This window comes from Stigmatopora nigra, chromosome 8 (assembly GCF_051989575.1).
Source record: "Stigmatopora nigra isolate UIUO_SnigA chromosome 8, RoL_Snig_1.1, whole genome shotgun sequence".
Taxonomy (NCBI): domain Eukaryota; kingdom Metazoa; phylum Chordata; class Actinopteri; order Syngnathiformes; family Syngnathidae; genus Stigmatopora; species Stigmatopora nigra.
This window is the reverse complement of record NC_135515.1, coordinates 8,472,763-9,032,500: the sequence shown is the minus strand read 5'-3', so window position 1 is coordinate 9,032,500 and position 559,738 is coordinate 8,472,763. Positions and strand designations below refer to the sequence as shown.

Sequence of the window (559,738 nt, the reverse complement as noted above, 5' to 3'; positions counted from 1 at the left end):
ATACATATATATATACATATATACATATATACACAAATCTATATATACAAATATACACATACATATATACACACATACATACATATATGGGTATACGACCTCAGCTGGCTTCAACTCTAGTGTGTAGCAATGGATTACATCATGCATAGCATCTGTGAACCTGACAGAATCAAGGGGTGAGGGAAGCAGGTGAATTCTTTATTTCATGACGATAACTATGCAGAGAATCACACATTCTATTCTAAAACAATCTGGCATCTCAGTGCCTCCCACATGAGCAACGAGACCAAATGAGGGGGAAAGCAAAAGGCAAAACACAAACAATTTAGGTACCATCTGCTTGTCTGGCACAGGCAAACAAAAAAACTAATATTTCCCTGACGTTCAAACAGTTTTATGAGCTACACAGTAATCCATACTACATTAAAATGTAATGATTACTATCTTTTCTTCATTCCAGTAGACTTTTGATTAGTACTTCACGGTTTGGGATTCGTTTGGCATCATTTTTCTCCACATTGAAAAATAACAGCTGCTGAAAATTTAGTAGCCATGAGACAAAGTGTGCAAATGAGAAGATGAATACTAATTCAGTCATCTTCAAACAGCTCTGCTCTTTCTTTAGTCCTGCCTGCTTAATTTTTCACTAAAATGTACTGTAGCTTTTGGATTTTTTTTTGCAACGCAATCCATTCCAGTTGTCACAACTTATACACTTGGAGGCACTATGTAAAATCAAGATATTTAGTAGGTAAGAAACAAACAAAAAAAACTTTAAACCAGCAAAAGATGTACTTCCAATAAATGAATACATATCTATCTATGCCAGTAACTTATCAGTATTACAATTCAGTTTTAATGCAAAATAGCAGTGAGTAAAATTAATCAAGGTATGAGAATACAGTAATAGCGTTTGTAAATGAACTAGCAAAAAGTCAAAGTGCTTTAAAGGTTTTATTTTAATTAACTCTTGCTTGCATGCAATGGGGCTAGAGTTTGTGCTAATGATGTCTTGCCTTTTTTAGCCTGCTACAAGTCAACACATTAGCCACGGAAGGTAATGAATGAAGAGGCATTGAGTGTACTTAATACTACTTACTCTAGAAGGCTTGGGAGCTTCAATAGGATTTTGGTTCCTTAAAGACGAACTGCAGTTTAAGATTGAATTGCTGTACGTCCATGTAATTGGGTGTGACACAATGCACGTTTCATATAAAGTATATACATACAGTAATTGAAAAGCTGCAATATATCATTTGTAAAGAGGAAAGCATCCCTCAGTAAAATGTAAAAGGTTACAATTTCACACAGATGAGCAGATAAGACAATTCTTTGGAATTCCTGCATCACCGGAGGCAAGTAAGGTTTTAACGTTGTGGCCAGAAATCAATTATCAAAACCTAAATCCTATCACCATGCTTCTTAAATCAGAGACAAATTCCACTCAATCTACTTAAGTCTAAGGGAATTAGATTAAATTGTTATTAAAAGTGACCTTGATCGTGTTGAATGCTGCCACTTAGGTGATAGGTCTGCATGTAAAAATGTCTGCACTATAACTGTTAATTTAGGGTTTGTTTTTGTACCAACGTGTAGCAATTCCTGCAAATCGAGAATTTAGATTGGCGCAGAAAAGGATTTAAGAATGGGATTGCATTTTGTCATTCATTTGAATCCTAAAAATAAAGATGACATCAATATCGGATGTCTTTATCCCATTTCTTTAATTTCATCAAAGGAATGAAATTCATAAATATTGAAATAAAGTTAAACTCGGGGCAGCACCATACAACAGTAAAGTCACATGGTGTGCCGATCTCTACAGTGCATGCAGGGAAAGAAAAATGTTTAATCATGAATGTTCCTGATGTATTTATAGCCAACTTCCTCATTTTGATAGTAGGCTAATAGATACATACAGCAAGTGTTACCTTCATTCTAAAGCCAACATAAGGCTTATTTTTTTTCGTCCAATATGACTCTTCACTTTGGATTGCTGACCCATGCACCAACCAATACAAGGAAACACCTGATTGCACTTGTAGGACACCAGAATGGTGTGATGGTGTCCTATTCATGGGTTGGAATGAAAACCTGCACCCACTGCAACCCTTTGTGGAATACTTTGCCCATCCCTGTCTTAAATTAAATGCATGTTATTTTCAGAGGTTGTGGAGTGGAGCTACAGTCTCATAAAGAAGGTTCTGTGACATTTGATATCTATTTTTTAAGTGAGGGTGAAGTTAATCTTAGTCTATTTTCTTGCCATGCCAGCTATTTGGCTCTTGAAAACGAGGAGTTACTGGAAAAAATATTTAGATTGGTCTGAAATGTATTCATGAAACTGAAAATAAATTCCAATTTCTCTTTACTGAGTAACAGGTCTTGGCTGGGGTACCCTGAAAGTCAAACCCTCCAATAAATCAGAACTATTTAATATTTATTTAAACGCTGCAACAGTGTCAGAGCAAATGTGAACAAATCTACTGCACAATTAGGATTTCCATGACTGAGCTAATTGTGCTTCATTGGAAATCACTCTTACATGGAAGTGCCATATCAGTTGGCACCAACGAACGTTATTTTTTTTTATCATTACAACGCCAACAGAATGATGATTACCTGGTCTAATTAGGAAATTCACAGATGACCATGTTCCAGACAGACCCATTGCATTTTTAATCAATTAATTAATTGACAGTGTGTGTAAAAATGCTTGCCTTATCATTAAAAAAGTCTGGCTTACTGTGCGGTATATACAATTGCTTACATTATGACGCATTTGTGTCTTTCGGAACAACCCCCATTTTTCTGTCAGGCTCTGTGATGTTAAGTGATCTCTCTAAAAGCTCTCTTCTCCACATACTTTAGCTTGTACTTCCTGGTGAACCTAAGGTGGAGGGAGACAAAGAATTGAGAGGGTTCACATTTTAAAGAATCTATAAATTCCCATGACCCATGGATGAAGTGTTATATAAAAGTGAGTGGATTCTTACTTGGCTCTCTCTCTGGGTTCAATCAGGTTCCTCTTCTGCAAACTCTTGAAGCGGTCCTTGACGACGCTTCCCTCTGGCTGTATTAGCAGGGAATTGCAGCATGTCCCAAAAACAAATGCAGGACAGTTTTTTGTTGAATTTTTGGTTCCCCATATGCATGATAATTCACATTTGAGTCATGAATGCATTTACAGAATTAACTACATCATTGAAATGAACCCTTTTGGGAGCAGCAGACCACTTTTCACAATCTTTGAGCAAGTGACAGTTTTTGCTATATTCTTTTGACATGTCAGATTATGTCTAGTGCTGTCACTGGGAGAAATAAGTCTCCAGTTAAGGTAATAAAATAATATTCACAGTTTGTGGCAGGAATACATTAAATGATTAAACTATGATGAGGCGTAACGCACTAAAATAACAATAAATAATAATTAATAAAATCCCAAGAATTTATCAAATTGGTACCAAGAATCAAAGATGAGCTTTGAATAGGGGCCAGTACCTTGAGTTCTCGTAGGGAACTTGTAAGTTCAGTACTGAGCTTGATTTCAAGATCATCAGCTTGAAACCTGAAAAAGAGGGGGAAAGAGAAAAAAAAGTCTATTAAAACAGAACATTGGCAAAATGCAAACTGACAAAGAGATTTGTGAGCATTTTAAAAACATGAATTAATAATTAGAGAAGATCTGACCAGTTAAACAGTAAACTGCCAATGCCCAATCTATTGAATAATGCACAAGTATATCCAGTGAATAAATCAAATTTAGTGATGTGTTGTCACTGAAGTGATGGGCTCATTAACCAAAGAAGGTAGGTTTTAATGGTGGTTTAAGTGCATCTAGGGATTTATGGGACACAACATAATGCAGCTGGTTTCTGCAGTGAGTTTCTTGGCAGGATTGGAAAGCTTTTAAGATCGACAACAGCTTTGAGAAGCACATTAATTGCGTACTTGAGTTTTCCAAGGCGTCTGGGTTGGGATTTCAGGGCCTCCCTATTGGCCTTGCGTTGTTTCTGTCTAGCCGCCGCTCTCTGTTCAATATTTTTGATGCCGGCTTTGATAGAGCGAAGCTGGAACAGTTGTTGTCGTTTTTCGATCCGATTTTTCTCCGAGAGCCGCAGTTGCTCCTAATGGCGGGAAAGACAAAATGTAAATCCAAACACATTTGTGCATTGAACAAGCAGGGTGCAGAATTCAGATGTTTTCAAAAATAAAATATTGATAGAAACAGTAAGGTAATTTGCACATTAAGCTTCTTCACTTTGTTGTGGAATGCAAGGACTTTGTAGGCACCTTAATTTTTTCTGCCTTCTCTTTTTTCCTTTGTCTCTCAGTCTTCTTCTCCGACAGTACGATGGCTCCTCCTGCCACGTAACCCTCTTCCTCCTCGACAGCGGGCACTTTATCTTCATCTTGATTCAGATTCTGCTTCTCATTTTGAATCGGCTTCTCATTCTGCTTTTCACTCTGCTCCTGCTTCTCATTCTGCTCCTGCTTCTCATTCTGCTCCTGCTTCTCATTCTGCTCCTGCTTCTCAGTCTGCTCCTGCTTCTCAGTCTGCTCCTGCTTCTCATTCTGCTCCTGCTTCTCATTCTGCTCCTGCTTCTCATTCTGCTCCTGCTTCTCATTCTGCTCCTGCTTCTCATTCTGCTCCTGCTCCTCCTCCTCTTCCTCTACTAGGCCTTCCACTTGCTCCTGGAAGATGGTCTCCTAAAGACAAAAACGCCAGTGGAATTGCAGTTTAGTCCAAATTAAGAGCAAAGAGTGGCAGCAGCCCCGGAAAGGATCGGTACCTCTGTTGCTCTTTGGTTCTTGTCGAAAGCGAGCTGTCTCTTAATTTTATCTTCCACCTTCTTCTTCTTAACCTCCACGTTGTGGGCTTCTTGAAGCAAAGCCTGGATGCAAATTGTGAGCACAAGTGAGAACAACAGTTTTTTTCCCCGCTCAGGAATAACACATTAAACTGCCTATATATCATTTATGTTAGTAACTTGCGACTATTTCCACTCTATAAGGCAATCCGAACAAGATGGGGGCGGGTACCATAGTTGCAGAGAAATGAGAAAAAGGAAATTGTTCAGTAAGTGAAAAAAAAAAAAGAGTAGCAGGCTTTTTTCCCCCTATTTTTATACCAGATTTACCCAGGGAGCAGCGCATTTACAAATTCTCAGATCCCAGGAAACCACACAATAGTTTCATGAGCTCCAAGCGTTTGGGAGCCTGAAGGTCTCCGTTCTTTTTGTTGTTCTCCTTGGCGAGGACACTAAATAAGATTGCTTCTCTTCCATTATTAAATCGACAACACAAAATGAAAACTGCCTCATCTATTGTCGGGGCATATAATATGCATCGTTTCACATAGACCTACTTATGTATATATTTTTCCACTGGGCTCAGGATTACATCATTTAATGGCAGACATATTGGTGGCTTTAAGTTCTGAGTTAGCCAGTACAGGGCACACTCGGGCTTCAGGTATGCCTAATGAGAGGTTTGGCGAAGGAGCCGGGCAATCATCAATACATTTGAACTTGTTTAAAAGTGTGGTATTGAGATCATTCCTCAAAAAGGCACTGTCAAAATTTGATCAATTGCAACTGCATGGAAGAAGTTACTATCAGGGAACCCCATCTAAGCTTCCCAAAATGTTTTCTGTCTTTTGTGTGACGACAGAGTAAATGAGAAATTTACCTGATGGGAGGAGAAGTCTGGATTATAGGAGCCGCCAGGACCAATCACCTCCACAGCAGGCAGTGTGGATGGTTTATCATTCATCTTCAGCGGGCGCTACCACAACATTAAGCAGCAGCTTACTTAATGTGTTAACAGCATTTGGTACCAAACTAATGTTCTTGGGTTGCGTTTTGTTTTACCTGGACACGTTTTTTTCCAGTCTGTTGCAGGTACCATGGATCATCTGAACTTGTGGCTGTTTTCAATGAAAAAGAAAACATTAGTTTCTATGTAATGATGCAGGAATAATATCACTAATACAAATAACCTGCTACTTTATACCTAGCAGATTTAATTGCTTGTAAAAATTTAGAGTAATGTGTTTTGTGCCATGTGTGATGATTGCACCACCTATTAAAAAAGTGTACCATTCCACTAGTTTTGATGAGGGCAATTTGTCATAAGTAACAAGAATAATCCTGATTCTATTTAATACTGATGTCTTTTACATTATGTTTCTTGAAAGTTTGTAGTCCCTGCCTCTGCATTATGATGAAGGTTTTTAAAATGAGCAGTGTGCATTCTAATAGACACCTCCAAATACCATCATCAAACAGAGCAGAAAATAAATCACACCCCTCCTCTATCTTCACATTTTGGCCTGTTTGATAGTTGCAGGTGGCAGAGAAAAGAGAACTTTCAAGATTATTTTAGATGTGGTGATAATAAAATTGTGCACAATTTGTATTTGAGCTTCTCAATCCATCAAGCAAAACCATATTGTCATGTTGCATATGTACAATAGATTCAAGACTTCATACCCATTGTTACAGATTCTTGGAAAAATATTGTGAATGCCTTGTAACATTCAACCATTTCGCAGTAAATTACATACAAGTTACTATTGGGTCCAAAATGCTTTGTATACATGTATTCAAATAAAGATGAGATATAGTAAATGAATGGATTTCTTGATGGACAAAAGAAAAAACACTTACGCTCTTCACCCCAGAGGTCATAATAGTCTCTTTTGGGGTAATTGTTAGCCTCCGTCACTGCCTTTTTTACTCTTGTTTTTGACGGCTGTCTGTTGAGCAGGTTTCTTTGGCTCCGTGGCAAAATGCCTTTGGAAGCCAGATGCTCGATCCTTTTGGCAGCATTACGAAGTTTCCTTGCATTGGGCTGTTGATAGGCCAGCACGCTGAAGAATCATAGACAGAGATCATCGGTTCAGAAGAATAACCCACACGTGGAGTAAAATGGGGAAATGGCATTGATTGTTCAATAAATAGATAAAACAATTGTCACTTAAGATATCGATGCCAATCACACCATTTGCATGGAATGATAAATATCATTCGGTCCTTTAAAGACAATCAAATTGGTGACCTTTCTAGTATAAAAGTACGAGCATTACACAACAAATCCTCAGATCCCAAGATACCGTTTACACAACAGTTTCCTGAGCTCCTGTGAGTTATCTTCACATTTCCTACTGGAAATACTGGGAGCGCAAGGATGAGATCATCACTGGACACAGTTCTAAACTTTATATATAAATATATATATAGAGATTTTTTTAAAAGATACTCAACAACATACAGTCATACCTGAACTTATAAATGGCTCTAGGTACAACAATTTTCAGAGTGACCCGAGATACAAAAAAGATCCTAGTTATGAAATCCCCCCCCCCCCCACTAGTAAATGCATTTCCTTACCCATTCTATCTCATTCAAAGACAAAAAAAGCATTCAATTCCATTCAATTGGTTCACAACCACTATTCATGATTTAAGATTCTCTCTTACATGCATGACCACCTTGATCCCTTGATTAATGATTGCAATTCCCCTTATTAAGGGATTAAAAACCGTACAAATGCAACGCAGCATATATTTTCACACACAGATAGGGCGCGTGTAAAAGTCTGAAATGTATGTAGTATACCAGTGGACGGCTTTCGGCCCTGGTAGAATTGGCCTTTGTCGCTACCTGGCGGACAAACACGAGTATTACGTCTCCCAAAATAACGGCCGCGGAGGGAACTAATTCAGCGGCGCAAGACGCATTTTCACGGGGATTTTTGGCCATTCATTTTAAGACATTAATAAATAATTTTCTTATATCTTGAATTTTTGTGCTTCTCACATCTTTCATACAAAATTGGGACAATGACCAATATTAAAGGTTTTAGATGAGTTATGTGAGAGCCGTGGAACGAATAAGATTCTCATCTCATCGCCTTTATCCTGATTAGGGTCGCGGGGGGTGCTGGAGCCAATCCCAGCTGTCCCCGGGAGAGACATGGGGGACACCCTGAATCTGTGGCTAGCTGATCGCCGTGCACAAGGAGATGGACAACCACGCACACTCCACACAGATGCACATGACCTGGATTTGAACCCAGGGCCCCAGAGCTGTGAGGCCGATACACTAACTGCTTGCTCCACCGGGAAGCCTGAATTTGAGAATTACATATAAAGTATACACACCTACTTGCAAAATATTCAATTTACGATAAGAAAGTTTGGGAACCAATTAATTCTGTAAGTAGAGGTACGACTGCATTTCAAACCAGGTCAGCTGAAACCAAAAGTATTTATACTATTGAGGATGAACACTACCACATTCGACAAAAAAAACATTTTACATTAAACATCATGTATACTCACTCTTTAATTGGTGGTACAAGGGAGTCATTCTGGAGGATGAGGTCTATCCTGAGAGGACGTTGCGACTTTCCTTTCCCCTTCTTGTCGCCCTTCACGTGCTTTGATGCTTAAATGATAAAGCAATGCAAATTTTGAGTCAGTCTCTGACAATTTCTCTTGGCAAAGTGCCCATTTGAGTAAAATGCCTAAATGTGAAGTGGCACTTTTTAACTAAGCACTAGTAAAAAGGACCACAATTTCATTCCACTTGTTTACCTTTTAAATCATCTTTCTGGACACCTTTCTGTTCCTTCCCAGCATCAAGAAAGAATAAAGCGTCATCTGGTCTCTCAGCCAATAAGCCACTGCAACAAACGAACAAATGGCACATCTAGACATGCAGATTTTGTGGAATCATGTCATCACTCGTCCAACTATTTATTAAACACCAAATATACAACATACTTTAAGATTTGGAGAAGGAAACAATATTTGCCTGTCGTGTTTCGTCTAGAATTTGGGGCCAACTTACCCTGTGGTTCTCTCCTGATGTCTGATGTCTTCTAAAAAATCTTCCACGTCATTGATGTCGCTGTGTTTTTTCCAGCTCTTTTTCTTATTCTTGTTCACACGCTTTCTTCGAGTACCAACCCCGCCGTTGTCCGAGAAACTTAAAAAGCCTGGCTGTGAGGCAGCCACGCGTTTCACGCTCTTCAACGGCGCCATGTTAAACGTAAGAGAAAACCAGACTATTTTCTTCTTTGTTTAGTAATTTTTTGTGGACAAGCACAGCGCTGCCACTTACTGGCGGAAAGTCATAACTACAACAAATACTATTTTACTTAGAGCTGCAATACAGCTCTATTATTTCAATGCGTGTAGGATTTCAAAGATTTGAACATTAATTTGAACTTTCAGTGACTATTTTTCACGTATATAGAAGTCCGGGTGATATTAAATAAGGAATCGGGGGTTTAATTTGAATTATAATAAAGTTTCTATTTAAAACAACAACATACATCTATAACAAAATACAAAAAAATGAAATTAATACGTTTTGCAACACTTAGCCAACAACTCCACAAATGGGGCTTGGCTGGATTTCATGTTAAATTGGGCTGGAAAACAATTTAAAAATGTATTTAAGTTACTCAAAGTGTTTATTTTTTTTAAATAAGAATGTCCCTTTGGGTATTTGTGCGATATTTTGGTGTTTTTTGGCGATCATGTTGCGACATGTATGTTTGTCTCAAATGCATGATGGGAAATGTGCCTCAAAATGCACTGCTACGTTCTTTTCCTTTTCCCTCCCTTCATTTTGTACGAGCGAGAACAACGCGTTAGTTGACTCAAGAAATTATATCCCAATCGAAAGCTTCATTTTACGTTCCAATTAAAAAGGTAAGTCTTTTCATTTTCCACAAAACTCGAGTGTATCATAAACTATTTTGGGATGTCGAATGGGCGAATATTTCGTTGATTTTCGCTGTATAAGCCATTAAAGGCAAAGCCGTCGAGCCTTTATCTGCCTGCTGAACTCAGCAACCCGAACAAGCATTCGTAATCTGCTCGATGTTTTTTTTTCCTCTCGGAAGTGCGTCTCGAGTGAAGGGTCATCTGACAAAATAATGTCCCCCAGGTGAAGCTTGAAGTGTCTACTATTGCCTCCGAAAACAATATTCCACTTTCATGCGGGGGTATTAACACAATTTGGTTGTTTTTCACCACCATCGCAGTCGCCAGAGTGAATTTTCCTTTCCGTTTACGTTCTTCATAGTCGCAGCCAGCCATTATGTGCGGGGTTGTTAGTTTGTTTACAATTGGCAGCCGACAGGGGCGGTGCAGCATGGTTTTCGTCTCCAAAAGCTTATTTTCGATTGGAAAATCTACGCTAGTGCCACATGGGGGTGCGCGGGGAAACGAAACGAACATACCCTCACCAGTGCGCAATGGGAGGGCTTTTCGCAGACGTCTTCTCATTGGTAGAAATCTCCACAACAACCCTCCAGGTCTCCTGTGATTGGGCGTTTCTGTTGTCATTTATGACGCAACATAAGCAGCGTCTGAACCGTCTCGGAGATGAAAACATTTTGTGAAGCGCTCACATAAACAAGTCGAATTAAAGTGTTTGTTTTTACACTTTGTTTTATATCATTTCACATAATGACATGATTTATATTCTTGTACCCATTACTGGCATTGTCTTGGTATGCAAAACGATTCCATCTTTGAAATGATGAATTAACTTGACAAAACTTGTACTTTCAGCTTTGATTGACACTCACAATGGCCCGTACAAAGCAGACTGCCCGTAAGTCCACTGGAGGCAAAGCTCCACGTAAGCAGCTCGCCACAAAGGCTGCCCGTAAAAGCGCCCCTTCCACCGGAGGTGTGAAGAAGCCCCACCGTTACAGGTGACGACTTTTCATTTGGAGATCTATAATAGCACATTGAAAGGTCAAATTTTAGAAGTCAGTCAAATATGACACACAAGTTAGGTTCACACTTGTTTTGTGATTGAAACAAAGTCCAACCAATGCATCTTGTCTTGCAAAGGCCCGGAACCGTGGCTCTGCGTGAGATCCGTCGTTACCAGAAATCCACCGAGCTCCTGATCCGTAAACTGCCGTTCCAGCGCTTGGTGAGAGAAATTGCCCAGGACTTCAAGACAGATCTGCGTTTCCAGAGTGCAGCCATTGGCGCACTGCAGGTCAGTCCTATTAAGATATAGCAGTTCCTCCATTTGGTGACGCCATGTCACTCAAATTCTTGCATTTCTCCACAGGAAGCCAGCGAGGCCTACCTGGTGGGTCTTTTTGAGGACACCAACTTGTGTGCCATCCATGCCAAGCGTGTCACCATCATGCCAAAAGACATCCAGCTGGCACGTCGTATCCGTGGGGAGCGCGCATAATTTTACTTTCTGATAAAATTCTCCTTTCCTATCCCTTCACAATTCTTTCCCTTATTCCTTCACAGATAGTAGTTTGGTTTGAGGTTCTCTATATATATCATGATTGTAACAACCGTAAATGTGTGATTTTGTCTTGGTTGGTGCTATAAGTAGATGAGTTTCTTCTTTTGGTATGTATTCATTCGAGTATATCACTCCACTTTAGCTATTGCTATGAACTAGGGTCTTTTTGCTAGCCATTGAGTAGTGTGTAATCTGGAATGAGCATAGTAAATAATGTTAAGACTTCATATTCATACAGATATATTAATTGATATAGTGGGTCTTCTGTTTTTTCATTTGGTCATTTAAAAATTTAGTTGAAACATTTGTCTTTGTGGTTGGTAAGTGTATCTGATGCAAATGCTTTATTCTGGTTGTCAATTTCAGATGTCATTGTACTAATTGACTGCATGGTTTGACATTTATAAGATGCATACATGTAGCAGAACTTATTTGATTTTCTTGGTTTTCACCACATTGTCCATGCAATGTTATGATTTTTTGTTTCTCTCTCAGGTCGATAGCAATTTTTTTCTACTGTTTTTGATTTCTGTTTTTGGTCATTTTAAAGGCTAAAACATTTGTACTCCAAAATTCACATACAAACATGAATAAAAAATAATTGTGATTAAACTGTGACTTTTCATATTAAACATTGTGCCACCACAATAACAAAATATGTGGCTGTACTGGAATTTGCTATTTGAAAGTTATTTAAGTCAGTAGAAAACAATCATGGTCACTGTGTATACTATTTGTAAGTATTTACTGGTTTGTCATTTTTCCAATAATATCATTTATAATAGTGGTTTTAGGAGGGCTATTATGACGGTAAAATTAAAAGTATATTAATTGGAACCATATTCATAACCAGAATTAACTTTCTTTCCAACCGGAAATCACGCAAACGCGGACAAGTAAAAATAGGTTAAAAGGCTCACTAAAAGTTGTCCACAACAAGCGCTCTCTTATTTAAAACGTGAGATCAAAATGTTCGAATGAATTGCATGACCCCGAACAAATCCAAATTAAACGGCAGCAAACCAAATATATGATTTAAACATTGTAGCAGATTGGCACACTTGATTGATGCGGCGGCCATTTTGCCCCGTCGGACGTTACCTCTCATTGAGGATACGAAGAAGAAAATAGACTGCTAAAGCTTTCTCCACACTTCTGTTGACTTTTTCTCGAGGTAAGCCATTCCTCACATGTTATTGTTTTCATCTGTTAACTTTAGATGCACTGCCCCAATTTACTCAATCCCCGTGTTTAATTTTCTAGCCGAAAAAAGCTCGTTTTGTCGCGTTTCAATACAACACGCTGCGGTCGAGACGACAATGAAGTCGCAGTCTTTCTACAGCAGTTCAAACGAAGCGAAATTCTGTTTCGAATTGTGCGCCTGTTCAGATCGACTCTGTGCTTGCTAGTAAGGCCCTTCAAATGTGCTGGACATATTTCTGAAATCCTTGGGATGTCCTTTATGTTTTAATTTCATTTACTGGCTAGCGGAAACAGCGATAACTTGTTAAATCCAAGTTGTTTACATGCTAGTTCGGCTGCCTTGGTTTTCATCCCGTTTGCGCATCAACCCGCCGCCATCATCAGAGCGCTGGAGGTGGGTCCATAAACATTAACAGAAGCCCGCCCATCCACCATGAAGATTAGCGTTGATTGGCTCACACTCTATGTTGACATTTTCTCATTGGCCGGACGGCCACTCGAGATGTTATTTGCCTTTTGATTGACGCATCAGTGTCTATGACGTAAGCTTTTGGAAGTTCTTCTTGATAAACAATAAACTATGCTCAAAACAAGACTGCTTGTGCAAAAACACTGCCTTTTGAAATATAATAAATAACAAATTATGTTCGAACTGTATCTAATATATATATGGTATGTGTGATTTTAACAGTGAACTGTGCAGCATCATATCCAGACTTGTGTTGAATTTATCGCCTCTTGAATGCTTTATTTTAGTTTTTTTAATAGGGTCAATCATAATATTGACAACAATGTTGCTAATAAGATACATAAAACAATAGTGGAGACAACAACAATATTAATAATAGCACAGAATGTTGCTAGTTTGCTCAACATGGAATAGGATAAAGCAGAGTGACATCTAGTCCTGGTGCCATCTATAAGTTTAATGGAAAAAAAAATCATAGTCTGTGGGTTATGTCTTAATATTATTTCATCCTCTTTAGGCGATCTTAAATAGCAATGGCCCGTACGAAGCAGACTGCCCGTAAGTCCACTGGAGGCAAAGCTCCACGCAAGCAACTTGCCACAAAGGCTGCCCGAAAGAGCGCCCCTTCCACCGGAGGTGTGAAGAAGCCCCATCGTTACAGGTGCGTTTCTTTTTTTGTCAAAACTTCCTCTGCCTGATTATCCATTAAAATATATTTCCTTTAAGTTTACCGTATTTTGCTGTTTAATTACCCCCCTCTTTAATATATTAAAAGGCAGGGGTATATTAAATGGCGCACAAATAGGAAGGTACGATCCACTATACACTCTTTATGCCGTGATGGTGTGCATCAACGTTTTGCAGACTACCTGTATTAGGTTTAAGTAGGTCATGTAACAGGATTAACCTTAATCTGTTTCATTAGTAAACAAAATAAAGGCTGCACTTTAAGTGCAAGAGATTTTGGTACCTTAGCCAAGTTTACTAATTTAACAGCATAATCTAATTGATTTTGTGCAGTCAATCATTCAATATGGAAAGCACAAGCAGCACGGAAGCTTTCAAAGACGACGCTGCATCCACTTTCAGCACAGCGAGTAGGAAAAAGCGGACGGAACTGACTGTTGGACAAAAGCTCGCCATTCTACACGAGCTGCGAACCACTTTCAGCGACAACAAGCGAAAGTGTGCTCAGCACCACGGCATTCAGCCATCGCAGATCCGAAATTGGATAAAGCAAGATCAAAAGCTGATTGAGTCGTCCACTCATCACAAACGAAGGCGCCTAACCGGAGCTGGGCAGAAGCCGAAATACGCGGAAATCGAAGAGAAGCTGTTCGAAAGAGTGACAGAAGAGAGGAAGGCCAAGAAAGTTGTTCACTACAAGCGCCTCAAGCAGCTTGCCTCTGATATAGCGACCGAGCATAACATAGAGGAATTCCAGATGACGAACAAAATTGCCTACTGTTTCATAAGGCGGCACAACCTCACTGAACTGAACTCCGGTTTGAAAACTTTGCTGAAGCAGCAAAAGAAAACCGAAGATCCCTTGCTAAATTTAGAACTGAAGGAGGAATCTGAAGAGAAGTCTATTGCTGACAGCAATTTGTCCTGATTTGTCATTGTCCGACTAGTAACTACTACTTACTGCTGAATAAATTATAAATATCAATGAACTAAAGTATCTATAATTATGCCCCATGAACACCATACAAATCTTGCTTAAAAAGCTGAGCTGCTGTTTAATATACCCACGCCGGGTGTATTAAATGGCGCACAAACGGGAGGCTCAAAAAAGCAAAAATCATTTAATTCAGTAGTATATGTTGAATCCTGAAACCAATAACACTTATGATGAACTGGACATTTAAAATTCTGTATTTAAAATAAAATAAAAATCCTTGAAGTCAAAACCAGTTGCGATCTGTGCATTTTCTAGTAGCGCCTTCATATTGGTAAACATATGTTATGGTATAACCCTTCAGATATTCATTCATTCATCTTGCTGACATACGATATAGCAAATTCCTAGACTTTGATTATGAGAAGCAATTGAAACAGTCGTTACATAGATCTGGGGTCTCCAAACCGGTAGTTAAAGGCTGTTTTGGGTCCTGATCTTTCTTCCTCTCTGATCCAGCAGTGACAGTTTAACCAATGGGGTTTCTGCTAAAACAAGCAATCAATTGATTATATTTGCAAGACACTGGATTGGTCAAAAGGTGTCGTCTAGTTTGGCTGCATCCACTTGAGCCATTTGTGGAATAGTTTGGACACCCCTGATATTGATGGATACGTATCTCAGTCTTTTTTCTTTTCTTTTACTACTTCTTTTAGCCACAAGAGGGCGGAAAAAGACAATAGACAAAGATCACACAAACAGTGTACATAACTGTCATCTGATTACATATTTAGTATAGTTTGATTTGTATCACATCATGTCATTTGTTGAATTTCCTTTCTATCCTGTTTCTGAAATGTTTTTCAGGCCTGGCACTGTGGCTCTGCGTGAGATCCGTCGTTACCAGAAGTCCACTGAGCTTCTGATTCGCAAGTTGCCTTTCCAGCGCTTGGTGAGAGAAATTGCCCAGGACTTTAAGACGGATCTGCGTTTCCAGAGTGCAGCCATCGGCGCTTTGCAGGTCTGTGGAAGTCAGTAGAGAGAAAGAAAAACAAATTATTATGAATTTCTTATTAGCAACAATGTCTTTAGTTCCTTCATTCCAGTGACATCATTTCGCTAAAATAACCCTCTATTCTCCTTTCATTGTAGGAAGCCAGTGAAGCCTACCTAGTGGGTCTTTTTGAGGACACCAACCTGTGTGCCATCCATGCCAAGAGGGTCACCATCATGCCCAAAGACATCCAGTTGGCACGCCGCATACGTGGAGAGCGTGCTTAAATGCTTTTACTTTGTCCTTCTACTTTACACCCTCGTATTTGTCCATCCCTTCACTTACCTTCCCTTTACTCCCGTGTTAGTAGTCTGCATTTGGTAAACTGTTTATACGAATAATCAAGTGTGTAGTTAAGTATTTCCTAGTGCTCTCAGCAAAAGAACTTCAATGGAAACCCTTTTTATTTCTGCATGCATCAACTCTACGTTTTGGTGGTGAGTTCACCTCATGAACACTCACTGATACTAATGATGAAGAAAACCATCAATCAAACCATTGCAGCACAATGACAGACAGAGGATGGGGTGTTAATCTACTGTGGGAATGGGCTGCTTTTTGTGGCTTCTTTCCAACAGGGTGCTATGTGATCCTCTTCTGTTCTTGATCACACACCAGCTTCCCTACAATGTGTCCAAAAACCTTGTTCTCTTCCTGCTTTTGTGTCAGCCTAACCTGAACCCCACAAAGATATGACAACATTTTGATCAGGCAATGTCTCAGAAGACAAAGCCTCAAATTGTTGTCAATCTTTTTTAATTGTCATTTTTACCTTTAGGAATACTATGGCTCTATATTTTGATTGGAAATCCAGGCATGCAGCTGAGAGGAACAATCCTATATTAGTACAGAACAAATTTAAACAGATGTAAATCGAATTGACCTCAACATTTTTATTTTACTTGAAATGCTTTAGCCAAAGCTTGAGAGAGTTCATACATACATTTGGTATTTCTGGCTCTTTCTTTAACCTAATTCTTATAGGTGAGGTTTATATAGTTCCAAATTTGAAAGTTCTCAGTGGGGGAGTTTTTTCTTCTAACAAATCATAAGATGTGGTCTGGAAATGATCTTTTTCCTCCTTGTCAGCTACCACCATTTTTTGTCTCGCACCATTTGATCGTGTCAACTGTTTCCCATTTGTTTTTCGTTGTACAATTTCTCTCATAAAACATTAGTGGTAATGTTTTAATAATGCAATGTTTGAAATATCCAGATTTGTCATATAAACTGGTAATAAATGGATGTTACACCCATCAGTACTTCATTTTCTTATTGATCATGTAAATAAGGACCCATATTACTGCTTTTTATAAAGCATGACTAGGCCCCATCTGTCAAGGTCAGGTCACCAGGCAGTCACTATCAAACAACACTTACGGGCTTATGACCATTAACATAGATATTGTCACACACATCATTTACCCAAAAGTATACATGGGGAGGGGGGGTCTAAATTGATGAGGGGTAAATAAGATATTTTGATATTTTTTCAGTTTTTACCATCTGATATTATCCACATCTTGTCCTTACAAACACATAAATGATTAAAAAAAACTTCATGTTTTTTATTAGGGGGAAAGTGATCTTTTAATGCACATTACGTATATCCCTTTTCTAGGTTGCATACATTACCTCATCATTATTTCCTCATATTACTTCCTTGATTAAAAGGGATGAAGCCATGTCCTCAGCCATATTCATTACAATGAAATATACACACAAACATGCACTCTGTGTCTATGAAGCCTTGGCTATATTCATTAGAATGAAATACTCATACAAACAAACATTTAATTAAAGACCAGACATTAATCCTTTTGTTTTGCATTGACATCAGCACACACACACACACACACACACACACACACACACACACACACACACACACACACACACACACACACACACACAAACATAGATAAACATAAATTTAGGTATATAACATTTTACTTGAAATAGAAATAAATGCACATTTCTGGGAGAACTGAGTTCATTATCAATAACAACTCCCAATATGATTCCAATAGTCCAGATGAAACAAATCAATTCAAGAATTAAGAAATTAATTGCTCAGGACTCAATTTGAGGGGACAATATATTTTACACTGATTTATGATTATTATTGTTGACTCATTTCAGTTACATTTGGATGGATAATTTGATGTATACTAGACCTAACTACTTCAAAACAAAAATTTAAAAAATAACGGCATGCTCGATGAAATTCTGAAGTTTGACTTGTAATTCTGACAAATTGATTTCTTTTGGATATTGTATTATAAATTTAAATAATACAGAAAATTTATTTATCTGCCAAATATCAATGTACAATGTTAACTGCCACTAAAAACCCCTCCTCAGTCATCTTATCTGTCTCATCATGTAATTGATTAAATGTAGTCATGCATATAAATAAAAGACACACACAATTACTTTTAATGGGGAATTCTTTGTCCATGTGTGTGTACATGTGAGTCGAGTTGGTGAGCGTGTGCCACAGTGCTCACCTTCCCCAAGGTCTGGATGGTGGCTCTCCATCTGTGGCACCCAGGGGATTACAGCCAATCTGTCTGTCTGCTACTCAAAGTGCTGACCGTCCGAGCAGGACCAGATTAACACAGTGCTCAGATTGGTAGACGGGGGTTGAGTATGGCTGCTGCGGCAGAAGAGAGGTGTGTGGGTGTGTGTGTGTGGGTGGGTGGGGGGTGTCTTCTGCTGGAAGAGAGGGAGCAATGTTGAGGAAGAGACAAATACTATGTGTATATACACTGAGTTCATCAGTGACCAGGGAGGGAACAGGTTGGGAGGCTGGGAACAGATTAGTAAACAACTGGTACACAAGGAAGGAGGGGGCTATGGAGTTAGGAGGGGTACAAGGGGGCTGCAAACCACAAGTATATTATTGTGCCTCATTTTATTGCACTTAAGTCATGTGAGGGTATATAACAATGATAGAACTAAAGATCTCAATTTTATTAAAACAATGGTATTCAAAGTGTGTTAGGAGCATCATCAGTGATGTACAGGGTCCACCTAGTGGTATGAAAAAGTGTGACCAAATTGAATGTGCAAATCATCTGCATTCCACAACAGTGCGTTTATTAATACAATTCAGTTGAATTAAATTAAATTTGAATGATTTAAAATGGTTTATTTTCAAATAATCTGATTCCAAGTACAATGCCGTTTAACTCTATACTTAAAGTTACCTTTGGTTTACATATATTAAATTATGAATATATGCCCAGCATCACCTGAAAATGTGACATGTTGATTTGACATCCAATGTTGCATCTATTCTTAGAAAAATAGCTTGCTATTATCACTATAACCTGTGACAACCTTGATTTTATCTGCAGGTACTTCGATTTCCTCCAAAATGTCAGAAACATAGATAGGCTCCAGCACCCCCATGACCTTGGTTACAGAATTGCAGAAGTAAAATGACAGGAGGTGAGGGTATTTGTGTGTATGGTTATTAGAGAAGTAGGAGGAAGCCACGGGGGGTTGAGTGGGTTCAGACTACATGAAGGCTCGCTGAGATTATTGTAGTGTAGTAAAGCACAAAGAGAGCATTTGTGGGGGTTCTTGGGGACATGGGGCTCAGGAGCTTGGAAGGCAGCGGGGATTAACTGTATTTCATTGTAGGACAAACGGGTGTTCAATTGGTAACATGCCAGCATTTCCACACGCATTCATTAACATGACACGATTCTAGACAAAGGATCTTTACTTTAGAACAGGATGTTTTTTTTACAGAATTTAATAGGTATTAAAATAACTTGGACATTTTTTTAACTTAGTGTTTATTGCCATTTGTAGAAACTGAGGGGAAAGTATTCTTTTTATGACAGATCAGTCCATGTAATGTCAATATATGCAATAAAATGGATATAGTAGTTGGTTTTATACACTGTAAATTAAATCAAATCAAGTATCAGTATGTATGTTTGAAAGTACTTTTTTGTACCTCTTGACCAGGCGGAGTGAGAATGCTGCCTTGCCCAAATGCTGCCCAACAGAAACAAGGCAGTGAACTAGCACACATATCTCCTACTATTTGTTGCCCTTTGACCCCTATTGCAAAGGTCAAGCCTCTGCCGCCCGACCGCAGTACAGATTAACAAACAATTCCTCCAAGCTGTTCCCATGTACAGTATGGAGAACATACATAAATACCCATGCATACATGTGCATCTATAAGAAAAGTACAACTACACCCTTAAACAAATATGTGAAGAAAAAAACAACATCCCCAAATTTAATGAAGTTATAACATGTAAAATGAAATGATAACCAGCATAAACAATTCATTCATTTTGGAGTCTGTCTCAGCGGACTTTGGGTGAAAGAAGGACTACAACCGAGACATACAATGTTAAGTTTCTATATATATTTTATTTACATCACCTTTCAATGTTAGCATTTTCTGAGTAAATTGACGTCCACTTTGTCATAAAATCAAATTTAAGAGGAAAAGTAAATAAAATGCATTCATTTTATGAACCGCTTTATCCTCACTTGGGTCGCGGGGGGTTTGGAGCCTATCCCAGCTGACTTCGGGCAGTGGGTGGGAGACAGGTGGCCAGCTGATGAATAAAATTAAAAATATATAGAATCTAAATAAGAGAAACAAATGTCTAAAGATACTTTTATGAGGGCACATAACTTTATCTTGTCCCACCCATCCTAATGACCAAATGATTACCTTAATTATTAAAGTAATTATATTGAATTTTAAATGTTACCCCTCTGAGAGTATAACTATAAATCAATTATTATTATGGATCATTTAATATCATGTACCTTCTGTGATAGTTCATCTCATAAATCTTAACGTCTTTGTTGTCAGGTGTCCTATTATTGGGACAAAAAACAAATCCAAATTCAATTTAAAAAAAAAAAAAAACAAGATTATACAACCTGTTTAAAAAAATCCAACTGCGTTATCTTAACAACAAATGCATATATGGCTGAAATGTGGTAAATATTTATGAGCAGGGGATCTTTCACTTCAAAACACACTACGTACTTGTTGTGTTGTTGACAGTTGGAAGCACGCAGGTTTTAATAGCAACCAAGTCACAGGGATGTAACAAACATGTTGACTTGTTTTCACATTGTGTCCATGCAAGAGGACTTGTACACACACACAGTTGTGTGCATGTGTGTGTGTTTCTGCGGGAGCCAGAGTGCGAGATGGTGTGTAATATTTGCTTACTTAATGGAGGTCCCATAACCCCCTCAACCATCCCATCAGTTTGAGATTGGTCTGTGGGTCCAGCTTTGAGGATTAAAACATGGCACCCCACTATTTTTGCCCTGTTCCCCTTTTCCTTTTCCCCATTTCTCCCAATCTTTTTTCCCGTCTCACATGATACGTTACATCACGGGATTGAGGTCAGAACTGGATTAGGGCGAGCGACACAAGTGAGAGAGGAAAAGGCTGGAATTACTGAAAGTGAGGGAGGAAATAAGTGGATGTGGGCACGCGTGGGGTTTGTGTGTATTGGGAGGTATAGCAAATTCAGATGGCTCGTAGATGAAGAGAGCAGAGAGTTGAGAGATGAGACAAAGAGAGAAGGATGCACTGGAAGGCAAAACAGGCATGGGGGGGGGGGGGCTGGTTGGATGATAATAGAGGTTTACTCTTAAAAGGCTTGAACTGATGCAAAAGTCATTTTTGATGACGTACCTGAGCTCTATAATGTCCATTTGGACCAAATAGAGCTCCATTATTTGTAAACAAATAGCTTGGGTAGAACTATCATGAAGTATCCAAACTTTTAGCCATTTTTTTGTACACTCAGTGTCATGAATGAGCAATGCGTTATTATATTACAGTCTTTTTAAGTTAGTGTCATAAACATTTAACATGGGTATGATAAGAAATTGAGGCTTTTAAGTCTCGCAGAGTTTCAGTTCGATCTATACGGTTTGTTCTGAGATTTATGACTGACTCATCTTCATGAACAAAAAAATTAAACATAGCACTTTTATTAATGATGCAATTTTTTAATCTGATGAACTCAAATATCTAAAATATTATCCACTTACACAAAATAACTACTCTCAAATATTATTAGTCAACATGATTATTGCACAGGTATGCCAACAACTACTCATAGCAACCCTGCAATTTCCATTTAATGACTATTTTTGTTTTTTTCTTATAAGCATGCATGTCCCCCAATAGAGTAAAAAACATAATATTGTGACTTTAATGGATACCTCACAGGAAAACTTACAGTACGACCATCTGCGTACAGACTGAAAGAATTGCACTTGTGTGAAGGAAGCCATTATTGGGCCTATTAATGGATTGGATTATTTTTTTTTTCACCCTGAAATTGTATGCACATATTTTGCTTGGAAAGTATACCCACTTGTGGATCTCACACATGCAGCTGCGTGGATTCAGTTATATTGGATGGGTTTTGTCACATTGGATTTACAATGCACCTGATTAATAGCACAAAGTGCCTGAGTCTATGTAGTTGAATTCATGGAAGGCGGGTAGGCCTTCTGAAACACCTGCGCTAGAAATAAAAATCTATGTAAATGTCTATGAACATATTATTTGTCCTCATTATGGTCACGGATGATCTGGACCCAATGCCATTGGGGGTAGTGTGCGGGTACCAACTGGTTTACTTGCAAAGTCTCTTGAGAGAGTGTCAATGGGGTCAGTATGATAAAATGAAGAAGATTTGAACCCTTTGGGTATTAAGAGATATGCCCAGTGAAAGTTGGTCATCGTAATGAAGTGATGAGTGACAGTTTGACGACAATAAGGAACCGCCCGAGGAAGGCGGGAAGGAAGGGGCAGACAGTAATCCTGTCTAATTCACTTAGGGTTGCGCTGAGGGAGCAGGACACTAAGAGGATTTGGGACATTCTCTAAATTAGATCAGCAAGAAGAACAAACTGCAAGGAGAGGTGGAGCAGAGGACTTGAGGGGGCCCACTGTAGGAGGTGGCATAACCATACTACTAAAATAAGCATCCATGAAGGAGGAGGCAACAAGTGCGGATAAAGAAGAAGGGCGTAGAAGGCAAAATAGCTCTCGGTGGTTCAACTTTGGTTTTCTGGCTCAAGAGACTTGACGAAATCGAAAAAGGTCATGGAGACGTCATATCATGTAAAATGTTAACTCGCATTACTTTTGTGAGTGGACATCGATGTACGGAGGTCAATGACTTCCATAATCCAACTGGTTTGGGCCAACATATTAATCTGAACGCTAAACTCGGACTTTTACTATTAGTGATATTAACTAGGTGTTAAATTGTAATCTGCAGCAAAGCCCTCAGCAGACATGTATGCTGAGGGTGACAGTCCCGGCCCAGTTGATCCATTGGTAGTGTAATACTGATCCTGTTACCACTGCTAGCTGCAGATCATTCAAACCTACTTACGCTACTGTAGGTGCGATTCAAAAGTATTACGGCACGATTACAAATCTTCTTTCATGACTTATGCTTTTGATTATGGCTGGCAAAAGACATTAAAGTCACACAGTCGACAGGAATTAAAGCACCAATCAAAAGTTTGCCTTCACTTGGTGATATTATTCCAAGTGCGTATGGTCATTTGTGTCTCTGTGCGCATGACTGGCGACCAGTCCAGGGCGTGAATACTTGTGTTTGAACCAAAGTGCATACATTATGCATGTACTGTGAGCTCCATAGTCTCGTGCTTGGCGTGTGGATGTTTGGTGGCATCGGGATTAGGAATCGATTAAGATAAAATTGGACTGCAGTCCAATAGGAGGGAGAAAATGGTGGGGAGGGCTGGAGAGGGGGAGTGGGAGGTGGGGATAATAGATGCTGGTCCAGCGCTTTCAGCCTGCGGCGTGATTACAGTGTGCCTTCAGAGCAGACTGGCCGCCAGCTTGTTTCCAGAGGATTAGCGCTCAGAAAGAAATGAATCATATTTCTAAGTCCAGAGTGTATTTACGTATGTCCGTCTCTCTGTACTTCCTTGTCCATATGCTGCTACTGGGGGATTACAGGACCCTCTGTATATATCCATTCAACCACTCCGATCTATAAATCCATCTATCAATACATCCATCTCTTTTTTAACTTTGTCGCTTGATATTGTTGACAGCACATTCTAACAGAAGTTATCATAAAAGTTTTCATAGTGATTTGCGATCACACAAATATTCATAATACTTCAATTGACATTATATTGTTCGTACTGTGTTACGTATATGAAGTGATCACCCGGAGAAATCCCACACAAGCAAAAACATGCAAACTCCACACAAAAAGGTTAGAATCTGGGATTGAACTCTCAATCTCAGAATTGTCATACATCTTATTTTGACAAAATATATCCTCACATTTCAGATATTAAAAATCCTTATTAAAAGGTTCAGATTTGTTCCATTTAAATAAGCATGACTAGTGAATAGACAGCATAACAATGCACACATTTATCCTTAACAATTCGATTATAAATCAATGAAACTCCACAACACAACTCATAATGTTGCTAAAAATTTTGTAGGGGGGCCACCTGTCTCAATAATGTGGTCCAAGTAATTTAATATACCTTGCTTAACAGTATTTTGGAAGTAGTCAGGAAACAGAACAAATTTTGCCCAACATTTAGTTGCCATTTTTCTTATAGTGAAACTTAAACTTTGACTTTGAAAGATCAACTTCTTGGGGGTGAGCTATTGCTGCTTCGGTCAGATAAAATTCACATATTAAAGACTTATTTATCCTCACACTCGGTGCATGCTGGAAGAAGAGTAAGCCAGACAAAATATTTAAACAAGGTTATTTAATGTCTCAGAAACATTCAAGCTATCTAGCATGGTAGTGGCGCAAACTGGTCAAACACAAGACAAATGTAATATACAAAATTAAAAGAATCATTCATATCAGAAAAATAAAGCAGAGATGATATCATTATGTAAAAGATAAAAGTCCAGAAAATCAGATCAAGAAGCATTAATAGAAATGTATCTCTATTACCGATACTTTTATCAGACCCTGAGTTGGAAAGAGAAGATACCAGAAATAAGAATATACCTAAACGGGAGAAGAAGAAGAAAACAAAGAAAATTAAAAGTTGGCAATTTTCTAAGATTTAAGAATGAGAAATGTTGTATGGATGCGTGAAACTGCATTTCCAAGGTTAAATATATACAAAAAAAAGTATTTTAGCAAAAGCCAAACCATCTAAAATGAAATGAAATCAATGATGTTGATGACAGCATTTACACTGATAATACCAACATCAAAACAAATGACAGCATTTTTTTTTTACTTTGACAAACCCACAAATGTTTGAAGAATACTAAAAGAAAAAAAAACATACATAAAATACATATGTTGGTAGCCACCCCATCCTTTTTTTTGGGAGACCCCAAACTCTCTGTGTTAAGCAAAGGCCAGCGCATGGAGCAGGTCCTTTCCCTTTCCCTAGATCAGTCCTTTTTTTGCCCATCAGATCTTTCACCAAAAAAAATCAATACCTGCTTCCACTATAGCAGACGTGCTTCAATTCTGCAAACTTTCTCTGAAAAGGAGAGGGCGGGTAGGGGTATTCTTTTGAATGTCAACTGCCACAATGTGGCTATTGTTGCCCAGCATTTGATCCTATTAAACTAACAATGCATGAGCCATTCTCCTAATGATTACAAGCATGCTCAAAGGCAACAAGTTTCTTTTTTTTTTTACTGCAGTCACTCCAGGGACTCCATCAAGTCTCTTGACTTGGATCAGGCTGAAGAGGGTCCGTATCAAACAAGGCTTTTGGGGAATCATCCGCTTGGAGAGGGGATTGATTTGAAACTCTTCAAGGTTTCCCCTTTGGGAGATTTGCTCTATCTTGCTTGTTGAGTTGAAAAGCAGACTTATTTGAAGGTGTTAAAGTCTTCAGAATCAGACACATTTTAACTCATTGTATGCAATTGATACGTGCAATTCATTTGGACTGGGAGGCCTGACAGTGAGAAAACTCAAAATTGCCATAAATTGCAACCAATCACTAGAGAAATTATGACAGATCCATTTTGATTGCTTTCTTTGACCACTTGGTAAAAAATCAACAAGGGTATGGTATTTTTTGGACTATAAATCACACTTTTTTTGCTACTCAGGTACCACTGAAATATTATTATTTTATTTTATTTCATACTGTGTTGATGTATGTGTACTGAATATGATATCTTGAGTGAATTTTGTAGTGAGTTGAGTGAGATTGACAATATGGTAAACAACTTTTACTAGGTTGTTTAAATTATGGTTATCTTAACAGCTGTTAACATGTATTTAACATTTACAGGCAGTTATTTGGGATGGTCTTTTTTCTTACATTTTGTGATGACCCTATTGTATTACATTTTTTAATATAAATACACAACAGTAAAAGTAATATGAGTTTGTTTTTTTCCCATTTCTTTATGCATCTTATACTCAGGTGCGACTTATAGTCCAAAAAAATACATTAACATTTTTTCTGACTCTGATTCCACTCTTGTTCCCATATCCCCTCCCTTCCTGACCCCTTGCTTTATGATATTTACAAGACCTGGAACTTCCAGGAGCTCTGATCCTTGTAGTCCAGACAGTCAGTGGCGTTGAAATTGAGCTTCCAGGCAGCTTGGTCTTTGTAGTCCAGACAGTCGACCGCACCGAAACCCAACGAAGCGGCCGTGTAGCCTTGGGAGGAGAGAGAAGCGGGGGACTGGCTGAGGGGGCCGCCCATGGATGAGGCGGTGATGGGGCTCAACGCGCCTCCTGTGCCCGACAGTTGCGGGTGCATGGGTGACAAGTAGGAACTGCAGTCCAGGCCGGTGAAGTAAGAGGAGGAACCTGGGTAACCCTGGCTGTAGGCCGGGGCTTGGGTGTAGGTCATGGGGTAGGCGGTGGTACGCTGCATGCAGGGGGTGGTGGAGGCGGACAGGGGATCGGGCAGGGGGGAGATGGAGGCCGGGCTCCAAATGGACACTGTGGCGCTGGCCGAGCTGGAAATGGGGGTGATGGCGGTGCCCGGGGGAGGCGGAGGCGGGCTGTAGGGACCGTTGCTAGGGTTGACGCTGGCCTCGTTGACGTTGTCGCGAACCGGGGAGGCCTTCTTTTTAGGGGGCCGAGGTTTGGACTGGCCCGTGCTCTGCTGCTGCTGCTGTCGGCACTTGGCTCGACGATTCTTGAACCATACCTGGGTGAGGGTAAGGTCACGTCATATTATAGATATAATAGAAACATCGAAATACACCTGAGAAATCAACCATTCAAAACGTAGTGTTGTCTACCTATGTTCCTTTTAATACTTCCTTCCAAAATGTTGAATAGTTTTCTTTCCTTTTCATTTTGCTCCATTTTAAATGTGTCAAATGGTGTTCTCCCATTGATTTGTCATAGAGTGAAATAAATCCAACATATTTGTAAAGGTAATCTAAAATTTAACAAATATGGAACATTAGCCAGCAAGTCTATAATGTTTTTTTAAGTACTACAAGAAATGAATACAATGTACAGTATTTATGTCATACAATAAATGTAGGTCGTCATTTCTAATTCCTTAAACATGTTTGCTTTCCTTAAACTTTCTTTGTGTCTGAATACAAGTGTCAATGATATATCCACCAATATTTTCCTCCCCTGGAGTAAAATTATTAGTATTGTAGTATATATAGTATTCTGTTTAACTCTGAATGAGGTATTTTCGAATAAAATTGAATAAAATAAATCTAATACGCATATAGAATATATGTTCACATATCATTTGGTTTAGTCACCTGTACTCTAGACTCGGGCAAGTTGATCTTCAGAGCCACCTCCTCTCTCATGAAGATATCTGGGTAACGTGTTTTGGCAAACAAAGCCTCTAAGATATCCAGCTGCGCTCGTGTAAAGGTGGTGCGCTCACGACGCTGCTTACGTGGGGTATCTGTTTGCGTGGAAAGAAAAGGAACAAAAAAAAAAGGTTTAATAATGATGACAATACCAACAACAAGAACAATAATAGCAGCAATAACATTAACAATAAAAATACTAATAACAATAGTTCTTTGTACTTTTTTATCATACAATATTATTCCCAATTGTTTCAAAATTTGTATTTTTGTTTCAAAAAGAAAATTGTTGAGCAAAACTAACCCAGAAATGAATATAAAAACGCAATGCTTTCCAATCTCTGCATTTAAGGCCTAAAAGACCTTCTGGCATCTTCTCATCACAGATGTTGCAAAGCATAGTTGACACTATTCTAAATCACAAAGAACACCCTTCATTAAAAATAGGTTACATGTTAAATGCAACAGATTGCAGTTTGTTTTACTATTAAGTCCATGTGAGAACAAACTGCCTTTCCATTCACACACTTTATGCATTGTTTTTTTTTATAATCCTCCACATTTATAGGTCAAGCCAACACATGTTCCTTTGGATACATAATGATATGGAGAGAAAAAAATCACAGATGTTGCCCTCACTTTCACATACATCACCTCTAGTCTCAATTTATTCATTTGATCATTATTTTAGGGTTACATCAAGAAAATTACATTTAAAGGACATCCATTGAAAGTGATGAAATATGGATTTACTTACTTGGGTAACCAACGGCGGTGGTGTGCAGCAGATCCATGCCTGGTCCTGATAGAGTTAACCCGTTCACGGTGTAATGGGGTTGCTTAATGTAGGACATCATGCCTTCTGTGGGCTTTAAAATACTCCCTCACTCCCTCACTTTTTACTCTTCTCCCACAACAGCGGCCTATAGCACCGCTCCTCTCTCCCTCCCCCTCTCTCTCTCCCCTCTCTCTCTCTCTCCCCTCTCTCTCTCTCTCTCTACCTCTATCTCTCTTTCTCTCTCTCTATATTTTTCCCCTTAATTCTGCGTTTCACAAACTCTTTTCCCCTGCTATCCTTTTTTTTCCAATTCTCTCGGTTCTGGCAAAACACCTGTTACAACTGACCTGCAAAAAAAAACGGACACCCTCACCTGATGCGCAGCTCGTTAAAATGTGACAAGTGTCCGAGGTCAAATGTCAAAATGAAAAAAAAGGTAAAACAGCCCGATGCAATGCTAGAAAAAAGCAAGATCGAAATATAATAATGCTATTGAAATAAAATAGGGCACCCTACGATTTAGGTTTTGCTTTTCAAGTCCGAGTGCGTCTCCAGCTAGAAGGTGGTGGTGGTCCAGAAAAGTGCGCGTTTGTGGAAGGATGAAGGCTGGAGGAAATGTCCGGTTGCTCTCTCACTGCGGCCACGAGAAGGACTGAACAAGTGAGGCGAGAGAAGAAGTGCTGGCTAATTAGAACTTACACAAGTAGACACCCACATTCCCTCTCTCTCTCTCTCTCTCTCTCTCTCTCTCTCTCTCTCTCTCTCTCTCTCTCTCTCTCTCTCTCTCTCTCTCTCTCTCTCTCTCTCTCTCTCTTTCTTTCTCTCTCTCTCTCTTTCTCTCTCTCTCTCTCTCCCTCACTCACCCTGTCTCTCTCTCTCGACCTCTCTATCCTCAATGATTTTTATACTAGTTTATATTACATTTTATGGAATATAATTATACTCTTTTGGCCAAAAGTTTCCTTATTGTAGAGAGAACACTTGGCTCTCGATCCGCATGTGGTTCCCAGTCATATGCGTCTCTTAGCTTCATATCATATTTTGTATATACTGTGGCTCTTTACCTCGTTTTATGTTTATCTATTTTTTAATTCTCTCTTAAAACACTCAAATTCATCACCATTAAAATAGATTAGATTTAAAATGTAATTTGGCAGATTGGATTTTTTTATGACAGTTTACAATTCTGCTTCTTTGTGTCTGTGTTCGCACCTGCTTTAAAGGAATGTTTAGAAATAGTGTATAATGCAATTTTATATGGAAAAGTTATATTCAATAGAACATTGCTGTGTATCTTATTTAGTCATTTATATTTTTAAATGGGATATAATTTAGAATATTAATATTAATGTTGGATTGTTCATTCATGGACTTACATTAAATTGGATATTGTCATGATATGGTGGATTGGCTTAACAAAATAATGCACCAAAAGAGGGAGATGGGAATGATTTTATAATAAATAATAATATTTTTAGCCTTGGTCTTGGGAAATAACAGGGTGACTTTTGCTGAATGTGGAGGAGAGGTGCATGCAGGTCGGATTAAAGGCAGCACAAAAGAGTGCTTGTGCAGCAATCAAATCCTCTTTTTTGCCTAACAAACACCTCGTGTTTGATAATAATAATAAGAATAATGTAGTTGTCATAAAAATATTTGGCATTTAATATCACTAATGTCCAAAAAACATGATCATGCCAATCAAAAAACTTTTGCTTCATCTTCCACACTACCACTCATTAAAAAATATAGAAACCATTTAATTCCTAAGCAAATATTGAAATTATTCCTCCAAAAACATATTTCATCAAAACGAAACCTTTTTTGAGCAAAATGTAAGTTTCTTCTATTTTTCCATATTGTCTGATTAATTTATGCACTCTCAGGATTCGAACCTTGCACCATTTATGCCGAGACAATTTCCCATGCATCGTCCAAATCCGATTCTCTTTGCTTGTTAATTGAATCGGCTTTCTTATAGTTTAAAATCCAGACACTCACACACACACGCGCACGCGCACACACACACACACACACACAGACACAAAAAGACAAGCGCCCAAGCCCATGTAGCTGCGGCCCAAAGTGTGTAAGGGGTTTATCTAGCAGTAAAGCCAAAGCAGAGATATAAAGACACACACAGAACTGCGGGCACAATTTCACCGGCGTCTTTCAATGTTTCCAAATCTTAAATGAAATATCTCTCCACCAGCCTTAACGAGGTGAGTTTGTTTCTTGTCGGCCTGTGATCGCGTGACCGCGCGTGTGGGTGTGTGCGCGCTCGTGCACGTTCCATTCCCGAAACAAGCACATGCCGATTTGCTTTTATTTATTTATTTCGTTGTTGTTGTTGTTGTTTAACTCAACAACAGCTATACGAGTGCTTGGAAAATAGCAAGCACAAATAGAGCAAAAAGAAAAACATTTAGGCCTTCAAAGAGGCCTATTGTTTGCGCGTAACAGGCGTGCACGCGCATTGTCACGTAACAGCTATATGGGCGAAAACATTGCATGCACTAAAATATAGGACTCCGTTGTACTTTTGATTTCTGTCAATGTATTTGAAAAACATGAACAATATAGTCAATATTTCTCTTTAAACTTTTAGTCGTTGTATACATGTACATTAGATCTATTATTATTATTTATTGATGTATATTTATTTTTGGACCCAATTATAATGTCAGTTTTTCCAGAGGCTTATTCCAGAGTTTTACATTTATGGAATTAATAAATTTCAGGGAGAATATTGATAGAGTGTATAATTATAGCTCTCCCTCCTCTTTTCGCTTATTTAATTGCCGTATTTTCTGCACTATAAGTAACACATTTTCATACTTTGGCTGAGCCTGCGACTAATACTAAAGTAGGATTGAAGTGTTTTTGACCACTTTTTTTAAACTATGGTTATATGCTAAACGGTTATGTTAACAAATGCCTATTTATCCAGTTGTTCCCCATTTGATTGGATTGAATAAAATGATTTTTTTTTGTCATTTTACAAGTATAACGAGATTTAAAGTTTTACCACAAAGTTCCAACAATAAACAAACAGACAAGTGAAAAAAATCAATGAAGAAGTAGGGAAGTGCACAAATAACAAACAGAAACAATTGTTGTGTATGTTTGGTAAATAAAAAACATACCCTCATACAATTTTAAATGATAATAGATGTATATATATATAGTAGTACAACTTCATATGAAATTAAAGGGTTCCAGACATTTTTTTCGTGAATTACTGAATCAGTACTTCATACTTTTTGGCAGTTTATAGTCCAAAAAATACTGCATAGATCTAAAGTCTAAACTAGTACATGATGACATTTCATTATCATGTAGTGTTTTTTTGTTTGAGTAGTAATTTCCTCCATCCGATGTCTGACTTTGGGAGTAGTTTGGACGCACTAGGACCCAGTGCTCAAACAAATTAAGGACAACCACCGCATAAGAGGCTTAGTGCGTCTAATCTATACTCACACACACACTCACACACACACACACACACACACACACACACACACACACACACACACACACACACACACACACACACACACACACACACACACACGCACAGACACTCACGAAGCATTTCATAAATATCCCATTTTCCAGCAAGCACGCAGCCACGTCCCCTAGGATAGCATGCAAGCATTGTATTTTCATTTAGTTTTCATTTTCTCCAAACTCTTTTCCTCCCCTGGTTGACCTTATCGTCCCTCGCACTTTGTTAGAGAACATTTAGCCATATGTTGCACTATTTCTCTCATGCAATTTCATTAGCAGGCGGGTAACATTAGGTTGTCCTTCAGAGAACTAACTTACTCATTCCCTTTTAAATGAAGACAGCTTATTTCGACATATTCAAATTTCTTGATCTATGATACATTTCAGCAATTTGCCCATACTATTAACCTTTAGCAATTGAACAGAAATTAATGATTACCTTTGCATAAAAGAAGATGACCAACCTAAAGGCCCAAATTGCATTCCCACACTCTTTCCCCCAAACTCCCCCAGCTGTTTCCTCTGACACACGTTGTTCGATTTACACACCGTACGTGGCATATTTATATGTTTGTGTGTCCACTGTGTGATTATAGGCTATGTGTGAGACTGTCACACACCCGCACATAAACACTCACTCACTCACACACACACATGCACAGAGTTCAGCCGATTTATCATAATATGCTTTATCTGAAAAGTAAGTATCTTACCTCGGGATAAAGGGAGGAAAGAGGGGTTTGTGGCCAGATTGACAGAGGAAGGGTGGATGGAGAGAATGGACTACTGGCTGTAGTACATACATGCAGGCGTACAGAGCGGAAAGTGAGCTTTTTTTTGTTGGAAGGATCGATCACTTCGGATAAGGTACAGTAGCTGGTGTGTTGCAGTGTTTTGCTGAGGGGAGGGCCAATGGAGGATAGACTTGTTAGTGTGGGAGAGAAGCAAGGCACATAGTGCATATTGACATTTTTTGTCACTATACTATCAGGGATGAAATGTTTAGTGACCAACTAGATGTGGGGAGAAGTAGGTTGCAAGAATGAAAGAGCTTGATCAGAAAAGATGGCTGAAATAAGAGAGAGGGATGAGGAAGGGGGCTAATGGGAGGGGCATCAGGAGAGTTTTCAAGGCTATAGTTATGCTGATTTTGCCCTTTTCCGCAAAGGGACGTTGGTGGGGACGATAGTTGGAATGATTGAAGGATGTAGTAATGAAATGAGTTGATATTAATTTTTTCTCATAGTAATGTGAAAATGTCTGACAGAGGCCCGGCTGTATGTGCCGATGCCTTTTCATTGCAAAGCGTGGAACAACAGAGTACTCCATTATTACATACTATGTTAAATAGTTCGTTTAATGTGTATCTGTGTAAAAAAAAATCTAAGACTTGAATTTGAAATCTCTGTTCCGACCTTATTGCATGATTGGAATTTGTTCAAAGTTGTACTACCAATCTTTGTGGACTAAAAAAAAACTACAAATACAAGATGATTTTGGGGATCTTGCTTATGTGTTTTCTTCTTTTACTCGTCACACCTGTCCGTCTGAGATGCTTTTCATATTGGCATTAGTGTGAACGTGGCATTTTGATCAATTTCACAGACTGCAACCCCCTGCTGTGTGCATGTGCGTGCGTGCCCTGCTGCCTGCTGGGGGTAGACAGATCTCTAATCCACAGTAGACAGCAGCAGGTGGGGGCAATGTGTGTGTGTATGAGCATCATTTAGCCCCCTACTGACAAGTCTGTGGGTTCAGCCAACAACACATGTTCATATCTTCATACTCATACACTATATAAGGTGAAAAATTACTTATTATATTATTATATAAACTACTTATTTATGTGACTATTAATATATGTTGACTACTTACTTATGTTGACTATTTATGATGTGTACACTTTACGGTGAGGTTTTAAATCTCATTGTACTTTTAACAATAAAGACATTCAATTCAATTTATAATTCAATTCAATTCAATCTTGTGGCATCCAATTCAAAACTTTGAAAAAAAAGTACAAAATATCTCTCATTTCTTCCAATAACGTTCCGCTGTGGTAAATCAATGAGTATCAATGAGAAAATACATGCACAAGGGAGTCTAATGGAAAAAAATATGATTAAAAAAAGGTGCTAGACGTAGTATTGGTGCCACAATGGTGTGTCATCAAAATGCTCTTATTGGTGCATTTAGGACTCAGCTCTCTCACCAGTGGTTTCCACATTTTACCTAACAAGTTAGCGGAGATCCATATGCACCCATCAAAAGAGCCATTTATGGCTCGCGAGCCATGGGTTTCCTACCCCTGGTTTATATTATATTTTTCATCCAAGTATAAGTGGCATTAGGTGCACAATGAAAACAATGCAGGTGACACTGGAGTGTACAAATTCTAATTAATTAGTGACTAAGAACAATTATATTCTACAGAAATACCAAATAAAATGGACAATAATGGGCTAGATTGCTCACAGCATCAAATATTAACATTTATTCAGATAACTTTAGACAAAAACACGTAACTACATCCATCCATCCCACTGTTTTTAGCATGGAAAAAGAAAAAAATCAAAGTTGTAGTGTTCTTTATAGTCAGTCAAATGCGGTATGTTAATTTAATTTAACTTTGCATAGCTGAAACGCATGATATTATTAATTCCTTTCCAATTCTTTCAATCTAAATTCTTGTCAAGGTCATGGGGTGCTGTAGTCCAGACTTAATGTAAGGCAGTACAATGGATGCAGGAAGTTAAAGTGGGTGTAGTAGCATGGTACCACCTCCCACCACCACCACACACACACCAGCTATACACACATCCACCTGCACCCCCATCATCCCATATGGCATCGGACAGCAGTAGTAATCATGGAAGTGGAGCAACAGGCCTTGAGCTTCACTAATCCCCCGCCTCACTCCGACACGTGCCACACTGATGCATATACCCAAACAGCCCACACGTACGCACGCGCACCCTCGACACAAACGCATGACGGGAGAGAGCGTACCACACACATGCAAACACAATAGTATGAACAATGTTCATCTTGTTATTTGCATGACTTTGCACATGCATAAAAAGGCCTGCTGAACTTGGCACTGGTGCCTGAAGGATTAGTACGCATTGTTAAAATCATTTCCCCACACTCGCTCTCTTGCAACCATTTTTTTTTCATTTCGGACAGTACATCAGTCAGTGTATGTGTTATCATTTGGGGTAGCAAGATTTTAAATGGGTTCTGCTCTTGTTGTGTTCGTATAAAATAGCTTGCACTCACACACATGCATAAAGACTCCACCACACTGATTGCCACACGTAGGCCATATGCACAAAACCCTTTAACTGTGACGCAAAAGGAGACAAGGCAACAATGGTTCTCTTATTGTTAATTGGCCGTTTAATCCCAAGGAATGCGTCTGATTAGTGCCTGCCGGTGGGTCGGGGTCTTGCTCAACACTCACAATCACTTGACAATGGACGGGCTGTAAGGGAGCTTTCATACATGCAGTATGGTAAACCAGAAATGCACCAATTTGCAAAAATACTCAAATACAACAAAGTAATAGTTGAACATCAATATGTGTTTGGACAAGGTGGTCTCATGAACATCATTTACCAAGACATACAAAGTTGAGCTGATTACTTATTTGCAAATACATGGAAAAGTATTACGAACCCTTGAAAATTTAAAGTCTTTCACTAATGGTACATTCTCAGGAAAGAGTACCCTTTAAGTGTTGTCTTTGAATGAATGATTTGACCAAAGTTTGTTGTTCTTTACCCACATGATATGTCAAAACATTCAAGGACTCACAAACAATTTATATTTCAAAGCAAAAGAGTCAAATATGAAACTTGTAGTTTGGTTTCAAATATATCTTTGTAATACCAGTTCTGAAACCTGGAAGGAAGAATGCATAGATTAAATCTTTTGATCATTTTTTTTTCATAATAAAGGTTTTTTTTTCCTGGAGGCAATTCATTCAGATACTCTATTTTACTTTGTCAATAGGCTATTAGTACATAATTTAAAGAGTTCTCTTTTTTATTCTTATTCATGGAATATTTACAGCACTTGCCCAAATTAAACATCATAGACATATTGTGTACCTTAGTAGAGCAATTTATAAAAGGCAAGAAAAAAAATGGCATTTATGTCAAAGTCAGACTTAAATGGGAATTGTGTAGGCTACCTTTGTTTGGACCAGAAGAAAATAAGAAAACTACTAGGTTTAAATGTAGGGCCATCTAATGTTGTGGTTAAATGGATTGATCCCAATTCGACTTGAATAGATCCAGACATTGTCTACAGATTTGGCTAATCTTGTCCAACTGTATCAAGTTAATTTTTAGACGGCCCAAATTCTCACTCGCTTTCTTCTTCTTGATAATGACGAGTTTGTATAGATGGGTTTATTTCTAAAATTCATTTGGTGTTATTTCCATGCAGTTAAAAGATAAACATTTGAAAAAACTAAATGTAGTCCAAACTAAGAACAAAAAGGCCCCGATCTTTACCAAAAAAGAAGCAACAGCTAAATTATTATATTACAAATAGGAAGAAAATCTAGCAATGGAACAACAAACATTTCATGATACACTTTCTCCTAGCAATTTTAAGAGCATTATTTTTTTCTTTCTGTCACTATAGACCGTTAAAAATGTATTTACATTATTTGTATTAAATACTGAAACCAAGTAAATGAATTGAACATCATTTGGTGGCTTCTGCACTACAGCCAAGTTCTGCATTAGCAACAGTAAGAGAAAAAAATGATGTCTCTAGTCTAGTCTATACTATGGCTTCTTATGAAATAAATTCAAGAACAATTGTAACCAATGGGGGACGGCAAAAGAAAGAAGTCACATCATAGAAATAGCTGAGGTCACAGGTGACCAAGAGCTACGTGTGTGCTTTTATACATGCGCGTTCTGTTCTGTAGGAGGTCCTGGCAGGCTGCATCACTGCTGACACACTGCGGCAGGCAAATCCAGCTTAGTGTGTCTAAAACAGGCCTTCAAAATCTGCCACAGGGCCCCTAATGCTAGGGCCGCTGTCACCCTCAATCACTCACACACACACACACACACACACACACACACACACACACACACACACACACACACACACACACACACACACACACACACACACACACACACACACACACACACACACACACACCCACACACCTAATCCCCACGCCGTGACCCAACACACATACACAAAGGCACAACCCGAACGCTTTGGACCTACTCAGCTCGCAAGGCAGTACCAGTACCAGGCGACACCAGTCAGCTTTTTTATACTGGGGGAAGGAAGGAAGGGGTGGAGGGATGTGAGGAAATGAAATTCTGCAGAATAAGGTGGAGGGCATTTGTCGTGGTGAGCTGCAAAGGGAGATTATGAGATATTAAATCAAGTTTAAAAATATTTTATTGATATTGACACAAAACTCTTTGTATTTCTGAACAATTGGACTCAAATGAATTCTTTTTCTTCAACAGGTCATCCTGATCATGAGGCCGAAGAAAAGAATGAGGATCCCACGACAAAACACCATAAGACAATAATATAATAAAAATGTTGCAGATCAGATCATTTGATCAGAATCCGGGCTCGATCACGTCATTTTTAGAGAATGTAATTTTAAAATGTATGTGAGTATTTTGAGGTAATAACTCATTGGCTGCCAATGACAGAGATATTTGCCCAATCCACTTAGACTGGGAGCCCTTGCAGCATCATTTGATTGATCCTTCCTGCCCTCTGCTATCCATGATCACTCAAACTCAGCCTTTAAAATTGAAATATATTTGATTTTGACTTTCAATGGCAGTCAAATAGTTAAAGGCTACAAACAACAAAATAAGCCTGAGTTATATTGCAAAAAAATGAAACAATACAAATCTATACCATATAGAATTAGCAAGAAATAGCAAGAACAACTATTAATTGAGTGGTAACTTGACAGGCCTTTAGCCCACAACAAAGTAGAAACCCAAAATTAATGGATAATTTAGAAAACCGTTTTTTCTGTGTGTTTTGTGGTTACCAATCCAAAAGAGGTCAGAAAACCTGGATTTTTAGACCAGTAAAAATATGTATGTATGTATAACAATTTGCTATTTTAAATCAATAAAGTCCAAATAGAGAAACAGTTTGGTGTCGTTTGACAATGTATTTAATGGCTGGGTCAGGTTATGTTGGTTTATGTACATATATAGACTCCACGTTGGTGGTCCACATTAATTGAGAAGGACAGTGATCCGTAACCCTAAATCCTGATGGAAACTGAAGAGAGGACGCACACAGGCATACATAATAGGTCATGCAGAGTTGACATACTCCCACACACATAATGCCACAGCCATCATAGCTACACCGAATAGATAGACAAAGTAAAAAAGTTGGATTATACAGATTTTTTTTTGTTGCCCTGATAAAGCAAAGGTGCTCATTAAAAAAATTTCATGACTCAAATCACAAAGAAAACATGTTTTCAAAATTTGACTACTGATTTCATCTCAATTGGAAATGTAATTTATTTGTGTCATAATTTATTAAAATTATGTCAGTTTGTATTTAATGTGTACAGATTTGTTATGTGGAATTATTTTATATGGAAAAACTGCCCAACTATTTTACGCATTGGTCAATAATTTTGATATTAAATATATTTAAAACGTCAAAACGTCTCAATCTACTCAATCTACTCATTTTGAGGTATATTGACTGTCAATCTGCTCTGCTGAACAATAGGTTGGAATTTAGCAATACTTTTAATCTCATTTTCTGTCTACTAGCGCCATCTGTGGATCAATAAAAGAAGGTTGTGGGTAAAAAGAAGTCCAGTCCTCGAGAGCCCATATCCAGTCACTTTTCCATACCTGCTTCCTCCAGCACACCTGAATCAAATGATCAACCAACCAGCAAGCTGTCCAAAAGCTTCATACTGATCCTGATTATTTAATTGAGGTGTGTTGGTGGAGGGAGACATAGAGACATAAACTAGAAACAATTACTACTTAGATAGATTAACAACAGTTTAGTAATGAATTTCCTCCTCATTTTTTTACTATCATGAAATCAGCATCTAAAGGGACTATTCTTCAAGTATGAATCAAAAACTATTACATTTATGTGCTAACTAGGCCAATTCAAATGAATCAAATCAAATCAAAAGCCTTCATTGTCATCATACACATCTGCCTTAACAAAATTGGTAAATTAAGTCAACAGTACTTCCTGGTTTACTCTAAAAAATATGCATATTTGCCCATACATATGAGCATTTTTGATTAATCAAATAACCAATAAAAATAAGATCTGTAGGAAACTGCACAAACTTAATTTATGCCACATTTGAGATTTATTTTAATATGCATTTTGAGTGGATGAGTGGTTGCCAGAGCAGATTGGGTGAGGGGAGGACGAATAAAAAGCAAGTGCATTCCACCCTTCTTGTCAATCTGTGCTCTTGAGGGTCCCGAGAGAAACAAGCAAAATGTCCCGCCGCAAAGTGGGCTTCTGCCTCAGTGATAAGAAACGGAAAAGGATGAATCTGGATGTTTTTGCCGAGCTCTGTGCGTAAGTTAGAAAACTCTCATTATTAGAATTCCACTATCATATTCAACTGTAACTTCAAATGGATGCAATTTCAGTCTTTAAAGTTAATCCAATCAAAGCAAGGCCTTAAAAATGTAGCTCAAATGACTGTTTATTTTTGCAATATTAGATAATTAATCTATGTGATTTATGAATAACAATCAAGCAACTCCAGAATATAATAATTTTGTTCATACAGGGAGCATGGAGTGGAGGTGGTGGAGGTAAATGTTTTTGCATTGTGCACATCAATTGTCAGGGTCTTTGTTACATCTTGCATTGGGTATTTGTGTATTGTCTGCACATTTTTACTTGTGTGTCACAATAAACTATGTTTAGATGGATAGATGTCTCTGTTTGTTTGCCCATGTATAAAAAACACGCTTAAGACTGAAGTTTGACAACAATTTACTCCATTGCACACCCGCATAGAAGCTGCAGGTGTCACATACAGATGCCTGCAACTTGGATAATCCATGTCACAGCCACCTGCAAGCCACCTTCCATTGTTAGCTTTCTGCACATTTTGCTGATATTTTTTTTATGTGTTGTCAAGAGACATTAGGAACACCGATTTTAAAAATAAAACAAACAAAAAAATATCTAAAGACAACACAATGTTTGCCTTTTTTTCCTGCAGATTGATATTACTCAACCACTAGAACCACAAGGACCCTTTGACGTCATCGTTCATAAACTGTCTGATGTCATTGTAGAGGCGGAGTATGACAGTCATTCCAAGCAGCTACTGGTCAATTTCCAGGTGGAGTTAGAACCAATCACAACACACCGTATTGTTGCAGTAATGTGAAACAAATATGAAATTACTAAGCTTCATTAGTTGTTCTTCATATCCGTACTTTTAATAGCGACAGCAGGGATTGCGAACACGTTAAAAAATGTAAACTGTGAGAGTCAAAGAGCCACAGGATAAAAAACACGATCTGCCATATTAGTTTAGAAATATAATGTTTTATTTGTTTTTAATGGGCCTTGATGAATGAGTGTGTTATAAGAGAAAAATGAAAAGAGGCAAAGAGCCACACTATTTACAAAATATGATAAGGAGCAAATAACCACATTCATTCAAGCCATAAGAGGCTCGAGAGCCGCGTGTTCGCAACCCCTGAGCTAGAGTATCATCTCGTCAACTTTAGATATAGTCATCAAATCAATTTTTTTGTGCAACTTTCGAGTACTGAATTGATCAAAAAGCTTGGAAACAATTTGGAATTTTATACTAATGGATGTACGTAACAGCGGTATTTTTGTGTCTTACATTTCAGAGCTATGTGTCAGCTCACCCAAGGATAGTTCTTCTGGATCCCATCCCTGCCATGAGCCAAATTCTAGACCGCTTTACCTCTTACCAAATCATGAGCAAGCTACACAATTCTCTCCGAGGTCTCACGTTTAACCCTAATAACACTGCAGTATTCATTGTCGATATAAAGCGTGGCGTTCCTTTCATTTATTCTGTTTGACAGACTGGCACATTTGCAGTCCGCCATACGTTGAAGTCCACAGTGGCAGTGATATGCCATCCATTCTTCAGAAAGTGACCAGTCAGAACCTTAGCTTTCCCCTCAGTATGTATACTGACATGTCCTCAGAGTCTTTTGAAATACTGGCTTGCTATGTTATCCACTATTTGACATTAGATTAGTGATGTTACTTCACTTTTTTTCTTCTTCTGATGGACAGTTTGTAAAACAAGAGTGGCACATGGTTCTCTCTCCCATGAAGTAAGTGCAGGCATCGTTATAGCAGTCCTTATTATTCCAAGACTTTTCTTTATAATTACGCTTTGTCGTATGTAGATGTCGCTCATCTTCAGTGCGGCAAGTCTGGCGGAGATCAATCCTCCGTGTGTCCTCCAGAGTTTTGTCAACCACGGAGCCGTACTTCACAAAGTGTTTGTAATTGGGGATAGACACTTTTGTGTTGAAAGGCCCTCCCTCAAGAACTTCCCTTCTGGGCCATGTGGTTAGTCATTCTTTAACTCCCGACTCAGTCTCTCTCCTTTTCACCCTTTAAAATCCTTTCCAAACTTAACTGGGATCTGCAATCTCAAACTTTTGTCTTCTATCTTTTATTTGTTTTTGTCTACAGAGAGAAAGACCATCTTCTTCAACAGCCAGCAAGTATCCAAACCAGAGTCGAGTTGTGCTCTCACGGCCGTGAGTAAATGAGAATGGTTCCATACACGAATGGATAAAATTACCATTAACCAAATGATTAGGAGTACCTGTCTTATATCTTCTTATAAAACCCATCTCTCCTCCCCAAGCTGGATGAGCAAATGCCTTGCCTTCCCCCACCCAGCACAGAGGCTGTGGCGGCCCTGGTCAAAGAACTACGTCTCCAGCTCGGCATGGCTCTATTCGGTGTGGATGTCATCATCAACATACACACATACACTCTTAGTGTCATTGACATCAACATCTTTCCAGGTAAAGTGAATTATCACCTTTAAAACACAAGGTATAGTGAGATGGAGGTGTTCTTTTCTCAGGTTATGAAGGTGTGCCACAGTTTTTTACATCCCTGCTCAGCCATATCGAGTCAGTGTTGGATAAACAAACAGCTGAGCACAAAGGAGAGACTTCCGGCATGGCCAGTGGGCTTTAAGACATCTCAGCATGGGAAAACAAAAATATTTAGTACCTCGGATTAATTTAAAATCTGAAACGGTTGAGGTTATTTTAAGTGACTCTAACCAGTATAGGCTTTTCATAAACTTTTATTGATTCATGTTTAGCAGAGAAGACAGAGCAGGCACAAATTACAGCACTCTATTGGCCAGTAATATTTATTTTATTGCCCCCATTTTTTTAATCTGTTTAATGCGTTTCATTTTACCCAAAACTAGGCCATATCCTTCTACATTGCTGGTTGATACATAATGATCTTGAATACAAAAACAACTCGAAAGTACAATTCTTTGTGTTTAGAAGTCACCGAACATTACACTGGAATAAATGAATCATATTAATATTTGTGTTCAGTATTATTTGTGTTGAGACATTGTGACTAAGCTGTATAGAAAATACATCAAATAAATATGTCAATGTGCACTCTATTTACGTATTAAAATACCTGCTATATTGGCTTACTCATTCATTATTGCATGTGCCGCAGTGTTTTGCAGTTAACAGTCTCTTGGTAACCCTGTAAAATGTGTATACCTTGTGCAATTTGACGCAGTGTCCTTACGGGGGCGGTTTTATATTTTATTTGGTATGACCTTGGCGCAAAGATAATTAAACGAGCACAAAGTCAAGACGGCAACCACTGAGCGATTATTGCGATTAATATCAGCGTTAGTGTTACGAAAAGACAAGCAAATGGCTTAAAGTGTCTTCCTCGTCTCAAACTCCTTGGCTTATGAGTGCAAAGCACAAAGTACTACAGTAATACCTTGACAAACAAGTATTCCAACATACGTGAAATTTGAGATATTTTTTTTGCCTTGAGATACGAGACAAACTTGAGATACGAGCATACCAAATAGTTCTGGGTGGTCTCCCACTACCACTCCGCAGATTCCCCTGCCTCTACTGAGTAATGTCACATTTTAGTATTGAAGATCATAACCACTAAGTAGGTATTTGTCACTTTGTGTGTATGTGTTCAATTAGAACAAATAAAAAGCTGTTTTCCATTGTAATATCCTGTTTTTGGGTGTTTTTTTTTTGGATGGTGAGAATGAAATTAATTGTATTTAGTTATTTTCTATAGAAAAAACTTGCAAATACAGGTAAATTGACATACAAGCTCGGTCCCGGAAGGCATTAAGCTCATATCTCAAGGTATTACTTCCCATAGAAGCACAATGTGCAACCCTACACCTGACCTAAACCCTAAATCAGCATACTACACCTCCATTTTTACCGACACAAAGTCTGATTTTAACAGTACACCAGCCTAGGGAAATGATCCTTATTTCTTCAAAGAAAATATGACTTCCCCTTAGGTCGTAAAAATACTATAATCTATACATAACAGTCATCACACTTTACATAGATTATTGCACAATTTTCATACACATAAATTGCGCTGTGTACCTTTTTTCCCCCGGCTCTACACTTGAAGAGCAAGAGTGAAGTTTCAAGGTAGAAATGGCATTTAAATAGAAGAGCGTAATGTTTGCATCTACAGTAATTTACAAAAAGACTACATATTTAGATGTTATGATGTCAGGCCCAACGTAGAATTAGCATCGGACATTCATTTTGCAACCAAAGGGACATCGAGGCTGTAAATGCGAATCAAGGGAGCTGATTGTGTGAAGGAAATGCAACAATGGGCATCTGTGGGCGCGTATGTGTGTGTGTTCACCCTCTCCGCAGCTCTCTCAGCTGTTCGGCGGCTTGCCGGAATTGTGCTTCAACCTCCAGCAACTCCTGTGGATGTTAAAGAGAGGAAACGTGACGTTATTTATGCAGTGGGTTTTGCATTGCAGTATTTGCTTTGAATTGAACATTTTAGATGACATTTTAGACAAGGCCAAATATTTTGATGACATCAATAGCCATTTTAATCTGCTATGTTAATATTTGGGCCAGAAATAATGGCAAGCACTGAGCAAATGAATGCCAGTCATTCCATTAAAATGTAATGCTTTTCACAGTGGATAAAGAGCATTAGATTAGATTAAATAACATTCCATATTCGGGAAATTTCACTGTCAGAATAGCACGAGGGTGAGAATACAGACACAGGAAAATACATTTTAGACATAAATAAATAGGTCATAAACACACGAATAAATAAATAAATATGGTGTTTGCATTGGAATGGCTGATTTCTCATGTCATTTCTTTGACGTACCTCTGCATCTTCTTCATCAAAGCCACCTAGATCATCATCATCATCTTCTCTGAGGTAATCATCATCATCTTCCTCCTCCTCATCCTGGCCATTTCGATTTTTCTCTCCCTGTTCTTTCTCCCGCTCCTTCTCAAACTGCCGTGTAGCCTCATCGCTGGCTTTCTCCATCACTCTCTTTTGCGGTGGATTCTTCACATCTTCCATAACCTCTTTGCTCCTGGATTTCTCTTCACCTCCACCATTGTTACCTTCCTCATGCTGCTCCTCCTCAGGACGATCCTGGTCCCAATCGGCATCTCTTTTCTGCGCTTTGGCCTGCTCTTGCACTCGCTCCATCTTCTTAAGCAGCTCGTCCAGCTCTTCTTGCTTCTCTTTCCTCTCCCTTTCCTCATCCGGCTTGTTCTTACTCTTCAACTCCAACAGCTCCTTCTCCACTTTCTCCTTTTCCACACTCAACTCATCCTCATCTGTTTTCTGATCGACATCGCTCTGCCGCTGAGCTTCCTCCTTGTCTCTGGCCATCTTTTGCTTGGTGTCGTCGTGCTCCTGTGCGCTTTCGGGGGTTTTCTGGCTACGTCTTTCCTTCAACTCATAGCGCTTTTTCTTCAACTCTCTCAGCAGCTCTTTGAGCTCGTCAATCTTCTCCTCCTTTTCCTTCTTGTTGATTTCTTCAGCCAGAAGCTCCTCTAGCTCCTTAGCTCTCTCCTCTTCGTCGTGGATCCCGGTGTCATCAATCCTCGGTTCATCCATCTCTCTCTTCTTGGGGTCATATTGTACGGTTGTTAGGCCTACGTCGTCACTCTCTTCATCTTCGGTATCCAAATCGCCTTCTTCGTCGGCTAGATTGTAATCATATCGCTCTCTCTCTGAAACGGTTAACAACATCACAACTCTTTTCAAATATCGCACATTTTACAGTATGCATCGTCTTGGAGTGACAGCAAGAAAATCAAACAGCTGATCAGCCAGGCTAAGAAAATAGTGTTAGATTCAAGGTAAAATGTGTGGTAATAATATTAAAGGTGTTTAAAGCAAGTGGGAGGATTAACATTTTGAAGTTGTTGTATCATATTAATGATGGGTTCGAAACATTTACTGGATATCATATTAAGGAATGAAAAATACTTGATTGCGTACCATCATCAGCCAGCCTCTGTAGTTCCCTGAGCAGACCTTGGTGTCTTTGTACTTCATCAAGTTCCGCTGTGGAAAATTGGACACTTGACAAAACGTAGGAAGACAGTGGCATCGCACCAAAATAAGTTGGTGACAGGGCAGTAATACCTCATTATTTGTGGATAATAGGTTACAAGACCTTCTATAGTAGGTGAAAAAACGTAACATAGTGACTGTTTTTAGCGTCTCTGTTATATTATTTGGCATTTTAAATACCTCTCAGTACTATTATTTAATTACCAAAGCTAGACACATCCCTCTACTGGCCACTTCTACACTTGATGTAATGACAAATGATGCTGAAAAGCACGAAAAATAATTCAGTTCAAGAGTATGATAAAATGATACTACATTAGAACTAATTATATAACAAACAAATTGGAAACACAGCAATCCTAGTGGTCATAGAAAAGTGGCTACCTAATAAAAAAAATATTACCTGCTAGCTGAGGACCGCATGCATTCTGCGACCCATCTCCATTCAGCGTTTCTTGAATAATACATTCAACCTTTAGACAGAACACAAATGAGAAATTCAATGATCATTTGAAATATACATTACTTTTCAAAAGAGAGAGATATAAAGCCTTTGTTCCTGACCTTTGCATTATTGAGAGGGGAGATCACTGGTCGACATCCCACTGAAGCAGTAACAAGTAGAACAAGAATAATCATATTTTGGAATTTTTGCCACATGGACAAATTAAGAAAGAAAGAAGAAAAAGAGCGTTTTATGCTGCGTCAGACGCGTTATCAGGTAAACACTGTTCCCTTGGTGAAGTGACAGAGCAAAGAAGCTTACATCTCTCCCACTCTCCCATTGGTATAAGCCTGCAGGTAGTTTCCATCCAGTGCTAAATCTGTCGCAAATCCCTAACTACCATTAAATCATGAAAGGTAACCAACCTTAGCCTTGCAGTATTACCTTGCACACTGAATGTGGGCTGGAATAAATATGCACTTATTATTTGTTTAGATTTTACAATAAAAATAATCATTTGATGTCCTACCAAAAAGGAAATCGGTATGTTTCCAAGTACAAGGTCAAATGAGAGACTGTTTATTTTGTGTTTTTATTCTTTATTTTTTTTAGAATTGTTTCAAATAATTGAAAAATGTGTATTGTTCGTGTATTCATTCATTTCATGCATTCATTTTTCGAAATGCTGTTCCTCACATGGGTCGCAGGGGGTGCTGGAGCCTATCCCAGCTGACCTCAGGCACCCTGATTTGGTGGCCAGAGTTTTATCACCAGGAATCAAATAAACCCCCAAATTATTCCAAAATTTTCACACCAATGTGACTTTTTATATTGTTATATTACTTATTTATGTTTTTTTTTTTACTGGGAAAACATACTTTGTGGAATAGCATCACCAATTTCGTTATATGCAGCAGTGTATGATGACAATAGAGGCTTTTGATTGATTTGATTTTGATTGACCTTATTAATGTTACCAAAAGTTGATTTATGACTGGGGGTGGGCGATAAAGGTGGGTTTGCCCTAGGTGCCACCCAAGAAAGGACCACCCATGTACGCATCTTTTTCACTGGATGTCGAAATTAATAATTAAAATAAATCATCCGACGCTGTGCACACATGGAGGAATTTACAATCTTTCTTTTTAGTCAGTATTTGAATTCGTTGATAATTTTTGCAGAGCACATTCAAGCCAGACATACAGATCCGTCGTCGGTTAGATAAGCATGAATAAACACAAATTTTGGGCAAAACCTGCAAAATACAAACAACACTGACCTCCCACGGCTACCAACAGACAAACTGCGACTGTCAGAACTCCCATAGGATCCCCCAAAAGATGTCCTTCCCCTAGATATTGTTCAAACCTCGATCTTGACGTGGATGCCAGTCATTTTCACATGCAGACGCACGCGCCGGGGGGTGTGTTCACGCGCGCGCTTGTTAGGTCAAATGACGTAACCCAGCGCAAAAGCTAAATCCTTGTCACCTGCACTCGCTTAACAAAGGTAGCGTGTTTTTGCTTATCCAATTAAATACTGTATCAATTCTTAATATATGCAATCGCCCAGACTGGCATCAAAGTATCACTGCGGCATAAATATTGCTTTTTTTCGCATTGAGGTTAAGTACAATACAGTGGCAGAATACCTGATGAGGTAAGCGGCAGTGCCCCCTTGAGGCACAATGCGATACTGACGTTGGATGGTGCAGCTTCACAATATTAACGCAGATACTCTTAACGCGTTTATGGATCGTACTTATTCGTGTGTATTTCAGCACTGTTGACAAAATAAAACACACAAACGTATAGTTCAGAAAAAGACACCTTTCATTTCAAATGCCACAGTAAATACAAGTCATAGTCAATCTCCCAAAATTATATTTTCAAGTAACATGAATATAAAATGATACATCCAGAAGACATATTTTGCATGATCCAACTTTAGTTAATAAGTCGCCATTGACTGACTCAGGGTTAAAAAACTAAACAAAAAGCAACAACCCATTTACTACCGGTTGCTTGGGAACCTGTAGCTAATCGATAGTTTAATCAATTAAACTCAATCTAATCTCCCATAACCCTACTGAAGCACTTCTAATGGCATGATATATACTCCTATACCCCTTTGCACAATTATATTTAAAATACAACATTTTGTTGTCACATGATTTATATTTTGAACTGCTTCTCATGATTGTAGATGGCACCTGCGTGCTTTTTGTATGATGAATGTTCACCAAAATTGTGACACGATAAAGGAGGTCAGAAAATCATGATGAATGGGAATCAGCTCTCATTATACTCCACTGATATTCTTTCTTTACATCATTATAAATAAGCCCCACATGATAGTGTGTCACTGAGATGCTGCAACTAGTTATAATTTGTGTACCTGCACTATTACTTCTTTCTATACTATATTCTATTTCTAAAAGTGATGTCACGTAATTGTGGGTGTAGGTCTGGGTTGGCGGCTGGGCTGATTGGGTCCAATGTATTTCAAAGGGGTGCACTTTGACTTCTGTATCATATCAAGACCCAAATATGGTTGCAAAGCTTTTGGGACACGCACTGATCCATCCTGTGGGTACAGAAACAGGGAAAAAAATTATGTGATGACATATCTATACTGCATTGACCATAAGATGACTGTAATTTCTACAATTTTCGAGCACCTAAAATACTAACTTTATTGAACAACCTTGTGCCTATCCATCCTTTGTAAATCTATCAAAACACCCACTGCTGCTGTACAACTGTTCTTCTCTAATTGGATCAAGCACCGGGCTAGTACAGCTACATCATAGCAAACAGTGGATATCCATCACCTTTAAAATTAGCATCAGATGGAGACTTATGTAATGTGTGTAAAAGCCTAAAAAAATCAAGTTGTATCTTACTTTAGTTTGGTGCGTCTCCAGGATAGCAATGATTGTTCTGGGGATGGCGCAAGCTGTAGCATTCACCTAAAAACAGAATTATAGACCCACTAAGTTTGCTGTACGGTAAAACTGGAAGAAAAAAATCACTACTAGAATAGCCATTGCTGTCTTACTGTGTGGGCATAGCGCAGGCTGCCATCCTCTCTCTCATACAGAATACTGAGACGTCGACTCTGGTAGTCGGTACAGTTTGAACCACTAGAAATCTGAAAGGCAGTTTGAAAACATCAGACACATTAGAATGTGCTTGCAGTACTAGTACACCGGGCATGGAATGCTGCCTAATTCTAGGTTACTTCTACCAGAAACAGGCAATAATTTATAGATAATAAAGAAGGCAGGAATAATGTAATGATACCTACTTCTCCGTAACTGTTCCTTCCAGGCATCCAGGCTTCTATATCGTACTTTCTATAGGCTGGAGGACCCAACTCCTGTGTTGGCATGTCTAATACTCTATAAAATGAAAGACTGCCAATTAGTAAATAAAATCAGTGTTCAGAAAAGGAAGCATGATAACAATATGCTACTTTCCTGACCTGTAATGTAGCTCCAGTCCAGAGAATATCTCTTTTTGCAGTGAGACAAACTCCTCTAGAAGCTGTGCACTCTCCTCTCCCGTCTCGTTTGCCGTCACACCAAACATCTCTACCTAGACATGTGAATGATGGGTTTCAGGTACTTGACACACAATACTATGCCATACTTTGTGTACACCTTTCTCAGTAGGTCTAAGTATAGGACTAGAACTATACCAACCTTATTGAAGTGATGAACTCTATAGAGACCCCAGGGCTCCCTTCCTGTATCTGTCTCTGCTCTATAACATGTACTGCTACACACTGTCCTGAAGCAGAAGGCAAAAAGCACATCAGAAATACACAACACTTCACTGCGAGGGAAATGGGAACATCATACCTGACAGGTAAATCTTTAAAATTAACCGCATGATCCATGAAATATCCTGGGTAAAGATATTAAACAATAAGTAAAAAGGAAGTATAGGCTTCGAAAGAGAACGTTATTAAAATGTTCTTAAGCCATATGTTGCAAGTAAGTAACCTTCTTAGTAATGTCTCGATACTGACTTTTTAAAAATGTAATTCCGATCTGATTTGTTTTTTGATACTGATCCAAGTGCATAACTTTAGACCAGTAAAAGTAATACAAAAGAGTAAATGACAAATTACAATGTTGGTATTAAACCGATTACCGTTAGAAGCACTGAGGAACCACATCAATGTTGTTTTGTTAATTATTGGAGAAAAAAATGAAAGAGGAAGGGAAGACCTGCCACTCCGACTTCACCAGTCCCAGCCAGATTTAAGTCTGGAAAACGTGCCGGATCAAGGGAGTAGACCTGAGAGCGATGGGCGTTGGGCTGCATGCCACATCCCTCCTGTAGATGACAACCATTAAAATGCCTTAGCTAGCAGACAAAATAGACAATAAAAACGCTACAAATTTGGGTTATATTCATTAGTTGTAGAGAGATCATGCAAGCGTTTGTCATGTATCCCAAATGACATACATAGGGGAAAAAAGGAAAATATATAACTTACAAACACTGCACCCTTCAGCATGTCAGGTACAACCATGGGAATGAAACCCTGTTGGACCAAAAAAATAGTTTACAAAAGCATTTGATTAATATCTACTCTTTCCGCAGCTTACACGCCGTTGCAGGGTGTCGATCGCAAAATTTTGGAGAGCAGTCTGAAGCTTGGCCCCCGCACCCCTCAGATAGTAAGATCTGTGACCTGAGATATGAGCAAGATGCCTGAAGAGAGAAAAGATGCATACTTAGGTTAATTTGTATGTTTGGTCAAGCATTTAAAATGCATATTCATATTCCAATGTGTCATGTTATTGTTGTACAATCGGAAACAAGAAATTGAAGACCGGAACAAGAGTCACCATCACCTCTGCCTGATGAGACCACCCAACTGCTCCCCCAGTTTGATGTGGCCTTCCGGTTTAAAGTCAAATTCTAAAAAGAAAAAAAAAAAGTTTTACACACACAGTATAGGCAAATAGCTCTGGGAAATATTACCAGTATGTATTGTGATATGATGTGACATAATAGGCCTATGGCAGTATACAATATGGGATTTTTAATATGTGCAAATATCTTTTTGAGAAATACTGGTGATAATATGGTAATAAAAATCTGTAGCTACCCAACCTTCATGTAAATATTGCTTGTAATTCTCAAAGGCCAAACTCACCAGGTTTTTGGCCAACAAGATCCACTACCCTGGCTTGGCTCTCATCTCCAATCGGCTGAGAACGAAAAGTCAATAATATATGCTTTATATGATGAATGAAACACAATTTGTGTACATTTGACTGGTGTGGATTCTCACAACATCTGGATGTGTGGCATTTGGGAGTTTGAGAGCCCGGTTATAATGTTCTTCATCCAGCTGCGACTCCCGAGGGTAGAGGTTATTCAGTCTTTTACGGACATCTCGACCTTTCTGCAGCGCCTGGTTGTACTCTGGAAGCTGTATGGTAAACACAAGTATGCTTTTTGGGCCCAAAAGTCAAATGATATTACCCCATTACAATTGAATTAATGATTGTGAACATTTTACTTACATTAGGGAGAGCTTTCTTTCTGTGATTTGCCTATGAAGAAAGGTTGGTTCTTTATTCTGCTTTTGATCAGTGGGTGACATATTGCAATTGATTGATTTATATATTTAGCTCAGAAAAAGAGGACAAACATGAAAGGAAGAAAGAAAAAAATAAACTGACCACTAAAGTCCGGACTGTTCCACTGATATGCTGTTTCTGCTGTTCCAGTTCGGAGATTTCCCTTCGCACAGCCTGGAGTTGCTGCCACACACTCACCTGAAAGAAACACAATATCAAAGATTGAAGACGTACAAAATAGTTCACAAGGCTCCGAGATCCGCAGATCAAAATATGACATCTCTGACTCTACTTACAATTTCCTTGACATCTTCCCCTCGCAGCTCGCCCTTTCTGCTCTCCACATTCGCGACGACTTTGTCGGTCTCCTCACACACAAATCTCATGTCCAGTTGCGGCTTGTCACTATATCCTTCGAGAACGTGCTCATACAAGCTGCTTCTATGAGAAAAGCGACAGGGGACTAAAAAAGACACCATCCGAGTCAAGTGATGCCGCACCATTGGCACTGAAACAAACTTAGTAGGGTTTTTAGTTGTCGCATTGGCGACCATGTACGTCGCCATGTTGGATATTTGACTGCTGCAACGTTCATGGTTATTGGAATTTCCACAACAAAAATGATCGCAACTGATAACTATGCTTTACCATGTGGTGCAAATGTATTAACAAACTATGCAAAATATCACACGTAATAAAGGTCGTGACATGGTAATTCGTTGTAAGAATATGAAAGGAAGATCCACTCTTACGAAAAGCCTGATGCGCATACATTGCAACTACGCTGAAGTTGCACGAAAAGGCAGCACGACTCCGGAAGCAGAAGAAACATAAATATTCACATTTCCTTAGTCATTTATTTGCAGAAACACAAAGTTCTACGGGCGTGTACGCTTGTTCGTTGCAAATGTTTTTGCATTTGCATAGCTGGGGACTATTAATGTGCACATCCAAACAGTAGTGGATGAAAAGCAGCTACTGTCACGAGCCAAAGGTCGACCAATCAGGTGAGCGGAAACTAAGCGCAAGGTGATCCCTTTTGACATGACAAGTGCAACCGGGTGGACCCGAACTCAGTTTACATTTCTTGGGTTGTATACCCCAATGACCTCTTTAAACCTAATAATCATTGAGCAGCATATGACGGGGCCCGGCGTATCACGGCAGAGTTGAACCCGATCTTCGGTGCAGCAAAGTGCTGACTGCCTGTGAAAATATTACGGGTGTTCGGGTGAGGACGAGCCTTCTACGACCTACCTCACAAATTTCTTTTCAAAAGAGATAAAACCTCCTTTCACAGTGGAAACGAGAAGAAGAGCTAAGGTAGGATGAGATCAAAACAGTTTGCCATATAGTCTTTCATGAAATCACCATATCTAATTTGTCAACAACAAATCCATCCCCCATCCTTATTATTACTCTCCCTAGGTGATCCTTAAGTTTGACTTCATAATTATCCGATAATGCATTCTGTATGTGTTTGCATTGAAACTTTAGATGAATGCTTTGCGCGGGGGCACAGTCACATGGCGCCCCCAGCCATGGCAGGATGGGGATGGAAGAGAAGGGGAGCCGTTGTCGGACAGCGACTCAGAGGAGGAGGACTTTCCCGATGAGAGCACCACTCCGCTGGGAGACTACGTCACTGTCGGTGAGATGGGCATATAACCAACCGACATGTCACTTTTAAGTTCTTTCCTCGCTTTATACCTATTCGGTGTGGTTCTAATGATGATTCTCTTCACCCATCCTCAGGGCTGAAGCAGCTCCTGGATGCTCAGCAGCTATGTGATGTCACCCTGCTTGTTGAGGGAAAGAAGTTCCTATGTCACAGGTACACCTGCCACATTCCACAACTTGTAGCCAACTCATTGGATTGTCAAATGTTCCTCGGTTTTGTTTAGGGTGCTCCTAGCAGCGGTGAGCCCATACTTCAGGGCTATGTTTACCACTCCTCTAGTGGAGTCTCGCCTCACTGAGATCCGACTAGAGGAAGTGACACCATCTGTCATGGAGACGGTCATCCAGTTTGTGTATACCGGAGAAGCGGGGCTTTCTCTAGAGGTCGCTGAGGATGTGTTTGTGGCAGCCAATCGGCTTCAAGTCATGCCTCTACAGGACTTATGCTCCAGGTGAAGTGACATATTTAGTACTAATCGTGACTTAATCTAGTATATACCCAAAACTGTTGAGACCACTCTATTCTTGAAAAGAAATCACAATATGTTAATGAAGAGCCACTGATAGTAAGGTCGTTTTCATTTCTGAATGTATTCTCTGCAGGTTTCTATTCGAGCACCTGTCAGTGGACAACTGTCTGGGAATGTACTCCCTAGCGCGATCTCACCATGACCAGCTATTGCTTCGTGCTTCCCTCCGGCTCGTGGCCCATCATTTCCCACGCGTGTCCCGCCATAAAGACTTCCTCCTGCTTGACCGAGGCACCTTAGGAAGCCTCTTGAGTTCAGACCGCTTAGGCGTAGACTCTGAAGCCGAGGTATACGATGCTGCCAGGCGCTGGGCGGAACACCATCCGTTGGATCGCTATGCCCATATGCCAGCACTACTTCATCACCTCCGTCCGGGCCTGCTGTCACAGGAGGAGAGTAGACGACTGAGCCAGGAGTTGGGCCCTGCAGCAGCTGGCGAAGGCCTTGGTGGGCCCCTACGGCCTAGGGAGGGAATGTTTGAGAAAAAAATAGTGTGCGTGGACCTGACACAAATAGAAGATGACCAGCAAGACGCACAAAGCTACACTGCAGACTGCTTTGACCCCCGGACAGGAAAGTGGGAAAAACTAGCGCCATTGGTCTCACTGGTGAGTCCCGCCTGTACAGCTGTGGGCGAAAGGCTTTTTGTGGCAGGGGGGATTTTGAGGACGGGCACAGTTTCTTCAGCTGTACACGAATACGACGCCGTGTTGGACCGATGGACAGAACGCCCTTCCATGGCCATACCTCGGTGTATGCTGGGCCTGTTGGGCTGTGGCCAATTGCTTTATGCTTTAGGGGGGAGCAATCGCTCTGCATTACTGGATTCCTGTGAGACCCTGGAACTGGCTACACTTCGATGGACACCGGGTCCGCGGCTGCCCTTGCCCCTGCGTGCCTTTGCCTGCGCAGCTTTGCGTGGACGACTCTATCTATTAGGCGGAACCACAATTGATCAGAACCGGGCTGCGGTCCACTCGGGGGTACTTATTTACCACACACAGACCAACTGCTGGAGCCGAGTGCCTCTGGATACAGGTGCCACTTGTCTTGCTGGAGGTGTAGCAGTGCGAGGAGGAGTCTGTGCCATCGGCGGGTATGTCAGGGATAATTCCAAGTTTTTAGATGGGAACTACACTAATCTTGAGACATTAGACGCCACGGGGAGGGTACTTTTTTTCAGGGAAGGTAGGGCATTTGGCGTTGAGCGAGAAGTGACGGGAGGAGGGGGAGCGATTGCCGCAGAGCAGCGTACAGGGGCGGGTGGGGGCAGCGACACAGCAGTGAGCCCTGTGGTTTTCCCCGGCCTACCGCGCCGGATTGCTGCTGGGGGAGTGGCCAGGTGGAAACGGAGAATTTATGTTTTGGGAGGAGAAAACGGATCCCGCCTCTATGACAGTGTGTACTGTTGGAAGCCTGGCTGGCGTAGTTGGGTGCAGAGACGTGAGAAACTCCCTGGGGACACAGGTGGGGTCAGTCAGTTTGGGTGCACCACTCTAAAGTTCCCTAAAAAGCACATCCAGTTCAGACTGAGACGAGCCAAAGAGAACTGTGTTCTGCACGAGTAGCTCGACAAGATCCGTTCGCACTTTAGCCACGGCATTTCAGCACCTACAGATGAATTCCAGGCTTCAACTGCTAACAGTTCACTGATGTCTGATTGCAAACACACCATAGATTACTGGTGTTCAATGCGGTCCTTACAGGTGCTATGAAGTAGTAAAACAAGTGACTTTAAAATGATTGCAGACCATATTTTGAAGAAAAAGCCACAACAAAAATGACTGGACTTAAATCCTAATTAGTTTTCCTTTCTCAGCTGTCTTGGTCCTGCCTACAAAAAAAAAATCTACAAACTGAAGTTGTCACAGCCAAAATGAAATGCGGGTTTCTGCATGAGTGCTCTGCGACCGATCACTAGAGATAAATCAATTCTGGTTGTGATTTCACAACCAGCATTCCCTGATGCATTTTCGGGGGATTAAGATAATGGTAAAAACATCACATTTGAGGAGCAAACTTTTTCACTACATGTTAAATTACACTGGCGCCGTCTTTTCCATTTTCACACATTGCCTCCTTTAAGAGCCACTTTGGGTGCAGGTTTTGATTGCAACCCATCCAGCATTGCCGGGTTAACCAGTGAAGTTTCTGCTGAAATAAGTAGTATCTGACTGCACTCAATTAATTACTCATGCAAAATCCCCGATTGGGGAATAGGTTTTCTCTTGATTGATTGGAATGAAACCCACCCATGCTACCCAATGCGGAATTGTTTGGACAGCCCTCCCACGGTGTACAAACAGATGACGTTGCAAAACTATGTTTAATGCACTTGAATGTACTTTCATCTTCTCACACTGAAATCTAGTGATGCAGCAAAGAACGTTGCACATTCAAATCAGTTTGTGCAAATGACTTTAGTTGTGCTTTGTACCTCTAGGCCATTTTGGAATAAAACAACAGCTGGTTTTACACATGTAGCTATAATTGTTATTCATTCACTATTTATTGTACTTATGATACAAATACTATAAGTGCTTCAATGTCAATTAGTATCTATGATAATAGCTATGGATGGACTCTACTGAAAAAAACAATCAAATATATTTATGTACTAAAGGCAGGGTCTAGTTCACAGCACTTTCAAAATTGATAAATGTATCTAGTTTATAAATATCCTCATAAAGAAGTATCCTTGTTTGGGGAGGAAGAGAAATTATTCAAGTATTTTTTTTAAATGTAATAGAAATAATTCTAAATGAAAGGGTTAAAAAATAAAAATATGAGATTTACACTATTTGTGAAATGTATGTGATAGTTGAAATGCATGAATTAAATACCACAGAAACCAGGTAAATTATGGATTTCCAGTTTTAATCATCACTTTTTATATTATAAGCCAAAAGTCCCCATTAAAGTTGCACATATCTGGAAACTACAAGTCTCTCCTGTGACTACCAAAACATTGTCCCACCATCGTGCAGAGATCACTATAGACCCCTTACCCATTGACGTCATCAAATTCTGCGCGCGCAGCATTGGCTAAAAAAAAGGTCTGGAGGTAACATGAGTGGACGGGAAAATCTGGTGGGTCACGGGAAGTTTGTATAGCTTTTGACACAGTTTCCAAGATATCAACATGTTGTGGAGTATGAATAGAAGTGGGAAGGAGTTTTAAAAATTCTCAATCTGAGACAACACAGTTCTTTTCAGAAACACCTAAGGAGTTCAAAGCTGCATGTTACAAGGGTTCTTAAAATGCTTTACATCTGATAAGATTCGTTTTTCACAGTAATTTTCAATCTCTCACACATAGTAGTGACAAACTTGCACACTCACACACTGTGTACTGTCATGTTTTCTAAGCCAAAGCTGCACGCACATTGTAATCACATCTTTTTTTTGTTTACCAAGGGTGAAGGGGTCTATATTGTCCAGTCAGTCAGCAAGCTAGGATGGGTATCAACAAGCAGCAGAGAAAGAGCGGAGGACTATTTGTGTCCTAAAAGTCTTTCAAGCCTCTAAAAACAAGGCTTTGGTGAAAACCTTCATAACTCTTGACCATTTGTGAGGTATCTGATGCCTCAAGTCTCCTGCAGGAGAATAAGAGAGGGGGAAATTGGGGTTAAGGCTGGAGCTGGTGTGTAGCGTCTCTGTGGTCTTGTTAGTAGGTTTAACAAAAGAATTGGCGCCATTGGCCAACACAACCCTTTGCCAAATTAGAAGACAGAGGAGGAAAAAAAGATGGACAAGTTTCAACATTGATCAATTAAAACAATAAAGCATTCTTTCTTGTTTGTGAAAAGGGGGACTGATAAGGAGCATGGTCCAATAATACAATAGAACAGCAAACATTCTTACACACCTCCAAAATCCAACCACCATAAAAAAGGCAAGCAAGTCAGTCATATCATAAAATGTAATGTATTCCTTTTTTTAATATATATTTATATATCCCACTTATCTTGATCTATACATTGTATCTCCCAGAAGTAGTACTTTGTTTATCCTGTTCATGGCTTTGTCAGCTAAAGTATGCTTGATACATTAAAAAAAACAACAAAAAACAAAAGACATGTCCCACGTATGGGAGACTGTTAACCAATGGTATGGCTATTTGATAAATACCATCGGTGACACAGCCAATGGTTTCAGCAGCATTATCAGGGTGGACATACAATAAATACAGCACATTCAGAGAAATAGAAATGCATGGCGCAGGACAAAACTCATATGTTGGACTATCAAGTTTGTCTTTTACAATCACATTTCTGTATCAACACTGAACATTCCACACTGAATGGTTTGGCATGTTAGAGTCAGTACAGTTCATTTAATGAGTCGGCTGCACTCTGCCGAATGACCGCGTGAGACGACAACCAGGCCCTCGGGCATGATACATTTCTATTTGTCACTTAATGCTAATCTCAATCAAACACACTGCAGAGTTGTCACAGGAACTGTCAGATAACCTCCAATGTAGAGGTCTGAACAGTAATCCTGACACGCAAGAGGCATGAGAAGGGGGCAAATGAACAGCAGCGAGATGAGACCCCAACACTTGAAAAAGTGCCACACAGGAATAGAGAGGTTGGAGAGAAAGTCTGTCGGACCGGACAAAAACAAATTAAAAAAAAAAGGCATGAAGTGACACACCTCTTTTCCTTCTTTACTCCTCCCCTCAATGCAGAGAGCCACCACTAAACATAAGGTGGAATAAAGAGTGTCCTGGAGTGATAATTGGTCTTTGTACTCCTTTTCCATCCTCATCTTTCGAGTAGAATTGATGCAGGTTAGGTCGAAGAAATAAGGTGATATATTTCCTCTTCTACCTTGCCTCATCTCGTCGGACCTCCCTCTTGGACCGGATTGGCTGAGAGCCATCGGCAGGGTGCTGGACCCAGTTATTATCATGAAGCCCGACACGGCATCCGGGTGTGTCCTTGTCCGTACGTCTGCAGCACATCCAGTAGGAACGTCCATAAGGCAGGTCGTGGTGGTAAGGTTTAGGGTGCCATCGGCACAGCGAGACATCCCCGCGTTTGTATTGTCGTTTACACTGCTTACAGGGGTCCTCTCGATAAAGAGGGTCTTGATTCCAGCGAGAGTCCACAGCTCGCACGCCGTAGGTTTCGATGAGCACCTTGAAGTAGTGACAGGTGCATTTGAGGGCTGCCAAGGAGTGTGTAGGTAGGTAACTAAAGATATTGACCATAATGTGGTCGGGGAGAAGCAGCATGTACTGGCGAGGTTCAAGCAAACGCTGAATCTGAAAGCGGATTTCCAGAAAGTCATGGGAGACGTGCCGGTAGAGGCGGCATAACGATGGGTCTGAACAGTCTTCCCCAACGCTGTTTAGCGGGGAGTCCGGTCGAGGCGCATGCTCTCCTGAACACATGACCCCTGCTGCTGGGCTGCTGCTCTTGGCACAGTCCAAAGAGCATAATCCTGATCCTCTACCTGAACCTGACCCATTTGATTCATCTTCTGACACTCGAGGAGCTGGGAAGAAGAAGAGCTGTCCTGGAGGTGGATCCTCTGATGAGAGGTCAGCAGAGGTGGGTACACCTCCAACATTTCCTCCTCCACCAGGCATAGCAAAACATACTGTCTCCTCTTGAACATTCTCTGTACTGTCCTTGCCATAAAACACACATTGGTCCACAGCACCTGTAACCACAACCTCCACATGAAAGCCAGTCATTCGCTCCCTCACAGACGTTTTCTCCCCGGAAGAAGATTCCTGTGTTGTTTCTGGGCTGCCACAGGTCTGCCTTTCAGAATGATGGAGGTCCCCATCTGGTTTGGTGGCTGCAAACAGAAGGCTATTCGGGTCTCTCGAAGAGGGACTGACGAGCTGGTAGAGGTCACAGGTAATTTTCTCTTTAGATCGGGCTGCCCCTTGACTACTCCCACCTCCACAACTCATAAACATACAACGTGAACGACTTGCTGGCTCTAGCTGAGAACGTGGATCCATGTTTGACACTCTGAAAGCTATCCTCACCTCACTGTGGCTGTGAGTCGGGGGTGGAGATGGTGCGACACGACTGGACTCTGCTTCTCCTCTGAGCTCTCGGTCTCGATTAGCAAAGTCTATAGCTGAACCGGCCCCCATATGAAGGCGATTCTCCAGATTCTGAGACTCAAAGTGTGCGATGGCTTGTGCAACCCGACATGTCTCTTGCTGCTCCTCTAGCTCTTGGTCTGTTTGAATGGGAGATGACAATTCCTTGATTTCTTTGGATGCTTGGCCTTTTGTACTGTCAGACATGAAGGCCATATGGGTGGGGTTCGATTCTGATTTCTGGAGTAGTGTGCGCTGGTGAGTTTGAAGGCCCTGCTCCTGACTGGTAATAGAGGATTGGTGTTGGTTTTCATGAACAGCTACCATATCTTGGAGCGCCATGGCTGTCCTCCGCTCAACCAAGGCAACCATCTGAGCCACTGACAGCAGGTCAGTTTCATTCCTCCCATCCATTGTTGGTTGATCGAGCGTAGGAGGTGAATTGGGTGCTTCTGATGAGCCACGGGTTAAGTGAGGGCCTGTAGTATGCGTGCGGTTTGGAGGGTCCGAAGATGAGCATCTTCTTCGCCTTTTTGCTTTACTGCAGTCAGTCGCCCAGTTACCTTTAACCTGTGATTGGAAGAAAAGAAAAAAGTCTGTCATTCTTTCCCATGTACCAAACTCACAATAAAACACAAACATTTGTTTTCGCAGCTTACCTTCATGGCGCTAGGTCTAGGTTGGCCTGTCCCACTAAACCCGTGTGCCACAAAGAAGGCGATCTTTTCCTTTGTGTTCCCTGGTTTAATGACATACCAGGTATCCAACAGCACTCGCCCGTCATCCATTTGGGTACCAGAAGAGGGGTGTGGTAAAGGGGATGATGTGGGCATAACAGGCTGGCTTTGTGTCATGGTGTTCGAGTTAATTTCAGGTTCAGGGGGTTTGTTCTCACAACCCACATCCTCTACTTTTACAGTATCTTCCTGCACGGCAACAAGAATTCCTCCATCTTCAACTCCGTTACCGGCCCTCCTGCTAACAGGAGTGGGTTCACCTTTGCAGAGGGTGGAAGAACCTGTCCCTGCTACGGCTAAAACATTACCGCCTGAGCCAGGACTCCGGGCTTTGTTCTGAGAGTAGGTGCCAAACGGGCGTGGGCACCACAGACTTATATGGGAGAAGGTGTCTCGGTCCATCATGATGCAGAGCTCTGGAACATACTGGCAGCTATGCTGGTTTGCAGGCAGCCAAAGGCAATGCGTTCATGGTCCAATCCACATCACAGTGCTGACCTGTAGGGGGACAGTCTGCTGCAGAGATCTTCTTTAATCGGGTACACAATCTGCAGTAGAAGGACAGAGACAGGTAGAAAGAATGAGGTTGAGAGAAAAATAAAATAATATTGATTAAAACCATGTGGCCCATTATTTTAACTAGGGATGGTCATTTTAGTTAAGCATGAAAGACAATATACATACTATCAATACAATAAATATTACAACTATCAAGACAGAAAATTCAATTTAATTCAATGAGTAAATACATAAATAGTTGGTCCTGCAAACCAAATTAAGAGGGATTCCATTTCAGGATTGGTGTCCGCATCCAGTAAATGAGACAATCAAGAGGAGCAGATATACATCCCAAATATTTGTAGTTCAAAGAGGACTTGATTAATGGAAGGTAACACAGGGATCATGTAAGCATATGCTGGGCCTATTTTTAGAAAAGATTTGAAGGGGTGGGGCAGTAGTGAAACTGCTCCAGCCTCCTTGTTCTACTATCTTGATTTTTGCATGTAATTTACCAATAATGAATGCACTGAAAGCGCACTAGCTTATCCACTTGATATTTATTGAAAGCAACAGTCAAACACAAGAATTGAATGACAAGTTGACACCCAATGTGCCTGAAGAGATGCTAACACTGAAGTGCGTGTGCACGGAAGATAAGTGTGCAACTGATGTCATTCAGCGATATAGCGAAGCTGCAAATGTTGAAGTCGCAATATGGTGAAGGATGACAGTATGTGTAATCATGTGTTGCTGTAGAATGAAAAAACATAAAAAAAATTCAGAACACCAGTCAATCTTTGCACAAAAGCTAACACCAACTTCTACTAGAAATCTAATGAAGTACGGGAATATCATATCTCAAACCTGTCATGAAAATCAGCCAAATCAGCCAACTAACCATCAAAACAATGGCTTCACCAGAATATACATTGGTAAATACGATGCTCTCATTTGCTGTTTAACAACAACCAAGAATTGTCAGACTATGAGAACATTAAACAATTTAATTAATTTTAAAAAGTCAAAATCATCATAAAATGAAGATAAGATGCATGACATTCACTATGGCCATTAATGTTCACCACTCCATGAACTAGCAAACCGTAGAAGCCCCAGTAACCAAGCTACATTAACCACATGCTTCATTGGAAACACTTACTGAAAAAGGTTTGGGTTTAAGCTTTCTGCATCAAACTAATCCTCCAAATCCTGGCCAAGCATAGAAACAGTCAGCTACACTTCAGGACTGGAACCTTTGGACATACAGTAAGGCTGCACATGTGTTCTGTGGCAAAACATACAAAAAAAGTTCAGTCACAACAAATAGAATGTTACCGAATTACACTTGGGATAGCAATGGAACAGATGTAGAAATTTGTTCACAAGCATATCCTAAGAACCAACTGTGTTTGACCAAATATGGGCAATTAATGCAAACTTAAGAATACATAAGAACTTACTAACATAATAGCAGTTCTTTCACCAGGAAAAAAATATTATTATTGTAGAAGAAGCACTCAAGCACTTCCATAATATTTCATATTGTATTTTGCCAAGACAGTACATCAACATAGTACACCAAGATCTGCATGTGTACTTAAAACAAGGGGGTTGCAACTGAAGTATAGTCAATAGTCCCACAGTTTTGAGGTATCGGTTGTGCCATATAGCAGAGTGCATCATTCAGACCAGTCATCATCCTAGAAAAGTATATGAAAAACCAACAACTGGAAAGGTGTACATGGAAGTGTCTCTGTGTCTTGGACAGGTTGTACAATTGGGTGTCAACATTACGAGTTAGACTTTGACTTGTGAATCATAAGGACCACTGTGTCATATCACACTTGATAAGTTAAAGGAGAGACAAACAGGAGAGACATTCACTGTTATCCTGTTCAAATCCAATCAGCTCACCAGACAATATGTTCTACTAAGTGACCATTACAATTACATTTTATGAAAATCTCATCTTAAAATGACCAGATTCTCAACAACAGCCTTAAACCATCATGTTTGTCCAGGTGTTAATTCTCTGACTGCCATTGAAGGTTGGTTGAACCAGTTTCTCAAAAATACATGCAGTAACTCTGACATACAACTACCCACAACAATAAAAATGCAGATACATTGGCAGCATTAGATTCCATTTTATTTGGACTTGGAATCACTGATCGCTGCTAACCCTCTTAGTCCAACTTCGTTGGGCGTCTATGAGAGTCAATGGTGCTGAAACCTGATCATTTAATGCCAACCGATCTCAATTACAATGGGTTTTGATGTCTATCGCTTTCAATGGGAGTCAACGAGTTATTGTCATATGAGCTACTGTGCTCCGTAGACCGTATTATAGTGTCAGTAAATACATTGTTCGAAGATAAAAATTGAAATTATGTTGTTCGATGGGTGTTTTGTACGAGTACGCTATATTCCTGAAAAAATACAGCATTTGAACACTTTAGCAAATCAAGATGAAGTATTACTCAATCTGAATTCAGTTTTAATTTTGGAGTGGTGTTTGGTACCGCGCAGGACAAACCATGGTCTCACTACCACATATATAATCTTTAATCGCATTTAGTCACGAAGTAATCGTGCTTGGTTGGATGCGTATTTTATTGAATAAGCATGGTAAACAGACGACTACTAAACAGCTAACAAGATCGCTAACTTAACATCATGACATACCTGAAAATGAGCTAGCACACTCCGAAGGTGAAAATAAATAGAGTAGAACGATCGGATTTCGCTTGCCCTCTTACCTCAGCAACGATGGCTTTCACAAGCAACCATATCGTCTCTTAGATTGTCGAAAGGACGACTATACTCTTAGTATTTCTGGTGACCAAACCAGTTTGTGCAGGGGAATTGCAGGTGACACGACTTAACTATCCGCGTCCACGTAGCTAAGCTAGCTCTTTCGGGCTAGCGTCGAAAGCAGCTATAGTACTTTCTTAATCAACCTTGTTGCGGCGGTTAACGATCGAGGCTTGTCACTTCCCTAAACTCAGCCGAGATGACTCTATACCTTGTTAGGACTCAAGGCGGACCCTCGCCTTCCTATCTATTTAGAAGTGACACAAGCTTTTACGGTATGTGCGCGGGGATACCAAAATAATCAGTGTCAAAACGACAGAGACGAGGAAGGCCATCTTGTTGACAAGCAGCTGCATAAGGCGGATAGCCAATAGCGAACTAGAGTCGGTGGTGTGCCCATATATGGTGCTTGCACCCCCCCCCCCATCCCCACACACGCACCTTCACATATACACGCGCGCACACACCGATACGATCCGCAGAATTCTGCTAAATATTGTCCAGTCACAAAACGAAAATGTTACATATACACACTTTATCGCGTGCTAGGTGTTGTTGTTGTTGTAGTGTGCAGTGTTGTAGTATTTAGTATGACTTTCTGCATTGTTACATAACGCTCATCCTAGCTATTAGATTTCATTGTTTTGCATTTTTATGATATGGCAAGGTTAGGATTGCCTTATTGAAATTGCTATTTCATGTTACGTTAATAATTCATCATAAAGATTCGTAGTCTTTCGGGATTGTTTGACTGCAATTTTGGCCTACCGTTGCACTAGATTCCACAAGGTAATAAAATACTAAGGTGTCATGAATAGTTTCTGGTGCCCGTGTAAAATATTTTTGGTTATTTTTTTACCTATCGTTTATTAAATTGCACCTAGTTTACACATTCTGCATCCACAGCATAACACATCTGTATTCAGTGTACTAATCTACCTATGCATTTTTTCTTTTCTGACACCATGAGGACTAGTTGGGAGAAATAGGCTGGCATAACGTATTGCATATAATTAAACTTGCAATCCAAAATACAACAAAACTTTGGCCTTGAATCACAATTTCATCAATTTGCTCAGGGCACGTGTAATTTGCCTGACGTCCTCTAAAACTGCATCGCCATTGGCTATTGTTTTATTCAGTCCCTCCTCATATTGTATGCGATTGGACAAACAGCTTTTTGTACCCACCCTCTACCAACAATTCTTCTCTTTCATTGGTCAAATCTCTAAACCACTTCGTTTACGTCTTTTTATTATGATTCTTGGGAGATGTGATTGGATTGATAGGACATTTGTCAAAACCCAATTTCCGGGATCTAGGAACGTTGCAAAACATACATTTCCTTCCATACAGGCGAACGACCTTAAGGCTCAATCAACTCACGTAATATAATCGTAGCCTTACTGTAAAAGTAAGTGTTTTTAAATTATTTATATGGCATTTGATAACATGTTTTCTGTGCTCCTACTGGGGCATTTAACAGCATGCATACCATAGATGTTGTTTATTGCAGTATTGTTAGAGATTAATTGCGAAGTGAATAAATGTCTTCATTTGTATGTGTTGCACATAATGTTCAACACATGTTTAAATTTGTACTACATTGGACGTGATGACACGTGACATTATTAGGATGTAAACACTGCCTGAATCACCAGTTTAACCATCATGTTATAATGACCAAAATAATCACTATTAAACGCTTTATTTTACATTATACCAGGAGTGTCCAAACTATGAACGGCATTCCAGTTTTATTGGCGAGAAGCAAATGATGTAAATATGATTGTTTATGGCCCGCACACGATTCTTAATTCAGCCTACATTCGGTTGCACTTCTCAGTTTTACCACTAGATGGCGATAGACTGTCAAGCAGCAGTGATTCTCCAAAAACTCGTGGTTCAAAGTCTGAGACATGTTGAAATCAATGCAGAAACTATGTAATGTTTAGTTTTACATAAGGAAATTTAGAAAAATAAATTTCACTGTACATTTTTAAACAAAGCTATAACTAATGAGTTCTTTTTTTCTGAAAGAAAATTGTGTAAAAATAGTATGAGTTTCTTGTTTTCCCTTTTTTGCCATTCTAATTGCATAACTTTTGCACCTTTGTCCACAGTGACGTTGTCAGAGGTCTTGCAGGTATTACGTGGGGTAAATAAAGTTGGATGTTCCCTGATTACCACCCAGGGGGAACAGCTCAAATTCATGGTTTGCAACTCTTCACTGGGAGGAGGTGTTAAAGTTGTTCAAAAAATGGTGGAAGGCCTGGCTGGAAACTTCATGGGTGGCAGCAACACAGTAAGTATTGTCATAATGTAATATATAAAAGTGCCAATGTTAAATAGTGGGACTTTGTAGTCACTAATATATTTCTCACCTACAGAAGGTCAATGCACAGATTAGAGTTTGCAAAAAAAACAGTGTGTATTCCTTATCTTTTTTTGTATCTGAATTATTCATTTCCAACCATGTCCTCAGCAACAATCAGTCAAAGAGGATGTCTTTCCCGACATGGAGGGCTGGGAAAATGTGGATGCTGATGAAGCTGCAAAATGGGCTGTGGGTTCAGAATTTCCTCCTGATGCTAATGACAAAATAGAGACTCACAACAGTGCTCCAGGTATTTTTTCTTCTAGATCTTTATCGTTCGCGATATACTCTATCATCATCAATCGTCATTCCATTATGGAAATACACAAGACAGTGGCTACTGTAACATATTCTCGTCTTAGTACTTTTTGTATACCCAAGGTACCCAAACTTTTGACCTTTCATTGTTTTTCATTTAATTTTGCAGCAAATAGAGGTAATGCAAGATACAATATACTAGTGACAACTTGGCATAAACCCAGACTGCTCAATACTACATAGAGTCTTATCAGCAGAAAGTAACATCCCCATGTTTACTTATTCTTTAGCTTTACGTACTCATTGATTAAAATGACGAAATAATTTCCAATTTCACTATCCCGTTTTTGGTTTGGATGACTTTGACCAAGAAAAGGTCTTGCCTTCATGTAATGTATGATTTGTTTATACCTAGGGGTGCATCGAGACCCACGGACAGATTCAGCAAATCCAGGTTGGCCGGGCCAAAACACACGCTTCCTCCACACCCCTCTTTCCTTGCACAGATTCTACCACCAGACCAGATGTGTCCATGATACGGTAGTGACAAGACTCTCACCTGAAGATATCAAGAAGGCCAGGGAGGCCAAGCAGGGCTCGGTTAAACCTCCTCGACTGAGGGTGTGTTGAGTGACTCACTACAATGCCAGTTTAAAGGTGTATTGTCAAGTTTTGCCTTTTTTAAAATGGGTCAATATCGAAAAACTGGGTCATCAAATATTTTGGTTCATCATTTTGTTCTGAAGGTTTCCTATTTTAATCTGCATTTACATTACTTGAAAAGTAAAAAAATATATATATATTTCACTTGCCACAGTTATTTTCCATAGTAATTCTATACTAGATAATATTGGTGTTTTGCATAGAGAAAGTACAATAACCATTTAGTATAGTAATTGTTGTTTTGTCTTATGTTAGCTTAGTGAACGTGCCAAAGAGCGGAAGGTGCCTGCAACGAGAATAAGCAGACTGGTCAATTTTGGAGGTAAGAGAAATACATTGTGTGTTTGTACTTAAGAAATTTGGACAGCCACACATAATGAAACATTTGGAACACAGGACTCGCTGTTGGTCTGGGGATTGGTGCCATTGCAGAAGTAGCAAAGCAGTCACTGGGAGGCAAACAAAAAGGTAGTAATTCATTTCCTTCTCTGCCAACGTTAGCCTTGAGGCTGAATAAACGGAAAATGCCATCGAACCAGTTTAATTCTTACTGAAACTAAAAATTAGAAACGTTTTTACAGACTATTTAAATGATAGAATGTCGCAGAAGAGTATACAAACTCATCAAGACTTACACAGATCTATAACTATGTATGAAAGTTGAGTTTTGACTGATTATAGTCCAATCTATCGAATTCAATAAAGTTCCCTTGAGGTGATGATAGTAGGCCTTTAAATACATTCTTGTAGAGTGGGTTAATTTTGTTGTCCTCATTTTCACTAACACTTGTCACTTTCTTTTTGGAGATATGAATGCCTTTTTAGATTCCCCATTCCTGTCCGAAGCAAATGCAGAGAGAATAGTCAACACACTCTGTAAAGTACGTGGAGCCGCACTTAAGATAGGACAGATGCTAAGCATACAAGGTACGTACAGTTCCACTTTTGTGTAATCACTGGATTAGAGTACATTCTTGGTTTTAAATCTATTCCCTTCCGCAGATAATTCCTTCATCAACCCGCAGCTTCAAAAGATCTTCGAGAGGGTCCGACAAAGTGCTGACTTCATGCCATCCTGGCAAATGAATGTAAGCAAAATGGAAATATCTTTTGGGCTTTATCAGTTTGTTGCCACTTGTTCCAGAGATGTTCAATCTGATTTAAATCTGGGATTTTGCTGTCTTTCTCAAGGGCACTCAGAGTTGTTCTTAAGCAGAAACGTCTCGTTATTTAATTCCGAAACAAGACAATAACCCTTAAGATTGCAATATCACAATATTGTAACACCCTTACTTTTCACAACATTAATAGTAAAACCTCTACATTTTTATCTCAAATCACTGAGCTCATGCACTGGGTTTTAGATTTTATCACATGATCTGCGACTTTGCAGCCAGATCTTTACTATATTTATCCAAGTGCTGAGTATACTTTGGTGTTGTTAATGTGATGTTTTTAGTCAAATAATTCATTCTCCCCACACTTTTAGAAAGTTTTAGAGAACGAGCTGGGTCCAGATTGGAGAGAGAAGCTGTCATCCTTTGACGATAAGCCCTTTGCCGCTGCTTCCATTGGTCAGGTTCATCATGGTGTTTTAAAAGATGGCAGAGAAATTGCTATGAAGATCCAGGTACAATAAAATGTGACAACTATAGGCCACTGAATTTGTCTTAATCTTCATTCGTTGTTCTTTATAGTACCCCGGAGTGGCAGAGAGTATCCATAGTGACATAAACAACCTTATGTCAGTTCTTAAACTTAGTGTCGTACTACCTGAAGGTAGGTAACACCTGTTTCTACAGTTTTAATGTAGATATCCATTTACTCCATTGTAATTTCATTTTATTTTTTGCACCAGAGTACTGGTTCTCAGCCTTTTTTTTTAATTGTGCAGTATATTTTAGCTCCGATTTAATTATTGCATTATAATCTTTCGAAATTATCATATCAGTACGCCTCTCATCCAGAGTCAATTCAGGTACTTTGATTGAGAATATATATATATTTTTTATACCTCGTGAATTTTGTTAACTAACCCTGCATTTTGTTTTCTTTACCTCAACATCTATTATTAGACATGGTTTATTGACAATCATGGTGAGTTTTTTGATTTCCAAGCCTTTGTTTTTCATGAATTTATTCTTTTTCAGGCCTTTTTGCAGACAGCAGCTTGGAGGTTCTTCAGAGAGAACTGGCATGGGAGTGTGACTATGAGAGGGAAGCTGAGTCTGCCAAGAAATTCAAGTAATTTGTGTCTTTAATTTATTTGCATATTTGAAGTGAATAAAGAAATGGCAGGAGTGTGCATTTAGAATCTTGAAGATAGAAAATCACAATAAGTGAAAGCCTTACTTTTCTAGGTAAAGTCCTTGCGTTAATTCATCTTGAAAGCTAAGAACATACTTTTTGAGAGTCCCACTATCATTTTTTTTTACACACTAATTCAATGATAGAATCCTGCCAAAAAGTATTCAGGAATAAACTGTCAAGAATCACACAGATCCTCATAACTATTAAAACTGAATGTTGAAACCATTGTCTCCAGATCATTACTGGAAGACAACACATATTTCCAGGTTCCCGGGGTGATCGATGAACTGTCTACACGAAGAGTGCTGGCAATGGAGCTGGTGCAGGGGGTTCCGTTAGACTCCTGTGTGGACTTGGACCAAGAGACCAGAAACCAGGTTTGAATTTATCCAACCCTTTTTGAATAAAAAAGTAGATAGGTATATGTGGAGAAAATTGGCTGTGGAAGAAATAAGCCCAAACACAAGTGTCAGACCTTACAATAACCTCACTCTTCTAGTCTTAATCATCAAACACTCATTCTCCCTTGTGAACTTTTCAGATCTGCTTCAACATTCTCCAATTGTGTCTCAGGGAGCTTTTTGAGTTCAGGTTCATGCAGACAGACCCCAACTGGGCCAACTTCTTTTACAATTCAGAAACAGAAAAGGTAAAAAATCGATTAGTACATTTACTAATCTAAGTTTACCAAATGCCATCCTTGTAGTAATAATAAAACAAAAATACCTGCAGGTAATTCTGTTAGATTTTGGAGCATGCCGAAGTTACCCCGAATCATTTACAAATGATTACATTGAGGTAAGATTGATGCAAATGATAATGGGTATAGTTGCGATTCATTTAGTATAGGCTTTAAATTGGGTGTGTCTTTTTATGAAAATTCTCTGCAGGTGGTGCACGCAGCTTCTGTAGGTGATCGAGACACTGTACTCTCCAAATCTAGAGACCTGAAGTTTCTGACAGGTTTCGAGACCAAGGTACGATCAAATAGTTCCTACATCCCTCATCATTTAATTTTCACAAAGTTTTGCCAACACGTTTTCCACTACATTCTCTTCCTCTGCGTGGTTTTCACATTTCAGTCCCCCAACTCAATTCTTTGTCTGTTGAACACATTTTAGCTAAAGATTCTTGATATAGATTCTAATATGTCCATATCTTGTTATCGAGGAAAAGGAGAGAGATTGATGACGTGTGTGTTCTCTGTGTGCGACCTCTATTAATCAAGTTTATTTTTTAATTTCTCCTGTTTTTTTGCTAGGCCTTCACAGACGCTCATGTAGAAGCAGTGATGATTCTTGGTGAGGCTTTTTCATCCTATGAGCCTTTTGACTTTGGCACCCAAAGCACTACCCAACGCATCCAGAGCCTGGTCCCTGTCATGCTGCGTCACCGCCTCACTCCTCCACCAGAAGAGACTTACTCTCTCCACCGCAAGATGGCCGGCTCCTTCCTCATCTGTTCCAAACTGAACGCACGCATATCGTGCAAGGAGATGTTTCTGGATGTGTACAACGCTTACAACATGAGGAGGCAGGCTCAGGAGGCAGCACAGGCCAATGTGTAGACATCCCTCACTGGATTTGAATTACATTCTCTCTGAATATGCTATCGTACATTTATAAATAATGTTTATAAGTTATCCTCTTACTTGAGTTTGGCTGCTATTGGTGTGATATTCATTTTACTCCAAGGTTCCACTGTGCTCTCAGGCTTTATGTACTATCATGTTCCAAGCATTTAAATAAATAACGAATTTACAATCAACATGATGTATTTGTTTGGCAGCCTGGTGGAACCTGTGGTTGACATATTTTTAAGGAATGGTGAAATAAATATTTTAATGTTAACACTTTATTGTTGGGAAAAATTGGGGGCATAAAAAACATGCTAACTTCACACAGGGTGGATCAACCTGGATTTGAACCAAGGACCTCCACCGTAAGGCCGACGCGCTAACCACTTATTCACTGGGCCGCCCACATCTTATTGTACATAATAAAGCGAAAGGATAATCGATGAGTGGGCGTTGACGCTCTGCTCTTCCGTGTTTGACTCAGACTCACAGAAGTAGTTGACGGCCGCCCACATCTTATTGTACATAATAAAGCGAAAGGATAATCGATGAGTGGGCGTTGACGCTCTGCTCTTCCGTGTTTGACTCAGACTCACAGAAGTAGTTGACAGGTAAGATGTTATTTTGTGCACTGAATATCACTTTTATGTCGTTAGTCAGTAGTTATTTACGGTACCATATATTCTAAGTCCGCGTTTATACGATGTTTTCCAATGCGTTGTAATTGTTAATAATTAATAATACAATCATTCACTTCATACTGTTAAAAGAAATGGCAATATAAAGTTAGCTTTGTCTTGTCAATACTCGCCTATACTGTTCGTATGGCAAGTTTTTATTCTATGCCATTTTCCCAAGATTATTTTACATTTTGGCTGTGTTTTAAACGTGTAACAAAACTACGTCACAGCTCACATGTTGTGTGGAAATCAGCGTTCAGCCCACTGTATTTGGCCATAAATCGTCATATTAAATGGGTATAATATTTTGCAATATTGTGTATAGTATTTGGTAACATGATATTTATGTGACATAATTGTTTATGGTATTTTCGCTTCACTTTTGTGCAGAATAAGTAATATTGCTGACGTTGACTATCAACTGTATCATGGTGGCCAGGTGTGGTCTGATTACTCTCAACAAGGATGCAGGTAAATAAATAAAATATGGGTCCTATTTTGTAAGTATCTTTGTGTTAGAGTTGGTAGTAAACTGATAAAAGAGGAATATTTAAAGGTTAGACCAGGGGCCGGGAACATTTTTGACAGAGAGCCATAAAAAAAAAAAACATATTTTCAAATGTTCTTCCTTGTATGCTTATTTAATTAAGGAAGTAGATAAAAAATGCCTGATTCCATGGGTTTTGAGGTTTTTTTATGCTGATCCCCTTGTGTGTTAGTTCCTCTAAAGGGCATTGAAGTGGAGGTGGAGGTGAAAGACCACGTGGGTGTTGTGGTCTCCACTTTGCACTACGAGAACAAGGAGGACAAAGCCATCGAGGCTGTTTTTGTCTTCCCTCTGCCCGGTGATGCTGCCGTCTGCCAGTTCAGTGCCAAAATTGGACAAACTGAGATTGTCGCTGAAGTGAAAGATAAACAGGAGGCGAGTCCGACCCCAAAGTTGAGGGAGCTAGAAAAAGACAATGCGAACATGACGTATTGTGCTCTCTAGGCCCGAGAGGAGTATGATGATGCGCTGAGCTCAGGTCATCAGGCCTTCTTCCTGGAGGAGAGTGATCAGAGCCCAGATATCTTCTCTCTGAGTGTCGGTAGTCTTCCTCCGGGAGAGAGCTGCTCCATCAGGCTGGAGTACGTCACTGAGCTGGCTGTGGAGGCCGACGGTAGTCTTAGGTTTTGTCTTCCTGTGGTTCTCAACCCTCGCTACCAACCGCAGGGTAAGCACAATCAGCACTTGTTCATTACACACTTTTATATGAGCTTGGAAGTGATTTTTTCTCTTAAGCATAACATACATTCTTAGTAGATTTATGGTGTATAAAAAGTTTGGCATTGTGTGGAATTTTCAAATCAGCACATTGCAACTGAATTGCAGAGAAATTGGCAAAATCACAGGAATTCAGTGTTGGCCTGTGTTTGAAAGTGTGACTCATTAAATACAAAGTCCTGCAAAAAGAAGTCAAATGGCGAAAAATTGGACATGTTCATTAAAAAACGACGAGCCCTGTGAGGATAAGCAGTACGGAAAATGAATGAATGAAAAAGCTTTTATCAGATTTGATACTTGATTCATGTATTTTATTAAAACATGAAAATCCAAATTGGTATTTTGTAATGCTTCTAGTCATATATAATATTGCTACTTCAACTTGCTTTTGTAAGATTTTACATATTTTTTCATACCATAAATGCTCAATGTTTCCAGGAAGTGAAGATCAGGGTGTCCAGGTGACGTCTGTTCCCGCCTCTCTAGTCCCATACAGTCTGTCCTTCTCTGCCAGGATGTCCTCCCCTCGTGAGGTCTCCAAAGTGGACTCCAAGTGTACCTTGGAGCCTCTGCAGTACCTCAACACAGAGAAAACCAAGGCTGTTGTATGTTGAACCTCTGGTGTTTATCAGTTGATCTCATTTGAAGCATACTAAGTATTGTTGTTATATTTATTTCCTGGGATTTCAGGTTAAACTGGCAGCAGGACACAAGTTTGACAGGGATATTGAGTTTTTCATTTACTACAAGGATGCCCACCAGCCTGCTGCTGTGGTGGAGGCAGGAAAAGCATGTGCCACACCTGGTGAATTACAAAACATTCCATAAATGTGTTTAGATATACTCTAAAATTCTCCTTTCATTCCTATGTTGTGATTCAGGCACGCTAATTGGGGATCCGGCACTGATGCTAAGTGTGTACCCTGAGTTTCCACAGGGAGTCATGTCTTCAGATACCACAAGTGGGGAATTTGTGTTCTTACTGGACCGGTCTGGAAGTATGCAAGGTGCCCGGATCAATAGTGCAAGGGTAATCAGAACATTAGCAAAAACAACTACAGTCTCAACAATGACTGTTTTCTAAAGTCTTTATGTCTTGTCTGCAGGATACTCTCTTGCTGCTTCTGAAGAGTTTGCCAATGGGCTGCTATTTTAACATTTACAGTTTCGGTTCATCCTTCAACGCCATTTTTCCGTAAGAATCTAGCCTTTAATAAGGTATACAGGTTGGTCTTGTGGCACGTGTGAATGTACTTTTGTGTATTTTGATGGCAGGAAAAGTATGGAGTACAATGAGACCACGATGGAAAAAGCTCTGAAGAACGTAGTAGAAATGCAGGCAGACATGGGAGGAACAGAGATACTTAAGCCCCTCGGGGATATTTACAGGCAGACCTGCATTCCCGGTCAACCCCGACAAGTAATGTACACATATTTATATGACTCAAAGATGGTCCTGACCTGATTTTACGATTATTTGTTCCATCAGATTGTTAACATTCATTTACTTTTATTTTTTAGAATTTCTCTTTGACGTGTCAATAATTAATACAGCTTACAAATGTAACCTAAACTACATTAGAGAAGATTTTTTTTTTACACTTAATTACTGGTAAGCTGGTTGATAATAACAGCATGTTTCTGACGTGATAGGCCGTTGAGAGGAAACTAGAAAAACACATTTATAGCATTCACATCACATCACAACATATTACATGTAACAATCAGCATTCCTGAAGCATGTGATGTACTTAATTTACATGTTTTTACTTGATAGATACTGAGATTTTATTGTTATGCATAATGTACATACATAATATTAATTTATGTATTCAGTAACACTACTGTATTGCCACATGCCCATTCAAAACACAAAGACACATTCAAAGTATGCAAAACAGGCTAAACAGGTGGCTATGTCAACAGTTGATTTCCAATTCCTTTTACATGCACTTTATTTGAAATGTTTTATTTATTTACCATGACACTTCTCTGAGTGATTCATCATAAGGCTGAGGTCACATTTTAGTCATATGTACACTGTCCACCCAGCTCTTTGTCTTCACTGACGGCGAAGTGGGGAACACCAGAGATGTTATTAGCTTGGTGAAGACGAATTCCAGTTCCCACAGGTCAAACACCTCACACACAATAAATAGCGAACAAGTATATAGCGTTCTCTTCTTTCAGTATGTTTTTTAAAGAAAGCTACTGCCTTGCAGGTGCTTCTCTTTTGGGATTGGGGAAGGAGCCAGCACTGCTCTCATCACTGGTTTGGCAAAGGAGGGCGGTGGTTATGCTCAATTCATCACAGACGCCGACAGAATGCAACCAAAGGTTTGCAAGATATTGATATCAAATGATTATGATTGACGCCTGCGGTCTAAAATAAGATCACAATGACATGGACTTTGATTTTCTCACACCAGGTGATGCAATCGCTGCAGTTTGCTTTGCAGCCAGCAGTGAAGGACATCTCAGTTAACTGGGATTTGCCAAAAGGTGTGTCTGTCACACCTATGTCCCCACCCCTAAATGCTATTTTCCGGGGTCAACGATCGCTAGTTTATGCTCAGCTCACAGGAAAGGTAGGAAGTGAACTATCAACCACATTCACAAAAACACTGAGTCACAGCTGTTGATTATAATGTGAAAGGGTGGGACTTGATATTTTTCAGGGATATAGTATTATTCTAAAGCACATTCAAGTCACAATACAATATTGAGTTGTTTCCTGAAAGCTATATATTCTATATATATAAATATATATATGCATATATATATTTAAAAAAATAATTGTTTTTCCCAAACTTTTTTTGAGCTGCGGCACACTTTTTGCATTGAAAAAAATCACAAGAGACACTACCATCTGAAAATCTTATCATTTAAAACTAAGTCGCCTATATTTACAATAGTCATCTCATCAAAGTTCTTTCTTAACTAGGAGGCGAGTAGATAAAACTCTAAGGTATATGGTTTTATTATCAACTAATTCAACAACAGCTCTGACTGTATCAAGAAAAAAAATCACTGGATTTTTCATGTTTATATGTATGATTTCAACAATTAAAATGCGATATGGCTTCTGCCCCTTAAATATTTTCTCAGAGTTCAGAGAGAACAGATGGTTGTGTAACTGTGGCGTACACCCTAGCAGGACATATTGTCCAGAACAAGCTCAGCTTCCCTCTACAACCCACTGAGGACACTGGGTAATGCAGTCTTTATTCATGAATTGGACACCTTCCTAGATGAGAGATTTGGGATTTGAATCTAAACTAGGGTCTGACTCTTTTATGGATGGTGTTTGCATTGGCTTTGTATTTCTCCAGATTAACAGTCCACAGGCTGGGTGCTCGAACTCTGATTCGTAGCCTGGAGTCAGACAAGGATGTAGGATTGAAGAAAAAGATAGTGGAAGTCAGCATCCAGTCAGGAGTGAGCAGCTCTTTCACTGCTTTTATTGCTGTCAACAAATGCAGCAGTCAAGTCATTCAAGGACCTCTGCTGCAAAGACGTATTCCAGGAGCAGGTGTGTGTGAAAATGTTCATTCATTTTCCAGTCTGCTTATCCCCACAAGGGTGTTTGTTCACATGGTGTTGTTTACACGTGTTCTTTTTTTTTTCAACCAAAGGCTCCCGTTTAATCATGCACCACCCCTCCAATTTCAGTGGTAAAGTAACGTATAAAGCCGGTATCAGTTTGTGTATTTGAAAAGAACTGAATTACCTCTTTTCAGAAAAATATTATGTCATTATTATTATTATTTTTTTTTTAACCAAAGCTCCGATGCAGATGAGGGGTTGCGCAGCCAGAGGTAAGTTACACAATAAAGCTGCCTTAGTCTGACTCTAGCACTTTTGTAGTAACACTATTTTGTTTGGCCATGGATTCCTGCTCTGCACTAGTCTGGCAATATTCTTTCATTTGCAGTAAAAGGCCTGCATTCTTGTCACATTAATGATAAACAAAGTCATTGGAAAATCGGTTAAAAATTCTACAAAATATAGCAATATCAAAGATCATTCTCCATTGAATGTCATGTGGGCCTCGACGACACTCGTCTGCCGACAATCTAATAGAGTAATTAATGGCTGACTGCGGTAGCAAACTGTATGAATGTAAAGTAAAAAACTGCATTACCTCATTTTCAGACAAATATTACATCTTTAAAATGTTCTTTATTTTCTTTTTTTTAAACCAAAGCTCCGATGCAGGCTTTCATGTGCGCAAGCAAAGGTAAGTAACACAATAAAGCTGCCTTAGTCTAGCACTTTTGTAATAACAGTGGTTAGTAGTTAATTTATTTAAGGTTGCTCATCTAACCTGAGTAAACAATTGATGCCTTTAGTCTAATATTAATGCCGCACACTCCTAAATTACTGCTTAAATAATCCTAAATTATCACACTGATAACGGTGAGTTTTTGTTGTTGTTTTTTTTAAACTCTTCTTTCCCAATTTTGGCGTGTTTTTTTGCAAACACATGATGTAAGTGGTATTAGTTCTCTTGATCAAAAATTGTATTTCAAAATGAATTTAAAAAGATGTTATTTATATTTTCATTCATTCATTTTATGAACTGCTTATAGTTATGAGGTTCATGGGGGTGCCAGAACCTATCCCAGCTAACCATGGGCAAGAGGCAGGGGGACACCATGAACTGATTGCCATCAATTGCAGATATATATTTTATAAAAACCTTATTGATTTATAAAGTATACGCATATATAACTTTAAGTCGAATCCAATTTGGAATCTATTTACCATTTAAACAGGTTTCAGAATTTGAGAACCCTGCTTAAATATCATTCAGGTTCTTTGGGGAGACTGGGGGCTTCATGATTCCTCACTAGCCCCTTTGATTTTAATGCTTTGTTTTTATTCTCGATTTTATTATCGAAGCCAAAAAGGGAAAGCAAAAGAATCTTCACGTGATTTCTAACCTGAAAACTGGCCTCTTCTCAACGAAGATAGGTACGGGTGCGTTTTACATGCATTAAGACACAACTTGCTACAGTCAGTTCTTTAAATAGCACTATTTATTTGACCAAATATGTCTTACACACTCAGCTGAAAGAAAACAACTGACACGGCCCTGAATAAAAATTATATCCTGCAGGATACACCCCAAAAAACATGATACTCCAGGATCTTTTACTCTCCCAATCAAATGTTTTGAGTTTCACGATCTAATCTTAAGCTCTCCAACGCTCTCTCTCTCTCTCTCTCTCTCTCACGCACAGGGGCGGCGCGTTCAGAAAACTTGACCTGGGATGCATGCGAGGCGCTTTGTCCTGAGGGGTTCTCAAAAAGGGAAGCACCCCCACCATCAGACACTTTCCTGCAGTTGGTCTCTCTCCAAAAAGCATCAGGCTATTGGGAACTTAACCCATCTCTGGCTGCGACACTCCAGAAGACCACCAAGGAGTTGGAACAGCTCAAGCCAGCAAATGTGAGACCTCATTACAAATGTGGCACACCAATTGTTTTTCATCATGTGTTGACTATGTGGGAACAGGTGAATGGAAATGTGTGGGCCACCATTCTGGCACTGGTCTGGCTCCACGGATTCAAGACAGATGCGCAAATTGAATGGAAGCTCCTTGCTCATAAGGCAGTGTCATGGCTGGTGGCTCAGAATGGTTAGTGAAGATTTTTGTTGTTGTTGCTTGTTTGTCTTTGTTGTCAATTGATAATGTTGTGTTTGTGTGTTCTACAGCTCCAAGTATGACAGAGTGTATCATGGCTGGAAACACTCTTTTGGGCTGCAATGTGCAAAAAGATGTCTTGGGCCTCTAAGTTTTCCAATACTATGGAGCACCTAGTGCTGATTTACACCCTTTGCTTTGCTTCCGTTCCTCTATTTTTGTAATCATTTTCATGTAATCAAATCAGATACGGTATAATACTTAAAAAATAGCCAGGAAATCACTATGGGGCAGGGTTCATGACATGAAAATCAGGAAAATATTAGGCTGCGCTGATGAGACACTGGTATTAGATTGGATAACTTTATTCATCCAGTATTTGGGAAATTCCATTAAAACAATTTAAACTTGTTTAGCACCAAGAACATGAAAAAGGGAAGAGACCCGGGAAAACTACCTGATACTTCAGGGGAAGGAAATGTATCCAATATAAAGTTTTTGTTGGGTCACATATGCAAATATAGGGTGGCAAAAATACATAATGTTGTATAACGCAGATTTTTAACAAATTAGGAAATGTCAACTATTTTTATTTCTCAATGTACTACTTTGACTACCGTTGTTACAAATAAATAACACCATCTTTTGGATTGGACGTGACCAAAATGGTACACCCCCTTATTTTTAAATGCATAAACAACTTACTGATGAGCCTACATTTAATGATGTACATGAATGAAAACCAAAGCAGTGCAGAATTCAGTGATAAACTTTATTTTTCCTTCTATATATTATGTGGACATTGTAAAATCAGAATGAAATGTGGCAGGCAAGCCCAAAACTTCAAAAAATGCTTTTCAATATCTTGTGGGGCATCCCTGAGTTGGCCACTCAATTGTTTCAATTCCTTCATCCACCAGGTACTGCCTGCAGAAGACAACTTGGAGTTAGTATACATCAGGAAAAGGACAAGTATTTCATTTAATGTTTTCATTTCCAAAGTCCTGGATGAAGCCAAGGAAAGCTTCAACCATCATATCAAGAAATGAAGGTATGCTCTTGCATAGTGTCTGGCTGTATCCACCACAGAGTTGGAACAGAATTCATCCATGCCAAGTTAAATCAAGTTCATCCTCATTAGTAATAATTACATTATTAATAAGTGCCTCACCTTTTAGGTCCACAAACTGAAGGGCTCACACTGTCGTTGTAAAAGCTATTTTCCCAGAAGAGAAATCGAGAAAAAAAACAGGTTACAATTAGTATTTACTCCCTGAAAAAGAAAATACTGCAAATGACATGCCTTCAAATTTTATCATTTCTTTAATATGTACCTGCACACCTCAGATAGCGAAATGAGCGACACCATGGCTCATTCATTGTACAGTCAATGTGAGACATTTATTTCGCATGGTGTCTGACTGAATTTACCACCGCAAGGGTAAATCAGAATTCGGCCATGCGGTACAACACGTGGTTCGCGACAAAATTTAAAATTTATACAAAAAAAGTGCTGAATTTTCCTTGATCGGACCTAACACATACGAACTCTCCTGGCACCGGGTGCCATGGTATACATACTACCTCTTTGGTATTCAATGGAACTTAATTGTGTTGTATAGATAGCAGCAAGAAACACATGCTAACAAGCTAAAGATAAATTAACCGTAATATAAAACTGAAAAACATTTTTTGCAGTAATTCGGTTGCCCTCCTGTATTCTATAGCGAAATACATACCTCAATATGCATCCGCATTTGTTCACTATTTCGTCTATATTTACAGTTACATTTGCAGCTTTTAGTCAGATGCGCCCGACCGGTCTGCTGCAGTGGGGTAGAATAGAGGAAACAGGATAATTCCAATTGGTCAGCCGACCCGACGTCCTATCAGGAGAGATGGGGCGGTTCTTCACCGGCTTCCCTTTGATTGGTCCAACTCGCAGCTTGGCTCTTCTTCTGCATATTTTGCCATCCGGTGCTTCCGCAAACGGTGCTCCTCTGCCGGCCCATAAGCTACATCCAGTGCCTTTTCATCGCGGCCGTTTAACCGTAAGTACTGCAGAACAACTTGTACTTTTGGAAAGATTTCCCATTTAGTTCGCATTAATTGAATATTTTAGCCTCTGACGACAACAGGGTGAAAGGAACATTGATTGAGGTCAACATATGAGTGGTCGTTTTAATTAAATGTCATTTTCCCCCAATATAAGAATCATGCTTTTCTGTTATGCACTGCATGTTCTATTCCATTATTGTATTTATTTATTATTTTTTTCAATTTAACTTTGCGACACTATTATGTTGAGTGAGGGGTGACGCAACCCTGGTAGATGATGTCCACTATGGCCCCTTCGTGTAGTATTTTGTTTAGGCGGTCATTATGCAACGGGTTGCTGGCTATTGTTGTTGTACATTTAATTTTAAATCTGTCCTATTAAATCCATTATATTCTCATTTTACTGCATGTGACATCACCTTTAGTATATTTCAATAAGACTGGGAAAAGTTAAGGTATTGGTACATTACAAACTGAAATGGGATTAGTTAAATATATATACTTTTTTTTCATTTCATTATTTACATTAGTAACAATAAACTTTTTCCTAACTTGCCACTATGGGGAAGGAAACCCTCCGCACACAAAAATGGTTTCACTGTTTGACTCTGATGAGGCCCTAGATGGGGAATGTCTGGCTTCCTATTTTATGCGCCCACTTCTATGTATTCTGTCTCAGCCTGAATTGGTAGCCAGCCAATTGCAGGGCACCAGGAGACAAACAACCATTCACACTCACACTCCTACCTAGGGGCAAATTAGATTGTATCAACCAGCCTACCATGCCTGTTTTTGGAATGTGGGAGGAAACCAGAGTACCTGGAGAAAACCCACGTAGGCCCGGGGAACAGAACAGAAATCCCCATGGAACGTTTTTATGTCATTATTTTTTTGGTGTTGTTGTTTCATCCTCAAATACTGTTCTTTATTTCTCATAGCGTAGCCATGACCACAATGTCACAGACCAAGGAACTTTTTCGGCGAGCAGATGCTGTATGTTTTGATGTGGACAGCACTGTTATTAAAGAAGAAGGCATTGATGAACTAGCTAAGTTCTGTGGTGTGGGGGATGCTGTTACTGAAATGTAAGTACCCTGATGAAAAAACACTGTATTTTAGCCTGATGTTATCACTCACTCTATTTTAACTTGCACATTATAGGACACGTAAAGCCATGGGTGGCTCAGTGACTTTCAAATCAGCTTTGATTGAGCGTCTCGCGATCATCAAATGTTCCAGAGAACAAGTCAACAAATTGATCACAGACCACCCACCACAGCTCACCCCTGGTATTAGGTAAGAGTTACTACTAATGCGTGTTTTCAAAATGGAAGGTATGACTGCAGGGTTTAGGTTGAAACATTGCAGTCCCTTTTTGTTTACATCCAGGGACCTTGTGGACCGCTTACACCAGCGCAACATCAAGGTGTTCCTCATCTCAGGGGGCTTCCGCTGCATTGTCGAACATGTGGCCACTCAACTAAACATTCCTTTGGAAAATGTCTATGCCAATCGGCTCAAGTTCTATTTCAATGGTAAGAGTTTCAAATCTGTTCAATGGATTGGCATTTTTTTTTAATTCACAATAACTGAGCATAAGATCATTTGTCAAATTGCTCTATGCAAGGATGTACCTGATTTTGAGTTTAAATCTCAGAATCAGTAGATAAAATCTGGCACACCATGGAGTACTAAAGAATATAAAATATTTGCGAAAAGACAGGTGATTAAGAATTAATAAAGCAAATGAATGACTGGTCTCCCAACACATTGTTTTGGACCCGTAAGGTACTCTTTATTTACTAAGTTCATTGATAGATAAATTATTGCATTGGTCTTCTTCAATTACTACTTGTACCAATTTAGCTTGATATAATTAATATTTCTTTAGGTGAGTATGCAGGATTTGATGAGAACCAAGCCACAGCAGAAAGCGGGGGCAAAGGAAAAGTCATCAGCATGCTGAAGGAAAAATACGGCTTCAAGACAGTTGTGATGATTGGAGATGGAGCAACAGATCTAGAGGCCTGTCCTCCAGCTGTAAGTACTTATGTTAACAGTTCACATAGCGGTCGTTTGGATGGGATGGGACTCCACTAATCTGCAACACAATTGTTGCGGATTGGCCTCGAATTGACAACAATGGTGAAATTTGTGATGCCTATTGTTGATTCGGTCATAGCGTCTCCATGGAAATTACCCTAATTTTAAAGATTGAATGTATTCCTAATTGTTGCAATGAAAAAAAAGAAAATCAATGGTGACTGACCTATTTGTTCTCATTTTTCTCTCTCCAGAGTGCCTTCATTGGATTTGGTGGCAATGTAATGAGGCCTCAAGTTAAAGAGATGAGTACATGGTATGTAACCAGTTTTGGTGAGTTGTTGAAAGAAATGGAAATAATTTGAAGAGCCGAGAATGAATACAGTCACTTTTTTTTCTTTAAATTTATCAGTGTTATTTGCACCAAATGGTGTGTATCTGATGGTTTTATCCATTGGAAATGCTCCAGTTATGTCAACAGATTTTGAATCAGTGATCTTTTACTTGAGTCTGACCAATTTTACTTTCATGTGATTTTTTTACATTCTTGAAGATGTAAAATATCATTGCCTGTGTGAAGGTTCAAAATGTAAATTTTATTTTAGGCACTTTTTTTTCCTAAGACTTACAACTCAACATGATGGCAAGTGCAATGTTTAAAAAAAGATTTTTAATTATGTAAGACAGCGGCGAAATGTGTTTTTGGGATTAAAATTAAACAGGCTATAAACATTGTTGCTCGAATTTCTTTAATTCTGTCGTTAAAGCCTGAGAATGACAAATCTTATTTTGATCAAATCTGACAAACTTTATAGGTGTGACTACTCATACTGTTGTTTATCATTATTCCCCTGAAAATACATTACATTTTTTTCCAAAAGAAAGGCATGCTTTGTTCACAATACATCAAAAAAGGTGACAAAAAGTCTAGGGAACTTCATAATGGGATTGTATATTTAAAAAGAAAAAACACATAGAATCTCAGGGGAAAAACAGCAATACAAGGAAGTATTTCAGTCAAAAAAATCTTTCCTGATATGTAAAAAATAGTTATAATGTTAAATTTGCAAAGGTTTGATATTAAACAGCTAACATTTAAACAGTTAACAATGGTAACACTGAATAAATAAAAGCCCCCTTGTTGTACAATATCATGAGCTCCAACAGTGATATGATCAAGAGTATTAACATTTACATACCATCCATCTGCTTCTAATTATTTGAAGCCATTTTTGATAGTTTTTAATGAGCTGACATGAGTCAAGAGAAAATGTTGGAATTAATGACCGACCAACCAGTAACATTTTATCATGGCATCAAGTGTCAAAACAATTTTTGACCTACCAAATATCCAAATATTTGGATGTAATATTCGTTTTGACACTTTGTAGTCTATAGTTAAAATTTGGCAAGATGTATCCATGTATACTGTATAAGATAACCAGCAATATAAATATTACTAAACATCATTTCAATTCCCATTTTATCTTATTGGGATTTATGTTATATTGGTATGCTGTAGTCATCACATGATTGAATAACTTTTGCACTCCAAATATTTCAACACCTATTGTTAATTAAATATGTCAGCAATACGCAGAAAGGTAAAAAAATAAATAGTGCAGCGCGTTTTAAACTTGCCGACTACTAGGTATTGTACATTGAGCACACTTACTGTACAATGGGGGTTGAATTATTTTGAGTGCAATTGTAACTACCACAACACACACTTTTTGGGACAGCAAAACAAACAGGAAAGCAGTAAATGTGTATATCTCTTCTGTTTTGAAATGTTTACCCCATGCAGTCCCATGCTTAGCCACTTGTAACCATCACAATATGTAAATAATTGGATATCTGGTTGTCTTTCACCAAAGTAAACAGTCCAAAAAATGATGAAAGAAACAGGCCACGTAGTTTCGTAGTACTAAAATTGTTGGGAGTGCTGTTTTTTTTCTCTCTCCATAATGTTACCAATTGATGTTCAGCCACGTGAGAGGCTTCTGTCTTTTTCATTTTAGTGGTGACGCCTTGGTGGGGATCATAATCCGGGAATCCATGTGTTGAATAAGAGGAACTGTAGAAAGCATGCAAACACACATTTGAGAAATACTGCACTTCTACTTCAACTCAGTCTTCACATTTATTTTTAAATTGGCAAGTCCTTTTTTTAGAAGAAGTTTTAGCAGGAGAGCCTTATGTTAAATCCCTTTTAAAAATATTTTCTTTCAAGCAAACGACAATGGGAAAGTTCAAATCTGTTCCCCTTTGAAAATTGTTTTCTTTGTACCAAACAAGCTTTTTGTTGAAGTAAAAAAAAACAAACAAATGAAAGCATGAATGAACTCAGGTTTCTTCGCATAGTAATTGCCCACCTGTATAATAGACCACCTCATCCCAGCCTTCCTGGTGCCACGCACCATTCCTTATATCCTCTCTGGATTGAAGATCTTTGTATGCTGCAAGGAAAAAAAATCTCTTACACTTCAAGCCTCAATTCACTTACTAGTTTTACCACCTTACAATGTCCAACAGGTGCCACTTTAAAATGTAAATTTATTCAATTTGGACATTGTAAGACAAAATTCTTCTTTTTTTAAAAATTAAATTAAAAATGTTCCTTACCCCAGAGATGGTGAACCATATAAAGGTTGCCAATCTGTGAGAAAAACCCTCCAACAGCTTCACTGTTTTGCTGGCGGATTCCAATGGCTCTAGCCCTGCCAAAGACAACAAAATCCTTATTTGTAAAGTCATTTGGGGGAAACAAAAACATACAATCTGCTCAGTAAAAAGAGGAAGACTAATCTTTCATTTGAATTTTTAATCCGAATAAGGATTAACTTTATGTTATCACAGTTATGGATTAGATATACAAAACTACCTGACGGTGTGCTCTTACCAATAATTTCCCCACTCGATCATTGTTCCAGGCTGGAGGAGAAACAGACCCAAAGAGATTAGTCATAGTCAAGATTGTCTGCCCTTCTGAAACCTGCTATTTAGTATTAGTAATGGGGAGATGTTACTCTAAAACAGTGATACAGTATACAATAGAACTGAGCATTAGCTAAGAGCATTATAATGATCCCCTCTAAATTGTGATCATAAATGTAACTAAAATATAACTTACTTGGATCTGTCTATTATATGTTAAGAACAGTACTAGAACTACAAGACAAAAATGATGGTCCTGCTTGAGTACTCACCCTCAGTTGGTAAGACCTGAGTTCGTAGATATTGGGTCCGTCTCTGGGTACTGGCTCGTTCCAGAAACTAAACTCCAGTAGAAGCTGGTTCCTGCGGGACAACAGCATCTTACCACGCTCCTTCCTGTACTCTGTAAACTCCTGCAGTTGGGACAAATGTAGTTCAGTACTTGTCTCCACTTGGACATGACAGAGGAGGGATGTGAAACGGAATGGGTAAAAAGGTGATGCTGACCTTGTTCTGACGGAGCTTGTTCATCACCTCTGTTAAGGCTGGGTAGCCACCTCTGTAACGCCACAGGTGAACTGGGAAAAAAAATGCACATTTCAAAACCCAGAGGCCATTCATCTACAAATATGATTGCACTTTAGTTTAAATATGTAAATATTCAGGCATTAAGATGTGATAGAGACAGTTTTACCATGATTTGAATGATTATAACAATAACATGCTTTTTCTTTTGAATATATTTTTATAATCATTTGTTTCATATTTACTGTGATTATTTTCTCTATAGAAATGAATGAATTGAATTAAGTGTTCAAAACAAAAAAACTTTTCCAAACTTGAGTCTTGAAAAAGAGGGGGTCGTCTTATAGTCGGGCCAATACGGTAATTTGTTGCTCTAAGCAAAATTTAGAAATAATGATAAAAAAAATCCTACCAGCCTGGTCTTGTTCTCCATACCAAGTATTCCAGGTGCCAACCAGCTCACAGGGGTAGAACTTATCAGCATGGATTGAGGGCAAGACATCCTCGCTGTGAAAAACAAAAAGAAGTACCATCGCACTGTTTGCTAAAAAATAACATTCGCCACTATTGTTCCCAAATCCCAATAATGTATTTCTATTTCATGTTTATTCATGTCTAAGTTTGGGGAACCTAAATGGAAGCCAGTTATAAGTACTTGTTGTGAATGTAGACATCCAAAGTATGCATAGATGACTCGCAGCCAACTTTAAACACCTTACAGAAATAGACTTGACTGGTTTATTTTTATCAGCTGCACAACACTGGGCTCAAAGGTCTTGCTGTTCCATTTGTAACTAATACTGAGGCTATGACAAAAATATTATGATTAAACCATAGAAGTTAAGATTTACCAGAGTTTGTTGTACGCGTCAAGGCATTCTGGCTTTACATTATGGACTGAAAAGAAATAAACATCGAGTTCAACATTTAAGACAACTTCAGGATGTTTGTTATGGGAAATAGGTGAGGTACTTACACTGAATTTTGTAGAGGTTACTCTCCTCATTTTTAGTCAGAAGAGTTGAGTGTGCATCTTTCCTGGGATCAACTTTCCTGACAAAAAGGGATTTGAACCAGCTGTCTTGTCTGGTCACGGTAGAAGTGGAAAAGCCTCTGGAAAATAATGCATAAATAAGGGAAATGATGCCTGAAAGAATAGGGTTGATGTATCCATTGGTATATTTGACATTTCTCAAGTACTAAATTGACCTTGAGCATTTGACAAATCTAACGACACATTGTTTGAAAAAGTGCGTTTCTATCAAATCAGTAAGTGGACACTGTTATTGTTCAAATCGGTGAAATCGGATTTTAATTTACGAGTTTTTTGATGCTGTTTAGTTCAGACGGATCTCCACTCTACATTGCTTAGCAATCGGCAACTAGCTTGTCCTGCCACTACATCGCGTTGACCTCCGCGCTAACAAATAACCAAATAAACACCAATATACAAAACAGAGACAATATACGCATAATGCATCTTGCTGACTGGCTGACCTGGTCCAAACGAGAAGCTGCCCGGTTGACTGGGCCCCGTTTTTTGCCCGAGCCAAGCCGGCGCTTACTCTCTGAAGGACTCCTGTCGCCATCTTCCTAACGGGCTAGAGGAGCTGTTCACAATGTTTATCGCTAGGTGGCGATGGAATCGGTCGGGCCAGTAAGCCAGGATTTGACGTTCCATCACGTTTCTATTTTGGGTCGTATATAAAATTGTTATTATTATTTATTGTACAGTCAAATTTCAAACCCTGATTTCTATATGTAAAACGTCCATGCTGCAGTATATTTGGGGGTGTCATCTATTGATTATCTTCATGACAAGCTAGAGTGTGTTGACCAATAAGATGAAATTGTTATTGTCGTACTCGCATGCTCATTGGTCAAAAAGTAGGAGGGGCAGGCACGTTTCCTGCATTCTCTTAAAACATCTCCTTCACGCGTTCGTTTTCTTACAAATCGGTCAATAAGTTCGATTGTTATGGGACAAAGTCAATCTTTTGTAAATCGAGTCAATCTTTTGTGAATTGATTTTGGGATGGTTTTGTCTTTCATGGGACGGTTGGCAACCATATGTATATTCTCCCCGTTTGTAAAGCAGCACCTGCAGAAAATTACGGCAAGACGCTGTCGCGTTAAACAACGTGTCAATACATACAGAAACTTTAAAACATCGTGCAATCACCACGAAAACCCTTTAAATCGTCTTCTATTTTCACACGGAAAATGTCTCTCAAATCAATGCAACCAAGGTATGCCAATCATTAATACATTATAATTTATCATTATTATTTTCAATTATCATTTTTACTATTATGATGATGATGATGATTATCATTATTATTAATATTATTACTATTTGTTACTGCACCTGGTATGTATGTTCAAACCTGAAACATTTTATTCTTATATTTGAATAGAGCTGATTTGCACACACAACACATACAAGTGTCATTTATTTAATTATAAATGATCTCTTAGCAAAATGTTCAATCATGTTTTCTTCCCCAGGGATCAAATACTGAAAAATCTGTTCTCATTCAGTGCCAAGTTGACATTAAAAGTCGTCAGTCAGAAAGATCACTGCAACAGGTAATTACAACTTTTTTTCCCAATTTTATAAACTTTCCTTTTTTTCCCCTCATGTATAACCTCTCACATCCTAGCAATACATTTTAATTAATTGAATTGATAACTTATGCACATGTGTAAATGTACCCTGTCCTTAAACCCAAATTAGTTTCAACTCACTTGCAACTGATACAAACCCAATTGAGCATCAGCTCATTTGCAACTGACGCTAACACAATTGAGCACAAGAAATGTATAAAATGGCTTACGCCAAAAATCAGCTTGGATAGCTCACACTTGATACAATATGAAATGTTTTCTTTTTTCCAACTCACAACCTCCATACATCCACCATGTTTAGTGAAAGTCAGCCAGGTTTCCTTACGTCAACCATCATACCACCTGCAATGACCACATTCCCATTCATTTGATTTATTGTAGCTAACCAGAACTCGTCAGGCAGTGTTTAATTGTTCAGATCTCATTTTTCACTGTAATGTGTTCAAGAAACCCGCTGACCTCATTCACCTCATGCAACGGTACATCTCATTAGTCATGAAAGAGTATTGGTGTAAGCTATAAGAAATAATAGAAATAATCATGATAGTGATCTGTATCGTTGATTTATGAAGCATGATGGTAAATGTTCTAACACGAGGTACTGCTAAGGTTATCCATTGAAAATGTACTCTTTTGGTTGATAATTGTTGATAAATAGATATTCATTCATTTATTTGATGTACCGCTTATCCTCACAAGGGTCATGGGGGTGCTGGAGCATATCCCAGCTGACTTCAGGTATCAGACGAGGGGAGACCCCGAATTGGACAGCTTGAATAGGCTCCAGCAATCCGTGATCCTGACAAGGAAAAGCATTCCTCAAGATGAATGAATGAAGGAAAAAATAATCTTAAAAATCCTCTATGGTAACAGGACAAATGGGGGCGCCATATCTTAAGGTATTAAATATACTAAGCAATTACAAGGTGACTCAAATAATAATGTGTCGTTCAAGACTCAGCTTTCCAACTCATGTCAATTTTAAACCTAATGCACATCACTTAATCTAGAATTGTAATTTATGTTATTAATTTTTTAAATGGTCCCAGCGAGACCATATTATTTTAATTTGGCAGCTTGTGGTTTTCCAGTGGCAGAATTTACTCTGTGGCTGTAAAAGTTCATAGTACTATGTCGTCAAAAGTCACTTGTAATAATTGAAAAAATAATAATTCCTAATGACTTTTTAAACGTGAAATTGCAAATACGAGCTTTTTAACAGGCTGGAACAGTTTTTATGTACCAAATGGGAGTTTGGTGTACTACTACCGTTGTGATTATATTTATATTGTGTTATGAATATCCATGCTATCTATTACTAATCGGTATGGCTAATCTTATCAAGACCACCATTTGGGGAGGGAATACTGAAGCATAAGAAGCGGGAAGATAGGTCACATTGATGTTTGGTAGGGCCTCCAATAGGTCGGGTCAAGTTAAATATTTCATTTTGTGCTTAATCGTATTTTATGATGTTGATTGTTGAAATGTCGGTACCCAATAAAGGTATTTCTTCATTAATGAAGATTTTTGTAATTCGGGGCATTCAAAATGTATAGTTTTTTTTCCTGCAAGAACTTACATTATGGTACATCTCTATTACAATTGAGGTAGATTTGGAGTAATTAACAATGTTTCTCTTTCTTCTTTTTAGTTTTTATTTTGGCAAATTGAAATCTGGTGTTATGGGTTGTTTTTTTTGTTCTGGAGGAGACCAGGAGCACAGGTTCCAAAAAGACGTAGTGGTGGGCTCGTAACCATTGTGGAATTTGGAACAGTTGAGATTGATTTATTATTTGATACTGTGACAAAGAAACTAACAGGCTCCATATTTTCACAGCCTAGTTGACTTTACGATAAACACCTCTTGGAATTCAGAAACGATGCATATCTTTAGTCTTCATTTCAAATACATGAATCACAGAAAAGTACTTGCTTTAGGAAACCTCTTTGAAAACCAAATGCAATTTACCGAACTGTCTGGGAATTTAAAGTATGATCCTACATTGTTTTAATATATTGTTTTATTCCACCACCTTGCTGTCTGCCAGCCACAAATGTTTTCTTTACCATTTTCTTTCAGGAGAATAAATGGCATCTAAAAGGATGCTATCACCCTTATTTCCAGAGTTACTTTGCCATTAATTGCACCTCACAAAACACCACACATAGTTTAACACTCACAACATAGCTATTACATTGAATGGCCTGATCAGTATACACTTGGGTGTGGACACTTTCTTAAGGGGTTTCACTCGTGTTAGTAATGGGAAAAAGTGAGGTCAGTAGAGACAAAGAGCTTCTAATGTACACTACATTTATTGTGTACCATTGCTGGTTATAGTTATTACATATAATGCAGGACAAACCTTTTTTTTAATTGCGTCATAGTCTGGAATTTGTTCATTTGTTGTGATAGTTTTATGGGACATTAAACATGTTAGTGTGTATTTTGGCAATTCAACATTTTCGCGGTTAACGATGGCCATGCTTCCGTTAACAGTCAAAGTTAAGAGATCTTTTGACACGTTCATGTGTGACACACCTATGATTCTTTCAATGAAGACTTCATACATAATTCAATCTGTGTGTAAAATGTCCTATGACATGTACAATGGGATCAACATAAAACCCTGCATTATACATCTACTGGATAGGTTAGAGATGGAAATTGTTATTTAATTAGTATTTAGTGAAAATTTAATATTCAGGAATAAACACTTTTGCAATGAGCCTACCGTTGCCTGATGGTATTGGAATTTGATGGAAATTAATGCATTTCTAAAAATTTTTATTGCAGACTCCTTAACATTGGCATACAGAAACGGCATTGATTTTTTTGCGATCATTTGAATTCCAATAATTCCATATTTCATTAATTTAATACTAGCTAAAATTGTGTGCACCTTGTTGAAGTTTGTCATAGTTGTGATTAGGTTGCCATCATTTTTGCAAGCCTGAAAATGAGGACATTTTAATTACATTTTGTGTTCTTTGCCTGTGGCTGTGCAAGATCTCAAAATAAACACGTATCCACTGACAGACCCTCTTGCCAATGGCTAATCATATAAAAAAAATTACGTTAAAGTCTGAAATATGAAAATTCTATTCAGTCAGCCACATAGTAATGAAAATCCCCCTACTTGCAGGGGGAAAATGACCTATGAAAAAGGGCAATCAGGGCATTATCAGTAGAAAGACACTGATATCAAAGTTTCTTAGAAATAATGTAATCCAAACAATGTGAGGTCACTTGGAATGTACTGTAATCTGGACTGGACATTTTCCATTGGACAATGAACTCATATTTAGCTGATTCATTCTATGTTTTTCTTCAAATGTTACTCCTTGTTTGTGCTGGTATTTTGCTTAAAAGTGACTCTTACATCACTTCAAATATTCTCATATTTCATTGTTGGACACAATAATTTTCTGTAAAGCAAGGCCAAAATGAGAGCAGCTGTGAAAACAGAAGACATGAATCCTCTACTAATACTCCATAAACTGTAAATGCCATTTATCTGTTTTGAACCCATGTGGATAAATCCTTCACCCAACCCTCTCAAACTCAAATGATACATCTCATGCCAAATGATTAGAGCCATACAGACATCCTTTGTTTTTCTTCTCATGGCAAATTCAGACTGACCCATAAGACCAGACTTGCCGGTTGGAAAATAAATGGCACTGACAATAGTTAATCCTTGTTAGAAATATTTCAAAATATATTCATTGGTTTTGGCAAATCAGAATAGTAGGTTGTAAAATCTCTTGTCACCATGCTTGGCGAAATCAGTGAACCCTAAACGTCACCCTCAGCCTTCTGTTATTATCTTTGGCTTTGCTGCCAATGTGGGATTCAGTCGCTTTCCAAGAAACACGGTTGAACTTATGAGAAACATTGTGTATGTATTTTGACTGCTGAGAGTCCCAACTCCCTTTTGTCTGGGCACCACAGTGAGGAAATGCAGCACTGCTGCACACAGTGGCATTAAAACATTTGTTTTAAGTGATAGAGCAGATTAATATCCTGGAAACATTTATGTTTATACTTGGAAAAAGTAGTAGAGATAAGAAAATGTTAATTACATTACAAGAGCATGCCCTGAGATTGTTTTTTTTAATTATTATTATTATTTTTTACCCCTAACAGGAATGTGTCAATTGACAGACCGTGTGACTTTGTCCAACCAATTTAATACAATATGTTTCACATCTTTTAAAAGCTGTAGTTCTTAGCATTTTGTAGTACTAATTGGATATTAACTTAGTTCATTGGCAGTGTGTTTCCATATTATATCAGTTCTCACTTAAAGACTGGATCGAGAATTCAGGTATTTTTTTATATACAGTATTTCAGTCACTTATATTATGCTTTATATGGATATCTGTATCATATATCATGAAAAAAGCAAAGTGTTGATGGAAAGGTCATGTAATGACCTCATGGTGATGTCATTACCTTAAAAAATGCTTTCATACAATTCAAATAGGCAATTTTAGGCAACATGTTCTTTTATAATATGATGAATGAAGGTGAGTAATAATGTTGTTCGATGGAGGGCTGTGTTCTCCAAGTGCCTTTCTCGTTTAGGCCTTTCATCACATTGTTTGACATTCTGCACAATCTCAAATGTATAAATGCATAGCCAAAGAGTAATTCATTTGAAGTCATCTAATAAACAGTAATTACTTGATAAGACCTCACTGTCAAAAATTTAGAAGACATTATTTCTGTCATCTGCGTGTATGAAGCAGTACTGCAAGTTGGTAGGCCGTTCCAAAACATGGAGTAACACATCTGAATTCCATTAGCTAAAAGCATTGGCTCCGTGAATGAAATTAAGATGTATAGGGAGTTTGCTCTTTTGAGTCTACCAACTCCAGAACGTTGACTGATGTACGTCTGATCTCGTGACATGAAACACCATGTTTTTTTTGTTGTGGCAGGTAAAAAAAAAGGATTGCTCCAATAGACGCTATGAGTAGACTTACAGACTTTTGCAAGACTGTCTGTCTGTGCATTATGTTTTCACCCAATCAATCCTTATGTGCTATTTTTTTACAATATTGAAATCGTGGCAAATACATGAGGTTCTCATGGCAAGCTGTTTTTGACTAGCGCATGTTGAGCTCAATTGTGAATGAATAATCGTGATTGATTAGGGATGTCATTTGTGGAATCTGACAGAGTGGAAGGATGGAACTGACGATAGATGGAAACATAATGTATTTTTTTTATTGAAATGTGCTGCCCCTTATCAGAAATCTTGGTCTCAACTACAGGTCATAGCTTGTCCAAAAGGCCAAAAGTTGGCCTTGAATGAATCCAGATTAAACCTTTCCGGAAAGAATGCTGAAGTATGTCATAAGGAGAACACATTTTTAAGCATATCCATATTGGGTCAAAATACTGGTAGACGTGTATAATTGTCATTGTGAATGACAGATATTGAGCTATAATAATCAACTACCCAAGTTATGGCTATCATCATTTTGCCCAGGCTTGTTTGTTTAGATCTTTGTAAGCATATGATTTGTGATGAATGTGAGCGTGACTGGTTGTTCTTCTCCTTGTGCCCTGTGATTGGCTGGCCACCAAATCAGGGTGTCCCCCGCCTGTGGCCCAAAATCAGCTGGGATACTTCAGCACCCCCGCGACCCTAGTAAGGATAAAGCGGTTAAGTAAATGAAAAAAAAATGAGATGAGATATAATTTGGTTGAACAACATAAAAAATCCCTGATATCAAGCATGCATTGCAAGAGGGATATTGTCACTATTCGCCAGTCTGTGTTAACCAGATAAAAACAGATGGTTTTACTTGAAGAGGAACTCCCGTCAAATTTATTTTTCTATGGCTTGTGCTTGTTCGATAAACTTCTCATGGTGTGTCATGTTTATTGTGCTGATACTATCTTTGTACTAAAAGGGTGTTCGGGAATCATGGGGTATCATGGGGAAAAATGATCTAACAAGCGCATCATTGCCATATGTGAATGATTTCCTTCTCAAGTGACAAACATAAAAAAAAACCTCAAACCTTATTTTCAGTGCCTGTACTAAACACATATTTTGTCAAGTAATAGAAGTAATGTACTCGATGTAGTATGTCTTTTTTTACGTTGACCATAAAATGTACAGTATACGTCACACTTATCGCTTTGGGTTCAATTCCAAATTGTACTGTCTTATGGATGATGCCTGTTTTGAGGGGAAAAAATCATTCATTCATTCATTTTCCGAACTGCTTATCCTCACAAGGGTTGCTGGGGGTGCTTGAGCCTATCCCAGCTCACTCTGGCCACCAGGTGGGTGACACCCTGAATTGGTGGCCAGCCAATGGCCAATATTGTCAAAGAACGTTCAACTAGACGTCCTGTTTTCACTTTCATAAGTGAAAACAGGACAACTAATAAGCATGCAGGATTTAGTTGCATACTTCTATTACAATTTATTTTGAACAGAAATGATTGCCGAATGCATTCGATTTTATCAAAACACAATATTCTTCAGGGATGCAATTTCTGGATGTGTACTGACCGTGAAGTGGGCATTTCTTCCAGCCAGCCTGTAATTGTAAGATTGAAAAGGCCAAACATTTAGCCAGACTGCTGTTCTGTGGTCCACAAAAACCTTGAAATAAAAAAACGTGAGTCTTCATTATGATTTTGCACAGATGGTAATTGTTTCATTATGCGTTTTCATACTCATTTTCTACATCACTGTTTGCCTTATAAACATTTATCATGATCAAGTCTGATGACGCATTAATGTCAATGTTTATTTTCTATTAAATTGCCTGGAACCACACTGACTTTTTATCCAGTGCAGTTTTTGAACGTAATATTTTGTAAAACCTACATATGGTATATTAATTCATTCCACATTTAGAGTTGCATTTAAGACAAGAAAAAAATATTGAATGAATATCATCTACGACAGAATTAATTGTAATAACAGTAATGAAAAATTACACATTTCATTATGGAATGATCAGAATAGATCATGTTAGTAAAAAAACAATCTAACATCCTGTGCTTGTTTCTTCTCATTCAATGAAATGTAGTCCTATAAATGTATGATGTCAATACCAAACATTGAATTTATAATCCAAAACAAACCATAATTCTTTCAAGTGTATATTTATTGGGCTTATTCAGTGGTATCCTGCCTCACATTAAGAAAAAATAACAGCACTTTATATGTTTCGTGCCACTTGCTACGCCAATACTGGAATTGCTGTGTGATGATTTAAGAGTCGAGGCATGAGCGGACATCCAGAGGTTTCCAAGTGATGATGTAAAGACAGGAAACAGGGGCCTTAAATTAGGCCACAAGCTTTCCACTGTTTTTTTTGCACCTTGTTCAGTGAGGTGACAGACCTCTGACAGTTTTCACTTGTGCTAGCCAGGGACCCGCTTAGTCCAGCATTAGATTGCCAAAAGTAAACAAAGCACACGTTTTCTTTCATGGTGACTGGCAAAACATTTTAGCACCTCTGAAATTCAGCTGTAAATGCAAGACAGAATCGCTATTTGTAACTTCAGTATCAGTGCCCAGTCTTTGTCTTTCATGTTAATGGGCTAAATACATGTTTTTCCTCCCTGTCTATGTAATTCAATTCCAATTTTATTGACCAGACTCATTATAACTAGAATATAATCATATGTATGCTTGTATATCACTGCTAGTTAAGAATTTAAAACACTGGATATTTGTCCAAAATATTATATTTAGAATTTTCTTTTAAATTAAATAGTAGACGGCTGGTTCTGAGGTTGGGGGTCAAAGTCCAAGCTCTGGCTTTCCTATGTAAAGTTTGCATCAATGTGTAACTTTTCTTCAGGTACTCACTCTGAAGTCTTGCGACATTCCAAAAACATCTTTTATCACTCTATAATTCTAGGAATTACGTATGGATTAACCCAACCATCACACATATTTAAATAGATCACGTCTTGCCAAGGGTGCGGTCGGTATCATATTTTCAGCGAGGTTGGTGGTCATTGAGATGATGACAACCATGTACTACAGTTTTGACACATTTGGTGCATTTTACATTTGACTAATGAACAAATTGTTTGACCAGTGCTCTTTTTCTTCTTTGTAGAGATTTTGTATTCTGGTTGGTGTGGAATGATGGAGGCTGGATTGTCCATTTTTTTCCCAATCTACCTTAAAAATTCACAGAATGGAAAATGCTCATAACAGATGGCCTTCCAGCGAATACAGGTATCGATAGACCTCACTTCAATGGCATTTTATTCATTTCCTAAAAGTTTGGTATATCATATATTTCACTCCCCCAACTCGCGGCGGTTTTGAAATAATGCAGACAGCTTTAAATGTCCATCTTTTTGTATTTCACAAGGACAAATTAGGAAAAATAATTTGGTTTTGGATTGCCTTTCTCTCGGTTAACATTTGTTTAGTTAACGACAGCTTGAAAGAACATGACTCAATGTGATCCAGATGGATCTACAACCAGTTTTCAGTGGATTTATTTCTGTTCAAAAACCAAAAAAGTCCCTTTACTCCTATAAAGATGAAAGTTGTTTTCTGAACAGACCTACTGAAAATAAGAAAACATCTTGTCAGTATTTTTTGTTTGTTTTCTAAACAAATTGCCATCCAAAATGAGCTAATAACCCCATTTTTCAGCAAATAAGGCCTTTTCAATGGGCTAAACCATCACAAACTGTCGTTTAAATATGTTCTTTGATGAAACGTTCCTATGAGTACCCCAATGATAAAATATGTTTGGAACACTAAAAGAAACTATTTGAATAGTGGACATCTGATTATACTCAGTGTCCAGTGTCTACATGCTGAGCAGACCTAAAAGAGCTAAAGAACAAGTGCTGTGCTGGGAAAACTGGGATGTTTTCATTTCTCCAGTCACAACAATCTCACATACATTAACGTGGTAGAGAACAAGGATGCCAAACACTTCCCGAACAATTTCAGGGGATCGTTCACATGCATACATATTGTGGTTCTATCTCATTAAACATCCACATCTCCGTGCCAAAAACTACAACCAGGAATGAACATGCCTAACCAAGTTATCTTAATGTGAGAAAACAATGAAGCCAATAAACGTTCCGGAAAAAGGTCTTTGCAGCTGAAAAGTCTGTGTCTTTCAGAACTTTGAAAGTCACACAGAAATTTCGATGTGACGACACATAATAAATATGATAGCTTTGTGTGAGAAACATTCTGCAAAACTCTAGAGACGTCCGGATTAATACATTTCACGAGAGCTCAGTTCAACTATCATTAAGGGATAACTCTATTTTGTTGTACTTTTGCAACACTTATTAAAAAAAACAGCTAGACCGTTTTAGATCTTAGCTTTGAAGAAACAGAAAATCATTTCCCAGTTATTTTTAACATTAAAATGCCTAATTTCCACAGTTAGGGATGCGGAAGGCAAGAACCTTTCTGTTACAATTATTTTCAAGAACAGTAGAACTTTTTAAGGCTGACTGTGTTCATACAGGCTTCATTGCAATCATGAAATTTCTTTAGGCTTAATTTCTCACACTAAAAGCCGAGGCATTGATTGAGTGGTAAATCCCCCTATCTCCCCTAATAATTCCTTTCAGGGGCGGCATAAGGAAGTTTTAACAATGTCAAGGAAGTGTTTTTTGTGTATAAGGGAAAGGAGTGTAAGAATACAAAAGCATGCGAGAAAAAAAATGGAGGGTTAACTATTGAAGTTGTATTCTTCAATATAACTTTTCAGACAAATTAGCTACGCAAATTGTGATCGAACAGGAAATGTCACTGTTATCCACTTATGTATGATAAGGTCAATGTTTGAGGACAAACTTTTCCCATGTCTTAAGTTACCCCCACAATGGCTTGTCACCATCTCACTTAATGCTTGCGCTTAAGTGTATCTTTCACTGGCCGTCTAGTGGTATGATGAAAAGCCATATCATCAGTGTCTACGCTGCCTAAGAATTCCATCTCCCTTTCAGACGTGCTTTGTCGTATATCAAACATTCCAAAATCTGATAACTTAACCAGGAGCCTGAGAACTTTGATAAGGCCACATTCAAACATTCATTCATCCATTCATCTTCTGTACCGTGCTTCCTCGTGAAAGTTGCTGGGCTCGCTGGAGCTACAGACTACACCCCAAGACTCATATTCACTCATAATTACACCACCATTAGCGGGAATCGAACCCGCACCTTCCTGCACCCGAGTCAAGCAAGTGAACCTCCCAGGGGCACACTTTCAAACATAATTCAACAATTGTTTAAAGCATTTAAAATCTAGGGACACTTTCTATTACCTTTTTCAAATCAGAAGTTTTTTTTTTGTTAAAATTATGAGAAAGGGTTATGTTGAAAATTGATTTACAATGTATGTAATATAACTTTGATGAAAGGAAAACGACATCTAGAGAACAATTGTTGTTTATTGGGCTTATAAGGTAAGTCGTGATTTTTTTACCCCCAGCCAAAGCTTTATTAAATTGAAACATAGCAAAAAAGGGAACGAAAACATGCTTCTTTGATACATGAGGAATGTTCTTTAGCTCATTATAAAAACAAATTGGTCCATTTAATGTATTTTTATGACCACATATATTAACTTTATACATGATGTAGATTAGGTGAAAGCCTATCATGTCATTGTTAATCACTGTGACTAGCCAAAAGAACAAAATCATGCAACTTAAAGGACATATTTAATGATGTTTCATATTTATGTCATTTTTCAATCGGAATGTTTCATTTTCAAAAGAACGAACCCAATTATTTGGGACTGTCATTTTAAACGACAAATCATTAATGGTAACCATTATGACTTGCACATGTTTTTTTAATTTTTTTTTATTTGGACTCAATCACATTCATTAAACTAGTTGGACATACATAAACTTGGATGTTCTGCTCAATTGCTTTCTTCCAGATTGCTCTTAAAAATGTTGATGCCAAAAAATTCGTCACTCTGCAATGCAAGTCTGGGTCCTTGAAAAAGATTGTCAGTTTTCCCCTGGTGCCTGAAGTTCAGTACCCCATCTGGAGTACAGTCTGGGTGAGTACATCAATCTTTGAAAATGGCCCAATTTCCTAGTGTGCGACTTTCCATGTCAGAAAAAAATAATCTCAATGTACTGCTGCATGACGTTGCTCACCTGGCAGTATGTTGTTTTTCTTAAAAAAGCCAAAGATAATTATCATTATTTGGGGTCATTGCAAACGGAATGAAAACATTTCATTTGTAGAATAACACTTTTGGAAAGAGGCACAACATCATACCAAAGCAGACTTGCACATTTAATGATTTAAGGGCCAAAAGTGTCCCAACGGGCATCTTTTATAGTATTGTGTAACCTGAAAATTTCATATTTAGGGGCATTCGTAAGTACAAGTACCACTGTACTCTTATCATGAATGTATTTTCTCCATAAGAAATAACTGAATTCCAGTTAATCCGTGCAACACTTCATATGACCCTCAATGTTACCCTCAAAGATCCTGTAAGGTCATTTTAATGATTTTGTTTGAGATACATGAAATCTGGTTGGCCAAAAAAATCCCTCATACATACTTTATACAGTTTGTAACACTCTTTTCTTATTAATTATTGCTTTGTTTCAATTCTCAGCATTCTATTCTGTTTCTCACCTCTGTCTTTGGTTGCCATTTTCCTGAGGGAAATATTGCTCACTTGTAAGCACAAATGATTGAGCACTTTGATACAAAATTCGGTTACCAGAGACATGTTGCCGTCTGCCTCCTAGCGGGATGCCGAGGCCCTCGCCATTATCCAATGGCGTAGCAACTCCAATAATTTAGAGTTGCACACAAAGCCAGATTTTCTAGGAGACAGATTAGGTTAGGTTAGAACTTTATTTCATCCCGTATTCGGGAAATTTCTTGGAGGAGAGCACTAACCCATTCAGTGGAACTTTCAGCGCCCTACAATCCACACAATACACCACAGTTCTAGTTTATGACGTCATTACAGGTCACAGTGTACAACAGTGCACTCTTTTATAGAAATGCAAGAGAAATCAGGGTTTTCTAATTCAAACAGTATTCTTGGAAATAAAATTCAAATGTGGCACATATTGGAAACATGCCTATGTTGAACAAGAGCTGTCCAGCAGAGTGGAGCCAGCGTCACTGTGTGGCCATCTGCATGATAACTATCTCATCAACTATCCAGTACAACATCCCACAGGAAAATGTGTACACCCAACTAATGAACAAGGGCTTTTTGTTTTGTTACACAGCAATTTTCCTCTAATGCTACAAGTGGTGCACACGACAAAGAGGTAAACAAGACATAAACAGCACTTTCTGTGAATGTGTGCTTGTCATTTGAACATGGTTGTAGATAAAAGAGTATTTACCACTGGCTGCCATTGAAAAAAAAAAGTTGAGTAATGGAGGCCTTAAGATACTACCAATACAGATAATGTGTTTTTGTTCAGAGAGCAGATGCAGGATTCATCCCATGTGACCTCATGCTTGTGTCAGAGAGAGAGAGAGAGTTTTATTGGATAAAGAATGTTGTTTCAGGCTTCGAATACAAGTATGATAATGCATGGTCAATGTAAATACCAATATTCCATTGCCCAAACACGACAGCCATAAAACAGTATGAATTTACAGAGCTATGCTATAAAATCTAGTTTGACCTCCCCCTATTTTTCAGTGTTCCGTTTAATCAGACCTTTTTTTGACAAAAAACAACATTCAGTCTTGTCCAAAGGAAGGGGACCAGACTGCATGTAAATAGGTAGCAAATGGAATAGTACAAACACTTTTCTCGTCCAGAATACACTTGTGCCTCAATTTGTCACAAATCAAACATGGAAAGAATAGTCACATGCAGACTGCAACGTTGAGTCAATGCACTCCCTGTGTTTTGGTTTCTTATTCTTGATTTACCGCAATCAGGTGAGTCTGTTATTTTATGCAATGTTTGTGTTCCCAATATTATGAATAGCTGTGATTGGCTGAGAATGTGGTAACCTGCTACAGTGGGACTTTAAGTAAAATGAGTTGAATTGTTTGATTAAATGTCATAAATCCTTGGAAGGTATATAACACCTCTGAAAGATTAACTAGGTCTCCAAACACATTTTATATATTCAACCTGCCACCTTATTTTCTTTTTAACTTAATTATGTCATGTTCAGTATATTTTAGTACACCGTCATTCTTGCATGTCTCACTTATAGAAAAAAAATATAACTGAAATGTATGAGTGAGTGTGGAAAAAAATCTAAACAAAATAGAAACCTAGTTAAAGCTTATACTACATGTGTATTTATAATAAATACTACATACTATACAATACTACTGTTAACAATATGAATTTCATATTTCCTCTGAAAATAGTGTTGACAATCTTTTCCATTCTGTCCGGACTTGTTGTTGAATTAATAATTTCTACACGTTTGGTGCAAAGACCCTGAATTATTCTTACCAATTGACTTACAACACTTAAGAGAGGATATCTTTTATGTTGATTTAGACCCTATAATTGTGGAAATTCTTTAATATTTAGCATTTTGTTTTTTCAACCAATCATAAGTTCATAATGCAGTTTAGTGAATTAAAACCTTCAAACTCTAGTGCCGACCAAACAGCGAGTCCGAAGACTTGCTGGAGAGTTGATCTCGGCTCACTTCCTAACAGAGCATGGTGCAGTTCGATTTATGTGTGAAAACGACGGCACCGTGGTTTCGGATGAAAGCTGGAATAACACACCTAGAGAATTAGAATTATCAGACAGTGATTGAAGTAACCTCGAATGGATGAGTTTGTTCTGGAATTGACTACATAAGTTCTCATTTCTTAATCAAATAAAATGAGCTTTGTATTTCGTCTGAACAACGAAGTTTTGGCCTAACATTCCATAAATCAGCATGAGGAAGTATGAAGACTAACAGTGGATGCCACTACTATGACGAATTCTGTGTGTTTTGGAAAGTACTGTACAACACGCAGGTCTGTCAAATTTGTTTCAGTTGGAGTAATGACTTTGTCTGCAGCATGCGCCAGTAAAAAGTACATCTCCTCTGTCTCTCCTATTTCAAATTCCAAATCGATAGCAAAAATATGGACAATAATATTGTTGCCAGCACTGACGTAGTTCCAGACTAACGGTTGGAATTCAAGACAGAGTGAATCTGTTATTGTGGAGTTTGGAATCGATTGTGAGTCCTGCTGTGATACAATAGAGTTATAGCAAGTGCAAATGGGATATTAGTCTTGGAAGGCTCTATTGGTTTATAATTTTAGACACATTAGTTTAAATCTTTATCTTGCACGACTTCAATGTTAATGACCAACCCTCTTCTTGACTGCTCAGTGCAATAATTATGCTACATTAAATATATTTATTATATGTGCAAGTCATTTTACTCAGATTGGCTGGCAACAAGTTCTTGGTGTACTCTGCCTCCTGCCTGTTGTTATCTGGGATAGGCTCTATCACCCCCACACTCCTTGTGAGGATAACCAGTTTAGGCGATGAATGAAATGAATGAAAGAAGTTTCATTTGGAGATCAAGACCCAATTCCAACATGAAAAACAAGCTGCTATGGCCATACCCAAGAAATAGACTCATGCAGACTAGGTAATCTTGTTGCTGCAATAGTTGCTGTAGAGGAGATAGATAACTTTTCAAAACTGACAGAGATCTCTTGAATAAGTCATGGAAAATTTAATGAAACATGAACAGGAAACATCTTTGCATAGAATTTATTTTTAGGCAATATTGTGCTATTGTTCTGGAATTCATATGCACGTAAGTCCTTAGCTATGCTCCAAATTGAATGATTAAATTTCACCTTATGAACTGCAGTCACCATGACATCTGATGAGGTCATTTTTTTCTGTTTAAAATGTTTGCCCACATTTCCTAATAAGATTAGAAGAGCTATTCACACTTGGAGGTTGTTTGTGGCAACCAATCCCAAAGAGAATTTGATGACCAACCCTCACTGGAATTTCTTGCTAGCATCAAGTCTAAGAACTTTACGATACCTGACAATTATTAGGTTTATGGCAACAGAATATCTTATTCTGTTCTCAAAGTAAATTAAATCTTTTATTTTATTTTGTGAACAGAATAGGTTCTTTGGCAGCAGGGTTGATTTAGTATGTTGGTTGACATTCTGCTTTATTTTGGTGTACATGTAAAGATTTGCCTTATGTTTTTGTCCCTTGGTCTTTCTTTTGACAAGCTTTTAGTACCACTTGTTTTTGTTGTGCTTTGAATCTGGCCTGTGGACACTGGCCAGGAAAACAAACTGTTGCTCAAAACTTCTCACTTTCTCTCATCTGTTTGAGTCCAGTATTGTGTGCCCCTTGACAGTTCAACTACATTACTCCAGAGAAAACATACAATATTTCTGAACCATCATTTGAGAGACAACACTGGGAGCATCTGGACAATCATTTCTAAAGGCAAAGCAAGTGCTGGAAAAGAGAGGAGTGTTGACTGAACATATGTGAATGAATGGGAGTCAAGGGGAATACAGAACACGTGTATCCTCTTTGACTATGTAAGGCGGAACACAAAGCAAGGGTTTGGACTTCAAATACAGTACTTATCAGGTCAGAGCAAGATTGAATTGAAAAAAAAGGTCTATGAACATATTCAAGCCATTTCTAGCTGGAAGAAATTGCCAGGTGTGTTATGTGGTAGGTGATGTCTCCTAGGATAAAAAAGAAAAGTTCATAAAACCGTGGTAAAGATGGCTTTAGTGTTACAGATAGATTTCAGCCCTCGGAATCAAAGCTGGAGGAAGAAAATGGAAGGTTTTATTTTTATTTTTTTAATCTCTGGAGTGATTTGATTGGATCGGCTTAAAGATGATTTGGGGATGAAGATTTAAGAAGCCAATTTAGATGGTTTGGGCATGGAAAAAGTGAGTACACCCACGGTTAAAAGATTTGAGACACTTTCTCCTCCTGCTAAACAATCAAGTGTCTCGAGACCTTTGACCGAATAGTTACACTGGCAGAAGGATGAGAAGAATGGATCTGTCGGGCGAAACAATTTGAGAAATGGCTAAGACAAAGTTAAAATACGCATTGAGGGAAGATATGAGGACAGTTTGATGTAAAAGGAGGATGTTGAAAATGATGCGCTGTTCCAACCGCTAAAGTGAAACGATGAAAGGAAATACGGGATTTGAGAGATAACCTCCTCTGCTGCCCAAATAATTCAATCATTGTTTTAATTGATTCTGGTGGTTTCTAATCCACGCGGCGGTCATCATGTTCTGGCACCACTTTGCACACTGTGCTTTAGGAATGATTTACAAGAACAATGTGCTTATGCTCTGCGCTGCTGTCAGACATTCTCATTCAATGGATCAAAGCACCGCTGCTTCAACTTCTGATTCTGGTTAACAGACTGACAGTTGCCATTACTTTCGCAAACTCTCTCAGAATTACGACACCAGACAGGCAGGTGTGTTTCATTCAATTGGTATTCTTATCTGTGCTCTATGCCAATTGTGTTCTCACTACCTCCAAGACGGCTTTCCTTCCACATGTGCACTGCCAGTCACTAGGTCCCTCTGATTGCTTGCTTCCTCATGCTGAAGGTGATTTCATAAGGTCTCATATTTATGGTAATTACATTTTCCTAGTACCAGTGGTAAGATGACGAATCAAAGCAGCTGTAGATGTACGTAAAGATGTTTCAGAGGTAATTGTCAAGCTATGTGGGTCGCTGTTCCTCAGACTTGTAGCTGACGCTCTCAGATAAGTATGCTTTGTATCCATGCAAGTGTTTGGCAAATAGTTCAATTCCTTCATGATGGGGGACTTGCTCTCTTCCACTAAATGTTGCTCTCCCTCTCCCCCCACCCTCTGTCCTTGCTGGCAACAGTACTAGTACTGCTGGCAAGAGTGACCAGAATAAAAACAGCAACAACAGACAAGGAGGAGGGAAAAAAGCAAAGTGATCCATTGAGGTTTTGCCGACTTTTAATCGCACATTGTTCTCCTTTTTTTTCTCCCGGTTGCTCCACTATTTGTGTTAATTAGGTAGCAGAGAATAAAACCAGCTCATCTGGTGAAGGGTGTTGCATTTGGGAGCGAGATGGCTAACGGAAAGGTTCAGCTGCTCCTTCATGGACTCTTCTTCGTAGCAGTGATTCAACCGTCTCTGCAAGGAGGTAAGCATGTGTCCCAGATCACCTAAAGTCTCAGTCAAAAGAAACAGGTGCAAGCTTGTCATTTTTGTTATCTTTTCCACCTGAAGAAAGTTTTAAAGTCATTCTTTTTAGGATTTAAGAAAAGTTTTACAATGACCTGTCCAATGTCTACTTTTATGTTTTTTTTCCAATTCAATTTAAACACTTACAATGCAATTATGTCATGTTAACCAACTAATAACATTCTTTTTATATCCGATTATAACATCAACCAATTGATCAAATTTGTACAATTAAGATTTTTTTTGGATACAAGACTGTTGATGTTTCATTGCTTTATCCCCCTTTTAAAACAAAATGTAATGTATTCGTGTTTCCATAAAAGGCTAAGTTCATTTAAAGTCGTCTCAGATAACAAATGTGCTGAATCTTTTCCAAGCACTTTGACAACAATCCAAAACTCTCTCAATAATCTAAGACATTATCTCTGCATGCTCGAGAAAATGTGTCTGCTTCAAGAATACTCAATAAAGTAGTGCAGGATCCATCCACAGTCTAGTCTATTGCCAATTTCACATTAAACAGAAGCAACAGCAGCTCCACGTGCATCTATATATGCAACACTTTTTTTCAACAGTCGCCAGTATTCTTGTCTAATTATACCTTTTTTTTATAACCTAAACATCTTTGTAGGTATTCACCTCAGACATACACAAATACAGACAGTGTATATACTTTAAACCATGTGTGTAGCTGTAACAAGTGGGTGAGACAATGTCTCATTGGTGGACTCCCAGCCAGATGGACACAGGGAGAGTTATCCTGTCCATATTGACAGCTTGAATCTGCCAGATTTTGAAAGAATCAATTGAATGCAAAACCACCTAAAAGATGACCCAAACCTTTTTACATGGTTCATTTTAAGAGCCATTTGACTTTACAGCTTATCTTTTATAGACAGAGAAAGACATTGTGCTCACATGCCTTTCCTCCCACTCTTACTCAGTCTGAGTTTACTTTTCATCCCTTTTTACACTACATTGATTTAAGTGGACTTTCTCTCCATGCCTGAGCACCACTGAAAGAAAAAAAATCTAATCAGATTTAAACTAGGTCCAAAATAATACATACCAAGTTACATTGTATCTCTGATATCCATTTTAGCATACATGTTGTCATATCACAGCATCTGTTTTCATCTGGATGCTTTTTCATTCATCTCAGTGGAGGTAGGAAACTCAGGCCAAGAAAGGAACTATTACATTTGGAGAACATCAATCATCAAACATTTATATACTCACAATTGTGGTGGTCCCTCCCTGTCCCAACAGAATTATAAGGATTATGTGGAAACATGGCTTCCTTTATGGGGGTTTTACACTCTGTGAATTCTCATCCTCATCCTTTTGGCACATCATATGTAGGAAGATAGCAGAATTTGATGGCAAAAGCCAGGTATTTGTTCAGATAAAGTATCTATTTCTACAAGCTGGCTGCCTTGTATCCAGCCCTGGTTTGTCATCAAACTATGTAGCAGGTCAGAGAGCGGTGATTATCAGTATTGGCTGAACTTATTCAGAGTCCTTATTAAATCCACCCATAACATCATATGGTCCTCAAACTAGCTCCATCTGTGTGTGCACTAAAACTGGTGGGGGAAACAAAAACCACAAGCCTTGTCCTAGGGTCAAGTATCTAGGAATAAAATGAACATTTTTAGCACTCCATTGCACTCGATTGGAGTGCGCAGCACGCTTTTTGAATTATGATCTAGCTAAATACATGTGTGAATATTTCATGTCGACAAGTAAAACAGATTTAGCTTGTGCAGGAAAAAAAACTAGACAAGAATAAACTGGGTCTTTCTCGAATTGGAGGACATTTTGCTTTCAAAACCCTGAAAATAACCATTCACTTGACTGTTTTCCGACTAGACATAAATTCCTAATATGGCTAAATTCCTGTAATTGCACTAACTGAGGTGAAAATGCATACTAATATTAAAAATCAACAAACTTAAATCAAGAACTTTAGTCAAGAACTTACTTGCATATACATAGGTAAAGTGGGGTTGTCCTTTTCTTATCTGGACATGCATATGCATAAAAGGGTTGCATGCAATTAAAGTTCACTAGGTGATAATATAAAAAAAGTATGATCAATAAAAGCAAGGCAATATGCAATTTTATCCACAGCTTTCAATTTTATATTAAAGCTAATGTCCTCTGGCTGGAGACTCCACAGTAGTAGCCAGCAGCCGTTAACATTTTGGCAAATATATTTTCTCACCACCATGACTACTGCGAAAGGTGTCTCAGGGTTAAGACTGCTGGTTTGGATTAAAGTCTGTTCTTAATAGCTTTATAAATGAAGCTCTGGGATGTAAAATGTATCCATTAGCTTTGAAAATAGAGTTATATTTATTTTTAAGTACATGATGAAAATTGTTCAAAAAGCCTGCTTTTCATTAAATATAAACTGAGTTATAATAATACTTACTGTGGATGGCAGGCAAGTAACCAAATACAAATATCTATTACTATTTCTCCCTACATTCTTAAAAAGTTATCTATATTTTCTACCCCTTACTCTGTTTCAATGATTGCTTATTACTGTTGACTACTTTGTATTTGTACTTTTTGACAAAGAACTGCATTTTAACTCAGGTTTAAAAAGGTCCCCTTTCAGGTAAATTTAGAAATATTTTAATCAACACACATAATCACCTGAATGCCCTCATGATGCTTATTTTTCCAGTGCACACTGACTCTCTGTCAGAAATGGAGAGCCTGATTGGAGTGTCTCGATAAGATGAGTGTGTACTTTTTTTAATGTTCCTCACACTGTGACACTTCCTAATCCAACAGGCAGTGTAAGGAGTTACAGATATAATAGGACAGGACAGCAATCACATGGTTGATAATGTGAGGGTGCCAGGAACCCCATGGTTTGGTTTGCCGCAATCCGGTTTTGGATTAGTGTGAATGCTGCCCTAAATAGGTCATTTAGTTGTTAAAACATTTCATCTGGTTCTTTAAATTGGCTACGGAGAGCAAGTATTAGGGGGTGATTTTTGTACTGATGTGTCTGTGCCACTTAATGATTACAAGCAGATTTGAACAGAACAATAAGGAGAATACTGTTATTAACTTTTGTGAGGCTGACTGGCAAAGCAAAGTGTGTATGTGTGTTTTCTCAATGAAAACTGTTCCATTTGCTTTTCAGCTATTCAATGCGTGGGTTGTTATTGAGCAACCACACATGCTGTTCTTAAAAAAAAACATTACTCGTTTTGCTTGCTTGCTTTGAACAAAATGGCACTCTTAAAGGTCACAAAGAGCAATTGTAAAAACTTCCATTAACATGGGAGGCAACTATGGGAGAAAAAACGTCATTGCCATGACTTACTTCCAAAAACAAAAACAAGTTCTGTTGAACGTCTTCCTAACCCTTTGCTAGTCTGTAATCATTCAGTATGTGGATTCATATGAAGGTATTCTACATGTAGTACTTGCAAAATCAGGTGTTTTCCTTCTAGTTATTTCTGCTAATAGAGCCAATTTCCCATCCATGAGAAAGTTATTTCAATTGCTTTTATTTTCCCTTTTTCAGATTTTGTTACATTTAATTTATTTTTATTTAAAAGAATTTATCAAACAACCCCTGGACAAGCAGGTTCTTATCAAGATTTCTAGGTTAAATAATCCAGAATCACAAGAGGCCTTTAGAGTAAACAGGTTTAAATCATTCCCACATGGCCTTTACAACTCATCAATAACCTTGAGATAACAATCATCACAAGAAATTTTGGCTCAACTGGCCAGGCTGTTTCTGTAGACACACCAAAAATTTGGTGGTTAAAAATATGCTTTCAATTGGAAACGCTTTGGAAACCCACGCATGCCTGGGGAGAACATGCAAACTCCACACAGGTGGACCGACCTGGATTTGTGGGGTCCTATTTTCTTAATCCAACATTGAATAATTAATGGGCAATCTAGGTGTGGAGGAGGGCTGCAATGTGTATACTGAAACCAATCCAGCAGATTGGCTTATAACGTGGCAAACGGTGGACTTGATGCCCTCAGTTAAAATTGCACAGTAGCTCTAAAGGAAAACTGAAGCATAGAGTTTCCCTTTTGCCTTGCTCGCAAAGTCCAGACAGGAAATCCTTCTGATTGTGCGATGACGGAACAACCTCTCCACCCTGCTTGGGTGTTACCTGCACCTGACACGTACATCTGTTATGGTGGCTGCAGCACTGACACTAAATACACACACAACATTGTTCACTCAAATTATTTCTCTAACATTGCTTGAATTATATAAATAACTCTCAATTGCACAGGCATGCCCAATTTTACTTTATATGGTTTTAAAATAAGGTGCCTTTGTCAAATTGGTTTTATAAATAGCACTTATAAATACACATTTTAAAGACGTACTGTACTGTTTTTTTTTTAAATTCGGAATATAAGCGAGTGACTCAAAACTTTTGATTTTTTTTCTGAATATGCATTGCGTCATCTCATGTAACAGAATTATGCTTGCCTCATTATTATTATATGCAGTGCCTGTTGTAGTTCCCACCACAAACGTCTCACTGCTTTTATGTTAGGCACTTCAATGGCTAACCTTTTTCAGTGTTGACATTTTTGCGCTAACCTCAACTGTTACAATAAAAAATAATGTTGATGTTATTATGGCAGAAATAAATATTTCTCAATTTTTTGATGAAAGCTTTCTATAGTGCTGCAGAGTATATTTACATTTTTGGATTTCCCCCTTGGCACTTTCTTGGTGGCTTATGTCATACATTTTCATTTCGCTGGTTCAAACAGTAATGCCTTGTAATGTTCTTCCATTACCCCTTCCACAAAGTGCAGCGTTCTCAGTACACATTAATAAACACACACACACACGCACAGGCACGCGCACACACTCCTTTGACATTTGTTTTTAATTAATTGCCCTTCTTGTGCATGTACTGACCATTAAACAAAATCACTGTGGTCCTCTCTGCACAATTCTCCCCTTTGTGTTGTGTTTGTGCTTATACAAACCAGCTTTCTTCCTCACAACATGGAACTTTGTAACATGAGTCTGAGCTCACCCGTCCCCTTGGATTTTGTCCTTAGTTGTCCCATAACAACGGCAGTCATTTTTTTTCATTCTCACATTCTTTTATCCGTGTTGTTGTTTCCTGACCCTCTGAGGAATCAGATGGGAAGGGAGGCCAGGGGTGCTGCAGGTGGGGGCTGAGGGTCTCTTCAATATGACCCTTCCAAATGCAATACCTCATCAAAATGAAAACTCACATTTTCTCCTGAACTTTCCTTCATTTTGATACAAACCGTTTCATCTTGATCCTCACAGGAGCTGTTCATTTTCAATGTAAGCCCATCACAGTCATGACCTGAGATAAACTTAAATTAAATGCCTTGCTCAGGAATGATAAATGTGTTTATAATAAATGGGGTTATTGAATGGTCATACTGTAACTAGTTTTCCAATGAAATCATGAATTTTTTCGTTATGTAACTTTAGGGGGAACGTGAAAGTGATCCAGATTGACCTTTTTCTCTCAAACTGTGTATTACAGGCGTCTACGTACCACCTGGTGCAGGGACAGGCGCTGGACCAGGAACTGGATTCTTTCCAGGTAACAAAGGCTCCCAAGTCTGTTGGAAGAGTTTAGAATAATAAACTACAACAGCCTCTTTGCAGCTAAACCTTGCTCTGCAGATCAGACATTTTACCACACTGACGCATAGATATGAAAAAAAATGGGAAAAACTCTTATTAAAACATGTGAGTAAATGAGAACCTCAACTAATTCCAATTTGTAATATAGTAAAATGAGTAAACCACTTGGCAATTTTGAAAATTAAACTATAACAGTTGAAAATTAAACTATAGCAGGACACTTTCAGGACTGATAAGTTCATTGGCCACACACTAAAATATTTTTGTACTTAATGTTCTTTTTATCTCTTCCTACTCATTACCAAAGCTATATATATGTTTAATTCCTAAAAGGCTCCTCTCACGCAGAAGTGATTAGCAAACATAACTAGTTTGTTCAGTGGATTCACAGACTAAAGTGAAAGAAGATGCATGGAGCACAGTGTTTGTGTTCTTCCAACCTCACTATGGTGTCAATGGTCTGTCCAATCAGCATTGTACACTCTGTAAATGTGGTAATGTTGATGATGAGACTTTATATGCTTACCCGTTCACAATTTAAGGCAAAATAATTACCAAATCCAAGATTAAAAGAAAATTATCATGAACAAAGAAGTCATAACTCAAATATCTGTAATTTCCTTTTAATAGGGTCTTCAGGAGGAGTGCCCGCTGGCTATAAACCAGCTAAATCAGCTGGTGAGTAATATATGACATTAAATGTATGGATTATTTATAGAAGATCCAATGTTTTTTTTTATGTATTGCATTAATAATACTTAACTATGAAAATAAATTCTGCAGCAGCATATATATTTATAGGTGATTTTCCTATAGTATGTGATAAGCAGACTATGTAAGAAGTACATAGATTTGAATTAAGTTAAACTTATCAGTGATTTCCTTCATGGTAAAATGAAGCTGCTGAGGTATAGAAAATAAACGATATGTTGATGAATAACTTTCAATAGCTCTGTGCAGAATTGACCTCAACAAATGCCATTGCCTCAGATCGATTCCTTTGGGTTGTTGATTTCACACACTATTGGTATTATATCCAGTCTCCTATAAAGGTCTATGCACTATGCCTATTTTTAAACCCATGACTTAAATAAATCCACACCCACATAAAAAAAAAACGATATGCGGTTCAGTTACTGACCAAAACTCAACTTCAATTACATCAGTACTGCAGAAACAACTTGGGATTCAGGGTCATGTAACTACAAGCTGAGAACAATTATATTGAAAGGATATTGTGATAGAGCTGAAAAATGGCTCAACCTCTGCTGTCAAGCCTGATTATTCCAAATACATGCATCGTTTTTTTAACAATACAATATAAGAATTATGACAGCATTACTGATCTCTGGCTTATAAGTCTATGTTTGATCTTGGCATTAGGAGGCTATGGAGGTGGGGGGCAAGGTGGTGGCCCAGGAGGCCTTGTGCCAGGAGGCCTTGTGCCAGGAGGTGGATATGGTACTGGAGGCCTAGGAGCAGGTATGAAAAATACAAAGAAAAGTCAAGTATTCTTAATCATTGTTAATCTCCAATTATCTGCCAGTTGTCATGACAAGGCATTAATTTCCATTAGCATTCTTTTTCAACCACTCCAAAAAAGCCCCATTATACATCTACACGTGTACTAAATTACATTTGTTTTCCCGTTGCTGACTATAGGACAAGGAGGCAAAGGCCCTAAACCAGGTAAGATTAAAATCATTAAATTATAGTAGAGTTAGTGTTTCTCACTATACATATTTGTGCGTAATTACTTTGTAGTCATAGTGTACTTTCCATGATCGCACTGGGAATTCCTGACTATTTAGAGTCCCCTTAATGGGAAGATTATTAACGTTTACTGTATTCCTTACAATATTGTATGTTCTCACACTCATTGCCAAGCCACTGGGGAGACATAAACACCATTTGAAGGAGCTGCCCTTATCACCGTGTGTTATAGGTTTACATTATCTTGGGCGGTATAGACATTCTGATTAGGTGTGGTTTTGAAGGCATTGGAATGCGCTTACACCTCTGTCGCATTAGTGAGTGATGATTGGCTGAGTATACGCGAACGAACGAACATCCACGCCTGTTGAACAATGGTTCCAGAGTACTGATGGTGTTTTTGTACCGTCATACCCTCACAATATCTGGAAACCTCCAAGTTGAGATTTGCTTCAGCCCCTTTCTCCAGTGTTGCACAGTAAATATTTTCAGTTGCTGTTTTTTTGGTCTACGTTTCGCTTTAGCAACTTTTGGCCATCGTTTGATTTCCTCAAGCACTTACTGATATAATCTGAGCATAACTCTATGTGTTCAGAAAGATAAGGAAGCAAGTAAATGTCGTACCGGCCTGATAACACAATGTTCCCCTTGGTGTGTTACACCCCTTAACTGAGATTGGCAGGGAAGTCACTTTGTGTAAATGACCACATTTCCAGTGTAATATAGAGTGGATGTTGATTTTGGCAGGGATTTTTTAAAAGCAATTGACCGAGACTTTTCATAAAATCTAGGTTGTGCTACCATGTGCATAACAATTAAAATGCACATTTAATATTCTCTTTAAAAAAGCACTTTTTAGAACACTGCAGTTCTGTTACATGTGTATATTCTTTTTTTCTCTCTAATATTCATGGTGAGATCATGATCAGAAATGATGTCATGGGTTTGGCCACAGATCACAACAATTAATACATTTTCAATTAGATTGCCCTGATGTCATCTTCTAAAGTGCTCCCAGCCTTTATAGGTATCTGGCAGTGGAATATAAACATATTTGTTGTTTCTTTTATACCGATCAACTTTTAATTTGTTTTCGCTTGCAATTGAAAGAGTCATTCACAATTATGATCAAACTAGGTTGGATTGTTAGAAATGTAAACTGAGTTATCCTCTGTTTGATTAAACAGCTACAGTTGCCAGAATTAGAGGAGTGCTAGGTATACCCTTCTCATATGATATCATTGAATAGGCTCCTGCAAATTGAATTGTTTTCTATTTCAGATACTGGATTATTTTAACCAGCTCTGTCATAAAAATTCAGAATGCCAAACAACAAACATTGGTGCTCAATGTGATGCATGGTGTTGTTCTTGATCCTAGAATTGTGAAATACGGCTCAACTCCATATTTTGACAGGGACAAATACATACAGGGACAAGCAATACATAGCATATGACTATCCATGGCAGTAGAAATAAAGCATTTTTTGTGTGTGTGAAAACCGGATGGATAAGTATAATGTCAAAAAACATTAGGTCAAAAAAATATATGAGCTGTTACATCTGGAAGCTGTTTAATTTCAGACTTCCCTGCTGAGTTTATACTGTAGTCGGCTGAGATCATAGAGTTACCACCACTGTCGGGTATACCTGAAATAACCTTTTTGAAAGTAAACTATGATGCAATCTGGCTGCAGCTTTATTGTCTGCATACTTTTCTTTGATGTATTTGTTGGTTCAGTCCCAGCAATTTATTTCAAATTAGAATAGGAGGTTATAATAATGTCGGATTTGGACAATCAGTATAAATTAGGATAATAGATACCAACAGTTGGTTATTGTACTTTGTGAATAGGAGAAGATGTAGTGTCCTTCACCTTCAAGTGGGCAGCATCGTGTGTATATTAAAATCAAAAGATGTGACGTCACTTTGGACAGCCAGACCCCAGACTTCCCTCTGTTCCCAAGTTTTTCTTGTCCTTTTCAATTATACCACTATTCTCATATCGTTATTATTGGGAAATTTGGATTGCGTGTTGTGAGAGCCTTTGTGTGATCTATAGTGCAGAGCACCTGTTTCAAATACCAGACCAACTGCTGCATGTCAGGGTAATTTCTTGAAGAAATATGATGTATTTTTGTCTTCTGAGTCACATGCTGAGGACAAGAAATAAAGTCAACTGAATGAAAGTAAGGATAATTAGAAATGACAAGTATAGGATGATATACGCTCAACAGCCACCTTATTAGACATACGCGTCCTTGAGAAGGCAAAATTCTAATTAGCCAATCACATGACAGAAACTCATTGCTTGAAGCCTTTTTTCAAGATGGTCTGCCCTTCAAACTGAGCATCAGAATGGGCAAGGTGATACATTTCTTTGAACATGGCATGTTTATTGGTCCCAGGCGGACAATTTTCACACACAACCATGTCTAGGGTTTACAGGAATAATCTGAAAAAGATGAAACATTCAGTGAATAGCCATTCTCTGGGGCAAATAGCCTTGTTGAAGCTATAGATCAGAGGAGAATGTCCAGACCTGATGAATAACATTTCTAGTCTCCAGCACTCCCCAGGATCCAAGTGAGAATAAAGGGGTTCAGAAAATTAGAGGAGACCTGTGCTACAGGGTGAACCTCTATGTATTCTTTTGAACTATTCCACACACTGCAGTAGGTGCTGTTTTCTGTTCCAACTGACCCAGCACAAGCAGATTAATCATTGCGGTTTATTTAGAAACCAGCAGTACCTGAGGGAAATCAACTGATTACACTTTTTAGACACCAGATTGGTGAAAATTCTTAATTGTTGGAAAAGAAAACTTGCATGCCTTACAGCCCTTGAACTCCGGTTTCGACACCCTTTCGTAGACCATACAACAATAGTCCATTCCTTCCCTTGCACGTAGACACCAGCAAAGTGACCTAAAATGCGATATGTCATTATTCTTAATGTTTCAATTTGTTTAAGAGCTTTTTTGTCCTCCAACATTACTGCAAATCATTTAGACAATTCGAAAGATATTTCACTAAGTATTTTTTTCCTCATGATCGATGCAGTGACATGCAACAGATGGCTTGCACTGTGTTCACAACCTTCCCAATGACGGAAGAACTTGGAAGATGCTTTGGGGTCTTTGCATCCAGCATCAATGCTTCACTGGTCATTTTCGCACCCGGCCTATGCAAAATTGCTTTCCTTTCTCAACCCTGACTTGTCAGAAAGGTATTCAGTGCAATGGCAGTCAGATGCACATGTGGACCATCTGTGAGAGGAAACACATTTGGCCCAACCAAGCCTTCAGGCTTCACATTTTGACATCAGTTCTAACCAAATTCATAGTTTGTACAATTAATCTTTTTTTGCCCTGGCTGTTCAGATATGTGGCGATTCTCCTCACGTGTTTCGTAATCTAATGATTGCAATGTGTTTCTGCCTTGTCTGCATGCCTTTGTTAAACATACTGCAAGTATGCTGGCTAGGCACAAATGGTTGATGAGAACGGTATTGTAGAAAGATTCAGTGGATCGTAGGTGGCAGAGGAGCTTGGACATTTCTTCAAAGTGAATAAAGTTTAGCAGATTGTCTCCATTCGGACAAAAATTAAAAAGGGCCAGACCCTACGGCTTAAAATGTTGTCTGCCGTTGTCGGCTTTGTATGACTTCCCGCGTAAACAGTGACATCATTGACTTAGTGGATAAAGGGGTTATTTGAAGTTTACAAATTAGAATGGTTTCAAATATAAACAGGAACAACAACTGTCACCACGGTGCTAAGTGGACAAAAATAAGGCAGCACAAAGGTTGACTGAGAACCTTTGGAAGCTTTCAATGATAGTGTTATAACTCCATGGAAAAATTTCATGAAAAACAATCGAAGGCAATTTGCCCAACACGGCAGGCTCAGACCATTGTCAAGAGACATTGCGATAAATGCAGTTTAGCGTGAACGTATAATTAATCCAAGATGTGTCCAACCTGGCGTGTTCCGTTTGGGTGCACATACCTGACAGCACAGGGAACCAGCAAGTGACAAGGACAATTAGAGGTCACAGCAGAAAGGAAGAGAGGGAAAGCATGGGAAGTGTCAGTGTGTCTCACGCAATGTGAATTACTACAGCACCTCACATTACTCTGCTTTTATCCAGCTCGGCCTGCATCACCTCACAAATATTCTGTCTATCCACCAGCTTGGAAGTTTTGCAGTGGAATAATTTGATACTGATAAAAATCGTGTGTGATGACTACGGAGGAGAGAACGAATGCTTAGGTTTAAAAGTAAAACTCTATTTGGGACCTTAGCCGAAGGATCTAGCCCATCTGTCAATTAAAGAAAAAGATTAAAGATTCTTCAGGGAATTTGCCAAGTCTTTGAAAAAGTTGTGTGGACCACCCTTCCACATTACATCACAGAAAATGCAGCCCTCTGCATTGCCAAAGCACGTTTGTGTACCTTCTTTTGTTGATGATGTCATGGCAAACGCACGAAAGATGCAGTATACGTCTTATCATTTTTGCAACAGTTTGTAAACGAGATAACAGAATGAAAGGTATGAGTTCAAATAGCCTCCTACTCCTTTTATGAACATTAAAAATGGAATTACAAAGAACAAACATTAATGAGATTCATGTGGAGTTTATCTCTGATCTGTTACTCATACGGTTATTGAATGAATGGCCAAAATAGAGAGCACAAAGTGGGGGATCGGAAGAGATAGGAAGCAGTGGATTAATCTATTCGTCACACACTGGTGTTTGGCTTCCCTCTGTCCAACCCATGAACACCTTGTGTCTGCTCTCTATGAACTCAGAAAGCATTTTGGGACCGTGCAGAAAATCAAGGCGAAAGGAAGGGAGTTAGAAGTGAAGACAGTGTTTTGATTAATGGGTTTTGTATCACTCGATTATCATACCAGATCATCTGACCTCGCCCCAATGGAGAATGAGCGAGGTGTTTGAGGGCTGAGATTGAAACCAGATATATTTCCTCTAATGTTTGCACATATTCATCATTATCGACATTTTACAGGAAATAGGATGATTTAATTTCAACGCTATTGGAGAGAATTTATTAGGATGGCTCATTGATAACAAACAAATCTGACGTATATCATCTCTAAATTAAGAGGGGCCGGTTTGTGTGAGTTTATGTCCTGTCGTAGTACGTCCAACCCAAACATGATTGTTTAGGCTGACAATGTGGTGTAAATATGGCCAAACACAGAGCAACAAAATCCAACACCTTTGTTCCCTAAATATAAAACATATGATAGTCTGTCATGCCATCAAATATTTATTCATATATCTCAACATTTTCCTCTGTGTATTCTAAAATCAACTGCTTACAAAGTAATACACAGTATGTGTCATCCTCCTTGTTGCTCAGAGTCACAAGAGAGTGTTTGCATGCTATCTGGTAATACCTCAATATTCACAATTTCTCTTGGGATATTTATTGTTTCATTTGAACCAACTGTATTTTCTCACTGTCAAGTAAAGTCAAAGCAGCGTCTGAGACTGTTTTATGCTAAAAGCCTAGACTCATACTTAATCACATCATCTTGGGCTCAATTCTGTTTCTGCATCTCATCTTGTGTTCTCAAACTAGAGTCAAATTTGATGATGCAAGACTATGAATGCCATCAGTGGCGAAATGCCAGGGGGACAGATTATTTTATTTATCTTACTCACCTTTGGGATTAAAAAAAAATAGTACCCAACCCATTTCATTCCCCATTAAAGGGATAACTGTTGATAATGGGAAGACAATCAATATTTGTTTGAATGTTTTTTTAACTATTCTTATTTTTGCAAAGATATTGGTTTTATTATTTAAAGTGAATGCATGGAAAGCAAAGCTAAATATATTATACATAGAATCTTGATACTACTCACCATTTCAGTGTCTCCCCTGCCTGGTGCTCAGAGTTGGCTTGTGAGGGAGGATAAGTGGTAAATGAATGACTATTGATAACAATATGTATGTGCTTTTATAGAAATACTGTTTGTCCACCTTCAACTATTTTTATGTAGTTTGTATGGTATGTGTATATTCAAGCTCAGATTTACAGTTTTTCTTTTTTAGGTTATGGCAATCTAGGAGCCTGGGGCCTCGGAGGTGGAGGTGGAGGTGGTGCAGGTGGTGGTTATGGAGCTGGAGGCATCGGTGCCGGTGGGTACATCTCTAGGAATGTGTCTGTATATTATTCTCTTCAATTATTTCCTTATTTTCCAGACTATAAGTCACACTTTTTTCATTCATAGTTTGGCTGTGTGTGCGACTAATACTCAAGTGAAACATGTTTTTTTTCCCTCCCTGATCAGCTGTCTTTTTGAAATATTTTTTTAGGCTGTAGTTATCCCCCCAAAAAATCTGTCAACAGATGCCTATTTATTAGCCTTTTGATTTATAATTGTTACTTCAACATATATTTATTCTTGGATTCTGATGAAATAAGAGTTGCACTCCAAAATGCAATTTATACCCCTGTAAGACCTTTTTTTTTACCTTCTGTATTCTTTGGCTGGTGCAAAGTCAGCTCAGATGCAATTTATAGTCCGAAAAATACTGTATAACAATGTAAAACAGTTTTTTTTGGGTTAAATTTCAGACAGTTTATTCAAATGATATTCTCTTCATAGGTGGCTATGGAGGGTATGGGGGTGTCCCGGGTGGATTCTTCCCAGGAGCTGGACAGAAGGCTGGTAAAAGAGGTACAGTCCATTCATGAAACAAGAAAAGCCTCAAATGTAACAAAGAATTATGTAGAAATTTAAGTCTCGGTATAAAATGATACATTAAAATCCAATCACGTACCTTCATGTTTGATATCATAATAAAGCGTAAGCTGTTTTTGCTGTCTTACCTCGAATATGAGTTCGCTAACTCTATCTTATTTTGGATCTCAAATATTGCTGTTGGCTTTGTATAAGATTTAGAGATTGCTGTTCATGGGAACATTGTTTTTTGTGAGTGTAGAACTAAATGGAGCGATTCATGTATAGTTTGTTTAATGTTAATGGTCATTTCTCCATTACAGGTGCTGGGGGCCAGATGCCACCATTTGGAGGTAAGATGTATGCTGGTACACTGCAAACACTGTGAAACAATGCATGTAACGGTCTCCGTACTTGTCCACTAGTAAGACGAAGCCCAAATAAATGTATCACATTAATAGTGAATTGGCATGACGAAGAATGTTTTGGACAGAAACATACTCCCGCTAAGCCCACTGTGACCTCACTGCCTGTGATGTTTATGTCCGTGTGATTTATTTTAAATTAGGCAGCTTGATGAGGTATGGACTCCTAGGTCCGCTCATGACGAAGAGCTTTGGCAAACAGCTTATTCCTAAATATTGGTTGGCAGAATGAATGGTTCCCTCAAATTGGCTCTGGGCTAATTTCGCTTTTATTATTAACAGAAAAGCGGGGGACGGCTCATTCCCCTGAAAGACCAAAGATAAAGTAGCATTGATTTGCCAAAACTTTGCTCCAAAAATCTCCAGAGGTCACATACTTATAGGTACTGCGCAACGTCTGTCCAGGCAAAGTATGTAGAATGTAAGAATTTAAATATGAAAACAATAGATGATGAAATAAGTGGGTGCAATTTTTTTGGAGTGGACAAACTCCCTTTCTTTTGAGACAGCTCATTTCTTACACGAGAGGTTAGCCAATGAAATAAGGCATTTGTTTAAGAACAGTTAATGACTCTTTGTTGCTGCCTCCCGTAACTATCCTAAAAATCAGCGATGACACTTTTATTTCTAAGGATACTTGACTTGATATCGGTCAGAGAAGAGATACGTATTTGTCTCTTATGACTTGATTATATTTTATTTTACTGCAGGAGCTGGAACTGGAACTCTTCCTGCTGGAGGCAAGATAAAACGATAGAATTTAACGTTTACTTGTGCTTCTTTGAGTACTCTTACTCACTTTGCAGTAACATTGTGTCCTTATTTTTAGGCCCTGTAATCCCACAGACTGGCTTGCCAGGAGGGGTTGGTGCTGGATCAGGAAAGAAAGCTTCCAAAGTACCAGGTATAGTATAATCTAATCATAATCTATTCTTCATGGTCATTTGCAGATCGGATATTTTTTGGTGTAGTTTATCTATGCGGATGAAATCATAGAAAATTGGTCTTCTTTTGCAATGGAAATGTGTTGTAAGAGCAGGTATTTGTTTACACTGTTGGATTGAAAATGTTTTTTTCCCTTGTGTTGTTAGGATTCCAATATGGATTTTCTTTAGAAAAAAAACAATGGAATTAGAATGAATCTGCCACTTTGTCGTACATTAACCCATTTTGGTGATTTAGCCCATTACTCTTTTGATGGACACTAATCTATTTTCTGTTCTTGAGATGTAATTTTCTTGGTGGTTTCAAATTGCCTTGAGACTAGACACAATGCATGCAGACTTCAATAATTCTTCTGGTCAACCTAATGCATATACTGCAAAAACACAGGAAGACTGCAGTGTTTCTATCACATTAATATTGATAATTGTTGTCTCCGGAAGGTGTGGGTGTACCAGGACTTTATCAAGGCGGTTTGGTACCAATGAATGGTATGTCACTTTTATCAAACTAGTATTGAGACACATATTGTACTTCTCCAAAAATATATGGCAATTGAGCTGTTTGTTTTAACATTTTTTTTTCATATTGGTGCCTCTAGGTTTTGGAAATCGTGGAGTTCTTCCAGGAGTTGCCACAGGCAATGGACTCAGTCAAAAGTCACGTAAGAATTTTGTTGTTGTTTAAGCTCCTGTGAAATAGTACAAAAAAGTGTGAAGTTTCTACTCTCGTGAAACTTTCGTGACACTTTAAAACAAGGGTAGAGAAGCTAAAATATAATTTATAAAATAAAGTACTGGTGAATGCACCAATAAAAGCATCACATGGGCACTGTGCCGCCGATACTAATTCTAGCAACTACAAAAACCTAGACAGCACTTATGTAGTATCATACGGGTACTTAAACTTCTTTGCGATGTTATATGCGGCATTAATTTGCAGCCTTTACATCAAAAGATTTGTTCACATTTTTTTCTTAGTCATGGTCACACAGAAATTTGGCCATTTGGCTGCTTTACAGAATCCAGAAAGTATTACTTTGATTTAACACAGTTGTTTGCAAGTAGCTATCCTCTGAGTGTATCATGTGATTTTTCTTCTGCAGTTGGTGCCGGAGGACAGGGTGGTGCTGGACCAGGTCAGTTAACATTATAGTTTAAATTCATTTACGATATGAAAGTGTCTTTTAAATACATTTTGAAATGTATTCATCAATCAGGCTATGGTGGAGTGATGCAACCTGGAGTGTTCCATGGATATCCTCTGAAAACACCCAAAACTCAAGGTTTTTTAGGATTCATTCCTGTTTGACAGTTGTTACTCGGTACAACTTTATTTGTCGGCCTTACACCATTCTATCCTATTGAGGGAGTAAGGGTTTAAGAATATACTAATACTAATAGTCACTAACTAATAATGGGATTTAAAAAAATGTTGGTTAATTGTTATTCAACCTCCATTATTCTCATGTTGTTTGCATCCCTCATCAAGGATTTCTTATTTGTTCTCAGGTGGCTATGGAGCAAAACCTGGAGGTGGAAAACTTCCATTCGGTACAAACGCTTGATTCTTTCATTGCTCCAAAGATTTTTTCATAATGATGAAATCAGCCACATGTTGTTGAAATGTCCTGTTTCAATGTTTCAGGTTATGGGGGGTTTGGTAATCAAGGAGCTGGACTTCCAGGGGGCAAAGGTGGCCCTGGGCCAATGCCTGGATTTCCTGTTGGAACTGGTGTGTATGCCAAAGTCTTGTTTTCTATCACAGGCACAAAAGCAAAAGTCATGTCATGATATTTTCCTTGTTTTTTGGAAGGAGTGGGCACTGGTGGAATTTCCCCCGGACAGGGGAAATCTGACAAATATGGTAAACTTAATCATTAAGACAACAATAACATATTGTGATGCACCTATATAGTATTTAATGCCTTTTATTTACAATTGACATTTTGTAGGTTTGGGGGGTGCTGGTGGTCTTGGTGCTGTTGCTGGTGGTGCTGGTGGTTTTGGACCTGGCGCTGGTGGTTATGGACCTGGTGCAGGTGGTTATGGTCCTGGTGCAGGTGGTTTTGGTCCTGGTGCACATGGTTTTGGCAGTGTTGCCGGCACAGGCGGACAATATCCAGGGCTGACACCAGGAGGTAGTGTTTTTTTAAGATTTTTAATTTAAATACTTGCTTGTTTACAGTTGCCATGAATTAATGCATGTATTTCATCCCTCATTTCACAGCAGGGTATGGACCTGGTTCGAAAGCTGCCAAGTATGGTAAGTTGAATTCTAGCTGCTTTCTTTTTACATTGGTATGCAAACAAAAAATATCCTTGAAGATCGATGGCATATGGTGAATTCTATAAATATTGAAAGGTGGTGTTCCTGGCGGTGTTCCTGGCGGTGTTCCTGGCGGTGTTCCTGGTGGTGTTCCTGGTGTTGTTCCTGGTGGTGTTCTAAGTGGTGGATATTTACCATCTGCCAAATCACCTAATTATGGTAAGGGAATTTTTTATTATTTTGGTAACGCTGGTTGCTTATATCCAGACAGACACTTGCATTATTTTGCATTCCTGATCATTAAAATATCTTTCCATGGGCTCTTTTACAGGTGGCGTACCGGGTGGTATTCCTGGAGGCGGAGTTCCTGGTGGTCTTCCTGGAGGCGGAGTTCCTGGTGGTCTTCCTGGAGGTCTTCCTGGTGGCGTTCCAGGAGGTGGATATTTACCATCCGCCAAAGCAGCTAAATACGGTAGGGGAATTTAGCATGTGGAATGGTTTCTTATATTTAAGATAGACAGTGGTCCATTCTTTATTTGTGCTGATTAAAAAAAAAATCCTGGTTCTCTTTGACAGGTGGTCGAGGTGGGGGTGTACTAGGGGGTGTACCAGGGGGTGTACCAGGGGGTGTACCAGGGGGTGTACCAGGGGGCGTACCAGGTGGTGTCCCAGGTGGCGTACCAGGTGGTGGCCCAGGTGGTGCATATGTACCCTCCGCTAAAGCTGCTAAATACGGTATGGACATTGTAAATGGTTTTAGTGGCGAGATTGGCTGATATCTAGGGGCAAAGCTATGGTATCATGCAAACATTTACTGAACAATCATGATTGCTGTCTCTCCTCTGCAGGTGGTGTGCAAAGCGGCGGTCAAGGCGGTGTTCAAGGCGGCGGTCAAGGGGGCGTTCCAGGCGGTCTATCAAGATTTGGTGGATATCAACCGGGAAACAAAGCAGCTAAATATGGTATGCATATTGTTCTGTTCATTATATTTTTACCTAGTCCTGACTATGGTAATATTCCGATGAGACATATGGATTATACATCCAAAACAGATTCATACAATATAAGTAAATATTTCGTCTACGCAGTTAATATGGTATTGCTAATGTTTTTTTTTTTTTTGCATTGTTACATTTTATACAAGTAAAATCTTACTCTCCTTGACCTGTCCATAGATGTATTCTGTGAACATTTTACATTTACACCAATGATACAAGTTTTTTTTTGTTCTCTATGAAAGGTGTACCAGGTGGTGTACCACAGGGAGTACCCGGGGGTTCACCAGGGGCCGTGCCAGGTGGTGTACCAGGTGGTGTGCCTGGTGGTGTCCCAGGATTTGGTGGGCAACAGTCAGCAGCAAAGGCTGCTAAATATGGTATGGGAACAAATCTTCTGGTCAAAATTCCCAAGCTTGATGGTTGGTTTGACTGAAATTTACACCAATATTTTCTGGTACAATTCATAGGCGGTGTGCCAGGTGGAGTACCAGGAGGTCTACCCGGCGGGGTACCAGGATTTGGTGGATATCAACAAGGAGCTCAAGCAGCTAGATATGGTATAAAGAATCTAATTGACGATAAAGGTTTTTGTTGAATTTCCTATGTTTTTGGTATCCAAATTAGAGTTAGCCACACATAAATCCATTTAAGATAACATTATCTTTCTTGTTTTTTTTTATTTACAGGTAACGTACCGGGGGGTGTACCAGGTGCTGTTCCTGGCGGTGTACCTGGTGGCCTTCCTGGTGGTGGATATTTTCCGTCCAGTAAAGCAGCCAAGTATGGTAGGGGAAATTCTAACGCTTTTAGTAGTGATGGTGGAATGGTTGCTGAGATGGACAGTGTTATATTGTTGATTTATTCTCATTGAAAAATCCATCTTGGTTCTCTTTGACAGGTGGTGTCCCAGGGGGTGTACCAGGTGGTGTTCCTGGTGGTGTGCCTGGTGGTGTCCCAGGTGGTGGATATCTACCCTCCGCTCAAGCTCCTAATTATGGTAGGGGATATGCAAATGGTTTTGGTGGCAATGTTAGCTAATACAGTATGGTGCATGACACAAAAACTAAATTAAAATTAAACAAACAAAAAATGGTGTGGCAGGGGGTGTTCCAGGAGGTGTACCAGGGGCTTTGCCCGGTGGTGTATCAAGATTTGGTGGATATCAACCTGGTGCCAAAGCAGCCAAATATGGTATGGATAATACTTATTTCATTACGTTTTTTATCCAGTTAGTACTGTGATAGTGTTCAGATAAACCTATATCCAGAAAAACCTTGCCTTGTTAGAATTAATGGAATCAAAATCTTGCTTTCCTTGAGATGTGATGTAAAAGATCCCAGGTGGCATACCACAAAGTGGTGTATATTATTCAACAGTAACCAAAGCAGCTAAAGATGTTATAAATTCCAACCTATTTTTCACAGTTCTTAGTATGGGTGGTGTACGTTGTATGTGCTGCACCCTAGTACTAAATGTATTGTGTGAGAAATTTACATTCATACCCATAATCCCCTTGTTTTTGTTCTCTTTGAAAGGTGTACCACAGGGTGTACCACAGGGTGTACCACAGGGTGTACCACAGGGTGTTCCACAGGGTGTACCTCAGGGTGTACCACAGGGTGTACCTGGGGGTGTCCCAGGATTTGGGGGGTATCAACCAGCAGCGAAGGCTGCTAAATATGGTATGGGGACTATACTTTACTTGTCACAAATTTCAATCTTGATGCTGGTTGGGACTTTGGTTTGGGTCTAATTTACCCCAACATTCTTTGGTATTTTTCATAGGCAGTGTCCCAGGTGGTGTACCAGGTGGTCTTGGTCTACCAGCTGGAGGTGTGCCGGGTGGTGTACCAGGATTTGGTGGATATCAACAAGGAGCTAAAGCAGCTAAATATGGTATGGAGAATGTTCTTGACAATAAAAGCCAGGTAGCGTATATACAGCTTTGTATAATTCGCTTCCTCTTACTCGGGTTCCTTTCCAGGTGGTGTACCTGGTGGTGTACCTGGTGGTGTACCTGGTGGTGTACCTGGTGGTGTACCTGGTGGTGTGCCTGGTGGTGTTCCAGGTGGTATACCAGGTAAGGGATATTCAATATCAGCCAAATCAGCAAAATATGGTATAGTAGGGTTCTACCAATAATAATTCAATGACGCTTGTGTTAGTATGGATTGATTGACACTATCCAGGGATACATTTATATTTATTATACCATAGATTTACCGGTAGTATTTGTTTGTAATGAAGTTTTGTGTATTATAAAAGTATTTCTAAATCCTCTACAGGAGCTGTGCCAGGTGGAGTACCAGGAGGTGCACCATTTTCAGGACCAGGGAGAGTTCCGACATTTCCAGGGACTGGTGCATATTCACCAGCATCCAAAGCAGCAAAATATGGTAGGGAAAGTGCTCACTCAGATGTGTTTTAGACGAAGCTAGAAGTCCAGTTATTGATTCATTCTCTAAATTTTGAACTACAGGACCCAGACCAGGGCCAGGAGGCGCAGGTGCAGGATTTGGAGGAGTACCGGGATTAGTCCCAGGAGGAGTTGGAGGTGGACAATATTCTGCTGCGGCAAAAGCTGCTAAATATGGTACAATAAATGTTCAATCCTGGAATACACTAATGTTTATGACCTAGTTAACCAGGTTCATTTGTATCCTGCGTTACAGGAGGAGCAGGATTGGGTACCGGAGGACTAGGAGGAGCAGGACCAGGTGTCGGCAGAGTACCTGGTTTGGTACCAGGGAGTGTTGGTGGTGGCCAATACTCTGCTGCTGCAAAAGCTGCTAAATATGGTAAGTATCATTTTTCGCATAGAACTGTAGCTAATATTCAAATTTTAAGTTTAAACAACACACTTTTTTTCTTTACTTCAGGAGGGGCAGGGTTGGGAGCTGGAGGCCTGGGCGGAGCATTAGGAGGAGTGCCTGGTTTGGTACCAGGAGGAGTTGGCGGTGGACAATATCCTTCTGCCGCTGCAAAGGCTGCTAAATATGGTACAATAAATAATATACACTGTTTTTTATTATCAATATTCTAGTTAACCAGCATGCTTTATTATTGCTACTTCGGGTTACAGGAGGAGCAGGGTTAGGCACAGGAAGACTGGGAGGCGCAGGACCAGGGGCAGGCGGAGTACCTGGTTTGGTCCCAGGGGGAGTTGGTGGTGGACAATACTCTGCTGCTGCAAAAGCTGCCAAATATGGTAAGTTGATCCTTTGTATAGATCTAATATAGTTACAATCATTTTTCGCATTGAACTGTAGCTGTTAATCCGATAGCAGGTGGTAATAACTTTTTGTGGCACAATATTTAATTTTATTGGTATTTGCTTGGTGTTGTTTTGAACTGGATATGATTTTGCTGCAGGTGGAGCAGGAGCAGGGTTCGGAGCAGGAAATCTGGGCGGAGCCGGAACAGGAGTCGGAGGAGTACCTGGTTTGGTACCAGGAGGCGTTGGCGGTGGACAGTACTCTCCTGCTGCGAAGGCTGCCAAATATGGTACACTTATTAAATGAATTAACAGTTCATGTATTATAAATGGTTAAGTCGTTGGTCTAAATCTAAACAGACAGCTTGAATCAGTAGTCATCTTTGTGGTTTACAGGAGGACCGGGAGCAGGGATAGCCACAGGAGGACAGGGAGGTCCTGGTTTTGGAGGTGGTCAATATCCTGGTGCTGCTGCAAAAGCTGCTAAATATGGTACAGGAAATAAAAGTGATAGGATAGTAGTGTATTCCTTTATGGTTTGTTTTCATATTAACTTTGTTTGGAGGAGTGGCAGGATTAGGAACGGGAGGCCTAGGCGGAGCAGGAACGGGAGTCGGAGTTGGGCCTAATTTGGGACTGGGAGGAGGACAATATCCTGGAGCTGCTGCAAAAGCTGCCAAATATGGTACAGGAAATAAAAGTGATGGTACTGTATTCCTTTATTGTTTGTTTTCATATTTGTTTTGTTTGGAGGAGTGGCAGGACTAGGAACGGGAGGCCAAGGCGGAGCAGGAATGGGTGTCGGAGTTGGGCCTAATTTGGGACCGGGAGGAGGACAATATCCTGGAGCTGCTGCAAAAGCTGCCAAATATGGTATGGTATTAAGACACAATACATGATACAATTTTTTCAAATATGTCTGGAATTGTTCATCTTGTTAATTGATCTAATTTAGTAGTTTGAAAAATAGGATTGAATCCATTTTAACTGTTAACAGGCGGAGCAGGCGCTGGAGTAGGAACAAGCGGTCTGGGAGGAACAGCTGGTCAAGTACCTGGTTATCTGCCAGGGGCAGTTGGAGGTGGTCAATACTCTGCTGCTGCAAAAGCTGCTAAATATGGTGCAGTAAATACAATGAAAATGATGGATTAGTATGTTTTTTTTAAACAACAACCTGGATTCATTTTAAATTTGGTTTACAGGAGGAGCAGGTACAGATTTAGGAACGGGGGGACTCGGGGGAGCAGGAGGACTTGGTGGTACAGGAGTAGGAGTGCCTGGTGGTGGACAATACCCTGCAGTGGCAGTTCCTGCTGCTGGAGCAAAAGCTGCTAAATACGGTCTGAAAACGAAATACTTACGTACTATATGTTGACATGCAAATGAGACAAAACAATATAATGACTTTGTAATATATTTAGTTTGTTGTGTTTGCCACGTTTTAATTTTGTAGCGTCAATCAGGTTTTGGTCCTTTTATTGCACAAGTTGCAGGGATTTTAAGTACTATGACATTGAAACCCTATACTATACAATGTTTTAGAATAATGCTGCTGCCATTGACAATATTTTAATTAGTTTCTCTTAAATGTGCATTACACGACCACTCAGTAGTCGTAGTAATTAATATTCTGTTTTAAGGCAGAAAAAATGTAATACTACATTCTTAATATCAATCATTTCTGGTGCAGGAATTGGAGCAACACCAAATCCCGCAGTTCCTGATGGTTCTGCTGGCGCTGTGCCGGGTGGCAGCGACGTTCCCATTGCTGGAAAACCTCGTAAGACTTAACATTCATTTTATTTCCCCTTCTCACTAGCCTTTTTGTAAATGTTATCAGTAACCCACATGTTGTTTCTACAGCAAAGCATGTCAGTCCTTCTGGAACTCCAGGTCCAGGTATTGTTAAATTACATTTCCTTCTTGTATAACTCCATTGACACCTTGACTTCCAAATTCTTGACATGTAGTTAAACCATCTTATTTAAAGGCGCACTTCCAACATAACAATACAGTCAGTGTAGAATTTATATTATGTAAAAACAGCTCATTTCTTTCCATTCTCAGATCATTTTTGTTTCTTTGTTTAAAGCTCACAAAGGAATTATAGATTTTTATGGAGGGGCTACATAGGATTAATTCAATTTCCCTCTGATTAAAAAGTTGAATATTGATACCAGTTAAGTAAAATTACTTACAAGCTTTATGGCATGTTTGAAAATGAATTTAAAGGGGCATTATCACAGATTTTAATCGGCATACAATTTAAACATAATCTTGTACTTTATTCATAAATATTCAAAACCAAGTACCAGTCATTAGTCATCAATCATTACTAAATATATAAATTGATTTAACACGGCCCCGGGTATTGCTTCTTCTTCCAACTACTGCATTTCACTACTGTGGCTACTAGCCCCCCACTTGTGGCAGCTTTAATTTTCTAACTCTTCTGGTTATACCACCTGTGCTCCCTTTCTCTCAGCAGGGCCCACAGCTATTGCTTCAAATGGCAAGGCCACAGAGCTCCCTCAGACTAGTAAGACCAACTGTTGCTTGCTCTCTTTCTTTAAACCAAGTCAGGTTGATAGAGTGAAGGGTAGTAAGATGGTGGCGTTCATGCAAAGTGGCAGTTGACTAGTCATGGTTTTAGCTATAATAATAACTATAATAATTCCTTATAGATTATAGACACTGTGATGTTAACATGACATGCAATATGTCTAACTTTACAGTAGCCACTTTGGGCTAAGATTAAAATAACTTCAAGCATTTGAGTCATTAGGCTTTATTGAATATCAAATACATTTTAGTTTGAAAAACTCTTCCTCAATATGAAAAGACCCGCAACTATAATTTACATTAGCTATAATTAAACTTAGGTTTAACAATCTTTGCCCTCATAACTGGAAAGCTAACTTTAAAAAGTCTTAGAGTCTAAGACTTTTTAAAGCATAATAATAGTCTAAGACTTAGACTATTATTAGGCTAAAAAAAACAATTTGGGGGTTACATCATAAATTATCAGTAATTATTACTGAATCACCACATTTTAAACTACATGCAAAGCTCTTTGTTCCACTAGGCCTAAATTGATCTTACTGTATGTCATATGTATTTAATATTTGAATTTAACTATGTTATTGTCTTGTGTTTTAGCTGGTACAAAAGGTCAAATCCCGGCTGGTAAGTGTGAGCCATTTCATTTCCTTTACAGACAGTTTAGATCATGAGCTTGCCATCTGACTCCTGCAGTATCATATATAGAATTTTTCATATGCAATATATCATTAGAAATGACCTCAATACACAGTGTTACATCCATGTGAAAAATGAAACAGTGAAAACGCATTACATTCAATAAAATTACATCATGATACAGTGCCGCAAATGCCTGGTGATGAGATGCAGTAGGCACTTTTGCCCGCATGGTGGAAGCATATACAAACAAAGCAACTATGCCTCATGCCATTGACAAGTTGATCTACAACTAATTTTGTTTTTTTGAAGGTGTTGGTGAAGGCCTAGCAGGCAAAGGACCAAAACCAATTCCACAAGGTAAAAAAACAGATCAATACATACATTAATAGGCTACATTACCTGTCTTCAACATAAGACAGAGTCCAGGACATACATGAATGAATTGTCACTAATAAGATCAGAATTATTTTCAACTTTAAATACCTTGTACATGTCTTTGTTATTATTAACAATGGTGGTGCAATACATCAATCTTTGGGAAATCCACCTTACAGTACTGACGTCAAGGGTCCGGCCTCCCCTGTGTGGTGTTTGCACGGTTCCCCCATGCTGGGAATATTTTGTATTGACAATAAGTGAATGACTTCTAAACTGTGATTTTAAGGTTACTAAAAATTTACTGGTCTTCTGCTCCTAAGGTGCTGAAACAGGAGTCGGTCCAAGCGGAGTTGGTTATCCTTATGGAGGCAAGTTATATTTTTTATACTTCATCTTTATGTTTTTATATGGTTCATTTAATATGGAATATGTGAATTTAATATGGAATATGCCAAATGTCTTGTCTTCTATAGTTCCTCATGGTGCTGGAACTGGCATTGGACCTGGAACAGGACCTGTGCTTCCTGGTGCAAAGCCATTGAAACCTCCCTGTATGTATATACTGTATATGAAATACATTTACAAACTCTAAAAACCCAATAGTTATTTATTATTTCATTCTTTCCCTCTGATACAGATGTGGGGGGAGTAGGAGGTGGAGCAGGAATCCCACTGGGAGCAGGACAATATCAAGGTTAGATTTCACATAATTTTAAGTACAATAACATAAATTATGCATTACTTTATCATCAAATATACATCTTTGTGTACATAAGAAACCAAAGGTCAATTTCCCATCTGTAGCAAAATAAATATGTTAACTTACTTGTGTTTGCATGAATCATAAACAGTTCATCATAAAGTACTGTGGGAGCTTGGTTAACTTACCAAAAAATAATGCTCCTTTTGGTGTCATTACAATTCAGTGGGATAAAATATATACTCATTTGGGTATGGGCAGGGGGATATAAAAAAGAAGCTATAGCCCACGTACAGTCAAACTTGAAACAAACAACGTTCTGCCCAGTGACCAAAGTGACAGTTGGTCAGGAAGAAGCCATCACTTTGGCATTTCCTGTACAGGGAACCGATAAGTCTTTTTAATGGCTGTAAAGCCAATAAATTGTTGTTGTTGTAAACAAACCTTTCTCAAATTTGAAGCAAGTTTCTATTTCCAAAGGTGGATACCCTTATCCCTCAGGAGTTGGACTGGGTGGTGCTGGAGGAGGAGCTAAAGGACCAAAACCAGGTAGTTCTTCTAATACCATCTAATATCCTAAATTTTGATCAAATACTTAATGAACTGCCGCTGATAATAAGATGCAATTACAACTTAAAGAAAATCAAAAATCTTCCCCGAAATACGATGCTCAGAGTGGTTCGCCTTTTAGAGAGAAAGCGTGGCATAATTTCCCATTGGACTGCAATTATACTCTTGCACTGTACTCGCTGCACACCATCAAAGTGTGTCATTTTAAAGATAACATCAAGCCCAAGAGACTCCTGACGTAATTTGGCAAAAGTAAACCAAAGGAAATTGGACTCGGGTTAATGAGTTTTTTCATTTGAGATCAAAAGATGACAAACAAATGAGAACAATGTTATATTCTGAATATTCTGCAATAATCTGACCAAAATGGTTTCATTCCTTGAACTAATTAACAAACATTAACAGGTTATGGAAATCTTGGAGGTGGTGGAGGATATCAACCACAGCCAGGTAAGGACCACTTTATTTTGTCCCATGCTCCTCCTTCTGCCTTATCAATCTTTAACCAACCACCTGCTAGTCTATAAACTATTTGAATTTGATTAGGTTGTAGAAAGAGAAATGTGTTGTTCCATTTTTCACGATACGTATACGTACATTTTGCATATCAAGAAAATGCGTATGCTATTGCTTTTTGCAAACTCTTTAGGACACATATGTACACATTATAACATAGTCATGGTAGAAAGCTAAAAATACTCTTTAATATTCACCAGGTCTTTACTTATTCCTTTTTTTACAGGGATCCATTAATTAGAATATTTTTATTCTGAATAGCTCAAATCTAATCATCTATTTCTTCCTAACTCTTCACAGGTGGATATGTCCCGGCCCCTCTGACTCCTCAACAAGGTACCTTATTTTATTCTCCAATTCATCTCTTGACAAACATCAGATTATTTGAATGAAAGAGAAGGTCAATTCTGTGCGTGTGCATGGTCATCAGTGCAGATGGCTTGACACACGCAGTGTGAATGCATGATAATCTGCATTTTCCTGAACATTGGGGATTATTCCTGGTGGGATTATTTCAAGGAGAGCGTGTCTGCTTCCTTAGTTCGGTTATAGGGGGATGTTTTACATTGTTGGACTTGCGAGCATCTGCAACCAACCATATTCTCCTCCTCTGATTTTGAATCTTTTTCATGATAGCACCAATTTATACTTTGTCAATTATTTTCAGTCAATCTTGCAATTATCTATTTCATCCTCACAATTGTCACGGGGGTGCTGAAGCCTATGCCGGCCACTGTGGGCAATTGTCTACCTCGGTTTCAATTTATCAAGTTGGGGTGACCAAATTGATAAACAAAATATCACTTCACATTGTTTCTTTTCAAATCTGCCAGCGTGCATTTTATAGCAATGTGGCAGACATCTTGACCTGCACAACCATGTAGTATGCGATGCTGTAATTGCCCTGATCTGGCGAAACATAAAAGGAAACAATTGACTCTTGAATCAAATATACACTGCAATCATTGTTTATTGATTTTTTTCCCCCCGTATGTTTGTTTCATGCAGCCAAAGCAGCCAAGTACATTGGGAATCCATTGCAAGGCTTTCTGGGTGGCGCAGGTGGAGGAGGTGCCTACCAAGGTAATTTATCTGCATTAAAACTGGTTTTGAATTTATAATATGTGGCAACCGTAGAATTGATTGGATATTACTTTATTCTCATTTGCAATAATTATAATAATGACTGAAATATATTGTCAAGATTCTGTTAATCTGCTTGTTCATTCATTTTCTAAGGCGCTCATCCCTTTCAATGCTAATATGTGGCTCATTCCATTTTCATTGTTTTTTACAGGTGGTGCCGCAGCAGCATGCCAGGGCAAATACTGTGGCAGGAGGAAGTAGATCCTCCTGAGTTGTGATATGGCCTGAAAAAAATCCATGGTGCTACTGCATGAACTAGAATGTACATTTTAGAACACAACTATTCAACGTTGTTTTTTCCTTACTTGATTCCAACGTCTGCTTCCATGCAAACCCACCGACCAAGAGTTTAGTATTTTTCTCATGTGACATTTATTACCCACAGTGCCTTTATTCATTGCTGTGTGAATTGGTTTCAATGAATATTGAAATATAAATATATGTACCAGCCCATACTGTTCATTTCTACATTCACAAATGTTTTCTTTATGTTCTGTAAACATATGGTTACACAGGGAAAGACTGCTTAAGTTGGTTGCCTGCCAATGTGACCGACCTCGAACTAGACGCTGAAGTACATGATTTCCAATCTTAAAACAAGAGAAACTGAAATTCTGCAGCCCACCACCTCTCTGACCCGTGAGGAGGCTGCTCAATGCGGTCAAAACACTGCATCGTCTTGGGCCCTCCTTCCTCTCGCTGCTATTTTTAGCTGCGTTGGGTAAAAAGTAGTGGGAAACAGGATTTCTGCCAGACCATCTGTTCTCAACTTTTTTGCTGATTCTATTTGCCTAAGCGCCTCCAATTTCGACAAATGCTTTTTTAAAAAGATGGGTCTGTTGTCTCTTTTAGTACTTTATTCCTCCCATATATTTCTGAACAGTTTGCATTTTTGCGCGTTTGCTTTCTGATGCTTTTTACCTCGGGCATCGGATGTTATCTACATTTATGTCGTTGGATCCTTCAATTTTCTAAATGTGTGAACATGCACTAGAACCTAGCCTTCAATTTATTCAAATAGATTCATGAATTGTAGTACAGATAACACTTTTATTTAATGGGTGCATCCAAACTTCATTGTTCATTTACTTGAGCTATTTTTGCAGGAAAACAATGAGGGAAATGTTGGCTGATCAAAGGTTCATGGGTGCTGTTGTCAGCTGACCCCCTTTTTTCTGTAATTGTGTACTGTATTTTGTACTAATGAGAAGGTTGCTGGCATTGGTTCTTCCACTCTGAGCTGTGTGAGAACTGTCGTTGAGCCTCAATAGGTCAGACAAATGCCGTGGGATACACTTCATCTTTATTTAAAACTATTTCTATAAGGAGGAACATTGTGGTTTTGCACTTTTTTGTATGTATTTCCACAGACATGCACAGTCTCACATGACTTGATATAGCCTGCCTTTGTATTTGCTCTAATGAATAACAAAATAAAATGTGTCTAAAAATCGTCTCAACTGTTTAAATATTATATAAATGGAGATTTTAAGCGTATATTTAACCAAGGCTAATATATATAATTAAGCGCACAAGATAACTAGAAAGTTTCAATGTCGGCATGTTTTCAGCTGTCACACCTACTTCCTGCCCACTAGCTCCTGACCAATGAAGGGAGGCTTTTACCACCCCCAGCCAATTAGCGTTGACTTGTGGCTGGCAGAGCCCTGTCATTGGACAGCTGCTTTAATGAAGGATGCCCCGCAGAAGCGCATGGTTGAAGCGCGCTGCAGAAGCGCATGGTTGAAGCGCGCGACAGAAAGCCGAGACATCCGCCTGCACGATTCCGGCGACTGAGGGTGATTGCTTATCGGTTTTTAAGTCGATCAGTGGCTCCCTATCGGAGATTGAATACGGTTGATGCTGTTCTGCTGCACCTGGAAGGACGAACGCATGGGAGAGGAGGAAGGTAAAATAGAAATAAATTAAAAATGAGGGCAGTTGGGGAATGGGTCACCCGAGTACTGCGCCCGGGTGGCACGTACTCTCACATTGTTTGTGGGCAAGATAAAATGACAGCTCGCGACCATCTCCTATGTATAGTTTTCTTTTCTGAATATATGTGTGTTTAACTACAAAAAGTACCAGGCTGGTCGTCCAGATGGTTGTCTAAATGAGGCCATGTTGCCTCCTTCGTCATGCTTGCGTGCAAGTCTTCATCTCCAAGTCATGCACACTCTTCATTCCATTTGTTTATTGCTGAGGGTAAGCAATAATAAACAATATTGCAATGCATGCGTTTTTTCCATACTAATCCCGATGTATACCGCATTATTAGCCTTGCACGCACAATCAGATAGGTGATGATAATATGCATCTATCTGTCCATCCTATCTTGATGCTTTCAAATATATATAGTTTGCATACAGTATTTATTATATACTGTATTTCAGAATTCTGATAATTACATATATCACATTGATATTGCATGAAATTTGCCAACTTTGGCACGTCACATCAGAGTGAAGAAGTTTATGCATATTTTTGATTGTCGATGTTTTTTGGTTTTTGTTTTAGCCACTAAGAGGTCAAACTGTGATTCGAGATATTGTCATTCTGCATTACTCAAAAGCACTAGACCATGAAGCCATGTATGACTTTTGTGTCAGACTGCAGGATTGTCTTTTCTTGTTGAAGCAGGGCAACCCCAGACCACCACAGTGCCACAATCATGACAGTTTAATCCGCTACTCACAAGCAGACTATACAGTCCTTGTTAACAGCCTACTTCCCTACAGTACCTAATATTTGTACTTTCTCATTAAGGGTATTCATTCAACCCCTGAAAGTATTGTAGTATTGTAATAGTCCGTTTTATTCGCAGAGAGCACGTTGTCTAGAAAAATAATAAGTCATTGTCCTTGAATGAGGGGACTTATGTAGGATGTCATTGGTCTGCAAAAAAAAAAAAAAACATATCTGAGTCATGATGCTTGGCTGTATTGTGTAATTGTCTGCCTTTAATCTTGCTCTGTTTCTTTTAGTGGCCATTACAGACACCGTAGTTTGCAATAATGAGAAAGTTAAGTGCTGAATAATAAAGAGACAAGGTTATAAATTTGAATTAAAGAAGAGTAGAGAGACATTAGTGGCCATCAAAGAAAGACCAAATGCCTTTCTTGTCAATCAGATCAATAAAAGTACTGTATTATCTTATTTGATGAACCCAGCTAACATGAATGTTTTTGGGGATGTGGGAGTACCAGGCCAAAAGTCCCGCAAACCCAGGAAGAAAACACGAGAATGTCGGAGCACAGCATTGAACCATCGATCTCTACACTGTGAGCCGGGCTTGCTAACCACTTAACCACTGCTGTGATCTTTATTGCCGCCTGCTGGCTTTGTAATAGCATATAAAGCTTAGAAGTACCATCCTATCCATAACAAAGCAAAATATTGACTGATAATGATACAGTACTCTAACATATCTTACTCAGCCCTTCAAAGCATTTATGTCTTGGATGTAAAAGGGTGTGTGATGCGCTTTTAGATGGATTAACTTTAAAATGTGCTTATAATGTCTTTTTTCTCTTACTGCAGCCTTGCTTTAATGCAAAGCTGAATGTTTTCATAACACAACTGCGTGTGAAAACTTAACCAATGATGGAATAATAACACTTATGATTAACATTTTTAGAAGGATTTTGTTCACAGTATCATAATGTTCACAATGTGTTTATCTTTGTTGTTTGCTTTAATGTACCTCACTCTCGTTTTAGCTGGAGGAAATTTGCCCGTGTGTGTGGGATGTAAAGAAAGGATCTACGATGAACAGTATCTTCAGGCCCTCAATAATGACTGGCACACTGTCTGCTTCAGGTAAAGTGCATGTACAAAGCTTTATTGTCCATTCTTTGAGCTCAACTTTATATAACAAGTGTGCTAACTCAATATATCGGGTCTTTAGAGTGGTATGTGAAAGGACCACTACTTGAGTACAGTTCAGTTATATTTAACTTATAGATACAGTGGTACCTCTACTTACAAAATAAATTGGCTCCAGAACTTGTTTTGTAACTTGGATTTTATGTAAGGAGAGCAGCATTAAATAGTAAATGGAGCACATCTTAAGTAAATCAAAGTAGTAATACAAATATGGCACAGTATTGCTGTTCAAATTTTATTTTTCAAACGACTTTCCCTTCTCATTTCGTATCTATAGTAGGTCATCTGAGACTTGCAGAAAATTACCTTTCACTTTGTGGAAAACTCTTGCACACGTGTCATTAGTGATTTCCATCTGCACGGTGGTCTGAATACGTAACCTAAGGAGGGTATTGGACACGTTGCAGTGTGTGTAGGCCTCACTGGTGTCCATCTGTGTGTGGGTATGTGTGGCATCAGAATTGATACTCGTTAAAAGCGGTCTACACTTCATTGTGTTTGTTTTAAAGCAGGCTCATGTACCCTATTAATCCTGAAATGTTGTCGACTCTTTTATACTCATTTGACGTCTCATGTGTCGGGTTGGAGAATCTGAAAGTGGGGTCTGATAAATATCAACAAACTGAATAAATGAATAAGGGGAAAGCTATTGTTGCACTCAATGGGCAACAATATACAGCAATTAATCCAGGGTTACTAGACTTGGTGATTATTTTAAAAGACATTTTATTGTTTACGTTTGCAGGTGCATGAATTACCAAAGTGTTTTTAAAAAATGAATACAAATTTGTTGGGTATTTTAAAACACATCGTCATGGTAACAAATGCATTCTCGGAAATTGAGACAGAACTGCCCCCACAAATTGTGAATATGTCCTTTTAAAACAGTAATGAATGCCAAGCCTTGGGTTATTGATTAACCCCTAGATTAGACACAAGAATGTGTCTGGAACTTCATTAACCCATTTTTTTGAATAGAAGAGCTCAAATAAAGTATTAAAATGTGTGTGCCGAAAAGGCGTTATTGCCCATGACTAGTTTAAATAACTGATCATAACTATACTGTTTTAAAGTCAGGGGTAAAGAGGAATCCTTTGAGGAAGCTTTGTTTTTGCTAAAAATGTGTCAATGTGTAGTTTGTCCACTAGAGTGCACACTTACTCCGTATTTGAAACTGAAGAGGCAAGTTTTGGATGATAAAACATGACATGCCAAAAAATGGTGCATTCTGTCCGTATACCTCCATGAGATAGTTTGCCTGTCTTTCCAAAACGTATGACCCTATTCCACAAAAAACTCAAGTATTGATGGAGTTTATGGTTTGATTAATTTAAACCAGAATCTACACACAGTGTCAGCATGGAACCACATTATCAGGCATAGTAGTGTTAACATATTTCAAAAGGAGGACCTATAAAAATTAAATTATTGTAACATATTGAGCCTAGAACAAATTGTTTTCAGTATAAGAAATGTTTTGGTGGCAATGCAGTACTGCAATTGTTGTATTCTTCTTCCATTTGCTGATAGTGTGTGCTCCATGTTGTAGTGATAGTGCGGCCTCGTCAGTCCGCAGTAAAACTAAGTCAGCCTGACACTCTCGCCTTGACAGTCATCCCACAGGATTGCAAACACTTGTGCTGTACACTTTCGTCCTTTTGCTGTAGCTACCAGGTCAGTAGAGTGTGTCTTCTGATCAAATGATGTGATCTCTTCCCCAGAATTTAACACAGGAATATGTTTAGTCCTAGACACATTTCGGACAACATCCAAATATGTCCAAATGATGTTGCTGTGGTAACTGTACGGGTTGCCTTGACAGTAGAGAGCCGAAGGCGGCAGTGACTCAGCTGCTTCTGCTTGCTCACCAACTCTGCTTGGCAACACAAATTTGCAGTACATGAACAGAAATGGAATATAGGAAATGTCAACAAACAATTGGCTTTTTTAATGTAACTTACATATGAATTTTTTTGTTGGCTTTGAAAAATAAATAAAATAAATGTAGTTTATTAACGTGGCCCGGTGGTGCGGGTGGTTAGTGTGTTGGCCTCACAGCTCTGGGGTCCTGGGTTCAAATCCAAGTCATGGCAATTCATGTGGAGTTTGCATGTTCTCTCTGGGCCTGTGTTGGTTTCATCTGGGTACCCTAGTGAGGGTAAAGTGGCTCAGAAATTGAGTAATTTATTGATAATAGTTTGTTGGAGTTTGCCCAATGCTTAGTCTTCAGTAGACTATTTTTACCCTGGTGCATCCTGGTGAGACACTGTTTTCGGTCTATATCATCAAACTTTTTTGCTCCAAGATCGACTTTTCTAGGAGCCAACTTTGCACGACCCTTCTTTCCAGGCCACTAACAAAGCTGAGCTGTTATGTATGCGGATGCTGTATGTATACCTGATGCCAGCAGGACCCAACATAGTGTAGGCAGGTAGTAATCGTGCTTGGACTCACGGTGGCTCTCTTTGCCAGCTCAAGTAAACTTTACTACAAATTCAATCCTTGGATCAAATCTTACTGTTATGCGATCTATGAATAGTACCTTAGCGATCGACTGGTAGCTTGCGATGTATGTATTGAGAACCTCTGGTCTATAACATTGGTGCAGTTATCATTGTTTCAAATGATGCATAACCTGATCTAAAAGGTTCAAGGCCTAAAAGAGATTTTTTTTAAGGTGACAAATCAAAAAAAATGTTATTATTTTTCTACTCATAATTGAGCATGTAGTGTTCCTGACACAATAACCTATAAAAATAAGAAATTATACTTAAAATGCACATACAATTGCCCTGAATGGCCATTTCCAAGTCACAATTGCGCTACATTAAAATGTATGGGAGTGGTAAAACTACAAAATATATTTTATGGAATCACAATGATTTTCAATATACATAAACGTCATTTCAGTATAATTGTATTTGGCAGCACACACCTAACCATATGTGACTGTTGAGGTAAGCTGTGGTTTATTTCCAAAAGAGAAAACCCGCTTATGTCACATAACTAGTAAAAATAGACCATTTTGTCTTTGATATGTTACAAAGACAATGGTGAACTGTTTTACATTTTTTTTATATCCATGACCTAACCCTGACCACAAAAGGTCTTTAGAATAATAAAAAGAACACTGCAATTCAACACCTCATGGTTAAGTGCATTTTCCCTAAAGTCAAAAGTAAGACCTTGACTTTATTGAATTTGATCTTGAGGCTAATATGAAACACAGAAGGTCCTGACTGAGTACGGTTTTGGGTGTTAATTTTCGACCATTGTAGTTTTATGGAGATTTTTGGATCATTATTTTTTTTTCCTAATAGTAAAAGGAGTAAATGAGATTGCCTTAAATGTGTATTTCAATGGCTGAGTCTGTGATGTAACGTATTCACATGTGCTCCCAGTGGACAGATCAACACAGGAAGTCGTTGAGGCCAAAAGGCAGCTAGACTGTGGGAGGAAACGAAGGAAAGGGAGTAGTGAGTGTCATTGATGATAGGGACTACGAGGTTGTGGGGCTTGGAACACTTTGCCAGTTCAGCATCAGCACTACAGATATGAGCGTGGCTTTCAAGTGTCAGAATGACACCTCCAGTCTCGTGGGGGAAATGTCAACAAAGAATGAACACACCATGAGGCAGCTTCAGCACAGCAAGTAAGTTCAATGACCCGAAGGATAGTACATTAGGGTGACCTTTTTAAGACTTTGGGAAAGATGTGTTCTGACTGAACATTTGGTTCATCGTGGGACATCAGTTAAGTTTTAGATGAACTTTTTTCAACATAGATTTGATGGGGTTTTAATGTTTGAGTTATTTTGAAAGAAAAATAAAAGGATTTGTCCGTAAACCATTAGATAATATGACAAAAGTCCTACAAGGGTGATTTTTTTCAGGGTAAAGGGTGCAAGCACAAATGTAGATCTTTTGCTGTACTCCAAAAACTAATCAGTGGGGTGATGAAGTATTTGACTTTGTTGTTTTGCTTCTCTTTGTGTATTTATCTGCAAATCATTTTACCACTATGAGGGGCATGGTGAAAGAAGGGCCCAGTTTAATCTTTAAAATGATGGATTTTCATGTAGAAAACTTGAGTGGCTTTCTTTGTGAGGGATGTCGTTTTCTAAAATATGTATGTAAGATTTCATGTACATGGAAATCAGTTGAGAACATCTTATCATTTATAGTGATGACCTGGGAAGAGTTTAATTACATGTGCTTATGTTATGATAACACATTTTTTCAAATATTGTGCTATTACAGTACAAATTCACTAGACTATAGAACATGAGAGAAAGCCAGACAGTACAATGGAAGTCATTGTTTCTCTGGCAAGGTAAGTGACTTAAGTAAAATAGAAAAATCATTTATTAACTAATTGCTGTGCATCTTTTGCTTGTTTCCATTAGTGCTTTGCTATTAACTTGGCTTGATCCCAGGCTTTTTAGATTAACATTAACAACATAGAAAAGTATATTATTGATTTTCATTTTACAGTATTTCTGTAAGTTTGTTAAAACTGTATGTAGTCTTTTATTTATCATTCTGTTTTTTTAGTCTTTTTGCCCAAGTGGTCCCTCATTGTACTCTTACTCTACAGTTAATATACGTAATAATGTTGAGGATTCCTCTTGCTATTCATAATTTGTATTCATGCTTTTATCTGACACACTCTTCTCTAAATGTTGATGAGGGGACACTCTTCTGTCTATTCTGAATCCCACTCAACAAAAATAGCCTTCCCAGCGCTTTCTTTTGTTGGGGGAAACAAGTGTAAAGCTCGCATCACTCTCACAAAGCAAACTGCTGCCGTGCACAGCTTTTACTCGCAGCTTGCCCAGACTCCTGTTTACCGGCTCAGTCGGACCACTTATTTGACATTGACATCCCAGAGCATCTGTTCATCCCCCAATAACAACAGCAGTTCTCTTAAGTATGCACATCTTATTTTCTTCTGGTCTCAATTCTTCAAATGAAGTAGATGATATTGCCAAGGTCACAACAGTCCTAACCTTATTGGCTCTGGGATTTCCTGCTTTAAATCTGCCCAATAGAAAGTAGGTGGGGGGGTCAGTATGCTGAGGTAATGCCTTTTCTAAAAACAGAGGGGTGACATCATTGATGTGGCATTTCTGGTTGCCATGGCGAGAGGAGAAAAGATGGGGTACAAAAAGGGGTACAACGTTTTGGGATGGTTCTTTGGGACTGTGTGAGAGCTGAGTGACATTAAAACCTGAATTCATTTGGTAAAATGGCATCCCAGCGGGAGTATTATTGTCTGCGTTTAGGAATCCTGCTGGTATTTTCCTTCATGCAAATGTGAACGACGTTTTGGCACGGATGCTGTAATCCCCTCAATTTGCATGATCCTATGAGGGAGGAGCAAAATGTCTCCCCCAGGCAAAATGTGTGTGAGTGTGTATTTAGTTAGGATTCCATCTTTAGGAAGCAACTGTCACACAACATTTTTCTTTATCTGCAGCAGTTTTATCATTGTCAGTCAAATGATATGTAATGGCATAGGTCAAGTCATGCTGTGTTGTTTTCTCTTTTATCCTTGACATATTGGCATATTGGTCAGATGCGAGCAGCATTCTTGCATGCCTTGCAGAATGAGAAGTGATGGATGTCCCCATGAGCTTTACACAACATGATGGAAGCTTTAATAATTAATAAGCCGCTTCATTTTGTGTGTTTGTGTGTGTGTGTGTGTGTGTGTGTGTGTGTGTGTGTGTGTGTGTGTGTGTGTGTGTACCAAGGTTGATTTAGAGCAGCACAATCCAACCTTTGGTTGCAGATATCAGTATTTAAAAATAGAAAATCTAAAAATCATGGATCAATACCAAGTTTTTGAAAAAAATATATTTATGCTACGAGAGTGGAGGTAGCAATACACAATAGGGAGGTTAGGAAAGACTAGGGAATGACAGGCTAGGATGAGAGGCAAGCTGTGCTATTAATTTCCAGTAAGGAACCCATGTTAAGCCTAATCTTTTGCGAATTAGTGTGTTTTAATGTAATATTCACTGTGTCATTGAAGACATCTCAGGGCTCAATATGCATTGCGCTATTATAGTAAATATAACTGTTGCACTGTTGACTAAATAAAAAATGATAGGGTGGATGGATATAGATGTCTATGCTCATGAATGTTTAAATAAATGCATATTTTTTCCCATCTAACCATCATTCATATATATGACCAGGGACAGATAAATCATGTTCAGGTTTGTCCTTTGTCTGATGCTCCACATTATTACTAATAGGTTGTGCAGATGTTCCAAATTATATTACATCCTGAAAATGTCTAATAACATTACCTCATGGGGTCTAATAAATATGAATGATGGAATGGGCTGATAAACAGAAACATATGAAGGTCGTGTTTAACATCTTTTTAATCGTTATGATATAGTGGTTAGATGAGCCTAATATCAGTTATGGTTAGATTTGTCATTAAGATGTTCTATGTAACTGATTACAATTTATTTTGGTGATGGAGTAGTTGGTTGTTTTTGCAAAATAATCAGAAACATGATCTGCTACTGGATTTGTTGGGTTTCTTTTGTTTATGTGTTTTTATTACTTACTTCTCCACAGCCAAATTCCACTGTTGTCCAGTAAAAGCCTCAGTGGTCCACTAGATTGTATTTATGGTCTCAGACAGACAGAAAAGGGTACGAGACTTTGGCTTAAGCTATCGGAGTTTGACTTGGAAAAAGGGAATTTATTACTGGTCGGACACTTAAAGTTAATTCTATTGAGACATTCTTGCACAGGGAAGCTAGATTTTTAGATTTACAGACGGGACAGATTCTCTGCAATTGGCTGTTTGCAGGCTTCTGGAATGCTCCACTTGGGTGTTTCAAATCTGTTTTGAATCCCTTTCTATATTTCCATGATCATATATTGCAAGCTAGGATCCTTAGTTGTCATTCACGAGACTTGTGGCTCGCGTTCGACAAATCATCCAAGTCTTTAGGTTTTTTTTTACATTCTTGTGCAGGAGTGAGTGGTTTTTTGGGTGGTGGAGGGGGGTGATGCTGTGCGGGAATGGGGGTGTGCAAGCACACTAGTGCACATGCATGAAATCAAGTGTGCAAAGACAAGCTGAGTATTTCATGCTGTTAATCCTCTTACAGTTCATGCAACTGCAAATTCGGTCACGCAAAATCATTGTCAAATGGGCTCTTTTGGGTGCAAACATAAACTACTGGTAAAATGACTCCATTTATAGGCTATCATCAATATTCTACCACTCCCAGCTACATAAGTTTGCATCAAAATGACTGCAACTATATGTGCATACTGCAATGCTGTCAATTTATTTAAGCAAGGATTTGTAGGACGTGTGTTAGTATGTCAAGTGAAGTTTTAACTGGTACAGGGCGAGTACAGCAAAGTAATTCCCGTCTGGATGCTGCTGCCATCTCCTGAAAGCTTTGACCCACTTCCAAGTCTCCTCCCTCCCAAAAATGCTGCATACTGTAGCAGCCGTATGTGGTGTGAAGGACTAAATTCCGATGCTCAAGAGATGGGGTGTGTCTGCGATGAAGTGCCGGATGAATAAATTGTGTATCCGGGCACTGCAAGGTGAGTGCAATTCAGCAGGATTTTCAACAGAGACCACCTTGGCCAAAGTCAAAAGCAAGAAAATGCTGCACTTGCTAAATGTTTGAACACCTGCACTGGTTTACAGCTGTACAGATACAGGAAAGCAAGCTGGGGATTGCCAGTAAAAGGGGGAATGTGGCCGTGGTTTTTTGGAAATGGGAGTTTGGTGGGTCAAACAGCCGTTTGATGGGAAGGAAGTGAAGGAGACAGTCACTTAGTCACAGCTGCTAGACAGATTCAGACAGATTAGCAACAAAAACACAGTCTTTACATTTACGCACTAATGTATCATACAAAGTGGGGATTAGCACACTTAAGTTTTGGATGTAATGAATATTCTGATGCTGATCTGGGAGATGAAAGAGAGGAAATTTAGAACTGGAAATGAATGCTTAATTTTACTGAAATGTGAAATTAGACCCCTGTATTATTATTATGCATTCTAATGAACTTGTTATGCATATATATAGGGTGAGAATAAAAAAAACCCTTTATCAATACAATAAAAGCAAGTGATGGAGGAAACATATTTTTTTCAAAGTAAATGAATAATGGAATTTTGTTTTTAAAGTTCTGAGACAGCGTCTTCCTTTACAAATATTCTCAAAATATGCTGTTGAGATTCCTTGTTGAGTGCTGCAATATATCAGCTGGGAAACGATACATTTTATCCAGAATTGGTTACTGAAATGGGGAGTGGTTATTCGCATTTGCTCAAGGTTGCTGTCTTGCAGTGTAGTGGTCACTTGCACTTGTCTGCCAATACACACTTCAAAAAATGGTTTCTTTAATATCATACGAAGTCCATTCATTTGCTTTAGGCTCGTACTCATCTGAACTTGGAGTGTGTAAAAAAAATGTAACCAATGCAATACGAGTATGTTCAATCATCAGCAATTTTGATGTTAACCTATAATGTGAAATATCAATAGTAGCCAGGCCCATTCATAAAACAGCTAAATTGACATACAACAAAGCCAAAGACATTCTGCTCTGTCCCAACCACGTTTATTGTAGCAGATTTGCCAGGAAACTCATGTGCCTTTGCTGCTGTATTTAAGCTGCTTCTGTTCCAGTCGACCTCAGCTCAGCGGGTGCGACTGACTTAACATCTGGAATATAGTTGGGGTGCAAATTATTAACACAATGGCTCCGATTGACTTTCAGTACCAATAAAATCAACTGACGAGTTGCCATTTTTATTATTATTGAAAAATGCACTGGCACTGTGAGCAACAATTTTTTTGTGATCCTATTAGAATGCGTTCCATGTAGGAAACAACACATTACTAGTCCTATTCTCGCTCAACCAGACTGCGATAAGGGACGTATTGCTCTCTTGGAATTACCTAAAGTCAAAGGCGGATGTTTCAACAGTCCAAAAAACATGTTTTCACTTATCCAGAATTGATTGATTACTCAGTAAGGCCACTGCCAATGTGTTCACATAGCAGCTCGGTGATGTAAAACACCAATACCAGTGACCTAACTCTCCTGTTGAGGTCAGTCCCACAAAAGAATGAAACATTTGTTGACAATCAGCAAACCCGGAAGGATCTATTTAAATTACACTAACTGAACAACTCCAAACTATGTGGTCAAATTGACGGTATTTTCTTGATGTAACATTCTTTAATGTTGACAGTGAATGGACGATACTGCACTCCGGTCGTTATGATGTTGCAAATGACAGCATTGCTTTTGTCTTTGAAAAACAGATACTGCAGTCAAAGAAAAGCACAAAGGCCCAGTCATAGCTGTGCGTGATTTTTTTTATTTTTGTGATCTCATTTGCCCGTCAACCTCATTAGTAGTGTTTATGATAGTCTTTACATAGATTGTTCATTGGTGTTGTTTATCATAGTCTTTACAAATATCGGTCATTGTTATATGGGACTTAAGTAGGGTGCCTGTACAATATATAAGGTCTTCTTAAAATGTAAATCATAGTTGTGTTAGAAATAACTACGTATTTCATGTAAAATGTGAAGATCACGGCCATCGAAAGGATAGATTCATGTGGCTTTCACTCTGACAGTGTTGGACTCAGATGTTGAAAAATGACACAGAAAGGCAAGTTTAAACATATTAACTGGACAGCTATGAACATGTCATTGTTTAATTTAAATTCTTATCAGTAAAACAACTGAATATGTTCTTTGTTCAAAACAATGGGAGTGGAAATCTTAATTTGGATTATCTTTACGCAGAAGATTCATTTGTTGTTTTCGATACTTTTCTTTTAGATGCTGTGAGTGCAGCAACTCGCTGTCCCACTGTTATGAAAAAGATGGACGGCTCTTCTGCGAAAATGACTACTGGGCCAAGTTTGGGGAGCTCTGCCACGGCTGCAATGACCTTATCACCACTGGCCTCATTATGGTAAGAGGATTAACTCACTTAACGCTCATCTTTCCTTGACTCTGGGGTCTTGGTTTGTACGTATGGTTTGTTTGAAGCTGTACAATTTAGCTGGCTAAAGAGAAAACAAGTTTTCTTATCATCTCTGGACAATGAATACTATTTTAGTTTACTGGACTGAAAAATACAGGTGTCACCCTTGGTTTAGATTGGATAACTTTATTCATCTCCTATTCGGGACATTTTATTATCACAGTAGCAAGAGGGTGAAAATGCAGATACAGGAAAGGCATTTTAGACAGAAATAGATATGTAATATAGGCATATATAAATACATAAATAAATATTTCAGATAAAGTATGAAGTAAATACACACATGTATATATATATATATATATATATATATATATATATATATATATATATATATATATATATATATATATATATATATATATATATATATATATATATATATATATATATATATATATATATATATATATATATATATATATATATATGTATATATATACATATATACAGATTTGTTTATTTACATAGTATATATGAATTACATTTGTGTGTACGCATGGTCGTAAGTGTTTTCTTAGTAAATTGATGGTTGGAATACAGCTGGTTAGATTCATTGGACATGAAATATAGTACTTTCCTTGACACATTTCCTGAGTGTGTCCTCTGCTGTGCAATCTCAATAATGTAACATTGCAGAGTCTTAAGTCGATAAGGGGCCATCACTCGTCCTCTTGTGTCCTTCTCTGGGATATTGCTCTTCTTAAAATGCATTGACTGAGTAGAGTATCTAGGACGTGCATCCAAGAATATATGAGCCTTCACATGGAGTTTACTGAGGACTGAGTTCCTTTTATTTTCAGATTTTTGTTCCACTCAACTTCCAATAAGACCAATAAGAGTTATAAGACCTTACAAAGCATGCAATGTCAATACAAAATTGCATTTCTTATCTAATAATGAAAGTAACCTCATTCATATGATAATAACAAATTGAGCCACTCCACCAGTCATGACTTTGATCAGCAGAATTACAATGGATCGTCTTGTCCCATCTTTAGACAACTCCCATAATTTACAGCCGTAGACTGAGTAATAAAACCAAGTATATAATTGAGAGTGGCTCTTATTAGACTTTTTAATCAGGCTTTGGTTGTCTGGCAAATAAATCTGGCAGGGCCTGACTAACTTTGTCTGCGGACATATGGTTTTGATATATACTTATCATTCATTTGAGATAAAGGCATTTTCATTAAGAGTAATCTAATCTAATTGGCAACAAACAGCAATACAATGAGAAAATTTGCCCTCACCTAAGGCTAGAAAAAGCACTAACTCACTTGTCAGATACTACTTGTGTTTTTTTTACCTTTCCTGAGGGTGTATGTGTTGAACTGAAACTGTCACTTCACTAATTGAGTTACTGTATATCCTGTCCCACCCTCACTCTGCTCTTTGTCTTTGTTTTATTTGAGTCGACAAATTTGCAAAGCTGCAAATTGTAAAACAAAAAAAATGCTGTGCCCTGGTCTTTCTAACGCGTTAAATCATGAGGATGAATTATGTCCACCCCTTTGTGTGTTTTTAGTATAGTTGAGTAATGACTTCCATCCTGGCCACTTTCATTTCATTATTTGGTGCTGTTTCTTTTAAACCACGTTGCTTTCATTTGGAGATTTCTTTTCTTTAGAAATGCCCAAAGAGTGCAGTGTGAAATCTAAAGTCACAAGATTTTTTTAGTAAACGAAAATCCGAAACACATGAAGTGCACAACACATTGCATACTTTCTTTACACTTCTTGTTTGGCTCTAAAATAGGCTTGTGTTTCTGCACATGGTACTATGTGCATGTGCGTGTTTGTTTGTCAGCAATCATTCAAGGATGAGGGGGAAAAATGCTAAATTATGTAAATGACATGAGATAAGGGACTGGTGAAATTTGAATGACTTTCTATGACTGTCTCCTAACAACAAATACACACACATTTGAATGAGTATTTTTGAGAGTGTTGTAGCCTTTTTAAGAATAGAACAATTCATTTTGTACTTTTAATTTCACTTTGCAAATTGTAGTTAACATACCACCAAACACATCATGCATGCCTATATCATAGAAACACCACTCTTACACTTAACCAGTGGAAAGTCCCAAATGTGAAATGAAACTATTAACCTTATGTGGGTGTGAGTGAGGTGGGTATGTGTTTCATGGAATGTTTTTCTAGTGCTTACCAACATGAGGAAGTACAATATCTGTTCTTCCTTGTTGAGAAATACTTCTGTCACTGAAGTTTGGTTATGTTATGAATATATGTAAACAGAGAAAGCCCTTAGTGGTCTCATTCTTAATAGAGTTACTGATCAATATTAAGCTAGCAATATTTATTAAATACTGTGCTGTTGGAATCAATTAAATTTTTAATTTAATTTTTTTTGTTACTACATAATTCTTGTCCTTGTGAAAGAAATGGTACCAAATTGAAAAATACCAAACACCGATATGGAATATGGGATTGAAGACTTGAAATAATGCGTAAATTATGCAGGTTGAAAGTTTTTTGCAAAATTGTGGTGAAAAATTACTTAATTATACATTTTTTTAATGGATCTTTCCTACATTTGTATATTTGTTTGTATATTTCTGGTGCAGCAAGAATTCTCCCCACAGCATTAACAGTAATTTATCTATAAATTGTCAGCATCCACGTGGCTCTGCAGTCACTGATTGAGCGCCTATTAATACCTCACCACTCGGATAGCCTTGAGCTTACGTTTATAACAAGAGGGTGGGGACAGCGTTCTCAGACGACAAGGGCAAGTGGTGAGACGCTGATCTGGCGTAGGAGTGACACAGCAGCATGATAGAGGAGATTGGACCAGAGAGGAAGGACAGTGATAATAGGATTAACTGATCGCACACGTTGTCTATCACATGCCTGATGACAGCATTAGAAAAGTCCATCAACATTGACTTTTTGTTGGCTTCTTTCTTCATTTCTTTTGTTAATTCCTTCTGGTCTGCTTTTTTTTTGTGGGAATAGGATTGTTCCTTTTCTTGTGCTAATTCGTAATGGTTCTTTAGGCTTAATATTTTTAAATTCAGTAAGGGAGTGCCTCAGATAGGAAATGTCATCATTTTTTTGATTAACAGTCATTGTCAATGATGTTTTTGTTTTTTTAAAACCTAACTTCAGCACATTTCCTCAGGTGTGCTGCCATTTTCGATGTCTTGCTATTCTAGCAAATGTGTTGCTCTAAACAAAGAAAAAAAATGTCAGCCTTTCCCCTTTGGATTCTGCACAGAATTGGGTCAAGAGGAAGAACACAAAATGTGGAAGTTCTGTGTAGTATGTGACTGCAAAAAGTTGCAAACTGAATACAAAAATGTGCACTTTTACAGAGAATATTGCGTGAAAAGCCAAGTTTAGCCATTGAAATGAATAACATCTTATTTAAGGCTGAGTTTGAGATCATCATTGTGCTACATATTCCAGACGGTTGTATACCAACATTGTTTAACATTATTATATGGTCACTTCTAATATCTGTAACTGGAATATGCAATTTCTGGAGTCATTGCGGGGGAGCTTTGCTCTAATGGTGTTTTCAGGGTTTTTCTGTGTCACTTCCGGATCATTTTAGGGAAATTGTGAGGTTTATCAAAATAGCCAAAGCCAACTTTTGGTTGTTTGATTGGTCTAAAAAGTCATACACTTTTTTTTTATATATCTAGGGCATAGTGAAAGTGTATTTGTGTCTCCTTGAGTCAATGGAAGTCAATAAGAAGAGATTCAATCTCAAGAGGACCCAATAGTATTGGTTAATATTTTTAAACCCTGCATTTTTAAGAAAGGTTGTCTTTTTGGTATTTAAATTTCAACAATAGTATTGTAAGACAGAGGATTTTTCTGTCAGATTCAGCAAACTCATCTCAGAATTTGGGTTTGAATTTGTTTTACATTTCAACACATGACTCATTCTGTTGTGGTCAAAATTTGCCGAAGTAGGAGAGATTTGAAAGTAAGAATAGACATTTGCTGATGACACTAGTGCGTATGTGTGGGGGTGATACCCAGCCGGCGCGTGTGCAAGGGGAGGCGGGGCCAAACAGGAAGCGATGAGGTCATGGCTAAAGTAGGCGAGGGATGGGGGGGAGGCTGATGGGGGAGGGCAGACAGGAGGAATGAGCTCAGCTGCAGAGGCGTGGGGTTGCTCGCTCGCTCGTTCGCTCGTTCGCCTCCCCGCCCTCCCAGTGCAGCTTCAGTTTTCTGATCGCTCTGACCGCCGTCTGCTCGTGTGGAAGTCTTGTGCACTGTGGCCGACTCTTCTCATTAGAATGCACTAGAAAGGCACTGGGACGCCAGCTTTGGGTGGCTGACATGGTGGGAGACTTGTTTCTCTGGAGCTTCTGCTGTCTCAGGCTGTGGAAAAGAGAAAAGAAGGTGAGCGGTGCTGATGCTGACGATGTGTAGGAGTTACGCGGTGGCGGCGGCGGGAGGGAGGCGGCAAGTGCTTGATGGGATTTGCCGGCTTCTGCGTTGCACTTTCCTCCATCTTTTCCGCCTTCTCAATTTGTGTGCGTAGCGGTCGAATGTGTGTCGTATAAATGTGGGCCACTTTAATGCTGTGTACAAAGCTCTCCTCTTGGAGAGGCGCTTAAGGCTTTTTTCATGTAAAACTGATGAGCTATGGCGCTATTTTTAGAACGAATGAATCTCCTGATTGTACGAGTATTCTTGAGTTGGCATGTTTAACCGGCATCTCCACCATGCGAGAGGGTAAAGTGTGATGTGTGCTGTGAATTGGAATAGGCTAAATATATTTCCTGAGTCTTCAAGACCCGGCCGGCATGAATGCATTTTGCTGCTATACAGCTTGGGTAGAAGATGATTTCATTCTGAGCATCTGTGGAGGCTACTGCCTTCTCTCTGGCCTTCACCCTAATTGTATTGACCCGAATAATGTAGCTCGAAAGTGACAACATTGCTTTTTATTCAAAGGTCGGGTATTGGTTATATTCAGGGTTTTTATGCAGGGAATGGTTTTGTCAAATGACTAAGCTCTTATCTTTTCCAAGGAAGAATACTTGGGTGTTGTTTTGGCCTTGCTGTCGATATTATGACTTTTTTGTAGCTGCTGGCCCACAAATGGATTGTTTCTGTTTAGTTTAGGACTTTTGTTTGGCTATAGATGTCAAGTCCAATTATACAGTGAATTGAAGTGAAACCAGATCTGCTTTCACCTAATAAACACATTAAGAAACATTGAGGTTGTTGTCTCCCATATTTAACAAGACTGTCTGCAGCTAATGGACGGCAACTCCAGATAAGGTCATCTTGTTCGGATATTCATGTCTGATGCCCTTTACAACATATTATTGAATTGAAACATAATTAATAATTAAGTTAGTTAATGATCTCCCGGTGCCTGCATGGCTGTTCTCCGGGTACTCCGGTTTCCTCCCACATCCCAAATGATGTATGACAGGCTGGTTGAAAACTTGAATTGTTCCTAGGTATGAGTGTGAATGGTTGTCTCATTTTCAGGATAAGCGGTACGGAGAATGAATGAATTGATTAAAGATGTGGTGTCTTTTCAGTGCCGGGAAATGTTGCCGTTGTAACAAACAAGACACTCAATCACATCACAACATCCTGTGACTTAAAGTCGTACAAGACGATTATTTGCAAAATAAAAACCTTTCCCTGGAACCCACCAAATAGTTCTGCAATCCCCCCGGGGACACATTTGGTCACAGTTTATTGTTGTGTAGATGAGACACATGAGGCCTTGCTTGCCTCATGGTTTTCAGACCAAAGTGCGTACTCAGACAATCCAAACCATGATGATGAATGATGAGATCATTGCCTTGTTGATAAAATACAGCAGCATCCTGACCACAGACATTAACTATATCTCATTTAGTAAAAATTGAATGTTTTTTTAAATACATGTGATGTTTGCTGAGTCTGTTCTCTGACTTGCAACAGTCACATGGTGGACACATCACATGGGTACTAAAAGGCTTTTATTTGGAAGTTTATAACAGCTTCATTCTACTCATATCTTCCTCATTTCTAATTGCCACTTTGGGCGGATGTGTTTTCTAAAGCATAACAACAACAGCTGTCATCTATCATATGTGCTTTTTAGTGTATGTGTGTTCAAGCAAATGGCAGCGGTGGTGTCATATTCTACCCAACCACATGGCCTTTTTCATCCCCATCCAGCTGTCCTCTTTTCTTCCTGTTTGCAATTTGCCTGCACAAACACACACAATACAGACACTATATTCATGTTACATTCATGAATATGATAAAGCCTAAATTCTTGCCTTTTCATCACACCATTTGGATTTTTTTCCCCACAATGGACGGTAAAAACAAAAGAGGAACTTCAAAACAGGTTCCTGCAAATGTAGGGCATTTGTTAAACTAATTGACTACCATGGATACCACTTGATAAATGTTCGTTCAGTTTTTTCCCTCCTACATAGTATTTCTGTCTTTTTTTTAATTTTTTGGAACATTTTATCTACCAATTAACATATTTTTTTAAAGGGAGAAATGTCCATTTGAGATCTGGCATTCTGCTGTTGGATGTGAACAGCATTTTTTCTATTTAGGCCACACTTTAACGGCAAATGTTAATATTTGGCCTAAATGTGGCAGGTTTTTATGGTGTTATGTTTCTGGTTGGTTTTTAATTACCAATGAGAGCCACTTGGGGGTTTAACATAAGTGTCATATGTAAATGAAGTGCAAAACCTCAGTTTTAAATACCTTTATTTTCTCTCTCGATTTGTGCTGTCAGTTCCCAAAGACAAAATAATACAATTTCAATGAAGTAAACTCATTCTCATGGAACAGTCTATTAAATTTGCTAGATTATCTTCTTTGCAAGTAAAAAAATACAACACGAACAAACATACTTTTGAATTGATCCATTAATTATTTATCAATGTATCATGCTCATTGTCCAGTATTATCCTGACTACCGTTTTTTAGTTAGTTATTATTTCCCCATATTTAATGTTTCCAACTCTTTGTTCATAGTCGGTTCCTCTAGTCTTAGACCTGGGCTTTCATAATATTCATAATAACATAAATTTCCAGTAGGCCGACAGCTATTGTTAATCTTATTTCCCGTAGTTATTTTATAGTTATTTTTCGTTCTATTTTAGTCTAGATTTGACCTCCAGACTACTATCGACTAACCGAGTATATTGCTCTCTTGCCATTTGTGTGTTTCTGTTGTCAGTGCTGCTCCCCCAGGAGGGTGGGGCAGGAAGCATGTGGCTTTGGACATTGATTAAATTGATTCTACTTGCAATGATGCTGCCCATATTTCTTCCTCTTTGTCTCTGGTTTCTCCATTATGTGATTTCTCAAGGAGAGGTGTTATTAAAAAAAACCTTTCAGCATGATTGAAGGCATAGATGTGCAAGAAAGCAGCATCTCTATCATATTTTCTACATCTAACGCTAACACAATGATTTTTACCCATGAAAATGAATCACTTAGTCCATTGTCAATTCCCCAAATCCTTATTTATTTTATTTATTTTTGAAACAGACCTCATGAATGTGTTTTAGACTTAAATTACAGTGTTTCTTTGACACTCAGATGAAAGGAAAAGGGAAAGTGAAAGCCAAACTGATGTATTGTCTATATATTGAATACAGTTTCGCTTAGCCAGAAAAAAATTCAGTGGGACTTTTTCAAAAGTGTCAATATGAATTTATGATTTTGACCTCCACTTATAAATCAGTGATACAAGCCAAGCCGGAATCTGTCATTTTAAAACCCGGATTGAAATGCCATCAAATGTGGGTCTTTTGACATTTTCTGAATTATGTTCTTAGTGAATTTAATTTGTATGAACAAATGAAATCTACAGAGCAAGCACACTGCTTAATGTCCCAACTGCTGGTTCTGTTTTTGGCCCTAACTCAATTCTCTCCCTTTTTTGCACAACAACCTGAAAACACAGTAAGAGATCTGGCACCAACATACATATAATCAACTAGATCTTTCCCTATTTTTCACAATAGCCTTCCTTGTTGTGTTATTATGTGCAAAATGAGTTTTATCTTACCTTTTTATCTCTTTGTCTCTGTTTTGGTCATCTCAGGTTGCAGGGGAGCAGAAATATCACCCCGAGTGCTTCACCTGTCTTAACTGCAGGACATTCATCGGTGATGGAGACACATACGCTCTGGTGGAAAGATCTAAACTCTATTGGTGAGCATTGACTTATATATTCACGTGTTTGTTCGGACGGCAGCTTGTTGGCTTCTTGGTTTGCATGTCTGACGCAAACCTGTCAGGTTCCGGGTTCAAATTTTTGCTCTGGAGGTCATTTTAAATGTACTCAAATTAAGATATTATACCTTTAATGTACCTCAAATCAAAGCCATGGACAAGAACGTTATTATCTACTGTTTATCGACATTCACAACACTGATTATACAAATGCAATCAAGTAAGATACTACAACATTTTAAATAAATACTCATGATGTGTCCCAGAATTTGGATACACTTGCATTGTCTTTAAATAGAATAAAAATAATGTTTTTTACTGCTGAGTGTATTAATGTTGCACTTTGTGGTTAGCGGTCGACCTGGTAAAGTACGCCAGAATGTATTTTTACTGACCGCTATTACAAACTAAAAAAAAATAAAGAAATGTTTTTGAAAGTTTTTTGAAGAGTTCCCAAATCCCCAAATTACAAGCAGCAGACGAAAGGGAAATTAAATAAGATTTTTTTTTCCAGAAGCTGTAAAATGTAATCACATTTAAATCATGAAGAGTTGCCAATCAGCCTTTGAAAACAGTTTAGAAAATCTGAAAGAAACACTTCAAAATGATGCCAAATGCTTTTAAATATCGGTCCTCCGCTGGGATGTTTGGAAACACAAAACCACTCTGCTGCATGAGTCATCTCGACACAGTTTAGATGTGGTTGTAATCGGGTTTTTGCTGTTTGACCCAATCTTTAATTTGCCTCGCAGGCTTTTGGAATGTATGTCAAATAGGACTTGTTGTAAGGTCGTCCGTCGGCTTGCTTTGTGGTTGTGTGAGCGTGGCTTTTGGAAATCATAGGTTACAAAAACTTTCCCACTCTTTTCAAATAAGAAACTACACAGTACTGGTACATAAACACTATTTTCACTGTTTTATATTATCAGAGTAGCCAACTTAACAGGTTCAAGGAACAAATATAAACTCTTGTAAATCTTAGAACATTTTTTTTCAAATTGCTGCAAGACAGTAAACCACATTTTATTATTTTATAAACAATTTTACATTGAAAAATTAAAACGTTTGGTGATTTAGGTGTCAATGCTGTTGTTGTTGTTGTTGTTGTTTTTTCAACATTGAGTCACTCTTGATGGAAAATTCTGTATCCCTCAACATTTATTTTCTCATTCCTTCCAGCGGTCACTGTTACTATGAGACCATCGTCACCCCCGTGTCCCTGCCGGACTCGCCATGCTCGCGGATCCCTCACACGGTCACGCTAGTCTCCATCCCCGCCTCTGCTGAAGGTACCAATGGCCGTCGGGGGAGAGGCTTCTCTGTGGCTATCGACCAGCCGCTCAGCCCCAACGAAGTTTGCAGTCCTGAACTCGGACCCACGGTCCGGGTGTCTCAGTGAGTCTCAAGTCCGCCGTCTTTACTAAAAGAAAATGATGATAGAATGAAGACAAGAAAAGGAAAGATTGTATATATAACAAGTGTTGTCTTTCTTTTCCTGCAGGGTGGATTCTGACTGCATCAGCCCAGATGTGAAGAATTCCATCCATGTCGGGGACAGGATCCTCGAAATCAATGGCACACCCATTCACAATGTTCCTCTGGATGAGGTATGCACGACAGCACCTACAAATAAAAGTCAATTCACAAACGATAAAGGAAGTGCATGACTGTTTTCGCCTAACATGACCATAATTTTAGTTGAAACTTCTTTTTATTTCTCTTAGATCGACCTGCTCATACAAGAGACGAGTCGGCGACTCCAGCTCACAATCGAACACGACCCTCATAGTCGGGTAGTCAGCCCTTTCGACTTTGGAGGGCAGCTGGACGGCGGCCCCCTGTCCCCACCGCTCCCCGGGGGGCTCAGTTCCACCCTTCCCATTCTGCCTATCACCCAACCACCTAATCCTGATATCAGTAACCTGAAACCACGACTTGTCACGTAAGATCTATTTAACTTCCATAGTTAGCTAGATATTGGCAATTTTGGTGTGACATTATCTTCGCAGCCTTACATGAACCTTACAGCTAAGTTTACATGACTTCATTTAAAGGTGTAAGGCTCATATTTAAGTTTGGGGTAACAATGGGGCAGGTCATCTTCTTATCAAAGAGTCCCAAGAGTCAAACCCTGCAACCCATTTCTGCTCGAATGGTCCAAATTGGCTGCCTCATTACTGTCATTCAGTCCCCCCTGTGTATCTCTGTCTAATGTGGAGAAAGAATAATGCAATATTTATTGCCCCACAATGGCAAACTTTCAAATATTGGAATCAACTGCCTACTAAAATCACAATGAGCAATGAACCCTTTTCAAGTCAGAACTTTTAATACAGCCTTTGTGTTAGCTTTTTATTGTACCCTTATTAAAATAAGAAATTTAGAATTAAAAGGCTCTGTAATGAATATTACCAGGCGGAGCTACAGCATCGATAAGTCAGCAAGCTCCAGCAAAGCCGTGTCCCCCATCTCGCCGAAGAACGACATCAATCGCTCCGAGTCACTTCGAGTCGTCTCGAACCGGACGCATCGGATCTTTCGTCCTTCTGATCTCATCCACGGAGAAGTGCTAGGAAAAGGCAGCTACGGTCAAGCCATCAAGGTACATATGAAGAAAATACTTGAAAATATAGCACATTTTACTGAGTTTGACAGAAGATATCTTTTGTAATCCTAAAAATGATGGGATTAATGAAAGTAATTGCAGTTGTTTTGGATTCCAGGTGACCCACAGGGAGACTGGAGAGGTCATGGTGATGAAAGAGTTGATTAGCTTTGACGATGAGACGCAAAGAACATTCCTGAAAGAGGTGAGTGAAAGTGAACATCCTCCCTTTTCCTCCAGAAATGTTTGTCTTCACCTCTGGTTGTCTAATGGAGCAATGGTGTCGTCATTTAACAAAAGGGCGGAGCAATTCACTGAGTTTTTATTGAGGCAATGGCCATAAATGTAATTGGTGAGGTTGTCCAGCTGCCGTGATGACGGGAGGTGTTGTTCTAAGAGGTCCATGTGTTATTATGATGGCGTTGCAGCCAAGAACAGAGGATGTAACCACCCACAATGATCTCCGGATGTGGGTGACAGAAGGAAATGGCATGCTCTAATATAGTTTGGTCAGCTTTCTTCATTTGATGAAACATAGACTAGTGTCACCTAGTGGCAATAAAAAACTTAAGCCATTGACTTTGTTAAGTATGAAGAAGTACAAGCTCATTCTCATTGCAATAATATTGGAGTTATGTTTAAATCTAAACAAGGTTAACGTCGTTGAATAAATAAAGATACCATATTCTGATAAAAGAGGGCATTCCGCAGCTTTAATAACACTAAGCTGAGATGAGTAGGCAGTTGTGTTGAGTTCAGTAACACAAGAATTTGTTTTATTCAAGGGTAAGCATTGTTGGAAGGGACTCTTGTAGGACTGTTGACATCACAGATGGTTGTCTATTAGTTTGGCAAGCCCACCAGAATTGTCAAAAGAGCACTTGGTTTATGTAACAAGACATCTGAAGTTGCCATTGTTTAATCCAGAGATCTAAAAATCTTTGTGTGGTTTCAAATCAGGTCAAGGTCATGCGCTGCTTGGATCACCCCAATGTCCTCAAATTCATTGGCGTCCTCTACAAAGACAAGCGACTCAACTTCATTGCAGAGTACATAAAGGGAGGAACTTTGAGGGAAATCATCAAAAAAATGGTGAGAGCATTTTGGAGAGCTGATTTGAAGTGCTTATATTTCTACATCTGCGACACCTAACAGTGAATTTCCTTTCCCAGGATAGCAGCTATCCTTGGAACCAGCGTGTCAGTTTTGCCAAGGACATAGCTGCTGGAGTGGTGAGTTATAGTACAACCATGTCAATATTGCTCGAATACCATCCAACACTGTTTTCTTATCTGTCTCGTAGTCGTATCTGCATTCCAGGAACCTCATCCACCGAGATCTCAACTCTCACAACTGTCTTGTCCGGGAGGTAGGACCTCTTTTCCATGTTTTCTTTACACTTTCAACATAATAGGAGTTAGCCATTTGAAAAAAAAAACAAGACTGAGCTTTCTCTCTTGTTTTCTTCAACCTACGTTTGCAATGGTTGTGAAGATTTTTACTAAAGGATGTTTTTGTGTGTGTTTTTGAAGAACAACACAGTGGTAGTGGCAGATTTTGGCTTGGCAAGGCTCATGGTCGATGACAAGCTCGAAGAGAATCATTCGCAAGGGAACCTGCCAGGTTTGAAGAAACCTGATCGCAGGAAGAGGTACACCGTGGTGGGGAACCCATACTGGATGGCTCCTGAAATGATCCACGGTATGTATGCAAGAATAGCCATTAGGCATAGTGTAAAAATCCTCTTTAATGAGAAATTTGGCATAAAAACTTGTGATATAAAGACTGTTCACTCAATTTATTCTATCTTGCCTTCTCAGGAAAGAGTTATGACGAGAGAGTTGACATCTTCTCTTTTGGAATTATGCTGTGTGAGGTGAGTCATTCTCCACCTCTGGGCGGCAGTCACATTTTGATAAGGAAAAAGTGTCACCTATCGTTGGCTGGGATTGGCTCTAGCACCCCCACCAACTCTTGTGGAATATAAGCAGTGTGGAAAATGAATAAATGAATACTGCCTGAAGATAACGTCATAAAGAAATGGAAATGTCACTTTTTAATTGTTCTGGCAAACCTTCAGACCAAAATGTTTCTTGCTTAACTCCACTCATTTTGTAATACACATTTTTAAAGAAACATGTCATGCCACCGCTTTTCCAGTTAATGCAATCAACCTGCACTTGTATGATAAATGTGGACCCAATATTCTGAGCAAGCTGTAGCCAATTTTATTTATTATACATTAGGTCATGATTTAGCAATTTCCAAAGACCTGTAAACTATCCTTTGGCGGTTTTGTCCCTGGCCACACTCTATTAAACTAATCCAGGCATGGTTGACTTGCTCAAAGATTGCAGAATCGGATATTTCTAACAGGGCACTTCATGTGGTTATTGCTAGGCAGGCAAAATGCAGTTACAGTCTCTTGGAAAAAACAAATCATCTTTGGGATCAACTGTAAAAGAGCAAGATTTGTTTTTTATCTGCTCACTCGTGTTTTTGTGCACCCTTCCAGATCATTGGCCGGGTAAATGCCGATCCAGACTACCTCCCCAGGGCGGTGGACTACGGACTGAATGTGTCGGGCTTCCTGGAGCACTACTGTCCGCCTGATTGTCCGGTGGCATTCTTCCCTATTGCTGCCGTGTGCTGCGACCTCGACGCTGATAAACGGTCAGATATTTAAAGGGACAGTCAACTTAAAAACGAGAGCATCATACACCAAAACAGAATCTTGAATTTAGTGCATACTGATTGGGCAACTTCTCTATTTTGGAGACAATTTAAGACTTTGAAGTGTCTCCTATGTGAGTAAATATGTGCCGCATTGTATTTGTATTTGTACATTTTTTAACAAATATTTTTTAATCGCTTAATAAGGGGTCCAATTGGTCGAGATTGACAGGTTGTTCACTCTATTTGATTGAGTTTTCCTTTCAAATCTGTAGCCCGGCTTTCTCCAAACTGGAAGAATGGTTAAAGAACTTAAAGATGCACTTGGACATGGGTCTCCCTCTCATTTCGGAAGTGGAGCAGCTTCACAAGGCCTTCTGGGAGAAAAATATCATCACAAGGCCTGAGAACGGCCTACACATCCACCCCGAACAACCGGAGTGAGGCCGGACGATGAAAGGAGAGCTTTGGAAAGGACAGGTGACGGTTTGCTTCCCGTGGTTGAAAGAGTCTTGTATTGTAACTCTTCTCCACGCTTCACGCAGATGTAATACATGCAGCTTGGCTCAGGCCTAACAAGTAGACTCAGGGGAAGAACATGAAAAGCCGAAAAACTGGCAAGGGGAACGCACCTGGTCAAAGACCAGTGGAAAGTCTTTGACTGTGAGAGCTGATTCTGCTGCACATCATGCTTAGGTAGAGCATGACGTATGCAATCAGCATCCATCAAGTCATAACTCAGCTCTTGTATAATGTAGATTTACATTTACAGTCACTAAGAGTGAGTATATGTTCATGTGGCTAAAGCTGCAAAAAAAAAAAAAGGTTATAAAACTAATCTTTAAGTTTAGGACCCTATTTTGTGTACATTTAGAGCATCCTGCTTTGTCACAAAACATACTAAAGCCAGCTGCATTTCAAAATATCGCTACCATAGCTGATTAGAGAGCATGCATGTACATTTTGGTTTCATTTTTATTCATAATGTCGCTAAAAAAACTTGGAATGCTGATTGCGTAGCACTGAGGCAACTATGAGGTACACACACATACATAAACCTGGTTATGGCTAAAATATGTTAGTCTTTTGCATCCCTTAAATATTTCCATGTGCTATTGTGTACATACACGGCGACTTTGTAAATGTGTTAAATATTGTAAATGTAAAGACATATTTTCTCTACGTATTTACATCATTGCCATATTTTTATTGGCAGACCTAACAGAAAATTCGGAAGATTGATAAGTATTCGCTGCAGTTCATAGTGGTCAGCGTTTGAGAGACAATGTTTCCTCCTTTGCCCTCCATTTGATCTGTCATATGGCGGTTGATTTTGCCATTAATACACGCTTCATATTTGGAATTGCAAGCATTAGTGATGTACTAAAGACAGTATACCTTTACTGTTCATATTAATGATACCAAATACTGGCTCATAGTACATGTCAACACTCTGCTAATATGGACTTTCTGTCTGTAAATATCAATTTAGACTGTCTTTACGCATCTCTATTTCACAATGGCAAACGGCTTTGGAAAGTTGGAAATGTACATTTCCATAAATTCTTCACTCTCTCCATTCAAAAAATCAGCTGTAAACTTGAAATTGGTTTTATTTTAACCTATTTTTCCCCTCACAAGCTGCACGGTACACATAGATGATCTGCCTTCCAAGCCTGAATATTGTGATGTTAAAAAAAAAACATTTTAATAGAAATTTAAAAAAACAAAAAAACAGCATCTGTTTATATACTCAAACCACTAAAATCTTTTGTATAGATTTTCATTTGCACTATATTAACCAAATAGCTAGTTAAAGCCATGTTGTTGTTTTATTTCCTTCTTTGGGCTACTTATACTAAGGAAATAATATTGGTTCAGGTTGATTTAACCATGCAAGACACTGGTTGAGCCTTTTTAAAAATGCAACACAGAAAAAGACATCCTCACAACCTCAAACTGGACATCCTTTTCAATTTAATTCATCTGTAGTGACAATTTTTGAGTGTACAATTTTTTAATAACGAGCATGTCCAGTTTGAAAAATCCAGAGGATCCTTTTCCTGTTTGCTTCTCTGAGGGTTTGATTGCCCAACTCTGCTTGCTGCCTTGCTTAGTGGTCCTTTGTCAACAATGTTGTGTGGAATTTCAGATGTCTCGCCTGCAAAACCAATAATAGTCTTTTGGCACTGACCAGACCATAACTTTTCAGCTTCTCTTCTCTGGCTCAGGGCTGTCGTTTCTGGGTGTCGCTTCACCATGTTGTCAATCCACAACACAGTAGTAACAAACATTAAAAAAAAGCATGTGATCACAATATAGCCGGCTATTCCAAACTGCTTGTTCTGTAGTATTCATTCTGCCGTTTTGCGATACCAGTTTAAACGTGACTCTTAATTCCAGTTTGAGCCATATGAGCATGTTGATGATGTCTAAGTGAGGACGATGCGATGATCTATTAGAATGTTGCCGCAGCACTTCTTTGCAAAAGATCAATACCTCTGATCAATGCTGTGCCTTTGTTGTAAGCTAGCCTTGCCAACGACTTGAAAAAATGACCTGATTTCCTGATTATTATTATTATTATTATTATTTTATGTATCAAATGTGCAAGCTTGAGTTCAGTGGACTGAATATTGTTGCTGATACAGTTTGGGTAAGATTTCCTTCTTGTCTTCTCATATTTATATTTTCCTGAGCTTCACTCTTTTGATATTTTATTAATATAGTCTTTTGTTGTCTTATTTAATTTTTACACAAGCTGTGAAAACAATTCTGCACTTTAAATCCTAAACGTGAATATTCAGAGTCTTGAGACGACGAGTGTTCCGTTTTTCTTTTTACTTTTTGTCACGGCTGAAAAATAAAACTGTTGCTCCTGGAAAAAAAAATGTCCGATTTCATTCATAATTGTTGCTTAGTTTGTCTTCAATGGTTACATATTAAAGACACAAAATGTGATGGTGTAGTTGTTTAAAGAGAAGTGGGGCAAGTGGTTCCACTGCAGTTACCCCAAAAACCATATAAAATGTTGTCGTACTTCACTTTTACCACAAGGTGTCGCTACCTGAACCCTTTTGAACTGTAGCACTTCACTAAAGGTTTATAGTACTGGGTCTGTTAAATATTACTATATTTTATTACACAAAAACATTCTCAGACACAAAAAGCAGCATAAAAAACCAAAACATATTTTTGAAATATAATGTATTTGATTTTAATGGACCCTGATTAATTTCAGTGTGTTTTAAGAGACAATAAAAATAAGAGACATGGAACGAGGCAAAGAGCCACAATATATACAAAATATGGTAAGAAGCAAAGAGCCACATTCATCTTGGCTGGGAGCCGTATGAGGCTCGAGAGCCAAATCAGGTGATCAACTCCGGCTCACTAATTATTGGATGCAGGTGTGTAAATTGTTAGAGAAGGCCCGGAGCTAGACATCCCAAAAACTTAATGAATTTGAACCCATTCAACCAAATGATCGGCAAAAGTCGTGAGTTTTTAATCATTTTTTCCTAAGATTATGGACGGCGATGCTCTTTCGATGGAAAATGAACCCAAACCAAAAGGTTTAGCGGTTCCTGCACGTGACTCTTCACGCATTTTGTGCACGTGGGATTGTTGTCATTTCGACGCAGCTGCGGCAATCGTGACGTCACACGCCCGGCAGAAGGCGAGCTTCGGAGCAACTTCGCACGCACAAGCCAAGGACGGGTTTGTCTGGTCGGACGCCACGGCTGTCAAACCCGATACTGTTCAGATCCAGAAATAATCAAACAAACGGGGGCGGACGGACGTTCGACATCGGGCGAGGAGAAGGTGGTAGTGAAAGTTAGCGAGATGGAGTACTCGTCCAGCCGCAACCGCCTCCGATCGTCGATGTTCAACCACGGTGAGTGAGCCGATCGTCGGCCTTCATGTTCTCTTTAAACGGCGTTATTTCGGGATCGACACGCTGAGTCAAAGGCGCTGTTGACTGTCAACATGGTTCATGTTGGTTATGCCCTCTAACCCGAATTGGAGTTATGCAAAAGTATTGCTAACCTTCACACCGATTCTTGAGCTAAGCATACTGTCCAAGTGTAATACCACGCTGCAATAGGATGGATGTGTGAAGACTTGTCCTTGTTTACGCTGCACTAATCGCCAACACAAGCGGGCATGTGTTCAAATCTTCCACAACATGCACATTCTCTCAATATAAGAAGAGATCTGCACTTGATTTGAGCCCTCTCAGTAAGAATGTCGCATACTTTGGGGAATTTGTGGGGATTCGACACTTAAATTTAGAGTTGCTTGCCTTTAACCCTTGATGCAGCTAGACAAGTGACTATTTTTGGTCATTTTATAAATTTACCCTCATAAAAACCTGGTATGTAAACTACATCTTGTCCACGTCATTGTGATGACACCAGGATGCCAGATTTCAATTATAATTCAAGTATTTATTATTACAAATTTAGATTTTAAGAAAAAATGCTAAGAGAAATAGACATTGGTGATGGCATCCAATGAAATATAAAATTTGATGAATAAATGATAGTTAATTTAAGACTAAATATTTTAAAAGAAAATGTATTTTTAATTGCTTAGTCAAAAGTTAAATTGGCTATTTAAAACGGGAGAAGGTGTTCCTTTTATTATAAGATACTTTTTGACAATGTCTGAATAATTCCAACTAGGAGGACTGTCTGTGAATGCTCTTTCACTGGACTCAAAATGGTTTGGATGGTTAGACCCGTCAATGGCAACCAATGAAGTAAATCAATGCCCTATAGAGAGTAAAATGCATTACTTTGAGTTCGCCAACTATTCTCCAGGCCACCAAAAGTGATTACAATAGAGCCGTATGTCATATGTCTGAGTATTGTTCTACCCTTTGTGTGTTGCTTGGGCATTTTTAAAATAGCTATCTGAAGTTTTTGTTACCACCCCCAACATCCAAGCTGTTTTTTATTCCACTCAAAACCAAATGATATAGTTTGGATACATTTTGGTGTTTACTTGTACTGCCTCTGCCATTTGTACACTAACCTCTAACTGGGAAGGGCAAACAGCTTGAAGCAACCTTGCTTTGCCTATTTGGAGAACTGTGTAAGCAACTAGTAAATGGCTACAGAATAAGGAAGACTTTTAAAGTTGTCTTACAATGTGTTTTAAAATAAGTGGGGAGGATTGAAATAATTTTCCTTGAGGCTTTCTTATGTGGCTTCTCCATATTGCAGATGTCTGCATAGGGAAGGTAGGCCTGAAATGTATTAAAATGGGTTAGCTGTATTGGATGATCCACCATATAGATCATCCACTGTGGATGATCCACCACAGTTCATCTGACCCCCTAGTATCTCCCCCCGCAGCACATCTGTCACATACACTAATATTCCAAGCTTCATTTGGCCTTTGATTGTTGCTTGCATTCACTGCGACATCATTGAGATAAACAATGGCAAAATAGGCACTTTTACATGTCGCCATAAATCTCAAATGGCAAGTATACTCTGTCATTTTTTTCACTTAGGCTAGTCTACACAAACCTTAGAAATACATTTATTCACTACATGAATGGAAATGCCAAGATCTTGTGTGCATGTTAATTGGCTGTCTATTTTTGGAGCAATAGACTTGATAGACATTTGACTTTTATAGAGGAGAATTTGTGTTTTAAACAAGTGTCAATGTTAATGCTTTGCGGCGATGTTTGGAAAATGCTAAAGTCCAAATTCAAGTGGTGTAGGAGTTGGATGGATCGAGGATAATGTTGGAGATGAACAGAGCTCATTGAGTGGGCAGTGGTTTCTGTAGATTATAAGATTAGTCATGGAGACATGCATAATCAACTTTCAAAAAATGCTTTAACAAAAATAATAAAGGCTACAAGTCTAAATATTGTATAGCACTGAGTATATTGTTAAGATGATATATCATGAACTCATTTCCATGAGAAACATGTGATTTTGTACATTTAGTTTTATCCATATGCAGGCAACATTTTTATGAGGACTAAATACACTCGCGTCTATTTCCACAGTTGAGACATGGATCCTTCTGCCTGCCTGCTGCGAAACACTTAGGATGAAGAGAATGCTAGTGAAATCAAACATTTAAACCCATTAACCCTTATAACGTAAATAAAGCAACACGTTTGTTTTAAGATCTTATTTTATTATGGATAGTATCTGGAAAAGGCACTCATTAGGAGAAAGCAGGGAGAGAACGGGTGCCAGATAGACCGGCCGCAAATCGGAGGTGGTACTGCTCTTGCATGCCGTCTGTGGCTGCCTGACAGCGTCGCTGATGGAAGAACTGGGCATGTAGGTCAAGGGAGGGACCGCTGGAGAATTGAACAAGCCAAGCAAATTGCCACTGTGGAACAGCTCTGGAATGTCATGTGGACCACATGTGTTGTGTGGTGCTAATCAGATTGCTTCTTGTTGGCAATGTTTACACTAGAAGTGTTTAAGTGTTCTATTCATTCCCATCTTCACTTTATACATGGATTGGTTAAAACAGATTGTTATAGAAACGTATTGTGCACGTTTGTGGAGCTAGTAAATCATGCCCGCCAGCGAATGGAAAGTGGCATTTGTGTGATATTTCCGTTTAGCCTGCTTTATTTTTTCCAACGACCAGTAGAAAAACTGTGTTGAACTTTTGCACAGTATGTGCTTAATGTTCTTCCTTTATGTAAAAAAAAAGGATGAATTGCATGAAAATGCTAGATTTGTCTCACCTCTCTAAATTAAACTTGTAAATGTTCACAAAGTTCCCTAGAGTTCTGAATAAGATCAGTCTGTAGATCTGAGACTATACATCTTCATGGTTTAACCAACTTTATTTGCATGAAATATTGTTAGAAAAAAAATCGTCCGAGTAAAGAATAGCGCGAGTTGTAATTTTTGATAAGTGTAAGGTGCAAAATACTCAAATGTCAATGATGAAGACTGAATTATCTGTCAGTCTCTGACACAGTAATAAAAATGCAAAAAAGATAATTGGATTAAACTAAATGATTTCTGTAGGATTTCAATTTAGATGCCATTTTTATCAACTATGCACCTGTGAGACATATGAGAGGGCTGTTGTGATTCAGGACGAGATCTAAAAGAAAGCGTTTAACACAATTAATTGTTGTTCTTTGATACCAATGTCATACATTTTCTTATGTTCATCTTGTTGCTATTTTTTCCCTTCTTTTCCATGTTCCTGGATGCTTTGGATGTGGCTCCACAAACCCCCTTGATGTTTTCTTCCCCCCCAACGCCTGACCAGACGAGGAGGTAAGAAGCCTCATTTGTATTTCAATTTTGAGTCAAAAAACGTGGGATAATGTTGAAGCAAATTGAGTTTAAAAATGAATGACCCCCGATAAGCGTGTATACAATGTCTTTTAAAGGTTCTGCAATTAAATTGCGTATGTGCTACGAGGCGTTCCATTGACTCCAGCAAGTTGTGTTGTTAAAGCCCAGATTTTCTTGTTTCTCATTAGACAAGGTAACATTCTGTTTATGGGTGTGTCTGTGTAATTTGTTTGCCGCTGACTTGTTGCGTGTTTCCACACCAATACTGAGGTAGAATTTGACTTTAGTGCTTGTCATTCTGATGATGGCAGCAGCAGATTACTGTCCAGCCATGCATTGGCAGCTGTGTTTGGGTCCTGAATGGGCAGTAGGGGGGATGTGCGTTTGTTTTTGTTAGCTGGAAGAGTTTCACAGGTGGGTGAAGAGGATTGGATCTATAGGGCTTGACAAACGTACTTTTTCCACAACTACATAACAAACATTTGTGACTAAATTCCAAAGCCTGACTTCTATGGTGTTTTTTTTTACCTTTTATTTTTTTGTTTGGAATGATAATCAATCTTTTCATAGAGTCACTATCAAAAGCTCAAATGTATAATTATCTTAATAATTCTGTCAACTGTTTAAGTAGGCCTAACTAGACCCGGAAAAAGTAAATAATCATTAGTACCAAAGTTCATCTATAGTCACTACTATTTCTATTTATTCAAAGAAAAATGGAAATGTGAAGTTGTAAGTGCAACTCTGGGCCGATTCTAGTGACAGTTAAAAACGTTTTGCTCCTGATGTTCAAATAGCGTGGAATTCTACCCTACCACAATGTACGGTCAAACATGGCATCATTATCCTCTGTAAGTAATTGCTCAATCCATCCTGACATAGCTGATGTGCCATTTACAGTGCCAACACCCAGTGGCTGAAAACCAGGATTCTGGGTGTGGTGGTGGTGGTGATGGTTGTGAATTCCTTAAAAGCCTCAATGCAAACACTTTAATGTACAAACTTGGTGTGATTGAAAATATGTTCGATGGGTTGGGTGTTAGGATGTCAAACTCATCCAGACGCGCCTTTATGTACCTTGTTTTGTGCACTGTGGCAATGCTAGAAATATTCATTGAAAATAACCACAAATATGTACACGCCAGACTATATTTGAACTTTATTAGCCAATTAATTCACTTTGAAATGCTGTCTTTGTTTTTCTTTTTTAAATACCCAAGCAGCAGCCATTTTTAAAACTGGAATAGCAGAATGTACACACATGCAACACCACGCCCTAATAACGTCATTTACATTGTATTGTTGAACTAATGCCCACAGCCTAAGCTGATTATGAGGAGAACAGCAATTATGGTTAAACCTGCTGCAGTTTCTCAGCCAACTTGTGTTAATAATGTTTAAATGCCGGTCCTTAACACATTCGTTGAAAAGTACTGACTCAACTGCGTTGCCGTTGTTGGTATAGCCGTGTAGTTTTTGGGCCTCCGGGATTGCCTGTGACAAGCAGCCCTGTGGCCTTTTACAGTTTGATGAAAGACCAAACAATCGGGTTAGGGAGCGGGCACTCTACACTTGAATGAGCATGTGGCCACAGTAACAAAGACATGGTGACAGATGAATGTTTACAGCTACGGCATCCGCTTGTCATTTTTAGTATTGAAAGAGTTGAGCTTTTCTGTGGAATAAGTTGAAATATCCATGCTTTATTTATCAAGTCTATCCATTACCCGCTGGACCTGTTCATCATAACCCAATGCTAATTGTCCTCATCAGTTCAGATGGCATGTTTGAGCTTGAGCTATTTCAGCATCAGCACGTAGGAGACATTTTTGGTCAGAGGGTAACGTTGGAAATTCCTCCAAAGTTTCATAGAGCAGATCTAGCTCTCGCCAAGCCACCCCTCTCACTATAAATAAGCCCAGCCTAGTTCCCAAGCCCCCCCAACTGGTTCCTGCTGCTCTCTTAGCAAAAGTACTGATGCTCCTCTTGCATCAGGGAAGCAAACGGCCTTGTCTTTTTAGGACAATTCTTAGTAAAGGAAACCAATATACCACATGTTTTTGGTTTAAACAACGAATGCTCATCTATCTACGCAGGCAATTTGAAACAACCTATGTTTTTTTACATTTTCCAAGATAGTGGTGGAAATGATTTCACACATTGAAATTTACACCTAGTGTTTTTTTCTTCACACTCGTCGGCAATGTTGAACTATAGATAGATGAAGAATTCCAATTCTGACCCCTATCTGATACTTATTTATCAGTTTTGTTGTGCAGGGGTAAATTTTAGCGCAATAAAATCATAAAACCCCAAAAACTTCCAAATGTTATTTTAACATACTAATACTAACAAAATAAGATGAAAACTGCGTATGTTATAATAATGCAGTATTGACAGTATTTTTTATTTATTTCTTGGAGGAATGCCAAGCTACTGAAAATGTTTTCCATTATGGAGGGTGAATTTTTTTACCACACCTGTACTCATAAAATATCAAAGTATTTTTTTTTACATCAGCTGCAGCTCTTTTTGTTCCCTTAAGAAAATATCTCCAGATGCTTCTATGATGCCTGCAGGACAGTCAAAGGAAATTCCAGGCAAGCCAAATGCAAGAGCAGGAAGAGATGGTGGAGATGTAGTGGAAGTTGTTTATGTCCCCTGCCCACAAATCATCTCTTGCACGTCTCTTCCAGTTGATAAGACAGGGCTCTAATTGACCTCATGTCTTCATCCAAAATCTGAAAGGAAAAAAGAAAAGGATGTCATCGTATTGCCGCAATTAGTGAAGCATTGCCGTTGTAGTCCTCAACACCCTCAGCATCACCAGCTCGGAAAATGGGCAAAACTAGCATGACGGTCAGTGTCAGATTTATGTCATTATACAAAATTAAGCAGTGTCTATAGGTATAATACATGAGAAGTTTGGAATTCTGGAAGCCGAGCAGGTTTAAAATGCAGGTAGGGAATTGTTTGAAATGGGTTTGACCATGTGAATGTGTAAGTGTGTGTGTGTGTGTGTTTAAGAAATTCCAAGCCACAACATATGGGTCTCATTCAAGGATCAAAGTAGACGTGGCGCCTGCTTCACTTGAACCGTCTTTGAGCCCTACCTTTTCTCCTTTTTTGATGAACTTGTTTTTCTTCTCCTGGTTTTGACCGATGTCTTCTGATGCACCGCCAAAGTCTACGTGAAACTCACTATTCCACTTAAAAGGATCACTCCCTTGGGCTTCGGGGTTTCTTTCTTTTAATGTACACATGAGCATGATGGTTTCATACCTGTGGCCTGCTTTGACCTCGTCTTTTTTTTTCGGAGAGTGAAAACCACACCAGGATTTTCTCTCTTTCTCTTGTCTCCACCCTTAGAGCCCTAAATATAGACATGAGTAATGGTTTTTTTTAAAAATAGGTTTACCAGAAAAATGTGCTTACCTAACAAATATGTTGGTTTGCAACAATTGAGATGCTCTTTTGTAATTGAAGTTATTTAACACTCTTTTTGGCAATGTATTTTCAACTCTATTGTTTCTTTGACTTGGTGGCAATGTCTGTCAATTGAAATTCAGATTTTTATTATAACAAAACAATCACGTTTTAGCAGCTTGACTTTTTTGGGGGGTCAATTTCAAATGAAATACTTAAAAAAAAAAAAAAGTCTGTTTTCAGTCCAATGTAGCAAGGATACCACTTAAGCAAAATTGCTGTATTTAAAGATCTGTCTTACAGAAAAGCAGATACTCATTAGGTGTTACTCTCTGTGTGGCAATTTTAATGACAAGTGTTTGCTTCATTTTTGCGTATGTGTATTTGGTTGGTATGCTTTGGAAACCACCAAATAAGTGCATAGAGCATGACTACCCATTACTGAGTGCTATATGGAGCCACCTCTTATATTTAAGTGCCATAAGCAGCTAATGACTTCCTTATTTTTACTGTTTAAAAACCTCTCCCAGTCTGCTTCGAGTCTCAATCAGAAGTAGAGAGAGTTGGAAAAAACATCCGGTAGTTTTAACACTTGAACTGGTTGCCATAGGAAACATTTTATGGTTTAATCTATGGTGACAGTTCTTATTCAGATTAGTTGTTGGGTTGTTTGTGCAAGGTTTTATGACTAGAATGACAGCAAAATATTGCATTAAATGTGCTGAAATGTTGAATTAACATTATGTTAATTTATTGTACTAGAGCCATCATTCATTTTTGTGGTTTTGGGGTATTGATAACAACTTTTACAGTCAGCGCTTATCACAATTTTCCCAGGTTTTTTGTTTCACTGCCTGTAGAGACAAAGGCCTTGTGTCATTCCTCTGAATGAGAGGTCTCAGTGTTGCAGAATCCTTCTCTCGCTTTATCGTCATTCTTGTTTTGCTGCCCAGTCTCGCTGGGATTTGTGCCATCGGGGGCGCCCCCCTCGCTGCAACATCACAATGACAGAATAGCATGAAAACGAGAGTTGTATCATTTTGAAAGCATATTATTGCATTCTCAGGACATCTAGAAATATACTGCCGTGCACTTAAATGTGTTGATTGTGCTACATTGTTTCTTTGTTGAGCTATGGTAGTGATCTAGTAGGTATGGAAGTGTCCTCGGAGTCATATACGTCTCAAGAACTTTCTCCATCTTGAGACAAAGTTGGACAGATGAACAAGGTCCTGAATTGGAAGTCTTCCGCTTACTAGCGTGTAGGCTATTATTAGATTTAGCCTGAGAATTCAGACTAAGGTCAGCAATCAGATTCCTGCTCCCAAATGGTGGAACTTAAGAACGAGATGGAAAGTCGCTCAGTGAAATGATGCCTTTTTCACAGATACATTCGCCAAGGAAAGCCTTTCTCCCTTGTCTTACCAAGTGCTCCTGTACTAATTTTAACGCCCAATTATACAATTTATTTACACCCAATGTCACCAATGATGGACCTAAAATGCAAATTTTATTTTTAAACAATTTTCTCATTCACTAGTTATGATTGTCTGGTGGATTTTCTACTTGATTGTCTAATTGAGATCTCCGTTCAAATGGCTGTGAAATTGCATCTCAAAGATTTACAAACACAACTGTTATTTCTTTCCAGCCAACAGGTTGTGGATCAGCTAGCGGGGTTTCTATTATTAAGTTGACTTTTTTTACACCAGTAACAAGGAAGCCACACATCTGGAGTTGAAGTCTGAGCTTAACACACAAATGATCGCACCTAAAGCTATGCAATCTGTTCTCGCTCACTTGTGACCTGCATGAACCCAATATAGCCTCTGTCAGATTAGTGTACCAGCTTTTCCACTATGGATAATTTATGCAGCATTGGAGTCAAATTGACAGTTGTGTCATGTTTTAAAGTCTGCTTTTGTCACTGAATTGGGAGGCATATACATATATACATAAGCATTGTAGTTCATTCAGCTATCCATGTTTGCTTTTGACTGGATGCTGCAAGCTTTTTTGTGCTGTTTTTAGTTGATGGTGATTGTACAGTAATTGAAAAATCTATTGAATATTCTGTAAATGCTAAAGTGCATGGTTTAGTTTGTGTTCATGTTTGTTTGAGTTCTGTATGCATTTGGTTAATTTTGATTGTTATGGCCACATTTAACTTTTTTTAACCAGAGCGTTACATTTAATATTGGAATGTGGGGTTTAAACGTATGTTCGTCATAGGCGTGCCATTCATTTTTCTCCTTTAGGGGATATTCTCGGAGAGGACAGTGTGTGTCTGTGTGTGTATGTAATGGCAAAGAGGAATGACATTCTCTCATCCAATTGTTAGTCTCGTTCCTCTTTAATTTGCACTTGACAGTACCAGCCACAGTGCAGTTGTTGCTGCCAAAGTATCAGCAATAAAGCTGTAAAGTATAGCGTACAGTTTACCAAGAGGTCGTTCAATGTCATAGCTAAGCCAAAATATCTCTGTAGAATGTTTGGCATCATGTCTCTCGGCTCAACTTCGGCTGCCGCTTTCTGCCTCACCTGGTTTTAGCAACCAAATAATAGAATGAATTATTAGTCTTCCACAACAGTCAACATGGCAAGGCACCTTTTTGACACCATTTTGGTTGTGATCATCTTTGGGTGACTGAAAAAAGGCAATGCATTGCCTAGAAAGGGTAGCTCCTAAAATCCAGATGCTATTTTTAAATAAAGTAAATGATAGTCTACGTATGGATTTCAGACGTCCAGATGTTTGCGGAGAACTGATTGTTTAACCACATTTAGTGCAGACTTTCTGGAGGTAGAGTAGCCCCCCAGTTTGCATGAACATGTGAAATAAAGATGTTCACAGTGCAGTCCTTGTGCACGCTTTTACTTCTAGACACGTGGACATATTTTGATCCCTCCTGTGAGGAGGAAATGAAAGAAATTCTACTTATTATGCGAACATTTTTGGAACGTTCAGACAAAACTGTCTGAGCTGTTGTAACTGTTGTCTAATCGTGAGTGATATGTTTGCAAAGACTGACAAATTACCACAATAGAGCCACACATTAGTTTAACCTTTCCAGTGGAAAGAGTAGGATGTGGCCAGTCACAGGTGACTGAATGAAAGTGGGAAAACACTTCAGTTCTTAATGGGGCATTGCTGAACTATTTACATTTTACAATCACAATGTAAGGCCTTCAGAGCATTAAGCTACAAAGTTGGTAGTTTTAGATGGAACTTTTTAGAAAGGTAAGTGGCCATTATCGACCTCACTAATCTTCCATTTTCTTTTATCACAAAGGTCTTGAACTGCTGGCTTTCCATTCCCAGTCTTTGTTTTCAATTTGGTGGAGCAAATCTGAAGGAAACTTTTCTCGATTTTATGTGTAATGAACTGTAATCCTCCACCGTAGGCTGCTTAAGCAGACTGCCATATCTTAATCTGCGTATGAAAAAGTCATTCTCGTGAGAATAATTAAGCTGCCTAATGTTTGTTTCCTCTCAACTTGGCACCTTTTTACAAGGCAAGAACCTCATTCCAGACACTGATGTAATTTCTCATATAGAATCTACCCAAGACACAATGCAAACACTGTTGGAGCAGATCTGAGACGCAGATTTTCTCTTTTCCCCCCACTTTTACTTTAGTCACATTGTGATAAGATACCGCACAAGGTGGTTTTGTGTTGTTTTAACACCAGCCTTGAATCCACTGCCATTTGGAAAGACTGAAGTGAGGTCATTCACCCGAGAACTGACTTCCTTTCTCCAGAACAAGTGAAATTTGCCACCCAGCACATGCGGTCATTTTGTTTTGTCTTCCGTCAACTTTTGTTTTTACATTTTGCACTACTTGCCTGAATATTATCCTTATTGGGTATATATTTCCAAAGTGTGGTGCTTGTATTTAGACTGGACCACTAGAAGTGGGTGCTTGACTACATTTCCTTGACGATAAACTAATCAAATAGTCATTGTCTTTGAAATCATACATAGCAGCGGCCTCTGTGTTTGTGTAATGTCGCTCCCTGTAAAATACATGTTCTTATTTGGACCGCGTGTTGTAGCCAAGTAGTTTTGCGTCAGTTAAACCATATGTTTGTTTTTCTTGTGAAGGAAAGTTAGTGTTTTTTCTGAATTCAAGTTGTATTTTAGTGATTTTCGTGTCAAGTACCAATTTGGTCAGAGTTCACTTGAAATATGCACAAAGATTGAAGTGACATTCTGTGCATACTTCTGCTAATGATGCAGCGCAGTGGAAAGCAGTCAGAATAGCACAACAAAGATTACAGTTCCCTACTTATGAGTTCAGATGGTTGCCTTGCTGTTTTCTGGATAGTTTTTGCCAAATGAGCCTTAGACAGATTGTGTGTTGGCAGGTGATCACGATATGCCTTCTGCAAATCGGGTGCCTGTGGGCACAAAGGCTGTAACGACCCACAAACACATGAACTCAAAGAACATGGCATGCACTTGAAGCCCAAAAGGAATTTCATTGCTCATTTGTTTTCTTTTTTCTTTTAATCTCAATCGGGCCTTTCTTTTAGCTCTTCAGCGGAAGGCCCCTCGGCATCACAACATGAGCCATTGTTGCACCATAGCGCCGTTTTGACAATAGACGAAAATGCTTTAGCACCTTTCTGGCTGGAATGTCTCCATATCAGATAAAGGGTCTTGATAGAATAGAGCAGGAAGTGTAGGAAGTGTTAGTACGGGAGCTTCAAGACTCCCAGCTTGTAGCTATTGTAAAACAATATTTGTGTTCCTGCAAGGTGCTGGAAGTTGACTCCAGTGCAACGCCGCATCAAGTAATGTGCTTACTCTACTTTGGAGCTCAGCAAATCCAATCAATTGTGATTCAATAAAAGGTTGTCTACATACTCAAGTAAAAATGAGTGTTTAGACATTATAGAATTTTAAACAGCTGAGGGACGCATTTGGTGAGAAAAATTGTCAGTATAATACTATTTAGAAAAAAAAAATATATATACATAATTCTATACCAAATCAAATGTATTTCAAAAGAAACATTTGAAGAAATAGTTGGAATAAACTGAAGAGACTTGAGACATTAGTTTAAATAAGTGTGATCCCTGTGTAGTTTGATGTAGGACTTTTATTCTTTTTTTTCTGTCATGTTAACTTTTTAGCTGGATGCGATTGGATGATTCATTGGACGTCTGTTGCCATCAATAAGTGTGTTCTTTTTCCCCACTTTACTAACTCCCATTGCCCAACTCTGATCTGCACTGACTGTAAATTAATTAACCTAATGATCATTTTTGAATAGATGTCCACCCTGAAAAGGTTAAGTATAATACTATTGCATTGAACTCAATCTCCAAAAGTACAGTTTTTCCTCCTCCCTGAAATTTAAGTGCAGTCTTACCAGCTAAACGGTGGCTTATAAAAATGAAAATAACCAATGCCTTTTCCCCAAAAACATCTTGGCCTACAACACCAACATATTTTAATGTTGGCCCTGATGGTGGCATGAGGAGAGCCAAGTACGACGTACACTCCTACTTGCTTGTAAAATGTTGGAGAACCACGGGTTTAGAGAACATTTATGAGCAGCAGGTGGCACTATACTCCCTTTCCGGTGCTCGTCCTTTTAGGAAAAGTAACGACGCTACAATCTGTGCTTTCGATCAATAGGAATCCCACAAACTAGAGAATGAGGGAGGTGCTGTTTGGACCATTTGGTGCTTTATTCTAGAGTTTTTTTCTTTCTTTCTGTGGTTCAGTGGAACTCCCTGGCTCTCTTTGGTACTGGGCCACATCGTCTTACAATGTAAGCACGTTGCAATATGATCCTCGGTGCCGCAGACATATAATGTCACTGTCTTTTCCGTCTCGGCCTCAAGTGCTGGTGTGTTGGTGCCTGGGAGTGTCTCAGGGCACCGTCAGCCCTTTTTGGTCGTCGACAATTAGTGGCCAAAGAGAAATTAATTCACTTCATTTCCCTTTCGTGTCACTTTTTTGCATCTGCCTGAAATGTCAATGTAATTTGCCCAGTGTGCTTTACTGTAGCAACTGTTTTGCTGACTATTCCGTCGCTGTTGCGCCGTATGTTAGCAATTAGAGTATAGTGCATTTGGCACTCTTGAAAAGAGCTATGAAGATTGAGATCCAGTTGCTTTTGGATCTTCCTCCCATGGGTCAAAAATGAATTCTCAGCCTTAATTCTGTTGCTGTGATTGTCCCCTTTTGCTGTTAAACTAACAAAGATACACTATCGGAGTACGCCTTAACTCTTCTGCTCAAAGTGTTATCTCTCCATTCCATCTAGTCACTTTTCTCATTCTATTCTTACCACAAGAGTACATTCTCTTTTCTTCGACCTGAATTCATAGGATCAGTATAAACAATGTCTGTTTAAGACATTGAACTTGGCCATAACATCCAACTACGGAGACTGAGCTCTTCTGTGATTAATAAGAAAGTGTTGTGTCTAACTAAAAAAAAAAAAAATGCACACACAAAGTCCTACTGTGGGCCTGGCAGTGCCATCTGGGTGGTCTGTGCCAGATGTGTTCACCATTAAAAGAATGCTACTGCATTTTTTTTCAAACCGTAAAGAGTTGTGAAGTGTTTGTGTCTATCATAGCAATAAAATTTGACACTTGATTATTAACATGTTAGAAATTGAATATTTATGTTGCAGTAAGGACTTTAAACTGTGATTGTTTTGGGGCACTTTTAGCTTTGCATTGAGAAAATTTAATAACATCTCACATTGCCATGTTTGCCCTAAATGGCCTCCTTTTTATGGTTGCCAGGTGTGTCACCTTTCTGCAGATGAATTTTGGGAAACAGCAGTTGGCCTTTTAGATATTTTTTTATATAATTAATTTGTCAGTGTGTCTGTGAGACAATGTGGAGGAATTAAAATCTTCAACTTCTCACTGAGGCTTGCTAGTGCTTTTCAAACAAAGCTGCCATTCACAGTATGTGCACATGACTGACTGCACCACCTGCAGATGGCCTCTTAACAATAATATAATTCACTGGTATTCAGCTTGTCTACTCACAATGAAGTTACAGAAAGCGCTTAACTATAATTTCTGTTCCTATTGGTCCAGGGAAGAGGACGTTTGTCCTTGACTCATTGGCAGTTTTGAATGGGAGCGTTGACAGTGACCACTCACTGCCAGTCCTACTTAGTACAAATGGTTCGGATGTCTTTCTCCGCCATTGCCAGCTGAACTCTGTCCATCAAATCGCCACTGTATGACTTCCGAAACAATAATCATTTAATAGTTGCATCGTAATCTTTGTTGTAAGATTGTACATGGCTCGGTCAACTGCGTTTCCTCCAAGACTAAAAGCTGCTTTCATCAAGGGCATTTTTATCAAAACATGTTATATAATATACTAATGACTTTTGGCAGTTTTTGCTAGCGTTTCCCATGTCACGGAGAGAGCATTTGATCTGGACTCCCCCCTGGGAGCTGTTACAAATCATCGTCTCTCAGCACCACTGCAGCAAAAGCCCACTACCACCATCCAACAGTAACAAGGCTGCATAGTCAGCACTGCAACTTGTTTATTTTTGTGTTGGGCTTCTTGTCCCTCCATTGTTTCTCAGGGCTCATGTGGGAGTCCCATCGTCGCATTCCTATAGAGTATGTTTCACATCTCTTCTCTCTGTTGGGACGTTAGGCTATTATAGTGTTCCCCAATTGCTCAATCACAAAGTCCAATTCCCTGAACCAAATGAGCAGTTCTCACATTTGGTGCAACTAGTCTGCATTTCAAGAATCCATTCAAACAATATCTAATAAATCTTAACACATTTTGCATTGCTAAAAAAAAAAAAAGAATGCTTGCAAAAAGTTTCAAAAAGGGCCTATTGTAAATTAATACCAATACTGCCAATAGTACTCCACACAAGATCCATTGCAATCAACAATACAATATTTGAAATGTACTTGTATAGGCCTACATACAGTAAAAAAAACTGTTGTATGGAGGCCTACTTAAAATAGTAAATAAAATAAGTGCACTATCTGAATGTTGTTTTCAAAGAAAAGTTGAGTTGCACTTCTCATCTGTAGTGTTAACATTGAAGTGAAATATTGCACATTTTTATAAATTCCATATTCTGTGGATTTACTTATTGTTCATATGATATACGCAATTTTATGCATTGAATTAAAACAGATTGTAAAAAGCTTCTAAAAATGGGCAAAATTCAACATTTTCACTTTGAGTTCTCTCTTATATACTAGTCTTAAACCCTCTGAATTTAGTTCCACGATTCACTTAACAACGTAAAATAGCTATGTAGGTAATTCATCAATCTCATTAGTGAGTTCATTTAGCATCCTCTTAATGTTTAATGTACCCTTGATGAATAATAAATCCTTTCTTGTTTCCGCTGCATTATCATTTGCAGTGTTTTTTTTTAAACACATGAATATCTATATAGCTTTATTTCCTGGACTTCTAAGCACTGTTTTGACTAGTACAGCTAAATTTAATGACATAGGGAGATCTAGCATGTGCTGTGTGGCCAGTGATGTGGTTCATCAATCTTTCTGATCAGTATCCTGAGGGAACCCAATGGTTCGATGGTAAAGTAGGACGTAGCGTTTGGCCTTCGTATAAATACGGGGAGCTCGTGCCTCCCTTTTCTGTTTCCTGCTGGAGAGCCCTTGAGGACAAGTTTTTGAAGAGGTTCCGAGGGTGAGCATAATTGCTTAATGATGCTTTGTGGTGCTATGACTTTCATTGTTCTTTATTTTTTTGCCTTAAGTTAAGATAAGCTAACATTGAGTTCAAATGGATGGGAGATATATCGCCGTCCAGGACCACTAATGCGTTGAAAACCCAGTACAATGGGAACCTTAATGGAGTGTTTGGGTTTCCAAATGAATTTAATTCAAGTTGTAATCCTGCTTTGTTTGGAGCTTGAAAGGGTTTGACAGTGACCATCGCCATAATTCTATTTAGGTCACACAAGCAAGCCTGTTGGACATTGATCTGTGAGCTTTGGTTGTAGCACAGCAAAGCGGGTCACTCAAAGAGTCCAACTGTGCCCCACAGTTGTGGATGTCTGCGTGAGGATATGTAATAACATGACAAATGACTTCAGAAATAGAGGTTACAACATTTAGGAATAATATCACATTTTCACTTTGAGATTGTTTTGTTTGTAAAATTTTACTCCAAATTTTAATGCATACAACAACCTTTCTTCAACCTGCCATTTTGTAACATTTTTGTTTATTTAATGACTACATTATTTTTTCCACCTTCCCTTTTTGGCCTTATCTGTTTTACCTTGTGGTCTTGACCCCTCTTTGTCTGTATCGAATTATTCCATAAATACTCCCTTTTGGTCCAAGATTGCAGCGTTCACTGTCGCAATGGAGGACGGTGACTGTGAAATTCCATTTTCATCAGACGAGCGGGACTCCTGTCCCGTTTCCCCAAATCCAGATAGGGACTGTGATCCCCAGGAAGTACCGCTCACGGGTTCTCCTCAAACCACGCAGGTGGATATTATTGTATCCCTTTGCACTTGGCCTGTATTTTAATAGTGATAATATCTAAATGTTCAGGCAAGGAATGAATTGAGAGTCACGGCATGTTTCTGAGATGAAATGGTCTGATGGCTCTCTCACGACCACTCCATTATTCATCTGTGTTGTGTGAATGCCAGCGAGCCGTCAGACTTTTTGTAACTCGAGCCCAGCCTGAGCATTAAACCCAACTTAGAGTTTGTCAGCCCGCTGCAATGACTTCCAACATGCAATAGAGAAAATCTTTTTATGAACCAATGCACCTTTCCAAATGTAACACTTGGACAATCTATCACCTCCTTCACCCTGTGTGTGACTACCCGCTCCATGCATGTTTGAACCCGACACATCTAGCATTCGAGCCATTCCGATGACTCCGAGGTGGAGAACATAATGCAAGACCATCATTTAGAACATGAGCACCCAAGTCCGCAGCACCAACATGACGAGCCGGAGGTTCACGATGCGGTCGGAGAAGCCGAGGGGCACGACCACTCTCCCGCTCCGTCATCTTTGCTCCCCCCAGTGGCGGTTTCAGCCTGCTCGGACTCGACTCCTGAGCCCGCTTTGCCTTTGCGTGTGGAGTTTGACTTGCCTTCCCCAGTCAGTCCCAGGCCCAAAAGTCCATGGGCACGCTTTGACCCTTACAGCAATAATGAGGTAACATACAGGGGTCGGAGTTCAGGAAAGATGCACTTTTTTGTGGGTTAGTCAATGTATACGTGCCATTGAAATGGTTTATGTTGTGATGGAGCAGGAAATGACTGTTGTTTGGTGTCGTAGTAGTGATGAAGTTTCAATTTTTTATAACCCCATTCTGATCCCCTGCATTTCCAATGATTGAATCAGTGACATCTTTAGTTGCATAGGGCTGCTTTATTGGTGTGACTATGTTAAAAAAGATTTTACTTGCATAATTCACTGTACCATTATCGGTGTGCAACACCACCTAAAATATTTTTTTCCAATGATTTTCAGGATCAAGACAAGGAATATGTGGGCTTTGCAACACTCCCAAACCAGGTGCACCGCAAATCGGTGAAGAAAGGATTCGACTTCACTCTCATGGTGGCAGGTAGAATCCAATCTGACCTCGTCAGCAGCAACATTTCACCCTAAACTCCTCAAATCCAAATGCCTGACCTTGCTTGTCCTTTCCTTTCTTATTACAGGGGAGTCTGGCCTTGGAAAATCCACATTGGTAAACAGTCTCTTCCTCACAGATCTTTACAAAGACAGGAAGCTGCTCAATGCTGAAGGTAAACAACACAGCAATTACTGTGCCGACAAAAATGATCTATATGTTTTCCAATTTGTTGTCACTAACAAACAAATTATTACCTTGGCTTTATCACTGCACTCTAATGAAGCTTTTATACACATTTGGCTATGTTAACCTTATTTTGGGGAAATTTGTTTTCAATGACATTATATATATTTATATGTATATATGCATATAAATAAAGGCCACATTAACCACAATAGAATGTCAATGCCATTGTTACACAATCACAGAATATTTATGATACATGTACAATGTGTAAATTAAATTACGATGACCAGGGTAGGGGTTAAGTAACTATAAATGACAAAACCAGAGAGAGTCTCCCAAAAATAATTTGACTTTATTTGTTGAACCTTTTTAGAACGAATTATGCAAACGGTAGAAATCACCAAGCACACCGTCGATATAGAAGAAAAGGGGGTGAAACTCAAACTGACCATTGTGGACACTCCGGGCTTTGGCGACGCAGTCAACAACACCGAATGGTAACCACACACACACACACACACCAGTATTGTATTTTGTTTTTGGATGTCACAAAACCCGTTTTCCGTCTGTAGCTGGAAGCCGGTGGCCGACTACATCGACCAGCAGTTCGAGCAATATTTTCGGGATGAAAGCGGCCTCAACCGGAAGAACATCCAGGACAATCGCGTGCACTGCTGCCTCTACTTCATCTCCCCTTTTGGCCATGGGTACGATTCAGAAACGCCGTCATTTTGGTGGATAAATAATTCATGCAATAGGTCTAATCAAGCGTAGTAGTAGTAGTCATTGGTGTCACTAAGCCTGTTTTAGGCGGTCTTCAAGTCCCCCAAATATTTTCTTTAGCCCCCATAATTAGTTAATTTGCATTCATTCAAGAACCACTGCACCATTGGGTGGCCTGTTTTTAATCATTTATTTTAATTATTATTGTTTTTTTTATTTTTTTTCTTCAAAACATTATTTCTTCAATGTGTAGTAAGTCTTTTTATCCACAGAAAAAGAGCATGTAACGAAAGTTTAATTTTCTTCCAAAAAGTAGACCATCCACTCCTCAGATACCACTGCCACCCCCCCCCCCCCCAAGGTAGTAATATAACTTATAATAGTTTTTAGAGCATCACAAATCACTACCAAGTCTCTGCGGTTTCGAGTGCAAAGAATTCATCTTTATATTTGTTTGCTTTAATTGGAAAGGTCTTAATAAATGAATACAGTATACATGAAAAGCTTCATAACACCGCTTTGTTTTTTGACAGCCTCCGACCGCTGGATGTTGAATTCATGAGGGCTCTTCACGAGAAGGTCAACATTGTTCCAGTCTTGGCCAAAGCTGACACACTCACCCCAAGTGAAGTCAGGAAGAAGAAAATTAAGGTTAGATTACTTCCTGTTTCGTGACAGATACCCCATACAGTTAACTCAATTTAATTTTTTGTAGATTCGAGAAGAGATCGAACAATACGGCATCAAAATTTACCAGTTCCCCGATTGCGACTCGGACGAAGACGACGACTTCAAGCAGCAGGATCACGAGCTAAAGGTGAGGGTGGTCATGTGACCGTTTTCTCCGCCAATCCCAACAAACAAACGACAAACTCTTTGCTCACTTCAAAAGTCAAAACTTGGTACTTATCCCTACAATTAGGAAAGCATTCCGTTCGCAGTCATCGGCAGCAACACGGTGGTGGAGGCCAAAGGGAAGCGGGTGCGAGGTCGACTCTACCCTTGGGGGATCGTCGAAGGTAGGCCAGACCCTCATTCTTCAGCGTGACCCTGCCGACCCTTCACGCCATTCCCTTTGCAGTGGAGAACACGGCGCACTGCGACTTTATCAAGCTGAGGAACATGCTGGTGCGAACTCACATGCAGGACCTGAAAGACGTGACCCGGGAGACCCACTACGAGAACTACCGAGCCCACTGCATCCAGAATATGACGCGCATGGTCGTCAAGGAACGCAACCGCAAGTATGACGCATGCCCGCACGCGGTCTTATCGTTATGGCGCCCAATTCTAACGAGATGGTGTGTTTACGCAGTAAGTTAACCCGGGAGAGCGGCACCGACTTCCCCATCCCCGCCGTGGGCGACGTGGCCGACAACCAGACGGAACGGCTGATCCGAGAAAAAGACGAGGAGGTACGCTCGTACGAAAGGGACTTGGAAATGACGCCTGGCGCCGAAGCCCGCTCCAATCTGGAGGACGAAGCCCTTTAGGCGGCGTCAGTAGTGCACTCGCTAGTCGACAGTTTCGAAAAAGGGCGTCTTGTCAGTGGCCGGATTGATTCTTTTTTTCACCAGCTTCTCGTGACTAATTGATGTTGTCATTCTTTCTTTTTCATTTTTCTTCTCACATGCTCAGTGTTTCTTTTCATGTCATTGAAACGCTCCAATTGTCCGTCAACATTTTCTGTCACTTGTTCCTAGAGGTCATTTTCTATTTGGCTTTGGTCACATTGGTTATGATTTTCCTGTACTTTTTTATTTTATTTCCTCTTTTGGCTCTCGTTTTCTCTTTCTTCTGAAATCTCATTTGTCACTCCACTGTTGTTTCTCAGCACTTTTTGTCCTTGTTCATATTCTCACTTAACCTTTCGCGAGCGCATGGCATTCAATGTCAAATTGTTGTTTTCCTCAGCTGTCACAGGTAATGAATGAATGCTTTGGCGTGGCTACCTGTCACTTCAAGGGACATTGCATACTCCAATTGTAATCAGCCCAAGTGGGAATTTTAGAAATGAAGGGCGAGTTCATTGCATTTAAAATTAGAGTTGGAGCGCTAGGAGTAGTTTTTAAGTCCACAAGGTAAGAATGTCCTGCCATTTCAGTATTTATTGTCCATTTTAGTTACACTTGTGATCAAAAGTGTACATAAACTTGTAAAGAACAAAATGTCATTCAGACAACTCTTTTTTTCTGTCTAATGGAGTCATTGCAATAGATACTTGATTGCAACCAAAAACATTGAAGTTGTTTTCTTCTACTTAAGGTATTAATGGAAGCACATCGGTCTCACAGTTCTGGGGTGCTGGGTTCAAATCCAGATCAGTTCACCTGTTCTTCCCAGGCCTTTGTGGGTTTCCTCCCACATCCCAAAAACATGCATGGTAAGCTGATGGGTCACTCTAAATTGCCCCTAGGTACGAGTGTGAGCGTGAATGGTTGTCTGTCTCCTCGTGCCCTGTGATGGGCTGGCCACTGCCTCCGGCCCAAAGTCAGTTGGGATAGGCTCCAGCACTCCCCACGACCATTGTAAGAAAAAAGCAGTTCAGAAAATAAGATGAATTGAATGAATGTATTAATAAAAAACAGCACCATACCTGCTGTCCAAAATATACATAGAGTAAAGTTGAAAGTCTGGTTTTAGGTCATTGGCATACATAGACTTGCTTCTCCAGTATTAATCTTTGAGAAGGCAATTTCAAACTTGCTGCTTAAGTCATTCTATTACTATTTTTTAAATGTCTGATGATTTTAGGATCTACAGAGAGGAAATTTAACTGGAAACTCAAAAGTTGAGAGAGATGACATTATGTTCTTTTTCAAGGTTATGTCAACTTTTGAACACTAATGTAATGTATTTTTTTCTGAAACCCGCTTAAACCTACAAAGTCAAGTATGCATGCACTGGCCAGGCGACAAAGGTAGTTCATTGAAAAGTAACCAGTAAAATTGATTGATATCCTAACATCCATTAGCTCCAAATTTAAATGTCGCAAATGGGCACAGGACATTTCTTGCCATACAGCATAAGCTTTAGGACAACTGACCCCCTTTTGTCTCAAATAAAAACTATTGATTCCAGCAAATAAAATCCCCTTTACTTTGTGCGTGTTTGTTGATCACCTGACCTGCATTTATTGATCCGGACGGCGCTTTGTGATTGTCTCCCGACAGTTGCGGCGCATGCAAGAGATGCTGCAGAGGATTCAGCACCAAATGCACACAAGGAAGGACTCCTACTGACACGCCGTGCAAGCAGCCCACAAGGCTCATCCACACCCAGTGACCTCATCAGTGTCCATCATGCACTCGGCAAAATGAGGTTAGAACGCTATTTTGTAAATACTATTGACAAGAAACCAGGCGCTGGTTACAAAACCGAAAACAATCCAATTTTCTTGAATCCATCGAACTTCTTTGCCGGTTTTAATTTTTAATTTTTTTTATACTGTTGGCCAGTCACAGTATCAAAATGAGTCATTTTCTATACGGTATCCAAATTTACCGCGGCAAGGTTGGTTAACCCGTTTAGGATTGTTTAATTTCAAAATGAGTGATGCCGTATTAGCAAAATTAAGATGTACGTTGCAGTAATTAGAAAAATGTACACATTTATTTCAGCAGTTGCATTCAATGAGGGTTTGTTTAGATGGATAATTCCTTAATGTTTGGCTTTTTATGAGTTCGATTTCTTAAAATAGCTAATTTTGAAAAAAAAAAGTTAATATTTAAATATACTTAGTTGTTTTTTTTCAAGGAAACTACTGAAATAAATGGTTTGCTTTTATTCTAATTAATATGCTTCCGTATGTAGGAATGTTACATATCAGAAAGCTAAATTTACTGCTTATTTTTTTTAATATATTCCACTGGATTAATAATTTACATTTCTGATGCCAGTTAGAGGTTAATGACACCATATTATTTTATTTTTAACATTCCATTTGATTAAAAAAAACAAGAACTTTATGTTGCTTGTCAGAGGTTAATGACACCCATTGACAAAAATGTGTACTTTAAGAAAGTCTTCTTTGGGCATGGGACCAAATGTATTATACGGTATGCTTCATTACTATGTTAGGAATAAATTTCGGAATTCTTGAAGTCAATGCTCTTACTGGACTTTTCATGATGAACACGTTTTAATGCTAATACGAATAATGTGATTACAAACCTCAGTTGTAAGCCTTAACAACCTTATTTTTCAATTGTCATGTTTGTGTATAGTCATATTTTTTAGTTCATGTTAATTTGATGCTTATTATAAATGCAAAATTAATGGCTGGGAAAATATGCAAAGTAAAAATAATTTCTTGCAAAAGTCACTTAACCTATTTTTTTATGTATTTGAGTCATGTGTATACAAATAATCCATTGCATGCTTAGAAATATTTTTTTCTAAATCAAGTGCCAGACTTTTTCAAACATTTTTATTAATTAATATTTCATATAGGTGTATTCCATAAAATTTTCCTAGCGTGAAATTTAATTCAGCCCAGCTTTTACAGGCTATTTACAAGTACATACAACTTTCACCATAGGGAAAACATGCCTATATTCCTGTCTTTCAGTATCACCATCACTTTTAGATGTGACGTGATAAATTTAAGTACACGATGACCATTTTGCAGTGGCTGAACGGAGTATTGCTCTGCTGTTAAGCACGTGGTCCCAATTTGAAAAAAAAAAATACACGAACAAATGTTAACATACATAATAATGTACACATTTTCTTAAAAAAAATAAAAATAAACAGGGGGGGCTATCCATTAAGACCGCTTGGAATCTTGAGGTAAGTTACAACTTTTTCAAATTAGTCCAAATGTAGCTCGAATGGATATTTCTTTGTCGGTCCAATTATTTGTTTGCACTGCAAATATCTTACTTCATTTTGCAAGTTGACTGCAAGTGTAATCATCAGGTGGCTAAAACAGTTTCTGCTTCTATCTATTATTTATTGCGCTGATTGTATACTAGTGCAGAGCTGCCAACTCCATTTCAGGATGACTCTTGTTACCCAATTCTTACAATTGACATTGTTATTGAATGAAGATGGCGAAAGCTGTAGCGGTGGTGTGCATTTTGAGGTATTTAAATTGGAAATGTGGTACTTTTCTGAAACTATTGCTTAAAAAAAACTAAAGTGACAATGTTTGTTGGATATCCTGAGTGTAAGGAGGTTGTCCAGAGTAGTTGGCAGCTCTGCTAGTGTCGCATAACAAGTGTGATGTGACAAATTATCCAATTACACTTCATTTGTATGCATCCTTGTTTTAACTATGTATGCCACATACATATACCATATCAGGCAGAATGTGAGATGTTTTTTTTGGTTTCTTTTTAGTAAAACGTCTGTCTTTTTTAGGGGGAAACACCAGTTTTGCGTAAACACCTGACAAGTTGGGCTGCTGACTATAGCTTTAAAGCAATAAGATGCCTAAACTCAATGGACAGCAGGGGGCGCTATGGCCACGTAAGTCCTTCCAGACTGCAGCTCCACACGCCAGAGTGAAAACCCACTCCGCAATTTCCATGCAGCAGAGGAGCACGAGTGCCGGTAGAGGCGGGGCGGGGCTGGGCGGGTCTCCTGTTGACTCCCATTCTCAATCTCTGCTTATGGCGCGGGTGGAGTTTGGTCGAGTCGCACCATTGGTTCTCCCGCTGCGAGCCCAACCCGTGCCAATGCCAACCAGTGGACGCGAGGGCTTCCATGTTGCCGTGGGATCTGGGAAGCCAAGCCGCCTCAAGCTAGCTTTAGGGTGCTGATGGGAAAGGAGGGCATGGTCACCATGGTGACAGGGTTGAGGACAGTCTGGCCCACCAGTTGTGGGTGGTGGGTCACCACGGTCTGTTTGCCCATGAGGGCGGCGGCGGTGGCGGTGGGAGCTTGGCCGGGGGCGCCATTGACGTGGCCGAGTGTGTGCGTGATGTGGCTGATCAAGGTGGGCTGGTTGACTGCTACGGGTTGGGGGTAGAGAGCGGGGAGCCGGGGACCCATGTGGGCCACTGGGTGCACTGTGATGTGGCCCACCGGTTTGGGCATCCCCGTCTGAATGACGTGGTTGACCGCTTGGATGACGGACGGGTGAGAGACGGGCGCGTGGGCGATGACAGTGGGGTGCAGGGCAGGCTGGCCGGCACTGATCACGGCGGTGGGAGGCTTGGTTGGCGCCTGCAGCGTCGAAAGGCGCTGGGCCACGAAGGACGGCGCAGGGGCGCTCAGAGTTAGAGTGCGGCAGACCATGGGGGTAGGCTGGGCGACGTCGACTTTAAGGGTTGGGGTCGGGGCCGGTGGTGGTGGGACGGCGGGTGATGGGTTGGGAGGCCTCGCCACAACAGCGTCATCATCCTGCTCGTCTTCATCCATTGCTTCTTCCCCTTCTGTCATGGCGAGAAAAATAATCTTGAGTACGTTTGGCAAGGATTTGGGTGGCTTAAACATTGGCCTGCTTGCTCACCTGAAGCGGTGGAAGTGGAGGCCTGGTCCTCCTCGGGCTGTGTTGTCTGCCGCAGCACGCGGTCGATCTCCACCACGTCCATCCACTGGCTCAGTTCGTTCTTCAGCTCCTCCAGGTGCTGCTGTGTAGCGATCTTCTCGCGGGCCAGGCGCTCCATGTCGTGCTCGTACTCCTTCTCCTTGCGCTTCAGTGTCTGCCAAACACAAACCCTTTACTTAAGTTTCACAGTATTTCACACTTGTATAGATATTAAGGCTGTTCCGATGGGATTCCATTTGGTACTGGATGTTTTGTCGATGCTGATGCTGAACAGTCAATTGTATCCCCTTTTAATGCTCAAACTATAGGAATAATTAAAATGTCTGTCTTGTGGGTAGTTTGACTTCCCACATTTAAGGTTTGGACTTATTGCTTGCCATTGCTAGCGCTAAGATGCCCAATCCATTTTGACTGGGACAGGCCGGCAGTCAAAATGGATTGGGCGTCTAGCGCCAGCAATGGCAACTAATATGTCCAAACCTTAAATGTAGGAATCTAACTAACTATCCACAAGACGTTTTAGTTATGCTTTTAAGACATTTTAAGCATTAAAAGGGGATAAAATTGTACTTAAAGGGATAGAAAACACTTTGCTAGTATACAACCTGTAACCGGAGGAGAAAAAAAGATTAGGATATTTCCCAGAAGTAGGCAAAGTCTCATTTTCAATCAATTGCTAGTTGTCAGGTGGTCAAGCACTGACTATACATTGGCAGCCCTCCTGGAAAAAAATGGATATACTCATTTAGTTGATTGGATTTGTAAAAATACTTGCTGTAAAATTGCTATTTCACAATTAGGATCTTTTCGTAAGCAAACTTCCTGCTTCTATTGTGCTTGCGGGAGTGGGCTTTTCGGAGTGTGTACGATGACAATGCATCTAAAAAAATAATAATGATATGACGGGAAACCTTTCTAAATGGAATTTGTCAACACAGGTCATTGTATTGAAGCCTAGTTTTGGGTTTGGGAGCAAATGCAAATAGTCAGGGGGAGGGGGAGGTGGGGGAGTTTGTTAATTGGGCGGGGCATTCAGGGAATGACTCTGTGACCCAGTTTTCCCTTGAGCTGCAGGTCAGCTGACACGCAACCTACCACACTTCCTAAATCAAAGTTCCAAAGCAGCATTTAAGAGGGTAAAAAGCAACATTTCTATTTACATTATGAACACGAACGTAAGCACATGCGAGTGGCTGAAAAATTCAACTGCATGGGTGTCCACGTGCACGCATTGAGAACACAGCGTCACGTCGAGTTTCAGCAAGCCCGAGCATAAAAGCATTTCCTGATCGGCTGGACTTCCTGCTCGCATTCACTTGGCAAGGCGGCGTACACGCGTGCCATTTGCTCGCCGTATGTTTAAAGGGAGCGCGTTTTGTTAAGCATACGTTTGAGGCCATGTAGAAAAAAGGTGGGCACCTGCTCTTTATTTTTATCCTGGATTAGAGTCGCCTTTTGCTCTGCTCTGCAACGGCCAAACCTCAAACCAACAATCATGATTGTGCCGTAAGAAAGAATGCAGCCATTTGTCTCTACAAACCATACGTATTCTGAGTCATCAATAGAAAACTATTTTAACCTCTACTGCAGCTACAGGTGAGACACAAAAACATCTTAATAATCTCATACAATTGATATATTATATTGACATATTTTACTCACCAAAATGCATCCTCCTTCTCATGTCATTTCTCCTTAGATAGAAGCAACCGTGTGTACTCAAAGGTTTCCAAAAAGGACAACATATGGTGTGGAGGTTTGTTCACCTGTGTAGTCAAGATTTTCCAATAATGACAGGGTAAAGTGTATGTGAGGGTGGTGGCCCAGTGGCTAAGTCATCAGTCTGCCAACTCTTTGGTCCTTGGTTCAATTCCCAGTGCATGCAAACATTTTCCCACAATTGTTCAGGTAAAAGAACAAGTATGAATGTCTAAGTGTCTAACTGAATAAGTTTTCAGTGGTGGATGAAGCATTTTGTCCAAAAAATGACTAAGTGTTTCACCCATTTCCTTGGATAAAACGTTTCAACAACCATGTATATGTGTGAGGGTGGTGGCCCAGTGGCTAAGTCATCAGTCTGCAAACTCTTTGGTCCTTGGTTCAATTCCCAGTGCATGCAATGATTTTTCCACAAATATTCAGTTAAAAGAAAAAGTTAAAATGCCTAAGTGTTTAAGTGTATAAGTATTCAGTGGTGGATGAAACATTTAGTCAAAAAATTACTAGGTGTTTAACCCCATTTCCTTGGATAAAACTATAAGTACTACTTCTTTCTCCCATGTGTTGGTAGCCCAGTGGCTAAGTCATCTGTCTACCACCGGTGTGGTCCTGGGTTCAATTCCCAGTGCCTGCAAAGATTTTCCAAATATTCAGTTAAAAGAATAAGTTAAAATGCCTAAGTGTTTAAGTGTATAAGTATTGAGTGGTGGATGAAGCATTTTATCCAAAAAATGACGAAGTGTTTCACCCCATTTCCTTGGATAAAATGTTTCAACACCTATGTATAAGTGGGGCACGAGTTGGTGTAGTGGGTTGCACACTCGCCTTTGCACCGAGAGAACGTGAGTTCGCTTCCCGGTGTCGGCGGTTCACTGACCAAGCAAGCGGTCGAGGGTCGGCCGAAGGCCGACCCGAGAACGCCTTTCGCACAGACAGGTCCTTCAACTGTCTTCCGAACTGCCGAAGGCAGTTCGGAATATAACCTTTTGCTGAAAAGTATGACTAAGTGTTTAATATAAATTAAAAAGTTTTTTCTTTTTTTTTTTCCTCCTTCTTATTCCATTGACCAATTCTTCTTTCCAAGTATTTTCAGCCAAACGACGGCAGCGGGAATCGAACCCAGGTCTCCCAGACGGGAGTCCAGTGATCTAACCTCTGCGCCAACCAAGTGACTACACTTTTCTGTGTAATCATTTGAGTGTCTTGAGAGGAAGTCCACAGAAACAACTAAGTGAAAAAGTGTCTCGACCGGGAATCGTACCCAGGTCTCCCAGACGGGAGTCCGGTGAACTAACCTCTGCGCCACCAAGCAGGTACACTTTCCTTTGACATCAATTGAGTTTCTTGACAAGAAGTACACAGAAACAATTAAGTGAAAAAGTGTCCCAACAGGGAATCGTACCCAGGTCTCCCAGACGGGAGTCCGGTGAACTAACCTCTGCGCCACCAAGCAGGTACACTTTCCTTCCTTTGTCATCAATTGAGTTTCTTGACAAGAAGCACACAGAAACAACTAAGTGAAAAAGTGTCCCAACCGGGAGTTGAACCCCAGTCTCCCACACGGGAGTCAGGTGAGCAAACCTCTGCACCACCAAGAAACTTTCCTTTGTAATCATTTGAGGGTCTTGACTACACATACATAGAAACAACTAAGGGGAAATGTATCCCGACTGGGAATCGAACTCTAGTCTCCCACGTGGAAGTCAAATGAACAAACCTCTATGCCATGATACAAGGGTAAAGAAATGGAGGTACATACTAGTTACTTGAAAAAACCAGCTATTTGAACATGGTATTTTTTTCCAACCTACAAAACAATTATTTAGGCAAATGCAATGTGAACAGCGGAACGTTTCTGTAGATAAATACAATATTGCAAAATTCTTGTAACAAAATAACATGAATGATAGAAAGCTAATTCTTTTAAACCGTGTAGCGGTTACGAGAACAAACATGAATTGGGAATCCTCAAAAGCAACAGATTAATTAGTTTATGAACAATACTTTGTAGTAAAATTTGTAGTGAAATATGGGTTAGCTTTTGGTGTAGAAAAAGGAGGAAGGGGGCTATTTTCATTTATATTAGTCGTAATTCAAAATTCCTTTAAAAGGTTTTCAGTCAATAACACTTTGAAATCCTGCATGGTGTTTGTTTGTTTGTTCATCCCACCTGGCGAGGGCTTTCCCGGTATTCTCCTTCTCACATTCTAAGAACACGCATGTTGTATTCCGTGAAGCCGACACCCTCCATTAGGAGTAATTGGCTGTTTGACTCAACGTCTGATTGGCTGAAAACCAACCCACGCTGTGACGTGCTCCGTCTCAACAGAGAGCCGCAATGCGAGGACAAGCATCACAATGGCCGACACTGAGGCCATGATCTCGTGATGTGTGAGAAGCCTTCCTTTGCAACCAGCGCACAATGACGGCATCCCTCGTCTTTGCCGGTTGTCACGGAAACAGATCTAAGGTTTCCTCAGCAACCCAGATCATTGGCAGTTTCGGACACGACGACAGGTTTGACGTCGGCCCCTTCTTAACAAGCCCTCGAGGTGCATACGTAGGGTCCGAAAAAAAATGCGTCCCTGGGGCTGATCTAAAATGACAAAAGGACTTTGTACCCGCCTCGCCACCAACGTGCTTGCTCCGAGGAAGACGGAAGCAACGGATGACGTGCTCCACAGACACACAGACCCACTGAACTGCACGCGCACGTGGCGGCGGCAGAAAACAAATGCGACCGTCTCCGTAGAAACGCACGCAACCCGAGAAGCAGATGCTTCCCACATGGCGTCCCGCTAATCGGGTCACCGTGTCGCTAGGACATCAAGTTCCAAGTACCTTTTGTTTTGGTACACATTACTGACATACCACCCCCCCCCCCCCCCCCCCCCCCCGGCGTACGTTTCCTGAGAGATAAGGTCCGACCTCCGCATTGTTTGCGTACAAATCTAGATCAGTGCAGGAAGAGGCCACATGGAGTGAGTGGAAGGTAAACACTGGTCAAGCTGGCTGTCACAGCGACGAGTGGAGGGAGCCAGGGAGGGAAGGAAGGGGGGGTGGAGGGACGCCATGCACATGGATCCACACAGTCGGGGGAGGGGTAAACAGTCTACTCCCTGACTCACTTGTGCAGCAGTTGAGGACAAGCTGTACTTACTGCACGCTCTTAAAGGGCCAGCAGTGCAGAAGGCCACGTTGCCAACATGCCACTAAAGCCGGTTGGCTCCGCCCAGGCTCCAGGTCGGTCTTGTGACTGCGCCCTGAGCGGAGAGAGCCTCATCTCGCCGGGCCTTCCAGCTGAAACGGGAGAGCTTCACGTGGTGCCTGACAGCTCACAAGTAAAGCTTTGTGTAGCGAGAAGGTAGTGGGTTGGTAGGGGCTTTTACATTCCCCTCTTGTGGAAGCCAACCCCCTAATAAAAACGTCTTATTTTGTGAATAGGATGATAAATCAGGGAGTAAGTTGTTCATATTTGGTCAAAATTAACCGTGTGTGGAGAAGTGACCAATTTGGCTGTTTAAAAGAAACAAAAAAAAGCAGAAATATAAAACTTCACAGCAGCACACTCATTGCTTTACACTAGGAAGACCAGCTGTGAATATTTCATTGCCGTTTTTCCAGTCAAAATGGATGGGACGTCAATTGCCCGTCGACAGCAGCCAATGAGCGTAAAGGTCAACTATCAAAGTTCAAACTCATTGACAATAACAACAGGATTTTGCCTAAAACCACAACACAGAATGCAAGTATGTATGCTTTTTTTTTTTCAAACTAAAATCCAAAGAGTGATTTTGTCAGAGGGGGGTGGGGTAGCCAGCCCCACGCTTCCTGCGACTGGCAGCTCGGCCCACGAGTACTCCGAGTCGTGTCTAATGCGGCACTGGGCGGGGAAGCAGAGGGGGGAGGGGGGGCCGCCCGGGGGTGACGTCACACGGCTCCAGCTAGCCATGTGCTCACTGCTCATGTGGCCTTAAAAGCTCAAAGAGAAGGAGCGGGTGGGGCGGAGCATGTGGAAGGACTAGTACTGCATTAGGGATTATTTTTCAGCCTCTTCAGGCCTGCCTGAACATTTTTTTTACTCACATAGACAGGCATTGTTTTATGACAGACATTTATAAAAAATATAAAGCAGGAACTCCAAACGCTCCAAGTATGTTGAACAGGGAAGTAGAAAGACTCATGACGAGTAGCTATACTACAGGAAAACTACTTTTTTTTTTTAGTATAAATGCAAGTCCCTTTATAGGCATTAGGCAATTTTAGATGATGTCAATACTTGATAGGAAAGCAGCTGTATTCATTAGTGAAGCACATTATGCTCAACTTAAAGCCTCTTAGTCAAACCTCACCCAAGCTTTCTTTTTGGAACGTGTCCCAAACAGACGATGCATTCATGCATGCATTCACACTACATTGGCTTGGTCGATATATTACTGTTGACAAACAGAGTTGGGTTACACTCTACTACAGCAAGAGGTGGGCTTGGGTGACGAGATCTACAATAACACTGCCCACTACTACCTCGCAATTGACAACGTGCTCAAAACACATAAAACTAAACAAAATATTAAGAAATTACCATAATAAAAAAAGGGCCAATGTACACTTTGCATAAGGTTTTGAGAAACTATCATTAATAAATTTCGGTATAGTCTTCTTCATGATACTACCATTTTTTTTAATGGCTGGCTATATTTTTACTCTTACTTGAACTTTTTAAGTGGAACACTGACGAGGCCAAATTGTTTTTTGTTTCTTGTTCTTTTTAAAGCAAAACAACTGACCTATTTTACTTAACTAAGATCTTTTGGTTCGGTTGTCAACATTTGGGCCGGATTTGGTTTGAAGAAATCCAATGATATGCATTTTTACTCCACAATCTTAAGACAAATCAAAATGTTGCCATTGGTAGCCAATTATAATACAGAGTAGGAACTCTGAAAACAAAGAAACCTTCTGATACAGCTGGTTTCAAATCTCTAACAAGGATACTAACCAACGATAACTGCGGGCGATAAAAAGTGTTTTGGAGTCTATTTGGAGACAGTTATGCAAGTTGTCATCCATTGTAGTGGCCGGCGCCAACAAGCCGACATTAAAACTGAAAAAAAAAAAAAGTCGGACACTTGCACAAACATTCAAAGAATGTCGACTGCACATTTCAGGGCAAAGCAGGTGACTTCATTACGAATCATGTGTAAGAAACTCAGATAAATAGGTCACTTTTATCGTTAATGGAAACGTGTTTGGTAACCTAGTTTCCTCGTCTTGGGTATTCTAGTTTGACAACATGCCTTTTTTGTGCCTAAAAGATCCATCAGTGATGCAACAAAAACAGTAAGAAGAGGTCAGTCTCTTACCTGAATGTATCTCAGAGCACTTCTCAACACACTCAGATTGGATGTCTTCTTTTCATCGATGTTGGGGATGTTCTTTTTCAGGGTTTCAAAGCACTCCTTCAAATGAGCCCGTCTGAAGTACACAAGACAAACCCACTTTAACGACATTCTAATACACTTTATTTACAAGTCCACATTATGCATGACGAGTACTCACCTGTTTTTCTCAAGCTTGTTATGCACCTCTCTGGTACCGGCCCTGAAGGAGCACAAAACAAAAATGGTTCATATTGTGACATTCCAATGGAAAACTGCATATCAAAATGTTTTCATGACATAAGATACAGTAAGTGGATACAAAGATTTGTAATTCACAATATGGCCAAGGCTAAATTCTTCAATGTTGGAGAGGTTGAACAACAATTGACAGGATACAAATGTAGACTTGGTGATAGCAGAGCTCAACCAACAGGCTAAAAGGATTAACGCTGGATCTGCGTTTAGCTTTTTTTGGTCTTCTTTGTGACACATATTCCAAAAGAAGCAGCAGGCTCAACGGGGGTGTGAAGACAAGAGCACGAGATAGGAAGAAAACAAACTGGATCACATTATCATCTAAAATAATCCTCACTTACATAATAGGTTGAAGTTTGTTCCTGTTTGACTGCAGTGAAATCGTTCTTAATGTTCAGAAATGAAAAGCTGGGCATGTTGACCAACATGTTGTGTTCCTTGAATGTAAAACCAAAACACTTAAAGATTAAATGCCCTAACAAAACCTACCTTGAAGTTATTTTTGTCTTTTGGCCCTGTCATGCTTAGGATACTTAGAATGCTCAAGCTACTAATGTATTGACCTGCCTTATTTTTAACTCTTTGTTATGTCATGCTATACATCCTTCAAGATGATTTTTCAAATTTACAATCCTTAATACATGAGGGCTTGGACTAAAGCTGATTTGCACTAAAAAAACGGAGAAAGGGGTCAAAAAGGGGCCATATATTACCCCAAATTAAAAAAAAAACGTGTTTACTTGAGTCGGGCTTAAAAAAGTATATAAATGTAGTTTTAAGTCAATTTAGATTTTTTTTTCCCCATACAAAAAAACAATAATTGCCATTATGGTTGAATGACTCAAAAATGTAACTACACAGCAACTGCACTTTCATTCATAATATTAATTTCAAACTCATTAATTTGGATTAAATTCGACAACACAAAGGCATCAACACCAAAAACAGTTGAATGCCATTTGTAGTTATTCAATGGTCTTACCCGCCAGGTCGTTTCTTTTGGTCAATTAAGCGCCCGTCATCAGGAGGACTCCCCCGACTGATGGGTCCGTTCACGGAGGGAGCGGGCTGGAGGGACTGGGGGGGCGCCGTGGGCTGATGGGGCGTAGGTGAGACGATGGAACCGGGATAGCGATGGAGGAGCTGTTGGTGCGTCGGCTGCTGCAAGTTAGTGCCGTTGCTTTGAGAAAGGAGCTGCGTTGGGAGATGCTGCCGCTGGTTCGGAGTGGGCAGTTTGGCGCTGGGCTCATCTGGTTTGGGTTGGGGGGATCGCGGTGGCGCCACCACGCTTTGTTCCTGAGGAGAAGGAGGCTCCCTTTTAGGGGAGGCCAGAGTAGGAGCCACAGGGTGGGAGAGCAAGGCCACGGGGAGAGATGGTGAGCCCACAGGGTTGGCTTTCACAACCGGGATGGGGATAACTGCGATGGCCATGGAGGGTGGTAACAGGGTGGGTGCCACCGGCGCCGGGGGTCGCTCGGTGCTAAGCTCCTCCACTTTAAAAACATTGTTGATATGGCTACTGCAGTTGTACTTGTTCACATCGCTGAGTTTTTGCTCCGTCAGCACATCCAGACGAAGCTTCTCTTTCAGTTCATCCTCTGCAAAAAACATTGAAAACGTTCCGTTACGCATCTCACAAGGCAACATTTCATCTGACGGCCCGAAACCTGTGATGCTTGTTTTCATTTGGCTCTTTGGGTGAGAGGAACAACCACTGCACTTGCACAACAACATCACAAATGAAATAAAAACCCCAGTTAATTTAATTAAAAAAAACAATCATTTCACTGTTCAATTATTTCATGGACACGTTGCAGCACTTTAAGTATTCAGAGAGTATATTATATTTTAATTTGGTCACATTTGGTCCTCCATAGATTGAGTGATGTCATCCAAAGTGGTAATTAAGTCCCATTCAGGGGTCCACTTCCAGTCACGTTCAATATGGTTAAAGTAACAATGTACTTTAGATTAAATTATCAAAAATAATAATAAGTGATTTTTTTTTCTTTAATGGATAGGCAGTAACCTTATGACAAATGTTTCTTAATGCAACAAATTAGGAGTAAAAGTCAACCACATGAAGGCCTTCCAAAACATGGGCCATTGTATAAGTGAATGGCAAAAGTGGCCTAGTTGCCTACGTGCAGTGAGTGACCTGCTTGCTGCACAGCAGCTCAGCAGCAGAGGCTGGAGGAGGAAGACTTCCAACAAAATTAAGACGCGTGGGAGGAGCCACGTGTCACAAGCAAAGTGCTTACTCCACCATGACTGTTAAACTTGACCTCATTGGATGGCAATAACAGGACTAGACGTCCAATCCATTTTTACGGGGAGACTCAAAACTGGTGTAGATCTAGTTCAACTCCATTTTTACCTAAATACAGTATTTTAACCCAACAGATTTTTACTCAACTGTGTACCATGTAGGAGTATTTTACACTAACTGGAAATGCCTATTGGAGGACCCCAAACTAAACAAAGTTGCAGTCATCAGCTTTGATGTTACAAAAGCGTGGATTACTGCTTTCAAGTGCTGGCGTGTTTAAAGGGGTTTTACTTTTATAATCGGCCTGTCCAGCAAGAAATGCTATCACTGGCACTCAAAGATGAACATTCACAGTGAAAACACTCCAGATTTAATAATACAAACTAAAATAACAAAATATTTAACTAAGAGTTCAAGTCGAATTACGATAGCATGGAAACATGGTAAACACACCTGAAGGATCACGCGTGCCCATGACTGGCTAAGTTAATCAGCCCTGATACAAAAACATAAATATAGGAATCCAAGGATTGGCCTGTTTACATCACCAAAATATACCTACCAAATTCCATTGTCATCTGTCATTGTTTATCGAATTTCATGATCTTTGGTTTGCTGTATCAGTGCTGTGTGGTTTTCATTACATTTACTTTGAAATCTATATTCCACATACCTTGCTCATCACAACAGATTGAAACATTATCCCTCAGGCTTTAAAAAAGTACATTTTGAATTAAATTTTACAGGTGAAAATGACATGTACTTCTCTCTGAGGGTATATCGAGTCAATACGAGCGGTAGTGAGTCATCTCATGCATATAAACAATCTTTGGGAGGGGTTGCCTGTCGCGCACGTGGTGAAAGGGGCGTGGCTGTCGTGTACACGTCAGCGGCAGACGGCGCTCGTGGGAGGCATTTTTTTTTTCTTTTCACTAAAATGCAAACAAGCAAAGGCTGCGCGCAGACTCGTTTAAAAGCCCGCGTTGGCCAAATCTAGTGCGCTTGACAGGACAACGTCATTTGAGCCACGCGACGTCGGAGTCTTAAAACTGTGACACCGCCCATCTCACGATCACCCCAATAACCACGCTAGAAAAACAGCATGTCCACATGTTAACATACGTATACTAAAATGCATCACATAGCACTTATCAAAAAGGAAAAAAAGTGCCGTTAAGTGTTATGCAAGTACGATAATTGCTTGCCCAGGGCGAATCGCAAACGAACTTTATTAGGAGGAGTTCACGCGGGGTGGAGCGGACTTCAACCCCTTCTGAAAACAATTTTGAAAAAAAAAAAAGAATCGAAAAAAGACAACATCTTACCACGTGCTCGCTGCTGTAGCTGGGCCTGCGATTCCAAAAACTTGGCGGCTTCCAGAAGCGTTTCGATGCTCATTTCTGACCGCTTGAAAAGATCCGCCACTCCAAAATAAAATAAAAAAACAACCAAAAAGCGGGGAGAGGACAAATCAAGCAAACGATGGGGATTTTTCTTCTAAGGGATTAAAAATAAAAGCAAGCGAAAGCGAGAGGAAACCCCGCGGTTAATAAAGGCAGGATCGGGGGGAACCGGACACCCCCTTGAGTTGAAACTAGCACTTGTGGGTAGAAGTTCCGAACAAGATGGCGCTCAAAGTAGTAGGAACAAATAAGGTTTGTGAATCACGCAGCGCCGCGTAGACGCCCACACAGATGACGCCACGGGGCGCTTTCAAAAGGATGGAGTGGCTTCGGACGGGATTTATGACGACCCTATTCGACACGATCGTGACAAAAACACAAACTACTGATTCATCTTAGCTACATGCCAAATGTGTAATCTACCAAGCACTTTACGAAACACCAGCAAGTATACCTTGCGGAGTTGAACGAAACACGTTTAAATAAGTCTGATAGGAGTAAAATTACGACAAACCTTAAAGGATGCACATGTTTCGTCCACATACTAAAGGAGGTGTTGCCACGTGCTAGGAAAAGCTACTCTGGGTATATAAATACAGGTGCAGCTCATATATTTGAACTTAAAGCACGTTGTAGTGACAATCTTATGAACGATATGGTTGGAATTGGTCCTATTTTCACCAAATATCGCTAGATCCCCGTCGTAAATTGTCAAAGACATCTATCACAATCAGATCTGCTTGCATAATTAATCCTCTGTGGCGTAGCAAAAGCGATGGTGACGTCATTTTTGGGCGTCAAAATGTGTTCTGGCGTGATGTATACTTGACGGAACCAGGGAAAAAGAACAACTTTTTGGTTTCGTTTGTCGTCTGCAAAGAAATGAAGTTAAAGCGAAGTGTAACGAATGAATCGACTGAAATGGGAATTTGACACGTCATATAGCCACGTTACCTTAGGTTTACGACGGGGAAAGGGTTTTCAATTGGAAATCTACAAGACAAAAAGCAAAGTCATGGTACATTGTGAAATACGCTCCCTCTTGTGGACAACAAGCGTCATCGCAACTGTCTTATTTACGTGCCACAAACATTTTCATGAACCTACCACGTATCTTTTTAGATTGGAAGTTGAATCTTTAACCTAATTATTGCTGAGATTTGTAATTCTCATATCATATAATTCAACATAAATTAAATTGTCAAGTCGTGAAAGATGTCACACTGCTGCAAAAATTTTACAAAATCATTTATTCCTAGTGCCTGGCAATATAAAATGAAAAATGCACAATGTAGAGTAGTACAAGTTTAAAAAGGTTCGTCTAATATTGTCATGATTAATACTGAAGTTAACACATTCAGATACAGTTGTTTCAATTTTTCCAAAAGACATCTTGCAGTTGCACATGATTATTTTGCCTTTCTCTTAAGATTTGGCAACTGCCTTTAAAAGAGTGTTCCTCAGAAAAGTACACAGCTGGTTCATTAGGTCTTTATTTTGACCTTCGACCCAGTGCATCTCGACCATGACATCACTCTCCTCATGCAGGACATTCACAAGACACTTAAACAAAAAGTGTTCCACTGACCCTGGGCTCCTCGGTTCTTTCGAGATGGTCTCTCTTGTGGCGGCGTCCTCGCCATCCTTCACGGGGATCATTTCCACATCGTCGCTGTCCACCTTTTTGGAGAGCTCCCCTCCGGGAACCTGTTCGCTTTCAGCCAATGGGACACTCTTGTCAGCTGGCTCTACAATCGGCTGCCGATCAGACGATTCCCGAGTGGAATCCTCCGTTTTTTTTGGGGTGTCGGCCCCCTGATGTGCTCTCGGCAGCTCTCGTAGCTGGCGCATTTGTTCTCGCCGCTTCTGCCGCCCGTGAACCCACGTGTTTTCCACCGCTGTCAGGAGGAGACTCTTCTCTTGCTCCCGGCACGGAACACGTTTGTGCAATACCTGCATGCAAAGGAAAAAAAAGAACATAACTTCAGATACAGTTCAATGTGTATTTAACCAGTAAGCCTAGAAATTTAAGGGAAAGCAAACCCTTGGGCAAAAATGAAAACTCACCCTCAGTTCCGTGAGCGCCTTTTCCAAAAGACTTGTTATGGCGTCAAGAGGACTGTGGGCAGTACAGCCCAGAGCACGAGCCTTTGCCTGCAGTTCTTTTAGAGCCACGTGGGGAAGTGAGAAGGAAAGAGGCTTTCGGGCTCTGTCCAACTTGCGCTTCTTACTGGGGGGTGACTGACACAAACCAGAGAAGAAAACAACAGAGTATTAAAGTTTGATTTTTTTTAAATTGTATTTTAACTGAAGCTAACACAGTGTGAGCACCATTAAATCTCCCATGCACTTTCTAAATAAATAAATCAATATTCTTTTCCAGATTGTGAAATGACAATTTGGCTTGTAGTGATATTTAAAATCAACTAATCGACTTGTAGAATTACAGATTGTCAAAGACCATGTAAAAAAATAAAAATATTAAAAAGCAGAAACCACTATTGCACAGTCAAAATTTTTCATACGGATGGCAATTTTATGCTGGGTAAAAATGTATTATTTTCTGCTAAGTAGCTACAAAAGTGACAAGTGGTATTTGTTCCCATCTCCTTTATCTAAAAACATTTTTTGTCACTGTTTGCTGGATTTTTTGGCATCAGATAGATTCTGCCTTGAAAAAATATATAGTAGTGGTATTCTATATGACTCAATATTTGTTGAGCCTATAAAACAGAACAAAAAAACAACATTTTCCATTGATAAAATATTTATAGCATATTTTCCCCAACTCTACTCTGAACTGTTAGAGGCAGCTTTCACAATCACCATAAAAATGTCGTTGAACGGCATCAGCATTTTATCAATACCGAACCAGTGATCTAGTATATTAAAAAGCTAAAATATATGAAGACTACATGTCTAGTTAGAACGTTAGTGGGCTTTCTGCATGCACACAAGAGGGAGCTCTAAGCACATACTACTATGTATTGTACCAGCAGTGACTTGTAAAGGGGATTGCCCTTTAAAGTCAACCTGTAATGGCGCTAGAGGTCATTACCCAAGCGTATCTCGGGACAACAAGAGCTGTGGTGCAACGCTTGCCTGCGCACACACATGCCAGTGACTGGGTGTTCAGTGTCACTCACAACAGCTTTCGAGGCTGCCGGGGCGGGAGTGGAAGGAGGCGAGGGGCTACAGTGACGGGGCAGACAGCATGGCCGACTGACCTACAAAGAGGAGCGGCGAAGGAGTGGGCTGTGATCTTCACGGGCTGCTGGTGTTTCGAGGGTCCAGTTTGCTCTCCTCCATGTAGTTTTTTTTTTTTTAGTATGACATTGAGCAATGCCAATCAATGCACGCGTATGTGGCTAATCCAAGTTGATTGTGCAGAAATTCCTAATGTTGATGCCGATTCATGGGAACTGAGGCGGGCACCTGGTGCAAGTATTTGGCTAGAACAGTATGAATAAATGATAACCTCTCATTTTCCAAACCGCTCTATTGTCACTAGGGTGGCGGGGGGTGCTGGAGCCCATCCCAGCTGACTCAGGGCCAGAGGCAGGGGACAGCCAATCGCAGGGCACCGGGAGACAAACCACCATTTACACCCACACTCATAACTAGGGGCAATTTAAAGTGCCCAATCAGCTTACCATGCATGTTTTTGGAATGTGGGAAGAAATTAGAGTACCCGAAGAAAACCCACGCAGCCCTGAAAATGATCAGGCCTGCTCAACATAAAGGTATTTTTTCTTAGAAGAACTAGTGATTTTTAAATTTACCTGGTGATACAAGGGTGAAGTAGGTCACAGTCGTACATGTGCCACATATGTTTAAGCTCAGATATAACATTAATGAGTGTGCTTCATGCACGAGTAGCTGATTTCCATAGGAAGACATGCATTTGGGGCAGAATGAGTCAACCAAGCATAGATATCTGTATATGTAGAACCATCTGTGAAGTCAATATCACAGCAACAGCATAGATGTGAGAGGAGGGTCACCGAAAGAAATGTAGGCCAATTATTCTGCTCAACTGATTGTGTACTAGAATGGCTAAAATAGTCTAGTCCAACAACTCCGCTCACGCATCTGCTGAGCAGTCACTTTCGGTTTTATCTTTGGAGTACATCAACATTTTTCCTAATGACGGACACTGACTAACACAGTTTATTGTTGTGTTTTCTCCAACACTCTGACTGTCCAGACAAAAGCCAGTGAGCGCGCACATGTCTTGCCCTGGCAACTGTTGCCAGGCTACTGCTAAACTAAAACCACATAAAGATCTCCCTAGAGGAGGAAAACGAGCGTGTGATGGAAGAATGAAAGATGCAGTTGGGAGGGGCGAGTGGCTTGATGTCTGTGTAGGTGCATTATTGAGTAGATGGATTTTGGCTGTTGGAAACGCCAAAAGAGCAGGCAGAGACAAGCCCGAGCAACAAAATGGCCCACCCGAGGCCCACAAAGGCTTACCGGAACTGTGACGTCATTATAGAAGCTCCAGGCCAGCGCCCAGCGCATGGTGCGGCCCTGGCAGAACTCTGTGTGCGTCACTTTGGGCACCTGGAAACGACAGCAACAAGAAAAAAAAAACATCAAACAAAACAACCCATTTTGAATGGATGTGAATTATTTTTTCTATTAAAAAAAATCCCATTCATTTTTCAAAGCACTACTTGTATTTGTTAGGGTTCAGACTAAGCCTAAATCTAAGCCATGTGATCTGGAGAGGGATCTCAAATAAGTGGAATATTATTATTGACACATTATTGTTCCTATAAAATTTGAGAACAAGACAAATTAAACAGATTCCCATTTTAAAAAAAAGTATGTGTGCATAACAGTTTACTGAGAGAACCAAAAGAACACATTATTTGACTAAACTGGCCCTCTGGTTTGATGTGATCGGTCAGCAAACCCTGCGGTCACTGAACGCTGGACCTCTTCATTGCGGGTGTGAAAAGAGAAGTGTGGCGGCGTCATGTGACACAGGGACACAAAGTGGGGAAAGCCTTGTGCAAATAGCACACTTAACAGCCTGACAGAACTGCCTAGGGTGACATTTCCACCCGGTGATACTACTCAGTTCCACTCAATGTGGCACAGTTTGGAATGGTAAACACCCCAGCTCTGTGTGAAGCTTACTTATTCGGCTTGTGCGTGAGTCCTACTTCAGTTTCCTCAGATTCCAAAGCAATGCAAAAACTATAAGACTGTCTGTAGCAAACTAACTATACAGTCACTCTAAAAGAAAAATAATGAACGATTAAACCATTGACTATATTAACAGTTTCTTCATTCCCCCTCACATTTACATGACAGCCTCCCTTTGGGTTTCCTTCCAAAACCGAACTCTTGTTGATGAGCAGCCGTAGCAGACTCAATTCACGGGAGAGTGCAGATGCAGCAAACCAAGGGACGGGATCTTGCTCATTCAAGTACATGAGAGAAGTGACTGGCACGAGTGTGTTGGCCTGATCCAGTCAGGAGTCATGAGCTGAGCTATTAGTTCTGACTAATGACACTCATGGCTGTTAGGCAGCACAGCACCCGGCTAGGCAGTCATGCACTTACAACAGAAATCAGCAAATTCATGGCCTGACTGGCATGCTTGAAACAGCAAATCAATTTTGGTGTTGGCTTTCCTGTCAGACACTTTTATAGTCAAAAGTAAACATAGACATAAAAACTGACTATACTTCCCTTTTTTATGTGTATGTTGTTTGAGCTAGATTACTGATGAACAGAGTTGGCCACACCAAAGTAGGGGTTTGTTTGCAGCATTTTGTAATTACAAAGTACATTAAATATCATACAGTTGTGACAGTCTTTTTGGCTGATTTCAGACACTCACCCCTTGCTTCCTCAGCTCTTCCTTCAATGGTACCAAGCTACATTTCTTCCCCAGCATGCAACTATACCACCTGGGGAAAGAAGCATCCACATTAACCTATTAAGTACAACACTAATTGACTAGCAAAAAGAGAAGTTGGAATAGATGAGGAAAAAAGACCAATGGAATTCTATTTCGAAGAACATTTTTAAAGAAACCCGCCACAATACACAATACGGGCTTTGTGAAGTGTTGGTAGTGCTAGAAAAAGCTCACTGATTTATCATAAGGCCACAACTTGTGACTCCTAGGGGCAGGTTCAAACAATAACGTTATCCTCATATGACTCATTTTGAACTAATCTTAAACACTCCTCCAGTAAAGTATAAAGTACTTTCACCTTTTTCACTTACTAGGATGCACACTTTTACAAAAGTGGGTGCAGAAAATACCATTTTTTTTATCTTCTTTCGGTTTACGGTTGAAAATACACATTGCATTAAATAGAAAATGACAACATATTTTTCTAAATCGAACATACCTCGTTAATATGATGTTAATTATTGTGTCATTTAGAATTTCTTAATTTCCTTTGCTCATTAAAAATGATATGCAGGTGGAGTGTGTGTTAAATGTAATCTAATTTGACACATTGTGGTATGAGATTAAATTTAAATAACATTGTGGCAACACCTATTTGTTTTATTTGAAAAGCTTTAGGGATATTTTTTATTTATGAGGCTCGTACACCAGAAAAATAACTGGCTCATCGTTAGATTGTGGTTGTTACATCGGCATCACGCAATGCAATTAAATATTAAATATCATATGTAATAGTAAGGGATCCATGCAAACAGAAGCAGTGTGGCTTTTCAGTCAACTTGAAGTCTTTAGCTACTCAATAATCCTGACCAAATTATTTTTCAAGCAAAGACATTTTTACTAGAAATATTCATATCAGGAACATAATAAGTACATCTGATTATGCTCTCTCAAGTGTGCTTTTGCACACATATTTGGAGCGAAGGGGATTAACCCCATAATGGAGAGGGAGTCAAAGGAGGGCGGGTGCTGACGAGTCTCAAGGGACCAATTGGTGAAGCTAGCAGTTGCCAAGGACACCTGCTTACTCTTTTGTCCCGGCATGCTTTTTGGTTTTGGGAGTGACAGCCGGTGGCTGTTGGGTGGTCCCAAACGCCAATCCTCAGAAAGGACTGATTTATACGCTCTCTTTCGTCTGTAAACGTGCATCAAATGTGACAAGAGAGCGGGGAGGTGTTAACATTGGGCTTTCTGGGAGACGCACACAGGTGTGGCATGTCTAATTTGTTTGAATTGTCACATACAGCAAGCCCCGCTCCCTCCACTCCCCCCGTCACAACACTGTGACTAGGAAGGAGGGATTGCTAAAGTGTCAGCCACCCAAACACAGATGTTCCCAGTGAGCTCCCAGATACAGAGTGTAAGGTGATTGTGTGCCAAAATCAAAGTAAAGTGACAGCACCATCAATATGTGCACACCCCGTTTTCCAATTGGCCCACTTCCCCTCACCCAAAGTGCATTAAAACCTTTTTAGAACCTTTCCACAAAGTCAGTCCCTCAGCCACACGGAACACTTTTACCACTGCTAATCATGGTTTCATACTTTTGACACATTTACTGCCCTCCCCCCAAAGGTGAGGCTTTCTTTGTTCCTCACCGCAAGCGTTTCTTGAGCTGAAGGCTGTCATGAATGATCCTCTTAACAAACTCCAGTTCGCCGCCCTCTGCCATGATTTCCGTCACCCCGCCCGTGTTGACGGAGCTAGGAGGAGGGCGCCGTGCGTTCCTTGAATTGACCCCCTGCGGCGTACAGCAAGGCAGACAGTGATTAAGATGAAATCCTATTAAATGTCTGTTACTATCTGTGCAAACAAATCCCGCTTCAGAAAGCCACCTTAGCAAACATTTTGATTCTGTTAACTAGGTAAAAAAAACAAGAGCACATCCACCTTGGCTTCAAGCTGGTTGGCAAAAAAAGGAGGGTTGCACATGCAAAAGTCGTAAACGATCTCGGTTTCTTCTTTCAGGGCATCCATCAGCAGAGTCTTTTGTGGAACTTTTACAACTGCAGGAGACAAAACGGCAACAAATGTTTACCCGTGAAAGCTTCAAATTTTCCCTCAGATTAACTATCATTGCTAAATTGGGAGTAAATGTGTATGTGAATGTGTGATTGCGTGTGTGCACACACGGACCATTTACACTGATAGACAATTTATGCTAATCTTAAATTAACATAACATGCATGTGTGGTCTGTGGAAGGAAACCAATTTATAGGCAAATTGATTCTGCATTTGTATGTTTAAAAAAAATCACCATTAGAAAAATTGGATTACATACATAAACACATTGATTTGTTATGGCTCCATTTCATTTTTGACCTCCTTTTTTCCCCTTTGTGGCCCAATTTAAACATTATTAGTGGCAACATTTTTGTGAATGCACACTCACTCACCTTTAACCAAGTCAGACAAATTGTTCTGCTCCACATTCCTGGTGGCATAGTCAAAGCATATATCGTCCACCTCAGTTGCGAGGAAGAACCAGCCGTTCATTGAGGCGCCCAGCAAGGGGTAGATACAAGATGCACCAGTGCCTTCAAACAGACAACAAAAATTAACAAACCATATGAGGACATGCTTCCATGTTTTATTATTTAAATATAACAGTGGCTCATAATGTAATTTGACCATACCAATATCAATGCCTCTACGTGGTTGCTTCTGGCCATCAATGAGATCTTCCACCCAGTGGATGTAGTTGAGGCGCAAAGGAACAGTTGGGATGAGTCGCTCTAGGGGGATCTCGATGCTCAAACCAAAGTCCTCCTTTAAAAGTGTGCAGGTCAGGGCTCGAACGGCCTCTGGCTCCTTGAAATTCAGTCTAGAAGGAACACAATAGAACTAGGTAAGGCCACAATTTGCATTAAGGTTAAGAATAGCATGATAATGTGTTAACCACAGACTCAAAATACTTTCAAAAAATAGATCCATATTTAAGAAACAATTAAATAAGAACATAGCAAGCATAGTGTGGGGTTCTAATTTCTTTTGTGTTGAGCTGCATGGCAAAAAAACTAATTAACCCTTCAACACCATGGAGCAGCCCATCCTACAGCCACACAACACAGATAAGCAGCTCATTCATTTCCAATCCAGTTAAAGACAATGAAATCCACATGTGCCCACAATTATCTCCCCCACACACTTTTTATGGGGGATTCCCAGCTCCAAATGCTTCACGCTGCATGGTTAACCGTTGCAGCTGTCATCCGAGCAAAAAAAAAAGCGGTTCGCAGACAGACAAGAGTGGGCGAAATGCGAATAATTAAAGCTTCGTTGAATTGTTTTTGCAGCTTGACAGATGTAATTAGACAGCGCTGGCAGCACCTTGCATTTTAACAAGATTTTGACAGAATACAAGGGGAAAAACACTTATGAGTGGGAGGGGAATACCACCTACATATTGTTATTGTATTGTTATGCTCCCATTGTACGGCAATTTGCCAAAACACTGTCCGGTGCCTATTAGCCCTGATACCTGTCATTTAAAAAAAAAAGTATTTTTGGGAGAAAGAAGAACCTTGTCATCATCTTCTTGAATTGATAAGGAACTCATATTTCATTTCTTGAGGAAATGTTGACTTGAGAGGTTCTGCAAATATTACATTTATATGGAAATTAAAAGAATGTCCTGAATTTTGGGGGACACAGCTCTTTAGATATTCTTTATCACGAGTAAGGCATCACTTTTTTCTCTCAAAACATGAATCAACTGTTTCAAAGGAGAACTTAAAGTAGCATTAATTGAAAAAAACACACACCCAAAGCCCTCGCCTCCATAATAAATGCATTAATTTCAAAATTCTAATCTGTATGCATAAAATGGTCAAATTGGAACTATTGTCGGGACCACTTTGGTCTGAGATTAATATATTTGACACAATACTATTATTAGATTCTCCCCAATCATACACCCCATTATCTCTTAACCTGTCCTTTAAAAAATTACCATACAAAAGCAAGCCTAATGACTTGAAATGTGTTTACGAAGGCAAAAAAGGGATGTCAGGAATTTTTGCTGCATCGTCAGAATATACGAGTGTCATCACTAGCCAATCATCTGTGAAAGTATTATTTTTGGTTTGCAATGGAAATTTCCGGGCTGCTGGTTAGAGGGATGAGAGTATCCAGTGAGACGTATTTCTAGTAATGTTTGTCCTCTGTTATTTCCCATCCATGTTACTAGTATGTACGTAAGCACGTAAATCCACGGTCAACGTAACATACGTTCGTGTCCCATCTGGCGTCGGCCATTGCGCCAACATGATCGGATTTTCGTGCTCTCCCATCATTTGTACGGTTACCAGAGATGTGGCGCTGGTATCGTTGCTCATCATCCGTAGTGCACAATAATCGCGCGCACAAGTACACACCTCGGGGATAAAAATAGAGGTCTGGCCTGAGAAGCCCTACTGTCAGAATATTGATCTTTTTTTAATTAGGCCTCTGAGGAAGAAGGGAGGATGGAAGAACATCTGAGAGTGCCTAGTGCAACTGCGTTCTTTCTTCTTATTCTCTCACTCTGTTATTCACTTTAGTGATTTGAAACTCATTTAGCTCTGTCATTTTTTTTTCATCAAAGACATGGTCTTTTCCAGATACCTAAAATGCATGTTATTGCATTTTCTTTAACGAAGATCTCCAGTATCATGGTTCAAATGAATATATTCCTTCACTGGTTATCAATATTGTTTTTTAATTTCCATAATTTATCTCACGGGAAAGTGGAGCCATATGTGGCTCCCGAGCCTTAGGTTCCCTACCCCTGCCCTAAGCTATTTAACATTAGGTCCAGTAATATGAATATTTATATACTATATTATATATATATATATATATATATATACTATATTATTAGCATGATCAGCGATCATTGATTGATTGACATTCAATACTTGGTACTTACACAGCTTTTCCACTGAGGTTAGTCTGCACATGTGCTTGGAATTCAGGGTACTTTGATGCCAGGTAAGCAAAGTCTGGTGGTTTGTCTTTGTAGCGGTTTCTGGGATGCATGGACTTGTTTAGAGACATGAAAACAATTCTGTGGAATTGATGAACACAAAAAGGTGAGAAGCAGTATGTTGATGTTAGCATCCATTATTTTGTGTACATTTTTTTTCATCTTTGTATGCAGCCTGAGCAAATCACAGCCCGGTGTATGTATATAAATATATCTCAGACAGGATCGCGCACTATTCATCAAAAACTAAGCAAGTCTATAGCTCATACAATGAAATCACCAATACGTCCACATACCTTAAATTGTGTAGACGTCAAGTTGCACTAAATCAGATGGCGACGTTGTGTACACGTTCTACAGTTCCAGTCGCGTGCTTCCTGGTTGTGCGACGTCACTAACCTGCGCCGCAACTGACGCTCGAGAATATGGGACAAATGTAAACAATCATCGGGACAAATTCACTTTAACTTTTTCCAATTTCATATTTTGTCTAATCATTTTCACTTCTGCTGAGCATGTGTGGGGTTTCTCCAGGTACTCTGCTTTCAACGGATGTGGCAAATAAATAATTGAGGGTGACGCCCACCTACTGACCAAAGTTGCTCCAGCACCCCCATGATCCTTGTGAGGATAAGCCGAAGAGAAAATGAATTCATTTTCTGTACCATGTTTAAAAATTCCCTTAAACATTCCAAATGTTTACACTTTAGGTAATAACATCAACAGGTTTTGGGTATATATCCTCCATTAAACTTGAGTTTTTGTGCATAGAAGCTATTTCCATATTTATAAAAAAAAATAATGAACACATTTGCACCAATATGCAGATTTATTTTTATTATATTGCAAACAATAATGACATCCAGGTATATTGTTAACAGTTTGTAGAGTGAAGAGTGAGACCATAGTGGTGAAAACATGAACTTTTCATTCAAGAGCTTGTTGTGCAGTCTGAAGCCCTCAATGAGGTTCACACGCATGTTAGAGAGGACTGGTGGACTTGAGGCAGAAATGACACAAAGATAACAAAAAAAAAAAAAAAAAACTCAGTCAGTTCACTCATAAACCAGAGCAGAGAGCAAAATGATTGCCTGGCAAAGGAAAAATACACTTCCATACAACACAAGCAGCTCTGATCCACAAATGTCTCCGAGCCACCAAATGTCATCCCAACCTTTTATTTTACATCTCTCATTTAAAATCAAATGAGCTATATGTATAATAAGGCCTGACATGTCGCAGTGTGGCCCTGAGGGAGTGAGCATATTCCCCTAAAATTGGTCATGGCTTGGCGAAACCAGATTCAATTCAATTCTGATTTAATAAGTTTTGGTATTAGCTTGAAGATGTTCTCATTGTAATGCCAAATTCAATATTTTTTTTTGCACTCAAGTCAGTGTTCCCAGAGAAAGCGTGAAAAGGCATCTAAGGGACAGCTAAGTTTTTTCCTTTGGATTTGTTGTCCGACTTTAATTGAATATGTAAAAACGCCTTTCCCCAAACAAAAAAAAGGTGGGGTGATGGAAAGCCATACCCACAAATCACTCCATTCTACGAGAGGAATTGAGTGGTCTAAACATAATTGTCCTTTTCTCCACACTCATCTGACTTCTGTTTCTCAAACCAGTGTTCTTTAAAACGTGTTTAGACAACTCAGCCTCTGGTGTAGGTTATTACCATGCAGCAGCGCTATACAGTATATTAACAGGTCACACTTTACACCGTGAGCAAGAGCTTCAGCAGCAGAGCACCACATCCAGTACACACAAGAAAGGAAAACTGCAGCAAAGAAGCTAATGAATTTATTAACTTTATTTATTTTTATGTCAATTAACCATGAACTAACTGCATCGGGGGAATAGAAGTATGCAATTACCAACATTTGTCCTCGAGCATTGTTATGATAAGACCAACGGTTCAGTGGGAAGAATACTGCTCAGAAACACAAAGTGGTTCCTGCAACTAGTCAGTATTGTGCCTCCAATTACAGAAAATATTAAGCAGATCACATCCACTGCTAGCATTATCTGACCAGTCCAAAACCTCCGCCACTTTTATTCAACTCATCCTTTACCGCAACATTACAAAACTGCCAAACGGCTGAACTAGCTAAATTTACAATTCATATTTTCACAGAAAACCGATTTCACTTAAATTTGGAGTTGAACCTGTTTTTCCCCTCAGAAATGATCTTTGCAGATCCCAAGTATCAAACTGGGGGCACGTTGACTCGTCATGCTTTTTCCTTTCCTCTTTTTGAAAAGGTTCATATTTGTAGTCAATAGAGGTTTCTATGCGACAACTAGTTATCTTTAGTCCATACATCCTTCCTATACAGTATTACACAAATATCCCAGTGAGGCTAGTGAGTAGGGAGTTGAAAAGGACATGGGGAAGGAAGGTTAGAGGAAACCATCTCCAAAAGGAGACACAGCCAGCGCAGCCTCCACCAGATTGAAGCGAATAGCTCAACGCCGCTATCCTCAAATTGCAAGAGGACGTTTCGCCTAAAGCCTGAAATTTGTTCATGTGCCACTATGACAAGAGTACAAAGCTGCGGTTCATCCCCCATGAGGTCCAAGGACAACAGTTTGAAACATTGGTATATACAACTTTAAAATATGAGCACGTAGAAGATGAAGAGAAATGGTATGCACACTTGAGAAGTGATGGTATAAAGCTACAGATTTTGAAAACAAAGGCCAACAGACAGTCTTATCGTATATGCTTTTTCGGCCCAATCGCTCCAAAGTTTGTTTTTTTTTCCATTTTTTTTTTTTTTTACCAAGCTAGGCACCTTCAGACTAAGACAGTAAAGGAGAGAGAGAGAGAGAAAGAATGAAAGAAAGGAGAAAAAGTTCTAAGTAAAAAGAATTGACAAAATTAATCTTCCACATAAAGACACCGACATTTATTTCTTTTTTTTTTTTTAGTGCCCTACATCAAAAACATCTGCCTTCGGTTGGTCAGTAAGGCTGCGTGACAGACGGCCAGCCCTGTGTTAAACCTATGGTACTTCTAGACGTTATGCAAATTTACAGTATACAAGTTTTGATTACCATGCAAGAATACTTTTTTTGTGTAACATTTAATAGCTTGATCTACATCCAGGAATAATTTACATAGAGGGGCTTAGGTTATTAGACCAGAGAGCGCGATGGGTTAAGTAACCATGGTGGCAGGTGCAGCCGAAGGAGATGAAGATGTGCGGGTGAAGTTTAGCTTAGGTGAAAGAGGGGGAGGTGGAATGACGAGGTGAGGGGAGGGCAAGATCCAGAAGACCATCTGGGTAGTCGGGTGCTGGTCCAATCTTAGGTCCTACTCAGCGGCACTCCCACACTTTTACTGTCTGATCTACACTCCCCGTGACCACATAAGGAGCAGCCTTGTGAAAATCTGAAAGATCAGGGAGGAAAAAAGGAAACAGGAATTAATATCCTTGGGCTCTTTGCTAAAAACTTCTTTCACCATGTCCACAAAGGCATCAAATGAAAACAAATATTTTACTTGCCATCTATGAACAATCAAACACAAATGGTCACTTTGTGACTAAACATAATAGTTTTTGCGCACTTGGGTGTTCTCAAAAAAAACGGGGTATAAGTGTACATGTATGTCAGTGTATGCATGTAAATTTCTATATGTATGTATATGTAGGTAAATATATATTTCAGCAACATGCATATTTATTTATGTCTAAAATGTATTTTCCTGTGTCTGTATTCTCACCCTCTTGCTACTGTGACAGTGACATTTCACAAATACGGGATGAATAGAGTTATCTAATTGTAGAGACAGCAATTAAAGCACTAATAGCAAGGCATAAGAGGATGGCAGATGTACTTACCCAAAGAGGTAACAAAGTGTTCATGGGCACTCAGGGTTTTCATGCAGCGCTTGTTCTTGTAGTCCCAGATCCTTAAAGTCTTGTCATCTGCACATGTCACAATAAACTTGCCTCCCGGGTGGAAAAGGAGACCACGCACCCAGTTGTCATGGCCGACCTATAACACCCAAAACAAATAATTCACTAAAGAATTATGAAACATGAAGAAAGAAAATTAAAAATACTTGATAGACCCTACCAGTGTCATAAGGCACATGCCTATGCTAACATCCCACATTTTGATAGTTTTGTCTCTTGAGCCAGAGAGCAGGAAAGGGCCTGGTTTACCACTCTTCTTACTCTAATTGGACAAAGCATGGAACAAATCAATGTGGAAAAAATATAACAATCACGTAGAAGGTAGCACCGTTTTCTTTTCTATACAAAACTCTTAAGCTTAAAAGATCCAAGCAGGTTCTTACCTCAGAGCCTGTGGCATCAAGTATGGTGGGGTGGGCACTCTCTGGTGCCCAGGAAATGCACTCCACCACGTGCTCATGCTCCCTCAGTTCAGCTTTGCACTCTTTGTTGGCCACAACCCACACTCGCACCGTCTGATCATTGGAGCAGCTGGCAACTAAAGTGCCATCCTGGTTGGGTCGTACCATGCGCACCCACTCCCTGTGACCAGTGAAGGTCTTCACACAGTAACTGTGGGGGAAAAAAACAAAGTTCAATATTTGTGACCAAAGACAATGACTTGATTTTTTTAAAGATATTTATAAAGAAATCAAAGACCGTACCCAGTTGCCACTTCCCACATTTTCATTGTTTTGTCTCTTGAGGCAGAAATTATATGATCTCCATTGGGCATAATGGCTACAGATGATACGTTGTGGTCATGTCCTAAAAAGTGTTCAGAGATTCGAAAAAGAGGGGAATAATTAGTCAGTCACTTATGACTTAAGTTTGCTCTACTAAAATTAATAGTGTTGTTTGAACACAATGAGGCAAGTAGATTGAGTGTGTTGAGTTTTAAATTCTTTCAGAGGTTGTGATTACCATTGACAATGCAGAACAGATGAGAGCAAAAGCCAGGAGTAACTGGTGATTAAAGTTGTATTATAATATTAAGTTCAAAAGGAAAAAAAGGCTAATTCACCAAAATAATGTTTCTCTACTTCAACAGCTGGCTCTGGGTTTTCTATCAACTTGATAAAAAAGCATGGGGGCTTGAAGATGAATTGGAAATGAATAAAAGCGTGGTCATGGGTATTGAGTAGGGATTATAGAGACTCATTTTAAAAGTTGTGAGCAATCACAGCGTAGGAGCAGCTTTGAGGGCCCTGGATGTTCATTTCAAATGATTTGTTACTAAACATGTAAAATACAGTGCTGTTCAAAATGATTCAATGTCAAACTCGTTACAGTACTATACTGCAGTGGGTGCAGTATAGTACTGTAATGAGTCTGACATTTTAAAAAAAAGTAGAAAATGTCTAGTATAGTATCACAAGGCATGCATACATGTCTATCATGTGTCGCTAAATAACTTAAACTTTGACCGAGGCAGTTGGTTCTTCGCACGCATGCGTCAGGTATGCCAAAAATGTGTCTCTGAGAGCAATGCCTCTTACCTAGTTCCCATTCTCAAAAAAAAATACCACTGGTATCGAGGTGGGTGCAACACATGCCAAAAATTGTTTAAGGCTTTTGACTTTGGTTTCACGGGACCTTAAGTAGCTCACATACAGTGCCGTGAAGAAGTATTAGCCTCCTTCTTGATTTGTGTTTCTTTACTTATAAATACAGAATTCAAGAAAGGGGGTAGATTGTTTTTGACAGCACTGTATGTTCCCTAACCTTCAAAAAGAGGAAAAACAGTGCTCCTTACTGACAATGAAAATAGTTGCATTAAATTCACATCCCCTGATATTCTTCAAAGAGGCAAAAAAAAAAAAACATTTAAAACCTACCATGCATAGTCCTGATACACTCAAAACCTTGGAAATCCCACAGTTTGATAGACATGTCTGCAGAGCAAGATGCAAGCAATTTTCCAGTCTGGTCAAAAGAGATGTCCTGCACAGAATCTGTGTGGCCCTTAAGTGTCCGTTCAAAGTCTCCAGTCTCGTAGTCCCAAACCTGAAAGATACATTAAAAAAAATATCTTTATATATTAGTTTTTGAATGTATTTATTTTACAAGAAATAACATGAAGGAACCGAAAACTAAGTTCATAGTTTAGCAAGTATAATGAAATTATTTTGTTTTAGTGATGAACTGCTGTCTGCTTTGCAAGGCAACAATGTCAACTTCAAGTGAGCAAAGAAAAATTTAAATAATTGAACCATTCATGAATACTCAAATGATACTTGATACATGATCCTGAGTTCCCAAAATACAATATTTAAAAAATTACGATTTTGATACAAAATAAAAAAATGCACTTCTGAAACAATACAACTATTTTTTTTAAATCCTTGAACCAATCACATTAAAAGTTATAATGAACAAAGTTAAAGCAAAAATCTTTAAAAAAAAAAAAAGTAATAGCTAATGTTGGCGCGAACTCAGCATAGATAATATCAAGTTAATATCGAAACAAGTGGTACACTTTGCTTTGGGATAAGGGATTTCTTCCAGACGATAATGGGAGACCACCCCCATCCCACCCCAAACACCACCAGGCCTTTCTTACCCCCCCCCCCTCTCTTCCCTTCCGAGTGGATATATGCCAGATGGGTGCAAAATACACAGGGGGGTTGTGCTAAAGGTGATCAACAGAGTTAATGTGTTTGGAGAAACACTTTATCAGCAGATTACGCATTTCATTTACATCCTGAGCAAATAAGCCTTTTGCAGGAACTTTTAACTCCAAGCTACTGTCTGAGGAAGATTGGAGTTGTTTTGCTTTGCAGAAAGAGCACAAATAATTTCATTTAAAAAAACTAATGTACATAAAAATATTCAATTTAGCTATCAGCCCTAAGCTATTTTGTATTGCCAAAACAATCGGAAGCAAGCAATGTCTACTTAGTTAAAAATTCAACAGGGCTTTCCAGAGCTAGAAAAGTAGGACACCAAATAAGTGCAGGCCTAGGGAGGGCAAGGGACATTGAAGCGCAAGCGCAGGAGGGTGGAGTAGAATTTAAGATTCTGGCTGAGCGCCTTGCTTCTCTGATGGCGGATAGACATGGTGGCACAGATGCTGCTCGAATAGAAATCTGGCACAATGCCAAGTGAAAGGGACCAAACAGTGGTATTGGAAAGGACTAATGCCAAAAACAAGGATCACAACTCCCGCTGTGTGGCTATAGGGAAGAAGAAGGCATCCATGTGACTCATAAATGAGATAATATACAGTAGAGGCAGTTTTATGATAGAGACGATAGTGTTTGTGCATTTTCAGGATGTATAACCAGACTAAAAAGAATTAGTCATGTTGGATGAAAAATATTTTAATCGATGAGATGGGCTAGGGAAAGAAGGAATGCTCAAAGAAAATAGTGGCAGCAATGTATAGAATTAATAATTCAATAAACTAGTGTAAATTATTTTTCATCTTTTTTGCAACCGCTTATTTCCTCTAAACCAGAGGTGCTCAAACTTTCTTTACTAAAGATCTACTTTTCAATGCGCACATTGCATCAATGGAAACTAACAGATAGGATCAAATTTTACTGTCACATGATTTACCAAAAAAACGTGACAATAGACTTATTGAGCACGCTTGCTCGTCTAAACGGTTGTGTATGCAGGAATGTGTGACTTTTAGTGAGACAAATTGATATATTGTAATTATTGCTGCGTATCAGATGACTCCATTGAAATTGTATTAAGAAAAAAGATGGGGGGCTGCTTTAAAAGTTGTCTGGCAAAAATTATACGATAAAATATTGGATGTTTGATTTTCTGGATAATTTATCGAGCTTGAGCGTTTTCTTCTAACTTGCAGGTTAACCCATTTGAAATACGTAAACTAACAAAATGCATAGGAAATGGTTGGCACATTTCAGGTGCACTGACCTTTATTGTCGCGTCCTCTGAAGCAGATACCATCACACTGAAGACTGGGTGGAAGATGACTCTGGTGACAGGACTGCGGTGACCACTGAGCGCATACCTTTCTGGCGGACGTGGGACCCACTCTTTAGGGTCTCGCTTTTGACTAACGGGTCCACCCAAGGTGATTTCCTCTTTTGCTTCATTCAGTTTAGATTCAAGTTCCATAACCTGGCCAAACCAAACATATTGACGGATAGGTTCAACAAGGACAGGTTTCAATGTCAAAGATGCCGACTCTTATCTATATATTCGTTTTGAAACCCAATCCAAAAATATGTTATAGGTAACAGTAAAAGTAGCTCTACTGGTGATGTCATGAGCCATTGATTTGTCTATTCACTTATGCTATTTGTGCACTTTGTGGCAAAGCTTTAAATCTCATTATATTTGTATAAGCACAATAAAAGCATTAAATTCAATTCATAAGCCTTCTTTGAAAAAGCAAAAGACAAAACTAACAAACCTTTTTTTGTAATCTGATGACGGACGTCCATTTTTTTTCCAAAAGGCCAGCATATTTTTTGTCTAATTCTTCATTCTGTGAGAAAATAGCAAAAAGTAGAACAATTAACAGAAACAAAAACTGAGGCCAGAAAATGTCTGGTTGAGGTATAAAATAATGGCCCCAAAGAGAATAAGGCGAAGTGAAATGTGACGGTAAGGTGAAACGGGATAAGGCTATCAGATGTTAGGGGGCGGGAAGAACTGTTGTAACGCTTTGCCCACCAAAAATGTAACTTAAACGAGCGCATCTTTTGTTTTCCCCAACAACATATGTGCAACATATGTCCAAAAGCAAAAATACTTCTTAAAGATTCATGATATGATGTTCCAAAAGCTCTAAACCACAAGAATTGTTTGAATATGGGATTCGGACTGTCCCCGTGTACTGTAAAATGACAAACATTAAACAATATATTACAGATAAACACAAATCATTCTCCGATCAAGATTTATTTTGCAATCTTGATTTATGACTGCATTCTTCTGCCTACTCCACAACACCAATTTCAATAAAAGTAGCCCAATGGGCTGTTAAAATGAATTGGAATAGGATAATTGTTAGAAATAAATGGCTGGATAGTGTGTCTGTTATTTATCTGTCTGGGAGTGTGCGGGGAATCAGCCCTTTGTACTTACCATGTCTAATTCTGCCTCCTTTTTGAAAGTAGAATACGCTCCTTCATATCCATTGGAGCGCAGATAATCGGCTATGGCTCGATTTCTGAAATATATAAACGGGAACCATCATTGACTGCCTGGTTACCACTGCCAGGATGTTAGTTAATTTACCACACCCCAAAATTAGAATATCAATTAAAAGCTATTAAATGTTGGCAATGAAATAATAAAGAGGAAACATTTTTTACTCTCTAAAATGTGTTTATATAAAATAACTAGTATCACAAAAACGTGTTAGAAACTAAACAGAAAAACTGCCCTCAGCATCCCACATTTGCTCTTTGATATTTATACACAGCAAACACTACTACAAAAGCAAAATACAAGAAAAGCTGTAAGGGATAAAATGGTTGAGGGAAACAATATTAAGAAGGGGGGAGTTGCAATCTGTCAGACCAGTCTGTGCTTCCTACACACATTCTACCCACTTAAATGCCCATAACAAGAGGAGACCCTCATTAGAGTTGAAGGTTAGCAGGAGGTTGGCTACACTCTTGACAGGCTGCCTCGAGCAGCACTAGGGGCATACACCTTTAAGAAACAGCATAGTGAAGATAACACTACATAACAGAAGGTTCATTGACGTGATGGCAGTATCCAGATGGTTGCTGTCCATTCCCAATTCTATTAAATGTGTTGAGTAACATAAAAATAATGATTGGGAAAGTCTCATCTGTTCATAAACGTTTCACACATTTTTTACAGAAATCTGGGTGAAAAAACTGCTGTGAAATGCTCATTGTTTCAGCACAATGTAAATGCTAATTTACAACCAAATTCCCAAGCCAATAAGTTGAAATGAAAAACAATAAGTGCACTAGCTTGAAAAACATTGAATATATGACTGGACAGCCAAGAGCTGCAATAGACATTGTAAACTGTTCACAGCCAATACGCAAAAAAATGCAGGTAATTTACCAGCATATATAAGGAAATCTAAGTGTCTGGTTTTTCTTTGGTAACTCTCTACCACTGAGAAAGATGGATGACGTCATGAGAGCAGTGAGTCAGCCATGCTTCCAGTCTGCGATGACTTCATTTCCTTCTAAATGTGTACTCCAGGATCAATAGAGGAGGTTACGACTCTCATACACCCAATTGGAAGTATGTTTTTTTCTACCAATATTAACACAAAGAAAGTAAAAATGAAAACAACATTGTTTAGCTACTATAGTGATCCCAAATACCACAAATTGCTGACACCAACTGGAATGCTTACTCACTAACAATGTGGCAAATTATGACTGGACCTTCATAGAATATAAAGGAATATAAAGATTATTTTGTTGTTTGGTATCTCAGGAAAGACTTTGTACCAAAGCCCAGAACTTGTAAATCCCTAACTATTCCTAATCGCAATTTGGAAGGGATTTCAATAGTACGCCTGGTTTTGAGTCGAGAATTTACCTGGCTGTTTTCTCCCAAAAGGTCCCAGAAATATTATCTAATAGCTGCCAAGCTTTAGATGGAAAAAGGGTATCTCACCTGTTTTTCTAAATAGGCTGAAACAAAGTACCATTACACAATCATATGAAAAGAATTTTTTTTGAACGGGAGATGTTTTTATGTTGCCTGTCCAAGTCCCCAAAAAACAATAGAAGCTCATGCAGAAATGCCAAATTCACTTATACAAGAGACAAAAAGGAAGTTTTTGAAATTTGAGTGAAAAAGTGACAATGACTAATCGAGACATTACCGGTCAACTGTGCCTGCTGAGATAGAAGGCAGTAAAAAAGCAGGGCTCAGTGTGAACCCTGGCCGAAAGGCTGTGTTCGACTAACTGAAATTTTCACAGCATTAACAGAAAAGCAGGACTGGGAATCTACATAAAAAATTAAAAAAAATTGACATTACCAATTTTGGTTCACAATGGCTAATGAAAGTGTAAATTATGGTTGCGAAAAACACAAATAGTAAAGCTCGGATTCAGCCCGGGAGCCAGGGCAAAGAGCATCATAAAAACAATACATATCCCGGCTTTCACCTCTTCAACCTGCTGCACTCTGGCAGAATTTATGGGACCATAAGAGCCAAGACAAACAGACTGAAGAACAGTCTTTTGTCAAGAGCCGTTACCATATCTAACTCAAGTTCTGCCATTTTCAGGTCATTTTTTTCGTACATTACTTCACAACTTACCATTCAGATCCAGAGAATGACGTACACAGACCACATTACAATTTGCATCTGGTACTCTTTGTTCAGCTAGAAGTTTGAGAAAGATAACAGAAGCCCATCAGAACATGGGTGCCCGGCAGGTTTTTGAGGGAAGTAACATGTTTGTGTTCTTAAGCTATTTTTACCACATGCCAGGGGCAGTGAGTCCCCTGACCCTGTAAAAACGCACAAGTGTGCTTTTCATTGGTTATGCTTAGAAAAACAGAGTTGTTGTTAGGAGAAACGCACAGCTGACTGTGGATGCCAAAGTAGCACCTGATCGTTAGCAAAGTAAAATTTGAATATAGGAAGTTATTTAACTTGAACCTAATGAACCCAAAAATCGAAAAGATTTTGTCCTGCGATTGGCTGACAACCAACTCAGGGTGTACACATCTCCTGACTGTTTCCAGGAATAGGCTCTAGCAGGGGCTGTGAGGATGAGGGGCAAAAATGAATGAATGAAGGGAGGATATTAAAAATCAAATGGGATTCTAAGGATTGCAATATATCACTATATCAGTATTTCTGATACATTCATTCATCATCATCATCAAGAGCATCATCACATTCAACATTTTTAGAATTGACCTGCAGACATACATATGATAACATACGATAGGAACACGAGTTGATAGAAGACAGTGACACCAATTTCCTCCAGGCTCAGGAAATAAAAAGAGTGGATTGGCTGAGGGAAGGTGATGGTCTTGAACGCGCCCTCTGAATAGAACAGAGCTAGTAAAAGCTTAGCATTCCAAGAGAGCAACCATACCAACAGGCCTCACCCTCACTATTTATCTAAAAAAAAATAGAAACCCTGTCCGGAATGTTTAGCACCTTGTCATCTAATGCACAAGTGGCCACATTCCACAATGACATCGAGAGACAGTAGCATAAAATGGTGATGAATCATAACCAAACTATGTAGACAAAACCACAAGTCCCCTCGAAAAACTCAGGAAAAAAAAAAATATTCATGACAAAAAAAATCTAATGTATTCAATCAGAATCTACACCATGCTTTTATAAGTGCTGCCTCATAAGCACATAATTCAATCATAATTTTCCTGTGATGAACCAAACCCTAACCAAGGATTACCCACCAAAACAAAAGCATCTCAAATTAGCATTAATGGAAATATGGCTTTGAATAAAACATTTAATATGATTTGAGTCACGAATGAAAGGTGTTGGCCACTTACAGTTCGTCTCGTTGCCGTTGTGAAAGCACCATGGTGACAGGACGGTGTGGGCGGGGCAAGGAGGGAACACTTGGTTGTAGTGGTGCAGCTGCCGCGCTCTCCTCAGTCAGGAGATGAGCTGTGCGGATCCGAGCAACGCGCGCGACAGTGATCCTTGTACTCCTATGGTGTCAGTTAGTGTAGTCCCGACAAAGCCGTAGATAGAGTGGGGACCACAGGAATTGGGCCCCCTCGGGACGAGAAAGGTGGACAGCCTGCAGACCAGTCAACAGCCCAGTCTACACTGCATCTGAAATGGAGAAGTGGAGATCTGCATTAGGTATGCATGGCAGATAGCCGTGTAGGGAGAGCTGGAAATATTTATAGGTCAAACAAGTGGTGCATCAATTCACACAAAGGGTTTAAAATGCAGATAAAATACATAAAACCTGCTTAATCGACTAATGGTTCAATGCAATGCCTGCTTTAGAGCAATTGCTCCTAACCAGAGTAGCAAGCCATTGGGTGTGGACAGTTGTGCTCCAAATGACTGCAAAAAAACCGGGACAAACCCTTAGTGACGTCACCCATAGCGTTGGCCAGTATCCATTTTCTCACCACATCCTACTTTTTCAAGTGCTGCAATGACAACGGCCATGTTGATAATTACATTAATAACATTTTATTTAATATATAGCACCCAACTGCACACGATACTTAATTCCTCGTTTTAAACTGAAAGGCTTATAGTGGAAATTTATTCAAATGACAGGCTAAAATCTAAACAAATATTGGCCATTAAGCATTTAGCCCAAGAGGTCAAATGTAACAGGAGTCTACAACTTAAACTTTAGTAATTACATCATAGCATAATAGGAACCAAAAAAGACAAGAAAAGTCAGAATGTTTGCTAGACACACCCCTGAGGAGAGCTGCCAATTACTACGAACCTCTCGTGGTTGTCTTCGCCAGCCTTTACAATATTTACGAGGCTAGTGTAAATGGATTAATCAAACAGGAGTAACTTGCATTGCACTCTTGTGATTCTTTTTGGAAAATGGGTAGCACTGAAAGAATTAAGATGCTCACCTACATTAGATATAAAAATGTACGTTGTAGAAAGACAAACTTCTCGCGGATTGCCAACAGTAAAGACTGAGTGGGGTGCTAAGGCAGAAGAGGCCAATATAAATAACGGCTGCTCACTTGGCAAATTCCAAAACGCCACTGCCATTATCACACCTCCTCGGGATCTGCCTAACTGAGTGATGAATGGGGAAATCAGAAGGAGCTGACAGCACATCTTTTACTGGTGAAATGGTGAAAATATTGTTAATTGAAGGGTATTCATGCAAAGTACATTAAATTCAATGGTGTTATAAACATGAGATTTACACACCCCCTTGGAAAAATACCAAACTAGCCAACTTAAGGCCAACTATGAGCCACGATAAGCTTCTTAGTCTACTGGGACCACAATGACTAAATCTTCTGACCAGTAAACAGGCGTATAAAGAAGGCTAATTTCCTTCATTTAGAGAGCTTGACATAATCACTCCGTCTCTCAGCTACTAGTAATTTTCACCATAATGTGGGAACTTTAAAGGTCTGACAAATGATTTTGACATGGATTCTCTCAGTATCACAAATTTGAAATAAAAGCTACCGGAACAGCAAAGGCGATGGACGTTATTTCATTGCCTGGCAGGCTGTTCTGATAATGTGATAAAGTCACAAATATAGACCGTGTTCCCTTATCAACTGGCATTACTGACACTTGAACATTGGACAGAGAACCAATGACGTAGCTGCCAGTTGACTATTGAGCCGTGATGTCAGCACCTGACGCCATTCCAAATGGCCGCTTACCTCCCCGTAGAGTGTTGATTACAGCAAGCCTGAGCTTTCTGGAGTTTTTCCAACAATCTGATGAGATTCAGGGTCACAAGTAAATCACAAACTTGATTGTGCCAAGATAAAATGGCCCAAAATAAACCACCAAACGACATGACTTAGAAAATAAAGATGACAGTTTAAAAACGAACAGATTTTTTTTTAGCAGAAAAACACTAAGTAACATTGTACTGACTGTTGCTGAAGGAGGATCTTTTGTATTTTTTTTTTTACATCTCATGTTGCATCATGGTAGCATGTGGCCAGAACCAACGTATTGGGAAACGATTCACTCTTGCTGTCTAGTTGATGATATGGCACTTTAGGAGCTTGACACAAAGTAGACGTACACGTCTAATCCATTTTAACTGGGAGGAATGGCAGATTCACTGCCAGCACTCCCATTCAAAGTGGGCTGAATATCCATCTATGTCCAATCTATTGTTAAGACCATTAAGATTATACATAAAATATTGCCCGTAGAGTTGATAAATGGATTTATGATGCCGTTAATTTCCATGAGTAATGCAAAAGTGTTTCAACCTTTCCTATTAAACATATTTTTAACGGATGTAAACTGTACATCAGTCAAATTGGCTGAACTCAAACCCCCTAACCCTCAACTCAGAGGGTGGGTGGGACATCAATAAATTAGCTTGTTCTTCCCACGATTGATTTTGTTGTCTTTGTGAAGCAGCAGGAGCCATCCTAGAAATGGCGCAGAGAACTGTGGGGTGTCATTTAATTTCCTCATTGAAGCCAACAGCTTAGTGTCTCAATGAGAAGCCTTTTAGATAAATGAGAAAACATCCTCCGTCAGTTAAAGAAAGGCAGCCGAACATCAAGTCACAAAAGAACAGAGCCACACCCGATGTAGGACATCATATCTGCTGATTTGCATCACCAAACTTACAACTTCATGCTGGACAAACACAACCGAGTTAACCTTGCAGACATCTTTGGATGACCTGGGAAAGAACTACGGTAAACTCTGTCACCTTTTCAAAGCAAGCATGTCAAACATCTGGAATCCGGACGGCCTTCATTTCCTAGCAGTGACACCAAGTCAGACACCTTCTGAGAAAGTAAAAATGGCATCAACTGAGATGGCCTTAAAAACACAGTATGAAGTCACACATTTTTCAAAGGCACTCAAAAGGTCCAAACAACTTAATTTACCTCCCAAATTTCTCCTAGCTGCACATGCTAACTAGCTGATACAAGCTATAGCCTCACTTATGTCATTTTACAAACGCTGCATACATAAGCAGAACTGATAACGGAAGGTTGATTAGATATGCAAGAATGCCTTAGTAATGAATGACACCTTTATGATGACTTTTTGCCATTTATTGGACTTGACAAACAGTCAAACACGCAAAATGAAAACGAGAACACACACACACACTGAAATAGTGATCGTGTCGCATCTCATTTCATTTTCTGAACTGCTTTTGAATGTATTGTTGAAATATGTAGCCAAGAAATGGTAGTTTGGTTCTTTTAGGATTGGCTGGGATTGTGGGCATCTCAATTCAATTTGGTGTGGGTGCATTGATTCAATATAAAAATAAATTGAGTTTCAAGCTTGGGGCTCATCGATAAAACGGACACTGAAAATAAATTTAAAAAACAGGCAGGTGCATTAAAAAAGCAACATCAAAACCTCACCTTCAAAGTTTATAGGGCCAAACACTTGCATGAAAAGACATGGTGTAATGCAACGACTGCTCTGAAATGAGTGTTAAAACACAGCATAGTAAAAACAAGGTTGGTTGGGAAAAAAAAATCAAAAAAATAAATAACTACGGCCACCCAATTTTTGGAGCATGAGTAGGAAATCTGGGAAAGCGAGATGGATCAGAAGATGCAATTCCAAGAAAAGCCCATCATCAACTTGTATGTGCTCCACCCCGATTTCCTCCCACGCATGACGGGGGAGCTCCGCCTGAGCCCGACGCCCACCGGTGATACAGCAAAGAACAGCATCGTTCACCAACATCCAAAAAGAATCACATATTTCTCATAAGTGTAATCAGCATTAACATATTCGCTGCCATTGCCAGCAATAGACGTCCAATAGACTGACTGGGAAAGACTGGCAGCGACCCTGTCAAAACAGATTGGACTTCTAGCACCATCAATGGCATGGAAATATGAACATTCACGTCCAGTCTCCCTATCTTCAATGAATTTGACGTCTATCGTCGTAAATGGCAGGCCAATGCGTAAAGGGCGAACATCACTGGACGCCCTTCCTTGTCTGTGCTAACATACGACTTAGCACAGAAGCTAATCAGGAGCCCGACCAAGCTTAAAAAGATTCCCCAAAACACCGAATTAGGCCAAGTGTCATATTTATATTTTCCGGGGATAACGTTGATGTCAAACCGCACCGAATCGATTTCAAATGGCTCTCGTCATGACTGCCTGTCGCCGCCAAATGCAACAGTAACCTTCCAGCCCAACCCAGTGACATGTTGTCATGTCGTTAGCGCACACGCACGCGCGCGCCGTTTATTAAACCACACATCAACCAAAAATACACTAAATATGAACTGCGCTAGCTAATTAGCTTGACGTGAACCTTCCCCTCATTAGCTTATTACCGATTCGGTCAGAAAGTTAGCTTGAACGCTAACGAGACACACTGACGCAGACGGGAGCGCCGCCATGTACTCCGGCACAATTAGCTTAATTTTAACTTAAACACTAGTGTTGAATACTCCAATTATTGCCCGTGTTGCATGTTTGTACACTGGGATAAAGTGCGTCTCTGACATGCTACCTGCTGCTCCAGACCAAGCGGCCTAGCCGCCATTTTGAGGCATAAAAGGAGGTGCACAAATTACAGCCACATCGTCATTTTCCCCACCTAACGCCAGCTTCCTTCGACATTCGTCCGGCTTTGTAAACTAGCACGACTCACCCTATTATCTCTGTCCGCGAATGTCTACAGCAATCCCAGCTTGCAACACAACCCGAAAGGGCGTGAATATGCGCTCCGAATTGAGATCTTGTTAGCTGGAAGGTAAACTGCGCCCCTCTTGTGTCTCCGGCGCCGCTCGCTTGTTTTTTCGTAGGCTACCGCATTCGCCTCGTGTCGGGGGCGCGCACGGAGCTCGACGCGTTCACGCAGAAGACGGGAGTGCGCACGCCCTTGACAGGAACAAAAAATCGGGAGATAACCTCTGGCATGGTGTTATATACCTTTGAGTTGCCACTTTTAACCTGTTTATTGACGGCTGAATTGTGATAGTTGAAGTGCAAATTTTACAATGACTCCCGACTTCAATATTGTTCCTGTTTTTCCATTAATGTTTTGTACTGCACTCGCGTCTGTTGTTGAACTTTATGGCAGTCGATGTGCATTTTACACAATGACATTGTGTTGCAAAACAGTTCAATTCAATACAAATATGCATAAACCTCAATAAGGAGGCAATTAAAACATTTTGGTCAGTTATTTTGGTCTCCCAACTGAGACTAATCTAAACACTTAGAAGCGTGTTCTTTTTTGTTTTAACCTAAGCAATGTGTTTTATTATTTTGGTACCACTAGTTGGTCATTTCCAAAAAATAAAACTTAAAAAAACTGTAATCAGGTCTAATATATAAATTATAGTAAAGTATATATGTTGCCCCTGTCAAGTTTCTCGTTATGGAAAGTGAGAACGTGCCCCCTTGTGGACATTCTTAGCTAGTGAACAAGACCAATGGCACATGCCAGAAGAATTAAATCTGAACACAAGTAAAGCAGACAAAACCATAGACGATGCACCAATCACCTTTATGAAGAAAATATTCACCTGTCCCAACACTTCACCCATAAGCAGGAAAATGATTGCAATTATTTTGACTGTTAACTGCTCACCTTGTATCATGTATTTCACTCCATTGACTTCCATTTCTAAATGTATTTTCCAGGATCAGTCTCATATTGCTTTAATCACAAACATTGATACATAGCCGATTAAGTTACACATTGCCTCAGAAGTTACATTGCATGTATACAAGCGCAAACTGGCAGTCTTTTATTGGGGGTGTACAACTCAATCAGGTACACCCTACCTTATTATTATTTTTTAACTCATCATAATTTCTGCAGAGAATGTGCAGTCATATTCCTGCAGTGCTTTCTTGACTGAACACAAGAAAACATATTGAAAGTACACAGAAAATCAGGACCGGTTACAACCATAGCTGAGCATTTTCCAAAATGAAGAAGTTAATTTGTCACCAGGCATCCAAAATGTTAACTATGCATAGAAAAATAAAACATTTGGAAAGCCAATGTTCTGATCACACTTCTTACAAGCAGTCCTGTTGGATTACACAAAGACTTACAAACTCACACACACACACAAAAACATACATGCAGTCTTAATGTGTAAAAATAGAAGATTAAAGAGTTCATAAATGGCAGAAACTTCCAAGTGGACGGTTTATGTATATTTTTCATGAAGCAGAAATGTTTAAAACTGATATAGATTTAAGCATTTTTTTCCCATTCTATACATTTTCTACAAAACAGTAATAGTTTAAATTAACAGCTCTAAAATTCCATTACAACTCTCCTGTGTATGTATCACTTATAGAAAACAAAACAAAACAAAATCCAGGAAAGCAGTCCAACATTTCATTCTGTTTGCTTGCATAACTTAGCAGGCAGCGTACGAGACTCGGAACCATCAAATGCTTGAAAATGAGCAGTACATTCTTAAAAATCAAAGGCCAGGGCCAGTCAAATTTATTCAAATCTGAATTTAGACAATATAATTTAGACGGTCATATGCAGGGTACATGCCCTTGGCTCTTCAAGGCTCCTTGAGAATGCAACATGATTGCGGTTGACAGCACTGCCATTTGCAAAATATTTGGGCCTTTTAATACAACAGATAAAGTTCTGTTAAAGAATATCATCATCCGTCTCTAGTCCATAAACCGGGATTTCTTGCTGTAATACACCAGATTTCTTAACACATCATGGCAAGACTTACTCATGCTGCATGAATAAAATGGCTATACTCCCACTTCCTACCTTGTAGGAATTACCTCAATATTTCCTTGTCCTTCACTCGATACAATGTGCTCTCTGGACCCTGGACACAATGTATGTCCACTTTTGTTATTATTATTATTATTATTATTTTCAAAACTTTGCTCCGTTTTTGGGCTGGCAGGCATATTGACAAGAATGTTATGACAACTCCCCCTTCACAACGCAAAAAAAAGTGTGTTGAGTGCTTTTTAATCAACAGGAATTTTGTCCTCAAGTTGCAGCGGACTTTCTTCTTTGGGAAGCTCACTCTTCTCCAAAAGCGCATTCTTCTCTGGTTCCTGTAGTTGCTGTCGCCGTTGTACTTCTGCTTTCAAGTTCTCCAGATCTTTGTGGCTGAAAGGAAATGATAATTTATGTAGAAAACACTTTGCACTACAGAAAATGTAAAACAGTACCAGAAAACAAGGGTGTTGAATATTTACCCATAATGACAAAGAACTAATAAGTTTGTTTTTTTCGTAAAGATTCAGTATAATTGTACTATCTAGCACTGTTTTGTTGTACTGCTGTGCATTATTTTTGTGTGCATGTACCTTAGAGGGATAAAAATAATGCCATTGATGATGTTGAGCTGTTCCAGGATGTTGGCCATACTAGGAGCAGTGAACTGAACAACAAGAGATAAATGAAAGCACAGTTTAATTTTTATTCTCAAGACAAAAACAGAAATTCTGGGCAGTAACCTTGAGGGGCATGATGCTTGCGCTGGAGCCATTTTTGTAGATATCATTCATTGTTCTCTGCAGAGCAACAGCCTGTTGAGTGAGGCACTTGAGGTACTCTGAGCTTTCCTTGGTTTTCTCATGAGTCTCACCCATCTGAGGCAAATAATGTATTTATTAGAACGCCATCCAGGAAAGACATGCTGTGGTAAAAGCAACCAAATGGTCTCTACCTGGTTCTTGTAAATAGTGTAGCCTTCCTTTTCATGCTGTAACGCCGAGCGGAACTCTGCTTTACTTTCGTAAACTCTTGCGACAAGATGATGGCTGGGGAATAAATAAAAAAAATCCAAAAACCATTTAGACAAGGTCATCAAGATACAGCATTTGGAAGCATCTCAGTGATGTATATTCATTCCCCACCTGAGGGCTACTTTGAGAGACCGGGCCCCATGGTACTTGGAGTTGATAGTCAAAGCACTCTCCATAAATCTCAAAGATAAATCGTACTCCATAACACTGTGCAGTACCAACCCAATGTTGCTCTGAAAAACAAAAAAACAACAGTCACAGTTACATTAACGGCTTACAATCTTCTAGTATTTATAAAAAAAACAAGCTGACGTTTCAGTGCATTTTTACTGACAAGAGTTAAAACTCCATGCCCTAGGGCTGACTGACTGGCAAGCAGTCTAAAGTGTAATGTGCCTTTCATTCGATGTCATCTGTGATATGCTCTGGCAACCCACCTCACACTCACGAGGATGTGCAGTTTGGAAGATGATGAAGAGTTATAACTCACATCTAGTAGCGCCATCTCTGGATGATCCTCACCGAACACCAGCAGCAAGAGGTATCGAGCCCGGTAAAGCAGCTTCAATGCCGTTGATAGCTGTCCGTTGGCAAAGCAGTACAGCGCCAAATGCATCTGGAGAAGAAATAACGCAATAAAAAAAAATACTTTCACACAACAACTCTCAACAGCAGGCACTTACATATTCTTGAATTGTGTTGGGGTGCTCGATGCCGAGAACTCTTTCGCTCATCAGAACAGCCTTTTGCTGGTTGCTGAGTGCCTGTGGGCAAATAGGAGATGTTCACAAGACAAGTCAAATCAAAAGGACGACTGTGGATAGGGTTATTGTTTTCCAGATGTAGTTGCTGTCCCCTCTGGCAATTGAAATTGAAAGCTAATGAGAGCAGCAGAGTGGTTTCTCATTACTATGCCTTCGAAAATATGTTAGGCTAAAAACATCCATATGTAGCTATCTAGCATTATCTTGATTGTTGCCTCCACAGAGAAAGACATGCATCCTTGAAAGCGTGTGGAATGTGAATTGGGGTGTGCTGGTTGCGATTTATCCAATTGCCAGTGTTTACCTCAGCATGGTCCCCCAAGATGTAATTAAGGCGAGCCAAAAGGCGCAAGCAGGCACAGATCTCCACATGCATGGCTCCGTACACATTGTTGAAGAGGTTGAGGGCCTCATTGATCAGTTCACACCCCTCCTTTAAAAATCCTATGAATCAAATGAATTAAAAAAAATAAAAATTAATATATATCAAAATGATATGTTGACAAACAACCCACCCCTACCCCTAAGGTTCTAATGTGATGGAGCTTTAAACTACTATCATTATGAAGACTATTGTTTGTCCATCAGAACCATCATGTATGACTATGTTATTATTTCACACGATAAAATGGTAACCTGTACAATTGTGCCATGAAAAGCATTCAAAAAAAAAAAACATTCTGCTTCAAATAGCATATGCAAATTCTTTACACAATTGAATTATGAGTGGAAAAAGAACCTTTACAAGGCTAAAAATTTAAAACCAAAGTTTGACTTGCTAGACACTTAAGTATTGTTACTACATAATTCAAACCCATCTTAAATGAATCCAACCTAGGGAGATGAAGCTAGTGAAGACACAATTAGTGGACAGGAAAGGCTTACCTTGCTGCACCTTGGCCTGGCCACTCTGGAAGAAGTGGAAGGCATCTGAGGCTTTGGGGTTTACATGCTTTACTACTGGGAAAATATTTAGAATGTCCTCCTCTGTAAAGGTAGGCTTGTGGCGGCTGTCAAAGTTATACTCCCTTAGTAGAATCTGGAGACAATAGATCAAAACGTTAAAAGTAATTTGTGACAAGATGACAATAATTTTGAGCAAAGAGGAAAAACCTACTTGTACGCCTGTTTTGACTGATATTTCTCTGAGCAAAGTGATTTTCTGAAGCCTGTATTTCTCCACTACGTGGTCCACATTTTCACTGCATGTGGTAAGGAGATGGTTAATAATAATGAAACAGCTGGAAAGAAAGCACATGTTTCGTTACCATTGGAAGGTGAAGTGATAGTAGCTCTGTGCCTCAGTGGCAATGTTCTTCCACAACTCATTGGGCGTCAGGCTGGCCCACGCCGTGTTGTCCCCATTTCCGGGAACCTTGTTGCGCCGCTTGCGACTTTTGCGGCGCGAAATCAACTCATCAGCTGGCAGGTGAGTGACAGCATCTGGGAAGGAGCTCAGGAAGCAGTTGAGGAAATGGCTTACAGCAGCAGAGAGAGCAGAAAGCTCCACACCCTTCACAACGAAAAATAAATGTCAAATAAACAGTCAAAACACAAGCATGCCCTTTTTGGGTAAAAAAAAAAAGGGGATTACTAACCTGGAGGTATGATTTGAAGATATGTTTTGCACATCTGGTGATCAACTCAGTGATTCCTATTCTCTAAAGAAATAGAAAAAGAAGTTGCAGTCAAGTTAAGATGAACACAAAACAAAAAACATTTGAACACAAATTCATGCATTTAGACTGCCAAGAATCGTGCCGAGCATTATTTTAAATCCCAGTCGGACATTAAATCTGCCTAAATCCGTGAAATGCTGGATGCCTATTGGTATGTCAGTGCAAAACAGTTCCAAATCATGAAAAAAAGAGACCTACATAAAAGTGTTCCAACTGGGCTTTAGCAGGGGTCTTGTCCAGAAACTCCAGGACGGTGCCCAAGTAGCGTACATTGATGCCTCGCTGGTGCAACGCCTCAGTCAGTGTGGCCCCATCCACAGGCACAGCGCTTTGGTCCAAACAGTCTTTAACCTAGTGAGGACATCCACAACTCGACATTCAGAAACAGAACCTGCAATCTCACCCACTACAGTGCAGTTTACTGACCAGCGACGGTATCTGGCAGGAAACGAGGAAGGCAGCAGAATCTTTGAGTAACTGTTTTTGTTTTTGGATTTCATCAGCACTGTTTTCAGGGAAACGGACACCTAGTGTGGATTAAGAAAAAGGTCCAATCTTGAGTTCCTTTGACTTTAGTCCCATGTTGGAATAGTTATGTCATAGCTCACAAAAAAGTGGAAGAATATAAAATGAAAACATTGTCCGTTACCTGGAGAAAAAATGTCAGGATTGAAGCGGATGTCGAAAGACGTGTTGCTGATGGAGCCCACTGCTTTGCAGGCATTGAGAACAACCTCGCGGCTTTTGGGTTCTGTTTCAAAACAACATCAGATTCATGAGAAACTGGGTAAGGAAGAAATATTTGGGGACAGGTAAGAATGTCAAGGTGAGATCAATTTGTCAATCATTTTGTAAAGTCCACACAACATGCAAAAAGAAAAATGTATAGTCCATGAGTGTAAACCCAAAATCATCCCTAAAACGCATTTACATGCACATCAAACGGGAGCAAATCAAGCAAAACTCCAATTTGATGGATAATAAATAGTATAGTATTTTGAGTTAAGATTTTCTCTTTCAGTTATTTCATTCGTCAGGGTGTAACATTGAAGGAGGCCAACACTCTTTGCCCATGCAGACTGAGAACTGAGCAGGCACAGCTAGTCCGGTGGATTAAAGCCGCTTGGCAACATTCTATCCTTTCAAATGCTGCTAACATATAAAGCGCTTCTCTCCTGGCAGCTGTCCACCAAAGTAGCTGTCCAAGCACAGTCCCCGTCTTAGATGTTTTTGGACGTACCAATACCGGATCCATCTTCGGCAACTAAGGTCTCCGCCAGCTCTTTGGCCTGAGCTAATCCTGGAATACTTTCCTCAAGGTCCTTACCCTCCAGTGGGCTCTTGCACTCCCCATTTTGTGTGGCTGTAGCACTCAAGGGCCCATTGGTGACTGCCTTTGAAAGCGATTCATTCTCGTCAGTTGCGCTGTGGTTGCTGTCCTTTTGGACCTGGCCATCTTTCGAGTCTTTCGTGGTCGAAACCGACTCAGTGGCTGGGGTTGCGTCAGAACTGGTCTCTGTTTCCGAAGTTTGAGTGATGGCTGGAAGTTTTTCATTTTTGTTTGCTTCTTTGTTGGCTTTCTGTTGCATGAGTTGTAGGGCAGCCATCTTCATGAAGAGAAGATATCTAAGTGGGGATGAAATTCACAATCAAGGACATGTTTAACTTGACCACACAAGAGTGGGGAAACACACAAACCTGTGTTCTACAAAGGCCTCAATGAGCTCCTGTCGGAGGCAGGCGAGGCGATGGCGATGCTGGCGGGGGAAACCCTGACGCTGACAATCCGGCGCCAACTCCTCTCCCTCCACAGGAAGGAAGTTGAGGTCAGGAGGAAAAGTGCGAAGAAGGTCCAGAATATAGTGACGGCCATCATTTCCAATGATGCCCTTACATTCGACTGACGAGCAAAGCTCCACAGATTCGTTCTTCTCATTGAGCACGTTGTACCTTTGTACCTAAGATGAAGAACCAGAGTACTGTCTTACATCCATTTTGAAAATGTTTGAATCTAAAATGACATAGTGCACTTCTGCATTCAATAGCTCTACAGATACATTTATAATGGCGCTACTAACTTTGAGGGGCCTGCTGGTCTTCGCCAAAAGCTCCAGGTATTTGCTGTGAGACACAACTGTCTTTCCAAAGTCGATGGAGCCATAGATGACGCTCTGCTCCTGCTCGCGTTCCAGTATGCCTGGGATTATTGACTGGGCAGTGACACGGTAGCCTCTGTAGTCCACCACAACTGTGCCAAGCGTGTAAAGTCCTTCCACATCCACTGCCCCGTACGCTCTCACACCATTCAAGTCATTCGTAGGTGCAGCGTGGGCAGCGGCGTCCCCACCCAGGTCACGATAATGATCCCGGACGTCAAAGCCCGGGCTGAAGAAAATGTTGTTCCAGATGAACATCTGCATGTGTGTTTCATCACCAGGGTTGATGGCCATGACATTTCCATCTATGACTGCCATAGCACCACGTGTGGCTGCTGCTGCAAAGTCACTGTGGACCTGCAAAGAATGACAGCATTTAGGTTGGATAAACTGACCTTGGAAAAGTGAGAATTTCCAGTATAGATAGGTTTAGGTATGTCATTGGTTTTCAAACATTCAAAAAGCCTGTCTGATGTTTCTGCTTTGTTATTTCTCCAAGTAGTCCAGTTTCATTCCACATTGTAAAAACATTCACGTTAGGTCAGGTTACAATATACAAAGTTGTCCATGGGTGTGAATATACTTGAACATGTGCCTTTAAATCACAGGTGTCAAACCAAGTGGGTCTAAGTTTTCCTTCCAACTAATGAACCGCAAGCACACCTTTCCATCAAAACTATTGGTCAAACTATCTGCTCTGTGTTGGTTTTGATAGATTTAAGAATAACGTCTGAGATTCTGGTTGTTCTTGACTTTCATGAAGAAGTGATTAGTGTCAAAAGGAAGCTTTCAGACAAGTGACATTTAAAAGATAAATGACCATTTGGTTCAAATATTGTAACAATTCAGATCATAAATACTGAGAAATATTACCTTGAAAATAGCTCGCTCCCTCAGGAGGCGGTCCGGCAAGTTCTTCCGAGGAAGCTCTCTCGTTGTCTGAAGTTCTTCATTCCAGTCTCTAGTCTGAAGATGTGCAAACACACTTTGTTTAACAAATACTGTCATTGCAAAGCAAAATTGGCCTTTTAGTACCAACATTTCTGTGGTTTATTTTGACAGTTATGTAGTATGACAAGAGTGAACATGCACAAAAGTACATTCTACAGAACCAGACATGACTGTACTTAATTTGTTAGACCCTAGGGCCGCAGTAAAACATGCACTGCAATATACTACTTAAAATTAGCTGGTTGACTATGACTTGGTTGAGTGAGAAATTAAGTTTGGTCGTGACAAAACAAGGCTTTTATTCCAATTAAATCGCCAACAGTTCTATAACATTCTACCACGCTGTATGTGGCAGACACGTTGTTGTGACAAACTGGTAGCCCTACCTGTCCTGGTATGTGCTCTTCATAACCCAAGCGGGAGGTGTAGGCATCCTCAGCTCGAACACAATCCATGGCGTGGTCAACCTGAGGTGACGTCCAGCTGTACACCTGGAAAGGTGTGGCTATTCGCTCAAATGGATGTCTCTGGACCCTGCAGCCCCATCGGTAAGGGATCATTACAAGTATGCAGGGGGTTGTCTCATGCCAATCCAAACCATACTTCAATAAACACGTGCCACACTACCACATGAGGTGTATGGCAATCCAGATGTTTTCACCTTTTCTTTTGCAGGGCAGTGAAGTTCTTTTTAAAGGCAGGACTGATCTGGCTAAGTAGTTCCACCAGAGAATGGCTCAAGAAACTAGGGTTGGCTGGTTTAGGATTGAAGGTGTAGGTAGTCGACCTGAACAACACAGGCAGACAAATGGACATAGTAAACTAATTTCAAGTGATTTTGAAAAGAAAGACTAAAAAGGACAGTATTGCAAGTACATAATCTGGCCTACATTTGACTTCCTAACGTAATCCATTTTGAACTAATTAATATGGATTTTACGAATCAAAACTCTGAGCATGACACAGCAAAATAGATTAGGGTGAATGCTTTGAATCAAAACTAACAAACACAGTCCTCTTTAGTGAACCTTTAGAAATACACAAAACATTCGGCCAACACTAATAATTACTCAAGGGTACCAGCTTGTGTACTTAAAATTAAAATCTTTAAGGGAAAAAAATGCAGTAATTCAAGGACTTTGGGGTATTCTTAGCCATATGCACCCAGTTTTTTTTTGTTGTGGCTCACATATGTAAAATAAATTCATGTCATTCACTTTGCCAAATGAGAAGCATGTTTTGTCTGTGATTGTCAAGCATTTCTATGTTAGGCTTCCAAGTTAATGGAATCAGTAAGGTGGTGACTGTGCCTATTAACAACTACAGTATATAATTTCCATTGGTGTAAGGCTAGTGGTAAAAGTCATGGAGTTAAATAGCTCTAATTTAACAGTTTACAACAGTATATATATTGGTGAAGTTGACTAACTGGTTGAGGTAGAAGCCACGTGTTGAGGCAGTGACACTGACGTGGCGCTCTTCGACTGTCACGATGTACAGGTACATGAGATCGCCGTGCATCTTCCTATTACCGGGAGGAGGGTTCCAACCACTCATTGTCAGGACTTTCAGGCACTGCATAGGCTGTTTGAAAAGGCACGAGTGTCAAAATCCAGTTCACTCTGTGTTCAACTGCTACAATTATTACCACAGTCAAAGTGGGTCCTAAGCAATTTCAGCTTGGTGCTATAGTTTATTTAGGTAGACTAACTTAACTGCAAATAGCACAAACGTTTTTACCTTCCAGTCTTTGTTCTGTGGCTGAAGGGGTACCAGTGGGCGCTCTTTACTGCCAGGAAGAATGTGTTCTGGGGGGGTACAGTCAATTTGCTCCAAGTCACTACCCTTTTTCTTCCTCCTCCCACTGTCTGCAGTCAGAGAACAAACCTCAAGTGCACTGCATGATTTTCCACAACACCTAACCATGCTGCAGTGCCATTACAGGGCCCTGCAGCAACCTCAAGGTACCTCCAAGGTCTCCATCGGTAAAAATGCTGAGGAAGGAGAGAGAGTTGCAGTCCACCCCATTATAGGCGTCTGACGGATCCAGGCTCTTTAATAGGTCCCTGATATGACGCACGTGGATCCGGGCTTCACGCACAGTGTATGGCTCTAAACAACCACAAACCAGCACATTAAAGACCAGGTGGTGAATGACTTTCTTCAGAGTAAGTGCATCAGTGTAAGATAAAACCTATAGTGAACATTAACAATTGGGGTTCTATGGTTTTGGAGAGGAAAACTCCAGCATTCTTACATTAACGATACAAACTTCATATTTTGTCATGTTTCATTATTGGACAATGTTGTTTTTTCACTTAATTTTCTTGACCTTAATAATTTCCATTATATCTTAGCTCATTCATCTATGAATTATGTATGAATATCCAGAAATAAGTGAGTTTATCTAAAATGTGTAAAATTTGGTAGGTTGAAGTGTCTGTGCTCTATTGTAAAACTTTTTTTAGTTAATAACATTTTGCATTGTCATATCTCATGTTACTACTTTGGTATTCAGAAAACTGTTACAAGATCAAACTAAAGTAGGACACACTGACCTTCCACCACTTTAAGCAGGGAACCCTCCTGCAAGCCTTCAATTGCCTTCAGCTCAGAAAAGTTTGCCAAAACATTCCCGTCCAGCTGCAGCGAGAAACAGGTGCGGTGGCAGGTGTCCTCTCGGTCGATCAACACCTGGTGGATTTCTTGTACCATCTCCTGAGGTGACACCTATTGAAAAGGAGAAACTAGATTAACAAAATGTACAATACCTAGGACCTGTTTTTCATAGATCATTTTGCACCTGGAGGTCAAAGGGCTCTGTAGCGGGCGCCTGGATCTTTACAGTGAAGCCCGTGTCCTGGATGACGATCACCTCCTGCTCGTTGGACTCGTCACTTCCATTTCCTTCACTGTGCCCGTCCCTCTTTGACTCCAAATCAATGGCGTGCTCGTGTGCCCCGCTGCCATTCACCATGACTGCGTCTGCACAAAAAAAAAAAAAAAAAGTTCACTCCTCCAATTTCCACATAAGACAAACAAAATTCTGTCCGGCTGCAATAAAACCTCCAGACTATTCAAGCACATGACCGAGCTGATATGCTGCCAGGGAGTCGCGTCAACAACAAAAGCACACACAGAGTTGGAGGGTGGTGCTTGAAAAGGATCTCACGAAATAGACACCAATGGTTCGGGGAAGCCATTGAGTTAGACCAATGAAACCTTTTTTTTTTTTTTTTTTTTAAATGTGGCTGAAATTACTATCACCTGTTGCCATCCATAAAAGAAAATAAGTCTGAATAGGATTAGCCCTGAACTCCGTTGCTTAGGTATGATGAAGTGTAGGAAAAGGTGGAATAAGAGTACTCTACAGTGGGATTCATGCATTAGGGATTCAGCTGCTGTCAAACAGTGTGTGCGTGCCCTTGCTCACATTCAAGGGCAACAAAGCGTCAGGGTTGCTAAAATAGGGGGTGGAGCTTCATAAACGAGACCATGACCAGCAATGACAACAACTGAAAGCGGGGCAGGGGGCTGCTGTTACAGAATACCAAATAACTTTGGAGCTGGCGTGGACTGTAGCAAAGCACGATTAGATCCTGCCAATTCTGTTTTTATATTTTTGCCTTCTTTTTAAAAATTTAAATGCTTAAATTAAATACTAAAATTCTGACTTTAATGCGACACCCGTGGTAGTGGTGGTAGTAGTAGGGGATTATATAGTACATCCACTATAAAGGAGTGTAGTGGTAGTAGTAATAGTAGGAGTAATAGTAGTAGTAATAGTAGTATTAGTAGTAGTAATAATAGTAGTAGTAATAGTAATAGTAGTAGTAATAGTAGTAGTGGTTAAAAGTTGTGTTATGCATCAACACGATGGAGCTGTGCTAATGGGAATTTCATGCAATGATTAACCAATATTGATTCCTATAAAACGAGCACTGTGGAACTTATGGTGCAGAAAATACGGTTTATAAAAAAAATATGTTTTGTAAGCGATGACATAAAGTAAAGGATTAAAGAGCGGCAAATCATCCTTAGTGTACAATAGCTATCTTAAGCATTTTTTTTAGAAAAGACGAGGAAGGCTGAAAGCATAGTGGCAAAGTTCAAAGTTCAGCAACGTTACAGGTATGTAATGACTATTGAGACTTTGTTCTCCCTAAAGTGTATCATTAGATAGAACCATTGTTGTACATTGATTGCGCAATACATTTCATATCAATATGAGGCTGTGGTGTCAAAGTAATTTTTATTGTGTGCCACATTGTATTTCATTATAATAGAAGGGTAGGAACAAAAAGCGTTGCAATCTCAAATTCTCAAAATTGTGAGGTGATACCAATTTTTAAATTTTAACAAAAAGAAACCAAATTCTTAAGTATTTGCAAGCAATTTGAGACTTTAGAAGTCGGCTCGGCGGCTGTCTGTTGATTGTTTCAGCAGACAATAACGGTCAACTCCAAAACAAACAGAATTTGCATGCATTTTAAGTTCACTTAATTCTGTATGGAAAAAGATAACATTGGTTAGTCTCATTTTGAAAGTGAAAGCAAGATTGATCCAAAATGAATATACTTAAACTTTCTCTGCCTGAGGCACAGGAAAATATAAAGATATTTCTTTGTCAATAAATAACTGTACTCGGGGTTAAAAAAAAGTTAAGACCATCATGCCTGACAGCACAGAAATGAAATCTGCCTGGTGTCCAAGGCAAAGTATAAATTGAACATTAATCTGAAAGAGAAGCAACTAAGTAGAAAAACCCCTGCTACAGATAACCAATCAAACTCAGCTAAATGACAAATGTAGCCAGTTCAAGGATCTATGCATAACAACCCTCGCAGCTACCACAAACGCTACCAAAAGAAAAATAATTCAAGGGCTTGTTTTCTGCACCCAATGACGTAGTTTTCTGACATGTCTTGTAATTAAATAATGTCATCTTATAGGGTGTAATTGTGCCCGAGTGCAGACTGTACCTGATTATGTTATCAGACAGAAGGTGTAATTATCTCATGGGATCAGATGACCTTGTAATAGTGGAATAGTGCGGGGATGTCTGTGATTCCCAGGATTAACCCAGTCACCTTTCACCCCCTCTTAGAAGCATTAAATGACTAAAGAGTCAATCGCGGGTAGTGGCACGTTGTTTGGGGAGCCCAGTTTTGGATATTATGCGTTTTACAAACGTCATGCGCAGGATGTGAAATGACTAAGCATCAATCAATATAAATGAAGGGAAATTATAGAGATTGCCAAAGTACATTGCTCAAAGTAACATTTTAGAGTATGACTAGTTGCCAAATTTGGGCAAAAGAAAAGAGGGAATCTTGTAGGAGATTTCAGCACAAAGCTTTATATATGCTCATGCTATTATGACACATTGAATATACAAACAAGAGAATAAACCAGCAGTTGAACCGTCATTGCATGCATGACTTGGCTACATTTGCATTCCTGGTCAACACAGCGGCTTTTGCTTCATGCAGCAGCATCTAGATTTCATGATGTCTTGATGTAAATTGGAATTCTTGCTTAATTTTGAAAGAGTAAAACAAACTTCATCTGACATTCATACTTTGACTCATTGACATTGCACACTGAAAGTGGTTCTTCATTGTGGAGGCATTTGTCTTGGCGGAATAAACTAATAATTATTTGTTGTGGTCAAGGTTAAGTTAGATATGCAGCTTGTAGAACACTCAAAGTTATGTTGTACTTTACAAAATAATCATATCCGTAATGCTATCGGGACAGGATCATTTCCAGATGCGAGATCAATAATTATTTATTTATATTATAGCGTAAATCATTTTTGCATGGTGGTGTTCAACATGACTAACAATAAACGTGGCTTTACTCAATTAAGGCTGAAAAACAATGGGGCTCTATGCGATCTTCATGCATTGGCCACAAATGATGCTTTGAAATTGATGTTTATTGCAGAAAAATATGGTTGCACCGCTGGCATGATAAGCACCACAAATACTTTAATTCTAGATGTTTTTAATTAAAGCTTCAATGCAAACTACGTCATTGCATTTATTGATAAAATCTGCAATAAGTTGGCTAGTTAAAATTGAAATCATGATCACATTGACTGAGGCGCGACATACACTTAATGGTGTTTTCTTGTCAAATGTGCGCGTCATACTGCCACATGACAACCGCGGAGGCTGAGTGACTTGCTTCCCAAGTTGTGTAACTTCTTCCCCGGCTTTCCTGCAACACTCGCCTGGGTGACAATCTCACGACGAGTATAATCTGGCTTCAAGGGAGAATTTTCCGATGGCGCAAGTTTAGATCGCCGGGTACTCACCAGCTTGCATGTCTCAATAGAAGCGTAACCTTCTCCCTCCCCGTGAATGCACCTTCATGACTTTTTCTATGTAACCACCGGCTTCCGCTTCCCGGTCGAGGAGGAACACTCGACTTCATCCTTACCGGTGGGGGAGGGCACACAACACCGGGAGCGCATTCGGACAGAATAACGCACGGTTTTCTCTCATAGGAGTGTTTCGTGTTTCGTTTTTATTAATAAACATAAAAAAATAATACCCACGTCTGCACTAAAACATATAATCAGCGTGTCACATATTTAAAGTAAAGGCTTCGACTGTGCACCCCCTGTGTTAATGCAGATTGTACTACCCCCACTGAAGGTGACCTTCAGTATCACGTACGTCATTCCGAGTTTGCGCATAACGAGTTTAACTTGAGGATAGTTTGTGTTTTGAGTTTGCGACTAAAATCGACATTTTGTTGTTAGCGTGTGCGCTGAGAGGCTATGTAACAACCCCTGGAATAGCTTAGCATATGACGACTGGGGTAGTATTAGCATGTCACTCAGCTAAATTGTTTGGGTTAGCTTCTAGGGCATCCAGTGTCAGACACCGGTCGATGTAATGACATGTATAAACACTACAGTCTGCTTTTGCATGCAGAAGAAACTGTTCAATAGTACAATGCTGATCTTTGGGTACTTCTACTATGCATTATTTTCTATTTAACTTGATGTCAAGAAGCTAGAGGTGAAGACAGTTGGGGTTGAAAAGGGATCTTGGCCGAATATGAATGCAACTATGCCACTATTTAGAAGGTGAATCAAGATGTCACTGCTCACCACATCCGCACGAGTCCTTCAAATGAGTCCTGCTGCTCTCGTGGACGTCCTGTGCTCCATCCCCGGCTTCCTCTGCAACATCAGCCGGACTGCAGCTGGGGGCTGGAGCCAGGGTGTCGTCCGTCTTGCTCACCATGGTCGAAAATACAGTGACAGTGTTGAAGAGGAGCTATTCACGAGTCTGCTTGCTGTGCTTTTTTGGCCCGTGTACCCGTCTACATGCGAAGGAGAAAGAGCTTACAAAACAAGTGTGCTAAAGGAAGGACGACTCTGTGTGGATCACACGTGCTTTTCTCCTCTCCTCCTCTTGACCTCTTTGCCTTTGCCTCAATAAGCCCAGCCCACTGACTTAGGCAACTACGGGAAGCCACATGGAACAGACTTAAAGATGCAGTTTTTTTTGCAGATACATTTTCCTTAGATGTCTGATAACATAGAAAATAACGTTTATACTTCTAGGATGTCACATTTAATTTCTCCACAGCTTACCTACATGCTATGTATTTATACCATGCATAAAGTTATTATTACATCCTTTATATGAATACAATACTGTTAAATAAACATTGCAGTCATGCATTTCTATCATATCTCATTGTATGTGAATTGTATGTGTATGTGTATTTTGGACCCTATTTAGAAAGAGTGCATTTTTAAAAACATTTGTTGGCATCATTCCCTTTTTAGTTAATAAATAATGTTTTTCACACACTACTAGTGTGCTGCGGCAAAGGCAATTTAAAAAGCTTGCATAGCAAAGAATGAGTCTATACTGATTAAACCCAATCAACAGATGAACTGTGACCTATATTGGCCTGTATACAATCAGCTTTTAACAATCTCATTGTGGAGTTAAACAATGGAGAGTATCAATTCCCCTCAGGTGCATGTATCAAGTAAATAGACCCGGCCAACATATAAAGCAGGGGGTGCCCAACTCTGGTCCTCAAGGGCCCTTATCCAGTCTATTTTCCATGTCTTCTACTAAAACACTTCAATCAAATAATCAGGATTGTTATCAAGCTTTTGGTGTGTTTTACAAAGCATTCCAAACAAGCAGACACGGACAGGTCTCGGTTTTTATTCCAATTTGTATGTTTTCAGGACAACACAGAGTTGATGTGGTTGTCAGCTCACCCACTCTAAGACATAGACCATATTAGGAGAAAATATTCCTTTGTGGTTGATGTTAGCAAGCTCATATCAACTATCACATCACTAAAGATGCTTTTTGGTACTGGGTGAAACTGTTCTAATAACACTAAACTGGACAAAGAAAATGGAAGATATTTTCTCAGGTTGAGGGGTCTGGTGATATATTGCAGTAACATGAGGATTATTAACAAAAAAAGTCCAAATAAATCATGAAAATAACTCATTAAAAAAGGGCAATCAGTTTGAGGTAAGTGCTCTTTGGCTCCTTCCTGTAAATCATATTGAAGCACAGATAATGCAAAACACGTTTGTTAAAGCTAAATATGCATATGCATGAATCCTGAATGTGACCACTGTACAGTACTGCTACCATAAGGTCTAAATTGTGTTTCAATTTTGGATACTGAGAGTTTAACAGTCTTAATTCAGTATCCCCACTGTAAAGAAAAAAAATGTACCAGTTAGAGGTAAGAAATACAGTAATCCCTCATATATCACAGATAATCTAGACCAAATATGGCCACGATAATCCAAATCGTGAAGAAGGATCACTCCTATGATTACTACCATACTAGCATCCTCTATTGGAGTAGTGCACACAATAATGCTATCATAATTGCTTTTCCATGTTGGGCAAAGGTTTCAGCTGGCATTATATTCTGAAAATTAGACTTTATGTAGCATAATGACATGCCCATACATTTATTGCTGCCTTTTGTCCAGCATTAATGAGTCTCATAACCCATGGTAAGTCTTCTACTACTCATCAAATCAACAGAATATAACAAACTTCAAACAATAGCATACAAAAACTTGACGCAATACGGACAGCAGTAATGAAATATAAACATATTTAGTCTGTAAAACAGTTATCCCAACCTAGAGATTAGATTATATAAATATAGGAATACATTTCTCTGATAAAGACAAAACACAATAATTATACATCATTTTTCATCAGGAAATATCAGTTAGAGCAGAAAATTAGTTTTAAAGGACTCAAGTCACATAGATGAAAGAAAAATGCCCAAATTGTAAAAACCTCAATATATATTTTTTTCATAGTTGAAAAAAAGTTTGCTCTTTTATAAGGCAGCCATTACAAGGACGCTCAATGTTTAGCAGAAAAGAAATATTGACAGAATATTTCAGTTCACTTAGTTCTTGCTTTTCTCTTCTTTGTACTGGAGGCTCTTTTTACTCTTGTATAACTGACTACATTCTCAGCATACCCTTTTTTTACAATCTCCTCGCACATGTTTGTACAGCAACAATATCAAAGAGTTAGCAGTGTACACTTTGAAAATGTGAACCATCAACTTGGGGAGAAAAAAAAACAGCCCTCACTTAACCACCAGTCCTCTTTTTCCATTTTTCCTGAGTTGTAAACAAAGGAAATACCTAAAACTAGATTATTGTTGCCACTTGTGATTTAGGTTGGAGCCCAATTGCAAATTATTCATCAAGCACATATTTTTAAAAGAACTCTTAGTGCAGTTGGATTCACGAACCAAACCCTTAAGAAAAATGTTGGGTTGTTTCATTTAAAATTGGATAAAACAAGTTAGAAACTTAAAAAAAAAAAGATGCATCTACTCAAGTAGTTGATTTTCAAATCTATTAAAATGTATGGTATTACATAATCTCACCAGTTAAAACGTACAAATTCAAATGTCCTTATATACCATATTTTCTGTTGTCCAGTGGCAGGCTCATACAATTGCACACACCTCAGATATAGTTTCAGCTGTCACTCTTGTCTTTAAAGTCACACAAGCAGTGTCAGGCTGATTTATGGTTTAACTTTAAAGGTCACAGTTGCTCCTGGCGACATCAAATAAAAGGTTGTTGTCCTCCCAAAAATGTCCAGAACCTGAACTGGACTCAATAAAAGGATTGCTTTTACTATTAAGGCCTCACAAGTGACACCCGTGTAAACACATCCTTCCATTTGAATCAAGGACTGACTGACTTAAAGTGACTTGTACTGAGTATTGTACCGAGTTCATAACATTAGAGAGGAAAAGGGGAGGGGCTAATTGAGTGCTCAAGGGCCACATTTGATTTAAAAATGGACATATGGCTCAGGTCAATTGGAGATGAGGTTAAGATTCGAGTATGAAAATGTAAATAATTATCTAGATATATCATTTTACATTTCTTAATGTGTGCATATTAAAATGTAATAATAAGATCAATATTTTATAAATACAAATATATCAGTAACATGTTGCATATTTTATGTACATTAAATGAATAAACCTGTTATTCCATTAAATCCTTTTTTAAAGGAACAAAGACAACCAAAAATGCAGCTAAATTATTGCATTGAAAATATAAATGATTGGGCGCACCATGTTTGGACCCTGAGCCATACCAAATCAATATGAGGGGTGGGGGGCAAAACAAACAAAAAAGATCACCCCTTTGCTAGTCTGCTGGTGCTCGAGCAGCAGGGGGCGCTGCAGTTGCAGACACCAATCTGGTTGCATCTTCTTGAGGAACCGCTAGCAATTGCTCAGCAAATTCTTCATCCTCTTGCTCTACGCCAAGTGGAAGCTGTCTACGCTTGGAACGCACTCGGAACCTCCACGGGTGAAGAAAGAGGGCGGGGTCGGGCATGGCGGCAGGCTCGGCCGGGCCCGTCACTTTCTCCATGGGCACGCATTCGCGGGCACGCTCCATTCTGGAGGAGGCTCTCATACGTTTGGGTTTGACCACGGGAGTGGAACCAGAGGCCCCCGTGTGCAACTGTTGGGGCGAGATGTGCTCACCGCCGTACTGGGGGTTTTGATTGGGGCCTTCGGTCAGGAGCGTGTGCCTCTGCTGCAGACGCTGGAGGTGCAACTTCTGCTTGGCGGCATGCAGCTGGAAGGAGAGGTACGCCGCCACCTCAGTTTGTTTCTGCAGCTCTGCGTTTAGGACGGTGGAGGAGTGGCTGCGTCGTTTGAGCTCCTCAAGGAAGTGGCGCTCTTTTTCTTTCAGATTGGCTCGAAGTGCTCCCACCAACGCACCCTTGTGGCTGAGCTCCTTGCGAATCTCCCCAATGGTGTACTCCTGTTCCGATAGATGCTCTTCTATATCCCTGCAGCGGACCTCCAGCAGCTCCTCTTCCTCTAGTATTTCTGAAATAGGAAAGGGATTTAGAATACTAAGCAACTTGGATGAAAACTGTCATTTGTGTGGGGTCAGTGCCACTTTGAAATGATTTCAGAACCACCCATAATGGTTAAAAATCCAAAGTAAAGTGAAACTGCAATTACAAGTTTTAAATGTCAACAAACTTGTAACATAGCTTGTGATTTTCTTTTTAAAGCTGTATTTTAGTGCCAAAGTCAGATTTTGGTGTCAGCACGAGTAGGATTCTTATTTAACAAAGTATACAGTAAAAATACATAAAAATTAGCATTACCAAAACAGTGAATTTTGTGTTTAAAATTGTACCACGCAGTGGTATAGTGTTGTATTGTAAAATGTATTTCCTAAAGAGGTCAAATTACAACTTGAAAGACTAACAAATGCATTTGGTCTTATTTAATTTATTTATTAAAGCGGTTGGCTACATAATTCCAGAAGTGGACATGATTGTATATAACGGACCATGCAAACTATTTAGTATGTTGTAGATATTTGTGGCCCGAGTACAAAATTGTGTATGCCACTGAATTTGGTTTGTCTAAAAATAAAACAAAGTTGGGGGTATACTAATGTGTGCTTCATTCAATTCCTGCTGCAATTTATTGTCTCACGAGACACAGTGCCTGAGCCACCTCCAATGAATTTAAAGCTACAAGAGCATATTATTGTTATATATTCCTTGAGGTGAATATATAACAAGCTTGGGCGTAGACATACTGCTATAGTATGAAGACAATGGCATTACAGGGATACATACATTTGATAAATCAATTCCAGACAACTTAACTCCCTCTTATTGGGGTGCATTTTTCATCTCAATGAGAAATTGTTAGATGAAAAAGAGTGACTTCATTCTTCCCACACAGCAGATGCACATGATTGCTTTATTACTGCAGCTGACACACGCATGCACACAAGTGGGGAACCAAGTGCCCCTTAAAAGTGGAGTGAGGAAAATTTGTGGCACATGAAAAAGCAAAAACCCAACACATGCACTCATATACAGCATTGGTCCGAATATAAGACGACATATTCGTCTTTAGTAGTTTGGCAAAAACCGGCATAGTAAACTACAGATATTTGTAGTATTTGCCATCGCTGTTAATATATATAAGATGTATTGCCAAAAAAATACTTATTTAGTTACATTGAGTTACATAAACACTTTTGGGATGAACTACAAAAAAGGAGAAACATTTATGGTCTCTCATCTTACTCCGGTTCATTTGAAAGACTAAACTACGATTCCCAAACAAGGTCCAACAGCAAATGTTTCCCATAACTATGGAAGACAGTATCCCTACAAAGGGGAACAGAATCCATATATTCCCTTTCAGTCAGACCAAAACTTGTGTGTCTATTTACATTAATGTACTTTAATGAGTAACTCCATCTTGCCCTTGATATTCCCGGATACTGTCTCCCTTTTTTGTAAGTATTCCAGGAAAAATTCTCAGACATTGATTCTTAGGATAGCTGTCGCCTACCATCACCACACCCAGGTTGAGCTCATAATACTCGTGACTTCATATCACACCCCACGTTTACCCCTCTACCCCCCGTCTGCCGCCTTTTCGTATCCCTTTTATCACTCTCCTCCCTACCTCCCCTTTCTTTGTATCTTGCAAGCTCTTATTGCCTCCTTGGGCTTCTTCTCGCTGTCTGTTGTAAGCAGACACCCCCCACGGGACGACGAGGAGAGACGATAGCAAAAAAGAAAAAAGGATGGATCCATTTGCCAGGGAGGGAGGAGAACATTCCCTTGATGGATAGGCACACACTGCCTAAGGGGGAAAAAAAGAGATGCTTCTAATGGCTGAGTAATGCAGCAGCACAGCACTGTTTGCCTTTTGACTCCACTTTTCCACGCATCATGACCAAATGTATGGTACAACTCTAAAGAGAGGTTACAATTAATGCATTTGGGAGCAGAGATTGCATATGCGGGTGTCGGATATCTACTGTAGTTTTCTTATAGCCACTGCTCTAGTAAAGCCATAAACCGTTGCTTTTTTTCCATCTCAGATTATTGGGTCAGCTCACATCAAAGCACAAAGAAGGGACCAGTTTTGTGTAAGGATTGTCAGAAAAGTATCAGTGTGAGAGAGAGAGAGAGAAAGAGAGATTTCCCATGGGGGGTGGGGTGGTGGAAGGGACTGATGCAGTGTGTTGCTGATGCTGCATTGGGGTTTTTGCCTGGATGGGGACTAACCATTTGGGCTCAAAAGAGGGGGTCTGGGTCAAAAGATGAAGACGGCAGACTAAATGATTGACATATATGAAGTGAAAGGGATTAGAATCTCGTCCAACATACCTATTTGGCGTCGACACGTAGGTGTCACTTTCAGGTCATCTGTCAGTTCTGAAAAGAGAAAAAAGGTTAAGATTATTAAAAAAATAAAAACTAATCATGGTTGAGTATCAATTATGAGCTGTAATCTCTAAAAAGGGAGCACTGACATTTTAAGTGGGTTTAATATTTTCAATTAAAAGATAAGTGATAACTTGATTTAGCCCATGCTCATTTATGAAGCTAAAGCTTGGAAGAATCTCTATTCTAGAATTTACATTACTTGTCAAAATGCTTTTTGTTGCGCGCTGAAATACAGTTGCAGATTTTTGAGGATTGCTCTCTGAAATCAATATGTACTTAAAGAAAAACGCTGTCCGTGCACAATTAAAATGCACAATGTCCATGGACAGAAGGAGAATTGCACAATACAATGGACTTGAAAGCAAAGTCCGACCAGCGATTGGAACAAAATATGGAGGAATCTTCCATACTCTATACTCACAATTTTGTCGTAACAGTTAAGAAAATTAGTCAATGTGTTCAATATAAACAATCTCTACACTGCCTGATTTGTAAATTGGTTCGTCAAAGTATCAAGCTAAGTAGGACAAAACTGTAACTGGACTAAACCATGATTGGAGGAGACAGTTTTGGACAGTTTATCCACGTTTCATCCTATAAACATCTGGGAGCCTTTGGTCGGATTATATCCGATGCTCAACTAATACCATGACTAATGCTCTGTGCTTTTGAAAATGATGGATGGATTAAAGTAACACATAATGCTATGAGTATGACTTGACAGTGAGACTTTAATAGGTGTATGATAGGTCTCCCGCACCTTTAATTATCCAAAATATTTAAAATAACTGCTGCACCCTAATTTAGCTCCAAAAAAAACCCCAGAAATGCATGGTTTTATATTCCAACTTTTACCAGACAAAATGCAATTTACACAAATTTCCATTCAATACACCTTCATAATTGAATATCCCAATGATTCACCAATATTAATCCATAGATAAAGCGCATTGGATTATAAGGTGCACCTTTGAGAAAAGTCTTTTAGTTGCGCCTTATATAGTGCTGAAGATACAGTATGTGTATCGCCAATGAACTTCAAAGTTATGCCCGCACAAATATTTTTGTCCTAAAAGTTTATCTTGGATGCACAAAATGAGTTTTCAACAAAATAACTATGCCAGTGTAGTTACTCTTCAGTTTATTGGTGTAATGCACCATTGGGTGCTGTAATAATGTGACACTACCGTCCCTTCGTCCTCCAAAAAAACACAACCCTGTGCAGGTTTGGTCACACTTTACAGGGACAAATTGAACTGCCTATTAGCTTAAAGTGACTGGGAATCTAAACATGAGGAGAAAAATTCAATATCAAGGACATTTCAGGGACATAAACGTAAATGTCACTGCTAGAAGAGCAAAACAGCATTAATACACATCACTACAGCAGACAACAAATCAACCTCATCGTGTCCTTCATGAAGCAGTGCATTAGCAAGCTGGCAGAAAGTGATCTTAGACTCATTTTGCTTATGTTTGCATTATCAATCCAAAAACCAAGAAAGATTTCAAATTAAAAAAAAATATTTTCTTTCCTGCTTGGGGAAAAAAAAACTCTTCAAAAGTCTGTCGGGTAGTATAAAACAATAAGCATGGAATTGATTGAGAACAAATAAATCTTGAACACAAACATATGAGGTATGGATATGGTATAGAGAATACACAAAAAAAACTAAAATAAAAATAATTTTAAAATTTTACTTTGACGATGCCAGGAATTTGCACGTATTATCTAGCACAAATCTAATATTAAGCTTTGTAGTAAAATTGTGTTTATTATTTCTACATTGTGCAGTATTTGAATAATATGAATGATCACCTCCAGCCCTACAAGTTCAGATGGATTGGATGAGTATCACTGTTAATGAAAATTATTGTGATGGGATACAAGTGCATATGGGAGACCCCACTGACAAAGAAAGCACAATTATAGACTGACACAACAAACTGTTGGGGGAGAGTGTTTTCTAAACAACTGATAGCACTGGCTCGGAGCCATCTATCTCTCTTGTGCTCACAAAGGCCTGCCTCTACCAGCCATCATTTATATAGATTACTAAAAACCACAGGATGCATGGATTAACCATTATGGATATACTTTGCATTAATCCGATAGCTCTACTATACATTATAATGCATATGTAATTTAACATATGACTGCATAAAAATGAAAAACAAGCTTGATATGGGTAATATTTTCTTATGTTTTAAGGTTTGTAGCCCAGTATAGACCTGTTTGGGTGTTAGCTGTCTTTAAACAAATGCAATATAAGTTCCATTAACTGGTGAGATAGTGATGTCATCTCCAGGAATCACAGCATGACATCATCATGTTGTCATGGTCTTGCACCAATTCACATCAAATGGACAGTTAGGATTAGCATTGGGGCAGTAAATATTTTACATGATAATGACAATTATGTTAAAGATTCTTTAAGGAGAGGGATTCTCTAAAGGCAATGAGGTCATATAATGGGATATTGTGCTAAGATATGATTTTCTATTGTAGAAAGAGGTCAGTGTATGTGTGAACCTGCTGAATCATAATACACATACATTTTTAATGAGACACTTACCCGAGCAGCGTCTCTGCAGGGAAACAATCTCCAGATGGAGACCGTGGAGCAAAGTGAGTTGCTCCTGCCTGAGGAAGACAGTACTCCTCTCCACACTCTCCAACTGCTGAGCCATGTTGTTGCGTTCAATGTCCATGGTTGGGTTTGCGCTCAGGAGACAGAGGATGAGTAACAAAATTCCGGGAGGTGAGGGAACTGTCCAAGGAATAAATGGGAATAATTTAGAGGGGGTGGGGGGGGGGGGGGGGTTGTGGGTTTGTCATTATATCTCCACTGGTAGAATAGAAGTTTCCAAATTTAAAAACAGGAGGTTAAAACTCTTTGAGGATTTAGTAATAAAACTCCTCACTCAATGAGTAATTCAACGTGAAGCAAAATCTGAGCATCAGATATGTTGCTATTCAGTAGTCATGAAATGCAATATATCACGAAATGAAGAGTACACTAGTACCTCTACTTACGAATATCTCTCCATGTGAAATATTCAGGTTAATATAAAGCCTGAATGATCATAATTTTCACGAAAGGCAAAATTTTAAATAAAATAAAAAATCAAGGATTCATTTGTATTTATATGTTGACATTGTTGTGGTATTGTCATGACACAACTTCTGGAACAATTAATTTTCATAAATTGAGGTACACAGAATATGCATTTACACCCAAGTCCCATTAACTTCCCTGAAAACCCATAATTACCATGGAAAGTTTCCAATTTGGAATATTTCCAAAACTCCACATCTTAAACTCCCAAGTTCACCACCAAGCCATGGATTTGCCTTGAAGGATGGATGCCACAACAAAAAATGACCTGTGATGCCATTATTTTTTCATGTATATAGTTTACCTACCTTTATTCCTAGTTTAAGAAAATAGACCCCCTAGGCTGGCTGTCAGTGTAGAGGTTGCAAGGTGCATCCTTCATGCGACCATGGAGAGCGCAAAACAGCTATAAAGTGTGGATACTGCTGAAATTCTGCGGAACATTTGGACCAAAAAGCCACCCTTTTCGGTTCTGACGAATGCAGCTAAGCCCACCGTCAAGGCTTGCATCTCCAGGCAAATGCGTGCCGCGTCCTTCTTGCTCACTCATAAAGAAGTAACGCAGGCGTCGATAGCCACAAGCCAGCCTGATGATTCCTGGAGTGGGGAGCGCGAGAAGAGACCCAAAAACGTCCTCAGGTCTCGCGAGAACAAACATCGTACCACACAGGCGAACAGCCAGCCGATTGGTGGGATTCAAACATGCCAAAATGTCAGATTGGAAGGACCAAAGTGGAAATTAACTGGGCTGGTAAAACGATTTTCTCTTAGAATGGTAATTTAAATACTACTATAGACATTTTTTAAATTTAATTCTATATGAAAATAATAGTACAGCAGACCATAACCAACTTTGGATCCGTCTACCAAAAAAGCAAACAAAGATGCACATTGTACTGCAGTACCGTCTAGTGGACATGACTAGAATTACAACAACACGACCAAAATAATAATAATAATAAAGCTTAACCCCATAAATGCCTGACATCCCTTATATTTGAACTTCACATTTTGGGTCACATTTGATAGAATAATCAAATTATATTTACATACAACATTATTTAAAAACAAAAATACATAAATAAGGAAAATGATCATAAAAATAATGTATAAAAACATAAGTTAAATTAATTTCTATTAAGGGTTAATTGATATTTTTTTATAAATCACATACAGACAATATCAACTTTACAGAATGTTTCTCTTTATTAAAACACAAAACTATGTTTTTATTAACAGAAATTAGAGGGTGAAATAACATTCTGCTCCAGTAAAACCAAAGCGATATTTACACAGCTCATGGATGTTTCTCAGTCAACCCACCTTGTGCTTTGCAATTCATGACGTTATCTCTATATATGTAATATTTTAATGACTTCACATCTGAAATCCATTTTTTTCCTAGGAATTAAAACACTATTAAAAAATAACTGCAATCACATCATGATGCATGTTTGGAAAGATATCAGACACAATGTAATCATGTTAAAATGTTAATTATAGTCTCACAGTGTCGGTATTACATTTTGGCCAAAACTGCGTGCTGGCTAAATCAAGGTACCGTATCTGAATTTGGCTGCCAATCCTTAATGCAACTCTACGATAAGAGTCCAATCACACTCACACACATAGATGACTCATGTTGAGAGAGGAGCAGTATGCCGCCTACATTTGCTGGTCAAGTATGTAAGAAATAACAGTATATTGATCTTTATAAGGCTGCTGTGATGAAAATTGAACATTTCTCTTTCCCCAGCAATACTGTGTTATGCTTAACACGGATAGTGTTTGATGGAAAACTCAGCTGAGAGCAGAATCTGTATTTAGTCTAGCTTTGTGTTTGGATTTGACACCTAAAATGAATCGCCCTGTAAAAAAGGTCGTAAAAATATTGGCTACGGAGACTACAACAACAGAATTACAATTACTAGCTTCAAATATTTGAACTTGCACTTGGTTTAATCTATCACTGAACACTTCAAGGAACCAAATTGAAATATCCACAATTTCACTCGCTGAACAAAAAATACACATGACAAATGGACTGCAACGCTATAAAACCTGTTTGTGCACGTTTCTGAACGTAGTACAGTGAACACCCCCATATTCACAAATTGAAGTTTTATTTTTAAGAAAATCTGATGTTTGCTAAGGTCAAAGAGTGACTTTAGTTCTAGCAAGTGGAATCTGAGTAATGTTTTTAGGTTTATATTTCCAGAATACATTTGAGATGTTTCATTATTGGCCAATGAATACACGCTATGAAGTAAAAAAAAAAAAGGAATTTAAACCACATTTCTGCCTGTCTCACAATAGAGTGCAGGCAATCATTTACTTATCAAGTATTTTTCGTTTTTTCCATTTGCAGTTTACAGATGTACTAAGCATTTACAAACAAAATTATTTTCCTTCTCAATCGTGAATTGTGGGTGTTCACCGTCTTCACAAGATCTCAAGTGCATTTATTACACAAAGCTTACAAACTGGCATTGAACTCATTCAAGAATTACAAAAGTCAAGACACATCGCTGCTCATTTCCTCAAAGATCACATCCCAAATTAGATGACTACTTTCAAATTTTATTCATAAATACTTGGATGTCTGGTTCACTTAAGTACCAATGTGACATCTTAATTGTGCTCTTGGTCAGCATGTCACAAATGCTGAACTTAACATTTAATTTGAAACCGATCTGCCTTCCGAGTCTAAATAATTCCAGTATGCCATTTTTATTACAGGCACAGTAATTCTATTTCCTTTGGATATTATAAAGAATCTCATATACATATTATTAAGAAGCCCTGGAACATTTTTAAATTTAGAAAGGAAAAGAAAAACACAGTATCATTCAGTAAGTGAGGTAATTTGCTGAGTGTGCTGCCTTTTACATCATTACAAAGAAAAAAAAAATCACACCAGCCTATTAAATGCTAACTAACTACAATAATAATAGACAGAAGCCATCAAAAACCATGAAATCCGATTATTTCATAGGTTTCATGAGTTCCCAAAAGCGGTGGCAGTTGGCTGCTGGATTTAAACATTTGGATTACCAAACAGGAAATCTGACGAAGCTCTGGCTTGACGTTTTCCCTTGAATCTTTTCGCTTCCATTAGACGGGCCTTATTTTGGTAGAGCGCAGTTTACGGGTTGTACCACATTCGACAATCATTTAAAATGCTCGTTCTGGGAAGGCAGAGAAGTGTTAAAAACTTGAGGTAGCAGATGGCTTAAAGGTAAGGAGATCAAAAAATACATTAGCTTTGTATAGGAGATTAATTGATTAATTCATTCGGAGGTGACGGCACCCCCAGCCACACGTCGCATGATGATTTACATTCCCGTCCGGCTTCAAACGGAGGTGATTGTGGGCTTCATTCACTATTAGCTCCATTTTGAAACACCCTGTGGGTCTGAAATGTAGCTGCAAATAAGAAAGAAACAAAAAGGAAAACAAATCTAACCCACGTGATGGCAAAAAGATTTTTCCCTATGGTTCCTTCTCCTTCTTGGCCTCCCGAGTGCTGTTCTTCAAGAAGTCGCTCCTGAGGAGGCGATAAAACAGGATAATGTTCATGACCGTCATAATGGCCAGACCCACGCTGCCCAACGTGTAGGCCTGGAGGGGCACGTTGTCCCTGTTCAGCACGAGCCAACGGGTCATCCAGGCCAGGGTGTTGATGCGGAACACCACATAGGTGCCCAGGTTGATCATGCTGTTGACCCGGTAGACGGTGCCGGTGGCCTGGTTGGCCAACCGAAGGATCTGCCTGAGGTGGAGGAATACCGAGTTGATCTCAACCAATAGGGCCACCACGGCGAAACCCACGTAGCGGTACGTCAACACGGACAGGCCGAAACAAGTGATCACCTGAGAAAGGGTAAACACAAGGAAATGTGTTAGTGTGTTAGTGTTAGTGAGAATACAGCCCCTGATACTATATTTAGATAAGCTTGCATAAAATGAGGAATGCCCATCTGTCCATTTATGCCACATCTTATTTGGGAAATAAGCGATGTACATCTGAATATTCTTCACATTTGGGAGCAGCGGAGGTATAGTATTTGTCCTTTTTTCTGTCAGGGAGCATTTTGTACAAAAACTAGAACACATTAATGTATGGAGGAATACTGAAGACAAAAGTATTTTCGTGTGATAGGATTTAGAGGAAAGGTCAGCACACCTTTGCTAAGTATATAAGCAGTGCTTACATTACAAAATATGTTGAATAACAACAGACACTGACTCTCCACAGGAGGGCAGCATGGAAAAAGCAAGCAACTCTCATGACTGACATTCATTCATAGAGTGCAATCATAACATCCGATGTTTGAACACGCCCATTTGGAATCAAGCACTCCAAGGTCATTTTGAGTCAGAATGATGCAAGGAAGCAAACAGCGTGGTGACAAGCTGGTGTCGGGGGACCATGTTGACATGACACCATTAGAACAACCACTATTACCCCAGAAAGCCACCTGCAAAGATTAACAGTGCACACCTTATTTCTATTTATAAACCCCCTTTTCTGGAATGGACTATTGAACTCTATGCTTCTATAGATACTTTTGTGAATGGACGGTTAATTTTAGTATTTAGGAGCATCTTTACTTGCATTACTCCCCTACTTTAATGGTACTACCCGTACTTTGTACCACTTGCATGCATGGAACAACAAAGAAGACGATTGTAAAATCAAAACTCTCTTGAGATATGTTTCTTTCCTCTTTAGATCGAGAACATTTTACACTGATTGTGCAAAGTGATTAGTGTAGTCTTTGAACGTTGTTAGGTAGGGGAAAAAAATCAAATAAAATCAGACACCACGATACTGGTGGCCCAGATATAATATAAAAAGGTTAAGACAACATCATGACTAAGATGTAATAATAGTAATTAGAAGTCAAGGAGGAGTTATGTCGTGTTATTAATTCTAAACGATTCCAAAATTACTTGTATTTTTATTGCATAACCACACAGTAGACAACCGTTCTCATCTAGTCCAAACAAGTCCATTTTGTCCAAAAACAGCAGCCCAGCAACATCACAGCCAAAGGCTTAAAAGCAATGTGAATAGGACAAAACTACTGTTGAGCACAAAACAAAAAGGCACTCTGATGAGGTGGTCATTTTCTAACAAAAACGTTTGGGGCCACCAAATGCATGTCTGGCTTTGTTTTCACCTCCTCTAACAGGAAAGTATTCCAGAGGTTGCACTAGTAACTTGGTAGCTGTTTACTGTAATGTGCCTCTCGTTATCTGGTAACAATGTTACCACTTGCATAAGTAATCAAATAAAATGTGTTAGGCAAATGGGTGTGGCTCAACCAAAAAGGCCACCATAATAAGGTTTATGGGGAGAAGCATGATAGCTCTTAAAATAGTCTTGTGACTAATGATGTTAACTGCAGCTAGTCAAGAAAACCAAGTTTTTACCAAATTGTTTACCTATTCTTTTTGATTATTTAGTTTTATACGCATGACAATTTTTAGGTATCAATTGCCTAAAGTTTTTGTTGGCAATGATTTCAACCTGGACCAAAATATTCCAATTTTCCCCATAATGAACTTAAAATAGTTTCAGTGAGTTGCTGAAAATTAATTGTGAAAACAATACTTTAAATAAAAGTGTAAAGTATGATTCTTTGCTATACAGAAGCGAAAATAATTACAACTACCTGTTGTATGGCAGTGTGTTTACCCGAGTGCAAATACAATAATAAACATCAGTACATGCTTTTGCCTGGAAAAAGAAAAGAAAAATTTGTTTCAAAACACAAACAAGTGTGAAAGGGAATAACCCAAAGAAATGTTTATAGCTTGGTGCTTGTTGCCTTATCGTTATGATGTTTATGCATGTGGTAATCAGCCAATCACAACTGCCCCTTACTAATCTTGGCAGTTAAAAGGTGATAGGAGTGTCACTATCAGACTCGTGACAAAGGTAAACTGGTAGGAAATATCACAACGTAACGTTAAGGCTCAAAGGATACACACGTATGATTAAAAAAAAAAAACTCAACTAAGCGAGATTGAAAGAAACCTGAAAGCCATTTTTGGACATAGGCCAATTTCATAGCAGTCCAAAAAAAGAAGAAGGGGAATCCCAGTTATTCCCAAACAGTTCCAGGAGACATTTGAACACTTGGATTTCTTAAACATTAGTCCGGAATCCCATGTGGCGGGTGTTATATCACACCACTCCAAAAACAAATTAGTGTCAGGGTGAGAGGAGAGTAAATCTGGGCTGTAGACAGACAAAAATTTTAGGCCACCTGAGAATTCTGACTCTACAACCGAATAAAAATCAACTATTACTTGGTAGCTACAATATTTTTCACATGGGAGAAGACTGCAAATTGCTACAATTGTTAACAGACACGAGAAAAGTCATTCACATTTGAATTGTCCTCGCTAAAACATTCAGTACATATAATTCAAACCCCAAAAAATTAAGGCGTAACCACCAACAATAATCATCAAACGTCCAACGCATTAAGATGATAATTTAAAAAAAATCTGGAGCTGTCTTTAGAACCAATAAGCGGATGTCCAGTTGCCTCACATGTAACTGTCAGAAGCATAAGCTTAAAGAGCAATAAAAGTTTTACAACCTCTAAAAGCTGTACTTAGTTTATATCAGAGAGGTCAAGAGAGGGAACAAAGACGAAGCTCACAAAGAGAAGGCAACCATACAGCCACTCCTTGGAAGCAGTAGTAATGATTAAACCAGAGGTCAAGGTTTCAAAAGACATACGCATCCTTTTGGAGGACACGGGATGACTGATATCATGCGACTCGAGTTAACGCTGGTCGCCTGACGGCAGATCACGCTCAAGTCACGGGCATTTTTGGAGAGAAAAAAAATAGAAAACCGCCGGACTTCACAAGATCTCACTGGCCTTCAAATCAGATCATCAGAAAAGGTTTAGAACATTTTAAAAACGAGGGACAATTACAATAGCATTGACTATGGTATTGACTATGTCCAATTTCACATTTTTCCATCAATCAAATGATGATTTGAGTCATGGCACAAGGTGCAGCTCCCTCACCTTGTCAGCCTGCATAGCTTTAACAGAATAGACATCAACAATAAATAAATACCATCTCCTCCCCTATTGTAATGTTTACAGCTTGACTTTCCTTGTCTGCAGCCTCTTTGGTATGCATAGCACATACGTGTTGGGCTGTGTGACCCATTTCGGGCCTCATAAGACAAACAAGACGCTACACTCAGTTCTATGGATGGAACTGCAAATTTCCATACCTGGGTCCATCTTGTTGATACCTTGCATTCCTCTTGGTTTGAGAAGAACTTCAAAAGAAGTATATGTTCATATTTTTTTTCAATACAACAATTACCTCCAGATTTCTCCTCATTAAAGTTGTATACAGTAATCCCTCGAATACCGCGGTCAATGTAGACCAGACATGGCCGCGATAATCGAAAAATCGTGAAGTAGGGCCATCCCTATTACAATTACCTTTTTTATCCATACCTCCTTGTTGATCAAAACCATTTTTGATACTATGTCCTCAAGGAATACATTCCCCATGTGATTAATTGTACAGTATTTAAATAATCATCTTATATTGAATGGCTCTCTCCTTGTTCTTAACAAGAATGTGTTTATTTCTCAGCTGTCTCATCCCTTTACTCCATAATCATATCACCCCCACAAGAGCAGAGACATCTGTTGCCTATCGTCTCCCTTACAGAGCAAACACACCCAACTAAAAACTCCAACTCCCTGAGTAACCTTTCAATAACGCCTGTACTTCATCCAAATATCTTTGAGTTATAACACTACTCCAGGGGTGGCCAACCCGCGGCTCCCGAGCCGCATGCGGCTCTTTGCCCGGTTTCATGCGGCTCTTACGTCCATATCAAAATTTGTATTTGTGTTTTATTTTTATTTGCGTGTGCGCTTCGCTTGAGTTCAATATAGTATTTTCGTCCAATGCGCATGTGCTTGGGATGAAAATACCTCAAAGTTTCCCAGTAGGAGCAAGGTCATTTGAGTAAACGTTTTTAACAGAGTGGGAGAGCTCCCGTGAACCAGAAGCGACAATGAACGGCGTCGCGCACACAAAAAGTATCCCAAAGATCGAGCGTCGGCTGAAAAAGCCACACCCCCTGCGAGGCAGACCAAGGCGAGAGTGCTCAGCCGGAAGCAGCCAATAGGAGAGCGAGGTGTACACCCACGTGGTGGGCGCGCTAGTCAAAAGCCATTCATAATAAATGACAGCTCACAAGGAGCGAATGTTGCGCAAAAATAGGCTCTGATTTTATGACAGAAGTCCCACTAAGTAACATGCATAGTAAAAGAAAAATGCTATTGTAAATTATTATATTTTTGTTTGTGGACTTGGTTGAACTGAGAGTTTGTCTGTGTGAGACAGTGCACACAATGTTCATTGTTGATAATGACTGGCCTGTGCTGTTAGTACTGTAGGAGTCTATTTATGTCATTACTATGCTGGTGTGTGACATTTACAATAAATCTGGCTGAGCAAAGGTATGTGTGTGATGTGGCTCTTTGCGGTAACACAGTAAAAAATGTGGCTCTTTGCGGTAACACAGTAAAAAATGTGGCTCTTGGTCTCTGACTGGTTGGCCACCCCTGCACTACTCCATATTTCACTAATGGTATTCAGCCTGCGGCCCCCACATTTTATGCACTGCCTTAAATCATCTCATACCATCCGCCTTTGCTGCCGTCTTCATACACCCTCGTATGGCTACCCACTTGATAAGCAACTAAGAACTATTAACTTAAAACATCTAAATCTACTAATGTTTATTAAATACTATTGCATGACTTCATCTGAAGGAAAAAGACTTAAAATGCAAAACAAGTTGAGGGTAGGTTTTATACAAGGAAAACCGGGAGAAAATGCCAATAACAGCAGGTGCGGTGAAGGTGAAGGTGCGGGGGTATTAGAATAGAAGTTACTAAGTATCGTGCCTTTTTTGATCTTGAGACAATTTGGGGCCAGCTGGCTCAACCAAAACACCCATTCATGGCTTTTAGAGGAAGGGAAGGATAGCAATGGGATAAGCAAACGTCTTTGCCTAACTCAACACACATTTCAATACAGTGAATCTCTAAATCATACTATGACTCAAGGTTGGGATTAAAAAGTTCTTAGAAATTATTTGCTTGCTTGACATCTTGGAATAGCTATTTGGTCGCAAATGAGTGACATCATATGCTGGAATTTCAGGTTCTGAGTTTTACAAGCATAGAACCAAAGCGCACTGGAATAATACGAGGGCATTGATTGCCTATGGCATTATATCATAGAAGGCATGCAAGTACTGCATCATTTCATTTTAGCCCTGGTATATGTATGGTATTCGCAGAATAGGTCTTACGGGACAGGAAAATAAGATTTGAATGGAAAATTAAAAAACATCAACTATCGACACCCTGTCAAAATGGATTGGATCCATTCATTTGGCAGCCTGTCAGTTAGTTTCTTTGACTTTTTACACATTTTGTCACATAACTCACCTACTTTTTCTCTTGTTGCAGATTTGTAAAAATTCTAGCTCACTCAATCACCTATTGAAGGTTTTTGAAGAAGATTATTTTCAGACAAATGTATACTTGCAGTTTTCTAATGCTTTGAGATAAAGGGTTTTAAAAAGTGGTCATTTCCGTTGTCAAAGGATGTGACAGTAATTGATATTCTTGAGACATTTTCACACGTCATATTTTTTTTAGATTACCACAATTTTCCAGCAACTGAGCTGATCTAACCAGTTTTTCCAGGCCGTGTTGGAAAGAAGCTGCAAGGTCGACTCTCTCAAGCCATATTTGTTATATTTCGCAATAATTGTTAGTTTGTTCTTCTGACACTTGTTCCTTGTAAAGAGACAAGAACGACAGGTATTTTGTCTTACGCCTAACTACGCATGAAGTTATTACACTGGAGTTATGGTGAGATAAAAGCTTTGCCAGTCATCTGTGCCAAAGTATCCACCCAAATTGAGCAAACAATAAACCCTAAATTGATCATTCATGCAAACCAACTTGAAGTCGACTTAAAGATTTATTGTGTTTGAAACTTACTACAGTATGATGTATGGCGAGCTCCCAGCACTGACTGAATCTCTGGCATTTCACCATGTCAAACAGGTCATAGATGAAGTAACCTGTTGAGCAGAAGAAGAAGAAAAAAATGGAGCTCACATAAATGTTGAGATTTTTGGGGGGACAGTTCGTTCATTGATAACAACAAAATACATTCACTGTCACAACAGATGCCATAGGCGTCAAGGCAGCCCGGAGGGGTGGGGGATCTTGCTTCCATGACAACCAAAATGCATCTCAGAGTGCAGAGCTATTCATATCCACGACACCCACCCTCCTTCTTGCCGCCACCAGCCGTATCCATGGCGACCGCTTTTCAGATTGCTGTAAAAAATAATGGAGTAGTAAAGACGAAGGCAGCGGGGTGGGCGAGGGTAGGCCAGAATTACTCCCTTATGTTGGAAATCCAACACCAAGGGTCACTTAATGCTCACCCTCCCCCTTTAACTACCATGGAGGTCTTAGGTCACACCTGTACATCACGACAAAACAGGAAATTGTACATCTGGTACCCTCTTTAAGGACTATTAAGACATTCTTCAATTTTTCTTTCAAGATTCTGCCTTGTTCATGTAAAGCATTGCAATAAGAAAAAATAAGAAAAATGAATTTAGGGAAATTCTTCATTCATTTTCCATTCAGCTTATCTTCACATTATTAAATTATGAATTCCTTTTTTGACGCCCTGAACACATGGCTTAGCTGCACTATGGTAGTGCTGAATGCCTTTTAATCCTGAAGCAATTTGAATGCAGGACAGGCAAGTTTGGTAACATCGCTATGTGGTTTCTAATACTGTAGTGTTTGTTTAAAAGTATTCAGCTGAACTTAAGGGAACAGAGACAACAAACATGGGCAAAAGTGAACCAGAGCAAAGTATATGCTACCTATTTACAATTAGCTTTTTAATAAAATCATTATGGCTTCATTTATCGGGACACACCCAAAAAGGAGGGGATTTTTGTAGAAAAAACACAAATGTGGAAAATACGCATACTCGGAAACTGAGATTCCAATACTCAAAGCTCACAGACAAAGTAGAACTTTTTACCATAAGTACACCGTGTATATAAAAAAAAATGGTGTTTGTCAGGAAAATATTATCATGATTTGACCATCAGGCAGCACCAACACTGGGAAATTAGAAGTGTCTGAAAATGTTGCTGATGCAAGAATAATGGTTCTATTCATCATCAGTACAGTAGTCAGATAGTTTCCACTGACTTCAATATTCAAAGTATGACTGGACCATTTGGCTGGAAAAAAGGCTTACGAGCTTGCTATTTTCCTCTCCCAGTCCCACTGGACTCTTAACTATATACCATAACTTTTTTCACATTATTATCATACTGAATTCGTAGTGAAGTTGCTTTTTTGGTTTTTTTTATTCTCCAGGCCAATTACAATAAATTGAAAATTTTGTTTGGGACTGACAAGTAAGTGTAAACATGATCGGATAGTTATTACTATTTGTGTTGCCTGTGGCAGCATCTTGTTTAATCCAATTATGTACAGTGCAGAGACCATTGCAAAACAACAAAAGCACACATTAAACGGTACTGCTTAGTGGATTAGTTGCAGAGATTGTGGTGGAGTCCCCAAATAAGTTCTTCTTTCAACAAGCTGTGAACCACAGATGAAAAACCATAAGAAGAGGACTGTGCAAATGGTGTGCCAGTAAATACGATAAAAAAAATACGAAAACTTGAGAACCACACAACAGTCACTGAGGGAAGTCTGAATTTTCCAATGGAACAAAAGACGAAACCAGCGACTTCTTGCACTGTGATTGCTCTTGTGCCGAGACAAAAGTGAACGGGGTGACGTGTAGTGTGGCAGGCCATTCATAATGGCCTCTATTGAGACTCCCGTAGCATCAACTTGCTTTGTTCTTTCAGGGTTTTCAGGGCTGGGCTTCCTCAAAGAATGTTAAGCATCCTGAGAATTCTTGGGGGAGCCCAAGTCTTTTGGCACATGGCCAATGGAGCTCCGGTTCGGAAGGCCAGGGGCAACCCTTACACAACTTGAGGATTAGTGGGGGAAACAGGAGCACTTGCTATTTAAAGACGGTAGACAAGCAAGTGGACTCAGGTTTGGCCCACTGAACAAAAAATACATAAACAATGAGATTTATTTTAAACATGTAATATTTTAACAGTTAACCAGCTCATCAAAACTTGGTATGAGACACATATGGTCAAATTTTGCTTTACAAAAGTGAGCTGAACATTTTTCATTAGGGTAAATTGTGTCAAAGTCAAGTTCAAAAGTCTTTGTCGGAAATAAATGGAAGAAAAAAACACACCCAACAGGGAATTGTGAAATATTTGAAATGACTCGAGTGGGGGACAGTTTGACCTCAAAGTTCAGTTCTAAAATTCTTGGTTAAAATCTTGGCCCCACGTGCATTTCCACACGTGTGGGTGTTTTCTATCTGTCTGCTCCTGCTTGCTATTACACTTCCAAAACATACGTGCCACCCGCCTCTCACAGAGCAATTAAAAATATGAATCATGAACTAGGTTCTAATGTTGGAGATATAACAGGCCATAAAATAACTCCATGAAGTTTTATGAAAAAAAAGTTATAAAGTTTTAAATTTAAAGCCACTGCCGATTTTTCCACATTAAAAATGTACTCATTTGTCAATCTGCTGACGTCACTTACGTCTGTTGAACAGATCTGCTCACATCTTGACGACCAGATTTTTTTCAATTGGTTGGATAAAAAAAACCACACAACTTCAGCTAGTGATTGGTCATTTCCAATAGCCTTTAGAGCACGGATAGGGAAACTATGGCTCGGGAGAGGCGGAGGACAACACCCTGAATAAGTGGCCGGCCAATCGCAGGGCACAAGGAGACAGACAACCATGCACACTCATACCCATACTGTGTGCCAATTTAGAGTCTCCAATCAGCCTACCATGCATGTTTTTGGAATGTGGGAGGAAACCAGAGGACGGAGATGAAACCCACGCAGACCCGGGAAGAACATGCAAACTCCACACAGGTGGACTGACCTGGACTTGAACCCAGGACGCCAGAGCTGTGAGGCCGAGGCACTAACGACACTCCCTACCGGGTCGCCCTCAATACTTTTTTTTCATGCAATATACAGTATGAAGGAATTTTGCATCATAATATGAAAACTATAAACCTTGAATTAAGGGCACACAAGTGTGTAGATTGCCATCCCTTAATTAGGCCACAAAACCCAGTCATTTTGAAACTGCAAAGATTTTTTTTTTAAACTCACCAATTGAAAACGATACCAGCGCATGGGAAACCACAGAATGTGTTTCTATCAAATCTTCAGCCATCTCTGGTTGCAGAAAAAAGCTGCAAAATAGCAAAAGTTTAGTCACGTGATCCCCTCCTTAACCTCAATTTCAATTGGCAATTACAACAACAACAAAAATCGGGTTACCAAAGCAGCGCCCAGATCGCAGTGACGAGGCTGTGCAAGAAGGACGTGGAGATGTTTCTCCATCGGGACGTGTTCTTGGTGGCAGCTTCGGGCACAGGTAGTCTTCCAACCACGGCGTTGAAACATCGGAAGAATCCGAAAGCTCCTCCGGTGGTGAGGAAGACCGAGCTCAGCTCCATGGCACCCCAAAAACGCGTAAAGAGCGCGAAGGCTTGACGACTGGGGCTTTGGTCGCCGTAGTTAATGAACTGTTCCTAGGAAAAGCTCTCCCAAATCACATACCCGTGAAGTTACGCTCGTGCCAGTACCCGAGAGGCCAAAAGGGCGTATGCTTGGATCGGCTGCTCTTCCTTCCAAAAGCGGTGTGGAGATGACGCGAGGTGGGGTACGCCACTGAGAAGAGAGCGCGTGGAGTGGCCAAAGCTCCGTGTTATCAGGGGGGCAACACCGATGGAGATGAATGAAGACGCAAAGCGTAACGATGACTTGTTGAGGGCTGGAAGACGACCTCTGTTGAACAATCTAGTCCGATGCTTGTGTAACTTTTTGACAACGAGCAAAACCAAACAGACTGCTTTTCCCCGCCCTACTACAAATGGGGCGCGGCCACGAGAAAGCATGTCTTGTGCCGCGTTCAAGTTCCCCAGGATATCCAATATAGTTAGTAGAGCGGCTGATACGGCCCTGATTGCAAATTGTTGTACTATACACCTGAAAAGACATACAAAGAGACAAAAGTGTGACTTTGGTTATTTATTCTTCATAATTTATTTACTGCACTTACTAATCAATATTTACTTGGTTTTCACTGATTATAATAACCTTTCAATCCATTCTTATTTCTAAGGTGTGGAGTTTTCAAGTTCTCACAATGCTTTTCTCCGGGTACTCCGGTTTCCTCCAACATTTCAAAACCATGGTTGAACAATCTAAATTGCCCCTAGTGGACAAGCCTAAAGTGTAGTACGTGTATATCATGAAATACGGGGATTGTGTGAAATACGGACAAAGCCTGAACGTCTCAAAATTACAAAAGAAGCAAAACTTGACGTCACAATGTAGGGTTCCTCGGGAGCTCTGGGAAATGTCGTTTTTAAGATGTCAACACAGAGTCCGACTTCCGGGTTACGCATGATGCTGTTTGTTAGTTGTACAAGCGGTAAGCAGAACTAATGGGTCGACTGTCACATGCTTTGGAGCGCATCACGCACGTCAATGCTGTACAGATCATGTGCTGTTAACACGGACCGACTTCATCCAGTTGTACCAAGCAATAATTCAATAAAGAATAAATAAGGTGAGCGTCTATCCTCTTGAGCGATGTACTATAGTTGCATGACAGTTCTGTCACTAAGAGCGCCGAAGCATATGTTAACTAACCCAATTTGCTGTAATACATTTTTAATTTGCACTTGATTCATTTTAAAGTTTTGCATCTCGCCGCATCTTGGATGTAAAGGCAAGGTAATTTTGACAATGTTTTTTTGTTTCAGTAATGTGAGTGTACTAAGGGTTCCTTTTTGGGAGGTGGGGTGTTTTGGTTATTTGATTGGTGTTTTATCTGCTGCATTTCAGTCATTTTTCTTTCAAGGAATACATTGATAATTTTTTATGTCATTCATTTTCATCCTGGGTTCAAATCCAGGTCGCGTCCATCTGTGTGGAGTTTGCATGTTCTCCCTGGGGCTTTGTGGGTTTGCTACGGGTACTCCAGTTTCCTCCAAGATTAAAAAAAACATGCATGGTGGGCTAATTGGACACTCTGAATTGCCCCTAGGTATGGGTGTGTGTGTGGATGGTTGTCCATCTCCTTGTGCCCTGCCTCTGGCTGGTCAGCTGTGATAGGCTCCAGCACCCCCGCGATCCTAAGGAGGATAAAGCGGTTCAGAAAATGAGATAAGATGAATGTCATCACTCGTTTCTTTTACAGCACACAAATGCAGCGTTTTTTTGTTGCAGGAGAGCTTGTGGTAATCAAACCATTCAACCCAACAATGGGACATTCATAAGTTCATGTTTCAACAGAATGAATCACCAAGATCAAGGCAAAGCTTCGGAGGAGGTGACTGGACTGGTTTGTCAGGAGGATGACCTCGATGATGGCCAGTATGTCACGTATGGTCCGAAAAGTTCCAGGACTGTTGTCACAAAACTCAAATGATAGGTTTTACCATTCAATGTGGGCCAGAAGATCAACCAGCACACACCTATAGATTATCAGTGTGCAAATAGATGCAGGCATTGTCGGACCACTTCAAAAGGGAAAACTAGCAGTTTTGTGACAGAAGTTCTGCAACGTTTCCAACACAGCTCATACATTCATTGAAGGATAACATTATGATTGTACTCTTTGATTGAAATGAAGGATGAAAGTCGTCTCTGTGGCTGACCAGAAGGTATTGCTTGTCCGAAGTGGGGGTCAGTACAGTGCAATTGGAAATGAGTGTTCTCATTATAATGCCCCCCTAGTTAAAGGTATGTTTTATTTCATTGGAATCATTTAATGATAAACCGAACAGAAATTAAAACTTTTCAGCTCCGAATTCTTTTACTTTTACGATTTTTTTAATGCATACTTTTTGACTTGGTAGGAGCATTGGTTGGCAACAGAGTGAGGTGTCCTTTCCATGGTGCTTGTTTCAATATTAAAACAGGAGATATTGAAGAATATCCTGGGCTTGACTCTCTTCCTTGCTACAAGGTAAAATCAAAGTCAATTTAAAATATGCCTGAATGGATTTTCACTGTTATTTCAGGTTGCATACAACAAAATGTTGGGAGTTTCTCCCTTTCATAATAGTGTATTTGATATTTTGACCCAGGTGAATGTTCAAGATGGAAAGGTGTACGTTTCCATCAAGAAAAAGGCAAGTGAAAACAGGCTAGTTAAATAGAAATAATGCATGTTAACCTAATAGTAAACGATTACTTCCTTCCTCTCCTCAGGCTCTTAAGCAAGGCAGGCGTGTGAAGGAGATGTGCAGTGTTTCACCAAACGTCACACATACTATCCTGCTCATAGGAGGCGGTAAGAATGGGTTCACATTCTATCCATCAATGGGTGGGCTTTATATTTGAGGTTTTGTGCCTTTAGGCCCTGCTGCCCTGGTGTGTGCTGAGACGTTGCGTCAGAACTGCTACCAGGGCCGAATTGTCATGGTAACCAAAGATTCTCAGCCTCCTTTTGACAAGCCCAAACTGAGTAAGGTAAGAATTAGAATATTTTTCCTCTTTTTTTCCTAATTTTTTTTTTTTTATTTTCAAAAATAATCCTACTAAAAAAAAACACTGACAACATCATAGTAGTTGTACAGTATATGTATAGTTTTTCTATTCTTCTGGATGCTTGCTTATGCTGGTCCAAAATCCTGAATTTCCCCTATGGTGGGGTCAATAAAAAATATCTTATCTTTTCCATCTGTACTGCCAACACATAAGAAACTAAAAAAATCCAGAGGAAGAAGCCAAACAAACAGTAGAAATTCATACTGCATACTTTTGTTTTCTGGAGCTGAAATTCTATGAGATATGCTGACATCAGTTATAAATTGGTTTAGGTTTGTGTGCATTACCAATAAAGGCACCCAAAATCCAAAGAGGTATGACCCTTTTTTTCAGGCCATGAATGTGGATATAAGCAACATTGTCCTCCGTTCTGGTGATTTTTTTCAACAATATGGGATAGAAGTACGAACAGAGCAAGAGGTGAAAAGAGCACGCGTCTTCTTTGAAACAACATCCTATGAAGGTTGACCATTTTTTTTTGTTTACATTTAGGCAGTGGCTGTAAACACACGAGAAAAAACTGTGACAATGAAGGATAGCAGTTTGCTCCATTACGACCAGCTTCTTATCGCAACCGGCTGCAGGCAAGGCTTATCTATAGTGTCACCTACAACAGTCGTTTTCTTTTTCAGACTATGCGAACATGTAAAAAAATGTCAATATACACAGAGCAAGATCACTCACGTGTCCCGGTAGTGATCTGAAAGGAGTGAAGTCACTAGAGAGGTATGAAGACGCCAGTGAAATTCATGCATCATGCCTTGGCCGCAAGGCTGTTGTCATTGGAGCATCTTTCATAGGTTGTCAACTTTTTTCATTTTTGGTTGGAATTAGTTTTCTTCTTGCTGTTGTTGTTACAAAAGTGTGATAAGTTTGTGTGTTTTAAATGCAAGGTATGGAGGTGGCATCGTATTTAGCTAACAAAGCCTCCAGTGTTGCCATTGTAGGAACCACCAAATATCCATTTGAACGGTCTTTGGGAGCTCAAATTGGCCATATGACCATGCAAGTAAGAAACTCAAATGTGAATGTTATTGTTTGTTCTTGCTATCACATGACAATGCCTCATCTTTTCAAGATGTTGGAAGAACAGAATGTGAAGTTCTACATGAATGACGGTGTCACTGAAATCAGAGGAGAGAATGGCTCGGTAATTTTTTTCCATTCATTTAATTACACATTTTTAACTAATTTGGACCACTGATTGAAAAAGCACTACTGGAGGGAAAAAATCCTTTTTTTGCAGGTGAAAAGTGTGGCACTGAAGAGTGGCACCATTCTGGATGCTGATATAGTCATTTTAGGAATAGGTAAATGATCACACTAAATTACAATTCAGAATATTTTTTTCTTGAATTTGTGCAGGTTTTTTTTATTTATTATTGACAATTATACTAAACATGAACTCTTAAAAGGTATACAGAGTATAATCCAACACCACATTAACAGAAATGTATAAAAAAATGTAATGTGGGATTTGTTGTCATTTGTTATGTGTGTTTGTATGTATGTTTTTTTTTCTTCCTTCAGGTGTAATCCCCAATTCTGATTTTCTATCTGAAAGTGAAGTTGATTTAGATCCCAGAAAAGCAGTAGTTGTTGACAAGGTGATGTAACTACTCAATGGTTGTCGCTCTAGAATTCATGACTATGTTGCATATTGTACCAAGTATACATGACATATATCTTCAGTTCATGAGGACCAACGTAGCAGATGTTTTTAGTGCGGGAGACATCACCTCCTTCCCTTTGACTATTCGAGACAATCAACGAGTCAATGTGGGTCACTGGCAAATGTCACAAGCTCAGGGTAAGATTTGCTTCATTCTGTTGTACATCGTGAAGCAGATGATGCAATTTTCCCCTTTACATCTTCAGGAAGAGTTGCTGCCCTCAATATGCTAAATATCCCTACAAAAATTGAGTCTGTACCTTTCTTCTGGACTGTATTGCTTGGGAAAAGTATCCGATATGCAGGTATTTTCTTTAACTAAGCTTGATTAAAATTGCAATTGTAATTGCAGGTTTTTTTTACCCTAGGTTACGGGGAAGGCTACACAGAAATTGTATTCAAAGGCAAATTGGAGGAGAGAAAATTTCTGGCGTTTTATATCAAGTGAGTAAAGGCGGAACATTTCCCGATTTTTGATCTGATCCGCTTCCTGTGCCACATCATTGAGAATGCTTAAATGATTTCAGTAGTTCATTTGACTTATTTCCCTTCTTTTTGTTCATAGAGATGATACTGTGGTGGCGGTAGCCAGCCTCATGTTTGATCCTGCTGTGGCTCACCTGGCAGAGCTAATGGCAGCAGGGCAGCGCATTACAAAAGCGCAGACTCAGTGAGTGTTGTTATTCGCTTGTACAAAAGAATCTAAGATGGGGTGATACACAGGGTTTTTCCATGTTGATAACATTAAAAGGTCTTGGATTGTTACATGTGGGTCATATGACTATTTTCCTATCCAGAGTTGAAGACCTGAGTTGGCTCAAGATGTAAGACGTCCGAATTGAATCTCTCTGCTGGAGGACAGTCGTTTTCTCTCAATATTACGAGACCAAGAAAACAGAATGGAAGGACCATTTAAATGCTCTGTGTCATCTCAATAATATTTATTCTTTAGCTTGAATTATTTACATACATTAATATGCAGCATATACTCTACTAAATGTTTTCAGAAGATGCATCAAGTTACAGTGTGCTGTACAGAGATCAGGCACAAGAAGAATTGGCTTAATGTTGTTTGTCGTAGGTTGGAATATACATGAGAAAAAATGGCTGGAAAACACTCAACAGTACTGTAGTGGCTTATTTAAAATCTGTCTACTGAAAGGCTTGGTGTGTATTAATTGTTTACAATGGATCAACTAGATCTTTTATGTCAGTTTTGGTACACTGTTCATGATTGTGTCATCATTTTTGTTTGTTTGCATATTGTTGTCATTAAATTCTGATAAAATATTTCACTGAACATGTGTATTTTTTAAAACCAAGTCAAATACTGCATTTTTTTGCAATGCCATCAGCTTGTTGCTCATGTTTTAATACAACAGTTATGTCTACACCATAATCCCACACCAAATCAAAATATTGGCATAATTATTGTGGTGATTGAGGAAAAACTAGATGCTTGTGCAATTATATAGATTCTATATAATTGCACAAGCATCTAGTTTGTCCTTGTCCCATCTTATTTGGCTGATATGTTCTATATTATAGAACATATCAGCCAAATAAGATGGGACAAGGACAAGCATGCTGCAGAAAATACTCCAACACTGTAGGTGGCAATAGATTCCCGGATACTTACTTTAGGATTTCCTTTTTTCAGTCGTATCTGTCGCTGAGAATACCAATCGGCGTTACTTCGTGTAAGCAACGTTCCTTGTCGTGTGCGATGAGGTTTTCGGAAGACATACTGCATTGAAAAAAAGGCATGTTTTGATGAACAAGATCGTGTGGAGAAAACGAATTATTTGAGCAAACACATCGTCGTGGGACAGAAGGAACAGGGTGAGCGATGCTTCATGGATTCTGTAACTTGTGAATTTCCTAGCGATGGCTGCCGTCCTATTTACTTAGCTTTTAGCTTGCGTGCCGCCATCACCACGTTTGGCCTAACTAGCGCCATTGTTGCATCTAGTGAAAGACTCATCAAAAATCAGATCGTTTATTTCCTGTCAAAGTGGACTTGCATAAAGTGTCAGATCTCTACAAATTAGATCTAGATATACTCGGGATTATATATTTTTTCATGTTTACGTGTGCATGTCCTATACAATGCATTAGCTAAGCGGCCATAGATTTACCCAAGCGTCGATGTTACCTAATCTTGAATACACGATTGAGGAAAGTGCTTTTTTTTAAAATCGGGTTAATAATGTATTTATTAATACTTGACATGGAGTTAAATTTAGAGTTTTGTTGCTGTGCATTGATCTTAGGCTGAAGGTTTTCGGCCTTAGTTTTTAATTTAAAGTTATTTTTTTAATTTGTGTGTCGTTGCTTTCTACACTAGTTTTTAATTTAAAGTTATTTTTTTAATTTGTGTGTCGTTGCTTTCTACACATAAATTAGAATACAATCATGCTAAATATTACCTTTGCCACGGCTCATCAACTCTTATACTCCACCTGAAACAACTGATCCAATAATAAAAAGTAAAAATAAGTCATGTATAGAAAATACATATTGCAAGCTGCATTTATACAAAAATGTCCTCATCATTTTGCCTTGTATGCATTTATTTTTTTAACATCAACACTTCATCTTTCCTTTCATTGTCATTGTAAAAGTTTAATGAGATTTAAAGCTACACCACGAAATCCACAGATAAATAATCAATAAATTATATTATTAAATAAATAATCAATAAGTAATATGTAGTAAACAACATTAACAACTTGGGCAGTGCACAGATGACCACAATAAACAAACAATAATTACTAAATAATAATTAATAAGTAGTCAACAACATAACTAGATGGTGGGATCGAAAGGTAGTCGACATCCATGGGTAGTCCACATGAAGTGCTTATGGAATAGAGCATTGCGATTGCTATACAGGTTTCATAGTCATAGTTGTTGACCCTATTGTCCCTATATACTATACAAACAGAATCCAGTGGGCCTACTGACATTTCATATCTTGTCTTATTTGTAGTTGTAAGGCACCATGGCAGTTGCCTTCCCCTTCCGCGGTGTTCCTGCAGGGGTTCCACCTCCGGGTGTGCCGCTTCCACCACAAGTTCCAGACTACATGACTGAGGAGAAACTCCAAGAGAAAGGTTTGCTGACTACCCTCAGATTTATTTAAACATGCTCAAGATGGGACATTTTGTAACTGTGTTCATTGTCTTTCCACAACACAGCGAGGAAATGGCAACAGTTGCAAGCAAAGCGCTACTCGGAGAAGAGAAAGTTTGGTTTTGTGGACGCTCAGAAGGAAGATATGCCTCCTGAACATGTTCGTAAAATTATCAGGGACCACGGCGACATGACCAATAGGAAGTTTCGACATGACAAGAGAGTCTACTTGGGGTAAACAATGAAACCTACAACTTAATTGTTACATATTTCACAACATATCCATGCTTTTAATTGACAACAAATCATCAACTGTCAATGCCTAAACTTTTTTTTTTGTTATTTTATAAAACAGTGCCCTCAAGTACATGCCTCACGCTGTGCTGAAACTGCTGGAGAACATGCCCATGCCGTGGGAACAAATCAGAGATGTACCAGTCCTCTATCACATCACTGGAGCCATTTCATTTGTAAATGAAATCCCATGGGTTATCGAGCCGGTCTACATCGCCCAGTGGGGGTAAGTCAGAGTAATCCACTTGATTAGCATTTAAGTTGACACTATGTTTAAAATGATGGTTGTATTTTCTCTCAGCACCATGTGGATTATGATGCGGCGAGAGAAGCGTGACAGAAGACACTTCAAGAGAATGCGCTTTCCGCCATTTGATGATGAAGAGCCGCCGTTGGATTACGCCGACAACATCTTAGATGTTGAACCACTGGAGGCCATTCAAATGGAGCTGGACTCAGAGGAGGATAGTCCTGTCGTGGAGTGGCTGTACGAGCACCAGCCCCTCAAAGAGACTACAAAGTAAAAGCCTCTCCAAATGTGCCTTTTTTTCCTCTCCTGCTAGAAAGCCTACTGACCTTGTTTTTTTACCCCTCAGATTTGTGAATGGCACCACTTACCGTCGATGGCAATTTTCACTCCCTATGATGTCCACATTGTACCGCTTGGCCAACCAGCTGCTCACAGACTTGGTGGATTACAACTATTTCTACCTATTTGACCTTAAGGCCTTCTTCACTTCCAAGGCTTTAAACATGGCCATACCCGGAGGGCCGAAATTTGAGCCTCTCGTTCGAGACATTAACCTACAGTAAGAACTGTCAAATGATTGTTACTTTGCTTAAATACTTGGACATGTCTGAACGTTTGCGCTTTTCTGTTAAATAGGGATGAAGATTGGAATGAGTTCAATGACATCAACAAAATCATCATCAGACAGCCAATCAGGACAGAGTACAAAATCGCCTTCCCCTACCTGTACAACAACTTGCCACACCATGTTCACCTCACCTGGTAGGTTGTTCACTGGCATTCAATTGGAGTTTCTGTACATTTTATTGTTCTCCATATTAGAAGTGTTGCATCTTTTTCACTGGTGGTAAATAGTCTTTATTGATTGCCTTGTGCAGGTATCACACACCAAATGTGGTGTTCATCAAGACGGAGGATCCAGACCTTCCAGCATTTTACTTTGACCCGCTGATCAACCCCATTTCACACAGACACTCAGTCAAGGTAGTTGTGCACCCAAGCTAAACCTGATTAATGTGCTTAACTTTGATTCATTAGTGTAAAACATATAAAGAAGGTTCATAAAATCCTCTTACCAAGACGCACTTGCATTGACCTGCTTGCCTGTGCGTAAGAACAAGAGGAAAATCAAATTGAGTGCTGGCTCTTTTTTAATCACTGGCTGCAGTTGCAGTTGGCTTGTCATCATTCAAACAAACATTGCTCACAATATCCAATGTTTAGTCCTGTGACAATTCAAACGTTAGCCTTATCAGTGTTCTAAAATGTGGCCCTTTTTAGAGTCAAGAACCCTTGCCCGATGACGATGAGGAATTTGAGCTTCCGGAGTTTGTCGAGCCCTTCCTCAAAGAGACGCCTCTCTACACTGACAACACGGCCAACGGCATTGCCTTGCTGTGGGCACCGAGACCTTTCAACTTGCGTTCTGGTCGTACCAGGAGAGCCATTGATATACCTCTCATAAAAAACTGGTAAAGAAATTGCCTAGTGGCAGAATGATGAGAAGTGTCATGAATGTATTCATAGAATTGTTTGTTTTGCAGGTACCGTGAGCACTGCCCTGCTGGTCAGCCAGTAAAAGTCCGTGTGTCATACCAGAAACTGCTGAAATACTATGTGCTCAATGCTCTTAAACATAGACCACCCAAGGCCCAGAAAAAGAGGTGCTTAATTTGATTATGTATTTTATTCATCAGGTTGGATTGGATTTCTAAACTCATTGATAGCAGTATATTTTCAATTAATTCGGACATCCATTGTCGTTGTTGTGTTCATGGTCAATTTCCTTCTTTTACCAAATACAAAACGCTTTAGTAATCTGTGACCAGGTTTCACAGGGAATGACATGAGCTGTCTTTCTTGCAGGTATCTCTTCCGTTCCTTCAAGGCCACCAAGTTCTTTCAGTCTACCAAGCTTGACTGGGTGGAGGTTGGTCTTCAGGTCTGTCGGCAAGGCTACAACATGCTCAATCTTCTCATCCACCGAAAGAATCTCAACTACTTGCATTTGGATTACAACTTCAATTTGAAGCCTGTCAAGACTCTGACCACCAAGGTGCGAAGTAGCTTAGCATTTCCTTGTTCGAGAGACATTTCAGTCTATTTCATGTTTTTTTTTCTGTCCTCCAGGAACGTAAAAAGTCTAGATTTGGCAATGCCTTCCATCTCTGTCGTGAAGTTTTGCGACTCAGCAAGCTGGTGGTGGACAGCCACGTGCAGTACAGACTGGGAAATGTGGATGCTTTTCAGGTGAATGTGAAAACACACCTGAGTTTCATAAGCACTTTCATAGTACTAAACACAATGTGTTTGTCCTTTAGTTGTCTGATGGGCTCCAGTACATCTTTGCTCATGTGGGTCAGCTGACTGGCATGTACCGCTACAAGTACAAGCTGATGAGACAAATTCGAATGTGCAAGGATCTGAAACATCTCATTTACTACCGCTTCAATACAGTAAGTAGAATTTTCCATCAAACTGCAAGAACAATACTACAATCACTGTTGTACATTTAGAATGGCCAAAATGAAGCTTTGGTTGCATTTGATTGATTTTTTTTGTTTGTTAATGCAGGGTCCAGTTGGCAAGGGACCAGGTTGTGGCTTCTGGGCACCTGGATGGAGGGTGTGGCTTTTCTTCATGAGGGGCATCACACCACTGTTGGAGAGGTGGCTTGGAAATCTGCTTGCCAGGCAATTTGAAGGTCAGTTGCAATCTCAGGATAATAATGATTTCCTCATGTTTAGGGCTCCCACAAATGATGAATTGGACTTGGATAGTCGACTAGTTGCCAGTTATTGTGATTTGATTTTGATGTATTTCCCTTCAAGGTCGTCACTCCAAGGGTGTTGCCAAAACCGTGACCAAACAGCGTGTGGAGTCTCACTTTGATCTGGAGTTGCGAGCCGCAGTCATGCACGACATCTTGGACATGATGCCCGAGGGCATCAAACAAAACAAAGCCAGGACTATCCTCCAGCATCTCAGCGAGTCTTGGAGGTGCTGGAAAGCTAACATCCCGTGGAAGGTTAGTACTGCACCCCTAACAATTTTTATTTAAAAAGCGTTTGGTTTTTGGAACAGCAACTTGGAGTAGTATTTCATAAGTCACACCAGGTTTATTGGACAAATGGAAAGTGTAAAAAGTCAGCCAAAAATTCTAAGTGTGCAAAAATGTGGACACCCAACAGAAAAAAAATCCATATTCAGTACTGCCTTCTTTATACAAAATGTCAGCTTCTAGAAAAGTTGCCCACAATTTTGTATCTCATTAAATTTGTTTTAATGTCTGTTTTGAATCTGCAGGTCCCTGGCTTACCAACACCCATTGAGAACATGATCCTGCGCTACGTGAAAGCCAAAGCCGACTGGTGGACCAACACGGCCCACTACAACCGTGAGCGAATCCGCCGCGGTGCCACAGTGGACAAGACGGTCTGCAAAAAGAACTTGGGAAGACTGACTCGTTTGTACCTGAAGGCTGAGCAGGAGAGACAGCATAACTACTTGAAGGTATTGATTGCACAGAGGGAAAAGGAAAAAAAACATTTCTCATTTGTAAAAACCTCTTACCAAGACGCTTTTGCATTGGTTTGCTTGCAATTGCGTAAGAACTGGAGGAATATCAAATTAAATGGTGGTTTATTGTTTACTGACTGCAGCTGCAGTTGAGTTGCCACCTTTAAGACACTAGTTCTAATTTCTGGTTAGGGTTAGTTGAAAATAGTCCAATTTGAAGCTTTTTCTGATGTTTTTTTTTTAAATTCAGTGGTCTTGATTTAACTTCCAGGATGGTCCTTACATCACAGCTGAGGAAGCTGTGGCCATTTACACCACAACTGTTCATTGGCTGGAAAGTCGGCGTTTCTCGCCCATCCCCTTTCCTCCACTGTCATACAAACATGACACCAAATTGTTAATCTTGGCACTGGAGAGGCTCAAAGAGGCTTACAGGTAAGCATCCATCAAACATAATGACTACTTCAAAATGTCTTGTTAAATTAATGTTTTTGTGTGTGTGTATTTTAGTGTGAAATCTCGCTTGAACCAGTCGCAGAGGGAAGAGCTTGGACTCATCGAGCAAGCTTATGATAATCCTCACGAGGCCCTGTCCAGGATCAAGCGACACTTGCTCACACAGCGAGCCTTCAAAGAGGTCAGTAGGGGAAGCCAAACATGATTACAAAAAAAACAGGCTTCAAATTAAGTGTGGCTTCATTTTACCCACCATGTCATTCATATTCAGCCCTCATTCGTTCTTTTATAGGTGGGAATTGAGTTCATGGACCTTTACAGTCACCTGGTGCCAGTGTATGATGTTGAGCCTTTGGAGAAGATCACAGATGCCTATCTTGATCAATATCTGTGGTACGAAGCAGACAAAAGACGACTCTTCCCACCCTGGATCAAACCAGCTGACACAGAGCCACCTCCACTGCTGGTCTACAAGTGGTGCCAAGGTCAATCTATTTGCCATTGTAGCATCATTTTAATCGTTTTACAAATAGTCTTTTGGGAATGTAAGCTCCAGTTTTTAGTCTGACTGAATTTTGCTTCATCTTTGCAGGCATCAACAACTTGCAGGATGTTTGGGAGACTGCAGAAGGAGAGTGCAACGTGATGCTTGAGTCACGCTACGAGAAGATGTATGAGAAGATCGATTTGACGTTGCTTAACAGACTGCTGCGTCTTATCGTCGACCACAACATAGCTGATTACATGACGGCCAAAAACAATGTGGTCATCAACTACAAGGTAGCCTTTTACTTAAAATTGTTGGAGCTTCATAATCTGTCACACAAAAATCAAATTTTGATTGTAGATATGTATTTTTCAAATTTCTTTTATAGGACATGAACCACACAAACTCTTACGGAATCATTCGTGGACTCCAGTTTGCCTCATTCATTGTACAGTATTACGGTCTGGTAATGGATCTGCTTGTGCTGGGGCTGCACCGTGCCAGTGAGATGGCAGGTCCTCCTCAAATGCCCAACGACTTTCTTAGTTTCCAAGATACGGCGACAGAGAGTGCTCACCCAATCCGGTTGTACTGTCGCTACATTGACCGCATCCACATCTTCTTCAGGTTAGATTGACTCAGCCCATCCTTTGAGGAACTAAGGTTCAATCCCAAATAACTGTCGACTTATAATAAGACTTTTAATAGTATTTTGAGTGTGACCTGTTGATTGAAATACCAACTAAATATTTTTCATGACTTTATCAGGTTTTCTGCTGATGAAGCAAGGGACCTCATCCAGAGGTACCTAACAGAGCACCCTGATCCCAACAATGAGAACATTGTAGGGTACAACAACAAAAAGTGCTGGCCACGCGATGCCCGCATGAGATTGATGAAGCATGATGTCAATCTGTAAGTCCTCAGTTCATCTTTTTAATAATGCCCACAGAATTTTCTGGCCCATGACAAAAGCCCATACATAACTTGATTCCTTGTATATTCATCTCAGTGGGCGTGCGGTCTTCTGGGACATCAAGAACCGCCTGCCGAGGTCAGTGACAACAGTCCAGTGGGAGAACAGCTTTGTGTCCGTCTACAGCAAAGACAACCCCAACCTGCTCTTTAACATGTGTGGTTTTGAGTGCCGCATTTTGCCCAAATGCCGAACAAGCTACGAAGAGTTCACTCATAAGGATGGTGTCTGGAATTTGCAGAATGAGGTAATGTCTACCTCCTTTATACCAGTTTTGCCTTCTCGCCTACATATACATATAATGGCACTTCACACCCACTACCGTATTTAATTGTTAGTTCTTATTTTTTTGTATAAAAAGGTTACCAAAGAGAGGACAGCTCAGTGTTTCCTGCGTGTGGACGATGAGTCAATGCAGCGCTTCCACAACAGAGTGCGCCAGATTCTGATGGCCTCAGGCTCGACCACTTTCACAAAGGTAAACAGACGCCAAATAAAAATGTTGAGCATTTACAACTAGAATCTGAATGTGAATAACCTTCTGCCCCTTTTTTAATACTCAGATTGTAAACAAATGGAACACGGCTCTTATTGGCCTGATGACTTACTTCCGTGAAGCGGTCGTCAACACCCAGGAGTTGCTGGATTTGCTGGTCAAGTGTGAGAACAAAATTCAGACCCGAATCAAAATTGGGCTGAACTCCAAAATGCCTAGTCGTTTCCCACCCGTCGTTTTCTACACTCCTAAAGAATTGGGTGGCCTGGGAATGTTGTCCATGGGCCATGTTCTTATACCACAGTCTGATCTACGGTCAGTCCGGACACGTATCTTTGACTTAACTCTAAAATGCCTTTCTGTCCGTTGAGCTAAAACTCTTTTCTTACCCCTAGTTGGTCCAAGCAGACAGATGTGGGAATCACCCACTTCAGGTCTGGAATGAGTCATGAAGAGGACCAACTTATTCCAAATTTGTACCGTTACATTCAGCCTTGGGAAAGTGAGTTCATCGACTCCCAAAGGGTATGGGCTGAGTACGCCCTCAAGAGACAAGAAGCCATTGCACAGAACAGGTATGCTACTAGATATTACAAGTTTTTTAGGGACTCAAAACAAGGCCGCTTCTAACAAGAAAATGCAAACTTTTATATTAATCAATTCAAAAGGCATTTCAATATACAGAGCAATATAGTTTTGGGGAATGCACCTGTATTTAATAGGCATCACATGAGATGCATTCTCATCGTCTTTGACCATTTTCAACAACAATAAAGAAAGAGTTTAAAATATGGCTGAAACAAATGTCTCTTTGTGTTCTGTCTTCCAGGCGACTGACTTTGGAGGATTTGGAGGACTCGTGGGACAGAGGAATCCCACGTATCAACACCCTTTTCCAGAAAGACAGACACACATTGGCCTATGACAAAGGGTGGAGAGTCAGGACAGATTTTAAACAATACCAGGTACAATAAAAGGCGTTGCCCACTATTTATTTTCAGCCTGCACGTATATTGACCATGATAGACACTGATCTAAATAAGTGGTTTAATATATATTTGTATACTCCAGGTCCTGAAGCAGAATCCTTTCTGGTGGACTCACCAGAGACATGACGGCAAATTGTGGAACCTCAACAACTACCGCACAGACATGATCCAGGCCCTTGGTGGCGTGGAAGGCATTCTCGAACACACCCTCTTCAAAGGCACTTACTTCCCCACTTGGGAGGGTCTTTTCTGGTGAGAGAGTCGTTTTTATTGAAATAAACATGACTAAACATACTTTTGATAATCTTTATCTTGTAAAGAAAGTTACCAGACTAGATGTGACCGGGTTTAATCTGAATTTGTTTTATTTGTGACTCATAGGGAAAAGGCCAGTGGATTTGAAGAATCCATGAAATGGAAGAAGTTGACAAATGCACAGAGATCTGGTCTCAACCAAATTCCCAACCGTCGTTTCACTCTCTGGTGGTCACCTACAATTAACAGAGCCAATGTATGTTCAGCAATAAAACTACTACTTTGTTTTAAAACACTTAGGTGTGGAATTGCAAGCTAATAAGTTTCTCCTTGTCTGTAGGTTTATGTGGGTTTCCAGGTGCAACTGGACTTGACAGGAATCTTCATGCACGGAAAGATTCCTACCCTGAAGATCTCCCTCATCCAAATCTTCAGAGCTCACTTGTGGCAAAAGATCCACGAGAGTATTGTCATGGATCTCTGTCAGGTTGGTTTTATTTTATCAAATATTTCCTAATATTTTTCCCAAATGGTATAAAAGAAGGGCAAATAGTTCAATGGGAAATTGTCCAGGTACAAATGTGATTGTGTTTTGGCTTGCAGGTGTTTGACCAGGAGCTCGATGCTCTGGAGATTGAGACTGTGCAGAAGGAGACCATCCATCCCAGGAAGTCGTATAAGATGAACTCCTCTTGTGCCGATATCCTCCTTTTTGCCTCCTACAAGTGGAACGTCTCTCGACCATCTCTGCTTGCAGACTCAAAGTATGAAGTGATAGGATCGGAAAAGATTTTTTAATCATTTTGAACTAGAATAGATTTATGTGCGTCCGCTTACCTCTGCTCTTCTTGTAGGGATGTGATGGACAGCACCACCACACAAAAGTACTGGATTGACATCCAGCTCCGTTGGGGTGACTATGACTCGCATGACATTGAACGCTACGCCAGGGCTAAATTCTTGGATTACACTACGGACAACATGAGTATCTATCCTTCCCCCACTGGGGTCCTCATTGCCATCGACTTGGCTTACAACCTCCACAGGTTCGTTTTCGTTGAACAAACGTGAAGCGTTTTTCCACAAACCTTTCTAAATTTCTCAAATTTCTGTCTATGTACAGTGGTTATGGGAACTGGTTCCCGGGCAGCAAGCCTCTGATCCAGCAGGCCATGGCTAAGATCATGAAGGCTAACCCTGCCCTATATGTGTTGAGGGAGCGTATCCGCAAGGGTCTGCAGCTGTACTCCTCTGAGCCCACTGAGCCGTACCTGTCCTCACAGAACTACGGTGAACTCTTCTCTAACCAAATCATTTGGTTTGTGGATGACACCAATGTCTACAGAGTCACCATTCACAAGGTTTGTTTGGACCTGGATTTTTTTTTTTTGTGTAGTCTATGGTTTGCATGTGTTTTTCTCTTTTCACTTGCATTTTTCTTTCTTTCAACAGACCTTTGAGGGTAACTTGACCACCAAACCAATCAATGGAGCCATTTTCATCTTCAACCCCAGGACCGGACAGCTCTTCCTCAAGATCATTCATACATCTGTGTGGGCCGGACAGAAACGTCTGGGTCAGGTATGCACACTGGCTCATATTCAGTTATCTCCAAGATGGTTTTCCCAATAGCATTTACAACAAAGACACAGTTAGAACCCTGCTAATAATTCCTCTTGATGTTCTTGTAGCTGGCTAAATGGAAGACAGCTGAAGAAGTTGCTGCCTTGATTCGCTCACTCCCTGTGGAGGAGCAGCCGAAGCAGATTATTGTGACCAGGAAGGGTATGCTGGACCCTCTTGAGGTAAGACAGTTACACCAAATATTATTGAATTGCTATTTAAGACCTTTCTGTGTCGGTGTGACTTCAATGTATTACAATTCTAATGTTGTCCTTTTTTCCACAGGTCCATTTGCTTGACTTCCCCAACATTGTGATCAAGGGGTCTGAGTTACAGCTGCCATTCCAGGCCTGTCTAAAGGTGGAGAAGTTTGGAGACCTGATCCTTAAAGCAACTGAACCCCAGATGGTGCTGTTCAACCTTTATGATGACTGGCTTAAGACTATTTCATCTTACACAGTGAGTCTTTCTATCAATCACAAAAACAATGTTTAAAAGTTTCTTTCTTTCATTACATGATCCAAAAACAAATGGATTAAATACTATTTGCCATTTTTTAATAGCAGTTTCTGCCTGATTTGTGCACTCTTTAGGCTTTCTCTCGACTCATCCTGATCCTCAGAGCGCTCCATGTCAACAATGACCGCGCCAAAGTGATCCTCAAACCTGATAAGACCACCATTACAGAGCCTCACCACATTTGGCCCACTCTCACCGACGAGGAGTGGATCAAGGTGGAAGTGCAACTTAAAGACCTCATTTTGGCTGACTATGGCAAAAAGAACAAGTGAGTCTCAGATTAGCCAAATTCAATTTTCCTTTGAACCACCGAATAGGTCACCTAACACATCTCTGTCGCCTGTCTTTTTCCAGTGTGAACGTAGCATCACTGACCCAATCCGAGATCCGTGACATCATCCTGGGCATGGAGATCTCCGCTCCTTCTCAGCAACGGCAGCAGATCGCTGAAATTGAAAAGCAAACCAAAGAGCAATCGCAGCTCACAGCCACACAGACGCGCACGGTCAACAAACACGGTGACGAGATCATCACTTCCACCACGTCCAACTACGAAACACAGACCTTCTCCTCCAAGACAGAATGGAGGGTCAGGTATGTCTCCAATTGAGGAAATTGACTTTAGGTTTACTGCTATTGACTAACACTTTGTACCTCTCCTGTCAGAGCTATATCTGCTGCCAATCTCCATCTCCGCACCAACCACATTTACGTGTCATCTGATGACATCAAGGAGACAGGCTACACCTACATCTTGCCCAAAAATGTCCTCAAAAAGTTCATCTGCATTTCAGATTTGCGTGCACAGGTACGTTGACAGTTTCGATCACGGGTGTCAAACTCAAGGCTATAGATCGACTGATTCTCGGCGCCGATATTTGGCAATTTGACATTAGATTTTTTTTAAGATCCGGCAGATAAATAAATCATTTTAAACGTGGGTTATTTTGGCTCAAATGCAGCCATGCCTCTCTTCTATATACTTGCTATGACTTTTTCTTCAATTTGGAGCTCTTTGTTGCTAATGAGGCTTATCTCGGCTGCACTTCTACGCTTTTGGTTTAGATCATTTGCAATGTTTACAGTTGCCAGTGCCTAAATTGTATACAATACATTATATTGTGCTATGTTCTAGATTGCAGGCTACCTGTATGGCACCAGCCCACCTGACAACCCACAAGTAAAGGAGATCCGTTGCATTGTCATGGTGCCACAGTGGGGGACCCACCAGACTGTCCATTTGCCCAACCAGCTACCAGGACATGAATATCTAAAAGTAAGATTTGAGCAAGGGCTCTTTATTTCTGTTACCATGCTTTAGGTACATATTCTCAAAAAAATATCTTGCTCTCCAAAAGGAAATGGAACCCCTCGGTTGGATTCACACACAGCCTAATGAGTCACCTCAGCTGTCCCCCCAGGACGTCACCACCCACGCCAAGGTCATGGCTGACAATCCCTCTTGGGATGGAGAAAAGACCATCATTATTACATGCAGGTAAATGTTTGAGCTCATGGTAAAGTGATGGCAGTAGAACAATCTTTTGTCGTCACTTACTTTGACATGTTTGACAACAAAGACAAAAAAAATCCATGTTAAAAAGTTGAACATTTGGTTTGATTTGCAGCTTCACTCCAGGCTCATGTACGCTAACTGCCTACAAGTTGACACCTAGTGGTTACGAGTGGGGCCGACAGAACACGGACAAGGGGAACAACCCGAAAGGCTACCTGCCTTCCCACTATGAGAGAGTCCAGATGTTGCTCTCTGACCGCTTCCTAGGCTTCTTCATGGTCCCAGGACAAGTTTCTTGGAACTATAACTTCATGGGTCAGTACCTTTTCTTTCATTTTTGTGCTTCAAGTGTTCATCACCCAAATCACTATACCAGGGTTTCCCCTTGAGAACTTGCCAAAAGAACTTTATATACTGTTTATTTCTCTTCCGCTTTAAGAAATAATACACCGCCCTTCTTTATTTTTTCCAATTCAGGTGTACGCCACGACCCCAACATGAAGTATGACCTACAGCTTGCTAACCCCAAGGAGTTCTACCATGAAGTTCATCGGCCATCGCACTTCCTTAACTTTGCCTCGTTACAGGAGGGTGAAATATACAATGCTGACCGTGAAGATATGTATGGTTGAGCTAAAAGGCTGATTTTTATGGCCCATCTTGTAAAATGTCTTGTCAACACTTGTTTGGAAATTTTAATGTTAAAACTAGACAATTCTTCTTGTTATTCCTCTCATATTTACTTCACTCTTTTTCCACAGTCCCTTTTAGTTAGAGGGAGGCTTCTTGAACTATGGGCGGACTTTGTGTTAAGGGATGTTCTAGTACAGGAAAGGTGCATTTACGTCTGTCTTTTTTTGTACACAGGATTTTAGTGGAATTGTTTCGATGGCAGAAGTGCTGTTGCCTTTGCAATTTGAGAAGTTAAATTTTGGTTTCAGTTTCTGTAATTCCCTATTGCTATTCTGTGACAATGTAGCTTTGTTTGAATAAAGATGGCATTTTTATACAGTGATAGGTGGTGCCCTTACCTCCTTTCATGTATTTAACCATCGTAACTTTAAAATTTTGTCAGGAAGCATCCCTTTTTTCTAAAAGTTCATCATATTGTAGTTGGAGTTAGGTCATAATGTTGTCTTTTTGGGAAGAGACCTTGGTTGCTGGACTGGTTCTCAAATCCTGGTGGGAATCAGCATTTGCCATCAAGTTATCTGGTTTTCCGTTCATCATATTATATATGATCAGACTAAGAAAACTTAATTCACAACATTTTATTTAGTAATTGCAATGAGAAATTGTTTTTCAAAAATTATACAAACATTTTTTCCACTCAACAGCACTATTTCCAGGCAGCAATCTTGTAAGGTTTCATCGCACTTAAATATCAAAATAATTGAAACATTATTACTCCTCCATCCAGACTTACCATCAGCATCCACAACAATACTGCAACTGCAGAAAAGTCAATATCCCATCCCAGATAGCTCAATTGATAACCTTTAAAATATTTGTTATACAAATTGATGTAAAAAAAAGTTAAATTCTACACAATTTACTACATTTCAATATATCAAGACTTGTGCCGCCAAGCTGATGGAGAAGCACTGTTACATAATTATAATATATAGGATAATAACATAATAAAATGTGCAACACAATGTAGGCTGATCCCAAGCGTCACGTGTGAGCCATTTTCAATGATGTTTTCATAATTTTCCAAATTTATAGATTCAAAAAATATATATAAATAAAATATGGGCTTTTTGTGTGCTGTTGCACGACATTGGTTAGAAAAGTGGGAGGATCCAACTGCGGGGACAAGCCAGTACAGTGTTATCATGCAGTTTAGTAAACACAGATGTCCTAGTTTTTCACCGCCTGTCTTCTATTTTTGTGCCCGCACGAGCAGGTTGATATTCGCCTAATCTTACCTTTTCATTATTCATTTGATTATCATTATTTTTAAGGGTGATCGCTCCGATGAGGCGCCTTTGGATTCGTTGTAGCAGAACGAGAGCATGACAAGCTGGAGACTTCGTGTTCAGACATGGAGCTACCTGCGTCCCACAACGAAGTCAAGCATGGCTGCTTCGACAAAAACTGCTCATCTCTGTCGGTGGACGACGTCTACGAGATCGCTAAAGTGATCGGAACTGAGTTAGAGAGGTTGATCGATGGTTATGGCCAGGAGAGCGTCATGGGCCTGGTGCCCAGAGTGGTCAAAGTGCTGGAGCTTCTCGAGAGCTTCACGGCCAGGAATCAAGCGCACAAACATAGGGAAGAAGAACTGCTGAGGACTTTTGAGAGCTTACAGTTGCAGCAGAAGAAAAGAGTGGCCAAGGAAAGCGAGGAAATGAAAGAAAAACACGAAACGCAGGTGAAAAAAAACCGAGTTATAAGCCCCACATAGACATGTACTTACTACTGACAGCTTGTCGCCAATTGTAACAAGAACATCATGACAGTGGTTATTACGTGCACGTGAAATACCCGATGAATAACTCTACTTGTTGACATTTTCCTAAATTGAAAAGCCAAAGTCAAAAAAGGAGGATGGGGAAAAATACTATATGCATCTTAAAGTTATATAACAAAAAGTGAATGAAAAATTGAATTGAGCGCTTTTTTGGTTATTATTCAAATATAATATGATTTAAAGCTTCAAAGTGCACAAATGTACTAAATGCATCATGTATTTTCCTTATTGCCTTTTTTATTTGGGGTTTTCAAACAATAGATCTAACCTTGTGGACATGGAATTTAACATAAAATCAACAATTTGTTTTTGAGCTATTTCATGCAAATTGACAGCACAAGCAAGTTCATTTTATATACACAAATGTTTGTACACCTGAATTATTTTGTTATTTGTAGCCCTCGATTCATTTGCCCCAATTGACAGTTATAGACATCAATTCCATTTCAACAGTGATTTTACCCTATTTTTTCTTGTCTTTCAAGCAGGAGCAACAACAACAGAAGGAGCAGCAATGGAAAAGCAAATGTGAGGGGCTCCAAGTTCAAATCCAACAGCTTCAGGGGGACAATGAGCTCCTGCAGAGCAGACTTAAGGGGAGCCATGCGCATGATGGTACGTCTTTTACATATTAACATTGAAATGGAAAGACGGATTGAATGAGTACACTAGAGGTGCCAGTTACATAGATCACAATCTACCGCCAAGATCTATCAGTAGATGGCACGACAATAGCATTTTGATCCCTCCCCCCTGTCCATTTCCTTAGCTAGGTTCTTATGAATTTAGTGTGAATCGAGAGTGTTTTTTCAACCTAATTCTCTGCCACTCCCATACATGTCTAATGCGAGGTATATCATGACATAATTGCTGAGCTTTGTCAGTGGCCTGTAAAACAGTTACATCATGGAAGGTTAACTCCTTGAAAAGTAGGGGCAAAAAAGTTGAAACACCTCTGCAGTAAGTCACGTGTGATACCTTTTCATAAATGCGGTATAATAGAAGTGCAATCAGTGGATTGCAGTAGGTGCTTCTTGTTTTAGAACAGGTCTCATTGGTTAAACTCTCTGTTTTTGGGACAAAAATCTGCAACCACCCTCTGGAACCGCTTTACTTACCCCTGAATTCTAACCCTAACAACAAAATAGTTTGTGGGAGGTTGGCTCATTGAAAAATAGGAAAAGTCAGTTTTAGTGGTGTCTGCTAATGTTTGCCAGATTTGTGACCTCATTGGTCATCAATCTCAAGTCCGAGGGTGGAGTTGCTTGCTTAACTTGTTTTTTCTTTCTCAAGCAACAAAACCCAAGGAAGAAAGTCTAATGGCTGGAAATGTTTATTTTATGTACTGAATGTGAATGCAAGTACAGGCTCAAATGTCACATTATGTAATATACTCTAGCTGTCATGTACAGTAGTGTCAAAAAATGGTGGCCTAAAATGTTAGTCCGTCCCATAGAAACGTTTCGTACTGTGGGTTTTAATCAGGAGTATTTATACAGTAGCAGATAAAATGCTATGACTTAATACTTTGAAAAGGTACTTGAGTTATTTCACATTTTGTTAACATTCATTTTATTTGCGCGTCATGTTCTCTACCTCAATACAATAGTTAAATATTTTTGTCAAAGTAGCATTACAAGCAACATACTTCATCGTTATATTGACTTGTTTGGTGAATAAATATTAAAAATTCATATTTAAAAAAAAAACTTTTACATAAGGCATCTACATCGTTATGGGAGTGACAAATCACATAATTACATGATTCAATTTTATTATGGTCTTCCTGGATTAAATTATAAAAAATATATTATGGTAGACCCTGGCTTATTCTCATCATGAAATCAAATAAAATGGTGCATATGATAGGTGATACTATATTGCCCAACACTACTAATTTTGCTTGGGCGAGCTACTTGTTTTGATTCGTCACTGAGCGTTTTACCTCAGGCGCTGTCACATGATTCAGCTTCACCATTCCAATGTAACCACCAGGAACATTTGACATTTTCACAAATCAAACAAAAGCCAGGCAGTCATATGACCACACAAATGGTCTCGCCCAGCCACACACAGAAGCAGCAACCAGAATGACACATTTATAAATGAAGTAATGGAGAAATGATGGTGGGAAGAACAGCAATATATCTTCGAAACTACACAAAATAACAACTATGTCATGATGTGCTGTCAAAAATGCCTGCCTAAAATGTTCAAGTTTCAGAGGACGACTTGAATCTGAACTTGAAAAACCAATATACTACTGTGTGCAGATCGTGTTCAGCGGCAAGAGCGAGAAGTGATGCTGAAGTTGAAGCAAGTGGTGGACAAGCAGAGAGATGAACTGAGAGCCAAAGTTCAAGAAATCACCAGTATCTCTAGGGAAGGGGAAGCGGTAAGCAGGCAGAAAATCAGTTTAGCCGCAATCATCACCTGTACTACTTCCTCCCCAGAGGGCATGTTTTCATTACTCTGGAGTTTCCCATTCACTTACAAAAACCAAAACTGTTGATTTTGTTCTTCACAACCAAAGCAAAAATATCTTCTTGGAGTATTTCTCATGACATATCATGTCATGTACAATCTGAGTAATTGAAACTACTCATTATAAGTAATTATTTGATACATTGGCTATTTGTTGCGCTTGTGGTCATTCATTAAAAAAGGTTGCTTTAGTCAAAATTTAAAATTTCTCACATGCTGCTCTTATTTTTGCTTATTTAAATTGCTTAAGCACTAAGTGCTTATAGTCTACTGCTATTGGAAATATTACAATTTATAACCAGTTTTGAGGAGGAACTTGACTCACCATCAAGTTACAACATGTTCAAATTTCAACAGCAACACAACATTTGGATAATAGCAATGGATTAAATACACTAATAAAGGCATTCCTGAAATTCACTTAAAATGTAGTAATTGTTATATTGAGTAGTAAAATGGCATGCCTGCACACAAAGACATCTAATGGCAGTAACATGTGAGAGATGAGATGACTTATAGTGTTCATATATTTCCTGGTTAAGGATTTACTTGTACTTTCGACAAGTTCACGCAGGTTTTCTTCTCATTTGTGTGCAGTTGCAGATTATATTTTTATTGGTACAGACAGCGGTACTTTAGTTTGGAATTGCAGTTTTGTAACTAGTGCAAAATCCATGACTGATCATTGTGAGCTTTATTCTTGCATTGTTTCCTTTAATGAATCAAAGTTAAACTCACAGATAAAAAGACAACTTGAAAAGAGCAATTTCATTTTAATGGGACTTTTTGGTTAAAACAAAGGCTAAATGATAATAATAACTATGTATGTATGGATGTTGTCAGTCATGACAGATGTGTGTTCATGTGCAGCTCCAGGAGCAGTTGGATCGCTTCATGAAGATGAACGCGGAGCTGCGGCACAAGCAGAATGTGATGCAGGCCCAACTCAAGAGCACCGTGGAAAGGAAGGCCGACATGGAGGCCGACCTGAAAGAGAAAGTCAAAGTGATTGAAAAGCTCCAAGTGCAAATGGACAGAACCAACAGCAACGACCATGTAGGACTTTCATTTTTTAACTTTATTTCTTCTGTATAAGAACAAATCAAGAATAATGATGACAGTGCATGTAGTCACACTACATTGATGCAGGTTTTGAATGATACCGCTCCCTTCTTGTATTCCGTCTAGGCCATTCAGAGTCAGATGAATACCATGACGGAGCCTTCAGCGACTCACTGTGATCCTGATCAGCCTGTCTTCACCAAGAAGGAGGTGCGTGACATCATTTTTGAGCGGAATGAGCTCAAAACCAATCTCTTCCTGGTGCAAGAAGAACTTAACTACTATCAAAGGTCAGTAAAATGTCATTTTGTGTTTTAATATTTACTCATCGGCAGCTATTTATGGTAATACTGACAGGCTAATGAGTTAAACAATGTTTGTGCAATCTTTAACTTTTCTTTGGGTGTCACTATCATGCCCTACAGCAGAAATAGAATTCCCATTGTACCACAAGGAGGCAGTAAAGGCAAAATCTGTAGGTCTTGGATTTCCTTCTGAAATCAATTACTAGACCTGGATTTGAATCCAGGACCCCAGTGCTGCGAGGCCGGTGCGCTAAACACTCGCTCCACCGGGCCGCCCAATGCGACATAGCACTGGATGAAAATTTTAGGCTGTTATCCTTTATAGCGCAAATGATCAATGTCATCTTAATGTCTGGTCTCTGATATGAAATTGACAACAATTGGGTCGTGTCTTCAGGGAGATTCTGAGTGAAGAAAGGTGTCCTGGGTTCCTCCTGGAAGCCGTGCGATCTGCCATCACAAAAAGAAGAAAAGTGATCAAAGCCAAGATGCTTGGAATTCCTCCTCCAGAATGTAGCAGGTCAAGCCTCTTTTTCTGTCAACATCAAAAAGTCTAAAACAACATGCTACTTCAGAATTAATTCATCTTAAAGGAAGATAGATTTGAAATATTTTTAATCAATTGTGGCTTTTTATCTCTAGTGATGAGGAAGACAAAGGCCCTGTGACAGAAGTGGACTGTACTGAAAAGCCAGCAGAGTCACGCATTCGAAACCTGTGAGTAAAATCCCATAATATGCACATATTTCACACAATGAGTTAGATTACACAATAGACAAAAAAATGCAAATGAATTGTGAGATTTTTGTTTTTTAAAATACTGTTGCCGCAATAATTTGCAATTTACAGGAAAAGTCATTGGGATATTGAATTTGCAACATCAATTTAAGAATAATCTGACCAACTTTTCAAAACAAAACATTATACTTAACATAACTTTTAAAGAAATGACCATTATAGTGATGGGTTGTTCCTGAAAAGGTTAACATCCTAGAACCTGGCATCCACATGTGTGGACATCACATTTTTGGTTTTCAAAGACTATAATGTTAAATTTTGGACTACATTTTGGACTGGCATCCACTTATGATGTGAACATAATTTTCCTCAGAAACTACATCATGTAGAAAGATAATTCTCGGTTTGAGGTCCCAATTAGCTGAAATATCAAAGAGAAAATAAAAATGGTCAGAAACATGAGTAAATAGGAAACTCCCCTGCGCATTGGTCCTTTGTGCATTAGACTTCCCTCCTATAATCATTAGACCTTCGCAAATCCTCAGTAACTATATTTAGAATTAATCCCCACCCCAATGAGCTGACCTCAACTCTGTCTGTCTGTCTCTGCGTGGTGCAGCTTTGGCTTCCTGACGTGGTCGGCCAGTGGCCGAAGCCCCAGCCACATGAGCAACGCCACTTCCAGCTGGGAAATCATTGGTGACTCAGAGGCCAGTGGCGATTCTCCGCAGTAAATGACCTGAGCCGTGGCTTGGAACAGACGTGACAAGTTTGTTTTAAAGACAATACGATCCCATCACTGCGCTTCTTATTTGCTGCAAGCTTTCTTGAATTATCACAAAGATTCTATATTTCTTTAATTCCTATAATTCCTTTACCTTTTCAAAGCTCATTTTATATCCCGTACGTTTGCTTTCACTCACCAGGAAAATCATTATAATCTCCTCCGTGGGATGATATTTAAGTATAATTAGGTCACTGAAACAAGTATTTATACACATTCTTAATTTTGTTCTACAAACCAAAGACTAACTAATTTACTTTTAAGTATTTTGAAAAGAGGTGCACTCTAACAACGGTTGAAAAATGGAACATTGAGCACTTTTTAAATATAAATTATGAGAACAATATAGCCCAAATTATTTTAATGGAATTATTTCAGAGAATTTTACATATAACACTGTGTTTTAACCCCATCAGCCTTAAACTGTTGCTTGTATACTGTTGGCTTAAGTTGAATTCTATATAAAAAAAATAATGCACTGTCATTGGTTGTCACCGTTTTTTAATTTATAAAGAAAAATACGTGCATAAAAAATTGTATGTGAATGATCCACAATTCCGAATGCCCCCCGCCTACTGCCTGTAGTCGGCTGGGATAGGCTCCAGCACCCCCGCGCCCCTTCTGAGGATAAAAGAATGTTTGCGGACCAATGCTGCTAGATAGATAGTAGATAACGCTTCAAAATCTATCCAAACCAAACTTCATCACAAATGGCTATTGTATGTGCTGAGGTATGACAACACTTCCTAAACTACCTTGTAGCTGTACACATTATCTGAAGGATGACGGGAGCAGTGTACCTTCTGGAAACAAGACAAACGTTCAGGTCGTGTGTTTGCCTACTCCCGACTTGGATGTGTGTGGCCCCATCTTTAAAAAGCCTCATGTGGCTGAATAGAAGGAAGCGACTTCAGCTTCCCCAGGAAATGGGAAGAGGAAACCGGGCGGTTCTGACCCCGACATTACAGCTACAGGACGACTTGGTGGAGAGAGAAAGAGAGCAGGGGAAGGGTGGAGGGCGGCCCTTGTTTAAGGGAGACAGACGCATGAGCTCAAATTTTGGAGAAATTTGGGAAAAATGCCTCTTTTCTTGAGAATTCTGAACACTTTATGCTGCTGTTGGTTGTCCTGGGCACTCACACTGGATCCCGCAGGGAGGAATGTCTGTCACAACCCCAGGTAGGCCATCTTTCAATTCAATATCTGATTGAGTCATGGAAGAAATCTTGAAGTTGACTCATTTAACTGCTTTATGAGGACGTGTTAATTTTCCCTTTCACTGAGTTCATTTCCATTTGGCTCCATTTTCTTACCTGGGTCTACACTGTCTTGTGTGTCTTGTGTCTGTCTTGCTAATACAACCAAGAAAATTCCCGAATACAGGATGAAATAAAGTTCTAATCAAATCTAATCTAGTCCAAAAATGCTTTTACAGAAACCCATCTACCCTTGTGTGCTGCACCGGCTGGCGTCAGGATGGAACAGAGTGCACAATCCGTGAGTTTAAGCGAACAAAATCAGATTGACTTATGTATGTTATTTGTACTATAGCAGTGGTCTCGAACCAGTACTCAAAGGGCCGAAGGGGGTGCAGGTTTTCATTCAAACCGAATAAGCGGACGCCTTTTGCAAGTGTAGTCAGATGATTGCAGTCAGGTGCTACTTATTTTAGAAGACCTGTCATTGGTTAAATGGTCGACGCTGGATCGGTTGAATCAAAGACCAGGACCCTCTGTGGCCCTTTGCGGAATCGGTTTGAGACCACTGTAGTATTGAAGAGGTGCATCTGTGTTTACAGCGGTGTGTGAGGGTGATCAGGCTTGTCTGAAGAATGAACTTTGCGTGTATCCTGGAGTGTGCCGCTGTCCGCCAGGCTATTATGGAGCCCACTGTAAAACACGTGAGTGGACAATTAACATTATGATTTCATTGTATGGGGAGACTTTATTATAGAAATGGTTGAGCAATTTTATTTAGACAATCAAATTAAGATGCTTATCAATGCAATTCGATCATCTTTTAAATGCCGGACAGTTGAAGGAAATGTTTATGTTTAATCAACATGGTTTTAATGTTTTTTTTTTTAAACCCAATTGAATTTCTTTCATTACTAAGTCAGTATGAATAGGCTCAGCAGTAGGATATGAAGAAGCATTTTTTTGCATGGTAAAAAAAATTCAGCCTTTTTGCTTCACATATTCAACTATTGATGTAACTCAAAAAGGCAATTTATCAATGAAAAAACATAAGCATAACTGAAATTTAAGTACATATACAGTATATATGATAAAATAACCCAAGCAAGATATGAACCTGACAGTGCAATGTATAGTAAAGTGAATAGTCAAATAGGTTCAGTTTTTGCCAGTGCACTTTTTGAAGGCATCAAAAGGTCTGACTTCAAACTACATTTTGTGTAAACACAACTGAATCTTCCAATTAAGCCCAACCCCCCCATTCTAATTACCCATAACTTAGTATTTCAATTCTGGAATTTCAGGGTGTCCTCCTGAGTTCTGGTCATCAGACTGCCGTCGGGTGTGCCCGTGTCACCCACACGGGCGCTGCCACCCAGTCACCGGCGACTGCACCTGCGACCCCAACCGCTGGGGTCCCCTGTGTCAGCACGCCTGCAAATGTGGCGACCACGGAGTCTGCCATCCCGTGTACGGAAACTGCAGCTGCGACGAAGGCTGGTGGACATCCACTTGTGCCAAGCCGTGCCAGTGTGTCCCGGGGGGCTCGGAGGGGCCCGGCTGCGACCAGCTGACGGGCCGCTGTCGGTGCCGCAAGGGACACTGGGGGCTGAAGTGTCCAGTCACTTGCAACTGCTACTTATCGCAGTGCAACCAGAGGACCGGCGTTTGCGAGTGCAAAGCCGGCTGGTGGGGGCCCAGCTGCGACCGGCGATGTAACTGCGACCTGGCGCACGGTCGCTGCGATCCCGCCAGCGGGCTGTGCGTGTGCCGTCTTGGGTATGGGGGCGAATACTGCAACCAGCCGTGTAAACAAGGGACGTACGGCAGTGGATGTAAAACCAGGTATGGTGAGTTTAAGAAAGCTTAAAGTTGCATTGACGTGTATTAACCAATCAAATCTTCAGTTGTGGAAGCTGTAAAGGCGAAGAAACGTGCTCGCCCATCGACGGCTCCTGTGCGGCCTGTGAACCCGGCTGGAATGGGACACGATGCGACTACCTGTGCCCGCCTGGTTTCTATGGCGACGGCTGCCAGGAGAAGTGCCCACGTTGCAGAAAGAATGAGCCCTGCGATCCCAAGAGTGGAACATGTTGGAGCTGTGATCCTGGATGGAAAGGACCGAGGTGTGTGAAGCTTTAACTTTAAGTTCATTATGAGGTACAGTACAAAAAAGACGGTGGACTAGTGGTAATTGGTTGGCTTTACAGTTCTTGGGTTCTGGGTTCGATCCTATTAAGGTCACTTTTAATTGCAGCCAGATAAGTGTGAATACAAAAATATTGTCATTTACATAGTTTGTGTACTCTCAGTGCACTCTATCGTATAAGAACAAGAAATAAAAGTCACAGTACAGGCTCATTCATTCATTCAACCGGGCCATCAATCTCTTTCTTACCAGGTGCGAGGTGGCCTGCGCCGACAGGACGTACGGTGAGGCTTGCCGCTTCCTGTGCAGCCCCTGTTACCATGGTGACTGCCATCACGTGACAGGAAAATGTGTCTGTCAGATGGGTTTTCAGGGGGAGAGGTAGGCTATATTCCACTCACATCCACAGCAACATCACCTTTAGTCCAATTCATCCACATTTATACTTTGATTTTCACACACTGCTGGCCTTTTTTTCTATTATGTTCCCCTATTGAAGTGGTCTCAATTGTAGTACATAATTGTCCTTGCGTTTGTGTTTTTATTGCCAGTTCTTTTACAAGCTACATAGATATGGAGGGTAAAATCTTTATATAATTCCAGGAAGCTGAGATCATTCCAATTCTGGGTGTGTCACCTGTTTGAAAGCCTTGGATTGATAAATACAATTTGTCTTTCTCGCATACCCAGCAACATTTTAAGGCCACCGAGGAGGTGTAAATAGAGGTAGTTTAATTTAAACTGTGGGCTAAATGCTGAGTAAAGATGAATACATTAATGGGTCTGGATGGATGAATTATAGACAGTATTTAAAAGTTTTGATCCCTTGCTAGGAGTTTTTATTTTGTTATTATAGTGCATCATAATTACAAATAATTCAATAGAATTGAATGTTTTTTTGGCATTATACAAGTATAATGAGATTCAAAGCTTCACCACAAAGTGCACAAATAACAACAACAAACAGACGAATGAATAATAAATAAACTAGTAAAAAAAATAGTCAACACAACAACAAACAGATAAACAATCAATAAATAATGATACATCATAAATAAGTAGTCAACATGTTAAATAAGTAGTAGTCATTTCCATACAAGGCAAAAAAAGGTAAAGACAAAAACAATAACCCGAAATCTGCTCACGGGCATCCTTTCATGAGCTATTTTATAGTATGTATAAAAATAGAGATGACTCATCCCTTAAATACAGAGGCTATACTTCATTTTGCTGGGGTGGAATGACATCATTGTTGTTTTTCTACCCAAATCTTTTTCAGTTGTAATAATACTTGCTCCGTGGCTCATTTTGGCCAAAACTGTTCTTCAGTCTGTTATTGTGGAGAAGGGGTTGACTGCCACCCAGTCACTGGTGCCTGCCCAAACAGTATGTCTGTCATCCATTTTCTCCACGCCTAGTCAATGCATTTATGTACAATTTATATGTGGTTTTTAAATATGTCAGGTGACCGAAGTGCTCTATTGGCGGGTCTACTAGTTCCTCTGTTCCTGTTGCTCCTTGCTATCTTCTGCTGCTGTCTTTGTTGTGGAGGAGGCCCGGCAGATGGTAAAGACAGGTCAGGACTCACTACCACATTCAAGTAATTCACATTCTAAATCAGCATTATTCATCAGACAAGCTGCAAGTTGTTGATTCCATGTTTCTCATTTGTATATAGAATAGAATTTAATTGTAAAGTGTTGTAGAACCACCTTTAAATCAACATCCTTTCCAGGAACACAATGGTAGATGGAGATCTGTCAGTACGGATGAAATATCACGTCTACAGTGTCCTGGCTAACGTTGGTGCTGCTCTACCTTGCATGTCAGACTGGTCCTCTGGCCTCCCTCGAGTGACTGGTCAGTCTTAGTCATTATAATAACTCACTTATCCCTTTTTGAAAATGCTAATGTTTATGTTTCATATTTCAAATAGTGTCTCATCATGACCCTGAACTGACCTTCAATCACAGTTTCATTGAGCCTCCTTCTTCCGGCTGGGTGACTGACGGCTCGTCCTTCGATAGCGATGAGGAAGAGGGGGAGGCTCTCTACTGTGTCCCCCCAAGAGAAGGTAGTATACTTCATTTTTCTGACTATAAGTCGCACCAGCTAAAAATTGTACAATGTGGAGGGCAAAACACAAAAATACCCTTCTCATATATCTGCCAATCCCCAAAAAATTACAAACCTGCTGGCCTGGAAATTGGACTATTTCACATTGAGTTTTTTCAGTGCAAAGCTTCCAAAATTCCTCTTCATGTCTCTAACAGACAACCTTGGAATGGAGGCCAGCCACTTCCAGGAGATGAGCTCCAAGTGTAACATGCTCCTGGACCCGTGCAGCTTCAGCACCGAGGACATCACCTCCCCCTTCGATATCCCCCGCACTTCCAGCATAGCCAAATCTAAGCGACCGTCCGTCTCTTTTGCAGAGGGTACTCGCTTTAGTCCCAAAGAAAGGCGCGGCTCGGCTCAAGACGCCGCTACTCTGTCTGGAAACCCTCGCAAATCCAAGCCCCCTAGGGGAGCTTTGACACTTCCCTCCAGACCGGATGAGGAAGTTGGAAATGAGGCAGAAGAGAGGGAAGATGGTATCGAAATTCAGTTGACAGAACACCAAGATTTGAGCAGCGAAGTCGCCGACCAAGATCAGGATGATGGTAAAAAGTCCAGCGACATGACCCGGACCGCGTCAGGACGCAGACGCACCATGTCCAACACGGCTGCTCAACAAAAACTATCAGTCCTTCCTACTTCTGATAATCCTCCCGGCGTTTCAAGCAAGGTCACCACCGTTTACGTGACAGTGGGCAAGGCGGGAACCACCTCGGAAGGCCCCGTTCAAGCCATGTTGAGGAGACTCGGAAGCCTTCAGAGACAAAAAGAGCGCGATCCTGGCAAAACCAAAACCAAGGATGCCGAAGCTATCTCCAAACCGCCCAGGAGGAAACTGGGTGCCCGGAGAAGCGTATGGGAGCAAGGTGGGCCTTCGGGAGCTGAGCCTGCCATTGCTAAACCCGTGAGGAGGAAACGAGCGTCGCAAAACGCTTCTGCTACTACTGACATGGGGTCTTCAGAGAGCATTCCTCTCAAAAGACCGCTCTCGTCCATTTTGAAGCGCGTCCCAGAGGGGGCTTCGGCAGAGAGTGAGGTGCAAACTGAGAGTGGATACCTGACTGTGGGGCCAGTAGAGGACGCTGCCGCTCTTATTGAAGGTGGGAAAGATGAACCTTGCTATGAAAATGTTATGATTACACATTCTTATACCTCAAACACAAGCGGCTAAGTCAAGGGTGGTGAACAGGTTAGATACAAAGAGCCAACATTTTAAACTGTGAGAGTTAAAGAGCAACATCTTAAGTCAAAATACAACCTCTTTTAAATATAATTTATTGTTTTTAAATGGGCTCTGGTGTATTTGAGTGTGTTTTAAGAGGATAAAAATAAGAGAAACATGAAATGGGGCATAGAGCCATGATATATACAAAATTTAAGAAGCAATTTATGTTGGCTGGGAGCCGCATGCGGCTCGATAGCAATGTTCAATGGTGGACTATAGAGTATATGTACCTGGGATCTCCATGTGTGGACATAATTAAAATTAAATTCATTTAAAAATGTAAATCTTTTATACTATCTACCAAAACACAGGAATAAATATTTATAGTACATTATTACTTATATAATGCAATAGTCATAGAAGTTTTTGCCATTGTAGATTTTGGTCATTGTACTGTGGTGCTTTCACAAATGGAAAAAATATGAGGGAAAATAAATGTGCAGTTGAATTGTCCTAAATATCATTAGAGTGGGAAAAGAATGGTTTGACTATAAAATGTCTTTAATCATCAATGGTATACAAAAGATATACTTGTTCAATATTGTTAAAAAGGTTTGTAGGTTTATGTCCTAAAAAATGCACAACTAGAAACATGATTTTTCCTCTGATAAACATATTGATAAAATATGCTTAAAATGTGATGAAAATTGAGTAAAAGTTACTTTTTGAAACGGAAAAACATTTTCCCCCAAAGTTGCCTTGTGACGCAGTAATTTTCACATACTGAAAATGAGTACAGCAAAATTATTTTTAAAAAAGATAAAAAGTGAGCATAAATTATTTGGAGTTATATAAAATATAATTACCACCATTGCAGGTGGTTTTAGTCTTTTAAAGATTACATTCAGAAACAGAACGGTGATGTAACAGTGATAAAAAAATATAGGTCAAGTAGACCTTGGACGTTAACTCGTGGACAATATTTGCTCAAGCCGACAAGCAGGCTTGTTATACTGATATCATCTGACTCAAATCTAGCTAAAGATGATTGACCTTACTTCTCAGCTCCTGCTTTGTCCGAACAGCCGAGCCAGTACTTGGCGATAGATCTGGGATAGTGAGGCGAGGCGGCATCCACTCTCTTGGTACTGAGATTCACTCTGAAGTATTTATCTGCACATAACCAGAGGGGGAGAGACAGACTTTAACTATAATTGCTACATAAACTCTTGTTACTGTGATGCTGCTTCTGGTAAAACGTTGATCCATAAAAGTTTATATTGACAGCTATAAAGCAGGAACACAGAAAATACAACTGTGTCCTTTTAAACGGAAGGCATAATGCTTAAATCACAACACTTTCATGAAATAGAAATATAAAGAGTGAAACCTCAAAAGTCAAAGTAGGATATTCCACAATACCTCCTCTAAAGAAGTAGACGCTCTGTACAGGCAGAGACCTCCCCAAGGGTCTGTCGTTTCTGTATCTGGAGTCGTAGTTGCCTCTGTTATTGTTCCTGTAGCTGTCTCTACGCCTGTCCTGGTCCCAGTCCTGATCCCAGCGCCTGCTCCAATCCCGTCCCAGTCGTTCTTCCATCTCCATTCTCCTCTCGGCCAGCCTCAGGCCCATTTCCATCCCCCTCTCGGCAAACTGCTGGCCCATGCCCATACCCCTCTCAGCCATGGATTCCCAGTAGGGTGAGCGGTTCCACCTCCTACGCCCCCGCTGTTGACCATACTGCTGGCCGTACTGCTGATTGTACTGCTGGCTGTACTGCTGATTGTACTGCTGATTGTACTGCTGGCCGTACTGTTGATACTGTTGAGATTGTTGGTACCGATCCCACATTTGGTCCGGTTGTAGGCGGCGTGGGGGGACATACAGTCGGCCAGCCATGACAGCATCCACTGGTGACTTAAGACCCTTCCAGTCTCGGTCAATGAAATGGTGATGACTGTGATGCTGGGGCGCTAAATGAACATTAAGTAAAGGTATCAAATTAAATATGCTAACACATTTAAAATGAAAAAAGGAGGAATGCACATTTACATTTGAGAAATCTCACACTGCATAACAGTGTGAATCTTTCATTGATTCATTTTCTGAACTGCTGTACTGTAATAATACAAGTAAAAAATATATAGGTATTTTAAAAAAATGTTAATATGGAAAAACTAATAGAAAGTACAATGCAATGAACTTAAAAGTTAAACACAACTGAACTGTAATTAGACTGTGGTTCTTTTTTGTGTATCAATAGTATCACTGCATTAGATATTATTATTAATTAAACACTATATATATACAAAATTATTAATATTATATAAAATTATACTCACTGTCTGAGAAGAGATCATTAAAATATCTCTCATAGTTGCTGGCATACATGTCAGTGTAGCGGCTGAATAACGTGGATGGCGAACTTTCAGATACTTCGACACACTCCTTGTGGGAAGGCTGGTGCAAAAACTCATAGATGTAATACTGATCCCCTAATGTGGATACCAAAAAGAGGCAAAAGATTGAGTAGCCTGTGTGACGGGATTGGCAGAATCTCATAAAGACCGGCTTTACCTTTGAAAAAATACACCTTCTCTCTGCCATTGTGGCTGTGAGCTGGAAGGGCGAAGGCAGCGTTCACGTGATCTGGAATTTTCTCAAAGCCCACACTGATATCACGAGGGTAGCCTTCATCTAGCACGCCATTGTCAAACCTCCAGTACTGGTTCCCCTATTTGGATTTGAAATCAATGTGAATGCTCTGTTCAGATTCATTTTAGGACTAGTGCTGCTTACCTTAAACACGTATGTCTTTCCATGGCAGTTGACCCTCGTGAAAGCAGCATCAATGCGCCCGTTAATGCCCCATATGTCCTTTATGAGCTTGGGATATCCAGGAAGTACTGTCTTTTGGTCCAGCTCAAAAAAGTATTCACCTAGAAAAAAAGAAAATAAGGTCAAAGACTTAACTTTTTTCTGATCAATGTACTTCAGGCCAAGGCTATATTTACAGGGCATGGTGTAGTGCCTAATCTGGGATTAAATTTGTGTGTAGCTATTCATATTCTTCTTCTATGGTCACTTTGGCCTAAGTGATTTTTTTCCTGGCTGCCATGGTTACTAAAGATAGAACTTGTCATATTGGATTACATAGAAAATACATTGATTGAAGTTTGGAGTAGTATCACAGTAGAATTTCTTAAAATGTCTCAAAGCTAAGTACTAAAAAGAAGTTTTGAGGAATTCCTGGAATGCGAAATAACTTTTTTACATATATTTCAAGAATATTTATCATCTACAAAAATATTAACTACGGTAGTAGATTAGTCTCAATATGACCCAAAATAAGCCTATATTTATACTGCAAAACGTGACATTTTTCATTTGAGTGCCACACAACTGACAACTCCATCATGGATCTCTCAATGTTTTTATTGTTTTGAATTTGTAAAGGCGGAAACTCACCTCTGAAGGCAAAGATGGAGCCGTTTTTCAATTGCATGAACGCGTCAAATGGTCTGCCGCTGCACTTCTCGCCGTCGGGATTTGGAGCCGCGGTGGTGCCGGGTGTTGTGGGGGTGCCGGGTGTCGTGAGGGTGCCGGGTGTTGTGGGCGTGCCGGGTGTCGTGGGGGGTCTGGTCGTGTGAGAAACCAGTACATAGGTGGTAACCCGGGGCTTCTCTGACGGGTGGATGGTGGCACTTGGAGGTTTTGCCGTGGAATTGACTTTGGTACTGTCAGGGTGTCTCACTGGCAGGGGTTTGGTGGGTCTGGGAGACCTCGGTGGAGGTTTCTTCATGTTTAATGTGGTTCCAGGTCGGCGTTGCGGTTTGAAGGCAAAGTCCAAAATAGGCCGTAGAGTGGTAATGACGGCGGGTGCTTTACGGCCTGATGGCGTGGTGCTTTCCAGATAATCATCGTCGTCTTCCGCTAACTCAAATGTGTCTCCACGAGCTATGAGAGAAACAGGGAGAGAGAGTGAGTAAAAGTGTGCTTTTGAATTATTGAATATTTTGGTTTTGCTCAGTTGATCCCACAACTTACTCATCATGCCACAAATGGCGTCAAAGTCAGCACAGCAGCTCTTGTAGTACTTGCACATGTTGTCACACTGACACTTCTTTTCGGAGTCAAAACCATTCTCGCAGCGGGCCATGCATGACTCTTTAAAGGAGAAAAGTTAGCGTTCCACAGAAAGTCATTGAAAAAATACTATTTTGAACCAAAAAAAGTCATTTAGCTTCTCTTCCAAATGCCTGATGCTTAACTATCCAGTTTCTTGGCAGCTATCCCAAATTTATGCAGCACATTTTGGAATAAACATAGTACTTTTTAGTAAAAATACTGAATGTTTTTTTAATTATTTAATACAAAAATAGTAAAGTATGATGCTGAAAGAACAGCTAGTCTTATCTGTAGAGATTCTTCCATCTGCATCCAATTTAGGTTACACAAAAACATTCACAGACATGTCCTCAAGTTACTTCTTTGTTTTCTTTGCTGCATGTTAAGCCTCACTGACTAACTGGGGGGCTCCAACTTGGACCCAGTCTTAGGTTCTTACATGTTTTGTTCTAGAATCCAGGCATGATTTGCTCGATCAATCTTTGCTTAGATAGCTCCAAAATACCTAACCATTGGAACAATATATGTCCAAATGATAGAAGAATTTTAGTACTGTGACTTGTATTGTGTTTTTCCTGAGAAAAAACGCTTTCTTCCATCAGAGGCACTGCAGAAATGCTTGTCCCTCTTCTTTCTTTGTGTTCTGACACAAAGCCCAGGTTAGTTTGTAGAAAAATGTCTATAATGTTCAAAAGAAAGATGGCCAATTTTGCTCAAAGATGTGAAAAATGTACAATGTTGATGTTTGTTTTGTTCAGTTTTAAATGAATTTGAGACCCCTAAGTTACTTTCTTTGGACAAGCGACCAAAAACCTGACCTATCGCAGCTAAAGCTGGATACGAACCAAAGTACTAACTAGCCAATTCTAAGCAAACACTTCATGGCCTTTATATTTTAAATTAATTTTGTCCATTTGAAGTATAAAGAAAAATCCCTGTTTGTACTCACCTTCTGCTGCTAAAATGTGAGTGACAAGAGCAAGAAGCACCACAGCCGGCAGCCTCATGTTTCCTCTGCAGTGAGAGAGGACAGAATGAGACCAAAACGATAAACCGTGTGCTCCCAATCATTGGAAACATGTGTCAGTGACCCCACCTCCGGTGTTTTCTTTGGCTAAACTGTCTGCATTTTTTTCTACTTGTGCAAATGAACAAAACAGAGGTTGAGATCAATTGCAAAAGAGCATTTAAGCAACATATTGAGGACTTGTTTTTAATTTCAGTTGATTATCAATTACAATACCAGTTGTTTATAACTTCTTAAAAAGACATAAACTCTATTTGTATATTTTTCCTTTAGTGTGATAATGAAGATCTAGAGCAGGGGCGGCCAAGTCCAGTCCTCGAGAGCCCCTATCCAATCTGTTTTCCAGGTCTCCCTCCACTGACACACCTGAATCAAATCATCTGGATTGGTATTAAGCTTCTGTACAACTTGCTGATAAGTTGATCATTTGAATTAGATGTGTTGGTGGCGGAAAACATGGAAAAAAGACTGGATAGGGCACTCAAGGACTGGACCTGGCCCCCCCTGATCTAGAACAAGGGGAAGAAAGTAAGTTTATTCCATTGGGGGACAAAATATTTATTATAGTGCATAGACAATGAATAACTCACATATTTTAAAGGGATAGTGTAATATGTTTACATATGCTTACACTCATACCTAGGGGAAATTTAGTGTTCAACCAGTTTACCATGCACATTTTTGGGACATGCGAGGAAACTGGAATACCCAGAGAAAACCTACGCATGCTCAAAGAGAACAAGCTTTTTTTCCAACCCAGCCAAACACAGGGTACAAGGCGAAAGACAAGCCTTCAAGCTCACACTCGTACCTAGGGGGAAGTTAGTGTTCAAGAGTATGAGTAAGAAGACAGTGAGAGGTAAGTGATCCATTTTATTCTTGTTGGCATCGGTGAGGCAACTTGCAGTCGTCTGATTGATGGCGCTCAAGAGGTGATATGATGTTTCCATCGTGGCGGAGGGCTAACGAGTCTGAATATGTCATTTATTGGGCCTTGCTTGGGAGGGCGCACTTGTGGAGAAGCACTATCCAATTTTGTCATACGCCGCTGGGTATGATGACAATTAGGCTTTTTGTCAAGTCAATGATGACTACAATTCCTATGTCTGATTTTCTTATTATTTTATTTAAGTGTTCAGCTTGGCATGCAGTTTTGGGACAAGTGAGGAAACCGGAATACCCAAAGAAAATCCACGCAAGCCCGGAAGAACTTACAAACCCCACACTGTGAGTACCCACTTGGGATAAAACGTTCGACCCCAGAAATTTGAGATGAAGTTAGATGAGATTAGATTGGATAAACTGGATGTCCAGTATAGAGGGCCAGCCTTTTTGTATCCAAGGGGAGAGATATGATGCGATGATGGGATGGAGGGTGTGCCTGTTTTATTACCAGCTACATCCCGTCGATCCACCACGGGCGGTGCAAAACGCAACTCGATCAGCATCTCTCGCGGATGCTGCTGCTCCTGGCCGATGTCATTGCAGTGACAGGTCATTTTCTTCAACTGGGGGAGCGCTATTTCTCTTATTTTGTCAAATGGGATCCATCCATTGTAAGCAAGGAAACAAAATGCGCTTTGGTTTTAAGAAAGTATGAGAAGAGCAGCAGATTTAACCACAGGAAGAGACAAAAGGACCTGCTATGTGCTTTCCGCATCTTTTGCAATGCGCTTTCGTCATGTTATTATTCAATGAAATGTCTTTTAGAATTTACTATAGCTGATCACTTAAAAGATTTGGAGGGAGTCGCCGTTTTGGGATTATACTGATCTATTAGAGGCCTTGTTTGTTTGCTTATTAACCAAGTGGAGCGGAGCCCGTCAGCCAGCCAATCTGATGCTCTTGTAAACAAAGCCGCGGTCTCCCTCGATGATCTTTCTCGTCACCTTCTTCCTTTGGAGGATCTACAGACATTTGTCATTAGTCATGTTCAGCTCCGATCGTCTAACGGTCCCCGAATATGTCAGCCGTCTCCAGCGTGGGAAGAGCGGCTCCGGGGCCGAGCAGCCGAGAGCGGTGTCTCCGGGGATCCACGCCGACGTGCAAGCGGCTCTGGACGGCGCGCTGCCCACCCTGCGCTCGGCCATTCAGCGGATGAAAAACGCCAAGGAAACGTCCCAATCAGACGAGACCCGCAGAGCCATCGCGGAGATTTACCAAGTGGTGGAGGAAGCCTGGGTTCTCCCCACGGTGGGGCGTCAGGTGGCCGAAACCATCTGCAACAGGATCCGTCTGGACGGAGCCCTGGAGCTTCTGCTCCAGCTCCAGCAGACACCTGCAGTGGAGATCACCTACGAGTCTGCTAAACTTCTCGAGCAGATACTGGTCTCGGATAACAGGTAATGATCACTCTGCAGACATTAGATTGGGGATACCTGTCACAATGAATTGAATTGAATGCTTTTATTGTCAATATGCAAGTTTAATTTGACAAACAGACCAATAAATCATCAATAAATAAGTAGTCAACAACACAAATAAGCAGAGAAGTGCACAAATGACAACAAACAAACAAATAAATCACCTATAAAATAGTAAGTTACTTATCAAATAAGTCGTCAACATAATAGGATAGTAGTCAGCATACAGATAAGTATCCATTCATTCATTTTCTGAACTGTCACAAGGGTCACAGGGGATGCTGGAGCCTATCCCAGCTGACTTTAGGTTACACCGACCTGGATTCATACCTAGGACCCCAGAGCTGTGAGGCCAATGCGCTAACCACTCAGATAAGTAGACAATATGAATAAGCGGTCACACAAGTATGTAAGTATACAAGTGACTAAAGTAGTTAGCAGCCAATGGAGTTTTAGTGCAAGTACAAGATAAGACTTGATGGGGTGTTTCTAGGTGCAGAACTTGATTAGAGTATGGTGACGGTCTTGAAAACCATTATAAAAGGGGTGGGGTCAAATACAGGAAGTATGAGGTGTGCGGGGAAATTCTCACAGGGAAGTACTTGATTTTATACTATAACCCTCACAAACCGCTTCACATACCGGTCTTTGAGAGGTTCCTGTTTTTTGTAGAGATGTGTTCTCATATGGACAATCTTCAACATGAATGCTTGTCCGTTCTAAATCGGATTGAGTATCTCATTTTAATATTTTGGCTTCTGTTCTTGCAGAGATTACATAGCCCGTTTAGGATTGGGGGTCATCCTCAACTTGACCCGGCAACAAGAAGATGCCCAGCTTGCACGTAGCGTTTCGGGAATCCTAGAGCACATGTTCAAACACACCGAGGAGACGTCAGTCCACCTCATCAAAAATGGTGCCCTCGATGCTCTGCTGTACTGGTGCCGGGGTACGGACCCCACCGTACTCCGTCACTGTGCCGTAGCCTTGGCCAACTGCGCCATGTACGGCGGCCACCGCTGCCAGAGATGGATGATTGAGAAGCAGGCCGCCGAATGGCTCTTTCCTCTGGCCTTCTCCAAAGAAGACGAACTCATTCGCTTCCACGCGTGCCTGGCCGTCACCGTCTTGGCGGCTAACCGAGAAATCGAGAAGGAGGTGGTGAAATCGGGCACCTTGGAGTTGGTGGAACCCTTCATCGCATCTCTGGACCCGGACGATTTTGCTCGTAGTTTGTCAGACAGTGCTGACTGCATGCAGGGGAAGACGGCGTCTGACCTGCAGCACCTTTTGCCGCTTCTGGATGGAACGAGACTAGAAGGAAAGTGCATCGCCGCATTCTACCTCTGCGTTGAGACCAGCATCAAATCTCGCCAACGCAACACCAAGGTATACCTAGGGATGTATTGTATTATCGATTGGTTTAAAATATTGACATAGTTTTTTTTTGTAAAAAATATTTGAGTGAATTTCAGACAAGGGGATGGTTGGTTGTCAGTAGTAATGTGTTTGCTCTTTCCAGTGTGTGTGGGGGTGCATATAGTTAATTTGGCCCATACTGGTTTTACGCAAGGTAATTGAATGATGATTAGCATTAGAACATAGTTAGCTCATAATAAGTGGTGCCTAATTGATTGCTCCACAAAGAAGTGTGGGCAGTGGGTGCTGTCTTCATACATCAGATATAGAAGAGAATGACATATATGACCAGAATATAGGCAATAATAATGAATCGTATCCAACCCAATATGTCCAATGTACCTGTTTCCAGATTTTCCATGAAATCGGAGCAGTGCAAAGTCTAAAAAGAATCGTCATGTACTCCAGCAATGGAACAGCCTGTTCTTTAGCCAAGCGTGCGCTCAGAATGATGGGAGAAGAAGTTCCCAAGCGCATTTTGTCTTCTGTGCCCAACTGGAAGACCTGCGAGGTCCAGACTTGGCTGCAGCAGGTCGGCTTCAGTGCATTCTGTGATCGCTTCCAGGTCAGTTCGGATTTACATCTTGTCAAATCATGAAGCTCGTTGCGGAGCATCCTGACTTGCTCGTCTCTGATATATTTGTTTCTGTATGATGAGCCAGGAGCTCCAGGTGGATGGAGACCTTCTGCTGAACATCACAGAAGAAGATTTAAGCCAAGATCTCGGCATGACTGCCGGCCTATGCCGAAAGAGGCAAGCCAATTGGACGCGACGGGACCACCTTACCTTGGACAGCCCACTGTATTTTCTTTCTACCAGGTTTCTGAGAGACCTTCGCGTGCTCAAAACCTACGCCAACTATGCAACATGCGACCCACACAACATGGCTGACTGGCTGACGGAGGCCGACCCCCGTTTCCGGCAGTACACTTACGGTCTGGTTCAGTCGGGAGTAGACCGCAACAACATCCAGACCTTGACGGATCAGCAGCTCTCGCAAGATTGCCATGTACTCAATGGAGTGCACCGAGCCAAGATCCTCGCGGTCAGTCGGAAGCCGCTGAGACCCTGCAACACGGACGCCCAGCCTGCGGGACCCGATGTTTTCATCAGCTACCGCCGGACCACCGGATCTCAACTAGCAAGGTCAGAGCATTAGTGTTACAGTCCCACATTTCTGTGCCCATTTGACTTTATTTGTGAAACTTTATTTGATACTCTATTTATTTCTGGCAACAAAGCCTTCTAAAGGTGCATTTACAAGTTCGAGGGTTCAGCGTCTTCATTGATGTGGAAAAGCTGGAGGCCGGGAAATTCGAAGACAAACTGATTCAGAGTGTCCAGCGGGCTCGGAACTTCATCCTGGTCTTGTCTGCCAACGCTTTGGACAAGTGCATGGGGGACACAGCCATGAAAGACTGGGTGCATAAGGTCAGATCAGTATCTATATTTCTAACAGCTCTATCTTGGCTCTTTTTTATTTGGAGAGATTCATCCGATAATAGCCATTTGTCATGTTGGGGGGAAAAAATGACACTAAAATATGTGCACAGCTAGCATTATCATTCATCTCATGACACAGGAAATAGTCACTGCCCTTGCCTGTAAGAAGAACATTGTCCCGGTCACGGATTACTTCACATGGCCTGATCCCACGTCTCTACCAGAGGACATGAGATCAATTCTCAACTTCAATGGCATCAAGTGAGTCAAACAACCTGTTCTGTAAATCACAAATGAGCATATCACTTATACTTTAAATTTTAGCCACACACAGACCATATGGGATTACTAGTTCTCTTCTCATTGCATTGTTTTGACGCAGGTGGTCCCATGAATATCAAGAGGCCTCAATAGAGAAGATCCTCCGCTTTCTAAAGGGAAACCAAGACCTCCTTGATAGTTCCAAAGAGCAGAAGAAGAAGTGAAAATGATTTATATAGCTAAAATTGCTCTTTACAGAAGAAGCCTTCTACTGCTCTGGCCATGCGCATGTGAAGATAACCTGACAATGTTAACACAATGGCAATGGTGAAGTTCAATCTATTTAAGATGTTGCTATCAATGGCAGTGAATGAGTTAAACGCTTATGCAAATTGTATATTGCAAAGAATATTTAATCTTAATAGATTGTGCATAGAAACTGACACTTTGTTCTCAATAATGTGCTATCAGGTACACTGTATGCCTTTTTTTGTTGTTGTCTCAGGAACAGTAAAAGGATTAACAGTCAAGTAAATTGCATAGCATCAAAGTGTAATTTCTGTTGGGTTTAAATTTAGAATAAAATGTACACATCTCATCTCTCATAAATACTGGTGAAGAGGTGGAATTTAATATTTGCATTCAAATGATACACCAAATACATGATCCTTTTTGAAAAATATGTCTTTTCAGATAGGCAATAGAAAACACAAAGGTCAATCCACACAATCCGATATGTCGCTTAACCTCTATGCTTCCCTTTGTGCATTTTAAAACTGATTTGTTAGATCATAGTGCAATGAGGATGTGACCCCTCCGGCTTCATGTTGTGCTTAGGGACTATCCAGTGTTGGTTGGAAGCTGCTTTGCTTCAACTTGAAACTCAGTAATCCCTAACTGCTTACACACTTCCAATTTTGCTGCTCTCAATTATTCATGCAAAACCTCAGGCATTTTTTTTGTATATTTAATAAACTATAGTGAGGATGAAAAAATTGATTTAAAAAAATGTCAAAACAAATCTCAAGTATTGAAGTATTTAAAATGACTTTCAAATTATTCATGTTGAACTGAACCATCAATATTCAAAATACAAAAACAAAACATTTTTATGCATTTTAGTACGGCTTTAAATCATTTTAAATATTCCACTTGTTAAAAAAATTGGACGGATTCAAGTGATATTACTTGCATTCTACATTTGCTTGTTGTTAATTATTAACAAAAAAAAAGACAAATTGCACATCAACAAGTCTTCAGTAGAACAATGACGTGCTTTAAACAATTATAAAAATCTTATAAAATATATTTAAGGCACTGATGGCTGTTGATCACCAGTACATGCAGTTATCCTCACAAAGATTGCTGGGGTGCTTGAGCATGGTGTTAAACCAACTCAATTTTTAATACTTTCCCTTCTTTCAAGAAAAATGAGTCACTAGGAAGTATGCCAAATTTCTTCCATTTACTCCACTGCAATCTCTGTATTTGTTACATTCAACCCAAAAACTAGAATGCACAGGATTAGTAACCTCACATCATGGTCAAGCTGCATGGGTCAAGTTTTTCTACTCTTGTTTGTCCCTTCTGTCTTGCCATTGCGCTCACACAGCTGTAAGTCATTTAAAATGAGTCCCTGTTTTGTCTATTTAAACCCCACAGAATTTGTTTACTTCATTTGTCAAATCGTCTGCTTTACTTCCCTTGCAATGTGTCTATGTTACCTCTCCCCAAAGACATAACATCAAGATTCCATGGAGTCCCTGAGTCCTTTCTTCTCTACACAGCGCAGACCACTGGAGACAAATGGGCATAAAGTTCAAAATACTACTCAAGTATTTTGTGTTCGATTGAAGCAATGAGGAGACTCACCCGATGATTCCAGCTGGGATGACTAAGATGATGGCAGCAAACAGGAAAATGAAACCCTTCATAAAGTGCAGCGTTGCTGGATAGAGAGAGTTGAAGAGGCCACTACCTACTAGGTAAGACAAACTCTCCACACAGGCCACGGAGGAAAAGAGTGCACCTAGCAGAGGGCGAAAGATGTTGATATATAATGAATTTAGATTTAATACATACATTAGTAAAAAAATAAGATTGGGTACAGTTCTAAAATGACTTCAGGCACTGGAAAACCTTTGAAATTGAATGCATGGATCATATCACTTGTATATATGTTGATGTGAGGCTGACCTTGTTCAGACTGCCTCACTAGTTTGGACAGCTTGGACCTGAGCACAGGTATGCTGGCCACGAAGAAGAATAAAAAGCCATAACCTGCGGACAGACAACAACAAAATATCTATTAAAAAGGAACAGACTTTTGATCATTGTTGTAAATAGCAGTAATTGAATAGAACCAACCATAACAATTCATATTTACTATAATACGGTATTGCAATTTTAACATTTTCATTTGAAATTCATGTTTTTTTGTCTTTTTTGACCTGTTTGTTTCTTAAAAAGAAAAATTTGAATGTTTTAGGTAAAAAAATATATCTCTAAACAGAAGAGACCATCAAAATAGCTGTTGATTTATTTGATCATGTTTTTTGTCAATTATTTGTTTAATTGTGTTAGCCATAATTACCATACATAATGACAAATTTGAGTTGGAGACAGCTCTAAATTGTTAATAAGAAAAACAGTACCCTGCCCACATCTCACAAATGGCACCCAGCTCATCTTAAGTGAGGCAATATTGAAAAAAAAATGGGGTTTTGTTTTGTGTTACCTGTAAACATAAGCAGCGTGCTTTGCGCAACAGCGAAAACCAGCAGCCCAATGATGTTGGAGGCCAGACTAATGACGGCCACCCACGAGTCTTCCAACCAGAGCAGCAAGATCTTTAAGCCCAGCAAACTGCTCAAGTAGCATAGGTGCAGAACGGCTGAGCCGTAGCCAATGAACATCGGGTCCCAGCACAGTGGCGGGCTCAGCTCGTACAGAACGTACAGCTCGCGACTACCGATGTGCACGGTCACCACCAGGAAGAAGCAGAGCATGTAGAGCCATAGTTTGGATCTGGAGAACCTTCCGTTTTCCTCACCGCCTCCGCCGGTGAAAATATGCCACAGGGCTTTGTGGTGGCCGACTGTGAGAAACTTTGAGTCGGGGTCTTTCTGGACTGACTCGGGGACAAACAGGAAAGCGTACAGAGCCGACGCCAGGCTGGAAGCCAGGACCAACCAGAAGGGGTAGATGTAACTACAAAATTCAACAAGCCAAGATGTTTTGTTTAATGTTTGACTGATTTCAAGGGGAAAATAATAAATTCAATAAAACTGGGACTTACCCTTGCAGCTGTTTCCAGTGTCCTCCAATGATGCTGGCGAACATCCCCGAGAGACCGATACACGCCTCCAGGACGGCCACCCTGAAAGTACGGGAGCTTCGGTCGCTCGTGTCTGCCACGTACGCAAAGCAAGCGGCAAGGATGGCGTTGAAATCTCCCGTAAGTCCACTGATCAGTCTACCCACGAGGAAGTAGATGACGGGCAGCTTGAGGTATATGACCACCAGGTAGACTACAACTTGCAAGAACAGGCCCAAGTTGGGGATGATGAGAACGGGTCTGCGGCCTACGGAGTCGCTCCATGAGCCCAGGAGAGGCACGATGAGCAAGCCGACGGAAAAGCCTGCCAGATTGATGTAGAGGTTCCAATGTGCCGTCAAGGTTTCCACCTCCTATAGAAGAACAAATTAAATATTCAGGTTCTTCAATGATGCTAGTCTTAAAAACGTGAACAATATTACAAAAGCATTGTATAGCCAGAAAGAGCTTACATAATTAAGGCTTATTGTATTATTTTAAAAAAATAAAGGTACAACAACCCCAACAATGTCTTTTTTTACATGTGTACATTTCAGTCAATATTATTCCAACTCATTGGCTTCCATTTAAGGTGATGGATGTCCAACTACGTAGCTCTTTTAATCCTTCTGCTGTGGTTTTGACAGTTTTATGCATCAGTAGACATCTATGATTCGTTCATTTGCACCTGCTTCAAATGGGTTGGACATATAGCGCTGTCCATGGTACCCAGTAGTCACTATATTTAGCAGAGATTGTTTATTACCCTACGTTAGACAGTTTTAGGCATAATTTGGGAAAAAATAAATGTACTTTTGCATGACACAATGCCATGTGTTGCCTTTATGTAGAAAAAGGCCTTTCGGCGTCTAATTATTTCTTCACTAGTAAAAGGCCAATCTATTTGAACTGGGAAAGTAGTGGCATCAGTGGCAGCTTGTGAGTGAGTTGAAGTAAAGTAGTTAAATAACTACTTCCTTTTAGCTGTAAAAATGTTTAACCTCCTATTCTTAGCCACACCTCTCTCAGGAATTGTTTTAAGAATATGAAACAAAATAATTAGCACACTTCCGCATCACTCATAAATGCACCTTTTGTAAATCTGAACCAAAATGTAATGCATATATTCTATTTTTTTTCCTCTGACAGTCATATTTTGGAAGAATTTGGAGATATACCCTTGGGAAATAATAAAGCATCATATTTTAACCCAAAAGCAAAATATAGAAGTTTTTATAGGATCAATCAATCAATGTGAATCAATGTACCTTTTGAAGAGGGTCAGGATCCGCGGAGCTGTTACCACACAGCGACCTCTTGGAAGCATTGTAGTCCAGATCCTCGCTAATTCGGTCCCACAAATACTGAGTGGTCAACGGAGCCTGAAGTACTACAGCAAACACGGATAGGAACATGACCGGCTCCACGCGCACCGGCAGCGGGCACGCAAATGGGGGGCCTCGAGCTCCAGATGACGCCGAGGGTGCTGTGGTGTCATCTTCTTGGCCGAGCGATAATTCCGAATCGGCGTCGGTTTTTGCTTCTTTGTCATCGGGAAGAATAGCGGCCGTGTCCGGCTCATACATGTTGATTCTAGTCAAACAAACATGAATTATAATATGAAGCTTAGTACTCACTTGCTGGGTACTCTTCTCTTTCTCACGACTAAAACGGACTTCATCTTAGCTGGTTACGGGAAGCATAAAAAGGGAATAGCAGAGGTTTTGACTCCTCAGCAAAATGGCATAAGGAAGTGTTGAGTTGACCTTCAGGTGAGCTTCTTGCGACATCACGTGGACATAGTGTTGTATTACAGACGCAAAATGCTCATATCTCATTTTCTGAACTACTTTATCCTCACTAGGATTGCAGGGGTGCTGGAGGAAGAGTGGATAATGGATGGGTTGGTTCTGGCTTTGAGGGTTCGATCTCAATTCGGTCCTCACTGTGTGGAGTTTGCATGTTCCCCCTGGGCCTTTGTGGGTTTTATCTGGGTACGCTGGTTTCCTCCCACATCCCAAAAACATCCAGGATAGGCTAAGTGCACTAAGTTTTCCCTGAGTATCAGTGTGAGCGTGAATGGTCCTCCGTCTCCTCGGGACCTGCGATTGGCTGGGGTCCGATTCAGAGTGTCTCACGCCTAGTGCCCATAGCAAGCTGGAATAGGCTCCAGCACCCCCTGCAACCCTTGTCACCATATAGATAGTTTTAGCATTTGAGTTAAAGTTCAAATTAACCCTTCAACATGTTGTGTTTACAGTATAATGAAATTGTGATCTTGTCTTAATTCTAATGCAACTTACTTGGATTGTGTGCATTCACATCTTGACTTTGACTGGATATTTTTCCGCTTTTTCTCTGTGAGTGATTAGTATGCCCGACTCCAAATATTGTATTTTGTAGCACCCCTCTTAGTTTACCATTTCTAAGAATCTTGTTTATTTGCAGGATCAAAGTTTAAAAGTACTTTCATTCATTTTAATTCAAGTAAATAAAGGGTAACTTTTCTTGTATCAGTCAACGGGTGTCATAATGCACCACCAAAAGCCTTTTTTTATAATATTATTAATGGTGTTCACTCACTACTGTTCGACCCTGCACCTGTTTGGGTTATGTCATGAGATAAGATGTACCAGTGTATTGCAAGGATTTGCTCCAGTATGCTTCTGCTGAGATTTGTTATTGTTCACTTTGCAACATTGCTTATCCGGGTCAGGGTTTGTGGGGTGCTGGAGACTATTCCAGCTGACTTCTAGCTAAAGGTAGAAGGATTGTAGGATTGTTATTGTGTTTTTAGTAAGAATAACTGGAGTGGGTGTGTTAACCCAATTTTATTTGTAGTTTGTTTAACCCTGAACATTTTAAATTAATACAAATATTTAATTGACTCGAAGCCTGGGGGCAGGTGTGGGCTTGAATGAATGCATGAATGGACGAATGAATGAATTAATCAATGACTCAAGGCCTAAGGAAAGTGTTTGGGTTTCACTATGGCCTTGTGTAGAGTTTTTTTTCCTGTGATTATTGTGGCTTTGAATTAGACTTACACAACAAAGTATAAACCGCCCTGTTTTTTTTTCAATAGCAAAAACAAACAGACAGATTTTTGTTTACTACCTCATACTCTCAATTTAAACTTTTATCTGCCATTCTCCGCTGCTCCTTCAAATACTTCACAACTTTCTATCCCGTTACTGGTGTTTTTATTTCTATTTCTCTTTGTTTTAGCAAAGAAACCAAGCACTTTAAACTATTTTACATTCAACGTTAAATCTTGAATGCTTAATAAAATGTAAGTTTGTATTTAAAAAATAAAATCATTAGTGTCAGCCACTCAATAATATTAGTTGGATTTCTGTGAAAACAAACAAAACAAAAGGTTAGCAAAGACCTTGCTATGGAATATTTTGAGAACTCTGAAAAAATTGGATTCAAATCTATCTGTTATATATATATATATATTTTTTTTTTTTACAATTTACCTGCGAGGGACTTTGAGCTTGAGAGCAATTAAATACAAACCCACGATTATTGCAAGTCGTAAATTACCCGCTTTCTCTTATCGTCTCGTATAGCAAAGCATTTGATTGGTATTTTGATAATAGAGATTGTGTATATAACAAAAGTTTGTTGTTGCTCTCAACAGAATGCTCTTTGATCCCCTCCATTTCAATGTCTCTAAATGATGTATTTATTTTTAAGATATTCATAATGAATTGTTTGGGCCATAAAGAGAATATTGCAAGTAACATGGCTCATGTTCACACATGCATAAATACGATCAATGTGAAGAGCAGGAGACCAGTCTGGTTTGTCTACATATCTTTGTTTGGGAAGAATTTAATGGAAATCACTTCATTGTTCTGTCGAAGACACACCCACACGAGTTCTTTTTAAAGGCCAATAAATCTGTTATCTAATAGTACTTTGGCCTTGCATGTTACTTTATATTTTTGTGTGTATATATGTGTGTATATTTTTGTGTATATTTGTGTGTGTATATGTGTGTGTATATGTGTGTATATTTGTGTGTATATATGTGTGGGTGTATATGTGTATGTGTGTGTATGTGTGTATATATATGTATATATGCATGTGTATATGTGCATACATATATATATATATATATATATATATATATATATATATATATATATATATATATATATATATATATATATATATATATATATATATATATATATATATATATATATATATATATATATATATATATATATATATATATATATATATATATATATATATATATATATATATATATATATATATATATATATATATATATATATGTGTGTGTGTGTGTGTGTGTGTGTGTGTGTGTGTGTGTATATATGTATATATGTTATATATGTATATATGCATGTGTATATATGTATGTGTGTATATATGTGTATAAATATATATATATATATATATATATATATATATATATATATATATATATATATATATATATATATATATATATATATATATATATATATATATATATATATATATATATATATATATATATATATATATATATATATATATATATATATATATATATATATATATATATATATATATATGCATGTGTATATGTGTGTATATAGGTATATGTATGTATATGTGATATTTTTTCGTACAGTACATGTACCAATTATATTTAAAGAAAGAAAGTAAAATTGTTGACTCAGGGAAACTGAGAGGACTCTGAGATGTGGTATCATGTGTTTATTTATTTTACATGTGTAGATATGCCTTGGTTTATGGTTCAGTATTCTATTCAAATGCCAATATAATGAAGAAAGTAAAAAAATGGCGGCGCTTCATCAGAGTTTTCAGATTATAGTTAGTCTGGGTTTATTGTCTTCATAGCACATGGCCTTATCTTTTTCTGAAACTTGTAAGCACACACGGGTCTCTTTCTCACTCTGAGGTTAATTTTTAATAGGATTTAGAAGGACATATGAACTGCTATTTAAACTGTGATCTCATGATAATGTCTCTTCGAGAGAGCAGTGTTGTCACTCTTCATTTTTTCTCTTTTTTGACCTGCTGACTCCATTCTCTGAATGTGTAGCATCGTGTTTGAATTATGGCTGGATTTCTTACATGGCTCTGGAGGTACAGGAATTATCTTGTGATTGTTCTTACACCTCTTCTGCTGCTGCCTCTGCCGCTCGTCATCCCTACTCCCGTAAGAATGCCTCGCCATTGGGACTGATGCTATTGATTTATTGACTGGAGACGCTTCTCTAAATCTACATTCTACATGTCACAATTTGTAATGTACATCTACGCTACCGAAATGCAATGCAAACACTTTAAAATGACTAAGTTGTTGTTTTATTTTAGGGCTTCTTGTTCATTTCAATCAAAATGTTTGACTCAATAGATAGTGCAGGTGCACAGTGGTAAAAGAGGGAGAAAATGCATACTAAATACATATATAATTGTTTTTGGCAAGGTCTTTAATTTATTGCAAACAAAGAATATACATTATATATAGTAGTAATATAAAAAACATAAAATGCTGAACAAGAGGATAAATTGGCCTATGTTATTGCAACATTTTATTCCGATAACTCAAGCCTTAATGTCTAGTGAATAAAATCCATTACTATATTGTCTTCATCTTCAGTATTGTTTCTGAACAACTCTATGAAATTTCTAAATTCAGTAAATGCCTCAGGTTTTTTCTAGTATTCTTCTTCAATATCATTTAATGAATGACTCCCCTTTTGGATTTTGAAAGTAAATGTCATTGTATTTTCATCTACTAAACATATGGGATATTTTACAGCAGGCAAAATGTGGCTTTATTATCATCTTAATGGCTCTGTACTGGTGTACAGAGTGCATTCCTCTGGCTGCCACGGCCCTACTCCCTGTCATTCTTTTTCCCATGATGAAGATTATGGAGTCAGATGAGGTAACTTCATCCGCACCAATATTTGTTGTTCTCAATTTGAATGGAATGTGGTTGAAGAGTCACAGAAGCCAAAGCTTCCCTTAACCTGCCGAACACATTTTGCTATGGCGCAGGTGTGTATCCAATACCTGAAAGACTCCAACATGCTCTTCATTGGCGGTTTGCTCGTGGCCATCGCTGTGGAGCACTGGAACTTGCATAAGAGAATCGCCTTGCTGGTCCTGCTAGTTGTCGGGGTCAAACCTTCACTGTAAGACTTCTAAATCCCCATTTGTAGTAGTTATTCGGAAAGATTAGAGCAACGTGGGACCCTTACTTCATTTTTTGTGGTCTTTTCAGCCTAATGATAGGCTTCATGGGCACCACGGCCTTCTTGTCCATGTGGATTAGCAACACGGCATCTACAGCCATGATGCTGCCCATTGCCAACGCCGTGCTGCTGCAGCTCAATGACTCTGAGGCCAATGCAGAAGAGAAAGCGCCAACTTTCCAGACTGCCAGGGAAGGTGTGGATAACCAAAGTTTTGAGATGACTGACACTAACAAATCCAAAGAAGTCCAATTAAATGACAGCAAGATTGACATGGGTGAGTGTGTCACTCAAAAGAGTTTGTGATCAAGTTACAATTGATGTTAAAATTCATTTTACAGATCATGGGAACAAGGATGTGACAGACGATGAGGTTTCAAGTAAGTTTTTAAATTGCATATTTGTTTTTTTAGATCATTTTGGAATGAGTATTTTATGTTTTTATCAATAAATGGAGTGCCTTTTCAATTGGTGTAGTGTAAAGATAAGGCAATGAGATATACATTCATTTTTTTCCCGAAATGCTTATCCTCGCAAGAGTCGCAAGGGGTGCTGGAGCCCAGCTAACTACGGGCACCAGGCGGGTGTAAGCCTGAATTGGTTAATTGCACGGCAAAGAAAATAGACAACCATTCACAATTACACTCATACCTAGGGGCAATTTAGAGTGTTCAACCAACATACCATGGATGTTTTGGGCTCCAGCACCCTTGTGAGGCTAAGTATTTCATTAAATGAATGAATGAATAAATAAGTCACTTGGAGACAAAGCTGCAAAACCTGACCTTTCTTATGATTAACCAAGCCTTTAAGGGGATTCTCCAATTGACCTTTTTGACTTCTTCCATAACTTTTTATGGCAGTTGGCAATCTGAAAAAGACCAATAGAACAAATAAGACAGTGTTGATTGAAGCGTTTGATGGATCATGATAACTCAACGATGGCGCCAAGACGTATAATTACTCAATTGTTGTTTAGGAGGTTCTTGCAAAGCTTATTTTCATGATATGCAATTATAACCCTCACCTGTTTTCAAATAACATCTCTGAAACATCTGTACTTCTGCACTCAGAACATGAGGCTTGGAATACAAAGATAGAGCAGCGTCGCAAATTGCGGGAGCAGCACTTCACAAATCTTACCAAGGGCATGAGTCTGTCTGTTTGTTATGCTGCCAGCATCGGAGGGACTGCCACCCTCACTGGAACGACACCCAATGTCATCTTGAAGGGCCAGATTGATAAGTATGTCTTAATATTCAGTGTGTACATTTCTTGATATTATATAATCACACCAGTGGATGTGTCGCTTAGTTGTTAACGCCCTATGTGAAACAATCAACGTTAGCTCTGGTAGGATAAAATTCTCATAATTGCCACTGAAACATGATAACGGCAACCTCCCAAAATTAACCTCTTTCCTTCAGTAGCTGCTGGGATATTTGGTGACAACAAGCAGTCAACAACATAACTAAGTAGTCAACATAGATAAGGAGTCAACATAGATAAGTAGTCAACATGAATAAGTAATCACATAGATAAGTAGTCAACATGAATAAGTGGTCAACATGAATAAGTACTAGTCAACTTGAATAAGTAGTCAACTTGAATAAGTAGTCAACATGAATAAGAAGTCAACATGAATAAATAGTCAACATGAATAAGTAGTCAACATGAATAAGTGGTCACATAGATAAGTAGTCAACATGAAAATTGACGAAAGTTGTTAGCAGTCTATGGAGTTTTAGTACAAGTACAAGACATTAGTCTCGATTAGATCCTCCTAGGTGCAGAATTCGAGTAGAGTATGGTGAATGCCCTTGGGAAGAAACTGTCCTTTAGTCTGTTTGTTTTGGCTGTTATGGTCCTGTAGAATATTCATGGCCTGTAGTGTGGGCATAGCCAAACGCTGCTCTGCTGTCCTTTCCATGTTTGTGACTGAGTTAACGCTGTCACCTTTATTGAGGATGTCTAATGAGCGTTGTGCTTTGTGGTGGTGCCAGTACAGTACCTCCTTGCCAATATTGACCGTTTTGGAATTTACTCAAAGCAAGATTTTCCCATCTGAAATGTTATTTCCCATCCTGGCCAACAGACTTTATCCAGATAATGGTGGCATCATCAATTTTGCAAGCTGGTTCGGCTTTGCATTCCCAAACATGATTCTCATGTTGGCCTTAGCTTGGTTATGGCTGCAGTTATGGTTTCTGGGTTTCAAGTAAGTCAACATTTCCTACACATTGAAGAGCTATTCATACAATGGTCAGACAAAATTTTGTATTGTGATTTTTCCAGTCTGAAGAAATCATTCGGATGCGGTTCAAAGAGTGCAGGTGACAAGGAGGCCTACCAGGTAATCAAAGACGAGTACAAAAAGTTGGGCAAGATGAGCTTCGCTGAGGGCTGTGTGCTGGTTATCTTCACGTTGCTGGTTCTTCTGTGGTTTACCAGGGAGCCTGGTTTCATTCCAGGCTGGGCCTCAGTTCTTTTTAACCAAAACAAAAAGTAAGAATGACAAAAACTGTTTGTATTGGGCTTCAAATGTATCTACAAAAATGGAAAAGACTATGTTTCCAGGACCAAACAATAAGTGTCTGTTAAATAGCTCTTACTGTTAAACGTAATTCACTTTTGAATGTTTACTCATCAGGTATGTCACAGATGGCACGGTAGCAGTTTTAATGTCATCGCTGTTCTTCTGCATCCCCTCCAAATTTCCAAGATGTGGCAGAACGTCTGACGATGGTAGGACAGTCGTTCACTCGATATCTACTGCGTACAAGCAGAGTATGCCATAACAATCTTAGTAGCTTATAACTATGCTTATCTTTATATGTGCATGTCAAGCAGTTAACCATTAAAAAATAAAAAACAATATGATAGCGATTTTTTTGGCTCTGAGCTTTTTGAATCTATGAGGAAAAGTTTTTACTATCCCATGCATCCTTTCTTCCTTTGAACTATAAGATATAAAGATACAGTGGTAACTTTTAGGGCTTGTTAAAGGCCATTTTGCTGATTCTGTGTTTTAGGATACAAGTGTTATCAGATCTCCTTTCCCGGCTTTTAGCTTGATATCTTTAAGGTCAAGCAACAACCTGTTGCTCTGTTGTTTTCAATTGCTTACCGGTCATGTGAATGAATCATATTCTCAGCTTCCCCTACAAAAATGGACTGTATTTTCTTCCTTGAAATGAGCTTGTTTTCCATTTATGGATGTACTCGTGAAGCATATCAGTGAATCCATGAATTTTTATAGCAGCTTGAATAATTCCTCATCTCTTTTTTCAAATAGAGGGTCCCACTGAAGCCGCACCGCCTTTGCTGACATGGGATATTGTCCATGAAAAAATGCCCTGGAACATCCTCTTGCTCCTGGGGGGAGGCTTTGCTTTAGCCCATGGTAGTGAGGTAACCTCAGACTCGGTTTTATTATTTGAATTCCTTTCACCAGCATTTGGACGCAATATTTTTCTTGCCACTGATTTAAGGTTTCTGGACTGTCTACATGGTTGGGAGAAAGTCTCGTTCCACTGCAGAGCATCCCTCCTTTTGCTATCTCCATTATACTGTGTCTTCTCGTAGCCATGTTCACGGAATGCTCGAGCAACACTGCTACCACCACGCTGTTTCTACCAATACTCGGCGCCATGGTGAGAGCCAAAACTTCATCTTTTTCGCCACCTTACACTACCAGACATGCCAGGACTAGAGTTTTCTTGTGTTAAGAGATGCAATTGGTGGAATAAAATCAGGTTAAAAAAAACCTATTATAGCATTTTTTTTATAATACTAGTTTAATATTTGCATTTAAAAGAAAAAAATAAATAGATGTTCTGTACAAAAGTTAATACATGACCAAGGAATAAGAACGTAAAACTTTCTTTCATTAAATTCATAAAGTTAAATGATGGTAATATAAAGTCAGACCTGAAACAAAAAAAAGATAGGATGTTATTTTAACTACTTCAGGATATTGTTGATTTAAAATTAAAACAATTGTATGTCTTTAGAATGTCATCCAAAGGGTTTATCATCATCCATCATTTAATGAACTATTTTATAAGTTTAATACGACATACCTTGTACCGTGTAATGGTCTCAATGATCGATCCTTCTTCCCCATTGGCTCCTCTAGGCTACCGCCATTAAGATCCACCCATTGTACGTGATGTTTCCTTGCACCATTGCAGCCTCGCTGGCGTTCATGCTACCTGTGGCCACGCCTCCCAATGCCATTGCTTTCTCCTATGGCAACCTTAAAGTCATGGACATGGTAAGGTCTTATGCAACATAAAGTCTTAGTGGCGGGGTGTGCTTCGATGGCGAGGTTGAGCGAGCATTCAAATTTGGATTTAAGCAGCTTATATTCATCTTACTGTGGATCATATTATTTGTTTTTGTTTTGATAGAACACTAAAATACAATGGATACTAGATGACAGGAAGTATGAACACAATAATTTTTGTGCTTTCAGGCTAAGGCTGGATTCATCTTGAATTTCCTTGGAGTTTTCACCATCAACATTGGCATTAACACTTGGGGCGTGGCCATGTTCGATCTCAATAACTTCCCCAGTTGGGCAAATGTTACTAAAAAATATTGAATGTTAATGAAAGGAGAAAAAATGCACCAGCAAATAACTTTTTCCTTTTCCTTTTGATAATCAAACTCCACTTATTTTTTGTAATATTTTCAAATTAATGCGCACAGTACTAGTGGTTAGTTTCAGTTCATTCTATGCACAACTTCACTTTAATTACATTTTACATTTGGAATCATATTGCAAAATTAAATCAGATCCATAATAAGTAAAAAAAAACAATATTCCAAAAATAATGCAGTTTTGGGTACATGGTTATTTGAATGCTGAATATTATGATAGAACTCTTATAGGGGATGAGTCCAAAGAATGTGCATAATTTTTCTTCTTAATGTTCACATTCATTGTACATGGCATCAAAATTCAGGTGTAAAAATTCACATTCTTTATATTCTGGGATGAAGGTAAGTGTTATTATTTAGCATAATGAAGTTACACAGTATAAATTAATGTTTCATGTGCATGGTCCATATACTGCAGGGCAATATGGAACAAATTAAATATAATTTTTTCTTTTAAAAGTGGTCGTTACTTTAATGTTGATTGTAATTTTTTTTATTGTTGCATGTGTATGTGCATCTTCCAAGAAAATAAATAGGAAAAGGAGAAATGCTCATCCCAGCTTCAATCACCTTTGACCTCTGGGACTGGAACAGAAGGCAAATCCCTTCAAAATAGTCATAACACAAGTCCTGATTGAAAGGGAATCCGGCTATGGAAATTGATTGGAATCATTTCATTAGACTCTTTGGCAGGGGGCCATCTGTCAACCAAATGGGCTGTTTAAAATGGCCATTTTGTCTATCTCAGAGCTCATATTTCTGCAGGTGAACACAGACAGATATCGTCAGACATCAGTCCAGTGGCCATGGAAGTGCATTGTAACAGGTAAGACAATTTGACAATTGATTTCACTTGACTTATTATTCAAGCCTATTTTCCCTGTGTGTAATATTTTAGCTGTGTGTTTCCATCACTCTATGCATACACTGAATCCCTTGGGGACAAGAACGTAAATGCTAAATTAATTGAAGTGCTCCCTGAGCCAAAAAAGCAAGTATTTTTGCAGCCCTGGGGTCTGTGCATGGTTTTGAAATACTGTCATGAATGTTCTTTATGACATAAAATATGGGATTTATTTGCTCGGTCTTCTGTCCTCTGGGTTTCCAAATCGTGGAATCTCATGCAAATAAAGAGGTGAATGGATGACAAAACATGCTCATTCATGCCCTTGAATTAAGCGGACACCCACCGGCCACAACACCTGCGCGATTGAATGACATCCAATACAAGAGAACACCAGGCTTGTTCTGACAGAGCACTTCATTTACAATATGTTTTATATTATCATCAGAGTGGCATTAGACTGTGTTACTGGCTTTTAATTATTTGATTTTATTTAGCAGTGAATGATGATGACAGTTTGGCCGTCAATCACTGTCATTGTCACTGAAACATGATCATTCTTTAACATAGTTTCAAGCAATCGACCAACACAGTCAAGCATAATTGTGTTACTTTTACTCGGTAACAATCAAAACTACTCAAATGTCCTGTAACTTGACATGTACGTGCACAAAATATGACAATGATATTTATATATATTCTATATATGGCATCACAGTTCTGGGGTCGAGAGTTCGATCTCAGGTGAGTCCTCATTGTGTAGAATAAGCATGTTCTACCCAGGCTTGCGTGGGTTTTTCCAGATAGTAAAAACATACTTGATAGGCTAGCTGAAGTAAATTACCCTTAGGTATGAGTGTAAGCATAAATGGTTTTCCGAGTCCTTGTGCCACGCAATTGGCTAGGATGGACTCCAGCACCCCCCATGACTCTGATGAAGAAATGCGGTTCAGAATTTATATATATATAAATATACAAATATAATACACGCAGCATTAAGAAAAGCAGTAATCTCCATCAGCATATTTGGCATTGTGTCACATTCTACCATTAATTATACAGCAATTTACTTCTTTTCACACTTGTATAACAGATGTGTGGAATGTCAAAAGTACAATGCCACACATTTACCTGTTACAAGCCGCCCTTTCCAAATCTTTGTTATTTAACAACTTCTTAACCTAGCAGTCAAAGATGAGAAATTTCTCTTATGTAGTAATTATTTATTTTGTATGTGTATGTCAAGTCAATTGGAGGCACGCAGCAGTTGACTGGAAGAGTTCAGTAACAAACTGGCTGATTTCTCTGAATTAGTTTTGTTACAATACGAGTTGCAAAAGGCTGCAATGTGTGTGAACTTATTTTGAGTGTATCTCATGTCCTGAGTTACACAATGAGGAAAGGAGGAAGAGAAGGCTGCCAATGAGTGCACTAATACATCCATCAAAACCTGTTGCAGCAGGTTACCTTCTTGCTTTATTTTCAATCTCCTTCCAGGCTTTAGTTGGAAAAGTGCCATATACTCAATCACACTTGACACACCATGATAATTCGTCCAAAACTGGCCTATCAACAGCTTGAATACGCATTTCAACTATTAGCAGACCGATGAGCACTTCTAAGAAATAAATACAAGCAAGTGTAAGCGGAATTGCAAGGAAAAGAAGCCACGACATTGTTGCTGACTTAAAATTCAGGGTGAGTCTGTCCTTTTCTTCTAACATTTTCACATACGGCAATATGACTATCCGTCACACATTTTGGCTCCCATTGACAGCAAAGGACATCCAGTGCATTTTGACAGAGGGCTGGCACTGATTTTTTTTTACTGCCAGTGCACCAAATTCCAATGAATTTGATGTGTGTTCATGTTAATTGCTTAGAAAATAAGTGTGGAGTAAATTTAAAATCATGGCTAAGTGATTTTCCATGGTATATAATATATATTTATATATATTCAATTGAAATTAACAGTGTAAATTGACAGTGTCAAATTGTTTTGAATACTAATCCCACATTGGACAAGCTAAGTAATATTCACACTGGCATACAATGCATACTTAAGGAAAACTTTGCATTTAACACCAAAAGTGTGTTTTTTTTTTTTTTTTAATTTTAAGCATATCCCTGCAAGCACAATGTGACAGCTGTCATCCACTTGGTTCCAAAATCCTTTCAGCCAATTTAAACTCAGTTTTTTTTCCCACCCACAACACTTGCAAATCTGATGCTAATAAAAAAATGAATTGATTCCGGGTGAATATGCACAGCTCAATATTTACTCAATTCTGATCATTTCATTTATTATTTATTTCATAATTTGTTTTTAAAATGTTTTTTTAATCATTTTTATTTTATTTTGTGAAAGGAAATAACTCTTTCTGAACTCTACCTTTTTATAAAATATGTTTGATAATTTGAGGGACTTTCAGCCAATGTATTGTTATATGTATATTATTTCTGAACTCCTAATCTCCACATGGGCCGCAGAGGGTGCTGGAGACTATCCCAGTTGACTTCAGTCACCAGGCAGGTGACACGCTGAAATGGTAACCAGCCAATCGCAGGGCTCGATGGTGATCCAATCCTCGAAAATGCAATACCCATTAGATTAATGTGGTATTAGATGATTTACTATTAAACAACTTGCCAATTTATGGAAGGATCATAGTATATGCTATAAATTAATTATGTAATACATTTCTGATTATAAATACATTCCCTCTGTTTTTAATCCAGGCTTTTTACAATGTAATTTGAACTTTGATGCTTAAGTACAAATACTTTCACATTGTTGACAGCGTATCCATCGTTTCGAAAAAAAAAATGGCACTCTTTCTACTTCCACCTTTACCCTTTTGCACTTGGAATTGATGTTCCTCTCTATTTTCACGTGTACGCCTCAGTGATATTTGGCATGGCATGACCAAAAAGCCTTGGCGTTTTGGCAGTTTAAATGGGCTTGCTTTAATGTAAAACAGATGAAGTTGCTCTCCAGTCTCTCTTGGATTTCAGATAACACAACTGGACAACTTCTACCTCGTATTAACCTCTTCATAGCAATCAGAATTTACCTTAAATATAAGCAATTAAATCAGTCCAAACAAATTGAAAGGGACTTGTGTAGAATGTACTTATTGGATGGCTTTTATGAGTGCATTTTATCTGTAGCTTTTTTTTAATATTTATTTTTTTTACTCTTCTACAGAAGCACAGATTGGTACAGAATGTCAAACGCTACAATCTTTTCAAGCAGCAAAGATGAATTAGACCCCTTAGAAACTGAGGGTAACCCATACCCATCACACAAGGCACTTGGTATATCCTGCTCCCAAGTGGAAAAAATGCAGGTAATGAATGGTCACGGAGAGAAATATCAAACATATACAACATTGGGGAACAATTTTTGTGGAAAATGAATTGTTCAGTTTGATTTTATGCCAATTATAACCTAAAACTGACCTGCCTGTTCCTGTATTGCATTATCTATCTAAGTAGTATCTATTTATTAGTGGTTTCTACTGGCAAATTACAGTAGGGTTAATCATAGTAAAACATAGTGCCAAACAAACTTTGCAGTGATGTCTGTGTCATATTTCATTGTACTTGAAGGAGATAGTATACCTGTACAAACATGCTCTTGAAATCTTAAGGTATTACTCTCTTCCTCTGCCCAAAATCCACTCTTCCGCCAACAAACGCCCGATTCGTATTCTGCAGATGAAGGAAATTTTAGTACCATATTTTTTGTATTAAGTCACCCCTGACTATATAAATATAAGTCGAACTGGAGTATAAATTTTATTTTTGATAGGGCAAAATTTCGTTGCATTAGAAGCATACAAATGTTAAAGTAACAATAAGAAAATAGGGAGCATGCATTTGTTAACATAACTGTTTAAAAGTCAACATATCAGGCTTTTGGTGGTTAGAGAAAAAAAAGAATAATATATAAGCGGCACTTGTGTATTAGTTGCCAGCTAAACTATCCAAAAAGTGAGACTTATAGTCCAGGAAATACAGCACGAATTTGATCATTTTTGTAAAACAAACCCTATAATAAGAGTATTTTCCTTTCTTTTATTTTGAGATAAGAGAAAATTTGATGTGTAAAAAACCTGCAATCAACTTTAGGATTCTGCCACTGTTGACACTTAAATCAAAATCAATGGTGCTCCCCGGTGTAATGTAGCATGTTACTCCACAGACAATTGAAGCCCAACAAGCGCAACACCTGTTCACCCCAAGCCACACATCTCTGAGCAGGAGGCACAGCACGGACGGAACAGGACAACAACGCCCAGTGGACATGCCTCGCTTCCACCCGTACCTGCGACAGCTCAGTGAGAGTGCGGTGACAAATGCAGTTTGTCTTCAACGTGGCCCATCCCCTTTTAGTGGCTCTCAGGAGATGGACAGCACTCGTGTGCGCTGTCTCACGCTTGGATCAGGTGCCAATGTTCAGGTGACCAGATTTTTATGTATCTGTTCCCAAAACCTAATGACTTTATGCACACATTTTACATCCGAAGTCTAAAGTCGGTAAAGCCATTCTGAAGTAAAACACAGTTCATTGTCAGAAAGCAGTTGACCACGAGTCAAAATGCATCTCAAAATTTTTCCAATGCTACATTGTGTTCTTCCTGATACCTCCAGTGTACCTACCCTGCCTTACCAGTTGGGCCAGCTGAGACGCCTCATTGTTCTGAGAACTCCTATTCTCAATACCATCCATCCTATACATCGGCCAGCCCAAGACAAGAGGTAAACCCAATGCAATTATTGATACCGCAAACAAAGGCAGTGGAAGTGTTGCAAGTTAATCCGAGCAAATGATATAATCTGTTAACATTGACTCTAATCTTCTCCACAGGATACGACATGGCCATATGTGAGTGACAGGCATCTGTTGTCCCAAAATCATCAGGGGAACAACTTGCAGCCACTCTTCCCCAAGCCTATTTACTCATACAGGTGATAATTCACTCCTTCCAAATGTAAACATTCTATTTGCCAACAACTCTTTCATTCACAAATTATTCTTTCATTCATTTTATGAACCGCTTATCCTCACAAGGGTCACCAGGGGTGCTGGAGTATATCCCAGCCAACTACAGTGCCAAGTGGGGGGACACTTTGAATTTATAACCAGCCAATAGCAGTGCACATGTAGACAGCCATTCACTAGGGGCAATTTAGAGTGGATTTGGGGATTTGGGCAGAAAACCAGAATACCCGGAGAAAACCCACGCAGGCCTGAGGAGAACATGCAAACTCCAGACATTGAGGACACACCTGGAATCGAAACCTGGGACCCGCCCTAGTATACAACATGATTTCTTCCTAAATGGAAACCCGTGGCCATAATTGTAATCTTTTCAGAATTGCGGATTAGTGATACAATTCCGCATTCTTTTGGTTATTGCAGCATTCTCATCTTCATGGCTCTGAAAAACAGCCAAAATGGAAGTCTGCCTGTCAGTGAGATCTACACCTTTATGACTGAAAACTTCCCCTATTTTAAGGTACGGTATTTAGCCTACACTCAAGAGATTATGCAAGGTTGTTTTTGATGTCAATACAAGTATTTGTAGATGGAGTTTCCCATGTACGTCTGGTAGTGAGTGCTACCTTAGCTGTAATTAAAATGTCAAAGGGGGAATTACCAATCAAATCTTATCTCGCAATCAGAATGAGAACAAATGCAATTGGAAAAGAAGAAATGAATTGTTAGGAGAAAATGGACAGAAAATTCTCATTTGTGTTTGTTGTTGTTGATAATGAGTTTTTTTTTTATGTGTGTAACTTTTTTAACTCACAATGACATATTCAGGACAATACTCAATATTTCATTAGCTTGTTGTGTTTTTAGGATCCGTTTTTTCCAGTATGTTATCATTTTAAGATTACCTTTGTCTTTGTCTTCTTGACACGTGTTATAAAATGGATCATATTAATGAATGACGCATGAGCTTTTGGGCGTTATAAAGTCATCAAGTTTGCTTTCACAACCTTTTAATAGGGAGGCTGTCCTTTAGAGTCTTGTACATTCACATAAAATATTGCAATCATAGCATTTTTAGGTTATTTCAGCAGGTGACTGAGCTCAACCATTTTTTTTCAAGCAAAGGTTCAGATTTTAAAGTTAAATGTATGCAGATGGCCCATTTGGCTGTGTTCCAAGCACGACACAAAAATTTGCTGCAGGGCCAGACAACATGACAGTGCAGAAATATTTAGCTCTTCTTGCTATTGAAGTTAACCAAACTTCTTTATTTTCTCCCCACCCCCTGATATGTTCTAGACAGCCCCCGATGGATGGAAAAACTCAGTCCGACACAATCTTTCCTTGAGCAAAAGCTTTGAGAAGTTGGAAGGCAAAAACACAAACTCCTCCCGAAAGGGTTGCCTATGGGCTCTCAATCCCGCCAGGGTGGAGAAATTACAGGAGGAGCTGCACAGGTGGCGCTGCAAGGACCCCACCAGTATTCGCAGGAGCATGGCCAGACCTGGTAGGATCATAAAAAAAATCCAACATTAGAAATGGAAACCATCAACCCGTTTATTTCCCACAGAAGACTTGGATCATCTCATTGGACACAATCCGAGAAAGATCCGGTCAACAGCATTGTCGAGCAGTTTTGTCAGCATTTATCAGGGCAGAGATGGTCGCCATCCGCAGTATTCATGCGCTCTTCCACCCTCGCAGCAGTCCAGTTTGGTCCCCCCCAATAACAGCCACCACAGCGACTCGTTGGCCCTTTACAAAGCAAGTGATCAACAGCAAACAACTGACCTTTGCTCTGAAGGCAGAGACTACATCGCGACTGGGAATTTGCCACCGGCCTACAACATCACCCACCGGGATGACCTTAGGGGTGGTCCATGGAACCAGCAATTGGAGGAAGATCTTTATAATGTGGGTGGAGTCAACCCCAGCCAGAATGATCTCCATTTGAAAGGTGGGTCACTTTTAAATATATCTCTTTTTATTGCAGTTTACCCACTTTAATGTTTAAATAACAACTAGTATAAAAGACGTTCGCATGAGGTCATATGATTGAAACCACTGGTTTTTACATTCTTGCAAATACTATAGATGGTAGTCAAATGTATGACTAGTAGGCGGATAATCAAAGATGTGCTCACTCACATTTGATTGAATAAAAAAGTAATAGCATTTAAAAATGTCTGCCAAAAGCTATGCTATTTTGCTTACTTCTAGACTTGTAGTTATGGTTTTCTCCATTATTATAATGGGGATGTCTTGTGCAAGTAGCCCTGAGAAAACATTAAATGTAATTTCCTTTTAAATCAACATTTAAACAAATTAATACACAATTTCAAAAGGCAATTTCCTTCAATTGTGAACTGATTTAATATACTTAAAAAAATCTACGCTGTGCAAAAATCAAATCATAATTAATTTTAAGGGGTTACTAATCCAACCCGAATTTAAAATTTTAAGTTTTTCAAAATGTTCACATGGTAAAGCAAATCATTTGTCATGTATGGTGTGTATGGTAATAGTAGTAATACATAACACCATTATGTTTCATTTTCAACCATGATGAAATATAAATATAAAATCTAATTAATGTCCTTCATTTTTGTCTACACTAGCTAATATTTAAATTTAATAATTCACCATACTTTACCCACTACTGCCTCACATAGGTTCATACAACCCCATTTTCCAGCTCAAATAAAGCTGCAGACTGTTTTGAATACTAATGGAGTTTTAAAATTGTTCAAATATGGATTTGCTGCTCATGGGAAAAACTGAAGAGGTTAAAATCAAAACGACCATTTTTAAAGACAGCTTTTTTTCCCTCCCTCCCTCACCTATTCCCAGGTAACCAATGGGAGGTATTGCAAGAGGACAACCCGGCGTTACATCTGCAAACAGTCCTCACTCCCACGTACATCACCTCTGGCCTACAGGCAGCATATGACTATCCCAGCTGTATGGATGCCATAATGCCTGGTGGTGAGAACTCGATAGTTGCTTGCGGTGGTTCGCTGTGAAATGGACATTGAAAACACACTAGTTAAGCGAAACAACATTTCTGTAACTTGCACTACATGCTTTCTGCGAATAGGCTACGTGACACAAAAAAAGACACGGATATTCGGAAAAAAAAGTCCATATTTATTGCATTGATGTAATTTCACTTTTCAAAATTGGACATAAAATTCATACAACACTTATTGTCTTAAATTCAAATGTATACAGTGTTCCATACTACGGTGTATGTATTGAATATCAAAATTCCTATGTATACTTTCTGACACTTTTTTAAAATGGCTACTCCTTCGAAAAATACTCTAAACACAGAAGTGCTATGGACCTGAAAACAAACAAAAAATGATCCACCCGCACATTGCAAACATAAAATTTGTCTGCCATTCTGATCTGATCAAATTCGGACTGAATCATGTGACACGTGTGAATTCAGAAGTAGAATTCATCAGTTTTGTATGAACTATATAAATATGAGACCACACAAAGACAAAAGTGAGATGTGATCTCTATCTATTACTGGCTATTTATCAAAACACGCACAATGGATATGAACCAATGTCCATCTAATGTACTGAACTGAAAAATCTATCATGTACTTGCACACACGACCCCCCCCCCCCCCACACCCACACACACACCGCCATAATGCTCACTGGTGTACATTACTACACAAGGAGCTAACTGAAATGAGACATCCGTGGGTTTTTCTATTTCGAGTCCTGAAGTGGAAACGGTTGAGTGGATAATGTCTAGAGGAGGGGGAGTAAATGCTGGCTCTATGGACCCCCGCTGTAGGAATAGTCTGCCTTGTTGTGCATCACCAACTTGTTGTCAACAAAGTAAAAGCTGTCAGATTGTGTCTCATATGGATGCAGGATCATCTCACGCACTAGAAGAGAACACAACACCAGTGACATAATTTAGTTCATTAGTAGATGGACAATGTTTAAAGACAGGAGATGAAGAAGCTATGGGGTTCTCCTTAGTAATGACCACATGGGATAGGATTAGAAATAGAGACAATAAGAGGGATATTTTGGAGATAAGGTCAGAAAAATCTAAATTTCATCGTTTTGGTATTGATAGGAGCAACAGGGTTAATTGTCAAGATGGAGAAGATGGATATAGATATGGATAAGTTCATTTGTTGTGACGACCCCTCACGGGACAAGTCAAAAGTCTTGTACTAGTAGTATTTGAGAGACTGAAATGTTTCACTTGTAAGGTTACTTTTTCAGCTATAATCTTGCATTGCACAAATGCATGCTATCGGTAAAATACTAATAATGTAAAAATCCATATCCAGCATTCCACTTTTGGCTCAATGAAACCCTGTGATTTATAAAGGATGGGAATTAACATATAAAATTCGCAAAGGAATGGAAACCAACCAGAAAATTTGGAATGTACATATCCCCAATTATTGTGTCAAAGCAATATTTGAATTAATTTCAATCAATTTGTCTTTTTTCCCTTCTGTGAATTACAGAAACAGGTTTATTCCCCCAACTTTTTCCACACTAAATGTGATTTTAATGTGCACACAAGCACTTACTAATATCTTCTGACAGTGCTGGGAACTCGTAGATATGCTCGCACGTGTTCTTGCTGCTGGGCATGCAGAAGCCAAACTCAAAGTCAAAGCTCTTGAGTAGCTGGTCTCGGAAGTAATGTCTCTCAATCATCCGGAAGTTATTGATGGGCGTGTCTCCCACTGTGAACTCCACCCTGCGCACAAGAGAGGACTACCCTGTTCAAATTGTCACTCAAAGCCATTACGTTTTTGCTTGTAGTTTTGTACAATAGTCAGAGAGAAAAACTTACGTAGCTCCGACCTGCCGCAATTGTAGGAAGGCGGGGGTGAACTGGTAGCGAACAAAGCGTCCGGCATTGGGATCACATTGTTTTCTGCCTCCTGCTATGAATAAGATATATGATTGTTAGACTGCAAGAACAAAAGTGATCCATTTATGTCAAGGTTTTGATCTGACCTGGTGCAGGTGGTTTAGTGATCTCAAAAAGGACCGTTCCGGTTTCCATATCACGAATCTTAAATCTGGTGAAGTCGATCATGTGTACATTTTCCTCTGGTGAACAAAGGTAGTCTGAAAGAGAGAAGAACACCATCATTTACATTCATATTAACTTCCAATAATGTGTTACATACACCTTGTTATTTTCCCAAATGCCATAGCAACTGATAAGGTCCGTTGAGGATTCAGTTTAACCTAAAATCCAAATTTTAAAAATAATCCACAATAATCCACATCGAACAATGTTTCATGTGTAAAATTAGAGGAGAATGTCTTGATGCATTCTCGTTATAACATATTTTGAAAAAAACAAAGCCATATTTAAACATATTGTGTGGAATCGAAACATAAAACTGTTGCTTTAACCAATCAGATTTCCAGTTGACGGCACCATGGACTTCTCACAGGTGTAGTGATACATCATTACTTTCACCAACTATGATTGGCTCGTGATAGACTGGTCTAGCCAGAGCTAACAAACAAACTATCTGGAGTGAGCTGCACAAGCAAATATATTGTTGTGTTGATTTAGCTGAAGGAGACACTAAATCTAATAAAAACTTATGTCAGAAATACAACAGGACAGGCTCAACTTTCAGCAATAACTTTGATGGCGATAGAAAAGAAGAAGTAAACAAAAGGAGGATGGATTTTGTGGACAAACACAAAGGATTTTTGGTGAGTAAAATATGTTTATATTCCTAAATCATATTTCAATTGTACAAAGTTATTATTGATGCTCTTTTCATGTGTTGCAGCTTTAGCTGCAGTTAAGGTTTTATAGCCATAAAATAGTTTTTAAGGGTTGGATTGATTCAGAAAGCACTGAAGTGAAGTGTGTGTGTTTGTGTGTGTGTTTGTGTTAAATGCTCCCTTGCCAACATGGTTGGAGGATTAGAAATAAGAGGCTTATTGTGTTTTACCATCACATGGACTAAGCAGTGGCAGTGGACACACCTTGGGAAGTCAGTTTTTCCTTTCCCATGTTTCCATTTTAAGTTACAATTCTCAAATAGAATTAAATCCACCTCAAACACAAAATGTAAACAAGATGAACACGTGTGGAAGCAACATTGTGTGTTCACTTGAAACGCACACAAAAGCACATTGTTGAATTTGAGGGGGATAAAGGCCAGATGGCCCACACAAGCTTTAGCCACCTGCGTGCAGTTATTTATAGACCTTTTAAAAAAAATAGAGGACACTACAGTTGACACCTTGGCCTTAAATAACAGTCAATCACTGCCAGCCCCCCAATCAAATTAGAGTGGACGTCTATCACTGATAATGGCAGTTAGACATGATTACCCAATAAAGTAGGAATGCATTCAGTGAAAGGGAATGAGTTAAGGGCTACAAACACCAAAATCATCCATAGTGTATAAGGATGTTCCAAAATATATATACTTACTGTACTGAAAAAACTTTACAGCATTTTTCCACATTTGTTTTAACGAATATTCCGGTTTTGACCCTTCAGTTATTTAGGTTAACTGCTTCATCTAGTATTAAAAGGTGAGAAGTGCAATGTAGGCTGCATTTAAGCTTCTTGTGCAGACTATATTATATGATAGTTTCCTCATTTGCTGCAGGCCAATAAAAACTGTGACAATAAATAGTCAACAAAGCTGCATCAGAGAAGAGACTAACTAAAGCATGGCTGATTGTTTGTGAATCTTCACATTGAGATAACCTTAGAGGTTCTTTACACTAATCACATGGCATAGAAAATTCCCTCTTAAGTTGGTCCCGCACGAAAAACTCAATCTCTTTTAATGTTGCCCTCCAAAACCTCTGCAAGAGGGTTTAGAGCGACTGCTTTGATGAGACGCCCTCCGTTACAAATCTGGGGAGGGGGATAAGAAGGAGAGAATATTGCTGTAAGCCTTCGTTTAAAGTGGAATTCGCAACAAGTACAGACTCTCATTACACAGTGATAAGATGATGGAATGTATTTCATGTATATGTCAGCCATACTCTGTCTCTCTCGCTTTTCTCTAGAAACGTACAAGGACATTTTTGTGTTGCAACATATTTACATTTCCTACCTTCTATTACTGAGGGGCTAATCGGCATCATCAAATTTCAAATGTCACTCATCTCTAATATGATTACATGATTCCATACTATCATCCATTCCATATTTATAAACAATAGAAAACTAGCAGCCTGCGGATCATAAATGTGCCAATATATCAATTGTCTCTTTTTTTAAATCCTCCTAAAATAACAGATACTGTACATAAAACCAAATAAAAGCTGCAATGATGCAATGGCTAAGGATACAGGAAAAAAATAGATTTGCAACTATAGTATACTATAAATGAAAGGTAATTATCCAAATATGTAACGTTTCCAAGTTATTTGCATTCAGCAAGTCTTTATTCTCGAGAACAAAACACTCATAATCCGATTGGTAAAATCATGTGATCGACTCAATTAAATGTTGGACAATGTGTAGCAAAATCAAACATGAAAACCAACTTAAAACAAAATGTTGTGGAAAATTGTTGCTATTGTTATGCTCTCTTTGTGGCTTTCAATCCCAGGCGGCTATAACCTTCTCTATTGTGTAAGATTGTTATTACCACCAAAAAAATGGAGGGTTCCCAGCCACCCCACGCCGAGCAGCTTTTGCCCATGACAGCTTACTGTGCTGCCCCGCAGATATTTGGAGCAGTGATACGTGTCTGCCCTTTCCACAATCACGCTACAATAACACAATGAGATGTGGGTTGTGGAGCGTGAAAATTAAAAGAATATAGGAGGGAATGATAAGAGTCAGTTTGTGTTGACTGCAGCGCATAGAGCGAACAGATATGAAATCTTTTTGGAAGAAAGATAATTGGAAAAGTCAATTGCACTTTTTTACCCATATCTAACAAGTCAGCGACAATAATTGTCATCACAAATGCACACGTTTACTCTATATGTCGTCCAATTACAACATATTGGCTATTAGATTAATACAATATAGAATTACTTTTTCACTTTTTTTATATATACCCTCACTTGGTCCCCAGACGTTTCGTCGAACGGATGTTTGGTCGCCGGATTCGCTCACTCTCAAAATTATAATCATGAGAGAGAGAGAGAACTGTCCATTGACCAAAGGTCCGTTCGATGAAACGTCCGGGTACCAATTGTCCGTCGACCGAACATCTGAGTACCGCAGGTCGCCCATGTAAACAAACCGGCAGATGGGTGATGGATCCCAAGGTGAAAAGAGATAAATAACGAATGATTGAATGTTTCTTGGACTAAATCATTTGCATTCAACTTTTTGGAAAGTAAATACAATTTATACTTCATTTTATGTGTATTTAAATTACTGCTGAATATCTTAGCAAAGTTGTTAATATGCATCTAGCTGCTTCCAAAGTAAAATAATTGCTTCAAGATAAAGAGACGGACATGCGCACCAGAAAAAGATGCACTTGATTTCCTTTGGCATTGTCACCTAGCAACCCTTGTGATAGTATTGCCAGCTCAATTAGCTTCTTCTTTGCCCTCATCCACCTGACTGCTCTGCTTGATTGGTGTACTGCAGCAAATCAAATGCAATTCCGGGTTAGACAAAGGTGCTATGCAAATGGAGTGTTTCATTTGAGAGTTAAAAAAGAAACTCAGACCTTCTACTTTGACTCTTATCACTAAAGAGCAAAAGGTTTGACCAAAAGCAACGTCCAATTTTGATTTTGAATAAGCACAAGATATACAAATCTATATATTGTGTTGTGTTTGCCTCTGCTACAGACAACTACCAACTATTTGTGATTGTCTAATCTCCAATTGTAAAACATAATTTTCATTCCAAGTCAAAACTGATTTCCTCTTGCCACCTGGTTTCAACACTTTTAGAGAGCAAAGTGAGTTGCCACTTATAGCACTTTAATCCCAGAGATTATCTTGGAATTACAGACTTTTAGACGAGGATTGAAATTACACAACACATGTTTCTTACCGTTACACTCTACTTGCAACCTCTACTAAACGCAAGGGTCTTTGTGCTCATAATTCAAACACACAATCTCAGTAATCCATATAGTCCATAAGTGTATGTATGTGTATGAGTCATATCTCCCTTCAGAAGCACTGGTAAGAACCTTGTTGGGTTACAGAGATTTTTCTTCCTATTTGTCGTTGGAAAGACAAATTACAATGGAACCACACAACGAGTGCAATCCCATCCTATATAAGAGTAAACATTCCATGCCAGAGTAATGAAATGTGTGCACAAGAAAGTAATCTGAGCTCCTCAATTGTTGTCATCCCCTGAGGAAATTGGCAATTCTCATTTCTTCAAAACCATCTACGTTAGATTATTCATGCATTTATATTTTTCGTATCGCTTAAAACCGAGAGAAAACTCATGCAGGCACCTGTGAAAACCTCACACAGAAAGGTAGTTACCCTCTGTATCTTAAAAAGTAAATCTCAGAACTGTGAGGTGGACATACTAACCACTTTAACCACCGTTTACCATGAATGCTTGATCATCTACAGATGGGGTTTCCAAATAGATCCTTTCTGCTAAAACAAGCATCACAAATGATGACACAGTTCCAAACTTAGAGAAATATTGCTAAAAATTACGTGGAATAAATCCCTCCAAGTTCCTCTCACTGAAATCCGTAAATATGAATTACGTTATAATTAAAAAACAGGTTAATAAAGCTCAAAGTCATACTATGCTAAAATAAAAACCAGATGAAGAAATTCATCTGGAGTCAAAACAACAAAATAAAATATTAGATTTTTATACCTAATAGGTTTTCAAGGAGACAGTAACCATAAAAGATGAAGAAATCCCAAAACAAATCAAGAAATGCTATAAAAACTTCCCAAACTATCATTTTTATCCTGATCCTGTTATGAATCATGGAGTCCCAGCCAGATATTTTTATGTGAAAGAGGAGAGTTTGATATATTCCCCCTGGAAATGTTTGCTGTATGATGGAAATTAACTGGCAATTCAGTCGAACAGAACAAGATTTGAGGAGGGAGCAATCTGAGAGAAAAGACAGAATATCAATGTGGGAGAAAATAGTACAAATTTGAGAGAGAAATGTGGCCAGAGATTGAAATGGAAAAGTGAGGCATAAAGTCACTATGAAGTATCAATAAAGCATGGAAAGAATTTTGGTCCAAAGGAGAGAATGGTTCCAGAAGAATAACCACAAGGACCATCTACAGCAATAACTCCAATGCCGCTTCAATTATATGAAATCACTGTCCAGACAACTGAATACTTACTTGGAATTTGCGATAAAAGTCATACCACATCTTGAAAACTATCATCTATTCACCATACCACGGAACACCGATCCCCCATTAATTTTCTGGAAATCACAGATCTATTGTCATGAGAGTTAACGGCTACACCAACAAAAGAAAAGCCTAAAAGGAGAGTAAAAATGATCAGTCAAACAACAAAAGCAGACACAATACTTTTGCTTGCCAATTATTGCTAGGTGGTAAGGTCAGAAGACAGATGTTCCATATTTCCTTTCTCAGTGTTGCTTTTGTGCTGGAGGTGTGCTTGACTGCCTGTGTTGTGTCCAAGTAATCGCACCATAACTGGCTGCCTCTGGGTTGTCCTTAAAAGACAAGTTTGCTTCTCTGCTGGTTTGGGGAATCTCTGCTTCACTGACATCAGGCACTTTTCTGTCTCTTTTTAGCAGAAAATGAAGGACAGGAGTGTGCTTTTACGTCTTGAGCAAAATAAAAGCGCCCAATTTTAAAGGAACATCTCTTCCAAGATAGGATTCCACAATTATTGGCAACTTGCGGACCAGGTACCACACAAAAACACTTGCATTTACTCCCCCAGCCCCCCCAAAAATTCATTAATGTCACATATAATAATTACGTAGGAGAACATTGCAGCTGTAAAACAGTTGGGGTTGATAGAGTTTGAAAAAAAAGTGCAGGAGGCAGCGCACTCCAACGCAAAATATGGTGAAAATTACATAACTAAATACCAACAGATTTGGGGATTAGAAAAGACAGACAAACAAACAAACAAACCAACATTTTGCCTCACCAGTACAGGGTAGAAAGTGATGAATTGACATTTTACTTCAATTCTATATTTGGGTTTATCTCTGTGTATGAAGAAATTTGGGGCATTAGAATATTTCATTTTGAGTGTGGGATCATTAATTAGCTACTGTGTTGGTGCATGTTGGTTCATAATATAGCGTTTCCGCCTTCTTAAAATAATCCAGATTACATGTGGTACATGGCGAGGGGAGATTAGCGCACCATCACGCCTGATTTAGGTTTTATCTCATTAATGCAGCCTTGATATAGCTTCTCCACCAGGGCAATATCCCAATTTTAAGACTTTGATATATATTCCATTGGATAGAATATCTTAATTTGAACATGATAAAGTCAATAAAATAACAGAACAGCAATTTGCCCAAGCACATTTGAATTTTTAATAGACCATTAAATGGCTTGTGTCTGTTTTACCCAGTGGACATTAGTTAACGTGGTTTGCAGCTAGAAAACAAAGGCCAGTTGATGTCTGCAATCATGTTGGAGATGTGGAAACAATGAATTGAAATATTAATTTCAAGAATAACCATTTCATATTTTTAAAAAACATAATATTATTAATACTGTAACAGCCACATGAGGGCATATGCTGCCTAAATGACTCAAATCTTCCAAAAATCAAAACAATACAATAACACTAGGTATCATGGTAGCATCTAGATAAAGTATAAAAACTTTTAAAAAGTAAAAATATTATACTGACTATTTTACATTAGTGTCCAATGTCTCATAGATCATGTGTGGCATAATATATGTAGTGGTTATATACTGTATGATACACCAATTTGATCCAGTTTTTCAATATGGTTCTATTTTTTAGTTTTGTTTTGGGATAAAATAAATGAAATCAGGTAAAGTGCAGGTAGCAGAGTGCGCGGGTGGATTGACATGCCACATTTCGGAAGTTCACGGATTTATTCTGGCCTTCCTGTGACATCATAAGACTTTAAATGATCTGCAGGTGTGAATGTGTGGATGGTTGCCTGTCTACCCTAAAATTGGCTGATGACCAGTTGTGCACTCGTCCGAATGTCAGCCGTAATCGGCACAACTTCACCTACGACCCAAGTGAGGATAAGTAGGATATAAAAATAATTTATGGAAAAGAAAATTGAACTAATAACCTTAGTTTTTTTTTATTTAAAATGAAGAGTTTCATTCATGGCCTCTATTTACATGTACATACGTGTGTAAATATTATGTGGCAGTGAACTTTATGGATTTTCCATGCCTCCAACGCAGCCTCATTTAAGACTGGCTTATGTTGTGATTTCCAAATATGCAGATCAGACTCACCTTTTTTCCCCCTCAAGTCATTGACCGATATCTATTTCAACTACAAGCCCAATTCTCTTCACCCAGCATATTTACATCTTTATCTACCTGTTACATTTTACAGACAGCTTAGTTTACTCTTCTTGAAAGCACAATCATACATTTTGTTTATCCTTAAAAGCGTATTCGATTAGATTGCGCACATGCACAGTATGCTGCCCCATGGATTAAAATGTGTTTGTTTTTTAAGTGTATTGAGAGTTTTAGTGTCGCTGTCCATGGTGCTTACGCGAAGGACTGAAGGTTGAACGCAAATACATCGTGTAGCAAGATAAGCAGTACAAAATGACACACATGGCACATGGGAAACCCTAATCTGAAGCAGGGGGATTTAACAGTACACCTCACGGTGCTATTTAAACGTCCAGGGTCCGAATAGAGAATGGTACTCACTCTTGGTGATCTTTTGTAAACCAAGCACATCCTCAGGCGTGATGACGCTGTTCCTGCGCAGTTCTTCCTCTGTGGTGACGGGGATGCCCATGTCTGACGAGTTGCAGCCTTGCTGCACTTTCATGTCCAGCGGGGACGACCAGGATGGCGGTAACCGGGGCTTTGCTGGCGGGGAGCGGAGGGGGCTGTCGGCGGCGACGTCGTCGTTGTCGTCGCCTTGGTGTTGACGCTGGCTGGCCGCGGGATACGATTTGTTTGCGTCCAAGACGACCTAATACGCCGCGCAGGAAGCAGGCTCAGTGCCCGGGTCCAAAATAGCCCATTCTCCGTGCCTTGCACCTCCCCTTCTTCTCCTCTCGATCCGGTAGAAGATCAAAATCAGCCCTTCATCCCTCCCTCCTTCACTCGCTCATCGGCTCTAACACAGGCTAATCCAAATCCTGCGGCTTTAAACGAGCGCCGAGCACGCCTGACTGTCTCTACTCGTCTGCTCATCGTCACTCTGCGGACCATTTTAGACATACACATATACTCCCCATCTCTGCCGCTCTCTCTCGATCTCTCTCACCCTCCCTCTCTCTTTCTCTCTCTCCCCCTCTCTCTTTCTCCCTCTCTTTCTCTCTCTCTCCCTCTCTCTGTCTTTCTCTCACTCTTTCTGTCAGTCTCTCTCTCTCTCTCTCTCTCTCTCTCTCTCTCTCTCTCTCTCTCTACCTACCTCTCTCGATGTCTCTCCCTCTCCCTCTCTAATTTTACAAATTTGGTGTGTTAGTAAAAATAAATAGCAATCATAATGGTCATAATGGGCCTAAACCATCAATAGAATATGATGCGTGGCAATTCTGATGAAAAATTAGCTAGGGGCTTCTGTTAATATTTCCAGCAGCAGATGATATTTGTCAAAATATATAACCATTTCTGGAAGTCATTATAAAAATGCACACTGGAATATCAACACATGATAAAATATAGGAAAAAACTTTGACAAAGTAACAATGTTTGCTTGTTTGTTTGTTTTATTCAGTTGTATTGGTTTCCATTGGATAGTTCCAGATGCCAGCATCCCTGAGAATGTGTTAATATAATAATTCTTCTTGATGGGAACATAGATTTGCTCAATTGGACCAGCTAAAAGATGATATATCTGCAAAAGGGACATTCTGGATGGCCACCAGAGATCCTGTATGTTCTTTGGAGAAGAAGCATGTCCGTTTGCAAGAGCTGTCCATGGTTACACAGTATGTATATTGTATCATACAATTGTTGGAATAATAGTAATGTTATGCTATGGGAAGCTTTTTATTCAGACTGATTGGCACCGATCCTCCGGAAAGACTGGGGTGGATATAGAGTAATTGAAATATAAGGGTCGTAATAGCACCAAAACAATTTCAAAACACAAACTGCTAACTTATAAGGAAACATGGTAACTCCTACGATCATATGAGGTCTGGATACAGAGAACATTGCTACTTAGTACATTTTACCAATAATACAGCCACTTTGAAAGGCTTATTTGCTCCCAATTAGCACTGTTAAAATCAGTAATATTATTCAGAAGCAATGAACTTTGTGAATTGAAAGTGGTCGGTGAAGGATTTGCAAGTTTCTTGGCCTTTAAGCCTGTAGTCTAATGTCCTGTCAGCCCATAGCTTGAACGGCTGTCGGAGTTCATCTCAAAGCACCCTCTGCGGTGGGTCTGCATATCTTTCACCCTACGGATGGACTGAATCTGGGGTTGGTGGGCACCCCACTCGTTCCAGTGCTTAAAAGAGCCCATTTCCATGATATACTGGTAACCACGGTAGCCAGGGTACTGGTAAGCCACCCACCTTTAAAGAGACAGGCATGAAGCATAAATAGTGTAAATAGACATGCTCACCAATCACAGCCAAAGTGGAATACACCCAAAGTTTAATTCCAATACAATAAGTGCAAAAAATCACACAACACTTACGTTCCACCCGTGACTTGAATGCTAGCAACGCGGTCCTGGAAGCCATACGACCACAAGCTTGGAATATCCTCATCGCTGACCTCCATCTTGCGGCCTTCAAAGTTTGTGCATTCATATAGGCAAATTTTGTGGTCCTGGGGGTCCTAAAAATGAACATATTAACTTTTGTTAACCTGACTATAAAAGTGCTACTTTATAGGTTGAATACCAAAACGATAATGCCCATCAGTTCACAGTTATTTTAAAAATATTTGCATTTCAGTGTAATGTACACAATTGGTCTAATGTGTATTTCTCTCTAATTGGAATGACCGTATATCTATTTAAAGTTCTGTTAGATTTCTACATGTTAAAATAATTTGTGAAACAGTGCAGACGTTATCCTGACTAGTCAAAAACTATTTAGATCAGCCTCAGGCTAAATAAACAAACTCCCTCATTATACTTGTATAAGGACAATAAAAACCTTCAAATCAGACTGACATCTAACATTTTATCACAGTGATCTTACCATTTTGACTGGCCTGACTGACATCAGACGGTCACACCTGTAGCTGTTGGACCACGTATCCCATCTGGGGTATTCTCCCTTCTCCAACATGAACATCTCCCCAGTCAGGTTCTGCTGCTCAAAGCCAACCCACCTGCCAGCAACACACAAACAACCACACACATATTTACATATTGAATTTCCAATTTTGACTTTAGTTGACTGTTGTCCTCTTGACTTACGGTCCATTCTCAACACGAATGGAGCCAATTTTTTCTATCCCCTTGTCGCTCAGATTCCGGCACTCGGCGGACAGCTCGATTTTACGGCCTTGGAAGTTTTCAAATTCATACAGGTGAATCTATGGAGAAGCACAAAAGTTGAGTCATTATGGTCACCCACTCATCTGCATGCACACTCGTACCTTGTGACTTCTCAGGGCCATGGCAGAGTGACTGCCAATGCTTCCTTGAGCACCAGAATGAGACATTATCAGATCTGCACAGAAACAGAATAGTCCACACATAAACCACACATAATACAGTGTGCATTTTTACAAAATATCACACTCTTATTTTACTGAGTTAAGTCAAAACATCAATCTAACAGACTAATGTCCATTTCAACCTATATCACAAAAAAAACGAATGCTAAATTTCTGCATTTCATTTAAAAGACTTGCAAAAATGAGATGGTCTTCTATCTTTTTTGTCAGTTTGACATCCTCAGTGAAGCGCTAAATTGTAAAAGAACATATAAATCACACCCTGCTGCATTTTATGTAAATGTTCCATCTGTCCCCTTAAGGAACAGAAGGAGATTCACATACAGGAAAACATCATTCTCATCCTTCTATCTATTGCAGGTTATATAGTGAGAACTTACTTTAACACGAGTAGCTTAAGCTGGATGGAGCTCTAAATATGTACAGCAAAAACCAGTGGGGATATATATATACATTTACATCCAGGGTGATTGTACAGAGGGAGGTTTCTGTCTTCTGATTGGCTGGTTGCTGTTTTGAAGCAGAGCGAGGGTTCAAAAGCCATGAACAGTCGTGCTGACTTGGCTGAGTGTTTTGTTGTACAGCCCAGTTGGAAGCAAGGCATTTACTGTCATCAGCACAATGTTAAACACACGCACACATACACACAACACTGCATGTTTCATATACTTTGTTAGTCGTTTAGAATTTCGAGCAGTGTTCCTCAGACCAGTAGCAAATTCTAGTTGCATCAGGTTCCCATTATTTTAATAGTTGCTGCAGTTTCATGAAGCTTTAGACTTTGTAAGAATGTGAAACCTCTTTTTTTTGTACATTGATGCGTAATACCAAGTAAATTTTATTGGATTCCAATATTATTTGGTGTTTTCTAAACTAATAAATTATAATTTTGATTTAGGTACTCAGATTGAAACACCTGCAGTTGCTCACTAATAAACACCCTATCATATGACCAAAATATTTTGTACAAATGCCACCATTTTTTTTCCACTCTATGAAAAATGTATAACATAATGGAGTAGCTGTACAAGCATTGATATGACAACTCACTGGTAATGCCATTCATATATTGAATTAAAAGGAATTACCTCCAAAGAATTGTCATTGTAATCTTCCATTGTTATTCAATATACATGTATTGGACCTGTAATTTTCCAAAAATAATCCTCATCAGAATTTATATTATTAGTCCTATCATATTTATTTAAAAAAAATAATGAATGTGAGAATATGCTATTTTAGGAATGCAACAATGTGTGGGGTATTGCAGAGGGTTTAACAAGGTCAGTCGTCAGAGAGTGTAAATTGTTGGTTACTCTATTTCATTGTCGGCCATGCATGTGTTAGTGAATGCACTTCTCTCTATGGCAGTGTACGCATGTGCATTATAATGAGCATGTGGGCACAAAGAAGTCAGTAAAGGTTAGAGCAGCAAGAGGGACAGACATGGACTTAATAATGTACTGTAAGTAGCCTTATTAGACTGAAAAGCTCTCTATACAAGAAAACACAACATGAAATTATGTCCCCAATTAACATTGTTCTCACTTTCTGGCGGTGATCATGATTGTGGTTGGTGAAGTGTTTATCCAGCTGTTCTTTTTCAACTTTTACTTATCTGCACTGGGCATGCTGCCCTTCATCCAATTTCACTCCGGTACATTAAAGCCCAGCAGCTCAGGGCCAAACAATGCCGCGAGCAGCAATGTGCTGACCAAAGTCGGGACTGACCATCTCTGTCACTTTTCAGCACTCTGTGTATAAATAGCCCCATATGCTCTAAGGTCAGAACGGCGTTATTGTGGAAGACCCCCCTGTGAACACTGCGTTGCTATTCTTTGGGGCCTTGTCAGGTAAGCCTTCATTCTATTCAGCCTATAGCAGAGCATTGTCTCTATACATTTTTGCGTCCAATGCCTTTGCTGTTTCTGCTGAGACAAATAAATGTATAAGTGCGACTGTGACGAGCCATAGGAGGACATATAAGTTTAACGAATCCTCTGTACATCTACAGTACTGTACGTATACCAAAGAATCTGTTGGTAACACTAACATTTCTAATATTCTGAAAATACAAACACAACTTCCTTCAGTAGGATGATACAATATACAGTAAGGTACTACTGTCAAATGAACATTATCTGTGTAAGGGTAGTTCTTCAATTGTTTTACAGTACATTGCTATCAAAATAAACTTGTTTCATTAATATAATTTTAGAATTTGATTCTCTCTGTGCCTTCCAATGCCAATTAAAAAAAAAACACTTTTATTCTGCTCTAAAGGTAAATCCCTCCTACGAGAAACAACAACATGACTCAAAATAATCCTAACCCAATGGGACCATGGAAGGTGAGTCTTGGTTCTACGGGTAGAACATTATTTAGTACCAAAATTGATCAAAAGTCATGCTTGGTATTATCTTAACCCTAACCAATGGCGTATCAAAACATCAGTATATCCATTTACTTAATGTCCACCTCAGATAACAGTTTATGACCAAGAGAACTTCCAGGGAAAGCGTCTCGACTTTACCTCCTCCTGCCAGAACATCATGGAGTCTGGCACTGACAACATTCGCTCCCTGAAGGTGGAGTGTGGCGCGTAAGTCATCAGAAACAAAAAATGTCACTAAATTGTGAGGTGGCTGTCATACTGTATCTCAAAAGTCTATCTTAAAGTACTCCAAAGTTAAGAGACTTCAACATTACTGATGTTATATCTGTTTTGCAGCTGTTTTTTTCTATTTTATCTGTCTCTTTTTTTTAGAATACTTTAAAAAAATAATATTTTTATTATTTCTGTACGTTGCAGACACAATGGAATTAGGGTGCAAGTCTATTTAAAAATAGAATAACACTAAATTCAAGTAATATTGAAGAATACTAATCAATGCAATGCAAACAGCAATGCATATATAATAGTGTAAACTTAATAAAAGGCCAATACTGTGCCCTAAAAGTATTCTGTGATTGTACCAAAGATTCTAGCAAGACCAGCAGAGTAAATTAAATCAGCTTTGATAAAATATAGGCTGGCTTTCTGGAATCACCAATTGTTTTGCACATGCATTTTTTTTCCAAAAGAGGAAGATTCTATCAGTCATTTCATTAGATTTCCTGGCAGTAAGCAAATGTTTTTTCTTACTAGAATTCGGATGAGAGTTAAAAAGAAAACCTGGGAGTTCAAGTGTTAAGTCTTTAACTGTTTGTGGGATAGTTGGGCAGGATATGAACACTCCAGCTTCTGTGGACAGCAGTTTGTGTTGGAGAGAGGGGAGTACCCTAACTGGGAGTCGTGGAGTGGCAACATTGCCTATCACACTGAGAGGATGATGTCCTTCCGCCCCATCTGCTCTGCTGTGAGTTTTTCTCCAATCTTTGAAAATGATTCAGAATTGCACAGCACACAGCCCGATTCACTTATCATTAGAGTTGAATTACTGCTATTTAGTGCTAAAAATAACAAGGCAGCATGTTTACGCAACTTACACTGGAATTTTGACAGAGCCACAAGGAGTCTAAAATGGTGGTGTTTGAGAAAGAGAACTTTATGGGATGCCAGTGGGAGGTAAATGATGACTACCCATCACTGCAGGCCATGGGCTGGGGAACCAATGAGATTGGATCCATGCAGGTTCAGAGTGGCGCGTAAGTTTGGCACATTCATAATAGGATGATTGCTCGGATTTTGAGAGAAGATCCGAATTGTTCAACTTAATTTTAACACAAAATTGACATTTCTCACATCTATTTTTGCAACAGCTGGGTGTGCTACCAATTCCCTGGTTACCGTGGTTACCAGTACATTCTGGAGTGTGATCACCATGGTGGCGAGTACAAGCATTACAGAGAATGGGGCTCCCATGCGCAGTCATTCCAGGTGCAGTCACTGCGTCGCATCCAGCAATGAGAGCTGTTGTCTCTCTCCTTGGCTGAAAGCTTCAAGGCTTTGTCCTTTCCTTCTTTCCTCCATAATCATTCCAGTGTCCCCTTGTTTTGGTTAATTCTGCTTTGGTCTGTTGCAAGATGGAAATTTGTGTGGAGAAAAATAATTGCTGATGACCGAATGGGTCCAATGATAAAGAGAGAGACTAAGATAGCAGCAGATGAAATCTGCTAAGAATAGAGAGGAAAATTGAAGGTACTTTGAGATGTCTGCAAAGTGATGACATCAGTAGGCCCATCTCAGGTGTAAGAGAAAATGGCCAAGTGAAAATAAAGACAAAAGTAGGTGTGTGATGCTAAAAAAAAGCATGTATTTATTTGAAATGTGTGTTACAAAGCAGTATTCATTCTTGTTGATTGGCTACATCAATGTAAGTACACTTGTACGTCCTAATGAAACCCAATAAAAGTGCTCAATCCAAGACTTTAATTGGACTTTGGATCTTAATGCAGTGGTGTTTGTGTCATTTTCTCTTCTTTTTTTCTATGCCACATTTATAAATTCAAACATTATTTTAAGTATTGTTAACCCAAATTCATTTTAATCATCATTGCCAGTTTCATTTCTTTGAGCAAAAGTAGAAGTCAGAGACTGACAATATGGGACATATAAATATATAAAATACTTCTATATACTTGTAATTAATTGCACATGGAGTATGAGACATAATAATGGTCGTCTTGTTATATAAACACCCATGACGTCAAATGTCTTAAAATAACGCACTTGACCAGAACAGACATCACATATATATATCTAGATGCGCGATATTATCAGAGCAAATTGAGGCATGTGTTAACATCTTTTGGTCATTTTACATCAGTACCGGTCGATAACTATAACGACTATAACGTCATAGTCAACGAATCGTACTTTGAAATAGCTGTAAATTGTTCAATTCTCAAAAATCATAAACCAAAAAGCTGTAAATGAAATGCATCCTTCCTTAAAACAATGTAATATTGGCAGCACAATCAGACTGGTTCACAGCAATGTTATTACGGTATGTTTAAACAAAATATTGTAAAGATTTTTGCATATTAACACTAGTTTAGTGGGAAAATTGGATAACTTTAGTTTTGCTGCAAAAGGGCCCCCTTGATCATTCCGCTCAGTACGATTTTTCTCATCTAGCTCTGTATATTTATGATATCTACTGACGAACGTATCCGGATCACCTAAGAAAAACACTTCCCCAAACCGTGCTTTTTTTGTTATTGTGAAACGGAAGTTGGTGGTCTAAGTAGATAGCAGCTGGGAAAGAAAACACGGCCACTGTAGACTAGCTAAACATAACTTAAACATCATTTTCTCCATCGCGTTCGTCCCAATGCTGCAGAAGTAGGAATACCCAAATGGCGTACAGAAGGAAACCGGAATCTACGACTGGGAAACTACGGGTGTCACTTTTCCTTTCTTTTGTCTTTCTTGCGTTTCACCTCAGCGGTGCAGACGATCGGCAACCCCGGACACGAAGCGCCCCGATTGTCGAAACGGTAGAAAACTACGATAAATACTACAATTATGCCGATCTAACGGTGCGATTGCAGGCTTATGCTGAGAAATACCCTCACATAGCAAAGCTGTCAAGCATTGGACAATCCGTCCAGGGCAGGGAGCTCTGGGTGATGAGGATCACCAAGGACCCCCATATAGAAACACCCGGAAAACCCAGGTTCAAATATATCGGCAACATGCACGGCGACGAGACCGTCTCCAGGCAGATTCTGGTCTATCTTGTGGAAAACTTGCTGACTAACTATGAGAATGATCCCAGGATATCTGCATTGGTAAACACCACTGACATATACATCATGCCCAGTATGAATCCTGATGGATTCGAGATGTCCAAAGAAGGGGTGTGTCGTGGGCATCGAGGGGGGCGAAACAATGCCAAAAACAAGGACCTGAACAGGAGCTTTCCTGACCAATTTGGGATGAAAGTACCTACAGATCCTGATAATGTTCCTGAAGTCATGGCTGTGATTAGATGGATGCTTGACAAACAGTGAGTGTACCACACAAACTCGCACATTTGCTTGATGTTATCTATAGTTGATGCAAATTGCTTGCCCTTCATTCATTTGCTCAACCGCTTTATCCCACAAGGGTCGTGGGGGTGCTGGAGCCTATCCCAGCCAATCACACAAGGCACAAGGAGACGGACAACGATTCACACTCATACCTAGGGCCAATTTAGAATGTCCAATCAGCTACCATGCATGCTTGTGTAAAGTGGGAGGAAATCGGAGTACCCGGAGAAAACCCACGCCAGGGAAAACATGCAAAATCCACACAGGTAGACTGACCTGGATTCGAACCCAGGATCCAAGAGCTGTGAGCCCGACGCGCTATCCACTCCTCCAGCGGGCCAGTCCATAACATTTTTCATGATATTTTCCCGATTCCCCATCCTTTTCTTTACATGAGGTGCATAAGTTCAGATGTATAGTCTCTAATTTGAGAAGTCCATTGTTTTTTACAGAAAGATGTGACATTTCAGTCCTTTGAAGGAACTGTTATAGCGTAACTTTTTTTTCACTCTAGGTTTGTTCTGTCTGCTAACCTGCACGGTGGAACTGTGGTTGCCAGCTACCCGTTTGATGACTCAGCCTCTCATGAGAAACAAGATCATTATAGCCGATCAGCGGACGACAGTCTTTTTCGCAGTTTGGCCCTGGTTTATGCCAAGAACCACCCGGTGATGAAGACTGGCAAGCCCAATTGTCCTGATACTCCACAAGAGACCTTTAAAGATGGAATCACGAATGGGGCACATTGGTATGATGTGACAGGTAGGATGGCCTAACTATTTTAATTGTAAACATGATTACGTTTCATAATGCAACGTGAGTTGCCCTGCAAATGGCTGGCAACTAATTTAGGGTGCCACTAGTTTTGTGTCTGCAGTCAGCTTCAGCACCCCCCACGAGCTTTGTGAGTGTAAGAGGAACAAGTGATGCATGTTACGGAAGAGCTACGTGTAGATTTTTTTTCTATCTTGCTTCTGCAACAATGCTATGTAAAAAAAGAGCAATATTTAGTACACACTTTAAAGGGTACACATATAAAACCAGGCTAGTTTGTCTATATTGTAAAAAATGTCGCTGTGATAACATTGCTTTAAATCTCACATAATACTTGGTTTGCTTATGTCTTATCTAACCAACAAATTTGTTTTTTTTTCTATAAATGCAAACTGGGTTGCTCACTAATCCAAAGCAGAACATTGACAGGTGTATACTCTCACTTAAGTAATGATTTACTATTATTACTCAAACAATTTTTCTATATGTAATACATTCTTTGATGGTTTCAAAGAAAAAAAATCATTGTTTTGTTTCCAACATCAGATAGATTTTCTTACACTATTTAATAGTGATATATAGTATTAGGATTCTATTAAGAAATATTTGATACAAGAAATAAATATATTGACATCACCTGAAAAGAAATTTCAGTTGCCTACTTTTTTTTTTGTTAGAAGAGCATGCGCAAGGTTAGGATAAAACTGCTAGACATGACATTGCTCTATTGTTTGTAGTTCAATATCAATGGCATTTCAAAATGTTTTTACCCTTTAAGAACATCATGAGTATGATAGTAGTGTGAGAGGGTCAGCCTGATTGCTAAATATTAGCTTGGCTTTGAGTTGCAAGCAAATATGGTAGTTAAGTGATTAACTCCCTGCACACACAATAATTATTTTCAGTCCTAACAAGTTTGCAGGTTATTATCTCATTCATTTTTACTACAGGTCAACTCCCAAACTACTTCTAAAAATTCCAAAGGCAGCATTACTCATCTTTTCATATTGTGATGAAAGTATTTTTCTGACGTTTTATTATAATTGAGCACATTTAACTATCTATCCTTGTTTGAAAATTATTAGTCTTGTATATATTGTCTAAAAATACATGTGAATTGAAGTCCAAGGTGTGCCTGGATTTATTGTTTCATAAAAAACAAGTTAGTGGTTAGTTAACCAAGTAATAAAGAAATAAACAGTAAAACATTATTATTCTATTTCACATTTATTCATTGAGAGGAATTTTTGTTATTCTCAGATTCTGCTTGTTGTACAGTGTTTAATTTACACAACAATGCAGCTCACTATCAACCTATAATATAACCTTTGCGTCATTGACATAGTCCAGGGTGTGACTCTGGATCCTGTACAAGGAAAAAAAAAACATCCCTGTCAATAACAATTCAAGATAAAGACAGTCATGGTCATCCATTAGACGGGGAAGTGTTTACCTTAGATATACTGGATACATACGCCATGCAATTTCAACTTTTGGCCTAATAGATAGTGGTTCAGGTTCATTTGTCTGCCCCACTTGTGTCAAGTCTTCCTTGTGTTGTTGTCTTTTGTGAAGTTATTTTGCTACTGTTTTAATTCAAAGACCTTCACTGTTTAGTATTTGATATGTTATGCAGGAGGGATGCAGGACTACAACTACCTTCATGCAAACTGTCTTGAAATCACCATTGAGCTTAGCTGCTGCAAATATCCCCCCGCTTCTGAACTCCACAAGGAATGGGACCTTAACCGAGAGTCTCTCCTGGCTTACATTGAAAAGGTGAGGCTGAGTAAGGCTGAGTGTACTACATGTCAACCTTTAGTAAAAAATATATCAATTATAACCAATCTTAACATTAATCGACTAAAACAAGGTGTAATATGGCTATTGAGAACCTTGACTTTAGTCCAAATGAAACCTTTAATGATGTTAAGCCACATTTAATATGAGTGTCTTTATCCAGATTCATATAGGTGTCCGTGGATATGTAAAAGATCTGGTCAGCGGTTCCGCCATTACCAATGCCGACATAGTGGTCGAGGGTATTCTTCACAATATGACCACTGGAACATATGGCGATTACTACAGACTTTTGCTGCCAGGAACCTACAACATCACTGCTATGGCTACAGGGTAAGTAAAACAAAATAATGTTGTCAATGCGTACTTGCTGAAAAACAACTGTAGTTACGACTCTAAAGAAAATATCGTCTTGACAACTAAATTCAATTCTCCACTCTTATAAATGGAATGTAATGCTCCAGGGTTAAACTGTTACTATATCATGTATTTGTGAGAAGCATTTTGACATTACCTTTAATACACATGAATCTTAAAAATGAGCTAAATAGTTTAATCAGTTATAACACTTTTTCATCATTAATGTTTTTTTTTTTGTCATTGTTTCACAGCTACATACCAGTGACACACAACAGCGTACAAGTCGTCGATGGGAATGCCACTGAACTTAATTTTGCCTTAGAACCAGTTTCCATTAAGTCAACCTTCTCAGAAAGAGTCACAATGACCACACCCTCTACGCTATCAACCACTGATATTACCATCTCTTCAAATGCCGACACTCATCCCTCCACCCAGCCTCGGGTAGTAACCTTGTCAGAAAGCAAAAGAACACCCACTGCGCCACCACCTGAACCGCAGCCCATTCAACCACAGGAATTTCGTCATCACAATTATTCTGACATGGAGACATTCTTACGCAAGTACAGCGAAGACTTCCCATCGATTGCTCATCTTTACTCTATTGGCCGTTCTGTAGAAGGCAGGGAGCTCTATGTGATGGTTATCTCAGACAACCCCACAGTTCATGAACACGGTATACCAATAGCTTTTTTTGTTAGCTATCATTACAAGTTTTTAAGAATTTTAATCTGGCCTCACTTTCTCTTATTGGTTCCCAGGTGAGCCCGAATTTAAATATGTGGGCAACATGCATGGCAATGAAGTGGTTGGACGGGAACTATTGCTCAACCTCATTGAGTACCTCTGCCTTAACTACGGCACTGACCGGGAAGTCACAGCGTTGGTCAACAGCACACGTATTCACATTATGCCTTCAATGAACCCTGATGGCTATGAAGCAGCCCGTGAAGGTAAGAAGCACGGCGTAATGTTCAGTACACATTCACAGTTTCATGAAATCCAATGCAAAGATGTAGAAAAAAATCTTTTCAAAACATAACATTATGAGTAAGGTCATATAATGTGTTATTGTGTTTGGAATTCAAACTGATTCAGAACTTTCTTGCATTAAACCGGTAGGTTTTCCCAAAATATAGGTGAAATTATTTAGCTATAAAAAAAATGGCATCACTCAGTGGTGACATTTTTTGCACATCAGCATTTGTTTGAATTCTGGACATTTTGCTCCCATTTAGGATAAACTATATTATTTGATGTTGGTTGGTTTCAAATAGAAAGTTCAGGACATATACATTTTTTTGCCTTGCTAATCCTTGCTTGTTTGAATAAATCTCCACTTGCAATTGTCTACACACAGGTGATGAGAGAGGCTACAAAGGGCGCAACAACAGCAACAATTTGGACCTGAATCGCAATTTCCCAGACCAGTTTGGCACCATTAAAGATCCCAGGCAGCCAGAGACTATTGCTGTGATGAACTGGCTTAAAAGCATTCCGTTCGTCCTATCAGCCAATCTCCATGGAGGCATGGGCTAATAATGACATCTTACTATAAAAGCACCGCAGTTCTCATTTTCCACGTACATGCCATTTTTATTTATGTTCCTATACCAATTGTATTTTTTTTCTATCCATGTGAAATTAGGGTCTTTGGTGGTCAACTACCCTTTTGATGACGACAAAGAGATGAAAACTCATTACAGCAAGGCTCCTGATGACCAAGTTTTTCAGCAAGTGGCCCGAGCCTACTCAGAGGTGAATTGGACTTTACTTCTTGTGGTTTTCATCTTATAACTGAAATGAAAAGGACTTGGAATAACACAGTTTTGTGTTTGTGTGTGTGTGTGTGTGTGTGTTCTGACACACTTGTAGGAAAACCTTCAGATGCACAATGGACACCCTTGTGCCAGACTGTACCCTGAAGAGTACTTTGCAGATGGCATCACCAATGGGGCCAGCTGGTACAATGTTGCTGGTGAGTTGAAGTACAAGCATAAAGTCATTGTAAAACTCAAATACAGGAGATATATACAAAAGTATGGCTTAATAAGGACCACAATGTTAATCAACAGCAATAGAGTTAACTGTTGATTATGATATATTCATGTATACATTCAAAAACCATTCCCAGGGGGCATGCAAGACTGGAATTACATTAACACCAACTGTTTTGAGGTGACTATTGAGTTGGGTTGTGTGAAGTACCCTTGGGCCAAGGACCTGCCCAAGTATTGGGAACAAAATCGGCGATCTTTGCTTGAGTTTATCCATCAGGTAACATGCAAATCAAATTGCCCTCTGATATTTTCTTTTTCATTACAATACTGAGTTCCTCCCTTGTGTATGAAAGGTTCACCGTGGAATTAAAGGAACAGTCTCTGACAGTAGAAATGGTATGGGAATACCCAATGCCACCATTCAGGTGGAGGACATTGACAAAAATATCACCACAGCGCTCACTGGTGACTACTGGAGGCTGCTAGTCCAGGGGACTTATTCTATCACTGCCTCTGCCCATGGGTAAGATTTGATGGTCAATTCAATGGGTGAATTTTTCATATGGGCACTTAAAGTTTTGTTTGTCCTCTAAAGATATCAATCTGTGAAAACCTATGCCACCGTGTCCAAGAATGGAGTGGAAGTGGTTGATTTCCGATTGACCAGGCTTGACTCAGAACCTCATGAGCAGCCATTACCTGGACCCCAGCCAAGCCATAAGTTGCCTGAGGTGGGCTTCGAGAGCATAATTAAGGATCTGTCTTTGGGTCAAGCATTAGAGGAACTGGTCCAGAGCACAAACACAGAGAACAGTTTCAGATTTAGAGGTTACAAGGACCTGTCTGCGTTCCTCCAAGGACTTAGCCACAACTATACAAAAATTACATCCTTGCAAAGGTAAGCAGCCTTACTGTCTCATAACTACTATGGGATTCATGTTAATGTGATATATTGTTAAGATATGCTTCTCTGTCCCCAAGTTTGGGCCATAGTGTTGAATTTCGAACTATTTGGGCACTGGAAATATCCAACAACCCTGGAGCGGCTGGTCCCTCTGAGCCAAAGGTGCGCTATGTGGCAGGGATCCATGGTAATGCACCTGTGGGAACTGAGCTGCTTCTCAATTTTGCTGCCTTGTTGTGTCACAACTATAACAAAAACCCAGTCATTACAAAGGTGAGTTTTTGCCATGTTCATATGTAATGTACATCTGTTGGAGGCAAAACACAGCTTTTTGTCAAAATGTCCTTTGTGTTGACCACAAAATAATTTTCATTTTCATAAACCTTGTTTATTCAAACCTCAATTGGCTACAGACCTGAAAATACAAATAAGGCTAAAACAAAAGCAAACATAGGAATTAAAAAGAATAATGATGACACCACACCAATAATTAGACAATCTTTAAACAAAATACAGCATTTCCTTTTCATCCAGGAATTCCATTCCTCTTTGTTGAACATTAGTTGTTGTGGGGCTGTTAACAGATGTAAAACATTAAAGTCTCCTTTTAATAATTGAACAATCCTGGTTCTGTTTGTCTCCTCTAGCTCATCAATGAAACAACAATTGTAATTGTGCCATTGATCAATCCAGATGGAAGGGAACAAGCAGTGGAGAAGCAGTGCACCTCTACCCGGGGATTCCCCAATGCTCATGGCAAAGATCTGGATACAGACTTTTTTGGTCAGCTGTGTGGCCTACTTTGACTGAAAAAAATGACATGTGCATGCATAATATTCTCATTCATTGTCCCGTGTATGATACTCTTTTCAGGAAATACATCCCAGCATGTAGTGGATCCACAGCCAGAGACCAGAGCAATGATGGACATGGTTTTAGATAAAAGCTACACACTGTCTGTGGCCCTTGAAAGCGGATCTCTTGTGGCTACTTATCCCTATGACAAACCTGTTCAGTCAGGTACTGTTTAACTGTTTTCCTTACTGCAGTGACTCCTAGATTGCATTGACAAGCTAAAAAGAGAAAGACTTAACTGCATGGCTCATACTTGGTTAAAAGATATTGACTCAGAGCTTTGGATTTCTCAGCATAAATGAATAGCACTAATTTGGATGTATTTATTTATTTTACAGTGGAGAATGAAGGCACTCTCAAGTACTTGGCCAGCGTTTATGCCAAAAATCATCCCAAGATGCACCATGGCAACTCATCATGTGGAAATAATGGGCAGGGTATAAATATTTTATATATTTAAATCATTACAATGTTTAGTGTTCTGTTGGTCACAGCTTGGTGTGTTTACATACATATTCACGGTAGAAAAAGAAAATGCAAAAAGAGGATCAATTTGATTCACTAGAATAAGATCAGTGCAAACAAAAAAAATCACAGGAATTGTAAAATTCTTTTTTCTTTCATTCAGCAAGCAACATTCCAGATGGAGTTATGAGGGCAGCTGAGAGACAAAGTCACATGGGGAGTATGAAGGTGGGTGTTCTTGTCATTTACATACCTAGAAACCTAAGATCAACTTAACTAACATGCCTTCATTTGTCATCCAGGACTTCAGCATGGACTTTGGCCAATGTCCAGAAATCACGGTATATACTGGATGTTGTCTCTTTCCTCCAATGGAACAGCTTGCCACACTCTGGGCAGAAAACAAGAAGCCTCTTCTAAGAATGTTGGTGGAGGTATGCTCTTTCAATTCGTTTTCCAACCAGGTCTTTCAAGTAGCGCTTTGCCTTACCCTTTTTGTCCATGGATCTTTAACACTTCCAGGCTCATAAAGGGTTGCGAGGAATGGTGAGAGATAAGAGTGGGAAGCCTATTGTTGGTGCCATCATCGTCCTGAATGGTGGGGTGAAAGTTTTGACAGGAGAAGGTGGTCACTTCCATGCGCTGCTGGCTCCTGGCAACCACATGATTGAAGCGGTTGCTGATGGCTACCAGCAACAACGTCAGGAGGTATACTCGCTTGCTCAATATGACTGTGCTTAAAATGAATACTCTAATGGCCCTAGTATAAATATATATATATATTAGCAAATGACTTAGAACTACTTCATGCCTGAATTTAAATTGTAAAAGTAGATAGTTCCTATAATTTTTAAAAGTTGGAAAATAAGGAAATTTAATGTACATCTATAGTCTTCATTTTAATTTGATCCTAAAACAGAAAGTCAGCACTCATGATTTACTTTCTCGGGCCGCACAAAATGATGCGATGGGCCAAATTTGGCCCCCGGGCCGCCACTTTGATACCTTGTGTTCTAGAACCTTGCGTCAATATACGCGACATGACATTTTAAATCAGGTCGGCCATCCCATGGTGAAGGTTGATAGTGTCCTACATGACCTATAATTTGATGTCCACATATTTGGATACTAGTTATTAAATGATTCAAAATGTGCGATGCACCCATTTTTAGCTAAATTTATATAACATTTCAAGCAACAAATGTCTTGAATATTTTGTAGACATTGAAGCACTTCTTGCTTTATTATGAAACATTTCCATGATAATCCACATCTATGTTGGGCGTCGTACGGAGTAAACAAAATCGTTCTACCACATTCACAGTTTCTTGTGACTCCAAAATTTCAAGCATTGGGTAAGCCAGCTCTATAAACAGATGTTCTTTGATGGTGCGACCCAGCTCCAAACTATAGGCTTTGGGTTTCCCGGAAGGGCTCAGTAGCAGTGGATCCACTAATAAATGGTACATGTTTATGTATTCAGATACCGTGAAGCCGTGGATCATTATTAGTCCCGATTCTGGTTCGGACTCGTGCGTCACGTCACTCTTGGGGCAAGCGTCATTTTCCGCTTTATCGTCCAATGTCTCCTGGAGGTCTGGAAGAACTGCAACATTTCTTTTGTACCTGTCGTCCAGCCGTCGTTGCTCATACGCCATTTCTTTATGCTCATTCCACCAATCCAAATTGTTTTTTGGTGCCAACATGTAATTCCTTTCCTTTGTCGTTTGCCCGTATTTCTTTGGACATCTAATGTGGCGCCTTAAGCCATAGGAACTCATCTCATATGCATCATCCCTGCAATTTGAAACAATACAAACCTCAATGGATAGGGTTTGTTAACAAAAAAAAAGATAATTTAAAATCAAGAGGTGCACTTACTGTTTTAGAAGCATCATTTGAAGTGCATTTTCAGACGGCATCATTGAATCAAGAATCCCTCAATACACTCAGTATAGTTAGATTTAACAATTATTTTTTAACCACACTTGATATATGTTTGACCAGAGAAAATGCTATGGCTACAATTAACTTTGTATTTCATGCACATGCCAAAGTAAAATGTTAAATACTTGTATATTTTAAATGAGCTCAACCCCAGTTTGAGACCTTTTAAGGCAACCTGTTGCAGATTATGATGAGTAGTCACACCTGTAGGGGTGGCTCTCTAATGAAGCAGTGTAGTATCTGTCTCGATTTTTTTTTAATATGGTTTGGTATCACGTGTCACTTTGAAAGATTATTAATATATTTCCATATACTGGATGAGCACAAGCAAATAATGTTTTAAAATATGACTTTTTTTGCCCCCAATTCAGGTAGTGGTGTCCTCCTATGAAGCAGCAAGATCCATCATCATTGAGTTTGACATGGACCACAGCATATTTGGTCTACCGAGAGAATTTGTGGTGGCCAGTGCAGGTAATGTCATATTGAAATGAGCTTTTGGTTTATCAGCACAAAAGGACAGTATATTTAGAGAGCACTAGTCAACAAAAAGTAAATGGGAAATGCTTGGAAGTCCCTTAAGGAAGTAAATGTTTTTCAATTCACTTGATTGAGGCATCATAATTATTCAGATCTTTGTATACTGCTGGTGTCAAAACAATTCCATTAATAGCCAATTGGGGGTTGGTTTTAATTCCAACCAATGAAAAGGATGCCTTTTCACCTATCAGCTCACCTGTAGGTCTAATGAGTTGACACCAGTCAGGTGCTGATGATTCAGCAGAAAACAATTCCTCTTGGTTTATGTGGAAGTAGTTTGACACCCCTGTTGTAGGCCAACAGCAATGTGTATTTTTTAAAACATATTTTTAGTTTATATTTTTACTTGCAAGACACAGGTTTGAAATTGACAAATTCACCATATTAGATAACAATTGTCTTTATAATCCAAGAAAATATAATATATTATGTCCTTTAATGTTCCAAAGATGCAAAATCAGTACAAAGGTTGCACAAGTGCCTTAGTTTAGACTTTATATTGTATTTTAATAGTAAAAAACACTCACAAAAAACCCTCCATAATTTTTTCCCCATCAACAAATTTGATATTCATGTCCACCTGCATGTGTTCTCTTTCTGTAGCCGCCACCATGACAGCATTGGTGGTGACAGCTTGCATCATCTGGTGCGTATGCGCCGCCAAGTCCAATCGGCAAAAAGACGGTTTTCATCGACTGCGGCAGCACAGAGACGAGTACGACGACGAGATCCGACTAACGTCGATGGGTTCCAAGAAGTCTCTCCTTTCTCACGAGTTCCAGGACGAAAGTGAAAGTGACGAGGATACGTTATATGCCAACAAAATCTAAAAGCACTTTAGCTATATTTTGGATTGTTCCCCTGCAAGATAAAGCCTGAGACAGCAAGAGTGTGGGCTCTTTGAACTTTAGTTTCATCTTCCTCTTCACAAATGCACCAAGTCAAAACACTTTTCAGGTGCTGCATTATTAGTCTCAAAAAAATGCTGTGGCACTTTTTGTGCTATCTCTAGATAAGACTGATCTTATCTGTCCCACTTCTGAAAATTGACTGCAGCAACTTTGTCTGACCACCATGACATGTCTAACCAATAATTTCTCTTCTCATCATGCAATGTAAATCCTACGCAGGTTTTAGGGTGAGGCAGAATATTCTTTTTCTGCCACACATAAATGTGTCCTTGAGCAAACTAGGAGGGCACGTTCAATTATGTGCCTTGCTTCTCTGGAGCTGCAATGTAGGAAGTAGAATGCATTTTGAGTTTTTTTTTCCATCCATCCTATTCTCAGGCGGTAGAAAGAGGGATTTAAAAGAAAAAGGCATCGCTGTTCCCTTGTTGCACTATTCATATGGTAAGCAATTGTGTTTTCGGCAATGTGGGAATGTCCCATAAGTGTCAAGAATCGTCCCAGTTTGGTTAACCATGTTGCCACTCTTGTATCTTGGAGGGTGAAAGTAATTGTGTCATATGTTCAAAGAACAACCAAATCTTTTAACAAATCTTGAATGTATATTTTATTTTTAATGTACTTTTTCTTTTGGGAAGAATGGGCCTATATAGAGGATTGTTTGGAAATGGGTTGTACATCTAAAACTTCAAAGACTGATTTTTGAATGGAAAAGAAACTAAATAATCCCATTTGTTATTGTATTATTGGTGAATGAAAACTGGAGTGTCTGAATTAAAACACCACTGCTAAATGGCTATTGGGGTTGTAATGCTAATTCCATGCCATTTTTTGTTATTAATTCCACACCAGAATCTGCTCTTTGAGGTGTGTCTCCTTACCGCCCACATTTATTTTCCTATAAACGGTTTTAATTTCCTATTTGCAACTGTTCCGTTAATTCTACACATTTTGTTTCCATGTTTGAATGTGTGTGTGTGTGGATTTGGAATTGAAGACTCATGGATTGTTTTCAACATTTTATATAAAATTGAATGTAAATGTTTGCCCATGTCTGCAAAAAGTGGTGTAATTCATGTAATTCTTTGACCAATGGGACAATGCTTAATGGAAAAGAATCACAATAATGACTGTCTAATAACAGTATTGCATTTAGGATACTTTTATTCTTTTACCATTGCAATAAGGGAGCATCCAAATCGTTGAGTGGTCTTTTGATGAATATTTTAGTTCAGTACTGGGGTACAAAGCAGGCAATCTCTTAAATAGAGACAGATATGCGGAGCGTCCAATCACGCAGTGAATGACTTAATAGTTTTTTGGAAAACAGAATAAAAGAATATTAAAAATGGCTAACATTTATCACGTCTATAGTAACTGCAAAAAGTAGCACAGGACACCAAGGCTCCAGACAATATGATGGCTAATATTTTAAGTCAAGTTTGTGTAATTTTTTCATTCTTTGAATACAAATAAATATTACCATCTTGTCTACATGCAGTATGCATATACAAGGCAATTGATTTCATATAATGTACATTCACAACAAATAATACATCCTTGTTAATTTGCGTATAATAGAAAGTAGGACAATCTAATATTCTCCCATTAAGTATATTGTAAAATACAGGTATAGAAGTGGTACATTGATGTGTGCAGTACTAAAAATGTCCAAAAGAGGACGCCACAATATATTAGAACCGTGATGTTCATCCTCCGTTGGTGACCAATCCCGGAAGTTGGTGACGTTTCACACAAAACAAAGATGGCAGGAATGGGAAACAGCAACTATTGGGAAGGTAATTATTAAAATCTGATCGTTAAAAGCCTTACATCTTATCATCGATGTTCTAATAACCTATTCCTCTTTGCTTTTGCGTCTGTGTTCCAACGTGTCGCGCTTTTATTTTATATGCTGGCCGTCCACGAGCAAGCTAACCAAACGCTGCATAAGTAACTTCACGTCATCGTGTCAACAGATTTGTTATTTGGGTTGTCACGTCGTACAAAGATGCTTGTATTTCGGATGTATTAGTGCACATACTTCCCTGAGTCGTTGTGGGCAACTGTTCCTTTTACCATCTGTGGTTAAATAATGTTGACTTTGAAAATGATTTTTCCCCATTTCTTATGCATTGTGTGTTTTAGATCTACGAAAACAGGCCAGGCAGTTGGAGAATGAACTGGACTTGAAGTTGGTCTCCTTCAGTAAACTATGTACCAGCTACAATACCTCAAGAGATGCACGGCGAGGAGACACGTAAGATGAAAATGATGCTGTTCTTCTGTTGGTGGGCTCCAATCATTATGATGCATGAAGTGGTACTGGATGATCACAATTGTGCACATCTGTAACCTACTGCAACAGTACTTTGTGTATTGTCCTTGAGTGACAGTGGCTTTGAGTCTTATCTCAGATGTGCTGTGTAAATAATCTGTTCATTTTAATTAATAACCATGTGTTGACCTATTTCTGCCAACACCACTAACACTTGTGTCACAATTTGCTACATAAGAAAAAGTTTAGTCTCTCTTGACAGTTTTTATTGCTTTCATTTAGAAATATTTGGCTGTTTGGATCAACAAGTTTATTTTGAAATATGAATACTTGATGGACAGTGGAACATTTCAAAATTAGAACCAGGATCAGCAAGATTTGTCAAATCAAAATTCCACAGGTGGAATATTTGCACCCTCTTGTCATTTTTGTTGATTTGAAATACCTATCATTTATTAGCACTAGTTAATTGGAGACACAGATTGATGATTATTCAATTATACAACGATCCACAACATTGCTCAGAATATATATCCTAGTTGTCATTGTTGAAAATTAAGGGGATGATCTGCTGCAAGTGGTTAATTGTCCGTAATTAGCAAATCTACCTAAAATTGAGATGTTCCGTAAATAGGAATTGTCTAAAATACCATTAATCTAGAAACTCATTGGAAGTCATCAGAAATGTCTAATTGATTTTTAGTTTTGGCAAAAGGAAAGTCTACTGAATATTGATGCCCTCCATTGGGGTGTGTAAATTTACACCTATATATTTTTTCTTTTGTTAGTGCAATATATTTTGTTTCTCTTAAAATATTGCTGTGCCAGTCGATTTTTATATATTATATTTAAATTGCTTACCCAAGCACCCAATGTTTTATGCATGGAAAAAAATGAACTTGTTTCCATGCCACTTCATAATTTTGTCAAAGGACACTTTGAAATGGTTTCACCAGAATTATATCATCTATTTATTTTAAATTGTTTTGTGTATGTTGTTCTTTTCTTTAGGTCTGACACGACACCGTTGCTAAACAACTCCACGCAGGACAGGATGTTTGACACCATGTCTGTAGAGATTGAGCAGCTGCTGGCCAAGGTAAATTCATTGACAATCAAAAATTATCATGGTAATCCAAAAATTGACTCAATTGCAAATATGCGATCCATATATATATTTTAAATACACTATGGAAAATATGGACAATATTCCAATACTAAAAAGACAATTGTAGTGTTTAATTTATCTGTTATTTATGTTTGCACCGCAAACAAAACAGTACTATTATTATGACAAACAAAATCTTATAATAATGATATACATTTCTCCCAAACAATAAAATCGACAAGCATTTGTCACATGTTGGGATCTGTATTGTAAAACTGGACTTCTACAACTACACAAATCAAATTTTGCCCATGTTTTTAAATTCTTCTTTTTCTATGACTTTGTCAGCTGACTTTAGTAAACGACAAGATGGCGGAATACACCAATTCTCCGGGCACAGCATCTTTGAATGCCGCACTCATGCACACCCTCCAGAGGCACCGAGACATCCTACAGGTTTGCCAAGTCATTCCATTCTACCTAATTAGCCCCCATATACATAAACACACATACATGTTTTAATGATTGTTTTTTGTCTTCTCATCTTTATATTAATTCTTAAATTCCCAGGATTATACACATGAATTCCACAAAACCAAAGGAAACTTCTTAGCCATACGAGAGCGTGAAGACCTATTAGGATCCGTCAGAAAGGACATTGAGTAAGTCAACTATACTATAAAGGTTTTACTAACCATGTGCTACTAATGGAAAGATATATAGTAATGTGATCTATGGAAAGAACCTCGTTTTGTAGCTTCATTAAACCAATGTTGATAATTTTATTATCCTGGGCACTCATTTGCAATCTGGTTTTTAGAAAAAAGATGAACTTAATTTCAGGCCTATTTATATTGCAGTCGAGTGTGAGGAAAATGCTCATTTGACTACTAGATGGTGCCATTTACTCAGTGATTTGCCAGTGTGCGATAATTGAACCTTGACCTCCACTTTGCCTGCTCCTGCAAGACAAATTGGCCTGAAAAAGCTGCATCCTGCCCTCTGATTGGGTTAGCTGTTAGTGAGTGCGTTGAAACCCTCCATCAGAGCATGACTCATGTCATTTGCTTTATAATGGCTTATCGATCTTGCGGACACAAGCATACGGTGAACACTGCAGGATTCCTATCGATTGCCTCTATCTATTGAGTAATGCAGACATCCTGTAGCTGCCTCATACCTGTCTGTGTAAGCCTAATGCAGAAATAATTCCAAGTTCTTTTACAGTTTCGACCACACGTTATTACACTTTTTGTTTATAGTCTGTGTCGGATTGAAATCATCTTTATTGATTGTCAATTCACACAAGAATTTAAATTTTAATGTATCACCTACATAGGACAGCAAGACAGTTTTAGAATTAGTGCAGCAGGTGACTAGAAGGTCCACAGTAGAAATATTGTTGTTAATTAGCCGTTTTAATTATTGATGACTAATGTAGTGGGGGGCCGCTAACGAGTAAGCCATATCATTTCTCAGGTAAAAGCAATTACTGCTTAGTCATTCAATGACGCAAGAGTGCAGAAAACCCAGCATTTTGATATCACGGTTTAGTTTTTAATTTCCACTGTTGTGTTAATATAACTTGGTATATCATTTTGATTGTGTGCATAATTTTCCATATGATAGGACTGATATGTTTCACAATCCTGATAAATGTCCCTTGATGAGCTCCTACTCACCAGCTTTTCATCACAATCCAACAGGCAGTTATGTCATGATATTGTCATCCTAAAGAATCTAAATATACAATATTTCTTAGAACTATCATAATGGATAAAATGTTTAAACACAGAAAATATAATGACTCAAAGGCCCTGAACTTTTGTGGCAAATTCAATATACATATGGCCAATTTCTAGCTGTAAAATTGTCTGAATTATTATTTTATATGTAAACATACTAGTCTTATAAACATTGTTTGGACACATTATCTGCAGCTATTATTTTGACAGACAGGGGGCAATACAAATCCTCAAGACACTCTTACCTTTTCGATCCTGACACGAACGATTAGAAAATAACCATCGTTTCATTGATGTGAACAACACATCAGTCATTTGCACAACATTGCTAGATTCTTAGCACAAAAATCAATGTTTGTGCAGGCATTCATTGAGTACATGTCAGCAAAATCAAACCGAGGCAAACTGCTCCTGCTTTTAATGTCACTAGCAACAAATCACAGTATTATTGCCCTTTTCAAAAAGCATTTGCTTCATACCTGCATTCTACTTTGGGTGCATCACCACAACATTTCTATTCATCGCCTTTGGGTGGAAGACTGGGAAACAAATGGGTGCAATCCCCTCCCTTCCATTGTCTGTTTACATCTTATTGCGCCACCCCCTCATACTATTTCCTCGCCTCTTTTGCTGCGTAAGGGTGGGGCTCCGTTAAATGACCAGAAACTAATGACAGCTGCTGATAAATGGATAGATTTATCGAAATGGGTGTGTGATGCAGCTTTTATACAACGCAATCCGGGGAGGGGGGAAACTGAGGCCTCTTTTTCATTACATGAGTTTACTGCTATTAAATGTGCACATAATTCACTTGCTTATGTTTTCTACAGTTTTATTAAAGAGGTCAAAACAAGAGCCTGCACAGCATGTAAAGCATGGTATCATTAGTTAACGGGTGTTGTGTAGATATGCATAATGATGTGTAAATATGGAAATTTGCAGTAATAATGTCCTGGTTGGTAAAGAAGTGGATTTTATAAACCATGCATGACTTTTTTGGAGTTTCCTATTGGGAATTATGCCGTTATTGTTTCAAGACTGACAATGTGGTTGGACATTTCCTCTCACTGCTGCGTCACTTAAAGCCTTCCTGCTGGTAGACCACAAGAAGGCTTTTAATGTGAAAGTGGTTCAAGGATAAGATGTGGTATTGGTGCATGTTGTTATTGTAATATATTTCCCAATAGTTCAATATTGATTCTGCAAATCTTTTAAGTGTACTGACTTCTGGACAATGAAAGTTAGATCAAGCAACTTCTGCCATTTTGGCTCAATTTAGGTTAATGTGTAATTGTTAATACATTTAAATTTATTTAACATGACTAAGCACTATTGCCTATTTGAGTGACACATTGGGGATCCTCCTTAAAAGTTTTTTTTTTTTTTTTTTTTACAAAGTCAGAGTTTGAATAAGTGTCGAAGAATTCACATGCCACCTTCTTTCATAATATAACCATCACCCTATGGCAAGGAAAAAATATTTTCACTAGTGCCACTGTCAACCTACAATTTTTCTTTTGATCACTATGGCTAAGCGTCAATGGGTACTTTTTTTTCATTCGCTTGAACAAGAAAAACAGTTTAAAGTTTTTTGTCCATATTTTGAGCTGTGTGTTTTGCCCCCTTTTAGAATGTATAAAAGTGGATCTGGGGTGAACAACAGAAGAACAGAGCTGTTTCTGAAGGAACATGAACATCTAAGAAAGTAAGTTTGCACCTGAGGACCTGTCAATTTATTAAAAATTGACCTTCCATAACTCAAAATTATGCTGTGCAATGAATGTAACCATCAATGCTCCACAAAGAAGCACTACAAAATCAATGTTTCATACTAGAAGTGCAGTCTTCTTGGAAAACATTAATTCTGGACTTAATGTTTAAATGCACAATTTCATATATACTGACTCACAATTGAGAACTCCCCCATAGTCTCTTATTTCACCTTAAAGTACTAATATTCTCATTCTGAATTATTTAGCTTTGATCATGTGATTGAGGGAAAAATTATCTTGAAATCCAGAACTGACCATTAATTAAAGCCGGTCGGTCATCACAGGTCACTTAAGCTGATGCATTCTCGGGTCTGCTAAGAGGGCAAGATTTGCTGACTGCTTTTCTTCTCTAAAGTAATTGTTTCCTTTCAGCAGACCCACATTATTCATTACTTTGCAAGTTCTCTGCCTTAGGTTCTGTAATAAATATCGTACATTGAAACAAAAAATTTCGACCAAAGCAGGGCTAGAGTTAGTGTCGACACCATTTAAATTGTGATATGCCAACGCAAAGCTCCCATTGGTTAATGGAGCACATTTATAAGCATCAGTAAAGCTGCTTTAAAAAAGGAAGAGTGGGTACCTTAGCTGCTAGGTGACTTTTGTACATCTTCATTTACTTGGTCTCTTCATTATACAAAAACCAATGACACATTATTGCATTTGAGCATAAATTGGCTGTCAGCCCCGACTTTGCCTCTCAAGATTCCGTTTCATCAAATTATGGGGTTCGCATAAAAGGATTTTACTTTCACTCGTTGGTGTGTGATACAAAAACTCGAGTTGACTGCCAAATTACAATCAAAAAGACCATCAAATACTTAGAAAATGAATTTAACTGTTGACCTGTTTAACTAATAACTGAGAACACTCTTTTTAACAGGCTTGTTGGGAAATACTCGTGTGTAATTTCTACTCAGAATGAGCCAAGTTTTTAAATAGTGCAGACCTCATTCTCATCCTCACCATTAATACTATTTCTTAAAAGTCCAAAACATTCAATATTTTACTGCAAATTGAAATTCTTCTCTTCAATTAAAAAAAGAAATGTTGATAACTAACACATTTATGTCTTTCTTCCATGTGTAGTTCTGACCGACTGATGGATGACACAATAAGGTAAGCAGCTTGAACTGCATTACCATTAGGAAATGAACTCCTTTTCTTCAGGTAGATTGGACAAAATCTAATTTATTTTTAAAATTATTCAGTGATTTATTTAACAAATTCTGAAATCTCACTCTTAGCAACATTTTAGCCTATATTTCTGGTACCTAAACATTCCCTGTATCATGTTGCTAAAGTTGCTACCAAACAAAATCATCATTACTTAACCTAATGGTTGTGACAAGCTTTTAAAATGCCAGAATGATTTACTTTTACTCCCTTCGGCTTTTTTGTCCAATAAACATCAAGCTTAAATATAATTTCTTCAGCCATAAATCAGAGGACCAACATGTCAATTTGACCAAACAATTATTATTATTATTTTACTGGATTCAAATCAAATCAAACTCTGGACGCTCATTGTCCACATTCATGGTAGAATCCACATTCTGAATGCTGGTCAATGCCCAGCCCTATAATGGATTGCACCTTCACTTTCTTGCAATAAATAGCTCCCATATACTGTGGTTTTTATCGGGGTATCGTAATTCCTCTTCTGTCCCCGCTCCTTTTGCCTTCCCCTCAGGCCTGCCAAAATTATACAAAAATTGGATCTGGTCAACAATGGCTCCTCTGGGACTGACAGACAGACCCAGCATCTTGATGAATAGCCTTTGTCACTGCAATCAATATAAGCCCCCCCCCCCCCCCCCCCCCCCCCCCTGGTCATATTCACGTTAACTATGTTAATGTCTGATATCATCTCTGGATGTGGATGCTAGATTAAAATGACTAAACGATACTGTTTTCATGGGAGTACGGTGCTACCACAATATATGAAACAACGCAAAATCCAAACGTGAATACACTTACTGCATTTTATTTAGAAAATTGGTATGATATAGTGTTTTCCCACTTCTCTCCCAAAACCCTGTTGGCGTCCCATTAGCTTGTTTTTTCTTGTGTGCTTTTAATTCTACCACGGTGTTATGAGGGTTTTTCGAGTGTACTTAAAGTTACTTTATTCTTTATTATTCATCAAGGGCCTCCAAGAAAGTTACGTTCTTTTAAATTAATTTTAAGTAATGTGTTTACATGCGCGTTTGTATATTTTGTCAATTGTTGCTGTACTTTGATCCTTTTTAAAATGTTTACTTGGTAGTATTGGGGCCTTGGAACGGATTAGGCCTTTTACACGTAAAATGTCTCTTTACTAAGATACGAAACCACTTCAGAACCAATTAATTTCGTAAGTAGAGGTACCACTGTATTATCTCATGCTCATTTCATTTTGGTTCACTTCATTTGAACTATCTGCCAATATTTTCTAATAATACTGACTACATCCAAATTCCCTCAAATTTATGCACAGGCCATTGTAACAGATTAGTACCATATACATATCGTAGTAACTTCCACCTTGTTAACTCCAAATCCTGTTATCCTTTCCAGGCAAAATGAGTTGAAACTCCATTTTAGTAACAGCTCACAAACTAATGGGACTTAGTATCAAGACGAATCTAACCACACGATTTTTTTATGGATTGTTTTATCGACATCCTTCGGTATCAAACTGCACCCGGTCGGTGACTGACTGTATAAAATGTGTAGAGGGGGGGGAGAAGAAAAAAAAAATCAGCTCTGATTTCCCTGCGGTCGTCCGCACTGAAAGAAGAAGAGACTGTAGGAAGTTGATGAAGTCAGCAAGTATTTGCACCTGACTGAGGAGAACTTGATCTCCTCCTTCACATTGCTTGGAGGACTTTTTTTTGTCTCCGCAGCAGCTTCCACCCCCATGGCCTCACATGGCACAGCTCTTTTGGTGCGACATTTTTTTTGCCTACCACAAAAGTAAAGAATTCTCAGGCTACTTCATAGAGGTGGATCTCTCTCTTATGGTCCTATGGTGCTTAATGTTGAATAGACTTTAAGGGAAATTAACAATATTTGTGGCGCACTTTTGTTTTGTTTGCACTGTGAGCACTATTGTGTTTATCTCCTTTTTAATTTGCTATTTTCTGTATTGTTTTCCCTTGTTTTTAGCATTGCCATGGCAACCAAGGAGAATATGACATCCCAAAGGGGCATGCTGAAATCCATACAGAGCCGAGTCAACACGCTGGCCAGTATCCTTCCTACTTCCACCATGTTTGAAGCTTAAAGGTTTCAGTTTCTATCCATAGATTGTTCCTATATAAAAGCCAAGAAAATGTTTATGAAAAAATTGATTAATTTCTCTCATTATCCTCTTTTGTCATTAGAATTTCATTGCAGTCCGTTGAGAAAACTTTTCTTATTACTACTCAATTTCATTGCATTCCTTTGAGAAAACTTTCATTATAACTCAACTCTTCTATGCGACACGTTGTAAATGTAATTGCTTTAATATATTTAAAGCCAGCATGGTGGCTTTTATAAGCTGTCAGTTACAAAACAATTCCTCAACACAGTCAATTCCTTGGATGGTTTGAGAGCAGGATTAACCACACTTGTGTCTAGTCAGCCACCAATTGCACTTGTTCTTGAGAGGGCCCTCAAATCTTTATCTAAATTTTTTATACTTTATGTTTATTATATAAACAAGACATACTTTTGAGTGGGCCTGAGATGGATAGGATGCAGAGGATGTGGTTTACATTAATACAAAAAAAAAAAGTAAAATACATTTCAAAAATAATCGCAAAACCTTATTTTCAGATCAAGTAAACTGCAAAAGACTTTCTATTCTAATTCAGGCCTGATTTTTTTTATTAATGTAGTTGTAGTTGAACAGTGGATGGAAAACATTTCAATGCTTTGCAACTCATTTGGATTATTGTGTATTGTCCTTAATCATTGACTTTTCAAGATCGTTTCCCAGCCATTAACAGTCTCATCCAGCGAATTAACCTCCGGAAGAGGCGGGACTCCCTCATCCTCGGCACTGTGATCGGCGTCTGCACCGTTCTCCTCTTGCTCTATGCTTTGCACTGAATGATAAAAGAAGCGGAATGATGGGCTCCTGGTAGCATAAGACTCCCCCCGGAAAGTGATTCAGTGATGGGATACCCATTGGATTCATTCACACCAGGATGGAAGGTCTGTACTACAAGATCTACTGAAACTCTGTGGGACTGATGGACAATTTTCAATGGGTGGATTATTTCCCCAAACAAGACATGGGGAAACTAAAATTGTAATATGTAAAACCATAATTTCATAATGACTCCCTTGAAGATTCAACATGCTTGTTTTTCCTCATTGGAGAGATTTTTATTTGAATGGTTCTTTTTAATTGGAGGCTTGACATGAGCTTCAATGTGAGTCAATAAATAATTCATATCAATTTCATGTAAAGGTTAAAGTGGATTCAAATTTGTCTGTGAATTTCACAAAATAGATTTGAAATGACGTCAATGACACACGAAAAAAGAGAATTAATAATAACTTGGTTGTCTCGGTGGCTGCGTGGTTAGTGCGGCAGCCTCACAGTAGGGGCATCTGGGTTCAAATCCAGCTCAGTCTAAATGTGTGAAGTTTGCATTTCTCCCGATGCCTGTGTGGGTTTTCTCTGGGTGCTCCGTTTTCCTCCCACATCCCAAAGACATGCATGGTAGGCTGATTGAACACTCTAAATTTCCCCTAGGTATGAGTGTGAGTGTGAATGGTTGTCTGCTATTATTTGTGCACTGTGGTGAAAGCTTTAAATCTCATTATACTTGTATAATGACAATAAAAGCATTCAATTCAAAATTGTCTTTTTGTGCCCTGTGATCGGATGGCCACCAATTCAGGGTGTCAGTTGGAAAAGGCCCCCCTGTGACCCTAGTGAGGATAAAGCGGTTCAGAAAATGTGATGAGAATAGTCATTACTGTAGCTCTATTTTACTCCAGCTTTTAATTGGTGTATGTGGTAGTCACATGGTGTTCTAAATCAATGACAGTTGACAAGGAAGCCTTCTTTGTTTCAAATGTTAAACCTTTAATGGACTAAGATGGCCTGGGTAAAGGTGAGTTGATGCAAAATACTAAGTAAAATTTCACTCCATATTTGATAAAATGAGTGTACTGACATACTCTTTTATAGCATCAAGACCACAAAAATCATGTAAACTCTACGTCATCTTCAAAACATGGACATAGAGTTGGGAGGACAAACCACCTCGTGGAGCACGGTACAGGTGTAGTCAAGAAGATCAAATGATTACAAGGTAAAATGGAGCCGCTTGGTTGGCGCAGAGGTTAGTTCACTGGACTCCCGTCTGGGAGACCTGGGTACGATTCCCTGTTGGGACACTTTTTCACTTAATTGTTTCTGTGTACTTCTTGTCAAGAAACTCAATTGATGTCAAAAGAAAGTGTACCTGCTTGGTGGTGCAGAGGTTAGTTCACCGGACTCCCGTCTGGGAGACCTGGGTACGATTCCCGGTCGAGACACTTTTTCACTTAGTTGTTTCTGTGGACTTCCTCTCAAGACACTCAAATGATTACACAGAAAAGTGTAGTCACTTGGTTGGCGCAGAGGTTAGATCACTGGACTCCCGTCTGGGAGACCTGGGTTCGATTCCCGCTGCCGTCGTTTGGCTGAAAATACTTGGAAAGAAGAATTGGTCAATGGAATAAGAAGGAGGAAAAAAAAAAGAAAAAACTTTTTAATTTATATTAAACACTTAGTCATACTTTTCAGCAAAAGGTTATATTCCGAACTGCCTTCGGCAGTTCGGAAGACACTTGATGGACCTGTATGTGCGAAAGGCGTTCTCGGGTCGGCCTTCGGCCGACCCTCGACCGCTTGCTTGGTCAGTGAACCGCCGACACCGGGAAGCGAACTCACGTTCTCTCGGTGCAAAGGCGAGTGTGCAACCCACTACACCAACTCGTGCCCCACTTATACATAGGTGTTGAAACGTTTTATCCAAGGAAATGGGGTGAAACACTTAGTCATTTTTTGGACAAAATGCTTCATCCACCACTGAATACTTATACACTTAAACACTTAGGCATTTTAACTTATTCTTTTAACTGAATATTTGGAAAATCTTTGCCGGCACTGGGAATTGAACCCAGGACCACACCGGTGGCAGACAGATGACTTAGCCACTGGGCTACCAACACATGGGAGGAAGACGTAGTACTTATAGTTTTATCCAAGGAAATGGGGTTAAACACTTAGTAATTTTTTGACTAAATGTTTCATCCACCACTGAATACTTATACACTTAAACACTTAGGCATTTTAACTTATTCTTTTAACTGAATATTTGTGGAAAAATCATTGCATGCACTGGGAATTGAACCAAGGACCAAAGAGTTTGCAGACTGATGACTTAGCCACTGGGCCACCACCCTGTGGGAAAAAGTTGTAATACTTATACTTTTATCTCATTCATTTACCTGAATAATATTTGGAAAATCTTTGCAGGCACTGGGAATTGAACCCAGGACCTCACATTTGGCAGACCTATGCCTTAGCCACTGGGCCACCAAGCTATAAGAGAAGTTAGTAATACTTTTACTTTTATCTCATTTATTTACCTGAATAATAGTTGGAAAATCTTTACAGACACTTGGATTCGAACCCAGGACCACAGATGTGGAAAACTTATGGCTTAGCCATTGGGCCACCATCCAGTGGGAGAAAGAAGTAATACTTATACTTTTATCTCATTTATTTACCTGAATAATATTTGGAAAATCTTTACAGACACTTGGATTCGAACCCAGGACCACAGATGTGGAAAACTTATGACTTAGCCATTGGGCCACCATCCAGTGGGAGAAGGAAGTAATACTTATACTTTTATCTCATCCATTTAGCTGAATAATATTTGGAAAATCTTTGCAGGTACTGGGATTTGAACCCAGGACCACAGATGTGGAAAACTGATGACTTAGCCATTGGGCCACCAATGTAGTACTTGTACTTCGATCCCTTTCCTTTAGCTGAACGATAATGGAAACATCTTTGCAAAGACTTAGATTTGAACCCAAGACCACAGAGCCAGAAGACTTATGACTTAGTCACTGGGCCACTACCCTGAAAGAGAGAGAGCAGTAGTACTTATACTTTTATCACTTTCATTTATCTGAATTATATTGGGAAAATGTTTGCAAGCATTAGGATCTGAACCCAGGACCTTGGACACTTATGATTTATCCACTGGGCCATCACCCTCTTAGATTAGCAGTCGTATTTGTTGTTTTGTCTCTTTTCATTTCCAGATCATACTTAGTACTTTATTGTGTATACATATGGCGTACAAGTACTGTCCTCTACCCAGGCAGAGGCATTTATTTGTCATTAAAAAAAAGCTGCTAACTGTGTTTGGGTTTTTATTGTCTGAAAAAAAAACTTACCCTACAGGATGATTTTTGGAGAAGAAAAATGCCTTATTATATATCATTTGTTTTGTCAGAATAAATTTAAAGATTGACATGGAAATGCATATGTGTGTTTGTCCCCCCCCCCCCCCCCCCAATTGGCCAGCCAGTGACTGATTTCATTATCTGCGGCCATTCTAATCTCATTTGTGTGAGATTAACACGCAAAGTGCTCCTGTTCACCCAAAATTGTGTTGCCTTGGCAAGGAAAAAAGTATAGTTGACTTTAGTTGGATAGTCTTAGATAATACCATAGTAAAGTATACATATTTAATGCATACTCATGTCACTATTGTACCCGACAAAAACGTTATCTTGGTTTCCCATTGGTTTCACATTGGGAATAATAGTCATTTTTTTGACAAAATGCTTCATCCACCACTGAAAACATATTCAGTTAGACACTTAGACATTAATACTTATTCTTTTACCTGAACAATTGTGGGAAAATCTTCGCATGCACTGGGAATTAAATCAAGGACCAAAGAGTTGGCAGACTGATGACTTATCCACTGGGCCACCAACCTGTATGAGAAAGCAGTAGTACTTGTTGTTTTGTCTCTTTTCACCCCCAGATCATACTTAGTACTTTATTGTACCTTTAAGTGGGAAAAGTTAGGTAAGCTTACAAAGCAGAGCAAAACCAGGATTTGAACCCAAGGTCCACAGAAGTGGGAATCCAATGACTTATTCACTGGGCCACAAGCTCCCAAAAGTAAGGAGTCGTATTTATTGTTTTGTCTGTTACAACTATTAATATATTAAAGCTATTTTTAGTAAAAAAAAAAAAAACACTGTATAGTTAGGCTTAGAAACAACATAGTATTGTAAGGCTTAGAAACAACATAGTATAGTAAGGCTTAAAAACCGACATAGTATAGTAAACCACCTGGTGAAATCGACATCCTACATCACCGACATCCACAGGTGAGTCTAAGAAAAAGAAATATTTTCTGCACAGAAACATGAATGTCTCTTTTAAACTTACTTTTTTTGTCTTTAGGTCTCCACATTTTGGGAAACCTTTTCATTGGAAGACTCCATCCCACAAGTCATCCATTTTTGCCTTTGTCACTCATCTGAAAAAATAAAAATAAAAGTTGACATCAAAGTATCTCTTGTTCTATTATGTGACCTTGACTTTTATTTATATTACTTTATATTTATTTTTTGTAAGGGAATGTGACTATGCACACGCACTATGATCGCTGCAATAAGGCGAGACATCACATGACAAATGGTCTATAAAGGAATTTTGAATTGGGGGAAAATCATAATTGAGCCATCTTCTATTCTGTCCTTGTGCGATCTTTGAAACGATTAAAAAACACTAAACGAAATTCGATTTGCAAATATCATGACTGCAAGTGGAACTATATCTTTATAGAAGCTTGCAATGTAGAAAACACGAGCATTTCTTACCTTTTCGGCATGCATCGAGTACACACCAAAGTCCGCCAACGTAAAAAACAACAACTTCTTGGTGGACTTCTGTTCATGTCTTTTAACAAACGTGTCTTGGTTGGATCCGATCCAAATTAGGCCGTTTAGACTTTAGATCATGCGATTTAAAACCTGAAAAGACGTTTCCAAACAAAACAAAGCAAACAAAACAAAGCAAACAAGTCAACGAAAACCTGGTCTTTTCCGGTCCATTTCACTTCCCGGTCACCAATATGACGCCAATTCAGGGAACGCCCCCGACTTTTTCCTTCTTTTTTTTTAATATAATAGTTTGACATTAAAGCCTAGTCTTATGGGATGCTACGCCTTAATATCAAATCAAAAGCCCATTAAAAAGACACACACACAATACATTGCTTCCATAATAACGTATATTAAACTAATACACGATATTATGAAAACAATGTAGTATTTTTTGTGTCAATTTTTGGTGTATTTTACATGTACACTTTCAGTATTACTGCATCTGAATCAATTCAACCCTCAATTACTATTTTATGGCTATAAAACCCTTACTGCAGCTACATCTGCGACACATAAAAAGATCAATGATAACCTCATACATTTGAAATATAATTTAGGATATTATATTTGCTTGTGCAGCTTGCTACCGATAGTTTGCATGACACAGAATCTAAATTACTCGGTGTGTGTATTTTTCTCGCAACTGTGTATGCACAACTATATACATTGTAAAAAATGTGTTTTTCCTTAAGATACTATGGGACCAGGGTCACTTTGTGACAATTGCAAATGTAACAATTTCATATAAACCTCTATCATTTCAATTAGAGTAAAAGTGTATGAAAATCCATTAGCATGCAAACCTGCACCACAAGATGCAAAATGTTAGCCATGCATGGTAACATTTATTCCAAACGTGCAGAAAGTACACCACAAAGATTAAATCAGAGGTTTTTTTTCCAACACCAGGACAGGAATAGTAATACATACCAAAAAAAAAAGAGAAGTAGAACACCATCTTAACAAGTTTAGTGCCATCTTAATGAATGCTTTTAGTTCCAATGATTTGTTTGTTTGGTTGTACATAAGGCTGCTCATGAATGATTGTTTATGTCAGGTGATGATGAAGGCAGTAAGTAGTAAATATGTTGTTGTACTTGCCATGTTCTCTGGAATTAGTTGCATAGTTTTATAAATATGATTTATAAGCATCCAAAATTCCAAGACGCGTAACCGCACTTTCAACTTCAATCTGGTACACAAGAAAATGGCAGCCATATAATAATTGTGTCCACAGCATCTGTCAAATTTAGATTTTCAACTGAAAATCAACTGATCAGCTGTCTTACAAAAAATGCATTCAACATGCATAAATATTGCATATAATTCCCATTATAAATACATTTCATCCCTATACAAGGAGAAGAAAAAACATTCATTTAACAAGTGGAATAATATCACAATTTAGCAGTGATGATGGAAGACAAGTAGAAAGGCCGTAAACCGATTAAGGGCACCAGGTGAAGAATGGGAGCACAGAATTCAAAATGGTGACAGCCAATATGTGTTGGAGGATTCGTTACTGCTCCTTTTGGTGTGTCAACAGCAGCGTAATGTCATATTGGGCTAATATTTTGGAAATATGACCTTTTGAACGGTCATTCTTTCCAACTGGAAAACAGTCAATAATATAGAGGCATCATTTTCCATGTCCACATTCAGGCATGCAATTACAATCACAATAAAATAAAATAAAAAAGCGGATAGGAAAAAGAGGTCCTTTCTATTCCATCTGCATATTTCACCGTCCCAATTTGACATTACAAACATGGTATAAAATGTCCTTCTTTATCTGTGTCCATTTTTCAGATGTGCAGACTTTTAAAAGCAGCAGGAATACATGACAATGACATGCTGTTCAAATGTCAGATGTCCGATCAGCAAAAGTGTTCAAGCATCCCCCTGTTGGATGTCGAAAAGTCTTCTTTTCTCCCTTATCTGCTCCTTTTAAGAGTTAAATATCTTCTCTTGCTCTTCTGCTTTTTTCCACTTAACAACATTGCAGATTTTCCTCAGTTTTTGGGTGGGGCAAGCAAATGTCAGTGGAGTCTAATGCATGCATCTCAGATTTCAGTCTTCATGAGCTCCTAATTACAATATGACAAAACCAAAAAGGTATCTTTTTAATATGGATATTTCTTTCTTTTATTTCTTGAGTAGGGCGTGGGCTTCTTTGTCATCGGTGGTCCTCCAGGCCTTCTTGTGTCAGTTAATCGCTACCAAGGACACAAGAGAAGGAGAATGGTCAGTCAAAATGGACAATTAAAAAAAGAAAAACTTTCCCTGTTATATGCTGGCAGCTGCAACTTCAGCCCATCGTGCTGTGGTGAATACAATTACAATGTGCACTCAAGCACACTCGCACATAGTAGCAAGCTTTACAAATGTGCTGAGTTTGGACAAAGCCAAACATGTTTCTGCTTGTAAGGTGGTCGTATATCAACGTGTTGTTTTAAAGCACCCGCTGTCGTTTGTTGTTCTACAATCTTGTGTGAAAAGAATGACACACTCTATATCACATTTATGGGACTCCATATATATTGTGTATCCAACCACTGCATTGTTGTTTGGGGGAACATGGAACTGTATTAATTCAAGTCATGTACAGGAAAAAAAAAGCCTTTTAAAGTAGAAATTTCAATTCAATTCTAGAAAACCCAATGAAAATTGGATCAACGGGAAACTAAATATTTTTTAAAGTGGAACACGGAAATATTTGTTTTTAAAAAGGGGAGAGTCAGGAAATTTGATGTACATCTATAATCATTTGAATTTAATTCTAAAACAGAAAGTTGGCACTCATGATTTATTTTCTCAGGCCGCACAAAATGAGGCAGTGGGCCAGATTTGGCCCCCGGGCCGCCACTTTGACACCTGTGGTCTAAGTGATGACACCCAGTCTACATTATGTTTCTTCCCCTGGGAGCATTTGTAACTGTTGTTGGTTTGTTTTACCTGAAAGCGAAACAAAGACGATGATTGCAACCACGCCCAGCACAATGGAGACGATACTGAGTAGGCGCGCCAGTCGCCCCAGTCTTCTGGCCCCGTCCACATCCCCTGCCTGCAGACTGTTTCTGGACTGGGAGGGACAAACAAAAGCATACAATTAATCATTGGAAGCAATTCAACATTTTATTTTTTTTGTACAGTGGTGAGTAGTGTCAACATTTCTTTTTTGCCTTTGCATGAATGGCTAAGGAACTGTCCATGGTGCTTAATATTTCAGCACTAAGGCTTACACAAAATGCAAAAGAAATGTATTTCTTTTTTGTCTATGATAGATGCATTTAGTAGGACTATGTATGTTCCTACATCATAAAAATACCTTCAAAATATCAAATACATATATTTTTTATGAAACATCCACTTATTAATATTATTTTCTAAATTAAGCAAAGTTGACATTTAGAGTATTGCTCTGAGAGATGTGGGTAGATTTACTCAATGGAAAGATGTTCTCTCCTAACCTCTATAAACTAACACTAGGCGACCCTTTGAATATTTTTATTTATTTATTTAGTTTATTTTTACGTCAGACACTTGATTTTAGGTGAAGAATCCAGAACTGATCTCTTTTTTTTATTTTTTTTACCACGGCTTACCTACTGTATTGCAATGTTTTTGGGTTTTTTTGCACATAATTATCATCTTTTTTCCAAAAGAAAAAATACCAATATAAATTACCAATATAGACCACAAAAGATAGTAGTTAAAAAGTCATCATTTTGCCTCCACTAAAATCAATCCAATGATTTTCCTTTGCATGACCTGGCTGTGTAGTATAACAACAAAAGACCCCCAAAAGGTTACAAGTCATCATCCCATTTAGTCATACTTTTCTGAAATATCCCAGTGAGTCAAAAATGTCAAGTTTTCAAAGGCACGCATATTGCACTCCCTCACCTCTAGAACTGCAAAGAGAATGAGGAAAAGACAATCCCAAGAGAGTTTGTATTGATCCACATTCAGCACACACACACACCCCTACAATTGCTGCACACTCTTGCGGCTGCAGCAGAGGAAGGTAGCTAAGTGAGTAAATGTTCTTCTCCTCTCTTGTCATTAATAATGGACGAGCAGCAGCCGCCTGGCTAGAGGGGAGGGACGTGGAAAAGAGCTAGGTTGGATCTCAAAGGGTCGCTCTTGACGTTCAATTTACTTTTTAAATGCCTTACCATCTGTGATTTTCTTTTTACTGTAGAAAAAAATATCACAACTTCTATGCAGAAGCTGTAGTTAGCTAAAAGAAAAAAAATAAACTTAATTTTGGGCACTATTCATACATGCTGTTGAGTCTGTGTGCCAAAAAGTTGGTTATCTCACTTTGCTGGGACACGGTATTGTCCCTCCTCGAAGGGCCACTGGCAGAGCTTTCAGACTCTCTGCTGTTACATTAAAATCTCCATTAAAATTGCAAAGCACTCAATGCAGCCGGATGATCAAATCCACTCGACATACGGTGTCACCGCTCTCGTTCCTGGAGCGATAAAATGCAGTGGCGCTCATAAATTATAATTGGACTGAGTTTTCTGGGGTGTAAGCATGGGACTGGGTCAGCTCCATTCACACCGTCTGTTTTCATACCATAAATGTAGTCACCCTTGTATCTTTACTGGTGAAAACTCTCTTCAAGACCATCTATGCATCACAATGAGTCAATACAGGAGTCACTGACTTTGCAAAAATATAGATAATAATCATCCTCCACTTGCATTAGGCAATTAAATAAAGACACTTGTTTAGATTATCAGGTTTCACTGCTCTCAAATGAAACAACATCATTAAGATTGTGGAATGCATCAGAGAGCACTAAATTGATTTCACACTGATGTGGCTCAAGGAAGCCCAATTAAGAAAAACTTTAGTTGGAGTTATTCAATAGGCTCAACAAAGAAAGGGATGGCAATCAAGCACAATTAGATGGAATGAAGATCTCATTAAAGAGGCAAAGTGAGTCACAAAGTGGAAAAACATTTTGTACGACGTGATGGGCATGAAAGCACACATTACTGAATAGTTGACTTATTTCTTCAACTGTGAAGTGGCGACCAGTTTAAGAAACAGAATAGTGTCAGGTTTTCATTGACATCCTTAAAAACATGTAGAAATAAAGAGGAAGAAACCTTTTCGGATTCTTGTAGCGATTCCGCAAATGGCGTTCTGCCCTTTCTTTTCTTCAATGCATTTTTATTACATACAGAGGCCCTGATTACAAGATTAGGATACAATAAGATTGGTGTTTTGTTCTCGCAACGATATAAAGGTTAAAAAATAATTGAAAAGCTAGATGAAATATTGTGATAATAAAGTGCCCAGTGATGTGGAGTAATTTCTTTCTTTATAGTTTTCTCATATGGCCTCCTCCCTTGAATATATATAAGTAATGGCAGTATCAGAATGATAAAAAGGATTCCTTCACCTGCACAAACAAGTACAAGAGCAACCTGTGATCCACCACATAGCTCCATTTATCACTAGCAAATCTGCCGAGCGTGCAGTATCTCTGCTGCAGTTCTTGCCGTTATTGGGATGGGCCAGAGTTGGCCATAAAAAACCATTAGGCCCACATTGCCAATCCTGTAATTGGCTGCACATCGTCAGCGTTAGTCAGTGACAAAGCTTCGCCGCCACGGCATCTGTCTTAGGTCGGCGACCCGATGGCAGTTTGCCGATTAGGGCCGAGATGACAAAAGAAATCATTGGATTGATTGTGTCACATTTCTAGCAATGCATCTTGTGAGCTCTTCATTCATTGTAATGTATGGATACAACACATTAAATAACATTGCATTTGGCAGAAGGTGAAAGTGTTCTCTGGTATTATATATGTCATACACAACAATGATGAATAGCAATAGAAGGTGATGTTTAGACATGAGTGAATTCACCTTTTAAGATTTTCTTCATGAGACAACACATTGCTGCATTGCAAAGTAGGCAGTTGACTGCTTATATATTAGTTGTACTCAAAATAATTCAACTTGGAAACCTTAAACTCCCAGAAAAGAAAAGTGAGGATATGACCAAGTAGCATATATATTAAATAATGTTCATGTAACCGAATTTCCACTTTTATTTCGATCAATTTCTGACCATACAAGCCTTGACTTTTATTAAAACACAAAAAAAAAAACCTTGGAAATGTTTGTTTTCATGCAAAACCGAATCGATGTTTTGGTTTCAAAGTATTTCAGCAATTTATCATTGTATTCTGTACTTAAATTAGCCAGTATGATGAAACAAAACTAATCATTTTATGTAAAATGATTCAAGCATATCAAAAGGTCCCTGCTCCACTGAATACTCCTAGTTTGCGTTTGTTCATCAACTATTATTGAAGACCAGTGTGCTGCACTTAAACACACCCTGTGGTCAAACCTAATGATTTTAACGCCCCTTTTTATGATTCTCGCACATTTGAGTCCAATTCTTCCTCCATCATTTATCAATCACTGACTGACTTCCACTATTGTAAACCTGTTTTCCCCTCCGTGACTCACTATATATTACATTATCTGATTCAATTCCCACGATCGGAATTGCATCTGATCCATTTTCTTTTCCTCTCACACCCTTCGTCCTTGCAAAGAAGGCAGCTTTAGCCGCAGCACGGGGAGCGGATGTTTATTGCTGCCACTCTAAATGCTGCAAACTGCCGCAATCTGCCCTCTGCAGCAAAGAAACTAAATTGACTCCTCTCACCAGCTATTGAATTAGTGGCCAGATCTAGTTTCCCTCTCCTTCACTTTGCGCCTCATGGCACCCTGTCAGTGCCTCACTTGCTTCCTCTCACACATACAAATACACACACCCGCACACCCACACAAAGCCATTAGCAAGCATTTGACTAGTGAATGACACCAAGTTTATGATGAAAGTTCAGAGTATCTCCTGTTAGATCTGGCCTAATATTCCCTCAGGTGTTTGTGTGCCAATGCATAGTAGATATTAAAGAACTGTAATGCGCTCAGTGAATGGCCCTGTCTTGGTTTTTCAGTACATTTTAATTTAGGCTGCTGCGCTGATGAAGTAAAATGCAGCAGGAGAAATATATGAATAACAAATGTGTTCATAATTATCTGTACATTGAGCACGTCATTAGATTGATTAGCTCGTGACAGGTTTGAATGTTGAATATTGGTGCCTTTCTGTGTAGAGTTTAAAAGTTAAGCCGCTTCGAACCTCACCTACATTGCAGTAGAAAATTATGTGCTGTAGATAAAGTTTATTGAAGACTTCAAATGTCCTGCAAGTGGTTGTTTTCTATGGTATGTGCGTTTTTTTTGATTGACAGGTGACCCACCCAATACGTAGGGCCCGCCTCTTAATTTTAATCTGAGATACGTTCCAGGTAAACCCTAACCCACTCACACCCTCCTGAAGCAAAGCAATATCAAGCTCTCATCAATCCAAAAGAATAGCCAGTATAGTTTATATGTTTTTCATCAATAAACTTTAAAGCTTGTCTACCATTTGCATTGCAAGTGAGTTTCAGTCTCAATAAAAGGATTTTACGGCAAACCAGTCGCAGGGCACTAGACAACAGACAACCATCAGGCTCACAATCATACCTACTGCCAATTTAGAGTGTACAACAAGCATGTTTTGGGGACGGAAACCAAACAGGACGGTCTTATACTTTTAAATATCATTTACATGGATAAAAACAAACAGACATCTGCGAGATGTGGTCAAAAAGAGTATGAGTATCACACCCACTTTATCTGCAGATATGAGCCTATCATAACTTTAAATCAGGGGTGGCGAACACGCGGCTCACGAGCCGCATGCGCCTCTTTACTTCTTATCATCTTTTGTATAGACAGTGCCTTTTTGCATTGTTTCATGTTTCTCCTATTGTTATTCGCTCTTCAAACACTTAAATCTCATTTAATTTTATAAATGCGTGTGGTCTGTTCGTTTACTTACCATTATGGAGTAGACGAGGGCAACGATGCTGACGGGCCACACAGGGAAGAAGCAGGAAATGATGACCAGAATCAGGTAGTCTCGTGGTTTGGGGGTCTCCTGCACGGTGGCATTGCCGGTGGACGAGCGGCTCAGACTGACTTTGGATGGGGAGAGGGGCGCGGCCGCGGCCAGCTGTCCCGCGGAGCCCGACCTCATCCCGTGGCCGTTGTAGTCCGCCTCCGATGCCTTGGCTTGCTGCTGCTCCATATTGACGGAGAAGGACGAGGACATCTTGAGTCCATGTCCGGCCGGCTCGCTGGTGACGGCCAGGAGTTTCTCGGTCTCCTGGAATTCAGCCAGGTGGGCGCCTCCTCCTCCTCCTCCGCCACCGCCACCACCTCCACCGCCGGCACCACCGCCACCGCCCTCGCCCAGATTGGACTTGAGGAAGTCGGTGTCCGTATTGATGGCCATGCTCAGCTCGATTACCTTTTTATTTGGCGTTTGTCGTTTCCAAGTTCAATCTTAACAGCAGCTCATGATCTAGTGAAAGTTTTACCACCGGGTTGGATTGCAGGCAGGGATCTTCATTGATTAAAAAAATAAAAATAAAAATGAACCAGATCAATATCTTGAAGAAAAAATATTTCCACTGAAGTCAATTTGAGTCATCCACTTGTCTTGCTTCCAATTTCACAAACCTGTACTAGATCTATTTTAAGATCAAACAAATATGAGCCACTGCAGTACTGCTACTTTTTCTAAATATGGCTCATCTTCTTTTTCCTTTTAAAATGAACAAGATTGTCTCTAAGCCTACAAATTTGCTGTGTGCTTCTTGTCCTGCACCCTTCTCATGCTGCTGCTGAGCAGACTGGAAATTCTTGTCAAGCTACCATACATGGGCACTTCCTTTTCCGGCCAGGAGACATATTTTAAAAGAGGGTCCATTAATACTTAACTCTTTAAGTCAGGGGTGGCCATGTCCAGTCCTCGAGAGACCATATCCAGTCTTTTTCTCCATATCTCCATTCACCAACACATCTGAATCAAATCATCGGGATCATCTTGCTGATGAGTTGATCATTTAATCCAGGTGTGCTAAAAGAAGGAAATATGGAAAAAAAGACTGGATAGGGACTCCCTCACTCCTGCTTTAAGTGAACATTTTTGGTCATTTAAAAAAAATTAAAAATCTGAAAAAAACTGGCAAAATATTAATATTTGATGCCCTACATGACACAAAAGTGATATAGTATTGCTTTTTAAAAAAATGAATAAACTCTGATTTTGGAACATGTTACACATTTTGAATTAATTTCCAAAGTAAACACAATCGCCAACCCCACCTATTTTTAATAAAGGTTTCAGTAATATATACCTACTTTTATGCCACAGATTTTTCTTGACCTGTAACTAAATTATATTAAGATACCAACATTAAAAACACACTAAAAGTAGGGTTATTTGTATCATCCATTCCACTAGCCACTGATTCTTCAAGCCTCTGCCTAAAAAAACTTGCCTGTTTTATTTTGAAGGCAGCACTTCCTAACCTCTTCCATGATTTTATTTGTGTCTCCCTAACTTGATGCTGCTGATGTTAATTGAAGAGAGCAAGGAGTTCCCTCCATCCTTCCGTCCCTCCTTCCCTCAGCATCAGCACCAATGTTTTATGGAAAGAAGCCAGCGGTGCTTTGTGCTGCTATGCAGAATTTTATTCTCCGTCCATGTTTCAGTGGCACAGTCTTCCGCCGTCATTCATCAACACGCAAAGTCTGTTTGGAGGACTTTACAGAATACAATCCAATGTTCAGTGAGATTTAATTCTCATTAGGCCACTCAATGACGCTGTTAGACGTCCAAGATATTTTGACTGGAGAGGCTGGCAGGGATCATTCACTCCCAGGTAAAATGGGTTGGATCTTAAGTGGCTTGAATTGTTGTCTGTCTCCCCTTGCCCCCCTGCAATTAGCTGGCCACCAATTCAGGGTGTCCCCCACCTGGTGCCCAAAGTAAACTGGGGTAGGCTCCAGCACCCCCCATTAGTCCTCTGAGGATAAGCGGTTTGGTAAAAGGATCATTAATTTTAAATGATTGGGGAAACTGTGATCAAGTTAATCCCAGCAGAAACAATCTTGTTTAATTAAAAATTAGAAAAAAACATTTTTATGTCTTAGATAAAAGCCAATATTTCCGAGAAATGCACAAAATTGCATTGAGCAATGAATGAATTATAAACTGCAGCCCTTGTTAAGATAAGCAGTTCAGAAATGAATGTTTCATTGAAACCTCCTTTTTTTATTATTGTTGGTTACTGTGATGATAAGGAGCTGCAATGCAATTTGCATATTAAAAAACACACCAGGACACTAGCAAACAACAAGAATAAATACTGTTTAACTATATATTGACAAGCAGGTTCTTGCAGAATGTGGGGAATAGACAGAGACAAACAATAGCTCCAGCCAACATGATACCGTTTTATGAGCCTCTGGACTCCTCATAAAGTTTTGCTGCAGCTTGGAAGGATGAAGGAAGGATGGGAGGGAGCATGAGTTGGCCTGCTGCAACCGCAACACATTCAAACACCAGCATCAAAGTGTGCATGTGGATGGAGTGACACCTCGTGTAAAGAGGCAGAACTACTTTTTTTTTATTCATTTTTTTTGTACTACAGGATTTTGAAATCAAGAAGATGACTGAAAGCAGCCAAACATATGAGCTACAGCCATTTTATGTGCAGAGATAATTATTAATGCACTCTGAAAAATGTCATCTTTTTAGGCATATTATTATGCAAAACTACTCAATAACCTAATGCAAAAATGCAAATGCTTAAGATCTATCAAAATCATACAGTATCATTTACCTGATAGTTGGATGAAAAGTCAGCAATAGCCAGTAATGTGCCAAATTACTGTTTCCTTGCCAAATTGATGTCAACTCAAAACATGCCCATATACTTGGTCCTGTCCTCTTGATTCTTTTCTTCCATGCGCATATTCAGCACCGCCAGTTCCTTCTTCACAGCCTTCTTCATTCTGGGATCCAGATCCAAAACCTTACTCAAATCCTGCCTGGCCTCTGCCTCATTCCACACCTCAAGATGAGCCTTTGCACGCAGGTAGAAAGCCTTCATAACACCTGGCGGACCACCAAAAATTGCTTTTAAAGGTCAATCCTTTAGTTTTCAACTTTAATCCTACAGACATCTTTTTTTTAGTTTACATCACAGGATTTACTGTGACCACACTGCTTTATTAGGGGTTGTTAGTCCCAGTCATAATGTGCACTAAAATCATCTTTAATGGCCATTTTCAGAATAACTTATGCTGGATTTTTTTTTCAAAAGCTACATATAAGGAAAACTACCCTTAATGTAATATTAAAAAGGAGAACCTACAGTATAGCAAAATTATTTTGGTCTCACTATAAATATACTAAGAAAAACTGGAAAATATTGTTTAGATTTGCACTCTAAAGTAGTATTTTAGTATTTTCAGTTTTTCCAGCCTGTCTCAATGGACTGTGCTCATCTTTAAGAGACATTACGGTAATTACTGTGCATCCCAAATCACATAAAGAACCTAAAAGTGACTTTTATTGTTATTTTTAGGTGCGTTTCTCAGGAGCAGTGGTTAATATCAGAACTACCACTTTGTTTTGTTGCAATTTTGCAAAGGCACGAGGAAAAAAAACACTTGGGACTCTCATAAAAAGTCCACGTCACACTATAAAAATCCTTCCCAGCATGTAAAGAGCAAAACACACTCTCATAAACTTCACAGGTTTCTCATTCACCACATGAATATGAAATATATGTGTGTACTTCTGACCTGGGTGTTGGTTAATGATGTCGCTGGTGTGCTCGATGACCTCATAATACTCTTCCATGCGTAGGAGACACTGGCAGTAGTTGAGTGTTAACGTGTGGGACATCTTTTCCAGCCTCAACCATGGAGCTTCCCACGCTTTTTCCTTTAACCAACAAGTCATATCCTAATCTAATCATGACCCATACACACACAAACGTGCAGAAGAGGTTTTCACCTCCACGCTATGTTACATAAGAGTGTTTCAACATGCCATAAATGCTCACCTTGGTCTGTACATTCTTGATGCAGATGATGGCCTCCTTGTATTTGAGCGTAGCCTCTTGGTAGCGTCCCTGCTTATAGAGTTTGTTCCCCTGACCGTGTAGTACAGGGACCACCTTCAGCCTCTCCTCATCATTCAAAGCCCAGGATTCCCTATTGTACTCGCTGGGCTGCATCACCTGCCAAATATTCCCATTTCTGACAATCCTGCACATTCACGGACTCAGATTGTCCTCATCATTTGACTTCTACTCTGACCTTGTGCAGTTCCAGGATAAAAAAGAGAGGCTTGGGTTCTTTCATCAGCTCGTCCAGGTCGTCGTAGCCCAGACTGTGGTAGGCAAACATGTTGGCCATGCCACACGTGCGGACATGCCAATCCACAGGGTCTTTGCCGTCTGCAATGCGTCTCATGCTCTTGGATACAAGGGGGTATACTCCGGTGTGCTTTGGAGAACAATCCAGTGAATTAAAAAACAAACAAAAAAAAGGCTTGCATTTTTCAATTGGTGTGAGTTCAATAGTTCCTGTTTAATGCTACGTGTGAATTAAAATGATAGAAGACTAACATTAAATAAAGCCATCCCAAAAAGAGACAGAATAGGCTTATTAGTTACATGAGGGTGACGTTGTTTTGTCTACACAAAGTAGCTAACACAGCTCTAGAAAGCTAGTCCAACAATCATCTACATTCTGGTTGTGATGTCATAACCAAGTCATGTATTTTATTGGGGTATAATACTATGAAATGCTTAAACCGATCAAATTAAATTGTCAAATTCCTTTTTCCACATGAAAAATGACAGTACTGCAGCCATTTTCATTTTTGACCTGGTCCTTATTTTATAGTTCCTGTAATTTTTTCTCAACCTTGCTTTCCATTATAATTACGACTTGAATCCATCTTAGTTGTTTAATTGTCAGAGCAACAAGTCTGCTCTACATCATGTCAGACTGCTTTCCTATGCCACACCTCACATCTGCGTTGTGTTAAAAAGTTCTACATAGGTGTGTGCGTGTGCGAAATGTGTGTTTTGAGTCAGTCAAAGGCGAGACAAAATACTCGGAGCCCTTTCACATCTAATCAAAGTAGAGGAATGGCAGTAGTGCTGATTCAGAAGGAATCCGAGCCGATTAAGCAAAAGAGAGACTGCCTCAGATTACTGATGACAGCATGCCTCCCCACCCATATGTCTCCCCCTCACACATGCATACAGTCACATACATGTGCTTATACAGATAAAAAAAATGTAAAATATTTCTTAACTCAGTCAAATATTTTTTGTTGTTTGTGCAGGACATTAAGTGGAAAGGGTTAGAGTATAAATATTTGTACTGTTGTTTGATAGAAATATCAAATGACTAGGGACATATCAAACTGAGTGTGAGTTGAAGATGTTTTATGGATTTTCTTCAATATATATTCTCATGTATTTTCTCACTGATTTGCTCAAGCTCTGTTTTCTTTTTCAAGAAATTGTCTACTCACAATGATGTCACACCAGAACTCGGCCACCTCTCCGATCCTCATCGAGGCCAGCAACGTCTCCCAGACGTCCAATTTGAACATGTTTCCGATCACAATCTCCATGGGCGTGCCCACCGCTTTGCTGTCATCGATCACCGTGCGCTCGTCATCACAGAGCGTGGTGCGGAAGTCAAAGGTCACCTGGACCGAAACAAGCACCCAACATGAATTGTAATGTGAACCTGTAATATGCTCAACTTCCATTTAGTGTTGGTCACTGAGTTATTATAACACGTATTGGAATTCACATGGAAAACAGGATGTTTCTCTGTTACATCACATATGAAGAATTATTGAACAGGCCAACAAATGATTGTATAACAGGCAAGAAAAGTGACTGCCAAGTTATTTTTGTTGCACAAGAACGTGCTTTTATAAGGAAACTTGCTTGCGGACACGTTCAAGCGCAGTGGCTACAATCCCATGATTACGTATTGTGTTTGATTAATCTATAACGACATTTCCATTAAAAAAGAAAAAAAACTGGCGCATATTTGCTGTTAATGCAAATACATTTAATATGTAAGACAGCAATTCAAGTGTTTATAAATATCCTCATTCAGGTAAAATTGTATTAACTTTGACTTGCTTTTACTAATAATGTCTCCCCATATTTTCCTTATATGTTTATCTCTATTGTTAAAGATTGTATATACATATATAACATTTAAAATACAGATTATTTTTGTAATTCTGTCCCCCTCTACTGACATTATTATGTATCGCAGTAATACTAAGCCTTGAATTGATTAATGTGTATTTTAATATATAGTACTGATGTTATGTCCACGGATCTACTTCACAAGAGATAGTAAACAACATTTAAATCAGGAATACATGTGTATATATCATCCTCAAATAATAAAGTAGTATTACATTATACATTGCATTAGAATTACCTTTGCTCCAGTGATGAATTTGGGAATTTTTCCAGTCCCACCATGCAGGATTGTCTTCTTGATGCCCTCTAAGCCCATGAGCAGCGTCTCTTGCATATCTGACATTTTTAAAAAATATATTAGTCTCCTTCTATTGTCATTAATATGTGTGCAATGAGGGTGTCCGTAAATATGTGGTGTACATCTCTGCAGCAAGATTAGTTCAGGCAGGGATAATAGGATTGTGTACCCGTCATCAACACTGATCGTCGTCTTGGGGAAACATCTAGAAACAACAAAAGCATTGGCTGCGTTGTGCGACTGTCTTAAAATGAGCAATATTACCTCATTTATAAACGTATTCAATGTATGTGAAATCAAATTGAACATCTTTATCTTTGTTGGATGGCTAGGAAGAATCTGAAATTATGTTTAATCAGATGAACATTGTATTCTAATTAGACTTTTAATTTTTATCGGACAAATCAAAGCTGAATTGAGTGGAAATCAGCAAATCTAAAATGACTAATTATGATCTGGACCACTACAAATTAAGGCATTAAGGCTCAGCAAATCAACCTTTTAAAGTACAGATGAAAAAATATTCGGCATCCCAACAAGAAAGGAACATTTTATGACCTACCACACCCATAAGCCAAACCCTAACCCCATTTTTTAAGCATCAATGGTGTCTACCAGTGCTGCGCACATGTGCACATGTGCACATTTTTGGATGTAAATATGTGGGAGTGCAAAGCATTATTTTCATTCCAGAGGAAATTTCCACGATTTTCATGCTGATGTGAGCAATGCAGTGAATGCTGAAAGCAGACAATTACACAAAGCAGCACTCCGTGACCTTTCTTCCATCGCATCTGTGTTCGGCTGCGTGAGCATGTGTGCCTATAATGTTCTTTCACCATGTCTGCAAGTAGTTTAGAGTACTCTTAATGTTTAATCTCCTGCAAGTGCGTCAATACTAGGACTTTGGCTTTGTATTTTCCCCCTTTTTTTGTTTGGGCATGGAAATGAGTATTTCAATAGGAATTATCATGGTTTGGTATCTGCGTTCAAATAGAACAATTATATGGTGGAATGTGCTGCAACCTCCAAAGAAGTCTGAAATGAAATAGTATTGAACAACAGGTTGTCTGGTAGTGGATCCCTTTGGCGCACATCCAGATTTTTAGGTTTCAGGCCTTCTTGTTGACAACTTCAGCCTTGCAGGCTGTCTAGTTCAGTTCTCAAAGCTCGATACGAATTCAGATTTTGTTTTCAGGAAATACACTTCATTTCTTCATGAGAAGATGTGTAAAGAAGATCACAAAAAGATTTTCCTCTTTGGCGGAACAATACATTATAATGGGGTTCAATGTGGATTGGTCGCTTTCTGAAGGTAAGCCTAGTATAAGCAAAAATGAATTCAAATTCTATGATGGAATACATAACAGTTCTTGCAGTTTGGTCCAAGTTTTGTGTGAAATACATTTTTCACATTAAAAGAGAATCAAATAAATTCCCTCAAATGTTTTTTCAAGGGAACCAATCAACCAAACCTAACCAATCAGCAGTCAGATATTTTTTTGAAAGTTTCACCTGGTTTTTCCGCGTATTGTTCTGTGTAATATATACATAGTGTAATTGTGGAAAAATCAATCTGGACTAAAAGTAGTGATAAAATCAAGTAAAACTTATTGCTTTACACATGTATCTTCAACTCAGAATCAGCTCAAATGGAATGAAAGTTTTGTGCTGCCAATAGCAGCTGATGTGTTAAAGTCAATATCTACGAAAGGTGGCTTAGCGCTTCATCCGGTTTGTGTATGTGACTTTGGGTGTGGGGCAGACTGCTATGAAGTAGGTTACACCTACCAGCTGCAAATGATCCTGATGGTACAAAGTTCATTTCAGCATTGGAAGATATTATAGACACCAGGATTTTTCAATTACCTCCCTCATATATTTTATTATTATTTTCCATTCATCATTACTTTCAAGGGGTGGCACAGTGACAGAATGATGAACATGTCCACCTTACAGTTCTGAAAACATATTCAAATCAATTTTGTCCTCTTGCTGCCTACTAGAAATGATTTGCTAGAAATCACTACAGCTATAGTTAATGTACATTGTATCTCAGGATTATTTTCAGCAAAAAAAATCCTCCAAATTGGGAATGACAGGTAGGAAAAAGATGAATAGATTGTCGAAAAAAGATCTGCGACTGAAACCAAGTATTCCCGCCTCCCAAGTTGGCTACACTTCCACAAGACAGCGTGCTATTTCGGCACATACAGATTGATAATGTTCTCTGAGCAAGAACAATGCATGCACACTCCAATTGAAAAGCTTCATTGTTCCTGACAGGGTTTACACTTGCGTTAGAAACTGTGAAAATGTAACAGGGACATACATATGGCGTGGTGAATGTCTTGGATGACAGGTTTGCAATTGCTATGGTTACAGCATAATACACCAATAACACCGTTAAAAATAATGCCATCTCTCGATTCAACCTAATCAATATATCTTTAAAGAGCCTTATGGGTGAAATACTATTTGTACCGTAAGCATATGCACATTGAACATTTATCCATCCAACCTGTTGGAGAAGAAAAAGTGCTATGACTCAGGCTTTGTGTCCCTCTGACTCATTGTTGCTTGCGTCACACAGCCTGCACCTCTCTTCACTGGCCCTGTCTATGCATCTCTCGCTCCCCGACGACATGCGCAAGCATTTGAATGTGTATACAGTGGCCCAAGTCATCAAATACTAACCTTGTTTGCTGAACCTATACACAAGTGTCTTTTGAGAACAGGTTTGACCACAAGCAACCATAGAGAGAGAGAGAGAGAGCCTGGTCAGAACTGTCACATTGGGCCCTGTTGGAAACCTGCTCCTGTGATGCATTAGTTACACTTACAGCAAGTCATGCTCTATTTGTGGAAAGTGCACTCATGGATTTCCCGGGGAGGAGTAGCTAGCTGTGTAAAGGGCATTCATTCATATACATATCACACTGAGGAACTCACCTTCCATGATGCACAATATTCCCACACAATACACCAGTTCATGATTATCAATGTGGATTCAAGATAGGGAAAATGGTAGGGGTGACGGGGTTCATTTCTATCTCTTCTTATTGTTACAAAATTGCCTTGCAACACTATGACGATGGTTTACTGTGTTCTGACTGAAGAGGGAAAACACGACACTTTTAAAATACACCATACAAGAGAGTTAAAATTGTGCATTCACTCACATTTCTACAAGTGGAAATCATATGCTTTGTTTTGAGTTTTAACCAATGAGGAGAAAATGAACAGACTTGCTGATTCCCAAGCAGCTCACCTTTAAAGTGTTCCACTGGCACCTATTTCAACAATTTGGATTCTTCAGAGAACAAGGTCACACATGTGAAAAAAAGTATTGCATAACAAATGGCAGTTGCTCAAGAACAAATTTTTGCAGGGTGTCAAATATATATTTATATATATATTTTTTTTTCAAGTATAAGGAAAGTGTTAAACCACATTTCTTTTCTATGATGTAATTCACTCCTCCAGCGAATGCTTTGATTCGGTTTAGCCAGCAATAAAAATTTGATTTAGGTTATTTACCACTAGGTGTGAAGACTGACATATGAATGAATTCAACATAAAATTCATGGAACAACCCGCATTGGAAAACATGCTTTGTGGTCATCTGTTTCAATTAGTGTCATGAATATTTGTTTCTTTCTTCATACCTGCAAATGATTATAATAATGAGAAATTATTGTTTTATCAAATAAAATAGTTTACATAGCAGGCTTAAATCATCAAAAGATCCCAAAGGATTTCCCCAGACAAACATTTGGCATTAAAGAAATAGGAAATATTTATTATAGATGACACATACATGTACACTTCATGTGAAAAACAGTTGTACAAACTATCTATAAGGCAGAATTTTATAAATAAATAAAAAATAGATACATATACTGTATTACACTCTGTTACATGCCAATGATAAACATTCTAGTATTTTTTGTGGATTTTTAGTAACATTAGGAGGCACAGTTCCAACACCTAAAAATGGATAAACCTTGAATACAGTTATTAATAAGCAAAAATAGAAAAAGGCCCACACTCTATAAGGTAATAAAATTACCATAAAATGTTACTATGGCTGACAGGCGACCAGTCTAGGGTGTACTAATAAGCCCGTTGCTCAAAGTCAGTTGATATAGGCTCCGGCAAACCCCCTGCAACCCTTACGAAGATGCACGGTATGGAAGATAAATGACTAATGATGACAACCTCTGATAAACCTCCCATTGGGTAAGTATAAAGACAAAAATTAAATATCGATTAAAAAAAAAAAGCTTGCGACGGAAGGAAGGATCTTCCTTTCATGATCCTCCTTTCATGTCATTTCTTTCTAACATATAATAAATAATGAGGTCAAAGAAAAACTATTCTCAAATGTATTTCAGCGTGAATACATTAGCTGCCATTGATAGTGATAAAGTGCCATTACCACCCCCTCACAGTTCAAACGGATTGGATGGCCATTGCTCTCAATGACACTGAAACATTATATAGTAGCTTCCAGTTCTATCAATATAATTCTATCCATCTAGTTGTAACTTTTCTGTTCACCCTTTTAACACGGATGAATATATATTTATATATTATCAAATGATGTAAAACTTTCCTTTTAATTTATGCATAGAGTTTGAGGCCAAAGGGAAGACTGCTGCGCTGTATGCGTGCGTATGTGTGTCCTGACTTGCAACATTCTCAGGAACAGCCTGCACAAGTGTCGTGTGAAGTCATTCCGTGGCTATCGACAAGTGAGACATTTCTGGAATAACACATAGCTTAGATTTGCAAAGGTGTGCACATTTCTTGCTGCTCTTAAAACCCACATAGCTACAAGCAGCTTCTTAATCAATTTACCAAGCTTGTGCAGTTTGCTTTTGATTCTGCAACCCACTTTCTAAACTACTTCCGTTTCTCTCTGCTTTTTTACCCCCTAACTGGGCCTCTACCAGGTTGCTCTCCGCCAGTCCTCGACCTTTAGCTACATACCAGAACACATAGCAGCGGGAACAAAGGGCAAATGTATGCAATGCATGAACACGGTGATGTGGTTCATTCTGGAACAAATTGATTTACATAACATTGCTTCACGAGCCAAAGTTTGAAAGATTAGAGAACCAGAAGTCTACTCCTATCATTAAATACATTTTTCTGGATGTGCTTGCCTCAATAGTTTCATGACGAGAACACACATGGCTGCATGTAAATGTCAACATTAATTGACAGCATTGTTTTATTTATTTATTTCATTTATTTTAATCACAAAAGACAAGATTCAAGCCTGCCTTAAAAAGCAGCAACTGATAGTCTTAATAATATGTTCATATCTCTACACCCTTGTGGTCTTTTTAGGTAGGGAGGTCTCAAAAGCTCACCTGCTTTTGTGGTTGTTGTTCTTCTTATTCTTGGAGAGAATATTAAATAAAATTGCTACTCCACCAGGCTTATGAGTGGACTGGATTTAAATTTGGAAACTCATGACAATAAAAATCTAATTTTGCAGGGAAAAAAAGCAAAAATTACTATGCATATTTTTCCAGGTCACAGGGTACAAAGTACCACAGCCATATTGAGCACGGCCACTGATTTTTTTACACAGATGACCACTACCGATTATTTATTACCTCTTGACATTGCTTTCTATACTTTGAGATCTAATTTCATGTGAACACACCGCCCAGCCCATGCTTCTGGCTCGGCTCATTGGCCGAAATAGTCCTGGTGCTCCCAGATGAGTTCTGCGACGTGACCTATTGACCTTTTCCGATGGGGAATGTGAAAGGAAAGGGGAGAGGGAAATTGAATGTGCGTGAAGCACGGGCAACACAAGGTGAGGATATCCCTGGCCAACAAGCTGGTCTAATCTTGTTTGTCTGGACTAGGTCAAGAGATTAAATGGGTGCTGTTCAGTGGCCATCCTGTCTGAACCCAAAAGACTTAACCCGGTGGTGACAGACAAATCATCTGGCTGTTAGGAAACACATGGATAACACCTGAATAAGATGCAATGGCTACACTAAGGAGAGTGATCAGCAGACTAAGTCTACTTTGTCATCTACACTAGTGCTTCCTGGAGAGATTACCTGTTAAGATATACTATTTATAAACCTGAGGTAATTTACTAACCGAAGGAAACTGCTGGAATAGACTCACTATATGCCAGAAGAAGCCTGAGTATGGCAGCATTTATTTCCCCAAGCATCGTATTTGTTGCAATTCATTGACAAATATGACAGATTAGAAGTTAGGCCAGCAGTCAATGTATCATAGCAGCAAAATGGTTTATTGGCAAGAGCCATGCAATATCATGCAATTAAGCTTCACAATACACTAGACTGTGAAAATTAAAAGTAAGGTCCAGGTCATTTGGTCTGTAACACGCAATCCTCAGGGCGAGACGATTTTGAACTTTTGCATCCAGAAAATAGGTTTGCTATTTTATAATATAAAAGGGTTTATAGAAATAAAAATTAAATACTAGTTTTTTTTACACTGTCAAATATGTTAAAACATTTTTATCCCCCAAATTAGATTGTTTTTGTTACACCAAATTTGAAGGTTCAGTTCAAAGATAGAAAATCACATTATTAATTGGTATTTTCTTTAGATTTGAATGATACATGTGTTTTTAATATCTGTGGATATAGTCCATCGTGTACATTTTCCACTTCAAATGTAAAAGGAAATGTTCAAGTTTAAAATGATGTGGTAAATCAATTTCCATTGCAAATGGCAAACACGCGCTCCCCCTCATTCGAACAGATAAGTCTTCTATTTTCTACTAACGGACATGAGACTAGAGAAGTAATGCGATATTTCTTTTTTTCATAATACGAATGGCATGCCTGATGGCCACATTATCTTATACGCAATTGGATTTCCTTTTTGTTGGTTAACTACTACAACCAACATGAGCTTTGGTGCTTGCGTTAAACTTGAGCGCCATCATTGTAGCGCTGCTTCAATCTCTTACAAAGGATTAAGTTGTCAGTTTTCATTGAACTCTGAGTCGCCTCAGTCCAAACAGACCCATCTTATAAGGTGCAGGTCCACTTATTTTTAACTTTTCCGGGTTAACGTTCGCTCGCTCTTTCCCCTTTCAGCCCACATGTATGTTTGGCTTTCATATCTGAACACAAGATGTATTCACCCCTGTGGCAGTGCGTATGTACATGCGTACATGAACCGTCCACCTTCTGACCCCTAACTGTAACACGTGTTTGTGTGTCTAGCTGTCACAGGCGCCTTGCTATTGACATGCTTCGCTCTCTCCATTCAATTACCTTAGTGTTTCCTAACCTGGAGTGTATTTCACATTGCAAAAATCTCACGGCTTTTAATCAACTAAAAATGTCACAGCGTATGAATAGAGAAATAGTAATGCTGTCGTCTCCATGTACTCACAATGCTACCCTGGTTGGAAATCAGTGAATTACATAACAGGCCTTCAATGTGGAACACCAGACTGGTGGAACAGGAGGACCTTGGATGCACTTTGAGTGATTTAAATGTGTAGCTGCAATGGTTTTACAAAAAGTTTCTCTCTTTGCTACGCATCATATGAGTCCCCCCCACCCTCACATCTCAGCCCACCCAGTTGAAACTTGTATCTATTTTGGGAGCTTAGTACAAGCCAAGTACCAACTTCAATGTGTAAAACATATCACGAATAGGGGCTCTTTTAGAACTGCATGCAGTCATTGCACTATCCTTTTGGATTGCCCCAAGATAAAATGGTCTCCAAAACTCTTCAACATTAGTTGACAATATCACAACAAAAATATTTTATTGTGTACAATTTATACAATACTACAAAAAAATTACAGATGAAACTGCTTGGAATGTCATTCTTCAAACTTTATTGGTTCTCTTGGCCCTTGAGCAAAAGTTTTATTCTCATTATTATGCAAGTGGGTGGATTCAATATTTGAATATTAAAATCATTTGCTCTGATTGGGTGGAGTGGCAGTGTCGTGAGAAGCTCATGACATTTGCCAATCATTATGGTGACTTTGACACGTAGTGGATATATGGGATTTAATTGTTCTTAAATGACAAAGTTGCCTACTAAACTGTGCGTAATAGAGTGATGATATTGAGAACCAACTACAAGGTCCAGCTAAAAAGTCCCCCTTGGACAGCTAGATAGAAAACAGCAGTGGAGGGGTAGAACTCTGTACTGTATCAGACCCCTCAACAACATTAATTCCAATTGGGCTTTATAAAGTTTGTACGAAAGTAAGAAAAGGCAATGTAACGTGTTTTACAGTAAGGTTTAAGGCCCAAGATGCATTTTTCATTTTGGGGGCCAAAGGTCACAGAGGATTGTGGCAGCCCGCTGAGCCACAGCCTGTAGTTGCGTCATAGCCAGTATTGAGTCAGGTGCACTCCCAAGGATCTCATTGCCAGCTGCCGTCGAGGCAGGGATAATCTGCCTAAGCAGCTTTCACATGATTTCACCCTCAGGAAGAATTCAGAAAAAGTTTGCACACCTCTTCGGGGACTGGCCTTGGAGCTTCGGACTGCTTTGACTAAAAGAAAAGCGCAGTAGACACTACAAAAAAAAGAACTACTAAAATCTGGCGAGTTGAACTAGTTACAGAGTACATGTGAGTTTGCTGTGAAAGGGAGATGGGGTTCATCTAGATATCTATAGGGCCTGATGATTTTACATGCCGTGCTTCTATAGCGTCCAAGGAGCAGCAGCAACCTTATCCTGCCTGCGTGACTCCGCTACGTCGACACACACATTCAACCTTTGAGTGTCACCTGATACCCGCTCAGCAGTGGAAATCTTTTTCTATACTCTAAAACTGCTTTCCTGGTAGAGAAATGTACATGTAGGGGGAAAAAATGAACAAATTAAATAAAATAGAGGGCATGGTGAATGAAAACTAGTCTGTGGCCAGAGTAGCTGTGGTAAAATTTCATGTTTTTTGGGACCCTCCTCTGACACACTACATTTCACATTCAAACACGCCTCTTGAAAAACACAACGAGTATTAGTCGTTTTCCATTGTTCTCTGCTGCGTCCTTTCCTTCCATTTTGTCATAGGTTTTTAAGAACACGAAACCGCAACCTTATTTTTTGGGTAAAAATCATGCTTGTGGATCTGTGTGTATATTGAGAGTTAATTTACTAGTACTACTCTGACAAGATTCTATTATTTATTAGTGTGTGTGTGTGTTCCTTCGTCCTCCACATATCTAAGGTCAGGTCAATGGCAGTAATTTGACAAGGAAAGCACAGACTTCTTTTTCCCCAGTCACTTATCCAAAGGGATCTCTGACTGTTTCCAGTTGAGCTAGGGAATATAGTCTCTCCAGCATGTCCTGGGTCATCCCTGGGTCCATCTCAACACACTAGAAGCAGACCTCTGGATTTCATGTCTCCGCACAAATACTGTATGAGCAAAAGTCTGGTTCTGATTGGATTCAGAACAGACAATTTGGCACTACAATTATATGATGGGATTGCCAACATTTATTTACTGCATTCAATAAATGACTGTGGTGAATCTAAAAACTGTAACAAGGGGAGAATACATGTTTTGCCTTTCTTCTCACACAATGAGCACGTTCTTGATGCCCTCAACAGAGGTGTGTTTGACCTAAAATCTACCCAATACACTGTCAATGTCTGACCTTTACATGCACCGTTGCAAGATATTGGCAAAGCTGCCAGAAGAGGATGTACAGAAGAGAGAGAGAGAGAGACAGTGCAATAATCCCATTTGGTCTTTCTCATGTGTGTACATGGGTGTACATGCACGTGTGGGAGTAAAGGTGAAGGTTGAGGGAAAAACTCCACAAACACAAGGGTGAAGAGGACTAGAGGAGATAAGGAGATTAGGGCAAAAGAGTCAGAAGACACAGAAAGGGATCCACCAAAAACTTGGAGTTCTCGATTCAATTTGTGGTGAAGAGTAAGAATTTTGTTCTTCTGAGCAGACACCCCAGACCATGTGTGCGCATAAGATGGGGCATCTGGTTTTGTTAAGGCTCCGGAACATTCCTTCCGTGTCGGACTCTGGCTGGCAGCTTTAAATGCTCTTTCATATCCTGGTCTGGACATTGGCCCCTTGAAGTTCCATTTATGAGTGCTGAGGGTCACGGAAAAGGATTCTTTACCTCGGTATTTACCGTTGGGTTAGTATGTAGTAATACATTCAGGAGAATGGCTTATCTTTTGACAACTTGGGACAAACACAACCATATGGAGGACAGCAAAACAGCAGCAGTTTTCTGTCGTGATATTATCATCCCGATACATAAAGTAAAAATGGGATTTCTTTATGGTTTGAGTTGCTTAACTGTCAACAAAAACAGAGTTCCCGGTGGTTTTACAGATTGGCCCCAAAACCAAACTACAAATTAAGACTTTTCCATGTGGGCTAGATGGGAGAAATCCATTACATGTCTTTATTGAGGTCCTGGAAGGTATGCGAGGAGGGCTACACTAGCACACTTGAAGTGACATGCCAGCTCCCGACGTCAAGTTCATCAAGACAGTTCTTAGACAATATCGCGGTGCTAGAACAACCACTCTAATTTTCGAAATTGGTTTTCCTCTCGGCCAAAATGAAAGGATCCTCAAGGAGACCATAGAGGAGACCTTTAATGAAGATGTAGATGAGATTAAGAAGCCTGTCATGGCATCTGCTAATGACCCCAGAATTATATTTTCAGGAGTGCATTAATGTATTTTGGAAAACTCTGGAAAAGTGATGATTTCAACGGTGTTAGGGATTGGAGACACTGTCTAATGTTTCATTACAATTTTATTTTATAATTTATTTATTTTTTCTTTTCAATTTTAAAGCAGTATTGAAGGCCTTAATTACAAAATTGTTTGTTAAAATTACAATACAGTGCAAGATTTCTAACCTACCACTACCCATTTGATCTATTCCATGAGCATTGACTTGAACGCAAACCCCAGATAAGTACAAGAAACATTTATATCTTAACAAACTAGCCTTTAAACTAGGTTTAGACTTTCCATTTGCACTGTATGCGTTTCCACAAATCTTCCTCGAAGCAATTATTTTGTTCCATGCAACAGCAAGTATCATGGTACACAATTTAACACATGAACAGGCTGCAGAAGAAACATTAAATGGACTGTTCCATGCATCTTGTCCCAAATCACCTAGGATAAAGTCTAGCTCAACCGCAACCCTGAACAGGATAAGTAGTAGAAAACAGAGGGATGAATCCCCTTCAGTCAGTATCATTACACTTGAGTCCTGGCGCTAGATGCCGTCTTCATTGCAGGGAAGAGCCGACCACAACAGTTCTTCAGCTGGCAGCTTTAGTTGGTACATGAGCACATAAAGCTTGCCAGTGAAGAACTGCTGTAGGTCAGCCAATGAGCATCTCATTCAAATTCTAACCTGAGGAAAAACATGTTCGGCATTATCTTAACTTACTAAACTGTTCTCTGGTTACAGCAATTTGCTTAGGGGTGAGTTGCTCAAATTCACCAACATATCAAGCAATATAAGCAGTAAAAGTTGACGTGCTTCGAACTGACAAAAATGACAGGAATCCTTTTATGTGGCGCACAACTAAGCCGGCTACTGTCTAATGCTTATGAGGAGCCCTGGATTTGTCTTGCCTGGCCTCCAGTCAGCTGGCTGAGCTTCAACAATCGTAGTCAGTCAATCTAAAAAGGCCTTCGCAAGCTGCATATTCTCACTGTTCAAGGACAGGCCTTCAGGCGAACTAGCACACAGCTCTCCGAACCCAGTAACCCCTAAAATGAACCCCACACTGCTCCGGGCAAGAGTAGAAAGCGCTAAACTGCAAGTGTAAACACACCTTTTCATAGTTCAAGTGCTCCATTGTCTTTGCTTGATGAATAAAGTGTAATTTGGGAAAGAGTGGGTTAGCTGTTCAATCTTTTTGTAAACTCAGAATGATCTGTTTGACATGTTTTTTGGCCAAGGGCATCTTTGTTTTATTCAAATTCTTTTGCAAAAAAAAAAAATGCCAGTAGACATTGTTCTCCAAGAGGAGACAACATTCCTCTGGTGTGACTAAAATGGATTTTCTGTTATTGAGGGAAAATACAGATAACGAAAAGGACATGAAAAGAGTTGACCCGGATTCAGAGATCACAATTATTTAATGTCTACGTGATGACTGGTGGGGCATCTCATGCCATGTGAAATAAATCATTGCTTTCAAATTACTAGGCCCATCTTCCATGCTTTGAACTAAAGAATTGCATCATAGTATGCTTGTATTTATTACCATATAAAACGAAAGACAAACCATTCCTCCCATAGAAAGCACACTAATGTGAAAAATTATAATTGGTCAATTATTTGAGTGCTCACTTCATAGTAGCTCACAAAAATAGGACCAAATACAGCTGTAAACCATTTTGATTAAATCCCAGCAAATTATAAATTTTAGCATTTCAAAGAAAAATCAAAGTTCACAAACAAATCAATAAAAGCTATTTTTTCCATTCGGCAAAGAAATGGAGTCATGCCTTGGGCAAATTTAACAGCTTGTTGTGACAGAGCTGCTGCTTGTTAAAGTTATTTCCACCCCTATTATTCCTTAGCACTCATGATATGTGAAGCACGCAAAGCGAGAGAAGAACATGGTGTACCAAAAGTCACTGATTATACAAGGCTGATGATGCCGAGGTTAACGAATCTTTAATTACGATCAACACTACATAACAAGTTTACAAAACAATTGAGATTAAGAATCTGAGAACGTGACTTGTCCAGATAAAGTTTTTAAGTTTTTCCCAAAACACGGGATGAATAAAGTTATCCAATCCAAGAACAGCCATTATAGATATTTGAACATTATCGAATTGCTGTGGAATGACTATTTCCAACTATTTCATTGAGAACTGCATCTGAAAGTTGCCAGTAAGTGCGTGTCTAAAACGGCTGTGCACAGAATGACACAACAAAAAAGAATGGGAAGAGCTGTGAATCACCTCAAAAAAATGTCACTGGAGCTCCACCTATGAAAATGCCTTTTGCGGTCTTGCGTTCCTACAAAATGTGTTTTCACTCAGGAATACCATTCCACACAAATCACCCAGTCATAACGGTGAGATCTAATCTTTATAACTATTTTACTCAAGTGCTTCATGCAATGTGCATTATCTACAGGGAAAAAAGCCAAAACCCACTAATTGATACAATAACTCGCTAGAATCATTCTGTCTGGCGTTATTTGGAGACCATAAATCAGAGGGTCATCAAACTTGGTGGACGGGTGCATATTGTTTAGGTATTGTTGCAAAATCAGGTTAGAAAAATATGCAATTGTTTACGTTTTACCAATCTTAACAAACAGGCATCACCATTCGATCAAGAACAAAACCTTTCAATTCATTGAAGGACTGACAACTTTAATAAGCAACTCCCCCAAAAAACAAATGAATCCAAATTTGATGGGTTGCTAAGGATTTTTGAAAGGGATAAGCAATCCGACTGGCACAGATTGTGTCATTACTTTTCAGATGCACATGTCAGTCAAGTTTTTTTAATTCAACGGCTGGGCTGTAAAGATTATTTGTGTGTGGCCATAATCCTAAAACTGAGGGGTGGGATTTAGAACAAAACTAGTGATAGGTGAGACACTTAGATAATTTGAAATTTGACTGAAATTTGCATCACATCACGGATAAAACATTTTGCATCACACTCACAGTTCTGGTGTCCTTGGTTCGAATCCAGGTCGGTCCTCCTGTGTGGGTTTTCTCCGGGTACTCTGGTTTCCTCCCACAATCCAAAGACATGCAGCGTAGGCTGATTGAACTCTCTAAATTGCACCTAGGTATGAGTATGAGGATGAATGGAATGGTTCAGAAAATGAATGGATATTCCAAAAGGCCAATTGTAAAAAGGACTGTCAAGATAAGAAGAATTTGGAATTATTTAACCCAGCATACAATACAATGAACACACATTGATGAATTTCAACCCTCCACCCCATTTAAAATAAACATTAAAACTGATTTCCTTATTGCAAGGTTTATGAAAGCAAAAATTAGATATTGAATTGCCATTATTTCTGAAGCCAATTATTTTGAAATTGACCCTATCTTGGGAATTTGGTGTTGGAGCTTGTAGAATATGTCTTAAATATTCAAATGGAAATGCTCAAACTGCAAAAATAACAAACAATATGCCATATTTAGTGCAATGACCTGTCAATCATTTGGAGTCACAAGTAACATCAGGCCTTACCACAACAATTAGCATTCACGAACAAATCAGATCAACATATTGCTTTTATAGTCAATCCTAGATGCTAATACCACAAAGTATTACTTCCTCCAAATTCAGGATGGAATTTGCTTCAGGAAGAAATGACGTGAGCTGGCAGGAAGTCAGCAGGTGGGAAAGATGAAATGACCTCTACAGACTTAATAGTGCACATCTGGAGCCAGGAATGCTCGGGAATGGTGATATGTGCACGTGTGCATACCAATTTGGGCTGGTTTACGGCTCATTGAAGTCATTAAGTAAGAAGTCAACAACACGGTGGTCATGCTGTGAGGAAACTAGGATGCCGCATGACAACGCATTTGGGTGTGCTGGAAGCTCATGTGAAGAGCTGTTTCACATGCACACTAATTTGAGAGAGAAAGCTTCAAATGGGATCTACAGAGTCATCGTCAACGACAGGATTGGATTATAAAGATTCAAGGTTTCTGAGCTTCATGCATCTATAGTGTGTCAAAGACTACATTATTTCATTTTACGTTTGTTTCTGTCACCATGAGTTCATCCTCTCGAGTCTGTATAGTAATAATATCCTTATAATATATAACATCCTTCGTCGCCCTCGCCCAAAGCAGCAGACCAGTTATTAGCTGGAAGACAGGAAATGTTGGCCAGGCAAAAAGGAAAAAGTGCTGCCCGAGCTTGGTATATGTGCCCCATTTCATCATTTCTTCTGCCCTCCACCCTTAGAGGATGACTGTCATCAGAGTTGGATTTCAAACATTTTGCATTTGGTTAGCCAACACCCAAGTGTCATGTTTAGTGGTCGACACAAAGGCTCTCTTCTCAAGGAAATTTCCTATCGCTGAAGATATAACCTTTATTAACTATAGCAGGTGAGGCAAACAAAAATATCGTAACCAAAAAAAAACAAAAAAAAACTGCAGATAAGGGCAGTATTGCAACTATGACTCAGATGCAATATCCTGAGAAGAACAGATAAAATAAATGTTAAAAACTGGCAGAGGGAAAAAAAAGTGCACTCTGGAGAGTGAAATGCATCCAAAACAAGACCCACACAAAGCCTTAACTAGCTCCTACGTGAATGATAGCACCAGCATATTATGCCTTAAGCATACAGTATTGTTCAGATCTAAATCCACACATTCTCATAATATTGCAAATAACTCAATCTTTTAAATCTATTAATAATTCTAAAATTCTCAATGACCCAAATATCTTTAATTTAGTTACCAAATTGTTTCTTGATGCATATAAAAACTGCAACGTTCTAAAACAATTTAGTCTCACACGTATTCATTTTCCTGATTGAGTTTATGAACCGAATTCTCATTTAACTAAAAAGGATTAGGAGGGCATATCTTGATGAAATAATCTGATGAGAATTCACCTCAATGGATAAATGTGTCGGGAATAAAATAAATTAAAATGAATGGAGATGCCATTTATCACACTCCAGCAGACTAGGGGTGTGTATGTGAGTAGACGGAGTATAGAGGTTAACGCAGTATGAAAACAATGGCACCATCCGTGCTAGTGTGTTGTGCGTTTCCTGTCGTGCTCAATGCAGCTGTATCCAGATGGCCTACGAGCCCGGCATGCTAAGCTAACGGAGATGAGAACAATACATTTGCCCTGAGGTAGAAAATTAAAAAAAAAAAACACTGCGGTCGCCGGACTGACATACCTTTGCATTAATAAGATCACATCCATCTAATATAAAATTTACATGACTTTATGTTGGCAAAAACCTGTTAACACAATACTTTTACTTTGGTATTTAATAGGGATGTACCAAAAATAAAAAATCCTGGTTCAAACCGAATATGAGAAAACCAGTGCTAGTGATTACCAATCCAAATATTTTTAAATTTATCTAAAAACAAGCCAAATATGCTGATTATCTTTCTTATTGAATTTATTCTGGACAAAAAAATGGGATTAAATTATAGAAAAACATAATATATAAATTTGGTACTACCATAATGCAAAACGTAAAATCCTCAATTCCTTCGGAATGCCATTCCAACCTATTGGAAAATCCCATCCAAGATGTGCCTTTACCAATGATTCATTAATTGTTTGTCACAAACTGAAGCCTCTTATTAGAACACAAGACGAATACAGGCAATTTGACTTAACCCCTGATTGTGTGAGTGATTACAAAGGTGTGATGTGGCTCTTGACATCAATATCTATCTACATTTATACAATTACAAAATTTCCGGGGAAACTTCCACCCACTGAACTGTTCTTTGAGCATTCCTTTGCATTAACATGAGATATTTCTCCTATTCCTCACATCTCCTTCCCTTGCCACTCCCAACAAGCATGTGATCCATACTTGTGTCTTTAAATCAGTTTTCTTGACATTATCTTACAACTTTCTCTCCTCCTTGAGTCTGTGTATCTTTAGGTTGGTCAGTTCAGCAAGGCCGAGTTACATTCTTGGGATGCCTGCTACATATGGTCCACATTCCATTCTGTCTGCTGAGAGGCCCACTGCTCCTCATCACTGGCTCTGCACACACACACACACCAAGCCAAAGCGGTGTGCGCTGCAGCCCAAATAATCTTTAAATAGCTCATCTGATGGTAGCAAGAGACCAAATCTTACTAAAGCCTAAAAAATTAGAAACTATAAGTTATGGCCTGATCTGAGTCAACCGTGTTGTTTTATTTAGGTGTATGGAAAAGGTGGTTACTTTTAGTGAAGAAATATCCCTGCCCTGAAGCTTTTAGCTCAATCTAAAAGGCGTGTGTGTTTGAGTGTGTTGTTGTGTGTGCATTTGAGTTTTTGTGTATAAGACACACAAACTACACACAGACTCTGTTTGTTATCTAGGTCACTCATAGAAAGTGATAAAACCCAAACCTGGATGGCGTTAATTTGGTGCATGCTTACATGCATTCATAGAAATCAAATGCAACTCTCTTTCATTCAACATTTCGGCCTTACAAGTGTAGTGACTCACTTTTACACTCTAAACGAGTTTTGATTCATGATGCAGGCATTTGCAAATGCAATATGCTAGATCTGATCCTGCTCACTCAGTTATCGAGGTCCCGGCACAATTCCCACCAAAGGCCAGTTTGGAATTCAACTGAAGAGAAGGCATTCAACTGTCAGGCAGTGGAAAAGCAGTCTTGTTCCTGGAAGCACAAAAGAGCAGAATGATAACATTTATGTTAGCGGTTATATCAAAACACAAAGGTATATTCCCAAGGTTATACCTGCAGATGCTAAAGTGAAAATAAACGGTTCGCGGTATTCAATTTCCTCAAGAGAAAACAGTCTCATTATAAATGCTATGCATTATATAAGCATAGCATGGATTCTTTTGCATGTCAACAAATTATAATTGATCTAAATTATTTCATTGGGCAAGCAAACAGGAGCCCCTTTCACAGTGCTAATGCGCTATTATTACAGACTTCCCTTCTGTTTAAAACACAGAGTCAGAATAGGAGAATGGAATGTTCCAGCGATAAGATGGCAGAGGAAATAGTCTCAGCCTATGTAATATTTGTAGTACTACAATTGGAATAGTAGGAAATGTAGGATACTGTACATTCAGTTTTATGTCAGGCTGATGAGCATTTAATTTTTTTTTTTTTCAAATCGCATACCCCTTGGGTGAAGAGGCAGTTTCTAACACAGCTAGGTCTAACAAGTGATTTCATTGCTTCCATTTTGCCGTGCAGTATCCAACAGTAAAATCCAACACTGCATTGAGCAGGATATCATCCTCCATGATTCTAAATTGAGTCCAAACCAGTTGAGGCAAATGGAAGCCAGCAGTTCTGCTCATCTGATGGGCTTGCCGGGGCGTGGCCATCCCAAATATGCAACCTCACTGCAGCTACCGCATTCCCACCGCAGATCCTCCGCTACGTCGATAACAGTCAACCCTAAATCGTGCTTACGTACACCAAATCATTCCACGGGCTTGTCACTCAGAAGTCTACTTGAAACAGTACGAATGACTCAGCAAATGACATTTTTTTTCTTCTGTTTTGTTGGTTGAGATAAACGTCAGAAATCCTGACTGTGAAAAAGTCAGTTCCAGGGGGCTCTGTGGACAATTTGGATGAGTTGAGGGCACTGGTTTGACTAAATCCTTTAATATTTGACAATCAAGACACACACTGAGATGAATCCGTATGTCGCACGATTTATACTACGTAGGGCAGAGTTACCATTTAAACAAATACATCAGAGTAGAATATAAATCAAATATGTGCACTTGCGCATGTGTGAGTGTCTAGGGAGTGGCCCACTGGACGTCACTACTGGACGACGATTTATTACATCTAACCATGCAAGACTTGACAGAGAACTACCATTAACACAAGCACAAATTGGTCAAACCATTGAATTGCAACTAAAAAACAAAAACAGGAATAATCCAACATCTAAATTAGGTGGTCATACAGTAAGTTGAGTGGAAAAATGTCCAATTACAAACAAGAACGTTACGGTAAAGTCAGGTTAAAACAGAACAACCAAATTGCTGGTTATCGTGAATCACCAGTAACTCCTCTAGCGGGCTAAATAATGACAGACTCCAAATTTGCAGCCCTTTTTATACTGAAAATGTGACATTGTAAGCCAAGTCAAACCCTTTTGTGAGACACTAGTTATAATACTGTACCTCTCACCCAGAACGCAAGAGCTGAGATTGGAACATGATTAACACTAATAGTCTTAAAAAAAATGCCAGCCGCAATCCTCCGCATCGGTCCAAATTGTGCAAGATCACCGTGCATAATGTTCTTTTCACAGTCAACAAGTGCATTGCATAGCGACAGGCCATTTGTGGGTTAGTCTGCAGCAGGCAATGGCCAGAGCATCGTTTACAATTAACTTTTAGATGGTAGAAATGTTTGAACAGTGAAATGAAATTTATTAGGTTTTAAATAATTATTATTAGTTGTTATCACTTAACCAGGGTTACAAATACTAAACCGCTGAAGGTTATTACATGACAAGGTCAGAGCCATTTTAGGGCCGACATGCTGGGTTGCAGGTGGGAAAAGACACCCCCTGCTTAAATAGGAAGTAAGCCATTAATATTACTTTCTTAAGAAGTGTAGACAGGCATGCGGGGCTATGACCACCGCCAATAGGATTATATAATTGGAACCACTAATGGAGGGCAGAGGTCATTGCATAACTAAACCTGCAACAGGTTGCAAGACTTGCAGTATGGCACACCATCACATGCAAAATTTATGGTTGCTTCACAATATAATTATTTTGAGACAAAATATGCTCAGATATGTCAAAAAGCCTCACCTTTCATTCATCTCCTTGTATTCGCCTGGACGTAGTTCCTGTCCGGTGGCGCAAGTGTAAAACGGTCTTTAAACAAGTGTCTGTTCAGTGGACACCTGGAGATATGAGGTGGGGAGGGGGGCATAGGAAGAGACAAGCTTGAAAGGGGAAATAAATGACTGAGGAGGTGGAGGAGGGGCCACTCTCCACATCCATGTTGCGCTGCAAAGGGTGGGGCCTTAAAGAATTCACTCAATCTGCTTTACTTGACTAAAAGCTTATCTTAATTAGACTATACAGGGTCAATGTCCCTGTACACTTAATTATGATCGAACTGTACCCTGTACCGTCTTTGCCTTCTAGGACAAGTGCTATTAAACCAACTCTTGGAGGCTTTGGTTTCATCCTTCCTTCAAACCAGACGATCGACCAGGACATCGTAGTACATTTGGACCCAGTTATACAAATGATACAACCCTGATTGAGAGAACTAGAGGAGGTACATTTACTCAAATCTAGAATGTAAAAAAAAAGATGGCAAGATAGCCATCTCTCATTTAAAAGTTTTCAAATGGTATATTTACACTTACTTTGAGGGGAAAATCCGTCGCTTCCACTGCGCCACTGGACAAGTCGATTCTATAAGAGCGAATATGCGCAGTTGACATGCGAGGCCGATTCGCACTGTTCGGGCCGGTTCCACCCCACGCCCAGTTGGCCTGTAGCGGATCTCTACTGTAAAGTTGCCACGTCCGTGACATTCTGACGGTCCTTTCTAAACCTCGTAATCACGTCCAAAAGCCATCCCCCACCTCTGGCTGAGGTATTTATCTCGACTGCCAGTTGCGTTTCAAGTCGAACCGAAGCGGAACATTCAAGGTGGGCACGACGTTTGGTTATGTAAGATGTTGAAGAAAATGACCGAACACATCTGACCGCTTCGGTTCGGGGAGAAGGCAAAAGAAGGGGGCCCAACCCTGGACGATCACGCTTCCACGAAAACATTTGGTTTTGATAAGATTCTCCAACGCGGACGCCTGACAGCCACACCTTAAACTCTGAGAATTTCTCCTGACAATTCCAGAGCGATCGACGAGACAAGTTCTCCGCGGCTTACACTGTATGTCGAGCGGTGACAACGTATGGATCTGTACACGAGAAATGTTTGAAAACGACAGAGAGCGGAGCTAAAGCAGTATCCTGTTGACCGGTCACACCCCGTGCTGCTTCGCTGCTCCTCGGGACTCCCTCCCCGGTCTCTCCCTCCGGTCCAACTCATCTCTTCAAACCGGCTTCTCTGCCCGATCAGCTGGCAAGCTCGTGACGTAAGAGTAGCCTGCTGACCAATCAGAGTCAAGAGTAAGACTCCAACCGCACACGCCCTCCATGAACCTGCTTTGACGAGCGGTGTTGCTGGCCAATCCAGGGGTAGAACACGGTGAGAAAATAGGTGGGCTTTCCGAATGAACGCCAATTAGATTGCTTCCGCCCATAGGAGGTGCTTCATCTTCTGACCTATTGGATTGTTGGAATTCTTCCGTGAAATGTTGGACCATGCTTCAGATGCATCTGTGACTGTAAGAGGAAGGTAGGTGTCATAATCTGTGACAAAAGAGTGTTTAAAATGAGTTTTGTCTCATATGACTCTCATGTCTACTGTCATACAACTTGCCTGTCCAATGGAAGATCATCTCATATCTCCCTTTTATAGGTTATCTTTCCGATCCACTTCAGATGTCTACTGTCATCCAACTTGCCCGTACTAAACAACTTAACTACATTTTACTGCTCCAAAAAGGCAGCGGCCTCCTAGTGGATGGTGGGTTTAAGTCCTATATCAGTTCAAACTACTCCAGCATCATAATATTATATATTGTAGATATAAATTGTCAAATAAAAGTGACAAAAACATGACTGCAATTGGAATATATAGTAAAATGCCAACTGAAGAGGCTGATCATGGCTATGTTCACAATCTTTTCAAGGAGAATACAATTAAAGTCAAATTCTCCTCATGTGGATATAAATCAGATATGTAACCTTTGGAATGTGAGCGAGAATGGTAGTTTGTCTCCTTGTGTGATTGGTGAGCAATCAGTTTTGGGCCTCCCTTGCCTACTGCTCAAATTTGGTTGGGATAGGCTCCAGCACCCTGACCCCTGTGAGGATAAACGGCTCCGATAAGACATGAACGTGTGCCTGTGCATGATGCGCATTTGTTTATTGACATCTGATCTACATATTAAGTGAAATACGTCACCATTTTTTGACAAGGAAACATGACGGAGCAATGGAAGATACTCTCATATCTCCCTTTTTTACGCTGTCTTTCCGATCCACTTCAGATGAAACAGCATGACAAGGGGTGAACCTGGATCACCTTTTGTTCACAATACATAGGTTACGTAAACTTCATAGGTTAAGTAAACTGCTCACAGGACTCTGAGTGAACCAACCCAAGACCACGCTAGAGGTTATCATTTCAGGTTTTTTTTCATTCTTCTCTTCTGAGTTCTCTGAATTATTTTAGGAAATTTACTATGCGATTACTACGACTGGCTGGCAACCAATTTAGGGTGTCCCCACTTCCTGCTGCCCATAGTTGGCTGGAATAGACTAAAGCAACCCGTGCGATCCCAGAAAATGAAAGAATGAATGTATTTGCTAATACCAATAAGCCCAAATAGTCAGGTTTGCATAGCTGCATGGGGCCATTTAAGTATTTGCCTCATTTTTTTAAGTTAACAAAGCATTTCTGTGGACTGGAGTGCAGTGGGAATTGGCTTAAACACCAAAGTAGTTCTAATGGGGCAAAAAAGCTTTTTCTATGCTTTGTCATCAACTCATTTGTTGCCATTGATGCCAATATCACTGAAATATTATAATTTGCCGCCAGACCTCCCAGGTCAAATAGATTGGATATTCATTATTGTCAATAGCAACCAATGGGGTCAAAGGGAAGACAAAACTAATTGTGCAGCTATATTTTTTTAGCCCTACCATTGGACCTCTTTTGATCAAATATTATAAAACTGCTGCTAATTACATTTTTGGATGGTTACATTATTTTTTTTTCTGTCCACACAGAAGGGTGATGATTATCTTTTTACTTTATTCAAAGGTTTTTGACAAAATTAAGTCATTGGAATAAAGACCTGAATGGAGAAGTATGTCACTACTTATAGATCTTGTTTATATGCTTAGGAGTGGCAAATTAAAATTAGTTCCATAAGGTTATGAATGGTGCAACAGAGTAATTCCATTAGTCACTTTGAAAAAAATTAAATAAATCAAAATGGCTTTAAAACTAATCAAATGTTTTCCAGTGCAATAAATCTTTGCATTTCTACTTTTATATATTAAAACATAAACTTAATTGTCAATAGGAAACACAGCATGCAGTGAAAACATTTCTTTTAACTTGAAGGAAGCATAGCCTTGTAGCAAAAATCTTCCCTCCAGTGGCACACTTGAGTATTCCTCCTTTGTTGCACAATCACATATTAACATAAAAATGAGCAAGAATGGGTGTAGCTTTGCTTATGCTGTGCTGGCAAATGAACTCGTGCACGGTTGTGGTTTTCTAGTCTGTCTGTTCATGAACAGTCACAAATAGGCCAAAGGGGGAGTCAATGGAAGGAGTGGCTTCTATCACTTCAAAAAAGTCCTATGGTCAAAAGAAAGTGATTTGTAGTTCTGGCACCCAACCACATTGTGTGTACTGTTGAGGCTGAAGCCAATGAACAGCCTTAATGGGTAGAGGTTACAAAAGAAGCCTTGAACCCAATGACTCAGCACAGTTGCCTGCAAGTGAAATGACACTGCAACAATTTAAAGGGGCAGCTTGCATGTATGTGCATAGCCTTCAAAAACAGCTGTAAAGTAAACCATTTAAAAATGAGGTCAATCTCCATCTTGTGAGGATCACAAAAAATAAGTGACCCTGGCCGGTGTTCCAGACTGCTTATGCAAACAATGCAGTCTTTCAGAATGTACCAAAAATGTTTTCACTTAGGTTTTGGAACACAAAAAAAAATCATCAATTTACACAATCCCTTCTTTAATGAACTCCAATGTTGTAATTTTATTGTAAAAGTTGTATTTTTTAAGTAATCGTAGACAAATGTGCATTTCCCCCTCCTTTGTATTTTATGCTGTATTTATACTGTATCATCTATTTTATACTACTATGACATAAATTTTGTTCTGATTTACTAATGAACCTTAAAATAGTTGCTGACAGGTTTTCCTGAAGGAAAGAAATATAATAGCAAGAATCTGTAATCAAAAGCAAAGGAACAGTGGAATTATATAGTATACATTTCTAAGCATGCAACATTATGAATGAATGTACTATATGATGGCCAAGTCTTGACAATTGTAGATAAAGTTATCATTTTGTTTAAAGTACATTGCATGTGGGTGCAAAGTGCGATTTGGTTCCTCAGTGATTAGTAACTCCTGCCTTTGTTTCATATCACCTCTTCAAGATGATTATTAATGCCAGGAACAGGGGTTTATATGATTCACACTCAACTGTTTCATAATCTTTCCAAGTGTGCTAAAACAACTAACCTAAAAATTGGGGGTCAAAGGTCAACACCTGACAGTTACTACGTGGGTACTGAATAAAGCGACGGGCTACTAGTTTATATATATTATATATGTTTTCAGACTGGTGATATGGTATATTTGCACAATAGATAATAATATTTTTTTACTGATATAATATACCCGTGTACATTTTCCACAAAGTTTATCTTGGTTGCCACATGCGGGGCCAAGGCCGACTCACTGATATGATCAGCCTTGTTGCTGGAGTAAAAGGAACAAGTTATTCCAAGACAGTCTGAATCAACCATCATTTTCTACAAACACTTTTGTTTGTCTGATACTTGAAAAAGGACTTAATGAAGATGGTAATGGGAAAAGACTCGCTCGTTGAACTGTATTGGCTGAAAGTGATGACATCACTATGACAGTGTGTCACCAAATAGTGTTTGTAACTGTACTGGTAACAACGGCTGACATTATATCCAAGGCAGTACATATTTTGCTGTGTGGTCAAGTCTTGACGCAGGGTTTCTAATTTATAAAAATTGTTTAGAGTGAAACTGTATGTAAATTTACTTTAGCATTTCTTTCCGCAGTAGGGTTAACATAAATATAAAATGATTTTAGTAAGTATTTGTAGTAAATGAGATGCATTTAGTATATTTTTAATTTAATATATATTATGTGTAGTAAATCATTATGTATTTCATGAATAATTCAAATTTATATAAAGGTTTTTTAAAAAATAAATTGTACGGAGTAGTACTACTACTGTACTTGTATTAGGTGGTACTTTGAGTAAAGTCTTTGATAGCCACTGCTCTAAAAAATAATTAAAATGGTTATAAATAATCCTCAGTGTTTCCCATACCGTGACAACATGTAACATGTATGAGGCAGGCAGGCCAGTGGGATGCTTCAACCCTGACTGTCACTCAATGTTCCGACACTCGCTTTCACAGATCAATAAACCTGCTTACATAACGTTCTGGTTTGGACTCGCGGGGAGATTCTTGCTGACTTCAAACTAAAATGTGCTATGTCAAATGTGTGACATTGACAGGAGAAATATGTGATCTGGTGACAAAAAAAGCAAGGCCTTGTGTAGTAATTGTAGGTGGCATTGTATGATATCACATTTTCACACAGTTGCAAGCCTGCAAAACAAACAGTTTCTTTAAACACATGAAGACCACACAGTAATCTTGATAAAAAGAGGATTTATAGCAAAAAAATCAGTCGTCCTGCAGCACGATTATGTTTGTCAGTGGCATGAGAAAGGCAATGCTTGTGGTCTTTTGGTTCTTTATTCCTTTAAGATGGCGATCACAACTTATTTTGATCAAAACATGTTTCAGATGAGGAGGTTAAATATGTACATATATGTTGTTGTTCATCGCATCATTTTTCCCCCCCCAGATCTTTGGTGGATGTCATCCTGCGTTCCCACTATGTGAACCTGTTCTGAATCAAATATGTTACTACAGTAAACAGGGTGAGTGTCTTATCTTCAAATCCAGGAAAATTTCTGCTCATAAAGATGGTGGGAAATGTAACAAGCACCTTATTACCCAACTTTTATTAATCGTGTCTATTTTTCTATTGAAGAGTTGTTTTAATTTTCCACCATATAAAGAGTAATTTCGAGTTTATAGACTGTTTTTAGCATACTGTTTGCTCTTTCAGGAAGTCACAATGAGTCATTTTTCTGCTTCTCTAAATGCCACTTATTCATTAGCTCCTATCTCTCGCGGAGGAAGTATCCAGATCTTTGTACGTGAACAACAATTCCCCTTACCCATTGAGGAAAATTACTCATCTGTGTTAAAGTTCAATTGAAATCATGCGCACTGTGGTCGGAACAGCTGATGACAAATCACAATGATTATGTTTTAAAATTAAGGTGAAAGTGTTGTCTTGTTGGGTTTTTCTGAGTTCCTCAATGTCCAAGCAAATCCATACGATCTACGACATTTATTAATATCTTCCTTGCACCCTTTCTGACTCCTTTCTCACATCTGTAAGAATAGAAAATGTGACTAATGGACAGATTGCACCATGAAATGTACAATTAAATCAATGTTCACATTGCTCAGTTCCACTTTAGTCACACATATGCTGCTCTGAACTCCCCCTGGTGCCCATAATTGGCTGGGATAGGCTCCAGCACCCCCACAACCCTTGTGAAGATAAGTCATTCTAAAGATGAATTAATGTACAAGCACAGCATGGAAAAAAAAAACTTCCAGATTTTTTGTGAATTGTTTAGAGATAGAGAGAGAGAGAGGGGGGGGGGGGGGGGGCTAGAACATATACAGCCATAGTACGTGTTCACACTCTTCATGTTTATTGTAATTTCTATGCATTTGAGCAAGAATATTTGAGCTGCCATCTTTAATTTAATTATTTGCAATTATAGTTGAGTCTGGTTCAGCCTGAAGTAGAGGTGTTTACGGCAAGCAACATCCTCCCATCAATATCTGAGAACATGCATGCACATGCATAATGTGATCGCCCGGACAAACACATATTTGCCCCCCATATACGCCACGCCCCAACAATTATATAACATCTGCATATAGGGGGAAAATCATGTTTCCAACCTAATGCTCCTCACAGGACCAATAGGGGGGAAATGGCTCAGCAGCTAGTGGACAGACAGACCAAGCTTAGAAGAAGGCCACACCTTGGATATAATGTGACAGTTGAGGAATCTGCTGCTGGCTAGGCACAAATACTTGCAGCCTGGATTTAAACTCCATAAGCCACTGGAAAATCGCACAGGGGGAGATACCAGAGTTGATGAAAACTCTTTTTATGAGCTAAAATACCAGACTAATATTTTCCAAAATATACTGGAGTCAGTCCAGTCCACTATTTTTTTTGTTAGATTATTTTATTTTAACAATCAGTCTAGCCAATTATAAATGCATATTTGTCACTCCCAACATTTGTTTTACAAATGTGGATGACACCCTTGAGTTTTAAAAAATATATATTTATTACAAAAAATCATTAGGCAAATAAAGTTAAAAAACTTGTTTGCCAGTCAATTTCCATCTTGGGTTCTCATTAGATTTTCATATCAGAATTTTAGATTTCAGCACTGTTCAGATGCTTAGATTTGGTGAAGTATATTTTATGTTTATTTTGTGCATTTGACTGGTTACAAGGCTTATGGAGTACTTACCAGTCTCCAAGTCTAGCATTGAAAAACTGAAATGTTTTTTCTTATTATTTTGGTACTTCCGAATTTATTGAAGCCCAAATAAAAAAAAATGAAATATTCATTTTAAGGTTAATGGTAGCTCTTACAGAAGTTTTACATGCCTCAAGATTGCCTGTGTGAACTAATAGGTCCAGTCTGACTCAGCAGAATGCTAAATTTACCCCTCTCTATGCCATGCTCTAATTTTAAACGGTGCTAAATATACGATTAAGTTTCCAAGCCAAAAGGAATGGAGCTGCCTCATTGTGTCAGTCACTGTGACGTCTGAGGAAGTTGGTGTATTGGAACCTTTTCGGAAGAAACCTTGTCAGTGCTACCATCTTCTGGACATTTCTAGAATAATGGTTGTCTCCATGGAAACCTAAGATGACATGACTCACGACATTGTGCAAGTCAGTAAATTAAAACAGTGCAGTAGTATTTCACAATGGCCCGTCACAGTATCATGTACACCTGTAATATTGTCTTTGGCAGCTAGACAAAGTAATAAGTTCATCTGTCAAAACTTCACTGTCAATAGTTTACACATTGTTACACTTATACTTCCGAACTGTAGTACCCAGAGAAAACCTAAGCAAGCCCAGAGAAACCATACAAACCCCATTCTGACCTGTGATTGAATCCTCGATATCAGAATTGTGAGGCAAATGCTCTAAACACTCATTTATTTTGAGAGTAAATCTTAAAGTCAAATTAAGTTTGAGATTCCTCATTCTGAGCAAAGTGAAAAATGAAGAGTTTTTTTTATTTTTAAAACACAAAAAGAGTTTTATTTAAAAATGCAGCCATGCTTTCAACATGCATGTTGATCAGCCAAGAAATAGACCATTATTCAGTATCATAGAATAAACATTACTTTTATTTTTTTACCTTGACTTGAGTTATCTCTCATGTTTTATTTAGGCTGTAAATACCCAGAATAGCCAAGAATTTCTCTAATGTAAACATGACCAGTGGTGTCTGTCTGGATCACGATGCTTTAGATTAGGCTAAACCAAATACTCACATTTGTTTTCATTCAAAAAAGGTACTAATATAGTTTACATATCCATATTGACTAGAAATACATACGGTCTCAACATAAACTCTATATATCTATATTTACAAACAATATATACTGTCTGTCGAAGTAGACCGAATTTATGTTCAATGGATTTCCTTTTTTTCGTTATTGTTGCAATGAATTTTAAAAAAAAAATTCAATCTTAATTATCAAGGAAAGAGCATTGAATTATGTTCAAATAAAAGGAAACACATTTAGGAAACTAGTGGGATAATCTTATAAGCATGCAATATTGCCTGAAGCACAAGACTGTGCAACTCATCACAGAAAGGGATATTGGAATAATAACTCAATTACCAAATGGGGGAAAAGGCAATTTAAACGAAAGGGCTAGCGACCAATATAAACAGCATCTTTTGCAAATGATGCAATACCAAAACAGACAATGTTAATATAGCTGCTGCTCCTGTTATACAAGCAAAACAATCATGAGGTCAATATTTTCCTTTTCTTCTTTTCTATATTAATGCAATGCAAGCACATGATTCATGAGAAAGCAAATTCCAACATTAACCAGTGCTTTATTTCTAGAATAGAGGGCTAATTTTGCTCAGTCTCATGCCACTGCAAAAACAATTGAGTTGATGCAATGACAACATAAGATAGTCTTCTGTATGTAAATTTTGAACACAAACTTAATTTTGGGAAATTGCATAGAACTTAATGTAATAATCTTTATATAGTAAGATAACATGAACTTAATTATGAAGACATCTTCCCACTGCAATTACTCCAGTTGCAGCAAGGGTGAAAGTAATTTAAAACTGTGCCTTTTTTTCTATGTGAGAATGGTGATGATATTGTAATTAGATAAATAATCAATTTTAATAATGGTTTCTAAAATTGTGATTTAATAGTGGAAGTACCTAGTATTGACAGGATGGTTTGGGTTAATGTGTGGCCCACCAAATACTATTAATGGCATATGTGGAAAAAAAAATACTGTAAAGCCCAGTCTGATAATTAAATTAAACAAGATACAATCTTTATTAAAAAAAAAAAAAACAGTAGCAGAGGACATTTAAAACCACAGAAGACTAATAGAACTTTCCACTATGTGCACACCAAATTGCTTGTGTATAATGTTAATTTGAATGTGTAGTTTGAATACCCACGGTTGCAGCCTTAGGGCCTCTGATGGTCAGCAGGGCTGAAATAGAACCTGCTTGACATCTCATTTTTGTGAGTGAGTGAAGTTGTTCATTCTGCAATTGGACAATGTGTTTGCAGGAACTAAATGTGTGTATTGGGGTGTGTGGGGGTGTGCATGTACTGCTCTGTTCAAGCTGTCTGAATGGATAAGACTCAAAGGGCACATGGAATCTCTACATGAAATGGCCAACGGGACTGTGGCATAATTGGGGCAAGTGCTTCATAAATGAGAAACATAAAACTGCAACTATAGTATTATAATATTTCAGTTTTCTAATTTCGACAATTACTTCACCTAGAACTAATAAAATACAATATACTATGTTTGTGTAACATTGTAATATGTGCATGTATGCGAATTATAGGCAAAAATATAGACGGATTACAGAATAAATGGCCTTGTGACGTCAACTATGAAGAAAAAAAAAACAATCTTGTGAAGAAGACATTCGTAGAGCTTTATCAGAATAATTCCCCAAAACATTGATTGAATTGAATTACAACACCAACAATATTTGCATCCATTTATGCATTCATTTTCTTTCATTTATTTAAGGTTAAAGCTTAAATAAATTCACTTTTTACATGCAATTGTTCACCAGTAAATAACAGGGCATACATAGGTAAAAAAAACAGCATTCACACTAAATGTGAGAGATAATCTGAGTAACTAGAGAACATGTACAACTCCAAACACAAATGTGTCTGAGCTAAGCAAAAGCAAAATGCTGTCTGTCCAGCAAAGGTTCCTACATTTCAAATGTTCAAATAATAATTTGCAGAATGTCAAACACAGAGCCAAAGCCAAGATGGATTTTGAAACATAAAAGTAGTTTAGAAGCTTTCATGTAATAAATTCAGTTTGTCCTGAGTTGACCACTAAAGGTAGTCAACAACACTTACTCACTACTGACTCTGTTATATTACAGAGACAGATGAAATGTTGATTTTATTATGGAAAATCACTTACTTTCTTTGAAATCACCTTTTAATAGGGCCTTAAAGTAAAGAGTCTGTGAATGCACCTTCTAGGGAAGTCAAATCTCTTTACCCTCTGGCACCCTTCCTTAAAACTCTGTGTAAAATGTCATCGAGTCAAAGAGAAATAAAAATGAGCTGCTTTTCAAACATAGATAAGGGCAGCAAAGTTTAAACAAAAAGAACCCACCTTTTTTCCCCTTTTAAATAAACATTACTTTAACCCAATTTCAAGCACCCTTGGTAAACCTGTGGCCTCATGCATAAAATACAGCTGCTGTAAAGAACTTATGACTTAACATTTCTTCTTTTCAGTCAATATTTCTTCATGAAGAATAAATCAACAAGGACTTGAATTAAAGGTTGCATTGGTTTTAGATTTCAAACAACCTTACCCATCTGAATAGAATAGGAACAAATAAAACTAAAAATGACAATTGCAGTGAATAGGGTAATATATAAATATTTTTTAGATGGCACATAACTCTAAATGGCTGACATTAAGAAGGCTCTTATCTTTATAAAATTTCATTGAAAATAAAAAACTTAGTTTTGCTTTTGTGTTTGTAGTACCCTTACACTTAGACAAACAATGTCATGATATACGCAACATCCATTTCATCATTTAGTTTTAAAGCGCTAATCCTTCTAAGGATTTGGGAGGAAGGTAAAGGATATCCCTGTTGACCAATCGCAATTAGCAGCCAACGAACTTGACCCTGAGTCAGAATTTATCCCACAAAATCGACATGAAAGTCACCTAAGTAAGCCACTATGGCTATTCTATCAAGGCCCCACCATCTTTTTCGGTGTGGAAAAAGCACACCGTCAACTTCCATTTACCCCCTTCAACGTGTATAAGATCGTTGCCAGTTGTAAATAGCGTTGATATTATGAGAGCACATTGGCACTCGTTTACACGTACTGACACTACGGTGTCGGAAGACCCTCCCTCCTGCGCCTCCCCCCAGTCCTCTCCTTTTTGCAGCAAGGTGTTTTGTTCTCTCCTCTGCAGCAAAGAAGTCTGTGGTTGCCCTGAAAAATTCCAAAAGAGCTCGGTGACTCCAGTTGGCCCGGCGAATTATCGTCGCGCTGTTCGGTGCAGCCGTTGGGTTAGTTGGCCCGGTAGAGTTTCCGTCTCGGTATGTGGAGAAACCACAATGGCCGCCTCGGTCTGTTAGAAGTAGGAAAAAATGCGGGTTGCTTTCGAAGAGTTCCCAGGGTACCGTGGATTCAGCATTTCCGCGGATGGGGTCATCCTGAGCGCATACACTCAGGACTGGAATGGCCACTTCATCTACATCTCTTAAGGCTTCATTGCGTTCCCAGTAAGCTTCCCAAGAAGCAGCAGTGCTGCTGCTTGTCACATTTGCTGCTGCCGATGCACAGCCAACCTGCTCACTTTGACAGAATAGAACTTCTTCTAGGCTGCGTAGGGAACGAGTTGAAAAGAGGGTGTCCGTGCGTATGGTAGAGCTCATCACCGTCCTGTATCTGAGCACAAGACAGCCACGGAAACACAAAATGACAAACAACATGAGGAAAAACAGACGCTCAATATCAGCATGTGTCCAATTGCAAGCAGGCAGCGATTGAAGAACTGATTCACGAGTCACGATGTCTTAGAATCAATAACTTGACATACAGCAGACAATCAGTTACCACAGTAACCTGATTAGTTCTTAAATGTTTGTGCTTTGCTTACTGTTGTGTATTTGGAAAGTGGCATTTTTAGGATTTGTTTTCATGTATCTATCACCAGTGGTGATTTGAAGTAAAGCTACTCTACAGAGCACATTTTGATGTTCAATCTGGCAGGTTTTACGAAAATAGATATTGGATTTACATTCAAATAGTAAGCAGTACTTTGATTTTTAGAGCAGAATGAAGACTAGTGACTCACTTTTTAAAACTGAGGTTATGGTATCATTAAAAATACAACAATCTTAGCTATTTATCCCCAAGAAATTGCAACTTGATGTTGCACTTCACTCATATTTTGATTGTTTTCATTTAAATCCAATTTGGTACTGCAGTGAGTATAATGTGATTTTGTCAAAATACTGCACATTGTGATTGTGTGCTTAACCTGACACTGCAATTCAGTAAGAATATGCACATTGATAACCATATTTAATTCCTTTATACACTTACTTGCCAGTATATTTAAAAAGTTCACCACTTTAGATATTGTGGTAGATCAAACAAGGCTGCAAACTCAAATGCCATACTTTTTCATTTTCGTTCTCATTTAATCCTTACTGTGGTCAGCACAAGGCCATCAAGTAGCCTGAATACCCACCACTCTATCGATTTTTGTCTGAAACATCATTATATTAGCTTCCCACAATTAGGTTTGTATTGAGATCTGTGTTCTGGCAAACAATGGCACGACACACTCAATATACTGCAATAGACTCGGATTAAAAACCCGAAATGTCAGTTTTTTTAATCGTCTTATGGACCTAGCCTTGTATAGTGAGTGAATTTGGAAAGATAATCGACATCCCCCTAAAACATCAATAATTTCTGACAATTCCAATGGGAGAATCGGTACTTTAGCTTTAATTTAGTAAAGATTTGCTTAGAACCTTATATCGTCCATACCTGCTGAGGCATATTTTCTGGTAGAGTAACAATGGCCACTGCAAAGACCAACAGAGACCATTCTCAAACCAACTCTGGCAGCGAAAGATAGGCGACAGGCAGACAGCCGCCGTCACATAGCTGGACGAGCCGCACTCCCCCAAATAAGAGAGGAGGAGTCCGGAACCTGTGCTCTCGCTCACTGCATAAAGTTTGCTCGCAGGCTGCCGGTAGCGGATGTAGCGCACAGCCTCTCTCAGGTCTGCGGGGTCTCCAAACTGCTGCAGTTTGATCGTGGTGAGTGGGGTGCCATTGTGGCTGCGACGGTTGAAAACCGCAGGGAGGTATCCATGGGAAAGGGCTGTTTGACACAACTGTGGGAGGTAATACACACAGAGACAGTGTCTGTTATCTTCTACAGGTTGCAGACATATGATGGAAATTTTGCAAGAACATAAACACTGTACGTGGCTACAACAAACGGACAACGTCACAATCCCTCATTTCATCTCAATTTCTGAACCGCTTTATCCTCACTAGGGGGGTGATGGAGCCTATCCCAACTGATTTTGGGCCAACACCCTGAATTGCTGACTAGCCACTTACAGGGCACAAGCAATCATGCTCACACTCATACCTAAGGGAAATTTCGAGTGTCCAATCAGCCTACCATGCATGTCTTTGGAATGTGAGAGGAAACCGGAGAAAACCCACACAGGCCCGGGGAAAAAATGCAAACTCCACCCACTGTGAGGCTGACGCGCTAACTACTCAGCTGCTGGGCTACCCCTTTTAATCCCTTATTGAAAAAAATAGTTAGTTTACTTCTTTCCAATGTAAATTGAAAATTATTTTAGGTTCAGGATAGAGTAGGATAAGCAATTTGTAGGATGAGAATAAATGAATATCAAGGTGGCCCGGTGAGTGAGTGCTTAGCATGTTGGCCCCACAGTTCTGGGGGTTAGGATTGTTCAAGTGAGGATAAGCCATAAGGAAGATAAATCTCAGCTAATGGAGAAAAACTAAAATCATGACAGCAACTTTTCCAACAGTTTGGTGTCAGTTGCCTGACTGTCAATTGAGTGATACATTCCTTAAGTCAGGTCTTTTTCCACTATTACATTATGGAGATTAACCCATTTTATATGTTAAGAAAAGAACAGAGAAATATTTTGTTTTATGTCTTTTCTGGGTCCTCCATTCAAATAATCTATTATTATTCTGATTGTGTAGCTTTAAGTGAGCGAGAACAGGTAAAGGAAGAACATTCAGGTTGCAACAGAAATTTTGCACATATTTTCTACCAACACTATAAAAAGGAAAGGTGAATGGGAAACAATTTCACCGATCCACACTCATAAATGAATTTATTTAGTGCAAACACTCCAAATCCAATCAGACTGAACCTCCTGCTGTGGTAGGTCATTTGCGAGGACATGTTTTCCCAGTTGGTCAAGATGTGAAAATACCCAGCTGTCCTCATACTAAATACCAATTAGCAAGCACAGGCAGCCATCAACTTTGCGTTTGTGCAATACAATTTTGGTGTCGTTAAAGGAATTGAATACTTCTTTTCCACCCTATTTGTACCTCTCACACCTTCGTTATTGTTTTCAGCTGCTGCTACAGTCTTATTTGCAGAGAGTGCATAAAAAATGTAATGAACTCGCAAAGTGGCGAGTCTCCAATGAGTGAGCCAGCAGCCATTCAATTGATGCAATATGGCCTCCTCAAGTCAAGTGATGCTTTATATTGACTCATTCAATTACCCCACTCAATGAATTGGGATAACAGGACCATTTCTGAAACTGCATCTCTTTATTTTTGTCACAGACGTCTAAGCAATGTATTTAAATGGCATACACACAGATTTGTATACTGTCATATTTAGACCCACTAGTTTTTGAAAACAAAATAGTAGACACTCCCACAACACATGTATAACTTGTAAGTAAAGTTATACAAGTTAATTGAATGTAGTACTTGTCTGTCTCCTTGTGCCTTGTGATTGGTTGGCCACCGATTCAGGGTGTCGTCCCCCGCCTGACGCTCTTATTTTGCTGGGATAGGCTCCAGCATCCCCTTGTGAGGATAAGGCGTTTGAAAAACTAATGAATGAATGTTCAGAGTGACTAGGAATAATAAGTTGCAACTTTTCCAGTTTAAAATAGTTTACAGAAGGAGCAATTTAACATGCATGAACTTGGATTTCTCAATTGTAAAGAAAAAAAAAACTCTAGACACATATTTTCACACCATTTGGCAATGTGTGCCAAGGAATTTGTTCTGGTTACAAGTGACAAAGAAACTATTTTTTGAATTGGAGTCTAATAAAACGGCCGTCTATCTCTTTTAGTGGCAGGCCCTAAATTAAATACTATGACATTTAAATAAAAAAGAAAAGAAAAAGGAATCCATCAAGAAATGTGTAAAATATTTTTTAACATTTGATTAATTTGTTACCCTTTTTATTTAAATTTTTAATGAAGTTTAGCGTGTCACTAGCTGCCATAAAAAAAGCATAATAGTAGTGTGATGCACAAAGTATTGTTGTAAATTATAAACAAATAAAAATGCTAAATAATAGCAATTATTATTAATAAAAATCGCCTTTTCACAGTCAAAACACAGGCCATTTCCCTATAAAATATGGTCAAAATATTAAATAATGTTCTCAACATAACTTACTATATTGTTAGACTCTTCCAGTACACATTCAAGTACATACAAGCACAACTCCACTTTACCTGTAGTACATTTCTGGTGATCTTGCCAAACGAATTAGGGATGATAAGTAGAACTGGGCTGGTGGAGTGACTGGAAGTCCTGCGTCTCTTTTGATGGGCTGGATAAACCCAGTCCAAAGCCACTAGTCCATCATCGCTCAACTGTAGGATGTCCCGCACAAAGTGGACCGGACAGCCGTAGCACCAGCATGCCTCGTACACGCTCTGGAAGACGGCGTTTGCACGCCACCACCAGCCGATCCGCGGCGAGTACTTGGTGAAGGTGCTGCAGTTCTTCAAGAGATAGTTCGCAAGGGCAGAAGCTTTGCAGATGAGCGCCACTCTTCGTCCTCGCTCGGCGAGGATGTCGTCTATCAGCAGCGGACCGTTCATCGGCTTCTCCGTACTAGAAACTTTCAAACCGGATCGGATTATTGCCAGTAAAAACACAACGCATACGACCACCACCCATTCCAGCATGGTCACTGACACTTGTGCACAATTAATTCGGATAGATCCTAAATCCGCCTTTTAGACAGTGAGGAAAACGAGGCTGAAGTCCGCCAGTGTAAAACTGCAACCGCACACAAGCAAAGAACTAAATCCCGATTTGTTTCTCTTGTAAATTAGGTTCATCATGCCTCAAGAGAGAAGGTCAGGTTTGTGCACCAAACAGACAGCTGCCAAAGGATGGAGTGGAAAAAAGGTCTCTGACTAAGATGACTGAATACGCCCCCCTCTGTATTCAACCCCTCCTACCGTCACCAGCAGGTATGCAGTAAGTGATACTTCTTAGAATATTTAAATGAGGAAATATTATATGGATATTATTATTTTTTAACCCTTTGATGCACAGTGGTCACTACCAGTGAACATCTCTTAAAGAGTTGACAATTTAATTGCTGATAGTAGTCATAGTAATCATTCATTCATTTCTGTGCCACTTATCCTCATCGGGGTTGCGGGGGTGCTGTAGACTATCCCAGCTGTTTTCAGGTCACGGACAACCATTCACACTCATATCTAGGGGGCATTTTAGAGTTTTCAACCAGCATATCATGGATGTTTTGGGGAGGTGGGAGGAAACTGGAGTACCCGGACGTGCAAACTCCACACAGTGAGGACAGACCTGGGATCAAACCCTCGGCCCCAGAACTGGGCCGCTGTAGGATAGAGGACCTCGATCATTCATGATTGCATTTTTCATATAATTTGTTTATAATTATAAAAATGTATAAATGAATAGAATGATGATAAATTGGCAGGACGGTGGGGTTGTTTGTCCAATTCACAGTTCTGAGATCAAGGGTTCAATCCCAGTGGGTTCCGACCTGCCTATGTGGGTTTTTTTCTTCTTCCGAGAACTCCCATTACCTCCGACATCCCAAAAACACGCATTGGGCTGACGTGGTGGGGAACCTTTGTCAATAACAGAGTAGTCAATGATTTATCTTATACATGAAAATTGAGATGTAATGTTGATTTAGCAGTCAGTGACCTCAGATTGCCAGCAACCAGTTTGTGGAGATTATGTAATTCAAATAGTTTTAAATGAATCCAATTGCACTTTGGAGGTATCATGCATACATAGCTTAGTATGCAGATGTATTAAATATTTCTTTTGGGAAAGTCAAATCAAGCTAATCTTTGTTAACTAACTTTTATATCACTTAAAAAAACCCAACCAAATCCAAGTAAGCATATATGCCTCTACAATGAAGGAACATATATAAGCAACTTAAAATATGGTAAGTGCTCCATTTGTATTCCAAACGTGTTAAAGAGTGAATAGTCCTTTTAATGGAAGTACAACAAAGGTGCTGTTTGTGGTTTTGAGCTCTCTGTGCTTCTGTTTGTTGTTATGCAGTATGCACACACTGCCCAGAGTGACATCATAACAGGGGCATAAATTGGGCTATGTTTTAGCCCAGATCCAGTGCCTTAGAATGTGTTGAGACCTTTTCATTTGTATTATTACTTTTATTTGTATTATTTCTTATAGGTAACAATGTCTATTCAAATGCATGCAATACTTAGAATATCACAAGTCAGGCAGGAGAATTGACCTTCACACATTTACCTGTGAATGTCCTGTGTTTAATAGTGATTTTAGGCACCCTACTTGGACCTCTTGTTGTTGATCACTCCTATTTTGCTCCCTCTGCCTCCTGTCACCATGGCACTAGCTTTGAGTAAACAGGGACTGTGCCAAGCCTTTTTACAATTTGATGCAATTCACCAGAACATGTTTACACATTTGGCATGTTGCGTGTTTACCGAATCCTAAAAAACACAACATATTTTACACTTGTGTTCTTGTATTAATTTTTACAGTAGCAATGCAGTGACATATTCCTAACATATCCATAAACAGGATGAGCATGTGTGGAAATTTCTACTGAAACAGAATTTATGCACTCATGTTGATTGCTCTTCCCATGGAATCACCACCTGTGGGAGGGGGTCAAGTGCATGTTTATGCAAACTCCACACAGGTGGACGAACCTGGATTTGAAAAATCATAACAAAATCAATCAATGCCGAACAAGCTGCAGGAATGGGCTACACTGGAGGCTTAATTAAATACTATGTGAAAATGGTACAACATTATTTTTCCCTGCCGCCATGCATTTTTTATGCATCCCTAAAGATTAACGTGTGGAAAAAAGCCTGGGGACGTATCATTTTTCTTGTAAGATGACTGCTCTTTTGAACTGGTTTAAAACAGTGTCGTGGTGTCATGCTTGCAATGCCTTCGCAAAACCACTTCCTGAATAGCATCTCACTTCCTGTTGGCTGGTAAAAAATAACAATACATGCAATTGATAGGCATTGTAAAACCCACAAGCTGAACTCTTATTTTTTTAGATACTGTAGCTATCATGGCAACTCGTTAAAGTATGTGTTCAAAATCATTTCAACGGTAATTTTGGAAAATCTTGCCAATGCTTGTTATCGTAATGTTAAGAGGGAAGTTAAACTATGATATAGCTTGCTCCGTGGAAGAATCAGAAATGCTTAAAAGGAAAGAAGCAAAAACACACCTAAAACCAAATAGCAAATAGAATCTTCACAGAGGTGAATGATAAAAGAGCCTCACGTTAAAATACTTGGGAGATGGTCATATGATGTTACATTTGATGAAAGAAAAGTAAAAGAGAAAATGTGTTTGGAAAAAAATTCAGGCAGTGAGTAAAATTGGCTACCCTGATATTCCTTTTACTCTTCTCAAGGGAAGATGTCATCTTCACTCTTATCTAGCATAATGCTTAAATGTGTAATCATTTCTGGCTGAAAAAGAACTAGGTCATCATGAAGCACGAAACCTAATCTGATGGGAGCAGAAATCTAAAACCAAATGTCTCCTCAAATATCCAATAAATGTGGCAACCATCCTTTTCCAACAGCAGTGATACTTTCTGCAGTGAAAAAGGCACAACAAAAGCCATTAGGGGTAAACTGGATGTTCATTGACAAAATAATGTTTATAGATGCTTTGAATTCTAAATCTAGACAAATATATTAGACAAATATAGACAAATCAGGACATGAACCCACCACACCAGTCAAGATGGTTTATCACTTACATATATTCCTTGTCCTATAATTCTGGAATGACTCTTCCAGTTCATTACATTCACAACATGTCTTGTTATCATGCTTTCTTCTTCTTTCATTGGTTCTAAACCAGATTTTATCATATAATTTTAAATGCCACATGGGATGAATCCCATTGTTCCGTAACAAATACACACAGTCTCGGTCCACACAGAGATTGACCTTTCCTGTTTAATACAAAAGTGTTTTCTTCCGCCTAAGCCAAAGGACCATTTTAGCCACATCCTCCCAATAGGTTTAATTGTCACAAAAACAAGCCAACCGTATCTGTTTGACTTGATGCTGCGCCCACCTCAGGTTAATTAGTAGCACAAGTCTAAGTAATGAGGTGGAAAGAAGCAAAAGATCACTTAGAGCTGCACTCTCAACGGGCAATAGCCAAGAAATCCTCTCTCCTGCTGCTCTCAAAACAACATGATAAGGCCCTGTGATTAGACGGATAGATAGACTTAGTGTAGTGCAATGATTGTAAAAGCTAATGGAGTCACAGAACTGCTATCCATTAACGGCATACAGCAGTTGTGGAAGCATAGTAAAAAAAAAAAAATGTACAGTTTACCAACATATTGTTCAGCCTTGCATTGAAGTCACATAGGTTTGTTATTATCTTTATGTTAATTTGAATGTGTGATTTCTTATCAGTTGATTACCAACTTTTCAAGCGAAGGGACCTTAACCTATTAAATTAGTTACAAGGGATTCGGGCAGTGCAATCATGTCGTTCTAGTCTCATGTCCCGTGAAAGCTAATATACTTGAAGGGGTCCTCAGCGTTTTTTGTTTTACAATCTGAATCAGATAGACACACAAGTGTATTGTACCATATGATTTTTAATAAAAAAAAATACACCTAATTTTTCTCACTTTAACATAAAGTTGATCAGTTGCATTGACATGGACTTAGATATATTTGTAAAGGTGGTACGTACACTTATTACAGTGTCCCACATCCAATGTATGAAATAAGCAGTGTTATTAATGGATGGCTTGTATGAAGAAATAATTAAATGAAAAGGGTTATCATAAAAAGAAAAGTCCTATAAGATGCTTTGATTGGCATTTATTCTCCTTTTAAACATGTGAATATCGTAATCATGGACCAATCCCATTGCTTAGCAGCAATTATAGTCTTTGCCACCAGCCTGGTGGTGGTCAAACCTGTTATTGCCAATCTGTTCAATTGTGTGCAGATGCAGATTGGTGAAGTCTTTAATCATTATGATGTTAAAGTACCGATTTTCGCAATTTTCGCTTATCAATCATGATGCTTCTTGAAAGGCCGACAGTTTGGTGTGCTTTTTTTTCTTTTAATTTAATTTTTGATTAACACTGTTTTACCTATGCAAGGTAGGGTGTATGGGGCGGGGGGTGTTTGATGGATCTTGTCAATGAGTAAAAAAGCTCCATCAATAATTACATGCAATTGGGAAGGGTTGATTAAATATTTTGAGTACTTTATTTGCAGTCATTACTTTTCTCCTAGCACACTCATTTGATAAAGTCAGAATGAGAAATGAATTTCATAGTTATCAAAAATGTTCCCCTAATTTTCTTTGAACAGTTTTCATTGGTGCATTGGTTACCTTCATCTGGTGTGGTAGACGAGAAAGGACCACATCAATGGAAATCAAGCTGACATTTTTCTATAGCTTCCTCTAGATGGGAGCATTTCTCTCTTTCTACTACTGTGAGTTGAGGCTCAGCCAACTACTTCCATCAAAAACTAAGCAGTTTCTTTTATGAAAAACCACAATCCATCCAAGTTAAATTGAATTTGTCAGTAATTCTTTTAAATCAAATCTCTAATGGATTTTTGATCCAATTAACTACAAGTAATTTTCTGATGCCACTTTTTTTGGTGTTGTGAAGTTGATGTTGAAAACACTTTTTATGAAGTCCCCTCCATTTTTTGTACCACAATGTAATTCATAGGATATAAATATGTACCCAAAATGTCATTATTTGATATGTGAAGGAAACAAATGTCACTATCATTGACAAATATCAGTAAATGTGCCTGCAGTTTGGACAGTGCTCTTTCATGCATGATGTCACTTTGTGCCTTGCAAGCATGTACTGTATTTTCATGCATGACTGCCAAACGAACTACCATGCTCATCTAAGTTTTCATGCTCAAATTCATAAGGTCCCTTAACAGGCACCTGGTCAATATTAGTGGAGCATGTTGAGATCTAGTGAAGCAAAATGATCTTTCTTAAGACTCACTACCTTCAAATGAAAACACTTGACCCACCCCTGGCATTACAAAAAGCACCGATTCAAACATATAATTTAATATATTTCTTATCTTTATTGAGTTTCCTAATGCACAAATGGGTTTGAATATGGACGTGAATTCTTATGTCTGAAAGGTTCAATTGCATCATTCTCTAAAATGCCAGAGTAATAAGTACGGTACATTACAAATCTAAAACAAAGTTTCTGCGAAAAAATAATTGAACCTCATCCACGGGTAGTATGACCAAAAACCAAAAAATCTGAATCGAAAACAAAACATGACAGAGGAGTGAAGCCAATCAGTTTAGAAAATCTTGTTTTAAAAGTCTGCACACTGTTAAACTCTTCCTAAAGCATAGTAGCATAGCACTAAAATCAAAGACCCGATACACAATCAATTGTCCTACTTTGAAGTGCCACCCAATATAAACTTCAGTTGTTCACGGAGGCATATTCACCTTAAAATCTTACTGAACAGATTCACGTTTTCTTCATTTTAAACAGAAATACTCTTTCTAACTGAATTGATCTTTCTATCACTAGTGTGACCTGAAAGGTCAGAAATAAATCAAGCAAAACATTCAATCACTAAACATGATCTATTTGTACCCAGCGCGATCCTACAACATCATTTGAAAATCAATGAATCAATAATCTGTATTACTCTTTATTTAATATACATGGCAGTGTAAATATGGACATAGAAAATGCTAAGGTTTGCTTGTATTATGGTCCGTTCCCATTTCTGACTGCTGTGTGCATCCCTGGCTTCTTTGTTCGAGCCAATCAGGAGCTGGCTCACTTGATGTTTCCTTATACTGCAGTTAGAGAAGAGCTCAGCATACACGCAATACTGAAAAGGGAAATAGGAGAGACCATGTCATCCAGGGAGGGAGAGACCTATTACCACTGTGACTTGAATTTGTTAAATGTACAACAAAGAGGAGAGCAGTGTCACTGTGGATTGGCCAATCGGGTGCTGAGAAATTGGGCCACTTATGACATCAATGCTGGCATCGGATGAGAGCTGCCCGCATGAGGGAGCTTTCCAGTCAAAGGACAGACGAAGAGAGCATAATGTGATGCTTCACTCCACAGTACTACAAATAGATCCACATAGGCGTTTCCCTTTTTTTTTAGAATTAGTGCAGGTATCATAATAATGTACATGATTAGTGAAAACAGAACCCAAAAGCCATTAGGAAAAAGTCCTATTATTTCCGCCTGTTAAGGATATTATGCATTCAGTATTACTACTGGGTTAGTTGTCATGATAGATAACCTCAAGCGGTCTATTAAAAATCTCATCAGTAGAATTGGATTTGCCGGAAAGAATTACAGTATGGAATGAAGGTACTAAAATGAGCATGAGAGTCTGTACGTTAATTTGATGGTTCAAATATTTTCTAAAGTAGTATTGAGTTATAATTGGTATAGGAAAAAAAGGAAAGCTTAGTCATTGGCTGCCATTGATATTCTTCCTCAAGAAATGGGAGGGGATGGCAAATTGGAGTGTTTTGGCTCTCCCCGTTAAACTCATTGTAGATTTACATAGGTCTTTAATGTTGCTACCATATATTTTGGACTATAATCCGCAGTTTTTTCCCATAGTTTGCCAAGGGGTCTGATTTATATTTGAATACATCACAAATGCCAAAGCAGATGGAGAACATCTGTTGCACTTCATTTCTGTCACTGTCTATGGTAGGCCTAGTTTTCATGTAATGTTCTATACACATGTATATAGGATATTTGGCTTAGGCTGCCATTTTTAACCACTCACACCAGTATTTGCTTTTGTGAACTCAAGATGATAAACACATTTATTGCACAAAAGGGAGTGTGGTTAAACTAAAGCTTCAGATGGGGGACCAAAACATCCTGCTCAGATAGACCCGGGAAACAACAATAGGGGAGATTCACATACTGTGTCCTTAGTATAGAAGTGCCTCTGGGGATAGTGGGAAATATATGACTTCAAGACAGGCCTTTCTGAGCAGGGAATTGAGGACTGAGAAACTATTTGGCATTGCATCTAATCTGCCACACTGATACGATGGCGGCCCTTCTTTCCCGCTAATATTGGTACTTCACAGCCTCAACCGACATTGCTATATGGTCGTTTAGTTTGAGAAATTCCCAAAGTGTCTGGTGTAAATTAGCAAGCCACGTCTGACATTGTCTTACAGAGGAGATCTCAGTACTGTACATGTTGAAAATATGCTGTATGATGCAGATTTTCCATGGCATTTATTTTTTAAATCGCTTACCAAAAATACTAAATCTGCTATAGTGCTATAGTGATGTTTTTCCTCTCTGTACTTTTTCCTACACAATTTTCTATGATTGAGATCAATTTGAAGATGATGATGAGCAATAAACCGTTTGGGAGGACTATAGACTGGACGTTAAATGATGGGAAATGGTTTTGGGGCCTTTACGCATGTATCGATTTATTTATATGGAATTATTTATGATTCCCAGATGCTTTTACAGGACATTGTGGTTTGAAAGCACAGAGCATACCGTATCCATCCAAGTAATATACACTGCATTATTAGCCAATAATGTTTCTCGTAGGTTTGTATTTCTCTTCTTGCTGGGTAATGGGTTTAGATCATTGCATTATGTAGCTGATATGGCTTAGTGCAAGAATGTGTTACACAGCAGGGGTTCCATCAGACAGCGGATGTGCATAGAAGAATGACATTGCCTGCTCATTCATCCATAATTTGGCTACATTTTATGCTGTTCAGGGTCATAACTCAGGTTTGGAGGAAAGGCAAGGTACACCCTACATCCCAGTCATATCTACAATATGTTAAGAAGTCATTTGCAAAAACAGATGTCTCCATTTTTCTCAATTTGCATTTTTTTCCCACACACTTCCAGAGATAGCTGTTAGGGGACAGTTGAGTGGTTTGATGATGTTTGACTGACTTAACAAAATTGAGATATAAATGTGCATGCTAGGGTATTGAACACTCTAAATTGTTGCTCTTAGGTATGAATGTGAGCATAAATTGTTGTTTGTCTTCTTGTACCCTGTGATTGGCTGGCAACCAACTCGGGTGTCCCCGGCCTGCTGCCCATAGATGGCTATGAATTTTTATCTTTCGATTTTGTTCCACTGAGCCATCGATCTGGTAAATGTTCTGGATAGCATTATCTTGGTAATGTATTTTGATTCATGGGCCAATAACAATTTGTGGGTACTTGTGAGTTCTTTAAAGAAATGGAAGACACTGACTGGTGATGAAGTTGAGTCATCTGCAGACTACTACACACACTTCTTAATTGTGAATGTTTTTAGTGTAGTACGTGCGCATGAATGGGGCATTGTTCATGGTTGACTGTTCGCAATTTGTAAGTGTGGCATGCTTTAAATTTGACAAGAGTCACTGACACTATAAGTTTAGAACAATGAGAAAATGAATGCACTGATTGTATGCATTATGTGTATATGAACTGTACATTTGATGGCAAACTTATGCATTCATATACACAAAATATCAATCACTCCTTCAATCCGATACACATTAAACACAATGCATTTTGACTGGGATGTGATTAATTATATTATTGATTTGTATATTCCTTCAACATTATTCTAGCTTACTAGTTGCGATGAATACTGTATTGTGTTTGTTAATTACACAGTTTTCAGATATTAATCTCATCAATTTCCACCTTAACAACCTCCGATTTTTTGCTAATGCGCTTATGTGTTATTCCACTGGATGTGGAACTCAGTGGTGAGCTGAACAAACAGAGAGTTAGGGTCAACCAAAGGTTCCTTGAGTGAAAGAGAGAGAGGATGATGGAGAAAACTAATTCAGACAATCGGACTAGAACCAGAAATGGAGCACATTTTAAAAAATAACAACAAAAAAACATTTCTTGTGTCAGGTCACGAGGGTGGCATGCATGAAAGCCAGTACATTGATGTATCAATCCTCTCTGTATCATCCATTAATACAGCAAGTAAACACAACGCTAAGCCCTTTTCCCACAAAGCAAAACAGCACTGTCAAAAAATCTTTGGACCTGCCATGTCTAAGGTATTATGTTGTATTATGCTTTTTGTTGAATTCATTGACGAGTGACACAGTCCTTACAGTGTTTAGGAAGAGACCTCCCACCACTCTCACCAGCCTAGGAAGGGGGATTAAATGCGGCAGTGAACATGTCCAACATACAATTTGAACTAAAAGTCATAGAGTCCAGAAAATCATTTCTACTGAGATAGCCGCTCTAATTTCCACGCTTCTGTAACCCGAATAGAAAATGTTTGAGAACCTGCCGACTATATTCTTACCACTCGGTATCACCATAAAACACGCATATATTGTCAATATAGGTTGGAAAAGTGAGGAGGTGCCAAGCCGTGTAATATTTTATAAATAGTATTGCTTTGTACGTGTATGGGAAGCAAATGAGCCAGTATAGGAGTAATGTGACTGAACTTTCTTGACCTAGTCAGAAGCCTTGCTGCAGCATGCTGTATAAATTATGCTAAACATGGGAGAAACATAGATTACATACATTACAATAGTCAAGGCAGGACGTGACAAATTACTTCCCGATTCTCTCCCGCCTTGCTGAGGCTGAGGATATGGTTTACCATAACAAAGCCAATTAGTCAACAATTACAGCATTAAAACTTAGCATTATGAGTCATTTCATAATATGGGAACACATTCTGTTTTGAAATTTCTGTATGAGTTATTGGTTCATTATGAGCTATCAAGGTGAAAACCCTTATTTCAACGTAACACCATTTTTTGGGAACACATTTTTTGAACAAATGATATGATTATTTAGATCATTTTTTGCTTCTTTGTGGTAGAACCTTTTGTGTTAAGACAGCAGAACTACAGTATTTGACCCATAGAGTACAAATATTAAAACCATGCCACTCTGACAAACATTAATCTAAAATAATGTATTCTATCTTAAGCAGGACACTATTATTATGAATAAGGTGTTCAAGTGAAATTGCTGTGTTTGACTAATGTCATGGTTTGAATAGTTCAGCCTCATTCGACCAACAGGTACCTTCTTGTTTCTTCAGGAACATGTGCCAATGTGGTGGCACACACAGTTTCTCGGACTATTTCAGGCCGTCACCACAGTCCTAAAAGAATTTAACATAAATGTCTGACACATTTACTGTGTAAAAAGTTTAGGATTATACCAGTTGCCTAATTTTGCTTGATGTAACACCCTATAAAATGCAAAATCACACAAGTCCAATTGAAAAAGTAGGAGTAGCCTCAGTGTACACAGATTTTTTTCTATTGGTGTATTTTGGCTCATCAGAAAGAGTCACCACATTTCTGGGTGAAAAAAACAACCTTTCAGATATTTCTGTAATTTTAATCAAATGTCAAAATTGGTCAAATTACAGGTCAGTGGTTTTAGACTTTTAAGTGCGCCCTATGTGAGTATTTGCCGGGGGTGCTGGAGCCAATCCCAGCTGTCTCTGGGGCAAAGGCGGGGGACACCCGGAAACGGTGGCCAATGGATCGCAGGGCACAAGGAGACGGACAACCATTCAGATGCTCACTCATAACTAGGGGCAATTTAGAGTGTCGAATCAGCCAGCCATGCATGTTTTTGGAATGTGGGAGGAAACCGGAGTACCCGGAGAAAACCCACGCACGTGAACATGCAAACTCCACACAGATAGACCGACCTGGACTTGAACCCTGGACCCCAGAGTTGTGAGGCCAATGCACTAACCACTTGCATCACTGGGCTGTCACTTAATAAGGATAATTGCAGTCATTAATAAGAGCAATTGGCCGAGTTTGCCAGGTATACAAATATGATAGGAAGCAAAGAGCCGCATTCATTTTGGCCGGGAGGCGCATTTGGCTCGAGAGCCGCGTGTTTACTACCCCTGGGTTAAGCTGAGAAAAAGGAAAACAATAATTTGGACTAAACGGTCAAACTGCTCTTTCCAAGGGCATTGTTAGGCAGCTTCACTTTAGTCCTGGAGATGATCTTGGAGGCAGACCTCTCCAAGACGCCCATGGTCCATTCATGACGAACGTCCCCTGGGCGGCGTCCGAGCGCCTAACGACCCCTCGCAACGGGAGGAGACCACCCGGGCATCCTCTCGAATTGCGATGGGATGGATGGAGGCTGGCCAAAGAATGGAAAACGGCTGCTTTTGACTGACTGCGTGCGTTCCTGCGTCTCCAAGTCAGACTCTCCCCCTCCCTCCATGTTTACAGGCGCTTGTGCCTTCTTTTGGCTCGGGCCGTTTGCTCATCAGTGCAGCCGCTGTTTTTTTTCGTCTAGCGGTGCGCCACTTCGGAGGGACGCAAGCCGCTGCGCAAGTGAGCCCCCACCTCCTTTCTCTCCCTTGTTCCCTTCCTCCTCCCCTTCCTCGCCCCCCGCCGCTCGGTCCCGGCCGTCCGGACCCCGCTGCTCGTCCGACTGGGTCAGGGAGTGTCCATCCTCGGGTCCTTCCCCCCCATCCCCTCCCCCAAAGGCTGTCCAGTCCGGCTGGAAGACTCTATCTACCTGGCCCGCTCGCTGGGTGTTTTGCTTCCGCGGTATGCTGACCGGCTCCTGCCGGCCCCAGGGACCAGCGGGACGGGGTGCTGTGGCTCTGTGACCGGGGCGAAGGAGGAGGACATCCCTGTCTTCAAGCGGAGACGGAGGTCCAGCTCCATAGCAGCCTCGGCGATGATGGCTCACAGTCAGAGCAACAGCAAGTCCCACCGCAGGACTTCGCTGCCTTGCATTCCACGGGACCAGGTAAGACATGCAGATCTTTACTGAGCAACGTCAGTATGACCTTCCAGCCGATGTGGGCCCTTTTCTGCCTCGAATCTGGTTTATTTTGGCAAGTTTACCCTCCGAAGGACGAATCTAACGGGCAATAACAATGTTGATTTTTGTGCGCTGGCCATCCATCACGAGTCTTGATGAGCATCCCTGATTTAGGGCTTGTTACCCGAAGCTATACAGCTTACCCATGTTTACTTCGGCTGTTTATGTGAAATCATACTGGCCTTAGTTTTAAGCTCTATGCTCATAAATAGGACAATTGCTGTGCAAATTACTGTTTGTACGTGTGCGCACAAATGTCACAATTGCACGTTTTCTTCCCCGAGCATGCGCATTATACTGCCTACTGTCTTTAGTGTGTACAAATATATATAAATATATACAAATATATATATATATATATATATATATATATATATATATATATATATATATATATATATATATATATATATATATATATATATATATATATATATATATATATATATATATAAATAATATAATATAGAATATAATATATATTATCATCCATATGTCTATACAAGGTTGCAGGGAGTGCTAGAGCTTATCCCAGTAAGAGGCAGGGTACACCTGTCTGCCTTTCGTCCATAGTCACCTGGGATTGGCTCCGGCAACTCCGCAACACTTACAAGGATGTGCGGTACGGAAGATGAATGAATGTCAAGCATTCAACTGATTGTGTGGTCCTTTTAAAACTTCCTTATCTTGATGTCAGTGAAGAAAAGCATTGTGCACTTTTTGGCAGTAACCAATCGAGAGGTCCTCTTGAGTCAGTCTCAACGTTTATGTTAGATGACATGAGCTATGGCCTACATCTTTGCAGACTCCCGTCATGACACAACCCCTCTGGGCAGCATCATTTTGCTCATTAAAGAAGACTATCATTATAAAAATTAAAAAAATGAGCATGTGGAGGAAATACCATTTCAAAATTACACTTGATTTAAAGTTTATGTACTTCAGACCATTATTGTACATTCCATTTGAGTATTGTTTTAAAATACAAGCATAAACAAAGAACAAATTAACTGTTGAATGAAATTCTCAGCTTCAACTTTGCTACAATATTGATTTAATAGAATGGTGCCTGATAAAAATTAAGTACATTATATACCCCTAATATCTGCACAGTTGTGCAATCTGTGGCCAAAACTACTGGAATGTTTTCCATTTTGTGTTGTTGTTGATCCATGTCACCCGGTGGGGTTGGTTTTAATCCACATGGGATACAGGAAACATTTTGATTTTCAGCGATAATGTCAGATGACACCCCATCTTTTTAGTTGTATGCATAATGGCTTATTCAATGTGAAATAGCGTACAGTACATTGTTTATACCTGGCAGGAACTGACTGTTCTTTTCTCTCCTTGAAAATATATCTTCTCTCTAGGGCTGGCATTCCATTAGATCTTAGACATTGTTAACTGAACTCTGAGACTCATCATTTTCTAGTTAAATGTGTCTATGTTCTCTTGATGCTGGTTGTTTACTGGTAATTGGTATACAGGGATCACTTACACTGTAGTACTGTATCGCCACAGAAGTACTTCATTACCCATTGTGTACACAAGCGGGCGCACACACAAAGCACCCTGGTACTTAGCCAAATGAGCTTGTCATTAACCTGCCTTGTCCTTATTTGTCCCATGTCAGTAGAGGTTCATGATTTTGCACTTGGACCCAAATAAGTCATTTGAGTTATTTATAATTTTTACCTATATGCTTGGAAAGGGCATTCATTTTTTTAATATGGGCAAGAAATTACCAGAAGAAAGTGCAGATTGATTGTAGCAATGTTCTCAAGGAGAAGAAATGTGTCAGTCATGAGGAACTTCAATGCACCCAGCAAATTCAAGGCAGAAATCTTAACAAAACCGTTAAGTAAAGAGATATATGTATTAGTTTATTTGGTAAACCAGGACCAGAAATTGATACATGAATCAACACAGGCACAGACACAGGTGGACCAACCTGGATTTGAATCCAGGACCCTAGAACTGTTAGGTCGATCTGCTAACCACAATCACCTACAAGTTTAGCTGGGTTTGAGTACAGTTAGCGTACATGTCTACAATGCCTATTACCTGATGGCCTGGCCTTGTTGTTCCCCTTTTGAAATCACATCAAATAAAGTTGAGCAATTTTTTCACTTTTCAAATTTGCCAGGTAACCACATTATTTACCACATGCGATTAAATGATTACTGTTGACTTCCATTGGAGTGATTCTTTAAATCAATGGCCTTACCGTGTTGTGTTGAAAGCAATTGTTTTTGACATGCTGATTCTGCTTTCCTATTTCATTATCATAACAGTGCAACCCCAACTGCCAGTGTGAGAATGCAACCGTGAGTCCCCTCTGGACAGGAAGCTTAGTGTTACTGTGATAAAGTCGACCCCTGCCTAATTGTAATTCAGTATTCATGACTTTAGTCATTTCTATTCGTCTGAGCCGAATGCTCACTTGCATTTCTGGTAACTGTTCACCCGTGGAACAATAGTTAGCATTAATAGTGTTCTGGGAGGAACGTTTTGTCCGAGGACGTATGCCTAGTTTTGTAAGGCCTATGGCATGACAACCGGTATTTCTTTTTGGCAGCGAAGTAAATGTAAACAAAGCCTCGCTGCTAGGTTCCTTGTTTCCACACTCTACCTCAGACTCCCGTCTCCCAGAGTTAATGATGTTTATTTCTAAAAGTGGTGCATCCCACACAATGTCTAAAGCTTATGCATGCACTTGTCCCTGAAATGATCAATCCCCCCTCTTTTAATTCAATAAGTATGATATTTTACATTTAAAAGCAGTAAGAATGTAAACAACATGTGTGTGCATAGCAGGTTTTAGATGCAGGCCTGTAGATAATGAATATCTCCTGAGTGCAGTTATACCTGAGAGTAGCAAGGTTTGTGTCAAGCATTTCTAATGCAGTATTTATGAAGCAGGCTGATGCAGCCTGCCAGGCACTTTTTTTGAACTGGAATATGGAATATATTTCCAGTTAATCTTTGACTTTATTTACTATATTTATTTATTTATTCTATCTTGTTTTTAAATCAGTGTTCTTCAGTTGATGTTGTTGGTCAAACGTGATCTCATTTAGATGAGGTATGAGCATGATGCCATGCTGCTACTGAGTTGAATTATTCAAATGTTGTGACAGTATATTATGGTACTCCATGTATTTTCTGAACTACAAATTTCTGAAAAACGTAATGTCTTCACCTTATTGACTAGGGAGAGTTGGGAAACATTCATGTATGTTACAGATATGTATAGCGAATATTCAGGGCTCTCAATTGCTATGACAGATATTTAGACTGATCCCACAGTACACTATATATAGTATTATATGGATTAGAACATTGTTTTACAACATCATTATATATTATTCTAATGTAAGAGAAGTTCTATTATATCATTGATCAAAACTGTTTTTCAATAACTGTGCAATAGTCAAGATTTTACAAACGTGGTATAAATATAGTGAAAAATAAAATGTTTTAAAGTCCAGCCCTTTAAAATAAGTGCCAATTTTTGTTTCATTACAGGATAATGGTTAAAAAAATGTATCATACTGAGTTGATTGGAACAGGCAGCTGTTATTTTATTGAGAACGATCACAAAATTATTGTACATTATAAAAGTGCGTGTTTGACAGAATTTTTTCATGCAATGAACCATTATCAAAAGAATGCATTTGAGATGGCATTTTAATAATCAAAAAAAGCATGTTAAAGAATAATCATAGTTTCTCTTCATATATGACCCTTTGTTAACAGTGGTCTTTTACAAATAGAGGTCAGATCTGGGATAAGGCCATGCTCCATTGCATAACATAGGCTATTCATCATCACTCATTTGCAGTATCTGTGTCAGGGAGGAGCACTGGAGCGAAGGAGGGAGGGAGTGTGCGAGGGAGGAAGGAGGACTTTCAGAAGATTTTAAAGCAAAGACATGTGCTCAGAAGTCTATTTGAGGGGAGGCCCACATTCTCTCTTTGACGCAAATGAATTTCCTGAGAGACACACAACCTATTCTGGTTTCCAGAGCTCTCGGAGTTCATCAAGGCTTATTAGCGCTTCCTGAGGGACCACTGAGAAAATTGGTCTTCATTTCAAATAAATACACAACATTTTGTGAGTTTAACTGCTTGATAGGAAGCCAACTAAGTCAGAATTGATGAGATAAATGTCGGCTTGCAATGCTCTCTTTTTGAAACTAGCAAATGGGTTGAAATTTTACAAAAACCTTCACTTTCATGGAACATCAGTCACTCTGTCTAAGTACAGTACAGTCATTTTTCATGTACATTCTTCAACCGTTTCAAAAAAAGGTACTTCTGAAATATTTATATTGCAATTCTTAAAAGAATCACAATGATACCAATACCGGTCTGTCAGAGTTGCAGCATGCATCAAAGATTCTGGTAATCATACTGCCTGACGAAAGATATGACAAAAATAATCAAAGACAATCTTTTTCCTTGGTCTTTAAAAATTTCACTGAATAATACATGATGTGATTGCAATGAATATATAGTATTTTCTGCCTTATCCAGTATGTCAAAGCAGCAACCTCATATTGTTAGAACCTTAGGATGTGCAGCAATTTATGGGGACATTATACTAGATGTTTTTCCTCCGGCTCATTTAGATTCTATCGTGGTCCAAAACATTGTATACTAGATTTTTTTTCTTCTGTAAGGTTAAATATATGGTTCAGACCACAAATGTGACAAACATATTTTGTCATCTGGCTTTCTTTTTTGTTATACCAAATGACAGCAAACTCTGTCTTGCATAGATTTTCATAGAATTGCAAATAGCACATTTTGACATTTTGTTATTCGGTGCTGGAGCCTACGTGGACCAACCTGGATTTGAACCCAGGACCCCAGAACTGTGAGGCCTACGCGCTAACTACTCAGTCGCCGGCCAGCCATAATAGTAGTTTCGGCTGTTGGGATTTTGTTTGTTTATTTGTGACAGAATATAAAGTCTTACAACGAATGTGGATATTTCGATATTGTATCGTGAAAGATTATGGTGGTAAACTTGGATAGTAAAAGATAAATGTTTGGCCAAACACTACAACCATGTGCCAGACTTGCTTGATCTAACTTCACTGCATAACAGTGGAGAGAGAGCTGTTGGAAGGAGCGAGGTTTAGTGAAAAGGCAAAGCGTTGAAAGACTGGGGAGGAAAAGAGAGGGGGGAGAGGGGGGAGAGGGGGGAGAGGGGGAGGGAGGTGGTTTGCTGCCAAGTACAGCAGACGTGTTGATGGTAAAAGGACAATGAGCCGGTCGCCTCGCTTAAACTAAACACAACACTTTGAGCCCTCACAGGAATCCGTCACCAAACTTCATCTTACTCTCAATTGTTTGTTGGGGCTTGTTTATGTTTGTTTCTCACCAGGCAATGCAAACGTGGCTCCTTGCCATATTGCTTTCATGCAAAGAGGCAAAGTCAGGAGAAAAAAAAGCAAAAGTGTGGAAGGACGCTGCCACAGCTTGCTCCTAAAAGGCAGCGGCAAATACTTTTAACCTGGCTTGTATACACATGCACACTCACAAACATATAGTGGCTCCCCAGCTGGCTGTCTAGATGAGGTTTGGTGGCCTTGGACAAGGATTGCCTTGTTACTTACTCAATGGTGTGTTTTAAGTCCAAAATATGGTTGGTGAGAGGCAACCCGGAGTCTGGATGCGGAGTGTACATGTTGAATGTACTGTAAAGCCATCCGTACATCCATCTATATAGATCCGTCATTTCATTACTGTTATAGTCGGCAAGCACTGTCCTGTTGTTTGAATATATTATACGACAAGAATGTAACATAGGCCAAGCTGTTAACAAATCTAGAGAATGAATTGCATTTGCTGGATAGCTATTTCTTGCTTCACGATCATGTACAGATAAGTAGTAACAGTGTTTTGGTGACTGGTCGGTCTGCAATGGTAATATAATCAGTGGAGACAAAAAAAACTAATCTTTAAAAAGTTATTCCCAAAATCAAGTGAGGTTTTGTCCTTCTAACTATTAACAATATTGCAGTAATGCAATTCTTCAAATTAAAATAAGAGTTGTCTGTCCTCGCGGAGCCTGAAATGCCCAGCACTGTCAATCAATGAAAGCCAAAAGCTGACCGGGAGAAGTAGGTTGCGGGAGCTATGACGCACTTTACTCGTTCAGTAATAGGAGTAGGATGACAAGCTGGCATCAGTAGCCTTACATGGGTGCAACAACGTGCAGTAAAAGCACTCCACTTAGCAGTAGAGTTTTGAAGGGTGGATGGGGGAAAGGGGACTTTCAGAGGAAATGATGTGTGTGAATTTCAAATGAGGTTAGTGCAAGCAGGACTTGTTAGCGTGTGATGCATTTTATTCAGGGAAGAAAAGATGACACCTAGATTTTACATGGGCTAGAACGTGCACTCCGTTAGCTTAACACAAAAAAAACGGCACCCTGTAATGGAAAGGAGGTTTTTCATGTGCAATTTAACTTACTTTTTGGCCTTATTTTGTGTTTGGGATTGCAAAGAATCCTGATCTCAACTCCATCAAATACCAGTGAGATGAACTGGAATAGGCCTTCCAGTCATTGATTTGGCAATGCAATATTTTGTAAATGTTCATTAATAGACAAAATAATACCAAACACAAACTTTATTTGTTGTAGAGAGTCGTTTTGAAGAATATTATTCCAGGATTCAGTTAGTCTCACTGTAGTAAAAACAAAGCATGTCGTGTATCTCATACATGAAAAAAGAGATTGAATAAAGGGTCCTACATAAATTTACTAACAGATGCATGCATGCATTTAGTTGACATCACACGCACAGGCTTTCTCGTGCAACTACTCTGGCACACATGCATGCACTCCTTCATGCGCACATGCTTATACACACTTGCCAGAGGCGATGTCCAAAGTCGCCATCAGCACAATCCATTCACATGGTACACAAAAGTGTGGATGAAAATGTGAAACAAACTGATGTGTTTCCTGCTTATAAATAGTATGTATTTGTATATTAATTTTTTATACTTCTATTAGCCCATGTCATGGGACATGCGTGCAGTTCATTTTAGATTGCTGCACTTTTTTGTTTTAAGTGTAAAGCTTTTTGACAGTAAAGTTTATCACGCCATTTTCTTTGTTTTAAGTATTCATAGTGATATGACTGCGATTGGTCGGCAATTGGGGGTAAGGGGAGTAATACTACTAATGTCAAAAGTCATTAATGTCTCTGACCTTTGTGGTGGTGTCGGCTCTCAAAAAACATTTGGAAAGCCACTTTCAAAACCCTGGGGCCATTCATCATTTTTAAGAAATTCCATTTATAGTAAAGGTCCAAGGTCATAGATGTCCACCCCTTTTGACATCAGTACTATTCATACTGTATGTTTTGACGTCAGTTTGTCTCGTTACACACCTACGCACACGCAAATACACACAATTAAGGTAAGCACGTTATTAGATCAGCGAGCAATGGGCAGTGGGGTCTGGTTTCACTGGGCCTCCTGAGATGCGTATTGGGAGCAATTAGCAGTAGCGAGCAACACTAATGTGGTTTTGCGCAATGACGATGATGCTGGAGGAAGGATAGGTTGGAGACGTCATTGTTCTATCCACTCTCATACACACACATGAAGCCACACAAATGTCAAAACAAACAAGCTATCTCTTCATATAAACACATTGTGAGTGAGTGAGTGAATGAGTGAGTGAATGATGGGGTTGGGGACATTTGTTGGTGCAGGGACTAAAGGATAAGATAACAATGACCAAGGTTGAAAGAGGCTGAATTGGACACTGAATAACCACAAGCTTCAGGTCATAGTTGTTCCAAGTAAAGATGAAAAATAAAAAACATGCGTCTTGTAACAGATCACTGCTTACTGACTCATGCAAGCCTTAAAATGCATTAAAGGCTAGCAGCTATATAATTGAATAAACCATAGATATTATTTCCTACAGTCTATAAAATGGTCTCAAAAACTCAGATGTCATTTTCTCCAGGCAACATCTTTCATCCATAATAATGATTTTTTTCATAAATCTGACAATAGGTTTGGACATTATAATGGCTGCAAATGATGCAAAATGGAAAATTAAGATTTGAACAGAATACATTTTTATAAATATCTTAAATACAGTAAAATAGTGAAATGTAAATTGTGGCCTATAGTATCTTAGTATTTGTGGTGGGAGGATATTGTCTGAAGTAAACATAAATTCAAAGATTCTCCAGTGGTTTTGATTTGCAGATTAGTTTTTTCCACTGCAAACTAGCATGAGCAGTCAATATTGTAGCCTTAAAATTCATGGTATTCAATATTGTACTCATCGCAACTTCGTTTCATGTTTTGTCCTAACCTGCAGTGCAGAGAGAAAAGGTCTCTCAAAGGTTTTTATTTAGAAAGCCACTTTCAATCTCATCATTTCACTGCCATGGCAAGCAAACTGATGGTGAATACTGTATGCACGTCAAGCCTTGGTAGTGACAGAAAGAGATGCGTTGTTATCTTCATTAGTAGCTCCTGCTCCTCTTTTTATTTTTAGATGGATGCATAAATGCAACTAAAGACCAGATAAAGAAAAATGTTGTACCTCTTTTTATCCTAATTTTTGACTGTAATGACAGTGGTTCCTGTTTGAACATGTACTCGCTGACTGTGGTCCATTATAGTGAAATTTCAGGGGACAAGCTTCATTTATGAACATATTTCCATGGAAATGGTACAGGTATTTATTTATTTTTGTTAAGTTGGGACCCCAGGTGTTTTAAAGTGTGTGAGACATCACTTTCACTGGGGCTTCCCACATATTCGTGGTCTAAATACAGAACAATTACATCAAATTCTGTCTACTCATATTTCATCTTGATTATAGGGAATTGGATTAGACAATATCATTGTATTGTGTTTCAAGTAAATAGTGTCACGTCATAATCACATTGCATTGGTTGTGCTCTAACAGCTCTGATATCTTCCCGTGTGGACTTTGCATGCTTATGTGTTTTTTCCGGTTTATGCCCACATGCCCAAACCCATACATGGCAGAGGGATTTTAATTGTCCTTTGGGATGAGTGAGAACTGTTTTGTTTTTGAGTCCTTGATCCCCACCATCGCCTGGCAGGGAATTCAGGGTGTATGTTCCCCACACCTCGAATTTAGCTAAGAGAACCTCTTGAAGATAAATGATTTCATCAAACCAGTCTCAGGAAATAAATCACAATCCCTCTGTTTAATTTGATCTTTAGCGATCAATATGATAGAGCTCCTGGAGATCTGTGTTCTGATAATTTAGTAGAGCACAAACTACTCTCACTTCAGTGGTTACACGCCACTTTCTATTACAGGAAACATTCAACGAGTAATGTAGGTAAGGTTGTAGCATCATTGTGACCAAGTAATTCCTGGACAACTACTTTAAAGGGCCATGTACAAGGCACTTTAATCTTTGCCCCGACGTATCATAGCAACCAGTTATTATTAATACCTGGGATTTCTGTGTAAGCAGGTCATCCCATCACTGGACCATCAGTGGACCCTTGCAATTGGCAGATTAAGAGTGGGGGGCGGGCAGCTGACTGGGCAGAGGGAGGTTCATGAAGCGACAGAGGAGAGCAAAGAAGCAGATGAGCAGAGAGGGCAAAGAGTGGGCTCTACCACCGAAATGTCAGTTACACTATATTGAGCTCCTTGTGCCATTTGAACTGCAGTTAAGGACAAAACATTACTACAGAAGCCGCTTCGCTATATTTTATTACAAATCTTCCTGCTTTGACTCAACACTAAAGATGCAGCGGAGGCACTCATCGGGTATCATGGGATGCCACCTGGACAGTTCTCGTCCTGTTAAGCAGGTAGAGTGTTTGTTAACGCAAAGACTTTCTGGATGTTATGTACATGTGCTGGTCCTGCGTTTTTGCATGTGTGTTCCAAAAAAAACAAAACTATTTGACGTACAGTGGTGGGGAGATAGGACAACTTCAAGCAATGTCTAAATAAAGCTTAAACCAGCCTACTGCAGGTTTTAGCTCAAGTGTCCTTGTGAGTGTTTGTTGCTTGTAAGCAAGAGAGTTAAAAAGAAGTTTGAAAGATTTATTGTCACTATTATTATTTCATGAATGCCATGCATGTTACTTTAATAAAAAAACCGAGTTGTCTTAGTTTTGGGCTCTTGGAAAAGGAATACAATTACTTTGCTTGACTTTGTTATCAAGAACTCTAATCTTAATTGTTATCTCAAATGTATTGCATTTACCCTTAGGTGATCATTTAAGAAAGAATTTAAAGGACATTAACACAACTGTTTCTTATAATAGTTACTCTGAATTATCTTAAAAAATATATTCTTGCAGACTTATGCAGAAAACAACGACAACTCATCCCCAGGTTAAGCACAATCCTAAAATAGTACATCCTTTGGCATAATTGACAGATCAATATTTACAGTAGTTACAACTCCGTGCAATGCAATGATTGCTGCAGTCCTGCAATAGTGTGTAACACCGTAGTCATTGTCTTGGATCCAGAACATAAACGTGGCCTCTGGCGTGTGTTGTTGACTTTCACTGCTGAAACACACATTTCTAAAGACAGGACAAAAGACAGCATATTATTATCAGACATTTCATGTGGTTCACCTTCACCTGTACTATGCTGAAAGAACAGTGGTGCAACTTAGTCATTGTGAACCAACTCCTTCCAAAACTCAACTGAACATTGTTGTGTTTTGCTGACAGAAACAATACATTGCAACTGGTCGAATCTCAGTCTAAGTTTTGAACAGCAGGTGCTTGATGAATCTATTGAATGCTCGTATAAAAATGACCGTAATTAAATTTTTAGTTAATATAGACTATATTGTAGAGGAGCTCAGCTGGCCTGCTCGTATGAGCTGCTCCATTTTCACTTGACTGACCACAGCCTGCCTTTGGACTCAGCTCTTCTTCCTCTCTATCATTCTCTCTTTCTCTTTGCTTTATCTCTCTGGTCTCACCATCTGCCTTTATGTTATATCTGCCTGCATACAGATTCTTCTTACTGTCTCAGGAGAAAACTGGGGGATGGGGGTAAAATGGGAAATTGAAATGGTTGGAAATAACAAACACGGGGAGGAGGATACATGAAAACTATCAGCAATTCAACATGGGTATACATATATGTGTGAGCATAGTGAGTGGGAAAATTAAATATGATCTGATGATGGATACACTACATCCATGTGGTTATATTCCCCATTCGTCCATTCATCATCCATCCATCGCTCCCTCCATCTCTCCATCCATCCCTCCTTCCATCCCTCCATCCATCCCTCCATCCATCCCTCCATCCATCCCTCCATCTATCCATTCATCCCTCCATCCATCATCCACCCATCCATCCACCCTTCTATTCAACTCTTTTCCAGGTATAATGAAAGTGTTTTGTTGAATATTTTCTGTCCCAAATTGTAACTGGACTCACTCCTAGAATTGTGCAACTAAACATCAATGATAAAGTATTCATCTATGAAAAGCTGATTTTATTTGGAGCAACTGGGGATATTAAAATTAAGTGATTTCTATTGCTTCAAAACTAATTTTCACTATCACTTTTATGTTCAATTTCATCTGGTGTGAAGCATTTGAATTTTTTTTTGCTCATTTCAATCAACCAATATTTTTTGTTACTTTGCCTTTATACATTTAACATATTTCTCTATAAGAAATGTCCTCAATTCCAAAGTTGAAAATTTTAATTGGCCCCCCACAAAAACATATGTACACACCCTCATACACAAGCTTCCCCTGTCACCACAGAGAGAGTCCATTACTGCCAGGTAATGGGTGAATGTCACAATAGCAGGATGTCATAAAGCTCTGGAGTGGTCTAATGGGTTTTGTTCAGGTTGAGGTGACACGTGCACACTCCCACACACACTCAAGCTGTCACGCGCTCTTCCAGGAAACAATCGCCCAACAAGCTTGATGGCGTTTAGTCATCGGCAAACATATTTGAAGAGTTAACACAATTTGTGTTTAGAAGCATATTAAGAGAGTCATCTGTCTCTTTTATTTGAATACAGCATGGATATTTTTGCTGGTATGATCTGTAATGCCTTTGTAATTCTTTGGCATTAAGTGATTTGTGTATGTATCTTCTAAATTTGGTTACATACTGTATGAATAGTCCTGAAAGAAGTTATCTTTTGAATGGTAAATATCAATGTGGTCAATCTTTTTTGACTGACAAGACAGGCCAAGATTAAAAGGAAATTTTTACAATCTTTTTACAATTAAACAGTTCATAACAAATCTACTAATGGAGAGATGCAGCAGTGTATTGTAATATATACATGGGCTATGTCTCAAAGATTGGAAAATGCATTTGTCTAAAATTATGAATTGCCAGAAATGAATCGAATCTTCAAATGACTCATCTGGAGCCGCTAGTCCTTCTTTGTTGCCCCATGTACAACGTGTGGCTGTCAAGTTCAGAGTTGGTCACGTACACAAACAGCATGGCAAAGGAAGAGATTGCTGGCAGTTGTCAAGCAAAGTTGCCTTAGGGTGAGGCAGATGGGTTAGCCGAGGCTTATAAAAGCATTGCGTGTGTTCATTTGCTTCATGTGTTGCCTCAGTGGTGAGGAAAAGGAGGAAAGAGGAGACCCATCTAGCTGTCTTGAATATCTTCATTTAATATCCTTTGATACCCGTTTTACCAAACCTCCTGTTCCTTGTTCCTATTGACCTATTCAACTTTTTGGTGTCTTGTGCAAATGCTGCATATGTAAATGAGTGATTTATTTTCCAACGCTTGCCAACGCTTACTTTAGCTGAGAACCTAAGTAGTATTGACTATAGTGAATAAAAGGGGCCCAGTAGGCTCATAGACGGTCAGAAGAATCTCATTTTGGACACACTGATCGCTTCGATCGTAAAATCTACAGTATATATAAAGTCATAAAAAGAGACTGGAGGAATAAAGTGTACCTAAGCCAATCATCTCTCACATACACTCATACTAGACCTTTACTGTTGTGTGTTGATGTAAGCCATTAAGCGGTGTGGCTTAATGATTCCATCAGGAGCTGCTGCAGGTTGGTGGTAAGGCCTATTCACACCACACTTGCTCGGTGTGAAAGGCTCGCAAGATTCCGTGCTAGGACAATTGCGATTGATTTTGGGCAAAATGCAGACTATATACTGTAAAGTGGTCACCAGGCCAGTCAGTCATAGGGCACAGGCATAGAAAGACAACAACTACTGTGCAATGCTCCAAACATATTTGAAAATGGTACCTTACTAGGAAATATATGTAATATTTTCCTTATATAACTTCATCATTTTTTTTTGGTCTGACTTTTTTTATGATTAGTATTTTGAGACACAACAGCTGCACGTTACTACGAGCAGGGCTTTTATTGAGCGCATTAATTACGTGTTTGTATTTTGGACGTTTGGTACTGTTCAGTAAACATTGTTGCCTGCAGGTTTATAATATAAAAACCCTGACTGACTGATTGACTTCTCTTGTCTTCTCACCTCTAGTCGTCGGGCACGAGTGTGGTGGTGGACATCTCAGTGATGGGTGAAGCGCACGGATTGATATCAGACTTGCTGGCGGACCCCTCGCTGCCCCCTAACACCTGCAGCTCTTTGAAGGCTGTCAGCAGCCTCCTCAGCACCCAGATTATCCTCCAGCCTCTCCATCGGCCCCACATGCCAACAGTCGCAAACACCTTCTCCGACTCAGAAGACGGGACAGATAAAGTAGAAAGACTGGCCATTCCAAGGGTGAGTCTTCCTCTCCGTCCTTTCTAATTATTTTGTCCCCCCTGGTCTCTAACTAATGAAAGTGAATATACATTTTAGAGAATTGATAGTTATTTCTCGGCAAACTCCACAAACTCACTCTTGCTCCTCTTAAAAGTAAATCCTTTATGTTTGCTATTGTATATGTTGGGTAGCGGTAATATAATAAAACAATTATGTATATGCCACTGAAGAACTTCTAAATGTTTTACAAGGCCGCTGCTTCAAAATGTATGCAGGCACTTAAGACGACAAGGCAACTAAATAAAGTGTATGATGCAAGAATGGCCAAATGGGAAAGTAGGTTTAAATGCTGCCTTAGTGCACAAAATAGAGCTCAATGAGATGCTGCTTGGCTTTGGTTGACTGATTTTATACTGTTTGTGAGTTCTCATTTAGCAATGGGGACAGTTGATTATTAAACTCAGTACTGTTCCCCATGTCAATTGACTTTTGAATGGAACAGTGCCATCAATGAAACATTGATTATTTGTAATGGAATTATATTGTTCTGGGCATCAGCTGCTGGTTGGCAACAAGCTCAGTGTGTATACTGCCTTCCACCCACTCTGGAGAGAAAGGTTTCACCTCACTTATGACCTTAATAGTACGAAATTGCAGTGAGGTAAATGGATAAATGGATGCATCTTGTCGATTTTTTAAATAATGATTGTGGAATGTGTTTAGTTCTGCATTTCATGCAAAAAACGACCATCTGTTGCGGGATTCTCTGGAAGCAAAAATACAGTTTCATGCTACATTGGTAGGATGCTTTTTCAGTTTTTTTCATGATGTATACCAATTAATATTCATAGCAAATGGTTTGACCCAATCTAAAAGCACTTGGAGACAACCATTCATGGTCACACTAATACCTAGGGGCAAGTTTTCAAAAAGCCTATCTTGCATGTTTGGGGTTGTGGAAGGAAACCGGAGTAGCCATAGAAAACCCACACAAGCCCAGGGAGAAAACACAAACTCCACACACTGAGGGCCAACCTAGGGTCGAAATGACGACCCTAGAATTGCGAGGCTGACATGCTAACCACTTGGGCCCCGGGTCCTGTTGCATTTTTTTTCCCACTGAATTTCAATTTATTCAACCCTTACATATAACCATATTTGAGTGTTTAAGTGATGAGATTGTATTGTATTTGTATTTTTGCATTGGCAGCGTCTGAGGCGGAGCCTTCCCCCAGGGTTGTTGCGGAGAATCTCATCAACATGGACCACAACCACATCAGCGACAGGACTACCTGCCATTGAGCCCGGACCTGTACGGAGAGACCGATCAGCTAGCATCAAATACACCACCGAAACGTAATGGCAATTTAACTTGTAATCAGGGGATTGGAACAATTGTTTTAACTCTCTTTTGTCTTTATAAATGCAGTGAATCATGGAGAAACTCGGTCATGACAACCATCTCAAAAAGCCGTTCCATGTCCGCTTCCTGTGCTGCATCTGTCACATTAAACCACTTCTGTAGCAAACCGCTGGGAAGACAAGGTGGGTAAAAAAGTTCCTTGTAAGTATAGATGGTACAGGATTATCCTTTGCTTACAATTTTGTGGAAAAAAGTTTGGAAAGTGAAAAGGACCTTTTTATCTGGTTCAATTACTGGCCTTTTGTTATTTTCTTATTTAAATAGCATGTACAAGAAAACACCCATAGACAAATAAAATGATTACTAAAGCTAGTCACTTGTAAAAACCAACAATATTAACTAAACACAAATGAAAACTATATGTATATATATATAACTTTGAGGATTTTCTCTTCCTATTCCCACTATTTCTAAGCATCCCAATTCTTGAATCCATGTAGTATCAGCCCTCATGTCTTAAATATCAAATGAATGAATTCTCTTCTGCAGGTTTCACCCATACCTCCATATCACCTCTGGGCTCTCCATGTCCATCACCCCCCATTCAGGGCACTCCTGTCTCCAGCCCAACTATCAAGACATGTTCAGTTCAGTTTCCTGAGATCGCTGGCCCGCTTATTGAGCAAACTAGCTGTGTGGTCTCCAAGAGCCACCACCGAGCCTTAACACACAGTCAGAGTGCCCCAAGCTCCACCACTCCTCACTGGCGACCTCCAGCACTCTGTAAGAGGTAAAAATAACTTCACACGCTGAGATGACAATTATTCATCACATTAACTCCCATGCTGTAGTGTTTTTGCATTGTAAGGCCATTTCCACCAACTTTTGGGTTTGACATAAGAAAATCAATTTGAGGCAGAAATCAACACTAGCTTTTACCTTAAGAATCTTTCATCCATATCTTATATAGAACTTAAACTATACATGACCTAAAGCCCCCATACTTCTTTTCCCGTGAATCATAATCTAATTGAGCTATTTTGGTCAAGAGCTAAGTGACGCTTTTTAAAATGTGTCACATTGCATTTAATTGCCGACTTGAAATTGCGGGACTAACAACCTTATTGGTGGGTATTTTTAATAGTACGCGGTCAGCAAATCTGGGAAGGGTTCCCTTAGTAACAGATTGAACTAAAGTGCCATGGAGATAATCTAATAAATAATAAAATAACTGTGCAAACTGTACAATACTGTTCCCCAAAAGGTGATTTCCCCCTCCAAAACAAACAACTATTTTTCCAAAAATCATTATTTTTGGTGTGTGGGGCTCCAACAACATTCCCTCTTGCTAATTAATACCATACATCTTCTAACAAAAGATGAACTGATCTATTATATCAAAATGAGAGTGGAATAACCGCCAGTGAGGAAATGAGTCACTTGATTTATCTGCATGAAGAGGAAAGGAAATGAGTCAGTAATCAGAGAATGATCAGAATGAAATAATGTGTATCCTCTGCCCTCTTTTCATCAGCTGTGGCAGGCCGTTTAGCAATCGACTGAACCATGGGGTGGAATCTATTGTTAAGACAGACCGAATACCCCGTCCAGGTAAACAGTAGATTTATGCCTGCATGCATTTCAGATCCTTTTGAATATTAACTACAAGTATAACACTAATAGTAAAAAAGCTGTTTTTGTAGCTCGAAAGGGGTTCGTTAAGACTGCCAAAAAGACTCATAGATTCATAAGACGACCAGTTTTTGCAATTATTTGTAGGTTTTTCTTTTTCTGGTAACAAATACTTAGTAAGAAGCTTAATAATGTTATTAAATAAAGATGATAGTGGGCTGGTTGAACACTAAATTTGCATGAGTGTGAATGGTTGTTCCTCTCATTGTGTCCTGCGATTGGCTGGCAACCAGTGGTGTCCTCTGTCTACTGCCAATAGTTGGGTGGAATAGACTTCAGCACCCTCGTGACACTATATGAATAAGGAGAAGGGAGAATGAATGAATAAATAAGGATACAAGCTGATTGCGCATTCCTCACAGATGAGCGTGCTGTCACCTCATCAGACTATGACAGCACCTATGACAGCACTTATGAGACCAACCACAGTGACAGCAGCGACTTTGCACAGAATGAGGAAGAGGCCGAAGTAGGAAAGAAGCTGTCTGAGACAAGGGAAGGCTGCTCAGAGTACCCATCGGAGGGCATCGTTTTGCACCCTTTGCTGCCATCCCCTGAGGTTAGCAAACAGTTTTCATTTGATGGTGAGGCCAAAACATTGTTGATCTAATCTTATTATTTACCCTATTTCCCAAATTACAAGTTAAACATAATCAATTACAACTTATGTATATGTATGTTTTTTCATGATTAATAAACATTTATCCATATATAAAGCACATGGGATTGATTCTAAGGCACACTGGGTTTTTGGAAACATGTAAGTTTTAGGTCGAGAATGTAGTGTGAAAAATACAGTATTTTTTTTTTTACTACCAGGAAAAGTAGGAATATGGATGGATGGTCATAATTTGTTTGAGTTTTTTAATGTGGCATTTTAAAATTTAAATTCAAAATTCACAAACGATGTGAATGCTTATTTTTCTTTTTTTTTTTTTGGTGTACTTAGTCAGAACACTGAGATATATTACTATTATTATTATTTTTTCTTTACTGAAAGTATTGGAATATTTGCAGGCTGTTTAGCATCAGCAAAAAACACTGGGCATCTGTTTGCTGGAATGGCTACAAGGCTCATTGATTTAGGACAGGCGGAAGTGTCAGCTAAAGCAAATATTTATCCCCAAATTCTATCTAGAGAATTCAAGTGCTTTGCTCCCACCAGCTTGCTTTCACTGCTGCTGTTGATAGTTTACATGCTCAGACAGTAAATTTACTTGGCAAATTTACAGGTTTGGATTCATGATGAATGGAAATATGTAACATCATGGTTGTATATAACCGCATTGTGTCTTCTTTGCTATTTTCTGCGTGGTTCACATACATCAGTGAGAATTATTTGGGCCTATTGTAAAGTAGAGTATTGTTGTAAAATAACTCACGTTAAAATTGAGTGTGTTTGAAAAATAATACTTTTATCAATAATTTATGCAATTCTTTCTTTATCTTGTTTTTCTTTTCTCAATCCATAGAACAAGCTCGTCCTGGCCAAAGAACCTATGGTGATGCCAGGGTTAGACCCTCTTTTGAGTCAACTCAACAAATGGAATTTTCCAATTTTCAGTCTTGTGGAGAAAACTCACGGAAAAACGGGTTGCATTCTCAGCCAGGTAACGGCAAAGTGGCTGTGTAATCTTTGTGGCATTTAATTAATGGCAACATATTCATATTAATGAAAGCGAATATGAAATTTGTGCATTGGCTTAAAGATAAGGAGACAGGCAGATAGCAGGAAAAACAAAATGTCAATATAGTCAAATGGAAGGTTTACATTTGTATAAGAGTTGGCATCTTAAAAAAACACAATATGAAGTTGATTCATGAGAATAATTCAAGCACAAATGGACTTTTAATATCTAATGGTTAAATAAAAGAAACTAAATCCAACAAAATTAAATACAACTGTGATTTAAATACACTACATGGGATCCTGCATTAATGACACTTTTTTAAAATTGTTTACTCCATCCCAGGTATCCTACAGGCTTTTTGAAGACTCAGGTCTGTTTGAGACTTTCAAGATTCCTGTTATAGAGTTCATGAACTACTTCCATGCTTTGGAGAACGGTTATAGGGATATTCCTTGTAAGTACAATTTATGTCAATTTTAATTGCTTTTTCAGTGAAACATAAACACTTGAGGACAGCGGGGAACATAAAAAAAACACACGTATCTCATCTTATCAAATACAGATCATCAACAACTTTTTTGAGAAAATATTATATAGTTTTTGATTGCTTAATGTGGGTAAATAACAGCTAAACTAAACAAATGTAGTGTGTATGTATATCATTGCCTGCCATGCTATGTCCCAAATTATCTTTTTTTTCTAACAATATTTCAATATTTTTCTAATTCATTACATTTTTCCCCCACAACTAAGGGAGAAGGACTCAGGGGACATAGTTGTATGGCTTGTAAAAAGGGTAATTAGTTGGAATGACTTCAGCAGAATATGCAATCCAACTCCACAGCTTTCTTTGTTTACAAATAAACACGTTTTAAAATTGCTCTCAGTCTCACAAAAAGAGTTTACTACGACCCCACCGTTTTGAGGCTGTACTTCATGGATTTACTGCCCTCTGCTGCTTGGTACAGATCACAACAGAATTCACGCCACTGACGTGCTGCATGCTGTTTGGTACCTCACCACTCAGCCTGTGCCCAGTTTACCCTCTCTTGTGACTGAGAACGGCATACACACTGGTGAGAAGCCTTTCTTTGACGCATCCCAACATCACCCACGAATCCGAGCAAAATCTCAAGAGACATCTTTTATTTTTGTTTTGTCTCTTTGCCTTAAGACTCAGCAAATGGAATAACCTCTGGTGCTACGGCCTTTCTGTCATCCAAGAGGCACTCTTTTCTGGAAGATGGCTATGGCTCATTGTCTGGCCTAATTCCAGGCCTGGAGCTGATGGCCTTATATGTAGCTGCTGCCATGCACGATTATGACCATCCAGGAAGAACTAATGCCTTTCTAGTAGCAACCAGTGCACCACAGGTAATTGAAAAAGGGATTTTGAAATATAATCATTACATTTGAAGAAGGATATACTCCTGGGCTTTACCCCTTACATAGGTACGTGGATGATCCAACATTTTTTTTTTACCCTTAAGTCCTATAGGCAGTGAGTGGCCAGGTGGAAGAGTGGTTAGCGCGTCGGCCCCACAGTTCTGAGATCGAAGGTTCAATCCTAGATCTTGCTCTGGGGACTGTGCTTGTTCTCCCCGGGCTTGCATGGGTTTTCTCTGGTTCCTCCGGTTTCTTCCCACATCCATAAAACATCCATGGTGGCCAGGTTGAACACTCTAAATTGCCCCTAGTTATGAGTGTGAGGATGAATGGTTGTCTGTCACCTTGTGCCCTGTAATTGGCTGGCCATCAATTCAGGGTGTCCCACGCCTGGTCTATGTCGTTTGATGGGAAAGGCCCCAGAACCCCCTGCGACCCTTGTGAGGATAAGGGATACAGAAAATGAATGAATAAAATTCTACCCGATGGGGGTTCTTTCACCTGACTTCAGTACAGGCAGCGGGGGACCAATTCCCACTGTGCGGAGTGGGGCAGGCACTATTATTGAGAGCACAAATGGTTATCTGTCTTAATGCGTGTCCCACAACTCACTGCTGACCAGTCTACGGTGTAGTCAGCGTTTTGTCAGATGTCAGATAATATAGTCTTTTGTTAGCTATTATAGATCAAATACACACAACAAAAAAAACAAGCAACCGGGTGCATAAGTGTGTTTTTTTTAAGTAACATGATGATTTTAAAGCTTTTATGTGAGGAGAAATCAACTAAATTTCTAATTGAAATTCTGTTTCAATATAGGCTCTTCTATACAATGACCGTTCTGTCTTGGAAAACCACCATGCTGCTGCAGCATGGAATCTCTTCATGTCGCGTCCAGATTACAACTTCCTGGTTAACCTTGAACATGTTGAGTTCAAACGCTTCCGATTCCTTGTCATTGAAGCAATCTTGGCCACGGACCTAAAAAAGCACTTTGACTTCCTAGCAGAGTTTAATGCCAAGGTAAAAAAAAAAGGACAATGCCACACAAGGTCCAGTGTATTTTACTTTAAAGTTTATTATGGTGTTAAAAAAATGAACACAATCTGTTAACACCTTTTACTTTTACTGAGTAATGTGTCTTACATTGTATAGTTTGTGATAAATGGGAAAAATAGGGGGGGGGGTTCTTCACACATCATAACAGAGTCTTTCTCTTTTTCATGTATATGTACACAGGTGGGTGACGAAGGAATGTCTGGTATTGACTGGACAAACGAAAATGACCGATTGTTAGTGTGCCAGATGTGTATTAAGCTTGCTGACGTCAATGGACCACTCAAGTGTAAGGATCTACACTTGCAATGGACTGAAGGCATTGTCAACGAGTTCTATGAACAGGTAGGATTATAAACCTGTGCAATGCTTAGGCTGTTTTACATTTTTGAGCTAAAGATCATCTACAGCTTCAGTTATAAACAGCACACACTGAATTAGTTTATTCAGATGTGTAATGATATCTCATCACAAGATGCAATAAACCCTCCTCGATAAAAATGTGTTTTTTTTAATTTTTACTGGATAATGTCTTCACAATTGGGATATTTAGTGACAGGCTACTGTTAAGATTAGCACTTTTTACAGATTCCAGCATTGGAACTTCTGTCGTCAACAGAGGACACTTTTTCAATAGGAAACATATATTTGATCCAATGAGAATTTTATTTCATCCCGTATTGGGAATTTTTTAATATAACACTTAGATTTTGAGAATTGGAAAAGGTTAAACCAGCCTTTTATTTTGTTGAACTTAAACATTTTTCTTTTTGTTTGCTACCCATTGAAAAATTGAAAATAGATAGTGTTGTTTTAAATTTTTTAATTGAATCTTTGTGAAGGAATAATTTCTCATGAAAAACACGTGTTAAATATTATTAGGCAGCACGTAGACCTAATTAAGTGCTTGGACATTGTTTAAGCATTGTTAATATCCTCCCATGTTATTGTGTGAAATTGCTTGTGTAATACTAATGAACAATAAGAATGGAAATGCTTCTGATTGCTCATGCAGTTATTTCTATCCGGTTCTGATTGGAATTGCAGTGTATACATGGAAACAAATCTTGCTCTTGTCCCTCTGAGACCTGCCTTTTTGCATTTGAGGAAGCTACTGCATATGGAAAAACTAAATTATGAATAGATCTAAGTCACAATTTTCCCCATAATGTATTCAAGAAAGATACAATTGTCAAAAACTTTACTGACAGATCTGATATCCTTCTAGCCATTTGTATTTATACATGTGTGTGACAAATTGTACACAAATTCCTTTAGGGCATGTCTTCCAAAGAAAAACTATCTTTGTGAATAACTGATGTCAGGCGTCAGGATAGAAAACTTGCCTTAATGTAGCATGCGATACGATTTTTGTATGAAATATATTCATGAAGTCATACGTATGCTCAGCATGTATTTTGTTTATTTCGGGTTAATGAAGAGAATCATTGTAATTTGGAACATTACACAACAAAACAAAGTAATACATTATTAATTATGTGTTACTATTCAGCCTCTGATACAGTAATTACCAACCACACTGCCTGCGTTGAAAGTTCATTTGAGGCGGCGCAGAAAATTATTTATCCATTGGTCCATCTATTCATGCAGGTTTCATGTTGCCATAACAGTCTGAGCCAAAATGTCTTCGTTGTGCATAAACATGAACTATAACCACATTAGGCTTGGATTTTATGTAATATTTTAAAGTTAAAATAACAGATTAAAGCAGGAAATTCTGTGATATGCAGTCATCATAGCTGATGTTTACGTGATTATGCATCCATTGTTCAGCTGTGTCTTAAACCATCACAGTACAAAAACAGGAAGGCATGCAAAACAAAGAGCTCATAGAATAAAGGAGGGACAGCCAGGATAGTTCCACTATAAAATGTCTTCATCGGAAATGATTTCAATCTCTGAGAATCAATGTAACCGGTATAGTCACAAACATATCTTCTGATTTTCACTATAATTATGCAGATTCCAATTTTCATTCATTCTTTTTCTCTACTGCTTATCCTCACAAGGGTTGTGGGGGTGCTGGACGGACAGCGACTCACATTCACACACATACTTAGGGGAAGTCGAAAATGTTAAAAACGCATACTTATATACCCTCATCTCATCTCATTTTCTGAACTGCTTTATCGTACACTTAAACCCTACAAATTAATTTGCTTTATTATTAAGTCAAACACTACATGTTTACATTCTATGTGCATTTTCTTTCTATCTGTGATGAAATCAGACAACTGTTCATAAACATCTGATTTCCATGATAGTTTCTCCCTAAATGCTTATCAATTGTTTACATTTCTTATACAGCTGTACACTACACTACTAGTACACTAAGATTGAAACCCAATAACTTTAGAGTTTCAAGAAAAAACATTAGTACAGTATTTGATCCACATGAATGTTAACCTTTATTAATAATAGTTTGCCCATTTCTAGGGGGATGAGGAAGCAAGCCTGGGCCTTGCCATCAGCCCATTCATGGACCGGTCAGCACCACAGCTCGCTAAATTACAAGAGTCCTTCATCACTCATATCGTGGGTCCCCTCTGCTCCTCATACGATTCGGCCGCTCTGATGCCAGGTGATTGGGTCGACTTGCCTGAAGAGCAGGATGAGCCAGAAGAGGTTAAGGAGATTCAAGATCCCACAGAGCAAGAGGGAGATTTGGGTGAGGAAAAATAGCCAGTGTACTAGAATTGGGGATGGGAAATTATTCCACAAAGGGTTTCAACCCATCGGGAGGACACCTTTTTCTTGGAATTGGATTGGAACAGTATTTTTTTAAATAGTGTCTGTCCTTCATGGGAAAAAAAATCTAGGTGTTTGACACATGAAACTGAAAAATCATTAGGATGACTATTCTTAAAACATGTCATGTCATTTCTGTCCCACAGAAAGGCAAACGACAAAGAAAGAATGCAGGAGAAAAGTGTTCTGCCAGATCACGTCGCACCTCTTGGAAAACCATGAAATGTGGAAGAGGGTCATTGCTGCAGAAGTCCAGGAGGAAGCTATGAAAGAAGACCCTAACTGTCTTAGCACATCTACCGACCCAATTACAGCCATACACGAGGAAGAAGAGGAACAAACAAGTAGAGAGGAAGATGATTTGACTGAATGCTTTGATAAAAGTGAGGAGGCACCAGCTATAGAAGACGAAGACATCCTTTTACAATCAGGAACTAAAGAGGAGGAATCTGAGTGATCGTATGTAGAATGACCGCCTTTCGAACCGGGAATTCATTGAACCGTGGTTTGTTTGCTCTCCTAACTTGCTATGGCAGCCAGCACATCACTTTGACACAACACTGTAGATGATTTTTTGGGGTAATTTGTGCCTAACCACAACAGGGTTTATGACTAAAAATGGTGGGTGAAGCATAAGATGTGTCTTCGATGGAAGACAAATAATTTATGTCATTCATCATATCCAGAACTTAACTAGCCTGACCATTCTTCCCGATATGCAGATCAACAGTGAGTAATACTGAACAGGGTGCGTAAGAAATGTTCCAGAACTTGTCTCATAAAAGCTATATCTTCAACACAAACAAGCATTTGGTGGCAGGGCAATTTCTGCTCACTATGCCCTCAAGTAGTTCTTTGCTGAAAAAACATGTTATTAATTTAGCAACCTCTCAGCTAACAAGGTTAATGATATCAGTCGGAGGATCATAGTTGAATCCTTGCTAGAGTTCAAGAAAATGGAAGTTTCAAGGGGCGGGGGGATGTATGAAATGATATCCTGATATCTAATATATTGTCACATTAATCCTTTCACTTTTCTGCCACTGCTCTTGTTGCTTCTAGCCTGCAAAGTTCCAAAGTTGACTTCCTCATTTAGACAATGAGATTAAATCCTGGGAAAAGGCAGTTCCACTTTAAGATTGGCAACACGGGAACATGAATTGGAGATTGTGTTATCGCATGTCTTATGAATGCGAGGTTGGAATTTATATACGCATACAGTGCTAAGCCACAAACATGTTTTATACAGAGGACAAAAAAAGGCTGTTCAACAAAGACCTCCCTGAAAGTTTTACCTTCAAACAAAGAAAAAAAATATTCAAAATATTTTTTCTTTGCGTCAAACAATAATGTGTTCACATGCACATTTCCACCCAAAGTATACAAACACATTGAAAGGTCACACAACTCAGGAAGACAGAGGAACAAAACAAAGATAATCTACTTTATCAGCGCTTCCAGTTCGCTTTAACGACTATAAATGTTTTTACAACATCCCTATACTTGATACACCCCCCCAACAAAAACAAACACAAACATAACAGTAACTTAATATTTGATCAAGTACTTAAATGATCTGTTCAACTCTAGTTCTTCCTTCTTGTTTATGCGTTGTAAGAAATTACTATACTGTATGACTTAATACTTTTACGTCACGGCAGGGTCTTTTTTGCTAAAGGGAAAAAATGTTTGAGTAGTGCAAAGCAATTAACAGTACGAACACCTGGAAAAATTGTTAATGCGGAATCAAACAAAGAAACAAAGCCCTCAATGGTCACTGAAATAACTTAAAGCATGTAAGTTTAATTCAACGATTATAATGGCAAGCATACGAAAATGCCACTTCATTTATTGTATGTAGAGGAAATGTGGTCATGCTCTGCTTCATCTGGCACACCATGTCTTGAATTTGTGCACAATTAAATCCTACAGGCATCCTGCAAAATCCCACTGCTCATTGTAGGAAACCTTTGGCCTAATTGTTGGTTATGGTCTATTGTTAAGAACACCTAAAACATTGGACTAATCTTAAAAGTGTGATCTAAATCTATTCTGGTACTGTATTTAAGCACAAGTTTCATGGACCTGAACTTTTCATCTCTATACCTTTTAAGCCTTACCTAAATTTGTTTAGTAAAATGCATCATCATGTTTATAACGTATAAAGCAGATGACCAACTCTAATATGATAAGATATAGTTCCAGATGCGATTGATTGTGCGACGCAGAGTTAATTAAGTTGTGCTTGAGTATTCTTTTCAGGTACCTATACCAAGACAGGGTAAACACCCTTTAATATCTGTTAAAAAAGAAGAAAAGGCCTTGTTTGAACCTAAGACAACTCATCAGTTTTCATGGTTAAAGTACCACCACTTTGTTCAAGGCAAGTGTTGTTAACAGTTCTAAGAAAAAATGTGACTCATTGACTTTCAATCTTTTTTGTACGGTACTTTTCATTATCTGTTCTTGTATTTCAGTGACCATTGAAGGATATTAGAATTTCAAATTGCATCAAATTTAGGATCAGCTTTTGATCTTGGTCCAAATGCTCAGGCAAAACGTGGTGGCTAAGATCCCAATGGCCAAAAGATTGACCTTAAGAAGAGAAAAGCGAGACTCCAAATGTAGCATTTCTTTTTTAACCTTTTGTTAGTGATGAACACAATAATATAGTAGAAAACATCTATTGTTGCAAGATTCTAATTCCTATACCGAAAAATGTGAAGTCTTGGGTTACCATTACAATTTTACTACATTTTTGCCTTGCAGTAACTAGAGTTTCAATCAAGAGTAGCTGACCAATTGAAGTGTTCAACAACAAAGGTAATGGAGGCCCAAGACTTCTTTTTGGTACTTTATGTATGTCAGGATACTTTTTTTTCAAATACAAATATAGTGCTCTACGTACAATACTTTATTGGAATTTAATGTTTATGCATTAATCTATACTGTTTATCTTGTTCACTGTCCTGAAGGGGTGGAGCCTATACCCAGGGATTTGGTGAGAGACAGGGTCCCCCTTGGATTTATTGATTACCTCACAGGACAACATTCACCTACAGGGAAGTCTGATCATTCATTTATCTATTTTGTAATGCCAATCAGTTGGGAAAATTATCTGGATTTCCATGAATTTCCGTATCTTCTTTTGCTAAGATACTCCCTCTAAAAGTTTTGGGTTAGGGTTACATCTCCAAAGTATTGTTAATTTTATTAATTCAGTAACATATGGGTAGATCCTACATCACTCAGGTACGTAGAACAAGCCATGTCAAACTTCCGCAAACTTCAGTAAACTTGATTCAATCGTCCCTAACTAAAAATAAATTGTGAGTTTGCATTTTATGGCGGTCATAAAAAAATATGTGATGATTAACAACGATAAAATGAAATGTGGGATGCACTATTGTGAAATAACTACTGATACTACAGCTGCATTTTGGAATTTTCATTATTTTGTACGAGAAGCATTTAATGACATTTAAACAAAGCAGTTTAAAAGATTGAAACACCTCAAATATTTTTCCCTAAAATCTTGGAGAGTTCGGCATGGGGCCAAAAATATACAGAATATTTCCATGGCTTACATCACAGAAGTCAGATTTAGCTTTGTTGAACTTCAAAGACTGTAGGAAACAAGAGAAGAATTATTGTGAACTACAATTCCATCTGCGTAAGAGCATGCATGCTACTAAAGGTCAGCTAGTATTATGCAAGGTTTTAACACTAAGCACTCTGTTATTAGGCATACTTAACACCCCTCACAAAATGCTTCAGGTGCATTTAGTCTTCCCATAAATGGTGACCCCTTTGTATTTCTATCCTTTTAATCGTTATGTTTGGAATTACTGGAGGACAAACCATAGTGAGTTTCAGAAAAGCCCTAGATCTTAAAGTTTATGATTCCATTAAATCCACAGCACACTGCATCCATGCACTAAATGATTATTTCTCTTTTAGCTACAAACAAGCACATTATTCTTTTTGTCCAGTAGCGAGAAACACATTTGAAGATGAAATATGAATGCAATATAACAAAAAAATATATATACACATATTTTGCAATTAAGCTTGAGTCAATAAGATGGTATGATTTAAAAAAAATAATAATTGAGTAGGCTTGTTTGTAAAAAAATGCCCTACTGTGACCTAACTATTTAACTCGTTTGAGTTTTTCCAAGATTAATACTTGCACATTAATGAGCTTGATCTATTGCACAGTTATCAACATGCCCTTTGTGTTAAATAGGGCTAAGCCCTGCAATGTAATGCCCCTGACTGCTTAAATATATGTACAAACATGTGTATGTGTGTGTGTGTATGTATATATATATATATATATATATATATATATATATATATATATATATATATATATATATATATATATATATATATATATATATATATATATATATATATATATATATATATATATATATATATATATATATATATATATATATATATATATATATATATATATATATATATATATATATATATATATATATATATATATATATATATATATATATATATATATATATATATATATATATATATATATATATATATATATATATATATATATATATATATATATATATATATATATATATATATATATGAGAAGTAAAACTAAAAAAATACACAAAACTAAGACATACAAAAGAAATACAACATAGCAAGGAAAAAAGAGGAAAAAAAACGTGAAAGATAATTTTTTGCAGGTCCCAATACCTTGTGCCAAAGCTATTGGGTATCATTGTATCTGACGCACATGCATCAAGAGGTATCCTATACCACACATCTTTCACTAAAGATTGTTATGAGTATCTTGTTTGGCATAAATATTTAAAGATTCTTTTTTCTGTTGCTCTATTTAAAAGAAAAGTCATTTCAATCTGACTAAATAGACTGCTGTGCATGTGTGCTGCCTCCCATATTAGATGGAATACATGACTTTGAGCTTCAAGCTCTGTGCACTGTATATATCCTTCTCACTGTGCAGTATTATTAATGCCTCACTTTGCAATCTAACGTGCATATGATCTTAATAGCACTGTTTCATCTAGAGTGCTGAACTTGTATTTTCCCCAAAAGCCCCTGTTTTTTGTGGGTCAAGTCGGACTGATCTGCCTCACAAACAGTGCTCTACAGCACATTAATGAAAATCACTTTAGAAAAAAAAGAAAGCTGTGACAAACATTATTATTATTGATGAATGGTTCATAATGTTCATGCATGTTTCTCACAAAGCTGTTGTGATGCTTTGAAGGAAGAATGAGCTGCCTCATTCTGGTTTATATACCAAATGAGCTCCATTGTGTGAATGCCCACATCCAGTCTTCTATTTTACACCATTTTGTACATTTGCATTAGAGTCCAGCACAACATACTTTTTTTTCTCGGAAATTACTGTGCTTGCTCCCTAATTAACCCTATAGTAGGTAGTCCAATATTTTTTTGTCTATAGGCCCATGATTTGAAGCAATCAATGGCAGTTTCTTATTTAACCAAAATTGTACCATCAGTAGTGGTCTAGGGGTGAAAATAAATTGCTAAACAGCCAACAGTGGCTGCCTGATTTAGTTTTAGATACAGTAGCTACAGAATTAGAAAAATGAAGGACAGTTACATATTATTGCAACAATAAGGAAAACACAATATAAGGAGTAATGTCACGAGAACAAAGATTAAATCTTGGGAAAAAAAAGATAAAAGTAATTTGCATTTTGTTGTAATTTTATAATTGCAACTTTTAATGTTGCAAAAGTGGAGGGGTGGAATTATCAGAAAGAAAGTTTCAAAATGGGCAGAACATGTATCATAAATAGTATTAGTAGTATAAAGTCATAGTGCCATGGGTAACTATTATGTTGGTACTACAGTAATACATAATTCATGTCAAATTATTTTAGCAGAAAGTTGCAATAAAATCAGACTAAAATTGAAATGTTATGAAAAATAATCGGGGAAAAAATCACCATATGAAAAAATATGGTATGGTTGGAAGAAAAAAATATTACAAGCCTAATTTTACAAGCCGGTGTACTACATGTAGTACTAAGCTCTCAGTCCTATGTATAATCCAATAATGACTCTGCATAGCTTCTGCATCAAAATGTGCTTTACTTTTTACACAACTTTTCCATTAGTTTTCCTTGCTATTTTTTTTTTTAATCTTTAAATCAAACAGCTCCGGCCTCTACAATATAGAACGATATTAATATTTGCAATACAAACATGCTTTCAGTAGCTTTTTTATTTTTAAGACAAATTCTTAAACTTATTGTATGATGTCCTTCTGGCCTGGTAGTTGAAAGTTATAAATTTACAACTAAAACAAATGCTCATCAAAGTATGGTATTTTCTTTGAGGAATGCTGCAAACCTTAATATAACACACCAAAGAGATTGTTAAACTTTCTGATGTTAGTATTTTGAACAAAATGGTAAAAAGGAATGAATTTTACTCCTCTGTTCTGTGGGTGCAATGGAGATAGATCATAATGAGCCTATTTTCCGTGGAGTGTGTCCGTGTGCTGCTCCTTAAGATGCTAAATTAGTGAAATTTCTCTCCAGCGCAGACCATGCTGCACATGTTTTGGAATTTGATAGACTAGTCAGTGCCAAGTTCAACATACTGTGGCCATAAGGGTGTTTCTTTGCCACCCCTTTTCCCCTTGATTATGGCTTCTTTACACTCCCTTTAAAACATTGTCGTGTTTGCATGCACTGCTTGTCTAAAGGACAAAAAAAAAAAAAAAAAAACAGTAGTTGACTTTGCAGAATTTCACTGCAAACTTGTTATGAGGAAATAAGAGCAAACCTGATGGGCAGATTACATGACATGGGAAATGACATGCAGATCTAGTAGGATCTGCACTGTGAAATGGGATCATAGAGAGAGCCTTTCACTCGTGTGGCCCACCACCCTCTAAAATCTTGCCTATGCTCGTTTCATGATTTTAGAAATACAGTAAAGTAAAGATGGCACTAAAAAAACAGTTCTTCATACAGTGATCATGAAGGTTGGATCTACAGCGTAGCCATATTTACTAACGATCAATTGCGAATGAAACATGTCGACATCCACCTCACGTCGACAGGGCTGCGTATGTTTGCATCTGCCTTCAGCATAATTCCTTTAGATTAGTGAAGGGACTATTTCATAGTGAACTAAGAACGTGTGCCATTCGTCTGATAAATCGTCACTTGCACAGGGCGTATATGAGAGGACAGATACTTATCAAACCTACCTTGGCGCCAACCTTACATTTAAATTACAAAACAGCGTTTACATGGCCTGTGCTGGGCTCGTATGAAAATTCAAAGTCACCTTTTATTCAGGAGCACACAGTCTACAAAAATTGGGTCTGTTCTTTTTTTCTAAATCAACCTTTAGCTTGGCTCTGAATCAGGCTGGAAAAAATGGGCCTATTGTGTTAAGACAGGTGTTTTCATGTCTCATAGCAGTTTTTGTTGTTTATCAACAAAATCATTTTTTGTTGTCGTTTATTATTGTTTGTCGTGCCATACCATTTTCATATGGATTGTGCGAATGGTACATTGCTTGTTGTGACCAAAACACTTTTTTTTAGTTGGATTGGTTATGTTTATGATCTTCTAAACTACTATAGCAGGCACTTGCACTCACAATACACAACACATGTAGCAATACTGATGGGGAAGTTGTGTGATCCACAAGTATTTGTTTCAGTGGAATATAACATTTGATTCCTTGAACTCATTTGAATTTGTATAGAAGAATATATACTGTACATATTTCAAAAGTATATTATATTAAAAAAAAACTTTTAGAAAAATATTTATTTTTACTGTTTTGTAATTTAGACACAAAACTGTAGCTCCTCTATTGCCAGACTTACTGGAAGTGCCTCTTCAAAATGTATTACAAAATAACTATACCATACATAGGGAGGATTAGAAATTGTCACTAGCAAAGCAGTGTTGATGTTGTAATGTGACTATTATTGAATTACATGATTTACAAATACTTTCAGTGTCTTTGTCCTGTTTGTCCAACAACACAAACAGTACTGTAAGAGGTTTTTTTTCTTAAATCATGGGATCATAATACTTTATTTTGTATTTAATGTAGGCCATTCAGAATGAACGATGCATAATTTAAGTGGATATTTGTGTTTACATGACAAAAAGGTACTACGGATCCATTACCAATCCGGTAAGTGAACATTTTACATACATTGCAGTAATATTTCCTTTTTAAAATGTTTTTATTTGTATTACCTTATCACAACTGTGATAAGGGTTTAACATGTTTTGTTATTTTATGTTCAAATTTAAAAAAATATATTTTATGTGGGGATAATTATTATAAAATACATATAGACTAATAATTGCTGGATCACATTGGCCTCATTTTTAATTAAATGTTCCCTCTTCTTAAATGACTTATTAACGTACAAAATCTCATGATCAAATGTTTAAATTAACCAACAAAAAAAAAAGGATTTCCTGTGGGGGTAAATGTTTCAAAATATAGACTAATCATAGCTGGACCACATTGGTCGCATTGTTTCAAAATTAGGTGTTCCCCATTTCTAAATCACCCACTGACACCCAAAATCGCATTATCAAACTACGGCTTAGTTAAGTCACAAGAAGGAAATAAGTGCCGAGTCATAAAAAAGTGTTTGTAGCACAGGACAATGCCTGCTTACACAAATGGCAAGTAGCGTTCTGTTTGTCATATGATATTACTGCAGTAAGCCGTATCTAATCACATGACGCCACTTCTTACTATAGGTCTGTAGCCCAAAGCCATAGTCACGCAACTAAATTCCACAGAAAAGCAATTTTTAGGTATAATAATAATAATAATAATAACTTCACAACATGAGTTAATATAATGCACAATGATTACTGCTTCACATTAGTAAAAATAATAAAAACGAGTGATTTGAATGCCAAATTATAAAGTGACCCACATATACAAATATATTTTGCACCAAGGAATGTGAATTCATCAGTTCAAACCCTTTTCACATCAATCAATTAGCTATCTTGTTGTTATTCTTCATAGTATTGCCTGAATATCCATTCTTTAAGTTACTTACTAGCTTCTCTCTGACTTTTCAGGTGAAAATGCATGGTAACCAGACAGGAATATTCAAACAAAACTCGCGTCATCAGTCCAGGTTGAATGAACCACGTGTAACCACGGCAACATAAAAAAATCATTTGGTCTATTATCGGTTCACACTGTGCCAGCTGTGAACAAAGGAGGTCAACCAATGTGTTTTAACATTCATCATCTCTCAAGAGTGCGGGTGTGATATGAACATAAAGCCTATCCCTTGCAGGCTTGCAGCAATGTAAAATCAGGTGAAGACTACAACGTCACTGAGCTCACCTGGTACAAACCATTCAGCTCATAGAGGGAGAAATGGTTACAGTTTATTGTAAAAAGTTACAGTAATTTACAGTGTCCAATCAGCCTACCATGCATATCTTTGGAATGTGGGAGGAAACCGGAGTACCCGGAGAAATCCCATGCAGGCCCGGGGAAAACATGCAAACTCCACACAGGTGGACGTGACCTGGATTTACAACCAGGACCCCAGAGCTGTGAGGCCGACGCGCTAACCACACGTGCCACATGGCTGCCCCCCCAAATAATATTAATAATAATAATAATCATCATGATCATCATGATAAATATTAATAATAGTAAAAAATAGTAATTCTAATAATAGTTATAATAAATAATCGTAATTATAATATTAAATAATATAATAATAATAATAAAATAGTAATAATAATAATCAATAATGGGAATAATAATAATAGTAAAATACTAGTGATAATAATACATTATATTAATAATAATGAATACTAGGAATAATAATAATTATTATTATTACTACTACTAATAATAATAATAGTAATAATAACAATAACTGGATTATTATGATATTGTATTATTTTCCTGAAGTTGTCGACTATCCCAGGATTTTCCAAATTTCACAGTTGTCACTCCATCATTAATAGATATGAGGTGGTGGCTTTTATTTTGAAATGGCACTTCCTAGCGCATTTACAGCACATTGCCGTAATGCAGAGTCTGCACGGATCTAAATGGAGGCAGGCATGACTTGGGCTTTCGAGTGGAGCCTCAGAACAGAAGCTGAAGGAGCCGCAGTTAAGAAGCAGCGTCTCCGCCCATTCTCTTCCATCTGTCCGCCAAGTTGGAGCGGAGCTGCTTGACCCACGCCCACCTGCACGCTCCCCATCTGGGCATCTCCACGTCGACTCAATCGCGCGTTGTGACAAAAGGTAAGCGAATCGCTTTATTAATTTCACTATAATTCAGTGTTACTGGAAGCCAATTTCATAAGTAGATTCTTCCTGCAAAAGTAAACAAGATAAGAATGAAAAACAACAACATTGACGGCGTTTTCTCTCATCACGTGTTTATTAAATTCGATTCAGGGAATCAAAAATGTGTAGATCACCAAAAAGTTTTAATACTCATGATCATGATGTTTGTCTCAGTTTACTCACAATTGATCTTCCTCGGTGTACATTATTCAAATGTTTTATTAAACAAAATGCAAGCTCTAATTAAATGTGACGAGCAACAGGTGCCGATGCATATTATTCCTTTTAGTTTCTGCCATCTAACGGAGAACCATCGAATTTGTCTGCCTGTCATCTACTCATTGAATTTGATGTTTTTGAATATTTGAATGCCTTTCTTGTCATTAAACAAGTACAACGAGATTTAAAAGCGTAACCACTAGGTGATTAAGGATAGATCACAAAGCTTACTGATTCTGAAATTGCCTACTATTTGAAATTTAGATAATTCCCGGAATTCCCCTGACATGAGCAAAATAGACAGAAGCAAAAGGGAAAAAAAGTATTGGGTTATAATGTTGCACAAAATAGTCATTCCAAAGATTATGGTGTATCAGAGAGTGAGTGTTTATTATCATTTTTTATTGTATATGGTCTGGTGAGAACTCTCACATATTATGTGCATATGTTTTGCCAACAGATCAAAATGCTTCTTGCTCTGCAAAAGGTTCTGAGTTGTGATTTTATTATTATTGTTATTATGTGATTTAAAAAAAAACACATTTTTTTATGGTTTGCTATCTTTGGTGTTGGTGGCATGGCGACTGAGTGTTTAGCACATCAGCCCCACAGCTCTGGGTTCAAATCCAGGTCGGTCCATCTTTGTGTAGTTTGCCTGTGTGGGTTTTCTCCTGGTTGATTGGACACTCTAAATAGCCCCTAGGTATGGGTGTGAGTCTGCACGGTTGTCTGTCTCCTCGTGCCCTGCGATTAGATGGCCACCTATTCAGGGTGTCCCCTGCCTCTGGCCCAGAGTCAGCTGGGACAAGCTACAGCACCCCCCGCGGCCCAAATGAGGATAAAGCAGATCAGAAAATGAATGAATTAATAACTTTGGTATTGACAACATGGTTTGAGTATACATGGTTTGGCTTCACGTTTTGGTGCAGAAGTTGAACCCAGAGAGCAAACTTACTTGCTACAATGCCACATCATTTTTGGGCATCCTCAATGCATGCTCAGCTGCTCTTCTCTGCTGCGCTTTGCCATCTTACGCTAGTTTGCCTCTCCATGTCTCGCTTTCGCTTTACTTACCTCCACGGTTGCACTTGCTGAATTCCTGACGCGTCTTTGAACTGCTTTTCAGATAAAATGTCCTTATTTGAAAACCAACGGCGGGCTTTGTTTGGCTATCCCCGAGGGATCGTTGGCGGTGCCACATATAGGGTGGGGGGCTCTCCAGGGTTCTGGACTCACAAATGCTGTCTTATCTGATAGGAATACATGACCCTACCTACTCGATTGGTGGGGACGGCACATGACTACCCGACTGCTACTGCACAGCAGTTTTATTTTCCGCATGACTAACACACAGCAGAGTTGGTTCATGTCTATGTGCAACAAGATAAATTAAATTGGTCAAGCTCAGATCAGAGATCACAAAAATAGGACGTCAATTCATCCTTCATTATCACTGGAGATTTGTTCTTATACTCTGTTCTCTCATGATACATGACTAACACCTAAACACACTGAACCTTTCAATCCGACCTTTCACGCTTCTCTGGTTGCTGTGTGATCTCTAGTAAAAATAGTCATATCACGATAGCAACGATACTTACAATAGGTAGTATGTGCATTTCATCATGTTTTATATATCACTTCAGCTCTTTCGTTCTCTCTGTCTTCCGACCCTGCCCCCCTCTTTTTTTGGTTTATATTCTCTGATTAAAAGATGAATAAAATGGTTCAATAGCAGCTATGATAAAGAATGGCAGAAAATATTCTTATTTTTTAATATAAAAGAAGTTAGATAGACAGCTTTGTACATTTTAAACTTATTTTTCTTCCTTTTGCCTGTGTTGTCTTAAATGCCTGCGAGTAATAAGGCAGGAGCCCAGAATGCTATAAATAGGTGTACTTGTGTCTTCTTGTACTACAATTATGTGTACTTGCATGTACCTCTACTAAAAGGATGTGTGCTTGTACTACAAAACGTGTACTTGCGTGTTATTGTACTAGAAACACGTCCACATGTTTATTAGTACTACATGTAGGTCTTGCAGGACTACAACATTATGTACTTGCTTGTACCTGTGCAGTCCCATTTTTGGTTACCAATCTTACATAGTGATCATTTCATATACAATTTACTAAAGTATTTGTTTGCTTTTGAAATGTGCGCATCAAAATGATTTAAATTATTTAATCGTCATAAACTGTACTTTGCCTAATTTAACATATCCATGAGATCTAAGTAGAAAATCATTTTCGGATTACTTTCATCAGGGCTGTGTAATAATGTTGGTTTATCCTGGGTTCATATTACTGATCAGTGGTTATTGTTTTTGATACTCCCTCTGAACATTTTTGTTATTGTCAGAGGCAGCGGGAATCGTGGGAGTTTGAGTGAAGGACTGATTTGTTTTGAGTAATGCTGTTTAATGAATGTCACAGATTCAGCAGGGTATGCAGCTAATTACCCCATGGTGCATCCCAGAGTTATCTTTAAAACACAAACATTTTTTTTCAATATGAAATTAATTGTAGCTAAAGATGGAAACACTCTATAGTAATTGATTGATGTATGTACATTCTCATACTTTTTAGGACCTAGAATTGGTGGCCACAACCATGCACACACAACAATGAATTATAATTATAATTGTACATGATTCGATGAATTAAAAAGTCCTTTTTTCCGTTTAGCCCTGTTTTTAAACATTAAAAAAAATGACTGTCAGTCTAACTCTTTTAACTACTTTCTCGTGTACTCCCTTCAGCCTGTTGTAAGATGTTTCTGTTTGTTCTGAGAAGTGGGTCACATGCTTAAATTATCCATTTACAGGCTTGCATGCATCAGTGCCAAGAATTTGCACTTCGTGGAAGACTACAGCAAAGCAGACACAGTGACCTTTCAAGAGGATGGAGATGGGAGCAGAGCGCGGCGGCTTGCAGAAGAATCAATGCGGTGACAATGTATCCAGAAAAATGTGCTTCTCATCCTGCTCCAGTCTTAAGGCCAGTATTTGTTCTAACTGAAAAAAAGCTTGGCAACATAGCAGTCCAGATCCAGTAGAAGTCACTAAAGTCCGAGTTTCCATTGATATCAGTTTCCCCATTTTAAGACAAACAACTCTCTTCTAGATGTTAACTACTGTCAAACAAGGTTTTCCATTTCTTTCAAAATGCAACATTTTTTTACCTTGTTGCGCCAACATTTCCTGATTGTAGCATGTATGTATAAATCCATCGACCAAAGCTGGTGTTATGAATAATTTTAGGCATATTGCATATTACTCTCAGAAATGTAAATGCCTTACACTCCATTATTTTAATTAAATATACAATAGTACTGTATTTTATGAACTTTAAGTTTCATTGGAATACAAGGCACTCATTTAATTAATGGCCTATTTTAATTATTTGTTTTATATACAAGGCCCATGCAGTAGTAGTGGTGGGGCTGGGGGTAGTTGCAGTAGTAGTTGGTAGTTGTATTATAAATCAGGTAGATGGGACTGTGCTGAAGGGAATTTCAGACAATGATTAGATAAGTGGTAAACACATCAGCTTTGCAGTTCTGGGGGTTGTGGGTTTGATCCCTGGTCGGTCCTCACTGTGTGGAGTTTGCATGCTCTCCCTGGGCTTGCGTGGGTTTTCTCCAGTTCCCTCCCATATCCCCAAAACATGGAGGGTAGGCTTGTTGAACACTCTAATTTGCACCTATGTGCCCGTAGATAGCTGGCATAAGCTCCAGCACCCCCTGCGACCTTTGTGAGGATAAGCAGTTCAGTTTTAAGTGGGTTCCTTACTAAAAGCTTTACATAAATGCTTCAAGTTTTTTTTCTTTTTTGTTTTGTTTAATTCCCTGGCAAACTGTGCACTTAAGTATCACTCGTTAGAACTATTTTTTTCCACAGCAGGCGTTTTTTTTTTATAAGCACATCTTCTTTTTCCCCCCCTGGCCTGACAGCTCACGCCGACCAATTGGGTATGGTAAATGATATCTTGTGACAAACCCCAAACGATCACTGTTCCATGTCTTGTGGTTAACTTGTGTTGTGGCGAGTAATGTAACAAATGCGACGGGTTATAAAACTAATATCATTAGTATTTTCAAAGGAGCCATGCGCTTAACTGGGAAAAATAATTTCATTAAAGTAATGTAGTAGCACAGTGCAGAGTGGTAGACACATCTGCCTCACAGTTCTGAGAATGAAGGATAAATTCCTCTGACTAAAGTAATGTGTCATATTGGCATTGAAATTATTAGAATGCCCTTGAAAACTTGCACCTTTGAAAATGAATGTGGCCTTTGACATAATTTTCCTTTGAAAACCTATTGTAAAATACATTGAATGTAGAATTAAGACTGCTGTTCATCTTGAAACATAAGCCTCTTGAGAGGCGCAACAGTGGACTTGGCATTTATTGGCTTGTGCCTTCAGGCAGAATTTGAACGGTCTCATTGATTATTGTAGCGTAATAAAAATAAAAATGAAGTTTAAAAAAAATCACTGGTATTTTCCATTGTGTAACTTTGACACTTGGCAAAATCTTTTCAATTGACTTTACTATTGACATCTATTTTCCTCACAAATTGTGTCTATATTCCTGCTCAAAGAAAATCGCTGAAAAACACGGCGGACCACAACATGACTGTAATGTTTTGGTTAGACCACCCCAGGCTTTTCCATCTCAATCTCAGCCTTTCTTCTACGTCAAACAGCCTTTAAAAATAAGCTGCAAGTCTTCTTTCAGGGTTTGTGCAACTTTAAATGAGATCAAAAGCGCTAGTTGGTTCTTCATCCACATGAAAGTGATGTGAGACAATAGGGTTCAAGCTTATCATAATACTGTGTCTCTGGACAGACTTCATTTCTTCTCAGAATTGTTTAACTTTGGGTGGGACGTGGCACAATCCCATAGAACAGAAATCCTATCCTTTTTGTTTATTGTTCCTGTAAGGATAGAAATTGGATGGCAACATCCCTGAACAAAGGTTTAATGATTGTGTCATATACAGTATAACATTCTTGAGAAAACAGTTACAGTACAATGCAACACTGCACCCAAATTTAGTTCAAAGTGAAAACTCAACTTTGAAACATAGGTTGTTACAAAAAATATTTTGAAAAACAGCATTTTATCTGAACAAGGTATACAAATGTTGGTTTTGTTCTAGAACAAACAATCTTATTGTGGGCTATAAATGACTCCATTCTCTAATTGGAGCAAAGCTGCTCTACATTTTCTAACGCTTTGTTTACCCTGCATTCAAGTTAAGGGGATTTTTAGCAATGCTTGTGTTTGTGCACACAATAACTTAAGAGCCAGTTTTCACATAATTCTGCTAATTAAGCTTATTACAATATATGGGCGATTAAATGTGGACCAACAGCTTCTATTGTCGCAAAATTCACCAAGAAACTGCAAACATCATTCCCCAACAAGCAAACTTAGACATATGTTTACCAATGGGCTGGTTGAGTTGAGCTAAAATAGCAAATTGTTAATTTATCATCAACTAGTGTTATGAAGCTGCCTGATTGTGGTAGTGGTTTACTCACCTAACTTCGCTGTGTGGCTCGATTCTCGTGGTGGCCGGATGATTGCGAGTATGAATGGTCGTCTGTCTCTCTGTGTATCCTACAGCTGACTGGCGACCAGTCTTGGGTGTAGTTTTCCTTTCGCCTGAAGTCAGCTGGGATAGCCACTGCAAACATTACGAGAATGTGCGGTACGGAAAATAAATGGATGAATATACCTATGAAAAGGTTTTGTAAAAGCAGTATAGAGAGGGCCTTACTAACCAGCTCTGTTTTGTTCATCAATGATCACATCCTTCCTCACCAAGTTTATCCGAGCATTCCTTTGTAGAAACAACTTCCCGCTAATAGTTGGAGAGTTTATAGTCTTCATAACACTGACTGCTGTCACAACGCCTTATACCACGGATTTTATAAATTATTTAAAAAAAACATATATATATATATATATAAAATCATGTTTTTTTTATTTTTATTAATTAATAGAAACTGTTTCATGGTACATCCTAAGACAGGGAGTTTTAATTTTGTTGATAGTTATATACTCTTCACTTCCGGTGTATAGTATATAAGAGGCCTTTCATCATCTAGAAGATGCTTTCACTGTAGTACAAAAGAACAGTGCTTTGAATCCAGCGTTTTTTTTTCTATTTTAGCCATTTTTGATGTCATCTGTTGTTGAAGATTCTGCCTGTGCAGCATAGCCAACAGCAGATTCATACATAGCATTTGCATCAATTTGTGTTTTATTTGTGAAAAATCAATTATGATATGATATATCGCATGTTGATTTTGCTTCCTAGTATGAAAATTATGGTTTGCTTTTTATAGCCTTAACCTTTAATGACAAACTGGATACATATTTCCAAAACACTGTTGGGTTTCTGATAGATAATTGTGCAAATCTAATAGAAACATTTCATAACCTAATGGGTCACAAAAGTCATTTTGAATGGGATTCAACACTTGGGGCACTTGTAGCATTAGATAATGTGCCTCTGAGAGTAAGTAAGGTAGTTGTGAGCAAAAATATTGCTCTTTTCACACAATCCTGTGGTACAATAACACATTTAAATATTGAGATGAATAACTTTGTTTTGACTGTGTCTTCTCGTGAAATACAAATTAATGTGTCCTTATTCATTTCCTTTCTCCCCATAGATGTTTCTGGTAGCTTTGTCCTTTGCCTATTTTGCAAAGGCTCTGTCAGGGAGCTACATGAAGAGCACAATAACTCAGCTGGAGAGGCGCTTTGACATTCCGAGTTACCTAATAGGGATCATTGACGGAAGCTTTGAGATAGGTGAGTTGATTTGCTTGCCATCACTTTTATACCTCTGTGTCAAAGCCATGTCATCCACTCACCCCACACTTGGAGTCTTTGGCAAAATAAATGGGTCACAAAGTTATTTGAGGTGCAGAGAAAGGATTTCTTGGGCTTGTGTACATGTTAGGGATGTTACCATAACTGCACTGCAACACTTCCGGTAACTGACTCTAGCTTCCTGGTCTTGTTTGGGATTAAGATTGTGTTTTGCGCTTTTTTTAAAGTTTATATTACAAAGAAAATGACTACAGGTTGTGGCTCTGTAAAATCCAATTTATAGAATTCAGAAAAAAGTACCCTCTGAGTTAATAGCAGGACTTTAAGGTTACACCCAAAATATGTTGTCCATGTCAGGGTCACCTATCCCAGATAACTTTGAGCAACAGGTGGGCTAATCCCTAAACCGGTCAACAATTGGTTGAGACAGACAACATTCACACTAAAAATCTCACTGCAATTGAGTGGCAAATGATCCCACACTGCCTGCGCTGAATTAAGATTATTGCGTACAATTGAAATTCAAAAGCAATTTCTGATTTCTGCAGATTATTTTTTCTCAATTTACATAAAGTCACTGAGGGCGTAGTGGTACATTTGTCCTACTTTAGGCAAATGCTGCATGATCAATCCTCACTCAGTGATAGATGTGTGTGTGCCTGCAAACGGTTGTCCATCTCAGTATGACTGCTTGGCAACCAGGCCTGGGTGTCTCATCCACCTTGTGCCCGAAGTCAGTTGATATGAGATGGTTTATACATTTCATATAAAAATTGAAAAGGTCATCTATAGCACTCTGAAGCGGAATTACGTAGTCCTTTTTCTCCTGTAAAATATATTCATGTGGTCAAGGCAACCAGCTACTTCTATAGAATTGTTGCCAGGGAAACACTGAAAGGAAGGGCAACACCAATATCAAGCGGAAACAAACGTACAAATTCAGCAAATGGAAAGTGCATGAAAGATTCTTCTACTGTGGATGCCTGACTGTATGTGGTTTGGCATTCGTTAATTGTTTTACATTTTTTCGCCATTCTTTGCAGAAAATGTCATATTTTATTTTCTGTCACGTTGGGGGAAAAAAGTCAAAGTTTTGTTGTTTTTGTAGTTAAATACTATATATGGTACCGCGTAATGAAAGTTATTAAAGGTGGTTAATCCTTTCCAAGTGCACATTGGCATGTATATTTTGCAAGATTCTGCATGCAAGGGTTGCTGCTCCAAATATTAGAATAATTTGAATGATATGAAGTTACTAATATTTGATCTCTTCTAACAGGCAATCTGTTAGTAATAGCATTTGTCAGTTACTTTGGTGCCAAACTCCATCGACCAAAGATCATTGCAGTAGGCTGTATTCTGATGTCCATTGGTACCTTCATCATTGCCCTACCTCATTTCATCATTGGACGGTGAGTAACAAAAAAAAAAAAAACTTTTAGTGAACATTCTGCTAGGTTTATTTTGATCAGTTGGTTTCTATAGCGCAAACCAGATGGAAATAAGTCACTAACTTTTGCTTTTCATTTCTATTCTACGGTTGGTGTACAGTTATGAATTTGAATCATCAGCACGTTGGGTTGTGAATTCAAGTCTTACCCCATCCCCATGTTCCACGGCTGACCTCATCCAGGATAATAATTTACCTGAAGTGCCAGTGACAGGTTCGTGTCTGTTCATATAAACACACTTAAGAGATGCACTTTCTCACAGACACACACATGTACCACTATGTAATAATCTCCTCCAGATTGTGAAGGAGATTCCAACCTGTCAATGTGGATATATGTACTCCTGGGAAATGTCTTACGAGGGATTGGAGAGACTCCTGTCCAGCCTCTCGGAATTTCTTATATAGATGACTTTGCTAGTGAAGAGAATGCTGCTTTATATGTGGGTAAGAAAACAATTTTCAATATCCCTGCGGTATCTACTATAAATGCTAATCTACTGCCATACTAACTGAGGTTTTTCTTTCTTATATACTCTACACGAAAAAACGTTGAATCACAAAAATAATATTGTTTTTGTCTGTCAATAATAGTAGTTATAACAACAGTAACTCAGACGCAGTATGTTTCCAAATAATTCCATGCTAAACCAACAACATGGCTTTGTTAAACCAAAATGGTGTGTGGTTACAGTCCTGCCAAAAGCCCCCTGTCACAATATTAAACCAATAAATGCCATCTTATTTTTATAAATAGTACCTTCAATACTTCTTTTAATTTGAGAATGTGTTATGTGTTCTATCTAGGGTGTGTGCAGACCATCTCTGTGGTGGGGCCTGTCTTTGGCTACCTGTTAGGCTCCTTATGTGCAAAAATTTATGTGGACATAGGATTTGTAAAATTGGGTAAGTTGTTGTATTTTTACATTTCCTGGTCAGAGAAAAATATCACTTATGTTTTATCAAAACAAGGTTAGGGCTTAGTCTTACAATGTGATTAGTGATATTAGGAAGGCTGTTTCCTGGCAGTCTTCTCATCTTTAATGAAAACAGAAGCATGATGTTATCGTCACAACAGCATGTGTAGCAGATGTATTGAGTGGGAGTCAGCACAGATTTTCAGGATTAGCAACAATTAGTTAACGAACCAGAGAAGCTTTTAATCAAATAGAGTGCTGCAATGAGAGTGAAAGCAAGAATACAGCTCATCTTACTCTCTGTAAGGTATTGCACATAAAGTAAGGGTCTATATATGAACAGAGATTAGAAATCACAGGTTTCACTTTTTGCTTACTTGGCTTGGAGATCACTGTGGTTAAAGTCATAAAGAAGAGACCATTTATTTTCAACCTTAAATGAATTAAGTGTAATAAAATAAAGAAGTAAAATATTACTAAAATGCTGCAACCATGAGCGCAAGTTTCCATGTTCACGGGAATAAAAGAAGCTATTTTGCATGAATAAATTCTTAAATAGTCAAAGAAAAGTTTATCGCTACTTGGATAAAATGGTGAGGTTACTAGTAAAATTTGGCAATTTGTATGACAAAATTTAATGCATTGGAAAAACAAAAAGCAACAACCTAAAGAAAGTTATGATAATCTAACATTGTAAGTACCTAAGCACTCAATATTTTGCATTTTTATTAGTAACTTGAGTATTCTTGAGTCATGTTATCACATTACACAGCTTGATCAATGTAAAAGTTTCAATAGAAACTTAGAAGTTTTTCCCAATTGCCTTAAGATCTTATTTTAATTGCTATAAAAGTGAACAATATGTAATGTCTCTTTATTCATCCCAACACAGAAACCATCACAATCACCCCAGCGGATTCCCGCTGGGTTGGAGCCTGGTGGTTAGGCTACCTCATAGCTGGTGTCATCACTCTCCTTTCTGCCATTCCATTTTGGTTTTTACCTCGCTCACTACCAGTTTCAGGCTCACCTAAGCCTGAACAAAAAGGTTTTATTAAAGACTCTACCTCCACGAAGCACAGATATCCAGGCGAGGAACATACCAGTTTCATAGAGATGGCCAAAGGTGAGTATAGCAAAGACTAACAAAATACTATGAGCTGGAATAACAGTTTGATCCTGATTCCTTTGTCTTCTCCCAGATTTTATTCCAACTGTAAGGATGCTGTTGGGGCACCCTGTTTATTTGATCTACTTGTGTGTGACAATCATCCAGCTCAACTCTCTCATTGGAATGGTTACCTACAAACCTAAATACATTGAGCAGCACTTCAGACAATCTGCTTCAAAGGCAAACTTTTTAATGGGTAGGAAGAATTTGTGTATAAAAGCCTGAAATATATGTGTAGCATACTACTTATGGACTGTATTCTGAGTGTGTTTCTTTTCAAAGTGATCAACATACATAGATCCCATATGTGAAATAAGTATACGTTGTATATTTCTCCTCTAATTACAACTGGTGTTTCTGTGTTTTGTTAAAAAATCTCAGGTGTGATTAATATCCCAGCGGTTGCGCTTGGGATTTTTTCTGGTGGCCTTTTGATGAAGAAGATGAAGCTGAACATAATGGGAGCAGCAAAGTTTGCTTTTACCACATCTTTCATCGGTTATGTTCTTTCACTGTGCTTCTTTCTGATGAGTTGTGAGAATGCAAAGATTGCGGGAGTCACGCTTCCATACAACAGGTGGGTTTTTAAATCATTTCACGTGCAAAAATCAAACCCCAAGAGGGCGATAAAGCATTCATCCTGAACACAATGTATTCCTGCCTCAAAGCAAATCTGATGTACATTAAACAAATCTATAAATGTAGCAGGTAAAATGAACTGTAGTAACATATAGTGTGTATTACTTACAATTAACCAGTTTAACTAATATTATTTCATTAGGTGATGCATGTAAAAATAGTATACTTTGCTCGCAACTGGAATAGGTTTGGGTTAAAATGAAGAGTTGTACTTTGTACTGTAAAACCACAACCAATCAGTATTTTCTAATTTCTTTTTTCTTGCAGCATGGAGGGAATATCTTATGACAAACATTCTGTGTTCAACACTTGCAACTCCAACTGTTTTTGTTCTGCTAATAACTGGGACCCAATCTGCGGAGGGAATGGCATCACATATGTTTCTCCCTGTCTTGCGGGCTGCAGCAGCTCAACTGGCTCAGGGAAAAATACAGTAAGCCAAATTCTAAAATCATGAAATAAATATCTGTTAAAATGCTGGACTATGTTCAAGAGGCATGGTGCACAAGAAAGAATTTGAGCACAACACTTCATAGTGGTTTATTACTATTATTATTATTATTTTGATTACTCCAGAGACCCATATAAGATCCTAACATTTACTATTCAACAAAGAATTCAAGTTAAATCAAAGTAACTCTCACCTACTTCTGTTTTGTTTGTTTCTTTACAAAAAAAACTGCTGTTAATGCCATTTCCAATGAAGTTGCGACGTTGTTTTAAACATAAAAACAGAATACAATGATTTGAAAATCACGTTTAAGCAATATTTAATCAAATGCAATATGGAGAGAAGATATTCATTGTTCAACCTGATACACTTTAATAATCATTTTTAATTACTCTGCTGCAAATTTCTCTGTCTACTGAATTCCCTTGAATAATATTAGCTTTTCTGAGTAGACTGCAGGACATACTACTAATAAAACGTAATAATTCATCTCCTCCAAACAAGGCCCAATCTATACGCAATATAATAGCAGTTCACTGAAGCCACCAGGACTTCTCATTGTATGTAGACCAAAGTTAATCAGATCTAACTAGCGTTTGCTGCTCCCAAAGTGCCAAATGAAATTCTTTCAGGCTTAAAACAACCCAAAAAAAACAACAGTGTTAGCTGACCCATCCTCCCATTGTTCAGTTTTATTTGAAAAGTAGTCCTCAAAAGGCCTTGAAGCCTGACCCCACTCCACTCTTCAACACAGAGTCCTCCTATTATTTGATGTCTGAGAACCAGTATATATGTGCCCATACTGCATTGCGTTTTCTCTAATCAAATATGTTTGTTCAGGTCTTCTCCAACTGTAGTTGTGTCGGCTTGGCTGGTAACTTGACAGCGAGTACAGGTCAGTGCTCCGATAAGGACGACTGTGACAGGATGTTCCCGTACTTCTTGGCTCTCTCAGTCATCACTTCCTTCATCATCTCCCTGGGAGGGACACCGGGTTACATGCTTCTCATCAGGTAAGCCTTGCTCCGGGGCTCATAAAAAGCTTTCATGCCCCTCATCCTTTGATCATCAAAGTTATTTTAAGATCAGTGAGTGGACCTAACTCGATGTTACTAAGGGACTTTTCCATGCATATTGCATGATTTTTGATTTGGATACCGCATGATTAAATGCTTTGCACTACATTTTCAGTCGTAATTGCATTGCTAACATAAGGACCTTTGCTTCATTTAGATCAAAGCATCCAGAGACAATTTAATGGGTGAATCATAGTCTTGGTGTAGTCATTTTAAATTTCTACAGATTTGAGATTTATGTAGACAGAAATCCCACTGGGATTCCTGCCAACCTTAAGTCCCCTGAACGGAGTACCAGTCCACCCCCATTTCCCTGTACAGACACTTAACACACTTTTCCACACACACATACACACATATACATATTCATGCCTTCATTTTCCTCCTTTTTAGGTGCATCAAACCACAGTTAAAATCATTTGCCTTGGGATTCCACGCTTTAGCAACACATACACTTGGTAAGTTCCATCAAACTATTTCAAGTAAAACCACTACAGCCCAATTTGAATGTGCCTCATTGTAGACAGAATCAGTTCTTTCTTAAGAGCATCTTAGATTGACCAATGTGGTCTGCAACTAAGAATGATGCTTTCAGGGCCGGCACGTTTGGTGAAGTGGTAACTGCAGCTGTCATTTAAGTTTAATGTTTCAACAAATTGCAAAGTCTTATCATTTAAGTCAGGGTGTTTTATTTGAATATAGCAAAAACGTTTTATGCCTGACTGCTGAATTGATTTGGATATGTATTTACAGCAGGAATCCCAGCACCCATTTATTTTGGAGCAATCATTGACACCTCCTGTTTGAAATGGGGTCAGAAGCGCTGCGGTGGAATAGGAGCTTGTAGAATTTACAACACTACAGCATACAGGTAGAACTTTGTTGAATAGGAAATGTTGCAAATGCCACATTTTTTTTCCCACTCTGTCTTCTCAGGATAGCCTACCTGGGTCTTACTCTGAGCTTGAGGACAGTCTCCTTTTTACTTTGCATCCCGGGCTTCATCTTGCTCAAAAGGCAGCTGAAGAAGGAGGAACATGACCTCCTTCGAAGCTCTCTGGCCAATGGCGGAACAGAGCTGGAAGCCCTCAGAAAGGAGGAATTGGTGATCACAAACTCCGAGACACAACAAAAATATTCCGAAAATGGCACAGACCGCGAGACACGTCTCTGATTTGCCATGGAAAAAAAACTAGGGATCATTTTTCTTCATCACTCACACAGATGAACAAACACACACACATACACACAGTGATACTCATGAAATTTGCAGGGAATCATATTCAAACTGAATATTCAAAGGTTTCATTCTATATTTAATACTCTCGTGTGCTTTGGGGCTTTCAGAAATTTTATATAGTGTAGCTCAAATATTTCTCTTGAATGTACTTTTCTTTAAAAAAAAGGGTATAGAACTGCTTTTATATATGGAGTATTTTTGCCGCCCTAAAAAGTAATGAGAAATTTAAAAGAAATAGGAGTATAAAGTTGAATTGCAAGATTATAGTTATTTTTTAAATATAAAAAGTAAAAGTTATTAGCAGATGAAAGGAAAAAACTATTTACTAAAATGACATTATCCTCAAGGAAAATAATCTTACATTACTTAATTTGCTCTTTTTAAATTCTTATCAATTTGAAAACTATTTTCTTACTGATTTATTTAACATTGTAAGATTACACAGTTTACTGTTCCCGTGATAACAACTTTATCTATCTATTTTAATTACACTTACAGTTCAAACTATTAATGACATGCTGTTTTGATTACAGTAAACCTGTACTCTGATTTGCATTATAGTTTAAAAGTCTGGGCGATTTGAATGTTTAGTGGAAAAGTGTAAGATATTGAATGGGTAGAAGGAAACATTGAAGTATCATGAGACCAATGATGATTTACAGGAAACACAAAGAATGAATACTTACTTGGAGCCCCACTACTGGAAAAAGGCTTTGCTACTTTTGAATAATCCCTTTTTTTCTGTGGAACAGCACCTGGACAAGGAGTTGAGTGCCAGACCCTTTAAGGAAAGAACACGTGGTCTATAATTGTCAAATAGAACAGGACCTGACTGTAACAGTAAAGCCTGCTAGGGGAGTGGTTAATAACAAGAGACACACCCGTTTCAAGAATCTGGGCATGAGTCATGAGAGGATGATCCAGGAAGACAAAAGGAATCACAAGGACTGTGTGGCACCTTATAAAGCCACTAAATCTCACCATGTCACGCAGTGACGGAAGGCTCGACCGAAGGACACCTTGGACCCCATGCAACAAATGCATATAACCACATTAAAACTACACACCAGGCAAGGTGAAAAAGTGCAGGGGACATGGAAAAAAACCCTGAATGTACAGTGCCATAAAGTGTCTTTCAAGACAATTTTTCCTCTAAGAAAGACTGCAAACTGGCCCTTGACACTGCGTTAGAAGACCAAAAGATTTTTGGGTAAAATCATCTTATTTTCAATGTATTGCCAGCAAGTCCAATTGATTGAATTGGTCAATTAACCCAACACAGGGAAATCCATACAAGATCAACTCTCAAAACGGTTGAAGCAGAATTCCTACTAATCATTGGATCACCATGATGCCGTAGAGCCGTTTGTCCTTCCAGGCCAACTCGTGACTTAATCCACTGCTAAAGAAAACACTTGCTCAGAAGGATTACAGACTAAGTGCCTCTTACTGCTTGGCAACAATTCCTGGCAGTGCTTTTCTGTACATTAATCTACAAAATCAACATCTTTCTTGTAACTACGGCCATCGTTAAGTGCCGCGGTTGCCTTGCATGGTTAGTTTCCATGCAATAAACTGCTTTGACCGATTGCTCAACCGTGACACAAGCAGCGTATTTAGTACAGTGCTGTAACGAATATAGTTCTACCTCAATATTGTTACACTTCACACAGCTGATTGATTTCATGTGATGTTTTTGCAGGGGTTTTTAGTGCGTGTTAAGAAAGTGATGCCAAAACGCAACACTGTCCTTTTTATTCTCAGGTGTTTATTATTTTACATTATTGGGGAAAGAAAACATCCATCCTACATGCTGAGCAATTGTAGATTTAAAGTGTGTAAATATATTGTCCTCATAAATGTAGATAACATTACTTTGTTAGACTTTATCCCTATTGAGGATGCATAATGAATAACCTAATTCACAGGTTCTATTTTATTGTGAATAGTGTATTTTAATTTAGCTGTATCGGGGTGCACCAGAAGGAAATTACCACATTGTAATTTGCATAACAAAATCTCATCTCATTTTCTGAACCACTTTATCCTCATTAGGGTTGTAGGGGGTGCTGGAGCCTATCCCAGCTGACTCCGGACCAAAGGTGGGGGACACCCTGGATCATTGGCCAGCCAATCGCAGGGAACAAGGTGACGGACAACCATACACTCTCACACTCATACTCATATCTAGGGGCCATTTAGAGTGTCCAATCAGCCTACCATGCAATTTTGGGGAATGTGGGAGGAAACCGGCATACCCGGAGAAAACCCACGAAGGGCCGGGGAGAAAATTACGTAACAATATTCAGAATGTATATCATTTTTTAAGTATTACTTTTGTACAAATGTCACCTGACAAGTAATAAAAAATATTCTATCCTAAAAAGTAATCGAGGTGATGTATTAAGATACTGGATTTATTAAAATAATTATAAAAATACAGCTAGGCATGCTGTGTGCACATTTTAAAGTGCACGGTACCTGTAAAGCTAATCACCCTTGATTAAGTGAACCAGTACATTGGATAACAAAATTTCAGGTCGAAACAACCATGTCCAACACAGTAAAAAGACACTAACAATCACCCATGCGCCTCCCTCAGACATGAAAAAGAATCGGTGTAAATGCCTGCTATTACCACTTAGATTGTTGCCATTAATACATTCAAATTAAGACATGGCAACTTACTTGCTCTTAGCTGGAAAATCCCTACCTTCGAGACTGCACTACTAAAATGAAAGAAAAATGTAAACTTGTGAGGAACTTACAATAGTAATGGAGGTTAGGAAAAGAAATACACAAAAGATACAGTTTTCCAAACATGGAACGGCTCAAATAAATAAGCTTAATGGATGTTTTTCTCTTCTGAAAATCATGCCTAATGCGCCATAGATATAACCAAACAAATAGAGCATTGACTAAAGTACGAGTTCTTAGCTGCACAGTGCCAGACGGAAACAGAAAAACAGCTGTGAAATTCCCCTTTAAAATACTAAGACATCAGAAGGGCCCTCATCAAAATCAACAACAAGAAAAAAAAAGGATTAATAGAAAAACCCTGTGTATTTTGGGCATCTTTTGTCACAAGACATTTGTGAGGAGCACTCTATTCCAAAAGTTAGTCTTCCTTCTTGTTTTCAGGACTTTGAAGATTCTAAAGAAGACGAGAAGTAAAACAACAAAAGTTACCGTGCAATTGTAATTTGGCTTTAGGCAAACATAAGGCTCCTATTATGATACATCCTCACCTGAAGCTCCTGATGTTCTTTAAGCAGTCTGTCGTACTCCTTTGTAAGGCCGTCCGTCTGTTTCTTCAATCCATCCGCATCGCATTCGGACTTTTTCAGTGCTGCATTTCACACAGACCAACACATTATTCATTGATCTTGCATGGGGCTTATCTTCACAAGGGTCACAAAGTGCTGGAGCCTTTCCCAGCTAACTACTACACAATTGGTCATCAGTCAATCGCAGGGTGCAAGGAGACGTACAACAGATTACTTAGTCATATCTAGCGATAATTTGAAGAAGAAACATGAAACGACAAATTGTTTCTATGATGACTGTGACTAGATTGAGAAGGCGGCAGCACACTCTCAGAGGCCCAAGGCAATAGATGTCAATGAATGCCTTTATTTGAGAACCAAAGCTCAAGGAAAAGAAAAGAAAAACTTACAATTGAATGCTATTCATTCAACATTTCGATATGCAAGGCTGATTTTAGGCTGGTCAAATTATTTCACTCACAAGCATCTGAGTGAATCGAGAAACTAATTTGGTCATAGAACAAACTAAAGCCTTAAATCTATCTCGAGAGCATTATGGTGGATTCTCTGATTTGTTTGTAAAGTATATTATGTATTGGAAGGTATTATTGAGAACATTTGTTTTTTTTATTTTTTACATTAGGTAACCACAACCAATATTTAATCAAGTAGATGATTACTAATTGGTGGTTCTGTTCCTTTTAATCCTCTGATTACCTAGCCTAACATACTGTTAGAAATTTAATGTATACTATTTCCCGTTTTTCCAAGATAAAACCTGATATTTAAAAGAACTTTGGCTTTCACCGTGTTCACATTTAAACTATTGCCCGTATTTGTGGTCGTGTACTGTACTGTGGTATGCCATAACTTGCAGTCATAAAAAAAATGTTGTTGGGTGTACTCATTTATGTGGGGAACTGTCAAATGGTACTAACCTTCTTGAGAAGTGTGCAATTGTTCTTGCAGTTTCTCCACCTCTTTCCTCAACAACTCCATACCCTCTGCAGTTGCTTTATCTCCTGTGCCCTCCATCAGAGTCTGAAAAACAATATCAAGTAAGTTTCCAAATATATGTCACATTGGAAAAGCCGACAAATCTCTATGGCTGGCTGCTCTAGTACAATTGTTTATTGGCAAACTCCAAACATTTTCCCTTAGTTTATTTCTATATATTTGTAGTCAAGACCTTCCAATAATGACAGAGTAAAATGTGGCCAATTCGTGGCGTATGTGGGAAGCTGGGGTTCGAATGCCAATTGGGAAACATCTGGTGGCGTGTATGTATATATGTATGTAGGTGTATGTAAGTGTATGTAGGTGTGTGTGTGTGTGTGTGTGTGTGTGTGAATGTATATGTATACATATATATGTATACATATGCATGTGTGTATGTGTGAATGTATATGTATACATATATGCAAACATATACATATGCATGTGTGTATATATACATACAAACATATATGCCTGTATATATGTATGTGTATGTTCATTAATATGTGCTGTCCCTTATTAAAGAAATCGAGCTCAATCTCAATTAAAAAAACAGACATTTGTCTCGGTATCTTTATACAGACTGTATAAGTGCAGGTAACCTTCTTCAGCTGCTCGTTGTCCTCCATGTGCTTTTGGGAAGCTTTAGTTGCATTGTCAGCCTGTGCCTGTAGGGCCGCGGTTGCCATGGACACTGAAGCAAGTTTGTTAACCAAGGTGACGACTCGCTTCATAACCCTTTTGGGGGAAAAAAAAATCTAAATTTAGGGAGTGTTTGTGTTGGAGCGGTGAGACTGATGCAAAAACTCACAGCCAAAGAAAGACAGCAAAGCCAGAAATGTAAAGGTTCCTCTGGCTTCGGAAAAGCTTCATGTGCATGTGGTTGTGCATGTTGGGCAGCAGCTTGGCATCTGTGCCCAGATCAGTAACAGAGTACTTCCTCACCTCGCGTACTGCATCTAAAGAGTAAGTTGTGATGTTAAAAAGATGTATTGTGCCATTTCAGATTTCAGTCCACTCACCGAGGAAAAGGACAATGAGGATGACAATCATTGTAAGAAAGAATCTGTTCCAAAAGCGGGCCAGTGGACTCCAGATCTTCAAACTGAAAACACTCTGCCACCTGTAAGAAAAGCACAAATACACACACACACACACACACAGTTATTACACTTCTTTCCTCAATTCACTTCTGATGAATTTCAGAAAATAAACTTAAGTAATTACGTGGTGTTGGGATATTGTTTAGTGATTTGAAAAAAATATTCTGTTGAGGTTTTCATCAAACATACTGACACATTTTAAGAGGTAAACATTTGTTTTGGTACCCAAAGATTTAATTTGTAATAGGGTACCATATTTCTGAATATACCATAATCGTACAAAGGCCATACAGTTCTGTGGTCGTGGGTCCGATCACAGTGTGGCACTTGCATGTTTTTGTGTGGGTTTTCTCCGGGTACCCTTGTGAGGATAAGGAGTTCAGAAAATTAATGAATGAATACCAGGATTTTTTCCTCCCTTCCCTGATTTTAGAAGATCTGGGAATATAAAAACTTTGACCCCCACCACAGAATAACCAGATTTCGAGATATCCAATTATGTTGACATAACCAGAGGCCGTTAGTCAATTTAGATCATCATTGAAGTTATCATTTAAATATAGACTAAGTATATGCATAATGGATCACCTCTTGGCCGAAATGAAGGGCAGGCACAAGATGATAAGGACTCCCATCTCCATATATAGGAAGAAGGCCACGACAGTCCATTGCAGCGTCATCTTTGGTGTGGATGAACTAGAAATAAATCAAGAAGGCAAGACATATATGAGCGAACGCAGCTTCCGCACCAGGTTCACGGGAGAGGGGCGGGGGGCGTGGCCAATCGTTCCTTAAGAACTTTTTATACGACCAGTTTTTCAACATTTCACGGCCCATCCCCAAGCTGGCTCACTTTGATCGGAGTTTCAACATGACGTGGGACAACGTAAGGAAACATTGTAACGTAAATGCAACTCTCAAAAGGCACGACCGAGGGTGCGTGTGAGAATTTATCATTCCTTTTGATATATTCCCCACAAATCGACAATTTACTTCAACATATCGACTTCAAATGGGACGAAAATAATAAAGAGCCTGTTAACTTACCAGGGGAAGTGCTAGATCGACGACTAAGCTGAAAAAATAACTTTTAACAAAGCTTGATTTGAATGCTGAAGAGTTGCGTCAATTCCATGTTTACTTGCTTACCAGACTTCCTATTACGTTGGAGCGTCCGGAAAGAAGGAAGCATTCCGCTTTCAAAATAAAAGTAATGTAACTGATGGAGTGCGGGAAACGTCAAAAAACAATCTTCGCAGCAACAAATTATTCATCAAAACTATGTAGTAGCAATGTCACCACCAACAAATTCACTTAATACCAGTGGTGGACCGTCAGGGCCTTCTCTACTGGCTTAAAACATCTGAATTCCAGCTTGATATTAGTTCTATTTTATCCATGAATACCTGATAAATAATTGTAAATTGTCGGTCAGATTCCTTTCATTGCTTTTCCCCTGGTTGCTATTCCAGATGCGTGTTTTCACATTTAACCAATCACATTTCAGCCATTATTTGTTGACAGGGTCAGAAATCTACCTGGAGTCCTTCACAGTCAGTCAGGAAATTTGGAGTGTCCAATCAGCCTACCATGATGGATGTCTTTGGGTTTGTAGGAGGATACCGGAGCACGAAAACACACACACAAGCGCATACACGAATGTGCAATTTTAGATTTTATTTTGTTAAATGATCTATCAATTCATGACTTGTCCAGCCTTCTTATCCAGTTCAAGATAGCAATTGTATTTCATTTTAAATTGTAGAATAAGAATGAGCATAGTATGAATAGAATTGTATTAATGTTTTCTCTTCATCTGTACAACATTTTTTATAGTAAGTATTAATACGTATAATTGCCTGCACATCTCAAATAGGCTGTTTTACACTGCAGATTTCCATCTTTAGCTGTGAATGAGAACTAGTAAAATCTGAGGGAGGAGTACCCATTTGTTATCGTATAGTTGGTATGCCCCCGACTTAAAATACTTTAAAACTCAGACCAAAAAACATCAGCCTATAATGCAGAGATTCAATACTCACTTGTTCTCTTTTTCAGCACTTATTTTGCAAAAATATTTCATGTAAAATCATCAAGTTAAGCTTACAGCATATTTAACAAGTGTCTTGGCTTATCTATCCATTTTAAAAAAATCTTAAGTAGCACAAAAATGTACCTTGCGTTTAGCTGTGATCAACCCTTGGGTGCACTTGGCAACAGGCTGGATAATAGCTCTCGAAGATCGGAGTTTGGCAACCCTGATATACCCTACACCAAACTTTAACTGGCATAGGCATTTTATCCAAAACCTGACTCAAATTCCCAAATCATGCACTGAGCCATATGTACTCCGCAGGTAGTCTATTACAGCTGAAGTACTACCTAAAGAATTAAATACTTTTCTTTCAGGCTGGGAGGTAACTCTCTCAAGCATATAGATGAGATGATTGTGAAAGCAAGTAAAAGGAGTCCCCTGCTGTACAGATATGTCCACCCAGTCCCATATACACTCCAAAGGGGTATCTTCATGCCCCGCGAACAGAGCCGGGTTCGCAAGCAACCCACGTGCTACCATCACACCTAGAATGGGTCAAATGAAACTCATTTCAGATTGATATTTTACCACTTGCAATGTTTTTTTTCCCAAAATAAAACAAGCCTTACCATCAACACCAGTGAGCTGGTGAATAGACTCCACATCACGTGGATACTTTATGTCGCCATTGGCAATGACAGGAATGGATACGCTGTCTTTGATTGTCTTTATGGCGTCATAGTGCACAGGTTGATGACGTTCCTCGGAAGTACGGCCATGTACTGTTATCCACGACACCCCTGCTGACTCAACCTTCTGGCACAGATCAACTGTCTTCCTCAGGTCGTTGTGAATTCTATAGACATGTCCATTTTATTACTACATTTTTCCCCCCAAGTTGATATTTTTTTTACCTTATTTTTATGGATGTTGTATAGTTAGGATTGTCAACTTGGCTCCTGACATGTTTGACCATGTCTTTAACCAGCTCTGGCTTGTTGATGAGGCATGCACCATATCCTGCAGACATAGCCCATCTGCAAACAAAATATATACAACTTGAGTTTGTTGCGATTATCACAGCATATAGACAATCGTACCTCTACTTATTAAATGGTTTGTCTAACTTGAATTTTTGTAGATAAAAACACATTTTACATGTAAATGCTCTAATTCACCAATTTAATAAAAAATACAGAATACAGGAAGTGTATTTCTATTCTAGGGAATGTTTGATTATGTTTAGTTTTAGCATTTAGTAACTTGAATTTCTTTTGTATCTTAGGCCAAAATATTCCTGGAGAGGCTTTTCATAACCGGATTACTTTGTAAGTAGAGATATTCACTATCTATGTATGTGTGCACCTTTGAGGGCATCCACAGTTGAGGTCAACACCATCTGAAAATGGTACAACAGCAAGTGCTGCATCAACCAGTGTTTGAGCATCATGAGCAGCAAATTGTACGATCAGGGGTCTGTCACCTGTCACAAACAAAGTAGCAGTTGTGTGCATCATTTCTATATATTCATGCATATTATGTTAGCAGTCGAAAGGGTCGATAATACTGCTACTTACACTCATTTGTGGTGAATTCACTGTCTCTGGCTTTAACTGATCTCACGAAGTCTGATGCAACTATCATTGGAGTGAAGCAAATGTCACAGTTATACTTCCTCACCAATGACCTGAATGCTAGTCTGTGGAGAAAGTATTATATATTACAGAATGTAGTACAGTATGACAATCGATTGACTGAACAGAAAGTACATGATGAACAGGTTCCAAAACAAGATTGTATTGACAGTGACGGTTATTGGGTTGGCTAGCTCTACTGAAGTAGAGGTGTCCTTTATTTATTTCAACTTACGTACTTTGAATATCGAACCATCGGTGCGCAAATCTTGACCACGTTTCCTTCTTCAAACATGCCGATGACACTTTTGTGGCTGGTGGTCTTCATCCTGCCAAGCTGCAGCGTGACAACTTAGCAATAATACAAGCTACTGCTCCTCTGTCCCCCACTCGTTGTTAGCCTGTCGTCCCTTAAACCTTTTCCAACTTCAAGTTACATACAGACAGTCAATAAAACTCATCAACTGTAGTGAGATCACGGAAAGAAGCAAAGTTTTAGGCTTGTTTTCAACCATCAAAAACGCAGACTTTCTTCCGATATGACACCATGCTTCATGTTGTGGGCGGAGCTTAAGTGCAATGGCGTGTAAAATTAAAAGCACAGTAGTATCATTTAAATGTCTAGAAGTAAAAAACAAACACCAAAGTGCATGTCATCACAATGTCCATTATGTGCAATACTACTGTATTTTAAAGGATTAAAGCCCAACCAAAAGTATTTACAGCCCCGCCCTCGCTCCACCCATTGACTAATGCATGTTTTTCTGAAAACAATGTATATTTCTTTTAAGTATTAAAGTCCAACCAAAAAGCATTTACAGCCCCTCCACACAAACATATACTGACTAATGCACGTTATTATGGATTTTTTTAAAAAAATTATTCGTCCTTTTTTAATAGGCGTGGCCGAGGCCAGAGTTCAAATAGCCGACGTCAAACGCGGAAATGGCTGATAGTTCCGGAAGAAAGACGGCCGTGCGTGCATGCGTCCTCTGCAGAGCAGCTCAAAAGTGAAGATTTGCCGACGAAATCCTGCCAAACTTCTCACGGGACGATGCTGCACATTTGGTACGCTGTCGTTTGGGGATTTCGAATCCCCAGTTCTCGTCTTAAGAGTGATTCGTTGACGTGATGTAGCCCCATGTGTGTGCAGACAGCAAAACGTTTGCAAACAAATTGGCTACGTTGCGTTACCGATCGCTCTCGGTTTAAAACGAAATCATTCCTTTGTGTGTTTCAGTCCCTCAACGAGCACTGACTGCTGGCAAACAAGAATGTGGCCAAAACGACCCGAAAGGAGCAGCTTGCCGACGCCATAAAGTGAGTCACTTTTAAATAGTTCCGATTTTCTCTATCAGTGTAATATTTAAAAGCCAGCGTTTAGTGTTCAGGGCTTTGCGCAATTGTCTTGATTTTCATCATGATACATTCAATTTTTTTCAAATAACAAAAAACGGTGGGTAAGTCAACCACACAAATGTCATCAGTGGATGTGTAAGGAATAAACAGTAATCCCTCGACTATCGCGGTTAATGTAGACCAGACATGGCTGTGATAAATGATAAACCGATAAGTAGGCTCATCCCTATTGAAGTAAATAAAAAAAATACTGTATTGGCAAGTAAAGGAGTAACTTCTGCTTGTGAGTTTCTATGTGGCTTTTCACATCTTTCTGAATTAACAAAAAAAATCTGCCATGTAGTGGAACTGAACATAAATAAATTATGAACTTTCAGACCCTTACCTTTTTTAAAGACCTCAGGGCTTGGACCTTTTTTCATAATAGTTTTAAATGTAGTTTTGACAAAACAGATTTATTTAACAATAGTACAGGTGTATTTTTTTTCTCATTTAAACATAAGAAAAACAAACTCTTTGTATATTTATTTTTTTAAGAATGAGTGGATTTGAAAAAATTGACTGAAAACTTGAGGTAAAAGTAGGATTTATTTTAATGTTGTAGGCCCCTGTCCAGTGTTTTCAAATTTCCCACCATGTGTTCAAGATCCTGATATAGTTTCATGGAGGAAAATGGACTGATCGTTTTTTAGTCTTTACAGCCTTTTGATGTTTCATAGGAAAAAAAAGCTAAATGTAGGAGGTAGTTTTGTCAAATTTTGATGTTCGACGCTAGTCTGTACTTTAATCTATTGTGCCTTCACTCCATTTTTGGTTTCCTGCCTATGTCGAGATTGGTTCTGCCAGAGCCTATCTCGACATAGGCAGGAAACCTGCTCCTGTTGGCTGAAAAACATTTCCAAGGTCTTACCTTTTTATTTTGGAAAAAACTTGGTTTGTTCTGCCTGAGCATATGTACGAGTTTTTTTCAAAATGAAAGGTAAGACCTTGTGAATGTTTTTATTTTTCAGAATTCCACCCAAGGGGGACCAGGTTGCATGCCTGAGCCTATCTTTACATAGGCAGGAAACCTGAAAAACAAAAAAAAAACATTTCCAAGGTCTTTCCTTTTATTTTGAGAAAACTCATATTGTTCTGCCTGAGCATATCTAAGTTTTTTCAAAATAAAAGGTAAGACCTTGTGCATGTTTTTTTTATTTTTCAGAATTCCACCCAAGGGGGACTAGGTTTCATGACAAAAGGTGAGCCCTTCCATCTGACTCTATATTGACCTACTTTTTTTGTTTTTCAGAATCCACCAGAGGGGGCCTGTTTTCTGCCAATGAACAGATAGGCTCAGACACCTTGATTTTTCAAAATAAAAGGTAAGCCCTTCCCATTGTTTTTTGAACTAACTGTACTAACCCCCCCTTTTTCAGTTTTCGAATCTTCTCCACCCCCTGGTGGAGAAGATTCGAATTTTTACGATGCTGGACCACCAACGGGAACCAATCTACAAACTTTTTCAAAATAAAAGCTGAGGCTTTTATTTTCTGGATTTCCTGCTGGTGACAAGAGGAACTACATCATCTTTTAAAGTTTTTCAAAATAAAAGGTGAGCCCTTCTCATTATTTTTTGAACTAACTGTACTAACCCCCCCTTTTTCAGTTTTCGAATCTTCTCCACCAGGGGGTGGAGAAGATTCGATTTTTTACGATGCTGGACCACCAACGGGAACCAATCTACAAACTTTTTCAAAATAAAAGCTGATTTCCTGTTTTTCCAGATTTCCTGCTGGTGACTAGAGGAATTACTTCATCTTATTCAAGTTTTTCAAAATAAAAGCTTTTAAATGTATGCATGTGTTTTGTCTTTAACAAAAGATGCAAGTCACAATCAAAGTTTAAACATTTTATTTACAAGTAAACATTTTAATATCACATTGAAATGTTACATTTGAAAAAAACACTTGGAAAATAAAATTTGGAGAAAGGGGGATAAACACTTAGAAAAAAAAAATTGGGGGAATGAACACTTAGAAAATTTTTTTTGGAGAAAGCAGGGGGAATAAACACTTAGAAAAAAATTTTGGAGAACGCAGGGGGAATAAACACTTAGAAAAAAAAATTGGGGGAATGAACACTTAGAAAAATTTTTTTGGAGAAAGCAGGGGGAATAAACACTTAGAAATTTTTTTTGGGAAAAAGCAGGGGGGATAAATACTTAGACAAAAAAAATTGGAAAAAGCAGGGGGATAAACATTTAGATAAAATTAAATGGGGATAAACAGAAAATAAAATTTGGAAAAAGCAGGGGGATAAACACTTAGATACAATTAAATATAAATGAGGACAAACACTTAGATTTTTTTTTTGGAAAAAGTAGGGGGATAAAATTAAATGGGGATAAACACTTGGAAAAAGCAGGGGGGATAAATACATTAAATTAAATATAAATGAGGATAAACACTTAGAAAATTTAAAAAAAAGCAGGGGGGATAAATACTTAGAATTTTTTTTTTGGAAAAAGCTGGGGGGATAAACACTTAGACAACAAAATTTGGAAAAAGCAGGGGGATAAACACTTAGATAAAATTAAATATAAATGAGGATAAACACTTAGAATTTTTTTTGGGGAAAAAGCAGGGGGATAAACATTTAGATAAATTAAATGGGGATAAACACTTAAAAATAACATTTAGGAAAAAACTGGGGGATTAACACTTGGAATTCTTGCTCCAACATTAAATGACAACCTTCTTACCTTAAAGATCTAGTCAAAAAGCTGTGGAAATGAATGGCCAGTGAAATGTCATCATGATTTAGGCTTTTATTGAATTTGGATTTTCAGAAATACAGACACTCCATATGATGCAAGAGAGACATCTTCAAGTGGGCAACCAAGATACCTCAGGCCTGTTGCGTGCAAGAAAAATAGCAAAAGTTAGAATATACAGAGACTGGAGATTCAACTTTTTTTTTTTGGTGGGGGTAAATTTTACCTTGATCAGTCCCAGTCTCCCCCTTCTGTAACCTCAGGAGTGATCTAGGCACACAGAAAGCTGCATCTTGGTGCTAAACAGAGAAAAGTTGCACACAAAAAAAGCACAAGTTAGCATATATACAGCCTGGAGATTCAACAGGTAGGCTTAGTTTTTTTTTTTTTTAATGGGAAGTAGTTTCGTCTTGATGCTTAACAGTGAAAACTTGATTTATCAAGGCATTTGGGGGTTGCCAACCAATTACAGCATAGAGAAATCTTACAAGAATTTTAATAAACCATCAAGATAAAGAATGAAAATAAGTTAGCGAGTGCTATTTCCCCTTTTCCAGACAAGGCGATTAAATATGCAGACAGATGTTAACGGCTAGGACAATGGTGTCAAACTCGGGTTGGTTCGCAGGCCACAATAAGGTCAACTTGATTTCACGTTTTATAGATCTAAAACAATTGTTTGAGCTTTTTTTCTTTATGAGGGAAAATATCTTGTAATAATTTGTTTCTCATTTCAAAAGGAAACAATATTTGGGGGGAAATGTTCAATATTAGCGTGGAAAACTATTTAAAATACATTTATTTTTAGATTTTACTATATGCTTTTTTTAAACATAAAAACACAAAAAGTAAAAAATTGATTAAAAATACAATTATTGATTTTAAAAAGGGGAAGATGAGGTAATATAATGTACATGAATGATCTTCATTTAAATTTGATCCTAACAGAAAGTCAGCACTCATGATTTACTTTCTCAGGCCGCACAAAATGACAGTGGGCCAGATTTGGCCCCCGGGCCGCTACTTTGACACCAGTGAGCTAGGAGAAAGTTGGCTTCAATTTTGTATACATGATTTTTTTTTTATAAAACAGAACAATTACAAATCGGGAAAGGGTGTTTAGCACTCAGAATGAAAACGATTAAATACAAAACAACAGGAACTAAGTCGTGCCCCTGGATATCATTCTAGAGTGAACACTTACCCAGGAAACTGTCGCTTGATGTCGTGCATTGTTTGATTCAATTTATAGTCTTGCTACACGACTTAATAATGGAGAGAAAACGGAGAACATGCTTTTTAAGTCGAATCGTGACGCTAACACTAACGCTGACTAGTAACATGTGGTACAAAGCCGGCCGGTCGAGAAAAGAAGCCCATACTTTAAACTGCCAACTTTGTGTTAAACCTGGCATTAAACGAAGAGATTTTTTGGCGTTTGGGGCTCAAATAATTGCTGAAAAATCTCCCGATCGCATGATAAAAACGCATTTAAGCCAGTGAATTGCTCGATTCCTTACCTCCTCGTTGGCGTGCGCGTCCACCGTCGAGCGTGGGAAAAGCGTTAAAAGGAAGCGTTACTGCGCATGCACCTAATTAACTCCGCAGCTGTCGACAATAGGCGTAACCACGCCCATATTGTCCCGTCACATTGAATTGTGGAAAAGATGATGAGTTGCTTACCGCGCTCCTAAGAGGTGCTTTGTCCTCCCAACCCGTCTATGTTTAGAAGATGACAAAGAATAGTCTTGAGTTGTGTGGTCTTGATTCTATAAAACAGCATAACTGTCAACTTGTACGTTGTATATGTTTTTTTTTACCATTTCAAATCATGTACGCCGTACACCGACTTTTGTACGGGGAGAAAAATAAAATAAAAAAAAATCGCCAATATTTATGAAAACCGATATCAACAAGACAGTTTTGGCTAAAATCCAGATAGTCTCGTAGGCTGGTAGCCAACGACGCAACTGTCATTGATCGTTACTATTGTCACGGTATACCAGCAAAAAATATCCCCAATCGTATGTATTTTTTGGCGGTGCGTATTTTTTAGGATGACATGCGCGTGCGTAGATATACATAGAGTAAATATCGTGGAAGCAAGCATGGAGGAGCCACATAGTAAAAAACGAGTTACCGCGAGTAAATATGCGTCGTACGGTGTTTGTACGGTATATTGGGGGTTTGTACGGGGAATCATAATCTTTTATAAGGGCAGTTAACGGCAGAGGTTGACATGTATGCAGTTCATGTTTCAAACCTAATAAACAAACATTGCTAAACATATACTTATTTGGTAAATAATCCCCCACTAAATGTTTTAAATATTTTCAATAAACTTCACTTGTATAGCTATTTGTCGTAAACGGAGTTTTGATCAGTATACTATCTGACCACTAGGAGACGCTCTAGTGCTATCCTAAAAATCTATTTTTTTTGCAAAATGAATGCTTTATTTAACAACGTATTTCTTAACAGCGAGGGAATAAAGTATATTTTGATTTCAAAAAAAGTTCCAATTATTGATGCCGAATTAAACTGGATGGGGTAATTATAAGCCTGGTGAAAGAAAATAAAATGACTTCAAAACAGACAAAAAAATCCTTTAACAGATTTTTTTTCATTCTGTATACCAGTTACTCTATCAAATAAAGAAAATTAAGTAATCACTCTGTGTGAATTGTTTTATTTCCAAATAAGTCCCCATTTAAGAAAAATATAAGCATTTAAAATCAAGTAAAGCACAGAGCACAAACACTGCAAACTGCATCTATCAAATGGAGAAAAAAAATCTAAAAAACAATAAATATAAAAATTCACATAAATGCCACAGAATGTGAAGTGTGGCTTTAAATGTTCACAAGCAGGCCAGTGAGTAACAAAAAATACTGCATTTGTCACTTAAAGACTAATGCCACGAGCACCTGGCAATCTTACAAAAGCTTACTCACACTGAACAGTTGCATTAATCAACCAATATTAATAAGTAAGGGTTTTTCCTACATAGAATATAGGTTAGAGCTTATGTTGTGTCAATTTAGTGCAGAAATAATTAAAAAACAACAAAAAAATGCATAGATGAGTATCCTTTGTACAGTGCAGTTATCCTAAACGAGTGATTTCTTAGCATAAAACCTGAATTTTTCTTCCTTTCCTTAACTAGCACAGTTCTTAAGAGTCTTTGCTCTCATTAAAATAATCTGAAACATCAGCCAGTAACCAATTTGAAGGGAGACTTCAAGGAGTCTAGCCTCCATAGGTCAAGATCTGCAAAAAGACAAAAAGTGAAATCAATAAAGTATGTCTGGAAATTAATATAAAGGTCATTTTGAAAAGGATGACTAATCCATTAGCAGGATTGTGAAGACAAGGAATGAACATGACCATGTCTTCACATCTCTGTTGTACATAGCAAACATATGTTCCTGCTTTAAAACAGTGACAACCAGCTCAAGGGTAGAAAAGGATGAACCGTAATGATCTCTCCTGTCTTACTGAGGTAGCTTCTCGCCTAGCTTCAACTCCACACTGGAGAGGAAACGTCTGACTTGCCGGTGGCAGTCGTAGCTCAGCTCTGTGGCGTAGACAGCACTCAATTTCTTGGGGTATACGATGGTAGTGCTCATAAAGCTCTGCGGCCGATGGCGGGGCTGGAAATCCAACTGAGTCTTGTAATGACGCCAGGTGCTGTGGGAGACTGCTGTGATGGTTTGCGTGCAGTGTTCAAGGTTCTGACCCCATGGCTGCAGAGCTACATTCTGAATAAAGTAGCGCTCCGAGTCATAGTTCACTGAGGAGGTATATCTGTTGATGAAAGAAGCCCATTTGAGCTGTAGTCATCCAGTCAGCACAGTACTGTCATTAGTCAAGGTTACTAGTTTTCCAGGGACTATACCGACATATGACACAGTCTTGGTCTTTATAGTTGTTTCAGTCTGGATGTTCTGGGTTTGTTTGGGCTAAATTGCATGCGTCTCTTGTATAACTTTAATTCCTAGATCGCTATTATGGCTTGAGTGTTTTTTTTTTTTTTTTACTTCCACTTGTGATGTTACTTAGCGGTCTCAAGATCTGCCAAGTGACAATAAAGCAACAATTTCTAAACGATTGATTTAAGTTAAAGGTTTGCAAAATAGTAGAAATGTGATATGCACAAAGCCCCTGGCCTCAGATTAAATCTATGGATTCTTTACAGAATGCAAACAAAGAACAGGAACACTATGTTGCCATGTTTGGTTTCCCTAAACGCTGTCTGATAAGTAAAAATATATAATGATGAACCTTCTTATCTATACAGGACAAAGAAATACAAAAATGATGATTTACTGTTCAGAATACATTGTGGATTTTTGCTAAATTGACAGAGGATATTTAGTACGTTTGATTTAGGGCAAGCTGTGGCCTTTGACACTGTGGTTTGTCACAGATATGAAATAGTGCCCTGTGGTTCCTGCATTTTTAAACCTATTATCTGGAAAATCTGATCTGAATGCTGTGCCTGGAGAGATCTGTTGATATTTGACTGGTGGTCACTCAGCAAAATGCATCTGGAGTACCACTCAAGCCAATATATAGGTTCGATTCTGGAATATACAGCACAATGACAGTTGAGAAAACAAATGGCTGGATTGAAGAAGATTTCAAGACAACCCACCTTACTTCTGTAGGGGGTAAAGTGTCAATTGTTATTCCTTCCCCAAAAGATAGTGTCTGCAAGGAACCAGATGGCAAAGTTGAACCCTGAAAAATGTGCAAATAAAACAAACATTTTTAGATGAAACATAAAGGTAGTCCAAATGAATCTAGATCAAGGTTCTAGTGACACCAAGTAACCAACTATTCTAAAGACAATTTTGCAGTATAATCCAACAGTGAACCAGTTGATCTCAACTATAGGCTGCAAGTCATTTGTGGTACAATTTAATAGTGAAATGCATAATGTTTTTGCGATCAATTAATAAAAAACATTTTAAATTTTTAAATTGAATTGGACTCAATGGTGAATGCATACAGTTGTATTGATAAAATTGCAAGGATGTAGGAAATTAGTCACCCACCAGCGATCTGCTTCCTTCGACCTCCAGTAAGGGACTTACGCCGCGGGCTTTGTCCGGAGGCAGCAGCCAAGCACTGGGGCTCGGACTGGGCGGTAGCCCGGAGTCCGGGCTATCGAGACCTCTGTCCGGCTGGGAACTCATGCCTAGCAGGTCCTCTTCGCAAACATTTAGCAAGTTCAACCGTCCGACCATTTCAAGTGGGAAATTGCGAAAGTCCTGCAATACTCTTAATTGCGAAGGAGAACAACTTCTAGTATGACTAGTTCCTCGATTGCAAAACTTTTTAAATCAAACCTTCGGGGTTTTGGCTCACGTCTTCCCAGTCGGCTTCCGCTGTTGCCTGTATTGGGAGGAAATGATTTAATTGCATGTCCAGTCTCCTATTTACCTTCTAACCCAGGTACACGTAGAACCGTAGATCTGTCATATGCATATTTTAAATTTGAACAATATTTCTATGATTGGAGAGGGAGAAGTTTCCCATAACTTTTGCACCCCCACGTTAAAACTTTTCCCTTGAAAGTTCCTGCAGACGTAAAAGGGGAAAAGACCCGCCCATTAGAAGCCTTTTCTTAAATCTGATTGGGTGAAGGACAATAGGAACTTTTGTTGTGGTTATGAATGAAATAAAATAAACAAAATGAAGTGCCAAAAAAGAATAATTATAATAGTAATAATATATATTTTTAAGAAGCAGTCTATGGAACAGTGGGCAACCTTAAGAAAGCCAAGGTATTGCCAAAAATAGTTTTTCATTTTTACAAAGTAAATAGTATCTCGCATAAATCATAAACAAATGCCAACAATACAAATGATCACTTTGCAAAATCTATGATTATGATCTGAAGTAAGGACACACCTAAACTTGCTGTACAAGTCAGAAATTTGGTTACACCTTCATGGTCCAAAAATTACATTTAATTAATTGTATCTGGGAATGAATGACATTTTGTACATTTGCCTCTCCAGTCAAAAGAGATTGTGCATCTAGAGTTCTAGACTCTAATTAATGACAAAACATCCTATTTATATGACTGATTTCTTCATTATTGGAACAATGTTGCCAAATAGCGTGTGCAAAAACAATAAAACAAAAGAAAAAGTAGTACCTGGGCTTGCGTGGGTTTTCAATGGGTACTCCAGTTTACTCCCACGTCCCCAAAACATGCATGGTAGGCTGGTTGAACACTCCAAATTGCTCCTAGGTATGAGTGCAAGGCCGTCTCCTCGTGCCCTGTGATTGGCTGGCCACCAATTCAAGGTCTCCCATGCAGCGTGCTGGGACAGGTTCCAGCACCCCCGCAACCCTTATGAGGATAAGCAGTTCAGAAAATGAATGAATAAATGGCATTGTTGGAGTGTGATTTTAGAGATTTAGTACATCAAAATGTCTACAGTGACTATCAATTGGATCCAGACCTTGCAAATAAATGTATTGCATGCGTACTTGCCTATTAGGTTTAACAGAGAAAACAGAATATTCCCTAATGGACTTATAATAATGGGTGTGGATATGTTATCTTGTTCATAAATATATGCAACAGAAACATTTATATTTCAAATGAATATACTGATTTGCCTTGTGGCTCTCTATGCACAGTTCTTTAACATAATAATAAAACAATTAATTTAAGTGTATTTACCTGTACTACACAGATAAAAAGTACATCCATTATTTTGAGTGCAAATCATTGTGTTATCTACCAATCAAAGCATTTGCTTTTGCATGAACATGAAACGGAACAGTCAAAAGTGTTGATGTATCAAAAGTAAAACACCTTTGGGAAGTTTCTTCACAATTTACCATGATCTTGGGTTCATTTTTTTTAGTGTGTTGGAAAACTAAGTCCTCTCTTTGGGTTTGTAAAAATAATTCAATGAAGCAGAATGACATTTGTGAGATTAATAATTGAGAGATAAAGGGTAGCCGCAGCACGCAGAATCTTTTAGTATGTTTCCTTCACAGTCTTTTCTTGATGAGTTTCTCTAGCTTGCTAATGCGAGAAGATTCCTGCTCAGGGGTGGGGGCACTAAAAGACAGGGAGGTGCTGCTTTCGGCCCCAGAGGGCGGTGTGGGTAACCTCTGCCTGAACAGCTCCAGCATGCTGCTCTGCTCACCACGTTTTAAACCCTATGCAACAGAAGATGACATTATGTCATGTGTACAATATTCATATATAATACAAAGCGGTCCCACCCATATTTAAGCTGCATATGAAACATATTGCTTATTTGCACTGACTATTGATGAGTTTTCTCTGTTGTTGTGGAAGCAAGTGGGCTCCCTCTTTTGTTGAATTGATCAAATGTTTAACTTGGTCATATTAAAGTTCATGATGATTAAAATCTAATTTAAAGTTCTACAATATGTATATGATTTGTCAAACTAGATATCTGATGCGTGCTGTCAGCCAATGGAGAAAAGTGTTGTAATTTGTCAGTCATTTTGTGTTGGGCCATTTGATAAATATGGCATTATGCATCAATCAAGTGTGTATGAGAAACTACAGTAGTTCTGATACATTTGGAGGTTGTTGACTTGGTTCACAACCCAAGAGAGCTCCAAGACACAAAATAATAGCCTGTCGGATTTTCTGCTAGGAGAATTCAATGGTCCATTAATCACAGCTCTTCATGCCGGTCAAAAACAGGCCCCTTGGACCATTACATTGTCACTACCAAGATTGACTGGAGTTTTTTTTTGTCTTAAGCATTTGCTATTTTTGTGCAAGATTTAGCAGGTGGCACATCTCCCAAAAAATGTCTTTGGGCTTTGTATTTTGTGACTTCAGAGAACCATTAAACATCATTCTTGGCAGAGTCACTCTTGTTTCTAATTTTCCAATTATTTGTGGGTAATTGCTATAACTAAATACAATATTCAATCACTTTGTTTCTTATTTGTACTTTTTTTTTTTTAATCCTGTGGTGGACTATATTTTTTTGGGAATTTCTTTATTCATACAAAGTGTTTACAGGGACATTAAACCATGGCGTCTTAAATAATCAATAATGATAGTAAATCCATGATTTAAAGTGGTGTATGCATGAGTGAGGATGGATAAGATTTGAGTGAAAAAAATTATCACACACATGTAGCAATCCCCCCAAAATTATAAATGATAAATGCATTTGCAATAATTTTAAACCACTGTAAAAATGAACAAACCTTCATGTCAAGAATTTTCTGGAAAGTTTCAGGATTGCCATCAGCCAAAAGCTTGATGTAGTTATCCACAAACACCACAGACGGTTCATGTGGGGCCATAACCACCTACAAAATAAGGGAGGGGGAAAAATATGCTTTAAGTTTGTTTTGACACCCCTTCCTTTCCAGCAAGTTAACATGGTACACGCGAAGGGATCTTTAAATGGTCCCATACGCTGCTGTCATGACCTAAATCAGGCAAATGTAGTTTGAAGTTTCAATCTGACACAACCACACGTGCTGCTTTAAATGAAGCTGAGATTTGTAACTATTCTGCATTGCATTATGACAAGTGCTTCACAGTGGGGGACCTGGGTTCAAGTCCAAGTTGGTCCACCTGTGTGGAGTTTACATGTTCTACTCGGGCCTGGTTGGGTGTTTTCCAATACTTCAGTTTCCTTCCACATTCTAAAGACATGCATGGTAGTCTGATTGGACACTGTAAATTACCCCTAGATACATGAGTGTGAGTGTGAATGGTTGTACGTCTCCTCGTGGCCAAAGTCAGCTGGGATAGGCTCCAGCACCCCCCGCAACCCTAGTGAGGATAAAGCGCTTCAGAAAAGGAGATGAGATATTCTGCATGTACCAAAAACATTTGGTTGAACAGGAATTACATTCACTGATGTATTTTCTAAAGAGGGAGTAAGATTTGACAAAAATATATATTTTTAAAATAAATGTTATCTGCAATAGAGCCCGGGAACAAAAAATTAGGGGGAAGGCTTGGATTAGAGGGCAAAAACAGTGTCCACCACTGAAGATATTTTTTCCTTTTTCTCCTGTTAGTCCTTTTGATATATTAAATATTCAAAAATGTGTATATAAATAGAATGCTGCTGCAGAGAAATTAGAATAATTCCAGAAGTGAGTGTGTATAAAAAGACCTGTATTGTGAGGAATTCTTAGTTTTGCTATTCGCCCTAATAGCCAAGTGATTTATATGGCAAGTGTGCTGGTCAAGGAAAAGCCTATGGGTATTATAGAATATAAGCAAGTATAAGAATGTAAAGCTGGGGGGGGGGGGAGAGAAAGGCATTATGATGAAGTGAGGGTTAAACAAGGGTGGGGATGGGGGTTGCTATTTGAATGGTCTCAAGAGGAGACCTTGACAAGAGCACTGAAGCAATGTTGGGTTGGGTTGGAAAAGAGGAAAACAGCCACGTCTCACAGGCTTTTTACAAAAAGGGAGAGGCCATGTCGGAAATCTTTGACCATAATAGGCTCACAAAACAACCTTTCAAGAAACAAACAGTCCTTTCAAACTGAAAAGTGCCTCACACATTCAAGCAGCTTTGTCTTAAAAGCAAGATCACGCCAACAACATGGCATCAAACAACCAAGGTCTATTTTGATCACACAGGAAATTCAGCCAGCAAGTAGTCTTCCACACAACAAGTTAATAAGAAATACAAAGAATAAAACCTAACAATGGAACACTTCAGACCAGGGCTGTGCAATTTTTCTACTTCTTCACCTATTAGAGTAAACATTTAGTATAAATCCACATAAGAGCTATTTAAGAATGCTTGGGAGGGGGAAAAAAAGGATAAAATGTACTTGTGTATATGGACATATTTGTAGATTATAGTGTATTGTAGGCATTTAGAGCCTAATTTCCTATATATTTTGCAAAATCTGTTAAACAAAGCTCAATAATCTCTCTAGATCTATTCAAGTAAAACACACAGTATTCAAATAAGGTTTTCAAAATAGGATTGCGTAAAACCTTCCCCTCAGCACGACTGTCTGCTTGAGTGAGTAGGCAATTTAGCGCTATTTGTGTTGATTAAATAAGGCCCGGAGTAGTAAGCAAACAAGCACACTATGCCATAAAATATCTCAAACTGAAAATGGAATATGCCACAGATCAGTGTTATGATGAATCAAATCTGTATCTTTAGTCATTTTTAATCTATGGGTAGGAATTACACAACCAAGTCTGCTGTCTGATATCAAGATAATACATAGAGTACAATCAAGGGCAACTTTAGGAAGGAAAGAAGGGCTCCTGGGAGTCTTAGCAAATTCAAAAGACCTTCACTAATTGTGTGAAGACATTTTGTTTCGCTCCAGGGACAGTTCATAAGGGTGGGGTTATCTTGTTGTAGAGCAATAACATATCAGAGCTTCTTTGAATGTCACATAGTTGGATTGAAACAGATCCAACTCCCATGATGAATATGCCATGTTTCAGAATATGCCAACTGATTCTTGTTATATTTTTGAGCTAACAGTAAACAAATTTGTGAGGGCTTGGCATCAGTTATTATTCTTAGAGGGTGGAGGGGATTTTGTTTGAGATTAACAAATGGAAATGGTCAAAAGGCTATTTAATGGCTCACCCTTGTGGGAACCCTGTGGTGTCCTTGTGCAAGGCATCATATTGTCAAAATGTTCCTGGATGCAATTGCAGCACCATTCATGTATTTGTGCTGTTTTCTCACTTTGACATCTTAATTTGTGTCCATGGTCATTACTATAATGTGAATAATTTGCTTGTACAAAGTACAGACCATAATGTGTACCACATGTAATCCTTTCTATGGCAAGGACCTTTTGAAGTTAAAATGGATCCAACACTCATCACCATGAGTAGCTATGGGACTTCTCACAAGTAGAAAGCAATGAATAATCTTATATTAAAAAAGATAGATAACTGATATTTTAGTTGACCTGCCAGGTTATTCTCGTTTGCTTATGAATAAAGTTTGTAAGAATACTTAAGTTTTTAACAACATATCACTTATATGTGACAAATATATGGGACTCTCATTCAAGAGGTTAAACAAAAAGGTATAAACTTGTAAGCCTTTGAAAAATCAGATTTTTTTGTTGTCACTACAGGCGCACATTTATCAGGTTCAACATCTGTCACAACAATTTGAGTGTTCCATTATGATTGACAGGAATGTTAATGCTTTCTGTTGTGCTCTACTAGTAATTCTCAAAATGTCCCCAAGAAAGGTAGGCTCAAAATGCAGTGTTTTGAACCTAAAGTTACCTATTAAAAATCATTTTAATCCAATTTTACACAAGTACCACAGTTGCTCACCTTTAGGATCATCTCAGCACGTGTCATACCCTTCACTACAATTTTGGTGTAGCTAGCTGGTGCCTTCCGAAGTACTTGGGAACCTATGGATGGCAAATCTAGGAGGACAGTCTTCAAAGAGTGTGTGTCCAGGAGGAGCTTGACAGGAGAAATTCACAAAATTAAAAGCTAGGCAAATTAGCTATCCAGTTGCCTCAATCTGCTTAAAAGGGTTAAAATGTTTATCAGTAAAAAAATAAAAAATGCATTCACATACTTGTTCTGCTCCCACTGTGCTGATGGGTTTACATCGGAATAAGTGGTTGATAAATTTGGGGATGAAAGTGCTAGAAGACACATAAAAAAACAATGATATATATCTCTGCCTGAAACATATGTGCTGATAAATGAATAATACATTGATCTAAAACATGTATATGTAATGTATTACTTAGTAAATTTGATGCAGAATTGTGTGAAGTATTTGCGTGTGGAGGCCAGATTGTCTCGGATGATCGGCACATTTTGCTTTATGTGCATAATGATTGAAGTTACATAGGGACTCTGGTCACCAACATGTTCCACATTCTGCCATGGCATCTAAAGGGAAAAAAAATAAACAGTCATATAGCCTCATCATTAAATGCTCAGTAATTTATGTTATTAAAATTGTAAGAGCTATGATAATAAAAATTGCAATATGTTCAACCTTGCTCATTGCAGTGAGCGCCGGGTCACAGGCAGCATCGAGATCCTGAACAAGTAGCTGGATACTATTAGATATAACCCTGATGAAATAAGACAAGTATGTTATAAATGGAAAGCTATTATTTAGTAACATATGGGACTCTTGTCGCTACATACGTGCTGAATGTATCCATTTCTCCAGTCAAATTAATTCTCTCCACCAGAATTTTATCCACTTTCTCTTTTAGTTTCTCTTCAAGCTTCAAAACAGCAGATTTCCATACAAGAATTAGTACAGTATTGAAAGAAGGTGCAATAAAGGAATTAAATAGTTAAGTGATCTGGCCAAAACAATGTTTTTAACTCCCAAATATTTTTCTTGATTTGCTTCCACACATTTTTTTACTTGTTTATATTTTCTATACTTAAAAAAAAAAGGAATGTTGGATTTAATGTATGTTCAGTCAAAAGATAACAAATTAGACCTTGAGACTGTTCAAAATCTTCCAAACCAGTCAGTGTGCATCAAAACATGCATTTGTTGGATTAAATGTTATGCCTGATCATCAAAATTGAATCAACAATTGCCATTCCTGTACAGTTGACTAAATTCACGTATCATTTAAGGTAATAAATGTACACATTTGAAATGTACATACCTGTTGAGTGGTAGCAAGGCAGTACTCGGCAGTGCTAAGGATGCTACAGATGAGGCACAACTCATCAATGGTGAATTTGGCCGTTTCTGAGGTTTCCTTCTCTTTCAGCAGACTACTGATTGTCAAAACACCACTGTTACTAGTCGACCTGTAGATAGATACGCAAATTAATAGAAAGACAAACAGTCAAGAGATACAGAATATCTTGAAAAGTTGTAGCAGTGGAACTATGGGAAGTAATAAATAATATTGAGTTGAAATCTAGATATTTTTATGCAAGTACTTCTTTAAGTCATTTTTGAAGTCAGTTCTTAAGTTCTGACTATGGTAGAAGAATGAATAATATGCCCAAAAGAGCAGAGCCACAATGACATTATATTTAACCCGCTGAATAAGAAGTGATATAATCAGTGACCATATTAAGATAAATTTGCTCTTTCAAAAAAAGTCATAAGTCACCACAAGAGATAAATGTGTATGAGGTTACCCTTGAGAATATTTTTAATTGACCGCATATGGTCGACAATATGTGAGAGTCAGTGAGCGCATATATGTAATTCACATATTTACGTATCTCCAACACAAACAGTATAATTGTATATGTCAGCCATAATATTTAGTGTGGCAAATAATTTTAATTCAATTTGCATGCTATAGACATCCCTTAACCCATTTCATTTTCCGTAATACTACTCGCCATTAAAACAAAGTGAGGAGTGAAGCTTTTCAATTTCCAAATGAATTTTCAATTCCCTCATGGTTTTATCACCACACCAGAAGAAAGACCACACAGAGGTGTGACAAATGAGGATTAAATTAGGTTTTGGTTGAACAGAATGAATGTGCTCTTACTTAGGCAGGTTGCCTGAGAGGATCTTCCAAGCATATTCCCGCAGGAATTTTTGAAAGATGGTTGTAAGGGCAATCATGGGCTCCCCAGTGCTCAGCTGAGAGCACTGGACCATGCATTTCTTGTAATAGACAAAGAGGTCAGCACAGCTTGGCAGAACAGCGCCGCCCTCGTCTGTGGCAACCTTGGGTGGGCCCAGTGCTCGGAAGTCAGCCACAAATCTGTCTATCAATTCCCCGAGGTTCCTGCAAGGAGCAAGCACAGAATACCAGATGGCTTAACAGGCAAACATATAAAATATACATAGTCAAGCCTCTGGAATTAATTGAAATGAGAACTGACAAACACCATTTAAAGCTGTGCGCAACCATGTAATCACTGCTCTACTAAAACTGCATTAATTTCTGGTGCAATCAATCCTGGCTTCAAAGACGAGGGACTGGTGGGAGGAAAAGTGAAGGATGGTGAGAGTAAGAGAGGAAGAATTTGGAAAAGAGAATGCAAAGAAACCCAAAATACAAGGAGGCTATGAGGACAAAACACAAAAAAAAGAGGTGTGGTATAAAAAAATAAATAAAAAAAAGTGGTTGCTGAGGCAGCAATTTATTCAAGCCCTCTCGCTCCCTCAGCGTCTGTGGTTGTGTGGCTAATGGGAAACATTTCTGCCACAACCCAGTCAGTGGTAAGTCCAGGATAAGAGATGGAAAGACAGAGAAGCTATTAAGGTGGAGAGTAAAAGGAATTTGTGTCAGTGAAAAGAGTGGAATTGGGAAACATTAAAGCATCTCTCAACTCCAAAATATTGTGCCTGTGTGTAAATGCAGTATAGGAAGCAAAAACTATTGTCCCTTACTTGTCTTGGGATTCTATGTAGACATACAGGTGAGGCTCAAAGCACTTTGAGACAATTCCATGGAAAGGATTCTCAGGAGCCTTGGGTTTTCTGGGCTATAGGGTCACAGGAAACACAGATAGTTGAGCTATGCAATCATCCATCAAAAAGAATATTTTCCATCCTGTCCATTTAGAATAACATTGCATTCCCACAAATTAAGTCAAATGGATCATTGTGAAAATTTGGTATTCTCTTGAGATCAGATGAATCAGTGCCAAAATTACATGAATAAGCACAGATGAATCAGTGCCAAAATTACATGAATAAGCAATAGCACAGTACATATGTGGGTCATGATGTGGTACAGAACATGCAAAATTAAGTACATTGTTATAATAAATAGACAAAAATCCCAGGTTGTCCTAAAGCTATTGATTATGAAAATGTACAGGATATTATTTGGGGGATAAACAGCTGAAAAAAAATGAATACATGAGTGTTTATCTCACCTTTGCCAGATCCTCATCCTTGTCATCTTTCTCAGTCCCCTCATCTTCACCTTGATCGTCCTCCAAGAAAGGATTAGAAGGGTCTAAAGGGCTCTCTGGCCTCTTCTGCTACAAAAAACACACAGAAACAAAATTATTTGGCACAAAAAAAGTAAACAAAGTAAATCTGTCGTATTTAAAGTGACTGGAAAAGTAATTATGCTAAAATCATAGAAAATGACATGAAGAATGTTTTCACACTCCATTTTAATAGGAAGAGATTAGTTTGGACTTCAATTGCAAAATCCCATAGAACACAAGTGTACAGACATCATTTGGTTTGAGCATAAGGCTCTCTGCTGAGCCAGAATATTATCAGCTGTGCACCAGCTCAATAGACTTTTCACAACTCAAAACCCACCCACTCAAATGATGATAAACTCTTTGTTACCCCAAAAACTGAAGTGCAATGCTTCCCTAGACAAAGAGCATAAATAATGTAAACATCCTACTCTGCTTTTTATGAGATGAACTGATATAGCAAATGATGGAATGAGTGGTTTTATAAAAGTAATATTTTGAGATGTATACATTAAAGAAAATTTAGATTCTCTGGTGAAACTAGTTTCCTGCTCCAAATGAAGATTTTAAGAAAAGTGTCTGACAAAAGGTCCAATAGAATTGATACATCATGTTATGCTTGTGCTTACCACAGGGGCATCAGTTAATGTGCATCCTGTAAACCTTTTTGCAAGTAGACCTTCGAAGTTTGTAGTCCTCTGAATGGCAAATAGAAGCAGCTTCACTTCAATCTCCTTGGCTCGTGTTCTCATCACTTTCGAAAGCTCTGCCCTTTTGCAAAAAAATATGAAATTCATGATGACAGATAAAAATGTAATAGAGGTCTCACTTAGAGTAGTGCAATCTTAATTCTTTTCTGTGATACATAACATAACTTCAAAAATACAAGAACTTTACTGAAGGACAGGTTTATATTTCTTCCTTCTTATCTATTTGTTTTAAGTTATTGCTTTTTTACAATTTCAATTTTATAAACTGCTGAATCCAGGAGCAAATTACAAACAATACCAACTCATTTATCTCAGTAATTGTATAGAAATACTAAACAGAAATCACTTAAGGAGGCCAACTATGTCAATGGGATTGAACATTGCCATGATTTACATTCATAACAGGCACATGACACCTTTGTTTTTTTTCCATACACCGTGTAGGTTAAGGTTGAGTCAATATATGTCAATTACAATGACGACTATGTAAGTCAATGATAAAAATGGATTTCCGCATGAATGACATAAATAGCTTAAATTGCCATCATGGCCAATGACCGTTATATGCGAGATTTCCATCAGCAAACAAAACAGTCAATTTCAATGATGGATATACAAGTCAATTTGAATAATAACAATGTAGCCCAAGCAATTTGTCCAGAAATTGCAATTGGCAATTTCCCATAGCTTTTCTGCAAATCATGAAGTATTTGTTTGCATTTTCATTCAATCCATCCATTGTTAAAGACCAAAGTCATTTGTACAGTCATAGCTAAATGAAGACGTTTTTGAAAATCTACCTGGTGATCTGGCAGAATTCCACTGCAATGCGTTCCGTCATGCACCACTCCTCTGGAAACATGCGTCCATATTTTTCTTCATAGTCTACGAGTTGCCGTTTGATCCAGGCATAACGGCGATCAATCTTGTCGAGCCATGCAACCTATAACAGTTGGTAAAGTATTTCTTCATCCAGAATAACACGAATCATTAAATCTCCTTTAAATCACTTACATCTTGGTTTTCCTGAAACAACACCAGGTACTCTGAAAGATGCTGTCGGATGAACTTTTTGATTATCTCCTGTTTGATGCGTAGGTCAAGAACATTTGCAACCAAACAGGCATCCCGCAACACGTTACTTGGTCCGCCAGCCCTCTGCAGAAGGGAATAACTTTCAAGTTTCTGATAAACACATAAAAAGATGTCAAATGTTTGTTTACCTTGGAGCCCTGGGATGGGAAGGCTTCTTCAAAATCTGCCAGGATCTGAGTGCCCAACTCACTTTGGGCAGCTTTTACTCTGAAGAAAAAAAAAGTCAAAGAGCAAACCCACAGTGGAAGTATGAAAGTTGTAGAAATGTCCTACTTTCTCTTCACTCTCATTCACTAGCTATTTGGTCTGAAGTTGTATGTAATCAATATATCGTATGTAAACAACTATTTGTAAAGACAACCTTAAAGTTATGTCCATTTCATTATGTCTTGAATCAGGCTGGTAAATAGAGGTCATTTAGAGTTTGTTACATGGTGGCATATGGTAGTTATATACAGAAATAGGTTAAGTTAACTTTGAAGTGTGCAAGTCAGTGCCAATTATGTCAGATGAACTTATTTTCAGCATAACTTATTTTCTAAAAATAAAAAAAAGTCTCAAGACTCATTTAAACTTTAAACGATCAACACATACTTGATATGACATGGAACTACAGCATGTCTAAGATTTTTTTTTTACCCTAAAAGGGTGTTTAGCAATGCCATTAAATGATAGAAAATGTGCCATACAGCAAAAAACGTGAACACTAATCGACAACTTAAAATACACTATAATATAAAGTAGATTCAATTATTCATGAGGGAAAACTTCAACAAACAGCATTTTTAGTGAACTGAATCTATTCTTTGCCACGCACATACAGTCAAACTGAACATTTACATTTTAATAAATAAAAATAATCTTAATTAGCCAAAGGGCACTGCAATAAAGATTTGTTTATGCAGAAAGAAACGCACCACTAACTCAAACTCAATATCCCCAGAAGTTAGTAATCAAAAACTGTTAATTATATCATGGTGCATTATATGCATAATATGAAAATTGCTCCACAATAAAAAAAAAAAAATTGTTCTAATGATAAATATTAGAAAAGAAAAAAACGATTGAGGAATGAAAGATAAGAAATGCAATTGGAGGGCTTGTCATGTAGCATGTATGAGCACTCAAATATATGTAATCATTCAGACAGAATTTTTCTTCCCTCCGCTATTTGAGAAACATCATTACTTCAATCTTTACTTGTGCTTCATCCCATCCAGCCTTGTCTTTTTGGCTTGTCTGCATTCATCACATTTCTCTCTCATATTTCTTGACTTCCCCAATCATCTGTTCCTCCCAAAGAGTCAGTGCTTCCGTGCAACTGTTGCACGAGTATGTCAACACTACTTGCCACAACTCAGTCAAAACACAACAGATGGTCAACTTTCCTGGTTAGCCGGATAAACACTGCTCTAGTTACACTATACTCTAAAATTAGGCCATATTTTTGCCATAACAAACATTTAAAAGAATTTCAGTGTAGTAGACATGTGAGCAACTGTGCGTGTATGCATGTTAAGTATGAGGTACCTCTCAGAAAGCTGTCTGATCTGTGGTATTCCCATATACTTGTGGAAGTGCTCAAGTACATTTACTACTCCTTGCAGGAGATTGGCCACCTCACCATATTGCCTTCTTCTGGTCATGGCCCTGGAAGAGACATATTTTGGCTAGAGTTTATTTTTGTATGTGCCATTGTCTTCATTTCTGTCTTTAATTAAAAAGAAGTGAAAAAGATTGAGCAACCATTTAACGTGTTAATGTGATTCAGATATTATATTAGAGGACTTGGTAGTACTGATTGATGTAAAAGAGAATACTTTGAGGACACATTTTGATACGGACTTCAAAGTAACAACTTCAAATCACACAAAATCGTGGCACTCAAACGCTTCCCTTTTCACTAAAGTCATGACGAACAAATCTAATCAAAATGTACTATAGTAAAAAAAAAGAAAAGAATCAATAGATGGCTGCAGGGCTTGAATCCCCACGGGGGAAAATAAAAAGGCTTAAAGGGTTTCTGTGGAATATTCACTATCAACAATTTAAATTATATTATAAGCCTCTCATCTCCATATTTTGAAAGCATTATTAACAACTGCCGACAGTTTAATGTTGTTTTCTACGGACCAATATTGCCACGTATAGAGTAGGTGGAAAATCACATTGCATGCTTAAATATATGACAGCATAATTGATTTAGTAATGATGTTAATACACTAATGGTGCATGATTTGGAGGACAAAAGGAACATGTTTGTACTTATTTGTTGAATTCAATTGTTTGGCTTTTTTAAAAAAATATATTGTTGCACTCACTCTAAAGAGTCCACACCACCAACTAACATATGCAGGTGATTCAGTGTAGTGATGGATGTAGTGAGATGGCGCTTGGCATGGTCCAACTGCTTAATATCCCTAGTAATCTCCTTAACCTATGAAAAAAAGGAAGAAGCATTAAGCAATTAGGGAATATGAAGAAAGGGGAAGGACAAGCAAGAAAGCACACAAACAGAGCAAATGTACTCAACAAAATGGCTGGCAAGAAAAACAAAAAGCATTTGAGGGATGGAGAAACACAGCTAAAATAGAGAACAGCAGCCATGGTGCTCTGAGACCAAATTGCTAAGGAATCTTACTTCTATTCAATCCTATAGTGATTCCACATTTTTAACATTCCCCTCACACATAGGCTGTCCACTGTTATTTATGTTTTATAATTGACGGAAGGTGTAGACTGATGAATGAGTGTGTGCGTACATACCATTTGTTCAGACTTCTCCGCCTTGTCTTTGATGTCTTTAATTTTTCCAAAAAGCTGCTGAATTGCTACCTGGGCCTGTTCCAAAGCCTGCATAAATAAGAACATTAGAAAAAATCAGAAGCACACTTAAATGTATGGACAACTAACACTCAGGTCAAGGAATGGTCATGTACATTTTTTTTCTAAGAAATCTCAAAACTGTATACAGTAAAGTAATGAGTGAATCATCATTTAGTATTTCACAAATTAATGAGCACAACACATTTACATTTTACTTTGAAAACATCTAGAATTCATCAGATCATCATGAGGAAACTGTATAAACACTGAAACTATTTTAAAGCCATGGCCATTATTATGCATATATTTAGTTCTTATGGTGAAAGGAAAGGAAATTGAAGGTTCATTATTGCATCACATAGTGGGATTAGCAATGATATACTATACTTTGGGAGTGGGCAAGTGTTCAAACATCACCGCAGATGTTTGTTGGCATATTGCCAAGAGTATGCTTGGCAATACTCTAAACTACAATGTACAGCTTGGAGTTATAATCGACAAAAACTAAATGAGACTGTGACTGGCAGTGGGCTAAGACGGGCAATTCTATACTTGAAATGTGGTCTGTTCTTTCCAATCACTAATTGACTGGGTGGTTGTGCGATGCTTGGTTTATAGTTTTGGTATAAAAGTCTGGATCTGATTTCTCAGATCACTTTTATTCACTCTCACAACCAGTGATGGCCCCAAATGAAAAATGATCTAGCTAAAACTGCCTGCAATTTCAGCCTCAGTCAAATTGGTCGACTGAGCACAGACGCGAGCCAGGCAAAGGGCCATGAGACCAAGCCCAACTTAAGTACCATCTATATTAGGGTTAATTGAGATAATTTAAAGTCCTGGGAGCCAATAAAAAATGAAGCCCATTTAAAAATAGACATTTAGACTGTAAAAAAAACATTGGTTTGTTGTAATAATAACATGTTATCTAATAATAGATATGATATAATAGAAAGGAAACATAAAGGCTAATTGTGAAATGTAGAGTAAAATGTACTGTAACAGTTGCCAACATCTGCACTCACACAAAATTGAACATATTTAGTTAGAAACATTTAGAAATGTGGGGAATCGAGTAAACTCTATGCCTATTTTTTGATCTGGCAGTTAGGTGTGTTGAGAGAGATCCCTATAATTCTAGGATCTTAAAGAAAATCTGTACATTCTTAGGAGACAAAACCTTTAAGGCTACAATAGTCACTCATGCAAACTCTACTGAATCACTCTGGCTTGCTGCCTAGTTCCCATTTCCTGTATTTAGTCCAAAGAAAAGTAGAGGGAGATTCCTGCCTAGCAGGCGCCTTCATGCCCGAGATGTTATCTGCAATTCTTTCACTACCCAAACAATCAACAGTGTATGTCTAACATGGTATAAGCAGGATCTCCCACTATTTTGAAATAATTTAAAGAGGAGAAAAGTATTTCTGAATGCTACTGATGTTAAATCAAATCAGAAATGTTATCAACTCTGCTTGACATGAATTTAGAGTATACTTTAAGTACGGAATTTCAAATCAAATTTTCTTATTTTGAAATAAACAATGAAATCTAACAACCTAGAGGAATTAGAGATGAACTGTTATGAACTATTAAATATTGTGTATTACGCATTATGCTGCTTGCTACTTTAAATGACAAGTGCAGAAAGCACATTGTTAGAAAGGCATAAAATAAGTCATTCCGTGTCAGGAGAAAGAAAATGGATGAATCAAAAGATAGAACGATGGTAGCGTGTTAACGATACACGTGGGAAACTAAAAGTGCCTATGAAATGCCTTTTCTGCCAATATGAAACATTAAAATTTTACATTAAATATTAACAAGCCATTTTTTTTCAACAAAGGGCCCCCCGAACCTTTTAATGCAGTAGGCTTTTTAACACGCTTGGCATAAAAAAAGCTAACACATGGAAAACAGAAAGAAAGACAATAAAACACAAGTAAGGAGCTCGCAGAATGATTGCAATTACAAAATGACATTATTTGCTTGTGCATGACTAATAGAATGTTAAAGATGATATCACATGATTTTATCTTTAAGGACTAGAGCAAATGTGAAAAATATCACCCATTTTGAAGGGGTACAAAGCACAGTCCTCACCATTGCAGTACTGATTGCACATCCTTTTAACACTGATATCTCTCCTTGTCCCCTGATGGTGTAAGGGTTGACTCGCCTGACTTTAGTGCGGGCATGCGTAGGATCAATTCCCTTACTTGGTGGTAGAATGATTGGCCGTGCGAATGGTTATCTGTCTCTGACAAGTTTAGAGTGTACTAAACCTTTAGCCCAAAGTCTGCTGGAATATACTCCAGCCACCCCCTTCAACCTTGCGAGGATACGCAATACGGAGTCCTTGTATGTCTGATTGTGCATGCCATTTGCAAGATAAAATGTAGAATCAAATTAAATTTCACCTTTGGGATATCTAGTACATAGTACAGTTAACACACATTTAATTGGAACTTGCCTTAGTCAATGAACAGTGATCAAATAGTCAGATTTCCACAGCAGATTGTGTAAAACTGTAATAATCTTCACCACTTTACTTCTTCACCCTATCACAACAGATGCTCTATTTTAATTATTCTTACATTGTATTCATGTTCTGCGATGAATTGCACATAGGCCAAAGCGTAAGGTCCTTTCCAATGGCTAACTAACCACAGTTAAACACAATTCAACATCACACTTCTGACACTAAACGAACAGAGTAAATATTTTAAATAACCCAACCAACAAGTAAACACTGCTGTGGCCTTGAGCAAAATTCCATGACAAATGGTGTTAGAAGTATCCTTGTTAGTCAAGAGGCCATCCATTGCCGGCCGGCACAGTCCAAAAGAACGTTTGGGATAGGTGACCCCTGTAAGACCCATGAGTGGTTGACACACTAATAGGATTAGAATGGATCACCATTTGTATATGTGATATGGCTCTCTTTTCAAAGAGTTCAGAGTTTAATGGCAACTCTCAACAACAGTATTATTGCTCCTAAAGGACAGCAAAACCAGCTCATAATAGCTAATAAGATTACTCTCTTCAGTGTCAACTAACGGTCGCATATTATAGTTAATAAATACGTGCAATAGACAACACTGCTGATGATGTGGATTTTATTGTACTGTGGTCATTATGTCTAAATATTCATCCTAAAAAAAAGAACACCTTTCCTTTCTACTTTCCATCTGTAGAAAAGATTTTCCTTCTGGAAATGTAGGAATTGCTTTGTGGCCTTGGAAAAACAACCTCAAGTTATTGTGTATGTGCAACCTGATGATGTTATTCGTCTAGGGTTGTTCTCAAGTGTTTCCTCTTCCAAACAGTAGCAAAGTGGAAAAGACTTGGCCACCAGGGCAGACACCCAGAAGACAACGCTCACCAAAAAAAAGCCTACTTTTCAGAACCATTATGGCTCAAACTTCAGCTGTCTTGTTCCCCTAAAACCACAAGCCCTTTTCTTGGAAACATCTTGAATTAAATAATGGAAGGTCTGTTCTTTTCCATTCCTGCTCTTACAAGAAAAAAAATTCTACAAATTCATGCAGAGGGATATATTTCAGATAGGTTTTTGTAAAAAGGTACAGTTATGCGCAATGGGAATAAATCTGAATAATTATGCCCTTTTCCATGGATTCCACTGTGTATAAATGAAAGGGAGAGCAGAAAGGATCCTCATTTTCTAGGAAATTAGAGCTTGCAGCATCCGGACTTCAGAAGAAGGAGCCTCTAATAGGCCATTTAGCAGGTCTGACATAAAATGGGATGTTTCTTGGTCCAACATCATATAAGAATAAGTCATGCTACCTAATCATGTGCTACGATTACAAGTCATTTGTCAATGTATCTTGTAGAAACACCAGTGGCGGCTTAAAAAAAGGACTAAAAGTAATGCTGTCCTTGTTTTTTTGCCATCCACAAATCAATTAAATGAGACATTGATTTTTCACTGAATATCTTGTACAAAGTGTTTAAGATGGAGCGTCTGCCGCGGAGGTCAAGACACATCGACTCATCGTGTCTACTCATGATACCATGCCCCACTTGACCATGACTGGCTACAGATGATCATGTGAAAATGCTTGGACAATCATTGGTGTGAGTAATTTATATATCTTATTTTACACTAAAGTAAGGTTCAATTAATGCACATATGAAACTGGTGGGCTTCCGTAGCTCCAACAAGGTTAAGAACCATTGATTTAAGGTATATACATGTTTTATCAGACAAGTTATATACTACATTGTCTTGAGGGCATAAGGGAATGTATAATCCATCAGCCTATCCCAGATGACTTGGGTGAGGTAGTGTAAAACAGTAATTAAAAAGTATAACAAGTGAGTTTTGGCGAGAAAAAAAATCCTTTTTTAACTCATCAACTCACCTGTCTCCCATCTTGCCCAACATTGGTTTGACCTCTCACGACAGTCCTAATGTTGTCATCAAGGCGCCTGCAGAATGTAAACATGATTACAGTATATGTTCCAAAGTATTTTAGACATATATATTTTGTAGTCAGTAAATGACCACACTTCAAGATCCACTCACCTTATTTTTAGGCGTATCTTGTTTACAACATCATCAATATTGGCAATAGACTAGAAAATGAAGCAGAGAAGAAGGGACAGCAGTTCAATACAAGTCTTCTAAAATTATATCTGTGTTATGTTACATTTCTGAGGAAAGTTTTCTGTGAAGTCATTCAATAACCTTTGATCTAGTATGCTTTTTCTATTTTATTAGCTTACAGAGCCCCCTCATGGAAATGTAGGAAAGCTACATAACTGGACTTCTAAACATTTCCCAGCCATGAAAGGATCTGCATGCTTTCATTTTAGACTTTGATAGACCTTTTCATTTTTTGCATTCTGGGTGACAGAATGAGTAATTACAGCTGGCCTCTGTTGAAAAAGACATAACTGTTTTTGTTGGGAGTTCCACTGTCAGATATTTCTCCAATAATAATCAGAACCTTTTCCCCCCCAAAGGAAATTTGCCGGGTGACCCTTTCACATTGGCTTGCTGCGAGAGTGAAAAGCCCTCAGGAGGCAATTACTTTTTTAAAAGATAAATTTCAAAATTTAAGTGGCTTCACACTTATTTGGATGGATTTTTAAGATAGGTTCCACAGTATTAAATTATGTGGACGGGTTCTGATGTTTAATGGCTTAAGCAAAAGGGATATTTCTGGCAATGCAGGATTTGAGTCCCTGGCTTCAAAGTGTGTTAGTAATGCATTTGTTACTTTGGTCTTAGCTTTCTGAAGATGATTTACTAACTCAAGCAGTTCCAGGATTTCTGCTAACCAATCCCGTCATCATTTTAACCCTACAAGGTGCAATCTTGGGTGGAGTTCCAGATTATGGAGGATTGTCAGTGATGTAGGTGTTCCATTTTCTAATGATTGCTACCACATTTGATTTTTTTAAAGATTTGATAGACAGAATCTATCTTAAAGCTATCTCTGTTGTTTGATTTTAATTTCATGAACTGACATTTTTGATCAGCATTACACAGAAGTGAAAAATTTATTTTTCTTAGGGAATATCTTAACTGGTACTACCCGGAGTGGTTAGCGGGTTCGCCTCACAGTTCTGTGATTGAGGGTTTGATTCCAGGTCCGGACCTTTATGAGTGGAGTTCACATGTTCTCTGGTTTTATCCGCTTTACTCCCACACCCAAAAAAAAACATGCAGGGTAGGCTGGTTGAAGATTCAAAATTCCCTTAGGTATGAGTGTGCATGAATGGTTCTCCATCACCTGATGGGCATCAATGGCTGGGATAGGCTCCAGCACCCCCACATCTCATGTGAGGATAAGTGATACAGAAAATGAATGAATGGATGGATGAATGGATGGATGAATATCATAAGTACGTGGTACACTATGTTAAAATGGTCAAAATATGTGCAGTGCAGGAAATAAAATGTGCTTTTACCTGTTCGGTGGGAAATAATGTGTTGATATATTCTACTGCATTGAAGTCTGCTTTATCCAGTGGATCTTGACTTGGAAAGACCTTGAGAACACATGAGGCGTAGTTTAGTAGCATAATACTATATATGAAAATATGTGATGTAAAATTCAATTATTTATGAAACAGATCGGAGAAAAACGCACAATACAAAGCATGCATCTTGTTAAGATAACACGTTGACATTTGCATGTAAATATGAATTTAGGTACAGCCGACCCATATGTCCGATACTTTCATCTGACTCTTTATTATTCGTCAACGTTATGCCACTGTCACACAAGTAAATCTAGTGGTAGTATACCAAAATTAGCAGGTTTGTGTTATATCATCGCCGTTTGAAGACAAAACGTCAGAAATGTGTCCCGATCTACATTGATTTCAAATCCAAAGTTACCTGTTCAATCGCAAGTTGCACCTCTGGTGTGAGATGTAAAATTTCTTCCAAATCATCGGTAAATTCAATTTCTTCATCCTCCATCATTGTCAAAACATTCATTTGCCGGGAACCGCCCTCTTCCTGGTGAAAAGGCTTCTGGGAAATCCAATGACGAACCTGTGGTGCATTCAGGAGAATCACAATTATAGATTATCACAGGTTACACATAGGTTATACATAGGTTATTACATTTTTTGTGTTAGTTTTGAAAAAAAAAAGCTCATCACCAATTTGTTTTGTAGTCAACATTAGAAACAAATAGATCTGATCCAAATGTCATTAAATTGATAGAAAGCAATGGACGTCATATATATTCATTCATTCATTATCTGAACTGCTTTATCCTCACAAAGGTCGCAGGGGGTGCTGAAGCCTATCCCAGCTGACTTCGGCCACAAGGCGGGGTACACCCTGAATTGGTGACCAGTCAATCACAAGGCAGTTACATTGAATTGTTTAAATTGTATTGATTCATTTATATATCATTGCTTATTCTTGTCAGGGTCGTGGGGTGCTGGAGCCTATCCTATGTGATTTCTGGTGGAAAAGGGTACTACACCCTAGATTGGTCGCCAGTCAGTCATGGGGCACATAAAGACAGACGAACAACCATTTGCACACACTCACCTCACCCCCAAGCAGGAAACAATGGTGTCTCACTAGTAGATTGTTTTGATAAGTTGTATTGCAGCTTACTGATAAGATCAATAATTAGTATCATACTATATTTTGCACATAATTGCTCATGGGGCATAATATATTATTCATTTATTCATCTGTTTGGAACATGCTGGGTAAATATAATTACACTAATAGCATTTCATAACTGCTTTTGGAAAAGCTCATATACTCATCATCCAATGCAATGCAGTGTAGTGTGTATGTGCTACACCTTTAGAATATATTTTTTTCCAAGGGGGATTTGAATCGATACAATTCTTGGTGGGAGGCCTTTTCTTCCACACACATTGATTTATTTCAGGTAATAAACCTGTCTTTGCGAATAGTGGAAGCATGTTTTTCAATATTACTCTGGACCTGATTCATAGACACTTCATATGATACATCTATATCCAGTCTGAGCCACAAATCCTCTTCATGAATATAAACACTGAACTTTGAATTTGCCTGATACAATCCTCTGGGCATCCACATGTGAGGACCACTGTAGCTACAAGCCTAACATTTTTTTGTCTAATTTGGTGAAAAAAATAAATGGATAATAATAAAAACAGCAAGTGAATACAACATATTAACCAGGGCGGCCCAGCAGATGAGTGGTTAGCACATCGACCTCACTTTGGGAGACCTGGGTTTAAATCCAGGTTGTGCTGTGTGGAGTTTGCATGTTCTCCCCAGGCCTGAGTGGGTTTTTCCAGGTTCTCTGGTTTCCTCCAACATTTTATAGACATGCATGGTAGGCTGATTGAACATTCCAAATTATCCTTAGGTATGAGTGTGAACATGTGTGGTTGTTTGTCTCCTTGTAACCTGCGATTGGCTGGCCACCAATTCAGGGTGTCCCCAGTCTCTGGCCCGAAGTCAGCTGGGATAGGCTCCAGCAACCCCTGCGACCCTAGTGAGGATAAAGCAGTTCATAAAATTAGATGAGATGAAATGAGAACATATTAACCATTCATCTAATAAGACCCGAACAGCAACATGAAACTAACAAAATACATGAGAGCCAAGCAATTCACTCACCATTAAGATCAAGTAAAAAAACCACTCACCAACATACAACCAGCACATGACAGAAAATGTCTTGAACACAGAAACAGTGGGTGCACAAAAGCAAGGCTTTGAAACATAGTATGAAAAACCAAGAGAGTCTCAATAAAAAGACTTATTAAAGAGACAGAGAGCAGTTACTAAGTGTGTGCTGTTGCAATGGTATCATCTTCTTCATGCAAGATGAGCTAAAAGCACTTTGAAAATCACCAGCTTCAGGCAGAATTCACGGTTTGGAAAAGTACTGAAAGGATTTCCAAAGTGGATGCATCAGCCTGGCAATGTGATTGTGGATGGGGGGGAAAAGAGCTCTTTAGGTAGCTCAGGAAGGGAAAACAGGGACATACAAAGTCAAAAACCTGCACATTTGAATGTACAGCACGATTCATAGGTATGTTGTAATAGATAAATTGAATTATAGTATCTACGTCTGCTTGTAAATATATTTTGCACGAGAAATAATTATGCATAAAAAATAGGAAAAAACACTTGTGGTTGCCAATTACCATAAGCATAATAAAGATAATTGAAGGTATTTGGCAACCACCAGTTATAAAGGCCATACAAGAAAAATAGAGCTACAATTGCTCTCCAGTAAACCCTACTTAGCCTGTGTGGTCATTCATTTTTTAATTTGCGCTTTAACAATAGTTTATCATTTAATTAGTGTGTAAAAACTTGTGATCATTGGACCTTAAGCACAAAAGAAATAATATTAAGTAAAGGTGTGATATACTTGGATCTTTCTTAGACATACATTAACTCTTGAGATAAATGAAAGTCTCACATTGAGAAATCTAGCTCTAATCTAATTTTACTACGGTCTCTTTTTGATCTGTAGTATGCTAAATGTGACATTAGATTTTGTCTATAATACTCATTTTTCATCTGCATTAAGATTTCGATTTAGATGACAAGGATATTTGATGTTGGGTGGACAGCAGTCATTTTACTTGACTGGGATTATATTTCATGGTGGATTTATCTGTTTTGATGAGAATAGGAATGAAGAAGATGGCTCATTTTAACTGCTGAACTAATTCTGCCACAGTGATCTCGGCTCTGTAATTGTCTTAACGGCAGGTAAATTTAGACTGGTGGAATGTTTTTATTTGCAAATACAGCGTAGGAGGATGACTCGTCATCATATGATCCAAACAATATAATCACTCATCATTCAAAGGGAACTGGTTAGATATATTTTGGGCACGCAGTTCTTTGGTTCATTTCATAATGAATAGGGCAGAAGATCTGCTAAGAAAAGACACATTTGACGCATTTCCTTCAGGCAAAATTCATCCTATAGTGATAAAGAGTCAGGTCGTTTATATTTGATTTAATTATATGTTTCTCTTAATTGCCATCTTACATCATTTAGGAATGCTGCTTTATTCATGGTCTTCAATTTGTATTTTGTGCCAGGAAGAATTAGAGTATAGAAAACAGAATGTTGTCATGGCAGTAGTATTTTGAGAAAATGGGCTGTTGAATGTTGTTTACATCTCTTCTTCTACTTTGCAGAGCGTGAACAGCAAAAGGCCAGAAGTTAGTCTTTGATTGGACATGTTTTGGTGTTTGTCCTTGGTGGAGGTCTACTTTACTCCACTCGGGTTACTTTAGTTTCAATGTGTATCCTCTTTCTATTTTATTGTTGAAATTTTCTGAAAAATAAGGGGGTAAGAGTGAAAGAAAGAGAGAGGGCGAAAACATCATCAGCAGCGTCAAGCCAATGTAGAATAATGTATTGATATCTTTATATATGTGGGTGGCCTGGCGACTCAGTGTGTTGGCCTCAGAGATCTTTGGCCCTGGGCTCAAATCCAGGACGGTCCACCTGTGTGGAGTTTGCATGTTCTCCGCGTGAGTTTCCACCGGGTACTCTGGTTTGCTCCCACATTCCAAAGGCAAGGCATGCATGGTAGGCTGGTTGGGCAATCTAAATTGCCCCTGGGTAGGCGTGTGGGCGTGAATGGTTGTTTGTGTCTTTGTGAATGTCAGCTGGAATATGCTCCAGCACCCTCTGCGACCTTTGTGGGGATGAAGCGGTTCAGAAAATGAATAATTGAATGAAGAGTTATATGTTGTTAAAATGACTACTTCTAGTGATTCAGGTCTGATTGCCCACTATTAAAATCCCCATGGACATGACAGAGAACCCTAAATTCCTCCGAGTGGGCAGGGCAGCACCAACTACCAATCAAAACCTTATAAGGCCTTTTTCAAATTGGCAGCCAAAATACGATTTTTAGCCTATACTGAATCTTTTTTTTGTGTGTGTTTTGCCTGGGACTCTCAAAAACCCTAAATGTCAGCCAATCAATCACGATCACAATCACAACACCACCGAGTAGGAATCGACCCCATACCCCTGGCAAGGAAGTCAGGCTGAAGAACTACTGCATCACTGACATACATCAGCTGCAAATAGTGCTAATTACACACATACCAGTCAATGGTGAAATGCATGTCACTAACCTCCTTTGGTACAATCGAACTTGAGTTTGAACTTTTTATCTATTCATGTTTTCCAGATGAGACACATTCTAGGCAATTGCATGATGATAAACATGTGCTGGATGTTGCCAATGTTGCCACAGCAACCTGTCGGATGGGTCAATTATTTGGCCCACGCTGAACAGGGCTAATTCTGATTTGGACACTTGCTTAAAAAATGTGAACAATAAGCCAGCACTGAAAGGTGGATACGCGGACAAAACAGATTAGAATCACATATGCCTGCAGTCTGAATACAACCAAAGTAAAAGGTCATTTTGAAATATGTGTGCTCTACTGTGAGTTGAGCAGTAAGAATGCAAAACAGAGTAAGCAGAAGGTCGATGCAACTGCTGTTACTAATGTGATTCTTGTGTTTACCCATATGGACAATTTGGCAGAAGTGGATATAATGTTGCTCTGTGTTTGGACCTTCTATCTTTTGACAGAATATTTGTGTCCAAAGATAAATAAATCAAGAGAGAACACTTTACCATGCATTGAGGAAAAATGTCAGTAAATAAACAAATCTGACAAAAGAGGACACTGGATAAGGAAAAAAAAACATTCATCATTTTCCCTGTCAGGTGCAACAAAGTCAGAGTGATATATAACAACTGTGACAATCACGTACATTAGGGTACTTTGTACACCCTTTGTTTTTTTGCTCTCTCCCAGTTCTTCCTTCCAAAAGCAACTCTGCTAAGAAATAAATTCCAAGGTTTTAGCCATTAGTCTGCCATGCAAGCCATCAAGGTAACCCGGGCACATCCAATAGGGAATTCAATACCATCTTCCCCTGTTAAACTTGATCTGTATCCGGGATAAATTAACTTTATAATCCATTTGTTTTGCCATTGTCTTGGTGAGCAGAATATAACATGTTCTATTGGTACACTCACCACTGTCTCAGTTAACTACAACTACTATTTCTATATCCTAGTTATTACCAAAAATTAGCAAAACATATATAAGGTGTTATCAGGGATGCTTCTCAACCAGGACGTGAAAATGGGTTGAGAACTAGTTAACTTACATGTCTTTCATATTTCTTTTTATAAAACATTTTCTTGTTGACAGTCATATAGCTAGACTTGTTTTTCCCCTAGCACCGTGTCTTCTTCAATTATGCCTATCTGGTCTCGCCACATTGGAGACCCTGATGAATATGTAAACCCCCAGGGAATAAATAAGTGTTTTCCTGGGACATGTCGCCCCAACTTTCGCAACCTGCTGGCCAGTAACACCAATGGCAGCCCAATGTGACCATGATGAAGCACTAGCAGAAGCAGATGGCTGGCACATCTGCCAACATTGAAACGATGTACCACATGAGAGGGCTCACTGCAGAAGAAGAGGGTTGGGTTGGGGGCTGGTGCTGAGGAAAAGGGACCAGAAAGGACCTCCACTCAAGGAGGACATAGATTGGGTGGCAATTGCTGTTAAGAGCTTTAAGGCCATAATATTGTTTTCTGACCATGTTCTTGCTGGCAGGAAAGAAGTAAAGAAGTGTTTCTAACCACCACGTTATCTTCAATATTCTCCAATCCTCTTTCAATATAAACAGTGAGGACAGAACCCACAAGCCCTGAACTGTGAGGCAGACACGGTAAACCACTCGGCCCCCTGGGCTCCCCTTGAATATTGACAACTAAATTACTTTGTGATTATGGTAGTTCAAAAGAGATCACTCATTTTAACTGCCAGAAAAATCTGGTCTCAAGCAGCTGCCTTGACTTACTGTCACTAAAGCCACTTCAACGGTGGAGATTTTCAGGATTTGGAAAAGAATATCATTTTCGAAATATGCAAATAACCTCATGAGGGGTCTTTCAGGATTAGGTGATTTCTATGGTTATTGAAAAATACAATTTCAATGAACAAAGTCCCATTGTCACCTAAGGGGATAATTTACTGAATTCAATAGCTTGGACATGATCTTGGAAACAGGTTCAAGACAAAGGACCATTAAATTATGCGTGACATAAATCTGGACTTCATAGGCTTTAATTTAGTAATATTTGCATAACTGCTACTCCCTTCCTGCTATTATTTTACACCAGTTATTTGAGCACACTGTGTTTCATAAAGCATAACTCTGTAAACCCTCCAATTCCTAGACCCGCGATAACCGATGTATCTCTGGATTACTGACTGATTCTGTATCAAATAAGAACTTTGCTATTGAAGTCTTTGTGTTTTTTGATTACCTCTTTGGTTAGTTTTTTTGTGTTTTTTTGTTGTTGTTTTGCTCACAACTCTAGTATGTATATAGCAAACCAGCCGAGTAAAGTGTAGAGAACTACCATTGCTCACACGGTATTGATGTGCACACTTTATAAATAACCATAAAAGTAATAATTTTGCATATGTTTTCAATAATGATTGTATATTTAACTTAATGTTGGCTCACTCTCAAGGAAAGGGAAAAGAGTGCAATGTAGTTCCTGATAGAACATCGAATTAGGAACCCTTCATAGAACTGCATTCCTCTGTTTTGGGGATAATCTGGATTCAGTTATTTATTTTAAACACATTGTTTTTAAAGCCTTGGCATTAATTCTTGCCTTAGTGGCCTGATCCCCGCAATCATGAAGCAATGTTTTGTCAAATTTAAACAAGTCCAGATGAGCTATGCCTATTTTTTTTGTTCAAAATTGCTCTTGGGAACAGGAATGAAAATAGCAACAAAACACATTTTGATAAGACATTTTCGTGTGATAACAACAGAGAATTTATTCCTGTGGTTTTCTATGTCTCAGTCTTTCTATCCACAGGCCCTCCTCTCACTTCCGCCCCCATGTTCAAAAAGAAACAATTGTAATCCAGCACCTATTCTTTTTTTTTTTAATCCAATTCTCTCTCTTCAAAAGACTCTCAAATGTCAAACATGATTTTCTGCTTCTTTTCTGCCTCTTTTCTTTTACACCATCTAGTAAATGCATCCTCTATTGATTCTTTCCACTTTCTGGCTTGAGTCAAGTAGTGTATAATATTTTTTATCATGATCATATTTTTCCCACATAACACAACAAGTCATTAACAGTAACACTAACCGGTCCAAGCAGCCCTCTAAATAGTTAGAAAAAATGGATTTTATGATCCAAATACTAAGCAAAGCATCCAAAGGGTCATATCCAGTCCTTTTATCCAAAGTTTTCAGCAGATCATCAACTCACATTATGCACAAATATGCCGATTTATATCCTCAGGACCACTTTCAACATTTCCCTGAGCCAGAATGTCAGAGAAACTTTCAATTGTTGGCCTCACCAACTCCCTTGTAATTGGATTTTGGACTCCCTGGGAGGCAGAACGCAGTCAGTATGCATTGGCTTCAAACAGAAGCACAGTACTGCTGAGCAGAGGCTCTTTTGTTCTCCTTACCTTGCAATGGTTCGGTAAAGTCACACCTTTTATCGGGCCTTGTAATACTAAAGTCAAATTCACAATGTGCAAGTGTTTGGATTATGTAGACAATTGGAAGACATTGTTACACATTTTGCATGAAGAAATACATGTCAAAAGAGCTCATCTTTCACCATGTAATTATATCCAGAAAAGAACACGCTCTGTGAATAGTTCTGAAAAGCAGCAACCTATCATTCAACAACCCAACAAACAGAAAAACGAGTTCAATGCCCATGAACCTTCCTTCTAAACCAGATCAACGATGAAGACATTCATCACTAAAATGTCTTCTTTGGATCATTTTCCATTGGGAAATAACATCTTATGAGTTGGTGTTGGTCATCGTACTAAACATTCTTAATCGTTCAAATCTGTTCAAATTCATAAAAATAAATGTACGACTTCTTTCAATGAAATATGACAGAGTGCACACATAGGTGGGAAAAAGCAATATACATCTCTCCACTTATGGCATACATCATTCTATAGGACTTAGTTGTCAAATGAACATACTGTAAAGTATACTCCTAGTTGATTCATGGCAAAGGCAAATTCACATATCATTTCTTTTGTATGTAACAAAAGAAGAATCTCAAGTGAATTCCTATTTTAAAAAGGGCCAATAAGGCAAGACCTATCGTGACCTAAATTTTATTATAGCCCAAGGGAGACTGATGCTAAATTCAGTTCTATAAACAAAATGGTCATACATTCACTGTACTTTAAGTCATGCTTCCCGTCAAGCATTTTGATCATGATATACTCGGGTATAATCCGAGTTTGTTTTTAGTCCAATTCGATTGCTTTTAGCCTCTTTTTCATATTTAAGAGCACCTTTGATGTTTCTCGCTCATACTCTTCCATTCGGTTCTAATCCACTTAGCTTCACCTCTCTGAGCCTCATTTTTCCTCTGCTGTTCTTGCGCTTTTCATTTCCCTTTTTACTCTCCAAGTAGAGAAACTGCACTTGGTTTTTGCCATCCATGTTGCTGATTAAGAGTTGCTTCTTTCCAACATTGCCTTTATCGGTATATTCCATTCAGAGAAAATACATCTTACAGTAAAAAAAATTGTTTTCAAAATGTGTTCAAATTCAGGGAAATTTATCATTAAAAAAATCATTATTTCATATAGGATTAACTGTTTGAGGTGAGACAATAGAGCAGAAACAAGGTTAATGTAGAATATTTCCCACACAAGCTAGTGAATCACTGAAATCTTTAAACACAGTGATGTAACTTTTATAAAGTCAAAATAGAGGTCCAACTGAATGCATAAAAAGAAATTTTGGGGGAAGCCGTGGTCAACTGCAGTGTTTATGTATTTTATATTTCAAATTTGCCTAACAACCAATTCAAAGTGTGCCCACCTATACCCATACTTGGCTGGGATATGCTCCAGCACCCCACGTGACCCTTCTAATAATAAGCAGTGCGGAAAATGAATGAATGTATTACAAAATGCCTGACCTACGACAAACTTTGAAGACACCATGACACAATGCAAGGTTTGGGCTTGCAATGAGAACTGAGCTGCAATCCTTTTGTCTCAGATTCCAATACTGCTGTTGACCCTTTACTTTTTTTATTTTTAAAACAATGTTCGCATTTTTTTTTTTTTTACAGCTGACTGGAAATGGTAAACCACCCTTAGATGTGATCATTACCATGATCACTGTGAGAATTACCTTCAGCTGCAATGCAGTATATTGTTGTCTTATTGATTATCCAATCCAATATAAGTAGATTTTAATAATTAATGTGCCCCCCATGTATTTTACATGGCAGCCCTTGCATACCTACATATAAATGCATGGATGCATGAATGCATAGTACATACTGCTTAACAAAATTTATGGATTCTATCTTCACTTAAATGACAAATTCAAATACCTATAGGATTATATTTCTACAGGATTATAATTATAACAGAAACCCCCAGGTGACATTTGTAATTTTAGTGTGGCCACGCAAAAAAAAGTAGCAAATGTCAAAAGCTGTGAGAGCATAGTATAAAGTCCAAAATCGTACATGCTGTACAGACAGATTCCGTGAAAGCCTATCATCCATGAGACATATTACATCATTTCCAAAATGAAGTAAGAAAATGATATAGGAGGATTTCTGAGCTTGTAGTGTTTTTGGAAATTGTGAGTCCTCGCTATGTGACATTTGAGTAGAAAGTGAAATTTTACAAGTTTTCTCACTGGCTTGAAATAGATCCAATAAAAGTCAACACCCTGAGGAAAAACCGGAACATCTTGACAGTATTGGCAATTAATTTTACACTATGGTCTTGAGTAATTGGGCTCTATTCACAGGTATGGCAGATAAAAAAAGAAAATGTATGAGTCCTATATAAAGACCATAGGGGATAGGATTCAGCTGAACTGGGGACCTGATATGGGAAGAGAGGTACAGAAAAGAAATGGATGGAAGTTTTCCCAAATGTCATGAGAAATTAAAATTTGAAATGTCTCATGAGTTTGCTATGAGTTAAGTAGAAAATTGCTATGTTGATTTCAAACTCCTGGTGACTAAAGAGACTATTTTTAATCATATCATGCAGTAATTGAAAATAAAAAGTGTTATATTATTTGATGCCATCAGTCTTGCTGTCAATTTTATCTCAATTGTTAATTTTTTTTAAAGAAAAAAACCCCTATGCTCTTCTAGTATTCATCATTGAATAATAATTTTAAAAAAATGCGAGATTTTTCATTCAAAATAACTAAGATTATTCTTTATATTGGAACAATTATATATTACATATATAATTTATGAATCAGGGGTCTAATTCTCCTTCCTATCTGTCATCTAACCACAACACTTTCTTTTAATACCCAGATTTAAAGACAGTGTGACCTCATTATCTCTGATTAAGTTCTTGTTGTTGAAAGATGTTCATTGGAATAAGCAGATGGGGTTTATTCATTTAACATTATGCTCGGAAAGCAGCTACGCTTTAGGCTTGATAAAGTTTTAGTGCAAAATTCTGTCATTGAATGCAAACCTCTTAAATAAGATGATAAGCTTCAGAGACAATTCACTATTTGTCATGATATCAGAATTATAGAGTTACTAAGGATGTTTCGTGGCTTTTGAATATGCACTACAAATATTTCTCTTCTCGGGTTGGCATATTAAATAATCCAGATGTCCTTTTTTTCCATATCAGACTGCAAACTGAAATGTTTTCTAAAACTATCATCCATTTAACAACAAAAACAGCAAATGCACTTCAGCTTGCCATGAAATTGACTCATTGACTACATAACTGACTATATGGTAAGGCTTGAGGCAAAGGGCCCTTAAGTGCAGTCAGTTCAGAAATTAAAAGAGTTGACCCGGATCAATGACAATAAAGTTTGATAGGAGGTTATTTGAGGCATAATAAATCTAACTTTAAAGTCAAAGTGATTCTGTTTCTTGTGTTTAGCAAGCTATACCGTAGATATACAAAGTCTATTGAAACCCCAGGCTAGGTTTTCATGGAAATATAGAATTTCTCCTCTTGACCCAAAAAAAAAAAAACAACCTAAAAAACAAAAACAACCCATTTAAATTGATAGGTTGGCTAAGAAAGTTTGAAGTGCAAAATGTAGACAGTATATATAAGATATAAGAGTATTTTTTTTCCGTCCGACCGAGGGATGAACTTACAGAAGTGGATACACACAAGGAAGTGGAGCACGATATTTTAGTTAATTAATATGTTTTGTTTTAGTAATATTTCTGCCACGCAGATATGTTCTTTTGTGAACAGCTTGTCAAATGATTTATTTACCTTAGTTGCTTTCGCCATTAGATGTTGTCTTCGACGAAGAATTGTCCAATTTTCATAAACATATGATCCTTCTGGCATAGCTCCTCTGTCAATATCCTCCTCTCCTCAATGAAATATCTGATAGGAAGATTTGGGCAAGTCAACAGAGAAATGAGGTCGCAGGAAGTTACAATTTGAGATTAAATACTGGTCCAACTATTTGCATTTCTCCAACGATTTGTATTTTGCATCAGTCTGACTGCCTTGTTGCACTATGGTGTTTCCCTTAGACAAGTCTTTTAACATTTAAACATCTAGTTTTATTCATAAATCTTAAATGCTTCAAGTTACTTCAAAATCTTTATCTTTCGATTAGAGCAGCGTGTGGGTAATTTTGGCTTTAGTGGTGTTGAGTGCTCTTCAGCATCCCTCTTTTAGCCTTTCCAATAAGGCTAAATTCTCCTTCTTTTGATTTCCTTTCCCTCCTCATTTCCAAAGACCAGATGTAGGTCACACACTTTTGATAAGTTTGACATATTTACTAGACAAGGCTGTTCTCTCATTGATTTGAAAACTAAAAATCATACTAAAAACAATCTCAAAACAGTATTTAAACTAAATGTGAAAATGAACTCACCCTCTGAATATACTACTGACATTGAAAGTTAAATTTTGTTGTTTTTAGAAGAAACAGTAAAAAAGAAAAAAAGTCATCCCTTTTCTTGCTAGACATACACACTAGTAACATATGTACTATGTTGTTATTTAGACCTTTTTAAAATGTATTTAATTTGATCTATACAGCACCTTGGTGGTCTTTATTCAACTCGACTCTACTCTAAAATTGACAAATAACTGTATGTACATTTATGTACCATTATATGCATGTATACAATACATAAAAACATGTACAAAACACTCAGAAGTCCCTAAAATAAACATACTGTAACACCTAAAGGGCAAAATACTAAGTATGACACTGAAAATATGTTTCCTTTCGCATGACAACTCAGATTGTGTTCAAGGATTGCTTTTATAGCAATTTTTATGTAAAAGTCCAGGTTGTAATTCAATAATAGCAGTAAACCATTATCTCCACATACCCAGACTACTATTTTATAGAATGACTCATGCCATGTAATCACTATGAATGTCCATTTTCATGTCAAGAAGGGAGCTTGACTCTGCTTTTGGTGCACCAAATGAGCAATTTATATACGTAAAGAAATCTTGTTTAACCGCCAGGACTTTATTTTCCCCAGGTCATTGAGGTAATTCAATCATTTGAATAGAAAATAAAATAGAGTTATATTGGACAGCGACTCTTAACATAAACTAAGCACTTTGGCTATGCATTTTTTTTGTTGGTCATTTGTCTCTCTGTTTGCTTTGTGACCAACTGGCAACCAGTCTAGGTTCTACTCTGCCTTTCGCCCCAAATTAGCTGGGCTCCGGCAAACCCGGGGACCCTTTCGGAGATGCGTGGGATGGAGGATGAATGGAATAACATTATAAATTGTAGATACATCACTGTATCTATAAGCTCAATAACTCTATGACAGGTTACACTGTAAAACCCTAATTAAGAAAATCTCCCAACTCCTTCTAAATAATTCAGTGTTAAAACATAACAACTTAAAAAGGAGGTTTAATCCTTACACGCAGATTCTGCATTATTAATTGAGCCCTGCCAAAAATACTGAAAAGCTTTCCACTTCCAATTCGATAATTGGCTTGCCTACAGAGGCAATGACAATACAAAACATAATGATATCATGGTGTGGTGCTTAAGGCACATTAGCCTTGCCCTTCCCTGAAAGAGTGTGATAGAATACTTGCTTCATTTCTTCAGATAGCAGCAAGAAGGAAACATTATTTCCACACGTCATTCTCCTACAATGAAGTGGCCCAATTTAAAGTTCTCCCTTGAAGCAGATTCATTACAAAGCAACTTCAGAACAATCAATGGGAAACGGCAGCAGAGATGCTGCAGCTCCAACACGAAAGAACACTAAGACAAAAAAGGCTCCAAATCTACCAGGATTGCTGTAATAATCCTTGGTGTGGGCAGAGATGCTTTCAAATTCTTAGTAAATACTGCTTTTGTTCGCATTACATTTTCATATGTTGTAGCGGCAAGTTGGAGTTGGAGCTTTAAGTAGTACTAGTCCATAGTAGGTTTAGTTCTACTTCCTTTATTACTACTAAGAAATTCAACATTGTATTGTACTGTCAATGCCGTTATATTTTTTCCCAGGAAAAAAACTAAACGGTCTGTATAATTTCCTAGCAGGCTGAAGTATTTTCTACTTTCTTTATTACTGTTATGGAATACTATATGGTCATTGCCATTAACTTTTTTTCCAGCTAAAAATAATATAATTGGCAACCAGGCTCAAAATATATTCCTATGTTGTAATATTTTAGGCTTTCATTTTCTCCTGAAATGTGCGTGCAAGTTGTTAATGGGCCTTGCCTTCAATGTTCAAATATAACAGTATAAGTGGCAAATAAATATTGGATTTGATTTCTTTTCATATTATCTGTTAAGGTACAAATCCATATTTAGACATGAGTGTGCACCAATACACTCAAGATGCCTGAGAATATTATTTTTGATGCTGGACACAGTTGAGAGCAAAATCAGCAGCGTTACAGCAACTCGTATGTTGTTCATTTCCACCCTTTTCTGGTGTTTAGGAATTCATTTGCCATGTTATACAAAAACTCCCAAGTTAGGCTTAAAGATACTTGGTTTTCAGAGGATATTTTACCCTACTCGTGTTAAGAAATGTTTGCAATTTTGGTTGAATGTTGTTGTGCAAAATTAAAATTAAAATAGTTCAAGCTTGAGGTATACGCTTCCTATGCCAAGTCTATTTGCTTCTCTATGCTTGTTTGAGTCATCTCCGATCTGGGTTCTTTCTATAGATATCATACACTTCAAAAACAGGCTAACTATCTGAAATATTTATGATATTTAATTGGGATTAGCAATTCGAAAATCTGCCTCACAGTTCTGAGATCAAGGGTTAATTTAAGTGCCCTGACATTCCTGTGTGGTGTTCTCCCACTGCCTCAGTGGATTTCTTTCCGGTTTCCTCCCACATCCCAAAAACATGCACAGTAGGCTGACTCACCATTCCAAATAGTCCATATTGGTGAGTTTGTGCGTGATCGGTTGTTTGTCTCCACCTGTCATGCAAACCAAATCAGGGTGTCCCCCACCTACTCCCCATTTTTAACTGGGACAGGCTCCGGTAAGCCTGCAGAACAGAGAATGAATTAATTAATGAATAGAGAATGAATGTGAACTCCAGAACTCAATCATTAAATTATTGACAAGGCAAATTCAGTGAATAACTACTCTTTTGAATTAAACATTTTATTTTCTTATCATGGTGATTTGTGAGGTGTGGCTCAGTAGTACAGTGGTTGCTCCTCACTCAACCCAGAGGTTATGGGTTTTCTGCCCTAGTGACCTTGTCTAAGTATTCTTCATCAAGATACCGAAGATCAGGTTGCTCCTGATGCTGCGTCATCAGTAGGTGCTAAATGAGGATATAGTGTCGTAGTGCTGTTATCCCCTTGAAGGTGGAGATGAACTATACAAGTGTAGCTCCATTTACCATGATTCAGAACAGTAACAGTAAGCTGCACTGCATTGCCATTGCTGAGTAATTCCAGAATTTGGATGCTGAAATTGTTCTCGCTGGTTGTTCTCTCTTATCCCTGGAGAATTTCTTTTTAGTGAAGTGTGGCTCCATTTACCATGATTCAGAACAGTAACTGTAACAGTAAGCTGCACTGCATTACCATTACTAAGTAATTCCAGAATTTGGATGCTGCAATTGTCCTCACTATTGGTTCTCTCCCTGGAGAATTTCTTTTCATTTCCTCTACTCTTTGGGTTCTTCTCATAGACCTCCTCGAGTCTCTTCTCCATTTTCGACTGCCCCCACTCTATCTCTGTCTTTTACTCACATATATCCCATTTCTCATCGTCACTTGTCAGGGTCAGCAGATAAGCACCTGCCTACAGATGAGTCACAGAGTCAGACAGATGGAGTAGAGCGAGAAGTCCAATAGTTCCGGATTCTGGATATGGATCATGTTACTAGACTTTTTATATTTTCTTCAATCAACCATATTTGAATGGGGATTGATAAAATACATATCTGTACTTTTATATGTTGGATAAAGAGCCATATTTTAGCTGTCCTTGTGTGATATGCACTGTAATAAACTTTGCTCTGATTGACTGGCGATTATATTCAGGAAACTGCTTCCCAATGATCGACAAGTGGTAAAAGCAAGTGTTTATAATATTTCCTCCAGGTGAAATTAATGTTTGCCTATGCCTATGGACAGTTCAGTGATTCATTAGCCTATCACACATGTTTTTGTGCTACCATTTAAGAAATGAAATTGAATATACAATAATCCTGGTTCTGAAAACAATTTAAGGAAAATGATTTAATAATTTTAACTGAAAAGGAAAGAATAACCTTGTCAGAGTTTGTCAGATGATGCAACTCTTTCCACATGCATAAAGCCAAAATACTAGGTGGGCGACTCGCAAGTATGATGTAAGTAAGCACTTACAGTATAATGGCTGACAATTTTACATCATATCGTCATCCTCTCAAAGCTCCTTGTATGCAAAGAAATTTGATCTTCAAAGGCAAATGCATCCATTGACAAACAGCAAATATATCAAACTGCAATGTTGTCAAATTATTTGAGCATAAAAGGTTTGGTGGGCGTGTTGATGGAAATGGACCTTTGTGGTTTTACGTGGTCTTCAATGCTATGTTAAGTGTGACAAATGATACAGTACAATGCAAAAATCATAGTAGGCTATATCAGTAAATTCTAAATTAAATTTGAATCATATTTTAAGGGGGGCACTCGACCCCTCCAGGTTTTGGGAAACCTCTGTGCCCATTTTAAGTCTACAATGGTAAGTTAAGTTTTTGTACCTGCATCTGTTTTCTCTGGGTACTGTAGTTTCCTTCTGCATCCCAAAAACATACATGGTAGGTTGGTTGAACATCAAATTGTTCAGCACCTCCGGGACACCTGTGGAGATAAGTGGCATGTAATATGAATGAATAATTAGGTATATAATATATATTTAAAAACCTCTATCTTGTCTGTTACTTTTGCCCAGTAAAGCATGTGCAATGCATTGTTTCATTTTAACAATATCTTTACATGTACTTTATTTAATTGCAATTGTAAAATATGATTAGAAATAGCATTATATTAACCAATGCAGAGCATTGGTGTACACTAGTACATGCATGTAATGTTGAGCATTATCTTCAAAGTGAAATAATGTAAAATGTATTTTTTGCGACACATTTATTGTAGTCCCCAATGTATCATGTGTGGCCATCTCTTTTGAAGATATAGGAATTGCTTGCAGGAAATAGACCTAGCCATTAAAATATCAGGACACATTTATCAAATCTTTAGTCGTTCTGACCTCACTATTGTTCCATCTGATTGGAAATGATTGAACTTTGACCTTCTGAGTGGATCTCATCAGCAACCTCTTTCCACATCAATAACCATTATTCTGAAGAACACTGCAATGGCACTCAAGGTTCTCAACTTGAGCAAGTGCCATAATTCAACCTTCAATGGAACATCCACAATAATGACAAAGAGGAAGCATCAGGCGCTATCTTACTTGTCATAGACATTCATCTCATGTTACTATCAAACTGGCCTACTTTTACAGGCTGTCCAATACTGTGTACACAGTCTGTGCTTTTTCCTAGGAGAGTGTATGGTCCCCCTTCCCAAAAAAAATACTCCTGTTAAACTTACTGAGCTTTAAATGACAGTTGAAACTCGGCCAAAAATGAACCCGCATATAAACTTTTTTTTTTTTAAACTCAAATCATACCTTTTCCGTATTGATTGCATGTGATCATACATATTGCGTCTGTTTTGTTTGTGTCTATCTATTGAACATCACAGTGTCATCATGTCACCGATCATTATGAATGATCAGATTAAGAGTGAGACCAGAGATTAGTTTGTTGACAAACCCTTTGACCATTCACACACCATCACTAAAGGTAATAAAGCGTGAAATGAAGCATTCAGTCTGTCGATTTCATTCATTGATTACTACTTTGCTTTGCTCTTGTTCAGTTAGGCCTCAGGTCTCAAGGCCTGTCACTTTGGACTTTTACCCATCCTTGAAGCATGATTAATTCAATTGTTACGCTCAACAAGCACACACTAACTAAAGAACAAAACATACGTTTGTATCTCAATTATAACAAAAATATGTTTTAATCTTGTACGCTTATGAACATATCCTAGAATTTCAATAACATAATAAAGATGATGACGAGAGATAAAGTCTTATTTTGGTTTTGGAGATATTGCATGATGATGAGAAAACAGCTGGATTTTGTGTTAAAATATTGGGTTTAAATTTCAAACTCATTTCACCAGAAAACTGTTTTTAAAAATGATTTGGATATCGATGACTGTTTTATTATATTTGTATTTACAAATGTCTGAATAAATTGTCAATATTTAATGACTCAAAATCAGCACAATTGTCAATCCTCATTTTTGGATGCAATCTACTGCATAGGTTAACATGAAAACAGAGGGTTGAAGATGCAGCGATTTTTCAAATAACTAAATGAGAAAGACCCCTTAGAGCTGGAATTTTTCATTCAAGTTTGGTTGTGTGTGTGGGTGTCTGATATGTGTTTGCCCCTGACTCCATTTAATCTCTCTTTAAGGCTATATACTCGCATTCCTAGTTGCACCTTTCATCTATCTACCTGAATACTCTTGTCCATACTTCTGTCAAACTAATAATGTATAACCTTGGAATTTTTCTGCAACCACCCAAGGGAATGTCTGATAGAAGAATGTGACCCTATCAATAATATATGTATGTTCTCAAAAGGAAAAGTAAATAAACCATACCATAACCCTACCTAAACTAATCAAGATGTGTTGACGTTCAGCGCTTATACTTCAGCCCTCCATTTCTTACTGTCTTCTCATAATGTACAACATTGCCATTCATCACGTGTCCATGGATTAGTTTTATAAAATAAAATGTGTTAGTGAATTTGTTTACCAATATTTTATCATATTCAAATCTTGTTTTGCACATGTATTTGTAAAAATACAGATAGCTTGGTGAATACTACATATTCATTCAACATCACTTGCCAAAGAAACAGAGTCACATATAAAATATTATAATGTATGCCTCGCTCCATTTCGTACGATTTTGTTATTGTGCAAGTTTGATGTCAGATGTGTGTGAGAGACCAGATGCAGCTCCTATCAAGGTAAATATGTCTCACTAACAGTTGACTGGCTTTGTATGCTATAACCTTTTCATCCCTAGGTGTGAAATACTGCCAATGTGGCTGGTGACTGATCATATGTCTGCCCTACTGGCTCATCTTTAACCACAGAATTCTTCTGTCGAATGTCATGATGAGCTCAGACATGTCACATCAAATGCTTGTCTTTTTTCACTTCATTTCCCATGTCTTATATTGCTTTAGGCAATTTTTTTAACCTTGCCCTAAAATTCTTGTGTGGCCCACAAAATTCCACTCTTTGAAAAGACGAAATAAACCATCACGTTCCTTTAACTGCCACTATGCTGCACCTTAACCCTACAGGGACCAATTTGTGTTAGCAAACCACATTTGATTGTCTTTTTAAATTAGGTCTTTTTAATTGAACTTTTCATTTAAAAACATAATTATAAGTTTCTTTTAGTTTTAGTTTTCTTGTATTTTAGGTATATATACTTGGTTTATATTCCACTTTATCGGCTGGACAGGGACCTGTTAAATATTTGCACAGTGGCCTGTCTGTAATCAATCAGTTGGCACATTATCATCGTGTTCAATAAAAACAGCATGTGCATGTGTATATTTGGGAGATTGAATTTCAGTATGTATGAAGGTATGTATGAAGGTGTGTGTGTGTGTGTGTGTGTGTGTGTGTGTGTGTGTGTTTGTGTATGTATTGCAGAGGTTGTGTATGGGAGTTAGATCAGAAATTTGGTGCTCCAAGGGGAATGAAAATGCTATTCAGCGATGGCAGCAGGCTGATATTGATCAGATCTTGTTTTATAGTGCCTTGTAGGAAACAAACTGTAACAGAAAAAAAATAATTGGAACAAACAAACATAAAGGCTGAGTGCTTAAAAAGAACAATGACTTTCTGTGACCAGAAAAATACAGAGGTAAATGGGAACTAGTGTGAAAGGAAACAACATCTATATTTGTAAGTGTAAATGAGTGTAAGTAAGGGCTGACTTCTTTTCTGTTGGCAGTTTATTCTATTCATGTGTAGCATTACATCTAAATACTGCTTGCTTATGTTTAATAGGAACTCTCAAAATGAGTCTCAGTCTACTTCTTTGTTTTTTGTCCATATATCCATATTTATCCCGATTTTCAGAGGTTAGGAACAAATAAATGTTAGCATTTCATGATTGCATTCAGGACTCAAACAATTCAATGATCCACTATACTGCCGAAAGTAATTTTGCACCAGTGTACAAAGTATGGTAAATAAATGAATGAAATACTAACTTGGTGAATATATGTATATTAGTTGTACTAGTACTTACATCAAATCTGTTGTACACATTCATAGTGCTTAGGTCTGTACATATTAGCCCTCTAGCTGTATTTAACTATTGATTTTATTTTAAATTTGTCAACAAATCCATGTTTGTGAAAAGCAGGCGTGCAAAGAGCCACAGTGAAGTCGCACCTCTCAAAACATTGAAAAGAATGACTTTTCTCCAGAGAGAAATACAGTCCCTCGGGTCAGAAGTGTTGGGGGCATGTTTATTTTTATTCCCTTACAGCTAAGGCCTTGGGGTTGATTCTGACTAGTGTCAAAATCCACCAGCACATTAGAATTCCCCAGGGCATAAAACCAAGGTTTTTATAAAGCCGCAGATGCTTTCTCCATTGTTTATTCTACTAAAGAAGGATGTTGGAAAAATAGGTTTTCATTAGATTCACGCTTTATGGGATTCTCTACTCTGACAAATGCAACATGTCTCACACATTTCATGTCATTCTCAAGCCTTACACCTCACCAAATTTCTCACTCCCCAAAAGTTATAACATGGAAATTGTCAAAATGTAAAAATAATACTGTGTGGTCTGAACTTTCTATGTATATTTGCTTGCAGGCATCATGTTGACCCATAACATGCAGGCATTTCTGTCTGCTTCTATTTCTGTATAACCTTACAAGTATTTATTCAGCGCATGAAGCACAGATGAGTTTTTTAAAAAGATAAAATAATGTGAAAAACCTTGTGCTCAACTATAAAATATTTTGCCTGCAAGGATCAAGCTATGAGGAAAAAATGCTTTCTTGATACTACATTTTCAAGAAGGGGTGTACTGCAAAATATTCATTTTCTGATGTGTAACGTCAAGCTGTTTATCTAGTTTGTGGCACATATGTACATTGACTATAAATTAGAATCACCACTACAGCGTGACGGAAACTAACTTTTTTCTTTTATAACAATGGTTTAAAAACACAGTATAGTGTTCATTCACGAAGAAAGAAGGCCTTATTTTTGCTTTCTTTAAGAAGCAAGGCTACATAATAGAAGTTAAAAGGGCTTCCCTAGTTTTGGATTGAAACGTTGAGAGTTTAATCTCATTCATGGGCTACATTTGAACCCAGTCAGCTTTGCAATAATATTTAAGCTAAGAGAGAAGTTTAAAAGCTCCATTTTATGTGCCACAAAGCTAGGTTAACTTTAACAAAGTATATTTATCAAGGTTTTCTTGAACATCCTGCAGCCATTACTTGTGAATGTGTCCACTAAAATCACAAAATATCCCCCAGCTCGTCTTCCCTATCCACTCATAGTGGCATCACTCTCAAATAGAATGTTCCCTTTTGTCGTCATCAATATGGCCTTAATTGTGCTCACGTTGTGGATCTTCTCTAGACATAAGATGAAAAGAAACTCACGTGACTGAGAGGGAAATGCTAGCTTACTTTCAGCTTGTGACTATTTGAAGGTTTTGAAAATACGATCGACCTGGGCTCGAACTCTTGATCCCAGAAATGTGAGGCTGACACACTAACTCATCCGCCAGCTACCTATTTTTTTTAATTACATAACTTTAAACAGCAATAACAAAATGGAGAAACCTCTAAGAAAAGAAAATCCATCCCATCACTCTGAAAAAGCTGCAGTTGTATTCCCTTGACATTATAAAATGTGCTTCCTTCTTTGACACTCTGTTATATTTTGGTCCATTATTGTGAAGTAGTGCACACATGGGATTTCCCAAGTCTTTGTATTTACAGTAACAAGGGCCTCACCTCACTGCCTGTTTAATTAAAATGCCCCAAACACAAAAAAAGTGAAGAAAAACAAATCACTAATTGGAACACAGCATTGCCTGAGTTGCATTGACATTTTTTTCCTCAGAAAAAAAAATCAAAACCAATATTCATTCATCTTCCATAACACTATCCTCAACTTAAATAGTTTTCAAGCACTACTTTGATATAATGAAGTACATCGCTAACTTGGTTTATCTATGGGTAATGATGAATATACCAGCTGTATGGAAACGTAAATGTAAGCACACAAGTTCCTTTGTTAATCAATGAATTGTATGCATGCAGTGTAACAGCGTTAAACAACATGTTATTGGACTTGTTGTCTCCACAGGTAAGTAAAAGTAATTCCTATCCCAGCCAATTATGGACAGCAGGCTGGGGACATGCTGAATTGATTGCCAGCCAATCGTACAGCACAAGAAGACGGACAACTATCCAGGCTCACACTCATATCTACGAGGAAACCGGAGTACCCAGAGAAAAAACCCTAGAATGGCCCATAGAAACCATACAAAGTACACAGGTAATAAAGCAAAATTGGAACCTTTGATTTATGGTTTGTTTCAAATTATTTTATAACTTGAAAATTCTATTGAATGAGGATATCTCAGTCAGCAAAGATATACAGGATGCATTTGGTACACAGTGTGCTGTAATTACTCCAGGGTCCACTATGAATGCAGTCATTATAAGGCAATTAAAAACCAATTTTGTTGCTTGCATAAAGGTATAACATTGTAACTCAAGTGGAGAATCAAGACAAAACTTGAGGTTTATTTACAATGTTTTGAAAACCCAACTCATCATTTTAACAAGGCATATATCATTATGAAAACTAAATGTGCTATTGGATAGCTCATTTGAATGAATACGATTTTAATGGATGCTTTTCCATAAGTTCTATTTGACTTTAATGTATTCATTGTGCTTCACACTCAGTCCCACACATTCTATTATTACTCTCTTACGCTCAGATGAATAACGTAGAATAGCCGAAAGGCTGGTGTGGATTCAGAGAGCATCATTTTTAATGTCAAGCATGTTAAAATTGACCATTTGACATAGTTAAAAAAGTACTGCGATGCATTATTCAATACCTTTGTGAAGATTTATGCTAGGATCTTTGTAGTTGTTATAAAATAAAACCTCATCATTAATGCCCAGGAGGCAAATCAATGTTATATATACATGATAAAACATTTGGAATTATCAAGATCCCCGTGACCCTTCTAAGGATGAATTGTATGTAGAATTATCAGCATCAAAACTTACATTTGAACTACAACTCAAAGTGTTTTAGGTTGTATAATTTAGAGGAAGCCACACTATATTCTCTCCAACAAGTCAGCACGTTTCAATTTGTGTTTCTATGTGTTTCTGAAAGACAGCAGAAACCATGATTGTGCATGTTTAGTGCATCCATTGTAACTTTAGAGACACACTTGCAGATTTTACAAGTGACTATTTGACCAGTTTCCAATTAATGGAATACTTAGGCATGTAGCGTAAACCTGCAGTATGCCGTGCTGCCCAATTCCCGAAGACACAGTGGGATAAAATGTAATACTAATAATAAAACATTTATGTCAACTGGTTGTCTATCTATGCAGTATGTTACAATTCGGCTGTCCTTCCATTAATGTTGGAAACAGGGGAATCAAGGCAGGCAAAGGTTTAGTGAAAAAAAGTCTATTAAAGAAACACAGGACCAAGAAACCCTGGATACTAAAAGAAAATGACAAAGTTTAAAGTACCAATGAAACATTGATATATGATTCCTTCAAAATACTGACCCCAACGTCTGACACTAACCCCCTCTAACTCTATAAAACTCAGAACAAATCCATGACAGGACAAAACACAAAAACAAGTCAAAACCTGCTAAAAGAGAGCAGAACACAAACAAATTGTATTGACAAGCATCTGGAATAGACATGAATGGGTGAAGGGAGATGATCGAGTGCCCCAAGTAGTAGTACTGACACGAACAGGTGGAGATGTTAACTTAATCAGTTGACAAGACAAATGAGAAGCAAAGCAAAACAAGACACAGCATAAAACATTCAGCCATTGTCCGTAGTGGTCATCATCACAAGGGTTGCTGGACTCTATTCCAGCTGACTAAGGGAAAATGCCTGGTACATGCTGAGCTGGTTGCCACATATAGTGTTCAATCAAGCTACTCAACCTACACAAAGAAGTGCAGCTTTTAACCCTCAATTTCAGAACAGCCAGGTGACATAAAAACAAGTCCTACAGAACCTAATATAATTCAGACGACCGATTACACCCCCACAATCATACCGCCACTACCGCCCCACATCAAAGTCAGGTGAGTGAGCCCCTACCTCATCAGGCGGCTCACCATAGTTTGCAACAATTACAAATCAATAAAGGTAATACTATTCCTAACAGGAGGCTTTATAGTAATCACTGATTTAAGAAAGCACCACAATACTAACTAACAAACAATTCGATTTCATTTTTCCCAGAGGGACTCATTCTTCCATTTTCAACATTGCTTATCCTTGCTGGAGCTATCCTACTTCATTTCGGACAAAAGGCACACTACACCCTAAATCTCTTGCCAATTACTTGTTGGGCACACAGAGACAGACAACCATTCACATTCACAATCTCACCAACACTGAGTGGAATTTGATCCCTGCTTCCTGCGACAAAAACAGGAGAATCTGTCATCCTCAGCTTTGTGTAATGCTGTATCATTGCCAGGATACCATACAATGCTGTATACTTTCACAGCTTCTTCAACCACATACAGTAGATGTTATGGTCTGCAACAAACAAGTTGGGGACCTTGGCTCTATTTTGATGCTAGTGTTTATTTTTATATTTATAGAAGTTATTATTTTTTACTCTTTCAGGTATTGACAATAGTCCTGCTACTGTCTTTCTTGCACGCCTCCTCATGTGCAATAATGGTTATGTTCATATTCCCCCTCACCTGTCCTTTTGTCTTACCCACTGAAGGAAATTTGGGGTTTGCGTTTTTGTTGTTAATGGATGTGTTTGACGTTCGGTAGATTGAACACCGCAATCGAATAATTAGTCTTAAATAATGGCTGAAGATTTTCCTAACATTTCCAAACTCAGTCTTGGAAGGCAGCAAAATAGAAAGTGGAAGGCCCTGAGAGAATATTGTATGATTCATTGTGAAGCCAATTATAGACAGGCTGAGTCTCACATTTTGTCAGCAGAGCCTTCAAACCAAATCACTTGTATGCAGGAAACCCTAGCCTAAAGTTTTGACCAGAATTAGTGTCATGTCAGTTTGTATCAATCTGATTGTGTCCTATTTTTTCTTATATTTTTTAGTTGTTTTTGTTGTGAACTGTATTTTAGGAAAGTTAAATCATATTGTTGAACTTTTCTGTCGGTCACCCTTTTCAAATGACCTTACCTTTTAACTTCTTGCTCCTTTTCATTCAAAAACATTAACTTAAAACTATACAGCACACCAGTAGTGTTATACCCAAAGAAGTTCAATAGACGTACTGAACTAATTCATAATTCTAATCATGCTAAATGAATGTAGTCTATTTTAGTTTTGTGAACATTTTTTTGGAACAAATTCATCCTGAAGCCAATGAGCCTAATGCATGTTTTTGGGATTTGGGAGGAAATCAGAGTGCCTGGAGAAAACTACACCAGACTGGAGAGAATGTGCAAACTCTGCACAGTGGGGACTGACTTGGAATGGACCCCACAGCCTCAAAACTGTGAGGCCGACATGGTAAACACTCCTCCATCGGGCCGCCCTTGAGCTTTCTTAAAATGAAGAGAATGGTAGTGTTCATTATACAAGTCTAATAAGTTCAGACAATGTTATTTAAATTTGGTACGTCAAACCTCTTGGCCATTTTCCATTTTAGTTGTTCACAAAACTCAGAAAACTACATCCCTTCTAGTATATCGTCTACTCCAAACGAAAAATGTAACCAGCACTTTAGTAGTTAGACCTATTTAATGTTTAGAGGAGTCAGATACTCCCCAGCTTCCCCATTCTTTTGTCACTCACCCTTAATTGAATATGCAAGTTTATACGACGAGTGGCACATGCAGACATTTCAGAGCAGACACAACCGCATCCGACTGTTTGTGTACAAGAGGCTGAATCTTCTTGACAGGTCTGTCTAAGAAGGGGAAGCAAAGACAGAGCAGGAGTGTAGAAAACAAACAAAAGCAATGGCAGTGAAAGAGGGGCAAAACAATGTGATATAGAGAACACATTTTTAAAGGAACGTGGCTGCAAGACTGTCAAAGTGAGAAGATGAGGGAAAAGGAGAAAACGAGACATGAGGGAGAAAGAGTTAGTAGACAGCAGCTGGAGGGCACAATCAATTTAAGTGACACATCATATCACCGTAGGGTAGGGGAGGGGGATGGCGCGAGTTTGGGACAATAAGAGAATGGGACATGTGTTTAGGTAACAGATACCCAGGGTATAGGTGTGAGTGGAACCTGAATAGATAGCAAGCGAAAGATAGAGGTGAACATTGAATGACAGATGGAAGAAAATTGTGTGGCTATGATACAGCCCGCGCAGTTTATTTTAGGACAGGGGATTAGGTATGTAAGGTGTAGCTTCAAGGAACAGAGTTTTTCAAGCACGAATGCACAATTCCAATTACGTGTCTAAATATGTTGTGGTCTATTACAATCCAAAGCTGCAGTCAAAGGGTCAGACACATGAGAAAGTGGGTATAACTTTTACCTCAAAGCAGATAACCAAAGCAGTACTTGCATGGATATTGCATATGTGATCTGGCAAAAGTGGGCCACAGTTGTGATAAAGAGGGGACACACTGTTACTGACAATAAATGGACAGGCAGAATTTTAAAATGATGATCATGAAGAGAAATACAGATTAATGGTTTTCATAAAATATTTGCTCCAGTCAAAAAATAATGGAATTATAGCCAAATAGTATTTTCCGAGATGAACAGATTTTGCCTGCTAGAGATGAATTGGCTTTCATGAAACATTTGCTGCAGTGTCCTTGCATAGAAGTGAACTATTTTTCAAATATATTGTCATACTAAGTATAACACTGTTGCTAGGTAACACTGATGAGACATGTTCTTTGAGGCTGATGTACTCTTCAGGTTTCCTGTTGGGCAGACAGGTGTCTCTGCATGGGTTTGATTATTCTACAGGGTGTCATGGCAGTTGTGACTGCATGATGCCACTCAAAAGAGGAAATAAGTATGAGATGATTATTAGCACATGACATTACTACTCACGTTTTGTTTCACTCAAATAGTATGTTGATTTTTGAACAATCTGTTCTTCCACTCTACTGCATTATAGCCTATGCGCACATTTATGTCTTTGCAAATTTCCACTTATATTTCAGTGATTTGATTAATAATGGCCTTCACTCCTCTTCCAACATGGAAAAAAGCCAATGGCTTATTTGTTGGAGACTTAAATGAGTGGTGTTGAAAATCTAAATATGACCTTGGAGGACATTTCTTAATAGAACAAAGTTTAAGTTCAGTAATATGCTTTTTTTCCAAAGATTTACAAGATTCAAAACTTATTTTGCTGCAAACCCTATCCTTCAACCACTGTTTCTATTAGAAATTCTTTGGGCTTCTCCCTTTTCACAACTTTTTTTGCAGGAAAAAATCATGCTCAATGTACTTTAAGTCAAGAGTTAGACTTGGCCAATCTAAAACTGGCACCTTCTTTCACATTCAACTGTTCACATAGGTGGCACTATTGTCATACATGGCACTGCCAATTCGTACAAGTATTACAAGGGGGTGATTTGTACCAGTGTTCTGGGACTTATTTTGGATGATCTGGCACCTTATTGGCTGTCTCTGTCATACATTCAGCAGTAATTGCTACTAGCTGTGACCACACATTGACACATGCATACAGTCAGTTGTGCACAGCTGTAATGCCGGATTATGACACCGGTGTTTGGGGCAGGCAAAAGAAGCAGACAAGCGGCCCATTTGCATGTTGAGTTTCAGCCCAATTTGTGTGTTTTAGGGACTTGCACCTGATTCATCGCCCTTGGTCTCTCATATGTATACTTTGC

General features: G+C 38.9%; 45 protein-coding genes, 9 long non-coding RNA genes and 2 other non-coding genes across 89 annotated transcripts; 27 read left to right on the top strand and 29 right to left on the bottom strand.

Annotated features, from left to right (window-relative positions):
* Positions 1-2,419: 2,419 nt before the first annotated feature.
* Positions 2,420-10,068, bottom strand: nop53 (NOP53 ribosome biogenesis factor). The gene is made up of 12 exons (XM_077723504.1): positions 8,859-10,068; positions 8,603-8,691; positions 8,348-8,453; positions 6,672-6,874; positions 5,874-5,929; positions 5,692-5,787; positions 4,794-4,895; positions 4,294-4,710; positions 3,952-4,127; positions 3,502-3,568; positions 2,997-3,073; positions 2,420-2,890 (listed from the first exon to the last, which is right to left on the bottom strand). Exons 1-12 carry the CDS (start codon positions 9,050-9,052, stop codon positions 2,830-2,832), a joined length of 1,644 nt encoding a protein of 547 aa, XP_077579630.1. The 5' UTR covers positions 9,053-10,068; the 3' UTR covers positions 2,420-2,829.
* On the top strand, positions 9,561-11,915 carry LOC144201066 (histone H3.3A). 2 transcript variants are annotated; one of them, XM_077723507.1, is made up of 4 exons: positions 9,561-9,727; positions 10,595-10,740; positions 10,883-11,036; positions 11,112-11,915. In XM_077723507.1, the coding sequence occupies exons 2-4, from the start codon at positions 10,613-10,615 to the stop codon at positions 11,238-11,240; spliced, it is 411 nt and encodes a 136-aa protein (XP_077579633.1). In that variant the 5' UTR covers positions 9,561-9,727; positions 10,595-10,612; the 3' UTR covers positions 11,241-11,915. The 2 variants fall into 2 exon arrangements, with proteins under 2 accessions (XP_077579633.1, XP_077579634.1); XM_077723508.1 differs by lacking the exon at positions 9,561-9,727 and adding an exon at positions 10,397-10,533.
* A 287-nt stretch (positions 11,916-12,202) lies between these two features.
* LOC144201065 (histone H3.3A) lies at positions 12,203-16,909 on the top strand. 2 transcript variants are annotated; one of them, XM_077723506.1, is made up of 4 exons: positions 12,250-12,477; positions 13,493-13,636; positions 15,464-15,617; positions 15,749-16,909. In XM_077723506.1, the coding sequence occupies exons 2-4, from the start codon at positions 13,509-13,511 to the stop codon at positions 15,875-15,877; spliced, it is 411 nt and encodes a 136-aa protein (XP_077579632.1). In that variant the 5' UTR covers positions 12,250-12,477; positions 13,493-13,508; the 3' UTR covers positions 15,878-16,909. The 2 variants fall into 2 exon arrangements, with proteins under 2 accessions (XP_077579631.1, XP_077579632.1); XM_077723505.1 differs by lacking the exons at positions 15,464-15,617; positions 15,749-16,909 and adding an exon at positions 13,996-14,834 and having other exon boundaries at positions 12,203-12,477.
* Positions 16,910-24,434: 7,525 nt separating this feature from the next.
* otx5 (orthodenticle homolog 5) lies at positions 24,435-28,934 on the bottom strand. The gene is made up of 3 exons (XM_077723140.1): positions 28,229-28,934; positions 27,415-27,566; positions 24,435-26,834 (listed from the first exon to the last, which is right to left on the bottom strand). Exons 1-3 carry the CDS (start codon positions 28,326-28,328, stop codon positions 26,196-26,198), a joined length of 891 nt encoding a protein of 296 aa, XP_077579266.1. The 5' UTR covers positions 28,329-28,934; the 3' UTR covers positions 24,435-26,195.
* Positions 28,935-30,485: 1,551 nt separating this feature from the next.
* On the top strand, positions 30,486-37,922 carry LOC144201002 (uncharacterized). The gene is made up of 2 exons (XR_013327237.1): positions 30,486-32,626; positions 37,270-37,922. It is a non-coding gene; the product is annotated as an uncharacterized LOC144201002 (long non-coding RNA).
* An 847-nt stretch (positions 37,923-38,769) lies between these two features.
* Positions 38,770-42,482, top strand: LOC144200898 (inositol-tetrakisphosphate 1-kinase-like). The gene is made up of 10 exons (XM_077723274.1): positions 38,770-39,352; positions 39,570-39,594; positions 40,011-40,133; positions 40,657-40,774; positions 40,858-40,959; positions 41,075-41,115; positions 41,191-41,356; positions 41,483-41,550; positions 41,661-41,823; positions 41,886-42,482. Exons 1-10 carry the CDS (start codon positions 39,270-39,272, stop codon positions 41,999-42,001), a joined length of 1,005 nt encoding a protein of 334 aa, XP_077579400.1. The 5' UTR covers positions 38,770-39,269; the 3' UTR covers positions 42,002-42,482.
* LOC144200897 (uncharacterized) lies at positions 42,096-47,428 on the bottom strand. 2 transcript variants are annotated; one of them, XM_077723273.1, is made up of 6 exons: positions 47,140-47,428; positions 45,980-46,020; positions 45,819-45,888; positions 45,341-45,406; positions 44,204-45,069; positions 42,096-43,776 (listed from the first exon to the last, which is right to left on the bottom strand). In XM_077723273.1, exons 1-6 carry the CDS (start codon positions 47,183-47,185, stop codon positions 43,708-43,710), a joined length of 1,158 nt encoding a protein of 385 aa, XP_077579399.1. In that variant the 5' UTR covers positions 47,186-47,428; the 3' UTR covers positions 42,096-43,707. The 2 variants fall into 2 exon arrangements, with proteins under 2 accessions (XP_077579399.1, XP_077579398.1); XM_077723272.1 differs by lacking the exon at positions 47,140-47,428 and having other exon boundaries at positions 45,980-46,180.
* Positions 47,429-48,261: 833 nt separating this feature from the next.
* Positions 48,262-52,129, bottom strand: sars2 (seryl-tRNA synthetase 2, mitochondrial). Its single transcript, XM_077723271.1, has 16 exons — positions 51,762-52,129; positions 51,568-51,663; positions 51,409-51,438; positions 51,174-51,314; positions 51,036-51,090; positions 50,731-50,797; positions 50,482-50,587; positions 50,370-50,417; positions 50,098-50,206; positions 49,726-49,771; positions 49,567-49,654; positions 49,347-49,459; positions 49,170-49,263; positions 48,921-49,013; positions 48,766-48,831; positions 48,262-48,446 (listed from the first exon to the last, which is right to left on the bottom strand). The coding sequence occupies exons 1-16, from the start codon at positions 52,029-52,031 to the stop codon at positions 48,306-48,308; spliced, it is 1,563 nt and encodes a 520-aa protein (XP_077579397.1). The 5' UTR covers positions 52,032-52,129; the 3' UTR covers positions 48,262-48,305.
* A 120-nt stretch (positions 52,130-52,249) lies between these two features.
* Positions 52,250-56,563, top strand: LOC144200895 (kelch repeat and BTB domain-containing protein 8). Its single transcript, XM_077723270.1, has 6 exons — positions 52,250-52,472; positions 52,603-52,788; positions 52,963-53,116; positions 53,221-53,299; positions 53,370-53,597; positions 53,749-56,563. Exons 3-6 carry the CDS (start codon positions 52,963-52,965, stop codon positions 55,241-55,243), a joined length of 1,956 nt encoding a protein of 651 aa, XP_077579396.1. The 5' UTR covers positions 52,250-52,472; positions 52,603-52,788; the 3' UTR covers positions 55,244-56,563.
* Positions 56,532-64,172, bottom strand: fbxo46 (F-box protein 46). Of its 2 annotated transcripts, XM_077723268.1 has the most exons (4): positions 63,743-64,172; positions 62,143-62,268; positions 60,405-61,030; positions 56,532-60,315 (listed from the first exon to the last, which is right to left on the bottom strand). In XM_077723268.1, the coding sequence occupies exons 3-4, from the start codon at positions 60,885-60,887 to the stop codon at positions 58,507-58,509; spliced, it is 2,292 nt and encodes a 763-aa protein (XP_077579394.1). In that variant the 5' UTR covers positions 60,888-61,030; positions 62,143-62,268; positions 63,743-64,172; the 3' UTR covers positions 56,532-58,506. The 2 variants fall into 2 exon arrangements, with proteins under 2 accessions (XP_077579394.1, XP_077579395.1); XM_077723269.1 differs by lacking the exon at positions 62,143-62,268.
* Positions 64,173-65,092: 920 nt separating this feature from the next.
* Positions 65,093-71,172, top strand: coq8b (coenzyme Q8B). The gene is made up of 16 exons (XM_077721961.1): positions 65,093-65,211; positions 65,921-66,102; positions 66,283-66,424; positions 66,848-67,053; positions 67,351-67,417; positions 67,492-67,563; positions 67,903-68,022; positions 68,098-68,183; positions 68,585-68,725; positions 68,793-68,874; positions 69,246-69,339; positions 69,641-69,782; positions 69,947-70,054; positions 70,138-70,203; positions 70,296-70,382; positions 70,667-71,172. Coding segments are annotated over exons 1-16 (1,902 nt in total). The 5' UTR covers positions 65,093-65,210; the 3' UTR covers positions 70,973-71,172.
* A 264-nt stretch (positions 71,173-71,436) lies between these two features.
* On the top strand, positions 71,437-79,242 carry LOC144200073 (von Willebrand factor A domain-containing protein 5A-like). 4 transcript variants are annotated; one of them, XM_077721958.1, is made up of 21 exons: positions 71,437-71,592; positions 72,052-72,132; positions 72,381-72,583; positions 72,653-72,875; positions 73,364-73,530; positions 73,616-73,730; positions 73,807-73,955; positions 74,032-74,120; positions 74,201-74,345; positions 74,978-75,057; positions 75,148-75,262; positions 75,355-75,513; positions 76,034-76,137; positions 76,258-76,457; positions 76,561-76,599; positions 76,711-76,743; positions 77,133-77,165; positions 77,831-77,902; positions 78,172-78,380; positions 78,447-78,570; positions 78,648-79,242. In XM_077721958.1, exons 2-21 carry the CDS (start codon positions 72,090-72,092, stop codon positions 78,725-78,727), a joined length of 2,382 nt encoding a protein of 793 aa, XP_077578084.1. In that variant the 5' UTR covers positions 71,437-71,592; positions 72,052-72,089; the 3' UTR covers positions 78,728-79,242. The 4 variants fall into 4 exon arrangements, with proteins under 4 accessions (XP_077578084.1, XP_077578083.1, XP_077578085.1 ...); XM_077721957.1 differs by having other exon boundaries at positions 77,831-77,908; XM_077721959.1 differs by lacking the exon at positions 77,831-77,902.
* Positions 79,243-79,334: 92 nt separating this feature from the next.
* Positions 79,335-80,422, bottom strand: LOC144200078 (uncharacterized). The gene is made up of 3 exons (XR_013327036.1): positions 80,316-80,422; positions 79,748-79,792; positions 79,335-79,503 (listed from the first exon to the last, which is right to left on the bottom strand). It is a non-coding gene; the product is annotated as an uncharacterized LOC144200078 (long non-coding RNA).
* Positions 79,451-84,676, top strand: psph (phosphoserine phosphatase). 2 transcript variants are annotated; one of them, XM_077721964.1, is made up of 6 exons: positions 79,451-80,627; positions 81,578-81,719; positions 81,796-81,930; positions 82,024-82,169; positions 82,526-82,674; positions 82,932-84,676. In XM_077721964.1, the coding sequence occupies exons 2-6, from the start codon at positions 81,580-81,582 to the stop codon at positions 83,040-83,042; spliced, it is 681 nt and encodes a 226-aa protein (XP_077578090.1). In that variant the 5' UTR covers positions 79,451-80,627; positions 81,578-81,579; the 3' UTR covers positions 83,043-84,676. The 2 variants fall into 2 exon arrangements, with proteins under 2 accessions (XP_077578090.1, XP_077578089.1); XM_077721963.1 differs by having other exon boundaries at positions 81,573-81,719.
* On the bottom strand, positions 79,559-79,689 carry LOC144201076 (small nucleolar RNA SNORA15). The gene has a single exon (XR_013327273.1). It is a non-coding gene; the product is annotated as a small nucleolar RNA SNORA15 (small nucleolar RNA).
* On the bottom strand, positions 79,903-80,039 carry LOC144201075 (small nucleolar RNA SNORA15). The gene has a single exon (XR_013327272.1). It is a non-coding gene; the product is annotated as a small nucleolar RNA SNORA15 (small nucleolar RNA).
* Positions 83,410-87,804, bottom strand: nipsnap2 (nipsnap homolog 2). The gene is made up of 10 exons (XM_077721962.1): positions 87,637-87,804; positions 87,116-87,252; positions 86,991-87,036; positions 86,552-86,646; positions 86,122-86,192; positions 85,887-86,027; positions 85,580-85,611; positions 85,303-85,397; positions 85,053-85,136; positions 83,410-84,754 (listed from the first exon to the last, which is right to left on the bottom strand). Exons 1-10 carry the CDS (start codon positions 87,726-87,728, stop codon positions 84,690-84,692), a joined length of 858 nt encoding a protein of 285 aa, XP_077578088.1. The 5' UTR covers positions 87,729-87,804; the 3' UTR covers positions 83,410-84,689.
* A 17,883-nt stretch (positions 87,805-105,687) lies between these two features.
* elna (elastin a) lies at positions 105,688-135,873 on the top strand. Its single transcript, XM_077722927.1, has 55 exons — positions 105,688-105,943; positions 111,525-111,584; positions 112,259-112,306; positions 113,012-113,110; positions 113,291-113,317; positions 119,430-119,516; positions 119,987-120,058; positions 120,385-120,414; positions 121,197-121,226; positions 121,316-121,390; positions 121,872-121,919; positions 122,030-122,092; positions 122,534-122,566; positions 122,648-122,713; positions 122,940-122,981; positions 123,076-123,162; positions 123,244-123,294; positions 123,383-123,568; positions 123,658-123,693; positions 123,793-123,915; positions 124,028-124,168; positions 124,273-124,431; positions 124,545-124,658; positions 124,937-125,071; positions 125,162-125,251; positions 125,381-125,479; positions 125,593-125,691; positions 125,796-125,885; positions 126,230-126,376; positions 126,480-126,590; positions 126,679-126,774; positions 126,980-127,090; positions 127,174-127,287; positions 127,367-127,492; positions 127,574-127,693; positions 127,777-127,902; positions 128,067-128,198; positions 128,305-128,400; positions 128,474-128,593; positions 128,662-128,781; positions 128,906-129,028; positions 129,111-129,248; positions 129,599-129,688; positions 129,772-129,807; positions 130,394-130,447; positions 131,068-131,094; positions 131,419-131,466; positions 131,808-131,855; positions 131,961-132,038; positions 132,125-132,181; positions 132,668-132,736; positions 133,163-133,207; positions 133,574-133,609; positions 134,282-134,356; positions 134,571-135,873. The coding sequence occupies exons 1-55, from the start codon at positions 105,868-105,870 to the stop codon at positions 134,618-134,620; spliced, it is 4,659 nt and encodes a 1,552-aa protein (XP_077579053.1). The 5' UTR covers positions 105,688-105,867; the 3' UTR covers positions 134,621-135,873.
* A 294-nt stretch (positions 135,874-136,167) lies between these two features.
* Positions 136,168-164,741, top strand: limk1a (LIM domain kinase 1a). 4 transcript variants are annotated; one of them, XM_077722958.1, is made up of 16 exons: positions 136,168-136,328; positions 138,139-138,238; positions 148,161-148,296; positions 156,442-156,551; positions 157,752-157,967; positions 158,074-158,179; positions 158,297-158,514; positions 158,988-159,174; positions 159,296-159,382; positions 160,138-160,269; positions 160,350-160,409; positions 160,481-160,546; positions 160,710-160,878; positions 160,998-161,053; positions 161,693-161,850; positions 162,126-164,741. In XM_077722958.1, the coding sequence occupies exons 1-16, from the start codon at positions 136,280-136,282 to the stop codon at positions 162,292-162,294; spliced, it is 2,019 nt and encodes a 672-aa protein (XP_077579084.1). In that variant the 5' UTR covers positions 136,168-136,279; the 3' UTR covers positions 162,295-164,741. The 4 variants fall into 4 exon arrangements, with proteins under 4 accessions (XP_077579084.1, XP_077579085.1, XP_077579086.1 ...); XM_077722959.1 differs by lacking the exons at positions 136,168-136,328; positions 138,139-138,238 and adding an exon at positions 141,737-141,956; XM_077722960.1 differs by lacking the exons at positions 136,168-136,328; positions 138,139-138,238 and adding an exon at positions 147,683-147,987.
* Positions 164,742-171,973: 7,232 nt separating this feature from the next.
* Positions 171,974-188,422, top strand: septin4b (septin 4b). 4 transcript variants are annotated; one of them, XM_077721928.1, is made up of 13 exons: positions 181,144-181,263; positions 181,926-182,075; positions 182,457-182,762; positions 183,081-183,177; positions 183,275-183,361; positions 183,749-183,872; positions 183,948-184,082; positions 184,632-184,749; positions 184,814-184,915; positions 185,021-185,117; positions 185,180-185,342; positions 185,414-185,513; positions 187,272-188,422. In XM_077721928.1, exons 2-13 carry the CDS (start codon positions 181,947-181,949, stop codon positions 187,338-187,340), a joined length of 1,527 nt encoding a protein of 508 aa, XP_077578054.1. In that variant the 5' UTR covers positions 181,144-181,263; positions 181,926-181,946; the 3' UTR covers positions 187,341-188,422. The 4 variants fall into 4 exon arrangements, with proteins under 4 accessions (XP_077578056.1, XP_077578055.1, XP_077578057.1 ...); XM_077721930.1 differs by lacking the exons at positions 181,144-181,263; positions 181,926-182,075; positions 182,457-182,762 and adding an exon at positions 171,974-172,013; XM_077721929.1 differs by lacking the exons at positions 181,144-181,263; positions 181,926-182,075; positions 182,457-182,762 and adding an exon at positions 172,095-172,115.
* On the bottom strand, positions 188,420-202,395 carry mnta (MAX network transcriptional repressor a). 2 transcript variants are annotated; one of them, XM_077721925.1, is made up of 6 exons: positions 201,544-202,395; positions 198,932-199,547; positions 197,873-197,914; positions 197,677-197,788; positions 190,556-190,748; positions 188,420-190,478 (listed from the first exon to the last, which is right to left on the bottom strand). In XM_077721925.1, the coding sequence occupies exons 1-6, from the start codon at positions 201,614-201,616 to the stop codon at positions 189,841-189,843; spliced, it is 1,674 nt and encodes a 557-aa protein (XP_077578051.1). In that variant the 5' UTR covers positions 201,617-202,395; the 3' UTR covers positions 188,420-189,840. The 2 variants fall into 2 exon arrangements, with proteins under 2 accessions (XP_077578051.1, XP_077578053.1); XM_077721927.1 differs by having other exon boundaries at positions 202,136-202,395.
* A 457-nt stretch (positions 202,396-202,852) lies between these two features.
* On the bottom strand, positions 202,853-212,946 carry mettl16 (methyltransferase 16, N6-methyladenosine). 2 transcript variants are annotated; one of them, XM_077723459.1, is made up of 10 exons: positions 212,820-212,946; positions 212,467-212,604; positions 210,194-210,381; positions 209,954-210,094; positions 209,447-209,562; positions 209,155-209,297; positions 207,476-207,545; positions 206,095-206,184; positions 203,689-203,862; positions 202,853-203,574 (listed from the first exon to the last, which is right to left on the bottom strand). In XM_077723459.1, the coding sequence occupies exons 2-10, from the start codon at positions 212,592-212,594 to the stop codon at positions 203,047-203,049; spliced, it is 1,578 nt and encodes a 525-aa protein (XP_077579585.1). In that variant the 5' UTR covers positions 212,595-212,604; positions 212,820-212,946; the 3' UTR covers positions 202,853-203,046. The 2 variants fall into 2 exon arrangements, with proteins under 2 accessions (XP_077579585.1, XP_077579586.1); XM_077723460.1 differs by lacking the exons at positions 212,467-212,604; positions 212,820-212,946 and adding an exon at positions 211,788-211,931.
* Positions 212,947-213,333: 387 nt separating this feature from the next.
* On the bottom strand, positions 213,334-230,003 carry LOC144200304 (lissencephaly-1 homolog A-like). The gene is made up of 11 exons (XM_077722378.1): positions 229,763-230,003; positions 224,962-225,250; positions 221,558-221,642; positions 220,881-220,955; positions 220,379-220,585; positions 218,326-218,494; positions 217,153-217,255; positions 216,832-217,060; positions 216,609-216,710; positions 216,371-216,527; positions 213,334-215,919 (listed from the first exon to the last, which is right to left on the bottom strand). The coding sequence occupies exons 2-11, from the start codon at positions 224,991-224,993 to the stop codon at positions 215,846-215,848; spliced, it is 1,233 nt and encodes a 410-aa protein (XP_077578504.1). The 5' UTR covers positions 224,994-225,250; positions 229,763-230,003; the 3' UTR covers positions 213,334-215,845.
* Positions 230,004-230,602: 599 nt separating this feature from the next.
* On the bottom strand, positions 230,603-245,882 carry cluha (CLUH binding protein of NUMT mRNA a). 3 transcript variants are annotated; one of them, XM_077722134.1, is made up of 27 exons: positions 245,546-245,882; positions 241,223-241,404; positions 240,978-241,149; positions 240,388-240,531; positions 240,160-240,287; positions 239,849-240,003; positions 239,081-239,206; positions 238,806-238,953; positions 238,342-238,434; positions 237,391-237,825; positions 237,011-237,270; positions 236,553-236,938; positions 235,962-236,063; positions 235,739-235,839; positions 235,511-235,663; positions 235,232-235,294; positions 234,902-235,146; positions 234,751-234,835; positions 234,519-234,672; positions 233,938-234,077; positions 233,553-233,633; positions 233,360-233,485; positions 232,981-233,102; positions 232,791-232,884; positions 232,579-232,713; positions 232,429-232,502; positions 230,603-232,228 (listed from the first exon to the last, which is right to left on the bottom strand). In XM_077722134.1, exons 1-27 carry the CDS (start codon positions 245,679-245,681, stop codon positions 232,084-232,086), a joined length of 4,185 nt encoding a protein of 1,394 aa, XP_077578260.1. In that variant the 5' UTR covers positions 245,682-245,882; the 3' UTR covers positions 230,603-232,083. The 3 variants fall into 3 exon arrangements, with proteins under 3 accessions (XP_077578260.1, XP_077578261.1, XP_077578262.1); XM_077722135.1 differs by having other exon boundaries at positions 236,640-236,938; XM_077722136.1 differs by lacking the exon at positions 245,546-245,882 and adding an exon at positions 244,742-244,839.
* Positions 245,883-246,611: 729 nt separating this feature from the next.
* Positions 246,612-255,941, bottom strand: ccdc92ba (coiled-coil domain containing 92Ba). 2 transcript variants are annotated; one of them, XM_077723341.1, is made up of 5 exons: positions 255,640-255,941; positions 255,488-255,567; positions 254,789-254,983; positions 252,153-252,200; positions 246,612-249,825 (listed from the first exon to the last, which is right to left on the bottom strand). In XM_077723341.1, the coding sequence occupies exons 3-5, from the start codon at positions 254,922-254,924 to the stop codon at positions 249,131-249,133; spliced, it is 879 nt and encodes a 292-aa protein (XP_077579467.1). In that variant the 5' UTR covers positions 254,925-254,983; positions 255,488-255,567; positions 255,640-255,941; the 3' UTR covers positions 246,612-249,130. The 2 variants fall into 2 exon arrangements, with proteins under 2 accessions (XP_077579467.1, XP_077579465.1); XM_077723339.1 differs by lacking the exon at positions 255,488-255,567.
* A 572-nt stretch (positions 255,942-256,513) lies between these two features.
* On the bottom strand, positions 256,514-269,480 carry tlcd2 (TLC domain containing 2). Its single transcript, XM_077722137.1, has 4 exons — positions 268,867-269,480; positions 268,696-268,778; positions 265,417-265,499; positions 256,514-259,204 (listed from the first exon to the last, which is right to left on the bottom strand). Exons 1-4 carry the CDS (start codon positions 269,043-269,045, stop codon positions 258,824-258,826), a joined length of 726 nt encoding a protein of 241 aa, XP_077578263.1. The 5' UTR covers positions 269,046-269,480; the 3' UTR covers positions 256,514-258,823.
* A 466-nt stretch (positions 269,481-269,946) lies between these two features.
* Positions 269,947-275,113, top strand: aifm4 (apoptosis inducing factor mitochondria associated 4). 2 transcript variants are annotated; one of them, XM_077722550.1, is made up of 20 exons: positions 269,947-270,163; positions 270,295-270,330; positions 270,892-270,972; positions 271,232-271,341; positions 271,458-271,567; positions 271,689-271,733; positions 271,813-271,894; positions 271,961-272,073; positions 272,485-272,571; positions 272,644-272,735; positions 272,821-272,951; positions 273,045-273,160; positions 273,230-273,301; positions 273,398-273,461; positions 273,682-273,758; positions 273,844-273,961; positions 274,030-274,128; positions 274,192-274,267; positions 274,389-274,493; positions 274,621-275,113. In XM_077722550.1, the coding sequence occupies exons 3-20, from the start codon at positions 270,893-270,895 to the stop codon at positions 274,649-274,651; spliced, it is 1,608 nt and encodes a 535-aa protein (XP_077578676.1). In that variant the 5' UTR covers positions 269,947-270,163; positions 270,295-270,330; position 270,892; the 3' UTR covers positions 274,652-275,113. The 2 variants fall into 2 exon arrangements, with proteins under 2 accessions (XP_077578676.1, XP_077578675.1); XM_077722549.1 differs by lacking the exon at positions 270,295-270,330.
* A 388-nt stretch (positions 275,114-275,501) lies between these two features.
* On the top strand, positions 275,502-289,353 carry prpf8 (pre-mRNA processing factor 8). Its single transcript, XM_077722416.1, has 43 exons — positions 275,502-275,665; positions 276,816-276,939; positions 277,024-277,192; positions 277,314-277,478; positions 277,554-277,772; positions 277,849-278,061; positions 278,139-278,264; positions 278,381-278,486; positions 278,784-278,974; positions 279,047-279,166; positions 279,369-279,558; positions 279,633-279,752; positions 279,824-279,958; positions 280,077-280,206; positions 280,334-280,530; positions 280,809-281,015; positions 281,293-281,456; positions 281,532-281,658; positions 281,770-281,962; positions 282,070-282,257; positions 282,353-282,591; positions 282,733-282,879; positions 282,977-283,187; positions 283,302-283,418; positions 283,504-283,751; positions 283,832-284,011; positions 284,266-284,401; positions 284,508-284,677; positions 284,807-284,936; positions 285,021-285,167; positions 285,284-285,444; positions 285,535-285,726; positions 285,804-286,041; positions 286,133-286,261; positions 286,372-286,485; positions 286,589-286,762; positions 286,897-287,090; positions 287,177-287,416; positions 287,489-287,630; positions 287,958-288,098; positions 288,181-288,320; positions 288,451-288,653; positions 288,816-289,353. The coding sequence occupies exons 2-43, from the start codon at positions 276,828-276,830 to the stop codon at positions 288,968-288,970; spliced, it is 7,020 nt and encodes a 2,339-aa protein (XP_077578542.1). The 5' UTR covers positions 275,502-275,665; positions 276,816-276,827; the 3' UTR covers positions 288,971-289,353.
* A 796-nt stretch (positions 289,354-290,149) lies between these two features.
* rilp (Rab interacting lysosomal protein) lies at positions 290,150-296,671 on the top strand. 2 transcript variants are annotated; one of them, XM_077723462.1, is made up of 8 exons: positions 290,150-290,715; positions 291,303-291,429; positions 293,088-293,209; positions 294,169-294,354; positions 294,487-294,650; positions 295,063-295,185; positions 295,308-295,382; positions 296,023-296,671. In XM_077723462.1, exons 1-8 carry the CDS (start codon positions 290,386-290,388, stop codon positions 296,135-296,137), a joined length of 1,242 nt encoding a protein of 413 aa, XP_077579588.1. In that variant the 5' UTR covers positions 290,150-290,385; the 3' UTR covers positions 296,138-296,671. The 2 variants fall into 2 exon arrangements, with proteins under 2 accessions (XP_077579588.1, XP_077579587.1); XM_077723461.1 differs by having other exon boundaries at positions 291,300-291,429.
* Positions 296,672-296,947: 276 nt separating this feature from the next.
* scarf1 (scavenger receptor class F, member 1) lies at positions 296,948-303,333 on the top strand. The gene is made up of 11 exons (XM_077722231.1): positions 296,948-297,366; positions 297,623-297,684; positions 297,986-298,087; positions 298,688-299,228; positions 299,291-299,509; positions 299,785-299,913; positions 300,812-300,918; positions 300,997-301,108; positions 301,268-301,392; positions 301,469-301,606; positions 301,806-303,333. Exons 1-11 carry the CDS (start codon positions 297,266-297,268, stop codon positions 302,819-302,821), a joined length of 2,652 nt encoding a protein of 883 aa, XP_077578357.1. The 5' UTR covers positions 296,948-297,265; the 3' UTR covers positions 302,822-303,333.
* A 25-nt stretch (positions 303,334-303,358) lies between these two features.
* On the bottom strand, positions 303,359-307,974 carry vtna (vitronectin a). Its single transcript, XM_077722233.1, has 8 exons — positions 307,891-307,974; positions 306,861-306,980; positions 306,282-306,770; positions 305,613-305,752; positions 305,391-305,547; positions 305,156-305,308; positions 304,238-304,786; positions 303,359-303,988 (listed from the first exon to the last, which is right to left on the bottom strand). Exons 1-8 carry the CDS (start codon positions 307,946-307,948, stop codon positions 303,870-303,872), a joined length of 1,785 nt encoding a protein of 594 aa, XP_077578359.1. The 5' UTR covers positions 307,949-307,974; the 3' UTR covers positions 303,359-303,869.
* Positions 307,975-309,385: 1,411 nt separating this feature from the next.
* On the top strand, positions 309,386-314,064 carry sarm1 (sterile alpha and TIR motif containing 1). The gene is made up of 8 exons (XM_077722232.1): positions 309,386-310,310; positions 311,102-311,720; positions 312,103-312,315; positions 312,413-312,504; positions 312,571-312,897; positions 312,993-313,182; positions 313,334-313,455; positions 313,577-314,064. Exons 1-8 carry the CDS (start codon positions 309,841-309,843, stop codon positions 313,677-313,679), a joined length of 2,136 nt encoding a protein of 711 aa, XP_077578358.1. The 5' UTR covers positions 309,386-309,840; the 3' UTR covers positions 313,680-314,064.
* A 1,061-nt stretch (positions 314,065-315,125) lies between these two features.
* Positions 315,126-317,300, top strand: LOC144200233 (uncharacterized). The gene is made up of 2 exons (XR_013327069.1): positions 315,126-315,440; positions 316,762-317,300. It is a non-coding gene; the product is annotated as an uncharacterized LOC144200233 (long non-coding RNA).
* On the bottom strand, positions 315,133-318,517 carry slc46a1 (solute carrier family 46 member 1). The gene is made up of 6 exons (XM_077722235.1): positions 318,040-318,517; positions 316,754-317,145; positions 316,193-316,665; positions 315,652-315,735; positions 315,328-315,484; positions 315,133-315,251 (listed from the first exon to the last, which is right to left on the bottom strand). The coding sequence occupies exons 1-6, from the start codon at positions 318,355-318,357 to the stop codon at positions 315,200-315,202; spliced, it is 1,476 nt and encodes a 491-aa protein (XP_077578361.1). The 5' UTR covers positions 318,358-318,517; the 3' UTR covers positions 315,133-315,199.
* Positions 318,518-321,753: 3,236 nt separating this feature from the next.
* LOC144201013 (solute carrier family 13 member 2-like) lies at positions 321,754-328,119 on the top strand. 2 transcript variants are annotated; one of them, XM_077723440.1, is made up of 13 exons: positions 321,754-321,980; positions 322,590-322,715; positions 322,829-322,965; positions 323,055-323,302; positions 323,367-323,405; positions 324,099-324,270; positions 325,121-325,243; positions 325,321-325,530; positions 325,676-325,770; positions 326,321-326,436; positions 326,517-326,678; positions 327,164-327,301; positions 327,503-328,119. In XM_077723440.1, exons 1-13 carry the CDS (start codon positions 321,879-321,881, stop codon positions 327,629-327,631), a joined length of 1,797 nt encoding a protein of 598 aa, XP_077579566.1. In that variant the 5' UTR covers positions 321,754-321,878; the 3' UTR covers positions 327,632-328,119. The 2 variants fall into 2 exon arrangements, with proteins under 2 accessions (XP_077579566.1, XP_077579565.1); XM_077723439.1 differs by having other exon boundaries at positions 321,756-321,980; positions 322,587-322,715.
* Positions 328,120-328,346: 227 nt separating this feature from the next.
* foxn1 (forkhead box N1) lies at positions 328,347-337,524 on the top strand. Of its 2 annotated transcripts, none has more exons than XM_077723442.1 (10): positions 328,347-328,516; positions 330,032-330,232; positions 331,743-331,884; positions 332,742-332,999; positions 333,191-333,298; positions 333,408-333,508; positions 333,963-334,059; positions 334,839-335,046; positions 335,113-335,496; positions 336,390-337,524. In XM_077723442.1, the coding sequence occupies exons 3-10, from the start codon at positions 331,762-331,764 to the stop codon at positions 336,560-336,562; spliced, it is 1,452 nt and encodes a 483-aa protein (XP_077579568.1). In that variant the 5' UTR covers positions 328,347-328,516; positions 330,032-330,232; positions 331,743-331,761; the 3' UTR covers positions 336,563-337,524. The 2 variants fall into 2 exon arrangements, with proteins under 2 accessions (XP_077579568.1, XP_077579567.1); XM_077723441.1 differs by having other exon boundaries at positions 335,110-335,496.
* unc119a1 (unc-119 lipid binding chaperone a1) lies at positions 336,666-346,944 on the bottom strand. Of its 2 annotated transcripts, none has more exons than XM_077723445.1 (5): positions 346,388-346,944; positions 338,552-338,665; positions 338,385-338,478; positions 338,116-338,288; positions 336,666-337,449 (listed from the first exon to the last, which is right to left on the bottom strand). In XM_077723445.1, the coding sequence occupies exons 1-5, from the start codon at positions 346,509-346,511 to the stop codon at positions 337,337-337,339; spliced, it is 618 nt and encodes a 205-aa protein (XP_077579571.1). In that variant the 5' UTR covers positions 346,512-346,944; the 3' UTR covers positions 336,666-337,336. The 2 variants fall into 2 exon arrangements, with proteins under 2 accessions (XP_077579571.1, XP_077579572.1); XM_077723446.1 differs by having other exon boundaries at positions 338,385-338,475; positions 346,388-346,940.
* A 438-nt stretch (positions 346,945-347,382) lies between these two features.
* crybb1l3 (crystallin, beta B1, like 3) lies at positions 347,383-349,816 on the bottom strand. 2 transcript variants are annotated; one of them, XM_077723444.1, is made up of 6 exons: positions 349,717-349,816; positions 349,256-349,329; positions 349,074-349,192; positions 348,853-348,985; positions 348,342-348,484; positions 347,383-348,216 (listed from the first exon to the last, which is right to left on the bottom strand). In XM_077723444.1, the coding sequence occupies exons 2-6, from the start codon at positions 349,319-349,321 to the stop codon at positions 348,015-348,017; spliced, it is 663 nt and encodes a 220-aa protein (XP_077579570.1). In that variant the 5' UTR covers positions 349,322-349,329; positions 349,717-349,816; the 3' UTR covers positions 347,383-348,014. The 2 variants fall into 2 exon arrangements, with proteins under 2 accessions (XP_077579570.1, XP_077579569.1); XM_077723443.1 differs by lacking the exon at positions 349,717-349,816 and adding an exon at positions 349,598-349,622.
* A 1,252-nt stretch (positions 349,817-351,068) lies between these two features.
* Positions 351,069-353,711, top strand: cryba1a (crystallin, beta A1a). Its single transcript, XM_077723447.1, has 6 exons — positions 351,069-351,189; positions 351,620-351,686; positions 351,820-351,938; positions 352,554-352,695; positions 352,842-352,984; positions 353,099-353,711. Exons 2-6 carry the CDS (start codon positions 351,648-351,650, stop codon positions 353,244-353,246), a joined length of 591 nt encoding a protein of 196 aa, XP_077579573.1. The 5' UTR covers positions 351,069-351,189; positions 351,620-351,647; the 3' UTR covers positions 353,247-353,711.
* Positions 353,712-354,447: 736 nt separating this feature from the next.
* cpda (carboxypeptidase D, a) lies at positions 354,448-366,931 on the top strand. Its single transcript, XM_077722045.1, has 21 exons — positions 354,448-355,290; positions 355,830-356,077; positions 357,726-357,868; positions 358,053-358,222; positions 358,501-358,925; positions 359,011-359,202; positions 359,610-359,777; positions 359,898-360,007; positions 360,125-360,227; positions 360,384-360,526; positions 360,603-360,772; positions 360,845-361,147; positions 361,231-361,426; positions 361,801-361,936; positions 362,027-362,173; positions 362,347-362,445; positions 362,637-362,701; positions 362,776-362,907; positions 362,996-363,181; positions 364,792-364,894; positions 365,564-366,931. Exons 1-21 carry the CDS (start codon positions 354,638-354,640, stop codon positions 365,788-365,790), a joined length of 4,119 nt encoding a protein of 1,372 aa, XP_077578171.1. The 5' UTR covers positions 354,448-354,637; the 3' UTR covers positions 365,791-366,931.
* A 644-nt stretch (positions 366,932-367,575) lies between these two features.
* gosr1 (golgi SNAP receptor complex member 1) lies at positions 367,576-377,221 on the top strand. Of its 2 annotated transcripts, XM_077722043.1 has the most exons (9): positions 367,576-367,667; positions 368,017-368,128; positions 369,158-369,245; positions 369,603-369,710; positions 369,825-369,916; positions 372,630-372,704; positions 373,861-373,890; positions 375,922-376,004; positions 376,727-377,221. In XM_077722043.1, the coding sequence occupies exons 1-9, from the start codon at positions 367,634-367,636 to the stop codon at positions 376,849-376,851; spliced, it is 747 nt and encodes a 248-aa protein (XP_077578169.1). In that variant the 5' UTR covers positions 367,576-367,633; the 3' UTR covers positions 376,852-377,221. The 2 variants fall into 2 exon arrangements, with proteins under 2 accessions (XP_077578169.1, XP_077578170.1); XM_077722044.1 differs by lacking the exons at positions 367,576-367,667; positions 368,017-368,128 and adding an exon at positions 368,779-368,895.
* Positions 377,222-381,089: 3,868 nt separating this feature from the next.
* LOC144200966 (uncharacterized) lies at positions 381,090-381,884 on the bottom strand. The gene is made up of 3 exons (XR_013327230.1): positions 381,661-381,884; positions 381,227-381,317; positions 381,090-381,171 (listed from the first exon to the last, which is right to left on the bottom strand). It is a non-coding gene; the product is annotated as an uncharacterized LOC144200966 (long non-coding RNA).
* Positions 381,885-382,551: 667 nt separating this feature from the next.
* On the bottom strand, positions 382,552-390,673 carry trarg1a (trafficking regulator of GLUT4 (SLC2A4) 1a). The gene is made up of 3 exons (XM_077722671.1): positions 389,659-390,673; positions 384,682-384,808; positions 382,552-383,942 (listed from the first exon to the last, which is right to left on the bottom strand). The coding sequence occupies exons 1-3, from the start codon at positions 390,112-390,114 to the stop codon at positions 383,932-383,934; spliced, it is 594 nt and encodes a 197-aa protein (XP_077578797.1). The 5' UTR covers positions 390,115-390,673; the 3' UTR covers positions 382,552-383,931.
* Positions 390,674-391,920: 1,247 nt separating this feature from the next.
* Positions 391,921-396,380, bottom strand: aipl1 (aryl hydrocarbon receptor interacting protein-like 1). The gene is made up of 6 exons (XM_077722676.1): positions 396,168-396,380; positions 395,230-395,409; positions 393,999-394,187; positions 393,743-393,919; positions 393,480-393,621; positions 391,921-392,787 (listed from the first exon to the last, which is right to left on the bottom strand). Exons 1-6 carry the CDS (start codon positions 396,270-396,272, stop codon positions 392,588-392,590), a joined length of 993 nt encoding a protein of 330 aa, XP_077578802.1. The 5' UTR covers positions 396,273-396,380; the 3' UTR covers positions 391,921-392,587.
* Positions 396,381-412,451: 16,071 nt separating this feature from the next.
* Positions 412,452-417,011, bottom strand: LOC144200500 (uncharacterized). Its single transcript, XR_013327123.1, has 3 exons — positions 416,330-417,011; positions 415,761-415,855; positions 412,452-413,614 (listed from the first exon to the last, which is right to left on the bottom strand). It is a non-coding gene; the product is annotated as an uncharacterized LOC144200500 (long non-coding RNA).
* Positions 417,012-417,171: 160 nt separating this feature from the next.
* LOC144201005 (uncharacterized) lies at positions 417,172-432,790 on the top strand. 2 transcript variants are annotated; one of them, XR_013327238.1, is made up of 4 exons: positions 417,172-417,327; positions 417,451-417,558; positions 421,713-421,788; positions 432,658-432,790. It is a non-coding gene; the product is annotated as an uncharacterized LOC144201005 (long non-coding RNA). The 2 variants fall into 2 exon arrangements; XR_013327239.1 differs by lacking the exon at positions 432,658-432,790 and adding an exon at positions 422,713-423,113.
* Positions 425,622-432,786, bottom strand: abhd15a (abhydrolase domain containing 15a). Its single transcript, XM_077723422.1, has 3 exons — positions 432,049-432,786; positions 429,323-429,675; positions 425,622-428,209 (listed from the first exon to the last, which is right to left on the bottom strand). Exons 1-3 carry the CDS (start codon positions 432,505-432,507, stop codon positions 427,564-427,566), a joined length of 1,458 nt encoding a protein of 485 aa, XP_077579548.1. The 5' UTR covers positions 432,508-432,786; the 3' UTR covers positions 425,622-427,563.
* Positions 432,791-444,234: 11,444 nt separating the features above from the next.
* On the top strand, positions 444,235-472,694 carry LOC144200722 (cGMP-inhibited 3',5'-cyclic phosphodiesterase 3A-like). Of its 3 annotated transcripts, XR_013327180.1 has the most exons (16): positions 444,423-444,653; positions 458,252-458,497; positions 459,690-459,835; positions 459,909-460,024; positions 460,392-460,632; positions 461,377-461,453; positions 461,897-462,093; positions 463,007-463,144; positions 463,508-463,619; positions 464,134-464,241; positions 464,340-464,539; positions 465,371-465,574; positions 465,791-465,952; positions 468,065-468,296; positions 468,523-471,235; positions 471,352-472,694. XR_013327180.1 is itself a non-coding variant. In XM_077723003.1 (15 exons), the coding sequence occupies exons 1-15, from the start codon at positions 444,582-444,584 to the stop codon at positions 468,831-468,833; spliced, it is 2,562 nt and encodes an 853-aa protein (XP_077579129.1). In that variant the 5' UTR covers positions 444,235-444,581; the 3' UTR covers positions 468,834-472,694. The 3 variants fall into 3 exon arrangements, 2 of the variants coding, with proteins under 2 accessions (XP_077579129.1, XP_077579128.1); XM_077723003.1 differs by having other exon boundaries at positions 444,235-444,653; positions 468,523-472,694; XM_077723002.1 differs by lacking the exon at positions 444,423-444,653 and adding an exon at positions 454,439-454,579 and having other exon boundaries at positions 468,523-472,694.
* A 5,806-nt stretch (positions 472,695-478,500) lies between these two features.
* Positions 478,501-496,465, top strand: slco1c1 (solute carrier organic anion transporter family, member 1C1). Of its 2 annotated transcripts, XM_077722226.1 has the most exons (15): positions 478,501-478,701; positions 481,793-481,965; positions 485,658-485,799; positions 487,100-487,232; positions 487,372-487,484; positions 487,571-487,717; positions 488,078-488,176; positions 489,080-489,313; positions 489,390-489,554; positions 489,740-489,935; positions 490,265-490,430; positions 491,289-491,461; positions 491,918-491,982; positions 492,278-492,395; positions 492,461-496,465. In XM_077722226.1, the coding sequence occupies exons 2-15, from the start codon at positions 481,870-481,872 to the stop codon at positions 492,696-492,698; spliced, it is 2,085 nt and encodes a 694-aa protein (XP_077578352.1). In that variant the 5' UTR covers positions 478,501-478,701; positions 481,793-481,869; the 3' UTR covers positions 492,699-496,465. The 2 variants fall into 2 exon arrangements, with proteins under 2 accessions (XP_077578352.1, XP_077578354.1); XM_077722228.1 differs by lacking the exons at positions 478,501-478,701; positions 481,793-481,965 and adding an exon at positions 484,561-484,687.
* Positions 495,166-499,320, bottom strand: bcap29 (B cell receptor associated protein 29). Its single transcript, XM_077722230.1, has 8 exons — positions 499,177-499,320; positions 498,718-498,825; positions 498,049-498,149; positions 497,838-497,985; positions 497,629-497,764; positions 496,969-497,071; positions 496,013-496,113; positions 495,166-495,918 (listed from the first exon to the last, which is right to left on the bottom strand). The coding sequence occupies exons 2-8, from the start codon at positions 498,807-498,809 to the stop codon at positions 495,883-495,885; spliced, it is 717 nt and encodes a 238-aa protein (XP_077578356.1). The 5' UTR covers positions 498,810-498,825; positions 499,177-499,320; the 3' UTR covers positions 495,166-495,882.
* Positions 498,960-503,117, top strand: LOC144200228 (uncharacterized). Of its 3 annotated transcripts, none has more exons than XR_013327068.1 (5): positions 498,960-499,015; positions 499,654-501,007; positions 501,450-501,492; positions 502,699-502,866; positions 503,039-503,117. It is a non-coding gene; the product is annotated as an uncharacterized LOC144200228 (long non-coding RNA). The 3 variants fall into 3 exon arrangements; XR_013327066.1 differs by having other exon boundaries at positions 498,960-499,065; XR_013327067.1 differs by having other exon boundaries at positions 498,960-499,065; positions 499,654-501,260.
* dus4l (dihydrouridine synthase 4-like (S. cerevisiae)) lies at positions 499,792-502,466 on the bottom strand. The gene is made up of 6 exons (XM_077722229.1): positions 502,038-502,466; positions 501,742-501,863; positions 501,530-501,647; positions 501,079-501,201; positions 500,794-501,020; positions 499,792-500,709 (listed from the first exon to the last, which is right to left on the bottom strand). Exons 1-6 carry the CDS (start codon positions 502,124-502,126, stop codon positions 500,444-500,446), a joined length of 945 nt encoding a protein of 314 aa, XP_077578355.1. The 5' UTR covers positions 502,127-502,466; the 3' UTR covers positions 499,792-500,443.
* Positions 503,118-504,594: 1,477 nt separating the features above from the next.
* LOC144200751 (uncharacterized) lies at positions 504,595-504,994 on the top strand. The gene is made up of 2 exons (XR_013327188.1): positions 504,595-504,751; positions 504,806-504,994. It is a non-coding gene; the product is annotated as an uncharacterized LOC144200751 (long non-coding RNA).
* A 957-nt stretch (positions 504,995-505,951) lies between these two features.
* On the bottom strand, positions 505,952-507,547 carry LOC144200729 (uncharacterized). The gene is made up of 3 exons (XR_013327184.1): positions 507,433-507,547; positions 506,139-506,211; positions 505,952-506,052 (listed from the first exon to the last, which is right to left on the bottom strand). It is a non-coding gene; the product is annotated as an uncharacterized LOC144200729 (long non-coding RNA).
* A 1,034-nt stretch (positions 507,548-508,581) lies between these two features.
* rflnb (refilin B) lies at positions 508,582-512,223 on the bottom strand. The gene is made up of 6 exons (XM_077722754.1): positions 512,082-512,223; positions 511,267-511,312; positions 510,973-511,198; positions 510,570-510,655; positions 509,411-509,719; positions 508,582-509,182 (listed from the first exon to the last, which is right to left on the bottom strand). Exons 1-6 carry the CDS (start codon positions 512,137-512,139, stop codon positions 509,176-509,178), a joined length of 732 nt encoding a protein of 243 aa, XP_077578880.1. The 5' UTR covers positions 512,140-512,223; the 3' UTR covers positions 508,582-509,175.
* On the bottom strand, positions 511,869-531,956 carry vps53 (VPS53 subunit of GARP complex). 2 transcript variants are annotated; one of them, XM_077722752.1, is made up of 22 exons: positions 531,819-531,956; positions 531,386-531,466; positions 529,995-530,044; positions 529,831-529,897; positions 525,386-525,472; positions 524,941-525,056; positions 524,150-524,269; positions 522,748-522,826; positions 522,539-522,682; positions 522,325-522,467; positions 521,444-521,585; positions 520,755-520,862; positions 520,264-520,358; positions 519,413-519,655; positions 518,561-518,708; positions 518,079-518,161; positions 517,924-518,002; positions 517,666-517,814; positions 517,492-517,561; positions 517,236-517,373; positions 514,142-514,246; positions 511,869-513,103 (listed from the first exon to the last, which is right to left on the bottom strand). In XM_077722752.1, the coding sequence occupies exons 1-22, from the start codon at positions 531,918-531,920 to the stop codon at positions 512,933-512,935; spliced, it is 2,520 nt and encodes an 839-aa protein (XP_077578878.1). In that variant the 5' UTR covers positions 531,921-531,956; the 3' UTR covers positions 511,869-512,932. The 2 variants fall into 2 exon arrangements, with proteins under 2 accessions (XP_077578878.1, XP_077578879.1); XM_077722753.1 differs by having other exon boundaries at positions 520,755-520,859.
* Between the last annotated feature and the right edge of the window lie 27,782 nt (positions 531,957-559,738).

Excerpts from the sequence above, each read along its gene's own strand:
- fbxo46 (XM_077723268.1), bottom strand. The coding sequence starts at position 60,887 with ATGATGGACCGAGACACCTTCTCCCATATAAGTCTGTGGTGCCCACGC. Across the intron at positions 60,316-60,404 it reads CTAGACCTAGCGCCATGAAG|GTTAAAGGTAACTGGGCGAC; the intron begins GTAAGCTGCGAA and ends TTCCAATCACAG.
- psph (XM_077721964.1), top strand. The coding sequence starts at position 81,580 with ATGACCACAATGTCACAGACCAAGGAACTTTTTCGGCGAGCAGATGCT. Across the intron at positions 81,931-82,023 it reads CAGCTCACCCCTGGTATTAG|GGACCTTGTGGACCGCTTAC; the intron begins GTAAGAGTTACT and ends GTTTACATCCAG. Across the intron at positions 82,170-82,525 it reads GCTCAAGTTCTATTTCAATG|GTGAGTATGCAGGATTTGAT; the intron begins GTAAGAGTTTCA and ends ATATTTCTTTAG.
- LOC144201013 (XM_077723439.1), top strand. The coding sequence starts at position 321,879 with ATGGCTGGATTTCTTACATGGCTCTGGAGGTACAGGAATTATCTTGTG. Across the intron at positions 321,981-322,586 it reads CGCTCGTCATCCCTACTCCC|CAGGCAAAATGTGGCTTTAT; the intron begins GTAAGAATGCCT and ends GATATTTTACAG. Across the intron at positions 325,531-325,675 it reads CTTTTTAACCAAAACAAAAA|GTATGTCACAGATGGCACGG; the intron begins GTAAGAATGACA and ends TTTACTCATCAG.
- gosr1 (XM_077722043.1), top strand. The coding sequence starts at position 367,634 with ATGGCAGGAATGGGAAACAGCAACTATTGGGAAG. Across the intron at positions 368,129-369,157 it reads GATGCACGGCGAGGAGACAC|GTCTGACACGACACCGTTGC; the intron begins GTAAGATGAAAA and ends TCTTTTCTTTAG. Across the intron at positions 369,711-369,824 it reads GGCACCGAGACATCCTACAG|GATTATACACATGAATTCCA; the intron begins GTTTGCCAAGTC and ends TTAAATTCCCAG.
- sarm1 (XM_077722232.1), top strand. The coding sequence starts at position 309,841 with ATGATCTTTCTCGTCACCTTCTTCCTTTGGAGGATCTACAGACATTTG. Across the intron at positions 312,316-312,412 it reads CATTCTGTGATCGCTTCCAG|GAGCTCCAGGTGGATGGAGA; the intron begins GTCAGTTCGGAT and ends ATGATGAGCCAG. Across the intron at positions 312,898-312,992 it reads ACCGGATCTCAACTAGCAAG|CCTTCTAAAGGTGCATTTAC; the intron begins GTCAGAGCATTA and ends CTGGCAACAAAG.
- limk1a (XM_077722958.1), top strand. The coding sequence starts at position 136,280 with ATGCTGTTCTGCTGCACCTGGAAGGACGAACGCATGGGAGAGGAGGAA. Across the intron at positions 156,552-157,751 it reads GAAAGATCTAAACTCTATTG|CGGTCACTGTTACTATGAGA; the intron begins GTGAGCATTGAC and ends CATTCCTTCCAG. Across the intron at positions 158,180-158,296 it reads ACAATGTTCCTCTGGATGAG|ATCGACCTGCTCATACAAGA; the intron begins GTATGCACGACA and ends TATTTCTCTTAG.
- mettl16 (XM_077723459.1), bottom strand. The coding sequence starts at position 212,594 with ATGTCTCTAAACAAGTCCATGCATCCCAGAAACCGCTACAAAGACAAA. Across the intron at positions 210,095-210,193 it reads ACGTAGAGGCATTGATATTG|GCACTGGTGCATCTTGTATC; the intron begins GTATGGTCAAAT and ends GTCTGTTTGAAG. Across the intron at positions 203,863-206,094 it reads ATAATGACGTCACAGTTCCG|TCACCCCCCAGTAAGAAGCG; the intron begins GTAAGCCTTTGT and ends GGTTTGTGTCAG.
- bcap29 (XM_077722230.1), bottom strand. The coding sequence starts at position 498,809 with ATGACGCTGCAATGGACTGTCGTGGCCTTCTTCCTATATATGGAGATG. Across the intron at positions 498,150-498,717 it reads CCCTTCATTTCGGCCAAGAG|GTGGCAGAGTGTTTTCAGTT; the intron begins GTGATCCATTAT and ends CTTTTCTTACAG. Across the intron at positions 497,765-497,837 it reads TTTGCTGTCTTTCTTTGGCT|GGTTATGAAGCGAGTCGTCA; the intron begins GTGAGTTTTTGC and ends TTCCCCCAAAAG.
- cluha (XM_077722134.1), bottom strand. The coding sequence starts at position 245,681 with ATGGTGAGCAAGACGGACGACACCCTGGCTCCAGCCCCCAGCTGCAGT. Across the intron at positions 233,103-233,359 it reads CAGAGATGGCGCTACTAGAT|AGCAACATTGGGTTGGTACT; the intron begins GTGAGTTATAAC and ends TTTGTTTTTCAG. Across the intron at positions 232,885-232,980 it reads TCTCTCAAAGTAGCCCTCAG|CCATCATCTTGTCGCAAGAG; the intron begins GTGGGGAATGAA and ends TTTATTCCCCAG.
- dus4l (XM_077722229.1), bottom strand. The coding sequence starts at position 502,126 with ATGAAGACCACCAGCCACAAAAGTGTCATCGGCATGTTTGAAGAAGGA. Across the intron at positions 501,864-502,037 it reads CCGATGGTTCGATATTCAAA|ACTAGCATTCAGGTCATTGG; the intron begins GTACGTAAGTTG and ends CTTTCTCCACAG. Across the intron at positions 501,648-501,741 it reads TGAATTCACCACAAATGAGT|GTGACAGACCCCTGATCGTA; the intron begins GTAAGTAGCAGT and ends TGTTTGTGACAG.
- LOC144200073 (XM_077721957.1), top strand. The coding sequence starts at position 72,090 with ATGGTGGCCAGGTGTGGTCTGATTACTCTCAACAAGGATGCAG. Across the intron at positions 75,514-76,033 it reads ATGCTCAGCTCACAGGAAAG|AGTTCAGAGAGAACAGATGG; the intron begins GTAGGAAGTGAA and ends ATATTTTCTCAG. Across the intron at positions 77,909-78,171 it reads CTCAACGAAGATAGGTACGG|GGGCGGCGCGTTCAGAAAAC; the intron begins GTGCGTTTTACA and ends TCTCACGCACAG.
- crybb1l3 (XM_077723443.1), bottom strand. Across the intron at positions 348,986-349,073 it reads ATTCGTGTTGAGAATGGACC|GTGGGTTGGCTTTGAGCAGC; the intron begins GTAAGTCAAGAG and ends TGTTGCTGGCAG. Across the intron at positions 348,485-348,852 it reads CAGTCAGGCCAGTCAAAATG|GACCCCCAGGACCACAAAAT; the intron begins GTAAGATCACTG and ends GTTCATTTTTAG.
- LOC144200898 (XM_077723274.1), top strand. The coding sequence starts at position 39,270 with ATGTCCCGCCGCAAAGTGGGCTTCTGCCTCAGTGATAAGAAACGGAAA. Across the intron at positions 40,134-40,656 it reads AGCTACTGGTCAATTTCCAG|AGCTATGTGTCAGCTCACCC; the intron begins GTGGAGTTAGAA and ends CTTACATTTCAG. Across the intron at positions 40,960-41,074 it reads GAACCTTAGCTTTCCCCTCA|TTTGTAAAACAAGAGTGGCA; the intron begins GTATGTATACTG and ends TCTGATGGACAG.
- LOC144201065 (XM_077723505.1), top strand. The coding sequence starts at position 13,509 with ATGGCCCGTACGAAGCAGACTGCCCGTAAGTCCACTGGAGGCAAAGCT. Across the intron at positions 13,637-13,995 it reads AAGAAGCCCCATCGTTACAG|TCAATCATTCAATATGGAAA; the intron begins GTGCGTTTCTTT and ends GATTTTGTGCAG.
- ccdc92ba (XM_077723341.1), bottom strand. The coding sequence starts at position 254,924 with ATGGACATTGAACGCAACAACATGGCTCAGCAGTTGGAGAGTGTGGAG. Across the intron at positions 252,201-254,788 it reads CCTGCAGAGACGCTGCTCGG|AACTGACAGATGACCTGAAA; the intron begins GTAAGTGTCTCA and ends TTCTCTTTTCAG. Across the intron at positions 249,826-252,152 it reads TACGTGTCGACGCCAAATAG|AAATACTAGAGGAAGAGGAG; the intron begins GTATGTTGGACG and ends TTCCTATTTCAG.
- trarg1a (XM_077722671.1), bottom strand. The coding sequence starts at position 390,114 with ATGGCCATCAATACGGACACCGACTTCCTCAAGTCCAATCTGGGCGAG. Across the intron at positions 384,809-389,658 it reads CCCTCGTCTACTCCATAATG|TCCAGAAACAGTCTGCAGGC; the intron begins GTAAGTAAACGA and ends TGTCCCTCCCAG.
- vps53 (XM_077722752.1), bottom strand. The coding sequence starts at position 531,920 with ATGAATGTTTTGACAATGATGGAGGATGAAGAAATTGAATTTACCGAT. Across the intron at positions 525,057-525,385 it reads CGGAGAAGTCTGAACAAATG|GTTAAGGAGATTACTAGGGA; the intron begins GTATGTACGCAC and ends TTTTTTTCATAG. Across the intron at positions 520,359-520,754 it reads AGGATGAGGATCTGGCAAAG|CCCAGAAAACCCAAGGCTCC; the intron begins GTGAGATAAACA and ends GTGACCCTATAG.
- otx5 (XM_077723140.1), bottom strand. The coding sequence starts at position 28,328 with ATGATGTCCTACATTAAGCAACCCCATTACACCGTGAACGGGTTAACT. Across the intron at positions 27,567-28,228 it reads CACCGCCGTTGGTTACCCAA|ATACCCCACGTAAGCAGCGT; the intron begins GTAAGTAAATCC and ends CCACGCAAACAG. Across the intron at positions 26,835-27,414 it reads TGCCCGAGTCTAGAGTACAG|GTATGGTTCAAGAATCGTCG; the intron begins GTGACTAAACCA and ends ACCCTCACCCAG.
- slco1c1 (XM_077722226.1), top strand. The coding sequence starts at position 481,870 with ATGGAGATGGGAGCAGAGCGCGGCGGCTTGCAGAAGAATCAATGCGGT. Across the intron at positions 487,718-488,077 it reads GAATGCTGCTTTATATGTGG|GGTGTGTGCAGACCATCTCT; the intron begins GTAAGAAAACAA and ends TGTTCTATCTAG. Across the intron at positions 490,431-491,288 it reads CTGGCTCAGGGAAAAATACA|GTCTTCTCCAACTGTAGTTG; the intron begins GTAAGCCAAATT and ends ATGTTTGTTCAG.
- elna (XM_077722927.1), top strand. The coding sequence starts at position 105,868 with ATGGCTAACGGAAAGGTTCAGCTGCTCCTTCATGGACTCTTCTTCGTA. Across the intron at positions 122,714-122,939 it reads GAAAACACCCAAAACTCAAG|GTGGCTATGGAGCAAAACCT; the intron begins GTTTTTTAGGAT and ends ATTTGTTCTCAG. Across the intron at positions 128,401-128,473 it reads TGCAAAAGCTGCTAAATATG|GAGTGGCAGGATTAGGAACG; the intron begins GTACAGGAAATA and ends CTTTGTTTGGAG.
- vtna (XM_077722233.1), bottom strand. The coding sequence starts at position 307,948 with ATGAGGCTGCCGGCTGTGGTGCTTCTTGCTCTTGTCACTCACATTTTA. Across the intron at positions 306,771-306,860 it reads CGCCATTTGTGGCATGATGA|CTCGTGGAGACACATTTGAG; the intron begins GTAAGTTGTGGG and ends TTTCTCTCATAG. Across the intron at positions 304,787-305,155 it reads TAATGATCTCTTCTCAGACA|CGCCCCAGCATCACAGTCAT; the intron begins GTGAGTATAATT and ends ATGTTCATTTAG.
- unc119a1 (XM_077723445.1), bottom strand. The coding sequence starts at position 346,511 with ATGAAAGTGCAGCAAGGCTGCAACTCGTCAGACATGGGCATCCCCGTC. Across the intron at positions 338,666-346,387 it reads TTTACAAAAGATCACCAAGA|ACTACCTTTGTTCACCAGAG; the intron begins GTGAGTACCATT and ends TCTCTCTTTCAG. Across the intron at positions 337,450-338,115 it reads AGCACTGTCAGAAGATATTA|TGCGTGAGATGATCCTGCAT; the intron begins GTAAGTGCTTGT and ends GTTCTCTTCTAG.
- LOC144200722 (XM_077723003.1), top strand. The coding sequence starts at position 444,582 with ATGATGGCTCACAGTCAGAGCAACAGCAAGTCCCACCGCAGGACTTCG. Across the intron at positions 463,145-463,507 it reads CGGGTTGCATTCTCAGCCAG|GTATCCTACAGGCTTTTTGA; the intron begins GTAACGGCAAAG and ends ACTCCATCCCAG. Across the intron at positions 468,297-468,522 it reads AGAGCAAGAGGGAGATTTGG|AAAGGCAAACGACAAAGAAA; the intron begins GTGAGGAAAAAT and ends TCTGTCCCACAG.
- abhd15a (XM_077723422.1), bottom strand. The coding sequence starts at position 432,507 with ATGCTGGAATGGGTGGTGGTCGTATGCGTTGTGTTTTTACTGGCAATA. Across the intron at positions 429,676-432,048 it reads TCACCAGAAATGTACTACAG|TTGTGTCAAACAGCCCTTTC; the intron begins GTAAAGTGGAGT and ends TACCTCCCACAG. Across the intron at positions 428,210-429,322 it reads CAGAAAATATGCCTCAGCAG|ATACAGGACGGTGATGAGCT; the intron begins GTATGGACGATA and ends TCTTGTGCTCAG.
- coq8b (XM_077721961.1), top strand. Across the intron at positions 67,054-67,350 it reads TTAAACCTCCTCGACTGAGG|CTTAGTGAACGTGCCAAAGA; the intron begins GTGTGTTGAGTG and ends GTCTTATGTTAG. Across the intron at positions 68,023-68,097 it reads ACAGATGCTAAGCATACAAG|ATAATTCCTTCATCAACCCG; the intron begins GTACGTACAGTT and ends TCCCTTCCGCAG.
- aipl1 (XM_077722676.1), bottom strand. The coding sequence starts at position 396,272 with ATGTCAGATATGCAAGAGACGCTGCTCATGGGCTTAGAGGGCATCAAG. Across the intron at positions 393,622-393,742 it reads TCAAGAATGTACAGACCAAG|GAAAAAGCGTGGGAAGCTCC; the intron begins GTGAGCATTTAT and ends TGTTGGTTAAAG. Across the intron at positions 392,788-393,479 it reads CATCATTAACCAACACCCAG|GTGTTATGAAGGCTTTCTAC; the intron begins GTCAGAAGTACA and ends GTGGTCCGCCAG.
- LOC144200897 (XM_077723272.1), bottom strand. The coding sequence starts at position 46,075 with ATGTGGCAAAAATTCCAAAATATGATTATTCTTGTTCTACTTGTTACT. Across the intron at positions 45,889-45,979 it reads CCCCTCTCAATAATGCAAAG|GTTGAATGTATTATTCAAGA; the intron begins GTCAGGAACAAA and ends TTCTGTCTAAAG. Across the intron at positions 43,777-44,203 it reads TTGATGAAGAAGATGCAGAG|GAGTTGCTGGAGGTTGAAGC; the intron begins GTACGTCAAAGA and ends TAACATCCACAG.
- cryba1a (XM_077723447.1), top strand. The coding sequence starts at position 351,648 with ATGACTCAAAATAATCCTAACCCAATGGGACCATGGAAG. Across the intron at positions 351,939-352,553 it reads CTGAAGGTGGAGTGTGGCGC|TTGGGCAGGATATGAACACT; the intron begins GTAAGTCATCAG and ends TTTGTGGGATAG. Across the intron at positions 352,696-352,841 it reads TCCGCCCCATCTGCTCTGCT|AGCCACAAGGAGTCTAAAAT; the intron begins GTGAGTTTTTCT and ends GAATTTTGACAG.
- cpda (XM_077722045.1), top strand. The coding sequence starts at position 354,638 with ATGGCGTACAGAAGGAAACCGGAATCTACGACTGGGAAACTACGGGTG. Across the intron at positions 360,008-360,124 it reads TGGCCCGAGCCTACTCAGAG|GAAAACCTTCAGATGCACAA; the intron begins GTGAATTGGACT and ends ACACACTTGTAG. Across the intron at positions 362,446-362,636 it reads ATGTGGAAATAATGGGCAGG|CAAGCAACATTCCAGATGGA; the intron begins GTATAAATATTT and ends TCTTTCATTCAG.
- tlcd2 (XM_077722137.1), bottom strand. The coding sequence starts at position 269,045 with ATGGAGCTGAGCTCGGTCTTCCTCACCACCGGAGGAGCTTTCGGATTC. Across the intron at positions 268,779-268,866 it reads GCGATCTGGGCGCTGCTTTG|CTTTTTTCTGCAACCAGAGA; the intron begins GTAACCCGATTT and ends GCTATTTTGCAG. Across the intron at positions 259,205-265,416 it reads TCGCCATACATCATACTGTA|GTGATCACTTGTTTCGGCCT; the intron begins GTAAGTTTCAAA and ends ACCCTTTCTCAG.
- rilp (XM_077723461.1), top strand. The coding sequence starts at position 290,386 with ATGGAGCTACCTGCGTCCCACAACGAAGTCAAGCATGGCTGCTTCGAC. Across the intron at positions 291,430-293,087 it reads GGGGAGCCATGCGCATGATG|ATCGTGTTCAGCGGCAAGAG; the intron begins GTACGTCTTTTA and ends TACTGTGTGCAG. Across the intron at positions 293,210-294,168 it reads TCTCTAGGGAAGGGGAAGCG|CTCCAGGAGCAGTTGGATCG; the intron begins GTAAGCAGGCAG and ends GTTCATGTGCAG.
- nop53 (XM_077723504.1), bottom strand. The coding sequence starts at position 9,052 with ATGGCGCCGTTGAAGAGCGTGAAACGCGTGGCTGCCTCACAGCCAGGC. Across the intron at positions 6,875-8,347 it reads CTTGTACCACCAATTAAAGA|CGTGCTGGCCTATCAACAGC; the intron begins GTGAGTATACAT and ends ATGATTCTTCAG. Across the intron at positions 2,891-2,996 it reads GAACCCAGAGAGAGAGCCAA|GTTCACCAGGAAGTACAAGC; the intron begins GTAAGAATCCAC and ends CCTCCACCTTAG.
- nipsnap2 (XM_077721962.1), bottom strand. The coding sequence starts at position 87,728 with ATGGCGACAGGAGTCCTTCAGAGAGTAAGCGCCGGCTTGGCTCGGGCA. Across the intron at positions 87,253-87,636 it reads CAGCTTCTCGTTTGGACCAG|AGGCTTTTCCACTTCTACCG; the intron begins GTCAGCCAGTCA and ends ATTATTTTCCAG. Across the intron at positions 87,037-87,115 it reads TAACCTCTACAAAATTCAGT|TCCATAATGTAAAGCCAGAA; the intron begins GTAAGTACCTCA and ends ATTTCTTTTCAG.
- LOC144201066 (XM_077723507.1), top strand. The coding sequence starts at position 10,613 with ATGGCCCGTACAAAGCAGACTGCCCGTAAGTCCACTGGAGGCAAAGCT. Across the intron at positions 10,741-10,882 it reads AAGAAGCCCCACCGTTACAG|GCCCGGAACCGTGGCTCTGC; the intron begins GTGACGACTTTT and ends TGTCTTGCAAAG. Across the intron at positions 11,037-11,111 it reads CAGCCATTGGCGCACTGCAG|GAAGCCAGCGAGGCCTACCT; the intron begins GTCAGTCCTATT and ends ATTTCTCCACAG.
- slc46a1 (XM_077722235.1), bottom strand. The coding sequence starts at position 318,357 with ATGTATGAGCCGGACACGGCCGCTATTCTTCCCGATGACAAAGAAGCA. Across the intron at positions 317,146-318,039 it reads ATCCTGACCCTCTTCAAAAG|GAGGTGGAAACCTTGACGGC; the intron begins GTACATTGATTC and ends GTTCTTCTATAG. Across the intron at positions 315,485-315,651 it reads AGTGAGGCAGTCTGAACAAG|GTGCACTCTTTTCCTCCGTG; the intron begins GTCAGCCTCACA and ends GCCCTCTGCTAG.
- mnta (XM_077721925.1), bottom strand. The coding sequence starts at position 201,616 with ATGAGCATCGAAACGCTTCTGGAAGCCGCCAAGTTTTTGGAATCGCAG. Across the intron at positions 190,749-197,676 it reads GTGCTCTGAGATACATTCAG|ACACTGAAGCGCAAGGAGAA; the intron begins GTAAGAGACTGA and ends TGTGTTTGGCAG. Across the intron at positions 190,479-190,555 it reads CTCCACTTCCACCGCTTCAG|AAGGGGAAGAAGCAATGGAT; the intron begins GTGAGCAAGCAG and ends TCGCCATGACAG.
- prpf8 (XM_077722416.1), top strand. The coding sequence starts at position 276,828 with ATGGCAGTTGCCTTCCCCTTCCGCGGTGTTCCTGCAGGGGTTCCACCT. Across the intron at positions 284,937-285,020 it reads CTACAATTAACAGAGCCAAT|GTTTATGTGGGTTTCCAGGT; the intron begins GTATGTTCAGCA and ends CCTTGTCTGTAG. Across the intron at positions 285,168-285,283 it reads TTGTCATGGATCTCTGTCAG|GTGTTTGACCAGGAGCTCGA; the intron begins GTTGGTTTTATT and ends TTTGGCTTGCAG.
- LOC144200895 (XM_077723270.1), top strand. The coding sequence starts at position 52,963 with ATGAATGCTTTGCGCGGGGGCACAGTCACATGGCGCCCCCAGCCATGG. Across the intron at positions 53,117-53,220 it reads GGGAGACTACGTCACTGTCG|GGCTGAAGCAGCTCCTGGAT; the intron begins GTGAGATGGGCA and ends ACCCATCCTCAG. Across the intron at positions 53,598-53,748 it reads CTACAGGACTTATGCTCCAG|GTTTCTATTCGAGCACCTGT; the intron begins GTGAAGTGACAT and ends TATTCTCTGCAG.
- rflnb (XM_077722754.1), bottom strand. The coding sequence starts at position 512,139 with ATGTTTTGGGGACGTGGGAGTAAACTGGAGTACCCATTGAAAACCCAC. Across the intron at positions 511,199-511,266 it reads CGTGAGCCAAAACCCCGAAG|AGTATTGCAGGACTTTCGCA; the intron begins GTTTGATTTAAA and ends TTCGCAATTAAG. Across the intron at positions 510,656-510,972 it reads TCGAAGGAAGCAGATCGCTG|GGTTCAACTTTGCCATCTGG; the intron begins GTGGGTGACTAA and ends CACATTTTTCAG.
- septin4b (XM_077721928.1), top strand. The coding sequence starts at position 181,947 with ATGGAGGACGGTGACTGTGAAATTCCATTTTCATCAGACGAGCGGGAC. Across the intron at positions 184,083-184,631 it reads ATCTCCCCTTTTGGCCATGG|CCTCCGACCGCTGGATGTTG; the intron begins GTACGATTCAGA and ends GTTTTTTGACAG. Across the intron at positions 185,514-187,271 it reads TCCGAGAAAAAGACGAGGAG|TTGCGGCGCATGCAAGAGAT; the intron begins GTACGCTCGTAC and ends GTCTCCCGACAG.
- foxn1 (XM_077723441.1), top strand. The coding sequence starts at position 331,762 with ATGTCAAACGCTACAATCTTTTCAAGCAGCAAAGATGAATTAGACCCC. Across the intron at positions 333,509-333,962 it reads AAGCCTATTTACTCATACAG|CATTCTCATCTTCATGGCTC; the intron begins GTGATAATTCAC and ends TGGTTATTGCAG. Across the intron at positions 335,497-336,389 it reads GAATGATCTCCATTTGAAAG|GTAACCAATGGGAGGTATTG; the intron begins GTGGGTCACTTT and ends ACCTATTCCCAG.
- sars2 (XM_077723271.1), bottom strand. The coding sequence starts at position 52,031 with ATGGCGACGTACATGGTCGCCAATGCGACAACTAAAAACCCTACTAAG. Across the intron at positions 50,588-50,730 it reads GGTGGTCTCATCAGGCAGAG|GCATCTTGCTCATATCTCAG; the intron begins GTGATGGTGACT and ends TTCTCTCTTCAG. Across the intron at positions 48,832-48,920 it reads GCCTGCGCTATGCCCACACA|GTGAATGCTACAGCTTGCGC; the intron begins GTAAGACAGCAA and ends TTCTGTTTTTAG.
- LOC144200304 (XM_077722378.1), bottom strand. The coding sequence starts at position 224,993 with ATGGTGCTTTCACAACGGCAACGAGACGAACT. Across the intron at positions 220,956-221,557 it reads AGGAGGCAGAATTAGACATG|AATGAAGAATTAGACAAAAA; the intron begins GTAAGTACAAAG and ends ATTTTCTCACAG. Across the intron at positions 216,711-216,831 it reads TTGATGCCACAGGCTCTGAG|AGTAAGAAGAGTGGTAAACC; the intron begins GTAAGAACCTGC and ends TTGTCCAATTAG.
- scarf1 (XM_077722231.1), top strand. The coding sequence starts at position 297,266 with ATGCCTCTTTTCTTGAGAATTCTGAACACTTTATGCTGCTGTTGGTTG. Across the intron at positions 299,229-299,290 it reads GGCAGTGGATGTAAAACCAG|TTGTGGAAGCTGTAAAGGCG; the intron begins GTATGGTGAGTT and ends TCAAATCTTCAG. Across the intron at positions 301,393-301,468 it reads TGGCCTCCCTCGAGTGACTG|TGTCTCATCATGACCCTGAA; the intron begins GTCAGTCTTAGT and ends TATTTCAAATAG.
- aifm4 (XM_077722549.1), top strand. The coding sequence starts at position 270,893 with ATGAATCACCAAGATCAAGGCAAAGCTTCGGAGGAGGTGACTGGACTG. Across the intron at positions 273,759-273,843 it reads AAGCAGTAGTTGTTGACAAG|TTCATGAGGACCAACGTAGC; the intron begins GTGATGTAACTA and ends ATATATCTTCAG. Across the intron at positions 274,129-274,191 it reads GAAAAGTATCCGATATGCAG|GTTACGGGGAAGGCTACACA; the intron begins GTATTTTCTTTA and ends TTTTTACCCTAG.